At 38.9% G+C, this 481308-nt stretch overlaps 116 protein-coding genes across 116 annotated transcripts; 56 read left to right on the top strand and 60 right to left on the bottom strand.

The window, feature by feature from the left end:
- Positions 1-30518: 30518 nt before the first annotated feature.
- K444DRAFT_635761 (uncharacterized protein) lies at positions 30519-31539 on the bottom strand (the record flags this gene model as incomplete). Its single annotated transcript, XM_024883910.1, has 2 exons — positions 30519-31471; positions 31533-31539. 2 exons carry the CDS (start codon positions 31537-31539, stop codon positions 30519-30521), a joined length of 960 nt encoding a protein of 319 aa, XP_024729722.1.
- Positions 31540-38478: 6939 nt separating this feature from the next.
- Positions 38479-41927, bottom strand: K444DRAFT_704232 (uncharacterized protein). Its single transcript, XM_024888082.1, has one exon. It carries the CDS (start codon positions 41516-41518, stop codon positions 38510-38512), a length of 3009 nt encoding a protein of 1002 aa, XP_024729721.1. The 5' UTR covers positions 41519-41927; the 3' UTR covers positions 38479-38509.
- A 2604-nt stretch (positions 41928-44531) lies between these two features.
- K444DRAFT_668467 (uncharacterized protein) lies at positions 44532-45898 on the bottom strand (the record flags this gene model as incomplete). The annotated part of the gene is made up of 2 exons (XM_024887413.1): positions 44532-45092; positions 45167-45898. 2 exons carry the CDS (start codon positions 45896-45898, stop codon positions 44532-44534), a joined length of 1293 nt encoding a protein of 430 aa, XP_024729720.1.
- A 6103-nt stretch (positions 45899-52001) lies between these two features.
- Positions 52002-52668, bottom strand: K444DRAFT_542672 (uncharacterized protein; the record flags this gene model as incomplete). The annotated part of the gene is made up of 3 exons (XM_024875896.1): positions 52002-52304; positions 52351-52503; positions 52558-52668. The coding sequence occupies 3 exons, from the start codon at positions 52666-52668 to the stop codon at positions 52002-52004; spliced, it is 567 nt and encodes a 188-aa protein (XP_024729719.1).
- A 1192-nt stretch (positions 52669-53860) lies between these two features.
- On the top strand, positions 53861-55059 carry K444DRAFT_704222 (uncharacterized protein; the record flags this gene model as incomplete). Its single annotated transcript, XM_024888081.1, has 2 exons — positions 53861-54458; positions 54521-55059. 2 exons carry the CDS (start codon positions 53861-53863, stop codon positions 55057-55059), a joined length of 1137 nt encoding a protein of 378 aa, XP_024729718.1.
- Positions 55060-55780: 721 nt separating this feature from the next.
- K444DRAFT_704221 (uncharacterized protein) lies at positions 55781-59554 on the top strand (the record flags this gene model as incomplete). Its single annotated transcript, XM_024888080.1, has 4 exons — positions 55781-57557; positions 57614-58345; positions 58424-59486; positions 59539-59554. The coding sequence occupies 4 exons, from the start codon at positions 55781-55783 to the stop codon at positions 59552-59554; spliced, it is 3588 nt and encodes a 1195-aa protein (XP_024729717.1).
- A 678-nt stretch (positions 59555-60232) lies between these two features.
- K444DRAFT_619521 (succinate-semialdehyde dehydrogenase) lies at positions 60233-62040 on the bottom strand. Its single transcript, XM_024881532.1, has one exon. The coding sequence runs from the start codon at positions 61999-62001 to the stop codon at positions 60352-60354; it is 1650 nt and encodes a 549-aa protein (XP_024729716.1). The 5' UTR covers positions 62002-62040; the 3' UTR covers positions 60233-60351.
- A 272-nt stretch (positions 62041-62312) lies between these two features.
- K444DRAFT_542195 (uncharacterized protein) lies at positions 62313-62813 on the top strand (the record flags this gene model as incomplete). The annotated part of the gene is made up of 1 exon (XM_024875859.1): positions 62313-62813. One exon carries the CDS (start codon positions 62313-62315, stop codon positions 62811-62813), a length of 501 nt encoding a protein of 166 aa, XP_024729715.1.
- Positions 62814-63224: 411 nt separating this feature from the next.
- On the bottom strand, positions 63225-64931 carry K444DRAFT_192081 (uncharacterized protein). The gene is made up of 3 exons (XM_024870928.1): positions 64543-64931; positions 64402-64487; positions 63225-64338 (listed from the first exon to the last, which is right to left on the bottom strand). The coding sequence occupies exons 1-3, from the start codon at positions 64792-64794 to the stop codon at positions 63435-63437; spliced, it is 1242 nt and encodes a 413-aa protein (XP_024729714.1). The 5' UTR covers positions 64795-64931; the 3' UTR covers positions 63225-63434.
- K444DRAFT_192059 (uncharacterized protein) lies at positions 64656-65790 on the bottom strand. Its single transcript, XM_024870927.1, has 2 exons — positions 65104-65790; positions 64656-65056 (listed from the first exon to the last, which is right to left on the bottom strand). The coding sequence occupies exon 1, from the start codon at positions 65720-65722 to the stop codon at positions 65123-65125; it is 600 nt and encodes a 199-aa protein (XP_024729713.1). The 5' UTR covers positions 65723-65790; the 3' UTR covers positions 64656-65056; positions 65104-65122.
- Positions 65791-65854: 64 nt separating this feature from the next.
- Positions 65855-68009, bottom strand: K444DRAFT_619518 (uncharacterized protein). Its single transcript, XM_024881531.1, has 2 exons — positions 66388-68009; positions 65855-66330 (listed from the first exon to the last, which is right to left on the bottom strand). The coding sequence occupies exons 1-2, from the start codon at positions 67935-67937 to the stop codon at positions 66075-66077; spliced, it is 1806 nt and encodes a 601-aa protein (XP_024729712.1). The 5' UTR covers positions 67938-68009; the 3' UTR covers positions 65855-66074.
- Positions 68010-68198: 189 nt separating this feature from the next.
- K444DRAFT_668461 (uncharacterized protein) lies at positions 68199-70347 on the top strand. The gene is made up of 2 exons (XM_024887412.1): positions 68199-68652; positions 68786-70347. The coding sequence occupies exons 1-2, from the start codon at positions 68284-68286 to the stop codon at positions 70055-70057; spliced, it is 1641 nt and encodes a 546-aa protein (XP_024729711.1). The 5' UTR covers positions 68199-68283; the 3' UTR covers positions 70058-70347.
- Positions 70348-71242: 895 nt separating this feature from the next.
- Positions 71243-73639, bottom strand: K444DRAFT_192004 (HET-domain-containing protein). The gene has a single exon (XM_024870926.1). It carries the CDS (start codon positions 73185-73187, stop codon positions 71298-71300), a length of 1890 nt encoding a protein of 629 aa, XP_024729710.1. The 5' UTR covers positions 73188-73639; the 3' UTR covers positions 71243-71297.
- Positions 73640-75647: 2008 nt separating this feature from the next.
- K444DRAFT_619513 (erp2,4) lies at positions 75648-76771 on the top strand. The gene is made up of 4 exons (XM_024881530.1): positions 75648-76023; positions 76080-76268; positions 76351-76617; positions 76682-76771. The coding sequence occupies exons 1-4, from the start codon at positions 75871-75873 to the stop codon at positions 76703-76705; spliced, it is 633 nt and encodes a 210-aa protein (XP_024729709.1). The 5' UTR covers positions 75648-75870; the 3' UTR covers positions 76706-76771.
- A 275-nt stretch (positions 76772-77046) lies between these two features.
- On the top strand, positions 77047-79245 carry K444DRAFT_619512 (uncharacterized protein). The gene is made up of 3 exons (XM_024881529.1): positions 77047-77235; positions 77290-78705; positions 78757-79245. The coding sequence occupies exons 1-3, from the start codon at positions 77089-77091 to the stop codon at positions 78919-78921; spliced, it is 1728 nt and encodes a 575-aa protein (XP_024729708.1). The 5' UTR covers positions 77047-77088; the 3' UTR covers positions 78922-79245.
- A 707-nt stretch (positions 79246-79952) lies between these two features.
- K444DRAFT_542542 (FAD-binding domain-containing protein) lies at positions 79953-81350 on the top strand (the record flags this gene model as incomplete). Its single annotated transcript, XM_024875883.1, has 1 exon — positions 79953-81350. The coding sequence occupies one exon, from the start codon at positions 79953-79955 to the stop codon at positions 81348-81350; it is 1398 nt and encodes a 465-aa protein (XP_024729707.1).
- Positions 81351-82156: 806 nt separating this feature from the next.
- On the top strand, positions 82157-82778 carry K444DRAFT_191953 (uncharacterized protein). The gene has a single exon (XM_024870925.1). The coding sequence runs from the start codon at positions 82317-82319 to the stop codon at positions 82686-82688; it is 372 nt and encodes a 123-aa protein (XP_024729706.1). The 5' UTR covers positions 82157-82316; the 3' UTR covers positions 82689-82778.
- An 824-nt stretch (positions 82779-83602) lies between these two features.
- K444DRAFT_542203 (glycoside hydrolase family 16 protein) lies at positions 83603-84805 on the top strand (the record flags this gene model as incomplete). The annotated part of the gene is made up of 3 exons (XM_024875861.1): positions 83603-83816; positions 83865-84644; positions 84708-84805. 3 exons carry the CDS (start codon positions 83603-83605, stop codon positions 84803-84805), a joined length of 1092 nt encoding a protein of 363 aa, XP_024729705.1.
- A 576-nt stretch (positions 84806-85381) lies between these two features.
- Positions 85382-86148, bottom strand: K444DRAFT_542378 (mitochondrial import inner membrane translocase, subunit Tim17/22; the record flags this gene model as incomplete). The annotated part of the gene is made up of 3 exons (XM_024875875.1): positions 85382-85726; positions 85785-85880; positions 86068-86148. The coding sequence occupies 3 exons, from the start codon at positions 86146-86148 to the stop codon at positions 85382-85384; spliced, it is 522 nt and encodes a 173-aa protein (XP_024729704.1).
- Positions 86149-87912: 1764 nt separating this feature from the next.
- K444DRAFT_635744 (FAD/NAD(P)-binding domain-containing protein) lies at positions 87913-89792 on the bottom strand (the record flags this gene model as incomplete). The annotated part of the gene is made up of 7 exons (XM_024883909.1): positions 87913-87954; positions 88023-88349; positions 88401-88429; positions 88470-88670; positions 88914-89095; positions 89149-89512; positions 89636-89792. 7 exons carry the CDS (start codon positions 89790-89792, stop codon positions 87913-87915), a joined length of 1302 nt encoding a protein of 433 aa, XP_024729703.1.
- Positions 89793-90002: 210 nt separating this feature from the next.
- Positions 90003-93785, bottom strand: K444DRAFT_542863 (WD40 repeat-like protein; the record flags this gene model as incomplete). The annotated part of the gene is made up of 2 exons (XM_024875912.1): positions 90003-92084; positions 92142-93785. 2 exons carry the CDS (start codon positions 93783-93785, stop codon positions 90003-90005), a joined length of 3726 nt encoding a protein of 1241 aa, XP_024729702.1.
- Positions 93786-95292: 1507 nt separating this feature from the next.
- K444DRAFT_635742 (uncharacterized protein) lies at positions 95293-96074 on the bottom strand (the record flags this gene model as incomplete). Its single annotated transcript, XM_024883908.1, has 3 exons — positions 95293-95334; positions 95424-95695; positions 95732-96074. The coding sequence occupies 3 exons, from the start codon at positions 96072-96074 to the stop codon at positions 95293-95295; spliced, it is 657 nt and encodes a 218-aa protein (XP_024729701.1).
- A 966-nt stretch (positions 96075-97040) lies between these two features.
- K444DRAFT_668452 (uncharacterized protein) lies at positions 97041-98250 on the bottom strand (the record flags this gene model as incomplete). Its single annotated transcript, XM_024887411.1, has 4 exons — positions 97041-97424; positions 97502-97523; positions 97632-98138; positions 98231-98250. The coding sequence occupies 4 exons, from the start codon at positions 98248-98250 to the stop codon at positions 97041-97043; spliced, it is 933 nt and encodes a 310-aa protein (XP_024729700.1).
- A 303-nt stretch (positions 98251-98553) lies between these two features.
- Positions 98554-99298, top strand: K444DRAFT_191717 (uncharacterized protein). Its single transcript, XM_024870924.1, has 2 exons — positions 98554-99179; positions 99227-99298. The coding sequence occupies exon 1, from the start codon at positions 98751-98753 to the stop codon at positions 99135-99137; it is 387 nt and encodes a 128-aa protein (XP_024729699.1). The 5' UTR covers positions 98554-98750; the 3' UTR covers positions 99138-99179; positions 99227-99298.
- A 733-nt stretch (positions 99299-100031) lies between these two features.
- Positions 100032-101723, bottom strand: K444DRAFT_600080 (uncharacterized protein; the record flags this gene model as incomplete). Its single annotated transcript, XM_024878604.1, has 5 exons — positions 100032-100334; positions 100387-100578; positions 100664-100909; positions 101064-101167; positions 101241-101723. The coding sequence occupies 5 exons, from the start codon at positions 101721-101723 to the stop codon at positions 100172-100174; spliced, it is 1188 nt and encodes a 395-aa protein (XP_024729698.1). The 3' UTR covers positions 100032-100171.
- A 2773-nt stretch (positions 101724-104496) lies between these two features.
- On the bottom strand, positions 104497-106295 carry K444DRAFT_542610 (uncharacterized protein; the record flags this gene model as incomplete). The annotated part of the gene is made up of 4 exons (XM_024875889.1): positions 104497-104970; positions 105023-106031; positions 106080-106132; positions 106179-106295. 4 exons carry the CDS (start codon positions 106293-106295, stop codon positions 104497-104499), a joined length of 1653 nt encoding a protein of 550 aa, XP_024729697.1.
- Positions 106296-107353: 1058 nt separating this feature from the next.
- K444DRAFT_668449 (uncharacterized protein) lies at positions 107354-109124 on the top strand. The gene is made up of 5 exons (XM_024887410.1): positions 107354-107462; positions 107516-107680; positions 107729-107782; positions 107826-108129; positions 108182-109124. Exons 1-5 carry the CDS (start codon positions 107373-107375, stop codon positions 108820-108822), a joined length of 1254 nt encoding a protein of 417 aa, XP_024729696.1. The 5' UTR covers positions 107354-107372; the 3' UTR covers positions 108823-109124.
- K444DRAFT_619501 (eukaryotic initiation factor 4A-12) lies at positions 108837-110616 on the bottom strand. Its single transcript, XM_024881528.1, has 4 exons — positions 110474-110616; positions 109370-110422; positions 109153-109322; positions 108837-109095 (listed from the first exon to the last, which is right to left on the bottom strand). The coding sequence occupies exons 1-3, from the start codon at positions 110559-110561 to the stop codon at positions 109264-109266; spliced, it is 1200 nt and encodes a 399-aa protein (XP_024729695.1). The 5' UTR covers positions 110562-110616; the 3' UTR covers positions 108837-109095; positions 109153-109263.
- A 252-nt stretch (positions 110617-110868) lies between these two features.
- K444DRAFT_542845 (uncharacterized protein) lies at positions 110869-112416 on the top strand (the record flags this gene model as incomplete). Its single annotated transcript, XM_024875910.1, has 2 exons — positions 110869-110958; positions 111013-112416. The coding sequence occupies 2 exons, from the start codon at positions 110869-110871 to the stop codon at positions 112414-112416; spliced, it is 1494 nt and encodes a 497-aa protein (XP_024729694.1).
- Positions 112417-112549: 133 nt separating this feature from the next.
- On the top strand, positions 112550-115594 carry K444DRAFT_191331 (uncharacterized protein). Its single transcript, XM_024870923.1, has one exon. The coding sequence runs from the start codon at positions 112683-112685 to the stop codon at positions 115320-115322; it is 2640 nt and encodes an 879-aa protein (XP_024729693.1). The 5' UTR covers positions 112550-112682; the 3' UTR covers positions 115323-115594.
- Positions 115595-115916: 322 nt separating this feature from the next.
- Positions 115917-117877, bottom strand: K444DRAFT_542689 (uncharacterized protein; the record flags this gene model as incomplete). Its single annotated transcript, XM_024875898.1, has 2 exons — positions 115917-117656; positions 117746-117877. 2 exons carry the CDS (start codon positions 117875-117877, stop codon positions 115917-115919), a joined length of 1872 nt encoding a protein of 623 aa, XP_024729692.1.
- Positions 117878-121884: 4007 nt separating this feature from the next.
- On the bottom strand, positions 121885-122457 carry K444DRAFT_619497 (uncharacterized protein). The gene has a single exon (XM_024881527.1). It carries the CDS (start codon positions 122441-122443, stop codon positions 122186-122188), a length of 258 nt encoding a protein of 85 aa, XP_024729691.1. The 5' UTR covers positions 122444-122457; the 3' UTR covers positions 121885-122185.
- Positions 122458-122999: 542 nt separating this feature from the next.
- K444DRAFT_635732 (uncharacterized protein) lies at positions 123000-124772 on the top strand (the record flags this gene model as incomplete). The annotated part of the gene is made up of 4 exons (XM_024883907.1): positions 123000-123074; positions 123226-123877; positions 123977-124087; positions 124225-124772. The coding sequence occupies 4 exons, from the start codon at positions 123000-123002 to the stop codon at positions 124770-124772; spliced, it is 1386 nt and encodes a 461-aa protein (XP_024729690.1).
- Positions 124773-124898: 126 nt separating this feature from the next.
- K444DRAFT_656172 (alpha/beta-hydrolase) lies at positions 124899-126772 on the bottom strand (the record flags this gene model as incomplete). Its single annotated transcript, XM_024886066.1, has 7 exons — positions 124899-125106; positions 125181-125384; positions 125444-125954; positions 126044-126160; positions 126197-126343; positions 126449-126583; positions 126757-126772. The coding sequence occupies 7 exons, from the start codon at positions 126770-126772 to the stop codon at positions 124899-124901; spliced, it is 1338 nt and encodes a 445-aa protein (XP_024729689.1).
- Positions 126773-127329: 557 nt separating this feature from the next.
- K444DRAFT_646951 (uncharacterized protein) lies at positions 127330-128725 on the bottom strand (the record flags this gene model as incomplete). The annotated part of the gene is made up of 3 exons (XM_024885271.1): positions 127330-128323; positions 128445-128577; positions 128626-128725. 3 exons carry the CDS (start codon positions 128723-128725, stop codon positions 127330-127332), a joined length of 1227 nt encoding a protein of 408 aa, XP_024729688.1.
- A 1147-nt stretch (positions 128726-129872) lies between these two features.
- On the top strand, positions 129873-135449 carry K444DRAFT_635729 (PHD transcription factor-like protein; the record flags this gene model as incomplete). The annotated part of the gene is made up of 6 exons (XM_024883906.1): positions 129873-130274; positions 130391-130439; positions 130503-131360; positions 131416-131591; positions 131649-134314; positions 134360-135449. The coding sequence occupies 6 exons, from the start codon at positions 129873-129875 to the stop codon at positions 135447-135449; spliced, it is 5241 nt and encodes a 1746-aa protein (XP_024729687.1).
- A 1958-nt stretch (positions 135450-137407) lies between these two features.
- Positions 137408-139138, bottom strand: K444DRAFT_191266 (MFS general substrate transporter). The gene is made up of 2 exons (XM_024870922.1): positions 138488-139138; positions 137408-138429 (listed from the first exon to the last, which is right to left on the bottom strand). The coding sequence occupies exons 1-2, from the start codon at positions 138926-138928 to the stop codon at positions 137596-137598; spliced, it is 1275 nt and encodes a 424-aa protein (XP_024729686.1). The 5' UTR covers positions 138929-139138; the 3' UTR covers positions 137408-137595.
- K444DRAFT_619491 (uncharacterized protein) lies at positions 138871-139767 on the bottom strand. The gene has a single exon (XM_024881526.1). It carries the CDS (start codon positions 139321-139323, stop codon positions 139012-139014), a length of 312 nt encoding a protein of 103 aa, XP_024729685.1. The 5' UTR covers positions 139324-139767; the 3' UTR covers positions 138871-139011.
- A 410-nt stretch (positions 139768-140177) lies between these two features.
- Positions 140178-140796, top strand: K444DRAFT_542740 (uncharacterized protein; the record flags this gene model as incomplete). Its single annotated transcript, XM_024875903.1, has 2 exons — positions 140178-140451; positions 140609-140796. 2 exons carry the CDS (start codon positions 140178-140180, stop codon positions 140794-140796), a joined length of 462 nt encoding a protein of 153 aa, XP_024729684.1.
- A 189-nt stretch (positions 140797-140985) lies between these two features.
- On the top strand, positions 140986-142655 carry K444DRAFT_191215 (uncharacterized protein). Its single transcript, XM_024870921.1, has 3 exons — positions 140986-141154; positions 141199-141364; positions 141507-142655. Exons 1-3 carry the CDS (start codon positions 141091-141093, stop codon positions 142582-142584), a joined length of 1308 nt encoding a protein of 435 aa, XP_024729683.1. The 5' UTR covers positions 140986-141090; the 3' UTR covers positions 142585-142655.
- A 7768-nt stretch (positions 142656-150423) lies between these two features.
- Positions 150424-151960, top strand: K444DRAFT_543023 (uncharacterized protein; the record flags this gene model as incomplete). Its single annotated transcript, XM_024875931.1, has 3 exons — positions 150424-150612; positions 150693-150824; positions 150890-151960. 3 exons carry the CDS (start codon positions 150424-150426, stop codon positions 151958-151960), a joined length of 1392 nt encoding a protein of 463 aa, XP_024729682.1.
- Positions 151961-154163: 2203 nt separating this feature from the next.
- On the bottom strand, positions 154164-155513 carry K444DRAFT_572247 (glycosyltransferase family 71 protein; the record flags this gene model as incomplete). The annotated part of the gene is made up of 1 exon (XM_024877351.1): positions 154164-155513. A coding segment is annotated over exon 1 (1050 nt), but the record flags the coding sequence as incomplete, so codon positions are not given.
- Positions 155514-155662: 149 nt separating this feature from the next.
- On the bottom strand, positions 155663-157571 carry K444DRAFT_619487 (FAD/NAD(P)-binding domain-containing protein). The gene is made up of 8 exons (XM_024881525.1): positions 157408-157571; positions 157229-157354; positions 157103-157183; positions 156853-157043; positions 156739-156800; positions 156610-156688; positions 156169-156549; positions 155663-156113 (listed from the first exon to the last, which is right to left on the bottom strand). Exons 2-8 carry the CDS (start codon positions 157337-157339, stop codon positions 156047-156049), a joined length of 972 nt encoding a protein of 323 aa, XP_024729680.1. The 5' UTR covers positions 157340-157354; positions 157408-157571; the 3' UTR covers positions 155663-156046.
- Positions 157572-158169: 598 nt separating this feature from the next.
- Positions 158170-159789, bottom strand: K444DRAFT_619485 (D-isomer-specific 2-hydroxyacid dehydrogenase-like protein). Its single transcript, XM_024881524.1, has 4 exons — positions 159214-159789; positions 159141-159159; positions 158485-159090; positions 158170-158437 (listed from the first exon to the last, which is right to left on the bottom strand). The coding sequence occupies exons 1-4, from the start codon at positions 159539-159541 to the stop codon at positions 158308-158310; spliced, it is 1083 nt and encodes a 360-aa protein (XP_024729679.1). The 5' UTR covers positions 159542-159789; the 3' UTR covers positions 158170-158307.
- Positions 159790-160099: 310 nt separating this feature from the next.
- K444DRAFT_619482 (glutathione S-transferase) lies at positions 160100-161306 on the top strand. The gene is made up of 2 exons (XM_024881523.1): positions 160100-160190; positions 160239-161306. Exons 1-2 carry the CDS (start codon positions 160122-160124, stop codon positions 160881-160883), a joined length of 714 nt encoding a protein of 237 aa, XP_024729678.1. The 5' UTR covers positions 160100-160121; the 3' UTR covers positions 160884-161306.
- A 1539-nt stretch (positions 161307-162845) lies between these two features.
- Positions 162846-163270, bottom strand: K444DRAFT_191019 (uncharacterized protein). The gene has a single exon (XM_024870919.1). The coding sequence runs from the start codon at positions 163223-163225 to the stop codon at positions 162983-162985; it is 243 nt and encodes an 80-aa protein (XP_024729677.1). The 5' UTR covers positions 163226-163270; the 3' UTR covers positions 162846-162982.
- Positions 163271-165549: 2279 nt separating this feature from the next.
- On the top strand, positions 165550-167984 carry K444DRAFT_646946 (glycoside hydrolase family 47 protein; the record flags this gene model as incomplete). Its single annotated transcript, XM_024885270.1, has 5 exons — positions 165550-165591; positions 166253-166782; positions 166830-167139; positions 167185-167675; positions 167723-167984. 5 exons carry the CDS (start codon positions 165550-165552, stop codon positions 167982-167984), a joined length of 1635 nt encoding a protein of 544 aa, XP_024729676.1.
- Positions 167897-171436, bottom strand: K444DRAFT_668433 (uncharacterized protein). Its single transcript, XM_024887409.1, has 4 exons — positions 170919-171436; positions 170197-170868; positions 168967-170109; positions 167897-168903 (listed from the first exon to the last, which is right to left on the bottom strand). The coding sequence occupies exons 1-4, from the start codon at positions 171365-171367 to the stop codon at positions 168219-168221; spliced, it is 2949 nt and encodes a 982-aa protein (XP_024729675.1). The 5' UTR covers positions 171368-171436; the 3' UTR covers positions 167897-168218.
- A 1353-nt stretch (positions 171437-172789) lies between these two features.
- K444DRAFT_619478 (uncharacterized protein) lies at positions 172790-174029 on the top strand. Its single transcript, XM_024881522.1, has 2 exons — positions 172790-173241; positions 173300-174029. The coding sequence occupies exons 1-2, from the start codon at positions 173043-173045 to the stop codon at positions 173896-173898; spliced, it is 798 nt and encodes a 265-aa protein (XP_024729674.1). The 5' UTR covers positions 172790-173042; the 3' UTR covers positions 173899-174029.
- Positions 174030-177023: 2994 nt separating this feature from the next.
- Positions 177024-179016, bottom strand: K444DRAFT_572237 (DUF1546-domain-containing protein). The gene is made up of 2 exons (XM_024877350.1): positions 178328-179016; positions 177024-178279 (listed from the first exon to the last, which is right to left on the bottom strand). The coding sequence occupies exons 1-2, from the start codon at positions 178710-178712 to the stop codon at positions 177285-177287; spliced, it is 1380 nt and encodes a 459-aa protein (XP_024729673.1). The 5' UTR covers positions 178713-179016; the 3' UTR covers positions 177024-177284.
- Positions 179017-179143: 127 nt separating this feature from the next.
- On the top strand, positions 179144-180403 carry K444DRAFT_619474 (uncharacterized protein). The gene is made up of 3 exons (XM_024881521.1): positions 179144-179367; positions 179482-179590; positions 179647-180403. The coding sequence occupies exons 1-3, from the start codon at positions 179193-179195 to the stop codon at positions 180044-180046; spliced, it is 684 nt and encodes a 227-aa protein (XP_024729672.1). The 5' UTR covers positions 179144-179192; the 3' UTR covers positions 180047-180403.
- On the bottom strand, positions 180212-181208 carry K444DRAFT_542624 (GTP cyclohydrolase; the record flags this gene model as incomplete). The annotated part of the gene is made up of 3 exons (XM_024875891.1): positions 180212-180520; positions 180571-180875; positions 180923-181208. 3 exons carry the CDS (start codon positions 181206-181208, stop codon positions 180212-180214), a joined length of 900 nt encoding a protein of 299 aa, XP_024729671.1.
- Positions 181209-181605: 397 nt separating this feature from the next.
- Positions 181606-182701, top strand: K444DRAFT_668428 (TAFII28-domain-containing protein; the record flags this gene model as incomplete). Its single annotated transcript, XM_024887408.1, has 2 exons — positions 181606-182190; positions 182236-182701. 2 exons carry the CDS (start codon positions 181606-181608, stop codon positions 182596-182598), a joined length of 948 nt encoding a protein of 315 aa, XP_024729670.1. The 3' UTR covers positions 182599-182701.
- Positions 182702-193190: 10489 nt separating this feature from the next.
- On the top strand, positions 193191-193600 carry K444DRAFT_619470 (uncharacterized protein). The gene has a single exon (XM_024881520.1). The coding sequence runs from the start codon at positions 193276-193278 to the stop codon at positions 193447-193449; it is 174 nt and encodes a 57-aa protein (XP_024729669.1). The 5' UTR covers positions 193191-193275; the 3' UTR covers positions 193450-193600.
- Positions 193601-194085: 485 nt separating this feature from the next.
- K444DRAFT_600032 (HET-domain-containing protein) lies at positions 194086-196085 on the bottom strand (the record flags this gene model as incomplete). The annotated part of the gene is made up of 2 exons (XM_024878603.1): positions 194086-194882; positions 194943-196085. Coding segments are annotated over 2 exons (1910 nt in total), but the record flags the coding sequence as incomplete, so codon positions are not given.
- A 25251-nt stretch (positions 196086-221336) lies between these two features.
- Positions 221337-221558, top strand: K444DRAFT_543070 (uncharacterized protein; the record flags this gene model as incomplete). The annotated part of the gene is made up of 1 exon (XM_024875935.1): positions 221337-221558. A coding segment is annotated over one exon (222 nt), but the record flags the coding sequence as incomplete, so codon positions are not given.
- Positions 221559-222448: 890 nt separating this feature from the next.
- Positions 222449-223572, top strand: K444DRAFT_704074 (uncharacterized protein). Its single transcript, XM_024888079.1, has one exon. The coding sequence runs from the start codon at positions 222702-222704 to the stop codon at positions 223557-223559; it is 858 nt and encodes a 285-aa protein (XP_024729666.1). The 5' UTR covers positions 222449-222701; the 3' UTR covers positions 223560-223572.
- Positions 223573-234076: 10504 nt separating this feature from the next.
- K444DRAFT_635712 (uncharacterized protein) lies at positions 234077-235364 on the bottom strand (the record flags this gene model as incomplete). Its single annotated transcript, XM_024883905.1, has 2 exons — positions 234077-234133; positions 234402-235364. The coding sequence occupies 2 exons, from the start codon at positions 235362-235364 to the stop codon at positions 234077-234079; spliced, it is 1020 nt and encodes a 339-aa protein (XP_024729665.1).
- A 1218-nt stretch (positions 235365-236582) lies between these two features.
- K444DRAFT_542536 (uncharacterized protein) lies at positions 236583-237125 on the top strand (the record flags this gene model as incomplete). Its single annotated transcript, XM_024875882.1, has 1 exon — positions 236583-237125. One exon carries the CDS (start codon positions 236583-236585, stop codon positions 237123-237125), a length of 543 nt encoding a protein of 180 aa, XP_024729664.1.
- Positions 237126-238801: 1676 nt separating this feature from the next.
- K444DRAFT_635710 (uncharacterized protein) lies at positions 238802-239734 on the bottom strand (the record flags this gene model as incomplete). Its single annotated transcript, XM_024883904.1, has 1 exon — positions 238802-239734. The coding sequence occupies one exon, from the start codon at positions 239732-239734 to the stop codon at positions 238802-238804; it is 933 nt and encodes a 310-aa protein (XP_024729663.1).
- A 1208-nt stretch (positions 239735-240942) lies between these two features.
- K444DRAFT_600016 (uncharacterized protein) lies at positions 240943-243290 on the bottom strand. The gene is made up of 2 exons (XM_024878602.1): positions 243157-243290; positions 240943-243109 (listed from the first exon to the last, which is right to left on the bottom strand). The coding sequence occupies exon 2, from the start codon at positions 243085-243087 to the stop codon at positions 241150-241152; it is 1938 nt and encodes a 645-aa protein (XP_024729662.1). The 5' UTR covers positions 243088-243109; positions 243157-243290; the 3' UTR covers positions 240943-241149.
- A 159-nt stretch (positions 243291-243449) lies between these two features.
- K444DRAFT_656159 (tRNA-guanine transglycosylase) lies at positions 243450-245279 on the top strand. The gene is made up of 2 exons (XM_024886065.1): positions 243450-243899; positions 243951-245279. The coding sequence occupies exons 1-2, from the start codon at positions 243662-243664 to the stop codon at positions 245111-245113; spliced, it is 1401 nt and encodes a 466-aa protein (XP_024729661.1). The 5' UTR covers positions 243450-243661; the 3' UTR covers positions 245114-245279.
- A 9-nt stretch (positions 245280-245288) lies between these two features.
- Positions 245289-245895, bottom strand: K444DRAFT_635707 (uncharacterized protein; the record flags this gene model as incomplete). The annotated part of the gene is made up of 2 exons (XM_024883903.1): positions 245289-245610; positions 245738-245895. 2 exons carry the CDS (start codon positions 245893-245895, stop codon positions 245289-245291), a joined length of 480 nt encoding a protein of 159 aa, XP_024729660.1.
- A 689-nt stretch (positions 245896-246584) lies between these two features.
- K444DRAFT_619463 (uncharacterized protein) lies at positions 246585-247435 on the bottom strand. The gene is made up of 2 exons (XM_024881519.1): positions 247133-247435; positions 246585-247036 (listed from the first exon to the last, which is right to left on the bottom strand). Exons 1-2 carry the CDS (start codon positions 247319-247321, stop codon positions 246740-246742), a joined length of 486 nt encoding a protein of 161 aa, XP_024729659.1. The 5' UTR covers positions 247322-247435; the 3' UTR covers positions 246585-246739.
- A 1719-nt stretch (positions 247436-249154) lies between these two features.
- Positions 249155-250321, top strand: K444DRAFT_668422 (uncharacterized protein; the record flags this gene model as incomplete). The annotated part of the gene is made up of 2 exons (XM_024887407.1): positions 249155-249502; positions 249727-250321. The coding sequence occupies 2 exons, from the start codon at positions 249155-249157 to the stop codon at positions 250243-250245; spliced, it is 867 nt and encodes a 288-aa protein (XP_024729658.1). The 3' UTR covers positions 250246-250321.
- An 87-nt stretch (positions 250322-250408) lies between these two features.
- On the bottom strand, positions 250409-251360 carry K444DRAFT_668421 (uncharacterized protein; the record flags this gene model as incomplete). Its single annotated transcript, XM_024887406.1, has 3 exons — positions 251186-251360; positions 250498-251099; positions 250409-250444 (listed from the first exon to the last, which is right to left on the bottom strand). Exons 1-3 carry the CDS (start codon positions 251316-251318, stop codon positions 250409-250411), a joined length of 771 nt encoding a protein of 256 aa, XP_024729657.1. The 5' UTR covers positions 251319-251360.
- A 366-nt stretch (positions 251361-251726) lies between these two features.
- K444DRAFT_572203 (uncharacterized protein) lies at positions 251727-252881 on the bottom strand. The gene is made up of 2 exons (XM_024877349.1): positions 252167-252881; positions 251727-252113 (listed from the first exon to the last, which is right to left on the bottom strand). Exons 1-2 carry the CDS (start codon positions 252533-252535, stop codon positions 251964-251966), a joined length of 519 nt encoding a protein of 172 aa, XP_024729656.1. The 5' UTR covers positions 252536-252881; the 3' UTR covers positions 251727-251963.
- A 2883-nt stretch (positions 252882-255764) lies between these two features.
- On the bottom strand, positions 255765-257504 carry K444DRAFT_542978 (uncharacterized protein; the record flags this gene model as incomplete). The annotated part of the gene is made up of 2 exons (XM_024875925.1): positions 255765-257307; positions 257359-257504. 2 exons carry the CDS (start codon positions 257502-257504, stop codon positions 255765-255767), a joined length of 1689 nt encoding a protein of 562 aa, XP_024729655.1.
- Positions 257505-258712: 1208 nt separating this feature from the next.
- On the bottom strand, positions 258713-260596 carry K444DRAFT_543043 (uncharacterized protein; the record flags this gene model as incomplete). Its single annotated transcript, XM_024875933.1, has 3 exons — positions 258713-259215; positions 259268-260232; positions 260295-260596. The coding sequence occupies 3 exons, from the start codon at positions 260594-260596 to the stop codon at positions 258713-258715; spliced, it is 1770 nt and encodes a 589-aa protein (XP_024729654.1).
- A 2008-nt stretch (positions 260597-262604) lies between these two features.
- Positions 262605-263747, bottom strand: K444DRAFT_190669 (uncharacterized protein). Its single transcript, XM_024870918.1, has 2 exons — positions 262917-263747; positions 262605-262864 (listed from the first exon to the last, which is right to left on the bottom strand). Exons 1-2 carry the CDS (start codon positions 263648-263650, stop codon positions 262771-262773), a joined length of 828 nt encoding a protein of 275 aa, XP_024729653.1. The 5' UTR covers positions 263651-263747; the 3' UTR covers positions 262605-262770.
- Positions 263748-279399: 15652 nt separating this feature from the next.
- K444DRAFT_635700 (uncharacterized protein) lies at positions 279400-280446 on the top strand (the record flags this gene model as incomplete). The annotated part of the gene is made up of 3 exons (XM_024883902.1): positions 279400-279750; positions 280382-280394; positions 280439-280446. The coding sequence occupies 3 exons, from the start codon at positions 279400-279402 to the stop codon at positions 280444-280446; spliced, it is 372 nt and encodes a 123-aa protein (XP_024729652.1).
- A 2309-nt stretch (positions 280447-282755) lies between these two features.
- K444DRAFT_619455 (uncharacterized protein) lies at positions 282756-287506 on the top strand. The gene is made up of 6 exons (XM_024881518.1): positions 282756-282804; positions 283015-283450; positions 283495-283740; positions 283790-284361; positions 284416-284569; positions 284629-287506. Exons 2-6 carry the CDS (start codon positions 283236-283238, stop codon positions 287363-287365), a joined length of 3924 nt encoding a protein of 1307 aa, XP_024729651.1. The 5' UTR covers positions 282756-282804; positions 283015-283235; the 3' UTR covers positions 287366-287506.
- Positions 287507-291820: 4314 nt separating this feature from the next.
- K444DRAFT_491690 (uncharacterized protein) lies at positions 291821-291985 on the bottom strand (the record flags this gene model as incomplete). Its single annotated transcript, XM_024873211.1, has 1 exon — positions 291821-291985. A coding segment is annotated over one exon (165 nt), but the record flags the coding sequence as incomplete, so codon positions are not given.
- Positions 291986-323592: 31607 nt separating this feature from the next.
- Positions 323593-326363, top strand: K444DRAFT_668414 (HET-domain-containing protein). The gene is made up of 2 exons (XM_024887405.1): positions 323593-324258; positions 324309-326363. Exons 1-2 carry the CDS (start codon positions 323919-323921, stop codon positions 326057-326059), a joined length of 2091 nt encoding a protein of 696 aa, XP_024729649.1. The 5' UTR covers positions 323593-323918; the 3' UTR covers positions 326060-326363.
- A 21-nt stretch (positions 326364-326384) lies between these two features.
- Positions 326385-326934, top strand: K444DRAFT_704040 (uncharacterized protein; the record flags this gene model as incomplete). The annotated part of the gene is made up of 2 exons (XM_024888078.1): positions 326385-326658; positions 326681-326934. Coding segments are annotated over exons 1-2 (269 nt in total), but the record flags the coding sequence as incomplete, so codon positions are not given.
- A 333-nt stretch (positions 326935-327267) lies between these two features.
- Positions 327268-330255, bottom strand: K444DRAFT_599998 (Hsp70 family protein-like protein; the record flags this gene model as incomplete). The annotated part of the gene is made up of 9 exons (XM_024878601.1): positions 327268-327488; positions 327552-327687; positions 327789-327945; positions 327998-328104; positions 328162-328264; positions 328312-328564; positions 328635-328749; positions 328805-329127; positions 329919-330255. The coding sequence occupies 9 exons, from the start codon at positions 330253-330255 to the stop codon at positions 327268-327270; spliced, it is 1752 nt and encodes a 583-aa protein (XP_024729647.1).
- Positions 330256-331920: 1665 nt separating this feature from the next.
- K444DRAFT_542596 (uncharacterized protein) lies at positions 331921-335828 on the top strand (the record flags this gene model as incomplete). Its single annotated transcript, XM_024875887.1, has 4 exons — positions 331921-332524; positions 332579-332739; positions 334886-334889; positions 335467-335828. The coding sequence occupies 4 exons, from the start codon at positions 331921-331923 to the stop codon at positions 335826-335828; spliced, it is 1131 nt and encodes a 376-aa protein (XP_024729646.1).
- A 1679-nt stretch (positions 335829-337507) lies between these two features.
- K444DRAFT_190503 (uncharacterized protein) lies at positions 337508-338274 on the bottom strand. Its single transcript, XM_024870917.1, has one exon. The coding sequence runs from the start codon at positions 338133-338135 to the stop codon at positions 337686-337688; it is 450 nt and encodes a 149-aa protein (XP_024729645.1). The 5' UTR covers positions 338136-338274; the 3' UTR covers positions 337508-337685.
- Positions 338275-340349: 2075 nt separating this feature from the next.
- On the top strand, positions 340350-341300 carry K444DRAFT_619450 (uncharacterized protein). Its single transcript, XM_024881517.1, has one exon. The coding sequence runs from the start codon at positions 340723-340725 to the stop codon at positions 341266-341268; it is 546 nt and encodes a 181-aa protein (XP_024729644.1). The 5' UTR covers positions 340350-340722; the 3' UTR covers positions 341269-341300.
- Positions 341301-341653: 353 nt separating this feature from the next.
- K444DRAFT_704025 (GroES-like protein) lies at positions 341654-343523 on the top strand (the record flags this gene model as incomplete). Its single annotated transcript, XM_024888077.1, has 5 exons — positions 341654-341752; positions 341859-341946; positions 342010-342167; positions 342260-342463; positions 342529-343523. The coding sequence occupies 5 exons, from the start codon at positions 341654-341656 to the stop codon at positions 343021-343023; spliced, it is 1044 nt and encodes a 347-aa protein (XP_024729643.1). The 3' UTR covers positions 343024-343523.
- On the top strand, positions 343426-346198 carry K444DRAFT_190456 (uncharacterized protein). The gene has a single exon (XM_024870916.1). The coding sequence runs from the start codon at positions 343890-343892 to the stop codon at positions 345963-345965; it is 2076 nt and encodes a 691-aa protein (XP_024729642.1). The 5' UTR covers positions 343426-343889; the 3' UTR covers positions 345966-346198.
- Positions 346199-347628: 1430 nt separating this feature from the next.
- On the top strand, positions 347629-349953 carry K444DRAFT_646934 (glycosyltransferase family 3 protein; the record flags this gene model as incomplete). The annotated part of the gene is made up of 5 exons (XM_024885269.1): positions 347629-347704; positions 347755-347852; positions 347903-348178; positions 348225-349780; positions 349839-349953. The coding sequence occupies 5 exons, from the start codon at positions 347629-347631 to the stop codon at positions 349951-349953; spliced, it is 2121 nt and encodes a 706-aa protein (XP_024729641.1).
- A 1204-nt stretch (positions 349954-351157) lies between these two features.
- Positions 351158-352164, top strand: K444DRAFT_704011 (uncharacterized protein; the record flags this gene model as incomplete). The annotated part of the gene is made up of 1 exon (XM_024888076.1): positions 351158-352164. The coding sequence occupies one exon, from the start codon at positions 351158-351160 to the stop codon at positions 351839-351841; it is 684 nt and encodes a 227-aa protein (XP_024729640.1). The 3' UTR covers positions 351842-352164.
- A 1676-nt stretch (positions 352165-353840) lies between these two features.
- On the bottom strand, positions 353841-355158 carry K444DRAFT_635689 (uncharacterized protein; the record flags this gene model as incomplete). The annotated part of the gene is made up of 2 exons (XM_024883901.1): positions 353841-353947; positions 354012-355158. The coding sequence occupies 2 exons, from the start codon at positions 355156-355158 to the stop codon at positions 353841-353843; spliced, it is 1254 nt and encodes a 417-aa protein (XP_024729639.1).
- A 3074-nt stretch (positions 355159-358232) lies between these two features.
- Positions 358233-359906, bottom strand: K444DRAFT_619445 (uncharacterized protein). The gene has a single exon (XM_024881516.1). The coding sequence runs from the start codon at positions 359552-359554 to the stop codon at positions 358445-358447; it is 1110 nt and encodes a 369-aa protein (XP_024729638.1). The 5' UTR covers positions 359555-359906; the 3' UTR covers positions 358233-358444.
- Positions 359907-361646: 1740 nt separating this feature from the next.
- On the top strand, positions 361647-363516 carry K444DRAFT_542900 (MFS general substrate transporter; the record flags this gene model as incomplete). The annotated part of the gene is made up of 8 exons (XM_024875917.1): positions 361647-361817; positions 361871-361973; positions 362027-362126; positions 362175-362288; positions 362340-362763; positions 362820-362885; positions 362936-363235; positions 363343-363516. The coding sequence occupies 8 exons, from the start codon at positions 361647-361649 to the stop codon at positions 363514-363516; spliced, it is 1452 nt and encodes a 483-aa protein (XP_024729637.1).
- Positions 363421-364033, bottom strand: K444DRAFT_190297 (uncharacterized protein). Its single transcript, XM_024870915.1, has one exon. The coding sequence runs from the start codon at positions 363759-363761 to the stop codon at positions 363510-363512; it is 252 nt and encodes an 83-aa protein (XP_024729636.1). The 5' UTR covers positions 363762-364033; the 3' UTR covers positions 363421-363509.
- A 95-nt stretch (positions 364034-364128) lies between these two features.
- Positions 364129-365570, bottom strand: K444DRAFT_635687 (uncharacterized protein; the record flags this gene model as incomplete). Its single annotated transcript, XM_024883900.1, has 2 exons — positions 364129-365446; positions 365500-365570. 2 exons carry the CDS (start codon positions 365568-365570, stop codon positions 364129-364131), a joined length of 1389 nt encoding a protein of 462 aa, XP_024729635.1.
- Positions 365571-366712: 1142 nt separating this feature from the next.
- K444DRAFT_572170 (uncharacterized protein) lies at positions 366713-369565 on the top strand. The gene is made up of 4 exons (XM_024877348.1): positions 366713-366837; positions 366895-367037; positions 367160-367565; positions 367638-369565. The coding sequence occupies exons 1-4, from the start codon at positions 366830-366832 to the stop codon at positions 369319-369321; spliced, it is 2241 nt and encodes a 746-aa protein (XP_024729634.1). The 5' UTR covers positions 366713-366829; the 3' UTR covers positions 369322-369565.
- A 2122-nt stretch (positions 369566-371687) lies between these two features.
- K444DRAFT_494875 (cysteine proteinase) lies at positions 371688-372659 on the bottom strand (the record flags this gene model as incomplete). The annotated part of the gene is made up of 2 exons (XM_024873266.1): positions 371688-372005; positions 372300-372659. Coding segments are annotated over 2 exons (678 nt in total), but the record flags the coding sequence as incomplete, so codon positions are not given.
- Positions 372660-374524: 1865 nt separating this feature from the next.
- K444DRAFT_190228 (uncharacterized protein) lies at positions 374525-376106 on the bottom strand. Its single transcript, XM_024870914.1, has 3 exons — positions 374977-376106; positions 374867-374920; positions 374525-374807 (listed from the first exon to the last, which is right to left on the bottom strand). The coding sequence occupies exons 1-3, from the start codon at positions 375909-375911 to the stop codon at positions 374711-374713; spliced, it is 1086 nt and encodes a 361-aa protein (XP_024729632.1). The 5' UTR covers positions 375912-376106; the 3' UTR covers positions 374525-374710.
- Positions 376107-376570: 464 nt separating this feature from the next.
- Positions 376571-377791, bottom strand: K444DRAFT_668405 (cytochrome c oxidase-like protein subunit 5A; the record flags this gene model as incomplete). The annotated part of the gene is made up of 4 exons (XM_024887404.1): positions 376571-377093; positions 377192-377309; positions 377391-377436; positions 377556-377791. 4 exons carry the CDS (start codon positions 377789-377791, stop codon positions 376972-376974), a joined length of 522 nt encoding a protein of 173 aa, XP_024729631.1. The 3' UTR covers positions 376571-376971.
- Positions 377792-378704: 913 nt separating this feature from the next.
- K444DRAFT_703990 (uncharacterized protein) lies at positions 378705-379307 on the top strand (the record flags this gene model as incomplete). The annotated part of the gene is made up of 1 exon (XM_024888075.1): positions 378705-379307. The coding sequence occupies one exon, from the start codon at positions 378705-378707 to the stop codon at positions 379305-379307; it is 603 nt and encodes a 200-aa protein (XP_024729630.1).
- A 3892-nt stretch (positions 379308-383199) lies between these two features.
- K444DRAFT_619438 (GNS1/SUR4 membrane protein) lies at positions 383200-385103 on the top strand. Its single transcript, XM_024881515.1, has 4 exons — positions 383200-383801; positions 383854-383923; positions 383974-384186; positions 384248-385103. Exons 1-4 carry the CDS (start codon positions 383382-383384, stop codon positions 384601-384603), a joined length of 1059 nt encoding a protein of 352 aa, XP_024729629.1. The 5' UTR covers positions 383200-383381; the 3' UTR covers positions 384604-385103.
- Positions 385104-386309: 1206 nt separating this feature from the next.
- On the top strand, positions 386310-387162 carry K444DRAFT_190117 (uncharacterized protein). Its single transcript, XM_024870912.1, has one exon. The coding sequence runs from the start codon at positions 386609-386611 to the stop codon at positions 387077-387079; it is 471 nt and encodes a 156-aa protein (XP_024729628.1). The 5' UTR covers positions 386310-386608; the 3' UTR covers positions 387080-387162.
- An 84-nt stretch (positions 387163-387246) lies between these two features.
- Positions 387247-388719, top strand: K444DRAFT_635681 (uncharacterized protein; the record flags this gene model as incomplete). The annotated part of the gene is made up of 1 exon (XM_024883899.1): positions 387247-388719. One exon carries the CDS (start codon positions 387247-387249, stop codon positions 388717-388719), a length of 1473 nt encoding a protein of 490 aa, XP_024729627.1.
- Positions 388720-390961: 2242 nt separating this feature from the next.
- Positions 390962-391451, bottom strand: K444DRAFT_619436 (uncharacterized protein). The gene has a single exon (XM_024881514.1). The coding sequence runs from the start codon at positions 391378-391380 to the stop codon at positions 391021-391023; it is 360 nt and encodes a 119-aa protein (XP_024729626.1). The 5' UTR covers positions 391381-391451; the 3' UTR covers positions 390962-391020.
- Positions 391452-391783: 332 nt separating this feature from the next.
- On the bottom strand, positions 391784-393798 carry K444DRAFT_190131 (uncharacterized protein). Its single transcript, XM_024870913.1, has 3 exons — positions 393766-393798; positions 393634-393710; positions 391784-392954 (listed from the first exon to the last, which is right to left on the bottom strand). Exons 2-3 carry the CDS (start codon positions 393646-393648, stop codon positions 392187-392189), a joined length of 783 nt encoding a protein of 260 aa, XP_024729625.1. The 5' UTR covers positions 393649-393710; positions 393766-393798; the 3' UTR covers positions 391784-392186.
- A 464-nt stretch (positions 393799-394262) lies between these two features.
- On the top strand, positions 394263-395836 carry K444DRAFT_619434 (60S ribosomal protein-like protein L4). The gene is made up of 4 exons (XM_024881513.1): positions 394263-394386; positions 394474-394603; positions 394762-394912; positions 394961-395836. Exons 1-4 carry the CDS (start codon positions 394312-394314, stop codon positions 395724-395726), a joined length of 1122 nt encoding a protein of 373 aa, XP_024729624.1. The 5' UTR covers positions 394263-394311; the 3' UTR covers positions 395727-395836.
- A 473-nt stretch (positions 395837-396309) lies between these two features.
- K444DRAFT_635678 (uncharacterized protein) lies at positions 396310-401751 on the bottom strand (the record flags this gene model as incomplete). Its single annotated transcript, XM_024883898.1, has 6 exons — positions 396310-397251; positions 397300-397512; positions 397562-399578; positions 399630-401128; positions 401183-401476; positions 401695-401751. 6 exons carry the CDS (start codon positions 401749-401751, stop codon positions 396310-396312), a joined length of 5022 nt encoding a protein of 1673 aa, XP_024729623.1.
- A 6100-nt stretch (positions 401752-407851) lies between these two features.
- K444DRAFT_619429 (uncharacterized protein) lies at positions 407852-411746 on the top strand. Its single transcript, XM_024881512.1, has 4 exons — positions 407852-408355; positions 408406-408920; positions 409009-411150; positions 411213-411746. Exons 1-4 carry the CDS (start codon positions 407931-407933, stop codon positions 411284-411286), a joined length of 3156 nt encoding a protein of 1051 aa, XP_024729622.1. The 5' UTR covers positions 407852-407930; the 3' UTR covers positions 411287-411746.
- A 723-nt stretch (positions 411747-412469) lies between these two features.
- On the bottom strand, positions 412470-413782 carry K444DRAFT_599965 (NAD(P)-binding protein). Its single transcript, XM_024878600.1, has 4 exons — positions 413462-413782; positions 413273-413408; positions 412944-413207; positions 412470-412843 (listed from the first exon to the last, which is right to left on the bottom strand). The coding sequence occupies exons 1-4, from the start codon at positions 413773-413775 to the stop codon at positions 412541-412543; spliced, it is 1017 nt and encodes a 338-aa protein (XP_024729621.1). The 5' UTR covers positions 413776-413782; the 3' UTR covers positions 412470-412540.
- Positions 413783-414406: 624 nt separating this feature from the next.
- K444DRAFT_542961 (uncharacterized protein) lies at positions 414407-415288 on the bottom strand (the record flags this gene model as incomplete). Its single annotated transcript, XM_024875922.1, has 1 exon — positions 414407-415288. One exon carries the CDS (start codon positions 415286-415288, stop codon positions 414407-414409), a length of 882 nt encoding a protein of 293 aa, XP_024729620.1.
- A 1283-nt stretch (positions 415289-416571) lies between these two features.
- Positions 416572-419015, bottom strand: K444DRAFT_189567 (uncharacterized protein). Its single transcript, XM_024870911.1, has 3 exons — positions 418516-419015; positions 416761-418468; positions 416572-416684 (listed from the first exon to the last, which is right to left on the bottom strand). Exons 1-3 carry the CDS (start codon positions 418894-418896, stop codon positions 416665-416667), a joined length of 2109 nt encoding a protein of 702 aa, XP_024729619.1. The 5' UTR covers positions 418897-419015; the 3' UTR covers positions 416572-416664.
- A 122-nt stretch (positions 419016-419137) lies between these two features.
- Positions 419138-421203, top strand: K444DRAFT_656147 (flavin dependent monooxygenase-like protein). Its single transcript, XM_024886064.1, has 2 exons — positions 419138-419490; positions 419611-421203. Exons 1-2 carry the CDS (start codon positions 419351-419353, stop codon positions 420875-420877), a joined length of 1407 nt encoding a protein of 468 aa, XP_024729618.1. The 5' UTR covers positions 419138-419350; the 3' UTR covers positions 420878-421203.
- A 155-nt stretch (positions 421204-421358) lies between these two features.
- Positions 421359-421908, top strand: K444DRAFT_619425 (uncharacterized protein). Its single transcript, XM_024881511.1, has one exon. The coding sequence runs from the start codon at positions 421430-421432 to the stop codon at positions 421688-421690; it is 261 nt and encodes an 86-aa protein (XP_024729617.1). The 5' UTR covers positions 421359-421429; the 3' UTR covers positions 421691-421908.
- A 775-nt stretch (positions 421909-422683) lies between these two features.
- Positions 422684-424223, top strand: K444DRAFT_619422 (uncharacterized protein). Its single transcript, XM_024881510.1, has 2 exons — positions 422684-423627; positions 423676-424223. The coding sequence occupies exons 1-2, from the start codon at positions 422796-422798 to the stop codon at positions 424026-424028; spliced, it is 1185 nt and encodes a 394-aa protein (XP_024729616.1). The 5' UTR covers positions 422684-422795; the 3' UTR covers positions 424029-424223.
- Positions 424224-425514: 1291 nt separating this feature from the next.
- On the top strand, positions 425515-426673 carry K444DRAFT_542938 (IF4E-domain-containing protein; the record flags this gene model as incomplete). Its single annotated transcript, XM_024875920.1, has 3 exons — positions 425515-425543; positions 425602-426420; positions 426472-426673. The coding sequence occupies 3 exons, from the start codon at positions 425515-425517 to the stop codon at positions 426671-426673; spliced, it is 1050 nt and encodes a 349-aa protein (XP_024729615.1).
- A 515-nt stretch (positions 426674-427188) lies between these two features.
- Positions 427189-429826, top strand: K444DRAFT_635671 (uncharacterized protein; the record flags this gene model as incomplete). Its single annotated transcript, XM_024883897.1, has 6 exons — positions 427189-427604; positions 427652-427719; positions 427770-427940; positions 427993-428017; positions 428067-428639; positions 428689-429826. 6 exons carry the CDS (start codon positions 427189-427191, stop codon positions 429824-429826), a joined length of 2391 nt encoding a protein of 796 aa, XP_024729614.1.
- Positions 429827-433002: 3176 nt separating this feature from the next.
- On the top strand, positions 433003-434316 carry K444DRAFT_189441 (uncharacterized protein). Its single transcript, XM_024870910.1, has one exon. It carries the CDS (start codon positions 433131-433133, stop codon positions 434196-434198), a length of 1068 nt encoding a protein of 355 aa, XP_024729613.1. The 5' UTR covers positions 433003-433130; the 3' UTR covers positions 434199-434316.
- Positions 434317-437160: 2844 nt separating this feature from the next.
- Positions 437161-440012, top strand: K444DRAFT_635669 (HET-domain-containing protein; the record flags this gene model as incomplete). The annotated part of the gene is made up of 2 exons (XM_024883896.1): positions 437161-437616; positions 438114-440012. The coding sequence occupies 2 exons, from the start codon at positions 437161-437163 to the stop codon at positions 440010-440012; spliced, it is 2355 nt and encodes a 784-aa protein (XP_024729612.1).
- Positions 440013-440878: 866 nt separating this feature from the next.
- On the bottom strand, positions 440879-442712 carry K444DRAFT_189360 (MFS general substrate transporter). The gene is made up of 2 exons (XM_024870907.1): positions 442643-442712; positions 440879-442582 (listed from the first exon to the last, which is right to left on the bottom strand). The coding sequence occupies exon 2, from the start codon at positions 442529-442531 to the stop codon at positions 441062-441064; it is 1470 nt and encodes a 489-aa protein (XP_024729611.1). The 5' UTR covers positions 442532-442582; positions 442643-442712; the 3' UTR covers positions 440879-441061.
- Positions 442713-443397, bottom strand: K444DRAFT_189380 (uncharacterized protein). Its single transcript, XM_024870908.1, has 2 exons — positions 443385-443397; positions 442713-443238 (listed from the first exon to the last, which is right to left on the bottom strand). Exon 2 carries the CDS (start codon positions 443101-443103, stop codon positions 442834-442836), a length of 270 nt encoding a protein of 89 aa, XP_024729610.1. The 5' UTR covers positions 443104-443238; positions 443385-443397; the 3' UTR covers positions 442713-442833.
- Positions 443398-443425: 28 nt separating this feature from the next.
- On the bottom strand, positions 443426-445051 carry K444DRAFT_189393 (uncharacterized protein). Its single transcript, XM_024870909.1, has 2 exons — positions 444644-445051; positions 443426-444582 (listed from the first exon to the last, which is right to left on the bottom strand). The coding sequence occupies exons 1-2, from the start codon at positions 444896-444898 to the stop codon at positions 443605-443607; spliced, it is 1233 nt and encodes a 410-aa protein (XP_024729609.1). The 5' UTR covers positions 444899-445051; the 3' UTR covers positions 443426-443604.
- A 446-nt stretch (positions 445052-445497) lies between these two features.
- Positions 445498-446439, top strand: K444DRAFT_635666 (uncharacterized protein; the record flags this gene model as incomplete). The annotated part of the gene is made up of 1 exon (XM_024883895.1): positions 445498-446439. One exon carries the CDS (start codon positions 445498-445500, stop codon positions 446437-446439), a length of 942 nt encoding a protein of 313 aa, XP_024729608.1.
- Positions 446440-446972: 533 nt separating this feature from the next.
- On the top strand, positions 446973-447830 carry K444DRAFT_635665 (glycoside hydrolase family 72 protein; the record flags this gene model as incomplete). The annotated part of the gene is made up of 4 exons (XM_024883894.1): positions 446973-447105; positions 447185-447258; positions 447318-447467; positions 447519-447830. 4 exons carry the CDS (start codon positions 446973-446975, stop codon positions 447828-447830), a joined length of 669 nt encoding a protein of 222 aa, XP_024729607.1.
- Positions 447831-481308: the final 33478 nt, after the last annotated feature.

The following is a 481308-nucleotide window of genomic DNA, read 5'->3' as shown; positions in this document are numbered from 1 at the left end:
AGGGGGAGCTATATAATAATATTAATAGAGACAGAGTTTATAAGTACTAGTATATAATAGTTATTTATAAGCTTAAGAACAAATTCTATTATGGGATCTATTAAACTCGTATTCTTAGGAACTTTAACCTCAAACTCGAGAATATCTCAGATATTGTCTTAATACTTATTAAAGCCTACTATTTACTAGTTCCTCTAAAATTCACGATAGCTCCTAAAAACTTGCCCGAAAGCTGCTTTATTAAGAGGCTATAGCTTAGTGCCTATATACTATCCAAGCTAATAGAGATAGATAATAAAGTTCTTAGAGAAGTTATAGTTCTAGAAACCCTTAGAACCTATCCGTATCTAAATATTATAGAATATATTAGCTACTAAGTTCGTAATAATCGGATTATTAGAATTTGCTTTATTAAATACCGTGAAACCTTAGAGAAAAGAATAAATCCTGGAAGCTATAGGAAAGTTACCTTTAGATATACGGATTTGAAGTATTTATTTAAGAATTATAAAGAATTCCTGTCTAGAGTTAAAAGTAGTATTTAATATTTATATTTACTTAATCTAATTTATAATAATATTAAACCTACTAATATTATATTAGATAATAATAATAACTTTATTATTACCGATTTTAATAACTATTACCCTAATAAATAGGCTATGGAAGAAATAGGCGGCACGTGGCTATAGGCTAATAAGAATACGAAAACTGCCCTGTCTAGTAATAATTTGAATACTCTATAGAATATTCGGGAGTAGTTAAGTAATAGTAATATTAAGAATTTTAAATTTAAAGAAAAATAAGTAAAAGCTATTATAGCAGAAGTAAAAGAAATATATAGAAAGGATAGTAAGATTTAAAGGTACTAAAGGAATTAATAATAAGCTATTAGTACCTCTAAATAATTAGAACTTCTAAAGTTATAGAGCCATTTAAGATAAAAATTATATAATATAAGGCTATTAAATCTTATTTATTTGCGCCCCAAATAAAAAGCTTTTTCCCTCCTTAAAACATGCTATATATAGGCTAATATCTTTCCAGATACTTCTAAAAATCTTGCCTTCTCAGAGCTTTATTAGTGGCAGAGTTAGTAATATTATTCTCAGAGATATTCCCGTAAAATATAACTAGCTATTATATTATATAATATCTTTAAAAGCTCTCTAGCTAATTCATATATATGTTATTCTTGCGCCCACTAGCTAATGCCTTATATAATAACGTCTCTAGAGCCCTTCTGCTTATTATAGAGGTACTATATTTTAACTACAGATATGTATTCCTTAAAGGTTATTTGTTATGGCTTGTAATAGCTATATTAAATTAGAGATATTAAGAATACTAGAAGTAGAGGAGAACGCTATTAAATAATATCTTAATATAGACTTAATACAGTTTTAATATTTAACGCAAGAGTGAACTAGAACCTTTATCTTTTAGTTAGTTAATTAAGAGGAATTATAGCGGTAGTAGATAGGGCAGCGCACTACTATATATACTAGAACCTGACCTCTCTTTACTATATAACTAATAATCTTGAGGATAGTACTCGAGGCAGCTTTCTTTATACTCTTCTAGCTCGAAAACTTTATAACTCTTATAATAGGCGCATAATTTATTATGCAAATTCTGCATATCCTCTAGTTATTTTTAATAGTACTAGAAGGATTTTAATTTGGCGAAAGACTATATAAGAATCCCAAAGAGTTTGGCTAAAGCCTGGTTTATTTTCAGCCTAAAGAGGCTTCGAGAACGCATTAAAGCCTAAACTCACTAGGGTATTTTCGGCTAGTTATCGGAATTAAAGAGCAAATTATAAGGCATTAAGCCCCATTACTTTTATAGCCCGTAAAATAATACTCTTCCTGTAAATAACACCTCCATTAACCTCTTAAGTTATAAATAAGAGATCTTAATTTAGTGAGGCTATTTATTTATAACGTATTATTAAAGTAATATAATTAGATACTAGAACGGGTAGCCGAGTCACATATATATAGTATAGACACGTGGTCCACTTTTTGCTATCTAAAAGATTAGAGCCTAAAATAGACTAGTATGTATTTAGTTAAGTATTAGACTACTAAGCAAATTAGATAGTATTAAGCCCTATTACCTATAAAGTTCCCTTTTTGTCCTATATATGAACTACCTTACTTCTTTTCTATTATCGAGCGAGGGTTAGTTTCTATTAGCTTAGCGCAATATATATGGGAAAATATAGGCCCAAATGTTTATTATAGGCACTTTCCTAGGCTTTCCGAGGTAATAGCTTCTGCTACTATAAAAGAAAGAAAAAAAAGCGACAGGTTTTAATAATCTTGAAATCTCTAGCTAAATCCTTTTCTTTACCTAAAAATAGTTAACTAAGTACTTCTAATAAATAATATATGGCCAAGTATTTAAATCCCAGATTTGTTTATTTCTTAGTAGTACTTAATTCTTTGCTTAATTCTTTAATACTTAGCCCTTTGCGCCGCATATAGGGCATTTGCCTCCTTAGATACCCTCGCTATTATATGTTTTATAGGGAGCTATATTTTTGTTTAATAAAGTAGAGAGAATATTAGCGAAATAATATATAACTCTAATATTATTAATATTTTTTAGATATATAAATAAGAAGTACTATTACGTGGAAAGAGAGATATTAATTAAGGTAGAAGCCTAGCTCTTAGTAAAGTTATAAAGCATTTAAATAAGTTTAGATCCTGCCGTATTTATTATAAGAATATCTTTAGCTAATTATCTTTTATAGATTTTAATAAATATAGTCCGTATTAATTAACTAGATTACTAATTTAAAGATTAGAATTACCCGAAGAACTTTACTTTCTTTACTTTCTAGTCTCTAACCCTAATTAATTGCCCTTAGTATATTAAATAATATGTGGCTATAATATACCTATTTTGCTTTCTTTCTAATAAGTAATATATTTTATACTTACCTTAATAAATACCGAGTTAGTATTTAATTACTTATAGATATAGAACTAACTTCCTCTAGACTCTTAAAAGATATTTATTCGCTTAGCTAGAAATATACTAGTCTTACTCGAAATCAAATAATAATAATCTAGATAGTAATAACTATAACCCAGATATATATAATAATCTCGAGAGGCCTAAAATAAAGAATAATTACAGTAATAAAACATATTATTATTCTCTTAAAAATTATAATAGAAATGAATTATTTAAAACCCGATAGAGGCTTTAGAAATATTTTGAGTAATATAGGCCTTTATTTTCCTTCTTTAAGCGAGATTCTTAACTTTAATATAAATATTTAGTATAAAGAGATATATATATACTATTAATATGTTTTAAAACAAGCTAGGAACTATATAAGACATGTGTAATAGTACTAGGATATAGGTATAATTAAGACTACCTATATAAACCAGATATATAATAAGTTATATAAGCGGGCTGCTAATAAACTAGATCTTATAGAAAAGAAATGTCTCTCTTATATTAAGAGAAGTAATAAAAGAGCGCGCAAGGTAAGAGACATAAGTTTAAGGACTTTAGAAGTTTAAAACACTAAGTTATATAGGGTTAGTATTATAAATAAGCTTGGCTTTTAGCCTACTAATAGTATTAACTTTCTTAAAATGTCTTTTCTAAGCTTATATTAGATAAGATATATATATACTAGTCTCTTTTACGTAATTAATTATAGTACTTATGCCTCCCTCAAATATTACCGAACCTATAGCTAGTAGTAGCTTTCCGAATATTTTAATAGAGACTTTTTATTCCGGGTCTACTAAAGAACTAATCTTAATTCCAGATAATTTTAGCTTTAATACTCTTATAAATAGTATTATAAACTAGCCTGAATTATAAATGAGATAAATATAAATAGAAAATATAATTAGAAATATAGGAAGCGAAATACCTTAGGTAATAATAGCTATATATTTATACTTATAATAGAATTTCTAAATATAAAGTTTATTCGGATTTTTTAAAATCTTTAATTTTCCAAGTTATGCTATATATTTCTTATCTTTTATATTAGCTCTAGTAAGCCCGGAAGTATTATCTTTAGCCATATTTTTATTATATTAATTATTACAAATTCAAATATAATTATATATTTTTCTATAATTTCAAAACTAATTCAAGTATTAAAAATTATTCTAAAATAGATATTAATATATATAACTATATTATAGAGTAAAAACTTATAAGCTACTATTAGGAAATTCTTTCTCCTTATATTAGTAGCCTACCTTAGTTAGTATAGCTAGAGATATTTCGTGTAATAATCTTAGTCTCTTTATAATAGATAGGATATAGTAATACAAGCCGCTATAATAGCTAACTCGTAATTCTTTAGCTAAAAGATGAATTACTAAAACCCGTTATCTAGCTTTTGAATTACCTTTTCTGTCACAGTGTGTATCACGTGCGCGGCTAGTCACGTGATGTACACTGTGCTCTCATATAGTAGAATAGCTAATAAGGCTTCCAACCTTATTATTGTACCTTTTGGTCTGTTCACCCACGCAGTAAAGCTATTTCCCTGCGTGCGCGTCTATTAGTCTAAGCGACTCGTGACAGAAATGTGACGAACTCAATCTGCTAGCCCCCTGGTAATCACCCTTACCTGTAGCGTGCACAGGTGTAGCGGATGATCAGGAGAGTAAGAGGCAGTTCTATTGAAGATCTAAAGCTAAGGAGGAAAGGAGAAGAGGAGTACTCGACGCTATAAGGGCGGAGTCATAACTACAGACCTGATACGGGTCGTATTTGAGGCTAATCCCCTTACGGGCGGTCCGTAAGGACCGTAATCACGTGGCAACAGGTGCTTGCCCGTGATATTACCCCCCCCCTTCAAGTAGAGCTCGTCCGCGAGCTCTGTAGCAGCTTGTCCTCGTCATTATAGTATTCCGGCTCGTCCGTACCGTCCTCCCAGCTTCGCAACTAGTCTGTAAGATAACGTAGGGGCCCCGGTAATGCTGGGTTCTTGTCGTGGAACTTCTTTAGCTTATGCGGATAGCCTATAAAGTCAGATACGCGATACCAGGCTAGGTCTGGTTTACTATTTGCCCATTTGACCCGATACTATAGCTTGCCGTAATAGCCCCGGGAGGCTAGTACTTCTTCCATATCCCACTTATCTTGTCCGTTAATTACTATAGGCAGTCCTGGTTCCTGGAGCTGGCCTGGTAACGGGTCATTAGCGGCTTTACGGAGCTTATTAGTTGAGATTACTGGGTAGATCTTGATTAATAGCGGTAAGTTAATCCGGAAAGCATTCCCTACTTACTCTAGGATAGTATATAGGCCTGCTATCTGCTGGTCTAGCTTGCGGCTCGGTCGGTTCATATTTCACGTCTTGGTCGAGACGTATACCTTATTGCCTACCTGGAAGTCTATAGGACGGCGGTACTTATTTGCTTATATCCGCTAGATCTCCTGGGCATACTAGATCCCTTAACGGGCGAATTTCCAGGCGCCATATATCCGCTTAGTAAAGTCGACTGCTTTATCCCGTAATATTTATTTACGGATGCTTACGGGCTCGTCCGTATTAGGACAAGACTAGTTAAAGCTCATACGAGGGATATAGCCTAGCTCGATCTATATTGGCGGGAGAGTAATAGAGTCCTAAGGGAGTATAGCCTAGGTATAGTCTATAATTGGCATTAACTCGAACTAGTTATCTTAATAGTAGTTCATAAACGGACGGAAGTACTAGTTAATCCACTGGTTTATATTCTCTATTTATCTATTAGTCTGAGCGTAACCTGCTATAGATAGCTTAATCTTGGTCCCTAGGATCCGATTAAACTTCTTCCAGAACTCTAAAACGAATTACGGACTATAGTCAGATATAATAGTCTTTGCCGGTCCGTAATAACGCCAGATATAGTTAAGATAAATCCGTATAATTTCTTTTATATCTATATTCTTATAATATAGGATAGAGATTAATCTCTTACCTAAGTAATAGACAAAGATAATAAGTATATTATACCCAGACTTAGTAGGTGGGAACTTCTTGAAATCTACCGAGATATATTACTAAGAATAGTTAGGGATTAGGAGGAGGTTAAGTAAGCCCAGAGGGCGGTTCCTTGGGGTATATAAGCGGCGGCAAGTCTGGTAGTTACGGATAAAGCATTTAATATCCGTACGGAGATAGGGCTAGTAGTAGCGGTTATAGACTAGCTTTAGGGTCTTAGACTATTCTGAGTAGGTAACTGAGACTTGATTATATACTTTACTAAGTAAGTGCACCTTGAGGTTATTATTATTAGGTATTACTAGGTAATCCTTAAAGAGAAATAAACTATTATAGACTATCTAGCCCGGATCCTCATTTATAGCCCTTTACCGGAGTAGTTCTAACTCTATACTCGTCCGGTTAGCTTATAAGATATTATTAATTAGGTTATAGGCTTCTTTTACTATACTTATAGATACCAAGTCTATAATCAGGTCCAAATCTAAGTCCGTAATAATCCGCGGATTAAGGTTCTTAGGCTATAGAAGAATTTATATATAAGTAGAGATTTTTATGACTATCTGGCTATCTATTTTCTGGTCTCTATAGGTAAGGGGGTCTGCCCGGTTCTAGCTACCTGGCTTATAGATAAGTATAAAGTTAAATTATAAAAGCGTTTTGACCTAATATACTTGTCTGCCGGATAGGGCCTTAGTTATTATAAAGTACTCTAGGGCCTTATAGTCCGAAATGATCTGTATCCTTATTAGGAAGCCTTCTAGCTCGGGCCTTTAGGCCTTTAAGGCTTATATAATAGCTAGTATCTCCTTATTATAAATAGGGTAATTAATCTCTATAGAAATTATAGTCTTAAAGTAATAGGCTACTAGGTATTACTTCTTACTAGGCTAGAATTATAAGAGAATACCTTTAAGAACTCTATCTGAAGCGTTAGTCTCTATTATTAATTTATATTACGGATTAAAGTAAATAAGTAAAAAAACATTAACTAGGTAATTCTTAAGTACTAAGAAGGCCTATTAATAGCTAGGGGTCCACTGGAAAGAAATATTTTTACGGATAAGAGCTATTAATAGGCGAGCGACTCATTTATAATTAAGGATAAACTTCTAATAAAAGTTATAAAAGCTAAGGAAGAATTAAATACTATAAATTATTATAGAATATTCCTAGTTACGAATAGTTTCTGTCTTTTCCGAATTAACCTTAATATTATCCGTACTAATATAGAAGCCCAGGTACTTTATATAGATAATATTAAACTCGGATTTCTTAATATTAGCCTATAAGCCTGCTTTACGAAGCCATAAAAGAACTTTACGGATATACTTCTAGTAATTAAGCTTATTCTCTAAGTAAATAAGGATATTATCTAAGTAAACTATATAGAAGTCGTCTAAGTAATTAAATAGGATATTATTTATAAACCGCTAGTAGGTAGCAGGTCTATTAGTTAATTTAAAAGACATAACTTTATATTTATATACTTTATAGCGGGTCCAGAAGGTTATTAGTTCCTTAAAGTCCGGGTCGACTCTAATCCGGTAAAATACCTGCCTAATATTAAGCTTTATAAAGATTCTAGCTTTGCCTAGCTATACCAAGATTTCCTTAATTAATAGAAGTAGGTACTAATTCTTATAGGTCAGATTATTAAGTTTTCGGTAGTTAATATAGAACCGTAATAATTCGTTAGACTTCTTAATAAAGAGAATAGGTATAGTAAAGGGCGCTTAGCTAGCCTTAATAAAGCCTTTATATAAGTTCTTGACTAGGTATTATTTTACGGCCCTAAGCTTATCCGCAAACTAGTAACAGAGGGGGCTATATAATAGACTATTTATATTCTTATCCGTAAGCTGGATCTTATAGTTATATAGATGCCAGAGCGGAAGTGCATCTAATATAGCCTTAGAGAAGACGTTTGCAAGGTTCTAGTAAGCCTCTAGAAGATTCTCTTAGATTTATAAGTCGTCTTTCTAGTTCGCAAGTTTCTTTTTAATTAAATAGTTAATCTTATAAAGGAAGATACTAAAGGTAATTAACTTAATATCTTAAAGATTTTACCGGTAGCCCGCAGCTCTAATAGCTATAATATTAATAGATAGTAGGTCTAGCCTTATATGCCTTAGTTATTATATAGACGGCTTGCAGGTCTAAACACCCGCAAGTACTTAGTTTATAGCCTATAGATTATTCTGGCGGTCCTAATACTCGCTACTTTATATACTAGAAATATAGGTGGGTTTTCTTTTTAGGACTTAGGAAGTTAGTAAGTAGTTAATAAGGCTTATAGATAATAGCAGGTCCGTTGGCTTTTAGGGCTACTTATCTATAGCCTAATTATAATAGTCTATATTCGTTTAGTAGTTTGGATCTATAGATCTTAACTATAAAAGCTCCGGATTAATAAGGCAGAACTTAATAAGGTCCGGGAACTTAGGGGTATTAGCTAGCTATACTAGCTTCCATAGACAGGGATTGAGCTATATATTAAGATAATCGAACTATATATAATCTAGAATAAGGTTTTAGTAGCTAGTATTTAGAAGAACTATAGGGATATTATACTATTTATAGCCATTAATATATAAATATAAAACTATATATTAATTTGCGGACTAGTAGCTCTATCTATTAAAGCCATAAACTATAATAGAAATAGAGAAAATAAGAATAAGTAAAGAAAAGAAATAGGAAAGCTACTAGGCTAATTTTGTACTAATTAGTATATAGCTATTTACTCCGGTATTAGTAAGAGTAGAGATTTTGAATCCGTATCTATTAAAAACTAGATTATAAGAGACTATAAACTATCTTCCTCTAAGTAGCTAACTGAGATTAATAGCTAGCTGGCCAGGTTCTTGGTAAAGCAAGCCTAGAAGAGAGACTTTCTCTAGACTTAGTTTTTTTCCGAATTAGAGCCGGAATTAGTCTCAGACTATATAAGCTCTTTAATATCTATATGGATCCTAGAAGGCTCCGGGCAGTTCTTTGCAAAGTAACCTAGCTACTTATAACGGAAGCAGGCATCTTCCGGATCTTTATAGATAGGAGTTAACTCCCGAGAAGGTCCATAAGGCTTTATAACGGGCTTTAGAGAAGTCGCTCTAATAGCGGTAGGGGTAAACGAGAAGGTAATAGTCTAGTACGGGTTTATAAAGGTTATTACGGACTTTAGAGTAATAGTTCTTGCGGCCCGTAATATACTATAGTACTATTATAGTCTCTATAAGTTCTTATTAACTAGTAAGTACTTATAGGCAAGTATTTTACTAGTCAAGAGAGTATCTAGGAAAAGTAATATAGATTACTAGAGGCTAGGTATAAGCTTATTATATAGATCGGGCTATAAGTCATCTATAAAAATCTTTCCTATATCTGTAAGGTAAAGGAAGCGAGTATAAAAGTCTGAAAAGAACTCGTCTTCTTTTATAGAGAGCTTACGGAAGTTAATACGGGCATTTTATACTTTAAACGGATTCTCCAGGATCTCCGCAAGGTATATAACTATCTCAGTAGCGGTTATAAAAGGCTCCGGGCCCTTCTAGTAACGGGATACAAGGTATTTCTGGGCAATATCTGCTATATAGTTAAAGATATAGGCTATCTTGGCCTATTTAGAGTCGAATATATAACTATTAATAAGGAACTTGTCCTTAATCTGGATCCGCTAGTTCTCAAAAGAGGGAAAGGCGCTATTCGTAAGTGGCTCTGGATCTTTGAGCTTAACTATAAATAAGCGGCCGTTATTACTAGCAGACGGGGTACTATATAGGAAAGCAGTAATAGTCTGGTCTAACTATTCCTGCAGTTAACGGACCTATTCACGGGCCATAGCGAGTTGCTCGGCCTCTATAGGCTGGATTGCCGATATGGTTTCGATTAATTCAATAATCTGGGTCCCAGAGAAGGTAGTCTGAATACTCTACTCTGGATCGCGGATACGGTTACGGGTATTCGGGGCTATATAAGGCGCCGCGGACATTTGCGGACGGTCTATATAATCCGTAAATTCCAGTAGTTACTTCTCGTATAGTGGATATTCTATTCCTTCCCAGAAGCGGTAATTATTAGGAGCTTTAGATAATATAACGAACTCAATCTGCTAGCCCCCTGGTAATTACTCTTACCTATAGCATATATAGGTATAGCGGATAATTAGGAGAGTAAGAGGCAGTTCTATTAAAGATCTAAAGCTAAGAAGGAAAGGAGAAGAGGAGCACTTGACGCTATAAGGGCGGAGTTATAACTACAGACCTGATACGGGTCGTATTTGAGGCTAATCCCCTTACGGGCGGTCCGTAAGAACCGTAATTATATAGTAACAGATGCTTGCTCGTAATATTTTCTAAAGTATAAGATATAGCCTAGGTATTTTATATATCTCAGGTAATATACGAGAATATAGGTCTCATTACTAAAGAAGAATTCTATAATAGATAAGACACATTAAAAAGCATTAGATAGATATTATAAATGTTTTTATTATACTTATTATACTAAGAACATATTATTTATAAAATTCCAGGCTATACTCTAATAAAAACTCGAAGCCTCTTTTCTCTACTTCTATAATACTATTTTCTATTACTAGATTCTTCTAGTTTAAGAAGCCTTACTTAAAAAGAGTCTCTTTCGCGGCCTTTATAGTATATATTATAGATACTATAGGCGCTAATAGTCTGGTTATATATTAAAATACAGAGGTACTTAAAGAATATAAGAACTTAACTATATTTTCTTATAAGGTTATTAGTTTTTAATTTAATATATTAGGTAACTAAGCTAAAGCAGATTATTAATAGCTGGCCGCTCTAGTAGCTATAGGCCATTTGCTTAGTTAGATTAAATTCCAGAACTAGTAAGGTTACTTATTTCTTTATATTACTTTATTAGGCTTTTTTATTTATTTATTATATATTCTTATTTATTTGCGGATCCTCTTTTATTATCTAAATTTAATAGTTTAGATAGCTATTATACCTATTAGGGTTATCTTATTAGTCTATCTATTAAATTTAGTAAGTTATTCTTAAGGCTTTAGCCTTATTTATAAATAGTAGGGATTATAACTTGTAATATTTATATTACTACAATTCCTGATTTCTATAAATAGGGACTATAACTTATAATATTTTCTATCTTAATATTAGTAAGGCGCATATATAAATAATATATAGTTTCTGCCTATATTCTCGCAAGCTACTTAATATCTATAGTTATATCCTGAAATAGTCTAGTAAACTAAAGCTCCTGAATTAGTATAGTAATTAGTAATCCTTTATAGGTATAAATCTAGAGTAGTTTACTAAAATTAAAGAATTCTATTCTAACTTTAAAATACATAAAATATATATATAAAAAATTTCCGCTATAAAATATAAAAATACTAATTCTTTGGAAAGTATATGCACTTATTATATTCGTATTATTATATACTACTAACCCTATTATTAGAATAGCTTTTATTAAAATTAAGAAACTAGTAAATACTTATAATTTTAAAATAAATACCCGCACTAATAAATCCAGATATATATATAAGGAACGTAACTATAAATTAATAACTTGCAAATATTCGTCTAGTTATATATCTCTCCTAGCTTAGTAATAGTAGAATAGGTAAGTATAGTAATTTGCCTTATAGAAAAATATTAATAAGTATTAGATTTATCCCGAACTATAAACTTAGGTAATAATATAAAGAGTATTTGGCCGGATATAATTAGGATATTAGTCTCTAAAATTAGTTTAGCTATATTCCTTAGAATAGCTTAGATAGGAAATTCTAATAGCTTTTTAGTATTTTTTACTTAAAATAAAGAATCTTATTTAATAATTTATATCTTATAAAATTGAAATAGAAAATCTCAAATCTTTAATAGCCTATATTTATTATTCTCGGGCCTTATAAACTTGAAATCCTTACTTGTTTAGCCTCTAGTTCTAGCCTTAAAACCTAATTTCTTTCCTTTATATTAATAAGAATTAAAGTCCCTAATAACCGGAGTATTTCTATTTATTAGGATATTAGTCGGGTTAAAATTATAATAAATGAGATCTAAACTATAAAGATACTAAATACCCTTCTAAATACCCCGTAAAAAGAAGTCTATATTAAAAGGGCGAGAGTCCTTAGTTACTTTTTCTAATAAATTCATGCTATACTTAATAAAATAAAGGCCTATTATTTTATTATTCTTAACTATATATCCAAGATATTAAGTAATATTAGGGTGCGGAAATGCCTTTAGAATCTCGCAGACTTTAGCCTTATTTAATAGGAAACTACTTAGTTTAGTAAAGGCCTTAGTATTACTATAATATAGTAGACTAGATTACTTTATATAATAGTTCTAAGATAATAGCTTAGGCGCTCGTGCGAATTATATTAGAAATAGTAGCCAGATTTGCGAAGATAGAATCGGGATAAGGTCAAGTTTAAGTAAATTAACTTCGGAAGTAGAGGGGTAATAATAACTAGTAATTATATAGTAATATTAGTTGCCCTCTCTAAGTATAATCTTAGTATAGGAAAATATAAGATCTTTATACTCTTTAATAAATGCCTTATTTTATTTATAAACTTTTATATTCTATTTCTATTAGGAAATAATAATTAATATAATTAAGTATACTTACTAAAGATTTCTAATAATTATATAAAGACAGATAAAGTTAGATATAAGAAGGTTTTAAAATACTATTACTTGTAAAGAATTAAGGCATAATTATTTTAATTACTATCTTATAATAACTAATTCTTTAGTATTTAACCTTATGGGCTAGGCTAAATACTAGTTTGTTTTAGGTAGCTATATTAGCTAATAAGAAATATACTACTAGTTACTAACTAATCTTTATTTAGTAAATTATTAGTTCTATTTTACTTCTTTAGTAGTATTTATAATAGGGTATATTATAAAGCCTAGTAAGACGAGAGAAGGCTATATTATTTGAGATTATAAAAGGGAAGAACGCAATATAAAAGGTCTAGGGAAGCTATATAGGGCTCGCTAAAAGTACGAACTAGTTATTCTTTTAGGTAATAACCCTGTTTTTAGCTACTATAACTTGTAATTCCTTTATTAATAGGAACTATAACTTATAATATTCTCTATATCTTTATAGCTACTATAACTTGTAATTCCTTTATTAATAGGGACTATAACTTATAATATCCTCTATATCTTATAATAATATAACTTATAATTCCTCTATTAATAAGTATAGAAACTATATTTACTAATTAGCCTAATACCCTAGTCTATCTCTATAATTTAGCGAAACTTTATATTAATATACTAGAACTAATTAAAATAATTTATAGAATAAAAGAATATTAGTAATATATCTCTATTTAATATATTACTTTATATTTTATCTAAATACTATACTTTAATTATTTTATGAGCGGGAATTAAAAAGGTACTATATAGAGACATTCTATATTAGATAATAAATAAATTAATAATATTATAAACTCTTTCTCTAGCTATAGCTATAGCCTATATAGGTACTACTATATAGTAAATTAATATTCCACTAATATTTTCCTATATTATTTTATAGATATATACTTTTCTCTATATTATTTATATAAAGGTATTATATAGAGAGAGGTTAAATTAATAGAACCCAGGGTTCTGCTTATAAGCTATAAAAGATATTAATAAAACTTTATTAATACTTTACTTTAATATATTACTTCTCCTTATATTATTTATATAATAGAACTAATAAAGCTATTATAATTATCTAGGGGCATATATTATACCTTAATTATGGGCCGCTAGCCGCCTCGGGAATAAGGATCTATATATAAGCTTTAATACTTTATAGTATTACCTTAACTAATTAGAAGTACAAATAATAGAGAGAATATTATATAGAGATATTCTATTTTTGAGAATTACTAGAATTAATATATTATGAACTTTTCCTCTAATAATAATCTTGCTTTTCTTATATTACTATATAGAGAATTAGCGAAGCTATCTTAATTATTAAGGCGCTAATATACTATATTATATCTATAAGCTATAAGTATATCCGAGAGTAATTGGCTTCCTTTATTAGAAGTCTGGATATTATTATAGACGAATATATAATAGTATAACTTCTTTAAAGTTTTTATATTATTACCCTTTATATTCTTAGTATTTACTTCTTTAATAACTTTTCTAAATCTTCTTATCTAGTATATATCTTATTTATTATATATATAAAGCAATCTATTATTTGTCTGAAAATATCTTATTACTATTTTTATAGAATAAGAAAATAGCAGAATATCTTGAGAATATTTCCTTACTAATTTAATCTATCTCGGATACTTAAGCCTCAATTCTAGACTTCTTATTTCCAGGCTTTACTTATATGTCTGCCGCTATCTAAAGGTATCTTACTATTAACTTAAATATCTATATTTCTTTACTATATTTCTTTGAGTTAATTATATTTAGTTATAGATATATTTGCAAGTTCTTATAAAAATTACTTAAGACTTATTATAATAAGAACTCCTTTTATTTAAATGAGACCTTACTTTCTAATAATTAGTAGCTTTAACTATTTATCTGCGATTTCGTAATAAGGTATATAATATAGTTATAATATGAATATTTTCTTAGAGCTTTACTAAAAATACTCGCTTCTTGCTTACTATTACCGAGTTGGCCTCTTTAAACTACTCGAGAAATAATTATTCTAATAATAGAGATATAAATAAAAAGACTTTATATTATATACCCTAGAATAAATGTTTTTTTATGTGGTATAAGGGCTATTTACTCGTATTCCGATATTAATATTAAGCTAGGGAATTCAGTAATTAAGAAAAGGTCTCTATTTCTTACTTTAGTAGATCTTTATAAATTTTTAGGGAACTACTCTCTAAGTATAATACCGAGTATACTAAGCTTATTTAGGATAAAACCTGTATTTATAAGTACTAAGATAATATCTGGGCAAGGTCTAAAGTAATAGATAAAAGATATATTAAGATAGTTATTCTTAATAAAAGTAAGAAAAGGGAGCTACTAAAATATATTAGGGACTTCCTTAACCTAATATCTCGAAAATAGTATTTCAACCGCGGGATTCTATACTAAATGGGCTACCTACTATATAGTTTTCCGGGAACTAGAAAATCAAGTTTAAGTAAGTCTATTACTAGGTATTTTAGTTTGGATATTTATATTCTTAATCTTTCTGCTACTAATAAAGCTAGGCTAAAGAGCCTATTTACTAAGCTCCCAAGCTACTATATTATTCTTTTAGAAGATATTAATATTATTAGTTTGAATTAATCTGGGAATACTAAAGGCAAGAACTCTCACTAGGCTATAACTAGCTCTTTCTCTTAAGGGAATATGTGATGTGTATAGGGTCGCACGTGACTTAAGGGCATGTAATGAACCTCGGATATTGCAGGTATTAATTAGAAAGATCGGAGGCCCTTTAACTTCACAACTAACTACTATTTATATTATAAGTATTAGGCTTATAAATTACTAATTATATATATGTCATCGGAGCCTCCTATTTAGAGGGGGCTTCCCTAGACCTTATAGGAGGGACAGAGATTAGTTCTATACTAAATTTAATACTATAGTTTCATAATATACTAATTTATTCTATTATCTTATTACCTACTAATAAATACCTTATAAGCTAATCTCTCTACCCTTAAAGGAGATAGTTCAATAAGTAATTATATCTCGAAATCTGCGAAATATATAATCCCTCGCCAAAGCTATTCCTATAGAGGAAGTTGACCAGATTAATCCCAATACGGGTAATAGCGAAGGCTTGTCTAATACTTTTAACGGGGCCCCTCAGGAGCCTCCGAGAGCCAGTAATAATAACGGAAATAATCCCGGCAATAATTAAGATACCGAGATTAATGCCCAAGTTACTACCGCTCAAGCTACGAAATAAGGCTTATATACTAAAGTCAAAGCGCTCTAATAAAAGCAAGAATTAGTAGATGCAATTAACTAGCGTATCCTATAATTAAAGTAATATAAGAGTACCCTTAGAAATACCTTATAGTTTACTATATCTTATAGAAACTCTATTTATAAGTCCATTCTCTCTTCCTTAGTAATTCCTACCAGGAAACTTCCTGAAATAGGGTTAGAACTCACTCCCTTTCCTAATATAATAAGCTTTAAGAGTAATCTTAATACTATTCGTTAGAAGCTACTATATAATATCCTAAAGATATATTTGGACCGAGAGAAGCTTTTTAAGATCCAAATACCTGACTTATATTATAGAAAATCCCTTAAGAAATAGAGGATATTTATATTCTTTTAGAAAATAGTCTTTAGAACCTAATCTTAGACTTATAATAAATACTCTTCTAGAGTTAACTCTGCTATAAGTGCCTTTAGGGACGAACCTTATAATACTTAGGAAGCTATAATAAAGCAAAGCCCACTATTATATAAGGTCTATTAGAAGCGATTTAAGATCTATTTAGCTAATATACTTCAAGTACCTCAAATCCGTTAATAAAATGCCTTTAAAGAACTCCGAGATCTTTATTAGAAAAATAGTAAGATAGTTACTAAGTTATATACTCGGATAATTAGTCTCGAAATTAACTAGAATCCATACCCTAAAAGAAACCGGATCCGGACTCTTAATACTGCTTTATCTAACTATAAGACTTATTAGATACTTATATCTATTCTTTTAAGAAATAAGGCGGTATCTATTTCCGAGTAGCTTAAGAAAGCTTAGAAAGCAGAATATACTACTTATTCTAAATTAAGAAAAGTAAAGACGGGGAAATCTAGTAAGGGTAACTCTGCCTCTAAAGACTCTAACTTAGCAAATTCTAATTTATAAGGCTATTAAAAAAGGAAGAATAAATTCCGAAAATTATATAAGAAACCCTCAGGTAGTACTTCGGCCCCTTTAAGGTCTTAATAAAGTACTAGTTCTACTTCAGATATAATTTATTAGACTTATAGATAGAAAGAATACTTCTCAGAAAGTATAAAGTATTCTAAGTATATTAAATAGACTCGGCAGAACTCTAATAAGGCCAAAACTATAAAAGAATTAAGGTATCTATAGAAGCAGATTAATACTATTACTATAGAGGAGCGCTTTAGAGGAGATCCTTCTAAGAAATAGGGAAAAGAAAAGGCCAAATCTTAAATATTAATAATTTTAGCTATAATAAAAAAGGTATATTACTTTATATAACTATTTAAGTAAGATTAATATAGCCAGAAGTAGATATTTTAGAGATATAGAGCGGACTCGGTAATACCGGATTAGATTATAACTTCCTTAATAATAATTGGGCTTAAAGCCGGAGCTTTATTACCTTAGCTAAATATAACCAAGAATTTATAATCTTTTATAGGAATAGATTTAAGGTCTATTAAGCCTATAATCTTAAGGTATTTATTATAGATAATTATAGCGAAATGTATTCTTTTAAGCTCCGGTTCTATAGGTATAAGAATATTAGCTCTTATAGCCTTATCTTCGGTATAGAATTCTATAAAGTAACCCTTATATAATATATAGACTATATTAAGAAATAATAGATATATATATCTATATAGCCTAATAATATTAAGATTCTAATACCGAAAGAGTTTGGTAAGAAGCTTAACCGGTATCCTAAGCTAGTACCTCAAGTCTTATTCTTAACTAAAGGCAAATATAACTATTCTAGATAGTAGGCTTTATATATTTGTAATAGTTATTAGATCTCTACTTTATTATATAGTTCTAGTAATACTAAATAGAAGTTTTTAATATAGCAAATTAATACTTTCCGGAAAGGAGCCTTAAAGGTACCTATTTACCTCTGGAATAATAAATATAAAGACTTCTCAGAGGTTTTTAACCCTAATAAAGCTTCGGAACTTTCTAATCTTAGCGGTATTAAATACTCTATTAATATAGACGGTATAGTTCCGTATAGGCCTTTATATAATCTATTAGAAACCTAACTAGAAGCATTATATCTATATTTGCAGAATATACTTTATAAATATTAGATAAGGCCTAGTAAAAGCCCTATAGAAGCGCCTATCCTTTTTATTTCTAAGAAGAATAAAGAGCTATATCTTTATATTAATTATTATAAACTTAATTAAATTATAATTAAGAATCGGTATTTATTTCCTCTTATTAATAAGACCCTTAACCGGCTCTAAGAAGCCAAGATCTTTATAAAGCTAGATCTTAAAAATATATATTATCAGGTAAGAATTCATAAAGAATATAAGTAAAAGACGGCTTTTAGAACCCGCTATAGCTATTTTAAATATCTTATAATACCTTTTAGGCTAGCTAATATACTAGCTATATTTCAAGTATATATTAATACTATATTTATAGGGCTTCTGAATTATTTTATAGTTATTTATTTGGATAATATCTTTATTTATTCCTGAAATAAAGGTAAATACTATAATTATATTTACTAGATACTTACTAAACTATATAAAAATAACCTATTTTATAAACTTAGTAAATATAAGTTTAATATTAAGGAAGTCGAATTTTTGGGCTTCCTTATTAGAATAAAAGATATTTATATGAATCCTGAACGGGTCTATAGTATTATTAAATAGCCAGAACCAGAATTATTCTATAATATCTAAATATTTCTTGAATTTACTAATTTCTATTACAGATTTATTTACTATTACTCTCAGATAACTATAGGCTTAATAGATCTCTTAAAAGAAATAGAAAAGGGCTGGAAATCCGGTTCCTTTATATAAATAGATAAAGTGGCTAAAAGCTTTAAGACTTTAAAAAAAGCTTTTACTATAATGCCTATTCTGGTTTATTTCGATCCTTCCAAGAAAATTCGTATTAAAACCAATATATCGAAATTCGCAATTACTAGTACTATTTTATAATAAGTTAATTCTAGTAATAGCCCGAAAAAACACTAGTATCTAGTAGTATTCTGGTTCCGGAAACTCTCCGGAGCCAAATATAACTATAATATCTATAATAGAGAGCTGCTTATAATTATTAAAGCCTTTAAGTATTAGCGCTATTACCTTAAAGGGTCCAGATTTATAATTAAGGTTATTATAGACTATAATAATCTCTAATACTTTATAGAAATAAAGTATCTAGAAAGCTATTAAATATATTAAGTAATATACCTTATAATATATAATTTTAATATTATTTACTATAGAGGCGCCTCAAATCTAGCAGACAGACCTAGTAGAAGACCTAATTATAAAGAAGGTCCTATTAATATAACTTGGCTTCTGACTTTTTAGAATAAATTAAAGGAAGCTTTTATAATTATAATTCAGAAGTTCTTATAGATATCTAAAAAGTCCCCTCTTTGAAATAAGTATTATTTAATACTTACTATATTCATAATAGCTAAGGAGAAATATTTACTATAAGACAAGTAGATAGATTATCTTATAGATCCCTTAACTATAGAATTAGTTAAGAAGCAAAATATAGGGAGATGCTTTAAAGGCTCTGCTATTATAGCTAAGGTAATAGAGGTATCTATAACTATATTACTTAATAGAACTAAAGACTTCTCGGTCTCTCGAGTTTTTAAATTAGATAATTACAAATATCTAATTCCCTATATATAGATATATATAGCTACTAAAAGAGCTATAGTACTGGCCCCTTTATCTAAATCCCTTCTAGACATTATTTAGATAGCTTAGAGAAATAATTCTTAATATTAGAATATTATAAAATAGAGGCTTAGTAAGAAAAACATTAAGGGAAAAGAAATCTGGAAAAATAATTCGGGCCTATTTAAGTACTATTTCAGAATTATTATATCTAATAATTCCGCTTTATATTAAGAAGTTATAAAGCTTTATTATAATAACCTAATAGCCGGATACTATAGAGTAAAGAAAACTCTTAAGTTCCTTAGAAGATCTTAGTATTAGGAGAATATAGAAGGAGATATTCGTAATTATTATTAAGAATATAATATCTACTAGAAAGTTAAGATAAAGAGGCATTTGCTATATAGTTTGCTTAGCAGTTTACTATAGCCTGAGAGACCCTAAAGTAAGATCTCTATAGATTTTATTATAGGTCTGCCGCTATATAAGAACCCGGTAGAAGGTTCCGATTTTAATATAATTCTTATAGTTATTAACTAATACTCTAAAATAGCGAGATATATTATATACTATAAAACTATTAACTTTCCGGAGCTTACTAAAATTATATAGAAATATATTTTCTTAATTTTTAGCTCCCCTAATAAAATTATTTCCGATTAAGAAATAGTATTTACTAGCTAGTTCTAGTTTACTTTCTGCTTCTATTTAATATATAAATAGTATTTGAGTATAGCTTACTATTTCCAGACGGATAGTTAGATAAAAAGGCAAAACCAAGCCCTGAAATATTACCTGAGATATTATTATAATATCTAAAAGAATAACTAGTTTAAGAAGTTATCTTTTACGGAATTTATATATAATAACTCAAAATATCAGATTTTATAGGATATATCTTTCTATATATATTATAAATACTATCCTTAATTTCTATAGAATCCTAAAGATAGAATTATAGGAAAGATACTAGCTATATATAGAAGGCTGAAAACCTTTAAAGTAAAGCGGAAAAAGCTCAAGAATTTATAGTATTATATATAAAATAACCGGAAAACCTATTATAATAAATATTGGTTAGCTAAATATTATTTTAAAGAAGCCTAAATAATACTATTAATAAGAAATATTAAACTTAAGGCAAAAAAGCTTAAGCCAAAATTTATAGATCTATTTAGGATTCTTAAATATATTAGTAATTTGGTATATAAGTTAGAACTACTAAATATATATAATTATTTATATTTAACTTTTTATATTTCTTTTTTTAAAAAGTATATAGCAAAAAAGGGTTAGAAGCTATACCTATATTCTTTCGGAAAACTTCCGGAATTAGTAGATAATAATAAAGAATAAGAATAGAAAGTAGAGGCTATTATTAATTACTAATAAGATAGTAAAAGCAAGAAGTAATAGTATTTAATTAAATGAAAAGCCTGGCCTAAAGATTATAATACCTAATTATCTGCTTTCCCTAATCTTGAAAATTTCAAGGAACTTCTAAAATTATATAATTAAAACTATAGCTTAGAATCCAAAATTACCTTTTAATAATCTTTTAAGATTAAAAAGAATTCTGAACTACTAAGAAAAAGGCTACTTAAAAGAAAAAGAGGATCTAGATGGCCAAGAAAAGGCCCGGAATAATAATAGAAATACTCTTTCCCTAGGGTTTTTTTATCTATAAAGATTTTCCAGGGTTTTATTAAGGCTTATAAGAATTATATTCAAATTATTAGAAAAAGATTCAGAATTAAGAAAGATTTATTATAGGTAAACTAGCTATAAGTATCTCAAATAAATAAACTCTAATTTCTATAAATTTTTAATTCCTAAAGTAAGAATACTAAATGCTGGCCCTATTTAGGACTTAATAAAAAATTGGCTAATACTTTCCGGAATCCGCTTATCTCTTAACGGGATATAGTTATACTATAATAATATTAGTATTAAGAATATTAAGAGAAGTAAGTAAAGAACTTATAACTGCTATATATATCTTATAGAAGGCCCGAACTTCTAAAGTCAGATTCCGAATAGCTATAAGTATTATATTATTAGTACTTGAAGTACTAGTAGTAGACTGCTTAGTAATCTCGGCAGTAATTATAGTAATAAAATTAATACCTTAAAAGTAGACTTTATAGTATTTCTTTAAGGAATTAGTAAGTACCTAAATATATTAGAAAGAACTTACCTTTAGAATACTAACCCAAATAATATTATTCTCTACCTTATTAAGATAGGAAGAAGAATTCCGAAGCTTATTAGTATTCTTCTAGTCTTCGAAAACCCAATTAATAGTATTATCCTTATTAGTATAATACTATTTAGAATATACTTTAAGAAATTTCTTAAAGGTTATAATAGTATCTTCCCAGAACCGGCAAGCCTTTAATAAGTAGTAAGGAATCTGAAATTGCGTTAGCTTTAATAGATATTAAAGCTAAAGAACTTACTAATATATAAGACTCAGAACCCTTATTATAACGGTCATAATTCTTCTTGCCAGGTACTATAGCATATAAGGTAAAGGGATTAATAAGTAAATACTTGAAATATTTCAAGTATCTGCCAGTAATAGGAAAAAAGGCTATAAGGTTACCTTTATGCTTATTATTATATTAGCAGATAACGAAGCCAGAAGAAGATATTATGGAATTAATTAAAAATAATTAAAGAAGACTTAGAGAAGGGTAGAAGAAGAGGCTAGAAGGCAATAATAGAAGAAGTTATATATATAGTTATTAGAAAGGAAGAGAGTATATAGTAATGCAAAGAGATCCTTTTATAGAGGTAGAGAACCACCTGGATTAACTACTAGTTTTCGCGCTAGTTCTAATCGGAAACTAGTATAACTGATTAATATATATTCCCAGAAGCCTGTAAATAATCTCTAGAACCTTAGAAATATTCGTATAGGTTTCTTATATAAATATTTATTAAATTCTTTCTATATAGCTATTTAGATTATTCTGATATAAGATCTGATAAATAGCATTAATTTTATAGGGTAGCGCCTTGGTACTTTGGATCAAGCTAATTAGAACGCTCAGATCCCAAATGAAATTATAATTACTAGCTAGCCCCTATATCTGGGATGTAATTACCCTTCCTTCTTACTTACTTAGCTCTAATCTAATTAGATAATTTTTATGTCTATTATCCAGATCGCATTAGCAAAACCACCTCCCAAGATACTAGAAGTTTACCTCGATTAAATGAATAATTAATTAAATATTTACCAGGATAGATTAATAAATCTTGGGGACAAGATCCTAGGAGGAGGATATAGTTATAATATATATAGGGTCATATGTAACTTAAGGGCATATAATAAACCTCGGATATCGCGGGTATTAATCAGAGAGATCGGAGGCCCTTCGACTTTATAACTAACCACTGTTTATATTATAAGCATTAGGCTTACAAATTACTAATTATATATATGTTATCGGGGCCTCCTATTTAGAGGGGGCTTCCCTGAACCTCACAGGAGGGATAGAGATTAGTTCTGTACTGAATTTGATACTGTGGTTTCATAATATACTAATTCATTCTATTGTCTTATTACCTACTAACAAATACCTTACAGAATAAATCTACTAGCGAAAAGATATCTTTATTTACTCTCTTAAATATTATTAATAGTATAGTATTAAAAGAAGGCCGGGTTCTAATTATAATTACTAATTATATCTCACGCCTTAATAAAGCACTTATATAACCTGGCCGCATAAATAAGAAAGTCAAGCTTGGGCTTACTAATAAAATAATAATATCTAATCTCTTCTATCTTGTCTTTAAGCCCGTAGCAGGCGATATCGCTCCCCTAGAGGCCACTTGATCGGAAGTACTAGTAGGAGAAAATGGAAAAGCTCCCGAAGCTATAAGGAGTTAGTAAGAAGAGGTCGAGAGAATTAAGTAATTAGTAAAAGAGTTTATTACTAAGGTTCCGGAGCTAAAATTTAGCCTAGCTAGAATTTTATTATTTCTTTTGGAATACAAGTAATTACTAGAGGAAGTAATTAATAATATAGAGCAACTTGCCTTAAAGCTTATTAAAGCAAAGTCGGAGTTACTTATAGTATCCAAAGATATTAAACCAGAAAATGCTTTGCCCGAAATAGCTCGAGCCTCTAAGCCAGAATCTAAGACAGAAGTATATATTTCTAATTAATTATAAATAAAACTCTACTAATATGCCTATAGTTACTATTTATCTATATTAATAATGGCTTTAATAGAGATAGTTTACTATAGTCCCATATTATTTCTACTCGCATCCCTACTAGATAGCCTAAGCCCGTTACCTATTATTATATAGAGTAATAACTAGACTATAGAAATAGTAAATATAATAGCTATAATAAAGATAGCTCTTACTCTATCCTTTTACTTCTCTTATTCCGAAACCCTACTTGGGAACTCACTATCTATCTTATATCCTTGCCCTAATTATATAAAGTTATTCTTATAAGTTACTATAAACTTTGCTTAGTAATTCGTGAAAGTACTTAAGTTAACTAATACTAAGTAAGAGCCTTCCTTTCCCGTAAAGCCATCTAGTACTAGCTATAAAAACAAATCCGAGAAACCAAAAGCGCGAGCTTTAATACTAGAGTTTAAGAAGGTTAATAAAGTATATATATATACTAGAGTATAGCCCGACCTTTTCCAGAGCTAATATTATATAGCTAGAATAAAAAGAAGTATAAGTATAAAGTCGTGAAATTATTAATATTACCTAATAAAGTAAATAAACTTAATTACTATATCTTTATAGTTCGTATATATATTAGTAGATATTCTGGCCTTTATTCTAACCTTTACTACTAATAGTAGCCTAGATAAAGAGACTAAGAATTAGATCCGATATATAGATATTAAATCTCCGGGCTTGCGGGATATTCTCTAGAAAGTTCTATAAGATATTCAGGGGATCTGTCTCTATAAAAAGAAGCCTTTAGTAAGTCTAGAGCCTCGCAAGTACTTAAATACTAGAGTATCTACTAACTAAGTACTAGGTAAAGCAAAGCCTACTTTACTATTACCTGTCTAATCTAGAGAAGTATTACTAAAGCTCTAGTATAGTCCTTAATCCTTTAATACTAGAGTATCTGAATTTACTACTTGATTTTATTAGGATAGCTTATATTTTAATAATCGAGTGCCTTAGTTCACTTCTCGAGAAGTATTAAATTACATATAATCTTTTATAAATGCTTTTTAAGCCAAATACTCTGGCATATACTAAATGTTTCGGTACTAGCTAGCTAAGATATATTAGGTACGAATTTAGGGAAGAGAAAAAAATAAAGAATAGGGTGAAATACTTTTATATTAAGGCTCGCTATCTGAATTTTAACGGGAAGATATTTGGGAAGACCTTAAGTAAGTATACTATTAAGAAATTCCGTGGGGTAAAATAGATTATTATTCTAGAGATATTTCCCCTCTAATACTACTCAGGTAAAAAGCATATAAGGGCTAAGCTCTTCGAATATAGTCGGAAATTTCTGTCTATAATAAATATTTACTTCTATAAGTATAAAGGCAAGGCATTTTATATTAAGAAAGAATAAGTAGTTGAAATTTTTATTAAAAGCTAAGTTGTAATTAACGTGACTTATTTTCGAGAAGAGAACCCGAACTATACTAGATCAAATATTAAGGAATCTAATAGAGGCCCACTATTATTACTATCTAGCTAGACCTTTATTAATCTTAACGAAATTAATAAAGAGGGGCTATTCCCGGCTAAGGGTAATAAAATGGATCTATTAGAAGTAAAGGGAGATAACTTACTTATTTATAGTCTAACTATTTCTGGGTTTAGCTTAGGTAATAGTAAATAAGGTAAGTATTTAATTCTTTTCTGCTATAGTAGTAACCTTCCCTTAACTAATATATTAATATAGTAGAGTTAGCTATTACTAATATTAAAGAGATTAACTAGTAATAAGCTGCGTTAGATAATCTTTATATTCCCGTAAAGAAGAAGAAGGCTATACGAGCTCTTTTCGAGGCCTATATTAAGAGGGCATTAACTAATACCTTTAATAATATTATAAAAGGAAAAAGGCAAGGGTTTAATATACTCTTATAATAAGATATCTAGTCTCCGTTTGCGCGTACTTCTACTAATATGTTATATTAGCGGGCTACTAGGTATGGGGAAGACTTTAATAGCTGAGTTACTCGCCGAATATTTTTAGAAGCCACTCATATAAGTCTCTGCTAGTGAGCTTAGTATAATAGCAGAGGCCGTTAAATAGCGACTGCCTTATATCTTTAAGTATGCTATTTAATAAAAGGCAGTTCTTTTACTAGATAAGGCGGATATACTTCTCGAGTAGCGCTTAGCCTAAGATATCTATTAAAATACCCTTGTCTGTATATTTCTGCGGACCCTGGAATACTACTAAGGGATAATATTCCTTACTACTAACCGGGTAGGGCAGATTAATAATGCTATTACTAGTAGGATTTACTTTAAACTAAAGTATAATAAGTTAAATCTAGAGTAGTAAACTAATATCTGGTAATACTTTCTAGGAAAGATAGCTATACCTCAGGAAGAACTAATTTATAGCCGGGACGCCTTTAATAATTGGGTATGAAACAAGTATAATAGTTGCGAGATAGGTCTATTCTTTATATATTCGAGAAATAAACTAATTAATAGTATTATTTTAGATTAAAAACCTAGTATTAATAGCTTATACTCTAGCTATTTAAGAGAGATACCAGGTTACTATATCTTATCTTAAGGTAGCTATTAGCGTATATAAGAATTTCGAATGCGATTTTAAGGGCGCGGGGCCAAAGGAAGCTATAAATAGTTATTTCTAGCCGAGGCTATAGGATATAAAGTATTTTTAAGAATCCGGGGTTAGGATTTGAGTTATATATATAAGTGCTTTAGTTTCTCATTATTTCTCTTTAGATGTCTATAGTATATATAATATACTTTATATTAATACAAGTATATACTTCTATACCTTTAAATAAATAAAAACTTTAGAGGCTATAAAATTGCTATATATTCCTCAGGCTATAATAATCTTTCTAGAATATTTCATATATTACTAGAAAAACCCCCTTCCGTTTATAAGCCTGTTCCTAAACGAAATCCGGCCTATATATTTTAACCTAATTTTAGATATAAACTAACGTGGCTCTAATACTAGTAAATGAGTATAATTATATAATATAGTATATATAAACCAAGTAGTATATATAAATCTGGGAGCTATATTTATACTATAATTCCCCAAATCTTGAGCCTATAGTTTAATTATATAATAAGGAGCCCGAGTCGGTCTCTAAACTAAGATAATAGGGGGCCGTATTTTAATTTCTTTATTTTAAGAATAGACTTCGCGAGATTAGCCCCTTTATAATACTAGTTTATTCTTACTAATATAGAACTTTATTACTTAACTATATAAACCTTTTATTTACTAGAGGGGCTCAAATGGGCTCTATATACTAAAAATGGCACCTATTTACTATAGAAGTCACTATTACTCTTACTAAGTCTTATTATAGTATTAACTTCTTTACTAAAGTTATTTAATACTAGGTTATCTTATTTCTATATCTATATATTAATAATTAATATATTAAAGACTATTAAAATATTAGTTACCTTTTCTATAATTTTGTCTAGGTTAGACTTCTTTAGATACTAGCCTTACTAATATTAGTCTCCTAAATAGCTAGTAGTATATGGGTTTTATAAAATGCCTGGTAAGAAAGGTAATCCGATTACTTATTTCTCTTATAGAAAGAAGTAGTATTATAGGTATTTTACTAAGCTAATTACGGATATATAACTACTTTATATATATAATACTAAATATTTTTAGGCAAATATATTTTGGGATATTATAGAATAACTTAGCTTAGTTATTACAAGACTAATAAACTACCCTATTATAGCTTAGCCTTTATAAAAGAAACCCGAGATAAATTCTTTATTATTTCTATATAAGTTATTTCCTTTATCTTCTTTACTACTTACTATTAATATAGTATTATATAAGATAGCTAGTAACTTATTAAGCTCGATTTCTATAAATAGCCTATATATTAAATCTAATAATATATCTCCTCTATACTAATATCCCTAAAGTATATTATAAAGTCCGATTTCTAATTAAGATATATATATTTTAATAATAATATATTTTATTACTAAGATCTTATTCTCTAGACTTCCTATATAGTCCAAATTACTATTAAGTATAGAAGGCAGATAAATAAGTACTTAAATTCGTTATAATTACTATATTAATAATAAAGCTAGGTTAGATAGGCTATAACTAAAAAAAAGAAAGATTACCTTATAGATCTAGTAAATAGAACTAATTTGAAGGGGAAATAATACTAAAGATACGGGGCTTAGAAAGCTAGAGATTATAGTAAATAAGCTTATAGAATAAGCTAAATAGCTATTATTAATTTTTTAATATATTTTCTAGACTATTTATTACTTTTCAGGTTTTCAAGTTTATTTTATATTAGTTTCCTGGCTAGCTAGAGAGTATATTATTTTTATTTAAAGATATTAATATATATAATATAAGCTATAATATATATTATAAGAAAAAATTAATATTTCTTCTATTTATCTCCTATTATTTTCTTTTAGGAAAATTCATATATAGAAGCTTTCTTATTACTTGCATACCTTATAGTACCTCTATAAATTCTTATTTATATTTAAGAGATTTCTTTTATTTCAAATATTAGTAAATAATTAGTATAAGGCTTAAATAATATCTTGAATAAATAATTTATTAGATAATTACGGGCTAATTCTGCTTCCTATTATTTCTATTAATTCTAAAGGCTATAATTAGAAAGAGGCAAGGAAGTTACTTGAACTCTATTTCTATTAGATAATTAGGGGGCCTAATATAGTTCTCTTATTAATCCCGAATATAATTAGAATTTAGTAAGAAAGCTAGATAGGATACCTAAGTTTAGATAAGAAATTTTCTGCCTTATATCTCTGCCCCTAGTCTTTATTCCTTATTTCTATACCTATATCTTAGGTGAGATTATAGTATAACTAATAAGATATACTTATAGCTACTATAGTACTTAGTAATAGGAATAAATAAGTATATTTCTAGTACTTTAATTTTAGTACCTTTTTCCTTATAAATAGAGTAAACTTAGTATTAGTATTAGACTACTTTTCTAGTTAAGGCTAACTTTAGAACTATTAAGGAATATACTTATTTATCCTTACTATAAGTAAATAGTTACTTTACTTTTATTAATATATGGCATAATCTTGAAAAATTATAATAAATAGAAAGTAATAAAGATTTTAACTTTTCTAATATTAAAGATATTAGTAGAGAATACTATTATATAACTAGATTAGATAATTTAAACTATCTTTATTTAAGTTAGAACTCACCTTAAATTATATCTAGTAACTCTCTTATAAATAGTCTCTTTACTTCCTAAACTATTCTCTAGATTAGACTCTGGAATAGAAAAGTCCGCTTCTAAATTCATTTATAAATTAGGGCGCTTCTTAGATATAGAAGTTAAAAGATTATTTATATTAATATCCTATTCTAGAATTAAAAGTATTATATTTATATTATTTATAATAATATTTTCAAAATATATTTAGAATATTAGTATTCAGAAGTTTATATTAAATATATGAATTCGTTTTCTTATATACTTTATTATTACTTGCCTGGCCTCTAATAAGTCGGAAGAATTAACTAGAAAAATATATGAAATCTTCTAAATACTATAATTACGGATCTTATATTTTATATAAATCCTTAGAAGATCTAGTTTCTAGTTACTTAATAATCTTATAGTCTATAGCTATATAAGCTTAGCTATAAGTAAAAGAGAACTCAAGCCCTTACTTATAGCTTAATAGCCTAAATTTATTCTATAGAATTAGTAATATAATCTGGTATTTTACCTGAAATAAATATTAAGTTACTATTATTAGTTACTAAAAAATCCGTATTAGGCTATATACTATAGGTAGGATTTCGGATAACTTCTTAGTCTGCTATAGTTTAATATTTATTTTCTATAGTAATCTAGGGTAATGAATTTTCTTATATAAGTTCTTGAGACTCGATATTTCTAAAAGTTTTAAGTATAAACTAAGTAAGTAGCTAGTTTCTTTTTATTATATCTATATCTTTTCGGGCCCTCTTTCTTACTACCTTAGGTCTGCTCTAGTCTTATATTTTTTCCTTTAATATTTTTTATCTAAGTCTCTTTTCTTATTACTTAGTAATATTCTTTATAAGCCTTTCCTTTTCCTTAATTATAGGTTCCTCTTACTTTTCTCCTATAGGTTTCTCTTATTCTTCCCTTACTAGTTACTTCTTTTCTTTTATTATAAGTTTTCCCTGCTTCTTTTATATAGGCCTCTTAATAGCTTGGTTTTATTCTCTGGAGTTAGAAGCAAGTTATAGTAGCTTGCCTAAGGCTATTAAGTTATTTATTACTAAAGAATCCGAGCTAGGCTATAGAGGATAGCTAGTATTATTAACTTTAACTTAATCTCCTGCGGCTTCTAGTAAAAAGTTAAATGCCTGTAATAGCGGTACAAAATAATAGTTAGCTTCTAAAGACTTACTATTAGTAACTTTCTTTAAGTCAAGTTACGTAAGTGGCTATTCTCTTCTTTTGGCTAAAGCTAATATACGGAGACCTTTTTATATGCCGTTTTGACTTCTTAGTACCTTAGGTCCCTTATCTGGCTAGTTCTTATTGGGCTTCTTTTGCTTGGGCCTGTCTTCCCATTACTTAGTAAGGTTTTCCGCTAGTCTTTCCTGCTCTTCTCGTATGACTCGCTCTTGTTCTTCTCTTACTAACCGTTCTTGCTTTATCCTAATAAGTCGTTCTTGTTCTTATGCGACACGATCTTGTTCTTCCGTTGCAAGTCTGTCTTGTTCCTCTCTTGCTAACCGCTTCTGATCCTCTTTCGCAAGTCTCTCCTGTTCTTCCCTCTCAAGACGCTCTTGTTTTTCTTTTGCTAAGCGTTCTTGCTCCTCCCGTGCGAGTTTGTCTTGTTCCTCCCTAGCAGCCTGCTCCTGCCGCTCCTGCTCCTCTTTCGCAAGTCTCTCCTGTTCCTCTCTTGCTAATTGCTCTTGTTCCTCCCTTGCGAGACGCTCCTGTTCCTCTCGAGCAAGTCTTTCTTGTTCCTCTCGTGCGAGCCGTTCTTGTTCTCTGGCAAGCCGCTCCTGCTCCTCCCGTGCGAGTTTGTCTTGTTCCTCCCTAGCAGCCTGCTCCTGCCGCTCCTGCTCCTCTTTCGCAAGTCTCTCCTGTTCTTCTCTTGCCAATCGCTCCTGCTCCTCTCGCACCAGTCTCTCTTGCTCATCCCTTGCAAGACGCTCCTGCTCCTCTCGTGCGAGTCTTTCTTGCTCTTCTCGCGCAAGTCTTTCTTGTTCCTCCCTTGCCAGCCGTTCATGTTCCTCTCGAGCAAGTCTTTCCTGTTCTCTTACAAGGCGCTCTTGTTCTTTTCTCGCTAATTGCTCTTGTTCCTCTCTAGCCAGTCTCTCCTGCACTTCTCGTGCGAGCCGCTCTTGTTCTTCCCGTATAAGTCTTTCCTGTTCTCTGGCAAGCCGCTCCTGCTCCTCTCGAGCAAGTCTTTCCTGCTCTTCTCGTGCGAGCCGCTCTTGTTCCTCTCGGGCCAGACTTTCTTGTTCCTCTCTAGCTAGTCTCTCCTGCTCCTCTCGTGCGAGCCGCTCTTGTTCTCTCGCACGCCGCTCCTGCTCCTCTCGGGCAAGTCTTTCTTGTTTCTCCCGTGCCAGTCTCTCCTGCTCTTCTCTCGCTAATTGCTCTTGTTCTCTTGCGAGTCTCTCTTGCTCCTCCCGTATAAGCCGCTCCTATTCTTCTCGTGCAAGCCGTTCTTATTCTCGTACTAGCCATTCTCGTTCCCTTGCGAGTCTCTATTATCCTTCTTGCTCGAGCCGTTCTTATTTCTCCCTTACCTAATTATCTCCTGGATAAGCTAAAATTGGGGAATCTAGTAGTAATATTACCTCAGGAGAGGGGGGGTTAGAACGGCTTAGCTTGCCAAAAAATGCAAAGTATATAGATCTATAAATAAAAAAAGATAATATCTCGTTATATTATTTCTCGGTAGTATTATATAACTTGTTTATAAAAAGAGATAATTTATCCCGTTTATAATCTTATATATATAGGATCCCGCATTATTTTAGTAATATATTAGAGTAATTAATCTTTACTATAGCTCTCGCCTGCTTTACTATTACTAGCTAGGCTTTAGAGAATAGATTTACTATTTACTTTATATAGTCCTTAAATGCTGCTTTACTATACTTATAGCGGGCAGGTTTCCGAGCCTTTAATAGGGTACTATAAGTGATTTCCCTATTAGGTAATTACTGGGCTAGGCTATATATTTACTTAGACTTATATCCTAAGTAAGAGGCTAGAGTAATAGACTTATATAGGATAATCTTATCTGCCTTCTTACTAGCTGGCTTTATTAATAAGTTCTTTTTTTTTAGCTTTGCAGGTATTTAGGGGTATTTATATATTATATATATTTATATCTATTATTATCTAAGATTTATCCGGTTTACTAGGCTTTTAGGCCAGAATATATAGAAGAACTCTAATTCTTGAACTATATACTAACTAGCTTTATAGTTTGTATTAGAGAACGCGTCTTTTATAATAGAGGAGACTATATTATAAGGTAATAGTAGAAATAATTATTTTATATTATTAGTAATATTTTTGAGGTAGTTAAGGTCTTTAAAGAAGCTAAAGAAAGAAGGAACTAAGTAATTAATAGTGGCGGAAAGCACCCTGCTTTATATATCTTTATAATTTTATTTACTAAAAGTACCGAGAATCTAGCTACTTTATATTTTATTATATAAAGCCTGGAAATCCGCCCTATAAGTACTTGATATAATGAGCTCTAAGGCTTTTACTATTACTTAATCTATTTTCTATATTACCTCTTTATTATTACGGAAAATCTTCTTAGTTTAGAAGTCCCTAATAATATTATTAAGATAATAGAGATTTGGCTATTTAGTATAGTTAGTACTTTTGAATTACTTATAAATATAAAGCTTATCTTATAGTATCTTATAGTAAATATTATATATATTATACTTAACCTTATTTCCCCTGCTAGTCCTGAAATATCTAATTAAATATTAAATATAGCCCTATAATCTATATAATAGAAGATCTTTTCGAGGTTTTCTTTCTTATAATTTAATATAATAGCTAAATAAGCCCACTATTATTTCTTGAAGTATGGATTTCTTGCTTTTTTATATTCTTAATATTTGCGGATTTTATTATAGATCTCGCTATTATTAGGCTACTTTTTAGCTAAATACTTTTTAATTAGAGTTATTTTTAGTTTCTAGTTAAGATCTAAAATAGAAAAGAAAAGTTAGTAGCTTCTCTAGATTTAGAAAAGAGAGGTTATATCTTTAAGATATAGGTTTACTATCTAATACCTATTTTCTAGAGAAAGAACTTGGGCTATTACTAGTATTTAGTAGCGTCCGTAAAAGTACTTTAACTAATAACCGGGCGGAAAATCTAGCTCTAGATAAGTATTATATATATTTTCCAGAAGCCGCTTAGTAGAGGTTCTAGAAGCTTCTATAGTAGCCTCTAACTATAGCTAGCTAATAATGGCAGGAATATAATTTTAAAAGTCTAGTTAATAGTAATTACCTTTCCCGTAAAACAAATTTCTTAGTTTCTTAATATTATTCTTATCTAACTCTTTTAACTCTTTATACGAAAAATAAAGTATATTAAGCTTAATACTAGTTATATCTCTATACTTAATGCTTCTCTTTACCTCTTATTATTACTTTTATTCCAGGAATTATATGTACTATATCTTAAGATAATTAATATATAAGATCTTATTTTTTTTAGGAAAGAATAGGAATTACTTATTACTTATTATTTTTTAATAGTTCCGTCTCTAATAAGAAAGTAATTCCTTATTAAAGTTAACTTATAATACTATAAATAGTAATATAGGAGCCTATTCTGGCTTCTATTAGTAGCCTGTCTTAGTTCTTGAACCTTCTTATAAGAGATATAAGTTAAAGCTATTTTTAGACCTATTCTCTCTAATTAATAAGATCTTTAGAACTCTTCTTACTATATTATATATATTTAGAATAACTTCTGATCTAGATAAATACTATATATAGTTCTTATTAAATATATTAAGGGAATATAGGCTATATTTGTATTCTGGAAGTAATATAAAATAGCTAGATAATAATAGTAATTATATAGCTACTAGGTAAAATACTATAAAGTAGTAAGCTAGAGGAAAAGCATTATTCTTAGAAAGTAATACTATTAATCCCGGCTAGTAAAAGCTATTAATTCTAGAGTTAAAGTATATAAATATATAATAACTAAAGAGGAGTCTTTATAGAGAAGCTATAAGAGGATCTATTAGCTATAGCTCGGTATTAGTAATTGCGTTAATATTATAGAGTATAAAAGCCCTCCGTTTAATATTATTATAATAAGAGGCTTTTTAGGGCCATATATTAAGGATAAGCTTTATATATTATAACGGATTTAATACCCTAACTTTATTTTAGTCTTTAATACTTTTAAGTTTAAATAATTATTATATATTATTTTCGAGTATATATCTATTTCTCTATAATATATTACTAGTAATTCTTATATTAATAAACTTTGCTTGGCTTTAATACTTAGATAAGTAAGTATTAATAAAGTAATAAATATAGAACAGGCACTAATTATAATAGGTACTTAAGGGCCTTACTTACCTTATAATAAAAGAATTAGAGTATAGCTTATTAACTTATTTAAATATTCTTATTAATTTAGATAAGGATATTAAAATTAGTTAGTAATAATTTCTGTCTTAGAATATATTTATTAACCCAAAAATTATAGCGGACTAAGAATACTACTATATGCGCTCTCTAGAAAGCACTAAATCTTATAATATTAGAGCCTTGGGCTTAATTATAATAGAATTAATATAGGGCTATACTAAGGATAATAGAACTATTAGTATAAATAATCTATATTATTAGCCTAATAGCTCTAATACTATTGGCTTCCTCTCGGAGACAATATTTACTAGCTCGGTAGGCGAGTTAATAAAAGTAAGTTAAAGGCTTATATTTCTATATTATATTCTAATATTTTCTAGTACTTACTAATATAACTTTCTTAGTAAAAAGAAAAGCTTAGGGGCCTAGTATCTCTTGCTAGCCTCTGGATATATAGAGACTATAAGTATATACTAAGTTAGGTGATTTTATAGGAGTATATAATATTATAAGTATACTTAGAGCCTTAGTAAGCTATTTATTTATAATAGTTATTAGATTAATATAATTATTTACTATTTTTAACTAGATTTACTATAGTTTATTAAGTAATAAAAATAATAAAGCTGGATTTTATAGTGTCTTTTCCCGGCCCTATAGGACTATTTTAGGCTTCTCTATTTTTGATTTTAGGGGTACTATTTTGTTTTCCTTTTATTTTTAGTTTTAGAATTCATTTCTGGCTCTTATCTAATTTGGACTACTATTATAGCTAGCCCTTAGACTATATATTTCTTTTTAGTTATTTTAATCTCTTTATATTCTTCTTTCTTTTTCTTTTACTTATTTCTTATATAAATCTTATACTTGCTTTCTAATAAAGATTACTCTAGTATTTAGTATTACTATAGGTAGTATCTTTCTTTCTCTTATATTTTTTAAGATATACTACTATATAAGGCAGTTCCTAAAAGCTTTTTTACTTTAGATAAATAAATATTTTATTTATTTACTACTTCTTTATTATTACTAATATTTAGGTCTATAGAGTCAAGCTAATATTCTTTTATAATTCGTCTACTTTAGGGTAATTATTTTCTGTCTTATATATAAGGTATTATTTATATTAAAGGCTAGGCTATAGGCTATAAATCTCTCGTTAATTAACTTAATTCTACTTCTTTCTGGCCTCTTTTTTAATATTCTCGCAGATTTTCTTAGTATTTCCTTAAGTAAGTTCTAATAATTTCATTACCTAGCTAGGGTAATATTATTTATCTTTCTAGCCTTTTATATAATTATAGTTATAATTAGTTAAATCTTTTTCTCTCTATATATATTAAAGAATTTATAGGAATTAATTATAAGTTTTAATCTTTTCTATTATATATTAGCTATATCTAACTTTATATAGGGAAAATTATTACTATATTTTCTTATACTTTCTTTACCTCTTTTCTATATACTCTTATATAAAGTCTTTATCCGCATATATTAAGTATTAGTAGTACTCGCTATTTATTTAATTTAGTAATACTTAGTATTATAGTTACTTCTTCCCCGTATATATATTTATATTTTTATAGAAATATATCTTTTAATATTTCTTCTCTAATATAAATTTATTATCTAGTAAAATAAAGCCATTAGTTATAGTTTTCCTTAAACTTCTATTACCTATATAAATAATATAGTTAAGATCCGCTTAATTTTATCTTAATTATTAAAAGTTAAAGCTATTTATTTGTTATAATATTCTAGTCCGAGAAAGAATAAAGTATTTTGGATCTATTTATAGAGCCTTACTAAGGCTTTATTTAAAAACTTCTGAAATATAGTAAGTTTAATTACCTCCCTTACTTAGCTCTATTTAATGGGCTATATAATACTAGTATACTAGTAGGCGAGTATAAGACTATTCTTATAATAGTAAGCGGCTTTAGTATAGCTATATAGTTATTTTATCTAAGATAGCTAATATATAAGTATAATACCTATAAGATATATACTCGCTATATTTATTTAGTTTAGTAATTAGAGACCCTAGATAAGTTAGAATTAGGTCGGATTATAAATTTAGGCTAATTATAAATAGATATTGGAATTATAATAGAGTTTTTACTTAATAATACCCTAGCTAATAATACTTTAAATAAAGGTTATATTAGTTATTTCCTTACTTATATTTTTATATAACTTCTAACTTGGATTAGATTCTTAGTATCTCGATTTATATTTAATTAGGAAAGGCAGACCGGGTGCCTTTTAGTTAATATACTATAATATATAGTAGTATAGCTAATCTAATAATAATTCTTTAAGAAAAGGTAGAAGGGAAATATATTAAAAGAATATAAGAGGAAATAGAAAAGCGGGGAGAAATACTAGTAATAGATAAGTTTTTATTTCTAATAAAAGTTTTTATTTTTATTTTTATTTTTTTAATTAATTTACTAACTAGTTTTAGTTTCAAGAACTAACTAGCTATATAATTAATTATAAAATGAAATATATAGGTATCTAGATAATAAGGTAAGCCTATAGGAGTTAGAATACTAGCTAGTATAGCTAGAAAAGTAAGTTTAGGGAATTAGAATATAAATTAGCGTAATTATAGGATCTTTTTATAGAAAAACATATATAGGATAAGTTAGATTAGTTCAGGATTTTAGATTAAAGTAATATAGCGTTTTTGTCTTATTTTTTCCTATAGGAATATCTCTAATACTTATTAGCTAATACCGGTATTATAGTAGCTACTTGGGCTTGAATTTGTCTATAGAGTTACCTGCGCTAGTCTAATAGAAGAGAATAAGTCCGAATTTAGTATTATACTGCCTCTATTAATTTAGAAACGGACGTATATATAAAATGCAAGTAAGCTATACTTATAAGGTTACTATTTGTTAGTATTTGTGGGCCTTACTTATTTTTTTTGCTTTACTTACTTCTTCTGGGATAGGGTAGAAATCGGATTTCTAGAAGTATTTAATCTAATTTCCACGAGAATATTACTAAAGATAAGTATCTTGAGATATTATGGCTTATAGGACCTTATAGATATAAAGATAATACTCTTAAGATTATAGATATCCTTAAAGAATTCTCTCAAGACTCCTAGTCTCCTAAGAGTAATACTCTCCCAAGATAATTATTTTAGAAGCCGTATTCTTATAAGAGCCGTAAAATCTGAAGAGAAAAGTCTTGAGAGAAATTTCTTAAGATATTACGGGTCTTGAGATAAGATTCTTGAGATATTATAGCTCTTGGGAGAGCCTAGCTCCTACGAGAAATTTCTTAAGAGCCCTGCTCTCTTAAGCAATTTTTCACATGACTCATGATCTCTTAAGAAATTTCTCTCAAGACTTTTTTTCTTAAGACCCATGCGCACGTGATTCCCATCATATCCAATAGCTGCCTGCCGTTGCGGTCCGGCACGAAAGTTCCCTTCTCTTTGCGACGTGCAACAAAATTCCATTCCCTGCCGTCTTGATCACGTGACCTAATCGCCCAAACACACAAGCTCGTCCATCAAGCGTCATTACCAAGGCCAAACTGTTGGCTCTGACGCTATTGAACGATTACGGGGCTCAATCCGGCTCCCTGTCCGCCCCTGTCGATCCCCAGGCTATAATTGGAAAGAGGCAGGGGAGCCGCTAGGACCCTATCCCTATTGGACGATTGGAGGCCCTGATGCGGCTCCCTGCCGATCCGTCAAGCTATAATTAGAATGAGGCGGGGGCCGGATCGGGTACCTGCGTTACCCTTCGCGCTCACACCTTGGGGGAGAGAACAACCTACTTGTCACAACTGGTATACGCATCCAACAATCATGGTCCCCATCAAAGATTCCTCTTGATCCTTTGCACGAGATCGCGAGGTCAATTTTTCTCTTGGGAGCCAATTCCTGGGCTACTGTTCTAAGCCTAGTGGTTGAATTGTACCACTAATTTCAGTATAAGATTGAATTTGAAGGGCCCTGGGTGATTCAAATACCGTCATCACTGGCCGTATTACTAATATTACGGTTAAATTCAGTTGCCCCTTGATATTACTATCTATTGAATAATATTCGCTGTAGTATAACCCTGGCCACTCTCTAGCGTATCCGGTTCATCTCTAGTAACGAAACATCTCAGACAACTATCCGGACCCAAGAATATCGCTGTTGGAGACAATTGCCACAATGCCATACGGGCCTCGGGGTTTTGGTGAGAGGTGAGAATGAAATTTAATTTAGAGCCAAAGCACTGGCGCATGTGAGTCAGAGATTGCAACTCGTATAACGGGTCAAGCCCTTCGGCCCCCCAGTCGAGACCCACGGTACTTTTGCATTTTCCCCAGCAAGGAACAATGACCTGCAGGGTAGCGTGTTGCAGTCCAAGATCGCAACCCAAGTTAGTCAGGCAAATCTCCGAGGACTGCGGTACTTCGATAACACAGTACACGACGTTAATCGTCAGTTGCCTTCCGGATACATCTTCCTTTATGATATGATTTTGGCCGATTTCGCCGTGCGACCAGGTCGACTTGAATGTGTCTAGAAAATCTCCCTGAAACTTCATAGCCAAGGATTGTCCGGCAATTCGGTCGCCCAATGTTCTCGCAGTTCGGATATTTTTGAGACCCGAGAAGGTTTTGTAGAGCGATTCATCGACTGGTGGATGCATCTCAAGAACAGACTCCGCAGGAGCGCGGATAAAGATAGTCGCGTCTTCCTTGGCGTTTTCCAAGGTCCAACGAAAGGGAACCGGTTTAAGCACAGTGGAAACTGGGACACACGGATCTGCGTGTAGGGCTGGTGGTAACCAAGTGTATAACCGAGTCTGAATCCCGATGAGCTCTCCCTCCTCCCAGTCAGCTCTACGTTTGAAGGCGACACCTTCTTCAGCAGCCAGAATTGCAGAACCAACCAAGGTATTGAGCGATGCGCTAAAGCCACCGTTTTTAGTAAAATGCCAAAGAATATTTCCTGTTGTTCCGGAGGCCGGAATAGCAAAAGGGGCGTTCTCCACTCGAATTTCGATCCTGTCCAGTTCTTCCGACCCAAGACACGCTTCAAGTACAGTGGCAACGGCAACAGCATAACACAGTGGAGTCATCATGACGGGCAATGTGGTGGGGTGAAGCCTCTTCCCAGCTCGTAGCTCGACATCAGTCCCACTGATCTTCTTAGGGATGTAAGTCAGGCCATTCGCTTCAACTGCCAGAGCGTGAGGTTGTTGGGCTTCGATTGCATGGCAGATAGTTTCGCCCGAAAGGTCCGATAGGTCAGGGTCGGGCTCGCCCTGCGAAGAGCTGCCTTCCAGCAGTGTCGGTATAACATCCTGTCTTCTGAGACTTGCGAGAAGTTGAATGGCATGGCCTAACCTTTCAATATCGCGACCCCCATATCCATGATTTCCAGACCTGCGGCGTAATACGTTTTCGATAGGGGCGAATTCTGAAGATGCAATTGTTACACGGCCATCGACTAGGAGGTGAACTGGTGAGGCAACGGCAGCCCACCCTTCAATCATAACCTCAGTCCCTGTTTCGATGTCAAAAAGGACGGGCTGTGGCGGGTAGGTAGGGTTTGGCGAAGGCTGTGTTGGGCCGAGGGATTGTTCCGGACGTAAGTCGCGAGACCTGATGTGGACCCCAATTTTCTTTAATTGGGAATGCTGAAAAGCCATAAGGTTCACCATCCCATCTCTTAGCTGCTCAATGACTTCCGCTTCATTTCTTTCCTGCCTGCTGTCTACTTCAGACTTCGGGGTTGCAGAGTGCTTCTGAAATGGAGGCACAGTATAACACATGTGTCTGGCGATACGCACATCAGCCAACGTTTCACCCGATCCATTAGAACATGAGGGGATGCCATTGGTTGTGGTCGGGCTCCGACTAATTTCCTCCCTCGTTTGGATTCCACAGAGGAAACAACCGCACCAGGACTCCGCGCCCCTCACTTGGAGATCCGTCGTTGTTCTTGTGGAAACTGGCATTATGGCATCCAGGTCCCCAGCCCTCCTAACAAGAGCATGCAGGATAGTACAACGGACACGGTCCACTCTGTCCCATGACGATGGATCAATGGAGATCTGTGCCTCCGCAATCATCGACACCCATCTGCGGATGGATACTGTAACCAAGGAGCTGATCTTTCCAGGGGGCATAGTATGTTTGTGCATTAAGCTTGGCATACTGTTGGGACCGGATATTCGTGGCAGAGATCCTGGGGAGCACGGGTGGACTAGTAGCAGCCCACCTTGCGGCCTATCGTGAAGAGATATTTGTATCTCGCGTTTGTACCGCCATTGGTAGCCTGTGATGTCCTTTGCGAGATCCAGGAACATCAAAGGTAGAATTGCCATTGGTCCTATGATTTCCACTTTCCCATTGTTCTTGAGCCTAGCTATTATATCGTAGAAGTCGCTCGCAAACAGGTCGAAGAGCTTCATGGGCGAGGATGATTGGAATGCCTGGCCCATGTCATACTGACCAAATTCGATTTCGAGTATCTTGAGGGCATCTCTCTCCTTTTTCCCAAGAGAAGTCTCCATCATCTTTGCAAATTCGAGGCAGGCGGTTTTGACCGCCTTTGCATGAGCCTGAGCAATATCTAGCCTGTCTGATGGATATATCTGTTTGGTTTGCTCCAGAAAAAACTGATCGAGATCACTGCTCCAGGGTGCTGTGCATCTGGCAAAGGTGGCGAGTAAGACAAAATTGACCTTAACGTTGTCACTAGTGGCAGGCCAAACATCCAAAAGCCATATGCCAGTATTGTTAGGACGAAGTATGGACGCGACACCAGCGTATGTTACCCGTAACTCTCGTAATGGCGCAATGATTTTTGCAGCAACTGCCCCTCCGATAGAACTCGATAGAACCGCGTGAGTTCTGGCATTGAGAGGCTGAAATATTCCATAACAGATTTGAGCAAGGGTAGTTTCTGCGTAAGCGCCCGAAGAGGCCCCAGAAGGACTCGCGACAAAGTTGCAAAGCGAGACCTGTGGACCAAACAGCACGAACTTCGCCAAAGCACTCTCAATTTTTTGCCCGTTGATTTGAAGAGAATTCATCATGGATGATAGGACTGGATCACGGGTAGGGGAGACTCGCTAGAATGGCGCCGCAAATAATATACGTGATACTAGCCAGTTGAGAAGGTTTGAAGCTGGCGAACATGCGAAAACCAGGAAATATGAAAGCGTGGGACAGAGCCATATTTCAATTAGGTACTTGGGACAGACGCGGTGCCCGGCACCCCACCTGACATCGGACGCCCCAAATAAACAATTATGAGCTAACTGAGAAAAGCAGGAGGATTGGGAAGCCAGTGGAAGCCAACGAATGTAGGCTTGGCGTTCTAAATGCGTTTTGATGCGCCTCGACAGCCGTACAGACAGGGATTTCTTTGAGTAGGGAATGTTCCATGACTTGGCAGAAAAAGCACTGCCAACGCCACCCCCACCACACCGTTATTGATTGGGCTTTGGTTAATGAGAGATGTAGAGAAGGCGGACGTCTGCAAAACTTTAGTGGTCACGCTGACTCTCAGGGCCGTCTCTTTTCACGTACTTAACTTGTTTGGTCTTAGTTGATAATGAGACATGGCAAAAGAACAAGGCGGAATGTCCGCGATTTTATGACGAATAGTATGTCGCCCATGATTTTAGTAGTGAGCGAATTGTTACGAGCACGACGTAAGATAATCTCGCAAATCGTGTACATCCAGCTGACTGGTTTCCGCATACGACGAGCTGTGGAAGTGACAGGATGACAGTTGCTTGCCAGGGTTGAATGGCATAGATCAAAGTGTTCAAAATTGAGGGTCCAAATCAGTGATATTGAGTAGGCTAAAGTCTATGAATCGGTGCAGTGAAGGAGATATTTATAAGCCCTACAAATGGCCTATACCCGGTGTAGAAGTGACTGATATGTGGGGAAAGTCACGTGTGAGGCAACTGATACAGGATGCTTTCAAGCCCACGGTGTTAAGAATTCGAACGGAGCGATTACGGGGCTCAATCCGGCTCCCTGTCCGCCCCTGTCGATCCCCAGGCTATAATTGGAAAGAGGTATGGGAGCCGCTAGGACCCTATCCTTATTGGACGATTGGAGGCCCTGATGCGGCTCCCTGCCGATCCGTCAAGCTATACTCGACATCCCGTGTGATGTGTGCAGGGTCGCACGTGACTTAAGGGCATGTGACGAACCTCGGATGTCGCGGGTGTCGATCAGGGAGATCGGCGGCCCTTCGATGTCCCAACCAACCACTGTTTACATTATATGCATTAGGCTTATAAATCACTAATTGTATGTATGCCATCGGGGCCTCCTATTTAGAGGGGGCTTCCCTGGACCTCACAGGAGGGACAGAGATTAGTTCTGTACTGAATTTAACACTGTGGTTTCATAACACACTGATTCATTCTATTGTCTTATTGCCTACCAACAAACACCTCACATCCCGCTTAAATTCTCACCCCGCTTAAATTCTCACCCCGCTTAAATTCTCACCCCGCTTAAATTCTCACCCCGCTTAAATTCTCACCCCGCTTAAATTCTACCCCGCTTAAATTCTCACCCCGCTTAAATTCTCACCCCGCTTAAATTCTCACCCCGCTTAAATTCTCACCCCGCTTAAATTCTCGATTATATTTTTATTTAAAACAATTCGTAATTAAAGAACCACAAATTATAAATACTTTATTGTTTTTGCATTTAATTATATTAATATAATAATATTATATAAAAATTAAAAATAATTGAAATAATTAATTTATTATATCAAATTTTAAAAATTAAAAATATAATAATTTTATAATAATTTTATAATAATTCAATAAATATTTAATAAATTCAAAAACTAATAAATCTAAATCTTTTATATTAATATAATAAACATGTTTCAGTTTTAAAAGTTTGTAAAAAGATCAATTCTACAAATATTCAAAATTTCAAAATTTGAAGAATTTTGAAAAAATATAAATAATTTAATAATTTAATAAAATAATAAATTAAAATTAAATGTTTTAATATATAATATAATTTTCGTAATAATAGATTTTTCATATATATTAAATTTAATATAAGGCTTATATTTATAAATTAATAATATTTAAAAATTGAAAAACTATAAATATATTTCTTTTAATTATTTTTAAATTAAATATTATAATATTATAATTATTTTTAAGCTTCAAAATAAAGTTTATTTTATTTAGAAATAAAATATATATTAATATCTTAAAAAATATTTTATTATAATTTATAATAAATTTTATTAATTTATTATTTTAATATATAAATATAAATATTAAAAAATAAAACTTTTATTAATAAAATATTATAGAAAGAAATATTAAATGAAAGTTGAATTATAAGAATTAAAGAATATAAAGTTTGAAATTTAAAATTCGATTTATATTTAGAAATATTATTAACAAAATATTAAATTCAAAAAATATTTATATATTAAATTAATTTTATATATTAAAAGCTTATTTATTTCAAGTTTTTTGCTTAATACATTATTTATAATATTGCTAAAGCTTTTTAATTAATAATTCTCTCTTTAAATATTTTATTATTAAATATATAAAAGTTTTTAATTAAATTTTTATTTTTTCAAATTTTTATTTTTTAAATATTTATATTTTAATATAAAAGCAATTTTTATATGAATTTATAATTTAAAATTATTTTTATTATATAAAGAAATAATATAAAGATTTAATAGCCTAAATTATATTATTATATTAAAAGTTATTAATTTTTTTATTAAATATATTAATATTTATAAATTTTAAAATATATTAAAAATAGAATTAATATATACAAAAATTTATATAGAAATGGATTATTTAATAATTGGTATTTTCAAAATAATTTAGTTTTTGTGAAAATAATTTGTGGTTATTTATTAATTAAAATTTTAATATAATGGAAAAATCGAGAATTTAAGCGGGGTGAGAATTTAAGCGGGATGTCGAGTAATTAGAATGAGGCGGGGGGCCTGATCGGGTACCTGCGTTACCTTCGCGCTCACACCTTGGGAGAGAGAACACCTACTCCTTCTACCTACTCATATTCCTAGCTCCCTTGCTCGTCATCTGAGCTTTGACAAGAGACAGCATCCACAAAAAACTCGGCATCACTCATGTTCTCTTGTCTTGTGGCAGACGTGTCAATGCTTGCCAAGTCACCAAGCTCACACTCCTTATCGCCATACCTTTCATCACCCCCAGGAGGGGCTGGCGTCTCTTCAGCCAGCAGAGTCTCTTCTCTCGTTAGAGCAGCTTCCATTGCACACTCCGTCTCGTCTTCAGCCTCAGCCGTGGGCCCAGGAACGGGAAGCTCGTTCAGATTGCCATGAGGTCCAAGGATATAGTACGTGCGGTTTCCAAGATCACTCAACAAATTGACCCGTTGTGTCCATTCCCAACCTAGCAAAAGGGAAGACAGTTCGGAAACCACGTAAGCATCGATTACGGCATTAATACTAGCCACTCTGATGGTGAGTTGGCAATATTGATCGGTCAGAGTTGTGCCGTTGGCAACTTTTACTCTGACACTACTGCCGAAATGCAGAGGTAATCCGAGCTTCCGGGCTATCGATCGAGGAAGAAGGTTGTGCAGGCTACTTCCATCGATCTTCACTCGTGTCAGCTCCATTGTCCTCCTTGCTGATACTATCGCCGCTCTGGTGTAGAACTTATGATTCCTACGCTATCGACAGAGAACTCCTCCCTGGAACGGTCTCGAAGTCTCTGTCGAAGAGCGTCATCTTTGCTGATTGCTGTATCAGGGCTTTGAACAGCCTCATTCCTGTCTGTAGACTCAAACGTGCTTCCTATTACTAAGAGCTCGTCTTCTAAAGGTTGGTGGTCCCTAGTGCAACCAAGCTGGGTGCTGGTAATTGCAGCGGACGGGTCTGCGGGAGAGGCTTTGCCGATAGCTGGGGATATGGTCGCATGGCTAGAATGAGCCTGTCGTTGATGTCTCGCAAAACTCTCTTGGCGACCAAAGCTTCGGTTGCAAAGGACGCAGTGGATTTGTTGAGAAAGACCACCATAAAATTGGGGAAATTGACGCTCGGCAGTGGGAGGGCCGCCGAACAATCGGCGAAGTTGAGACTCTGTTCCAGGCCGAATAGTCCATCGAATCGGCACTCCCGCGATGCGATGTTTGTTAGCAATGACAAATCTAGGACTCCTTCTCTCGGAATTATGTCTTAGAACATGGCGAATGTTACGTTTTGTATATTGGTAGCTTGGATACTTTTCAGCAAGCCATTCGTAAATTTCAGAGACGCTCATTCGTGAGGTGGGCGCGTTCAGCAAGCAGGTGGCGATCAAATGTATACCATGTCCTGTTGCCAGTGGTACCATTCTGGTGGATCGCCTAGCTGAACCCACTTTAGGCGTAGTAGACACACTTCGAGACGTAACAGAATCCATAATTGAATCGATGGGTGGGACTGCAGGTAACGGACTATCGTCAAATGGGTAGGGCTGGACTTCTCCTTATAGGTGATGGGTTTCGAAATCTAGTTGAAGCAACCGCTCGCTGTCGTGTGATTCAAAGGTTTTGAGATCAACTCATTAAAAGTGTTTTAGAGTAAGCGTTGAAGGGGATCATAGCAGCGCCTCTGACTCTCGCTTATCGAACGGGTTGCGGGGCTCGATCGGGCCCCCTGTCGATTCCTGTCGATCGCCAAGGCTATAATTGGAAAAAGGCAGGGGAGTCACTTGGACCCTATCTCTATTGGACGATTAGGGGGACCCGATGCGGCTCCTCGTCGATCCCGGATATAATTAGAATTAGGCAAGGAAGCTGGATGGGGTACCTGGGTTCAGACCAAGGACTATTGGACATTAACTTTCCCCACTATTTTCTGCCCCTTGTCTCTGCCCCTTGTCTCTGCCCCTTGTCTCTGCCCCTTATCTCTGCCCCTTATCTCTGCCCCTTGTCTCTGCCCCCTGTCTTTATACCCTGTCTCTTAGATGAGATTATATATATAACTAATGAGATATGCTTATATCTAGTAAATAGTTACTTTACTTCCGTAGATATAAGTAGTAATTTAAGTAAATCCAGTAGTATAGTAAAGTTACCAGGTTTCTTAATCTTAAAGAATTATATATAAATAGAAAGTAGTAAAGATTTTAACTTTTCTAATACTAAAGATACCTTATTTATAATCTAGTAGGAATCTATAGTACTTACTCTAAAATCTTCTACTATAGTAGCTCATTTTTAAATATTCCTCTTTAGGTACTAGTTTTCTAATTCTATTATATATAGTATTACTATAAGCTAGTTCGCGGCCTCTTTAGTATCTCGCTTAAATATTGACTTTATTATAGTAATATTCTTTAATTTATTAACCTTATCTATTAACCTTAAATTTTCTGCTTCTAATTCCGTAATTCTATTAGTAAAATTTACTACTAGTCTAGTAAAAAGAATATTCTGGCACCGGTATTAGCTTTATACTTCGGGTAATAATTAGCTTATATACTTCTTTTACTATAGCTTTAAACGAAATACTAACTTCTTAATATAATTTCATATAAACTTTAATTAAATACTTACTTAGGTTCTTTTTAAAGAGATATATTCTTACTAGTAGAGATTACTAAGAATAGGGTTTCTCTATACATATAATAAGACGAACTTCTAATAAGTTAATTAATATTTCTAGCTTGCTCTCTATTATATCTTATTAGTATTAAGTAAATTCCGTTATTTATAAGAGTATAGATCTTACTAATATACTCCGAAAGCTTTTTATAGCATTCTATTCTTTATCTGGCGTAATCTAAATTACTTAGTTAAGGTAAAGCCATTTTTTTAATAGTTAGGTATATTTATATTTAAACTTGCCTTAATTATTTATATAACTTAAATTAATAAAGTATTACTTTATGAGTTTCTTTCTAGACTATTTATTTTTATAAGAATTCCTTTCTAGCTCCCTTTATATAGCGAGTATTAATATATAAATATAGAAGAGTAAAAATATACTATCTAACGAGAGATTATAGTATAGCCTCTAAATAATTATAGGAACCTGATATAGCTTCCTTACCTAATTTATTAGAGGCAAAGTAATTATTACTATTTAGGCTTTATATTAGTTATAGTTTCCTATAAATAATAATATATTATAGTAAATACTAATTACTAAAGCCTAATCCTATAAAGATTAGTAGATATTACTCGAGTTTAAGATATATTTATTTGAATTCTATATTTATAATTTTATAAAAAAAGTTATAATATAATTTATAGATCTCGGGAGGCAGATATTCTTGCCTAAAAGTAGTGCCTTTTCTAGAACTTTCTAGATTATAGAAGCGGCTCTATATTATTCCGGGCTAATTATATATTTAGTGCCTTTAATATACTTGCCCTATAATAAGTATCCGTAATATATTTTTAATAATAGATACGGGAATAAGATTATAAGCCAAGTTACTAGCTAAGAATAATACTTATATAATATAATAGTTTCCTTTTTTAGCTTGCCTCAAACTTCATAATTTATTTATAGCTTATAGTAGCTTCTTTCTCCCAAGAATTCTCGCTCTCCGGACGCCTCTTTTACTTAATAAGGTATTTAATCCTTCTATATAATACTTGCTTCTTAAGTAGTTATATGCCCGAATAGTTCCCTTAATAGGTTGCCTCAAATTCTTTAATAAGCTCCGGGCTTATATTCTTTTATTTCTTTTATATATTACCCTTATACGGAAATCCTTTCTACTTTATAAGATACTAAGTTATTTTGCCTTATTTTTACTTAGTAAGTAATACTTTAGCCTCTTATATTCCTCCTTTAGTATTAATTATAACTGGCTAGCTATTATAAAGCGGCTATATTACCGAGCTTTCTATATACCCTAGTATAATTATTAGTATACTTCCGTAAGTATCCTTAACCGAGTCGGCAGTTACTAGTAAACTTAATATAGAAGAAGGAAGAGTATCTCAAAGCTTTAGATTAACTAACTCTATTAGAATACTAGATAAATATAATAGAGAAATATCGGGGCTAGATAGAATCCAGTTCTCCTGAGACTTAATAGAAAAAGAGATAGTATTTATAATTATATTAAAGTTCCAAGATTTAGAATTACTAAGGAGGTTAATAATAGTAGCTTCTAATAGAGTTATCTAGGGAGAATGGTAATTCTTTCTAGCCTAAGAAACTGCTTCGAGAATATTATCTAATAGAAATAAGAATAAAGTATTTATATTATAATAATTATTATAATTGTTTTAGATATTACTAACTAGGGTACTATAATATAATAAGGAACCGCTAGATACTATTACTATCTTAATACTATTTACTAAGTATGAATTAAAATCTACTACCGAGATATTTATAAACGAGTAGCTAAGAGGATCTTTAAAGTAATCTTTAGGGGCAGATTTTTGACTACCCGGTACTTTATAGTCCTTATTTTCTAGCTTTTCTTAGAGTTAAGGCTACTTTTTCTTAGTAATACCTAATATTTCGGCTCGTTTATTATTACCCTCTTCTTACTAATATTAGTGCTTTTTCTATATATCTGGCTTATAAGTACTATATATATCTCCGAAATAATTTCATAAATCTAATTCCGAATAAAGTACTATAGTATATAGTAAATACCGGCATGAAATAGAGTTCTTATTATCTAGACTCTTAATATACTCTAGAATATAGTTAGAGATATATCTTTACTAGCTTATCTAATTATAAAACTATCTTATTTATATAATTATTAGTAATTATTTTTTCCTTAGATATTCGCTATAATATCTGGTGCAGGTAATAGTATAGCGGAAAGTAACTAGTTTATACTAGAAAAGCATATTAAGATTATTAATATAATTTTGGTAATAGGCTTCCTAATTTATCTCGCTAGTTATTTACTTACTATATCGGAAGCAAAGTTCGGCGAAGCCAGATTACTTCTTATAGTAGTTTTTAGAGTACTAGTATATATATTTCTATCTCTCTTTTATAATAATACTAACACGTTCTATTAATAGAAGTAGTACTAATAAGGAAAAACTATTCTTACTTTTTAATTTCCTGGCTATAGGTTAGTACTAGATAATAACCTCCTATAGGCTATAATGCTTTCTGGTATATAATACGGGAATTATTTATATAGAGTATAATAAGGTCTTAAAGAGCGGAGATACCTTCTGAACTTTATAGTAAGGCAGTAATTAGTAAAGTATAAGCGAGATAATTATACTCAGAAATTATATAATAGATAATATAATTAAAGTAACTGCGGTACTACTTGCCCTAGTTATTTACCTTATATTAGGTAATATATACTTGCTATTATATCCTATAGTAGTTCGCTAACTCTTTATTAATAAGCTTTTAATACTAATTATAGATATAGTACTATTAAGCCTTAAGCTCTTGGTGCTTCTTCTCCGTAATAGTAGCTATAATCTGAGCAGAGAGGTTATTAATCTGCTTACTAAGATTAGTAAAGTTCCGGTACTACCTTAGCTTATCCAGGTACTTTTATAAAAGCAAGTACTAGAGATCCGGATTTCTCTTTATAAATATAGAGCAGAAGTCTTTTATAAGATCCCGTTATGGCTTTAGGCCAAGGAAGATTACTATACTATTTATATTACTTATATTATCTAAGTAGTAGCTAATAAGAGTCTTTAAGTTCCTATATATGGCAAACTTCATAACCTGCCCTAGTAAATAGCTACTATCTATTACTAATTAGCCTACTATACTATGAACTTATTTAAAGAAAGTACTTCTTACTATTTATCTTAATAAGCGCTTTATAATGAGTAGTATAAAGCTTTATTCCTCCTATAAAACCGGCCCTTTTTGCCTAGTCTAAATACTAGTAGCCTTATATAATCTCGTTTTTAGTTTTCTTAGTTAGTTTATCTATAGATATCTCTGGAAAGACCGGATTATCTAATATCCCGTTTACCTAATTTATAATCCGGTACTTTCTGCCTAGTAATAGTCTAATAACGAGAATATCCTTAATAATACTATAGTCCCTAAATGCGCCGGCCGAGATAATAATAGTAAGTAGAAATAAGAGGCTATTAGTAAAAAGAGAAAGCACGGGCTTTAATCTCTTATATAATAGATATTTTAGTTTATAGATAAGCTATTAGTAATTTACCCGAGCCTTAAAATGAATTACTTTAAACTTACTTTTTCGGGATATCTTATATTTCTTTAGTAAATTCTTTTTTAAAACTTATCTTAATCTCTAGCTCTTTATCTTTTTATATAACTATATAAATAAGGTTCTATTAATATTAGTTAGCACGAAAATCGGGGTCTTATTTCTATCTTAGACTTAGTATCTTACCTTAAATATTATCTTATATATTTCCTATAATCTTATAGAAGTATAGTAATATATTTTTAATAAAGTACTTAAATTTATATAGTACTTTTCATAAATATAGTTATAGTAGTTATATTATTATAAGTACTTCTTTATATTAATATAGTTCTCTATTATTAGAAATATAGGTATCTTTTTCTTTATTAATAAAGAAATTATATATCTTAGTATATCTTTAATATACTTTCTCTCTTATTAGTAAATATATTATATATTAATACTTTAGAATAGGCTAGCCCGCAGGCATACTTATAAAAGCTACTGAGTTATGAACTTCTAAAGAAATAGTAAAGTTAGTCTTATATTACTATATTAATATAAGTTTTTATATCTTATTTTATACCGTTTTAATAATTACTCTTCTTATCTCTTTATCTAGTCTACTGGAAATTAAGTGTCTAATAGCTTTAGTAATATATTTTATATTTTCTATATTATATAAGTCTAATCCTGAATATTTCCTTTTATACCTAAGATATATTAGTACTTACTATTCTGGACTTGACTTTATAATATTAATAATATATACTTTCTAAAAATCCTATATTATATTATATTATAGTTAGCTAGTCTTTTTATTTAGTTTTCTATAAACGGGATTACTATTAATCCTAGACTTATTCTCAGAGAGCCTATCTCTCAGGGCTACTTCTATCTGCTTATCTGGATTTAGTTCTCTCTAATATCCTTTTACCTATTTAGTACTCATGGCTTATAGAACTATATATATATAAATATGGATATCTGAAGTAGAGATAAGAAAAGAAGGTTTTCCTAGAGAAATGGGAGAGGGATTAGAGAAAGGAGAAAAGAGGAAGGGAATATAAGTAAGGAGATATATAAGAAGATATATGAGAAAATAAGTAAAAAGATAGGTAAGATTATAAGAAGATAGGTAAGAAGATAGGTAAGAAGATAGGTGAGAAAATAGGTGAGAAGAGAGGTAAAGACAAGAGAAAACCGGTTATTTATAGAATATATAGCCCGAGGCAAAACGCAGAGGACGGCGTAAAATAACCTGAAGGCAGAAAAAGGTCCTACGCATGAAAGCAGGCAGACCAGGATAACTATCTGGGAATAAGCGCATAGTGGGAATATATTTGGGATCCCTGGCTGGGAAAGGGGGCCTTTTCGGGCTCCTCGTTAAAAGTTAACGATTTCTGGTGAGATGGGTGAGCAGACCTGAGCAGACTTGAGCCGAAGTTGAGCCAGGCCTGAGCCGCCTGAGCAAAGGCGGCGCGGGGTCACGTGGGCCAGAGGGTTGGGAGGTGTCGAGATTCCGGTCAAGAAACACAAATGCCAGTTCCGGAATCTTGGCTCCGGCTGCACCAACTGGTCGAGCTACAGTATCTTGGAGAGCGTTCGCCTTAGTGGATCCTCCGTACCAGGACCATGGAGAAGAAGCTGGTGAAACAGCAGGTGAAAAGGCTAGAGAATACCCCCAGAGATACCACTGGGCAATTCAGTAAGATCTGCGCATGCTCAACTTTTCAACTAACCTGGACACCAATAAACGCGGTGGTGATGAAAGGAAGGCGGAACATAATCAACGCAGAGTAGCGATCCGAAGCACCTGAGTTGAAGAGGCATACCGCTGGTATCATTAGCATAACCAATGCTCCCGATGCCATCATCCAAACTAAGTCAGATCCCTAGAGAAGTAGATTGAGCCTTCGCAGCGCCCCTCCAGAGCTTCTGGGCCGTACCTGAAAGAATAACTCTGGGTGCGCTATCAGATCACTGTAAGAAACTGATACATTCAGCGCCGTCAAGTTCCTTGGAACTGGCGGCACAACGTCGAGGGTAAATGTCTCCATAGTTTTAGATATTGAAGATATCTGTCAACGCATGACAAGGAGAGGCAGAAGCTCTGTCGTTGTGGGAAGGAAATCTCGTTGAAGTGTCGGGTGCTCCATCCTGGTGCAGAAATGAGCGCACATTGGCAGCACAGAAAATCAGGCTATGCTTGCCGTGTCCCACTGGCCATAGCCTCCACGCTCGCGCCCAGGTGCTGGTGGCTTGAACAAAACTAGACATGTTATCGGGGCCAACCAAATTTGAAGCAAGGCTCGGGGGCAAAATTAGAATGTTACACAAGCAGTCTTTTTGGCCAAACCTTCGTTTATTTACACCAAAAGCGTTCGCTTCACATGACAACCTGTGCAGGAAGCACCGCCAAGGGCACACTGAGGCTTGAGACAGCCAATCGTGAGCTCCAGACACCACACCATCATCATCTCTTTGACCTCTTGATTCCCGATTGCAAGTTGCATGACTTCTAACTGGTCTCCCAGACCAACCATGTACCATTGTACTGATAAGACTCTCAAGTGTGGAAGATGGGAAGACTGCGATGAGGACGAGGCTCTCAAGGAACCCAAATTCTCTCTACCATGAATTTTGTTTGCATTTACGTTCCAGCCTTTGGCCATCTTTGCGCGTCTTGATTGAGATAATAAGGAAGACGGTTATTTTGAGGCATTTCCTTATCACTAGCAATTGAACGTGACGCAGTGTCTGTCATTTCGTCAATTGGGAAACAGTCGTGAGGCATCCAACGCTCCTTTCCCGTACGCTGATTGACTGCGAAGAAACCACAGCCAGGGAACTGCCACCACTTGTCTCTCTACCGTGCACGCGTCGTTATCTCTGCGAGGCTCGGCTCCGTCATTTTCTCTGTCGGCCGTTGGCAGGCTTGTTCGATTCCCTTATTGAGAAGCAGAGTTCGCCCACCTGCTCCCGCCGTGATGACTGCTCAATCATAGGCGTATCCATATGCTCTCATATACACGCTACTACGGACGGAAAGAGAAAAAAATATTTCCCGGCCGTGCCCAAAAGACGTGGAAGTTCACGGTTAGGATTTAGGAACTGAACAATTTTCCGGTCGTCTCACTGTCTCAGGGCAACGAGGCTCCCCATGGAGGTTGGGATCCCACAATCCTATCATCATCGACGTCAATTATTGACTCTAAATCTAGCAGATCTTCTTGATTTCGGCGAACGACAATGGCAGATTCACAGAGTTGCTGCTTCCATATCTCTTCACAGAATGACGAAACTGCAATGCTAGAAGTACTGCACTGCTCGCAATATCGAATCGATCAGATCCGGCGACACTCTGTTATCGTGAAGGAACAGATAAAGTGCCATGGAAAATGCGAAGGGATACCGTTGAAGATTGATGACACTATCGATATCGATGCTGGGGTGGTCAAATATCTTGTCGCAGATTTGCCTTTGAAATCGGGAATAGATCCAGGGAAGATAAAGCTTGTCGATCTCTCGAAGTTTTGCAACGCGTGGTGGAAATACAAGTGGATACCTGAATCTCCGAAGATACTATGGGATCGCCTTGATCGGACTGGAACTGAGATCTCGAGTCCACATCCAGCGAGCGCAAGGAGATGCTGGCAGCGTCAAACCCCTAACAAATCGCAGCACGGTTCGCCATACCTAGTTAATATTGCCATAGTTCTTGGTCTTGACGACAGCCTCCGTGAACAGATGGACAGAGAGCTCCGTCTCCAGATTCAAAATATAGTATGGATTTCAAACCTGGATGTTCATTTAAAGACATCAGTTGACTTTCTGCATACGATAGAAGGTAGGTAGTACAAACATGGAGATACCCAGATACGTTGATGGCAATCTTCTAACATATACCAGGTATGAGACTGAAGGAGATCGAAGCAATGTTCACGTACTTTTACGACAAACTTGTACATCTATCCAAACCTCACCTCCACCCCAAAAACGTTGAGCGTGTGCGAGACAAGCTGAAAACCGAGATGGATTTGGATTTCTACGAAAACTGGTCTTACAATCTAGACAACGCAGCTCATATAAGGACATATTCAGTGTATGAGTTTGTTGCAAAAATCGAGGGTATCTTGACGGACTCATACGAAACACACACGCATGAGACGCACGACTCCGGCCACCCTAGTCATACGGTGGCTAATGGCCCTAATAGACCAAGGGGTGGCCCAAGTGTGGACTGGATTGCCGTGGGATTGGCGGCTGGCAAGAGCATTGCCTCGATGTTTAAAATATCTCAGAAATGGAATGAGGAGTTGGAGCAAATGCTTAACGGTGCTCACTCTCACATCCAAGAAAGCCAGGAATCGCTAGTGGGTGACCTAATTAAGAAGAGAAATGATGCATTAGAGAGTTGGAAGGAGGTGTTGGAGAATGAGACAGTTTAATAATAAAAATCCTCAAGGATGCATCTTCGGAAGAATGGAAACATGTACAGAATTTATTCCATTGTGATTGGCGAGTATGTGAAGAAACCTGAAAAGGGTAGTCAAAAGAAAAAAGGGGGACCCACACGTAATATTCATATATCTGTCTTTGGGTGGGTGGCAACGCATTAAGATACTCAAGAGCGCCCCTGGCCAAAAAGATTTGGGCCAACCGATCAGTTTTCACGTCAGAGTATCCCAACTCTTACGTAACTTGGACACCCCTAATCTGGTGATTGGCGGTCTCTGCCAAAATGTCTCCTGCGAAGGGAAGGTCAAAACTTTTACTGCTTTCGGTAGAGAAATTTACCACGTGTTTGCCATTCTATCGACACTTCAAGTTGCCTATTCGCTCAAAATCGATGCGCAGCCTAGCGGTGAGCCTGCAGTTCAGCATTCCACAACCGTCGGGCGCTGCCACACCCGCCCATGGGTCATTATGTGTGAAGAAGCAATCTTATCATCACTGCTCATTCGCTCCTCCCAAAATATGATGAATGATATCCTTTGTACTCCTATTGTCAATATAAGCGTTCTAATCCTCGGAAACCTTTCTCCTTAGGAAGTTTCGCCCGATTGGGATTCGCACTGTTTCCAAGACTTGTGTTTGCCACCACTATCGATCCTTGTTCCTGATACGCAATCTCTTTACAAGCAAAATCGCCCATCACCAGCGGGGAAGATGCCTCGTTCTCCATTATCAGAATGCGCAGATAGCAACGACCAGAAGATGAAGGTCCATTTCTGGGATGGCGTTTGTGAAGAATGTGAAAAGAAAGTGACCTTATACAATGCTCGTCAATGTACGTTTTGCGGTGGAAAAGGTTCCTCTGATGATCCTTTCTACTGCATTACCTGCACAGAAGAAGGCTGTACGACAAGGAAAAATTGCCAACAACATCGAACATCGTGCTGGGATAAGCACATACCTTCCCAGTCAGCGAAAGTAGCAGCAAAACATCGAATGGCCGATCCTCTGCCTGAGCTGTTTGTGAAAGTCGTTACACATTCCGAAGCCGACACACAAAAGCTACGACAATTACACGAGCAGGACGAGAACGCTCGATGGCTCAAGATCAGAAGAGATGACGCAGGACGACCAGACCTATTTATATATGACAGGTTTATGCAGGAGTGTGACCGTTCTCAGTCGGGGAATAAGGATACCACACACCATTATCCAAGTTTTGTGTCTTTCATAGGAGATACATCGGTTGGGAAGTCGACTCTTGTCCGCGCGATGCTAGTGTTGGGGCGACTATACTCTCTGAGTTCTAGTTCAGCCGACCAATCATTTTCAGACGAAGCTGCCATTGATGAACTTAGGTTAATAAAAGAGGAAGGCACATATGGGCCTGTTACACGATCTGGAAACATCGGTCATCTGACAGATCCTACTACTTCTGGCGTGCACCTCTATCGAGACGTTGGAAAGGCAATGTTCAAGGACTCACATCGAGCCTCAACTCATCCTGAACGCTCCACCCAGTATCCAATTCTGTTAGTGGATTGCGAAGGGTTCAGAGCTGGTGAAGCAATGACCAATGCGGAGCGAATGGAATCTGAACCTGGAGTGGACTCTCGAGGGAGATTCTTATCAACAGTTGCAAACCACCGGGGTCGATCTGCATCGAGGCGGAAGAATCTATTAAGTCAAATCCCGGTCCTAGCGCCATGCTATGGAAGTTCTGGTAAAGACGGAGTTGATTTGTTCTACGCAAGATTTCTCTACGCAATCAGCGATGTAATCGTTTTCGTAACCAAGGAGGATCAACGAATACAATTTGAGCTTAACCGGGTTTTGGAATGGGCGTCGGCGGCAGTCCTAAAGTCTGTGAACCATCCATCACGGAAAACTCTGATCATTGTTCGCAATATGCCATCTTTTCATGACCCAGCCCTGTACAAGCGAGACGGATTAGAGGAGATCTATCTCCGAGGTCATCCTAACCTATGGGACGACTCCCCTATTTTACAGGAATTTGTGGAGGGTTATAATCGACAAGAAGAGAAATTTGAACGTCGAATAACTAGCAATCGAAGGCTTTACGAAGTTTTGTTCTATAAGATAACATGCTGTTATATACCTCGGGCTAAGGAAGTAATGGGACAATCTCACGAACTATTCGATCAATACAAAGAGCTTCGCAGCGTGATCGAGCTTTCGGTTCGTGATGGGAATAAGTTAAGGGAACGAAGCTTTATGAAATACAATGTTCCTACGTTGTCACATATTTTGAACCGAGCCTTTCAGCATTTCAGCAGCTCAGAAGAGCCGTTCGACTTCTACCTTGCAGCTCGAGGAGATAACCCAAATCCGAAGTCCATGCCAGATCATCTGGCAAATTTTCTTCGGCATACCTCAGAATACTCTTCTAATAACGGCAGCATCAACGACATGGTTATTGACGTGATTACTATTTCGCTAGTCGTATATACGCAGAGACTTTTCGAATTAGGTAAATTTATTCAGACAGTCTTCAAACCCTCTGTAAAGAACTAACAAGTCCCACAGTAACCAGTCCGGATGATATATTTGATCGTGAACTGCACAGAATTTGCGATGAAGGCATAACTGTGTATCTGACCAAGTTTGAGAGGTGCTCTTATAAATTTCCTGGAGGTGCTCCTTGCGTGTCTAGGCTAGAGACACTTCACGGCCACCATGCTTCTTCTGGGGGACAAACTGCACAGGGCCCTTTCTTGCATGAGAAAGCTTGGACTGATGAAAGAAGGAGGTTGTGGGTTCTCAAGATTCGAGAGAGATTCTCGTTGTACTACGATAAATTCTTCCGAGAAGGGGATAACACCCATGGTGGTGAGGTTGAACTAAGGGAGCATCGCATTCTAGAAGAACGGAAAACAGTTCATACCAGGTACCACAAACTCTGGGCATCAATTAAGAGCAACAAGACCTGCCTGTCTTGTTTACAGGCTGTCCCGGATCACGTCCTTGGTTGTGGGCACTCTTACTGCCCTCGGTGCATCCAAGAACTTGGCAAACAATCCTCCCACTTCGAGTGCGCGTGGGTCATGCTAGGTTGTGCCTTATGCAAAAGTCCTGAACAAGAAAGACCTCATACTGTGAAGTTGAGGGCATGCTGTGCTGGTGTGAGGGTTCTGACTCTTGATGGTGGCGGTATTCGCGGGATTGTTGAACTTGCACTGTTACGGTCAATTCACGATGCCATAGGTCTCGAAATACCTGTGAGGGACATGGTAGACTTGATTGTAGGCACAAGTACTGGTGAGTCAATATCTTCCTGAGTTTCTTTGTTACGGACTGCTCCATTAAAGATCGCGAGTTAATAGCTGTTCGATTTAGGCGGCATAATTGCTTTGGCAATCGCAATGTCGAGTTCCACTATCGACAAAATGACAAGCTTCTTTACGAAGGTTGCTCATCAAACCTTTTCCGAAACCCGTACTGGTTTTCTCTTCAGTAAAATAGACCCATCGCATACAGCTGCGAAGGCTTTGATGTTCCTCCGACTTTACGGGAGCGTGTTCAAACGAGAACCATTGGAGAAAGCATTGAAAGAATTCTTTGGAGCATCTAGTTTATTTGCGCCAGATCGCAAAGGACTTCAACCTCAGTTTACGCCTCGGGTTGCAGTAACAGCGGCAAAAGACTCGGGGCAGACTGACTGCCTGATTGCTAGCTACAATCGCCCGGCAATCGATGATTGGGGAAATTTCGATCGAGAAGATTCTGAGAGCAAGGACATGAAGATCTGGGAAGCAGCGCTCGCAACATCAGCCGCACCTTTCTATCTACCACCCTTCTACAAGGAGGAGACAAAAACTGACTATGTGGATGGAGCTGTGTATGCAAACTGTCCAGCACATGTTGCGTACGAGGAAACTAGGAAGCTCTGGCCTGACAACGGATCTGGATTGGATTTCCTTCTGTCCCTCGGCACGGGCTTGCAAAGACGAAGAGGCGACAAGACCCCGACTGCCGTTAAATTCGGAGGCTTTGCTGCAATCCGTGCCATGTTTGAAAGGCAACTTGACTCTCATAAGTCCTGGGATCAATTCGAAAATGGTCCCGTTGGGTCCACTATCAAGTACAGGCTTCACCGATTGAATCCACCTATAGATGGTGACCATATTGCTCTTTATGATCACCACAAAATCCCAGAACTTATAGAAATTGTCCAAAAATGGACGAAAACTCCAGAAATAGCTGAGAAGATCGACGAGCTCGCAAAAATCTTGATCGCGAATCTATTCTTCTTTGAGCCGGACAAAAAAGCTAGTTCGGCACCCAGTAGTCTTCTAGGAGACCATTCATATGATAATCTTTCTGGCTCAATCAGGTGTCGCTTAGGTCATGAAACGGTCCCTCTTGAGAATCTTCTCTCGAAAAAGGTTGAGAGTTTCTGGTATGCGGAGACTTCCTCTACGGACACTGAGCAACTCACAACTCTACCCAAGCCTCGGTGGACACTAGTCAGAACTGCCTATACGGCTGTGCCTAGTCAAATGACGGTCCAAGAGAACGAGAGGAAAAAGTTTCGATTGAACTACACCTTTCGTGTAAAGAACGGCAGCCACTTATTTCAAGTGCTCGCGGTGAAATTTCGCGGATCAGATAAAAGAGTTCCAATCAGCGGTTTCCCATCGACATTGGTTGATCTTCAGAGGCGAGAAAAGTTGAAATGGCTACAGTAGGGATGGCCTCTGTAGATGAAACAATGTTGTTGGCCTCTCATTGGAAAGTTGGACTGATACATTAAAAGCGAATGATTTGGTGGATTAAGCCTGTATCTTGTTCTGGTAGTGAAGCTGATTTTCGCGTTGTTTTTGTCAAATTCAGATAGTTAGAAGCCTTGATTCTTGATTATCGATGGCTGGAAAGCCCCTTAATATTGTACAGATCCACTAGTCTCCCACTAGTTTCCCAGCCCACTGGCTGCCGTAAATCCACCCTGTAACTTTTTTGAGGGCGTTTTGGTTAGCTTAGAAGCGAGAATGGCAATGGCTGGGGTGCCTTACTCGTTAGGGGGCTTACCACTTAGCGGGTGCCAAGCGCTCAGGTAAGCTGCTCAGGTAAGCTGCTCAGGTTGCTCAGGCGAGTTGACTGAGCAAGAGCGGCAAGCTTGCTAACTGAATGCGATGCGCAAGAAAGAGAAAATTGATTCATAATACCTTCAAACTCCTACTCCTCGAACATGCAGTAACCGATGGGCAACTGGATATGGGATACCAATCAGGATTCGATTCTTCCGAGCCTGTGTGAACCTATCACTACAAATTCCCAAGCGTCACCGACTTCATGACCTGAAACTCCGCCAACCCATACTTACTCCCCTCCTTCCCCAACCCACTTTCCTTGATGCCTCCAAACGGACTCTCAGCCGCACTAATCTTCCCCGTATTGACGCCCACCATGCCCACCTCCAACGCCTTCGCTACTCTCCACACCCTCCGCAAATCATTCGAGAAAAAGTACCCCGCGAGACCAAACTCGGTATCGTTCGCCATTCTCACCACCTCCTCCTCGGTCTCAAACATGAACACCGGTGCCAGTGGCCCGAACGTTTCTTCTTTCGCAACAAGCATGTTCTGTTTCGCGCCGGTTATGAGAGCTGGTTCGATGAAATATCCGTCAAGATCATCCCTCACTTTACCTCCCACGACGAGTTTGGCGCCTTTGGAGAGCGCATCGTCGATATGCTGTCTCGTCTTCGTCACACCCGCTCTGTTAACCAACGGACCATGGGTAACGCTTGGATCCAATCCGCTTCCAATCTTGAACTTGCTCATTCTCTTCAGCAACTTCTCGACAAACGCATCATGGACTCCTTTCTGGACATACAAACGATTCGCACAAACGCACGTCTGACCTGAGCACCGAAATTTGCATGCCAATACGCCGTCAACAGCAATCTCGAGATCCGCGTCGTCGAAGACGATGTATGGTGCGTTGCCGCCGAGCTCCATGGAAACTTTCTTCATCGTACCAGCTGCTTTCTCCGTAATCAATTTCCCGACTGCTGTCGAACCCGTGAAACTGACTTTCTTGACGAGCGGGTGCGTGTAGAGTATTTCCACAGCAGCTCGATCCCGAGTCGTCACAACCTGGATCACGTTTGGCGGAATTCCTGCTTCGACAGCCAGCGCCGTGAGTGCTAAAGTACAAAGCGGCGTCTCGCTCGGCGGTTTCACAACGACTGTGCATCCAGCAGCAATCGCCGGTCCCAGCTTCCGGGTAATCATTGCAATGGGGAAGTTCCAGGGTGCGATGATGCCGCAGGCTCCAATCGGTTGTCTAAGAACAAGGTTCGCGCTGCCTTTGTGCTGTGACGGAATCACATCGCCGTACGACCTTATTGCTTCCTCTGCAAACCAAGTGATAAACGAGGCTCCATATTCGACTTCTCCCTCCGCTTCGGCTAACGTCTTGCCGTTCTCCATCGTGAGGAGAATGCCCAGGTCTTTGGCATGTTTCCTGATGAGTGCTGCCCACGCATGCAACATCTTCGCTCTGTCTGTTTCTGAAGTGTTTTTAAAGTCTTTGAAGGAGGTTTGTGCATGTCCGATTGCGGTAGTAAAGTCGGAGGCGCCGAGGTTAGCGACGTTGGCTATGATACCGTTGGCTGCTGGGTCGTAGACTGGGTAGGTGCTTGATCCGCTGACCCATTTGCCGCCGATGAAGGCTTGTTCACGTATTAGAGAGGTGTCTTTGAGGGCTGCGTCGAGAGTAGATGGATGGTTGCGCATGTTGCTTGCTTCTCCCATGATTGCGATTGGGTCTTTGATGTGAGCTGGAGTCTGACTTCTGACTTTTGAGTTGCACCTGAGTATCTTGATAAACTTTTGAGTTTGGCCTTGCAAAACTTGCGATAACACTGGGGTAGCTATTTGAGCTTCGATATCACATGATTCCAATCTCATGGTATCTGAATATAACCGGGCTGCGGGAAACATATTCCCGGATCTTCGAGGCTTTTCCACCCGGAAATGATTTCCGGCTCTTCACAACACTCGAATAATCAATAGACCGAGAACCGAGCAAAGAAGCTAATCAATGCCGCTGAACTTTTGGTCTGCCCACATATCAGAATACCGAAAAGAAAATCTTCACATGTACTCGGGTTCTTTTTGTGATGATGCCTCACTCATTTCTCACTTCCTACTTGGGCATCAATGCAGCCTCTTATGATCTGAGCAAGGAAAACGATACACGAAAACTGATTCGCCTCATCATGGCAAACGACCCCTACCGCACAACAGACTTCACCCTCACAGTAGAAGAGCGCATAAAAGCCTACTACCACTCCGTAACATCCGACCCTAAGTACTGCGGCTTCGACGTACAACCCTTATCACTGCTTTACCTCGCCTCCATCCCGCCTACCACCCCCACCGTCACCTGGACTTTCACAGTCACCTCCTCTCTCTGCAACAAAGACGGCAACCTGCACGGTGGCGCTTCATCTACGATTTTCGACAATTTAACGTCTACCGCCCTCTTCACGATTGGAAAGCCAGGATTCTGGGACAATCTCGGGGTGACGAGGTTTCTGGCCGTGAGTTATTTTAGACCTATTCCTCAGGGGACCCAGGCGGTGTTGGAGTGCGAGGTTGTGGCGGCCGGGAAGAGGATGGCGCAGGTCAGGGGGACGATGAGGAATGGCGAGGGCAAGGTTTGTGCAAGTTGTTTGCATGAGAAGGTTCAGACGGGAGGTCCGAGTGCGAGTCTGTAGGATGCATCTGGGGAGACTCTTTTGATACCGAAAATTCAGCGTGGGACGTTTTGGATGACTGGAATCCAAGTTGTGATGTTGAGAGTGGTGAAACCCATTCGCAGGCACATACAACCAGATGTTGGCACAACACCAGGGTAACTCATGACTTGGTCGACGGCAGCTAGAGCGCCTGATGCGACGTTGCCCTGACTTTAGCATCAATGAAGAAGCAGCGAATGGATGTTGATGTCGGCTATTCCCTGTATCCGATGACTGGGCAAATAACCGATGACAATGAATGCGGTAGATGTTCAGCTCGAAGAATAATCTCTGGCTCGAGGTACAAGAAGTGTGGTTCCCGATGATGGCATCGTGATGTGAAGACCCCAAAATAAGCAGAAATCAGTCTGCGATTTGAGGCGGAGGTTGAGACTTCAGACCCGATAGTATCCTCTCTGGATGTTCATTGAACTTTCCGGTTGCGAGCCTGCAAGCCCCTTGATCCATTCTTGGAGTCAGCGTGCATTAGTCTCTCAAGTCTAGACTCGGCTTTCTAGGCCCCATCGTTCGGAAACCGTGGAGGTATATGTCTAGCTATTATGGATATTCATCCAGTTTTAAGTCGGACATGGTGGCTGATTAGTCGATCCAAGCTCCTGGGACTTTGGGGCCTCGTCGTAAAATCCCCTGCGCTCGGGCAAGTTTATTTGCTTTCTTTTGCTCTCGGCGTTCGCAACGGTTCTGGAAGGTCCTTAAACGGGATCGGTCATTACCAGAAACTGACCATCCAGCCCGAAGTCGTTGCGCATCATATTTCCATCTTGGGTAGAAGAACGGCCAGTCCCTGCTGTCGTCGAGCCACCACTCCATATGTTGAGACCCTATTCCAAAATTCTTGAACTCTTGGAGAACATCCAAAGCTTGTCCCGCTGGGTCGATATACCACTCCCAAGAAACAGTTGGCGGTTTCTTTGATATTATCAACTGACGGGCACGACCACAATAATGGTATTGCTTGGCCATTATAGACAATGAGTTGAAATGGATTTCAGACTCGACTCTAAGGTATTCAACCACGTCGATCCCGGACTCCGCAAGAACTTCCAACCACTTTTGACCCAACCAGTGAGACTCGAATGGTTGGTCCGCGATATTCAGAACGTCGTCCAATAAAGTAACAATATTGTCATCTCTATAATGGTAGGTTGTATGAAGATCTAAACCCAAGCTTAGGGCATGCTGAATAGCCTGCTTCCAAAGTTTCTGGTCGGCTGGGTTGGACACTCGTAACATTCTTAGGGCCATTGGTATTGGGGAAATCTTCCACCCGGAGAAAAGGACGTTCACATTCTTTTTCCCAATCCATTGGTCCACCATTTTGTAATATAAATGGATACTCGGGTCAAACCCAAGACTGTTAAAGAATCTTCGTGCAATGAAGGATGGATCTATATCATCCACATGTAAGGCGATCAGGTGACAAGTCTTCTCAAATGCATCTACTTGCTCTTCTGTACATATATATCTAAACAACGGTTGGTTGCTGAACAAATGTCGAGTCAGTGAGACTGCTAGAAGAGTTTTAATCAAAGGATGTTTGACATACTATAGACATGTATCTAGGCCATGGTCGGTAAAGCCAACTTGGAAGAGAAGTTTGCAGACTTCCCATTTATACCAGAGCACCGAGCGCTAGAGAATTGTTAGATAGCTTTGGCGATGCCCTTCGAGGTTACTCAAGTCTTACGTGCAATAATGTATTGCCCCAAGCATCAACACTGAAAGGAGAAAGTTGTCGCTCACTAAAGAGCTTTTGAATACCTATGACATCCCCCTTCCAGCACATTTTCCACACAGGATGGTCACTTCGAACCACCGGATAAGTTCTAAGAGATCTCTGAATGTACCCGTAATTATTCAGGTACCGAAAGTCGATACAACGGGAGAAGAAGGATGGCATGAAGATCCAAGTACTTTCGTCCTGGGTATAAGGTTTCATGGAAAGTCTTCCTTCAGCATTTTCGAAAGTCGCCGTGCTGGATTGCTTTCTGATGACTACCCTCCCAAGTGGGGTCTGAAACGAGGAAAATTGACGGTTCGAAGCTCTAGATCTTGTCCTTCCACGGTTTTTGGCACAGACACCAATGTCAGCAATAGCTTCATGACAACTCTGACTACAGCTACCCTGGGAATTATTTCGCAGAAGAACCAACTCCTGGCTGATGGTAGTCGTGATCTGGTTCGTTGCGATGACCTGGGCCCTGAACTCTTTAGCAAGTCAATACATAGAAGGGGGCATCTGACTCACATCAAGTTCGTCGTCATCGTCAAGTTAAGCAAGCTGGCAGCCTCATGTAACTGACGTTCGAACTCCTCGATATCCTTCTTCTTGCACGACAATCGTAATGATCCCAAAGTCTTGGTTGCTCTGTTCTTCGCCTCTGCGGTCCTGCGGACTTCCTTGCCACGTCCACAATGCCTGCTAGTCCCTTGATGGTGTTCTCGCAAGTCTTCATCGCTCTCAAAATTGTCTCTGACACGGCTACGTCCTCGTCTGCGCTCTGCCGTCGTTGCCTGTCAATGAGTTCTCCAATATTCTCGAGAATCAGCTCAAGCTGCTCCAACAAATTGATCAACCTTTGCAGTTCCTTTGGCGCTTCTGAGACATTGTGCAAAAATCGTTGGATCTGGCGGACCGAGTCCACGAGTTGGATCGCGAGGGAGACGACGGCAATGCCACTTGCGGCTGCGCTCAGCCCGTCCATGTTTGTGGCTTCTTTGCAATGGAAAGATGCTGAAAATCGAAGATAGGAAGGATGATTGCAAGCACGGTGCGATAATTTTGGGAGAATGTTGAAGAAGAGAAGGAAGAGCGATGTGGGAAATGGTTGAGGTGCAGGCTCAGCCTTACTGCGTGAGAGCTGCATTATGGCCAATCCGGATGCGAAGCATCAGAAAGCCTCGCGGTACGCCTGGATGAGAATCTTAATTCTTAGCACTCAGACCACTCTCTCTGTGTGTGAAGAGCTCTTCACCGGAAAGTTTCCACGTCCTCATGTGTGAATGTCATTTGACGAAAAGATACAAACAATTGAGGAAATACAGTCATCTCAAGCAAGCAATACAAGAGGAAACAGTTTGCCCAGGATCATTAATGTTCAAATTGCAGAGTCTTAGATCTACAGTATAAATGCATCATTCTTCATTAGATTCGTCCATCAAGTCATCATGCACCAGATGTAGCTCCATGTCCCAAGCGTACTATATACACCGATCGCGTCATCTCGACATCAACACCAGCTCGTCCTGGGTGGCCGTATCATGGGAAGATTTCTCTTCCGATGCTGTCGACATTGGGTCTTCGCGGTCTCCAGGTGGTGGGGTAAGAGTCCTCTCCCACTCTTTCATGATCGTTGACATAGTGCGTTGTAGATTACCTTTGAGATTACCGGGACTCAGCTTGTCCAAGGCTGGCCATTGAATATCCTCGCGTTTTAACGGAGTGCTGGGGCTGTCTGCGGATTGATCCATGATTCTGTGTTTGTCAGTTTTGATGAAAGGTGGTAAGCTGAGACTGGGATTGGAGTCATACTTGGTGTTTCGATCTTCAACACTTCCATTTGATGGAGCAACCGGATCAGAGAGTGCTGTGCTACCACTCCATCGGGGCGAGGGCGACTTTGGGGTTGGTGAGTCCCAGTTCGACCAATCATCATCCAAATCATTAATCGGTGCAGCGAGTGACAGAGTCCTGGATTTCTTTTTGGAGGGTAATGGCGTTCTTGACACTGATTGTGAGTGATCCAAGTCCGACCAAAGGTTACCTGCGGCATCTAGCAACGGGCTGTTGCCAGTCAAGGAATCCCACGTTCGAGGAGATGTTTCTCGAGGCGAATGACCACGGCGACTCTTTTCACTACTGCCTCGTCTGGGAGTCTGGTTCTGAGGAGCATCCAGCTTAGATCTGTCTATGGTTCCGTTCACGGCCTCATCTCCCACTGTTGCCTGCCGCAAGTCCTCCAGGAAGGTCCACACTCCGGCTTTGATGTCTTCAGCAATCTGCTTCGCTCCGGTGGTCACGCCACCATGGTATGAATTTCTCGAACGAGGAGGTAATCTCTTGGGTATGATTATATCTGGCATCGTCGCACTCTTCGGCATGGAACTGGCCTCGACTCCGGATTCTTGCACGGGAGGGAAGGACTGAGTGAAGTTCGAGCGTTCAGGAGACAGTAGGGAGAGTGCACGCATGTGTTGTCCGGAAAACTTCCTTCGAACCTCCTTAGGGATATCCAAGCTATTCTTTGGAGTCTCGAGACTGGTAAGGACCGCTTTTCGCCTCTCCTCCGCACTCTGACGAGGTGTACTCGGAATTTCTTCCTTGGTGGAAGGTGTCACAACTGCCTGCAGTGGTTGCAACTTTTCAACGTGCTTAATCTCCGCCTTCTTCTTTTGTGCTTCGTGAAGTGCCCATTGCCTCTTCAACTTGGTCAGATCTGCCTCCGCCTTTTCGAGTTCCTCCTTCAGCTCCAGCACACGCCTCTCCTGACCGGCCAAAGCAACCAAGAATCCATTCGAATCCCTCGGGGAGGTATCTGGAAGCTCGGAAGGTGTGGGAGGAAGCGAAGGCACCGTCGACGAGGTGGGAGTCGGTCTCGAAGAGGTCGGGGTTTGTCTCGAAGAATCGCTGCTGTTCGTGCTGGTGGTGACCGGAAAGCTCAATGAGAGACGGTTCGAGGTCCGCGGTGTGTACGATAATGCTCGAGTATGTTTCACGGCCGGCCGAGGAGGCGGAGCCATCGCAAATGATGCTCTGTTCGGTGAATTTCCTACATGAGAGCACGGGGCAGCGGCGGGTTCGGACGGCTCTCCCGACTTCAAAATTGACTCGATTGACGCGCGATCGAGGGACGACTTTCGACAACGATGGCTAGCCATTGCGCTAATGGTCTGCTGCGTATACCGAGAGCTGTCGTGGTCCAGAAAGGGAGAAGACGTCGCCCTTTGAATGTGCGTCAGCACCAAAATGAACCGTTTTCGTCGCGGAAATCGGCTTTGTTGACATTCAACACCAAAACAATTAGAAGCACTAAGGTATAAAAGCAAATATTTCCATGAAGTCAGTTCATATATAGTCGTCATATAGTCATGAAAATGAGAAACGAATGGTTGGAGGCGAGCACATTCAGACCATCAGGTCTGGAGAAATCAGAAAAGCTGGCAGCTCAGGAGAAAGATGAAAGGTCGACTGGCCTTTGATTGCAATGGCGAGAATCCCTGACGTGACTAGCCAATGGCTAGCCTCTCCGAGATTAGCACAGAGCTAATCCTTGTTCATCCAAGCCCGCGGATCACGAGGTCTCGTGTGGATCCCGCGCCATTGTTTTTGCACAACACCACGTCGACGACTTCAATAACATATTCGCACCACAACATCTTTTTGTGTATTCTATTGCATGGCATTTCCTTGCCATGCATCCCAGTAATCATGCCTTTTCCTTTTGTCTACCTCTGTGATCTTCTCAACGATCTGGAGCGGCCTCATGTCTCCAGATACCCCATGCTTCCCAAAGACCTGGCGAACTACACCAAAGACAAGGTCATCAGATGGCTCAGGCTGCATCGGGACCGACTCAATGCATTCAGTACGGATAGCGAGGCTGTGATGTCGATGTTACAGCCCGAGAAGCAGATCGACAGAGTGTATGGCTTGGATCCAGGGAGTCTCGAATTGGTCATTGCACGTGCTTTGAGCCTCCCGAGGCAACACTATCTTGCCCTTCAGCAATGGAGAACTGACCCGGTGAGAGGAGATCTTGGCGCGTGTGTAAAACGCGCCATGGAAAACATGGAGAACGTAAGTTGTGCTTCCCTTGATATTTTCACCGCGTCAGGGTGATCCTGGCACTTTTGGTGACCACCGAGCTTCTCACCCTTCCTCGCGGATGATCCCTACCATTCTAACTAAAACAATCGCTTACAATCTCAAGATGGCAACCCCAGGTCAAGCAAATGCCGTGATGGTCGAAGAAATTGACCAGTCTTTGCTTCAAATCGCTGCTTTCGACCAGCGCTCTTCACCGGCCGTGCAGTCATTAGCCAGCAGTTGGAAGCACCCCGATGGGATTGAGTTACTAGTCAATCTGTACCAGAGGCTGCAGGCTCGAGAAGCCAAATGGCTGACGCGACTGATTCTGAAGAGCTATGCACCGATTAAGTTTCCTGAAAACCTGGAGCCTGGACCACAACACTCCTTCCTGCCAACTTGTGTTCAGTTAAAGATACAATTCCCCAGCTCGGCTCCTCTACCTGTACGACGAGATGGCACCAGGATTATTGTCGGAGTTGGAGCAAATGAAACTGTCCATCGTCACCCAGCGCTACCAAGGGCAGCCCCACAGTCCTCTTTTCTGGCCTCTACACCAATCGCAGCTACAATTCAAGCATTGCCTACTCCTGTAGCTTCTTCTCAGCCTGCCTATTCAACGCCAGCATCATCCATATCTCTTCCCCCACACACCATCTCTACCCCGTTTTCCCCAGTACCAGCTCCTCCTGCAACATCTTCTGCGCTCCAACCTACCTCTCCAACGCCAACATGGTCCCTTTCTGCGTCTCGGCGGGCTTTGTCTACACCGACCTCCTCAATGCAGGTTCCAACTCCAACTGTTGGACATAGCCGTTGCTCTCCATCAACTTCCGCTCCTTTCTCGCACCTGGCGGCTCGATCATCACCCAATAACCATCCAACCACTCCCTCCCGGACTATATTGGGCCAGGTGTCCCAGAATATTCCAACGATCAGTCCTCAGAAGTCACCAATGAGATCCAGTCCAGTTCCTTCAATCTTCACAAGTAGTAGTGGCACCTGTAAATGGACACCCAATACCTGCCCTCTGAGCACCTGCGTATTTATTCTTGGACCTTGCATCTCCAAGATCCCATACATTACCGAAGAACTGCTCAGTTGGCATGCCTCTCGATACACAACTTCTGTTCGAGCTCTCGCTCACCGCGCTCTTCAACAACGGTGCTCCCGGACTGGTAAAAGGTTTAGGAAGATCGCTCTTGTCGAATCGCACCGCACCCAACCCACGGTCGACTTCTTGAGACGAATCAGCACTCTGAGACTAACGAGAAAAGGGAAGAAAGAATGGGTTGGGGTTTATGATTGGCGATTGTTGGAGTGCATCACCAAAATGGAGCAAGGGAAGGAGCTGACCTACGATCCATGGGTCAGATGTTGGATATGCAACATCTAGCAATTTTCTAATAGCATTGTTGGGTTTGGCGTTGGGTTTGGCATTTGGGTTGCATTGTAGGGCATTTTTCGGTGTGCATTTGCGCTCATTGTTGGACATCGGCATTGGGAATGGGCATTTGGAAATGGTGTTGGATTGCATTGTAGGTGTTTAAGATACGCAGCATACATAGCGTGTCCATTTTTTTAGGTTTTTATCTGCTCCGATACGATATTCTACCGTCTCGCGTTCATCTTGCCTAGTGAATGCAATTCTCGGTTGACCGTTTCCCGGTGGGCCAAAATTCAGCGACCTGGACTGCACCTCTTCACCATTTTACATTGTTTTGGTGTTTCACCACTTTGGATCACCTGAGCCAGGAGCAGCCTGGGGTACAGAGATCGCTGCATAAAGTTTCTGGAACACAGGGCATTGGGAGACTTTAAGGCCCTGTGGCGTACAGATCAAGGTGGTAAACTCGCAATGAGGCCCCATCTTTCCAGGCCCTTCCCCTAAAAGTAGCCTATGCGCCTTCGACAGGGCTGCCACACCCTTTTAGGTCTTCTCCCTCTACTTATAAGGGAGTCGTTGCTAAGGAGGCCTATAATAGTTGCTCTACTAACAGCGCTATAATCCTAGAAGATCTACTTATCCCTTGCGAATATCTTATAGCGCCTCTTTACGTCGATGTAGGGAGGACTACCTGGACTTATAGTGGCTAGCGAACTCTTGCCCTAAATTCAGACCCTGTAGAGCACCAAGGGTCAAAATACCCTATATTCCCGATACTTTATGCCGCGATCTCCGTACTCAGAAAAGCTCGCTGGAGCGAAGGGATGGAACGTGGGACGGAAACTAGTGCGATTCCGATGCGGGTAATGATGATGAAAAGCTAGCACAGGAGTGCAATTTCCCATATAAATGCGCCGTCGTAATGGCAGTGGAGTAACCTTCGTCTTGAATATAATAATCAATGGGTTTGAATTCTGCCGGTCTTCTAAAGAGGGATCTGGTTTCAAGTGGAGCGAGAAAGGGGAGGGTCTCGCAAATGGTCCGGTTTTCTTTCACTTCAATACTCCAGCCCCTCTGGGGAAATGGTAAGGAGCGACAAATTGTCCGATTGTCCTTGAGATCTACATGTCTTCAATGAATACTCGAATTATGATCTTTGCAATTTTGTTCTGAAGCTGAAAACTTAGATGAAAGGTTTATTTGACTGTTTTATATTCTATATTTTGATATCCCATTCAGTACTGCAAGTTCAAACGAGAGTAATTTCATGAGTCTCGAAAGAATCAAACCAGCTTTTAGCTGTTGTCCATGGCCTCACATTTGGTGATACATTCGCCACCACGCCAACCCGCTCATACTGCTGTTCCGATCCATCAATGAATCTCACAACTAAGGCCTCTTCCCAAGACCCAGTGGTATTGCTAGACTTCATTACATCCATGGCATGGAAAATATGTGGTATGTCTTTTCCGCATCGGCACGGGTCGAGTTGCAAACCTTCTTTGCTGATATCAGGCCAAAATGGTGCTGGCTCTGAATCGCAAGCCAGGACTTCCCACTCGGTGCCGAAAATCTCACTCCACCTATCACCTGAAGCTTGACGAATTGTTACTGGCCTCAATCGCGTTTTCACATTCATCCTCCTTGCTCTAACTCGACCGTATGCATCCTTGCCATCTAGTTCAATCGCCACGTTAGAAACCTCAATACCTTTCGTACCACACTCGAAGTATGTGGTGGATCTGATGTATTTGAGAGGCTGGTCTTCGTTTGGGTTTTGGCAGACCGGCCATTTCACGGCACAATCGACTGAAATCCATGACCACGACGGTGACCTTCTCTTGCTGACCTGCAGCTGCCCGGACTGGTCGCATCGCCACAACAGATCAAAAGGCAGTGATCTCCTCCACAGCCCTGCGTAATATGTGTCTCCCGAACAATCCTTGAGCAGGCCAGCAATACCCGAAAGTGCTGGCAATTTGTCATCGGTCTGCGTCAATTTCCTTACAGAGTAACTGTTCACAATTTCTCGCCACATCTGTCTCATACTGCGATCATCATTTGCCTGCTTGAGACAAATCCGTAATGCAGAGCCCAAGTTATTCATGGCTGGGTAGAGTTTGCTTTCCATAACGTGGCACTCGCACTTACGAGACCTTTGGCACTCCCAGACGAGTTCTGTAGGAGTGAAGTGCACGATCCGGGTCGCGAGCATGGGTTCTTGGAAACCCCAGCCTCGGGACAGCAATGGAAAAGTTCCCTTGATGTGCTTGTCCCACCAGTAATCTGATTTGGTTCTGCACGATACGATGATATCATGATTGAGATTCCTCCGTGCTCGCATGGAGCTGCCGGGTGCTTCAATGTCTATTGATAGTTGCGCGGTGGACCTTTTTGTAAACATCCCCTCGTGGACATTGCCCGATCTTGTTGCCGCAAGTACGATCTTTGCATTGGAATAGATGTGTCCCATTTTCTGGGACTCCTCTTCCCACTCCGATACATCTTTTTGGACAATACAGATTGCATCAACCCAAATGTAGTCTAAACCTAATTCCCTTGTTAAGCAGAATGCATCCTTTATTGTTTGCGGAAGTTTGTCCATAGGAATGTCCTTCTCGAAGTCTTCCAGTGTACCTTTCACTGTCATGAAAGTTGCGTCTTCGCCCCAGCAATAGCTCAAAGCAGCATATGAAACTGTTGAACTTGGCGGAGTTGCCACCAAATGAGCCGTTTCGGCCCTCTTGCCGAGATGGATCATTCTCTTCGGGAGAATGGGAGCAAGATTGCTCTTCTGTTCCTCAGATCCTCCCCAAAATTCTGTTACTTTTTGATGGATGCATGATAGGCAGCCGAGTGCCGAAACCACAAGTCCAAAAGGTTGCCGCAAGCTCGAACCTGCATGCCTTCCAAGGACCTCGTTCCGTCGGACCTGGGCACCAAAGAAGTTGTGTGAATTACATTCCGGGTGATCTTCGCAAGCTTTAAGCCATCGATTGATTGTACTTGTGGCATGCTCACATGATACTTCTGCAGGGACATCGGCCGGTGTCGGAAGCTTTGGCTGACTGGCGGTGTAAAGTCCTAGGAACGAGCAGCAGCGTACTATCCACTTCCAAAACGTCATCCCTAGTAACATAATGTGACCTTTACATTCCCTCCTCTATATTTCGAGAGATAAGAAGGGAAGACTTACGAGGCTGATAAACCTCAATGACCAAAGCTCCCTGCCACTGCCCCGTGAATCTCAGACCATGGTCCTCCACACGTACTATAGCACTCTCATACTCACTACTACCCTTCTTCGGCGTCGTATTATCTTGTTCTAGTAGCTGTTTGACGAAAGAACATAGACTGCAACCATTCTCTGCTGTACTCTGGATGCTGGCGAGGCTGACCTCGCGGCTCTCCGACTTTCCATCTCCCGGGCGGAGATCCCCTTCAAATCGACGGCAAGAGGGGCATAAATTTCTAGCCATGATACTGAGGACAAAGGGAGGATAGAGTGTTATGGAATGAGGCTTGGAGTCAGGTTTGGAGGATACCAAGCTGCTTTATCTGAGGTGAGGTAAACGCAAGGCTGCTCAGCCACCGCCATGCAGCATACCCCGGCTCGAGCGGATAAAATGGCAAGTTCAGAGCCAATCATTGCCAATTTCTTTTCCTCTTATTCTAGTTTATTTGGTTTGAATCGCCCAAGATAGTGAGCTTCTTGAGAAACCTTGATTGATTTGTTGTCTCGTGTAGCTGCTCCATTTAAACTCGTTCCACTCCAGTGATGCAGAAACACTTCGAAAATGCAACCACAGGCCTCTCATTACTAAACCCGATTAAATCAAACCACAATATAAAGCAAGAACTATCCCTTTAGGTATCGAAAAACCACGATCAATTCTCAAGAACGAGTCTCTTGTATTGTCTGAAGTGTATATATAAAAGTAAGGCGAAACTTAAGCGAGAAGATGGATTGCTGGATCCTCCAGTTCGATAAATCTAGGGTTTAATGCATAATAATTCGGCAAATACAAATAGTATATAGGTAAATCGGACAAAAGGAGTTCGAATTATGGCGCTTGCGGCTGAAGAGGCTGCGGAACCTTGATGCCTCCAAGTGAGATATTGGAGAAATATAGACCTTGGAACTCCCCGCCTGGGTCGACCAGTTTTCCATCTTGCCATTCTTGTTGCCTTTCAACTTGCCTAATATAAATCAAATCAAAGTCCACCGGCAAGTTGTCTCCTGCCCAAAACTTTGACGACATAGGTTAGAGTTCATATGGAAGATGGAAATGTCGAGGAAGCAATGAAGCAATGAGATTTGTGAAGGACTGGTGGGAGTAGCTAGAATAGGGGCAGTAAATCAACCAATTTTCAAGTATGGATCCTCAGTACAGAAGCAACCTCCCCACACACAACGGTGAGGTTGCTTCTGTACTGGGGATTCCCTCTTGGGAAGTTCATAAATGGTGGTTTGAATATTTTGTGGCTTTCGAAGGCTCGGATGGAACTATATGTGCGAGCTTGAAGGCGTGATTTCACTCGACACTGATTCAGACGCGTGGTGAAGGCCAATCTACGAGTGCTGGCTAGGACATGAGAAGAGAGACGTAAGCTGGCTGACATTTTTTGCTGATTTCTTGAGAGCACAGCATGAGAATATGTGGGAAGCGCTGGGTTAAATCAAGGAGTCTGAGTACTGGATGGGTCGACTGCGGCCCAGAGATATGATGTGAATGAAACGTAGCGAATGAAACGTCAGGCATTAGTGGGCTTCATATGGACTTGCTCTCAAGAAACATTGCCATAGAGATCATGAGAAGGACAAATGAGGCTTGTCACCTGATGATGATCTGATATTCTCAACTTCAGCCCAAGCCAGAGGCGACCCATGTATGTAGAAAACGGTTTTTATGCAGTCCCTGAAATATGTTCTATTGTACTGTCTTGGAGTATGATCAGCGTGTCCATAATAGAAACATTCAATGAGGCGCTCACGCTTTTGAGCTTCCCCACATTTGTAGTCCGATTGAGATGTGGCCTTGCCTCAGCTCCTTTAAATGTTACAGCCAAGAAGTTTGGAATCTGCTACGAGAACATATTGCACCATTCCCCATGGCCTTGCAGACAATAAACATGTGAAGCTATCAATGAGAAGTTTATTGGAAAGTGATCGATTTATTGATGGAAAATCGATATATTGGAGGTTGACAATCTGTAGAATGACTAGATACAGGAGAGTGAAGTGTAAAAACAGAGGAAAAGTGTCTAAAGTAAGGGATTTATTCCCATTACCCTTCGGCGATACCGGTGATGCCGAGCCCGCTTTCTCCGATACATTATCAATCAGCTGATAAATCAAAAGTAATCAAAATGACGATATACTAGTAAGCTTGGTAAGCTCAGCGAGTGACGCATGACAAATGAGAGTGGAGAACCCTAAATTAGTGGTTGAACCTGGTGCTGGAAGGACTGGTGAGCTAGCTATGGTAGCGTACCAGTTTCAACAAAGTTGCATTGCCGACGCAATGACTTGATTGAAAATTACTGGTTGAACCGTAGAAAATTTATAGATTCAAAAGGGGATAAAGATAAGTGAACGGAGACATTTCGGTACTTGGGATGGACTGTGGAAATGGAAAGACTCCTGATTTCCTATTTTCTCGAATGAGAAGAGTTGACATGACCCCTGAGTCGAGGCCGAGTGCTCAGATCCCTGCAAAAACTAAGCCGCTTCGGTCGGGAAATCGCGACTTCGACATTTCGTTTCGCGAACGGCCACATAATCTGCATGTGCAATTGCTTCTCCAGCACCACAACACATCATGAAGGTCTCATTACTTTCGTGCAGCCTGTTGGCTTGCCTCTCTCCGCTCGTGTCTGCGACTGCCCTCACATACAAGCTTACTGCCAATGAGAAGGCATGTTTCTTCACCAATGTCGAGAATAAGGGAGCAAAGATTGCATTCTACTTCGCCGTAAGCAGATACTCCGTCTTGGGAATTGGACATGGCGCTGATTAATTGTTCTATAGGTCCAAGCAGGAGGTTCCTTCGATGTCGATTACGAGGTTGTGGGACCTGCGGACAAGATCATTATGGATGGGAAAAAGGAGCGACAGGGGGACTTCGTCTTCACAGCGGGCGAGACTGGAGAATACAGATTCTGTTTCAATAACGAGATGAGCACATTCGCAGAGAAGTTTGTCGATTTCGAAATCGCTGTACGAAACCCCACCGTCCCTCGTCTGACCTCCTGGGCCTCCATTCCATGAACCACAAGTTGCTGACCCTCCCGGAAACCAGGTCGAGAACGAACAACGAGCCTCGATACCTTCCAAGCAAGGCACATCCCCTGAGCAGACCTCCGCATTAGAAGAATCTATTTTCAAGATTTCAGGACTGCTTTCGACGATCACAAGAAACCAGAAATACTTCCGTACCAGAGAAAACCGGAACTTCAGCACAGTCAGGAGTACGGAGAGGAGAATTTTCAACTTCAGTGTTATGGAGAGCTTAATGATGGTTTGCATGGCTGGGCTACAGGTCTTCATTGTCCGGTTCTTCTTCCAGGTATGTTGTCCCTCTGTAGCTGCTGGAGCCAAGGGAGTGAGTAGTGCTAATTGGTCTCCATTAGGGCGCGAGAAAGGGATACGTGTAAATGACTGGGCAATTGCTAGACACTGCGTTCTATGGTTCTGGTGGGATTCTGGGAAAATCTGGCATGGGGGAGTCGAAATTCTGTGTACTTTTACATCACCCCCTGATGAGCGAGGGAATAGATTGTTAATTTACCTTCAAATGCGTTCACGAGACGAGTTCCTACTCGACTCATATATTTCAATTTTGCAATTAAATGTCCCTGAACCCTTCTCGCCTTTCTCGCCCTTCTCCAGGTCATGATCTTGCCAACTTTTTTGATATTGCGCCACGCCCCATCTCGCCTAGCTTCTTCGACAAGGATTCAGGTCGCGATAACTTTTCGATGTTCAAGACCTCGAAATTATTTCAACACCCCCTCCAACTTCGACTCCCACTTTCAGCATGACTTCAATAGCAGCATCGTTGAGCAGGGCGCTCCCGAAGCCGAAATATACCGGCGAGGAGGAAGAGATCCCGCAACATGCGCAGCAACGAGGTCCTCGAATCGTTGGAGCCGGCACCATCGATGACACACAGATCGTGTTGAAGGTCAACAAACTTGTCCTACTCCAAGAGGAAGACAATACTAATAGTGGGTGGCAGAAATCTGGACCTCCACCATATGGCAAGCGATCAGGATGGCGACCGCGGGGACAGGAGGACTTTGGAGATGGAGGAGCTTTCCCAGAAATCCCTGTCGCGCAGTACCCTCTGGACATGGGAAAGAAGGGCCAGTCTTCGAGCAATGCGCTTGCTGTTCAGGTTGATGCCGAGGGGAAGGTCAAATATGATGCTATTGCTAGGCAAGGCCATAACGACCAGAGGATAGTTCACGCTTCTTTCAAGGATCTGATCCCACTTCGACAACGGGCTGATGCGGGGGACATTGACCTCGACCGACCGAGCGAGGAGGAAGTAAAAGCTTCCACCGAGAGGACGAGAGATGCTCTTGCGAAGCTCGTCAGCGGTGCGGTTGCAGCTCAGAAACCAAAGAACGTCAATGTTGGCTCCAGGAAAGACCCCACCTATGTCAGATATACACCAGCGAACCAGATGGGCGACAATACAAGGAAGAATGATCGGATTATGAAGATCGTGGAGAGGCAACAGGATCCCATGGAGCCGCCGAAATTCAAACACAAGAAGATTCCTCGAGGTCCACCAAGTCCTCCACCTCCAGTTATGCACTCACCACCTCGAAAGTTGACTGCCGAGGACCAGGAGGCGTGGAAGATTCCTCCTCCAGTGTCGAACTGGAAGAATCCAAAGGGTTACACCGTTCCATTAGACAAGAGGTTGGCAGCAGATGGGAGAGGCTTACAAGATGTCACTATCAACGACAAGTTTGCGCAGTTTGCAGAAGCTCTTTTCACAGCAGATAGACATGCGCGAGAAGAAGTCAAGCAGAGAGCATTGATGCAACAACGGTTAGCAGAGAAGGAGAAGGCCCAGAAGGAGGATCATCTCCGAATGTTGGCACAAAAGGCACGGGAAGAGAGGGCTGGCGCTGCGGGTGGAAGACGAGCATCAAGAACGTCAAGGTCGAGATCTGGCAGCTATAGCGAGTCCGAGTCTGAACGATCAGGGAGTGATGATGAGGAAGTTCGAGAGCGAGAAAAGATGCGTGCCGAGAAGCGACGAGAAGAGGAACGGAAATTGCGCCAATCTCGGATGGGAGCAGAGCGGAGAGTGCAAATGATGGCTCGAGAACAAAATCGAGATATCTCGGAGAAGGTTGCTCTGGGTTTGGCGAAGCCTACCCAGTCTTCCGAAGGAATGTTCGATTCGAGATTGTTCAATCGAACAAGTGGCTTTGATTCGGGTTTCAACGAGGATCAAGCTTATGACAAGCCGTTGTTCGCCGCTCAGGATGCTATCAGCAGTATCTACAGACCGCGTGCGAATATGGATGATGGTGACGATGAGGAGGCTGCTGAGGCGGAGATGGGCAAGATTCAGAGGAGTAATCGGTTCGAGGCGCTTGGAAAGGGGACTTTTAAGGGCTCGGCTGATGTTGAGGTAAGCACTTCCCTACGTGGAGTTGTGATCAATGCTAATGTGATGGTGCAGGCGAGAGAGGGACCAGTGCAGTTTGAAAAGGATACTGGGGATGTTTTCAACGTGGATGAGTTCTTGAGTAAGGTTGGCGAAACCTCGAATAAGCGCGAGTATGGATTGCAGGAGAGCGACGACAGGAAAGCAAAACGAGCGAGGGTGGATGAGGATGAGGACTAGGGCTTGGCTGCGTGTTTGTATCATAGCATCGGAGTTTGTGGATCTGATCATCTGGTGCAGAAATCGCGAGTGTACTGCACCGTTTTCCAGTTCTTCCTAGCAGGAATAACTAATACTTGATCATGAGTCTTGTTCAGATCTTTGACAGCTCTTCCGTGGTTTAGGCTAAAAAAACCCCCCTTCCCTTTCCCCCCAAAGTCGTGTCACACCATAATCACTAAGCTTGTCTTCCCAAACAGCGACCAGGAGGTCAGGAGCTGATGAAGCGGAAAGGTACTTACATCGCCTCCTCTAAGAGAGATACATAGCCAATTTTCTTTTTATAAGCAAGTTTAAGGGGCTTCAACATACGCTGCGATCATATAGCGTAATAGATTGTATCTTAATAGAAGTAACCCTTTTATTTTAATTGCCACTTATTCGAGCGCTTTGTACATAGTATTGACTTAAAGTATCGAAGATGAAATCCAGTCTACTAAAGTATCGAAGATAAAGTAGACTGGATTTCATCTTCTCCAAAGTCTTTCGTCCCATAGCTTCAGGTTGGGCGGCTACACCTGGCATGTGAAAGGTCTCGCTGCTCGTAACTTCTATTTGTTTTTTATTTTCGGGGCACGCCACTTTCGAGCGAAAAGGGTGACACATGTATGGCTTGGGAGATGACCCCACTATCCTTGATCCTGGGAAAGTACAGAGTGCATGATCAAGTATTGGTTGGATTTCAGTTTATGTGACACCCAGCTGAAAGAGGTGGCTGGCTACATGCATGTTGCCAACCATTTACAACCCAAAATCTTCAGTTTGTCTCATTCACCTGTGGAAAGCGGTCCGAGAAAAGTGGAACGATGCATTTCTTCGTTGTAGGAATTAGCTCTTGTGCGTTGCTATATTTTCTTTTGCCTGCTCTACTTAAGCGCCCCGCAACCTCACTCCTTAACTAAGAGAACCAACATACTCCTCAGTCTTAATTCCTGAAAATCCCCCTCTAAGCCAAAAGCCAAAGAATATTTCTATCCAAGAAAATTACAGCCATGCCTACCCTGCACAACTGGAATGGCCAGATACAGTTCAACGTTGTCAATGGCAAACTCAAGGCCCCGACACAGATTGCAGAAATCCAGGAGATCGTGAAACAAGCTTCAAGCCAGAATCAACGAGTGACCGTCGTCGGCGCCATGCATTCGACCACAGAATGCATGGTAGGCAGCGATGTCGTGATTTCGATGAAGAACATGAACAACATCCTCTCCGTCGATAAGGAGCACCTGACCGTTACTGTGCAAGGCGGTGCATCCTTGCATCAGGTGTGTTCACACTTGAGAGGACTGGGCCTTCAGCTGCCTGTCATCCTCGAGTTCGGGAATTTTCAGATTGGTGCCATGAGCGGTACGCATGCCAACGACACATCGATAACCCGCAAGGCACAGTTCTCGTCGTATGTTGCTGGTGTGAAGATGGTCACACCGGAGGGAGATATCATGGAAGTCTCGGAAACACAGAATGCACAGTATCTGCCCGCAGTCCGTTCTCATTTCGGCATGCTCGGTGTCATCTGCGAGGTCACAATGAACGTCTTCAAGACCCAGCCATTGCACTTCAGTTTCCAGCTCGTGGAGGTCGATTCGTTTCTTGATGGCTTTACGGAGGGGGTGAAGGTTCTCAAAGGAGCAAACGACCAGGTTTTCGGAATGCTGTTTCCCAACTCTGGGAAATTGGTCTGGCAGTGCCGAAAGTTCATAGAACCAGGAGCGGTGAACTCGAGGCCAAATGCTCTGGAAGCTTTGCTGGGACCTATTGAAAGCAAGGGAATCAGTTTATTCCCAGACCTTTTCTTGCCCCTGGTGAAGGCGACAACCGGGCTTCACCTCTCACCTGTCGCCGCCGAAGCTGTCAACGCTGCACTTGTCGACTTGCCGCTGAAGATCATGCAACACAGTTCCTACACCATTGACCCCTGCCAGCGTGGCATTATCTACGGTGAAGATGATCCAGGATTTGAATTCTACGACTGGATGATCCCAGAGGAAAACTGGGTTGATATGGTCCGGTCGTTTCTGCAACTGACTGGGGTCTTTCGGCGAGAACACGAGTTCATCCTAACATTGCCTACCGTGATCTACTTTCTGCCCCATGATCAGTCGTCTCTTCTGTCACGATCATACGGTGGGAATATGATTGCGGTTGACCCTATGTATCCAGACCCATCGGATCCTACTTGGAAGATGTTCCGCCTTGCCTTCAATGAGATTGCCATGAAGCATGGCGGTATTCCTCATATCAACAAGACGCGTGATGGAGCGATTTCCCACTTTGCAAAGGCGCACGACCAGGGAAGCCTTAAGCAATATCTTGAAATCCGGAAGAAGTTCGACCCCAAGAATTTGTTCATCAACGACTACTTCAAGACTCTGTTCTCCGGGTACCTCTAATGAGGCGACGTTAGGCTGATCGGCAAGAGAGAAAGAGCAACTGAAAGGTGGTATAAGGTGGCCAGCTAGGGTACCCTCTAGGTGTGATCTTTATATAAAAGTCAATGAAATCTTTTCACGGGGCGAACTGCAAGCTTGCAAGAACAGCCTGTGATTTGGTATACAATAAAAAAAGACTGTCGACGGAGAGAAGAGCATAGCAGCTACCTATCAAGTAGCTGCAGAGGCTGGTCTATAAAGGGAGGAACCATTGCCACATGACCTTTAGCATTGCCGCATCCTAACCACGGGCCCGCAAGAGTTACAGTAAAGAAAACGGGACAGTGGCGAAACAAGGATATGCCGCGCGTTGGGATACAGTTTGTGTTACGGGATGGATTGGAGTTTGCGTTTGCGATCCAAGGTCAGACTGGGGTGTAGTAGTTTGAGGGAAGTATCTTTCTTCATGAATGCTTCCAAAATGCAAATTGTGGGAGATGGGTATCTTGCAATGCCGTGCTGTGATATACATGCAGCATAATGGTGGCTAGTGGACGGACGTCAACTTTGCGTCTGTTCCTGGGCTCTGATGAAAATCCACGCTTGACAATTTCACCGATTTTCCTGAAAAATTGGCCTATCTTCATGACAGCAACATCGTCCCGAGTGCTTCCAATATTATCGGAAAACTTCCACGAGTCTGCAACTGGTCAGAAATATGCAAAAATCGACTTACATTTAAATCCGTCGAAGATCTAGCATCTCTCGGACCTCAATGCCCTAACGAGTGCCAAGCTTTTCACCCCTGAGCCGCTCCAAAATCCGTCCACGAATTCTGGGAGTTTCCAATGGTCCAGCGATTCTCAGTTCGTACGCCCGAATATCGAAATACTAGAGGCGGCGAGGTGAAATGATGAGCGGAGAGACGGCAACTTTGATGACGCGGCTCAAGGAGTGTTTGGCCAAGCCTCGCGACGGTGAATCCGCATGAACTACAAATGTTTGAAGAAACGGCGAAACAGATTCTGCCAGAGAGACGTCCAAGGGTTCCAGCTGTCAGATACGGCTGTGGCTGACTGTCAAAGTGCTGCACAATGTCGGAATCACAGCCCTTTCCAGCTTTCATCTGGTGGCCTGATATCGAATGGGATTGTTGAAATTCAGGTCCTGATTGACAGCAAGGGATCTAAAAATAAAACCTCTGGAGACAAAAGTTTGCGGCGCTATGGTCGCATGGATGGTCGAGCGCTCACATCATTCGCCGTCCCATCCCTGATCTCCGGAGTGTTTCCCCTTTTCTTTTTCGAGGGCGTCCTGTCATGCCGATGTTGGGGAAACTCTCGAGTTTGTCGAAACTGAAACGAGGATTTTCATCTCTTCAGGCGTGCACTGTATCAAGTCCCGAACGCATCACAACCTCCTCTCCCGTCACAGCACCGCTTCTACCAACCATCTTCCATCGCCATGGTGTTCTTCGTGACAGAAGTCGGAACTCGACACGGGGGGCTCTAGCGATAACAAGGTTTATCATCAGATGGCATGTGGCTCCTGTGTTCGCCTCCCTTTCAGTCCCGCCGAAACATCTTCAACACTGCGCCTTTGGAGGAGCCGCTTGAACGCCTCCGAATGGACTGGCAGCTGGCCGCGTGTTTCACGCACCTTGGCCTGCGTGATTCCGCATCGGATTGGCAAAGATGGGGCACAGCGGACGACAGCATATCAACGGCCGCTCATCCCACCTCGGGCGAGTGTCTGATGGTGTGCGTCCGCCCCTGTACATAGTAGCCCCATTCTTCTACGCAGTACCGCCGTCCGCCCGCAGGCCGAGTGCAGCCGTGTGCAGAACGCCAGCCCCAAGACGAGAGAGAGATTCGCTGCCAAGTGGAGCAAGTGGATAGCCCTTCGCCTCAATCGTTGTTCTGCGCGTCTTCGAATTGGCTCGTTAAGTGAGTACGACGGTGGTGCCTAATTCCTTGCATCTTACAGTACGCTAGCAACTTTTGTTCCTGGGTTGATTAGATAGGGGAGATATATACGAGTTGAGGTCTCCCGGCCGGATGGCTTCTCAATCGCAACTTCCGTTTAAGCCTCTTGAGTACTGGAAGCCACCCAAGGCCGTCCAGCATCTCCGCGCCAAGAGCAGTTCACTCTTTACGCCTGCTGGGAAGACGCATAGACCTTCATTTGCGAATTCGTTGGAATTGGGAGATAGTCGTTTGGATGAGAAGGATATGTCGTTCGCTACGAAGAATGTTGCTACGGAGCAGGTCCAGATGCGTGGGGGGTGGTCTGGATACCGGTTCAATCGAGAGGATTCTTATTATCATCCGTGGTACAACTTCAAGTACTGGGGAAAGAAAGCTTGGGCGGGGGCTATTGCGGTAGTGGTTCTGATAATTGTCATCATTATCATTATTGCCGTGGAAGTCACGAAGAAGAACGCATATCCAGACTACACCAAGCTGAATTACAGTCTTGCTGAGACATGTTAGTCCTCCGTCCATTCCTCCTCTATCAATTGCTGACCCACCTCAGATTCGGGCTCCTCCTTCTTTGACAACTTCGACTACTTCACCGGCTACGACCCCTCCTCCGGCTTCGTCCACTACGTCCCCGAAGCCCAAGCAACCTCCCTAAACCTCACCTACGCCAGTAGCTCCTCCGCCGTCCTCCGCGTCGACACCTCGGTTGGGCCCGGCGCCAACCCAGACGCCTCAACCGGCCGCTTCTCCGTCCGTGTCTCCTCCAAAAACCAATACGGCCTTAACACCCTCTTCATCTTCGACGTGATCCACAGCCCGATCGGTTGCGGCACCTGGCCAGCACTCTGGCTCACGGATCCCGCGAACTGGCCTTACAATGGCGAAATTGATGTCATGGAAGCGGTTAATGTGGTTTCTACTACTTACAACCAGATGACGCTGCACACGTCGTCTGGCTGCAGTATGGGCGTCAAGCGCAAGGAGTCTGGAAAAGTTTTGGCGACGAGCTGTGTAAACACCACGAACGACAATGCAGGCTGTGGCGTTGACGCAGGATCTACCACCTTTGGAGCAGATTTCAATAGTGCCGGAGGCGCCGTCCTAGCAATGGAACTCCGAACAGCAGGCATCAGACTCTGGCAATTCGGACGCAACTCGATTCCGTCTGATATCACGAGCGGCGCTCCAGATCCAAGCACCTGGGGCGAGGCGACGGCGGACTTCCCCAGCACGGATTGCAATATTGGGAATCATTTCAAGAATCAGAGTATTATTGCTAACATCGATCTGTGTGGGACCTGGGCGGGGGCGACGAACGTGTTTGGGGAGACTTGTATGTTACCTATCCTTGCCCCTTTTTCTTTTTCTTCTAGCAAAGAAAGCTAACAAGGAGTAGGTTCTGGTTCTTGCACGGATTACGTGGCGAAGAACAATGGTTCGTTCGCGGATGCATATTGGGAGTTTGGAGCTTTCAAGGTCTACTCCGCCTCGTGATCTGTTATGGGATGGTGTTGAAAATATTTTGTTAATTTCCTTTGGGAATTGGTCTTACTAGAAAGGATGGGATAATACCAGATGATTTACACGGCGTTCGGGATAGGAGCGCTGGGCATACGCAGCTGGCCATTGCGTATGCAAAGATTAGATCAAGGACGGAATGTCCTATACAGAATGAGATTCTGAGTGGAAATTGGAAATATTTGACGCATCAAAACACACTTCAGGAACACCGTTCCACATGTGACACACAACACTCCAAGTCCGCTATCCTGCTGCAGCTCGTCACCACACAACCCGCGTGCTTCTCTTGAAACCGTCTGTATCAGAAATTCTTGTATCCGTAGTTGAGATGTCTTTAGCATTATCAAAGCCTTCCGAGCACCATATAATACCCATATCTAAGACATACACCCCAGCCATCTGACCCAAAACTCCAAGCAATGCCGCAGCCGCACTGATCCTACATATATACACAACTCACACATCAAGTTTCTTCAACTCCCTACCCTCCTCTCCAGCCCTTCACATATCACTCCTCCATCCCGCAACCCCCATCCCTCTCCCATCGCCTTAGTCCGTCTCGCTCGGCCTCCGCATATAACTATCAATCGCCAAACTAAACGCCGCAAAGCCCGCACACCCCAACGCAGCAGCCTGCGGTCCCGCCGGCGCCGCCAACACACCACCCGTTATGCAGCCTGCCAACACCCCATTCTTCAAATCATTCTTGGCTCGAAAGCCTTCTATACAGCATTCCGTGCCTGCGAAGATTGCGCCGACTTTGCCGAAGTTCTTGGCGGAGGAGTAGGAGCGGGATCCGAGGTCGCGGAACCCTTGTTTTAGCTGTTGGCGGAGGGGAAGGGAGGTGATGGCTTGCGCGTTGGGGTTGGTGGAGAGGGGGGTGTCGTATTGCATCTGTGAGCAAGTTAGAGGGGGTAAGAAAGGGGGAGAGATGGGGAGAAGGGAGGCTTACGGATGCCATGAAAAGCCCGAATGCGCCGCCGAGTGCAAAGCCCATTACGCCTGAGACCGCGGTCTTTCCGGGACAGGACTCCATGAGCATTTGCATCTAGAACAGCATAATTAGCTTGGCTTCCAATCACTCTCCCCTTTCTTCGCTCTGCCGATCCAATTCGTCCATCGTGACTTCACTCCTCCCTTGTTCCCATCATCCAAGCTTCGGCGTCTGATTCCAGCTTGAGTGAGGTCGAAACGAAGTCCAGCTCTCCAGAATTGACAAGTTGAAGGGAACATACACTCCTAACAGCAGCCATAGTCTGTGCATCCGCCCCATCCATGCCTCCATCTCGAGGTGGATTGAACAGCGGTCCGTTCATTGTGGTGGTATTGTGGCTAAGATGAAGTCGAAAAGTTGTCGATGTCGGGAAATGTTTTTCATGGGGCGGGTCGTCCCGAGGCGAGGCTGAGGTTGCACACGCGAGGCTGAGAGATTTGGGGACGGGAGTTGTTGTTAGAAGGGGGTTGAATTGCGAAAAGATAAAGATTTAAAAATAGGTATAGTGGCTAGTAGAGGATGTATTGAGTTACTTGTAGTCAAGGGCCATGTGAGGATGGGGTGATGGCCTGGTCATGGAAACGATCACGTGATATATACTTGACAATACCAGCCACATGGCAACAACGAAGTGTGTCTTCGTTCATAACTGTACATCTCACTGAAAAGTCTTATGCACAATCAAAGCTACCAGTCCTAGAACCCTCGTAATCAACACACTCTACCCTCTTAACCTTCCGACCTCATTCCTACTCGATGTAGTCAGCACTGCGCTCATCGCTGTGGTAGTTTGTCCCAGCTCAAGAACCAAACTCCAGTCCGAACCCAAAAACGCTACCACCTCCATCCCAACCACAGGTTTTGCATTTCTAGCAAACAATGACAGATCGCTCACCTGCCACACGGTCGTCACCGCATCCAGGACCGCGATGCCAGGACCCACTGCAGCGGGCGTGGTGCCTGCGAGGGTAGTGTGGAGGCCGTTTTCGTTGAGTCGGAGCGCGGAGGTGGCGGATGTGTATTCAGAGGTGCAGTATCGCCCAGTGTAGTAGACGAGATATTGTCTGCCGTTGACTGTATTGAGCGTGAATCCGCTGGGGGTGGTGTGGCTCCTGTAGCTGCGGTACAGCTCATCTCGTGTAATGGTTGATGTGGGATAGCAGGATGAGGCGTCAATGAACGTCTCTTCGACTATCCTTTAGATGTAGGTTTCCTTGGGCCCATAAATGTCGCCTCGGCCAAACGCGATCCATTGAGTAGCGCACTCAGGGGGTGGTGTGAAGAGTGTTGTGAGGGCATTTACTATAATCGAAGAGTCGGAACTGCTCGCGACTGTGAGGAAAGCGTCAACTACATTTGTGGGAAGCAGATTTTGCGGAAACCAGAAACGAGGGGCAGGAGGTCTTGGTCAAATATAAATATGTCACTGCACTTCGAGACATGGCGAATCCGAGCATCTACGGCTTTTAGTGGCTGGGCCTTGGCCAAAAGCTGAATATATCGACTCAATTGGGATTTCTTTTTGGCCAGACTTTCTCCTAATATTCAGCCTACTTTGAAGTGGAAGTGTAGGGTAAGCCTCCTCCTCCTACTCTTACGACAACAAGTTCTTTGTCTAAATTATGATTATATTCTTGCAACGAAAACGAAGCTACTCGACGACCACCCAAGCTTCTTACGACAACACGTCCTTGGTATAAATAATGGTTAAAATCTTGCAATGAAAACGAAGTAATTCAACAACCGCCCAGCATTGAGGACGACGACTCCTAAATATTCGAGTCTTTTCCCCCACCTAATTCTCCGATGTGACTTGTTTGCAACCATCGGTCTTGCGTTGATTCGCATTCAACAGTCAACTTCATTGCGAGGGAATTGCACGGGTTGCCGAAGCAAATCGAGTGAGTATACAAGAAACGTCCTTCCACAACTGCGTCTTCAAACTTCTTGATGCCTCAATCTCGACACAACGTCAACCTTCAAAGCACCACCATCAAGCAGCAATTGCCAGAGAAAGACCGGCAGATACCTTCCCGATCTCCAAGCGGGCTGCTGTCTTAGCATGTACCAAGAGTAGAGATTTCCTCTAGTTATGGGATCCGAATCGTTTATCCAGTTCTCGATTTGCCTGCATTCAGTCAGTATAACTATCTGAGCGAGTGCCTCAATAATCAATATACGTTAGATCCAACTTACAAAACCCACGGCATCATGCCCGATCAACCATGCCTTCCAATTTAGAGATTCAAGCTCTGGGAGTTCATGGATATGAGCTTTATCCCAAGGCTTCGCTTTGACCCAAGCGTTAAATGACTTCAATTTTTCATCACGCTTCTCTTGCTCAGGTCCATCAGGAAGCGTTGCTCGTTTGCCCTTCATTATACTCCATTCTTGAACCAGCTTGCAACACGGCTCTCGAATCTCTTGAAATGCTTTGAGTACCTTCGAAACATCTTCAGCTGTCTTAGCTCGCTCCAGACATTCTGCCAGAGTTGCGGCATCCTCGAGTGCCATGCCCCCTCCCTAAATAGAATTGTGAGCCTTTTACATGGTAATCTTCAAGTGGAGAATTACTTGTCCAACGAATGGAAGAATAGCATGGGCTGCATCTCCAATCAAAACTACTTTTCCACTCTTACTTACCCAAGATGGTGGTGTAGTTTCTATTATCCTCCAAACATATGCTTCCTTTGCGTACGACAGTACTTTCTGGATTGCCGGAACAAAAATCTTTAAAGTGCTCTTTGAACAGCTTCATATTTTGCTTCCTACTTTCTCCCACTCCTTCCGCTGAATTTACATCTCTCGGGTGAGAACAATCAAGCCCTAAGAGCCATTTGTCTCCTGGTACAAACATGAGTTGTAGCAACAGAGAATATGGAAAGTTCTCGTACGTCGGCAGACTGGGACAACGGCAAGGGTAGTAGAAGGACCAACCCATAGTCCGATTTGATGCCTAGAACAGGTCTCTCTTAGCTCTTCAACGTTCGGCCAAAATCTTAGCATTCGAAATAGCCACGAAGACGCACATAACAAACGCCGAAAACCTCACCAGGGCTGCTCGCAGTACATTTATCGTGGACTTACCGTCTGCTCCCACAATCACATCTGCTTCTATTCTCTCTCCACCTTCAATCACAACAGCCACATTTTCTTCATCTTCATCTTCAATAACAACGACCGGACAACCAAGTCTCAAGGTAATCCCTCGCTCCACAGCAGCTTTATAGAGAACTTGCTGCAAATCGGCCCTATGGACGTGCAAGAGCCTGAAACCACGCATCAGTGATACATGCAATTTTACATCACGTGCAATACATACGGATACCCATACTCCTTCTTATATAATTCCGGAGGCCTTTTGATGATGAACTCCCCGTCCTTATATCTCCTCGCGCATGGCGCGAATAGTGAGGCGGCACAGATTGTCAATAAAACCTCATATACGCCCCAGCTATCCAGAATGCGGTTGGCGTTCGCTTGGATGGTGATAATCCCTCCAATAGATTGGAGTTGCGAGGTAGCTTCGACGACGGTAACAATGTGGCCTTTGTCTTTGAGTGCGATTGCTGTTCCGAGGCCAGCGATACCGGTTCCCACGATAACGGTTTTAAGAGGCATTTGCCACACGGCGGTGGCCAAAAGGAGAGAAAAGGTCTGAATTTTAAAGCAGGCTCTCGCGAGATCTAAATACAGCTTCCGCTTCGGCTACGCGAGATCACGTGCATATACCAAGAGTTAGGTTGCCCAGTCAACGCAAAGGACCCCTCAACGTTCCATTTTCTCTCTTTTATGCCACGACATCTTACATGCCTCGGTTCGCATTGGAGCCAAGCGACCCTTTGAGGAGTCATAGCTGTGGCATATGAGAAGCGAAGCAGGCGTTGAGAGGTCCGGTACATCAGGGAGCCAACCAGGAGCTAAATGTCCCCAGTTCCGATTGACAACAACCTTCAACTGACACATCGTTACACCAGTCGATTCCTTCCTTCTGACAAGCCATCCAGAGAAGTAAACCACCTAATTGCTGCTGGAAGGCTCCATCACATCTGACTGACCAGCCGGATTCTTTACATTCGTGGCCTGTTCTTATAGGACATCTACCCAAAACACCACTAGCACCCTCCTTCGAGCTCGCGAGCAGCCACCAACAAAACCTTGCAAGATTATCAAGACTTAACTCTTGATGAAGAGCGTGAATAAGCGGTCTAAGGCAGTTGAAGGAGAACTAAGGGAAAACAAGCCAATGTCTAACACCCCTCTATTAGTCTCGATGTATTGGCCACAACTGGAGAAGCACACGGTGCGAATCGCCACCGCGAATTTGAGCACGCCTTGCGCGGATTTTAATTCCGAATCCCAGAGTCTGACCGTCTCGTCTTCCGAGCAAGATACCACCAGCTTGTTGTCTGGCGAGAACGCCGCCGAGTTGACCGAAAGCGTGTGGCCTTTGAGCGTTCCGCACGGGGCTCCTGCTGTATTCCAGAGCCTGATGGTAGTGTCCGCCGAGCAAGAGATCAGCAGCTTGCCGTCCGATGAGAATGCGACCGAGTTCACCATAGCTGAATGGCCTGTGAGAGTTCGGGAAGCCACCTCTGTGGAAACATCCCACAGTCTGACTGTCGCATCTGCTGAGCACGATGCGACAAAGCGATTGTCGTTCGGCGAGAACGAGACATCGTTGACTGTATCTGAGTGCCCTTCAAGCTTGCACCATATTGCCCCAGTTCCAACGTGCCAAAGTATGGCTGTTTTGTCAGTAGAACATGAAGCGAGGAACTTCCCGTCCAATGAGAATCGGTTGAGGCAGACATTGCCAGAATGACCCTCAAGTGTATACAATACTGCTCCTGTTGCAGTGTTCCAAAGCTGGACCGTTTTGTCCGTCGAGGCCGACGCAATTAAGCGGGTATCTGGCGAGAATGCGAGGCAGCTAATAGTACCTAAATGGCCTACGAGTAGCCAGCGCTCCACTCCATTTTTGTTCCACAACTTGATCGTGGTATCGTGTGAACTGGACGCAACTAGCTGACCATCTAGTGAGAAGACTACGCTGGTAATCGCGCTTGACTTCTCTTTCAACTCCCCTGCCGCAACGGCGATCAATTCAGGGTTGAGAGGGTTCACCTTTTCGCCCGAGGTTGATAGGGTATCCTCCTCGAACTCATCAAACTCCCCACGTGCTTCCCCACTCTCCATATCCCAAAGTCTGACCTCGTCATTGAATGCACCCGATACGAGAAGCCGGCCATCCGGGGAAAATGTGACAGCATTGATGCCGCTGGTATGGCCTTTTAGTGTCCTTATTAGGGTTCCGGTAGTTGCATTCCAAAACTTGATACTCATATCTTCGGAGCCCGAGGCGACGGTATGCCCATCCGGAGAGAATGCAACAGTCATGACCCTTTTTCGATGTCCCTTCAGAGTCATATACTCTGTTCCTGTAATCGTGTCCCAAAGCTTGGCTGTCATATCATCTGCTCCTGATACAATTCGCTTCCCGTCTGGTGAGAATCGAACAGAGTTGACGACGCCTGCATGGCCATCTAGCGACATGCGTAGCTCTCTCTTCACAATGTCCCAGAGTCGCACTATTTGATCTGCTGAGCCTGATGCGAGTAATAAGCCGTCGGGTGAGAATGCAACGGAATTGACACAACTTGAGTTGCCATCAAAAGCAGCAAGCTCCTGTCCTCTCTCCAAATCCCAGATTCGAACCGTTTCGTCCATCGAGCCTGACGCGAGCAGCGTGCCATCCGGTGAGAACACCACGGAGTTCACCCAACGTGAGTGCCCCTTAAAAGTGTAACGCACAGCTCTTGATTCCCAATCCCAAACCATGACAGTGGTGTCGTCCGCGCCAGAGGCAATCATCGTTCCCTCCAGTGAGACTGCCACAGAACTGACTTTGTCTATTTGCCCCTCGAATTTGCAGAGCGTAGCTTTTGTTGCTACGTCCCAAACCCTTACTACTTCGTCGACTGATCCCGAGGCGACATGCCGGCCATCGGGTGTGAAAGCTATATCGTTGACGAAATTATATTCGTCCTTAGCATCGGTTGCTTCGGCGATTCGGCGATCTTTGCTCCAGGGCCGTATTTGACTCCAAAAATGGTGCCTAAGTTCATTGGTGGGCGCCATGACCGTACGAGCGGCGCAATACGTCTGGAGAGGTGCCTGTTCCATTATTGATTGAAACGCCGACACAAATCGTCTTGCATCCTTAACAAATGGATTTTGGCGCAAATTCTCTGCGTGCTTCAAATCAGGTTGTCAACTGGTTAAACCCGCCATAAGTGAATTGCAAACACGTACCTCAAGTAAAGAATGGTACATTCTGAGTAGGTAAACTACGAGAGAGCCCCTTCCTATTAGGTTGACGGCCTCCAGCCAATGATGGAAATGCTTCTGGAAGAAACAATGGACTGGGTCCCCATCGCAGAGACGTATCCTGCTCTGTCGATAATGCTGAATCCAGTAAAGGCATGCGTATTGGAGCTCCGGTGGAATGCATTGCTCTATCAGATCGGGGTCAACATCTTTGATAAGGGTGCCTGGTGATTGGAGGCCACAGATATTTCTTTTGAGCATCTCCGACATAAGCTGTATGCAGTTGTCGCCTAGAGCTTTGTGAGCATGGTTCTCGTTTACCCAAAAATCGAGGTCACTGCAACGGTCCTTGTCAAGAAGAAAGTCATGGAATGTGGGATGATGCGGACGGAGTGGGCGATTTGTTTGGCTAGGGATGTGGAATATTGTATGCAAATCTGCCAGTATCTCCAATATATAGCGTGGTGGCTTGTTAAGCAAATATGCCAGGGAGTCCACAGAAAGCGGAGAGAAGAGAGTCACGATGCTTCCAAGTACGTTTCTTAGCTTGTCGATCAGTTCTGTTTTCTCCTCTTCATTGTAGTCCGGCTGAATAGAATCTTTGAGAACAGTGATATAGATGTCGTCCAACTGCTTTTCCGGACCTGCGCCAGAGCGATGGTCGTTGATGAGGATTGATATTCGCCTGTCAGCAAGCTGCCTGCCCTCACGAATAAACCGGCACGCAGTGGAAGCCCAGATGAAGAGACCACACGAAGTTTCGACCAAGCGCCTGATTACTCGACGATCAGGCCAGTCGACAGCAAAGCCACGTTCTTCTCTGATAGTTGAGAAGCTATGTTCGAAGAAAAGTCGAAGATCACGGTCCACTATTGTTGCCAATATGTCGTGAAGAACGAAGACCTGACGATCAGCTTCTATCTGGGAGAATCCGCAACGGACCGGAATCTCTGGTCTACTTGTGATGAAAATTCGCAATCGGATCTTCACAAGTGAGCTCGTCGTAGCCAAGAGCCTCAAAATGATCCGGATATCCCTCTCACTATCGCATTCATCCAGAGCATCAATGACGAGTACAATTATCGAAGGAGAAGAAATTCCTTCGATTTTTGAGAGCGGATGGAGGATCAATTGATCCCACTGGTCCCGGAGAGATTGTACCGCAATATCTGTATGCTCCATGATAGCTTCACGGATGTATCTTCTTGCAGATGGTATTTTCATCGCCAGCTGGGAGGCGAGAGTGGTGAACAACTTGTCGGCGAGACCGACATCTCCACCTCGCCTCGAGAAGAAAAAGCTCGCTCCTAGATTGCCTCGATCATGGTATATCCTGGCGATGGTACGAGCGACAGTGGATTTACCTGTGCCCGCCATCCCATTTAGCCAGAAGATACACCTCCTATCCTGCCCATCAGCCCATTCTGTTATTTCTTGGAGAAGTTCGACTCTGGTGTCTGCAAGACAAGTTGCCCCATGCTGATTGTCGAAGGAGTTGAAGGCTGCTTGAGGGGCGGTAGGTAATTTGAAGGTTAAATAATCCAATGTGGCATTCTCTGCGTGCTTCCTGTTGATCTCTTTTTGCAGTCGAGCAAACGCATGGTCTCCCTCGCCATACATGAGCGGCATGAAGATGGTAAAGATTCCTAGTAGAGAGTAGGCCTTGTCTTCTTTGCGCTTTGTTTGCCGGTTCTCTGCCCACGATAGTCGCTCCTCAACGCTGAACGTCATCAACTCATCTCCTCGTAGAGCCCGAGGAGGAATCCTTGTTATCTCATAAATGTAATTCTCCAGCGACATCTTGTTGCCCAGTCGTACGCCCTGGACAGAAAAGAAGTCAACGGATGCTGGAGCAATAAGTTCTTGAAGCGTCCTAAATCTCAATATCTCTGATCAGTGTTGCTTCACAGGGTAGGAAATTGGAGTCTAGAGAGTGTTTTGAAAGCCATGTACTCTTGAGGCGTAACACAAATCAATTCGCCGAGAATTGGAGACTCACCAACCCCGAGTGAACCACCTACTCTTGCGAAAAGCTGATTCCCACGGGTAGGAAGGGACTTGGTTTATGACCACACCTTCGGGTACTGAAACGTCCGACAGGTATACATAACATTTGGTAGCTCTCTGGTACCAATGAAACATAGAAATTATAGACTCCTGGAGCTCCGCGCTACTGGATTTATCAATGCAGCAGGTATCCACCCACAAGTATTCCAAACCATCTTTGGCAGCTTGTTCTCCACAGAATTGGATCTTGTGGAAACCGGCAGACTTGCCCTTAGCATTTCCCTTCACCAGGTCTTCGAAACTGACCTCTTCGTCGTCGGCTAGCCACGTATGCGATAAAATAGCATACTCGGGAATGTTGTCCACCAAATAGCCAGTCAACTCGAAACTTCCCCCACTTTTGCGCTGAAGAAGCCGCATTGTTTGTTCGCAGCCTTCGGAGGTTCATCTCGGCAGACCAGGCATTCTCCGGATGGGATCGCACAGCGCCGACTAATCTTGGTCATGTTAAGCTGGACGACTGTTGAAGTGCGTCGAGAAACATGAGAGGCGGTGAAGTATCGATGTAATTGCGAGCCAACTGAGGAAAAGCAGGTAAGGTTAAGGCCGACACGGTGATGTGACGCAATAATTACTGCGGCTGCAGCCTCATCTGCACATGACAAAGCTCTCGCCCCGTTTATAAGTGAGGGCTTCCTATGCGACGGGATATACGTTGCTCTGCGTGCAAGGCAACCAGGCCAGTCGACCTAGGGTGTATTGATGATCCAATAAGGTTGATACTCACGTGTAGGGCTGTGATTGGCAGCCTATTGACCCGGAAGCTGAGTAGAAGGGTTTTTCACTCAACTGCGCATTGACCTCAACTGCGCACCCCTAATTTACCCCACCACGACTACTAATATTAATATAACTTCATGAATTATTTATTAAATTTGGATCTAATTATATTAAAAGATATACAAAGGTACCCTTTATAGATTAATATAAGCCAAATTACTTATAAGAACCCGTAGTATTAAATTTACGGAAAACCCTGACTTTTTGAACCAATTCCATAAAATCTCACCGAGAAACCAAAGCCAGTAGAAACAATCGCAAGACATCATAATTCTATGGCTTCCCCCGCTTATTTACATGCTTTGCCGTTGGCTTGATTATCCTTCCAGTTCTGGTTCTAATTTCAATAATATCTCTAATTTTCCCTACTATCTCAAGCTCCGTTCCATACTATAGCTTGAGTATTAAGCTCGGTTTTACCTTTACTGCCTTCGTACGCTTTGCAATCCCTAAAATCGTTTTTGGAGCTTTGATTGTCTTTGCTAGAGTACGCTTTTTGGGTGAGCTTTTAATGGGAGAAGCGTGCCTTTGGGGAGAGTCGAAAAGAGCATGAAACTCAATGATTGGACATAATTCCAGGTCAGGAATCAGGCGTCCTTTTCGTACGAGTTTTGCCTTGAAATCAAAGATATCAAGCTTATAGCCCATAAAGACTTTAAGTACCTCCTTTTCGTATTCCTCGCACCACCAAGCTGAACGCTTATTAAGCTCCGCTTTACCATACGTACGAGCATCTTTTATTGCGAGATTCCCCTTTGTACGATTTCCCCGAATTATCTTTCGTACGGCAGCATCTTGTAAACCCTCATTATAATCTTTATATGTCAAAGCTTCTGCCATTGCTTTCTTAGTAGCCTTAGTAACCTTGAGAAAGACTCGCTCCAAATCATTAGGTGTAAATAATGCTGCTCGGTGTTGATTAAGAAGGCATTGTATATCAGAAATGTTCGCAGGAGTCTTTGGAGGAGGAGGAAAAAGCGTAGGTTGAAGGAGAAGTGTATCGGTAAGTGGCGTTTCTGATGCAGTTGACGTTACTGATGGTGGGGTGATTGGGCGCTCTTTTAAGGGCATTTCTAAGGGAGTTATTTTATTGATAATAAGCTCTGGAGCGTACGGATGTAAACCCGCCTTTTTCCATGCAGATATAATATTCTTGATAGTAAATGCTTTTTCGCGAGCGTAAAGATATCCGTCCAAAAAATCGAGCTTGTTAATGGAGTAATTATAGCCGAACTTGCAAAGAGTATATATAAACGACTTGTAATAAGAAGCAAGGGGCCCAAAAAGACTAATATCGAGGGGTTGTAATAGGTGAGTCGTATAAGGTGGTAAGTATAAAAGAATGACTTTATGCTTAAGATATAATCGAATTATATCTGAACTGATATGTGAAGAGTGTCCGTCAAAAAGCATTAATCGATATTCCCTATAGAGGCTCTCTCCTCCTGTTTCGGGTATAAAGCACTCCTGAAACCATTTATAGCTAATACAATTATCGGTCTATCCGTTATAAGACATGGTAATCTTCCCCTTTGGATCGTATGCAATAAGTCGATTAACCCACTGCTTCTTGTAATAAACCCCTTTGAAAATAATCCAAGGAGAGAGATATTGTCCACTAATTAATATGTAATTAATTACTGTCGTCTATTCTCTTGAACCGTCTTGAATATAAAAGGATTTACTCTGAAATCTCTTATCCCTTGAAATAATAACCTTTGACTTCTCAAAAATGCCTTGTATAAAACCCTTCTCGTCCATATTATAAATATCAAGTGGATTAATATTATATCTCTTAATTAAGGTATAAAAAAGCTTGAAATATCGCAAAAAAATAGCAGGATCTTTAGTGCTAGTACGAGATTTATTAAGAGGAGGAGCGAACTTCGACTTAAGTTCAGGCCATCTTGTAAAGAACCTCCGTTAATATGTTAAACCAATAGGTTTATAATCGCCCTTTGCACGATATATGGTTTCGGCTATTCGACGTAAAGTTTCTATCCTCGCTGGGAAATTCCAAACTTCCAATTGTAAATACTAGTTCTTTAAGGCTTCTTCCTCAAGAGGAGTTAACCTCTGCCGATCTTGTGCTTCTTCTGCCTTGCTCTTCTTGCAACTAATTCGATATCTCAATGAAGATTCGCCCAATCCGTGCCTTGTAGTAATCGATCTTACAGACTCCTTCTTGTATGCCGGTTCTAGCTCTCCAGCTGCCTCTTCAGCCAACCAGTCCGCATATGCATTATTTAGCCTAATAGGCTTGGGGATATCGTCAGGTTTCGAATTGATAAGGAGTGGATCGAGTGGGTCATCGAGCGGGTGCGAATCGTCGTCAGAAACAGTGGGGCTTTGGTAAGGAAGCTTGGTGGTTGTCGTCTTGGCTTGTTTCTTGGCCTGTTTCTTGCCCTTGGGGCTCTTCGACTTTTTTTGATAATTAGTCATTGCGAATTGATGATGAGAAGGATAAATGGAAGAATTTTTAGCCTGAAATCACATACATTTAAGCTCTGCGGCACAGTTCTAAGCATAATTCATAAAATTATGATTTTTCGGGTGCGCAGTTGAGGTCAATGCGCAGTTGAGTGCAAAACCCTTCTATAGGAAGGGAAGCTATCGAAATCGACACACTGCTCTGTGTACACCTGACTGGCTGCTGGGTGAGACGGGCCTATCACAGTTTCTGGAAGAATCAGCTCCTTCGAAAAGATGCGAAAGTATGCGGCGTTTACTGGATAAAGGGGACATATGAAGTACTTCAGCTGGAAGGTTGCAAGTCCTACGGCTGTCGTCAATGCCCCTGTCATGTATTTATTCTCCAGCATCATCAGCCTCAACCCAACATCGAACATCACAAAAGCAATAATGGCAGAAAAGAGCAACCACTCGAAGTAGAGAGACAGACTGAGCTTTCGCAGCAAGAAGACGAACTCCCCATCTCCGTCCCGATCTACAACACCGGTTCCAACTTCGCAACCCGTGCAAGCGGGGCCATCCTCGGTGTCTCTGTTGGCACCCTCACCTTGGGAGCGCGTACATTGCGGTAGGTTTGACTGTAGGTGAAACCCTTGGTGCCATTCTTGGTGGTTGTATTGTCTCCTGTATTCTTGGATGTCTCTGTGGAAAACCAGGAATGAACTATAGCATTGGATACGTAAGTAGGTTGTGAAATGAGATCCAACAAAGGTCAAAGGCTGACCTGCCCCGCAGACTTTGATGAACGGTGCTACCTTCGGATTTTGGGGTACATGTATTCCGATTGCTGTCGTTGGTCTCGGTGGTATTGTTTAGGTACGCCTGCTTTTCCTATATTTATTGTACTCAAGCTGACTTCTGTTCTTAGTCTGGACTCTAATCGTACTATGTTAGTGAAGCTTTCACTCTCATTCTAGGCGCCATCTTCCCTTTGTTCCATTCTATGCCGAACACTTTGCCATCTAGTGCCGCCTTTTCAACTCAAAATTTGATTGGATTTGTCTGCTTCATTGCAATCTATATTCCATTCGCTTGTGAGTTTACCAGCCATATTCCTTAGCTTTGATTTAATCGTCTAATTCTCTTCGCAGGATTCGTGCCACACCAGATCAGAAGGTTCCTTTATCCCTCTTTCATCATGATCTTCATTGGCATTCTTGCGTACGCTTTTCACCCCAACGGCGGAACAGGAAGTTTGATCAGCTCTCCCATTGTGCTTACAAAGTCTCAAAGAGCATTCCGAATCGTCCAGTGCATCAGCAGTCTAGGTGGAACATGGGGAGGAATCGGCGAGCGTTTCGAGAAGAAGAAGAACACAGTAATGCCTGCCATGGCAATCACACTTCCAGGACTGTTACAATTACCGCCATGTTCCTAGTCTTCATCACCGTAGCGACTGAGCATGTGAATGGAGGGACCATCCAGTGGAATTTGCTTATCCTCATGATTACCGTTCAGCAACAATTACACCCCACCAGTCGATGCGCCACTTTCTTCGCTGGTGTTTCTATTCCTTCGTTTCAGATCTCTGTCGCCATTACCCGAAATACCGTTCCTTATGGCATGGATCTTGCAGGCATGTTTCCAAGATATCTGCCCAGAATGCGTGCCTACTTGATCTTGGTTATCCTTACCTGCATTGCGCAACCATGGAGTTCTTGAGCCAGAAACTGATTTTCGTCAACATTCCATCCGTCTTTGTCCGTAGGTAGCCTTTATCTATTTCAAAATTGGAAATTAATTGGAGACAGTCTACATCGCCAACTCGACCTCAATTCTGATTGCCGAGTACTGGTGGGTTCGAAGCGGACGTGGAAGGTTCCCGACCTCTATTTCACGAATGGAATGTTCTGGTACAACGGAGGTTGGAATCTGAGAGCTATCGTGGCTTTAGCTCTTGGCATGATCCCAGGAATTCCGGGGTTCCTCATGGCGGTCATCGATACCTCCGACACCAGCAATGCCGGTGTGAAGATCTTCTAGATACTAGTCCATCGGTTTCACACTTGGAACACTCACTTACATGGTCATCTGCAACTTCTGGCCTCCAGCTGGTTTTGGCGAGAGGGAAGTCATGAGAGAGGATGAGGATGGCAATAGGGTTTCTGTTCTCGAGGGAGAAGACATTGAGCCAGTCGTTGACAAGGCAGTTGCGGTTACAGAAAAGGGGATGACTGAGAGCGATAGCTTCTGAGGAGAGGCTAAAAATTATTGCGTCTTGAATAATGTAGTAGAAATTTATGCGGTAGCGAGTTGAGAAGAGCCGGCGCTCTTCTCGCCAACCAATAATTTGCTCGCTTAACATGTCACCAAGCCCCTTTAATGTACTTCCGTACCAAGTCTCGTACCGTGACATAAAAGTTTCAGACATGATAGCAGAACAATCCGTAGAATAGCTTTACGAATTGAAGATCTTAGGATAGCAGATATCATTGAACACTCCATTCGGTAACCGGTATCGGAGTGGCTATGTGCAGTTACTCGCGTGTCACGTGTTTAGTCCATCTTTCTATTGTTCTACCGAGGGTAGGACCTCAGGAAAAATTGAATCAAAGTGTCCCATTCAAGCAGCTAAATATAGTCACAAGGGAATTTACTTTTTCCTCTTTCTATTTTGCAAGTAGCGACTGACGGCCGTCACCTTCCAGTCCTTCCACTCTCTTTGGACTTTTGGACTCCGAAACCTCCGTGATAGTTTATCCACCGGTAACACCGCCAGCACCAGGTCCACCAAGATAAACATATGACCCCCAGCTAGTACCACTAGAGGTAAAAGCTCTATGATCCCATTTGGACGAATCAGAGTCGCCAAATGTGGCAGTGTAGTCTTGGCTATTGCCGTTGGTGTCGATGTAGAACCTGATGAATTCAGATTAGGAAACGAAGTTTTTAGAAAGATTGGCGAGATTACATGTTGTGAATGTACCCTGAGTTTCCAAAGCCTGTTTCCCCAAACTTTCCACTTCCCATATCAGTGGTTGTGACAGGCCCCTCGCTTTGAGCAAGCTCGCCGTAGTAGGCGATTAGGTTGGATTGCTGCGCAAGAGATGCACCGCCATTTGTGGCAGCACTGAACATAGTGCCAGGATAATATCCGATGAATCTAGGGAAAGGAGAGTGTCAGCACGTGATCTAAGAGCACGACCAGGAGAATGTTTTAAGAGGGGGAATTCTCTCCAGCAACTCACCTGTCGATTACCAAGAGCCACCAATTGCCTTGGTACAGCTGCCATTGCATCGTCATGTCATATTGGGCGCCACCGATGGTCGCGATTGAGGAGAAACCAGTGCCAGGGAAGTATGTACTGTCGACTTGGACCCAGCCACCAACGTCTTGATTCCACCCACCAATATTAGTTCCGGAGCCAGTATAGCCGTCTGTGGTGAAATACGTGAAGATGTGAGGCTGCGAAACCTGGTTTCGATAGTTGATCCTGTTCCCAGAGAAATCAGAGTCAGCATACTTCTTTGAGAACTTTTCGGGAGCAGAATGCTCCAGGTGCTATTGGACATTGCGAGTAGTATATCCCAGGAGTTGTTTGACAGCATTAAGATACGGATGACTACTCCAAGAAAGTTGGGACTTACCATCCAGCTTCCGCAGTTTGTAATCCTGCCGAAGACTGATACGCGACAGCTGCCTGCAGAAGCGAGAAATCGGCCCCATTGTTGACGAAGGCCTTAAACATGCTCTAAATTTTGAATCTGTATCAATATTGTCTTTCTGGTTGTTTTTAACACATTACTTTTTGGAGAAAAACTTACCATCACCCAATTTCCACCGTGGTTGTTGACATTCATATTCGAGTTCACATACCAATGACTACCTGAGTTCTGTCTCTTTGAAACGCCTGACTTCTTTGGTGGCGCTTGTTTCTGGCGAACATTCGCCAGATAAGTGGTGTTCAGTCGTGGAATTGGAACGGTCCCTGCAGGTCCCTTCTGAACGCCGGGCATCTCGAGTTCTGCGACAGGCCTGCCAGCCATTTTGGTTGGGTCTTGGGGAAGAGCAGGAGACAGCGGAGGTGCCTTGGCAAGTTTACCTTGGGACCCGATTGGGATCCATCCGATCCAGTCAATGGTGTTTGCATGGGTGTTGGTTGTTGCTACGATGTTGAGACTTTGTCTCTTCTTCAAAGCGTGTTCGACATATTGGTTGGGAAAGGGAGCCGGTGATGAAAGGGTTTCAGAAAAGAGACTTGTCAACACTGGCAAGAGTAACAGGCTCTTCAATGTAATTGGAGACATGATGTGAACTGCAAACTTCGAAGGGCTTATAGTTGAGACAAGTTTCTTGCTGGTAAGAGGACACTGCTATAGGGGTATAGAGGGTTCTTATAAACTTGAGACCTTCCCTACAGCTGCATTCTCGCAGTGTGTGATCCCTTCAGGCGAAGCCAAGATCCAAAAGAACAAGGAAATACTAAGGGCGTTACTTAGAACAGCTTTGCTCCGAGCATCGCTCCAACCAGACAAGAGAAGTCACACGAGTATGGCTTGCATCGGATGAGATGTGATGGCGCCTGGTTGGGAAGGATTTTGAAGTACGGCTCAAAGCAGTACCGATCCGTAGTATTTCACTAAACGTGCATTCTGGGGGGTAGCCACACAGCTCCCCTATGCGGCAAGAGCAAGGTAGCCACAGAATTCGCAGAAAAAGATGGGGCGACTCATACCACACAGGCCCCTTGACCATGCATCTCTCGTCATCTGCACTGTCAGTTTGACCTTTTGGAGAATCTTGGTGGATGCCAGGGCGGCGAAGCGCCAAGATCGAACCCTACCTCCTCTTTCCTTAAATGGACGAAGACTCCTTGAGATCTACCAACAACGGACAAGTTTTCTAGATAAAGGCCAAGGGATCAAAGTACCACCGAGATAGGTACAGGAAGGACGCGGAAATGTTTTGGGGGCCCAGCGTGAAAGTCCACGAATCAAACGAGGCGGACGAACTTGTGCCTTGAGGGAAGAGGCGCTCAAGCTCTCTGGTCCTCTGGGGGTACATGTGGTCCATTGTGCGAGACAACTATTCAGGAAGGTACTCAAGTTCTCAACTCACCAAGGAGGACTTGTGCAGTCATTAGAGGTGAGTGGATCCTGAGTAAGCGTCATGCAAGCGGTAAACGTTACTTCGCTCGCTTGACTCGGCATGGATGAGGCACAGCTTGTCCAGACTGAGATGGTTGCAGTGAGGGGACATGTAATGCAGCCTTTCACAGGACAGCGAAGAAACTTCAATATCGTCAGACTGCCCTTGATAGGGCATGATTCTTGAGCTGTGCTTTCAATGTCAGCTCATGGTTAAGAAATACGTGGTATTCCCTCCTAATTAGTAGGTAATATTAACTGTACTTAATTCGTTAGGCGAGAAACCTCGCCAAATTCCAGGGGTAAGAGGGAAAAGGCTCTCACCTCTCGGAGAGTCCGCCTAACGATGATCCATCAATCTACGAAACTGTTAAGCTTAAAATGGATAATTTCTGGATGTCTAGAGTTGCTTTCTAAGAATAGCTGAGTCCAATGAAAGATCTGGTTAAGATCCGTAAAAGTAGAGAATAACGTGCTCAAAGCGCCACCCATGTTTCCCTGAACGGATTAGCAGCCCTAACCCTGGCCAAGCCATGAACAGTACATTCAACACGCACCGGCTCCTGCATTTGGCCTCTGTGGAAGGCTTGCTTACACCGTTGTAAGCCATGAAGTCATTGATCCAGGATTTACTACTTCCACGGCAAGGTAAAAGATCAGATGACGTCCCCCACAGTGCTAAGTGAACGATGCTACGAGAAAGGGGTTGCATTGGTCGCGTAGGTAAGGAAGCTAAAGGTGTTGCGATTGGGAGTACCGGACATTGAAAAACTGCAATGAGGGACTTGGACGGGTTGGATTTCCTAGCAGGTTTCCGTATTCTCTTAGGGGCCAGCATGAAAACAACGGAGTCAGCTTTTACTCCTCTATTTATCTTCCCATCACAATTGGATCACCTGCTTTTCCCATCAGGTGACGTCGATTTTGGGTTATGAATCCGGAAGAAACATCTCCCACCACGACTTCCTATCCCCAAAACTTCACACCACACGCCCTTGTTTGTAATTATATTATTGTGCATAATAGTGCTGGAGAAAGTCAGAAACTCGTCCCAAATATTGCGCGTAGGTGTCTCCTCAGCTGGGCCACCCAATGAAGTCCGGTACTCCGCCTTCACTTATGGGTGCTGTCACCCCAATCCTCCATGACCTTCAGAGTCTCTCTCCCACTGGAGATTTTCCTTGTAAGGCTGAAATTGAGAATCAAGTTTGAATACGGGCACCAATGAACGAAGAGGCTGACCCGGACGGTACCCCTGAAGAGTTGGGGTCCCGACTGTGCCGTGAAACCCTCCCGATAGCTCAGCCTTCACAGAAAGAATCTTAGCTCCCGGGCCTCCTACATAACGCTAGATGACCCGCTATCCTGAAGGCATAGAGACGTGAGGTTGGAAGTCCTAAAGGAAACTAGCCTAGCTCCCCCAATCACCTTCTTTAGCATCTAGAACCCTCCTTCGTAGATTCTGGCTAGACACACACTCAATGATACAATAACTCCTGTCCAAAGCCTTCCTCTCACAGTAGACAATTCCTGGGATCAGAAATTTGATTCAAGAGTCAAGTTAGATTGGGCGTGGTTTCGGTGATCATTGTCTCACTTGAGGTCCCTGAAATGAGGAGAGGCACAGCTGAGGGAATTTCCGATAAATTCGCCGTGCTGCGCCAGGAGTAATACGTGGGCGATTTGATAGGCTAGCTCGTCCTTGATTTCGATGGGAGAATCTCCGGGATGCCTGGGAAGGCGTCAGAGGATGTAAAACGAATCGTTGAGTGCTAAATTTTGATTTCGAGTGCCTCGAGATGGTAAGCAAGGGCGGAAGAAAGAGCCCGCATCTGAGAGAATCTGCCATAATTGGAACGACCTAAGAAATACCTAGCGGAAAAGTAGATCTTGCACTGAATGACCTTGTTTCTATATATTATTGTACCCCACCTCAATCCTCCTCATCGTCTTCAGGGGTCACATTACCCATAGCAATACTCTCATACCTCGCCACCTCTCTCCGGATCGGTTTCCTTTCCCACCAAGCAAAGACACCCACTCCCAATCCACAAACCAGAACACTTCCCAACGCTAAGTATCTAAATTGATCAGGACGGTTCCATCCCACAGTCGCAGCCCAATGACACAATGCAAACAGAGAATTGAACGATTGTTCTGTGCCGGCAAAGGTGGATCGTTGCGAGGCCGGGATCTCGACTTGCCCTAGTTCTTGGACCATGAGGTGGACCATGAAGTGACCTACTCGCGAGAGAGATAGGAAGGCAAAGAGTGTGATGGGGATGATTGGTGGTAAGGAGGCGGTTTTGCTTGTGTCGTAGGTGGTGGCTTCCCGAATTGTTGGTGAAGTTGTTGTTTGTTCCGAAGATTTTGGCGAAAGATTCCAGAGCAATAGAACGATTGGGATCTGTGCTTTGTTAGTGAAAGGCCATATTAGAAAGTGAATGCCCAGAACTTACGAGACATGTGAATTGGCAAGAAATACCCCACAAGCCGACGGTTCGTACAGCTTTACCCTCAATCTCATCATTATCTTTATCTTCTCTTTGCCCACCACTGAACCTGTTCCGACTCAGTCTCTTTCGCATGTGACCAACAAGAGCTGGCGTTATGACTGTACTGGACAAAGCCATGATGGCGCCAGAAGCTCTTGCAATGGTGATGGAATACAGCGAGAAGCCGATTTCCAGCAGATATGTGATGAGTGTGGCAGAATACGCAAGAACAGTGAGCTGCAGCAATGCGGAAGCGATAGAAGCTGGCCACATTGGAATCGAAAAGTAGTGCCTCAATCGTACAGCAGGATCTTGGTACAATATAAAGTACATCTTCTGCGGCAGAGATTGCAATCCAGGCCTGAGATGGTTGTATCGATCCTCCATTGCAAGATCCTCTTCTGTTGCTGAATCATGTGAGGGCATCTTTGGGACGTCTAGTTCTAAGTTTTCTTTGGCGATGATGCGTGCACACCAAACTTCCAGCACCCAGAAAACCGCGGTCAATACAGCCAAGACTAAGATCCATCTTGTTCGAGAGTTCCAAGCTGATATGATCACGGGTAACAAAGAGGGCGCAACAAGCTTACAAACCAGGTCAATCCTGGTCATCACCGCGTTGACTTCTGTGAGGCCGTAGTTGATGTCTGGCGTGATATGGCCAACCAAGATAGGAACCCAGTCTCTTTCAAGGGACAATCTGTTGCCGATTGCCCCAAGATCGTGGATAACATCTAGCAAGAGGATGATTCCAAACACAACGCCCTTCTGGAAATTTGAAAATGAACTTTCAGAATGTGTGGTTCCCTCTCCTGGCACAGGCATCGATAGCCAGCAAATGTACGAGACGACCACAGCAGCATGATTGAAGCAGATAGTGGTGAGCAGAGTACGTAGCCGAGATGGAGAGCGATCGATCCAGTTCCCCACAGCAGATGAAAACAACAACCCTGACACAGTAGATGTAATGCCCCTGAAGCATTCTTAGCACGTGACCTTCTTTAAATGTACCATGACTTACTTTATCGACGTAGCAGTAAGGCTCTGTGGAAAAGCCCTGGCGACAAGAAATATCTTCTCAATCAGTACCAATTCGTCCAGGGAGTTGGGAACAACTTACCGAAACATATTCAAACGTTCTCGAATTCCACATGAACAGAAAGTGCAGCGCGTAAACCTTCCACCATTTCATCTTCTCCTCCCAACTTGTCCTCTTGCCGCCTAGCTCACTCGACATCCCACTCACTGACGACTCCAGCTCATCAATCGTCTCCTGGCTATACCTCGGCTCCTCATCACCCGCGTCATCCATCGGTTCTCCCGCTCTGTTCCTCCACACAGCATCGTCCGGAGCTTCACTCTTGCTAGGCCTAGTGATCTCGATCCGTGGTACCATCGCCTTCATAATTCTCCGAAGTCGCGTTGAACGCCGTTTGGCGTCGTCAATTCATGTTTTGGTGCTTTTGATGTTTCACAGAAAGGTGTTCTATTTTCGCGCCTGCGGCTGAGCATGGTGGCGCCGCCAAGTTTAGCTGGATTGATGACTTCTCACGTCAGACCCTCACCACTGCGCATGAAATGAGTGATGCGAGTATTCCAAAGAGACCTTGCAAGGCTCAAAAGTTTGATTAAGCATATCTTCGCAGCGATTTGTCCGAAAAGGTATTTGGGATGTCCAAAGTTTACGAGGTGCAAAATCACGTGAACAAGAAATAGGGGTAAGAGCGATCCCAAATCGGACAAGGGGCTAGGGGAAAAGTGGATCTTTGACAACCACGTTTTTCCGATCTTCTCGTACGCAAAGGGATTTTGTGATCCTCTATTTGCTCGCGAGAAATTCGAGATTGAGAATTGGATTGTTTGGGGCCCCAAGACTAGACACTGAAGATTGCTTGTCCGAGCGGACTTCATCTCTCCGGATTCGATCTCAATATCCTTGAGGTGAGCTGTACATTTATTTCATTATGAGATATTAAAACTTCTTGCCAAATCGCCTTGCAAGGTGCAGCATCCATGAAGTTATCCAAGCTTTCAACTTTCGCTTCCTCCAATGGCGAGTATGAGATTTCTTCTTCGCGCTCCTGCAACCCCCCCCCTCTCTCTCTCCAAATCAAGTCTACTCTCCTCAGCGAGCCGCATATGCACCCATCTCAAAGCGTAAGCCGTCAATCGAGCCTCAGTGGGTAGAAATAACCTGAGCCGGGCCACGTTTCTAGCGCCTTATGTTGTGTAACCTATGCCCAACCCCAAAAGGAGGCTCTTTCCAAATCATGACACAAAAATTTCCATTGCCTTCCTGGTTTGAAATCCAAATATGGATTCACGACCGGTGCCAGGGATGGACTATCGAACTCGGTTCAAAGGCTTTCTGACACTGGAAGAACAGAGAACGAAATTAGTAGAGGTATGGTTACCGACAACTTTCCGTCCGAAGGCTGCTCAAAATTCTTGCCGCAGGAAATCCTAGCGAAGCTTGACGCTGTAACGGCGCGGCTTGATACTGTAGCGAATGAAAGTGCCAGAGAAGCGTCGATTCTCAAAGCCGATTTGGAGAGCGAGAAAGAAGCACGCCGTGTATGGCAGGACAAGTCTGCGACGTTGCGGGACCGTTTATCGTCCATGGTTCGCATATCTTGACCATTGCACAGCTGTTGACTTATTCTATGGCAGGAACAAGCACGGTTTGTGCTTGTGTTAATCGATGCAGATGCGGATAATTACCTGGTAAGACGATTCCTCAACCTTTGCAACCTTATTGACATATCAGTTCCATGAGAAGTATCTGTCGCGTGGTTCGGTTGGAGGGCAGGCTGCCGCAGATCAGTTCATGGAGAAAGTTCGAGAGTATCTGTCATCTCTCGGTTCCACGATCGATGACCCTAAGGCCGTGCCCGTAATGGTGAAGGCCTATGCCAATCTGAGTGGATTGGCGCAAGCGTGTGTAAGAGACAGGAAGTTGAGTTCCGTTAGTGATATGGCCCAGTTTTGGCTCGGGTTCACGCGGCGGTATCCCCTTGTCGACTTCGTCGACGTTGGTTCGGGGAGAGAGGAAGCGGATAATAAGTTGAGAAGTAACTGTGCCCGCATCCTTCAGGTTACGGAATCGAGTGCTGATCTTAGTAGAGGTGCTCGATTTTCACATCGGCAATCCCCAGTGTGAGCATACATTGCTTGCCTGCTGCCATGACGCAGGTTATGTTCCGGATCTTAGACACCATGCAGCGCAGTCTTCTGAGCGCATTACTCTCCTTTTCGCCGGTCATGTAAGGTCGGACATGAGTGCTCTAGGTTTCCGAGCTACTCGTCTCTTTGAGCCTCTCTTTTCTCAGAACAACTCACCTCGGGTGTCACAGGTCCCAATGGATGGCAGAGTTCGCCAACTGTCAGGGAGCACTATCCAGCAAACCTTGGACATAATCACGGCCGAGGCGTCTGCTCCCATCAAAGAGAAACCAGTTAGCAACTGTGGGAGGTTACGTCCGATCTTTCGGACTGCTGCGGGGAAGCGCATTGATAAAGTTTTGAGTGTGGAGAAACGTCTTTTGCAGGAGATGAGAGAACGAAATTTGTGTAGTTGGCACTATTTGCGTTCCGATTGTCAGAAGAGAGGTTCTTGTGAAAGGGTCCATAATTATCCGAGGCCTTTGAGCCCGGAGCAGTATGATGCTCAGTGGTTAGTTGCACGGCAGGGTGCCTGTTATACCCTGCGCAAGAGAGGCGATTGCGATGATGATCAGTGTATGTATGGCCACGGTGTTCCTTGAAGTTATTGCTATCATGAGGTTGGGTATACCTTGGAGATGGAGCTAGAAAGCGAGATCCCTGTTGAGGTGATTTCGCGGGTCTGAATTTTGGCTCGCGTTAGCGATTGGAGTGGGTCTACATTTCTTGGTCGGGGATGGACGTGTCACGTTGAAGGTATTAGAACTGCAAACAGGAGGTGGTATTGCTTGGTATTGTGAACATAATCGGAATTCGGCTTGCTGTCCATCCATCCTAAGCTCTGGAGAAAGAAAAATTGCGATTTAATTTCAGGTCTTGCATAATCAATGTCAGCTAAGCTCTGAAATCCGTTCCACTGAAAGGTTTCTTACTTTTGTAGACTTTGCCTTTTCCTCCCACGTAGCTACGTGCCCTGACGTGCCCATGCACGCAGCTGTTTACTTTCGCACTTGATTCCCATTCCTCAAATCACTTCACCCAAATTAGGTAAGGAGATCCGCAACGTTCATTGGCATCTCATCAATCTGAGTTGAGTAGTACACTATTAAGTAATTAGTAAAATTCCTTAAGAGACCAAGCCAAACTTACACTCAATATCTCTCAAGATCCTGACATCCTCGCTTGTGACAAAGTTGATAGCAACACCCTTCCGTCCGAATCTACCGCTGCGACCAATGCGATGGATGTAATTCTCGCGATTGCTCGGCAAATCGTAGTTGATGACCAACGAGACTTGTTGAACATCGATACCACGAGCCCAAACATCGGTAGAAATTAAGACTCTCGAGTTGCCCTGGCGGAAGTCTTGCATGATGCTGTCTCTCTCCTTTTGCGGCATCTCTCCATGCATGGATGACACCGTGAAATTGGCCTCGCGCATTTTATCTGTCAACCAATCTACCTTTCTGCGCGTGTTGCAAAAAATAACCGCTTGTGTGATGGTAAGGGTATCATAGAGATCGCAGAGCGTGTCGAACTTCCATTCTTCCTTCTCAACAGCAATGAAGTACTGCTTGAGACCTTCCAGAGTCAATTCATCACGCTTGACCAGAATGCGTACGGGGTCAGTCATGAATTTCGTAGTCATATCGAGGACATCGTATGGGAGGGTAGCGGAAACGACGACGACCTGAGTCGCAGGAGGGAGGTAGCGGTAGACATCATAGATTTGCTCTCTAAAGCCCCGGTTCAGCAATTCGTCAGCCTCGTCAAGGACGAGCATCTTGATATGGCGGGTTCGAAGATTCCGTCGGCGGATCATATCGGCAACTCGCCCAGGTGTGCCAGAAACAATATGCTGTCCATAATCAAGTTTGCGAATATCCTCTCCAACATTGGTGCCTCCAATACAAGCATGACATTGAACATTCATATAATCTCCCAGGGCCATCACAACCGACTGAATCTGGGTCGCAAGTTCTCGGGTAGGCGATAGGACGAGGGCTTGGGTTTCGCGGACCGCGGTGTCGATGACTTGCAGCATGCTGATTGAGAAAGTAGCTGTCTTTCCTGTACCAGATTGCGCCTGAGCGATGGTGTCGCGGCCCTTGCAGATTTGCACGATTGCTCGGGACTGGACGGCAGAAGGAGACTCGTAGCCGTATGCGTAAATACCACGGAGGAGGTTCTCTTTGAGATGCACTGTTGGTCAAGAGTTAGCAGACTCCACGAGACAGAGAAAAGGGTACTTTCTGTCTTGGAACGTCGGTGCGACGGTTACGTCCTTGGAGGTCGTGAACTCCATCCTCTCATCAGCCTTGCGATCAATACCGTCTGCCATGATTGTGATTTAGTTCGGATTTGCGTGATATCTTGTTGTGGCTTCTTGCTTGAAGGTTTGAAGCCGAATGATCCTTCCCCAGCCTGCTTTAAATATTTTAGCGCCATTCAATGGGCGCGAAATGATTGGTCGGCGCAAAAGCTCGCCGAGCCTCGAGGAAGAAAATCGACCTGTTCAACCTCACAACACCAAAACGCAACCATAGCAAACGTCCTCCTTCGATTTTCTCTTCAAACGAAATTTCTCAACCTCCTCTTCTGGTTAGATCGTCTTCACCACCAGAGCCTGATCGTGACAAGAAGCAAGGATGATTTTAGAGGAGCAGAGATTCCTCCACGAAGATCTCGAGAGGCTCGAGCAAGCTATCAGTGATCGTGTTGCTGAAGAGCCGCGACATGTGGGACGCTCCGGCCAAAATCAGACTGATCATAAGCTAATATTGGGTGCCAAGGTCCGCGAAAGATTGAATCGGGACCACCAGATTGCTGGCTTCCTCGACCGAATTCAAGATCAATCGAAACGGCTACTCGACATCTACAAAGACGCAGATGGTAGTCGAACGAAGGAGATCCAGGCAATATCTACAGGAGAGCCCCTTGAGGAGTTCTATAAGCAGATGGCAGATATCAAGTCCTTCCACCAGCGGTATCCTAACGAACCTGTCGAGAATCTTGAGAGGGCATATAAGAAGAGGACACTGGGCGAAGGAGAGACAACAACCTATGAGATTGACAACATGTTCACTGGCGAAGAAGCTTTTGGGAAATTCATGGATCTGACGACAATTCACGAACTCTACCTCAACCTTCCCAGCATCAAGCGACTTACGTACCTACAATACCTCGACGCCTTTGACTCATTCGTACCTCCACAATTATCCATCAAGCGACCGGACAAAATGACCGACCAATACTTCAACTATGTGGGAGAACTGGCGAAGTATCTGGAAAGTTTTATGCGGCGTACCAGACCACTCGAAGACTTGGAGAAGCTGATTAAGAGCTTCGATGAAGACTTTGACAAGGCGTGGAATGATAATGATGTTGTTGGCTGGAAGCTAGAAGTCCCTGCGCCTTCAATTGGACCTGCTACCGACGGAGTTTGGTGCGCAGATTGCGAGAAGGAGTTCAAGAACGATAATGTCTATAAGGCCCATTTGACCGGAAAGAAGCACATTCGTGCAGCCGAGGCGAGAGCAGCACGACAAGAAGCTGGAAATGATACAAATGGCTCGGCGAACCGCGGCTCGAACACGTTGCGATTGAAGGAGCGGGCAATTGCAGAGCGAGAATTCCGGGTCAAGCGATTAGCAGCAGCAATGTCACAAGAGAGGAGCGATACCCGTGTCAACGTGGAGCGCAAGCAAGGTATGACCGAGCGCGAAAGGCAAATGGAACTGGATGCCCTTTTCGCCGAGTCGTCTTCCGCGGCGCCACAAGCCGACGACTCGGACAATGAATCCGATGGAGACGACAAAATCTACAACCCACTGAAACTGCCTCTCGCTTGGGACGGCAAACCAATCCCTTTCTGGCTATACAAGTTACATGGTCTCGGCGTTGAATTCAGGTGTGAGATCTGTGGGAATTACGTATACATGGGACGAAGAGCTTTTGATAAGCATTTCAACGAGGCACGTCATATCTACGGACTGAAGTGTCTTGGAATTACGAACACGACCCTGTTCAGAGAAATCACTGATATCGCAGATGCTGTCAAGCTATGGGATAAGATCCAGCGGGATAAACAGAAGGGCAAGAAAGATGAGGGCAGCGTGGTCCAAATGGAGGATGCTGAGGGTAATGTTATGCCTGAGAAGGTCTACTATGATTTGCAAAAGCAAGGCCTGTTGTAGATGGTGCGTCAGTGGGGCCAAAGGCTACTGTATAGTATGTATTCCACCAAGAGCCACAAAAAAAAAACCTCGTGGTGCGTTGATGACATTAGGATTTTCATTTGGTGATTTTTATGGTTGGCTCGTTCGTCGATCGTTTGTGAGCCGTCGAATATAGTCCTTTTCAAACTGCGGTTCGACAGCAACATGATATCAGCGCAACCACCAAATTAACACCTCGCCGAGTGGTGACAAGGCTTGGGTGAACAGGGTGCGCGAAGAGCTGTATGCATATCATTGGTCGCAACTACCCAATTTGGCTCAACCACCATTCCCACCTTGATAGCTGCCAGTTACGCGCTTTCCTCAATGCTTTAGTAGCTTCTGTTGCAGACCCTCATAGGGCCCATTCATATACAGAATGGTTGACCTGTCGGGTTGAACTTAGTGCTGAACTCGCACACAATTTTTTTAGTCGCAGCATATATAAATTAATGTTATCTGCACTTTTTCTTCATTCTCCAACGACTATCCATCCGGCAAAAATGAAGATCACATTGTTCATCGCCTCGGCCATTCTGGCTTACGGTGCTGTTGCAGCGCCAGTTCAGTCGTCATCGCCGCTCGAGAAGAATTCCCGCGAAAATCAAAAGCATGAAATTGAAGATCTCCCTCCGATCTCAACTTTCGTCACACCTAGAGGTTTCATTGAGCCTATTCCTGAGTATCCTCACGAGACAACAAAGACTAGTCTTCCTTTCGACAACCACCCAGACAACTCAGAGAGCTTCCTAGCCATCGTCGACAATATCCCGGGCGATGAAATGAAGAGCCAGACCAAAACCACTGTTTCGCCTCAACATGGCTATCCCCCAGTTTCCGGCTCCCATCATGGGGGTTACCACAATACAAATCTTCGCGATCTGCTGGACAAAATTGATTTCAAGGAGTCTGTATGCATCGAGAAGCAAGCTCATGAACGCTTGCAGAAGCACTCCAAGCGTTCTGATCCCCGAGTCGAAAAAGCCGTCGGGTTACTCAAGAGACTCGATATTCTCAACTCCGCCCAGACTTTAGATGAAAAGATGGCCGAGATAATCATCGATGAGCTTGAATCTTATCTCAGAACGTACCGCGCCAAGGGCTGGAAGTACGACGCTCCCCACGTCGAAGTCGCCGCTATCCACAAGGCAGAGGACCACCTCCATGGTCTCAACCTTACCAGGGATGCCACCCTGAGGCATGGCGAGAAGCTGCGGGATCTCTGTTATCAGATTGATGGTAGCTATCACAGGAAGGAAGCGTGTGCTAGAGGAATCATGGAGAACGGAATTGTGCGGAATCTAACGGCAGGGCTGGGGAAGCGAGCGGTCAGTGAAGACACATCCGGCGATGTCGCTGCTTCTCAACCTAACCCGGGTGCATCCCCTTCTCTAACCGGCCAACCCCCGTCTGTCGAAACCTCTGTATCTCAATTCGCCTTGGCCTACTGTCCTGGCGAATCTGATTGGAAACCCGCGGAACAATTCTCGGACGTCAGTGATTGTGCTCGTCTCACTCGGGACGTGAAGACTAGCGAACTCGAGCGTCGACAAGACGACCCAGCTTGGTTTGACAAGTTCATATTCCCTGAGTATGAGAACAGCCTCCCTAAGCGAAATGATAGAAGGTGGGATTTTGAGGGATCGATGTCTATGGAGTTTGAGGATCCTAAATCCCATGAGACTACCGATGTTGATCTCGAAGCTAATTGGTTCTCCGATTGGAAGCGAGCTCTTGCTCAAGGCAATGAAGAGTCCCGCACTTCCTCTGCAAAGCAAGACGTAACGCCAGAACTTGCAGACCGGATCAGGAATTTAGAGGATGAGATAGGAACGGAGATCACCAAGCCCTTCAATGAACTCAAGAATGCTACTGAGAACGCAACGGGTGCTATTCAAGACGCTGTCGAACGTTTCGCCGTCAGGGTTAATAAGCACAATTCCTACTCCTCTGGAAAGCTCAACTTCACTGCCACCTTCGATCCATCAAAATATTGCAAGAGAGACCTCGCCGAGAGCGTCAAGAAGGCTGAGGACGAGATTGCTGCCAAAATCAGGGAAGGGTATGACCATATCACCGCGCCTGTCACTGTGACTAAAAACTGCACCTATAATGTCACAGCCGTAGGGTCCATCCCAGTAAAGCATAACGCGACGGCCAGGTTCAATCCAACATGGCATTACAAGCGCGGTCTGCCAGAAAGTGTCAGGAAGCTGGAGAACGAGATCGGCTCCAAGATCACAGAGCCCTATAACGAGGTTACCCAGCCACTCACCGAGTTCAAGAACTCCACGGAACGAGGGCTCCACCGTTTAGCTCACAAGGCGGAAAATCTGACAACTAACCATCCCTATGGCAAGGAGGGCTCGCCCGCCAACGAAAACGACGATCTCGAAAGGATTTTCGCCGAGCACTACAAATCTCCAGCCTTTCGTGACTTCCTTCACAGAGTATTCAACATAACATCTGGCAACCGCAACTCCACCAGTTGTCCCTATGCCGGCTCACACGACAAGAGCGCTACCAACCATACCTCTTCCTCGTCCTGCGGCGAGGGAACCTGCGGCCGGATCCACGCCAAAGACTTCAAGCAATCCGGCAAGCACTTATCCCCCCGAGAGAGAGCCAAATACTGTGCAGCCCACAAGTATGGTACAAACACGCCCGAGTTTGAATTCAGTCAACATCACTCAGCGGAGGTGTTTGATCGTATGGTGGATATCATGGACATGAAGCATAAGGCGTCGAATCGATACGATGAGGATCGCTTTATTTCAAAAGCGGAACAGCGTTTGCGGGTCCAGCAACTTATGTTGGAGTATGATGAAGCTGGCTTTGATCCGAGCACTGCGGTAGCAAAACCGATCAAGAAGACCCTTTATTAATGCTTCAAGTACTCTGCTCCACGGTTGCTGTTGGCGTTCTGGAAATTGTGAAAGAATAGTTGGAGGGAGGTAATGTAACTTGGATTAACAAAACTGTATTGTTTATATAAACTGTATTGAGAGAGCATCTGAGCGCTCCTTACCTAGACTGCAAATAAAGTATTTTCGTCATACAGTACAAGATTGATATTTATGCTTGAAACGTCGAGGGCCACAGCAATCTCTTGGTCCAACTTCCGTCTCTCTACACACTTTGCTCACATTTCAGTAGACATCTTGTAAAAGTCTTCGCATTCTGCTGATCCCATCAAAGCTCAGTTTATTCTAAGTGCAAACTCAACGTGGATTTCAACGCAAAAATCAAATGCAAATATGTAACGGCTCAGTATGCCCTTCATGATATCCATCCGTCAATCTAAGTATCCATCCCTGCAAATCCAATGCAACTATAAGAATCCAACGCAACAATCAATGTAAAAATCATGACCACATATTCATCCCAGATCGCCCAACACCCAGTATCCACCAATACTAATAATATCCCCCATCATTACGTCTCCTTGACACTCGATCCAGATTCCCCACATCACAACTCTATAATGCCTTCTCCCTCTCCGCCTCGACTGCCTCCAAACGATCAGTTTCCATATTCTCCTTTTCGCAGATTCGGCAGCCACATCCCCTGTCGAACCATTTCTCGAGCCAAGCTCTCTTCGTGTGTCGCCCCTCATCAGCCTCGCCCTCGCCCTCACTTCCCTCTCCATCACCCTTGCTTCCAAGAGGATTCCCAATGTATGAAATCTTCAACTCTTCACCCTTCCTGATATCACGTGCAGCGGTGCACCAAACGGCAGAGCATCCTGGGCTCAGGATTTCACCATTCATGCCCTTCAGCCAATCAATACTAACATCACCCGATGGGACGGCACCATGCCACGAGACATTCGGTTCGCAGCTGTGATTAAAGAACAAGTAGTTCGGGTTAAGATTAACCATAACTATTTGTTTCCCAGTGAGATTCGTCTTTCCCATATTTGCATTGTTTTCGATGCGCCAAAATATGGTTTGAATGACCTCCGGAGTCCAATGTGAGTCGGTGAAGACATTGATGCCGAGTTGCATCAAGATTCGGGTGGGTGCCACAACATTCTCGAAATATTGCCAATCGTGGCTAACACCTGGTTGCACTTTGTCTGCCGGAGAGTAGTTCGCGGCCATCCGTGCGATCAGTGGGTATTGCAGAGGGTGGATAGCTAGCTCTCCCTTTTTCGCTCGTTCTCGAGCTTCTGCTAGGACAATGGCTACCACTCGAAGGAAGAGGATTGGGCGCCAGCGTGTACCACATCCTTCTTTGCCCATCAAACCCTGACTCTCGAAGAGCCAATCAAAACTCTTCTTACACATTAACTTGTGATAGCCAGCAAGTGCTGTATCATGGCAAGCTATGCTGCAGAACGCTGCCGTTTTGCAGCAAGTTGGACGGATGATTCGAGTAGGGTGCATATAAGGTGCAACGAGGGCTCCATGGCAGGCCTCGCAGTGCTTGAGTCTTGTTGGAGAGACATCGGATATGCCGGTCACGCATTGATCGACCATGATTTTCTCGTCTAATTTGATGTCTCTCGCGGCGAATAAACCAAGAGGACCAACGTCCTCGTTTTCTTTGGTGGGCAATTTTGGAAGTTGGGATGACGACCCAAATACAACAGGCTCGACTTGGCATGTTCCATTCCCAGCAAGTCCTGCGTTGACATGGCGCAGCAAATCGGGCGTGCGGATACAAAGACTCTGATCCATCCACGGATACTGCTTCTGATAGATCTTGCCCGTCCTTGTAGACGCCACGATGTCTTTCTCATTGCCCAAGACTTCCCTGAGCCCCTTGTGTCGCGCCAGAAAGGCCGTCTTCAGATCTCCCCGCATTTCCAAGAGTTCTGCATCTCGAGGGAAACGATTCAGGCCAGCCTTTGCTTGGACCAGTCCATCCCAGAAATCCGCACACCCAAGGAGTCCGTTCACAAGCTCTCGATATGTTTGAAGATTCAAACTTGTTATCTCATCGGCAATGACGACGGGTGACTCAGTTCCGAGTCTCTTACTTATTGCCTCATAGACAAGAGTACCAAGATCTCTCGGATGTTGTAGAAACGTATTGACATTTAAGGCGGCCTCAGTCAAAACGAGGGCCTTGTGCGCATTAGCTGCACCTGTATCGGTAAATCCGAGCTTGGATTCCACGGCACTGAGGTCGATGAGAAGAGAGGGGTCGTAAGGTGAGATCAAAAGATCGTGAATAAGAGCTTTGCGAAAAGCAATGAGACTATCTAGATGTCCCTGAAACTTTCTGTTAGCAAAGCAAATATATGGTACTCCCCAGAACTTTTGCTGGGAAGTTTGGAATGAAAGTGCTGGGAAGAACTCACTGCTCCTTGAAGCTCAATATTGTGCTCCAAAAAGAAGGTGCTCGTGCCAATCCACTCAATTTGGATTCCCTTCTCCGAATTTTCCAGGGCCTGAGAAATATTGTCAACGCTTGGAACCAGCACCCGAACCATCTCTTCTGCACCGCTACTGTCATCTGCAACCTCAGATCCAGAGCCCGAAGTCTGCTCGACCCCTTCCATAATATCTTCCAATATATGTCTGTCCAGCGCAGTGTATTGCGATCCATGACTGAATATTGGAGACGCAAGTTCCAGCCCTCCATTCCTGGTCCCGTTGTGAAGATGTGGCCCAGTGAATGTGACTTGTTTTTTGATATGGCCTGTTCCTTTTCCAGGCTCAACCATGAGAGGAGGACTCATATCCCTCTTGGCGACTGGAGTATCGTCAAAATTGATAGATGAATCCGTGTGGACTCTTTGCGCCATAGGAGTGGAATTATTGCTGGATACTTTCTCTGGAGTCGCAGTGACGCTGGGAGATGGAATGTCGGTCATCGAGGCCATGTCAATAATGGCGTGATATGAGTTGGATTAAAGAATGGAGGATGAAGATATGTGGTTGGCGGCAAATGCAAAGATTGTGAATTGCGGAAAGATCTTGATGAGAGAAGCCCTGTGGATGTCGGAGGGTAAGATGTATGAGATGTGCATAGATGGTGGAGGGAGAAGATATCGATGAAAGGGGATATGTAAATGACTGGTTAGGTGGTCGGCCTTAGAGAGGTTGATGTTGGTTGGGGCTGGTGCTTGTTGGGAAAATGGAAGAGTTGGTAGTTGGGAGAGGTTCCCAGTTCTTAAATAGATTTCAGAAACTGGCGAGATCAGGCGATGAAGTTCCGAAGGTCCAAGTAATGAAGTGAATATTCATTTTAAATGGCAGGTGCAACCGTGCAAATGTTCGGACGATGCTTTCCTGTGTCGGCTTAATGCTCAAGGAATGCTGTGTACAATTCTTGCTCCCATCAGATTAATGTACCAGGAAAAAGCGCGACAACATTTAAAGAAGGAAGGAAGGAAGGCCTAGGAGGCGGATGGCGGAAGAATTAGTGAGCGCTTAATGGATATTGGGGATGGTGGTGTTGGTTGTGGTAGTTGTTGGTGGAAGATGTGGTGGACTGGTGGTGGTCTGAAGAGGCTGACAGTTCTTAAATAGATGCCAAGAGCTAGCAAGCCCATGGAGTGAAGGCACAAAGAATGCAGTGAATGATCCTATAAATCGCAGGTGCAGAAGACGGGACGAACGGTCCAATTAGGAAGAGAGGTCGAAGAGAAGGCTTTCCTCTTTCGACGAGCGGAATCTAAGCGATGAATCATTAAGAATACGAAGATGGGATCAACGATCCAACGAGGAAGAAGGGCACGGATACTCTGTGAAATCAGACGACGGAAACGAAAAAGGGGCTTGTAAATAGTCCAATTAAAAGGGCAGGTGTGATGCTAGTCCTCCCCTCGTTAGCTTGGTGTTCTTGCAAAGTCGGGTGCAATTCTCAGAAGGAAATGGTAAACTGCTCCAGAAATCCCATACAATCTTCTCAAATGCTCTCCAAGTACAAGAAAGGCAGGATCAAACGAGGACATTCAAGTAAAATAAATTGTGTCGTGAGTTCTTGTGTTGAATAAAAAAGAGTTGGGACGAATTTGGGGAGTATGATGCCAGACAAGGGATTGCAGGTCCTGTGAAAGAAGCAAACGTTGTGGGCAAAGGCTGACAGTAGCAGAGATGGCACTTGAGATTTTGCACAGTTAGCAGTTGAAGCAGATGCCAGGGGTTAAAAATCCGGGTGAGAACAGATGGTCAGCTTGTGAAGTGGAGGCAGGGGACCCGGACCCGGGACCGGTACTGTGAGGAGTGAATAACAAAGCTAGAGTCCAGCCGAGTTCAAGTGCAGGAAGAAGGAGCAAACGACTTGGAGGCAAGCGGTTTATTCCTTGATTTTCTTCGATCTGATGTTTTCTTTGTTGCTAGGCGGGAAGGTGCAGCCGTGTCCAAGAAGAGAAAGGCAATCTGTTTGCTGTTGGGGAAGGCCCTATCCAGACGTCAGACGTCTAATTACTTGTACAAGCGGTAGAGGCCCAAAAGCATTGTTGTGAATAGAACGAATTGGGACAGTGAAGTATTGAGATAAATGTCATCATGGCTAGATTCCAACTTTCTGCACAAACAAGCGCATTCGGCAGTGCAGCAACTCGATTCGGATACTGAGTTGACCAGGTACTGACGAGATCGAGTTCTGTGAGTCCAGGGGCCCAGAATCCAAGATGAGCAGGAGCAATTGCCAAATACATTGGTGGGATGAGGAGATAAAAAATGGCAAGTGCCTCTGCGCTTCGTGATCTCAAAGTCCTGTGGTTCAAGACAGTTGGTAAGTATCCAAGAAAATGGAGGGGTCCGTCATTGATGCCCGAATGTCCGAGGAGAGGTGTGAGGATTTTTGTAGTCCAACCCCAATGCTGCAAGAAGAGCTGGTAGAAAGCCTGGTGGACCGGCTTCGCTGTTCCACCAAAAGCTTTAACAAAGGGTTATGACCATGCGTCATCAAGGTTGCAGCAGGTGCAGGCGTCGACATGAGTAGGATTCCGACATAGGTGGGAGCAACCCGAATGTACAGTACCGAGTCCAGCACAGAAGCCAAGCCTCGACAAATGGAAAGGGGTGCGTTGATCCTGGTTTTCCAAGTCCGAGGAGCGCCTCCTGAAATTTCCAGGTTCAGTGGACGATTCGAATGTCTCTGATCAGCTCTAATTGGCGATTTCAAAAAGACGGGCCACGAGTTGGGCTGCATCCAGTGTCTCTCAGAAAAGAAAGAGCAAATGGAAATATGATATAGGCTCAGGTAAACTCGCGCGCCCATTCTTGTCTGCAATCGCGCATGATTCGATGAAAGAAGAGTCAGGCCGTTCTTTAAGTGTTCCAATCCACTTTGAACAAGTGAACTCGGTCATTTGCAAATAGACAAGGAGCAAAGATTTGGCAATGGAGCTGTTTGACCAAACTCACCAAATTATACCAATCTGCTGCCATGAGTAGAAGCTGAACTGGTCCAAGGTTTCATCAATGTACCTGCATTGTCCTGGGATGCAAGAACAATCAGCCTTTGCAATACGTTTGAGAGTTCGAAGCGTTTGATCTGAATTGCTACCAAAGCATTAGCTAACAGCAAACGATAGCGCAAGTCGTCCAGAAGATGAGCGGAAAGTCAAGTGTAAAGACAGGTTGAGGTAGCAGTGGTCCTGACACTGATTACCTCGGCGACAACGCTGAATGAAAGTATCTGGATGTTGTGCGAAAAGTCAAGCTTTTGGAGAATACATCCCAACATTGTTAGCTCAGTCCCCTTGTACATTAGACAGATATTGGGGAAAGAATATATAACGAAACGGGAAGATAAGACGCTTTGCATTACTTCGAACACAATCTCGTCTTGGAAATAAGACGACAGGCAATCTCTGACAAGAAATATTCTGAGAGAAAAGCGAGTCAGGGGTCAGACCGTTATAAAGCGAACAAAAGCTAACTGCAAACAATAGTCATCTAGTGAGGCAATAAAACCAAGAATGAGCATGTTAGCTCAAATGATATTCAGACCAGTACCTTGAGAAGTAGCGCAACCCGTCCGGTTTCGTAAAGGAAGGAATTTAGTGACAGCAGTTGGATGGCTGAAAAAGTAGAGAATAAGGCGAAAATATCAAGGACTCGAGGCCAAAACCTTGGAACATATCGAGGCTGGTACTTTGAATTGTACCGCTGCTGACCATGGCTCTAAAGTAAGGAAGGTGATGTGGCGTTGGCTATATAATGAAGAGGATCTTGGCGAAATCGCAGTTTAGAGAGAGTGGAACCACAAAGCTGTGAGAAGAAGGTGACTCCTGTCAAAGACATGAGAGATCATTTTGGATGGTGAGATATGCTCCAGCCTTAAAAAGGTGATCAGGTCTACCCAAGAAGCGGAGAAGAAGATTCAAGACTCGCATGGGATATTGAAATGTTAGCCATTGATCCTCGAACCTCTTGAACAAAAAGGGGAAAATAGGAACTGCTACTGACAGCAAATTTGGAAGGGATGACATGGCAGCTGACTAGAAAACGTGGATTGGACCTGTTGAAGTGACCTCCGTGGCTGGGGACGGAATTTATCTTGGTGACTTATTTTACAAGATGACAAGAGACCAATTTCGTGCAAGGTACGCGATGGGATGTAATATCTGAAGGAAGATGCGAGCCTGCCCCCAGCACTTTGAATAGAATCTCCGGGCTCCTCTGTCCATTAATCGAAGAAGAGGTCGCCATAATTGATATCCGTGGAGGATTGTGCATGGTTCCTGTGACGGAAAGTAGTAATCTTGGCCTCGGGCAATACATCCTTTTAAATGCTTCCTGATTCGAACTTCTTGTCGCATCTGAGAATTTTCTGGATGCTGCTAGAGCAATCCTCCACTAAAGACTCCCTTTTCTTTCCACAAGAACAACCGGACTGTTGTGTCACGTGACGCGAATGCATCGACTGTTTGCGGCTTGAACATGCTGAGGAAAGCACATTTCTGACTTATAGAATGATCTTCGCCGTAGTAAAGTCCAGGCTGAAACCCATGAAACGGGTCGGGTTGGGCCAGTGAAAGTACCAGACACGAGTGGTTGACCTGGGTTGCGGCAGCGGATGGAAGGAAAGTCGGGCTCATATGCTTTGCTCGAGGAATTATCCCATTCCCAGAATCAATTGCGTTTTCAGTCAGGTATTGTTGAGAATGAGCAGGCTATCAGAGATAGATCTGGATGGCAGAGTTTCTGCATCAGTCCACCAAAGCCCCCTCTTGAGCTGCTTGGAGATGCCGAAAACAAATCATAAGGAATACGTCGCGAGAACTTGAGTCGTCTCAAGATTCGAGGATGAGGCCAGTCTGCTACCATCGGTGATGGAAGATGAGAGAGGTTGGCCTCATTTTGAGATGTCGTTGAAGATTGGCGACTTTTTATGCCCGGCTTCATAAAATTCACAAGTTATGCAAGCTCTCATTCTCTCATCCCTGTCCTGAATGCTGACACCCCTTCGTATTTCGTTCGTATTTCGTACGGACTTCGTGCTTCAGACAACATCTCTTCCAGACAGACCAGGCCCAACCATGAGAACTCCGAAAACTTGTTTGCCGAGTCCTATTCAGGATCGAAACAGGTGATCAGACACACTGCCAGACTTCCCATTGCAGCCGGGAGACAGCGCGTTGATAGGGTACCATTATGCCGGGAGGATCTAGGAGGCCGCATCGCAAGACTCGCAGTGGGTGTTTAGGATGTAAGGCACGGCGAATAAAGGTATGTCTTGCAGAATATCCCGCCTTGCTTTCTCACTCAAAGTATTTGGTTGGCTTCTAGTTTAGGTACTGCTACATGAAGAACTCTTTTTGGCAATTCATCTCAAGACACGATTCCCATCTCACTTCCAACCGCTGATTAAAGCCTTTAGTGCGACGAAGTAAAACCCTCCTGCGGAACCTGCACCCGCTACTCCTCCCCCTGCACTTTTCCCGCCCGCCTCTCCACCCCGCAAAACTCCACCTCCTCGCGCTCACCCTCTCTCATCCCGCATTCCCACATCACCCCACTCCCCCACTCCCCGCAACCAAGCTTCACAAACCCCGCCTCAAACACCGCCTTCAACACCCAACACCTCGAGCTCCTCCACTTGTACACCACAACCACAGTCTACACCTTCACCACGTTGCCCGCCCGGGCACAAATCTACCAACACATCGTCCCCCAGCTCGCCTTCCGACACCCCTTCCTCCTCAGCGGGATCCTGGCTCTCTCCGCCCTGCACCTCTCGCACCTCCACCCCGCACGCAAAGACCAACTGCATCGCGATGCAGTCGAGTACCACGATGTCGCCCTGAAGGGCTTCAAGCAAGAGCTGGGGAGTATCACGAAGGAGAATTGCGAGGCGTTGTATGTGTTTAGCACGTTTCTGGTCGTGTGCGCCTGGGCTGGGAGTGAGGGGAAGGGGAATCTGTTTTTTAGTGATGGGGAGGGGGAGGGGGCGGAGGGACAGGAGGGAGGCACGGCGGAGTGGGTGAATTTGTTGAGGGGGAGTCGGACGTTGGCGAGGGATTGCTATGAGTGTATGTCTCTCTCTTTCCCTCTCCTTTCGAATTCTAGAGGACCCAATGCGACGAATGGGTAATGAGGCGGAGTAATGTTGCCGACTGACGACATGACAGGGGTGATGGACGGGCCTGTGAGGACCTTTATACAGCTGTACAACGACCAACCCAAGTTTTTCGACCTGCCCGAGGAGGATGCCGCGAGGTTTTCGGCGCTGGAGACGCTTTGTAAGATCCATGACCACCTGACCCTTCTCTTCCATTTCTCCTTCACCTCGATCACGTGTTTCCTCTTTCCTCTTCCAACACTTTCTCCATTTCCTTCATATGAATACAGGCAGAAGAGATACTGACCCTCCCTTCAGGGGGTCCCGAAAGCGCCTTCACCCCCGCCGAAAAAGAAGCCCTCTCAGAAGCCCTCCGACACCTCAAAGAAATCTACGCAATGTACTTCTCCCCTCCCCATCCCCATCCCCGCTTCCTCCGTTTTTGGATATTGACGAAAAGGAAAAGGCTCCTCCACTACGGCGCCACCTCGCAGAAGCTCTGCACAATAGCCATGACGATCGCCTGGTCGACCATCACGCCCGACACCTACATCTCGCTCGTGTCGCAGCGCTGCCCGGAAGCGCTGGTCCTGCTCGCGCACTACTGCCTCCTGCTGTCGAAGATCGATAACGTGTGGTGGCTGAAGGGGATCAGTCGGCATTTGCTGCGGAGCGTGTGTCGGATGATTGGGAGGGTTGGGGATGCTGGGGATGGAGGGGAGAGCGGTGGGGACAAGTGGGAGAGTTGGATTAGCTGGCCGTTGCAGGAGTTGGTATTGACGGAGTTTAGGGGCGAGGAGGTGGAGAGGAAGTATGGGTTGATGAGGGAGGAGAATCGCTTGAGGGTTGGGGCTAATACTGGGTGATATGTGGCGTGTTAATCGATCCACGCTATTTAAAAGATTACAATCCACAACAGGTCTCCCGATAGGAATAAGGTGTTTGAAGATTACAGACTGTGACAAACCTTAGCCTCATCACAGCCCATAAACTCACAGCCGATTCTCATTAATGAAATTAATGCTTTCCCCCCTCCAACTATGCCACTCAATACACTGCTCCGTAACATTAACCGTAAACACCATATTAATAATGCCCAACCCGCCTCCCAGGCCCGAGTTGTAAACAGGCCATTGCTTCACGCCCTCCACGCCATGATCTTTCGGGTCCTGATCAACAACAAAGCTGACCCAGCTCCCACTAATAAGCTTTGACAGGTCCACGAAATTCTCGTTGTCGTCTTCAGTCATGTTCCAAATGGGTTGGCGGTGTACCTTTCGCCGCGGATATTGTTGAAGACGAATGCAACTTCTTGGAAATGGGTTGAGCCCACGCAGGTAGGGATTCCGTTGACGACGACGTCGAAGCGGTAGCAGTAGCTGGGGACTTGGTACGCTGACCATGCTTGGTTGGTTGCTCTTCTTGGTGCGATGACGACTGCGCGCCGAAACAGGATGTCATGCAAGGGAACCGGGAGCCTAGCTGGGATGAGCAGTTGGAATCGGGAGATATGACCTAGGGGAAGGTCGCAAGGGACGGGATTCCGAGTCCTTGGGTGTTCGGATAGAGGTAGCTTATGATAGCTGCGGCCTGAGAGTCGGGTGGAATGTTAATCGAGTTCAAGACGTCAAGCCATTGTGCGTCCGAGTTTACATCTGTACCATTAGGACCGAAACTGATGCCGAATGATGTCCTTTCATCGGTATTTGCCCCAATGAGAAGGGGTGCGCGAACAAACTTTCCCGGCGAAAGTTGAACGGAGGGATAAGTGGCGATGAGATCATTATCTATAATTGGGACAAAAGGTCCATATCCATCTACGGGTGTGTTGAGCGCAGCGTTCGGGTCAGAGAAGGGGAGCGAAAGCAGGCATGAGAGAGAAGTCCCGGATCCTAAGGTGGATAAGCAGGAAGTGCTCGAAACCAGACCATCGTAGACTTCTTGATATGCAGTGCTGTTGTAGCCTCCTGGTAACGTTGCTGGGAAGAATGACACTACTGGACCTCCGGACTCAGCAATTCCACCACGGAACAGGTTGTCATCTCTACCTAGGCGTTTGTTAGCTACAAATTACCTCTGCAAGAGAGACTGGGCATGCCATTGTAGGCCAGGAAATGTGCACCGACACTTTATGCACCTGCACTCTCACCCCAAATAGTGACCTTCGACGGATCGCCACCGAAAGCATCCATGTTCTCTTGGATCCAATGGAGCGCAAGCCTTTGATCTCGGAAACCAAGATTAGTGGCACCTCCTGTGAGAGCTTCTTTTCCTCCCAGAAAACTTCAACCTGAAAGTCTGTATTGAAAGCTTATTCCAATCATCGGCTTCCCTACATTAACACTATTCTGAACGATGAAACTCAGATTATATCGTCTATTATTAGTTCCACCATTGAACAATCCACCATTGAACAATCCACCGCCGTGAATCCATACTGCGATAGGAAGAGAGGCATTCAAGGTATTGTTGCAAGGTCGGAAGATATTGAGTTAGAAGCAATCTTCTGACATATCGTGGTCAGTATTATCGCGTCCGTAACCGACGTAGAATGGAGGCCATTCTGTTGCTGAGCGAATCAACCATGAAGAGTTCAAGCTTTGAGGAACTCTGAACCGCAAGTCGTTGATCGGTGGCTGAGAATACCGGATTCCGAGGAAGAGGTCTTGATTGAATGCTGAGTCGTGGATACCAATGTAAGAACCATTTCAACGGTGACAACCGCTGTCGAAGTTCCATTAGAAGTGGCATTGGAAGCAGCGGACGTGAACGCGAAGCATAAGGAGAGAAGGTAGCCATAACATGATGACAGCATGCTTGGGTTGAAAATCAGGTAAAGGAATAGTACACCTGCCGAGATATACATATTTCCCCATCTTGGTAGATGCACCAGCGGGCCAAGATTGCTGATACGGGATTCTCCCGCTCCTCCACGTGTAGGTTGATGCGGTCGATGAAAGCACTACTACTCAAACAGTCCTCAGATTATCGAGTTTCCGTTGGCGTGTGGCAGCTATCGGAGATATGGAGAAGATTGGCGATGTTTAGAGTGTCGCTGACACTTCTGCCGAAAGGCTGAAAGCGTGGGTGCAGGCAATCCATGCAAGGGCGTGGCACAATGATCCCGGAAGCCCACCCGCCTTAATTATCGGCCCTTTCAATCCGGTTAGCGAAAAAGATTTTGAAGATTTAAAACTTATGCAATTGTAAAGTTTGTGGATTGGAAAGAGGTTGAAGAAAGGCTCTCAAGCGAGCCGAGGTCGGGGCCAGGACCTTAGGATCTCATTTCTATTGGCGCATCGAATCTGCAGGTACCCGACATCGTGAACTGTCCAAAATCTAACGTCGTTCAAAATGAAGAGACCGTTGTTCGATTGAAAGAGGTGGTCCGGAATATTGTGGCGTAGTCTGATCGTCGTTGCCTTAATCTATGATCTCCGCGTCCTCCCAATCTGTGTCTTCGATAACTCTCTCCAAAGCAATAGGCTGAATTCCTCTGTACGATGTGGCTTGCTTGGCCTTCGAGGAGTTGCTTATAATAGAATCAGTATCCGAATCGTCCGTAGCATCGATCTCATGCCATGTGTTGCTCATATCTGCATCCATTCGTCCAACATTGCCCTCTTGCAGCATATCAATCTCATCTTCCCTTGCATCCTCATCGCTATCGTCATCTTCATCGTCGATATTGGTGGCTTGCGAGGCTGTGACAGCCTTCCCTTTGCGCACTCTCTTTTCCTTGAGCAGCTTTTCAACTTCCTTCTGACCTCTTATTCTGAGAGTCAATTCCTTCACCACATCTATCCATCTGATCTCAGCCTTGCAAGTCGGGCATTGACCCTTTACAGGAACTAGTGCATCTTCTTCGTCCTCGAGAAAGTGCTGGCTTAGGCATGTCAAGTGTGTGACAGATTCACATCCATGGTTGGAACAAATTGTGTAGATTCCAGCGTTATGTTCCAGATCGCTGTGGCAGATGGCGCATGACCCTTCACGCTCGAAGTCGACAATGTTCTTCCCTTTTTCGACGTGCGGCTTTTCGTTGAAGTAGTCTACCTTCAACGCTGCAATTCCGTGGAAAACGACGTCTTTCTTTCTTTTCGGGCTATCGCTTTCGTTACCGGATGCCGTGTCTGACGGTGGGAAATCTTGTATGATCTTAATGGAGTCTCGAATTGGCTCGGCAGCTGCTTTGGACCACTTCAACCAGGCTTTGTAGACATCTTCAGAGAAGAACCGGAGTTGGAGTGGCCATCGAGAGAATGATGGGACGCGTAGGAGAAGATGGAGATTTGAGAGAAGAGAGGTAACTGAATGTCGTGGTCGTTTGGGCTGGCCACTTCGTTTCTGTGTTGCATGCTGAATCCGTGATTCTGGTGGGATGTGGAGGGTGATATGAGGATTCTGCCAAGCCCATCTGCAGGTTCGTTAGAAGCCAGAGACTAATTTACAGAACATAATGGGAAGAACAAATACGATTATCTTCTGGTCACGTGCAGTACACGTGATATCAATAAACAGAAACCAACGGAACTCACTCGAACTGCAGCGCAGCAATATGACTTGGAAATCCGGTTACAATGCAGGCCATCTCCCATGGGCGTAGACTTGGCCTGCTTGTACGGACTGCTCCTCCTTTTGCTTCCCCATTGTGCTGTCGCAGGCGTCGCACTGCAGTCGCGTCAGCCGGACCCATCGCGTTCATACCATGCATCTTACCTGGATGCGGTGTTGAACCGACATATACAGAGCTTGCGCGGATTGTCGATCTCAGCAGGTAACAGCAGTAGAACGGCGGGATCGGGCGATCGATTGGCATTTTGAATCTCGGATTGTGGGGTGCATTGATCGATGCTCTTGATGTGCAGGTTTTGGCAACGTTTCTTCAGGGAGCCGAGGCGAGAGGCATCGGACGAACATTTTTGGCGGCGGGCACCACAGAGGCCGGGGCAACCCACCAACGTCAACGATTGTGGCATCGAATGTAATAGGTAGTTCTAGGGCAAAACCCTCAATGCCGCCGCAAGCAGTGACTTGCGATCCCAGACGCCGAAGTCATGCGACCCGTCCCAGTCGAGACCTCGATCCTGTACCATCATCGTATTTATCCAGCGCGGGGCCTTCGGATATCCCGAGCAGCGAAAAGCAATTGTGTTCTGGGGCGTCGCCCATCCCTGCTTGAGGGGGACGACACCCATTCCCTCATTGGCCAGAATTCGACGACGGCCTCGTTCCTGCCTCAGGAGCGAAAATGCAATCCCTGCTCCATAAAGAAGCTAAAAGCGCATCGTCTCCATTCGGCACATGGAGCAGCGGGACTCCATCATGGAGGAAGGCCATCACGTGGAGCGATCTGAGGGCAGAACTACTTGCACAGTCTCCCGTGTGAATTGAATTGCTACAAGAGACAGGAAATACAATTGCTCTGCCGCGTCGATGTTCTCTGGCCCCCATGATTGCGAGATGTTGAAGGAATCCCTGCCCTGCTGCAAGGAGCCAGCGTTCTTGGGCCGCTTCCTCCCTAGCCGCTTGCGTGCCGAGCACTGTTCTGGACTGGAGCATGACCTGAACGTCCCATTTTCCACTTGCCGTAAGATGTCTGTCCAAAGCGACGCCCTCCCTCCCACCATCGAAATCCTCCCCTTCACCTGCACCGCACTGCACCGCACTCCTCTCCTCCGCACCCCAACACCCACCTTCCTGCCCAACTAATACGGAAAAGCTCGAACCCAACGATCTTCCCCTCCGTAGATGCAATTAATATGCAGTAGCCTGGGTCGACTGCGCATTGATTTCGTCGTGAGGTGAGGAGGCTTGCGAGGAGGATTCCGACCCCGTCACAAACATATTCGTCCGGCAGACGTCCAGCCCCCCGATACAGACCCTTTCGATGTCGATAAGCTAGAAGTTCTCAGCCTGCGAATCATCGACCTCTTCGAAACTCCTTGTTCCTCCTACACATCACGATGGTTCAGGTTCCGATGACCGCGGCCGGTTCGAGCTCCGTCATGCGAGCCTCGCCCGCCAGTGGGACGAACAGCAACACCACCTCCATTCGAGGCAAACCGGCGACGGGTGGTAATGCGAATAATCCTGCCGCTACACAGCAGCCTCTGAGCGCAATGCACTCCGCACCCCTGGATATGACCAGCGTCGAGAGGAGGGGGCAACCAACAGCTAGCCGAGAGACGAGCAAGAGGATACGACCTCACGGTTTGCAGGAGGCTCCCACATACAGACCGACGGTCGAAGAATTCAGCGACCCCTTCGCATACATCAAGAAGATTTCTCCGGAGGCTAAACAGTATGGGATCTGCAAGATAATCCCACCAGATTCCTGGAAGCCGGATTTTGCAATCGACACAGAGGTATGTTATCACAACCCTGGAGCTCAACAATGCGATAGATCAATGCCTGGGCTTGCTGCGCTCTACGAACCATCAGCAATTATATCATATCGGAGCGCAATGCTGATTTTTGGCAGCGATTTCATTTCAAGACGAGGAAGCAGGAGTTGAATTCGGTTGAAGGAAGTGAGTACAGCACAATTTGGCAGGCGGGCCTGTCCACCATTTTCCATCTAACGCATCTACCAGGCACCCGTGCGAATCTCACGTATCTCGATCAACTTGCGAAATTCCATAAGCAACATGGAACCAACCTTAATCGATTTCCCAGCGTCGACAAGCGGCCCCTCGACTTGTATAAACTCAAGAAGGCTGTTGAAACGAGGGGTGGCTTCGAAAAGGTGTGCAAGCTTAAGAAATGGGCTGAAATTGGACGAGATTTGGGTTACAGTGGGAAGATCATGTCCTCACTATCGACATCACTCAAGAACTCCTACCAAAGATGGCTCTTCCCGTACGAGGAATACCTCCGATTGGCGAAGCCAGGAGTACATCAGCAACTGGAGTACGAATATGGAGGTCCTCTCACACCATCTCCAGCAAACTCACCGATGAAGAAATCACACCACCACACTCCTTCAAGTCTTCGAGGCGAGTCTCCTGCCGTTCGAGCCTCTGAAGCTCTCAATGCATCCATGTTGAAGGATGAATTTGAGAAGACCATGAAAAATATTCCCATGTTGGATTCTCCTGCGCACACTCCACAACCGGTGTCTTCGGGCTTCACTCCGGTCAACGCCGGTGGATTCACACCCGTCAACGCTAATCCAGCAACCTTTGCACCCGTCAATATCAACCGACGCGAGCGCGAGGAAAGCAGTAGCTTCACCCCTCCCCGACGGCCGTTTGACAGCCCCATGTCTTCCGCCAAAGCCACTCCCGAGTATCGCCCATCGGCCCTCAGCTCAGCGCCCGTCGTCAATGGCTTCACCTCCAATCCGATGCTGAAGCGACAACTGAGCCATGACAGCCTCGACTCACGGGGGAAGGGAAGCCAAGCAGAAGACAGCGAAAATGGTGGACGACGAAGCAAGCGTCTCAAGAAAGGTATGTGGCCATTTCCTTCTCTGAGGATGCTATCCCGGCGTGATGCGGTGTCAAGGATGCGGTCAATGCACCCCGATTTTGCAATGTCGCGCGATTCGATTGGCGATGGAGATCCCGGCTAATGGCAGCCCTGCAGATGCGGTCCCAACTGTGGCTGGATCTCACATGACGTTGTTCCGCCCGACACCGCCAAGAATTCCCGGCGCGCGTGGTTCTTCCGCCCCCGGTGAGGTAAGCAAATCTAAACTTAAATCCTACTTCCCAAACGTATACTTAGGCATACATCAGAGGTGCGAGCATTGCGGGAAGAATGAAGATCTAGGCAATCTTCTTATTTGCGAGTCATGCGATCACAGCTATCACATGAATTGTCTAGATCCTCAAGTTGCACACAAGCCCGACTACGATTGGCATTGTCCAAGATGTCTTGTTGGCGATGGCAATTTCGGTTTCGAAGAAGGTGGTATCTACTCTCTTAAGCAATTCCAGGAGAAGGCGGCGGATTTCAAGGAAGGCTACTTTCAAAACAAGATGCCGTTCGATCCTGTCCTCAATTGTCCTCGACCCGTCACTGAGGATGATATCGAGAGAGAATTCTGGCGACTCGTGGCCAGCTTGGAAGAGACCGTCGAGGTTGAATACGGTGCTGATATTCATTCAACAACTCACGGAAGTGGTTTCCCGACCATCGAAAAGAATCCCCAGGATCCGTACTCGACCGATCCATGGAACTTGAATATCATGCCCCTACACCCAGACTCGCTATTCCGCCATATCAAATCAGATATCTCCGGTATGACCGTGCCGTGGCTTTATGTTGGCATGATATTTTCGACCTTCTGTTGGCACAACGAGGACCATTACGCATACTCAGCAAACTACCAACATTTCGGCTCGACGAAAACCTGGTACGGCATTCCCGGAGAGGATGCCGAGAAGTTCGAGGCAGCCATGCGAGAGGCAGTTCCGGAACTCTTCGAAACCCAACCGGATCTTTTGTTCCAATTGGTCACTCTCTTGACTCCCGAGCAACTTAGGAAGGCTGGTGTCAGAGTCTATGCTCTTGATCAAAGAGCTGGTCAATTTGTCATCACTTTCCCACAAGCATACCATGCCGGATTCAATCATGGATTCAACTTCAACGAAGCCGTGAACCTTGCACCTAGCGGCTGGGAACCATTTGGCGATGCTGGTGTGGAGCGACTCCAACAATTCCGAAGACAGCCCTGCTTTTCTCACGATGAGCTTCTTTGGACCGCTGGTGAAGGTGCCGCGACCGGTGGTGTGACAATTGCGACGGCGAAGTGGTTAGCTCCTGCACTAGAACGGCTTCGAGATCGCGAGGCCATGGCACGGAAGAACTTCCTCGACAAGCATAAGGAACACGGTGGCCCTTGCGTTATCACTGACGAAGTTGAGGGTGCTGGACCTAGGTGCCACATTGGTTTTGTTGTCGATGACGCCGACGTCCCCGAGGAAGAATATCAGTGCGCGTATTGCAAAGCATATGCCTACCTGTCTCGGTTCAAGTGCAAAACCAGTGGCAAGGTCTTGTGTCTCAGTCACGCTGGCAACCACGAGTGTTGTGACATGCCTGAAGACCAGCGATATGCTGGCAACAACCACACGCTTCACTATCGCCGTACTGCGGAGGCGATTGAGAGTATGTATCAGAAAGTTGCCGATAAAGCTCAATTACCAGAAATCTGGGAAGACAAAGTAGAAAAGGCTCTTGAAGAGAGCGACAAGCCTCCGCTGAAGGTCTTGCGGGCCCTTCTCAACGAAGGCGAGAGGATTCCTTACGACTTGAAATCGCTTCCGGAATTGAAAGCTTTTGTTGACCGATGCAATGAATGGGTCGACGAGGCAACAAACTACATTGTGCGAAAGCAGCAGAACCGTCGAAAGAACGAAAAGGCTTGGCGAAAGGGAAGCAAGGCTGCAGAACTCGAAGAAAGAGATCGCGAGCTTCGAAAGGTGGAAAACGTTGTCAAGCTCCTGGAGCAGGCCGAGACGCTTGGATTTGACTGTCCTGAAATTACACAGCTTAGCGAACGTGCTGCTGCCATCGAACAATTTCGACTCGACGCAAAGGACGCCATCAAGAACGTCGTCTTGCGCCAAACCCAGGAATTTGAGGAGCTTCTTGAGCTTGGCCGAAGCTTCAACGTTGATATGCCAGAAGTTGAGCAATTGGATAAACTGGTCCAACAGATGAAGTGGAATGATCGTGCGCGCGATAATCGTGGCAAATTCCTCAGTCTAAAGGAAGTGTCAGACATTATCGACGAGGCCGTCAAGCTTGAGATTCCTGAATACAACGATTATCTTAACCATTACAAGGAACAACGCGCCGCCGGAATGCAATGGGAAACCAAGGCACAAGAGCTCATCCAAGCTGAAGCCATTCACTACCCACAATTGGAAGCTTTGTCGCAGCAAGCTCAGGCTGCGGCTCTACCGGTGTCTACAGAGACTCTCAGTGCTGTTGATCAGATTCTAAACAAGCAGCGTGAGGCTCATCGACAGATCTTGTCTCTCTACGAGCGAAGTCGAAACGAGGATTTTACTAAGAGACCGAAGTATCAAGAGGTTCGTGAAACAACCGAACGCCTCGCAGAGCTCAACAGCAAGCCAAGCGGTACATTAGACTTGGAGAAGGAACAGAAGCGACACGAAGACTGGATGCGAAAGGGCAAGAAGCTATTCGGAAAGGCCAATGCCCCATTGCATATTCTGAAGAGTCACATGGAATATGTCTTGGAGCGCAACTTGGACTGCTTCGATATCAACTCAGACAAGCCAAGAGTTCCCGCCGAGCCTGCTTCACGAGAACCCAGCCCATCGGATGCTAAGTTACATAGCTGGGAGGATCCAAGATTTCGAGAGGTCTTTTGTATTTGCCGTCGTGTTGAAGCTGGTATGATGATTGAGTGCGAGCTCTGCCACGAATGGTAGGTAAATTTATCTCACTTTCTGATCATCACTAAAGTCGTTAGGTACCACGGCAAATGTCTCAAGATCGCTCGCGGAAAGGTCAAGGACGATGAGAAGTATACTTGTCCTATTTGTGATTGGCGAGTAAAAATCCCAAGAGACGCCGCTCGACCAAAATTGGAGGACTTGCAATCATGGCAAGATGAGATCCCATCACTTCCTTTCCAACCGGATGAGGAAGAGATTCTTGCAAAGATCATCGACAATGCGCAAGAATTCCGATCACACGTTTCTCCTTTCTGCAATCCTGTGTTGGGAACAGCAGAGGAAGCCGAGACTCAACGGTTCTACCTCCGCAAGATCGAAGGTGCTGAGATCCTGCTGGCTTTCGAAACGAACTTCTTCAGACAAGAGCTCCACAAATGGTCACCCGTTGCACCCGAGGCTCCACCCATCCTTGACGCCTCCAAGTCTACACGCAAGCCTCGCCCAACAAAGCTGCAAAAGCTTATGGCTCAACATGGTGTCAACGATCCCGAACAACTCCCGCAGAATCTGAAGACCAAGCCACACAACTTCAAGCGAAAGTCCAGCGAGCCATCAGGTCGGCCGCAGCCTCTCCAACCAGCACCAGGCCGCTCCGACTCCGGCACTCCGACCTCACACACCTTCCCTATCTCCGCCTCGATGCACTCTCAAACTGGTCCTGTACTATCCGGCTTTCCATCCGGTCACGACCACGCGCATCCCTCACATTTCGGGGCCTTCGCCGGCGTCCAGGACCCCCATTTCAGCATGAGTCCGCAATCCAGCGCCTCGCCTGCCTTCGCACCAAATTCTTTCCTCCACGGTGGTCTCCAATCCCCCAGCTTCGACGCAAGCACTAGACCGCCAGGAATCTTCGGCGAATCTGGATTCGGTAGACTTGACTCGGTTGCTCTGACTGGCAACGATAGTCCTATGCGTGATGCGTTTGCGGGTAGCAGTCAAGGTGTGTCGAGGATGTTTGATGAGTTGACGAATCAAGATGATAGCCAGGAGGGTCCGAAGGGTGAGAAGAGGAGACCCAGCGTGCCGGAGGAGAAGGTCGCGAGTGATGCGGCGAAGTGGGGTGAAAACGACGATATGGAGCTGTTCTTTGATGGACCTTAAGTCAACTGGCCGCACTTGACGGCCCTCACATACCACACAAAGCGTATGCGGTGTTCAGGACCTCGCGCTACGCCTTTAATTTTCTTATATTTTGCTTTTCACGAACCTATGAACGCATGGCGGTGGCTGGGATGAACAAAACTGGCTGGCGTTCATGTTTGCGTTTCGCCATTCTACGACTACATTGACGGAGTTCAGAGGGATTGGTTGGAGTTCAGACATCTTGCATTCTTGCATTCATTGCCGACTGGCTACGTCAGCGTTTATGCGGAAGACGGCTTTGTACATTCATGTATTATTGTTGCATTTGCATTGTCGCCGAGAGGGTGTTGCATGGTTATGTGATACAATAGAGGATGAGGGAGGTACCTAGTAGCTTATTCGGAAGAGGAATATGAATGTCTTCATAACAATGTGGTCAAGGCTGGGGCATCGCGAGACTGGCTTGTGCATGCTAACACTGTGGTGCAGAAGCTGGGATGAAATTTGATTGGCGAAGATTCGTGAGACAAGGCTGAACGATTCCATCCACTTTGTGGACGCTAAAATTGCAGTGACCGCCATGTTTCAATCGGGATGCCAGATTTCGTGCGCTACTTTCAAGCCTCTTCGGTGGGCTAAAATTGCAGTGCGCTTCTTGTTGATTGGGTCTGGCCTGGCCTGTTGCAGGGGTAGAAAACAGGCCTGGCCTCTTACAACTTTTAAGGCATCAAATATTCTTTCACATTTCTTTTGCTTTCCCGTCTATATTAATAATTAATATTACGGTGGAATTTCAATTATATATAATATATAGAACCTAGAATTATATATCTATATTATTACTAAAACGTTTCTGAGATATTCCGAACACAGGGGAAATCCTACCGCCCCCCAGCCCCCCGAACTAACCCTAACCCAAGCGACTTAGAAGCGTTCTAGAAACGTTCTAGAAACGTTTCTACGAGTTTAATAAGAATAATTAAGAAGAAGGGCTTTAAGACATAAACTTGTATTTAGTAAATTGTCTTTAAAGCATTCCAAAAACGTTCCAGAAATGTTCCCAGCTGGCCGGTTCGGCTGGTTGGCCTATTACACTGGCCAGTTCTTAGAAACAAGTGATCTTCAGGCATTAAAAGCCAGCTACGCTAAGAAAACAACCTTCCAAAACCCCTGCAACAGGCCAGGTGGAGACGCCAAGCAGGCCAGCTGGGCTGCCTGCCTGGTTCCGTGCGCTACTTTCAAGCCTCTTCGGTGCGCTAAAATTGCAGTGCACTTCTTGTTGATTGGCCCCTTCAATTCTCTCGCTTACAAAGAGGAGTGAACCGGGGAGCCTTGCCCCCCATTGGTTGCCTGGCTGCGTGGAGAGAAAAGGTTAGTTTATTAAAGGGGGCAGCACTGCAATTTTAGCGTAGAAAGGGAGGAGACGTATGCATATTTCAGACGAAATATGGGGGTGGAGAGTCAATGTGAGATTTGAGGTTGGATAGAAAGATATCGTTTTAATAATGAAGAGACTTGAGATCTATAAATATAAATATGAAAGGAAAGTGTACAGACATGAATCATGAGACACCTCACAGGATCCCGCAAAAAAGGTTGTTCTCCATCTACGCTAAAATTGCAGTGCATTGCTATTTGCAGATCTGGTGGATTGGCGAATTCGTGGTAGCTTTTTTAGTCCCCTTCATCCGCGCTAACATTGCAGTGCCGCAAATATCTTTGGTTGGATATCTAGTATTCAAAGACCTTTATTTTCCTTCGGGGGAAGATACCGACGTAGGGGCTTAAGGTTGAGCCTGCCGGTTTTGTACTTCTCTCTCTCTATGCTCTATCTTTTGGTCTCATCAGACCCTAAGTATTCACCTTGCCTGGGGCGGAATGGTTCTCGTCCTTGAGCCCAATTCTCTTACGCCATGACTCCATTTCCCTCCCTGGAGTCAGTCGCACAAGTCCTTCAGCTCAAATGCCAAGTCCCGTAGGTGGAAGCTCCCGGTCTCTGAAGTACCTCTTCCCAAGTAGTCGTCACCAGATTGTTCTTTTTTCCCCTCGTGGACGCGGCAGCGTAGTTTATGCGGGGAAGCACTCCCATCAGAGAGAGAGATATTTGCCGAGGCTTCCCTCCCCAGAAAAAAAAAATATCCAAGTTCTGCTTCCAGTCATCCATTCAGAAGTTCACCTGCCACCTCGGGTTTGTCCGTATTCTCTCGCCATAAATTGCAAAGATCCAGATAATCGGCGCACACGCCAACGCAATGAACCCAAGCAGTGTATTCCCCCATCCCAGTCCAATCTTCTGATACAGATCCAGGCCACACAACGGCAGCAATGCCCCCAGTAAGCTCCTCAGCACCGCATTAGCAGCAATCGCGCTTGCAGCATAAATCGTAAACGCATCAACCAGGTAAGTCTGCACACACATCACAATCCCGATAATCCCAAACCCGGTAATCGCTGTGCCAATCTGGGGCACGATCCAATGGACACCTTTATCCGTCGTCCATGCGTAGAGAATGAGGCCGAACGGGATTGCAAGACAAGAAGGCAGCGTGATCAACAACGGCAATCTATCCTCCGGCTTCAGCGTAACGCCGGCAGCTTGCTTAGCCTTGATAATCCGATCTGATTGAGTCCCGCAAAACGCGAGGCCAACGATCGTCCCGACGCCAATGCCCAGGAACGAGAGGCCAGCGGTGGAGGTCGAGAAGTGGTACACTTCTTCGAAGACGAAAGTGTAGGTTGTGAAGAGGATGTAGAGCAGTCCATACATGATTGCTATGTAGATGCACATTGCCGTCACGATCGGGCTCAGGAAGAGCAGCTTTAGCGGCCGGATGATGGTGTGCTGGATTAGCTTTTGGGGGGAGAGAGAGGAGGCAAGCTTGGAGCGGTAGGCGGGGTTGCCTGTCTCCTTCCTGAATTTTGCTGCTCTGCGTTCTAGCAGAACTACTGGGTAGGTCTCGCGCATGAGGAGGAAGGCGAGGGTTGTGATGATGCCGCTCTGAGAGCTGTTAGCGGGAGTTCCATACCTGATCATGTGTCGGGATGTAGATGCCTACAGCAATAGCAATCAACCAGAACGCCCACCTCCATCCCGCATGCTGGATCAAGACACCCCCCACAACAGGCCCAATAATCGGGCCTAGAATCGGACCCATCGCCCAAAACGCCATTGCCTTCCCCCTCTCCTCTACAGGCATCAGATCAGCAATCGTGCCACTGCCACACGTCACAGCCGCCACGCCCGCAAAGCCAGACAAGAACCGGAACGCAATTAGCATCCCCATATTCTTCGAGACTGCACAACAGATGGTGAAGATGAGGAAGAGCACGTTGCACACGTGGTACACTGGGAGACGGCCGTACAGTTCACTTAAGGGGGCGAGAACGAGGGGGCCGAAGGCAAAGCCGAGCACGAAGACGGAGACGACGAAGGTGGCCAGGAGAGGGGAGCTGGCGTGAAACTCGGCCATGATGTCTGGGACGCCTGGGGCGACCATTGCGGATGCCAATGGTCTGTTTCCATCAATTGCTATCCGTCATACCAAGATTGAGTTGTATGAGTTGTACAAAGAGAGTATACTCACGTGAGAAACGTGATGGAGGTCAAAACACCAATGTTCATCCATTTCCGTGTACTCGGCCAATTGAGTGGATTGGCGGGGTCATGGTCCTCGGGCTCGTCCCACGAGACTTCAATGCATGAAGTCTCTGCCTCGACGCTCGCAACATCATGCTCGGTCTTCTTGCTCCAGGGCGTCTGGTCCGTATCGCTGGATTCAGTTTTGCAGAACCCGGGATTGCGGGTCGAGAGGTCGTTGGAGTTGACTTCGTTGATAGCGGAGGTGGGCTGAGGCTGAGGAGGGGTTGATTCGGTGGCGGTGAGCGGGGACATTATTTGAATTGTGATTTGCTTGTCATTCATTCATGAGTTACGCTCGGACCGGGCCTTAACCAACAAACGGAAAGGACTTGTGGAGGGTGGGAAGTCGAGACACAAATAGAACGGCAACTAAGATCGTGGAGAGGGTAGCACGAAAAACGGAGGGAAAAGTGGAGGTTGGAGGAACTCACTTTTGCCTGAATTGTGCGGGCATGGCGGGGAGGGAAGGTTCCGATGGGGTTGTGCGGAAGTGTGCGAGAGATGTGCATATCAACCGCAGGGGTGGTGTTTGCTGGGGGTTGTATGGATAACGTGAGATGACCCCTGAATGCCGAAGTGGGGTAACCCGGCGATTGTCTTGCGATGAGTTTGGGACAGTTGGAACAAGACAGGCGATGGAATGAGGTATACAAAATAATGTTAAATCTGTCCTGAGATGAGTGGCTGGGTGATACCCAAGCTGCCGTGTTGTTTTGAATGTTGGATTTGAGAACGAGGCTCCCGGCTCCTTCTACTCACATAAGACGAGGCACAATCTTCCTAGGAGCAACGTTGCACTACGCAAGGGGAATACGACATCCCGGTGCTGGGGGGTAGTAGTGGCAGTTACCGCGGAGGCAGGCCTGTACGTGAATGCGGGCACAGCCGCTGATACTAAGAGCGCAGACTGTGGCGTGTTGGCCGCTGCCTATCCCACAGCCACACATCGCTGCACCGCCCATTATGCGGCCTCGAAATAGCTACCCGCACTAGCATACTTCCTCAAGGACTCGTATTAAAATAATTTCCTACCATTCCAACTGGTGTGTCCACTTTCGAACACTCTCGAACCAAAGAAATAATTTTTTTTTTTTTTTTTTTTTGAGATGACAAGATACGCTCTGCTTCTCCTGTTCGCAGGCCTAGTTGCGTCATCTCCATTGAAAAACATAACTTTCACAGTTCCCGATGGCACGTCAACCCACGGCGAGCCAAACCTTCTCTGTACGCCAACACAATGGACAGATATCATCTTCTTCTTCCTTGGCAATTATGTAGCCCATGCTGCAACGGCTATTACGTTGCCTGGAGAAAGATGGCAAGTGGCGGTTGCAACTGCGGCCGGGGCGCTCTTCTTTCCAACGAGCGGCGTGTTTCGAGGTGAGAACTTACATCAATTACTTGGTTATTTAAGTTGTGTGTTAGGAGTTTGTTACATTAGTAACTAATAAATCATGCTTCTGATATAAGCCTAAACAGCTACTCTTATTCTATGCTGCTATCTAAAAAGACGAACACTGATACAGACATTTTGCAGGTATTGCAAGGATTACGAGTTTTGCGGTGTTTGGAAAGAATGATATATATACTGCTGCGAGGGCGGGAGCTCTTTGTATGGTGGTGAGATCCCGTGACTGGAGGCCGAACGCTGGTGATGAAGCACAGTACGCCCTTTGCAGGATTCCGTCGGCTACGAAACCTTACAAAAGTACCTATCAGTTTTAGTCCCTCTTCAAAGCCCGAGTTTTGACAATTGAATAGGATTTATCCCCGAGCGCAGAGGAGGAAGTCGATGGCAGTTAGATGAAAGACAACATGATAAAGGCCAAGATATCTCGAACTTTGTTACAACAAATAGCGTCGAGAGTATAGGTAATTTCGACATCTTTATATATAAGGTTTGTGTTAAATGAATAATAGGCCCGAAAAATCGAGTATTCGTACGAGTTTTCAGAGATCCTTGGATCGAAACAATAAAGACTTTTGGCCGTCACATTCACGGATCGCACAAACTTCCTCATGGCTATTCTTTCGCAGTTGTGCCCGAGGATGCTCAATTCGAATTCAACGATAATCCAGCTGAGTAATTAACTATCTCCAGCAATTACAATTTGATTAAGATCCTAGTCTCGGGAGGACAATCACTCTTCACATCAATCACATTATATCGTTCTCGAGGCGATCAGATCGATCGCTACGGCTTTGCGGCCTTCGGCCTAACAGTCGCTCCATATGCTGTCATGTCTGTGGTAAATCTTCTAGGAAGTATAATGGTACCTTCATATCCTGCAATGTAAGTTGGAATTGTCTCCAGATTATGTCCACGTACGCATAGCTGGTAGCGTTATTAACATAATAAGCTTTTGGGACAAGTGTGATGATTCTCTTTTGCTCCTCGTAACCTGTAACGGTAGAGCTGACCCAATATCTTATAGGTATCTCGTAGCCTCTTCAATTTCTGATGAGGCCAAAAAAAGACCTGGATGCCACCTAGAGGGCCTTGTTGGCCGTTTGAGGGAATTTGACGAAGATAAGCCGAATCTATTTCGTTGTGAAAACACTCACTTCTTTTGGATAAGGGATCCTGTTTGCTTCGAAATGGACCAGGAAGAGAATAACGAGACAGATATCTACAATTCCGAAGACAAAATTCTAGAGAAGGGTCTGAATATTCGCTTCAAGATGTCCATATCTCAACGTTTAGACATTCAATCTTCCGCCATGGAATCAATATCCCAGCCAAATCCAAACGCGTTGGCCGAATTAGAACCGCCCAAGTTGGATTTCTGCTTCTCGGTGAGGGGCGAGACTGGAGGACAAGGTTCGGATTCGATTTCTTCTAGCAAAAGATCTACCATAACAGAAAGAACCAATGGAGAACCCAGAGAACTGCACACAACAGAAATCAGAGCACAAAGGAGACTTCAACCGCATATCGAGCAAGCGCCAACAGAGTGGCGCCGAGGGATGTGGACAGAAAAAAATATCCATGAGCCAAAAGTCGCGATGCAAAATGAGGCTATAGTCTTTGTGCCGGATTCCCCAAGGATCGAGAGGACAGTGGTAAGCCTAGCGAAACTGCCGAATTATCACGTCAAAGTATATGCTGCATCTACCTATCCCGCCACCAATCAAGACGATGTGCATTTTGAGTCACTTGGGTCAAAGGCAGAGCATATAGGTTCGGCGTTGTACGCTGCTTGTATTATTAGTCTAATTCCCTTGGCTATCATTGGTGGCCTTTCAGGATTCAAGCCACAGTCGGCTACATTAGCGCAGGAGACATGGACGATGACCTGGTTGGTTTCTGGTGGTGTTGTGGGAGTTTGGGGTATGTCATTCTGGGGTTGGCTTAATTGCGATTTTGACGCAGGACTTGGTAGGACAGATTTAATTCATTTTTTCATTGGGTCGTTGATTTTTATGTTGATTTTTGCTGTACCTACGATAGGAGGATTTGTGGTCGTTGGCCAGATGCTTGTAGCTTACGGGTCCTGTTATCGTTTTACTTAGATAATTGTATTGTACTAGTTTTCTATTGCTGCCAACCTTGAATAAGATTCGAACCTATTGTACAAGGAAACATAAAATGCCATTTTATACAACTATACCTAAGATAAGGGTGCGACAGCTTTCGAGTTATTCTTAAGTTATTCATTCACGCCTTTTAGTAGAAATTGTTAGCGATAAAGTCGGCAGGGAGAAACCCACCAAAATCCCAAGATCGTTAAGGATCCTCCTCAAAATCTTACTAAAACTTCATTATGTGATTTTTCTCCTCGGCTACCTCTTTCCCAAAGTGGTCCAAGGGCGATATAAACCCTCAGCAAGCCTATAGAAGGCAGCGCAACCTTGGTAAGTGTTAATTCAGTTTGCACTATTCAAAAAATCAACAAAAAAAAAAGGTAGTTAGTAACACAAATCCGCACGGATGGCCGACGTGAGCGTTGAACACTGTAGTAACGAATCAGCGATTCCGGCCACTGGTTCCTGAATAATAAACCAAACCAGCAGCGATTGTAAGCCTATTACCTTGCGGATAGGTTGACTGAAACAGGAATGAGATCAGTGTTCTGTTCGGTGTTCTAGTTACAATGTGGCTCAATGATACTCTCTCCCAAGTTCAAAATTATGGTCGACGGTCTGGGAGCTACTGAGATTGGTATGCTGCTATGCTCCCTGATTGTAAACCTAGAGCACCGAAAATCGAGACAGTGTGTTTGTTGTTATTACGAGTCTGGATTGCGAGTCTGGAAACGCTGGCGAAGTTGACTGTTGGTGGGCGGCACTTGGCTTAAGGGAAGAAGACTTAAGGGCAAGAATCGCGATAGAGAGTAAAATTAGGGGTATATTATAAGATAGAATTCTAAGTCTACCTCTATAATAGTATTCATATATAATACTAGGATTATGAGTTTAGGAGTTTATCTTAGTACTAGGGGCCTATTATGCCCCCCCCCCCGGGAGCCTATTCTAGTTCCCCTAAATTCTTCTTGCTAAGAGTTAATGCTCTCGATAGCGGCGCGACCGGGGATAAGCATATCCCAGGCAAGACGGGTGAGTAGAGGTGAGGCGGTAGAGTATGCATAAGAAGGCTAGTGAGGATGGGTGAGGTTGAGGTGAAGCGAGGCGAGTAAAGCGGCGATGTGTCACGTGCCGGTGGCTTGGCGTTGATACCCGGTCGATTGAATTGGCTGGAGGAGAGGTAGGGTCTAGAGGACTTGATTTCTAAGAAGCTACGATTTCTACGGAAAGCGATAAGGATCAGAAGACCAAGCGATTTTCGAATCTGGTTTTCGACCTTCAATGTCTGATTTGTGGCACGTGCGCACCCAACCAAAAACCGCCTACATATTATGCCCTCTCTTCCTGTGCCTCTACTTATTATTACTACTTAAAATATTACTCTCTTTTTAATTCTTATTTATATATATATACGAGAGAGGGGTAAGAGAGGGGTAGATGGGGATGGGGGTGGGGGGGGGAGGAGGAGGAGATGGAGGGCGAGTGAAAAGTGAAAAGTGAAAAGTGAAAGTTGAAAAGTGGAAAGCGAAAAGCGAAAATCGAAGAGCGAGCTTTAAGGCATGCGACTCGCGAGGAAAAGGAAGCCCTATAATTATAGGCTACTTATCGCTAAATTTTAGGGCCACAATCACTAAATTATAGGCTATAGGTACTAAAAATTTAGTGCTTTGTAACGTAAATTTTTAGTAAGATCCCCTTGCCCTGCCCTCCCCCTCCCCCCCTTCTCCCCTCTCTTACCCTTATACTTATAAAAAGAGCGAGAAGAATCAAAGAGAGGAAATATTTGAAGTAATAATAGAGGCACAGAGAGAGGGGGCATAATATATAGGCGTCGTGTATAGGTATTTGTGATTTTTGGTGGGGTGCGCACGTGCCACAAATCAGACATTGAAGGTCGAAAACCAGATTCGAAAATCGCTTGGTCTTCTGATCCTTACGGCTTTCCGTAGATTTCAGGGTTCCTTAAATAATCGTCCAAGCCTAGCGCTTCGCTTAGGGCCAAGCTAAACCCTTACAACGTACCCGCAAAGTGAGGTGAGGATTGCCGCGAAACAACAGACGTTCGTACGGATGGTATATTGCACTCTAGGATCTATTGGTCCCTGCGCCAAGATCTTCTGGGATTATTCGAAGAGTCCACACCTCAAATTTCTTCTTCTGCTCGCTGCATGCTGTATGGAGTATTGTCGGTCGAACAGTAGATAACCTTTCAGTAATTCTGCCGCTTCGTAGACCTGGGTCTCCAAAACTTTGAACCCGAATGAACATGAATGTTTGATTGTGGAATGTACTGCAGGGACCAAGGGTGGGCTGGAAAGCGGCCTCCTGAATGGCTGTCTCGCCGAGATCAGCTGGTACGGGCTCCTTTAAGGACGCTACGGCATCTATTATTTTTTTCGCAAAATCAAAATTGCGATATTTTAAAAATGTGAGATTATTAATAATCTAAGTAATTCCTATGGTAGAATATAATTAAAACAGTCGATCTATATGGTGTTTTATCGCATTCCATGGTGGGAATGCAATAGGGTGGGAAAATCAATAAAATGCACGTGACATGCCCCCTTGTAACTACTAGGCCACTGGCATACTTCTTTTATATTTCTGTTCCTTTATTATTATCTTTAATTCCTTAATCTTTTATTATTAATCTCTTCATAATGCCTCGTTTAAGGATTAATATCGACTGCTATTAAGCCCATATCCTTTGTTTAATTGGGCAATAATTATTACATGACGAGATTGTGGAGAGGTTAAAGCACGACTTTAACGTCGATATTTCCCCTAGAACTTTACGTAATAGGCTTTCCGATTGGAAAGCGCCTTCCCAGCATTCGATATTTGAGCCTTCTCCTCAGGTGAAGGCTCTTATCGCCTGGTTCTTTTGTGATATCCATACGACTGATGCCAATATACTTGCTAAACTCCGGAGCTTAGGATACAATATTCCTAATTTACGACTATTACAATATGCTTGCCGAGCTATGGGCCTTTGACGTCGAATGCTTAATTCGTACGTTGAGCTAGAAAAGGAGCAATTGCGCCATATTCTCAAGTAATATATAATCGATAAAGGCCTATAAGGCAATACTAGAAGTTATGGCTGCCGGCTTCTATATACTTATCTCAACTTTCTAGGGGATGGCCAGAAGTTTTCTAGGAATAGAATAGCTTCTGTAATATAGGAACTTGATCCAGAAAGCATATAATATTGCTGGGAAGAGATGAAGGCAGCTAGGGGGGAATATAATATTTATGGGCCGAACTTTGTTTGGTCCATTAATGGCTATTGTAAGGTAAGTACAGTATATACTTAACTTCAAAAATCATTATTTTAATAACTACTAATCCGTTTGCTTAGCTATGATTTTGTGGGATTGAGATATATGCCGGTATTAATGTCTACTTACGGTTTGTACTTTGGATTTATATTAGAATCTCAAATGGCTATACTGTAAGTAGTAGTATTTCCTAATTCGGTACGGATATATCCCCTCGAAAATGCTAATATTTACTTAGTTGTGATCCCGGCTATATAATTCTGTAGTATTGCAGAGAACTAGTTGTTTGAATTGTACTTAATTTAGGCGATAAAACCCCTGAATCTCTATATTATATTCTCCTTTGGCCTGATTAATATTATACTAATATATTTACTTAGTCGTAATCCCGGCTATATAATTCTGTAGTATTACAGAGAACTAGTTATTTGAATTGCACTTAATTTAGGTAATAAAACCCCTGAATCTCTATACCATATTCTCCTTTGGCCTGATTAATATCATACTAATATGTACTTACTTATGCCACCTTCTAGGTTACTATCCTAGTTTAATACCTTGACTTGGTAGACGAAATAGAGGTTATTCCACTCTATATTCGATCGGATAGAGGGTGCGAAACGCCTATAGTTGCAGATACCTATTATATCCTCTATAAAGCAATGTGCCAGATAAGGGGTATTAATCCATATTAGTTCTCAGATCTCTATTAGTTCGGGACTAGTACGGCTAATTAACGTATTGAGGTATAGTAGGGACAAATTACAAAGGTAATTTATCTATACTAATCCCATATAGACTTATTTAATTAGCTAATATTATATAGGGCATACTAAATAAATAGAAGATATTTTTTAAGTAACTATACTCTCAAAGGCTTTACTCTTGTAAGCTTCTCCCCGATTATATAGCTATGCTTTTTGTCTATTTGCCTATTATACAAGAGTAAACTGAGGAGTTTGTTTGGATATGGAATATCTATTTAATTAGGAAATAGCCTAATCGTCTATATATTATTTCTGGTTAATCCTTCCAGAACTATATGTTTTCAGAGCAAATGGGGGTTAGGGACTATAGAATTCCTATTAATATTAATAAACTAAACGAGCTATATAAAGGATATACTAGCTATAATAAAGATATATATTTACCGGAGGTTATACTTAAGTAGTATAAGCAAGAGCTTAAGGATACCGGCTTTATTCTCCTAATTATGGAGTCTATATGTGACTCGAATGGAGATCTGAACTACCTGAGTGCCTATATATATTTAAGGGAATTGATTACCGACTACCTGATTAATACGAAGAATACTCGTCTAAAGCTAGGGCTTTTATTAATACCCAAGGGTATATATGATTAGAATTCATTACCAGAGGTAGCTATGGGACTAGAAGAGGCAAGGCTAAAGGATTATAATAATTAAGATGGTATTTAGTTTGTTAATAAAGGGAGAGATACTAGCTATAGAGATAAAGATCTTATCTATATTGGCTCTGATAACGAAGCGGAGATTGAAAATAATACAGAGGATACTGGATTTACTATAGATGGTATTACTTTTAATAGGGCAAATGGTAATTGGGTTATAAATGGTCAAGAGTATAGGTAGTTTATGGATAATGGATATATATCTGAGCCTGAAGCGGAGGAGGAGGATAATCTAGAAATTCCTCTAGTAAATATTAGACGGTTTACCCGGTAATAGAGAAGCTAAACGGGGATATATTAATATATATCCCAAAGAAAGAACTAGCTAAAAACATTAATATTTGCTAAAGTAATTAAATATAGAAGTTAATAGTAGTCTGTTTAATAAGTCAAATTCATATAGTTATAGGTGGTTTAATGTCAAAAGGTTATATGATTTACCTTCTCAAAAAATCGACCCTTGCCCCTTTATTTTTCATATCCCCTATAATTATATTATTAACTTATCGTTTTAGTAGTAAGGACTTTATAGTATAGATCAAATTCTCCGTTAATACTAGCTTTATTGAATTAATAGTTCTTGAGAACTTTTAAAGTAATTATAAGATATATTTAATGAAAATGTCTCTTTATATATAGAATTTAATTTTCTCTCTTTAATTCCTATAACCCCTTACTAAATATTCTATAGCCCCTAGTATAGGAAACCATGTTTTAAATAATAATAATACTAGGGATAAATAAAATAAATCTAATTTTAATTTATACTAAGGGGTATCCCTTATAGTTCTTGTATTTATTCCTTTTTATATATTGGTAATATGCCACTATTAATAATCTTCGAAATAGGTCCCTAGTATATAAATTATTGAGGGAAAAAGTTATAGGGGTATAGGCTAAAGGATTAAAATAATATTAATATATTATAGTTCTATCCTGCTAATTGTCTTTATACTACCATTTACTAAACTACTAGATTTATTAGCTATACTCTCCTTCTAATATTTGATTATAAATCAAATCCTTATTCTTTTATCCCCAAATATTTATAATGGATAATATTAATCTATAGAACTCTTGTTTTATACGGGAGGCACTATACCCCCCCTCTATAGTAAAGTGTTTACTATATGGTACGATTAACCCTACTGTTCCTTCTCCGGCTCCTATTACTCCTATACCGATTATTATATTAGATAGTATACCATTTTCTAGTCAAACCCAACTTTAAAATACTACCGCCCAATTATTAAGAGATTAAGGGATTAATATCTTAGCTGATTCCTATCCTTTTTACTATTCCCCGGGTATAGATCTCTTAGAGGAGATCCTTGAGGCAGAAGCACGTAAGAGGAGGCAGCAGGCTAAGCTCGAACGTTTAGAGCGATTACGTAGTAATTTCCATTAGGAAGCTTAGGGCGAAAGTATGTATCTGTCTATTTAACTCCTGATATTAATATATTATTTACTAATTTTATTAGGTTCGGCCCAGAAAAGGGGTAAAGCCTTTGGATCTCTTACTCTCGGCCAGGGGGCACGTATAAAGGCCTTTAGTAAGGGTAAATCGACGATTTCTCCCATTCCTATTATCGAAAAATGATATAAGGTCCTTGTTTCTATTATACTACGTATATATGAAATAGAAGAGATCGAGAGTAGCTTTACTGGGAGGAGTATACCTGCTTTAACTATAAAGAAGTTCCTTAGTTTGGAAGAGTACCGGGAGGCTCAAATTATTCAAATTGAGCTATAGAGCATAGAACAGTTTAATACGTACGTAAAGCTTACTTATAGAAATACCACTTTACTAATATTGTTTTTTACTATAGTCAAAAACTGGCATATAAGGAATTCGCTATATATTTAGCCAAGGCTTTTTTATCGTCAATTCCGTTACTTGAAGACTGGGAGCTTAATTAATGGATTACGATCTTAGAATACGCAAATGGAGTCTCTTTTGCAAGTAAAGTAAGCTAGTATTTATTGGTATCCTAATAAAATTAGTACTAATATAATTAGGTTTGGCTAAAGGACAAAAACAAGAGAATTAATTATGTAACTAATCTTATATATAAAGCTGAAAAAGATATTAACGGCTTATTATCTCATTTTAGCCAATTAAATAAGAGTATACCAAAGCATATTTATCTTGTATTTGATTAAGATATTAATAAAATTTAGGAAAGAGATAACGAGATTCAGGATGAGTATAAAAGGAGGGATGGGGAGATGCCTTTACTAAATTATACCCCTTCTTTAGGGGGATCTCCTGATATTATCCCTAATGCGATATCTATATCTACGGCTATATCTATGGTATCTTCTTTACCTGCTTCGACTCCTAATTAATAAATCGAAGCTATATGGGAGAAGGTTTCTCCTGTAGAGAATGGGAATGGGTCAGGTGACGACCTTGATTCGGACGACCTTAATTCGGACGACGATATGCCTATGCTAGAAGCTAGAATTACGGTTTCTCCTGCTCCTGATCCTACTCCTGATCCTGCTTCTATACCTAGTAAGTTAATAGATTTAAATATACTAGTAGATCTGACGTTTTTACCAGTGTTCGCTCCTGCTCCCGCTCTACCCACTTAACGTCCTCTGAAGTCTATATTAAAGAGGAAGCGGGAGGTGATTATATTAAGTAATGACGGTGATAATTCAGATCTTGATAATGGAGAGAAGGAATTACCAGGGGATGGTGATTATAGGCCGGGGAATAGGCCATCAAAACGTAGGGGAAATCGGGGGCAGTTCAAATTAGCGAGGACAGAGTAATATTATTAGGGCATTTGACTATGATATATGGGATTTGTTTATTTGGCCATAATTAGGTGTGTTTTCCATATAAATGCGGCCAAAAAAAAAATCGCGATTCATCAATTTTGATTTTCCAAAAAAAATAATAGATGCCGTAGCGTCGCTAAATCAACCCGTAGCTGGTCTGCTTCCAACCTCCTCAAAGCGACCTCCCAACACTTCTTGACCACTTTTCAAATGTGACGGAAGCTTGTGCGGTGTTACAGCCAAGAAATCGATGACATGAATGAGCAAAAACTGGCTAAAGGAGAACGCAAGGAAAGTATCCACTAGCAATCCCCACTAGGCAGCCATGTCATCAAACTACCCACTCCCATCCAAAGCCTCGTTGGTGCAACAATTCATGGGGAAGACCTTGAAAGACATACCACTCCCTGCCGCTGTGATCGATATCGCTGCCGTAAGGCGGAACTGCCAGCGCATGTCCGATGCTGTGAAAGATCTCGGATTCGATTTTGTTCCACTTGTCAATGTCCACAAGGTAGGACAAGACGTTCCAAATCCATCTAGGACGCTTGAGAAAGCGAATATCAAAGCTCGCGGTATACTGATGGCAAGCAGACAGCAGAAATCGCCCGTCTCCAGATTGGCGATGATCCAGAACAAGCACGGGTCTTCGTGACCAACCTCTCGGAAGCGGAAAATCTCTTGCCTCTTCTCTTGGAATATCAGAAGGAGGGAAAGCAAGTAAATGTGAGGACATGCCCCAGAAGAATGAATAATGAGAGAATTCCGAAGATTTGCTGACAGCTGTAAAGGTTATATATGGTGTACCCGTGTCCCCTTCACAAGTCGAGCGGACCGCGAACATTGCTCGCATCCTCGGAAGAAGAGGAGGTATTATCCGGCTGGTGGTCCAGCATGCATCGCAAATACCACTTTTGCAACAGATATCCCGACTTGCAGGCTATCCAGTGTACGTTTACATCCATGTGGATGTTGATGACGAACCCTGTGGTGTTCGTCCAGGGAGTCAAGCGTTTCAGGATCTCTTCTCTCAGATAGAGCGGATCGTGCTGCAGGAAGGACCGATTTCATTCGTGGGCCCGGGATTCTACTGCCCCCAGGAACACGGGGAGTTTGTCTTAGATCCCAAGGAGTTGTTCAGGCCACTCAACAAGCAGCTGTCCGGCTTGCTAGGGGGCTCGCCAGTCCAAAACCTTAGATTTTCGATCAATGCTACTGCCGCCATCGTACACATCTCCGAGCTGTTAACGGGCGAGCCAGAGGACGACAAAAGAGAAGCGACAGAGGCCTTGCGAGCAACACTGACTGCTATTTCTCAAGCAGACAGTTTTGTCGAGGTCCACGACGGCGATTATACCCTGATGGATCTTAACGCTCTAGCCAGAAAGGAAGTTCTCGGCTTGGGAAAGGCAAGTTCTCGAGATTTGCAATCTGTTGCGCTGACCATCCTCACTGAAGTTTGCTGCATCTATACAAGACGTGAAGAAGGTGGTTTCGTCACAGAGGAAGACGATAGAGGCGAGGCACTTGTTTCCCTCGGAAGTTCCACGTTGGGACCAGAACCTTCCAGGCTGTATGTGGGATATGGTCTCGTGAGCCACTGGAATTTGGCACCTGAACTTTGGGACTTTATCGACGGCTTCAGCAGCTTCCACCTATCTCGCGTAACACCAGAGTGCAGTGTGTTGAAGTGGGACGGCCCTCCAGAATTGGTGCCACAACTTCAGTCCGGCCAAAGACTACGGGTATACCCAAATGATGCTGCCAAAGCTAGTCAGGAATTTGGGTGGTATTTCGTGATAAACTCAAGTAAAGTAGGGAGAGAAGATGAGATAGTCGACATTTTTGTGAGATGGAGATGATGAAAACCCATTTCTCAACAGCTCCAAATGGTGTTCGGAGTGAAGAATCGAATGGGGAAACCAAGAAATGTGGGTGAGAACAGCAGCGATTGGCCAGTTGTGCCCAGGTGCTCTAGTAGAACCTTGAAGTAGAGACTGCCAGGCTAGCGATTGGGATTTGTTGCATATCGCCTGAATCTCCCATATGCTCTGGCACATTGAAGGTGTCTTGGAAGTGGAGATTGAGTCTCAGCAATTAGGATATTGTTGCAGATTTCCTCGGAAGAAAGCATCGAACTACTCCCCCTAACCTAGCAGAAGATCGCGCCAATTCTGGCGCTCGAGGTATTTTTCAGCGTCTTCGCGATTTGCAATCGAATTAGGCAGGTCGGCCACTTGAAGTATATCGACGGTACCCGGGAGGCCACCATTACTCCGTCTCAAGAGATTCTGTATTTCGTGGATGTTGTTATTCTCGAGGATCGTAGCCGAATGCCGGAAACGATGAAAACCACCCAAGCCGGAGCCAGTCGCCAAGTGTCCGCGGGCGACATGGGCGTAGTTTAGATTCAGCAACGTGCTGATATCCATGAGTATGATATCTCTATCTATGTTAAAATCGATGATTCCCTCGTCAATTTGTGGATTGCGAAGTTCAAGCACACGACGATGGTCCACCGAGGATCGAGTTTGCATGTTGGCGAATCGAAGCGTATTGGGGAAACGACGGTGGTTAGGTTGCAAGATTATTGGTTCGCATTCATGGATGCTCGGGTGGTAGTCGATTATGGACTGTCGGGTGAAGTGACTTGGTATCGTGGGGCAATGAACCCATTGCTGCGTCGAATTCGAGCTGGACTTGGATTATGCGGGGTCCGTTCGCCATATAGCCTGCTGCGTTTGCCCAGATCATTCTCCGTAATTCAGGAGGAAGTTGGGGAAAGTGGGTAAAGCGCAGACGAAGGGGACTAAAAAAGCCACCACGAATCTGAAGAATTCCAGATGCACTGCAATTTTAACGTAGATGGAGAGAGTCCTGCTGGAGATAGATAAATAATCTTTTTGCGGGATCCTGTGAGGTGTCCCAATATTCATGCTTGTACACTCTTAGATATCAAGTCTCTTCGTTATCAAAACGATATCTTTCTGTTCAACCTCAAACCTCATATTGGCTCTCCACCCCCACATTTCGTCTGAGATGTGCATACTTCTCCTCCTCTTCTACGCTAAAATTGCAGTGCATTTGGTGCCCAACAATCCAATCAAGCTCCGTATGCGTGCGACCAATCAACAAGAAGTGCACTGCAATTTTAGCCAACCGAAGAGGCTTGAAAGTAGTGCTGCGTATCCTCCTCTTCCTTCTTCGACTCAGGGGAAGGAGCATTGGATCGAATCCCATTTGGGCGGGAAGCTCTAGAGTTTCGTTCGAAGTCCATATCCAAAATACAGAAGGGAAAAAATTGTTTTACAAATCACAGCGGTGGTCACAGAGGAAATTCTGATTAGTGAAGTAGACGATCTGGAAGCCTTGCCCTTTCCCATGAATTGGAAGACCACAGGGATTCCGAATGCATCCGTCGTGGAAAAGGGAAGTGACAGGAAACGTCACTTCAGAATTAGCTGACTTCTGCAAATCAAGAGCAAACCTCTGTCGTGAGTCGGGATGTTTGAGATAACTCGAGGCTTTGCTTTATTCCTTCAAAATATTGACTGAAAAGAGCGATGCGGACTTTGAGTGGACTCTTTCATTCAGTTGATTCTGGAGTACAACACCGTCCGACGTTGGATCCAATAACAAAGAAGCCGTTATTTTAACTATTCCTCGAGAGTGCCCCTGATACAACCCTCTAATATCCCTTTGACCCTCTAACACTAGAGGCATAGCACGCAGCGTCCACGCTTTAACTTGGATCCATAGATCCTCTACATGTCGCTTGATTGGGTACCACAAGTATTTTTGTTTGAGCCTGATCGCCATCGGTTAGGCGCACAGCTCAAGCATCCTAGACTGCCGAGAACCCTTTTATTGATGCTGAATGCCACACTCATTCATCGAGAATTTCGGTGTTAAGCGAGGGTTCCAAGAAAAGGGGGCCTTGCATCCTTGGGATTTTCAATACCCTGAATTCGGCCGAGTGGCAGAGTTCACAGCTCAAGTAAGCCCCCCACCGCCGTAAAACCCCTCCTCCCTCTCTTCACCGACACCCTCATCCTCCCACCCCACCCCAAAAACATCCCTAAAACACTTCCTCGACTGCTCACACACCCCCGTAAGACTCTTATTCCCGCCTCCCCAATCCCCAAACTCCCAGCTATTACAAGCAACCTGCACCATCTGTCCCCAAACCACCCTCTCGACATCCATGCCGAACATTTCCCTGCTCTTCTCTTCACTGCCCCATTTTCTCGCTGTCTCGATCTTTTTGAGGGCGTTGAGTTTCGGCCACCAGGAGGCGTGGATGAAGAATGGCCTTGCGTTGGAGGGATCATATTGAACCACAGCCGAGCCGCCAGCCGCCCGGATACCAAGGTTCATAGGTGGAGACTCAACCGTGTAGAATGTGCTATTTAGCACCAGTGCGGCAGGGGCGAACGTATCTTTATCCCCTTCCCCCGGCCCACCCTGTGAGATTATGCGGTAGAAATACTCGCTATATACGTTATAATACGCAGCGAGGAGGAGTGTCTTTGTATGGTGTTTCTTCGAGACGAGGATCTGCCCTGCTTCGATCGTTGGCCGTGTGCGGATGATAGCGGGATCGAGGCCCGTAATAGTAGAGAAGTAAGGGGAGGCAGTGGAAGTCCAGTAATCGGGCCAGAGGACCAGATGATGTGTTGTAAATGGTTCGGTAAGGAATAGGTCTTCAGGTGGATAGATAGGGAAGTTATCTGCGTCGAGGAATAGGAGATCTTCGAAGGAGGAGAAGAGCATGGCGAAGATTTTCAGCTGGTAGGTTTTGATGGTAAAAGTATGTGGAGTGTCGATGAGGAGGTCTGAGAGAATGATGCATTTTGCATTTAGGGATGGCAGGGCGGAGTCGCAGAGGGGCTCGTATTCGGAGGGTGTGGTGAGGAAGACTTCGATCGGCAGGGTGGAGCCGCTTCGTCGGAGCATGAGGATGCTTATGATCAGGACAGGGAAATAGGAGCCTCCTGCTGAGGTCACAATGCCTTTGGTTCCCTTTTCATATTCGAGGTTGGGCGCTTTGATGGTCAGAAGGTCTACGAACAGCGAATGAGAGTCGTGCATAGACTCAAGGTCCGAGTCGTTCATGTTCAATAGGTTCGGAAACGAGAATTCATCTATCAACCATGATTCCCCTGATCGAAGTTTCCAGTGACTATCATAGAATCGATTTTGTGCAACTGCGTTTCGTGGAGGACGTTCTGGCGGAGAGCATTTTGGCGCAGCAGCTGCTAGCAGTGGAGCGAATGAAGACCAGAACTTCGAAGGTTTGGAAGACCATAAGGAGAGGGCCTTGAACTTGGGAATCAATCCTGGAATAGAATTAAATGTATGGTAATAACTGAATGTAATTCCAAATATAACGAAAATTGAAAGGGGCAAATAGATTCGGGAGCGCTGGGTCGTGACAAAATGAGATTGAAGTTGCATTTTCAAAGAATTGAGTGAAATTTTACAGCTTTGCCATCGTTTGGCTTGAGAGGGATCTCAAATAGAGAGAATTGAAAAGGTTATGAACAATAAGTAGATTATTATAGGTACGTCGTCGCTTTGACGGGTCGTCGTTTCAGTGGATACCCCACGCCAGCGAGACGCGTGGCGACCTTGCGATCCGAGGTGTAGCCAGCTGGAAATAGTTTAGAGTTTCTCCAATGAAACAACAAGCATAAATACTCCGTAAACTTAAGCGCTTCTTCGGGACAAGAAATTGTAGACCGAGGCGAAGCTTTCCATAGCGTGCGCTACTTCGTGAGAGCCGCAGCCTAACGTGGCACAGAATCCGGGGAGCATCGGACGACGGGACTTGGCTCCAGGGCTAGCAAAATGGTTGGATGAACCCCCATCACTGGATCCATGTATTCTCGCGAGATCAATGATTGATCATTTGGATGCTGTTGTCCTTGATCCAGCTCAACGTAACACTATAGACGAGCCTTGGCCCGCATCCCTTCCTCCAACGCCTTCCGACTCTCTTCAAAAATATCATACCTACTCCAATTAGCCTTCCATCCTCCCCCTTTCAAGGAAAACAAAATCCACTCACTGATACAAAAACCTCAAATGCCCTTCCCCATCTCTAATTCCCGCCCTTTTAAGCACCTGTCCCCATTTCGTTTTCTCCAACCTCTCCTCATCACCAAACATTATCCCACTACCCGCCTGCACAATCGCCATCCTCTCCTTTCTCAATTCCTCAAACATTGCCAACCTCTCCTCCACCTGTCTCTCTCTTTTCCCTTTCAAACTATCACTATGCAGGAAAATCGCAAGTGCGCATATGTCTTCTAGAGATTGCGTGCCGCCCTGGCCGGTAGTGGGCAGCATAGAGTGCGCAGCGTCGCCGATGAGGACAGCGCGCCCTTTGTGTAGGTGTGCGAGGGGAGTAGAGTAGTAGACTGGCCAGTCGGAGACTCGCTCTGCTTTTCTGTTTGAGTTTGTCAGTATGGCATTCAGTTGCGGAAATCGAAGGAGAAGAACAACAAACCGCAGAGCAGCAAGTATACTGGGATGGTAGTCCGAGAAGGTGTGGAGCATCTTTTGCTTAACTTTCACTGGATCTGTTTCTGCTTCTTGTTAATGGATATAAATGTGACTGAAGGAAGTGTAAACTCACCTGGGCCCTGATCTTCATCAAGAGAGATATTATAACCCGCTTCCAGGTCTTGCAGGAAACCACTGTTTCCATCAGCTCTGACCCCTCTGAAGCTCCTTCGAAGCGAGAACTTACTCCCTTCCCTCAAACCAGCTCAAAATCCTTGTCCCTTTCCGGAAAATAGCAAACTTCGAGGTTGTCAAAGACAGCACAGGCCACTGCCTCTTATTATCGACCAAAGTTTCCGTTGGTACGATGGCGCGGAAAATGCGATATGGTGCTGGGCGTAATGTATCTAGTTCTTTGAATGCTGCTTTCACGAGTGACTGCTTTCACGATTAGCTTTCAATGGAAGATCCAAGACGGGCTGAAGGAGGGTGCTTACCCGTTCTCCGTCAGCTCCGATAACTAAGTCGCCAGAAATAGACGATCCATTTGTGAGAACAACGGTCGCGTTGTTGATATCCTGTACACTTTAAAGTATGTCCCTGGTACGGAAGGGAGGACCTACCACAGTCGCAACCTCAGATCCAAGGAGAAGTTTGGGTGACTTGTATTCACTAGATTGTAACATACATAATCTCAAAAGTTCGCTGTGGAGATCTGGACGATAGAATGTCATTGCTCCACTGGAATTCTGTGAGGTAACTGAATCAGTCTGGATATTATATCTGTCATGCGAGGTCATACCTTTGATTGAGACCGAACATCGACATGGTGGTTGCATTCCAAAGTCTGGCCGTCATACGTTGCAACCTACTCTCGCAATCAGTACCCCAACACCTCCATTGCCATCTAGGCAACACCCACAAAATTAGTATGCGAAGGCCTCCCTCTGGCAAAGTCGAATCCTATCAAGAAAGTATTGGTTAATGATGATATTCTGCTCTCAATGCAAGATTCTCAGTCCTCACCTAACGAACTCAATACACTGACGCCGGTTGGGCCAATGGCAATCATAAACCCAGCTTCGAGCTTGAATTTTGACTTCTCCAATACCTAGAAACGGATCAGGATTTCGATCTTTCGGAACTCGAATGTACAAGTTCACAGTAACATTGTGCCCTGCACGACTAAGAGAAACCGCGGCCGCCAGGCCAGCAATGCCAGCCCCGACAACGATGATGTCTAATTCTATTTTCGCCATTGGAAATCTGCTAAAGAAGGAAGAAGGAGAAGGAGAATGAAATGAAAAGAATGAAAAGAATGAAAAGAATGAAACCCGACGAAATTGAGAGATGGATTTGAATACGAGCTGTTTTCGTTTGGAAAAGAGACTGCTGTCGGCCGCTGAAAAACGCTTGATTCGCTGTGGCTGCGGAATATCCCAAATTCGCCTCCCCCGTCTTACATGTATCTGGCTAGTTGGGTGAGACGCGAACTGATACGTGATCAATTTTGTCAATTGTTGAAGTTAGCTCCTTCACGTGGATCAGGGAGGAGAGGCCATATCTGGTCATTACGTAATTCATGCTTGATTCGTAAATCGTTGCATGGAAATAACTGAATGCATTCAAATGAGCTTTTGAGGCACGAATCATATCTACTTTAACTCTACAAAGCCAATTAGTTGAAGTCAAGGTTCCGGGTTCAAAGTTTGACTTTGCCAATTTTGCTTGCAGGGACGATGATCAAGTGCTTGTTGACTGGTGTCAGCGGTTCTTTGCCTTTGAGCACGGCGTCGATGTTTCTCATTGCCAGCTCCTCGAATCCAATGTGACTGCGACAATCAGTAATCAAGTCCTGGTATGGGATTTACGTACTTACGTTTCCAGAGTACCTCCAGCATTGTGTGCTGTGAGGTTAACCTCCCTCAACCTCTTCAACCTTTCGCTGACCTTCGGCTCGTTCTCATGGACATCTAAGCCCACACCAACCAGAGTCCCATCCTCAACTGCATCAGCCAAAGCCTCCTCATCAACGAGGACACCTCGAGCAATATTCACAAACCTACTCCCCTTCTTCATCTTTGAGAGTCGTTCCTTGGTTATGAGCTTCCTGCCATCTGGGCTAGCAGGTGTTGCAAGAACCACACAATCGCTAATCGCAAGCATAGCGTCAACGTCCGTGAAGAATTCCGCTTCGATCTCAGCCTCTTTGGATTTGGATTTGCGAATAACATCGAAGTACTTGATTTTCATTCCAAATGCCAGGTAAGCTTTCCGCGCGATTTCAAACCCGATGTTGCCGAGTCCGATAACACCGAGGTTATTGCCACGAGGATTGTGAGAGAGGGCTGCGGTGTTCTGATGACAATACGTGAAGTCTGTTGCTGATGAGCGAGCAGCGGTCGTGCACCAATTGAGGTTGCGGAATGTCGCCAAGATGAGGAAGATTGCGAAGTCCGCAACGGCTTCGGTGGAAGCTAATGCGCTGGACGATGTTAGAAATGGATAGAACCAATCCAAGATGTTAGGTGGCACCTGTTGCAGTACACAATCCCTAGCGAAATCTGTGTCAGCTTTGCATCTGGAAGATTTGGGGACAAGAAGGTACCTCTCTCGGCCAAAATATCAACATCAGCCCAATCGAAGCCAGCGCCAGCAGAGGCAAAGATCTTGCACGATTTGGGGATCAATGGGATCATTTCTTTGTCCCAACGACCCATCTCACCCCCTGTATTCCAAAAGGGACGAAATATCGCAGAGAAGTTGCCCCACTTTCCTTCCTTCAGCCCTTTCATGAATGCATCTCGTTGACGTTCTTCTAACGAAGGACGAAGGACGGTGAAATCTTTCGAGAATATGTCGTAGAATGCTGTGTTCCACTTGACAGGATCGCCAATGTGGAGGACGATCGGTTTAGAGCCCGAAGTGGATGCCATGGTGGTACGAAGTGACTTAAGTACAGGAGCGGTGAGTATCTCGAGATGCAGAAGAGCTCAGTTGAAGTGGAAAACGATGAGTACTCAAGACCAAATGTGCTCGAGAAGGGGAACGAAGAGCTTTTCTACAGGCAGTTCACTTGCTGTCTGTCCCTCTCACGCGACCACGAGAGGCGTTCAATGGCTGAGATGAGAGGTTGAGGTTCTCTCCGGCTAACGGCTTGCCCAGCGATCTTGCATATGCAGCCATCCTTGCCTTTTAAGTTCTTCCATAAAAGGGAAATTTCCCCGTCCAACTTTGGAAATATCACGAAACCCATTCTCAAACGGCTTTGAAGAGAGGAAATGAGGAAATTTTGGATGGGAGAAATGATGTTACATGAGCTAAGCCCACAGTAGCGTGGTGTCTGGGGAAGGGGAGGCACGTTCGTAACGACCATCCACCGAATGGTGGGCGAATACCAGGTTACCAGCATGTGAGGTCTGCAGGAATGAGGAGACGTCGTTTCCTCCAGCCTTCACCATCGCAACCCTCAATCGCATTCTGCGGCACTTCACTTCACTCCGCAAATCGAGCACCATGTCGGCCAAGGAAGCTACTCCAGAAGCTGCTCCGAAGGCAGGACTGCCAACCCTTCACCACCTCTCTGTTCGCTGCCCCACCCGTTCCCGTCGCAGCAGTTAATTCTTCTCACAGGACTCGCAATCACAAAGCATTGTCTGGCTCCTCGAAGAGGTCGATGTCGAATACAATCTGGTCCTCTACAAACGAGATCAAGGCCATCGTGCGCCACCTGAACTTCTCGATGTCCAACAGCTTGGAAAGTCTCCTGTCTTCGTCGCGGCAGACGGTCGAACCATCATCGAACGCAGCGCCATCTCCGCATACATCCTCAAGACCTACGATACGACTGGCAAGCACGCGCCAAGCGATTGGGTCAAGGATGAAATCTTGAACTCCTATGCGGGCGCCAGTTTGGGCCCATTGACAACAGTCGAGCTGATGTTTGATCTGGCTGCGAAACACACCCCATGGCCGCTCGTGTATATCGCACGAGCTTTCCGCAAAGGCATACAGAAGAACTTCACGACAGGTGAGTTCAAGAAGAGCATGGCGTTCTTGGAGGGCGAATTGAGCGATAACGAGTGGTTCAATGGCAAGGAGTTTGGGAGAGCGGATATCATGTTGAGTTTTCCAATCGACTACATACATATGAGGAAGTGGGCAGACTTAGAGAAGGATCATCCTAAGATTTCGGCTTGGAGGCAGAGAGTTTGGGAGCGGCCAGCTTGGAAGAGGGGGTTGGAGAAAGGTAACGGATATGATCTTACGCTGTTTTAAGAGGATGATTCCGGCCAACAGTCCTCTCGACATTGACATTTGGGTCCATCCCTACTTTACCTCCTCAGCAAGCAATAATACCCACACCTAAATTTTTAAGTTCTTGTTCCAGCAGAAGAAGATGCCATGGTCGTGAGCGATGGAGAGATGTTATAGAAATGGGCAAGGCGAGACAGGAGAGGAATATAGTAGTAGGGAGTATCCCTTCTCGAGTTGAGTTCAGCCGGTACAATTTCCGTCAATCGCTACTGCATTTTCAATTGTCCGAATTTGACATTTCCAATACTCGTTGGACTTATTTTCTTATTCAATCTGTATATTTGAATGCATCGAGCGTTATTGCGAGTAAACGATTGCTTTAGCCGGGTTCAGAAGACTTTGTCTCTCTCTGGCATTCCTGAGCTCTGCAATAACCATTTCTTCCCCAACATTTTTCGTCTGGTTCCAACTACCCTATCCCAATTGCTCGTAATCGGTGGGCCACAGCGGTGGCCTCGTGATGGAGACAAAGAAATTTCGAGACTTTTGTTAATTGAGAGCACTCTCGGGGAAAATCCTTCAAATTAGTACAGTACATCTCATTTTCTTCTCACATCACTCATCGCTGTCCGCTATACCTGCAAAATATAAGTATTAATCATGTCTGCCACGACATCCATCAAGCGGAAGATCCGCTTCCAAGTAGCCTCCGACCTCTACGAGCACGACGGCCCCTACAACATATCCGACATCGCCAAGCTCCCTCGGCGTCGGCTGCCCCCTCCTCGCCGGATACAGGGTCCACAATCCGCCAGAAAGACACCTAGTACCGCTCGCCCCCAACTTTCGGGGCTACTTCGACTTCCTGCGCGCATGTGCCAGAAGTTCAATCGCGTAATAGCAGTCCTCAAACATTGTACCCATCAGCCATGAAATCATGCCCTGCTATCTTTGCCAGCATTCTGAACAATAAGACGCATATTTATAGCAGGGTGGTCTATTCATGGACGCGCGACGTCCCAGTCTGCTTTACCCCATCTCTCGTGGAAATGTTGCGGTCTGGCACGAGACAGCCTTTGAGGTCGTTGTTGCCGTCGATTTTGGGGTGTACGCTCTGGTCTCATCACCGCGAGGATCATATTAAACATAATGTTGCGAGCTTTGATAGTGCTATAGTCGGGAAAAACACGGAGACGACTTAACGCAACGCTCGTCATAGAAAGGACTTGGACTGGCTTAAACTTGAGATTGGGAGAATTCGTATAGTGGAAAAAGATCCCGAGAGGGTGCTTATCGTCATAACGCATTATGTACCGTGTATAATTCCTACATCGAAGCCGGATCGGGATGGTGTTGGGCAATATTGGTCTTAGGCGCAGGTTGATATTTTATGGGGAGAGGGAATGAACGGGCGCGGGATGGGGAATGTTTGTGTTTTTGGACATACGCATTGGTCAGCTAACTTTGTTCAACATGAGGTCAGGGTATATAGTAATCAGATGGGACGGCGATGAGACTCGAGATCCTTCATCAAAAGAAGGCTTCTGCATCCAGCCGAGGGAGTGGAGGAATTGGAGTGTACCTCGCAAGAAGATTGGAGGGACGTCTAAGTTTTACACTTTTCTCTCTACTGTTAAGGCTGATAACTAGATGAGAAAGAAAAAAATCGATCCGCTGTCCAGAACGATGGTTAGGAGAGGCCAGTGCCTCATGCCTGTTTTGACGGCAGCATTTCGAACAAGGAGGTGGTGAATCATGGAACTCGAGCGTTTTGTTGCACATCGCTTCAATGTTCCAAGGTTTCTGGTATATTGAGAGACTTCTTGGAAGTCAAGGGTGAATCTGTGTTAAGCTTTTGTTGCATAAATTCTCGAGGTTAATTTGATACAATAATATCGAGGACCACTTAATATTCACATCAGTTCCACATATCATTGAGCATAAAGCACGGGCGGTCAGAAGAGAAGTGTTGCTGCGGTATATATAAACACAGGTCCACAGCTATGTTAATTATATATCTATATCCTTCCTACTCACCGCCCAAGCGCAAGATGGTCTTTCATCACAGAATAAGCTCGTAATAAAGCCTTGGGCATAGATCTACTTACTACCTCTCCCCTTTATATATCTGTATACTTTATATCGTTGGATTCTAAATCTAGGATAATTCCGAGGTATCTGGGGTATGTTTTGGGCTGAATAACCCTCTCGACGCCATTCGTCGGTCCCAGGTCTACTGCTCTCGTCTTGGCTCTAATATGCCTCCTATCTCCTTTGTAGATAAAGCAGATGACTTCGTATTTGGCGGTGGCGAAGACCGAAGTGTATTTCTTGGCCCACTCGTCTGCTTTTGCATGCAGCATCTCGAGCTTTCGGACCGTTGATTCTGTGGATGATCTTCCTACAAGGAGTGTTAGAATCGGTTGCAGTTGAAGTCCGAAGGTTTGTTTTAAATAAAACGTACTCGAGCTCCCGCTTAAATGCACGCCCCGCTTAAATGCACGCGCCCCCACCAACTTTTTTCCTCACTCTCACCTACTTCTAAATTAAATTATTAATTAACCACAAGACCAATTAGCTTGAAATCAAAAATAGAGATAGATTAATAGCTAATAAATAATATCCCAAATTAATTAGACCCCTTCTCAAAAATCACCCGTAGTTTTATCGTACGCCCCCAGGAGCTCTGTTTTACCGGTGTTTCTAGGACCCCCCTATTAATATTACTATTAATAAAGGAAATAACCTTCTTTTTGAGAACTAGTACTTTTCTAGGTTTCGCAGGAGTCTTAATTCTTACTAGAAGAGCCTTTGGAACCTTCTTTTGCTTAGCTTTCTTCTCTTTTTGAGCTTGTAATTTAGCCTTCTCCTTAATTCTCACTTTATTAATATTCTCCCCCCTTACTACTACTTATAGAGCCTTCTCTGCCTTCTCAGCTTCGTTCTTTTGCTTTTTAAGAGCTTTGGCAGCCTTTTTAGTATTAATTCGTATCCGTTCAGATTTCGCAAATACCTCTTTTTTAGTAAAAAGCTCCTGTATACATCAAATATTATTTATAGAGAAGAGTATTAGCTTCATATACTTCTCTTCCAAGATATTTAGCTGCTTCCCATAAGCCTTACTCTTTTTTTTGTCCTTTAATACCTCAAGTAACCCTTCTTTTATATATCTATCAAGTACGGCTTATATAGCTAGCTCTTTATTAGCTCTAAAGAGCTTCTCAAGCTTTGCTTGGGACGGATTTTTGCGAAAGTTAGCTTGGAAGTATCGAATCGATTTCGCAGATTATAGAGTCTTTAATTATTAAATTAATAAAGGTATAGGTTAAATGGCCTCTGGGAAAATAATTAGATAGTAAATAATCTTTAAAACAAGAATAGGATTATATGGCTAAATACCAGGCTTTGCAAATACCTTCTAAATATTCTCTATAGTAAAGGTACTATTCCAGGCTAGATAAAATAGCTTTAGGAATTATTTCTTCTTTATTAACGAGTAGCCAAGGCTTTATTCTTGCTATTTATTAAGTTTCTTTGAGTATATAAAGAATAAAAGACCAAAAAGTATTATATCTAAAGGTTAAAATCAATATATTAAGTAAGGAAGTAAAATAAGAAGTATAATATAAAGGTTCTAATATTTATTAATAAATATTATATTTATATAGCTTAAATAGCTATTAATAATTAAAAGGCGCTTTATATAAGGAGAAGAAGGTTATATGGCTAGTTTAAAGACTTTAGTAAGCTATTAAAGCCCTTATATATTATTACTTTATCTATTACTTAATATACTAAAAAAGAAGTTGTTTTACTCTTATAAATCTTATATCTAGGTATTTCGTAAATTAAATAATTTACTAGTATATAATAGGATTATAGGAACCCTTTTTCTAATTATAAAAATATATACTAAACAAGTAATAAATTCGTGATTTTTATTATAAGCAGCTTACTTAACTCTCTCTAATTTATATACCTCTTTAGATATAATTTGCTTTATTACTTATATAACTCTAATTAAGAAGCCCTTTTCGTCCTAATTATATATATTATTAGCCGTAATATAATTATATTTAATAGCTTAGAATAACTAGGATAGGATATATATTAGTAGGTAATTCTCGTAAAATATAATAAAGTAATATAAAAGAATACTTAACTAGATTAAAAAATAACTTATATATAGGGCTATATTTGTCCTTAATATATTAATTCTCGATATTATATAAATATAAGCTTTTTAGCTCACTTTAGTACCACTAGCAAAATTAAGAAATCTAGTTCTTCCCTATAGTATATCTAATTATCTCTTCTATAAAGTTCTTGACTATTTGACTAGTTAGAGGGATCCCGCACTTAGTAAGGCGATTAATTTAATTAATTAGAATATACTCTTAAGTATTAGTAAGATATTAGTGGATTTAAAACTGGAATTCCGCTCGGGAGGTGGTTTGTCCTCTAGTACATCTGGATAGCGTAGATCGCATTAACCCATACTTTCTGGCTATTATAGTATAATCAGGAGCTTTAGAGCTTTCGATTTCGGCCAGAGCCTTCTTCATATCGTCTTCATTAACCATTTTGTGGGTATTTAAAGAGAGGGGGTGGTTTATTGGTGAAGCGTGCATTTAAGCGGGGCGTGCATTTAAGCGGGAGCTCGAGTAGCGCCGCTGGGGCATCGTACATGTCAGAACAGCCGTGCTATTCTTGTCACGCTACGTTTCAAGTATGATACAGAGGGGGGAGGAGAGGACCTTGCAGCCGCTCGCTGCAGATCAGGGGCCTTGGGCGGGAATATCCCCGCAACTGGCATTTCTTTTCCGACCTGATCAACTCCTTTCTAACGCCTCCCTTTCGAGTCAGATACAGCTAGAAACTGCCATAGAGCGCATTCTTCTCAATAGCGCCCATTACCAATGAAGAGGAATAATGGCTAAACGGCAGCCACATTCCCCAATTGGGTTGAATCCAATTCAACCGCAGCCGCCTCTGGGCAGGCCGCTCCTGCGCTGCCTTACCACCCCTTCGTTTGGGCCGACGCGCTCTTGGCATCTCTAGACGACAGATGGCCAGTAAGATTGCTCTTCCTAACCACCAACATCCTCATACACGCCAGATGGAACGCATCGTCGAGAGATGACTCTCCTCTTGCACCTCAGCACCTCGCTCTCTCCTGCACCATGGCCCCTCAATCGAAATCCAATTCCAAATTCCGCCCAGCCTCCCCGTCCCTCTCCAAGCTCAGAACCAGAGCGCTCTCCCGCAAGTTAACCCGCGGCCTCATCACCGGCATCCTCTTCCTCTGCCTCCTCTTCATCCTCCGACAGAGCGGCTTCGCGCACTCTCGACACCAATTCAACTATGTGCCGCTCCCCATCCATCCCGAGCGGTACCCATTACCTCCATCCTCCCTAATTCGTCTCCCCCGTCATCGATCAAAGAAATTCCCCAAGATCCAACATCCGCCGACTCCTGAGACTCCAAAGGCACGAAAAGTACGAGAAGGGCGGCTGCAGGAGGTGAAAGATGCGTTCTTGCATAGTTGGAGAGGATATAAGCAAGAAGCATGGGGGAAGGACGAATTACGGCCCATACAAGGCGGTTTCAAGACGCCGTTCTGCGGGTGGGCTGCCACAATGGTCGATTCTCTCGATACACTATGGATCATGGGCCTCAAGGAAGAATTCGAGATCTCGCTGGTAGAGCTGCGTAATGTGGATTTTACGAATACAGAAGGTTGCATGATTAACCTATTCGAGACGACGATAAGGCATCTGGGAGGACTGCTGGCGGCGTTTGATATCAGTGGCGGGAGGTATTACGTTTTGGCGGAGAAGGCGGTGGAGCTTGCGGAGGTGCTGTATACTGCGTTTGATACACCAAATCGAATGCCTTCGCCGCATTATTTGTGGTCTGCGTATGGCATCTCCCTCTTTTTGTAGTGGCGTTGGCTGATATATACAGAACTGACGAATTCGCGCATGACCATGTGCCCAGCCAAGCCGTTGTGCTTGCCGTGCTAGGCTCCTTACAGCTTGAGTTCACGCGCCTGGCACAGATCACTGGGAATGATAAATATTTTGACGCTGTCCAAAGGGTTATGAACGAGCTGGAGAAATGGCAAGACAAGACGGCCCTACCGGGCATGTGGCCGGCTATGGTAGATGCTACGAAGTATAATCAGAGCATTCTCATCGGCTCACCGTACGAGGGAAGCGACGAGATGTTCACTCTCGGTGCTTTGGCAGACTCTACCTACGAGTATCTGCCAAAGGTCAGTTCTGCCTCCTCTGCCACCGCTTCTCGCTAACTAGAAAAGCAACACATGCTACTTGGCGGCCAGATGAAATCATACCGAAACATGTATGAGAAATTCATCCCGGTAGCAAAGAAGCATTTAATGTTCCGTCCCATGACCGTTACCGACGAGGACATCCTCATTTTCGGAACCATTAATCTCCAACTGGGCGGGGAGCCTCGACTCACCCCTGAGCTCCAACATCTCGCTTGTTTCACTGGCGGTATGCTCGCCATCGCAGGCAGGATCTTCAACCGACCTGAGGATGTAGAAGATGGTGCCAAGCTAGCCCATGGGTGTGTCTGGGCATATCGAAACACGGTGACTGGAATCATGCCTGAAACATTTACAGCAATCCCGTGTGAGAACCGGACGAGCTGTACATGGGACAGGCAAAAGTGGTACAAGGGCATAGATGCAATGGCTGGCGAGTCCGAAATCCGAGAGAGCATAGCGATGAAAAAGCTCTCACCAGGCTTCGCCAATATCCGGGATGGAAGATATCTCTTGAGGTAAAATCTGCCTCCATTTCCCGGAAGTAGATGCTGACAAAAACCAGACCAGAAGCAATTGAGTCAGTTTTCATCCTGTACCGGACAACAGGTGATCGCTATTGGGCCGACAGCGGCTGGAACATGTTCAAAGCCATCCAAGCACAAACCGAAACGAAGCTCGCTCACTCCGCGATTGATAACGTGCTGAGTGGAGCCCCGAACCAGGTTGATGAGATGGAGTCGTTCTGGTTGGCGGAGACATTGAAGTACTTCTATTTGTTATTTAGTGAGACGAGTGTGGTGAATTTGGATGAATATGTATTGTGAGTTCCTCGAGTACCTTTGGTAAGATGATGTTTTGCTGACAAGAAACAGAAATACGGAAGCTCATCCGCTTCGGCGGCCGAAGTAGGGGCAGTGTCGGGAGGAGCAAATTTTGTATATAGACGTAGACGTCTCGAAGACTAAAGAAGCATCCCCTCGGATTAACGGGGAATAGTTTCTCTCGGACTTTATGTCGTATAGAGCACCATCTTTACATTTCCTGTGAGATTTCCCACCTCAACTTGCTGTGGAGTGTACCTGAACCCTTTTCGCTAGACTATCTGCATGATCCATTTCTGCTTCATCTCTTTGCCTTTTTCCGTTGGGATTTGATTTCTGCATGGTGCGTTGGAGCGCCTGTAAGAGTGAAGCTGATTCCAAACGGTATTTCGGGAGCAGACACGTCTTGATGATGTTCACTGCACTATGGCTTTGGCCATAATACCGGTCAACGATCATTGTCTCTGGATCTGCCCCGGCTAAGATCAGCTTCTCCACGGTTGCCGCGTACATCAGTTGATAAGACTCAAAATCGCAGCTCGCTACTTTGTGAAGAAACGTGAGCGTATTCTCCCAAGGGCTTCCGAGGCCATAATCTCCATGTCCATTTGGATCTGCACCAAAGTCGAGCAGGAGAGATACCATATCGATTCTCGGAGGTGGTATTGCAAGAATTGCGTGGGAGGTATCACCTGGTAGGAGATAGTGAAGTAATATTGTTGCGCGCGCTTTGTCTCGTGATTGGCCAGACCGGTCGAGTTTTATGCTGATGTATCCGCGCAGGCCATATATTGTGGCGAGTTTTAAGAAATCAGGAGGTCCCTCGAGGTCGGGCAGGAAGTCGGCTCTCCCCCAACTGCAGCCTCCAATATTCATTATACCGGCCACCCAATCCAGCATGATAGCCTGAGTCCCGTGAGACCTGTAATGTGAGTCGGCATGATATGAGTATATCATGAAATCCCTGTGTAAAGCAGAGACATACCGGTAATCGTGGGCGATGGCGTACTCGAGGGAGAGAAGACAAGATTTCATCATGGAAACATTCGGGTTGAAATCGGTATCGGCTGTCTGCATCAAGATCTCACGCCACTGCGTGTCCATTTCGAGAAAGTCCCTCGCTGTTCTGTGGAAGTAAAGAATGTTGGGCTCGGGCCCCTTGGAAATTTCTTCTGTGCTAGGCATGATGTTCGACACTTCCAGGAGACCAGCACATCGTGCAGTCAGCCGGATCCTTATGTCTTCGCACCTAGAATTGAGCCATTTCCAAGTGCATTGTTGCATAGTAATCGCGTCTAAATCCTCTTTGATTGCTAGAAAGAAAGCCCGAAGAGTTAGAGGGACGACACCTTGCCTCGCCCAGGACGACTTCCCGAATGGCTGATGACCTAGATTGTGATTGTTCTGAAGGATCTGTAAAGTCTTTGAGACCCATGGCAAGTATAATGGTTCAATGAGCCCCAGCAGGTGACTGTATAGAGGCTCAAGCTCTCTGGGCATGGACCGCAATCGGGCCCAAAGGTCTGACAATTCGTCCCTGTTCCTAATACCACCCAGGAGAGACCGTACAACGATGTTGACCCACAGAAATACACCATCTGCTTTCTCTACAATTTCTTGAGTAAGCGCAGGTGCAGCTTCTGGCTCTTCAGTTGAAAGTTTCAGAAATGCATCATTGTGGCTTAACTTGCCCATGACATACCGCTCAATATCTTTAAAAGTCAGGTTCTGCAGCCGCAGGTTTGGGCATTGTCCGAAAAAGCCCTCGAAGACTACCCAAGGCCGGCTTGATAGACACATCTTTATATGTGGGGCTTTTGTGATCTCTCTAAACAAATTTGCCAGCTCTTCGTGATCACCATCAAACTCGTCAAGTCCGTCAATCATAAAAAAAAACTTTAGAGGAATTCCCTCTTGGTGGATCAATGTCCTCAACGTCACCATGAGTTGTTGGAGGGACCAGAATCGAGCAAAATCTTCTCCTGGGTACATTTCGTTGACCGCATTGGAATATGTCTTGGCCCAAAGTTCGGGAAGAACTATCGGGATGAGATTGGGGCGCTGAGAGAATAATTGGAAGAGCAGCGAGCGAAGCAAGCCAATTTGGGACTTCTGTTCTCGACTCCCGCTGTTCCAGAAAAAGAAAGTGGCGACACATAGTGGAGCATTCCCAGCCTATGTTTTCAAGCATTTGCGGGTGCGCGTGTCATCATACAAGTGCTTCATGAAAGTCGACTTGCCAGAGCCCGCTTTTCCGTTGACCCAGTAGATGCCGTGGCTTTGTTCCAGCCAATGAGTAAGATTGTCCCATGGAAGTTGCTCTTCTGAGGGATCATGGAAAGCCCATTCAAAGGTCTCAGGATACGCCTCAAGCACATCTTCATACCTGTGCGTCATGGCTGAGTATCGAAGGCTTTGGCAAATCTCGAAAAATACATCCCTCCGCAGCTTGAACTCGGCAGGCTTTGAAACATTCAACATTTCAATACCGGCGGTAATTTCACAGGGTTCCGAAGACAATAGTTCCCGGCGCACTTCGTGTCTCGAGCGTTGCGCGCAGCTACATTGAGCTACATCGATGTCTTCCGGCTCCCGTCCATTTTTCTTCCACCGACTCTTTTCACCCGATTTTTGTATTTCCTCCTTTATGCATTCAAGAACTGTTTGCCGAGTTTGACGGTGGCTGTCCTCAACCGAAGACTCGACGCGACTGAGAATCTGGCCCACTGTTGTGGTCTGAGCTATTATTTGGCTACGAACTTCTTCTGAGACTTCAGCTGTTATGTCGGCAGGACTGCGAAGCATGAGTTGGAGAATCGCTTGCGTGTGTCGATCGAGATTGTCAAATCGAGTGGATGCCCGCATGGAATGGGTATCGAGAGTTTCCCTTGCCAAAGTCAGATCAGAATTCACTTTTCTTTGAGAGCGTCTGCCAACCTGATTGAAAAGAGTACTCTTGTTTCGAGAGCTTCCTTGAGTCCGAGAAGTTGGTTCTTGAGATCGACCATTTCCTTTTTAGACCATGCCGCAGCGATGGCGTGTTGAATGCTCTCCCATTTCCGAGGCTTGCCATCTTTCACCTTCAATTTCTCCAATCGGTTGAGAAGCTCTTCTGCGACTTTCACAGCCTCGTCGCACAACGCCTCAAAAGATTGCCGTAGAGATGCAGTGTCTTGGTTCGGAGGTCCATCCCTGGAGTACAATGATTGTTGTAGCTTGGAGATCAGAGCCCGCAGGTCGGTCGTCACAAGCTCAAGCTCGTGGTGGGCGGTCAACGTGCCAATTGGAGATCTATACAGCTCAACCGCATTGGACAAGATCTTGCCCCCGAAATCGACAAATTGAACAATTGTACCGACGAGTGAAACCACAGATAGTGGATCCATATTTCAGGAAGGCCAGAGGTCCATACCGGGGCATTTCAAGAGGAAGGTTATTGTTTGGAAGAACGAGGCTGTGGAAAAGAGGGTGACATCGAGGAAAAGCCGCTAAGCCGAGACTGCACTTGCCTGCAGTGGCTTCTGCCTTGCACCGCCCGCGCTGTTAGGCAGCCAGCATTCAAGCAGTCATCTTGAGCAGCTATTCCGGCATTTTTCCTGCCAGATTTGTTTACACACTCCCCCGTCCTTTTTGCGATCCTCAATCTGCAAAGATAAAGCGTTCAGACTCGTGAACAATGAAAACGCGATGAAACACTCCTTATCGATGCTAGATAGTAAGCGCAGGGGAAATGCTGGCTTGCAGTGATGACGGGACCAAAATATGGCCTGGACTCTCACAAAAGGAAGCGGTGTCTCCTATCGATTTGATAAGACTTCTTCGAGATGGCTTAAAATGCTTGACAGAACTGAAGGGAGCATCCTAGAAAGACAGACTTCTGGAAACGAACAATTGTTCGACGTCGGGAGTCCGCTTGGAGCCGTGAAGATTGGTATATGCAGCCATTCTATGAGGATTCCGAGCAAGAACCTGCAAGTGTTACGCGTTCGTTCCTTCCTTCCACTAATCGTTCGGCGCTTCCCACCCAGTTTCTCGCTTAGCACGCTTAATGGGTGAGGGTCAGCAATACGCAAAGCACAGCAATGCGCAAAACACACCAAAATCAGACCAAAATTTGTATGGGGAACTTGTACAGACTACGCAACGATAACGCCTTTATTTTTTGCCTTTCAAATTTGACTTACGGAAAGGCCCATATCTTATTATTAATTGCCACAACTTAAGTAATTATTAATTGTGTTAGGTTTTAAAGGGCGAGGCGGACGATTTTGGTGTGTCCCCACTAAAATTTGGATTTGCGCATTGCTGTGCTTTGCGTATTGCTGACCCTCACCCATTAAGCGTGCTAAGCGAGAAACTGGGTGGGAAGCGCCGAACGATTAGTTGAAAGCGACTGGGCCGTACTCGCGACTGGGCCAAGTATTTCACATAGTAAATTTGTATAGGAGGTACTTCGAGCTGACTGATCCTGGTCCTGGCTAGTCATTGCCACAAATTTAGCGAAGATCACCAAATATTGGGGGTGGCCTAGTCGCTACTTCTAGTAGTTTGGCCCAGTCGCTTTTACGAACCACCAGTGGTAACTTGTGGAAGGAACGAACGCGTACAGTACTTTTTTTATCTCAAGTACCAGCTGCTGAGAGATCTGCCTAGACGTGCCCTTTTCATCCACAAGTTTGGTATGGATTTTTATGCTCTGAGCAGAAGTCTGCTTTTGATGGGTCGATTTTTACGAGCTCGCGCGAGACGTCTTGGTTCTTTCCTTGGCAACTCCCTCACCCTCCCAAAACGTTTCACGTAAGCACTGCGGTCCTCGCAGCTTTTCCCTCTCCTAGTGCTGATGATCTATGAATACAATGTGCCAATAGAACATGTCCATTGGCTGGTGGCCCTTAGCCCCCGGTGGCCGCTCCTTCCGGTGGAAGCTAGTCTGAAGATCTCCACTGTGGCGCTTAGGATTCAGTCCTCAACTCATCTTACTTCTTCAGACAGTCATGAGCATGATCATTCATCCATCAGCGTGTCCGTAAATCTTCGAACGGCCTCTAGGCAAGTCTGGCCATGATTCTCTTATACATCTCATTACTTTGCGGCGCCATCGTCAACGCAGCCAGCAGCCTGAGCTTCACAGACGATTCCTGGTCGGGGATTGTCACAGGCGTACCCTTCCAATTGACATGGAAAGGCAACACCGGCGCAGTCAACATCACACTGAACAACGGGACTACGACGAACCCCAACGTTGTTAATCCAATTGCCAGTAAGACACCCCGCCCCAACTTCACAGTAGATGCACAACAAGACTGACCAAAATCCAGCCAACATTCTTTCGAATTCCTACTCTTGGACTCCAGGAGTGTTTGCAGTGCCGGGCAAGAAGTTTTTCATTGGACTCACGGATTCGACGGGGGCGAACGCATACGGGGATGTGTTTGTTGTTGCTGCAACCGCCTCCTCGACCACGGCCTCTGCCTCACCTTCCTCGACCGTGAAACCAAAATCAACTTCTTCGAAAACATTAGCCACTACCTCGAGCACGCAACCTCCATCTTCCACCTCGTCTCCAGCAGGCTCAGACCAGGATAAAGGAAAGCTTTCAACGGGAGCGAAGGTCGGAATTGGTATTGGTTGTGCTGTAGCATTCTTAGTGGCTGGGGGTTTGTTTATTGGCTTTGCTGCTAGGCGTATCCACGCATCAAGGAAGAAGCGCAGCGCAGAAATTAACGGTGATGGGGTGGAAGGAACCGATGGAGCGAGCGATGCAAGGCTGGCGGAAAAGTCAAGTTTCTTCGGATTCAAGGGTAAGAAGGGAGGGGAGAAGGGTAATACTGGTGTGGATCAGGTACATGAGTTGCAGGCTAGTGAACGTCCTGGAGTGCAAGAACTGGATGGCGCGATGAGGCACGAGCTGCAATAATGATAGGTTCTGGTGCTGGATTAGGTTTGATGACATCTAGGGTTCTTGTGTATATGAATAGAAATGAATTTCAATGTCGTGCTTGAGTAAGTTGTTTCATACAGCTACACTTCTTTGGTCTTTAAGCGCAGTTTACAGTCACGAATCAAAGCCAAGTGTTCGGCTTGTTCATGGTAACCAAATTCCTTTTCGGTGTAAATGTAAGGAGACTCGAACTTCCTTCTTGATTGCCTGCCGCTTTAGTACCGCAGTTGCAAACATGCTTACTTCTTTCCATACTTTAGGCTCTCGTAAGTACCAAATTTTTTTTTTTTTGGGGGGGGGGGGAAATTCAAGTGATAATCAGTGCTCACCGAGCTTCCACTTTACTCAAAAAGAACGCGCACAAGGTTCTCCTCCAGATTGTTTAGTGACACAATATTCACAAGATCGAAACTGCGTGAGAGGTCCAATGCGAGTGACCAGTGAGTACCTTCAACGCATATCCTGGACCCTGATTGGTGACAATTAAGCCCGACGCATTGCAGCTCCTCAACTCGATCATCTCTCGAGGCGGCAAAACTAACCTTATTTCAACATCTCTCTCCTGGCCATCTCAAAATACTTAATCTTGATTCACAGATATGAATTTCAGCCAATCTCAACAAGGATTCAGTCAGCGATAACAGTTCTAGTCTAGCAAGCGTTCACCTAACAACAACAAACCCAGTCCCGTAGCCCACCGACCGTCGACCGTCAACACCTCAAAAACCTCCCACCAGCCTCACGTTCCGCCTTCTTTCATAACATTTTAGTGCAGACAACCACCATCTATATCCTTCCAAACGGCTCATTCTCCAAGCTCCAAGACTGGGTAGCCTCCTCAATCCATCTCACCAACCCAAACTCTCAAAAAGACACCTCCGCCTTCGAAGCAGCTCAAACCTTCTACTCCCTCAACGAATTCGCTATCTCTATCACCACTCTCCCTCACTTCATATCTTGGACCATAAACAACGTTCTCAAACCCAGTCTTCTCATCACACGTCTCGCAGTCCTATACGGACCCCGCACAAACCCCGGGGTTGGGAATGAAGAATTAAGCGCCATACTCGAACTGCCTAACCTCCGGAATTTGCGCTTAGTATTCCAAGACTACGAATTCAAAGGCTTCGGTCCATCCCGCTGGCTGCATCCCAGCATCTCTGTCATATAATCCCTTTCTTCCCTCCCCAATCTATCTCTGAAACTACAAAAGGCAAATACCTCACGTGGGCTCGACGCTAAGCCGGATGATATCGATGTAGATAGGGATGAGTTAAAGGATATTACGGTTTTTCTGAAGGAGCCAACGGCGGAGGAAGAGAGGATGGTGCGGGAGATGTATAGGGTTGTTAGGGAGTATGCGGGGCCGAGGGCGAGCTTTGTGGGGATTTTGACGGAGATGGGGTGGAATGTTAGAGTTGCGAAGCACGTGGTGGGGGAGTTGAGTCCGAGGGTTGGGGTTAAGGGGTGGTTAGCGGAGGAGAGGGATATTGAGATGAGTGATGGGTGAGGTGGATAAAGTTATGCTGGGGAAGGCATTGAGCGATTTGTGTAATCAGAGGTTGCCCTTTTCGTCTCCTTTACCTGCTGAAATGATTTGATTTGACGAGTTGATGTGTGAAAATATGAAGTACTGTGCGAGACTCCGTCTCGTGGATGTTTAGGCATTCACAAAGCTCGGTCTCTTCCCCTCCAGCGCCGAACTCCGTTTCCTGTCCCCTTTTCTCCAATAAAGTGAAATGCAAATGTCCGGCTATGTCAATACCAGCCCCTAAAGCCTCTCCCGCCGCAGCAGCAAACGTCAACTTCTCACCTCCCATCGATCGCCACACGAACACTGATCCCGTTCTTATGCATAAAACCAGACCCCCCTCCCCTCATACCCGCCCAACGTTTCCACAGCGACCTCGCTCCCCTCTTCTCAGCCACTTGTCACGCCCCATTTCCACGGCCCGATAAATGTGCAGAGTGTATAATGCACTTTTCATTTTCTCCTTTTCCAACTCTCCCTTCCTAGCACTCGTTACCATTTTCAAGCCTGCTTTCCGGCCTTCGTCGCTCGGCACAAAATAGTTCTCCAACTTCCTGCTCTCCACCCACTTACCGAACGAGTTCATCAAGAATCTCTTGGTCGCAACTTCGCCACGTGGGGGAGACATCGCAGATAGAGTGAAGAGGCCCCTTCCATCGCAAACTGAAATGAAGCGGGCACATGACCTTGCTTGTTCATCCTAGGCATGTCGAGGAGCAGCGGTCAAGATATTTGATAATGAGGTGGATCTCAGGTGGGAGTGACAGGAGCTTGGAGTTCTTGACTATATGGGAGGAGGGGTTCAGCTTTGAATGAATTGGGGAGAGGGGAAAGGGGCCTATGGTTTTCGTGGATGCGAGGAATTGGCTTTGGAGGCTGCTTCGGCTTTTGCTCAAAGTCTTTGTTGGGAACAAGACCTGATTTGTCTCTATTCCTGAGTGCGGGAGGTGTCGCGAAGGTGTTTGGGGTTGTAGTGCTTCGTGGTGGTTGCGTTGTTGTGTTGATGTTGAATAATCGAGGGTTTGGACGGCAAGAGAGGGCTTTTGTCAAGGAGGAGGTGCCGAGTTGTTTTCACAGAAGGTGACAGAGGAGTTTTGTTGCAAATCGTACGTTTATTTACTTTGCTCTTCCTTACGTCGCTTTCGCATCAGCTTCGGCGTCCTCGTTGATCATGAAGTCTCTCCTTCCTCCCCCCAGCCCCAGCCGAGTCAATTAAGAAGGCCGAGAACAACACAAAGTCACATCACTTACTTTGCCATCATAATCTTTGTTGCACATCGCACCTCTGTTTACATTGCTCCACACCTTCATAACTTAGAAACCTTCGTTTCCAGCGATTCACTTTGAGTTCTCGCCAAGAACTCCCCGCACCTTTTCTGTTTTCTATCACCATATATTCACTTCTCTTCTTCCGCCCGAGATTTTGTTGGACATCGCGTTCAATGTTCCTAGAAGTCCTGGTATAATGAGATTGTTTGCTGAAGTGGAGAGCCCAAGCTGTGACCCACTGACTCAGACTGTTAACACAATCACCTTCGCTGCCAAAATTTAAAGTCTTCATTCAATTCAACCACGCTCGAAGAGCCTCAGCATCGGCACAGGCAGCATTGATTCAGTGTGTAGGCTGCAAGCCTTTCGCGTTAAGAACTAGAGAATCTAATTAGGTGCGAGTAAACCTTGTCAGTCGAGTTGCACAGAAGCTCCAACTGTAAGTTTCATATTCATACATACCCTATCAGTTTGTTACGGTTTCTGCTAAGTGTAGAGACCCATTCGATGCTTCGCCTTCCACCCTTGAACGCCCATACGCTGCCCAATGCAAACCAGACCACTATTGCTTTTCCCTCGATTCCAAAATCGCCATATTCAACTTATGATTTCCCAACGCCACAATCCGGCTCCCAATAACAGTACCCAAATACTCCTCCACCTGAGATGCCTCCGCAGCGTTTCCATTCGTGCCATTCGTCATTTCAGTATCTTTTGCTTCGGTGGTGATGCTTGTAATGGCGTGGATGATGGTTCCGAGCAACATTCTGAAAGGTTCGTCGTTTTGACGGTCGTTCTGTGCTTTGACGAGGATGACTTCGTAGGCTTTGAGGTTGGGTAAGACGAGTGTCACGATCGCAGGTACACCGCCGCTGCTTCGAATGCCTCGAATTGCGCCATAGTGCTCGCTGAGGGTTCTTCCAGGGTCAAGGAAGTATTTTAGACAAGTTCGGGTGATGCGAGCTTGCAATTCTTGATTCGACTTGTGGTATTTCTTGGTTATTTTCTCAATGAGAGAGGCCGCGAAATCACGTAGCTGGTATTGCTCCTTCATGTTGTCGGCTCCATCACGGCCAATCTTTCGTCCTAGGAGACATGTGATGATGGGAGGAACGATGTTGGCAACGTATGGATCAACGAAGAGGGTTGGGTTCTCTATGAGGGCTAGGTCTAGTTCCATCATTTGCTGGAGAACGAAGAGATTATCAAGACAGTGAGTGACCTTTTCGGCGACGAACTGTATAAAATATGGCACCAATTGTTGGAGGCCCGGATCAGACCGAACGCTTTCGAAGGCCGACTTTCGATAAAGGACAGCCTCTGGGTCTAAATTGTCGTCAAGAATAGCTTTTCGTATCTTGTCAAAGAATAATATAAGCTCCTGGGAGACAATTTGTTTGACTGTGGGCTTGATAGACACATTGTCGTTGCCCGCGAGGGCTGCGAGAGCTGGATTTGCTCCTGGGCCTTTGGGTACCAGCTCATTTGCTCGAGCTTCTGCTGTGGTGGGGTTTTGCGGTATCGATGGCTGAACGCCTTCGACGGCAAGCCAGTGTGCTGCAACAAGTCAGATAGAGCTCCTCGTTGATTGCCAGCATTTCTTACCTGTGAATGACATATCCCGAGGGACTTTTGGCAATGGCGCGTTGATGAGCTTCTCAAAATCGACCTCCTCATCTTCAATATAGAATAATGGTTGCCCAGGTCCCAATGAAGCCTCTCCAAATCTCAGCGGCCGGGTTGATTCGTAGCCATAGAGGGGCTCAACATCGAGGACTTTCAAAGCTTGTGAAATGTCTTGCGTTCCTAGCACTGTCCTCTTTCCCGCATACATGAATCGCATTGCTTCCACAATGACCTGGCCGACTCGGTATTCGACTTCTTGCGATAAAGCTCGGACCGCCTCTTCGTTCAGAGATGATATGCCGACCGACTCTGCAACATCGCGGACGTTGTCTGGATTCCAGACGAGCTTTGGGTCTCCAGCCATGGTGACTACCGAGAGCTTGTGTTGTCGGCACTGCAATAACAAGGACTAAATTGGCTGATGGCAAGGAAGGATAATATCGTCATGCCAGAGATGAGAGGTCCTCGGAGGCTAGCTCGTGGAATTTCGCCTGCGACTGATACTGACGTGACGAATTCACTATTTGGTCAATTGCGCCGTTGCTCGTAGTGGGGACGTCTCTCCAAGAATGGCCCGGTCAGATACCCATAACTTCTCTGAGATATATCCGTCTATCTCGCACTTGTCTTCGAGGTCGACGTCGATAGACAAAGATCTTCTGTGCCGCGCTTGATGATGGAGGTTGAATCAAAGTGGCAAGGCTGAGATTCGAAATTTCGCGCTAGCGCCCGTCGCGTCTCCCCTGACGCGACCACTCGATGTCCCTTGACTTTCCTCACCTCAATTTTCAGAAAGACAAATTCACTTACTATTCCTTCAAGAAATTTTCTGTTGCCCTCCACCATGTCGACTTTATCCGAGGATCCTTGGCCATGGAAAGAACCCAAAACCATCGGCCAGAGAGGGGCTTTCATTGTCATTGAGGGCCTAGACAGGGCTGGAAAGACGACACAAGTCAAAAGATTGTGTGATAAACTCTATTCTCAGGGCCATAATATCAAGACTTTACGCTTTCCAGGTAATATCTATCTTTCCATTGTTGAGGAATATGAAGTTTTAACTACTCATAATCTTTCCTTTTCCTACTCTCATGCTCCCTCACTCTAGAAGCAAGTCCTGATCTTTCATATAGACCGAACATCTCCAATTGGAAAAATGATAGACAGCTATCTCCAAAGCCAAACGGAAATGGATGACCACGTAATTCACCTACTCTTCTCCGCCAACAGATGGGAGAAAGCGTAAGCCCTTCACCAAACCTCCCCTCCCAAATCCAATTCTTATTCACAATACCCAGGAAATGGATGGAAGAAACTCTCAAAAAAGGTTGCACAATAGTCTGTGACCGTTACTACCACTCCGGCATGGTGTACAGCGCCGCAAAACACAACCCAAATCTTTCATTAGATTGGGCAAGGGCTCCTGATGTTGGTTTACCAAAACCGGATGCGGTAATATTCTTGGATTTGGAGCCCGAAGAGGCAGAGAAGAGGGGTGGGTATGGGGATGAGAAGTACGAGAAGAAGGAAATGCAACAACGCGTAAGGGAATTATTTTATACCTTTGAATCGGATATGAAGGTCGTTAATGCTGGCGAGTCTCTCGAGATTGTTGGGGACCATATTTTGGAGAAGATTGAGGAGACGTTGAAGGACGTTTTGGAGGGGAGATCGCGGGTTGGCAAGTTTGAGGCTTGATGGGAATTTATTGAATAGAGTGTTGATACCCTGATATTCATATTTGATTTGAAAGGCGTTGAGATCAAGAGAAACGCCTACCTGAGCCTGGTGTTGAAGACCGTGATTGTTCATACCCCATGTAGCTAATGCCTTGAAATGCAGCAAAATCCCAACCCATCTGGATCACCGTCTATTGAGTCCCACAAGACTGAAGAACTCGTTTCTGGTTTTCTCTCTCTTTTCTATGCAGCCCAACACGCAACTCGTAATTGTTGTGGCACTGGTCTTCTCCACCCCTCTCATAACCATGCAAAGATGGCTGGATTCCATCACTACTGCAACTCCTTGTGGTTTGAGGACTTCCATTACGGCGTGGGCCACATCCTTTGTCAAACGTTCTTGGATTTGTAGTCTTCGAGAGAACATGTCTGCTATGCGGGGAAGCTTCGAGATCCCAATAACGTCTCTGTCCGGAATATATCCAATGTGCATCTGCAAGCAATAAGTATACTCATTCTTGGGAGCAGTCTTGCGGAACCTACTTTTCCAGTAAACGGCACCATATGGTGTTCACAAAGACTGAATACCTCGATATCTTTCACAATAACTAGTTCGTTGTGCCCCTCGTGGAATATAGCACCATTCACAATATCACGCACATTCTCCTGGTACCCCTTTGTAAAGAATAACATAGCCTTCGCATATCTTTCCGGTGTCCCAAGAAGTCCCTCGCGTTCCGGGTCTTCGCCGAGGCATTCGAGGATTGTTCGTACCGCTCCGGAGATCTTCTGTAGTCGTTCCGTTGCTTGCTCTGGAGTTTCCTCTTTCCGCTCACGAGTCCCTCGACCTGCCAGATATCAGACATTGCCTCTGCCTAAGAGTATCCGTACTTACTCGGCCTGCTCAAGCCATCGAAGTCAATGACCGGGCTTGGCGACCTCGTCTCACCCAGTTCTTGCGAAAGTCGAAGAGGAGAGGCCTCATCTCTCGGATCTCTAGCCGGTTTACTAACACTCTGCCTCCTTTTCGAGTGTGGCATGCCATGGACCTTTGCCCCGTGTTCTGATTTCGATTTCTTCTTCTTCTTCTTGCTGCCCTGGCCGTTCGATTCGGACTTCCGTTTTACAGCCCCACTGGGAGCTTTTACCTCAGAGGAATCGCTTTCAGGTGGCCGAACCATGTTCTCTCCCTCTCCCCCACTCTCATTTCTAGGCAGACTGGCGAATTGAACCATCCTGGGGTGACTTTACATGCGAACGTAGGGGTGCGAGTCTTCTCAAAAAAATTATTCCCAGAAATTTTAGCCAAGGCAGATGACGTTAAAAGACCCTTGTAAAGTTAGCTTTGGTAAAAATCGCGTGTCTTCAGGGACAGCTTCAGCCTTGCCGCGCTAATAACCAACGCTGAACACGACCTGACAACTTCTTCACGCATTCACCCTTGGCTGTCGCCCTTCCGTGCTCACAACAAACCGATTTCGTGCCAAGTCATCTATTCTCGCATCATCTGCGAAGCGCAGACACCGGCGACGATACATTTGCGCCACCTCTCTGAGGTAAACTCTCCAATCTGTCATCATGGCTTCTCCCCCTCACGGCCTCAACTACGGCTCTGCCATCTCCCCTCCCTACCCATCGAATGCGCAACTCCCTCAACCGCTGAAGCGAAGACAATCCGATATGCCCTCCTCCGCTCCGACCATCAAACGCCGCAAAGCTTCTATGCTCTCCACCTCTGCCAGCTCCGCTCATCCTCTTCGACAAACCTCCTTCCCACCCGAAAACGCCGGCAATTCAACTGCCTTCTCGCGCTCTCCTAGTATGGACACAATGTCTATGGTTTCAGGCATGGCTCCCTCCAGCGTCAAGAGGAAGAAGCCTCGCAGGTCAAAGGGAAAGGACAACGACGAAGAATCCGTTGTAGGTGGACGCGGGCCCAGTGCATCAGTAGCTCCCAAGAGAAGGGGAAGCAGAGATCATACAGCAGATGTATCTGAAGATGGCGGAGATGAACCGACTGTTGAAGCAAGTGCAGAACGAAAAGCGGAGAGAGAACGCCAAAAGAAACGCCAGAGGGTGATCGCCAACTTCTTTGACGAGGATCAATTTCGGAGATATGAGGCCTGGAGAGCAACCAAGCTTCCCCCTGCTACTGTAAGGAGAGTAAGTTGTTCCTTTTCCTCTAATTTGCTGAGCTGATAAGGGAAGATTGTCAATCAGACCCTTTCACAATCAGTACCCCAGCCAGTCATTGTAGCAGTTTCAGCCGTGGCCAAGTTATTTGCTGGGGATATGATTGAGGGTGCGAGAAGGGTTCAATCACAATGGTTGGAGGCAACCGGAGAGTCGCAGACGGGTCTGCCGAGTCCTCCTGCTGAAGGTGGTGGACCGAGTCCGAGGGAGACGAGACGGGGACCTCTGCACCCGGATCACTTGCGAGAGGCGCTCAGAAGACATATGTTGGAGGGTAATGGTGGTTTGGTAGGGGAACTGGGCCTCTGGCAAGCACAGACTCATAGCGGAGTAGAGCGATTTGCGACAAAGACCGGCGGCAAGAGGCTTCTTAAGTGAGCACAGGGTTGGTATCATATAGAAGTGTAAGAAAAGAGCTACTGTAAGGCGTTCGAAGCTTAACACGCAGCTTTGACACTAAATGCGCGAAGACCCATTTCCCTTTTAATGGTTAAGTCTCCTAGAATACTTGGTAAAGTGCCTTGAGAGATCTTGCGCTCTGTTGGGAGCTAGAAGCGGCCCCCTTTCGAAATCCTTTTGAACCAAGATCTAGCTGGTGTCGCTGTCTCTTTCTATTGCGACCGTTCCCTTTTCAGTTTCGACAAGGGAACTTTGCCATTCGACACTCGCTTGGCGAATGAGGTTTCGGCAAGACCGCTGCAGGTTCTCCCTGTCCCCGATTTCGACACAGGACATCGACCTACCCAATATTCCTCAGTTCATGATGTTTTACTCCCGAGTGCTGCTACAAGCCTGACAATGTTGCAAAAATTTCCAAAGGAGATCCTCGAGCTGATTGCAAAGCAGGTATGCCAAAGTCACTCCAAAGACATATCGCTGGTGTTGACCTTTCAGTTGTCAGACTTGGGCTCTTACAGTGACTTGAAGGACATATGCGAAGTATCCAAACCCCTCTACCAGGTTTCGTTTCCATACTGGTACAAGCAAATTGTTCTTAAACCACGTCTTTGCGAGGAGCTGGAGGATCTTGACATCGAACTACTGAGCGTGGCCATTGATCAAGACTATCTCTCCCCCATCCGAGATCTCGTAGTCACCTCGAGATTTCGCGATATAGCAAATCTCAAATCTTCCTGAAAGAATACGGTCCCAAAACACGCTAAAATCGCGGCTCGCTGTAAGGGGGAAAATTCGCTTGAGCCTTAGGCATACATTTCGCTTAATTATGGCGCTAAGGAGTATTTACAGCAGAACCTCGATATAACGATATCAATTTTAGCGCCTTTTTCTAACGATATACCGAGGCATTATTAAATCAAGGATTACGTATATATATAAAAAATAAGGAAAAACTAAAGATATATAAAGAACCTCTCAATTCTAATGCCTTATTATTTATAAAGTATTTTCTAAAAGCTCTAAATAAGCCTGCTTTGCTTTTTCTATATTTCTTTAGATAAATATAGCTTTTAAAATATTAAGCTTATATATAACCTTACTTTATCTATTTTCCTATTACTTCTTATAAAGATTTACTAAATTAAGTATAGCTATTACTTTAGCTAGCTTTATTTTCCTAATCTCTTTTTCTTATTTCTCTTTCTTTTTTTCTATATTAAACTAAGTATCTCCTAAACCTTTATAAGTATAGTAATTTATAATTACCTCTAGTATTATACTCTCTTCTTCTATAATTGCCTTATTAATTAGTATAATAAATTAGCTAATAGGAAGAGAATTATTAAATTAGGTAATACTTTAAATAGTTTCTTTATTTTTTATTTATTAAGTAGCCTATTTCTTATCTAGTTTACTATAGGTATTGAGATCTCTACTAAGAAGAGGTTTTATAATAAGACTTGATTTATACTAGTAATTAGTAATTATAGAAGCTTTAATATAGTTATTTCAAGTATATACTATCTAGTTAATTATATAGAATAAAGTAACTATTTTATTAGGGTTCTTATTTGCCTCAAATTATTTAATTATATAGCTAACCTATTACTTGTAATAATAAAGCTTAAAGATATTAATAATGCCCTGATTTGCTAGTTACTAATATAATATTATATTAGGAAATAACTATTTTATTTATATATAAGAGAAAGCTTGTTTTTTATTAATAAGATTAATATTATATTTATATCCTAAAAAGTTATTTATAAAGAGAAAGATATACTAGCCTTAAGTAAAATACTTGTAATTAAGCTAATAGAGGTATTTTATATAGATAATACTAGTTATTTATTTGGAATTATTATACTAGTATTATATATTCAAAAATTAATAATTAATATACTTAAAGTATTAAGGGTTCTTACTCTTTTTAATTAAATAAGGCTCTTACTTATTAGTATCTATAATATTAACTATAAGAATAAAAGTAATTCGCTCTTTACTTCTTTTATTTCTATTACTAGCTTTAGTTACTAGTATATAATTTAGTAATATTTTCTAGTATAAACTAGTTTTATTTATATTTAAAATATTCTTAGAAGAATATATAGCTATTAGGTCTCGATTTTCCTGTATTTACTTAATATTTTCAGGGCTTTTAATATCTGCTATATTATCTTTATTATAGTAAATATATTTCTTAATATAAAAGTAATTTTTAAAGTTAGTTAATTACTTATTAGACTATTTAGGCTCTAGTTATTTATAATATTAGAAGAGAAAATACCAGATTTTATATATCTTTTACTTAAGAATATTACCTGTAATTATTACTTTTTACTGTTATATTTTCTATTACTATTTAAAGAATACTAATTCAAGATTAGGCTAATTAGATTAGCTCGAATATTAACTTATAAGGCTTATATCTTTTTATATATTAGTATTAAGATAATCGAATTAAGTATTAAGGCTAAAAGAAATAATTAATTAATTAATTTTATAATAAAACTCGTTCTGAAATACTTAATAAAATTAGTATATATAGCTTTAGAATAAAATTACTTATATTTTTATAATACTCGGTAATTAGCTTCTATTATATCTCTTTATTTCTTTTTGGGCTATTTAGGGGCTAGAGAACTAGAAATAAGATTAAGAGCCTGAGAGATATTAGAGAACCCTAAAATATTAATAAATTAATTTATTTTCAGGCTAATATAAAATAATATATTACTAAAAATTAAGAATTAGAACTAAAAAACCTTATAATAATTATAATACCAAGAATATTATAAGCCTAAGACTAAAAAAGTATAGAATCCTATAGCTATATTATATTACTAAGGATATTACTATATCAGGAATTATTAAAATAAGGTTCTACTATAGCCTTGCTCCTAAGCTTCTATAAGCTTTATATTTCTTTTCTGAAATTTCTTATATTTATATATAATATGAATTTAATCTAGTAATTTAGTAACCTAGTACTTGGTTTATTTCTGCTTATCTTATCTAAGGATCTTTATTACTTAGTTTAACTAATAAGAATAATTATATATATTTATTTAAGATATAATTTAAAGTTTTAATATAATACTATAAGTTTATAAACTTGGAAGTAATTAAGAATTAAATATAAAAACTAAAGAAATTTAAAGTACTCTTAATAAAAGCATACTTGTTAGTAATTTCTTGCTTTACTAGAGCCGACTTATACTAATAAGTCGGATTTAGTAATTCGGATATATTATTAACTTTAATATTTATAATAAAATATTAATTATTAAAATAACTATATAAGGTATTATAATAATAAAATTAGATTATTATAGCTCTTAATTAAGTTTATAATTACTTAATAGAACTCTTTATAATATAAGAAAGTTATAGTATAAATTATTAATAATAAAGTTTAAAGTAATAATATTAATTATATTTTCTAAAGAAATTAGTTTATAGTATATTAACTAATTATTATATTTATTAATATTAAATTATATATTATTATTTAAGAGTCTATATATTTCCTTATATTATTTAAATATTAATAGCTTTATTTTTATATTAGTAATTAAATTAGTAATTAAAAGTTAAATTAATATCTTATAATTTTTAGTATTTTAGTATTAAATAAGTTTTCTTTAAAATAAATTATTAAAATTACGTTTTAATTTATAATATAATATTATATAATTATAAAATTTATTATAATTTATAATATATTTATATAAAAAAAATATTTTTATTAGATATATAATTATTTTTTAATCTAATATATAAACTAAAAAATTAATATCAGAATTATTAGAATATTAAAATTAGTAATATTAGTAAGTTAGTAAACTAGTATTATAGTTATTATAATATATAATACTAGTAAGGGTTAGACTAGAGCTAATAAAATATCTATTATTTAAGAGAAATATCTAATATCTAAATAAGATATCTATAATTATCTAATTATTATATATAATCCCGAGCTTAAGCTAGTATATAGACCCGTATATAGCTTATAATTATTTAGATCCGAGGCTCTTTTAAGATCCTCTTTTCTCTTTAGCTTTGAATTATTAAAATAGAAATAGTCTAATTATATTTTTTAGACTCTAGATCTTATATTTATAATATAATTTAAAGCTTACTTATTTTTTAATTCTATAAAAGATTTAAATAATATTTATCTAATTAGTTTTTAATAAGTATAAATATAATATACTATAGCTACTTCTATACCGGTTAACTAATAATAGAATAAAAGAAAGTTCTAGAATAACTAGGTAAGAAAGCCCTGGACTAGCTAAGTAAGCAAATAGACTAGTAACCTTATTACTAACTAAAGACCTATAAGAAAGCAAGTTTTAGAATAACTAGGCAAGTTAGAAGAAGCTATAGTACGAGATATTACTAGTATATTACTAGAAAGTAAACTAGAGTCTCTTATTAAGTTTCCTAAAAAATCCAAATATTTTATTAATACTTATAATAAGAGAAATACTTTCTTTTAGAAAGCTAAGGAAAAAGAGGAACCTGTTCTATTAAAGGCAAACTTCCAAGAATTACTTTAAAGCCTAAAGGCTTTATATAAAAAGATTATTAAGCTAATTCTAAAAATATATAATATTCTTACTTATAGTAAGAATTATTATAATTAGCTAAGAGAAATCAAGTAAGCCCTATAAAAAAATAAAGCTATTATTAAAAAGCTTATTATATAGCCTATAGAAATAATTAGTTTCCCTATTTTAGAAAATAAATATTTAGTTAAACTTTCTAATTCTTTTATTTTCGAGAATATAATTAAGGATAGTATTATTTTTAATAATTAGTTAGTTTAGATTAAGAATAAGTTCTATAGTAATTTTAATACTTATTAGATAAAGAACTTTAAGATTATCTATATTTTCGGTTATATAAGTAGTTATATTCTTATATTAATTTCTTTTTACCTAAATTAGGATAATTAATATATATATAAGATTATTAGAGAACTATATATTTACCTAGAGAAGCTATATAGTAACTCGAATAAAAAGTATAATATTTAATAAGCCTTTAAGAAGCTATTTATAAAAAAGAACTAGATCTTTTAGGAATTTTATATTCTATTCCTAAGATATATAATAAATAGAAATATTAATTTATAAGACCTTAAGAATAATCTAAATAATAAGCTTACCTGGAAGCTCTAAAAAGCTATAGTTATATATTATAATAACTCGGCTATTTATATTATAGAGTTTATATAATACTATATTATAAATAACTAGTAAATCCGAGCTTATTATAAAAAGAAAGACTAGATATCTAAGAAAGCTAATAAAAATATAAATAAGCCAAGTTCAGGAAGCGCTCCTTATATAAAGCCTATTCCCAAAATTCTAGTAGTAAATAAGCCTATTATCTCAAAGCCCGGATCTTTAGATTTCAAGTATTATAATTATAATAGATTTAGTTATATATCTAGAAACTATCTAGAGCCTAAGACTAAGTATATAAAGCAAGTCTTAATAATTAAGCTAATAGTACTTATTATAAGTAAGCTATCTAAAAATATAAAATAGAGAAATAAGAACTTCTAAAGAAAGTCTTCTTTTTAGGGCTATATTATATAAATATAATAGAAGTTAATTTGAGCTAGTTACTAGAAAGTAAAGTATTTATACTTTCTTATTATTAGAGAATACCTGGGTATTCTAGCAGGCACGTATACTAGTAGTCCGTATACAAGCCCTTAAGGCTTTATACCTCTCACGACTCACTTCCCTCCTTAAGTTTCAGTCAATTAACTATATTAGAAGTGCTCCCTGACTCGCTTCTTTTAGTAACCTTTTGGTGCCCCTATTATACTTATATAATTAGTAATAATAGATTAGGTATTAAGACTTTTTCTCTTATTAATACTAGAGTAAATAGATATATTTTTATTAATTCCAAGTTTATAAAAATAATTAAATAATTTCTAGATATTAAGCTTACTTAATTAGTATTATTCTATAATATAAGAGAGTTTAATAATAAATAGGCTATATCTATTACTTATTATATTAAGCTTATATTCTTAATTAATAGACGAAAGGTTCTAGTATTTATACTAGTTATAGAACTAGGCGAGTATAATATAATTTTAGAATAATAATAATTTATAAATACTAGTATCCTAATTAATTATAAGAATAGAAAATTAATCTGGCTAGATAATTAGCCTAGAAAAAAGAGTTAGAATAAGGTTCTAATTACTATATATAAGAACTTAAAACCTGGGAAAAGTAACTAGTACTAAGAAAATATAAATAAAAGAAATAAAGCTATAGTTATAAATAAGTTCTAGAGATCTTAGCTTATAAAAAGGAAACTCCCTTATTTTTTTCCTAAGCCAGGCTTAGAAAGCTATATATAATAAAAGAATTAAGCTTAATACTATAGAGAAATATAAGTAGCTTTAGGAAATATAAAAGTTTTTTTTAAGCTAGAAATAGAAATATTAAAACTATACTATTTAAAGAAAAGCTATAAGACCTAGTCAAGGCCTATAATTAATATTATAGGTATTTTACTAGCTATTTTCTAGATAAACCTATAAAAGAAAAAGAATCTTTTTTTTATAATATTATTTTTCGAGATTAATAAAAAGCTAGAATTATAATAAGAGAATAAGTTTATTTTAGGCAAGTAATAGCTAGGAGAAACAGAGCTATAATAGCTAGTAAAAGTCTTACTAGAGGAATTCAAGGATTTTATAAATATTTTTTTAAAAGAAATATTAAATATCTTATTTTTATATTAATTATATAATTATAAGATTCAGATTAATAATCCTAAAGGCCCAGAAAGTCTAGGGTATTTTTTACTCTATTAATAATTAACCTATAAGCTATAGGAAATTAAGTATTTCCTTAAAAAGAACCTTTAATAGAGCTTTATTAAGCCAAGCTAATTCCCTTTTATATCTCTAATTTTCTTTATAAAGAAAACTAATAGAGCTCTCTGATTTTATATTAATTATTATAAGCTAAATAACTTAATATAAAAGAACTATTATTTTCTTTCTTTTATTTATAAGATTCTTATATAACTAGCTTAAGCTAAGGTCTATATAAAGCTAGATATTTAATAAGTATTTTATTAGATCTAAATAGACCTAGAATTAGAAGAACTTATAATATTTTATATAAGATATAGGGCCTATAAATATAAGATTCTTTAAAAAGGCCTAACTAATAGCCCTGCTATATATTAGAGATATATAAATAATATTCTTTTTAATTATCTTAATATCTTTTATATAGCTTATTTAAATAATATTCTAATTTATTTAAATAATTCCCTGAAATATAAAAACTATATATAAAAGGTTCTTTAATAACTATAAGATACTAGCTTCTAAATAAATATTAAGAAATTAGAGTTTAAAATTACTTATATAAAATACCTAGGCTTTATTATCTTTACTAAAAGTATTAAAGTAGATCTAGATAAGATAGTAGTTATTAAGAACTAGTAATTACTAAAGATAATTAAAGAAATATAAGGCTTTTTGGGTTTTTATAACTTTTATTAGTATTTTATTACGGAATATAGCTATATAATAAAGCCCCTAATAGCTCTAATATATAAAAGAGTCTCATTTAAGTAAATGAATTAGTATTAAAAAGGTTTTACTAAGCTAAAGCAAGCTATACTTTTAGTACTAATTCTATATTATTATAATTCGAATCTTTTTATTATAGTTAAGACAAATGTATTAAATAAAGTTATAGCTAATATTCTTTTATAATAAGACCCCTAGATAAAACTTTAATATCCGGTAGTATTTTTCTTTAAGACTATATAATTAATAGAACTAAACTATAATATCTATAATAAAGAAATACTTGCTATTATTTTTTCTTTAACTAAATAGTAAATAGAGCTAAAAGGCCTATAGAAAGTATTTTTTATAATTTACTTAGATTACTAAGCCCTTAAATACTTTATAATTATAAAAAAGCTTTTAATAAAATAAGCTTACTAGATAAAATATATTTTTTACTATTATTTTAAGCTTATATATTAGGTAAGTAAGTTAAATAAATAAGTAAATATTCTAAATAAGAAATATAAGAATATAGTTATCTAGAATAAGGTAATAGTAGTTTACTAAACCCAAATTCTTCTTTTATAATAAAAGATTAATAATAATATTATATAAGATTTCTAGTTAGCCCTAATTAAGGCCTTTATAAGCCCGGCTTAGAAAGAAACTTAGTATAATAGTATCTAGCTAGTAAATAAGTTATTAAATAAGAACCGAGAGTTACTAGAGCTAGAAAAGCTATAGGATAAGGCAAGAAATAAGAAGAAAGGTATTTAAATATTATAAGATAGCTTCTTTTTATAATATAGTAAACTATTTATATCTAATAATATAATAATACCCGAAATACTCTTATATATTACTCTTATTTAGAAGATATATATATAGCCCCTAATAGAATACTTAGGATAAGCTAAGCTTTAATAGCTTCTTTAGGCCTACTATTATTAGCTAGGCCAAGATATAGATATTAATTAGTATAGAAATAACTATTATATTTACTAATAATTCTATATTCTTAAAAATAAGAAGCCAGAACTCTTATATTTATTACTAGTTCCTAATTACCTCTAGTAATATATATTAGTAAATTTTAAGAAGTACTTAGAGAATAGAAATAAGTATAATATAATAGTAATTTTTATTAATTACCTAAATAAGTACTTTATTATAATTCCTGTCCGAGATATAGTAATAACTAAAGAATTAGTATTCTTATTTCTTATTTATATAGTTTACTAAGTTAGTATCTCGGAAATTATAGTATTTAATTAAGGCCTCTAGTTTATATTAGATTTCTAAAGCGAGTTCTATAAATATATTAGTATAAAGCTCAAGTTATTAATTACTAACTATTCCTAAACTAATAACTAGATAGAAATTATTAACTAGTATTTTAACTAATAGCTATATTTCTATATGAATTATTACTAGGATAATTAAGACAAATAAATAGTAATAATTAACTACTAGTAAATAGTTCTAGTCTATAAAACTATAGGCTAATCTTTATTTCTTATAAAAAAAGGCTATAAACTACAGATATTATTTAACTAGAAAACCCAAGTATAATCGAGTACCCTAAAGAAAGAGCTAAATAAATAAGAGGTAAAGGCCCTAGTAATATAGCTCTATAAATTATAATAAAAGATATAGGAGAATATAATATAAATATAAGAATATTATACTATTTAAGCTAATAAGTATTACTAATTAGTAGACTTTAAAATAAGAAATAAGATATAGATTACTACTAAGTATTAGAAGAATAATTATTCGAGCTATAAGCTAGCTTACTAAATAAAAGAACTATATGAAATCCTGGAATAAGTAAGATATTTCTTTAGGCTTAAGCTTCCGGAATTAATAAGAATATATCTGGTATTTTATATAGAGAAGCTATATAAAGATCCAGATAACTCTCTTTCCGAATAAGTAAATCCGGAGCCTCTACTATTAGAATTATAAGACAGAGAAACGGAGTATAAAGTTTAAGAGATACTAGTAGTAAAGCTACTTTATGAGAAGCTAAAGTACTAAATATAGTAAAAAGAATAAGACTCAAACCCAAAATAATATCTTGCTTCCTTATTAAGTAATAGTACCCTAGCTCTTTAGAACTTCTATAATAAGAATCCTAAATAGCTAGAACTACTATAGAATCTCCTCTATTAGTTAGACTATATTAAGAATAATATACTACCGGAACTATATAATATAAACGAAAATTCTTTAAAGTTATATATAAAAGACTCTGGCCTTTAATATATAACCTATAACTTGGAAATTCAAATAGGGACTTTTAAAGCTCGGGAATAAGCTTATTTCGAGGGAGGGAGTAATATTACGGTTATTATAATATATAGTACTAGTAGGGGTTAGACTAGAGCTAGTAAGGCATTTAGTATCTAAGAAAGATATCTGGTATCTAAGCAAGATATCTATAGTTACCTGATTATTACATGTAACCCCGAGCTTAAGCTAGTATATGGGCTCGTATATAGCTCGCGATTATTTAGATCCGAGGCTTCTTCGAGATCCTCTTCTTTCTTTAGCTTTAAATTATTGAAATAAAGATAGTCTAATTATATTTTCCAGGCCCTAGATCTTATACTCGTAATAACTAGCCCAAACCGGGTAAGAAAATACTTATAAGTATAATTAGAAATAAGATATATATATAGAAAAAGAATTTATTTGAAATTATATTTTTAATTTTTTTTTTAATTTTTTTAATTTTTATATCTTTTCTATTATAATTTTATATAAGTTCTATTATTATAAAAAAAATTATTTATAATAAGAAAATTATAGTTCTAAAATATATTAAAAAGCAAAAATAAAATATTTATTTATTTAGCTAAAAAAAAAGAATTAATAAATATATTTTACTTCTATAGTTAAGGTAGTAGTATTCTAACCCCCGGATCCGGGGTAGTTAAGTCGCTGTTTTTCGGGGGTCGGAACACTAAAATTAAGCGACCATTATCACGTGCGTATCGTCCATCGGCGTTTCCTTAACTTAACTTCCGGCCTAGAAAATCGCGACTTCCTAAGAACCCACCCGCAGGCAGCCGAATATGGAGGGCTTCATCCCTATCACCCTAGCTATCGCCTGGAAAGCCTCAATATTATCTTCTTCAGCCGTGTTATCATTTGAACTGCCTAATGACCCTAGGTCTGCCCCTCCTCCTCAAGGTTACCCTCCCTCCTCCCGCGTCGAAACACGGCTTCGCATCGTAGGGGCCTTGTAGCAGAGCGTATTTCGTAAACACGATTTGATATGGTTGAGATTAAATCTCGTGAGGTCCGCTCTGAAGTATTTTCAAGATGGAAAAAACTTTGGCATAGACGAGTTTTTTTCGGACTAATAGCGAGCTTCGGAGAGCGCTCATATGATATGAGGACTGCGGTTTGGGCTGCTCGTCCGGCTGGTTCGGTCGCTGTTAGACGCAGCCTCGGCCCGCTCGCTAAACTTTGCCGTCCTGCACTTGCTTCGGCCCTCCCAAAAATTGCTGGTTGTCATCTTTAATCATCCTGACCATCCCAGTCGTCAGTCCAGGAACAAGAGTGCCTTTGACCTTCGTATCCGCGAACGATGTTTTATTGAAGGAAGGGAAGAATGTTAGTAGCGCACGATCTCAAGGGATTGATGACACTTATCTGATAAGCACTAATGGTGGGCATCCAGCCAGAAACGGCCCTTCGAGCAACCGCCGCTCATTCATGGATGCCAGGACGGTCTCGCTACGCCAGGTGACCGCTCACCGCACGCCTTACGAGTTCATCTTTGAGCCAGCCCCCGCAGCAGCATTGTCATTTTCAGCATAGGGCAGTTCAAGGTAATACTCCGATGTACAACACAATGCCTCATGTATTCTTATTTCCTTCTTGACATTGCAGCTAAACACAAAGAAAAATCACTCCAGCTCAATCAATGACTTATTAGTTTCCGCTGCCGCCGTTGCCCATGCCGACTTTTCCCAGAAAATGAGACCAACGCGCCGATACCTATTCTGGTATCTATTAACCAGCTCCATTCCTATACAGAATACGAATTGACGATTCGAAGAGATTGCAAGGCAGATAATCTCGACTGTTTCCTGAGCACTCGGCAAATCTGGAGCCCAGAGTCCAACTTGTTCTCCATCAAAATTAATAACTGGATGACCTGGATAGATGGGATCGCGTAGATTCTGTATGACCGGAAATTCGCGTTTAGGAATCAGACTGAACCCTGGACTATGTATCTCGTTATCGAATCCTGAACCGTATTGCGAGCTATCAATGCTCCAGGGCAATTGAGAGAGATCAGAGCTGTCCACACTCGCCGTTTCCCCTAACGGTCTTGCATCTCCAGGGTATATTGGTATTTCTTTCGCCAGCGTATCCACTCTTGACTTGATTTGGCCAATCTTTTCTTTTGTTGGTTGTGGGCTTTCTAAGAGGCCATCGTGCATCACAATCCTCTTAGAGCCGGGACTAAAAGGCTTGGCGATAGCTTTGGCTAAAAACCCTCTCAGTGAAAGTACCCCTGAGTAATTATTAGAAATCTCCTTGGGTGAGCTCGGACTGCAGCGGGAGCACAATATCTCCACCAGGACTTCGTGATCACCCATTTTATCGAGCGGATACTGATGGAAGTATCTGATGTGGCCATCAATCTTTGACCAACTCCATGTTGGACCTTTACCAATGACCAAACATTAGTATTAAAAGAGAAAGTAGACCCGCGAATTGGGCTCACCGAGAAAATCAGGCACAAGCCGAGGTTCGATGCTCTTTGGAGGAACTTCTCTGTTAAAAGGTGGTGCCCCTTTAGAGGCGACACTCCATAGAAGCTGTCTCCAGAGAAATCGACTCCATAGCCCCGAAAGGAATGAATCTTGTGTAATCCTTCCAAATTCTGATGCTACGCCGGCTAGGGCAGTGAGTTTGTCTGACCCCCTAGATAATCCTCTTTGACTGTAGTTCTCGATAACAAGCAACCAACATTGATACAGGTTCTCCATGTCACTGCGGGAAATAACGTCAGTACCTCGCAATTTTGCAATGGCTTCCTGGAAGTACTGTCGCCATCCAAGGTAGTTATTGAACCTCGTGTCCCCAACAGCCGAAAAATCATCTGGCTCACTTGTTGAGACCTGCATTGTCAAACAAGACCAATACAAGATGTTTTTACCATAGATGAGTCGGCGGCCTGACATCAACTCCTCCTGCAGAACCCAAGCCCGGTGTGCAAGAGGCCCCGTCGAAGAAGAAGGAGGGGACGGATCTGCAAAAGCATAAATTGGCAAGCCAGAGAATTGTAGAATACACAAGCCTGGTGGTGCTTCATCCCAAAGCCTACATGGGCGGTGCAGCAGGCCGTCACGAGACCTGTAGATTCCCTCGCTGGAGTCATGGCTATCTAGAGCTGATATACACAAGTCTGCATTGCTGTATATGTCTGCCATTTTCGTGGATTCGTCCCTCCAGTCTTCTGTAGAGTCTTGAATAATGCAAAGAGAGTCAATCCACAAGTACTGATAACCCAACTTGGACGTGATATCACAGGCATCTAGGAATGTCTTCGGGATTTCGGCCAAAGGAATTCCAGTGATCCACTTAGAGATATTAGAGCGGAGAGTTCGAATAAGCCTCTTCTCTCCCCAACAGTGGCTTAGCGTTACATATCGTGCTCGGAAGCCTGGAGGCGGACAGAAGAGGAGCGGCCCGGACAAAGAAGGATTAGCGACGTCAAGGACGCGTTTAGGAAGAATAGGTGGCTTGTTGTGGTTTTTGTTAGCAGAAATGCAGTGCTCGTGCTTTTGACGACAAATTTGACGCCAGAAATCTGCCATACATAAGGCGGAAGCCGAAGACGTGCTCTTGTCATCATTTGACATGCTCTTTGTGAGAATGGCATCTATGGCTAGAAATTGGTCAGCATACAAAATTCTTGCATCTTAGACGAAGGTGAAACCGAACCAGGAGACACAGTTTGCAAGTGAAGATCACAGCTGTGGAACGGCAGTGCTGCTGCGTAAAATTCGGCTGCCACGATTTCCACACCCCCTTTGAAGTATTTTCGCCTATCTGAAGACAAATCCTCGACCGTAACTAATTCTTGGGTTCCTCTCTTCTTTTGCTCTGAGGCCAGTGGTCCAGATAGCAGTTGAACCCCTTTATCAAAGTGGCTAGTGATTATTCTCGTAACTTTGCGACTATCGACTTGAGAAAGCTCATGCAGCCCCGCCGTGGAAATATTCGCGGGCGCAATTGACGCGTTCAGATATAACCTTCTATCATCGATAACAGGGTATTTGATAGTAAGGCGGATATGCCTCTGGGGAAGTTCGATTTCCCCTTGTGGCCAACGACTTTTCAAGAGATTGTCGTAAATTAAAAGACATAGATGGCATCTCTTGCTAGCCGAATCTTTGAGATAGCTGGCTGTAGGATAGTGAATGAAGAAAGTATTCTCCTCGAGTCTCCCCAGCCGCAACCTGTCCCATTCTAGGAAGTTCCGGCACGTTTGGCACAATCGGTATATGTATTGATCCTGTGAGTTCGTCATCTTTTGTGGATGTCAAGAAAGGTAGTTGTCGTGATGTTGTTTTTGTAGTATACCTCCTTGCACTAAATCAAAGTGTAAGTGTGACTCACACAACGCACGTCATTCGGGCGTAGCAGACTTGAAGCTGTATCACGGCTGTCCTTCGGCTATGGCAGGAGAAGAAATAGCCACTAGTTTATGGTCTTACAGGCCGATGGTCTGGTATTATAATAGGTGTCAAGAAATGGTAAATACTATAAGGTCGTGCAAGATACCTTGTCATGGGAAGGACCAGACCCTCTGTACCTTAGTCAGCGGCATCCACGCTAGCCTCCTTAAGAGGCAGTAGCGGTTCGTCTATCAAAATGCATACATTTTGATCTCTTCTCGTTCTACTATATGGTAGCAATGCAAGGTTAATTACGTTAAGTAATCCTTTGTGGATCAAGAAGGGATCACGCGCTTCCGTACCATACAAAAATTCCCCGAATACGGATAAATTTGCTTCCGCCACAACTAACCATACCTTACAGAGTAATTAATCCATTAAAGGAACCATTACGACCATCTCCCGGCCATCTTGCGGACCGAGGAAATCCAGACCTTGGCTTCTTATTAAGTACCAAGAAAGAGCCCTCGAGTACGTAAGTCAATTGGGTCTATCGATTAGTTAAATACCATACCCGACCAAGTCCGGTTACGAACCATACGTTACTAAATTTCAAATTATCGAAATCCATAACTAATTCTATCCAGAATCACCTTGCAGATCCAGAACTTGCCTTCTTATAAAAGCTAAACAGGATCCCGAGTAAATTATTAGTTTATAGCTTTATCCGACCTTAGTACTAAGCCAATACCCCTCTATATATTATAGCCGGGGCCGAGGCAAACCCTAATAACCAAGAGAATTAAACGGTTAATTTATTAAAAAATCCAAGTCCAAATCTCCTGAATCCTTAATTTCCTTATTTCCTATTATTAGTAAATACTATTAATGGCTACTACTAGTTCCCGACTATCTCTTAGACTAGCTTCGTATAACTAGCCCGGTATAACTAATTACTATATAAATTATATATATATTAAATATATTATAATTCCTTCCTATATTATCGGGTTTTCCTTAAGAATATCTATAATTATAAGAGCTATAGGATCTCTAATCCGCTCTTATATTAATAGTTTCCTCCCTAGAATATCTCTTACTAATATAACTAAAATAATATTAAGTTTCCTATTACCGGATTATATCTTTTTTATTAGACCTTTAACGAATTTATAAAGAAGCCTTTCCTATTAAGAAATATATTAAAAATATAGTATTTACCTAGAAATAACTATTACTTCTTTAATTACTATCTATAACTTCTAATATCTTTTATAAAATCCCTAACTTATTTAACTATACTTTATTATTAAAGCTTCTATAATTAAGCCCGGAAGAAATAAAGAATCTCTTTAATAAAATAGCTAGATTAGCTAGCCCAAATAATAATAATAAACTAAAAGGTAGCTTTAGTACTTCAAATAACTTTTATTTTAAGTAATCTTAAAAAAGAAATACTATATTTATTATTATTCTTATAAATAAAATAAATACTAGAGTCTTTTTATATTTTAAAAGCTATTTTTTAAATAAAAATATTAGGAAAGCTACTACTATTATTAAGACTATAAATAAAAAAACCAGAACAGAATTCGAGGATTATATTAAGAATACTATTAATACTTAAACCTTATATATTAATAATATTAGTCTTTTTATATATTTTATGAATTATTTCAAGTCTGAACTAATTCCGGAAAATAACTAAGATAATTCGGATAATTCTCTATCTAATAAATTTAACTAGAATTATAAATATTATAATACTATAAACTATAAATCTCTTTTCAGAAAGAATAAAGAAATATAAAATAACCAGAATAATAGAAATAGTAGTAATTAAAACTATATTTATTATAAAAAAAAGTAATAATTATTATTATATAAATAAGAATACTTATAAATTAACTTACTAAAATATTTATTAAAGAAACCCAAATAGTAATCCGGATAATAGCTTTAATTTCTCTAAAAACAGATTTTATTAAGGATTTTATTAAAGCTTTTACTAAAATAATCGAGATTATTAATATTATTATAAATTTACTAATTATTAAAATAATTATAGTAACTTCTATTAAGAAATCTTTAGAGAAATCCGGTACTTATAAATTAATAATATTAGAACCTTTAATAGCTTTCTTTTAGATATAACTACTATTATATATTATAGGTACTTTATATTCTTAGCTATAACCTATAATAAATTATTCATTCTTATAATTCTTCTATTTTATATAAGAAAGAAAGCCCTTAATTAGTTTTCTGAATTAAATAAAGATATAATTATATTTATAATTAAGAATTTTAAAGAATAAAAAATTAATTAATCTAATAATTTAATACTAATATTTTATAAGCTTTTTTAAAAGCAAATACTATAAAATACTTATTTATAAATAAATTAGTTTTAGATATATATAAATATATTACTAAAAAATAAAGCTTATATATAATAGCTAAAAAAAAGAATAAAGATCTAATTATATAATATATTTATAATAAACTAGATCTAATTCTGGCCTTAATTATTAGTTTAAAAAATAGTTATAATATTATAAATAATTTCTATTTTAAGGTTTATTTAATAAAATATAAAATTCGAACTTAATACTAATAATTCTAAAACTATTATAGATATAATATTTAAGGCTTAGAAAGTAAGATAGAAGGTTTCTTATAAAAATAATTCAAAGCTAAGAAAGAGAAAACTAGAATATAAAAGGCTATAAGAAAGTATATATACCCTATAATATACTAGTCCCGAAGGGGCTTAGCTTTCTAAATATCTCTAGTATATTTTAAATATACTTTTCTAGTAAAATAGCTATATTATATATATCTAGAAGATATCTAATATCTAGTAAGATATTTCAGATACTAGATATCTAAAAATCATAATATTATTTCTTTCTTTATAATAAGCTTATTCTCGAGCTTTATAAAAGTTATTAATTTATTTAATTTCGTATTATACTTCTTTTTAAAATAAAACTAGTATTTTGAATATAGATATTATATATAAAAGACTAGTACCTTTACTATATAACCTAGAAAAGTTTATTATTATTTTTATATAATTCTGGACAAGTATTATTTTTTATATAATCTAGCTAGTATTATAGGTTTTATAGAAATCCTAGTATATTAATATTATTATTATAGAAACTCTATAAAACTAGAGAGCTATTACTTAGTACTAAAACTAAATACTATACTAGATTTTTATTCTAACTAACCTACTAAATTCTATACTTTAGCCTATTTCTTACTAGCTTAACTATAATAATCTATTTAATATTATATTTTTATTTATTATTTTCTAGTATTAATAAAAGCAGTTCCGGATTTATTTAATCTAGTAAAGAATTCTAAGAGTTTTTTTTATAGCTTCTCTATATAGAAAACTAGATATATCTTTATAATTTCTAGTAGTTTTAAGAGAAATAAATAGCTATACTATTCTAGAATCTCAAATAGGCCCTTTATTTAGTTCTCTAGCTTCTGGCTCAAATAATTGGATTTCTAGTACTTTATAATAATTTATACTTTATTCCCGACTTTAAAATTAATTAAATAGTAATACTTATTAGTTTATATTATATATTATTTCTATACTTATTCTATATAGCCTTAGGCAAGTTACTATAATTTATATAATTAATTTACTAATACTTTAGCTTTATTTCTATTTAGCTTCTCTTTAAGTAAGTTAGCTTTAATAGAAAAGTTCTAGTCTAGAAAGATATAAGGCTTATAGCTTTTTTTTAGTTATAAATAGGAACTAGCTAATAGTTTTATACTAAATAAAGGCTTATTAATAATTAATTATAGTAATTTATTTATTCTAGTTATTTTAGTAATAGTTAATATACGGGTATAATCTCTAATTAAAGTATTAATTAATAATTTCCGTTTATTTATTTATTTAGGAATAATTAGTTATAGAAAGCTTGAGCTTTATATTAATTCTTATATAAAATTCGCTCTAAAAATCAGATATATATTAGAGTCTCTAATCTAATATAATTATTTCTGAAATATTTATTTAATATATTATATAAAGTAAAAATAGAAATACTAGCTATTTAATTATAATTATATCTCGTACTAGAATTATAATTAGATACTTAGATAAGTAATTCACGAATATAATAACTATATTATAGCCCGATTTGATTTCTAAATAGCTTTTAAAGTCTATAGTAATATATTACTAGAAGTAATTAGGAACTAGAAAGAAATAAAGTAAACCAGGCTTCTTATTTCTAGATATATATAATTTCCTATAAGTATAGTAATTACTATAGTATTAATTAATATCCTTATTTATAAATAGCTAGTAATATTATTTCTTTAATAGCTAACGGAACTTTATATATCCAGGATATCTAGAAAGAGGTTTATTATATATTTTATGAATTAGAATAATTTATAAAAATAGTCCGGGAATTATTTTATTCTTTATAATATAGAGTTTTTTATAATATTTAAATATTACTTTTAGCTTGGGCTATTATATATAGCTTCTTTAGATCCGGTAATATATAATTATTTTATAAGATCTTATTTACAAGTTATAAACTACTATATTTAGTAGGAGCTTCTAATAATACTTCTATAAGGGCTACTATAATAGAGTTTACTAGTAAAGCTTTTAAGAAAATATTTTCTTTTAGAGAAATTATACTTCTAATAGAAGTATTTTCTTCCGGAAAGTCTTTAGTATATATTTGGTTTTTAGAGTCGAATTCCGGATTAAGTAAGCCGATTTTATAAAGTATTACTATAAGCTATAAGTTATAAATAATCTCCGGATTAATCTTATTTTTAGGGAAAAGTACTTGGGTTTATAGCTTTTCCTTAATCTGGCCCTAAATATCTACTTTATCTTATTTTTATAATAAAGTATTTACTTACTTATTTAATTTTCTAGAATAATATATAAGCTTAAAATAATAGCGAAATAAGAGCTTAGTCTATCTAGCTTATTAAGAAGAAAGCTTCTTAGTAATTATAAAGTATTCTAAGATATAATAATTAGAATATATCTTAAAGGAAATATTCTAAAGGCTCTTTAACTTAGCTCTCTATTTCTTTAGTACTTATATTATAATAAGTATTTTCTTATTATATATATTATAATTAAGCTTTATCGGGAATATAGTTTTAGAAAAATAAGCTATAGGATATTAAAGGCCTATTTCTAGATCTTATTAAAAAAGTAAGCTAGTAATTTTTTTTATTAAATATATCTATTTCTATTATTATAGGCAGATTTAGATTATAGTATTATAGAACTAGAATAGAAATTATAGCTTTTTTTAGGCAAATAAAAGCCTTTTAATATTACTCGAATTATTTAAAAAAAATCTCCTTTTTTATAAATAAGATAAGAAATCTAGTAATTTGTTTATATTTTTTAATAAAGCATTTATAAAAGTAATAGAAGCTAAAGAAGAACTATATACTCTTAATTATTTTTGGGAATTACTAGTTATATATTACTTTAACTTTATTAGAATTTATTTTAATACTAGATATAGAAATAATAAAGCCCAAGTATTTTATATATATAACTTTAAATTCCGATTTCTTAATATTTACTTAAAGGCTAGTAAGATATAAATAGTCTAGTACTTTTTATATATATTATTTATATAATATTAATATATAGCCGGGCTATTTATAAAGCCTTTCTAAAAAATATTATATTTATATATTTTATAGTAAATACGGAATATTATTAGCTCCTGAGAATTCGGATCTATAGCTATATAATAGAAAGCTTAGTAAATATCTAATTTAGTATAAATCTTAGCCTTAGATAATTAATTTAAAGTTTTATTAATAAGTAAAAGAAGATATTAATTCTTTTAAATAATATTATTTAGATAATAGAAATTAATATAGAAATATAAACCTTTATTTATTTTCTTTATAAAAAGAACTAATAAAGTAAAAGAAGCCTAACTGGCTTTAATAAAGCCCTTAGTTAGATTATTTTCCAAGAAATACTTGATTTCTAGAAGCTTTTAAATAGATTATTACTAAAGAGATTAATATCTAATATTCTCGGGTTTCTTTAGGTTTTTAATCTGAATCTTATAATTATATAGTCTATAAGAAGAAAGAATATTAGATTTCTTTTTAGAGAAAATAGAAATATATTTCTTGAATTCCGGAAATAATATTTTTTATAGCTACTAAAGCTATATTTTTCCCGGTTATTAATTCTCTAAGCCAGAGGTAGCTTCTTTTTTCCGAGCTTTAAGCTTCTTATTAATTTTATAAATAGAGATTTAATTAATAATATTATTTTCTCTTTTAGTTATATAATTAAATACTATAGAAATAAGAATAGTTAGATCTAATATTTGCTTTTTATTAAGGACTTCTTTTTGCTTCTTTAGCTTTTATTTAGGTATTATATCTTAATTAGGCTATAGAAGCTTCTTTTTTATAGTCTTATATAATTTCCTTTAATTAGTTTAAAAAAAGAAAGATTACTTTAGAATAGAAAGTTTCTAGAAATAGCTTATAATAGAATCTTATTAATTAATATCTTTTTAATATTTCTTATTAGGTTACTTCTTTAGTTATTATTATAAAATACTAATAATATAATCGAATTATATAGATTTAGGCTTATTCTTTAGTTATATAAGCCTATATTTTCTATAATTAACTAGAATATTAATATATATTATTTATTTTTTACTAAGAATAATATTATAATTTCTAAGATTTAGAATAATTATAGATATATTAATACTTTATTTATTAATTAGAAATAAAACTTCTATATATTTCTTAATAAACTTAGCTAGCTTTTTATTAAAACTATATATAATATAGAATAAGAAAAAGAATTATAGTTTTATTTCTAAGAATTATACTATAAGCTAAGTAAGCTTTATATTAATAAAAGTATAATTATTAGCTCTAGTATTAATAAGAAAAAAAGACTTAATTCCTAATTTATTTATACTAATAATATAAGGTATTATAAAAGTATTTCTTCTTATTAGATAAATTAAATTAATTTTTACTAAATTTATATTATAAGCCCCTAAAATAGAGACTTTTTTTAAAGGTACTTATTTCTTGGTTCTATACTAGAATTAAAGTTTAAATTCTCTAAATACTTTACTAGAATAATATATTCTAATAAAATAAGAACTAAGCCTAACTTAATTCTAGAAAGAGCTATCTTGGTTTTCTTATTATATAAAACCGGATAATATTTAATATAATAGCTAAACTCGTTATAATTAAAGTATTTAATAATTAAAAAATATTTAATTTTTATAGAATATTACTTATATTAATAAGGAAGTATATATTTAATAAAAGTAGTTAATATAGGCTTCTTAGATTTCTTCTTAGAAATATATTTCTTAGAAATATATAGGAATATAGTACCAGAAATAAACTTGGCTAAAATAGCTCCTGTTTTTTTATATTTCTTAGTCTTCTTATATATGGCCTTAATTTACTAATTATTAGTAATATAGTACTAAGTAAAGCAAGTAGTATTAATAAAAGAATTATTATAATATATATATACTAATTCCTAAAGCTTTAGTAAAAGGTTCTTATTTAGTTTATATTTAATATTTTAAAAACTAATATTATTTTCTATAAATAATTATAAGAAAAAAATATAGAACTTCTAAAATACTTAACTAGAATATATTTAAAGCTTACTAAAGCTATAATAAGTATTCTATATCTTATTAGAATTAGAATATAAATTTCTTTAGATAGAAATAGAACTCTAAAAGCTAATAGTACTAATTTGAATTATTTTTATTTATATAAGAATTAGTTAAAATAAGAGTATTACTAGTAAGTTTACTAGAAATATAAATAATCTTGAGATTCTCTAAAAAATATAAATTAGTATTTCCTTATAGCTTATTTTTAATCTAAACTAGCTAGTTATTAAAAATAGTATAATTTCTAGCAAAAAGAATTAGATCTAGGAGCTTAGTAATTCTAGTATTTCTAAAAGAAGTATAAGATATAGGGAATTCTAAACGGGAATAAGTAAGAAATAGTTCAGAATTCTTTTAAGAGAAGTTTAAAATAATTAAAATAGGTAAAGTAAAAGTAATTAGAACTATTATAAGCTAATTTATTATAGCTATATAGTATTTAATATTATTCTCGAGCTTAGTATTATAGAGCTTAATATTCTCGAGAATAGCTTTATTATAACTATAAGTATTCTTATATAAAATAGCTCTTTAAATATTCTTCTAATAGCTTTTTATAATAATATTAATATCTGAGAATAAGATATCGGGTTCCTTAGCCTATTTATATAATTCTCTAGTAATAATATAATTATTAGTTTCTAGAAGCTTTATAATAAAAATAGAAGGTTTTATTTCTATAAACTTATTTATAAATTCTCTAAGAATACTAATAGGATATTTGATTCGGGAAGAATTATTAATAAGATAACCTAAACTAGTAGAAGCTTTATTAGAAGCCTTAGCGGAAGTTAATATAGTTTCTAGTTATATAATATTCTAAGAAATTAATTTATTATACTTTTTCTTTATTATATTTTTCCTAGTAATCTTATTACTAGTATATATATAGGGCTTATAAAGTTATAGAATAGGGCTTAAGAGTAATAATTAGGTTACTGGCCTATAAATACCTATTATTCTAGGACTTAGTTAAAGAATAGTCTTTATTTAAGATTCTTTAATTTTCGGGTTTTCGGAAAAGATTTCTAATATATTACTAGTATATATTTATAAAGATATAAATACCTAATTCCTCTAAGAATTCTAAAGCTTTTTGCTTTTATTATTTTAGAATCTATTACTCGTATTTCTGAGGTTCTATTATCTTAATAGTATCTATATTACTAATAGTTCTAAATTAGTTTATTTGAAATTCTTTATAGAATTAAAAGAAATAAGCTTTAAATATTATTATAAGTATAGTATTTAGGACTTAAAAAGCAAAATAGAAAGTCTTTTATAAAGACGATTTAAAGCTAAGAAAAAGAAAACTAGAATATAGAAAGCTATAAAGAAATATATATTATAGTATAGCAGGCTATACTTATTAAAAATCATGTTATTTTAGCGGTTTTAAGATTTAAGTTATATAGTAAAGGCTGCGGCCTTTTATATATAACTTTATAGAAATTATATAAGAAAGTTAGTTTTTCTATAATTCTAGAGAATAACTTCTTATAAGTATTTAATTAATTAAGCTTTTATATACTATATACTATTTATACTTTACTATTTATACTTTTAATTTATTATTTTACTATTAAGTTACGTTTTATACTCTAGTATACTTTATATAAGTTTTTGTTTTATTATAGTTTCTTTCTTATATATTTTATAATAAGTAATATAGAAAGAATAGAAACTTTATAATTAAGATAATACTCTTATAAAGTTCTAAAAGATATTTATAAGGCAAATTATTAGCTTAGTAAGTTAGAGGGAAAAAGAGCTATTATAATACCTAAAGCCTAAAACTAAAATATTAAGGATATATAAGTATTAATTTTAGTATTTTATATTAATTTCTAATATATCTAGTAACTTAAATATAAGTTAGCTATAAGATATAATTACTAGTATAATATATAGGAATAGTAGAAATAGAGACTAATTATAAAAGGAAAAGAAATAGAGGAAATAAAATAAGAAAAATTATACTAAGATAATATAAGTTAGACCTTAATTAGAAATAGACTTTAGTATTTGGAAATAAAGTTATATTATTAATTTATATATTATTTTTAGTTATAATAAAGACTAAAATAGAAATAGTATTAGTTTTAGTAGAAAAGCCTATTTCTAAGTCTAGAAAAAAATATCTAAAAAAGGAAATATCCTTAATTTTAAATAAAATAATAAATAGAAATCAGAAATAAGAATTAAAAAGAAATCAGAAATCAGAAATCATATAAATAAACTAGAAAAGCTTCTAGAAAAAGAAATAGATATTAAATAGAGAAATAAAAGAGAATTCAGAAAAGTTAGAAAAATTAGTAAAATTATATTTATTATTTTTATTATTACCTTTAATAATATTAATAGATATATCTAGTTAGATAAAATTAAAAGAAAATACTATAAGTATTAAGCTAATAAAATAGAAAAGAGAATATAAATAATAGAAATAAGACTAGAAAAACTATTACTTTATTATTACTAATACTAAAACTCGAACCTTAATTATATTTATTATTATTAACTAGTTTTTTTCTAATTCCGGTTTCTAAATTAAAAAATATATTTAAATAAGAAGTTAGTTTTTTAGGAATCTTATTAATAAAAGTTTTAGATACGAAAACTCTATAATTAATTATAAAAGAAATTATTAAGATTAATATAACTAAGAATAAGTATATACTAGTACTAGGTTTAAACCTACTACTTATAAGAGCTTCTAAAGTACTATGGTTTTAGGGAAGTAATATTTCTATATTCTTGAAATAATATATAAATATATATAAGAACTATTATATTTCTAATAATACTAAAAAAGAAAGAATTATTTATTATATCTTTTCTATTTATAAGAATTAGATTAAGGCTATACTAGAGTACTATATTAATAACCCAGGAAATTACTAGGAAACTAAGTTCTTTAAGGCCTTACTAAAGGAATTCCGAGAGTATAACTAGGAAATACTTAAAATTAGCTGCGATTTTCTTAATTAGATTATTATATAAGCCTAAAATAGAGAAATCTTTTCTAAGTCTTATATTAATATATTTAATAAAGTATTAAAAAAATTACTAAAAAGAAAAAAGATAAATAAAATTACTTAGTATTAAGAATTTATAAGAGAATTATTTATTCTAGTAAGAGATTATATTTTTAAGAATACAAACTTCAAGCCTATAAATATTTCTACTTATAAATATAGTAAGGTATATAAGAAAGTAATAATATTCTATTAATATAAAGAGAAGAAATACCGTTTTAATATTACTAATAATTTAGATATATCTAGACTTAGATAAGAATACTTAGATATAGTAATTTATAATATAGTTTCTAAACCAGAAAATAATTATTTTTTACTAGTTTCTTTTATTTTATTTCCTAAAACTACTATAAGTATAAGTAAGAAAAGAACTTAGCCTATAGCTAATTATATAAAGCTTATTAAAAGTAGTAAACCTAAGAGAGATAATATTAACTAACTAGTAAAAAGTCTGGAAAAACTATTTATTATTACTATAACTTAAGACAATCTATAGAAATAACTTAATATAGCTATTATTATAATTCGAGAAAATATTCGTGGCCTGCTTATATAATCTAGTTAATTATAGTAAGTATAGCTAGTATAATAGTATTAATAATCTAGTAAATATAATTCAGGTTTTTGGGAAAAATATACTAGAAATTATAGTAAAAAATATAAAGAATACTATAGTAGCTATAGTAATTAAACTAGATTAGGTAAAAAGTCTAGATAACTATATTCTAAAGGAAATTAGTCTTAAGTATAATTAGAGAATATTACTTAAGTTAATATAGCCTATAATATAAATCTAGAACCGAGAGAATAAATTTACTATAGATACTATAATAAGAATAATAATAATAATATTAATCTAGAATATATTTATATTTCTTGATTTTACTACTTACTAATAAAAGAACTTATAAATTATAAATATACTTACTAATTTAATAAAAGATAATATAAAAGGCTATTTAAACCTAAATAAGAAAGTGTTTCCTTTTTTCTTACTAGTAAGTATTAGTAGTTTAATTAAATTATTTCCTAAGTTCAAGAAAAATAATTTGACTATAACTTAAATATTTGACTTAAAAATATCCAGAGATTAATAGGAAATATCTAGTTTACTAGATAAGAAAGAGAAAAGGAAACTAGCTAACCAGAATCTATATATAAAAGCAAGCAAGTTATATCTAGGGAATTTAAATAGCTGCTTTATCTTAGAGGAAATTATATTAGAATTACTAATACTTTAGATTCTAGAATTAATAAATAGTACTAAGATTTGGCTATAAATAGTATTTCTATTAATACTATAACGGATTTCTTATTAAGGAAAAAGAGAAAAGAGGTAGAAATAGCTAAAGAGGTTTTCTGAAAATAAGCTAGAGTAAAAGAAAAGCTATTTTATATAAGAGGCCAGAAGAATATTATTCTAAGAAATAATAAATAAGGGAATAGCTTAGCTAAAAATATAAATATTAATACTTCCGGAAATAAATAAGATAAATTAGGAACCTAGTATACTTTTAATTATAATAAGTATAAGATTTCTAAAGTTAATAATATTCCGATAAGATTATTAAAGAAAGTAATTATTTTATTTCTAAAGACTTAGAAAGAAATAAGAATACTTATTAATACCTTAAAGATACTAGATCTAGCTATTATATTTTAGAACTAATAAATTAGGAATAATGCTTTCTATCTTACTATTTTATAAATAGGAAATATTATTATATTAAATATAATTAAATATACTAGGAAATCTATAGAACTAGTAACTATAGCTTATATAATAAATAAAATATTTAAGGAATTAGAAATATTAGCTCAGGTATTTAATACTAATAAAATTATTTAATTTAAAGGAAATAGTATTAATATTCGGATATTATTAGCTTATAAATATATTATATAATCTCTATATCTTTAATTTATATTTTAAGAACCTTAAGGAAGTATTAAATATAAAGAAATAATTAATACTAGAGCTAAAGTTAATATTTTTTTCGAAAAGATTTTTAGGAATATTAGTAAGGTAATATATAATATTATAGATTATTAAATATCTATTATTACTAGGGCAGAATTTGGATTTATAGAAATAGCAAAGCTTAGAACTAAGATTATAAATAAAATAGAATACGAAAATACGTTTTTCCTAGTTAAAAAAGCTCTAAAGATCCTGCTTAATTAACTATTCTTAGTAAAAATAAAGATAAATATTATATATAAAAGTAATAATTTATAAAATAAAAGATTTACTAATTCTAAAGATAATTAGAATACTTATATTATTATAATTATTTTACTTTTAAAAAATGCCGGAAAATAGAAGAAAGTAATAGTTTAAGAGTATTAAGCTTCTAGAATTAAGGAATTAAGTAATATAAAGCAGGAAACTAAAGGTAAAAAAGAAAAATAGAGCCTAGTATTATAATTAGTAGTAATATTAGAGGAAATAAGAAAATGCCGGAATTTCTTATAGATTTTTTTATTTTGGGTTTAGGAGTTTAGGAAATTAATAATATTTTTAAAGAAACTAAAGTAGAAAAGGCTCTAATTAGAGTATTATTAAAAATAGTTCCGGATTTAATAGAAAAGAAAATAAAAAGAATATTAAGTAAAAATATTTCTAAAAAAGAAGTAAAGTAATATCTTCTAATAATAAAGAAATATATTCCTAAAGCTAAGAAATATAAAACCTAAAACTAGAAAGAATTCTGGAATATATAGGAGCTTAAGAAAAGTATATTAAAATACTAGATAAAAAGGCGCTCTTTATATCTAATTAGAAAGAAGCTAAGTAAGAAAGTTATAAATTCCGGAAATTAAATAAAAAGAGTACTAGAGAAAATAGCTATAGTTCTTAAAGAAAAAAATAATAACTATAGTTTATTTCTAGTTATAAGAATATATAAAATAAAAAATAAGAAGATTTAACTAGTAAATACTAATAATGAAACTAGAAAAGGCCTTAGTAAATATCTAAACTAATTTAAGAGATTTAAGGCTAGAGAATACCTATAAAAATATATTAAGAAATATAAGAAATATTTTTTATTAAGGATATTAACTATTTCAAGAAAATTATAACTTATTTTAGAATGTCTTAAATAATTAAATATTAGTAACTAGCTCTAGAAAAAGAAATTAATTATATTTCGAGAATTAATAATTAATTAAGAAAATATAATTATATTTAATTAAAAAGAAATAAGAAAAGTTTATAAGAATATTAGCCTATTTATTCTAATTAAGACTATTAAGTATAAAGTCTAGTAAGAAAAGAATTTCCCATATCCTAAAGCTCTAGTACTAGTAATAGCAAAAATATTATTAGAATATCTAAATTATAAAATTTTTGAGAAATATAATAGATTTTACTAAAATCTATAGTTCTTAGTTATAAAGAAGATTACTAGAACTTATAGACTAATTAATACTACTATAAAAATGAATTTAGTAACTTTATAAAATACTAATTTACTCTTATTTACTAATAAGATCTCGGAGGAATTTACTAGATATATTTATATCTTTCTAATTAATTTCTTTTCCGGATATAATTAACTTATACTAGATACTTATAGTAGAAATTTAATTATATTTATAATGCCTCTAGAGCTATTAAAAATAATTATATTATCTCAGGAAGCTACTAATTCCGTTATATAGTTTATATAGGTTATTATAACTATTCTAGAGAATCTATTTCCTAAAATTGCTATACTATTTATTAATAATATTAGAATTAAGAGATTTTATATAGACTATAATAAGTAGCTTATTTTACCTGAAATTCGGTATTTCATATTTAAATATTTTTAAAACCTAAATATAATCTTAAATAGAATTAAATAAGTCGGAACTAGTATTAGAGAAAAATTATAGTTCTATTATAATAATATAGTTATTATTGGCTTTATTTATAGAATACTTGAAAAAAGCTTTTTAAGCTCAGAAATTACTAAGATCTTAAGATAAGAATATTATAATAGTATAAATAAAGATAAGGTATTTATTTAAATTATTATTTATTATTATATTTAGATTAAAGGCTTTATAATTATTACTAAATTCATTTATTACTTAATAAAGAAAGATATAATATAAAACTGGGATAATAAATAAAAGCAAGCTATATAAATTTTTTAAGAAAAGCTTATTATTACTCTAATATTCTATAAGTTATACTATAATTTATTAGAAAATTAGGGAATAATTATATTAGTAGTAAATACTAGCCTAAATAAATAGGGCAGAACTCTTGGTTAATATAATAATAAAGAGAAAAAGAGAGTTATATAATATAAGTCTGAAATCTGAAATAATATTAAATAAAGATATAATATTACTAAGAGAGAATACCGAGAGCTAGTAAAGTATTTATAGAAAGTATAATTCTGGCTATATGAAATTTACTTTATTCTTGAACTAGATACTAATACGCTTATTATATAGCTAAGTAAAGCGGCTATGGATTTTCCTAAAGCTCTAGTTACTTACTAGCTAGTATGAATTTAATTATTTAATTTTAAAGTTAAGTATATTAAAGAAACTAAGTATATTATTACTAATACATTATTAAGATACCTATAATAAGAAAGAAATACTAAAAATAACAAGAATATTAATAAATAATTAGTAATAAAGCTTAATATTATTAGAATAATACTTATTAGACGAAAAGTTTAGTTAAAGAAAGTAGTTCTAATTCGGTTATATAATATTATTTTGAGAAATCCGACTTCTAAGATCTTTATTAGATATTTAAATAATAGTATCTAGTTACTAGAGATTAATAATTAAAGCCTTATTATATCTGGAAGCAAATTAGTAATATTAAAAAAATAATAAAATCCGGAAATTATATAGTAAAAGCTATAGCCTTTTATATATAATCTCTAGTAAAATAATAAATAATAATACTAACTCTTATACTTTATTTAATAACCTAACTATTTTACTAGATCTCTTAAATAATAGCTATTTCAAATAATACTAAAATATTATATAATATCTTATAATACTTTCTAGACTAGAAGAAATATCTAGAGCCGAGTTTTGAAAATTAAGTAAAGAAGCTTTAAATTATAATATAAGAGATTAATTATTATAAAAAGTTATATTTAAAGTATATTTGCCTTAGCTTATTATTAATAATTAAAAGTAAAGAGAAATTATTATTAAAGAGCTATATAATAAGATTAGATATATTAGAAAAGAAAGTACTTTTTATTTAGTAACTAGTTACTATTACTAGAAAAGTTACTATAACTATATATGGAAATATATTAATATTTATAAGATTTATTAGTATAAAAGTAAAATAAAATAAAAAGAAGCTTTATATCTAATAAAAGCTATATTTCTTTTCTATTACTTTAGGATTAATATAATTAAATTACTAGATTATAAAGGATATAACTTATTAGTTATTACTAGAGATAACTTCTCAGGATAAGTTAAGGCTAGACTTTTAAAGAACCTAACTAGTAAGAAGATTACTAAGTTTATTTAGAAAGAAATTATTTATAAGTATAGTTTATTTAGGTAGTTTAAGATAAATAGCAGATTAGAATTTAAAGAAGTAGTAATTTAGAAACTTAATAAGCTAGAAATTAATAGAATTATTATTTTAGTTTATAATTTTAAAGGAAATAATATAATTAAAAGAAGATATTAACTAATTATTTAAGTATTTATAATACTTATAATAAGTAAAAAGAAGCCTTAAGTAAATTTACTACTATATATTTTATTTACTAATTAAGTTATTATATATAAACTAACTAGATTTACTTCTTTTTATATAATCTATAATAGGAAAGCTATATTACTTATAGAAATATACTTTCTAACTTAGAGAATACTTAAATAAAATAAAGTCTATAATAGAGAAATACTTTTAGAGATATATATAAAGCAAATATAGATAAGAGATAAAGATATTAAAGAAACTAGAATAAAGAAAAATAAATAGTACTAAGAGAAAAAAGAGTAATTTAATACTATTTACTAGATTTATTTAAAGCCTATTTCCGGAAAAAAATCTAGTTCTTATATATAATATTAAATTAATAGATTAAGATAAGTTAAGAAATATAAAGCTATTATATTACTAGCTTGGCCTATATAAAGTAAGATATATAAATTAACTAATAGAATATTATATACTAGAAGAACTTAATAATATTATATTCTAAAGAATATATACTAGAAATTAACTTAAATAATTTATTAAAAGAAATAAATTCTAGTATTTCCCTAAAAATAAAGTTAATAATAAGTATATATTTATAAATAAATATTTTAAAACAGATATAGAACTAGAAAGGAAAGTAATTATAGAGTATTATAAGCAAAATAGTACTTAGGAAATCGAGAAAGCTACTAGTATTATTATATATATTCTAGAGTTACTAGAATTAGAGAAAGTAAAGTATATTTCCTTTATAAAAAACTAGAAGAAAGTATTTAAAAATAGAAGTTCTTCTTAACCTAAAATAAAGCTTATTATTTTTAATTCTTTATATTTCTTTTATTTTTTTCTTCTAATTATTATTTATAATCTTTAGAGAATATTATTATTAGATTATTATTCTAGAAATTAAACGAGCTTTACTATTACTTATTTCTTACTATTATCTAATTACTATTACTAGATAGTATTCTTAATATATAAAATTCTATTACTAGATCTTAGGAATTAAATATAAAGTATTTCTTTTAGTATAATAATAAATAGGAAATCGAAAGGTTATTTTATAAACTCTTAATTCCGAATTATAGTAATAAATAATAATTATATTTAGAGATAAGAAAAGAAGAAAAGAAAGAAAAGAACTTTTTATATATATTTTACTAAACTAGAAATCTTTTAGAAGCTTTACTTACCTTTTTAACTAGCTATTCTTATGGCTTATACTAGTCTAAAGCTTAATTATAATATTTATAAATCTCGACTTTAACTTAAATTACTATTATAAGTTTTCTTATAATATCTAAATAAACTTCCTAATTAGGAATTATATATAAACGGAATAGCCGAACTAGAAGCCCTATAAAAGAAAAAAGAAACCTTATTAAACCTAATAGTTATTTCCAAAAATACTTAATAATATATAATTCTGGAAATCTTTTAGATATTAGATAAACTAGATCTGCCTATTTAAAGCCTATCTTATACTAGAAAACTTACTTTCTCTTTAATATAACTATAGCTATTCTTAAAACTTATACTAAGGCTTAGTTAGTATATTATATATTCCTACTTTTATATTATATATTCCTACTTTTATATAAAGAGAACTTCTTTTATATAGAACCTATTCTCTAATTAAGATATTATTTTATTACTAGAAACTAATTACTTCTTTAAAAAGCTAGTATAATTTATTAATTCTTGCTATTAATCTATTTCTTGCTATTAAATATTATCTAAATAATTCCTATATTCTTAATACTAATTCGAAATATCTAATCTTTCTATATTCTATATTAACTTTAATATTAACTATTTCAAACTTAATAATAGTACTATAAACTCTATTTATATTATTTTATAGTTTTTCTTTCTATATATCCTAATATCTTTAATATTATCTTTATAAATATAAATATTACTTTAAAGTTCTAACTAACTAAATAGTTTTATATTATATAAAGTTAACTTTAATAAGTACTAAATAAATATAATTAGCTTTTAGAAGAGATATGAATTAGTTTTAGAAGAAGTAATATCTTATTCTAAGTTATTTCTTAATTCTATTATTCTAACTTCTTTTTTATTAATACTTATTTTATATTTTCCTAATATCTTTAGTATATTTATATATCTTATTTTTTTTATATTTTTTATATTATTTCCTTTCTTTTATATTATTTTTTGAGTTAATAAAAATGTCTTTAAATAAATAAGGAATTAAAATATATTTATATTATAAAATTTTCGTTATTTTCTTCTATATTTCACTACTTTAGATATTATTACTATATTTATATTTCTATTATATTATTTTCTTATTTCCTTATTATTACTATTTAGTTTAATTTACTTTAAATATTTCCTTAATTTTATTTCTTTAAGTATATATATTTATATTCTTTTCTATAATAAAAGCCTAACTTTATATTTAACTTTCTATAATTATTTCTAATTTATAACTATATTACCTTAAATATATCTAATTATTATATCTATTTTCCCTATTATATATATTATTATTTTAGCTTTATTTTCTTATTAGGAAAAAAGAAAAACTCGAATATATATAATATTTTTATATAATCTAAGACTATTCTAATTTATTTTTTATTTTAAAATATACTTAAAAGAAATTCTTATAACTTCGAAAACCTTTAATTTTATAACCTATAACTATTTTACTAATAATATTTTTATAACTTATTAAAAATAATAAAATAGCCAAAATATAGATTTCTTAAGCTAGCGAAGTATAATAGCTAGTTCTTATAAGCTATAGTATTATTAAAAGCCTATAGATTAATAGTATTAAAGTTTAGAATATTAAAGAAGCTTAAATAATTATAGAAGGTTTACTAATACTAGAAAAGATAGCTATAATTACTGAATTTAATATAAATATTCTAGATAAGCTAAGTAATATATATAATAAGCTCTTAAAGTAAAAAACCTTTATTAGAAATAGAACTAGACTAGGATTAACTAAGAGAGAGCTAAAGAACTATTAAGCTAATAATAGGGAATTCGAGAATATTATTAAAGGCATTTCTAAAAGTAAATAAAAAAAGCTTAATAAGATTAAGACTATAATAAATAGTCTTAATACTAAGGATTAGAATAGAATTCTATTATATAGTAAAGCTTTTAGCTAATATATTAATAATATTTATAATACTCTTAGTAAGAATATTTATAAGAAGTTATATTTTCTTTTTAAGATAAAAGCTTTAGTATATAAAGCTATTTTAGAGTATATTAAGAATAAGAAGTATTAGAATACTAGTATATTTACTAAATTAGATATTACTAAGGCATTTAAATATACTAAAGCTATTTCGGAATATAGAGAATTAGAGTTTAAATTACTATTAGCTAATAATCTTAAGGCTAAATAATATATTTTTAATATTTCCGGAATCCTAATTAAGGAAGTTTATAATAATAAGCCTTTTCCTGCTTTCCGAGATAAGCCTAAAGAATAGGCCCTTATTATAATTTTAGCTTTAACTTAATCGGATCTAGCTAAGAAAAATGGAGCTAATTTAATAGAGCCTAATAAGAAAACTACTAGTAAAGCTAGTAGAACTAGTATAACTAGATAAGAAGAACCTTATAAGAATAGAGAATAAGCTAAGCCTAAGACTTCTAATAAATAGTAAAGATCTGAGTACTAGACTAAGTATAAGATTAGTGAAATAGAGAAAAGTAAGAAGGAATTCTTTATTCTAAAGAAAAAGACATTATTTAGAAAAATTCTTATAACTATACCTAGAACTAAGAAATAGAAGACTAAAAGTATTAAGTCCAAAGAACTTAATAAAGATATTTAGTATACCTGTAAGATACTAGCTAAATAGAAGTTAATACTTACTTAGTAAAATAAATATATTTTTAAGGAAATATATAATAGTATTATAGGACCTATCTATAAGCGAGAATACTATAAGGTTAATAATAGATTCCTTAAAGCTTTTTATATAGTATATACTTAGTAACTTACTAATATTTTCTTTATTAATATATAAGAGATTAAGAATACTCTAAAGCTAGTTACTAAGATTTATAAAGTTACTAAAAGCAAGAAGTATATTTCTATTACTTAAATAAATAAGGAAATACGGGATTTCTTTTTTAAAAACTAGGAAATTAAGAAATATAGATATAAGTACTATATTTCTAATTAATTCCGCCCTAATTTATAGCTTTAATTTAATACTATAATCTCTATTTCTAAGTCTAGTACTACTAATCTAGATACTAATAGCTATATTTATAAGAAGAATTACTTAAAGTAAATTAAAAAGCTTAGTATTCGAGAGCTCTTAATAAAAGAAATAGAGATATTATAGTTCTATCTCCGAAAAAATAATATATTAATATATAGAGATCTTAGTAATAGCTATTTTACCTTAGTCTCTTAATTCTTAATAATAGATCTATTAATATAACTCGGATTTTATAAGGCATTAAGTAAGTATCCTATTTATCTAGTTACTTACTTTTAGCTAGCCTAATACTTTATTTCTGGAAATATTAATTATAATTAGTATAAAGGTAATACTAAAGATCTGGCTATTACTAAAGCTTTAAGTAGCGAATTCTATCTTAGTAAAAAGTATTAAAATATTAGTTATATTTTCCTTACGAACTATAAGAAGGCCGCTACTTTTAGTAAGAAGTTCTTTAAAGATATTAATTACTTCTCTATTTCTAATAAATTTAAGCCGGAAATAGCTAAGGAAATAGGCGAGTATTTACTAAAGATAATAGAAGAAAAGACTTCAAGTATAATTTATTTAACTAGACAAATAAATACCTTTAGCTAGGTAATTTATAAGTCTAGAATTATAGGAAAGCTTTAATTCTCGGATAATATATAAGTTAAAAAATAGCTTAATAATAATTTGCTACTTAATAAGCCTTTTACTATAGTTTTAATAAGTCTAATTACTATTAAGGATAAAATATACAAAAATAAAGTCTCTTATAAGGTTATTAAAGCCTCTTATCTAGAGCTTTCCCCTTTTATTAAAGGTTAATTTAAGAATACTATAAATAATACGAAATTCGAAGAAGCTATTTATTTGAAGTATATTAGTACAATTTATAATATGATTTACTATAATAAGCCTTCTTAATACCTAGTAATAAAGGCGGAAATTAAGTAATAGTTAAAGGCGAATACTAATTAATATAAAGAACTATATCGGATTTAATATAAGAATATAGCTAAGCGGATTCGGATTATCTTTAAGTAAGTTCGGAAATATAAAATAAGACTATTTAAGGATAATAAGTCTTATTTTAGGTATATAGAAAAGAAATTAGATTAACTAATAAAGGAAGATCTTGAATATTTTATTATTTTAGACTCTAAATAGGATTTTTTTATTATTTTTAGTACTTAGGGAATAAGTACGAATAAATAGGGGATTAGATATAGTATAGCAGGCTATACTCGTCAAAAATCGTGTTATTTTAGTGGTTTTGAGGTTTAGGTTATATAGTAAAGGCCGCGGCCTTTTATATATAACTTGCGGAAATTATATAAGAAAGCTAGTTTTTCTATAGATTTAGAGAATAATCCTTTATAAGTATTTAATTAATTGAGCTTTTATATACTATATACTATTTATGCTTTATTATTTATACTTTTAATTTATTATTTTGCTATTAAGTTACGTTTTGTACTCTGGTATACTTTATATGGGTTTTTGTCTTATTATAGTTTCTCTCTCATAATATATACTATAAGGTATTTAGTTCGAGGTTATTTATAAGTTATTATATCTATATATAATTTTTATTTAACTAATATATATAATAATAAAACTTAGATAAATTAATAAATATATGCTTTTATAAGTAATTATTATACTTACTTTTGAAACTCGCATAAATTTATAAATCTTGAGGCTCTTAAAGAAGGCAAGAATAATAGTAAGTTATTTTATATTAAATAAAAAACTAGATTTACTAATATATTTAATAAGTAAAAGTAAAGCTTCTAGTTAAGTCTTGTAAATAATTATAAGTAGCCTTTTTAATAAGTAATCTGGATAATAAGAGAAAAGCTTTACTATTAATTACTTTAAGAGATTATTATTAAACTTTATTATTAATAATATCTCTTTTCGGGCTATTACTATATCTAGCTTTAAAAAGCTAATATCTTATTTAAATTAATAAGTTTTTATTAAATTCCTTCTTATATATATATATACTAATATTTAATAGTCAAGTACAAGCTATATATTTAAAGATATTTATAGATAAGCTTAATTTATACTATATTAAAAAGAGTTTAAATATTAAAGAAGAAGTAAGAGAAAATATTAAATCTCAAGGAACTTTCCCTATTACTTTAGATACTTGAATAAGTATAAATTAAAAAGCTTTTCTTGGTATTATTATATAAGTTAATAAGTTATTAATTAATTAATTTTTTTTAAAAGATAAACTAATTTTATTTTAGATATTTTATAAATAAAGATTTTATATTAAAGTCTTATTTATTAGCTATAAAAGACTTAAATAATATATACTCTAATATTTATATACTTTCTGTTTTATTAGAAGCTTTGAAATAATATAATATTAAATATAATATTACTAGATAAGTAATATAAATCTTGGTTTTTAAAAAATAATTACTAATATATTTTATTTAGTATTACTCGAGATAATACTAGCTCAAATAATACCTTATTAAAGGCTTTTATAAAGTATTATAATAAGAAAGGTATTAAATTTCAAGGAGATATTTCTTATATAGCTTATATATTAAACTTAGTAATTCAAGATATTTTAAAAGCTCTTATTAAAAATAATTATAATACTTCTTATTCTACGGATTTATATAAGCAAGAAATAGAAGAACTTAAAGATAGAGAAGAAGATAAAGAAGGAGAACAAGTAATAAGTAAGTTTCCTATATAATTTATAAGAGATTTATTAATAATTATAGATTTATGAATTTGGAGAAAGATTAGAAAGACTATTATAAGTCTTAAATATAACTAAGAAAACCGACGGTTATTAGAAGCTCAAATTAAAGCTTTTAATATAGAAAATACTCGATTCCCTTAACTTAGTAAATAATTATTTATTTATTTATTTAATTATTAATTAATACTAATTATTTATAGATTAAAAAAACACGGTAGTCTTTAACTTATTATATATTAAAGAACTTTTTATATATATATAAAGCTATTAAAGTAGTTATTAATAGCTCTAATTCAAAGGCTTTTAAAAATAAAAGTCTAGTTTTAACTAATATTAAAATTACTTATTTAAATAATATTTTAAATATAATTTCAATATTTATTAAAGCTATAACTAAGTTACAAGCCGAAAATTATCTAACTATATATTATATTATACCTAAGGTATATAAAATATATAATAAACTCGAAAATTTTAAAAAGGAATTTAAAGTAAGTCTTTTTTTAAATTCTTCTTATATTATTAATAATATTATACTAATATTTAATAGGACAAAGCATTTACAGATACTATTAATAAGGGTATAGCTAAGCTTCGAAAATATTATCCTAAAACAGGCATTTTAGATAATAAAAATAAAGCTTTATATTTAGTTCTTATTCTTAATCCTCGAATTAAACGAGAAGAATTAGCTAGTATTAGCTTATCTACTAGTATATCTTCGGGTATATATAATAGATTAAAGACTAATTATAACGTATAAGTAATTCCTTTTATTAGTTTTTAATAAATTAATAACTAATATTTAAATCTAGATATAAATATGATTATAATATATCTCAAGCTAGATCCGATTCCTCGGATCTTAGTATGGCCGATTCCGACTCCGATAACTTAGATATATATATTACTAATTCGTCCTCTAATATAGGAGACGAATTAATAACTTATTTAGAAAAAAAGAGAGAAGATAAAAAAGTAAGTAAAATTCACTTAAATTCTACTAAATAACTAGCTGATATTTTCTTACTATATTTTAATATATTAGTACTAATATAAATATAGACTAAGCCCTTAGACTATTAGAAGTCTAATGCCGCTAGATTTCCTGTTTTAGCTTTAATAGCTAGGAAATATTTGGGAATTCCGGCTTCCTTAGCCACTAGCGAGAGATTCTTTTCTCAGGGCGCTCTTATTATATCTAAATTACGCAATAGACTTAATAAGAGTACCTTTGAGCTAATATCTTGCTTAAAAAGCTGGGGGCTATTTACAGATGAATTAGAAGAGATTAAAAAGGAAGAGTAAAGGGGGAAAAACAAGATTTCGAAGAGGATAATCAGTTTATTATTCTAGAAAATTAATATTTAGCTAGTATTTTATAAGTCCTAGCTTAGTTTAAATAGGGCTGCTTAATAAATACTCTAATTATTTAATAATTATTAAGTAAACCTTGATTTATTATAGTCACGTGACGAGTAATCACTTGTATTCATTGTTGAACTAGCTAAGTAATAAAGCTAGGGTCACGTGCTTGCAATGTAAACCAAGTAAACGATACTGAATTGACTGCTGTTCTACAGTGGTAAGTAGCCCGTATATATAGCCCTGAACCCCCTAAGTCACATGTACTAAATCCCTATGCCAGCTGAACCGATTACAGCTATACAGGGTATTCCAGCCGTACAGGGTATTACAGCTATACAGGGTATTCCAGCCGTACATGGTATTCCAGCTATACAGGGTATTCCAGCCGTACAGGGTATTCCAGCTAGTGCACAGCCCCATGGCGTTCGGTTCCAGGGCTTACTAAGCCTATTAGGGGCCTCAGGCCCCTAATTTCAACATTCATGAATATTCATGAATATATATTCTAATCTAATCAAATTTTTTGAGCATTCCGGTAATCATATTCTAATCAAATTAATCATGAATATTCATGAATATTCGAAAATTCTTGATTACTTTTTTGACACACTGGCGTCGACCCTCTTTGCGCCTAGAGAGCCTGACTAGAGGAGACATCCACAATTACGTCTCCTCAAAGCTCGGAGGGAACAACATGTTTCAAACCTCGCGCGCCTGAAACCGCTAGAAGCAGAGCGACTAGTCAAAGAGGTCACGACTAAGGCAGCTGGCGTATTTCTGTGGGTGTGCCTAGTTGTCTTATCTCTACTGGAAGGCTTGCGAGACGGTGATGGTATCTCTGATTTGCAAGAAAGACTGAGTCTCTTACCATCCGACCTCGAGGAATTATTTTCAAAAATATTGAACAATCTCAGTCCCCGGTACTTCGACCAAGCATCAAAACTCTTCCAGTTAGTTGGCGCAGCGCTCGAGGACGAGCCCCTCACTCTCCTTTCTCTGGCTTTTGCAGACGATGGCTGGAACTAAGTAATGTTATCCTAGGTCAAAAGTTTATTAATAGAGGAAATCGATTTTAAAACGGAAATGATGCGACGACGCCTGAACAGTCGCTGTAAAGGGTTACTAGAAGCCCCTGTCTACAGTGGAGATTCATCAAAAGCCAAAGTACAGTACCTTCATAGGACTGTAAGGGATTACTTGCACCGTTCCGATATCTGGGATTACTTGCGATCAAGAGTGTCAGGATCCTACGACCCTGATTTGATGCTATGTGGTGCCTACCTCCAACTACTAAAGGCGGCGGAAATGCGTAATATTGTGCTAAGAGACTTTGAGAATTTGGTCCACATATACATCAAATATTCTCTCAAAATCGAGTCTCGTTCCAGAGACACACATATCTTGACCCTCAATCAACTCGATAAAGCTTGCAACGAATTACTCAGCGGCAAAGATCCTAGCAATTCGGCCAAGAGCTGGCTTGAAGCTGGATGGGCGGTTCAAAATCCGTTTCCAGCTGGGGACAAGATCGGAATTCGCCACTGGACAGCATTCATATCGAAAAATAAAGGAAATGCCTTCTTCGAACATTCCTTTTTTGAATTTGCTTTTGATTGTCAGCTGTATTGTTTTGTAGAGGATCAATTGAAAAGCGGATTCAAACCAGCAGTTCAGCCGGGTGGGCTGTCCCTGCTCGACAGAGCAACGTGGAAAAAGGGCTCGAGGATGCTGGATATTCTATATAATAATGGGATAAAGCCTAGTGTGAAAAAAGGGACCCAGACTTTAGGAGCCGAAGTTCCTCCTCGACCAGGCTCCTCTCGTTCAATTATCAAGCCGCTTAGAAAGAGCTGGATAAGCAATTTTGTGCATAAGCTTGGAGACAGAAGTGGTAAGAGAAAAGGAAGTGAGAAGGATAGTATACCGGATGAAATGTTTTAATATATAATAGGAAATAATAAAGCTTGTTATAATATATTAAAGAATATATTTGTTGAGAAGACAGGTCACATGGTGTCACGTGCAGACGTGGCACTATTATATAGTCTAGCGAGATTGTAGCTTTATAAAAGTCTGTAATCTCTCTTCTTCTTCTTATCTCTTTAGTTAATATAATCGAGTCTTCTCTCCTGCCTCTATTTCTACTATACTATTCCCTTATTAGGTTATATCTAATTAAAGAATATATTCTTAATAAGTTATAAAACTTTAATTTATTTAAGTATTTAGGGAAACTATATATTAAATACTTTATTTACATAGTTAATATAAAAGAAAACATAACCTTTATTATAAAGCTTTATAAGAGAACTCGAATAAATACTATAATATTTAAGGCTTAGAAAATAAAATAAAAGGTTTCTTATAAAGATAATTCAAAGCTAAAAAAAAGAAAACTAGAATATAAGAGGCTATAAAAAAGTATATATATCCTATAATATACTAGTTTCTAAAAAACTTAGCCTTTTAAATATTTCTAATATATTTTAAATATACTTTTTTAATAAAGCAGCCATATTATATATATCTAGAAAGTAATAGAATATAAGTAATTATCTTATATAATTATATTAGCTAATAAAATTAAAAGCTAAATTATAATATTACTTTTCTTTTTAGAATAAGCTTATTTTCGAGCTTTATAAAAGCTATTAATTTATCTAATTTTATATAAAAAACAGGTGCCTTTAATATATATTTTAGAAGAATTTATTATTATTTTTATATAATTCCGGATAAGTATTTTTTTAATATAATGTAGCTAATATTATAGGTTTTATAGAAATTCTAATCTATTAATATTATTATTATAAATGCTTTATAAAACCAGGGAATTATTATTTAATATTAAAACTAGATATTACATTAGATTCTTATTCTAATTAATTTACTAGATTTTATATTTTAGTTTATTTCTTATTAGCTTAATTATAATAATTTATTTAATATTATATTTTTATTTATTATTCTTTAATACTAATAAAAATAGTTCCGGATTTACTTAATTTAATAAAGAATTCTAAGAGTTTTTTTTTATAGCTTCTTTATATAAAAAACTAGATATATTTTTATAATTTCTAATAGCTTAAAAAGAAATAAATAATTATACTTTTCTAAAATTTCAAATAGGTCCTTTATTTAGTTTCCTAGCTTTTAGTTTAAATAATTAGATTTCTAGTACTTTATAATTACTTATAACTTATATTATAATTTATTAGATATCTAGATATCTAAATATTTAAATATTTCTTAAATATATATAATATAGTTATTTTATTAGAGAAATGTATTTGAAATATATTTAAAAGACTAAGTTCTTTAGAAACTAGTATATTATAAGATATATATACTTTTTTATAGCCTCTTATATTCTAGTTTTCTTTTTTTTAGCTTTAAATCGTTTTTATAAAAGATCTTTTATTTTACTTTTTAAATAAATAAATAAATAAATAAATAAATAAATAAATAAATAAATAAATAAATAAATAAATAAATAAATAAATAAATAAATAAATAAATAAATAATAAATAAATAAATAAATAAATAAATAAATAAATAAATAAATAAATAAATAAATAAATAAATAAATAAATAAATAAATAAATAAATAAATAAATAAACGGAAATTATTAATTAATATTTTAATTAGAGATTATATTTATATATTAATTATTATAATTAATTATTAATAAGTCTTTTTTTAATATAAAACTATTAGCTAGTTTCTATTTATAACTAAAAAAAAAAGCTATAAGCTTTATATTTCTCTAGATTGGAACTCTTTTATTAAAGCTAGCTTACCTAAAAAGAAACTAAATAGAAATAAAGCTAAAGTATTAATAAATTAATTATATAAATTATATAAAATTAATATAAGAATAATATATAATATAAGCTAATAAATACTATTATTTAATTAATTTTAAAATCGGGAATAAAATATAAAGAAGTTATAAAAGAATTCTTAGAATTCTTTATTAAATTAAATAAACTCGAAACTATTTCTATTAATATTAAAAGATAATAAATAAAAATATAATATTAAATAAGTTAATATAATTAAGCTAATAAAAATAAGCTAAAATATAAAATTTAATAAATTAGTTAAAATAAAAATCTAGTATAATATTTAGCTTTAAATCGTTTTTATAAGAGATCTTTTCTTTTATTTTTTAAGCCCTAAATACTATATCCGTAATAGTATTTAAAGCTTATTTCTTTTAATCTTATAAAGAATTTTAAATAAACTAATTCGGAATTATTAGAAATATAAATATTACTAAAATAATAAAACCTTAGAAATACAAGTAATAGATTCTAGAATAATAAAAGCAAAAAGCTTTAGAACCCTTAAAGAAATTAGATATTTATATTTTTATAAATATATACTAGTAATATATTAGAAATTCTTTTAAAAACTCGAAAATTAAAGAATCTTAAATAAAGGCTATTCTTTAACCAAGTCCTAAAATAATAAATATCTATAGGCTAGTAATCTAATTATTACCCTTAAGCCCTATTCTATAATCTTATAGGCCCTATATATATACTAGTAATAAAACTACTAGAAAAAATATAATAAATTAATTTCCTAGAATATTATATAATTCGGAATAATATTAACTTTTTTTAAAGCTTCTATTAGTTCGAATTATTCTATTAGTAGCCTTTCCCGAATTAAATGCCCTATTAATACTCCTAAAGATTTTTTAAATAAATCTATAAAGAAAAAGGCTTTTTCTTTTATTAAAAAGCTCTTATATATTAATTAGTTTATTATTACTAAAGAACTATATAAATAGGCCAAGAAAGCTAATTACTTGCTTTTAAATATTAATTCGATTATTATTAGCTATTAAATTTTTCTAAAAAAGCTATTTTATATAAAATAAATTATAAAAATACTAAGAATCTTCTTAAAAATACTAAACTCTATAATATTAAACTCGAGAATAATATTAAATACTATATAGCTATAATAAATTAGATTATAATAGTTCTAGCTATTTCTATTCTATTTATTTCTATTATTTCTATAATTCCGGCTATTTCAAATTTCTTTTAAAAGAATTCCGAACTATTTTCTATTTATTTCTATTTAGAATTCCCTATATCTTATACTTTCTTTAAAAATACTAGAATTATTATACTTTTAGATTTGACTTTCTTTATTAGAGATTATACTATTTTTAATAACTAGCTAGTTTAGATTAAGAATAAGTCATAAGAAAATACTAATTTATATTTCTTAAAAAATCTCAAACTTATTTATATTTCTAATAAACTTATAAATAATACTCTTACCCTAACTAATTCTTATATAAATAAAAATAATTCAAATTAGTATTATTAGCTTTTAGAGCTATATTCTTACCTAAAGAAACTATATTCTAACCCTAATAAGATATAGAATACTTATTATAATTTTAATAAGCTTTAAATATATTTTAATTAAATATTTCAGGAATTCTATATTCTCTTTTTATAATTATTTATAAAAGGTAATATTAGTTTTTAAGATATTAAATGTAAACTAAACGAGAAGCTTTTATTAAAGCTTTAAGAATTAATATATATTATAATAATTAGTAAATTAAGGCTATATATAAAAAAATTAAGAAATATAAGAAAATAGAAACTATTCTAACTAAGTTTATTTCTAGTATTATATTCTTTTATATTTCTAAAAAAGAATTCAAGAAATCTATATTAATTACTTTTATTAAATATATATTTCTTTATAAATATAAATAATATCTTATAAAAACTAGAAATCTTTTAATTATTAAATACTTTAATTATAACGAATTCGGCTATTATATTAAATACTATCTAGTTAGATATAATAAAGAAATTAAAATAGCGTTTTCTAGAATTAAGCCAGGCTTAATTCCTATTTTATTAGAATATTTAATTCCTATTTTATTAAAGTATTTAGAGAATTCAAACTCTAATTCTAATATAAAACCGGAAAACAAATATTCTTAAAAAAAGTCTTTATTTTAGGGACTTATAATATGAATTTAATAGAGATTAACTTAATATATCTAATAAAAGAAAATACTTTTATAATATCTTATATTATTAATATAAATAAATTAGAAATTAAATCTTTTTCCTTTATTAATACTAGAGCTAATAGTTATAATTTTATTAATATAAAGCTTATTTAGCTTATAAAACAATTTCTAGAAATAAAACTATAATTTCTTTCCTTATTCTATATTATATATAGTTTTAATAAAAATCTAACTAAATTTATTAAGAAATATATAAAAGTCTTATTTCTAATTAATAAATAAAATATTATTTTTAGTAAAAAATAGACTATATATATTAATATTCTAGTTAATTATAAAAAATATAGGCTTATATAATTTAATTATATTATTAGTATTTCTTAGTAATAGCTAAAGAAATAATCTAATTAAAAGTATTAAAAGATTTTATTATAAGCTATTTCTGGAAATATTTATTCTTAAATAATTTTTCTTTTTTTAGACTAATTAGAGAAAATTATATAAGATTATAGAAACAGAGCTTTTATAGTCTAATTAAAATATAATACCTAAATAAAAGCCAAAAAGTAAAAAGAGATTCTTAATAAAAAGTAAATATTAGATTTAGCTATTCTTATTTCTATAATATTTAATTATATAACTAAGAAAAAAAAAATTATTAGTTAAATCTTTATTTATAAGATTAATAAAAAACTTAAAGCTCGGAAAAAAGATGCTATATCTGGCCCAGAGAATTAATAACCAGAAGAAATAGAGCTTTAATAATTCTAGAAAGTATTATTTCCGGAATTTAAGAATTTTATTTTTATTTTTTCTAAAAAGAAATCTAATATTCTTTTTTTCTATAAATTATATAATTATAAGATTTAGATTAAAGGCCCAAAAAGAACTAAAAATATTAGATATTAATCTTTCTAATAATAATTTATTTAAGACCTTTAGAAATCAAGTATTTCTTAAAAGATAATCTAGCTAAAGGCTTTATTAAAGCTAGTTAAGCTTTCTTTACTTTATTAGTTCTTTTTATAAAAAAAAAAGTAAATAAAAGTTTATAATTTTATATTAATTTCTATTATTTAAAAGAATTAATATTTTCTTTTATTTATTAATAAGACTTTAAATTAATTATCTAAAGCTAAGATCTATACTAAATTAGATATTTATTAAGCTTTCTATTATATAGCTATAAACCCGGACTTTTAAGAGCTAATAATATTCCGTATTTACTATATAATATATAAATATAATATTTTCTAGAAAGGTCTTATAAATATCCCGGCTATATATTAATATTATATAAATAATATACTTTTTAAATATTTAGATAACTTTTATATAATATATTTTAATAATATTTTTATTTATTTAGAAAACCTAATAAAATATAAATAATATATATATAAAATATTTAGGCTTTATTATCTTTATATTAGATATTAAAATAAATTCTAATAAAATTAAAATAATATATAATTAGTAATTCCCAAAAATAGTTAAGAATATATAGTTCTTTTTTAACTTCTATAACTTTTATAAATGCTTTATTAAAGAATATAAATAAATTACTAAATTTTTTACCTTATTTATAAAAAAGATTTTTTTTAAATAGTTTAAATAATATTAAAAGACTTTTAATTATCTAAAAAAAAGCTATAATTTCTATTCTAATTTTATAATACTATAATCTAGATCTGCCTATAATAATAAAAATAGATATATTTAAAGAAATAATTATTAGTTTACTTTTTTAATAAAATCCAGAAACAGGCCTTTAATATTCTATAGCTTATTTTTCCAAAATTATATTTCTAGTAAAGATTAATTATAATAAGAAAATACTTGCTATAATACAAGTATTAAAGAAATAAAAAAATTAAGCTAAAGGGCTTTTAGAATACTTTCTTTAAAATTTATCCTAATTACTATATCTTAAAATATTTTATAATTACTAAAAAGCTTTTTTCTTAATAAGCTAAATAAGTTAAGCTCTTATTTTACTATTATTTTAAGCTTTTATATTATTTTGGAAAATTAAATAAATAAATAAATATTTTATTATAAAAATAAGATAAAATAGATATTTAGGGCCAGATTAAAAAAAAGCTATAAACTCAAATATTTCTTTTTAGAAATAAAATTAATTCGGAGATTATCTATAACTTATAGCTTATAATAATATTTTATAAAATCGGTTTATTTAATCCGGAATTCGGTTCTAAAAACCAAATATATATTAAAGACTTTCTAAAAGAAAATACTTTTATTAGAAATATAATTTCTCTAGAAAAAAGTTTTTTCTTAGAAGCTTTATTAGTAAACTTTACTATAATTACTCCTAAAAAAAGTATTATTAGAAGCTTTTATTAAATATAATAGCTTATAACTTATAAATAAAATCTTATAAAATAATTATATATTACTAAATCTAGAAAAGCTATATATAATAGCCTAAGCTAAAAGTAATATCTAGATATTATAAAACGGCTTTCTTTTATATTATAGAAGACTTTATATTATAAAGAATAAAATAATTCCTGAATTACTTTTATAAAATATATAATAAATTCCTTTCTAGATATCCTAGATATATAAAGCTTTATTAGCTATTAAAAAAGTAATATTACTAGCTATTTATAAGTAAAGATATTAATTAATATTATAGTAATTACTATACTTATAAGAAATTATATATATCTAGAAATAAAAAGCCTAGTTTACTTTATTTCTTTCTAGTTCCTAATTACTTCTAGTAATATATTATTATGGATTTTAAAAGCTATCTAAAAAATAAATCGGGGTATAATATAATTACTATATTTATAAACTACTTATTTAAGTATCTAATTATAATTATTATATGAAATATAATTATAGCCAAATAGCTAGTATTTCTATTTTTACTTTATATAATATACTAAATAAATATTTCAGAAATAATTATATTAAATTAAGAACTCTAATTTATATCTAATTTTTAGAGCGAATTCTATATAAGAATTAGTATTAAGCCCAAGCTCTTAATAGCTAATTATTCTTAAATAAATAAATAAATAGAAATTATATTTATATATTAATTATTATTAGAATAACTAGAATAAATAGATTATTATAATTTAATTATTAATAAGCTTTCCTTTAGTATAAAACTATTAGCTAGTTCTTATTTATAACTAAAAAGAGCTATAAGCCTTATATTTCTCTAGACTAGAACTCCTTTATTAAAGCTAGCTTATCTAAAAAGAAGCTAAATAGAAATAAAGCTAAAGTATTAGTAAATTAATTATATAAATTATAGTAATTTACTTAAGATTATATAAAATAAATATAGAAATAATATATAATATAAGCTAATAAATACTACTATTTAATTAATTTTAAAATCAGGAATAAAATATAAATTACTATAAAATAAAATATTAGAAATCTAATTATTTAAGCTAGAAGCTAGGGAATTAAATAAAAGACTTATTTGAGATTCTAGAATAATATAGCTATTTATTTCTTCTAAAACTGCCGGAAATTATAAAAATATATCTAGTTTTCTATATAAAGAAATTATAAAAGAATTCTTAAAATTCTTTATTAAATTAAGCAAATCCGGAGCCGCTCTTATTAATACTAGAGAATAGTAAATAAGAATATAGTATTAAACGAGTTATTATAGTTAAGCTAATAAGAAATAAACTAAAATATAGAATCTAGTAAATTAGTTAGAATAAGGATCTAATATAATATCTAGTTTTAGTACTAAATAATAGCCTCCTGGTTTTATAGAGCTTCTATTATAATAATAATAATAATAATAATAATATATTAGGATTTTTATAAAACCTATAATATTAGCTAGATTATATAAAAAATAATATTTATCTAGAATTATATAGAAATAATAATAAATTCTCCTAAATTATATATTAAAGGCACCCGCCTTTTATATATAATATCTATATCCGAAATACTAGTTTATTTTAGAAAAGAGAATAGTATAAAATTAGATAGATTAATAGCTTTTATAAAGTTCGGGAATAAGCTTATTCTAAAAAGAGAAATAATATTATAATTTATTAAATACTCAGATATCTGGCCAGTGTGGTACGGCAGGCCGTACTCGTCAAAAATCATATCGTTTTGGCGGTTTTGAGGTTTAGGTCACATGGCAAAGGCCGCGGCCTTTTGCACGTGACTTGCGGAAATTACATAAGAGAGCTGGTTTTTCTGTAGACTTAGAGAATAATCCTTCAAAAATATTTAATTAATTGAGCTTTTGCATACTGCGCACTATTTATGCTTTACTATTTACGCTTTTGATTTGTTATTTTGCTATCAAGTCACGTTTTGCGCTCTGGTATACTTTATGTGGGTTTTTGTCTTATTACAGTTTCCCTCCCACACCAGATATCAGATGCCTTCTAGATATATATAATACGGGCCGCCTTACTAGAGAAATATACTTGAAATATACTAGAGATATTTAGAAGGCTAAGCCCTTTCGGGACTAGTATATTATAAAATATATATATTTTCTTATAGCCTTCTATATTCTAGTTTTCTTTTTCTTAGCTTTAAATCGTCTTTATAAAAGACCTTTTACCTTACTTTCCAAGCCCTAAATATTATACCCGTAATAATACTTATTTAAAACTATATAGAAATAATAATAAATTCTTCTAAATTATATATTAAAGATATTTGCCTTTTATATATAATATTTATATTCGAGATACTAGTTTATTTTAGGAAAAAGAATAGTATGAAATTAAATAAATTAATAGCTTTTATAAAGCTCGAAAATAAGCTTATTCTAAAAAAAGAAATAATATTATAATTTATTAGATATTTAGATATCCGGTATTTGAAATATCTAGCTAAATATTTAAATACTTCCTAGATATATATAATATAGCTACTTTATTAAGGAGTTATACTTGGAATATATTAGAGATATTTAAAAGACTAAGTTCTTTTAGAACTAGTATATTATAGAATATATATATTTCTTTACAATTTCCTATATTCTGGTTTTCTCTTTTTTAGCTTTAAATTATTTTTATAAGAAATCTTCTATTTTACTTTTTAAACCCAGAATATTATACTTATAATAATAATTAATTAATTAAATATTTTATTAAAATAAATTAATAAATTTAAAGAATTAGATTTTAGAAAAGAAATATAATTATATATAATTAAAAAATATATAATAAACTTTAAATATCGCGAGTATTAATTAGAGAAATTAATAATTCTTTAATAATTTAATTATATTACTATTTATATTATAGGCTTTAGGCTTATAAATTACTATATATATATATATATTATTAAAGTTTTTTATTTAAAGAAAGCTTTTCTAAATCTTATAAAAGAAATAAAGATTAGTTTTATATGAAATTTAATTTTATAGTTTTATAATTTATTAATTTATTTTATTATCTTATAATATCTATTTATATATATAATATTTTCCTATATAATATAGTATTTAATAGCCTCGAATTATTAAATAATTAGAAAGACTAAAAAATAAAAGTTTAGTATTTTATATAAACTATATATTTTAATATTTATAATAAATATCTAAAATCAGCTATTACTTGTTATTTCTAGTAAAGTAATACAAACCGAACCACTGCATATTATTCTATATATAATCGAAGGTCCGGAAATAGTCTCGAGAAGTATAAATATAATACTTATATCCTCACATCTTTGTCAGGAGCTACTATTCTCTGATTATTATCATTTTGACCTGACCCGACGAGTCAATATAAGACATAGAGCGTCTTCGTAGCACCCAATAGTTGTTAATAGATTACGAGCTTTATACATCAATAATCAACTGATTGAATACGTTCTGTGCTAGGAAAGGTTAAAAATCTGATTGGGCACATTAATAATCTGACAGCCGATATCTCCTTGGAGAAGGAGAAAGGGTATTAAATCAATTATGGGACATTTATGTACGGCGTGTAGCCGTGTAGCCTGTTGGGGCTGTCGAATTTGCGAGCGGCACACACATTCCAATCTTACATACCATGTTTTCTATTGATCTAAGCTACAACGCAAAAACACAGAATACATTGCCGAAGCAGAAATGATAGCTATCCCTGCGACCCGCAAGAGCATCATCCTCCAAACCTGCTGCATCTTCATTCATCTTTCGATGTGCCTCTGACCTCAAGGTCTGCAACCCGTTGCATCTCCATTCCGTTCTCAATTTACCTTTGCCCTCGGGCCCCTCAACCTGCTGCATTTCTTGCCATCCTGCAATCTCCTCTCTAAACTTAAAATTGGCACATCCAAACTCCCCTAACACCTTCGCCACCTCAGACAGCTTCTCTAACCCTACAATCTCCTTCACGTTCTCCTATAAGTATGGAGGTTTATTCGAGAATGAACAGCCGGAAACCATACTTCGTACTGTCGTATATGGAGGATCATTGTAGAGCGTTGAGGATAAGGTCAGGTGTGGTTGTGTTTCCGGCAAGAAGTAGCTGGACAAGCTGTCAAACACCGGAATGGATATGCTGGTCTTACACTATTTCCAAGTCCGCGCGAAGGGGTATGGAGTGAGCTGCGCTGAATCATCACCTTTTCTAGCCTTCAAAGCTCTGATAAGAGCATTTTTGGCAGACACACATGTTGAAAATCAGGGGCTGTACGCTCTGTGTGGCCCACTTTTAAGTGGAGTCGTAATTTCCAGAGTTTTAAGGAAGCGGAGCTTCCATAGAAAACACAACAATCAAGCTTCATTTCAACAACACAATTCTCGAATCCAAGTTCATCAGTTTGTTGCAAGATCTTCTCTGCCCATACATCAGCGCTGAGAGCAAGATCGACATAGCTGTTCTGGTCATCCGATGGACAAAGAGATCTGTCTATGGTATGGTTATTCATTCCACTTGGCGTTGCAACGTCTTCTCTTTGCTGCAAAGTCGTAACGAAGTCGACTACCAACGCAAGAGAGACCCGGATTACTTCAATGCCTTCCAAATCGCAATCGTCTCTTTTGAGTCGGAATGCTTGTTTCCTGATGTGCTCGAATGTTATCCGAGTACTCAAATGGGATTCATCTCCTGTCCTGACCATCAATACGCTTTGTGCCTGAGAGTACTCATCGAGACTGATGCGCCGGTCCTCATCTTCCTTTACATCTTCATCCAGCTCGTCGAGGACGAGAATGATGGCTCTGCATAGTGGGAGCAGTTTGTGAGTCTGTGTGGTGAGTTTACAACATGGAGAAGGCTTCTCCCCTCGGTCTAGACTTGTGAGGAGCCAGGATGCTTGGTCGCAGAGGGATTTGTGAGATCGAACAATATCTACCACTGCTTGAGGACCAGTAGAAGTGATCCGAACCGGGCCTGCAAAGAAACGACCAAATTCGAAGTTAGGTTCGTTGTCGTAACGGAGAAACCAGTCTTTGTAGATGCAACCGAGAATTATCGTAGGGCAAACATTGTTTCGCTGCCCCGATGGTGAAAGGTAGAGCGTTGTAGGCTTATTGCAAAAGCGGCTGAGTTTGTTAGGCTTCAGCTGGGGAGTAGCTTCATCCAGAGTTATCATATTTTCAGTGAGAACCCAGGACAATTTGGTGTTTCTTCGAAACATGAGATCTCGTCGATGAAATTTCCAGTATTCTTCTAGTTGTAATTTGACCTCGAGCTTCAGTTCTCTGGTCAGAGGCTCTTCAAGGGGAATATCAGCTCGATCCATTGCCAATTTCATACTAGCGATGCAGACGTCTGAAAACGGAATGGAGCGTTCGCGGGTGATATATTTCAAATCGATGTCAGCCTGGATCTAGTGCCACGGTATTCGACCGGTGATCAATTAAAGAGGCAGTTTTGGGACGTACTCCCAGGGGACCTCAGGTGTAGGGAGAGTTGACGAATCCTCAGTTGAAGGACGAGCGAAGCGGATGACGCTTTAGGATGTGACTCTTGGGACGGAAAGGTCCGTATGTGGATGTATCCTAAGGGACTAAGCAGAGTAGTCGTGAAATAGATGGATGCTCTGTGGACGGACGAGCGAGGAGGAGTGGCGAAACAAATGCTCCTTGGACGGACAAGCAAAGCTGTAGGGATTGCAATCGGATGATTGATTGCGCAGTCGAATGAGACTTCGTAGAGATGCTCTTGCGGGTGTATATTCCGAGTTAAGTACTACAGGAGTCCCCTAAACGTTGACACAAGAGGCGTTCGCTGTATCCCGATTGTTCTGATTCAGTCTATGTCGATCGTAGCAGTGGAATATGTACCCGTCTTGGTGCGAGATGTATTGCGAATTGGACTAATTCGAAACCGATCGCGATGAGTCATAGGCGGTGACGACAGACTCGAGTCTTGAGTTCATATGCGAATTTCGATAGAAACAAATCATTGAATAGTCTCAGGAAACTCGAAAGTCGAAGTAATGTGGTCTGCTTCGTGAGCGGGAGCACCGAGGTTATTGTGTGAGCTGAAAGCGAATGCTCTCTTGAAAGAGTCTCTAATATCTTTCACTTTATGCTCGAATTCCATAGGATTTGGATCCCGTTAGGCGATTGTGCTCAGATAAAGCTGTAGATCAGCTGCTCCGGTAGGAGTTGATTCCCTGTGAGGTTGTGAATGGCTCCGGTTGTGATAGTCTGGGTAAAGGCTTTCTCAAGAGTGCAGGATCTAGCATAAAACATATCTTAGTCGTACTTATAGAAAAGTCTTTTAAGACCCTGCGCAAAGACACATTTCGGTTGAGCCAGGTTCGTAGTCTAGATAACCTAAGCACAACCCACAAGTCCTCCTAACAGGGCTATTGTTTATGGTATTCTTATTGCTCGTTGGAGGCGGAGGAGGACGAGTCTGTAGTGCAGGCGTTTTGGCGGCAGCCGGAGGAGGACGGTTCTGTAATTGAGACGCTCGGGGTGCGATTGGCGGTGTAATTGCTGTGACATCAGCTCCTCCCTTGATGAGCAATTGCATCACCTCCTTGTGCCCCTTGCGATATGCCATATGGAGTGCAGTATCTCCGGATAAAGTCTGCGCAGTAACGTCGGCGCCTTTCTTGAGTAATTGTTGTACTATCACCTGGTTCCCGTTGTTCGCTGCAAAGTGCAGAGCCGTTAGATTAAAGTTATCCTTCGCCGTCACCTTGGCTCCCTTCTCAATAAGCAACCGCACTACCACCTCATGTTCACTATTGGCTGCCTCATGTAGAGCTGTCCCTCCGGCGCTATCCTTCGCTGCGACGTCAGCTCCCTTCTTGATGAGCAACCGCACTACCGTCTGGTGTCCGCTCTTGGCTGCCTCGTGGAGCGCTACCCCTCCAGAACTATCCTTCGCTCCAACATTGGCTCCCTTCTCGATGAGCAACCGCACTACCGTCTCGTGTCCGTTCTTGGCTGCCTCATGTAGCGCCGTCCGTCCGGCACTATCATTCGCTGCAATGTCGGCTCCCTGCTCGATGAGCAACCGCACTACTGTCTGGCGTCCGCTCTTGGCTGCCTCGTGAAGCGCTGTCCGTCCGGAACTATCTTTCGCTGCGATGTTGGTATCTGGTCTCGTTGTCTTGTCTGTAGATTTAGAATGGAACCAGCCTACGATCCGTTTCAACATCTTGGAGATAAGCAGATGAATATAAGTTACGTCTGGGACCGAGTTTTTTAACGATATCGAAGAGTGCGTAGAATAGCGGCGGCTCATAAACATTTGCTCATTTTGTGGTAATGCGCTAAGCCCAAAAGGCTCTAGTTCTATTTCTAGTGCACCGTCAAAGCATATCGAAGAAACAACCTGCGAAGATTACACGGGGGAAGCCAAGGAAAAAACGAACAATTACATACCAAACGGAGCCTTCTATATTTAATGTACTATCTTGTCTTTCATGAAGCTCTTTGCCTAGCGTTTGCGGCGGAGAAATTTACTGAGCATCAGCTTCTACAATCGGGCACACCCTTCCTGCCGTCGCCCGTTCTGGAGCTGGAATTCAGCCCAGCTGAACCATACTGGCCCGTGCCATATCTAATGGCTGTACATATCTCGAAGATCAGAAATTCGTGGTCCTGTTTAACAAAATCTTTAGCCATGACGCAAAAGTGATGTCCGAATCAAGGGTGACGGGAGGGCATGAGGATATACGATATGAGTGGCGGCTTGGGCGGGTGGCGTGGCTGGACGACGGGAGTGGCTGAAAGGATTAGCGAGCGTCCCAGTTCGGTTCCAACCCATGATGACTTCACAATGGAGCATACGTTGCATTTGCACACGCGTGATATCTAAAATTACTCCATATTCGAGGGAGTGCAAATTCTTTCAATCCAATGAAACTTTTTACTCGTTCTCAAAACCAGAATCCTTTGTGGCCTGCATACCGGGATTAGTTGGCTCCCATCCAGCCTATTGGAAGACGGGTTTGGCTGGGTTGGGTTGTGACTAAAACCGGTAACGCGCGCTGCGCACGCCGATGCCCTGAAACCTGCAGTGCACAACCGCCCTACGGCCACCAGCGGGCCTCCTAGCGGCGGGGTTGATTTTCCCTTTCACTTCGTTTCAGGGCACCCTCACGCCGGGTAGCCTCACGTCTCTGGCTACCCAATCTTCCAAAACCAATCAACCACGAGATTGACGCAAGCCGCTGAAGCTCAATCAAGCACGTTGTGAACAACATCTCCTGCGATACCGCCCTATTTGGAAAGGCGTGTGCAACGCCCGCAGCGCCTAGGTCTGTATCTCAAGACCGGTACCGTATCGTTGACTCAAGGGAATTCTAGCAGACAGACTTGGTGACCGGGTAGCTCCCTACATGGGTGAGCAACATGTCGGTTGCCATATTCACGCCGCATCGTTTTTGAGTGGCTCGCTGGTCCGACCAACAAAGACCTACACGGTTGGAGAATTCCCTGTACAGCCCGAAGAGCAAGGCTTGTCAGCTAACCACCCGCCGCATCCACGAGCCAATGCCTGAGGTCTGATCATTGGCTGCGGGGATGTTTCTCTGAACAGACACCGGCTGAAGAAATGGTTGGACGTGGAGTATTCTCATCTAAATATCAGGCCGGCCGTAATAAACTTCATTTATACACATATTTCTTCTCAGAGATTGTGGCTTGATGATGGAAAGCCCTTTTGAGATATTTAACGGTTTATGCCTTTGTCCACTCCCCTCCACCGTAGTAGCTCCCGCTCTTACTAGACTATCCGCACGCTCATAATTGGGAGCTTTACAACCATTTTATTATGTTCATTTGTCCAGCCGCCATCCACCGTATATGCCAATCCAAGTCTCCGAAAGACGAGTTCACTGAGAGGCTTAGAAGTGAGATCGGGATTGTAACCCTCTGTCGTTGCGAGGTGTCCAACTGCCTCCACGATTAGTGCAACGAAAATGATTTTCTCATCCAGATCCTGTTTAGAAGGAACATGTCGGAACTTCGCCATCGGAAAGCAGAAAATCGGCCCTGCACAGACCGTCTTCAGGTCGTCGGGGTAAAAGGCTATCAGGGGCATCTTATCAAACGTTGTTCCACTGGCTTTCTCCTCGTTTGGCGGCTCAACGCGAATTTGCGTGGCCTGAACTGGTCTACACAGAGCACGCTCCTGTAAAACGTTGTACGACATAGCTCCCAGATGATAGCAGTATTCTCGATCTTCTGTATTCTTAATCGAGAAGTAAATCTTAGTGGGTAGTAGTCGAGTTTCCCACAAGCGGCCTGCCATTGTCAGTCCTGTGGGTGATGCTTCGGTGTACATGTAGTTCAGCCACGGGCGTTCGACGGCATGGTCGTCTGGGAGCCTCGGGACGTTATTGGCTCCTCTCCCCCACAATGGGGTGGCATACTGACCAAGGATTTCGTCTTGGTTGAACGGGTAGATGATGGAGCACTGTGGAAACGCCCAACTCCAAGACATCTTGACGAACGGGCTGTCAAGGTTCTCCCTTTTAGCATCTTTGTTGTATTCGAGTCTCCACAGCAGGTCCAGAACGGTCTCGCTCAAATCCTTGAGATCTTCTCCATATTCTTCATACCAAAGTCCCAGAAGGTACTTTTTCTCACCGAGCCGTTTGTTGAAACCCCGCACTAGTCCAGCGATAGCAGGAAGAGTGTCTTTGCGGTAGGTCATGTCCAAATCGGAGTACGCCTCGAGCGCCAATCTTCATGCCATGCGGAGTTGGTTATGCGACGGATCTTTACCAAGAATCGATTCTAATCTCTTCCGACTGGTAGCTTTGGGAAATCGTGGTTTAAAGTCACCTTTCCATGTGGCATTGCGCTCGTAGGCTCGAGTGTGTACTTGATCAAGACCGCAATCGCACTGGTTGCAGTTTGAACATTGCCAGCAGAGCTCTTCAGACCCGAAGATTAGGAGATGAGAAGATAGAAGCCGCTCCTGCAAGACCCTTGTTTTCTGTATTATTAATATAGTCGGGCTTTATGGTTATTATATTATGATAGTTAATTAGATTGTAATAATATTCGGGAAGGCATAATTGGATCTTTAGTTTAGAATAGCGATATTTAACGCGATTATTTAGGCATGCGAGATTCGGCAGCAAGATTTGACGCAGCTGCAGATTGACTATAATATAGTTTCTTGCGACTATAGCGAAGGCGGGACTGTTTCGGTCTCGGGATACAGTAGTCCAGGGCTAGATATTGTGCGGGGTGCTATGTTGAGAGATGGGAAGGTAGAATGAAGATGCGGGGGGGGAGGGTGCATATATGAGTATAAATAATGGGCAGTGCTATAGAATGCGTATGGGAAATTTAAAACGCTAGGCCCAATGCGGGCTAGCGCATTGTGGGGTGCACTTATACCCTCGCAACCTCCTGTATTCTAGTTTTTCCTTCTTTAGCTTTGAATCGTCTTTGTGAGGGACCTTCTACCTTCCTTTCCAAGCCTTGAATGCCGCACCCGTAACAAATATGAAATATCAGAATGCTAATATCTGGGTCTAATCGGGTAATAATTTGATTTGAATAGAATATAAAGCATAATATAGTTTATTGGTTTATTGGATTTATTAGTTAAGTTTAGTCTAGTCTAGCCTGGTTTAGTTTAATAAAATTTATATTAGTTTAATTTAGTTCAAACCATTAGTTCTAATTATATAAGTACTTAATTACTAGGCTACTTCTTATAATTACTTGAGAGTTATATATATTATAATATAATTGCTTTACTTAGTTAAGCTTTATAGAGGAGCCAGACACTCTTTTACTGCTTTGATTCTACGACTTGACGAGTCAAAAAAAGATTTCTCCTTGGCCAGTACTACTCCTTCCCCGCTTTAAGTGGCGGAATACAGGGGAAGGAGCTAATGTTATTGCCTCGAAGCTTTGTTGTAGGTCGTATCTGAAGTCGGATTGACACGTTAGGATTTCTGAATACATGGCCACCGAATAATGATAGTCCTCGAAGTTCTGTTGCATCCAATGTCCCAACAATTCTGGTAATCTTACATTGAGACTTGAGATTTCGAAACTATCCATGGATTCATGGAGAACGTAATCTCATCTAGTCATTACATATATACTCTACCTCGTCATCTTCTCCCCATCCAGCGATGTGCTCTTTATCTTGCTCGCCCCAGGTTGCATTTCCGTCCATGATCCATCCGCATTCCAAATCCCCGCTCGTGTATAATCCCAACTCTGTGTTCCTTCCATATATGCAAATCGAAAGAATTCTGGCTCATTAGCCCTCGGATCTTTCGTCCAAACGAAGTGTTTGTCGCTTGCAAAGCCCTCATCAGTGTAGCCTCGGAATCGTTCGACATCGTTGACGAGGACGCTGATGCCGTCAAATGGCTCGGGTGGAGGCAACCAGGAGAATCTGATGCTCGAGGTGTTTTCTCCAAGCTGAATTGTTGGTGGTGAGATATGGGGGAGTTTTGAATTGTGTTGTGCGTCTCCTTGGAGAGCCTTTGGTGTTTGGAGAACTGGATCAAAGCCCCACCTCGCGATGCCGTTGATAAAAAATCCGATGAGAATTCCCTGGTAGAGCAGGGAAGGCCGAGTTTGCATGCTCGTTCCAGGAAGAAGCAGTAATGCCAGTATGTAATGATGGATCCGGAGACTGAGGCCGGGAAGTAGAAGGGATACAAAAATCCCACCCAAGAATATTCCATATATACCCAAGTATTGGACTAAACGTCCCTCACGTTGGAAGAAATATATCTGCTTTATTACAATGAAAAACAGAATGACGGCGATGACGATTAGAGCCATTATTGCTCCTGGCTGCTGCTTCAGGTCGTGACCATTCAACCGCTGAATTGGAATCCATCTTTCAAATGTGTAGTTTGTGAGCGATCCAAGCCAACAACCTCCCAACCATAGGACGGTTTTCTCGATTTGAGCCGTGAGACCAACCAATATTCGACGTACTCCCATATTCACATACATAACATATGAGCAGAAAGCTGCCGGTAGAAGCTTGCCTAGAAGATTGGATACCAGGGACGCTGTATCACCAGTAAATGGCGGGTCTGAAGCCAGTCCAACGTGGAAGAAGAGTCCGATAAATATACTGAAGAAGAAAACTCCAGGCGATGTAGTAAAGAGTGACAATAAGATCGTAAAAGTAAGTGATACGAATAGCAATTCCCAGCGGGCATCATTCGCCTCACAAGTAATCTTGTTGTGGAAGGTAAAGGATGACGGAAAATTAGAATCGAAGGGTATGCTATCAATGCCATTCCTGCTTGAATTGTGGAAATTGGTGTGGTATCCAACCAGAGAGACAACTCCGCACCCGCCGACTGTGTTATCAATGACTCCAGCATGGATAGCCGCGCTGCAAATGAAGGAATCGCTTCGATAGATGGGTGTCTCGTCGTCCTCCGAGGGTCCTCCGATAACAAGAGGTTGGTAGGAGATTTCTTGGTCACCCACTGCCCGCGGATTCCACACCCACTGCCCAGCGCAGTTCGCGGGACATCGAAATGCAAAGCCGCTTCCACTGAATGGCCGACAATCATTCCCGTTGAGACCACATCGATTACCTGGAACCCAGTATGTATTCCCACAGCCTATATTCCCTGGCCTTCCCCATCCTTCTATTTCCGTTGCAGTATTTCCGCCATGCATGACCAAAGCAAAGGTCAATACCCACAAGAAATAGAATGAGATCAAGAGCAGTATCCTGTGCCTTCGCTTGGGGACGTGTTTATCCAAGAATCGAATTGGCGCTTCTTGTATAAATGGAAACAATGGCTTGATGGTATGTGCTTCAGGTATATCCGGTCCCTTTACCCACTTCACCACTGCTTTGCTGAATTTTCGAAACGGTACAGGAACCCATTTCAGGTGTCGATATGATCCTTGGTCTTGCATAAATCGCGGGGTTGGAGGGGAGCTGTCGTCGGAGAATTCATCCATGGGGAGAAGATTCGTTTGAGTAGACTCGTCGATAGGGTCGTCCGGATGCCCATCGAGCAACCTCCCCATCTCTCCGTCGCCGTTTCGAGCCATGCTGCAAATTGTACTTTGTGAACTGTTAATCCACGTCAGCGAGCTCCGAGAACCCCGGGGAAGGCTCACCTCTGGATGTCAAAGCATTTGGAAAGAAACTATTCAAAATTCGAAGAGCATTGCTACTCGAACCAGATCGCCACCAAACGAGGGATTGAGGATGAGGAAGAAGAGAAAGAGTAAACAAGTTCACGAGGCCAGCCCCTCGGACCTTATCTGTTCCAGAAAGCCCAGGGGTCCAGCAAAACGTGGGCAGCCGATAAGCTCAGGCCGCCAATCGCTTATCGCCGAACGCTAGTCAAAAGGAGGACTGGCGTAGGGAAGTGAGAAACCTTTCCCGATTCATTCCGCCAGCACCAAAACTTCTTGAACTTTTTATATAGATTTGCTCTCAAAACTTGACGTCTCAACCACAACGATTGGATATGTGGATGTCTTATTTGAGATTGGGTCTGTGTATCTCAGACGCCCACGATAGCTGCCGAGGGTGCCGGCCTGCAGACAAATTAGCAATTCTGGACAACTCGAAATTTCACCCTTGAAGTCATCCTACTGCAGGCACCCCTGAAGTAGCATGGCCTCTACAAGTAGACTTCCCGGGACGGGGCGAAAGATCTTGTTCGAGATTCTGAGTTACCTCGACGCAAATGCAGCCGGACCACGTTTTGGACGACTTTCTATCCAGGGCAGACGCGATATCGAAACGCCAAATTTCTTTGCTGTCACTTCTAGAGGCGTGGTTCCACATCTTACACCAGATGTGATATCCACATATACACAAATAGGCGGTGTTCATGTGGCATTAGAAGACTGTAAGTGGGGCTCTTAGATCACGTGCCTCTTCATCTTCTGACATTGTCCAGTTGTAGAAAGAGCAATGAACGGCACGCCGCCGATAATGAATTGCCCTGGTCCTTCTCCCCTTCATACATTTACAGCACTTCCAAAATCACTGCCTTCCTTACTCGCACCGCGCCGCACACCAGCAGTCTCTGCTCCCAATGGCAACAGCAACACTGCCATATCAATCTTCACTTCCACCGGTTTCCAGCTCCTCACCAACAAATCTTACATCTCATATATCGAGATGCTACGACCCGACATCGCGATAGCCCTTGCTGATGTTCCATATGGTGCCTTGCCTGGTACGAAAAGAGTCGCCAAAATGGGAGGCAGAACTCAAGAATGGCTCTCACAACTTCTCAGCGAAAAGCGGGAAGCGCAAGTCGTCTTTGCGCCTGTTCTCCCAATTGATTTTCTGGATCAGTCAGAATATTTAAACAATATTGCAGATGATCTAGCTGATGAGGTCTCTGGTCTCGCATTCTACGATTCGAATCTTCTTCCCGACATCCCTGCCACCACAGCAATTTCAAAACTTCCACGACTGTCTCTGGACGAGCCGTCTTCTCCACGTCAGATACTGAGGCAGATATCACTCGGCATGGATATATTTACTGTTCCATTTATTGGGTTCGCAACGGATGCCGGAATCGCATTGACCTTCCGATTTCCACGCCCTCCGCCAACTGGTGTGGTCATTTCAAATGGTGCTGGAGCATTGCAACTGGGAGTAGATATGTGGCCAGCAGTGCACTCCACATCTATCACTCCGCTGGATACATCTTGTACCTGCTATACCTGCACATCCCACCACCGTGCTTATGTCCAACACCTTCTCTCTGCCAAAGAAATGCTCGGCTGGGTACTGCTTCAAGTTCACAACCACTACATTCTTTCTGAGTTCTTCGCTGCAATTCGAGAAAGTATCAAAAACGGGACTTTCGACGCTGACTGCAAAGAGTTTGAGACAACCTATGAGAGCGAGTTGCCTGAAAAGAGCGGTCAGGGGCCAAGAGTAAGAGGATACCATTTCAAGAGCGAAGGGCCGGGTGAGCCGAAAAAGAACAAGGCGGCCTGGGGAAATCTGGGAAGCGACGATCAAGAAGTCGATGGTGGGTTGGTGCCCGACGAACCAGCATCGGAGCTAGAAGAGAAAGGGTTTGCCGAGAAGATGGAGGACTGATTCTGCAAAAATGTCAAGCATTCGAAATACATATTAGAGCCTCACACTCGTTTTCTGTCGAGGCCAGATCGACTGTATTTTGTGGTACGCGTATGATGCTATCACAACAAATCTTTTCCCTTGCAAGTGCAACTGGTCCCTCCTTTGCACTTTGAGAAGTTTCTGCCACACTCTCTCATTTTGTTTCTTCACCAACACTTCCTTGTTCTCCCTTCGTGGAAGATGTGACTTGCAAACCGAAACATTCTCTCCAACCCGAGTCGGTCTTGGAGGCAGTAAGTACATTCCATGGCTGGTCTTCTGCCTTCTCGCTCTCCCATCTTCCCATCGGTGTGTGATTTCGTGTCGCCGCTGCCGATGTGAAGGGGTGTGAGGGCCGATTGGGGGAGTCGATACGAGTCTCGAGCCGCTTACATTTGGCTTGTTGCTCTTGTTCGACCATAATTGTCCTTGATTCTCTTCGGAAGCTAGGAATAAAGCTTCTGTGGTTGGATGAACTAGATCTAAAGTTAGCAGCAATCATGTTTTGGAAGTTGATTGAGTTCGTTACCCTTCCAGCGATTGACGACATGAAGTTCTGGCGGCGGGAAACCGGTTGTTTTCGCCCCAAGCAAAAGAACCCACTCCTTTTTCATCAATATGCAGACTTGCCCCGCACATGTTTCAATTTGGAAAGTATCTCCAATTCGAAAGAATTGGCGGCTCGTGTTGGCCTCTTGACCTAAGTCTGATGTGTTTTCGGAACACTGCCCCATACTTGCCTCGATGGCCGCCAATGACATTTTAATCTTCCAGCTTCCTAGCGATTGGTGAATCCATAGTTTCGGTGAGCTCTCTGACTTGGCACAATGTGCGACTCTTGAAAGGCTGCCGCCAATAGAAACGCCACAGCTTTATAGGCACCACGTGTGAGCTTCCACTCCAGATCCTCTATCCTGCCTACCGATCAACGATCTTCCACATCCAGAGCCTCCTAGCTACCGCCAATATTTCGCGCAGCTTTGCTAGGGGACCACCAATAAGACCTTTCCCCCCTTAACCGCGTTAATAATTTTTCGTTCTTTGAACCATGGGATGCCCCAATGGTCGATGGCAAGCAACAACGCATGACCAAGTTTGCGGAATGAGGCGAAAATTCTCTTCAGCATCTCCGAGGATTCAACGCTCTTGCCCTCCGCACTAGGAATTCCCCATCCCTGGCCTGGCCGATTCTGAAAGCGGCTCTCCAGCAGGACCATCCCGTACTATCTCCCATTGTGACCGAAACCGGCAAACGCTGAAAGGCCAGCCCTGCTCAGTTCGTGACACGAGAATACCACAGCCGAATGACACTACGTGGGAGAATCACATAGGCTGAGGTAATCTGAAGTTGTGCCTTACACTAGTGGTCTCGATGGCCTTGGCCGGTACGCAACATTGTGCCCGTATTGCACCGAGAGCCTCGCCCGCCTTAACATTTACTTTTGACACACGCAAATCAAGCAAATCTGACTTTGGTCAAACCGTCTCTGTTTATAATCTACCAATGACTTTCTATCACCCCCTACCCGGCTAGGATTAATACCTCAGCGCTTCCGCGTATGCCCTCATTCTCCAACAAGCACACCCACCACTCACTCATGATCCTTAAGCCAACTGCTGCTGGTAACTCGGCAACTCCTCTTGCTCATCCATCCTCTCATCAATCCCGACCACCACCCCGGGAAACTTCACATCCGAAATCTCGAACTCATACAAATTCCTCTGCAAAAACACGCTCCTCAGATTCCGTCCCCTTAGATTCGGTAACCTGACTAGCCTCTGACAATAATCTTGCCATTCCTTTGCACTACCGCGGAAATCCATGTTTACAACCATGAAATCGGACAATTTCTTCTTGTCGCTGAACATTGAGTCTTTGCCGGCATCGTAGCCGTAGCCGCCCTTCACTTCGTCAGTTCTTCATCAATCGATGAGCCTGTACAGTACATGGGGGAGAGTTTGAGCTTTGGTGCATGGGGAAGGGGGAGCAATTTTTACATAGCCACGACTGTGCGATTCGCCACAAGGCAACATGAATTCGACGCGAACGGTGCTGGGATCGCAGGGGAAGGTCGTGGAATGCAGACTGGCGATTGGTTGGTGCACAGATTTTTGGAAGGACTTCTCGATACTATTGTCTACCGCGGTGGCGTTCCACTGGTAGAGGTGGAGAGTATAGAGAGGCATCGCCGTGGTCGACTCGTAGTGGGCTAGTTTTCTTAGAGGTGGTCTGGATTACTGTAATCGAGGTTCTGGACGAGGGACCGAGGTTGTTTTAGGTGAATGCAATGTAAAAACAAAGGACAAATGCTTTTTGCACTTCTGTGAAACGAGGGTCGATGTAGATATTAATGGGGCGGACATTGTGGCGCAGTCTTCAAGGTTTGAAGTTCGGAGCTCCGCCTCATCCAAGTCGCTCAGACCTCGATGAGACGGCCAGGATTGAAAGGGGGTTTCAGAGAAACGATTGTGCGGGCGAGTCTTCTTATTTTCTATAGTTAATTGGCAGAAACGATACGGCGAATTACCTACGAGAGGAAGCACAACACTAACTCATTTGTCTCCAGGTGCCCCCGATGTAATGATGGAGCGAACTCCTCACCGTATCTTGTTCACTCAATAAAACATCATCTTGAAGCGACAACGTAATCGGAGAAGAAGTTATTTCCACATCCGCCGCACAACGTACACCCGTCGGTGATGTTTTCATTCAACATTTCAGAAATTCAACCTTTCACTGAAGCGTCTTGATCGATTTTTCTTTCCTGGGTCGTTTTTCATGACCCCCGGCCCCCTTCTTTTAGCTTGGAAACGGAATTCTCTAAGGTCCTATAGGTCGCTTTTGTGAACAAGGTTGTCTCGTACGGCAATATCTTAAGTCAAGTCGCGTGTTTAGTAAGTGCTATAATCCGCTTTCCTGAAGATGCCTCCTAGGCTTTCAATGAAATAAGATTAGCGAATAAAGTGTGTCGCTGATTAGCTTGCTTAATTTAGTTATACGACTAGTCAGCGAGCGAATGTATCGTACAAGTAGAAGTGAGCAGGGGCGCCAGCGCCCTTTCGATGGGGCTTCAGAATGGAGATACCTGTATTGAAGCCAGCTTAAATAACGGGTATACATATTATGGGGGCCTCGCTCAATATTGATCAATGCAATGGTCTCTCTGTTATGTGTACCTTTCCGTGTGCGGTGGCTGGCTCTGTGTATAGTGGCGATGTGATTTTGATGCAAATCTTTTGGCTTGGGATGGACTTGGACTCTGCATTACGAAAGTGTTTGCGAAAGATTGCTATATAATTTCATGCCTCAGGTTTTGCCATAAATAATGAATGCTTTATCATGATCGTTGACGTCGAGTGAGTTTCAACAGCAATCCCTTTTTGGCACAAAGGAGAACCAAGTCATGTAAGCGTGAGCGAAGTTGTGATGCCAAGGAGAATTTCTTTCACCTTTCCCCAATTTTTGGTGAACATTTTACAGAAACAGTCTAACTTATCTAAGGGTCTGAACTTAGGGCACCCTATTTCGCCTTCATGATGTATAGCAGAGCTCGCTTATTACACAGTGCTTGCCGAGCCCCTATTCCTAAACCAGACCACTGCAAAATCATTTCTCAGCTCCTCGGAAATGTGTTCCTGAAATTAAAAGAGTCTCAATAAGTGTTTGCAAAAAGAAGCAGAAAAATCTGCACCTCCCAGACTATAGATAATCTACCCGTTGTAAACTTGTACAGCAGCTTGAGACCCTGCTGTTAATTTGCCACAGTGCGGCCACTTGGCGCTAGAAGTAGCCGAACCGTGGTAACAAACGAATAAGTCACAGCAGTCCCAAGTATTGATTGATGTGACCACTGAGAGAACTAGAAGTAGTCTCTACTCTATATCAGGAAAGCATCTTGCAGTAAATTTTCTTTCCGCGTGATCACGGAAGAAAAAACATCACCAAACAACAACGTGTTCACACACATCTTACAAATGTCGAACCCCACAACTCTAGACTGCTTCTCATCCATCTGCAAAATGGCGACTGTGGACGCTACTGGGGATGCCACCATAATGGGGACCCTGTCAGACGAAGAGCCTCCTCCAAGCAAGAGTACCACCACCGTGAACCCTTTAGGAGCTGGGCACACGCACACCATTATTTTTCTCCATGGGCGTGAGGACTTCGGCGAATATATGGCCGAATTCTTAAGCGACAAATCTTCAGACGGCCGTACTCTACCTGTGAAGTTCCCCACGATGCATTGGGTCTTCCCAACCGCCAAAATTCGATTCTCGGCAAGACGAAAAGAAGAACTTTGCATCAGCTCATTCCCTTCACTTGAAAGTGAACAATTCATATCTCAATGGTTCGATGCATGGGACGTCAGGAATCCAGAAGAGAAAAATGAGCTCGCAATCCCCGGGTTGAGAGAGAGCATTAGACAGATCTTAGAATCATTGAACAGGAGGCAGGAATAGTTCCCAAGGAACGAATCATTCTGGGGGGTCTCAGCTAGGGCTGTGCAACTGCAATCCTCACACTTCTTTCGTCTGGCCTGGAGATTGGAGCATTTATTGGTTGGTGTGGCTGGCTTCCGCTCCAAAAGTCGATCGAAGAATTCGATAATGGATGCACCGGAAACAAGCGCGACATATCTCGGCACATTCAGATGATCCTTCAGAGCCCAGAAGGCAACAACCCCCAACGGAAACAACTTCTTCCAGCATCGAATGGACTCACAAGTGGTCCCGGAGTGGGAATCACCAATTCATCGAAGGACGACGCCCCATCGGAACAAGTTATACCAGCCTCGAACGAGATTACAAGTGGACCCGAAGGCGGAATCCCCAGCACTTTGAGGGACGGCGAATTCAACAAAGCGGCAAATATCCTGAGCAGATTGTCCGAAGGCACACAGCCCGCGACCAAAACTCCACTTTTTCTTGCACACTCGGAGGATGACGATATAGTTCCTTTCGAACTCGGAAACGACTTGCATCAGATTATGAAGGGACTGGGACATAATGTAACGTGGAAGAAATATAAAGATGGAGGACATTGGATTCAACCAGATCACGGAGTGGATGATATGTGCACTTTCTTGGAAGGAGTCATGAACGTCTGAATCACAAACCAGGAAGGAGCTGTGTCTTTTGTGAAGACATGTTAAATAAGATGTATTGAAATGAAGTGATACGCAGTCCTTCGGAGCCTATAATTGAATGTCCGAAGAAGTCATTTAAGAGCCCAACCCCCGGAACAGCATTTTCGTTTCAGGTAAACGAGGTTTACAAGACCAGGCCCAAGCCCAAGCCAAACACAACCTGAGCAATTTCACATTAGCAGTACCAAAGGTTCTTGTCTCTGAGCAACTTACCTGCACCCCAAGAACACCTCTTATATTTCTCGTGAAACGTGAACAAGCATTGCTGCTGGTCGACTTTGTAGTGCTGGAAGTCGCCATCACGACAGATTGACTTCCGCTTGCAGGTGTTGCCACCGTAGAAGTTACAGTCGCCTTCGCCCCGCTTCCCATAGTGGTTGTTGATGTTACTGCCACACTGGCAGGGGCATTCAAAATGTTTCCCACGGATGCACACATACCAGCATTGGAGAGCAATCCAACATAAGCAGTAGAGTCGGCCGTCTTCGCCCACGCAATGCAAGAACTCCATGGATTATCAAAAGCCACTGGGTCCCAACTTGTGGTGCTATCATAGCAAAGGCAGCTTGCCTCATCGCTGTTGGCTAAGTTCGAGAACCCGGGTGTTCCGGCCTCGCATTCCGTGATGTATTCGAGTGCCGTGGAGCACGCGGCGAGGTTAGGGTCTGGTGCCGCGGTTGTGATGTATGGATTGCCATTGCCACCACTACCAGCTCGGCTGATGAAGCATTGTTGAGGATTTGCTTGAGAGCAGCAATTGTTGATGACGGTTTGGCCGAGGTCAGTGCATTCTGCGCATACGATTTTCGCGCATGCTGAACCCAAAGTCAGTCGAACGTGTGAGAGAGGAGACCAGTGTGGTGAGAGTATAAATATATTAATCTGGAGGTCAACAACGTACTTGAAATGGTTGGTTGGCAGGTTGACAGAAGGCTTCCACATTCGGAATAACGCTGGTACTTATAAGAGAGAATATCCCCAAGCTGGGCCGAGGTGAAGTCTAGGAGAAGAGCGAAAATGATCTGAGATTTCATAGCGCGCAAAACTCAGAGTTGTTCGATGGATGTAATGGAGAGATCGAGGTGAGAAAGTAGGAGAATTTGGACGGAGGCACCGTAATACCCAATGCCATATCTATATAAAGCCTGGAGCCGTCACGGGTCAGAAAACAAAGCATATCGAATCTAGAACAAGCTTTTATTTCCCGGACACGGGAGGGATACAAGCTTTACCAATCCTCTTGATGCGGGTTCTTGCGACCACAACACACTACATCGCTTTTGGAACGAGCTGAACGCCTTGAAATAGGGTATTTAACCAAGTATGGCAAGACCCCTGAGACTGGGCGATGTTTGCGCTCTTCGATTGGCTTCTCGGTTATCTCGCCTTGCACAGGGGAAAAGCGGGATGGCCAGAAACGAGCCGCTGCGGGGAATGTTTGGCGAGGCACTTGCTGTGACCCCATTTCGAATGATAAAACTATCAAATATACAAATCATGTTTTTTTTCTTCGAAATCGCCAGACAGAAAAACAAATTTCAATATAAGAGAACCGGATTGCAATTCCCATCCAATGAGGCTTTCAAAATACCACTTCGTTATCTGATATACACGGCCTGGTACATTTAGAATCTCCCTTGTCACCCGAGATCTAGAGACCTTAATCTAGACTGGTCGATTTAAGCACCAGTCGGACCTTCGCTACCCCCTGTACCCTTTCCTTCAGCAGCCTTCACTCGATCCAGAACTCCGATGGCACCCTCATTCAAAATTCCTTTCCCAATGAGAACCTCGACAAGTTCTCTAGTCCACTCCTGACATCTCCTTCCCTAGTTAAATCAGCAACTGACACCTCATAGTGCTCTCCCTCAATCACACATACCACTAGGGGATTCAAAGGCTCCTTACTAATACCTGGCACCTCAATCCGTTTCGCCAATCTCTCGATCTCATCCCTGGGAGTCACGTCCGTTATTGTTTTTCCATCTCCTGCCTCGTCGTCGTCAGCTTGGACCCATTTCTCAGCCACCTCTCCCAAGAAAACTTTCTCGAGTTTCTCAGTGATGAGGGTAAGGTTGTAGTTGCGTTTGAATTCTAGTCCATACCCAGTGAACGGGGTTCCAAGGACTTGAATCAGTTTCCCAACCGAGGAATCGGTGGTATAAGGAATGAACAAAGCCCAGTGTGATCGAGTTCCGTTTATCTTTGAGGCGCGGGTTGGGAAGACGAGGAGGTGGATGGGGCGGGTCATGGTGAGGGGAGGTGTCCCTAAAATTGCGAGTGATTGCGCGAATCTTGCATTTGGGGGAGAAGGGGGGGCGGGGGGTTGGAATGATCTTAAGGCTGTATTGATGATGAAGCTGGACTCGGAGGATATGAAATTCTGGGCGAGGGAGCAAGAACAGTGGGGGCGGGTGCGCTGATAATGAGGAGGTGGGGCGACAATCGCTGCCTAGAATGTTGGTAATGTTCAAATCCGAGACATTTTTGAGCCAATGAGACTGAGGAGAGATACTGCTGGAGGGTTTCTGTGCAGTCCAGGTCTGCTATGGCTGTAGTGTATCCTATTGAAATGTCGGCGAGTTAGAGTCAGAGAAGTTGTTCTTCCTCAATGAAAATATTGTGATGGAAAGCGAGCCTAACGAGCCCACCAGAGCCTACCCGAGAAAGTCTGCGTTTTTAGCGATATTTCCAGGCCTCGCGAAACCAAAGTCAACGGCTTTGCCTCCTATTTATATAATAACTATTAAGTATACTGCCTTTAAACTTGAGCACATAAGATAAAAGAAACCAAATCAAGTTTAAAGACCTTATTCTAAATAATTGCGATATAAGGTAAAATTATCAAAGTTCGCGTTAGTGGATAATTATCAACGAAATGCTCTAAAAACACAGACTTTCTCGGGTAGGCGCGTAACTTACCCAGAAGACCCCCCCAAATCTTCATTAAAGCACTGCCAATCAGTGTGCAGGTATCTTCTTTTCCGGGTACTTTCTGGGGGAACTTAGAGCCATATAAAACACGCAATATGTCACCCTCATCAGAATTTTCAAGTATCATAGCCATGAATTGTTTAGAAGTTGTGCTTAATCTGTACCTTTGCAAAATTTGGCACACGAGAGACAAACCATGAGTTTCTGGCTTCGCGCCTCGGGAGCCGATCGGGAACAACGGACAGGGCGACAAATCGCGGCAAACTTCGCAACTTGCTGTGCAATTGCCCTTTCCACGATAGGACCCACTGGACGTCACGAGAGAGGCTTTTAGTCTCCTCCTTGCTTCGACACTGAAGACTTTCCCAGAACCAATGTTATCTGTGAGCGTTCGGCAGTCGCAGTCAATATAGATTCCCCAGTATGATACTGGCTTCTGAAAATATTAGGTGGTAAGTCCTGAATCATAGACCTAAGATCATTCCAGGTTTCGAAACTGCCCGTGGCCCCGTAATTTCTCAGAATCGTGTTCAATTAGAGCCCAAGAACGACCAGCACAGCGGGATTAGAAGCTTGGTGGTGGATAGTGTCCGGCAACACAAGCAATTTGCTGCAAACCAAATATGGGAATTCCAACATTACCAAAAAGTCATAGGAGTAAGGCCGGCGTGATGTGCCAGCGCGCATTCCGCTTCTCGCTTCTATGATTCTCACCTTACCAAAAATCGCCCGCGCTTCCCTGCTACTGGTACGCCTACGACCACGCCTCTACTACTACTTAGAATATTTACTTTCTCTCTTCAATTCTTATATATATATATATATATATAAGTATAAGGGTAAGAGAGGGGGGTAAGGAGGGATGGCGGAAAGAGAGAAGTGGAAAGCAACTTTAAGAGCCGTGCGTAAGCGCTATAATTATAGGCTTCTCATCGCTAAACTATAGGGTTGCGGTCGCTTAATTATAGGCTGTAGGTACTAAAAATTTAGTGCTTGACTTTTTCGTAGGGTGCGACACAGATTTTTAGTGAGGCGAACTGGGTTATGGAAGCCGGGAGCGGTTTTCCGTACGGGGTGGCTTGGGGAAAGAGCCCGGGATTGCATGCTTTGGACGCCACCAGTTGCAAGTCTCAGCTCTTGTGTAACCAGCCGCACCTCGCTCCAGCCCTGTGAAAATTCCAGCGCAGCCACCGATATTCAGAATTAAGAACAGTCAGAGCACCTCGATAGTTCCCGATCAGTGAGGAATCGCGCAAGATGTCCGCCAATACAGCTCAACGCGCCTTGGGCATATTAGCCCAACTCTCCTTCCCATATCAGTCTCTTTTTCCACCCCTGGATACGATTTAGACGATGCAATCAAAAATTGGAAAGAAACCACATTGTACGAACTCAATTTTATCGGGATAGTAGTAAGCTCACCCTAAATACATCTCCTTCCCAGAATCTCACGAGCTACAGGCTGCACTTCTCTCCTCAGTCGTCACCTCATCCCTCGCCAAGCCCGTTACATTACCTTGGACATTGCGCGCAGTCTGGCTCACCTCACTTCTTTTCGGAGTAATGTCTCTATCCCTCGCAGCACAGCAAGCTATAGCCTTAGCGCGAATAAACAGCAGCGAGTCAGCAAAACACAAGATTCGGCACTTGCTGGGAGAACCTTTGTCCTCAACCCTCCGCCTATCACCCCAGCTCAAAAAACTCCATCGCCTTTAAATGTTGAAAGTGCCGAGCCGGTGAAGTGGCGGCCGTTGAAACTTCAGCTACACGTTTGGCAGATTCCACGCATGCTTCTAGGCTGGCCGGTCATGATTTTTTGTCATATGGGGTTTTGCTACTGCAAAGAATGCCCTTGAGTGGGGCGATGAGAAGAGGATTGCGGTGTTCTTTGGGTGTTTCATGGCGTCTGTGGCGGGGAATTATATGTTGAGTTGGATCTGTTTCGAGAGACGGGTGCAGGCTGGAATTAGCAGAGAGTGAAGATCTTTGGTGCAATTTGCCCAGAACTTCGAGAAGGAAGTGCAGAAGGAGTCTGAATTAACTTGAAACTTCCGAGAAATACAGTTGCATAATAGGAGAAATCCGCATTGAATATCGCAATTTCACTTGATAAATAACACTCTTCAAACATGGTCCACCACCAGATATCTTGCTCGCAGTCACTGGCAAGCGTCTCTCATAATTACGCAACAAGGGTGTCCGAGAGGCTTGGAGCGTATGGAGTAAAGCGGCTTCTAGAGAACAATGCCTCGTGATTGCAATGTCAAGCTATGGAGGCCACCATCTACAAATCTCAGCCCCGAGAAATCGCCTAACCCCTAACCTCGATTTGGCGCAACGGCATGTATGGTGACGGCATGCCTCAAGTATCGATTCTCTCGCCTTTCGCGGTCTTGCCAAGAACTTTTGGAGAACTTCCCAAATTGTTTGCATAGCGACCAACAATGATATAAAACCGCAATGCCAGAAGAACTGGAACTTGAAGGTGAAGTCCGAGTGACTGCTGCTTCTGCTGTAGAGACATTGCAGGTACCCCTGAAAGAGTTTCAGTGCCCGTCGAGTTCTTCATCGAGTTCTTCATCAATATCATCCCGGCCTGTCGCCTCAGTTATCTCTGCTTGGAGTTGGTCTGCTTCCTCTTCTCGTCCCCATTCGCGCAACCATTCCAGCAAAACAATCATACGGCCAATGGTCAATGGATCCGCCATGCCCCACGTTTCGCATGTGCATTGAATAGATTGTCGTAGATTCTTCTCAGCCGAGCTCTTGTTGTCCTGTTGATGTTGGGAGCGAGCAAGATGCCCTAAAGCATCGACCTCCAGGAAATACCAGCCTTTACCCCAAGCTTGGGAGAGAACATCTAGAAATAATTGCTCAGCTTCTGCAAACTGGCTTTGGTCATACAGGTTCCATCCCAAACAAACCATAACCTGCAGGGTCGACTTCGAAATTCTTGATTCTTTCTCTGCCTGTGCGAGAAGTCTTCGAAGATGGGTTTCAACCACAGAACCACTTAAATGGCTGTATACACGTATGGTGAAGTCAAGATTGATGTCCAGACTCGATATATGCAACTCCCCAAGAGCCTTTTCGAAACCATTAAGCGCGCATCGCCACGCCTCGGTGAGTCCTTGTTCCAGCGAGTCTATCTCAAGCATGCTAATGAGCCGCAAGATACGAGCCAAGGGGCAATCTTTCGTTAACAAAATCATAGATATTCTGGAAAGGTACCCAAGTAACAACTCAACAATATCGTGACATTCTCTGAATCTAAGGTACAGCACACTATCTATGATACAGTCCAGAGTTCGAGGATGTTGGGTTCGGATCAAAGTGTCGACAACACTGAACGCTTTTGATAGCATTCTTCGGAACTCGACAAGAAGACCCCGGTCTAGTAGGGACATAGCTGACTGGCAGTAGCCACAAAAATTAAAAGGAGAGCTAGATGGCATGCCGAGGGCGACGCAATATCCATCCTCTCCTGTGATCCAGGAGCCTCGTTCAAAAGAGCCATCCACGTATGTCTTGATGGCGAGCAATAGACGCTCGGGTATGAGGAGAGTCTGTGGGTTGGAAGGAGACCGTGGAATGTCTCCGTTGTTCGATATCAGGTTGTACATGTCGCGGAGGGTACATTGTAAGATTTGTTCATTGTATTCGGAAAAGGTCCTTTCAGGAGTGGATACCACCATGCCATCTATTTCGGTGTCGTCAAGATTCTCTGTTGCGTTGGCGTATTGAGCTCCCTCGGGCTGCGCAAATTGATCTGGCCACGAAAAAGGATTTGTTGTCATCATTTGGATGTCATTCCCAAAAGGCGGCACGGTTGGGGCTGGTGATGGCGTTCGACAGGAGACATCAGAAGGCGTAGGAGCATTGTATGCTTCTTGATCTCGCATATTCTTCTTCCGTTTGAAGTAGTGATAGACGTCCTCGATGGCCACGGGCTGACCTCGTACCCGAAACGAGCTCGATTTCCCGACTGCTTCTCGTTCCGTTTTCTTGCGAAGGATCGCAAGCATGTCGCCTTCTTTGTTCTTCTTGTCTAGTCTCCATTTCTTGATTCGATCTTTGTACATTTTGAGGCTGCGATACGTCAGCTGATAATGATTGCATGCATGGGATTGGCATATTGACGTGGCATTATGTCCATGTTGAGAAGCCATGATAGCAACGACTTCCTTCAACTTCATTCCTTCATCTGCGTATAAACGTTTGATGAGTGGACGATGGCGTTCCCAATTCTCTGCAGTAGGAGTGGCCTTGCAGGGCGCGACTACCATCAGGTTGGCAGTGCTAGCAGAAGCATAAGGAGGAGCGAAAGGAGAAGTGTAAGACATTATTTGAGAAGTAATCGGAACGACGAAGTGGATGGGATGAGCTATGAGGCTTTCGCGATGGTAGAGGAAGTTTAATGGATAGCGATATCTGATCGAGATATATATCCTGCTGCAGCCTTATGACTGAGACTTGCTGGGGAAGGGTCTTTTGTGCTGGGGGTATCAGTTGGCTGGCTAGCCGAACAAAAGGACGATGCATTGCATGGGATCAAGCCACAGATGCAAAATAACTGCCTTCCAGCAGGCAGTCCAATAATAGCCAGTTGTGTCGTACTTTTGCTCGCCCCGTTACAACTCACCTCGCAGCCACATTTGATATAGGATCTTCGTTGGCCATCGCTAGGTACCACTACTTAAGACTGATGTGGTGTACGTAATAAAAATTATCAAAATCTGAGACTCCGTGGTGTCAAAGAAGCACAGGTGCATCAAGTTCTAATTTTAAGAAATATTTTAAGGAGTCTTTCGGATAACAGAACCCAGCACCTACCGTGCTGGTGTCAACGGTGGACGCTCAGTTGTACAATGCTCAAACTCCCCATAGCCACCCCCCATGACAACAACCTCGCTAAAACGCCACCTTCTAAATCAAGACATCAGGCGACCCTCATCTTGCGACCCCCACGCACCCCTCATTGTCCCTTGCCTATGACATTATGATGATGATGAATGACCCCGCACAATTCCCAACCTGGAAAAGAAGTCCCCGCAGTGAAGCATAACATGACCAGATCTCGCTTCGAAACGGTTCGGATCGTGCCGTGGGTTGGCGATGTGCAACAAAGATTGACTGATGAAAAAGGGGAATGAGGAGACGAGGTAAAGCATCGCGTGGATTGTTAAGCAACGACGTGTGAGTATAAATACACGAAGCGAAGTCAGTACTGAAATGGTATCCGTGTGAGCTCAACTCGTGTGTGCTTGAGCAAAAAATACGGCCCCCATGGGCAAGCAACTGGTCGTTTTCCTTCTTTCCTTCCTTCCTTCCCTCCAGCCCTCCTTGCTCCCTGTCTTTATTATCAAAACATTGCTCCAAAAAAAATTACATAGATCACTCCTTTTTCTTTCTTTCCCGGCTAGATCCTCGCACCAAAATTCAACGCCAAGCCCCCTCCCAAACTTGACAGATGGCAGCAGGGACGCGACTCCCATCAACGAAACATATCGTAACTACTCCCACTCTTCTTCCCCCTCTCCCCCGCACTGCTACTCGGCCTCCCACCCGCACCACCACCATCAACCGGCACAGCCAGAAACCCTCCCCACCCATTTCCAACAACAACACTCTTTCTCACACCCCCTCTCTCATCTTTCCACGCTCTCAAATTCTCCAACCCATAACTGCTCACTGGACGAGGAGTGGTGGCTGAGCCCCGGCGACCGGGGAGGGTGGGAGGTTGAACGCGAGAGAAATTCCATTCCATTTCCTCGAGGCCTTTGCTGTAGACTGCGAGGGAGGAGGGGAGACCTCTTGGTGAAGGGAGAGACGAGGGGGAGTTGGGGGAGGAGGGTGACAGGAAGGGGTTGTTGGATGAAAGGGGGCGACTGGTTTGGTTGTGGTGGAAGGGGTTTCGGTCTTGTGAGGCTGAGGGGGAGTGGCCGAAGGGTGGTGGAGGGAGGGCGAGGTCGATTAGGGAGTCTGCAAAATCTGGGTCTAGAAACTTTTTGTTAGCTCCTGTTACAGTGCAGGGAAGGGAGATGGGTACCTCGCACGTAAAGCTCCTTCAGTTTTGGTAGCCCGCCGGAGAGGAGAGAGGATCTTAGGTAATCGTAGTAGCTTGCAGTAGTGCTAGTGTATATGTTTGCTGATGTTGCCGATGTGATTTCGTAATGGAATATTTTGAGAGATGTAGAGTTCAGGGGCTGGACATTTTGGTTGCCTGGAAAAGAGGTGGATACGGTGTCTATTAATGAGAGATGTTGGAGGGCTGGAGCCACGGAGAGGATCCGTTGTAGTGTCGATGGGTGGACGCCTGTGGTTGTGAGAGACAACGTCTTGAGAGAGTCTTGGGTGTCAGAACGGAACAGGTATGCTATCAGTCCTTCCGCCGTAAGATTTGGAGTATTTTCGAATATAAGTTCTGCCAGAGGAGGCCAAGGAGGAAGATTATCGCTGTACTTGAATAGATCATCGTCGAACGCTTTCATATCCGAGACCTTCAGGGCGTGTAGTTGAGGTAGAGATCCCAGGACCATACGAAGTATTGTTGGATCCATATTCAACCTTGACAGCTCCAACACCTCCAGATTTGTCCATATTCTCCCACTCGCAAGCATCTCCAAGCTCTTCTCAGCTCCTCCCATATAGCACATCTTCCTCAGATCTGGACATCGCGCCTGTATCTCCGCCTTCAAAGCATGGCAAGACGGATCATCCGTAAACAGCCCTTCAGGAAGGTCGACATATCTTAGATTCGGGGTAACATGAACGGCCCGCGCAAGATCCGGCTTGCATGTCTCTCGTGTCATATACGGCGTCTTCAAAAATTGTACATTCAGGGCGAATCCTCCTTGGTCGTTCCCCAGCGTCCTACAGAGCAGCTTCAGCCGCGCCTGAGCAGTGTCTTCGGGTTCGGCATTTCGATTCATGCGGGAACGGCGTTTGCGCCTCTCAGCAAGGATTTCTTCAAGAGGGCAATAGTGAACGGCATCGATGCGTATGCTGTGGTACCTGCAGAACCTCCATCAGCCCAAACCCTGCCAGCCGCACATCTAAGGTTCGAGAGTACTCACTGCACATTTGAAGCATGCACCCTCCATTTTCTCGAGACTTGCGCGCAGTGAGCGAGATCCCGCAGGTCGCAGAGCATACAAGTATCCCCGACATCAACCGCAGACTGCTCGCAGCTCTCGTAGGTCTCATCTTGGGTGTGCGGGCACACGAAGGAGAAGATGCGCTCGAGGAGGGGCCCAGGCAGCTTTGCCAATAGCTGACTTGATACAGGCGGGGTTCCGTGTGGCGCCAAGCTGTTGCTCCGAGGGAGAACCTCGACGGGTTCTAACGTGCGAGACTTCTTCTTCTTGAACCACTTCATGATGTTGAACTTCCTCGCCAGCTTGGCGGTATTGACTCCCTCGCGGTAAAGGTTGGGTATGGGGAGTTGGCCGCGGTTTGGGGGCTTCCCCTCAAAAGGGTGCTCAAGGCTGACAGTGACCGGGTTTACTGGTGGTGGCTGGGGTTCTCAGGGGCAGCGAATCAAATCTGGGAGCGAGCGTGAAGAAATGCAGAGCTGACGGGGGAAATGAATCCTGCGAAAACGCACAACTACGTGGTGTTTGTGACTGGCCATTCGCGGGATATATAAATTTGTGTTAAGGACCCAAGTGAATCAATCTCAACACTTCACCGTTGAGCTGTGCTTTGTTCTCCGCGGCTGTCTCCACCACGGTGAGACCTGATGATCTAGTCAAAGGAATCGCGGCCCAGTCCCGAAATGTGTGCCTCAGAGTGCTTGTTCTTTGCTACGTATTTGGAGAATTCTCTATGTTGGGCTGCGTGCATACTTGGATTCTTTTCACCTTCTCGGCGATTTGGACAAGCAGCCCGTACCAGATCTGCGAATCGAACCTGAAGACCACTGGTGACAATCCGTCCAAAAAAGTCAAGGTAATTAGTTCTAATTAGATAATAAATTGTAATTTAATTACTACTCTTTAAAAAATCAAATTTTTATAATTAATTTAATTAATTCGTTTTAAGACTTCTTATATTTTTAAGATCCCTTTTTAAGAGCTTTATCTTACTTATTTTTACTTATATAAACTTCAATTATATTAGAATTATTCTTTATCTTTATTTCTATTCTTTAAATTCTCTTCTTGAAATATATTAATTCCTTATATGCCTCGTCCCGTATAGTTAAACCACGAGGTTTATTCTTCTTATATACTCTTTTCTTTAAGTTTTATCTTTAAAAAACTTAATATATAACTAAGTAAAATTTTATATAAATCTTATTTTAGTCCTTATTTTACTGCTTAGATACTAAACTTAGTGTGTATTCTCACGTGACTAATTAATTAATTTTAATTATTAGGTTCTGACGTAATTTAATTTAATTACCGGCCAATTGCTATAATTAATTAAAGTATTTGGCCGTGCCACGATGTTTGGTTGACTTGCGCCAGAGTGCTGCATTATCTCTGGACGGGATGTTGGTGGACAGGGGTAAGAGCTGCTGATTTGTATGACCTGGCGTGCCGTTCTTGCCGTGCGTTTTCGGCAGACAGCCGCGGGAGGGATTATACATTTCAATTCAAGAGATGGGAAAGTTTGTATTATTGCTCTAATAATACTGTTTATGTAGACGGTTTCGGGGAAAGTCTCAGCATGATGCAGTCTATAAAGACTGATGCTGGCTGAGACTCGTCCTCGTCTGCGTCGATATGATGCCTCCCCATTCTGATTGCATATTCCCAAAATTCCCCCTGTCGCCGTTCCCATGTCAAAAATTGTTGGCGGAGGATCAACAGATCAACCCCTTTCCCCAAGAAAATGCTATGAATACATGCCATTACTCCCCTTGCTGTTGATCCGATTTGACTGGAGCCTGGGACATCCATAGTCTTCCATGCTGTGGACAGCAGACGCAACCATCTTTCGGAACATGTTGCCTTCCCTCCCGTCTCACCCTCTCATGCTCATGTAACGCACGGAAGACAATCGCTTGCTCCCAATCATGATAACTGCACTTGTGCTTGCGCATATATTCTTGCACCTCGGACCAGTGCCATGTGCCCACAATGTGCTTGACGTCAATCTTAAGAAGAACGAAGTACTCATGCTCTATCCAATCCGCGCCCATTGCTCGCCAAACCTCGTAGTAGTTGGCCTCAACTTCGGCACACAAGACAGGCACACCGTCTGCGATCAGTGATAGAACGTTGATGTAAGCCAATCCCCTATCGTCGCCTTTCTCGGGCTTCACGCGTCGGTCTTGTCTTCGGATGCGATTCTCCACAAAGTCCGTGCCATCTCCCGAACATGATATTAATGCCGTCCCTTTCCTGTTCGAATAGTTGAGATGCTCGTCCATTGAGTCATGACGGCCCTTGCATGTTGTGAAGTTTGATGTTGATACTTGTGAGACGATTCCGTTCCCATGGTAGCACCTTGCTTTGCTCGCCCCATCCATCACCCTCCTCAGCAGGTTGTCTTTTGGAAGTTTCTGTGCCTTTGCCCATGGATGCTTGTCCTCCTCAGCTCCTTTTAGTCTCTCATAGAATTCCTTCTTTGTAAGAGGATACGGCCCTTGTGCAACTTTGATCTTTCGAGGTCTGTCTTATTTTGCATATCGCTCTGCCTGAATCCTGTTAATTGCCAAGAGAATCCGAATTGCGTTGTCAAAAACTGACAGATTCTCCAAGCTCAATTCTGGCTTTGCAAGCTCTGACATCAGCTCAAGTTGGGCAAAAGCCTCATTAGTCAGAGATTTGTGTGGTCTGTGGAGCCGGATATAATATGCCGTCTTTTCAGGTTTCGTTGGGGCCTCTGCATTGCCTGGCTTCGATGTAACATCTTCTGCTGGGTCACCCTCAGAACTATCTTCGAGAGCCTGTAGCTCGTTGGAAGAAGAAAGCTGAGAAGAGATCTTGGAAAGGTCGGCCAGTTTGACGAAGACATTGTCATCATTTCCGGCAGTTGGTTGACCACCATTAACATTGACCGGGCCAGCACCTGCTACAGTGTTTTTGATATCATCATCAAGGCCGTCGCCGATAGCATCCCTGAGGCAATTGTTCAAGTCAGATGCGTCTGGCTGGATTCGAATTTCGCTGAATTCATCATCTTCCTCATCTGTTTCACCCTCGTCTTTTCCATTTAATTGGCGAGTCAGGTTAAACTGGAAGTTCGTGTTTGTAAAACCATTGCCGGGTTTCAGACGGTTCTCGTTGAATTTTGCTTTCTTTTCAGGGCGGATCGGATCACGTACATCTCCAACATCGTGCAATTTTCTCTTGTGCTGTGTTGACTTCTGGGGGTCAATGATATGAAGGACTTCTTTCAACTTAGCCGTTCTCCTCTTATCTTGCACCGAAATCGAGAAGTTCGACTCATCCATTCTTGTAGCAGAGGCTTCAGAGATCATGGCTAGACTGGTGATTTGCAGTCTCTGGAATAGTCATCTGATTAGCTGATATTCATTGAATCGTGTGAAAGAATTGGAAATAACAACTTGCCCAGAGAAGTAAGCTGGCTGACTGATACTGTTTGGCGTCAAGAAGGTGAAATATTCGCAACTTTCGTCAAGTCTCTCGAGCAACTTCCAAAGATGAGGTAGATGAGCTGAAAATTCAGAACTTGAAGGCGAGATACTTTGTGCTGATAAATGACGCGAGATGAGAGATTGGATATGTGAGATACAAGGGATCGAGTGGCCTTGCGAGAAGTTGAGCTCGCCGAGGACGTCGAGGAAGTGCAATGAGATGGTGAGAAACTCTGAGAATGCTCAGATGAGTAGACGAAATGGGGTGAGATTGGAAGTAGATGTGAGATAAGGAATATTTGAGAAGAGATGCCAAGATGAGGGGAATTGGAGTTGACCGTGGTGGTCAAATATGAGGGGAAGTGGAATTGAAATAGAGGTCAATTGCATGAGTACTTGATCAAAGGTAATGGGTAGCGATGGGCAATGAGGGTGGTTGAGGATTGGATGAGGGAAAGGTAATCAGAATATGTGTCTTTGGCAGGACGCCTGGAATGAGTAGAGGGAAGAGCGTAGTGTCAGTATTTGTTGAGGGAAGGAGGAGATGGGACGGATGGAGAGAGGGCCTTCTTTTTATAGACCTAAGCGACGGAGCCGGGGAGCCCGGACGACTACGCTAGTGGCAGGTCAAGTCATATGATACCTTTTGGTTGTTGCTGATATTGATGTTAATGTTGATGATGATGGTGATGATGATGATGATGGTGATGATGATGATGATGGTGATGATGATGATGATGGTGATGATGATGATGATGGTGATGATGATGATGATGGTGATGGATGGTGATGATGATGATGATGGTGATGATGATGATGATGGTGATGATGATGATGATGGTGATGATGATGATGATGGTGATGATGATGATGATGGAATTTATTATCGTTTGCAGAAAACCAGCTCACCTCACTTTGGGGTACCTTTTTGATCACCTGTGCACTGATATTTCTCCTTCCAAGTGTGGAAGGTGAAATCCCATTGTATGCTCAAATAATTTGCATTGGAATCTTGCATAAGATCTTGTGAAAACATTGAGCTCGCTTTCGTTGGACTCAAATCGCACTCCCCTTCCTCGTCGCTTCTCTCTCGCTAACAACCCCTGGATTCGGTTCCACAATATTCAAGCACTCGAGATCGAGAAACTTGCAAAACCCACGAGTCGTCACAAATTTCCCTCCTTTTCATGATTAAGTGATTCTGTTGTAGGTGCTCTTTAAGTTCAAATCATCATCTTGTTTCTCATCTGTTCGCATTAAAGTTACCAACAAAACACGATGCTTCCTTTCGAAGGCTTCAAATTCCCCCTGAAACACCCCATAACATAAGTAAAAGAGGCACCAACGGCCTCAGGACAAGTGGTGTTGACTACCGAACGATCTCGCTGCTAGGTTCCCCTGTCTGCCGCGAAGATTCATGTTTCACTAATTATACAAATCCAGGACTTTTTATGTCCCTCAAGACAGCAAAAATCTCGCCCTAAAACCTCTCCTAGCAACAAAAGTACAGCGTTATATACCATAAGCTTAATTCTGATCTCGATCGCAGTCTGGCTTCTCCGCCTCAGCCGTTCGTTATCCTGGAGGACCCTGCTATACTCTAACTGTGCTGCGGACTCTCAGAGATTGGCTACACAATGATAACCATCAACGTCTGCCATCCACTCTCATACCTATGGGAGCCAACTCCTGATGTTGTATGCTGAACCTGGATCGCGGGCGCTGTCTGGGGAAGGACGAGTTCCGGTCTGTTCTCAAGTCCCTTTAAAAGAAAATCCCAAACTTACATGTACATCCAGCACTAATGATACTCTTCGGCCTCATCCTCGCCCTAAGCCCTATAAAACTAATCCGGACCATTTCGCGCCCGCTTCGCGAAAAACTCTTAATCAGCATCCCAATGGCCACCGGCCTCCTCGCCACCGCCATCGCCTGCGTGAAGCTCACAACCTACCGTGACCCGCGCACCTATGGGAGCTCCCGGACTCATTAGTAGACACAATTGATCCCACGCGTGTATGGGGAAATGGAGGAGCTGCCCGGGGTAATCGTGACGTGTATGCCGTGTCTGAAACGTCGGGCTGAGGAGCCGTTGAGGAGGGTTGGGTTGCCGGCGAGGTGAGGTGCCGGGGATGGGAAGGCCGAGTTTTGTGTTTTTGACGAGGGAGAGAAGCGCTGTCAGGCAAGGCCGATGCCGTTGCAGGATGTTGGGAGACAGCTGCATAAGGATAGTCTCCGGAGTGTGCTAGGACTGGCGTTGGCGAGGGCGAGGACGGGGAGTACGGAGTGGGGCAGGACGACGATGCAGATGACTATGGTTGAGAGTGGAGACTCAAGGGCGAATAAGCTGCCTTTTCAAAATGTGAGGATGGACGAGGTTTAAAGAATTGGTCATATTTGAGGACACTTTTGAGCGAGGTGGGGCGTGATTTCGGTTGCATTCATTTGAGTGATGGTGCTGGGCTGGTACGGAGTTTCCTCCCTTGGTTTTGGGCAGTCCAGATTCTGGTATGAATTCTTGTTCTCTCATAGGCTAATTATAGAAAATATTGTGAGATATGTTCTCTACAACATAAATGTTCCATAAATCGAATCCTAGTAGTGTTCCACCAAAAGCCGTAAGCTTTCCGACCCACAGCTCCCGCTTGTTTTCTATTGTTGTATTGTGATAGGCCATATTATAGTGGCGGGAATCTTCCTCATTGGTGTCGTTGGCCTCAGGTATTTGCTGCAATTTGTGTGAGATGTAGTTATTGGCTTGATTAGAGCGGCAAGGGAGAGAAAGCCTTGAAGCTCTGGCCCCACCACATTTCCTATTCGTCTCTCATCATGCAAGATGCATGAAAAATATATGGAGGTGCTCTCTTAAGATGTTTGGTCACCTGAGAAAGACAAGAGCGCAGCTGATTAAAATCTTACAGTATCATTGCGCTCTTGAGTTTCTATGTTTCTTGACCGGAATCTCGACACCTCCCAACACTCTGGCCCACGTGACCCCGCGCCGCCTTTGCTCAGGCGGCTCAGGCCTGGCTCAACTTCGGCTCAAGTCTGCTCAGGCCTGCTCACCCATCTCACCAGAAATCGTCAACTTTTAACGAGGAGCCCGAAAAGGCCCCCTTTCCTAGCCAGGGGTCCCAAATCTGTTCCCACTATACGCTCATTCCCAGACAGTTATCCTGGTCTGCCTCCTTTATACGTGGGTCCTTTTTCTGCCTTCAGGTTATTTTACGCCGTCCTCTGCGTTTTGCCTCGGGCTATATATTCTATAAGTGACCGGTTCCCTCTCATCTTTACCTCTCTTCTCACCCATCTTCTCACCTATCTTCTCACCCATCTTCTTATGATCTTACCTATCTTCTCATATATCTTTTCACCTATCTTCTCACACACCTTCTCACATATCTCCTCACTTATATTCCCTCCCCCTTCTCTCCTCTCTCTAATTCCTCTCCCATTTCTCTAGGAAGACCTTCTTTTCTTATCTTTACTCCAGATATTCATATCCGTATATATATAGTTCTATAAGCTATAAGTACTAAATAGGCAAAGAAATATTAGAGAGAACTAAATCCAGACGAGCAGATAGAGGCAGCCCTAAAAGATAGGCTCTCCGAGAACAGGTCTGGGATTAATAATAATCCCGTTTATAGAAAACTAAATAAGAAAACTAGCTAACTATAATATAACGTAATATAGGATTTTTGGGAAGCATATATTACTAATATTATAAAGCTAAGTCTAGAATAATAAGTACTAATATATCTTAGATATAAAAGGAAATATCTAAGATTAGACTTATATAATATAAAAGATATAAAGTATATTACTAAAGCAGTCGGATACTTAACCCTAGGTAAACTAAATAAAGAAATAAGAAAAGTAACTATTAAAATAATATAAAACAAGATACGAAAACTTATATTAATATAGTAGCATAATATAAACTTCGTAATTTCTTTAGAAGTTTATAACTTAGTTATACCTATAAGTATACTTATAGGCTAGCCTATTTTAAAATATTAATATATAATATATTTACTAATAAGAAAGAAAGTATATTAAAAATATACTCAGATATATAATTCCGCTATTAATAAAAGAAAAGGCACCTATATTTCTAATTATTAAGAACTATATTAATATAGAAAAGCTCTTATAGTAATATAACTACTATAACTATATTTATGAAAAGTACTATATAGATTTAAGTACCTTACTAAAGATATATTACTATATTTCTATAAGATTATAGGAAATATATAAAACAATATATAAAGTAAGATACTAAGTCTGAGATAGAAATAAAACCCTGATTTTCGTACTAATTATTACTAATAGAACCTTATTTATATAGTTATATAGAAAAATAGAAAGCTAGAAATTAAGATAAGTTTTAAAAGAGAATTTACTAAAGAAATATAAGATATCCCGAAAAAGTAAGTCTAAAGTAGTTTATCCCAAAGCTTATATAATTACTAATAGCTTATATATAAACTAAAGCATCTATTATATAAGAAATTAAAGCCCGCGCCTTTTTTTTTTACTAATAGCCTCTTATTTCTATTTACTATTATTATTTTAGCTAGTATATTTAGGAACTATAATACTATTAAGAATATTCTCACTACTAGACTACTACTAGGCAAAAAGTATTAGATTATAAATTAGGCAAACGGGATATAAGATAATCTAGTCTTTCCGGAAATATCTATAGATAAACTAATTAAGAAAACTAAAAACAAGACTATATAGGGCTACTAGTATTTAGACTAGGTAAAGAAAGCTAATTTTGCAGGAGAAATAGGGCTCTATATTACCCGTTATAAAGCGCTTATTAAGGTAAATAGTAAGAAGTACTTATTTTAAATAAGTTTATAATATAATAGGCTAATTAGTAATAAATAGTGGCTATTTACTAGAGCAGGTTATAAAGTTTGCTATATATAGGAACTTAAAGACTCTTATTAGCTATTACTTAGATAATATAAGTAATATAAATAGTATAATAGTTTTCCTTAGCCTAAAGCCGCGGTAGGATCTTATAAAAAACTTCCGCTTAGTATTTATAAAGAGAAACCCGGATCTCTAGTACTTGCTTTTAGAAAAATACCTAAATAAGCTAAGATAACGCCGGGATTTTACTAATCTTAGTAAGTAAATTAATAATCTCTCTACTTAGATTATGGCTACTATTATAAAAAAGGGGCACTAAGAGCTTAAGGCTTAATAGTATTATATCTATAATTAGTATTAAAAGCTTATTAATAAAAAGTTAGCGAATTATTATAGGATATAATAGTAAGTATATACTATCTAATATAAGGTAAATAACTAGGGCAAGTAGTATTATAATTACTTTAACTATATTATTTGCTATATAATCCCTAAATATAATTACTTTACTTGTATTTTATTACTCGCTATCCCGTTATAAAGTCTAGAAAATATTTTTGCTTTTTAAGATTTTATTATACTTCATATAAATAATTCCCGTATTATATATTAGAAAGTATTATGGCCTATAAAAGATTATTATCTAGTACTAACCTATAGCCAGGAGATTAAAGAATAAAGATAGTCTTTTCTTATTAGTACTACTTCTACTAATAGAATGTATTAGTATTATTATAAAAGAAAAATAAAAGTATATATATTAGTACTTTAAAAACTATTATAAGAAATAATCTAGCTTTACCGAATTTTGCTTCCGGTATAATAGGTAAATAACTAGTAAGATAGATTAAGAAGCCTATTACTAAGATTATATTAATAATCTCAATATGCCTTTCCGGTATAAGCTAGTTACTTTCTGCTATATTATTACCTATACTAGATATTATAGTAAATATCTAAGAAAAAAATAGTTATTAGTAGCTATATAAATAAGATAGTTCTATAATTAGATAAGCTAGTAAAAATATATCTTTAATTATATTCTAGAATATATTAAGAGTCTAAATAATAAGAACTCTATTTCATGCCTATATTTACTATATATTATAGTACTTTATTCGGAATTAGACTTATAGAACTATCTTAGAGATATATATAATACTTATAAGCCAGATATATAAAAGAAGCACTAATATTAGTAAGAAGAGGGTAATAATAAATGAGCTAAAATATCGGGTATTATTAAGAAAAAGCGGCCTTAACTTTAAGAAAAGCTAAAAGATAAGAACTATAAAGTACTAGATAATTAAAAATCTGCCTCTAAAAGTTGCTCTAAAGATTCTCTTAGCTACTTATTTATAAATATCTTAGTAATAAATTTTAATTTATATCTAATAAATAATATTAAGATAATAGTAATATCTAGTAATTCCTTATTATATTATAATACTCTAGTTAGTAATATTTAGGATAATTATAATAACTATTATAATACGAATACTTTACTCTTATCTTTATTAAATAATATTCTTAAAGTAGTTCCTTAGGCTAGAAAGAATTACTATTCTCCCTAAATAATTTTATTAGAAGCTATTACTATTAATTTCCTTAGTAATTCTAAATCTTAGAACTTTAATATAATTATAAATACTATCTTTTTTCCTATTAAGTTTTAGGAAAACTAGATTCTATTAGGCCCTAATACTAATTTATTATATCTATTAAGTATTCTAATAAAGTTAGTTAATCTAGAGCTTTAAGATACTCTTCCTTCTTTTATATTAAGTCTACTAGTAATAGCTAACTCAATTAAGAATACTTATGGAAATATACTAATAACTATACTAGAATATATAAAAAGCTTAGTAATATAGCTGCTTTATAATAATTAGCTAGTTATAATTAATACTAAGAGAGAAATATAAGAGGCTAAAGTACTACTTACTAAGTAGAAATAAGGCAAAATAACTTGGTACCTTATAAAATAAAGAGGATTTCTATATAAGAGTAATATATGAGAAAAATAAAAGAATATAAGCCCGGAGCTTATTAAAGAGTTTAAGGTAACTTATTAAAGAAACTATTCGGGCATGTAATTACTCAAGAAGTAAGAGCTATATAGAAAGATTAAATACTTTATTAAGTAAAAAGATTATCCAGAAAGCGAGAATTCTTGGGAAAAAGAAGCTATTATAAGTCATAAATAAATTATAGAGTTTAAGGTGAGTTAAAAAAGGAAACTATTATATTATATAAGTATTATTCTTAGTTAGTAACTTGGCTTATAATCTTATTCCCGTATCTATTATTAAAAGCATATTATAGATATCTATTATAGGGCAAGTATATTAAAAGCACTAAATATATAATTAGCTTAGAATAATATAAAGCCGCTCTCGTAATCTAGAAAGTTCTAGAAAAGATACTACTTTTAAATAAAAATATCTATTTCTCGAGATTACTTATAAATATAGAATTTAAATAAATATGCCTTAGATTCAAGTAATATCTATTAATTTTTATAAAATTAGGCTTTAGTAATTAGGTATTTACTCTATAATATATTATTACTTATAATAAACTATAATTAATATAAAGCCTAAATAATAATAATTACTTTATCCCTAATAAATTAGGCAAGAAAGCTATATTAGGTTCTTATAATTATTTAGAGGCTATATTATAATCTCTTATTAAATAGTACTTTATTCTTCTAAATTTATATATTAATATTTATTATATAAAGGAAACTAGAAAGAATTCCCTATAAAAATAAATAGTCTAAAGAAAAACCTATAAAGTAATACTTTATTAATTCAAGCTATATAAATAATTAAAGTAAGTTTAATTATAAATATACCCGACTATTAAAAAAATAGCTTTGCCTTAACTAAGTAATTTAGATTATACTAGATAAAGGACAGAATATTATAAAAAGCTTTTAAAATATATTAGTAAGATCTATATTCTTATAAATAACGGAATTTATTTAATACTAATAAGATATAATAGAGAATAAGCTAGAAATATTAATTAATTTATTAAAAGTTTATCTTATTATATATATAAAGAATTCCTATTTTTAGTAATCTTTATTAGTAAAAATATATTTCTTTAAAAAAAACCTAAATAAGTATTTAATTAAAACTTATATAGAATTATATTAAGAAATTAGTATTTCATTTAAAGCTATAATAAAAGAAGTATATAAGCTTATTATTACCTAAAGTATAAAGCTAATACTAGTACTAGAATATTCTTTTTACTAGACTAGTAATAAACTTTACTAATAGAATTATAGAATTAGAAATAAAAAATTCAAGATTAATAGGTAAAGTTAATAAGTTATAGAATATTACTATAATAAAGTTAATATTTAAGCAAGATACTAAAGAGGCCGCAAACTAGCTTATAGTAATATTATATATAATAGAATTAGAAAACTAGTACCTAAAAAAAGATATTTAAAAATAGGCTATTATAGTAAAAATTTTTAGAGTAAGTACTATAGATTTTTACTAGATTATAAATAAAGCATTTTTTATATTAGAAAAATTAAAATCTTTACTATTTTTTATTTATATATAATTCTTTAAGATTAAGAAACCTAGTAACTTTACTATATTACTAGTTTACTTAAATTACTACTTATATCTATAGATATAAAGTAATTATTTATTATTATAAATATAAGTATATTTTATTAGTTATATATATAATCTTACTTAAAAAACGAAATATAAAAATAAAAAGCAAAAAATAATACAGAAAATTAATATCTAATAGTTTTTAGTCTAAACCTAGATACTTTTTCTAGCTTTCTTACCTAATTCTAATTATATCCGGAATTAATAAGAAGCTATATTAGGTTCCCCTAATTATTTAATAGAAATAGGATCTAAGTAACTTCCTTACCTTTTTCTAATTATAGCCTTAGTAATTAATAGAATTAATAGGGGGCCTAATTAAGCCCCCATTTAATAAGTAAAAGTTAGAGCTAATAGTTTAGCTTTACTAATAATACTTAATAAATAAGCCTATATATTTAAGCTACTTAATTATATAATTAATAGAATTAGAATAGCTTTTTATTATATATTATAAAAAAAAGAGATTTTCTTATATCGGGCTATAATAGTAAGTAGCTATTAAATATAATTTTAACTTATATAATAAGAGTTAATAGAAATTATATATATAATACTTTAGTCTTAAGAAAAAAGTCTTAAGAGAAATTTCTTAAAAAATTATAAGTTTTATAAAAAATTACTTAAAAAAGTATAGCTTTTAAGAAATTTCTTATAGAAGCTATACTTTTCTAAGAGCTATAATATCTCAAGAATCTTATCTTAAAACCTGTAATTTCTTAAGATATTTCTCTTAAGACTTTTCTTTTTAGATTTTATAGCTCTTATAAAAATATAGCTCTTAAGATAATTATCTTATAATAATATAATACTTGAGATATTAGAAGTTTTAGAAGAATTTTCTAAGAATATTTATAATCTTAAGAGTATTATCTTTATATTTATAAAATCTTATAAGCTATAATATCTCAAGACATTTATTTTTAGTAAAATAGAAGCTATAGAAATTAGATTAAATATTTCTAGATCTAATACTTCTTATTATTCTAGAAAAAGTTAGAAATAAGTAAATAAGATAAAGAAAATAAGAAAAGCCTATAAATACTAATAAATAATAACCTTATAAATATAGCTTACTTATATCTTATATATATATTTGTTTTTAAATTAATAGAAGTAATATAATACTAAATTCGGACTTATTTTTTCTTATTAAACTAGTATAGGCAATTCTATAAACGGATTTAAGCCTAAGTAGTTACTATAATACCAGTATTAGCTAATAAATATTAGAGAATATTTCTATAGAAAAAAATAAAACAAAAATATTATATTACTTTAATTTAAGATACTAGACTAATCTAATCTATTCTATATATATTCTTCTATAAAAAGATCTTATAATTATACTAACTTATATTCTAATTCCCTAAATTTACTTTTCTAGCTATATTAGCTAGTATTCTAATTTTTATAAGCTTACCTTATTATCTAGATACCTATATACTTTATTTTATAATTAATTATATAGCTAGTTAGTTCCTAAGACTAAAACTAGTTAGTAAATTAATTAAAAAAGTAAAAAAATAAATACTTTTATTAGAGATAAAAACTTACTTATTACTAGTATTTCTCTTTACTCTTTTATTTTCTCTTATATTTTTTTAATATATTTCTCTTTTATCTTTTCTTAAAGAATTATTATTAGATTAGCTATATTACTATATACTATAATATATTAATTAAAAAGTACCCGGTCTATTTTTCCTAATTAAATATAAATTAAGATACTAAAAATCTAATTTAAATTAAAAGTTATATAAAAATATAAGTAAGGGAAGTAACTAATATAACCTTTATCTAAAGTATTATTAGCTAGGGTATTATTAAGTAAAAACTTTATTATAATTCTAATATCTATTTATAATTAGCCTAAATTTATAATTTGACCTAATTCTAATTTATTTAAAGTTTTTAATTATTATACTAAATAAATATAGTAAATATATATCTATATATTAGTTACCTTAAGTAAGATAGTTATATAGCTATACTAAAGCCACTTGCTATTATAAGAATAGTCTTATACTTGCCTATTAGTATACTAGTACTATATAGTCTACTAAATAGAGCTAAGTAAAAGAGGTAATTAGACTTATTATATTTTAGAAGTTTTTAAGTAAAGCCTTAGTATAGCTTTATAAATAGATTTAAAATACTCTATTTTTTTTCGGACTAAAATATTATAATAAATAGATAGCTTTATTAAAAAAACTAAAAACTAACTAGAGTCTATAGCCTAATATATTATCTAGCTTTAACTTTTAATAGTCGAGATAAAATTAAGCGAATCTTAATTATATTATTTATATAAATAATAGAAGCTCGAGGAAAACTATAGCTAATAGCTTTATTTTATTAGATAATAAATCTATATTAGAGGAAAAATATTAAAAGATATATTTCTATAAAGATATAAATATATATATGGGAAAAAAGTAGTTATAATACTAAGTATTACTAAATTAAATAAGTAATAAGTACTATTAATACTTAATATATATAAATAAAAACTTTATATAAAAATATATGAAGAAAAAATAAAGAAAATATAAGAAAATATAATAATAATTCTTTTTATATAAAGTTAGATATAGCTAATATATAATAAAAGAAATTAAAACTTATAATTAATTCCTATAAATTCTCTAATATATATAGAGAGAAAAAGATTTAACTAATTATAACTATAATTATATAAAAGGCTAGAAGAATAAATAATATTACCCTAGCTAGGTAATAGAATTATTAGAACTTACTTAAGGAAATACTAAGAAAATTTATAAGAATATTAAAAAAAGAACTAGAAAGAAGCGAAATTAAGTTAATTAATAAGAGATTTATAGCCTATAGCCTAGTTTTTAAGATTAATAATATCTTATATATAAGATATAAAATATTTATTATAAAATAAACAAATTATAAGAAAATATTAGCTTAATTTTATAGATCCAGATATTAGTAATAATAAAGAAATAACAAATAAATAAAATACTTATTTATCTAAAACAAAAAAGCTTTTAGGAATTACCTTATATAATAGTATATCTTAAAAAATATAAGAGAAAGAAAGATATTACCTATAGTAATACTAAATACTAGAGTAATCTCTATTAGAAAGCAAATATAGAATTTATATAAGAAATAAGTAAAAGAAAAAAAGAGAAAAATATAAAGAGATTAAGATAACTAAGAAGAAATATATAATATAAGGGCTAGCTATAATAGGAGTCTAAACTAAATAAGGGCCAGAAATAGTTCCCTAAAACTAAAAATAAAAAAGAAATAAAATAGCTTCTCTAAAATTAAAAATAAAGAAGCCAGAAACAGTCTTATAAAGCCGGGAAAAAACGCTATAAAATCCAGCTTTATAGCTTTTACTATTTAATAAACTATAGTAAATCTAGTTAGAAATAGTAAATAATTATATTAATCTAATAATTATTAAGAATAAATAGCTTACTAAGGCTTTAAATATACTTATAATAATATATACTTCTATAAAAACTACCTAACTTAGTATATATTTATAGTCTCTATATACCTAGAGGCTAGCGAGAGATACTAGGCCCTTAAGCTTTTCTTTTTACTAGGGAAATTATATTAGTAAATACTAGAAAATATTAGAATATAATATAGAAATATAAGCCTTTAACTTATTTTTATTAACTTATTTACTAAGCTTATAAATATTATCTCTAAGAAAAAGCTAATAGTATTAGAGCTATTAGGCTAATAATATAAATTATTTATACTAATAGCTCTATTATTCTTAGTATAGCCCTATATTAATTCTATTATAATTAAGTCTAAGATTCTAATATTATAAGGTTTAGTGCTTTCTAGAGAGCAAATATAATAGTATTCTTAGTTTACTATAATTTTTAAATTAATAGAAATACTTTAAAGTAAAGATTATTACTAACCGATTTTAATATCCCTATCTAAATTAATAAAAATATTTAAATAAGTTAATAAGCTATACTCTAATTCTTTTATTATAAAGTAAGTAAGGCCCTTAAATACTTACTATAATTAGTGCCCGTTCTATATTTATTACTCTATTAATACTTATTTATCCAAGTATTAAAGCTAAGCGAAGTTTATTAATATAAGAATTACTAGTAATATATTATAGAGAAATAGATATATACTCGAAAATAATATATAATAATTACTTAAACTTAAAAGTATTAAAGACTAAAATAAAGTTAGAATATTAGATTTATTATAATATATAAAGCTTGTCCTTAATATATAGCCCTAAGAAGCTTCTTACTATAATAATATTAAATAGAGAGCTTTTATATTTTATTATATTAATACAATTACTAATACTAAGCTATAGCTAATAGATTTTCTTATAATTTCTTTATAAAGATTCCTCTTTAATTATTATATATTTATATACTCTAATTTCAGAATTAATAGCTTTTACTAGCCTGAAATATAATATACTTGTCTTAAGATTAATAGTATTACTTTCTAAAAATAATACTCTTTCCCTAGCCTATTATTTTATAATATTTTACCTAGTAATTATATAATTACTATTACTATCTAGCTACTTTATACTACTTTTAGAATATAGATATAGCCTATATTTCCTTAATATATTTAATAAGAACTATATATAGTATTTGTCTGAATTAGAAGTTATTCTAAATATATATAATATAGTAAGAAGAATTCTAAAGATTTTATTAGTTAGAAAGAATAGATCTAAAAATAGTTTTTAATTTATACTTATAAAAAAAGTTTAAGAACTAAAATAGAAAACTAATAAGAGCCAAAATAGGCTCTTATATTACTATTTATAATATTATAAGTTAACTTTAATAAAGAATAGATTTCCTATTAGAAACAAATTACTAAGAGATAAGAAGTAATAAGTAACTTTTATTTTTTTCTTAAAAAATAAGATCTTATATATTAATTATCTCGAGATATAATATATATAATTCCTGAAATAGAAGTAATAATAAGAGGCAGAGAGAAATATTAAATATAGAAATATAGCTAGTATTAAGCTTAATATACTTTATTTTCTATATAAAGAATTAAGAGAGCCGGATAAGAATAATATTAAGAGACTAAGAAATTTGTTTTATAGAAAGAGTAATTACTAATAACTAGACCTTTAAAATTATATTTCTACTATTATTAGCTAGCTATAATTAGAGGCTATTATAAAAGCTTCTAGAACCTTTATTAAGTAATTTCTGGAAAATATATATAATAATTATCTAGAGCTAGATTTTCCGCCCGATTATTAGTTAAAGTATTTCTATAGATATTACTAAATACTTATAATAGCCTAAGTTCTTTTTCTAGAAAATAGATATTAAATAATAAACCTATATTTTAAAAATATAACCTCTCTTTTCCGAATCTAGAGAAGCCGCTAATTTTTCTTTTCTATTTTAGATCTTAATTAGAAACTAAAAATAACTCTAATTAAAAAGTACTCGGCTAAAAAAAAGCCTAATAATAGCGAGATCTATAGTAAAATCCGCGAATATTAAGGATATAGGAAAGCAGGAAATTCATATTTCGAGAAATAATAATAAGTTTATTTAACTACTATATTAAATTATAAGAAAGAGAACTTCGAAAAGATCTTTCACTATATAAATTATAAGGCCATATTTAATATTTAATTAGATATTCTAGAGCTAGTAAGAGAAATAAGATTAGATATAATATATATAATATTTATTATAAGATATTATAAGATAAGCTTTATATCTATAAGTAATTTAAAAGTACTAACTAAATTAAATAGGTAAATCTCTATTATTTTAATAATATTATTAGGAACTTCTAAACTAAGAAGATCTTTTATAATAATAGAGAGATAATATAAAAAATAAATCAAGTAATAATAAAAGCCTTAGAGCTTATTATACTAGATACTTATAAGGCGGATTTCTAGGCTCTATATAATAAAATATAAAGCAGCCAAATCCTTAGTACTTTTAATAAGTAAGACTATAAAGATATATAAAATAGGATATTTTCTATTACTATTAACTACTTAGTTCCTTCTCTCTTTAGCTTTTTTAAGAACCTTAACTACCTTAAAAACATTACTAATAGTATAAAATAATTATTTCTACTATTACCTAATAATATAATTTCCTCTATTATAAAAGATAAGTACTCTAATATAAACTATAAACCTAATTAGTATATAATTCAAGAATTAGAATTCTTTTATATATTCTGGCCCGGAAGCCTAGTAAACTAAATAGACCTTAAATAATAATAGATATAAATATTTATAATATATAATTACCCCTATATATTTATAATACTAAAAAGAAAGAAGAAGTTATTAATAAAGCCTATTACTAGAAAAATAAATAAGATTATCTTATATAAGTTTACTACTTTTGCTTACTAATTAGGATATAAGTCTGAGCCTATTCTTAGCCTAATCTAGTAATTAGCTAATAAGGATATTACTTATAGTGCTTTCCTAAAGGCTTATAAACCTAACTATTATAAATATAATAAAGTAATATTTGAGAACTATATAAAATAAATAGCGAGTTTATTTTCCGAGGCTTAATTAATAATAATAGAGTAAGTAAGTGCTATAGTTAAGATAAATTATTCTAATAAACTACTAAAAAAATCCGGGATCCCGTATATACTAGATTATAAACAAAATAAATTATTTCTTTTCTTAAATAAGCTATATAATACTAGTAAGAAATAATATAATAAGATATTATTTTTCTTTATTTATAAATTAGTATATTTTATATTTTTTAGTAAGCCAAGTCACCCTATTTCTTATTTTCCTAAAGAGGTATTACTATTAGATACTTTAATTTCAGCTTCTCTAAGAGATAATTAAGTAAGAGAGAAGCAGGAATAACTTATATAATAGGAATAAGAACGGCTTACGCGAGAAAAATAGGAAAGACTTATACGGGAGAAATAAGCGAGACTTATATAAGAAGAGCAGAAGAAGCAAGAACGGCTCGCAAGAGAGAAATAAGAAAGACTAGTAAGAGAGGAGCGGGAATAGTAGGTATAGCTTATAAGAGAGGAATAAGAAAGACTAGTAAGGGAAAAGCGGGAATGGCAGGAATAGCTTGTAAGGAAGAAATAAGAGCAATTAGCAAGAGCGAAATAGGAGTAGCTTATAAGAGAATAGGAAAGTCTTGCTCGAGAGGAGCAGGAAAGGTTAGCGAGGGAGGAATAGGAGAGACTGGCGAGGGAAGAGCAAGAGCGGTTAGTAAGAGAAGAATAAGAAAGACTTATAAGAGAGAAATAGGAGCGGCTTGCGAGAGAATAGGAAAGTCTTACTCGAGAGGAGCAGGAGAGGTTAGTAAGGGAGGAATAGGAGAGACTGGCGAGGGAGGAGCAAGAGCGGTTAGTAAGAGAGAAACAGGAGCGGCAGGAGCGGGCTATAATAGAGGAACAAGAGCGGTTAGTAAGAGAAGAACAAGAACGCTTAGTATAAGAAGAGCAGGAGCGGCAAGAGCGGGCTGCGAGAGAAGAATAAGAGAGACTTATAAGGAAGAAATAAGAACGCTTAGTAAGAGAAGAATAAGAGAGACTAGCGAGAGAGAAATAGGAGAGACTTGCAAGAGAAGAACAGGAATGGCTTGCTAAAGAACAAGAGCGGCTTGTAAAAGAAGAGCAGGAAAGACTTGCTCGAGAGAACCAAGAAAAACTGGCGAGAGAGGAACAGGAATAGCTAGCGAGGGAAGAGCAGGAATGTCTTGCGAGAGAAGAGTAAGACAGACTCGTAAGAGAAGAATAGGAGCGGCTAGTAAATAAGAAATAAGAAGGACTTATAAAAGAAGAATAAGACCGTACTAAGTAAGAATAGTTAGTAAGAGAAGAATAAGAGCGAGTTATATAAGAAAAGTAGGAAAGACTAGCAAAGAACCTTACTAAGTAATAGAAAGACAGGCCCAAGTAAAAGAAGCCTAATAAGAACTAGCCAGATAAGAAATCTAAGGTACTAAGAAATTAAAATAGTATATAAAGAGATCTCCGTATATTAGCTTTAGCTAAAAGAAGAAAATAGCTACTTATATAACTTGACTTAAAGAAAGTTACTAATAGTAAGTTTTTAGAAGCTAATTATTATTTTATATCACTATTATAGGTATTTAACTTTTTATTAGAAGCTATAGGAGATTAAGTTAAAGTTAATAATACTAGCTATTCTCTATAGCCTAGCTCGGATTTTTTAGTAGTAAATAACTTAATAGCTTTAGGCAAGCTATTATAACTTGCTTCTAACTCTAGAGAATAAAACCAAGCTATTAAGAGGCCTATATAAGAGAAGCAGGGAAAACTTATAATAGAAAAAGAAAAGTAGCTAGTAAGAGAAAAGCTAGAGCGAGTTATATATAAAGAATAAAAGAAATCTATAGGAGAAAAGTAAAAGAAACCTATAATTAAGGGGAAAAAAAAGCTTATAAAAAATATTACTAAGTAATAAAAAGAAAGACTTAAGCAAAAAATATTAAAGAAAAAAATATAAGACTAGAGCAAATTTAAGATAATAGAAAAAGGAGCCCGAAAAGATATAGGTATAATAAAAAGAAACCGGCTACTTACTTAGTTTATACTTGAGACTTTTAAAGATACCGAGTTTCAAGAACTTATATAAGAAAATCTATTATTCCAGATTATTATAAAGAATAAATATTAAACTATAATAAACTAAGAAGTCGTCCGAAATCCTACTTATAATATATAGCCTAGTATGAATTCTTTAATAACTAATAATAATAACTTAATATCTGCCTTAAATAAGATATTAGATTATATTACTAATTTCAAAGAATAGATTTAGGCTATTAAGCTATAGGTAAGGGCTTGAATTCTCTTTACTTATAGCTAAGCTTATATATCTATAAACTATAAGATAATTAAGTAACTAGAAACTAGATTTTCTAAAGATTTATATAAAATATAAGATCTATAATTATAGTATTTAGAAAGTTTTATATACTTTTCTAATTAATTTTTCTAACTTATTAGAGGCTAGGCAAGTAATAATAAAGTATATAAGAAAACGGATTTATATATTTAATATAAGCTTTTATATACTAATACCCTAAATATATTTTAAGAATATTACTATAAATAATATAAATATAATACTTTTAATTCCGGAATAGGATATTAATATAGATAATTTCCTAACTTCTATATCTAAGAAATACCCTAATTTATAAACGAATTCGGAAGTAGACTACTTTATTTCAGAGTCTAATTTATAGGATAATAGTTTAGAGAGTAAAGAAACTATTTATAAGAAAGTTACCAGGCATAATTTAAGGTAAGTCCTAACTTAAATAAAGATAGTTTAAACTACCTGATCTGGTTATATAATAGTATTCTCTATTAGTATCTTTAATATTAAAATCTTTACTATATTCTATTTATTATAATTTTTCAAGATTTGTATTACTAGACTCGCTTAAATTACTACTTATATTAATAGAAGTAAAGTAATTCGTTCTACTTAGTAATAAGTATATCTTATTAGTTATATATATAATCTTACCTAAGAGACGAGATATAAAGACAGGGGCAGAGATAAGGGGCAGAAAATTCTTAGTCTGAACTTAGGTACCCTATCTAGCTCTCTTGCCTAATTCTAATTATATCCGGGATTAATAAGGGAGCCATATCGGGCCCCCCAATTATCTAATAGAGACAGGGTCCAAGTAACTTCCCTGCCTCTTTCTAATTATAGCCTTTGGGATCGATAGGAATCACAGGGAGCGGGATCGGGCCCGTACTCGTTCAATAGCGAGAGGCAGACGAGCTCGTGTATTTGGGCTATTCAGCCACGTAATTAAGAGGACTGGATTGGCTTTCTTTGTTGCATGTCGCAAAAGAAAAAGACTTTCGTCCAGAGCAGGTGCAGCTATTAGATATACCTCAACCGCCCCTAACGTTATTTATGACGTCGTTTAAGCCCTGTGCAAATTTGTTTACTAATTCTTGAAATAAAACAAACCTGTTAAATATAATCAAGAACTGATGGGGGGTACAGTCGCTAACAAAATCGGTTTCCCCCAAACTTACCGAGAAAGTTTCAGCCCCGCTCGCTAGACAAGGATCCATAAACACCTTACCGGAAGAGGCTAGACGCCATATGAGGTTATCGGCGAACGACAGGGTAGCTTTCACGATCCTCATTCTTGAGCTGCTCCGTACAGTCGCTAGCGAAATCGGCTTCCGCCTGGAACACGTCGAAAATTTAAATAGCCACACTGCCAAGAGACTTATAACCACACTAGCATCATCCTGCTGCTAGTAGTCCTATTCTGCCTAGGCAGCCTTATGTAAAACAATAGCAAGGGTAAGGCGCTAATCCCATAGTTCTTCACTGTCACGTGCGTTGAAGATTGGAGTTCTGAAATGACGACAGCGCGCCATGCACGCAGAACATTGATCTCCCCGGCTGTGACGGCTTATGAAATAGTCAATAAGGGAGCGGCGACGCGATAAGTGAGTGCGAAACCAGTTCAATTGGATTGCCTAAATATAGGAATCTAAAGTTAGGAGAGAAGAAGAAGAGATGGGGAGGGCATAGTGGGAACACAAATCACGCAAGTTGGCTTGAAGCAGGGCTATGTGGCTCTTCTCTTCAGCCATTGGCAAGCCGGTATCTGAGTCGAGGCTTGATGAGGACGTCTCAGCTGATCCCCAGTGATGCAGCCACTCCCACTCAGCTTGCCAAATATAGTTTGGTCAGGCATGGATGGGGGACATTCCCTTGAAATGCGTGGCTTGCAGAGCGGTGAGTGAGGCCCGCCCGGCGGTTACCTACAAAAGAAATTAGGGACACTATTAAGCCTTCCGCACGAAGGGTACTCTTTATCCCCTCCAAGATTTTCTTCCATATTTCGCAGTGCGAATACAGAAACTGACCCTCCATAATGGACAAAACGATCGGTTTGGGACGGTATCCCGCCCCCCAAAAGCGTCATCTCCGCGTCTTATCGCTTGACGGTGGTGGAGTCCGTGGCCTCTCCAGCCTGATCACACTGAGGTCCTTGATGGCCCAATTAAATCACGAGAGACGACAAGCAAAGCTTTCGTCTGTCAAACCTTGCGATGTATTCGATCTGATTGGGGGTACAAGCACAGGCGGGTAAGTGTGCCTAACTGTGACGTCTTCGTACTAACCCCATGAAGCCTTATTGCCATTATGCTTGGTCGACTTGGAATGGATGTTGACGAGTGCATCATGGCGTACAACAATCTCACCAAGCGGATTTTCAATCAGCAGGAGCACTGGGTTCCACTTAGCTGGACCGCTAGCACTCGGGGGAGGTATAGCTCTCAAACCCTTGAATTAGCAATTCAAGAAGTTATCTCCAATATTGAAGGGGTGACCGAGGCAGACAAGATGGATGACGGAACTGAAAGAAGGTGTCGCGTGTAAGGATAGTCAGTTATTACCGCTCTCTGCATCTCTAATTGGCTTCAGGTTTGTCTGCGCAACCGCCATCGAGACAACAGGAACGACCTGCCTCCGGAGCTACAATCTACACGATGGGCTCGGTATCCCCGCGACCATTTGTGAAGCCGCCCTTGCCACCTCTGCTGCTACGACTTTTTTTGACCCTGTAACAATCGGCAATCGACGATTCGCTGACGGCGCATTAGGTGCGAATAATCCAGTAGAAGTGGTGGAGGGGGAGATCAAGAACATATGGAGCCCATTTGGTGGGAAGGTTGAAGATATGGTTCAATGCTTTGTTTCTATCGGAACAGGAGACCCAGGAAAGTTCCCAGTCCAACACAATATGGGACCATTCCTTTACGAAACTCTGAAAAAGCTGGCCACCGAGACGGAAACCACGGCGAGGAAATTTGCAGCACGCTGGCATGACTACGGCAATTATTTCAGATTCAACGTTCAACAGGGTCTGCAAGGTGTTGGTTTACATGAATGGGAGAAGCAAGGCGTGATCGAGGCGGCAACGGCTGAGTACCTCGGCCAAGTTGAGCAGAAGTCGCTGATGCGACAGTGCGTCATGAATTTGAAGTCTCCACCAGGTATGCTCAGAGAAGAGTCCCAGAAAGAGTAGTGGTTAAAATAAGCAAAATAAGGGAAAGGGATTCCTAATCACAACAAACTTCGAAGTGACTCAATTTTTCTCCCGCAGCGTCTGCTAGTCCGTGAGGATTTGGAGTTGTTTCTGACTGAAGCATTGAAACGAGAGGGAGTCGTTCGTGTCGTTTTGCACGGCCTTCCAGGCACAGGGTACTTCCAATCCAGCACATACTGATCGATTATCTCCCATCGCTAACCAGTTTTTGCAGCAAATCAACCATGGCGAGATATTTTGCGTACAAAAACGGCGAAGACATGCCAATTCTTTGGATACCAGCGACCTCTGAGCTGGAGATACAAAGAAGTTTCGAGGTCTATGCGAAACAGATCTGTGGGGAGGATGTCGATCACACGGAGCCCGTGACATTAGTCAGGCAGAGACTTTCGCAACTTTTCCCTGGCCATTGGCTGGTTGTGTTTGACGGCCTGGATGATCAGTTCGTTAACATTCAACGATACCTCTTCGCAGATATACCCGGAGGCAAGATTTTAATCACAACACGTCGCAAGGATCTCGCCGGTGAGATCAGTGCTACTCATGAACTACAGGTCAAACCTTTAGACATGAGCACGGCGGAGGATCTTTTAGATGCATACATTATGCGGACGCCACCTACGGAAGATGAGATGCATCAAGAAAAAATATCTACACAGGAAAGAGACGCTAGAAGGCACATTGTCAAGGAACTTGGTGGTCTTCCGCTGGCAATTTCTATTCTTGGTGCTTCTATGCGCCCGGGTAACGGAAATCCAAGGATGAATTGCCAAGCGTACCTTACGTGGTCTGACGAAGGGAAAGATGGACTCTTGCAGAGAGCCCCGAAGTTCTGCGGCTATTCGTCCTCAGTCTGGAAGGCTTTTGATTTTGCCTTTCAGCCGATTTTATCAAGCATTGGGGGAAATCAGCATGCGGCATCTGTGGCGTATTTCGCGGCATCATGTGAGAACGCATCAAGTCTCAAGGACTACTTCCGCTTGTATCAGCAATTTAAAACAAAAAAACCGGCCATAAACAAAACGTCGCTCAGCTCAGGGATCGCTGCCGTCGATGTTCTTCGTTTCCTTGATGAGGATATTTTCAATCTTGCCATTGACGATTTGGCCTCTGTGAACATGATCACTTTGAACTGGATAGAAGATGGGCATGTCCTTGTGCCTTACATCGAAATGCATTCGCTTGTAAGAAGATGGCTGGAGCGTCGAAACCTCGATCGAAGCCTCAATCACATTGCCGTGTATACGGCACCAAAACTCTGGCTCTTGGGTTTCGGCATGTACGACCAGATGGATCGAAGTCAAGTCGCGTTGAAAGCTTTCGATCCTTTGATGACGGAACTTAAAGCGTCTCTCGACGGTGGTATTGATGCTCTACATGACAGTTGCGTTCCTGCACCGGAATTGATTTTCCCCTTTCTACTCGAAGCGCAGAAGAGCTTGTCTCAGTCAATTAGTCATCTACCGGCAGGATCAAACCAGCATAGACGGTTACGTGAATTTTCAGTAAAGTTGGAGTCCGAACTTATAACATCCTTTGAGGAAAATCTCAAAGATCTCGATTGGGATTATATTTTTGGAGATTTTACAAGAGAATTTGAGGAGCAAGTGGAGTACGCCGTGGAGTCAGACGCCAAGAACCCTGATTATTTGCTCAAGGACTTCTTCCTCAATACATTGGACTCTCACGGATGCATCCCAATTGCATTTAGCATCAACGCTCCCTGGGAGTTTTCCGCGGTAGGGCAGACCAATCTCATCGAAGATATCCGGACAGAGATCACAGCGGAAACAGAAAGCTTGCTAGAGAAGTGTCTAAGCCGCGAAGCAATTAAGCGAGCGGAAGAGATACTCGACGGAGACTCTTGTGTTGCGATTGGGGAGTGGGCAAATGAATGGAGCGGCGATGTTGCTGAAATCGTCCGCCGTTGTCTCGCCAAAGTTCTAACTAGGCTTTATCCCGGAGCGGACATGGAAGGAATCATTACCTCGAGATCTCAAGCGATAGACCCCCCGGACAAAGACATGAGCTTCGGCGATTACTTTCAAGCTTTTACAAGCTCAAGCGATCCCAGAAACGCTTTCTTTGCTATTCTTCGCCAAGCAGTGAAGAGAGCAGCGGGACAATTCTTGTCATCTTCAGAAGTGATAGACATCCTGGATGCCAGACAAGAAGCCTTCAGGGACGGTTGCGAAGCTGCCGTTCGAAGAGCCTTAGGCGATAGGGCTCAGCAAGCCTTTCATAACCAGGCGCTCTCGTCTGAAACTGAAACTGGCGAAATCACAATCTTTGGAATGCTCTGGGAGCTCGCTTGGCCTGCGAGGTTTCCTGGAGGTTTGGAAGACTTAATCGCTGCCCAAGTGTTGAATCCCATCTCTGAAGAACTCCAAAATGCTTCAAAAACTGGATTCGTCCTCGCGTTGGAGCCTTTTTGTCAACGAGGATCACAGCCGGGTGCTCCAAGCGTGGCCGAGTCTCTGGCTGTTTCTGTGTTCGACTCGAGCAATATAACCAATCTCTTCCTAAACTGGATTGCTGCGGGCTGGATTGACCCTCCAAGTGACGTGGACGATGACTCTGACGACGGCGAAGGTCCAACACACACTCTGACCTTGGATGATGCACAACGAGGCACACTTGAGGCAATGAAGGCAATTTACGACAGCCTGGGTGGTATAATCGCGCACGATTCCGCACTCGAGGCGCTGAAACGGACGTTGGAATGTCGCGAGGAGCTTCATGGCAAAGTCATGGGCAGACTCTCTCAACCTAATCTAACGGACCGGACTGGCTTGGGTCCTTTCTTTGCAAAGATGTATTTTGAAGACTGTGATAAAAGCCTTCGCTTTGCATACTTGGTATTGGGGGGTACGACTGCCGCGGAGAGCCTGGGTACTCTCGACCGCCTGGCAAAGAAGGAGTCTGAATGGAAGTTTAAGGGCGAGCATTAGTCTCATGTAGGCTTCGCGTCACCGTACCTTGAAAGTTCGCGGCTGGAGGCTACAATTAATTTCTCGCTCTCAGAACCTAAGATTAGAGCACAACTTGAGATGATCCACTTGGAGAAGGTTGAGGTTGGGGTTCTAGTTGAATCTATATTTATTAATTGTATTAGTTTGATATAAAAATGTCTTTAAATGTATGAAATTGATATGTACTGTTATTGCGACGGGTTCTACAAGGATTATACAGGACGACGTTTTATAGCAAAGGGGGTAAGTTCTCTCGCTGTCTCGAAGACTAGCAAGTCACAGTCAATTCGATAGACTGGCTATTCAATCCGTGCGGTCAAGTCGCTAGAAAATCCCAAAATAAAAATTGTCATCTTCGGAATTCATAACTTGCCAATCCAACGTTCCCATGTCTTGAGTCGATGGTTTTTAAGGGAATAGCAAGAGGGGACGAACTTGTAGGGTTGGTCTCTGAGGAAGATGTAAAAGGGAAGATATAACGGAGGGAGCCGGGGAGATCAGTGTTTAACATGCAGCGTAATGGGTGAGGCTACCAAGACGAAGTTGGCTTGGACCGGCTCGCACGTGACATATAGTGGTGTGGCTTATGCGGACAGGGGATGACTGTAGCTAGCCAGAATTATGTTAGTGCGGTTGGCGCATCTTGGCAATGTGGCTTGGTTTAAATTCTCGAAGTGTTCAAAAGCGGAAGCCGATTTCGCAGCGGACTATACCTCTAGACTGCACTGGAGACAAGACAAATTGATCAACTATTCGTTACAATCCTGTGTACTTTGGAGAACTTAATTAGGTTGCGCGTTCATGACGCCAAGCCCAGCCGCTGCGCTCAGCCTCATCTTGCGCCACGTTCGAATGGAAAACCGAGTGCCTTCGTACTTCTTAGCTTGCTAAGAGAAGAAGGTTACTAAAAAAAGGACCCGGAAACCTTTTCAGGGCCAAAAAAAAAGTTGCCTAGCCAGATTCGGTTAAAGTTTTGATTCACCCCTGTCAACGCTTGCTCGCACGTGCTTCCGAGTCTAAGTTACTGTGTTGGCGGTCAGTCTTTGCTACTTTGAACGATATACTATTTGCGGACATATGAGCGTATATATTATCACTACGTGATTTTGGAATTATCGCTTACCCAGATATTTTTAGGAATTTTGGGACGTACTAGACCTGTTTAATCTCTAGACTATTTCTTCTCAAGTTCGAAGGCTTCGTGCGAGCCGAAGGCTAGCACTCTCGTTATACTAGAACATTCCCGTGGACTCAGCGCCTAGCCTATTCTAGTAAAGGGCTTATGAGTATCCCTGTCTGCCGAGCGGGGCCGAAACTTTCGCAGTGAGTTTGAGGGGAAGCCGATTTCGTTAGCGACTGTACCGCGATGAGAAAGCTCCTGCGAGAATGATAAGAAAAGAATGGGAGACGGATATAGAGCGAATATCAATTTTTCTTGCGATATATATTGCAGCTTATATTATGTGCATTAATACCCTTAAAACAAAAATAATGTGCTATCTAGCTAGCTGGGAAACCGATATGAAATGAACTCGAAAACCTGAAAGGTGATAAATAGTCTAGAAAATGCATTTAAAAATTAATAATAGCTACTGACTTCGGCAACTCAGCTCGTTCCATAAACTTGTCCATTTAATCTAGCTTTATCGTTAATATAGTAATCGCAACGAATCTGAGCGCTTATTTATTCGCCTTTTACGCTTAACAGAAATTTGGAATGTGTAGGAAGTCTATAAAGTAAGAACTCGGTAACGAAGTGTGCTACTATCGGGACAAATATATCTTGGTCGGAAATCGGATTTTGTGATATGCTTTAGGGATATTAGTATGGAGGAGGTGTATTATCGGATCTGGTATACAGGCTATCTATAGAAGTCGAGCTTAATAAGTCGCTAGGTATCTTATATAATACTATATTAGTAATAGGCAACGGAGAAGGTAAGGGAGATAACCTATACGGAGATAATAAAGAGTCTATCTCGGGTTCCTCTTATAGAGGCTAAGCTATAATAAAGTAGTTTATTAGTCTTATAATAACTAAGCTAGGTTATCCTATAATATCCCGAAATATATTTGCCTAAAGATATTTAATATTATATATATAGAATAGTTCTCTATCCGTAATTAGCTTAGTAAAATACCTATAATAATATTCCTTTTTATAAGAGAAATAGGCAATTGGATTATTCTTCTTACCGGGCATTATATAAAACCTATATACTACTAGTTATTTAGGAGGCCAATATTCGTAAGACTAGTATCTAAAGGAATCTAATCTAGACGAAATCGTGAAAAAGGCGGCTAATATTTTAATAGTTTTTAATATATTAATTATTAATATATAAATATAGAAATGAGATAATCTAGTATTAGATAACTTTAGTAGAGAAGTTAATACTATAACGAGATTTAGTAAGAGTAATAGTAACTTCTATAGTAAATAGGTGCCATTTTTAGTATATAGAGCCTATTTGAGCCCCTTTAGTAAATAGAAGAATTATATAATTAAAATAAAGTTCTATATTAGTAGAAATAAACTAGTATTATAAAGAGGCTAATCTCGTAAAGTCTATTCTTAGAATAAAGAAATTAAAATATGGCTCTTATTATCTTAGTTTAGAGATCGATTTAGGCTTCTTATTATAAAAAGTTTTATTAGATTAAAAGGATTTATACTACCCGAATATAAAGTAATTTTAGATATAATATATATATAAATATAAGGTAAGCTATATTATAAGGTTATTATATATTAGAACCAAATTATAGCTCTCGCTAATACTTTAGCTATTTCCCGTTATCTAGTTATTACTTATATTATTCTATTCTTATATATAAGATATATTATTTTTACGGGAAATAATTAATATATTATATAATATATTACGCATTTATTAATATTTCTAGTATTATTATATTATATAGTTTTCTCTATATCCTTTATAATAAAAAGAAAAAAAGAAAAAACTTCTAATAATATATTATATAATTCTAACTTCCAAGTTCTCGCCTTACCTATATAATTACCTATTTCTTCTTCTATAAACAGTTAATTACCGTATTTAATACTATAATTATCCTATTATATATTATATTATAGTTATGAAATATATTCATAAAAATATTCCTATTTCTAATTAGAAAAAAAGTGAATCGGAGCTTATAAGCTAATAGTTTAAGGTTCTTGAACTTTAGTATAAACTCCGTAATAATATTCTCGAATCGGTTTTTGCCTATATCTCTTACCTTATTCCGAGTAATTTCTATATATATTCTAGTATACTAATCTTATAATATATTTATTTTTAGTCTTATTACCTTACTAGGTTTTTATTTATCTATATCTTTATAACTATATTAAATATATATCTAAATAAAAACATAAAAAAATAACTTGAGGTTATACTAATATATATAATCTTTGCCTTTAAAAATCTTAATTACTATAAATTATATAGTACTAGTTTGGTAATAAGTCTTACTCGGTATACTATCTAGCTTCTTTACTAAGTCTAAGTTAATTAGTCTTTTTTTTAGGGTATCTTTAATAAAGAATTTAGTAATAATAATATTATTTTCGGAGATATCCTAATAAAGAATCTTTCTATTCTCGAGTAATAATCTATAACCTCAGATAATATTATATAGCGCCTCCAAAAGCTCTCTAACTAATTAATATTTATAAAAAAGTTATCTAGCTAGTAAAGTTACTAAGTAATAGTTTACTTAATTACTATATATCTTACTTTTATAGTCTATTAAACTATTAGCTCCGGCTTCTTAAATACTATTAATATTATTCCGCTATTATTTATTCTAGTAATCTGCCAGATTATTAACTACTATTTCTTAAATACTAGAAGTACTAATTACGTCTAGCTAATCTTCTTTATATATATTTATTATACTAGTATAACTATTATCGGATTTAGACCTCTTTAGTCCATTACCTCTATTAAGTTTTTTATCTCTTTTTCTTTTCTGCCTAGAAAAAGAAGTTATAGCACTATCTATATTAATTTCTAGGCTAATTAAATAAGCTATACTACTTTCTAACCTTCCTATAAAACTTGTTTTCGAGTACGCCCGGCTAGATTCTAAACTACTATTAACCTAAAAGGCTTTCTTTAATAGCCTTTATAATAACCCAAATTTTATAGCTTGTTATAAATGTGAGATAGTATTAGAGTTACTATTAATAGTAATCTGCTTATAATTAAACTATATAGTAATACCCGTAACTTCTTTCTTCTTTACTAACTTTAATAGTTCTCTTTCTTATTACCTTTTATTAGATAGCCAAGCAAACTTTATAATATACTTCTAGTTTATTAAGCCAGGTCTCCTTCCTTAATAATATATTATTTCCCGGTATACTATTACTTTTATTAAGGCAATTAGCTTATTTTCTAAAAAGATTCTTATATTTTATATAATAATATACTTATTATTACTATTATACTTAATAAATATATTTAAACCCAATTCTATATTAGATATTATTATATAGCTAGTAAGAACTTTAATAAATCGCTCTGGCTTTTTATAAATATTAAACTTCTCGAAGTTATATAGTCCAGATCTATTAAATACCCAAAGCTATATTATATTTCTATAAATTATAAATCCAGGCATAAATCGCTATTCGGGTTAACTTTCAAATACTTTATATATATATCCTACTAATTATACTAGTATTTTTATAAATTAATTCTTATTAGAATTCTATTTATATTCTCTAATAACAAGTATATTAGACTAGTTATACTCGCTATCTAGTAAGGTAGTATTAGCAGAGGTAAGGAAAATATTAAGCTTATAATTAGCCTCTAAGCCCTTTAATACTTTATTTACTAATATATAGTATTTATAGTAAAGTCTACTAAGAATAATATCCTGGAACCTTATAAACTACTTAAAGAATAGACTTTAAAATAAAGGCTCTAGCTACTTACTCTAGTATCTCTCTATATACTAGTCTCTTAATTCTTTATAGATATTTCTTATATTATTTGCCCAGTACTTTTCTTTAAAGTATTACTTATAGAAGCCTCTAATATTATAGTAAATACGGCCTATAAGTTCCTTAAATATCCACTAGTTAATCTTATTATATATTTACTTAATTCCTCTCTAAGAAGCCGAGCTAAATTATAGTAATATATTAAAGACAGCTTTTTTAAAAATAATTAGAAATATAATAGAAGTTATTTATATAACTAATCTAAATATAATAAGCTAAATATCTATATTATTTCAGGTTAGTATATTAGATTTATTTCTTATAATCTATTCTACTAGAAAAATAGCTAATATACTATCTAATTAGTTCGAATTCACGTAACTATATAGAATAGCAAGATTACTAAAAAGAGTTCTATTAGTAAGTTATAAAGGAAGAATTCGAGTTACTAATTTAATTAGTAATACTTAAATAAGGTTAAATATAAGGTTTTTAGTAGCTATATATATTAGTAAGAAATATAAGCAAAAAAAGTTAGGTTATACCTATAATAGTAGCTATTAAAAAGACGACCTATATAATATTAGAAGAAGTAGTAATACTTAGATCTATATATATTAATTAAAAGAAATATTAAAAGAAATTTAATTTTTCCTTAATTAAATTACTTCTAATTTTTTCTAGTTTAGAGGCAATAGCTATAAAAAAGATTATTAATACCATAATAAATAGAAGACATAAATTAGGTAGAGGATTTTAGTAAGATTATTATTACCTTAATTATAAATAAACTAGCTCTAGCTAAATAAGCGAGTATACTACTAGTTTTAGCCTTAGGCTTTCTATTAAAATATTAGATATACTTATTATACTATCTATATTTCCTTAAAATATAAATAAAAGCAGCCCGGCCCTTTATATAGTAACTAGACTTTTATATTTAGTGAATTTGCAAGAAAGCTAGAAAATCTATATATTAGGTATTAGAAATTAGTAAACGAATTAATATAAGAATAAATATATATAAATTCAAATATAATATTTTTATAGTACGGGGCTTTTAATACCTTTAATAAAGGCTTTACAAGTTTATAGAAATTTTAGAGAAAAAGAAAATATTATTTTATAAATTCTTTATATTTATTTCTGCTTTTATTATCCCAAAATAATTATTAATAATTTCAAATAAGGCCTTAAGTAGCCTAATACTTCTCTAATATAAAAAAAATAAAGTTATAATTACCTTTCCTTACTTACTTATCTCTCTTCCTAATATAAAGGCAGAAATTCGCTAATATTAAAGCAAATATTTCTAGTATAACTAGTAAATTAGTAATTATAAGCTTAATTATAGATAAAAATATTATATATTTCTTATTCTTTTTTTTTTCTTCTTTCTTTTTCTTTTATTCTCTAAAGAAAACTTCCTCTATCTATTTATAGTATTTATATTAGTCTAGTTAGTAAGGGCTTTAGTAATATTAGCTCTATTAGCTTTTTACTATTTCGTATATTCTTATTATTTAGAGCCAAAGCTATTACTACTACTATTACTACTAGTATTATTTGCGCTACTACTTAATATTATTTTAGTACTAGTATAATTATTAATATATAAGTAAGATATTAGATAAAAAACTAGAGCTTAAAGTAAGTAAAGTATAAAGAAAGAATCTAGGTAATATTAGGCGAAATATTAATTTTTATATTTTATTCTTAAGATTAAATTACTAATTAATAATATATTAGGGTAAGTAATTAAGAAGATTTCGCTCTATTATATAGCTTATACTACTATACTATAACCCTATTTTATACTATAAGAATTACTAATTTAGAGAATAATATAGTTATATTATTTTTACTTCTTACTAATTTATTTTAAGAGCAATTAAATTCTATAAACGAGCTAATAATTACCTAGATATAAATTAATTATTACTAGCTAATTTAATAATATTACTATTAACTTCTATAATATAGATTAGAATAAATATACTAAGGTTTATTATAGGGCCATTTCACTTATATAGTCTAGTAGATTTAATAATATTTATAGCTCTTTTATTACTATCTAGGTATTTATCTTTTGAAATAGCTAGTTTTATAAAATTATAAGTAATAATTATAGCTTATTTAATTAGAGCTACTAAATATAATTTAAAAACGAAGTATAATAAATAATATACTTTACTATATTAGAGAAGGCTATTAATAGAGACAAAAAGATTCGCTATAAGATTACTATAATATAATTTATTAAAATAGAGACAAAAATTCCTATTTCCTCTATTTTAGTATAAAGTATATCTAAAAATAACTCTCTAGGCTTAAGGGTATTTATTATAATAGACTTTATTAAAGGAAATTCTTTAGATAAGATTTTGGAAGTATTTCCTAAACCTAAAAGTAATTAAATCTTATAAGAAAATATTAGTAATAGAGATCTAGATATTATCTATTATTAAATTACAAATATTCTCTTAAAACTATTAGAATATAATTTTTCTCGGATTAGTTCTTTATCTAGAATAAATTATAATACCTATATTAACTCGAGATCCTTAATACTTAAGATAAATAAGATAAAATACTATAAAAATATTAATATTAGTAATATATTAACTCTTTAAACTTCTTATAACTAGCCTATATTTTTATATTTTCTCTATATATAAATTATATTTCTAGAATCTTCTTTTCTATTACTAAATACTTTTATTATATTACTAAATAAGATTTATAGTATTTTTATAAGTAATCTAATTCTATTAATAATATTAATAATACTTATAGTAAGTATATATATTATAGTATTTTTAAGGTAATATTACTATATTTCGTTTCTAATAAGTATAATTATAGTTCTTTTAAATTAATTTATAATAATTTCTAATTTGGAAATATTCTTATTAATAATATTATAGATCTTAAAATTATTATAGTAATTAATTAGAAATAGGCTTATACTATATTATATTAAATACTCTATTTACTACTATATTAGCTCTTAATTAAGAAACTAATTTACTAGAATAATAAAGACTTTCCTATATTTTATTTCTTATAATATAAATTCTATTTTTAAAAATTCATTTAGATATTAAAAAAGAAAAAAAGTAAAAAAATATAAGATATAGCTTTACTAACTTTAAAAAATAAAAGGATATTAAGTCTTATATAATAATCTATAAATAATAGAAAATTCTAGTTTTATGAACTTATTTATTTATCCTTTAAATCTATTAATAATCTAGTATAGGCTATAATTCGAGAAATAATTTCTAATCTTAATAAATTTATAATTATAACTAATACTAAACTAAATGCTTTTATAAAAGGCAAGATAAAGTAGTTATACTAATATAATTTGAAATAGGATATAATAAAAGAGAATATTAATAAAAAAAATATATAATTTAAAGTACTAAAAGAAAAAGTAAAGAAAGAAAATAAGGAATTAAAGAAAATATAATATAAAAGATTATAATTAGGGAGATCGGCTATAAGTAATAAAGTATTTCAAAAATATACTTAGAGATATAAGGAGCTAGAGTTATTTTACTTATAAAATAAAGCTAGAATTAACCCTATACTTTAGAATTTATATTATTAATAATTAATATACCTTATTAGTATAAGTAAGTCAAGATAATTATTATATATACCCCTTCTAATATAAGCTTCTTTATTACTTTTTATACTTATTACTAAACCCCTATACTATATTATTTATTAATATATATTCTACTAGTATTATATTCTAATAAACTTATAATATTTCTTAGAACTAGTAAATCTATATTATATTTATTATTTATTATATCTTTTATTTCGCCCGTTATTTATATAGCGGCTATAATATTAATATTCTCTAAATAACTAAATGTCTTATTATTAGAATACTTTTAAATAATATTATAATACTTTTATAATAAGCTTAGTATAATTAAAAAATAATTATTTAAAGCTAGAAATTAATATTAATATAGAATTAACTAAAAGCTTACCTTATAATTAGTTAATTATCTAATAAAGAATATAGTATAAGATATATATATATATAATTAGATATACTAGAACCTAATTTCTCTTTACTTATATAATTATAATTTTGAGAATAGTATTATTAAGGCAATATTCTTTATTTCCTTCTAGCTTAAAAATTCGCGATATTATAATAAATATATAGGATACTATAAATTCTAAATATTATTAGTTTATTTAAGGGTACTTAAGAGAATTTTAATTTAGTATAAAGATATATAAGAATCCCAAATAATTAATTTTTTAGAATCTTTTTTATACTAAAGTATAGTACTTCTTTTAGCTAAGGTATATAAGAGTATTAAAGCCTAATTATACTAGGGTATTATAGGTTAGTTATTAGATTACTTAATAAATTATATAGTATTAAGCCCTAAAAAATCCCGTAAACTATAATAAACCTCTTTAATTATAGAGATTAGATATTATCCTAAAATTAATACTAAATGCTTTAAAGAGGCCTAGTATTACGGGGGCCAGATAGCTATACTATTACTTGAGGCTATATTAATATTATAATAATACTTATAAGATTAAATTATTTAAGTAATTAAGGAAATATAGCTTAATATAATTAATATTACAGAATTTTATATTATTCTCGCGCTTTATATTACCTTTTATAGCCTAAATAGTATTAAAGCCTAAAGTAAACTATATCGGATTACTAAATAAATTATATAGTATTAAGCCCTATTACTTATAAAGTTTCTTTTTATTCTATATATAATTTACCTTATCCGGGCTATAAAGAGAAGTAATAAGACGTTTATTATTAAGCGAGAATTAGCTTTTATTAGCTTAGCGCGACTTATATAGGGAGCTATAGGCCCAAATATTTATTATAGGCGCTTTTCTAAGCTTTTCTAGACTTTCCGAGATAGTATTTTCTATTATTATAAAAGAAAAAAAAAACAAATTTAATAGTTTTAAAATCTCTATTAATAGCGCCTAATTTATATAAATAATAAATATGCCTAATTCTATATAAAATGCGTAATTCTATAATTTCTATTTCTTTACTTTATTTATTTTAAGCCTAAAATAAATTTCCTTATTTTTCTATTTCTCTATTTCTTATATTTACTTATAAATAATTAACTAAGCCTTTCTAGTAAATAATAAATAACCAGAATTCCGAACCTAGATTTATTTACCTAGTAAGTACTACCTTTATAATATTTAACCCTTTCCCCTACTATAAGTAAGGTATTTATTTCCTTTAATTTCGCCTATATTACTATATATTTTATAAAAAGATATCTTTTCTATTTAATAGAAATAAAAAGAATATTAATAATAATATAATTTATAACTCTAATATCTTATTAATATCTTTTAAGATATATAAATAAAAAGTACTATTACTTTAGTAAAAAGAACTAATAAATATAGAAGCCTAACTCTTACTAGAAATATAAAGTATTTAAATAATTTCTGGTATATTTTGCCTTTAAGAAATATCTTTAGCTAATTATTTTTATGAATTTTAATAAATATTAATTAGCTAAATAGCTAACTTAATAAGGTCAAATTAGCTAACTTTACTTCCTTTACTTATATTATTATTCCTAAGCTTCCTTAATTAATTACCGAGAATATATTAAATAATATTTATTAGCTATTATAATATATCTGCTTTACTTTCTTTCTAATAAGTAATATATTAAATACTTATCTTAATAAATACCGAGTTAATACTTTACTATCTATAAGTATAGAACTAACTCTTTATAGGCTTAAGAAAGCTACTTATCTACTTAGCTAGAAATATACTAGTTCTATTTAAAAACTAATAATAATAATAATAGCCTAGATATTTATGAGAATAATAATAATCTAGTAATAAGATATAATAATAATAATAAAATATATAATTATTCTCTTAAAAAATATAATTAAAATATATTATTTAAAATCTAATAGAAACTTTAGTAATATTTTAAATAATATAAGTTTTTATTAACTTTATTTAGGTAATATTATTAACTTAAATATAAATATTAAATATAAAGAAATATATATATACTATTACTAAGTTTTAAGACAAGTAAGCGACTTTTTATAATATATAAAATAATATCGGAATATAAGTAAAGCTAAGACTATATATATAAATCAGATATATAATAAGTTATATAAACGGGCTAATAATAAACTAGGTCTTATAAAGAGCAGATATATTTCCGGTATTAAAAAAAGAAGTAAGAAAAGAGCTTATAAAATAAGAAATATAAACTTAGAAATACTAGAAGCTTAAAAAGCCAAATTATAAATAATTAATATAGCTATTATAAATAAGCCCGATTTTTAGCCTACTAATAGTATTAATTTTCCTTAGACTACTTTACTAGACTTATATTAAATAAGATATATAAGTAGTTCTTCTTTCTATATAGTTAGCTATAGAACTTATATCTCTCTCAAATATTAGTAAGCCTATAGCTACTAGCGACTCTCTAAATATATTAGTAAAAGTATTTTATTTCGAGTTTATTAAAGAACTAACTATATCTCTAAGTAATATTAACTTTAATACTTCTATAAATAATATTATAAACTTTCCTGAATTATAAATTAAATAGATATAAATAAAGAATAAAACTAAATATATAGAGAGCTTAATATTATAAATAATAATAATTATATATTTATATTTCTAGTAATATCTCTAAATATAAAATTAATTCGGATTTTACTACTCTCTATATTTACTATCTTTTATACTAATTTTAGTATATCCGGAAGATTTATCTTTAGCTATTTTTTAACTATATTAACTATTATAAACTCAAATATAATTATATATTCTTATTTTATTTCGAAACTAATTTAAGTATTAAAAATTACCTTATAAGATATATTAAAATAATGAATTATAATATAGGTAATAACTTATAAGCCGCTATTAGGAAATTCTTTCTCTTTACTTTAGTAGCTTATTATAATAAATATAAATTCAGGAACTTTATATAATAATCTTTTTCCTTTAGTAATAGAGAACTTATATTAGTATAAACTACTATAATATCTAACTTATAATTCTTTAGCTAATAAATAAACTACTAGAATATACCGGCTAGCTTTTAGTTTATCTTTCCTAAAATATAAGATATAGTCCGGATATACTATATATTATAACTAGTATACTAAAATATAATTTTTGTTACTAAAAAAGAATTCTATAATAGATATAATATATTAGAAAAAATTAGATAAATACTATAAAATATTTTATTTTACTTATTATATTAAGAATATATTATTTATAAAAGTTTAGGCTATATTTCGAGAAATACTTAAAGCCTCTTTTTTTTATCTCTAAAATATTTTCCCTAATTACTAAGTCTTCTAAATAAAAGAAGCCTTCTTTAGAAAAAGACTTCTTTATAACTTCTAGTAAGAATTTAGTTAATACTATAAATAACTATAATATATTACTAGATTAAAATATAGTAATACCTAAAAAAAATAAGAATTTAACTATATTTTATTATAGGATATCTAGTTCTATTTATATAATATAGCTATATTACTTCTTATACTACTTTAAGATTACCTTATATATTAGGTAAGCGGTTCCGTTCTTATTTATAATAGGAATTATAACTTATAATATTCTTTATATCTTTATAAGAACTATAACTTATAGTCTTTATTTATCTCGGGTAATCCGAATATAATAATAAACTTGGCTTAGAGATTATAAGATTATAATTATAGGAACTATAATATATAATTCCTTTATTAATAAAGACTATAATTTATAATATTTTTTATATCTTTATATACTATAACTTATAATTCCTTCTATTAGTAAGAACTATAACTTATAACTATAGTTCCGGAAAATATAGAAACTATATTTACTAATTAGCCTAATTTCTAGTTTTTATCTATAGCTTAGCCTTAGTATTTATAGCTTAATATAACTTTATATTAATATACTAGACTAAGCAAAATACTTTATAATACCTTTTTAATTCTCGCTTATAAAGTAATAGAAGATATAAGCTTAAAATATAGTAAACTACTTTTATATATTTATTATTTAGATAAAATATAAAGTAATATATTAAATAGAAATATACTACTATATTTTCTTGCTTTATATAAAGACATTCTATATTAGATAACTAGATAAATTAATAATACTATAAACTTTTTCTCTAGCTATAACTATAGCCTATATAGGCTACTTCTCTTATACTATTATATAGTAAATTAATATTCCGCTAATATTTTTCCCATATTATCTTATAAATATATACTTCTCTTTATATTATTTATATAAGGGTACTATATAAAGAGAGATTAATTAATAGAACCCAGAATTCTACTTATAAGCTATAAAAGACATTAATAAAACTTTATTAATACTTTACTTTAATATATTATTTCTTATAAATTACTAGCTACCTCGGGAATAAAGATCCGTATATAAGCTTTAATACTTTATAATATAGCCTTAACTAATTAGAAATACTAATAATAAAGAAAATATTATATAAAGATATAAAATTAATATACTATAAACTCTTTTTCTAATAATATCTAGATTCAAATATTATTAATACTTTATATTAATATCTTACTTCTTCTATATTACTATATAGAGAATTAGTAAAGCTATCTTAATTATTTAGGCACTAATATATTATATTATAGCTATAAGCTATAAGTATATTTAGGGACTAATAGAATTAGCTTCCTTAATTAACTATCTCGTATTAGCTATATAAAAATAGATCTTCTTTATAAATAATAATATAAAAACTAATAAATATATAAGAATATAGATTTCCTCTAACTCTTAATAATAAACTTACTTTTATATCTAATCTTAGCTTTATTAGACTTAGACTAATATATTATTCTATATATTAATTTTTTGCTTTACTATTTACTTATAATACGTCTTATAATAGCTACTTATAATTATATTTATTCTCTACTAAGTTAGCTATTTCTATTAAGCCTAGTATTAATAATAAATATCTTTTTTTCTGGGCTTACTAATATCTTTATTATTTTCTAATAACTTCTAGCTAGTAATCTAAATAGCTATAATTATATACTTTATATTTATAGATTAGCTATATTCTTTAGTAAATATATTAAAGACTTCTTTAGAACCTTTATAGTAGCATATTTTAGTTCATAATTTCTCAGGTTACTAATAATATATTCTAATAAGTAATAGCTTTAATAATCTATATTCCCTATTCTAATAAAATATATAATATACTTATTACCTAGATATTCTTTTAGCTATTTTCCTATAAGATATATTTCTTTCTTATTAGTATAAGTATAAGAAGAAAAGAGTTTACTAATAATTACTCTAATAGAAACTAGAAGAAATCTCTTTAGTATTTGCCTTAGAATAAAAGCTTTTCTTTCTATTACAAGAATTATTTATTTATATTTCGGAGTATCTAGAAAAAAGGCCAAATATTCCGTAAAAAGAAGATCTTAGTCTTCTATATAAGCAGGTCTCCGGATATTCTAAGGGAGTTCTTTAGTAAATATTAAGCTAAGTATCTAAATTTACTTAAGAATAAGACCTCTATTTTTAAATATCGGAATAATAACTAGAAAAAAACAAGAATAATAAATATTAGACTACTTAATACTATTATTCTTAATAAGAAGAAAAAGATAGCGCTATTAGAGAATATTAAGGCTTTCCTAAACCCTTAAATATAAGTATAATATTCTCGGTATAATATTTCTTACTAGAAAAAATACCTATTATATAAGCTATCTAAAACCAAAAAGTCTAGTTTAAGTTTATTAATTACCAGGGCCTATAACCTTAATATCTATATCCTTAATATCTCTAGTATAGATAATAGCTTACTAGATAAGCTATTTACTAAATTCCCTATTTATTATATTATTTTTCTTAAAGATATTAATACTATAAATATAATATAATCTTAATAGTACCAAATAATAAAAACTAGCCAAGATAAAATAAGCTCTTTAATAAAGGGAAAGTTATAAGAAAGAGTATTTCTATTAGCTCTTCTAAATATTCTTAATAATATTAGTTTATAAAAAGAACAAGTACTAATTATAATAATGAATTATATAAAGCGTCTTAATATTATACTAATTTAACTAGATTAAGTAAATATAAAGCTAGAGCTTAGATATACTAACCAGAATATTAATACTCGGCTCTTTTATATCCTATTTATACGTAATAATACCTTATTAGACAAAAGCTAATAAGGAAATAAAGTTATACTCAGGAAACTAATAATAGAGTTTATAAATAAGATATTAGAGTAGAAGTTTAGCCTGGCTAAAATCTAGTTATTTTTACTAGAATATATATAATTATCTTATATAATAGTAAAAAATATATAGAAATAAGTAATTAGAACTAGAAAAGAAAAAAGGCAAATAAAGAAAGCTAATTCTTAAATACTTTAAAAAGGCAGTAATATTCTTAATTAATTTAATATTATATATTTATATTTCTAATTAGTTTAATAAGTATATTAAAAAGTCCGGTTATTAATATATATCGGGGAATTTGAGGCTAACTTTAGTATATATAGATTAAAAGTATAAATATATTAGAAAGATTTAGTTATATCTATAAGTTTTATTTTCTATTTTTATCTATTATTATCTATATTAGCTTATACTATATATAATAGCTAAATATATATCTTAAAAATTAGAAATTTATAATTCTATTACTTTTAGTAATATTACTCTTTTAATTTTATTAAATAGTATACCTGAATTATTTCTATACTCTAGTAAGAGAAAATAATATAAATAACTTCCTATAAATAACTATTATTCTTTATCTAAAGTAATATTATATTCTTTTCTATTATTTATTTAGTCTATTTAGTATATTCTTTCTCAGGCTTTAATAATACTTAATATACTTTAAAATAAGTACTAGCCTTATAATAAGTTAGAACCTTTACTAGGGCCTTCTTACTAGAATAGATACCTAATATTTTGGGATTAATTAGTAAGTAAAAGTAATTCGAGATTAATAGTAGTTTAAACTTAAAATTATATATTATATTATTTTAATTTTAGTATATTTAAAAAAATCTTAGAGAGGCTATTCTTAATACTTAGTAACTAGTACTACTTCTATTACTATAAATAGATTCCGAGAAGTTTATTAGATATATTAGTAGCTATTATTAATAAAAGTCGACTAATATTTATAATTAATCTAGGACTATATATTATTAATCTCAGGTATAGTAATAGTACTATAAAAGGGCAAGCCTATTTAGGTAAAGCCCTAGTATATATCTATAATAAATAATTCGAGTTATAGCAGGCGCTATATATAGCTTTTATAGCTTTATAGATTATAGGTTCTTACCCTTAATATTATAGGTATTATAACTATTATTAGTATTTATAAAATAAGTTTTATTACTAGTCTTAGTATATAGGTTCTAGTACTTCCGTTTCCTGCCCCGCTTTCCCGTATTAGAATTATTACTTTATATTAGGCCTAGTAAAATAGAAATAGTAAAGTAACTTCGAGAAATTATTAAAGTATAGTAGTACTTATTATTAACTAGAGTTACTAGATATTTGAAATAGACTTTAGACTTAGCTAGACTTAAGAGATCTATAAAAGACACTATTTAAGATATATTTCATTAATAATTAGTTTCTCAAATTTCAAAAACAGGAATACTTATAATATAATTACTTATTTTTAAGCCTAGTAAATAATAAGAACTAAGTGAGATTCTTAGTTAATCTTTAGTAATTTATATAAAGAGCTTATTAATTAAGTACTCGAAAATATTCTTGTATTTACTATATTTACTAAAATATATATAATAAATATATATAATATTTCTTTCTATTTATAGGACCAAGTCTTAAGAGAATTACTTATAAGGCAGCTATAGTATTAATATCTATATATTATCTTTATTAATTCAAGAATTAGACCTATTTAGATATTTGCCTTATATAACTCGGTACTAAGTTATCTTTATCTAGTATCTAGTAAGCTACTAGATATATATCCTATATAGTCAAAAATAGTAATTATTAATCTCTAGTTATATAGTTAGTAGACCCTTAATAGCTTCCTTATCTATAGGATTATTCATATTATTTATCTTTGCCTAGTTCTACTAATTACCTATAGCTAGCTATACCTATAAGCTCTTCTTATTACTATATCTTTATTTCTCCCTCTTCTTTTATTAGTACTTCCTCGCCAAGTTCCTTTCTCTTAAGTAATTCTATAGCTACCCGAGTTTCCTATTATTTTTACTTAAGGCCCTGAGCTAGAATACTATATTAATAAGTATCTTATAGCTCTTCTAGTTAATTACTAGTAGTTTTACTATATTCTCGACTTTAGATCTTATCCTTTAATACCTTAACCGAGCGAGAATTTAAGGAAGTAAGTATACGGGATAATAATAACTCTATTCCTAAAGCTAACCCTAGTTCTTTAATTTAGCTATATTCTTATCTATCTATTTATTATTACTATTATTAGAAGACTTAGGGAGAAAGTAAAGTATAGACTTTACTAATATACTTTAAGTAATATTACTAATATCCTACTAGTAAGTCTAATTATACGAGAATAGAAAATATACTATATTACTTATAAGACCCAAGTCCGGAGTTATTTCCTTAATATAGTGGCCTTTCTTAGTATTATATTATAGACCAGATATATTAATAAACTTTATTAGTAATAAGGCGAGTTCTGAGGTTAGAAGGAAGTTATATAGACTTATATCTAGTTTAATATACCCGGTATTAATTTTACCGGAAGCGCTTTTGGCCTAACCCTAGTATATGCCTTATTTAAGTTATTATTATTATTAAGAATTACTAGTTAATCTGAAATATAATTAGCGGACTGCTTCTATATATAAGAATAGCTAATATATTTATCTTGACTTTTGCCCTAATATTTACTCGACCCTAATTATATTCTATTAACTTATAGCCTAGCCCTATAAAGAGCTAGCTATTTCAGGTACTAAAAGGCGGGTTTCTGGTCTTTAAGGCCTTAGTTAAGATCTTTAGATATAAAGTCGTCCGCTTCTCGAGAAATAAAAGATTTCTGTCTAATTTACTTTTATTATTATTAAGAGTATACTTATAATCTAGAGTAATAAATTAGAATAATTTACTTTTAGTATAGGTTTTTAATATATCTTTAGCTTTACTATTATATTTCTATTTACCTTAATTCAATATCTAGAATAGAAAAGAGTGGCCGCAAGCCTATATACTTTCTAGCTATTACTAGATTTAGATAAATGACTGGGTTTAATAGTCTAGAGAGTATTCTGCTTAAAAAGTAGTAGGTTTAATAAAGAAAATATAAATAGAATAAATCTCGTATTCTTAAAAACAGCCAGAAAATAAACTAGTTTAAGTATATATATAATATTTAGTAAGGGAAATTAAGTGGCTTAAATATAACCCGTAAGTGCCTCCTTTTATCTATATATTAACTTTACTATTTGCAACTACTATAGGCTATCCTAAAACCAAATAATCCGGTCCTATATATGAAATCTCGGCCTCTCTAGGCTTCTGCCAGGACTTATTTATTATGCTAATCCCTAGTTTTCCTTGGCTTTACTAATAATCGAGAAATCGGCCTATAATTAGTCTAATTCTACTCGAAATCTGTAATATATACAGGGTCGCACGTGACTTAAGGGCATGTAACGAACCTCGGATATTGCGAGTATTAATTAGGGAGTTCGGTAGTCCTTTAATATTCTAACTAACTACTATTTATATCATATATATTAAGCTTATAAATTACTAATTATATATATATTATTAGGGCCTCCTATTTAGAGAGGGCTTCCCTGGACCTCATAAGAGAGACAAAGATTAGTTCTATACTAAATTTAATACTATGGTTTCATAATATACTAATTTATTCTATTATCTTATTACTTACTAATAAATACCTTATAAGCTAATCTCTTTACTTTTAAAGAAAGTAGTTTAATAAGTAATTATATCTCGAAATCTGCAAAATATATAACCTTTTACTAAAGCTATTTCTATAGAGGAAGTCAAATAGATTAATCCCAATACGGGTAATAGTAAAGGCTCGTCTAATACTTTTAATAGGGCCCCTCAGGAGCCTCTAAGAGCCAGTAATAATAATGTAAATAATCCCGGTAATAATTAAGATACCGAGATTAATGCCCGAGTTACTACTACCCAAGCTACGGAATAGGGCTTATATACTAAAGTCAAAGCGCTCTAATAAAAGCAAGAATTAGTAAATATAATTAACTAATATATCCTATAATTAGAGTAATATAAGAGTACCCTTAGGAATACCTTGTGGTTTATTATATCTCGTAGAAACTCTATTTATGAGTTTACTTCCTTTTCCTTAGTAATTCTTACTAGGGAACTTCCTGAAATAGGATTAGAACCCACTTCCTTTCCTAATATAATAAGCTTTAAGAGTAATCTTAATACTATTTATTAGGAGCTATTATATAATATCCTGAAAATATATTTAGACCAAGAGAAGCTTCTTAAGGTCCGGATACCTGACTTATATTATAGAAAGTCCTTTAAGAAATAGAGAATATTTATGTCTTTCTAGGAGGCAGTCTTTAGAACCTAATCTTAGACTTATAATAGATACTTTTCTAGAATTAACTCTATTACAAGTGCTTTTAGGGACAAAACTCACGATACTTGAGAGGCTATAATAAAGCAAAGCCTACTATTATATGAGGTCTATTAGAAGTAATTTAAGGCTTACTTGGCTAATATGCTTCAAATACCTTAAACCCGTTAATAAGATGCCTTTAAGAAGCTCCAAGATCTTTATTAGAAGAATGGCGAGATAGTTACCGAGTTATATACTCGGATAATTAGTCTCGAAGTTAACTAGGACCTATATTTTGAGAGAGACCGGGTCCGGACTCTTAATACTACTTTATCTAATTATAAGACTTATTAGATACTTATATTTATTCTCTCAGGAAATAAGGCAGTATTTGTTTCTAAGTAGCTTAAGAAAGCTCAGAAAGCAGAATATATTACTTATCCCAAATTAAGGAAAGCAAAGATAGGAGAGTCTAGTAAGGGCAATTCTGCCTCCAAGAACTCTAACTTAGCGAATTCTAATTCGCAAGACCATTAAAAAAGGAAGAATAAGTTCCGAAAATCACGTGAGAAACCCTCAGATAGTACTTTAGCCCCTTTAAGGCCTTAATAAAGTACTAGTTCTACTTTAGGTATAGTTTATTAGACTTATAAATAGAAAAGATACTTCTCAGGAAATGCAAAGTATTCTAAGTATACTAAATAGGCTTAATAGAACCTTAATAAGGCCAAAACCATAGAAGAATTAAGGTATTTATAAAAGCAGATTAATACTATTACTATGGAAAAATACTCTAGAGAAGACTCTCCTAAGAAATAGGGAAAAGAGAAAGCCAAATCTTAAATATTAATAATTTTGGCTATAATAAAAAAGGCATATTACTTTATATAACTATTTAAGCAAGATTAATATAGCTAGAAATAGGTGCCTTAGAGATATATAGCAGACTCGGTAATACCGGGTTAGACTATAACTTCCTTAATAATAATTAGGCTTAAAGCCGGGGCTTTATTACCTTAGCTAAATATAACTAAGAATTTATAATCTTTTATAAGAATAGATTTAAGGTTTATTAAGCCTATAATCTTAAGGTATTTATTATAAATAATTATAGCAAAATACATTTTTTTAAGTTCTAGTTCTATAAGTATAAGAATATTAGCTCTTATAGCCTCGTTTTTAGTATGGAATTCTATAAAGCAATTCTTATATAATATATAGACTATATTAAGAAATAATAGGCATATATACTTATATAGCCTAATAATATTAAGATCCTAATACTAAAAGAGTTTAGTAAGAAGCTTAACTAGTACCCTAAGCTAATATCTTAAGTCTTATTCTTAACTAAAGGCAAATATAACTATTCTAGATAATAGGCTTTATATATTTATAATAATTACTAGGTTTTTACTTTATTATATAGTTCTAGTAATACTAAATAAGAGTTTTTAATGTGGCAAATTAATATTCTCCAGAAAGGGGCCTTAGAAATACTTATTTATTTTCGGAATAATAAATATAAAAACTTCTTAAAGGTTTTTGACTCTAATAAAGCTTTAGAACTTCCTAATTTTAGTAGTATTAAATACTCTATTAATATAAATAGTATAGTCTCATATAGGCCTTTATATAATTTATTAGAGACCTAACTAGAAATATTATATTTGTATTTATAGGATATGCTTTATAAATATTAGATAAGGCCTAGTAAAAGCCTAGTAAGGGCACCTATTCTTTTTATCTTTAAAAAGAATAAAGGGCTATACTTTTATATTAATTATTATAAACTTAATTAAGTCATAATTAAGAATTAGTATTTGCTTTCTCTTATTAATAAGATTCTTAACTAGCTCCGAGAAGCTAAGATCTTTATAAAGCTAGATCTCAAGAATATATATTATTAGGTAAGAATTCGTAAAAAATACGAATAGAAGACGGCTTTTAGGACCCGCTATAGCTATTTTAAATATCTTATAATACTTTTTAGGCTAGTTAATATACTAGCTATATTTCAAGTATATATTAATACTATACTTATAGGGCTCCTAGATTATTTCATAGTTATTTATTTAGATAATATTCTTATTTACTCCCGAAATAAAAGTAAATACTATAATTATATTTACTAGATACTTACTAGGCTATATAAAAATAACCTGTTTTATAAACTTAGTAAATATAAGTTTAATATTAAGAAAGTCGAATTTCTGGGCTTTCTTATTAGAATAGAAGATATTTATATAAATCCTAAATAGGTTTATAATATTATTAAATAGCCAGAACTAGAATTATTCTATAATATTTAAGTATTTCTTGGATTTACTAATTTCTATTACAGGTTTATTTACTATTACTTTTAGGTAATTATAGGCTTAATAGATTTCTTAAAAGAAATAGAAAAGGGCCAGAAATCTGATTTCTTTATATAAATAAATAAAGTAGCTAAAAGCTTTAAGACTTTAAAAAAAGCTTTTATTATAATACCTATTCTAGTCTATTTTAATTCTTTTAAGAAGATTCGTATTAAAACTAATATATTAAAATTCGTAATTACTAGTACTATTTTATAATAAGTTAATTCTAGTAATAGCCCGAAAAAATACTAGTATCTAGTAATATTCTAGTTCCGGAAACTCTCCGGAGCTAAATATAACTATAATACTTATAATAAGGAGCTGCTTGTAATTATTAAAGCCTTTAAGTATTAGTACTATTATCTTAAAGAATCCAGGTTCATAATTAAGGTTATTATAGACTATAATAATCTCTAATACTTTATAGAAATAAAGTATCTAGAGAATTATTAAGCGCGTTAGGTAATATATCTTATAATATATGATTTTAATATTATTTATTATAAAGGCACCTTAAACCTAATAAATAAACCTAGTAAAAGATCTAATTATAAAGAAGGTTCTATTAATATAACTTGGCTTCTAATCTTTTAGAATAAGCTAAAGAAAGCTTTTATAATTATAATTTAGAGATTCTTATAAATATCTAAAAAGTTTTTTTTTTGAAATAAGTATTATTTAATACTTGCTATATTTATAATAGCTAAGAAAAAATATTTATTATAAGACAAGTAGATAGATTATCTTATAGATCTCTTAATTATAGAATTAGTTAAGAAGCAAGATATAGAGAGATGCCTTAAAAGCTCTATTACTATAACTAAGGTAATAGAGGTATTTATAATTATATTACTTAATAGAACTAAAGATTTCTTAGTTCCCCGAGTTTTTAAATTAAATAGTTATAAATACCTAATTCCTCGTATATAAATATGCGCGGCTATTAAAAGAGCTATAGTACTAGCCCCTTTATCTAAATCCCTTCTAGATATTATTTAGGTAGCTTAGAGAAATAATTCTTAATATTAGAATATTATAAAATAGAGGCTTAGTAAGAAAGATATTAAGAGAAAAGAAATCTAGAAAAATAATTTAGGCCTACTCAGGTATTATTTAAGAATTATTATACCTAATAATCCTGCTTTATATTAAGAAGTTATAAAGCTTTATTATAATAACCTAATAGCTAGATATTATGAAATAAAGAAAACTCTCGAGCTTCTTAGAAAGTCTTAGTATTAGAAGAATATAAAAAGAAATATTTATAATTATTATTAAAAATATAATATTTACTAGAGAGTTAAGATAAAGAGGTATTTACTATATAATCTACTTAGTAGTTTATTATAGCCTGAGAGATCCTAAAATAAGATCTTTATAAATTTTATTATAGATTTATTACTATATAAGAACCTAGTAAGAGGTCCCGATTTTAATATAATTCTTATAGTTATTAACTAGTACTCTAAAATAGCGAGGTATATTATATACTATAAAACTATTAACTTTCTAAAGCTTACTAAGATTATATAGGAATATGTTTTCTTGATTTTTGGCTTTCCTAATAGAATTATTTCTAATTAAGAAATAGTATTTACTAACTAGTTCTAATCTACTTTCTACTTTTACTTAATATATAAATAGTATTTGAGTATAGCTTACTATTCTTAGATAAATAATTAGATAAAAAGATAGAACTAGGCCCTAAAATATTACCTGAGATATTATTATAATACCTAAAAGAATAACTAGTTTAAGAAGTTATCTTTTATGAAATTTATATATAATAACTTAAAATATTAGGTTTTATAAGACATATCTTTTTATATATATTACGGATACTATTTTTAATTTCTATAAAATCCTGAGAATAGGATTATAGAAAAGATACTAGCTATATATAGGAAGCTAGAAACCCTTAAAGTAAAGTAAAGAAAGCTTAAGGATTTATAGTATTATATATAAAATAACCGGGAAACCTATTATAATAAGTACTAATTAGCTAAATATTATTAATAAGAAATATTAAACTTAAGGCAAGAAAGCTTAAGCTAAAATTTATAGGTTTATTTAGGATTCTTAAATATATTAGTAATTTAGTATATAAGTTAGAACTATTAAGTATATATAATTATTTATATCTAACTTTCTATATTTCCCTCTTTAAAAAATATATAATAAAAAAGAATTAAGAGCCATACCTATATCTCTCTAAAAAACTTCCGGAATTAGTAAATAATAATAAAGAATAAGAATAAGAAATAGAAGCTATTATTAACTACTAATAAAATAATAGAAATAAGAAGTAATAGTATTTAATTAAATAGAAAGCCTGGCCTAAAGATTATAATACCTGGTTACCTGCTTTTCCTAACCTTAAAAATTCTAAGGAACTTCTAAAATTATATAACTAAAACTATAGCTTGAAATCTAAAACTATTTTTTAATAATTTTTTAAAATTAAAAAGAATTCTAAATTACTAAGAAGAAAGCTACTTAAGAGAAAGAAAGGACCTAAATAGCTAAGAAAAGGCCCGGAATAGTAATAGAAATATTTTTTCCCTAGGTTTTTTTACTTATAAAGGTTTTCTAGGGTTTTATTAAGGCTTACGAGAATTATATTTAAATTATTAGAAAAAGATTTAGGATTAAGAAAGATTTATTATAAGTAAACTAGTTACGGGTATCTTAAATAAATAAATTCTAATTTTTATAAATTCCTAAAGCAAGAATACTAAACGCTAGCCTTATTTAGGACTTAGTAAAGAATTAACTAATACTTTCCGAAATCCGCTTATTTCTTAATAAGATATAGTTATACTATAATAATATTAATATTAAAAATATTAAGAGAAGTAAGTAAGAAACTTATAATAGCTATATATGCCTTATAAAAAGCCCGAACTTCTAAAGTTAGGTCCCGAATAATTATAAGTATTATATTATTAGTACTTAAAGTACTAGTAATAAATTATTTAGTAATTTTTATAGTAAGCTTAGTAATAAGGTTAATATCTTAAAGGTAAATATTACGGTATTTCTTTAAGGAATTAGTAAGTACCTAAACATATTAGAAAAAACTTATCTTTAGGATACTAACTTAAGTAGTATTATTATCTGCCTTATTAAGACGGGAAGAAGAATTCCAAAGCTTATTAGTATTCTTCTAGTCTTTAAAAACCTAATTAATAATATTATTCTTATTAATATAATACTATTTAGGATATATTTTAAGAAATTTCTTAAAGATTATAATAATGTCTTTCTAGAACCGGCAAGCCTCTAATAAATAGTAAGGAATCTGAAATCGCATTAGCTTTAATAGATATTAAAGCTAAAGAACTTACTAATATATAAGACTCAGAATCCTTATTATAATAGTCGTAATTCTTCTTACTAAGTACTATGGCACATAAGATAAAGAAATTAATAAGTAAATACTTGAAATATTTCAAGTATCTACTAGTAATAGGAAAGGAGGCTATAAGATTACCTTTATGCTTATTATTATATTAATAAATAATAAAGCCAGAAGAAGATATTATAGAATTAATTAAAAGTAATTAAAGAAGACTTAAAGAAGAGCAGAAGAAAAAGCTAGAAAGTAATAATAGAAAAAGTTATTATGTGTGTAGTTATTAGAAAAAAAAGAGAGCACATAGTAATATAAAGAGATTCTTTTATAGAGGTAAAGAATTACCTAGATTAATTACTAGTTTTCGAGCTAGTTCTAATCGGAAATTAGTATAACTAATTAATACATGCTCCCAGAAGCCCGTAAATAATCTCTAGGATCTCAGAAATATTCGCATGAGTTTCTCATATAAATATTTATTAAATTCTTTCCATATAGCTATTTAGATTATTCTAATACGAGATCTAATAGGTAGTATTAATTTCGTGAAATAGTGCCTTAGTACTTTGGATCGAGCTAATTAGAACGCTTAGATCCCAAACGAAATCGCAATTACCGGCTAGCCCCTATACCTGGGATATAATTACCTTTTCTTCTTGCTTACTTAGCCCCGATCTAATTAGACGATTTTTATGTCTATTATCTAGATTATATTAGTAAAATTATCTCCCAAGATACTAGAAGTTTACGTTAATTAAATAAATAATTAATTAAATATTTACTAGAATAGATTAATAGATCTTGAGAATAAGATCCTAGAAAGGAGGCATAGTTATAATATATATAGGGTCGCACGTGACTTAAGGGCATATAACGAACCTCGGATATTACGGGTATTAATTAGGGAGTTCGGTAGCCCTTTAATATCCTAACTAATTACTATTTATATTATATATATTAAGCTTATAAATTACTAATTATATATATGCTATTAGAGCCTCCTATTTAGAGGGGGCTTCCCTAGACCTTATAAGAGAAACAGAGATTAGTTTTATACTAAATTTAATACTATAGTTTTATAATATACTAATTTATTCTATTATCTTATTACTTACTAATAAATACCTTATAAAATCCAATTTATAATATCTATTTTATAGAGCTTATAATTATTTCTATAAAGCTAAGCTCAAATCGACTTTCCCTTTATAGAATTAAGACTTTATAGTATAGATTATACTATACTAATTCTAGTAGTAATTATAGTCCTGCCAAGGCAATGCCCTAGAGCCAAATAATTCTCGGAATAGCCTTTAATTACTAGATCTATTATTCTAATATATAATAACCGCTAATTAAGCTTCTCCCGAGGTTATATAATATATCTCTATATTATCTTCTATATTAGCTTGCCTGCTTATAACTCATTCTCTTACTACCGGCATTTCGTATTTAGTCTATAGGATACTTAGTAGAAGCTTTAATAATACTATTATTATATAGATTATTACCTACTATAGCTATATTAAATAGAAATCGGTCCTACTTATTATAGATTAGTCTAGATTAAGGTATTAGCGTATATTATTGTCTCTATTAGCCCAAGGAAGCTTATTGAGATTCTTCTCGTTATAGATTAGCCCAGATCCAGGCATATAGTATATATTATTTTCTCTATAGTATAAAGGACCTTACTAAGATCCTTTCCTTAATACGTAATACTATGGTATAGCCAGGCAGAAACTAGCTATATTACCATAAGATATTACTTCTATTAGCTAGGTTATATTATATAAAAGAAATATTAAGGGTAGGCCTCTACTATTATATTTACAGAGAGAGTATTATTATAAGGATTATAATAGTATAATAGCGAGAAGAAGAAAATAAGCTAAGCTCATACTCATATCTTAGTTAATATAATGCCCTCTAGAGAAATAATTACTATTATAATAGTTAAGAGAATCAAATCCAGAGTAGTAAATCAAGGGTTTTGGCTATAATAGGCATACATAATAGCATATAGACAGGTATTAGATGTTATAGATCTAGTTTCCTATTTTGAGTATAGCTTGTAATCGGAATTATATAAATTATATGGGATTTGCTAATTAAATAAAGGGCTTCGCATACCTGGCTAAGTACTAGGGAATATATAGGGAGATACTCCTAGCTTTAGAAGGGGTATTAATTAGTCTCTTATTAGAATTAATTCTTGAAATTAGTTATACTTGCAAGTATTACTCTATAGCTTACTTATCTTAACTACTTATATATTACTCTATTATTATATATCTTATATTCTAATTAATCTAATCTTCGGGGAGTAGTTTATTACAAGGTAGTTAAGCTATTAATAGATAAAACCACTAATAGCTAGAGTATTAACTAGAAGAAGTGCCTCTGCTATTACTAGGGCAACCTAGTCGGGTATCCAGGGGAGCGCCTAGTTAGCCACTTTAGCTACTGCCTAATTAGAAGAAGGAAGTAGAACTTAGATATCCCTAGAACTAGCTAGTAGGATAATAATAATAGAGAAGCTAGCGGTGGCTTATTATTATATTACTAAGTTAGAAGTAGAAATATAATAGAGGGAGAATCTGGAGGATTTGGAAGCTCAAATTTGCTATCTTGAGGATATTCGGGTACCTATTATAGAACCTATTATACTACCGGTAGTATATTTGGTTTGCAGGACTTTAAAAACCCGAGAATTACTAACCTATAAGGGGAAGAGTATTAAGGAAGCCCAGGACTTCTTCTACTAGGCAGAGCTAAAATAGTATAAAGACGGCGGGATTACCTAGACTATAGATATAGCAAAAGTTATATATTATGCTTCTTACTTTAAGAATATAGCCAGGGATATCTGGAAGTATAGGGAGTAATTAGTAGGCATTAATACTACGGATTAGGAGACCTTTATTAAGTTTATAAAGAATTCTATCTTGGATCCGGAGAACCATAATAATAATACCCTTGCCAAGTTTAAGGATATAAAATAGTGGCCAGGTTAAAATATCCAAAGCTTTATATCCTACTTAGATAGCCTATTAAATAACTTGGGATATACGGGTTTACTATAAGAGCGGAATGACTTATTTAGTAACTTGAGGCAGGAGATTCGGAACGAGATTAATTACTAAGGAAATATTCTATAAGAAAGGGAGAAGCTTATTTCTATAGCTATAAGGATTAAGAATAACTTAAACTAGTCTGCTTAATAGGAATATAATAATAAGCTAATAGATTAATAAAAGAAAGAAAATTAGAGAAAGAAGAAAGGGAATAATAAAGGGAAACGAAAGAGAAGTATATCCTTATTATAAGATTTATATAACCGGGATAGTAAAAGTATAGTAATAGGGTCTAATATAGTATTTATATTAGGATCTATAAGACCGGATATAACTTGCTTTACTTACTAGAAGAAGGGTTATTATATTATTACTTGCCCAAATTAGGAAAAACCGACTTGCTATAACTATAATAAGTCTGGCTATAAAGTATATAAGTACCTAGAACTAAAGAAGCCAGGAAATAGGTATATCCCGTAATAATTATACTTATTTATATTATAGAGGGCAAGGCCCCTAAAATAAGAATAGTAATTAAGGTTATTATTAAGATAAGAAAAGATAAGTAAAGGATTAGAGTATTAGTTAACTCGGGTATAAAGGCTAATTATATAAAGAGAAAATTAGCCTTAAATATAGGTATTCCGTTAATATTAAGGATAACTCCCTTATTCTTACTAGAGGAAAGAAGTATTTATTTATATAGAGATTATATTCTTGGGATTATTACCGAGGATATACTAGGGAACTAAAGAGAGACTAATATATACTTTATATTATATAATTTCGATTTAAACCATATTAATATAATACTTGAATTCCTATAGCTTTACTAGGTTAATTCCCTAATTTCCTTTAGGGAGGTAATATAAAGATACTAGATTTAATTATAGAAAATTAAAGTTCTAAATACTAGGAAGTTTACTAAAGTAATAAAGTATAAGGCATATGTTTTTCTATTAATTACCTATCCTATAATAGATAACTAAAGAATTACTACTATTACTATAAACGGAATAGTTATACTTTCCAGGAAGTATTAGGATCTTTTCTAAATATTCTTTATAGAAACTATAGGTATATTGCCCGATTACTATATAATAGAGTATTATATAGATCTGGAACTAGGATTCTAACTACTATATAGTCTTATATATACTTTATTAGAAAGAGAGCTTAAAGTCCTTTAGGAATATTTTAATACTAGCTTAAAGAAGAAGTAAATTCATTATTTTACTAGCCTAGCTAATACCCTAATTATATTTATTCTAAAGAAAAAAGGCGGCCTATATTTATATATTAATTACCGGGGTCTAAATAGGATTACTATTAAGAACCAAATACTATTACTACTTATTAGTAAGATAATAGACAGGCTTTATAGAGTAAAGGTATATATAAAGCTAGACTTAAAGAATACTTATTATTAGTTATAAATATAGGAGGGTAATAAGTAAAAGACAATATTCCGAATATACTATAAATATTTTAAGTATTATATTATATCCTTTAAACTATCTAATACTCCGGTAATATTCTAGGTATATATTAATCATATACTAGTAGGCCTTATAAATATTATTTATATAGTCTATCTAGATAATATTTTAATTTATTTAGAGAACCTAGAATAGTATATAACAGCAGTCCGATATATATTCGAGTAGTTATAGTAATACTAGCTCTTTATAAACTTGGCAAAATACAAGTTTAATATAGAGAGAGTAAAGTTCCTGGAATTTATAATTAGCCCAGATAGTATAGAAATAAAGGCTAGCCGGATTATAGTTATTAGGAAATAGCTAGCCCTAAAGAATAATATCCGAGAAGTCTAAGTATTCCTGGGTTTTACTAACTTTTACTAGAGATTTATCTATAAATACTTTAGGGTAATAAAAGAATTAACTAATTTACTAAAAACTAGTAAAAAACTACTATATTAGTTTAGCTAGACGAATAAGGCAAATAAGGCTTTTAGGAAGCTATAAATTATATTTATAATAGTACTAATTCTTTATTATTTTAATCTAGTCTTAAAAATTTATATAGAAACGGATATTTCAGGATTTATAATTATAGATATAATTTCCTAGTTCTTTAGTAAAAGGGCAGAAGCCAGGTAATACCCTATTACTTTCTATTTAAAAAAGATAACTATAATTAAGAGTAAGTATAAGATATATAACTCTAAACTCTTGGCTATTATTCTAGTATTCCGTACTTAGTAGTATTACCTGGTATATATCCGGTATACTATTATTATTAAGATAGATTATAATAACTTGAAATATTTTATAACTAAAAGAAAACTAAATAGTTAATAAATAAAATAGGTAGAGAAGCTGGCTACCTTTAACTTTATCTTAGAATACTAGCCGGGATATAGTAATTCCGCTAATAGGCTATTAAGAAGGCCAGACTTTATAGCAGGTATAAATAAAGATACTTTATTACTTATATTTTATAATAAGCTATAGAATATAAAATAGAGAACCTTATAAGTAGTAGTAATAGGATATTATACTATTCCTATAATACCATAATATAAGGCCCAGGAGAAAGGAAGTAGGTATTCCTTAATTAGCGAAATACTAAGGAATTCCGAAGAGGAAGTCTATTTTAGTAATAAAGTAGTACCGGAGATATTATTACTTGAGCCTATTACTAGTATAACTAGTTATAAATAGTATATATTACGAATTCTAGCTATATAGGTAGCTAGGTCCGAAATAGTATATAAGAAAAGCGGAAAGATATTATTTAAACTACTATTATAGTACTAAAGGCTTAATTTATTAGTATAATACTAGTAGTATAAATAGTTCTTAAAAGAAATCTTTACTAGAGCCATTAAGATTTGGGAACTTAATATATCTGGGTTATTAAGATATTAGGATACTATCTATATACTAAATAAGCCGGCTCTTAAAAAAAAATTACTATAAGCTAACTATAATAATCTTATAAGTGGGTATTTTAGTACTAGTAAGATATTAGAGATTCTCTAGAGAAAGTACTTCTAGTAAAGTATAAGAAAGAATATAAAAGACTATATTAGAACTTGTCCTATATATTAATAGATTAAGGTAAAGAAATATCTACTATATAATATACTTAGTTCGTTCTTTCTTCTCTCTAAGCCATAGCAAGAAATTACTATAGACTTTATTACGGGGCTACCTCTTTCTAGATTTTATAGTAAAATATATAATTCTATACTTATTATTATTAATAGGTATATGAAAATAGTATAATATATTCCGACTACTAAAGAAGTCTTGGCTCCTGAGCTAGTAGAGCTATTTATATACTATATTATTAAAGACTTTAGTATACTTACGGGTATAATCTCTAATAGAGGATCTGTTTTTATAAGTAAGTTCTGGTTAAATCTATATTTTTACTTAAAAATTCAATAATAGCTAAGTATAGTATTTTATCCGTAAACTAATAAATAAATAGAGAATCTAAACCAAACTTTAGAATAATACTTGAGGTATTATACTAGCTACTAGTAGGATAACTAGGTAATAAAGCTTACTCTTATAGAATTTATATATAATAACTCTATATATTTAATAATAGGAATATCTCTATTCTATATCTTATATGAATTTCATCCTAGTATTAAACTATATATTAAGAATAATATTCCAGAAAAAGAAGTACTAGTAATATAGGAAAGAATATAAAGAATTCAAATAGAATAGGAGGTACTAGAAAAATAATAGTAAGAAGTAGTAAATATATAAAAAAAGTACTATAATAAGAAATATATTAATAAGAAGTTTAAGATATATAATAAAGTTATGCTTTATATAAAGAACATTTAATAGCTATAACCTAGTATAAAGCTAATAGATAGATATCTTGGCTCCTTTAAAGTTCTGGAAGTTATAGGAATATATAAATAGGTATATTACTTGAAATTACTACTATTATATTAGATTTATAATATTTTCTATATTTCTTTCTTGGAACCATAATACCCGCAAGCTAGTACTATAGTAGAACTAGAGCCGGTTAAGATTAAGGATAAAGAAGAATTCGAGATAGAATCTATTATAGCCTATAGAGAGAGTAGAAAAGAAAGGAAGTATCTCGTTTATTAGAAGGGCTACTTATTAGCAAATAATATATAGGAACTACTAAGTAATCTAGAGAATATAGCTCAAGAATTATAAGAATACTTGGAAAAGAGTAATATTATAATACTATTAGCTAAATAGAGATATAAAAAATAAATGCTTTTATTAGAAAACTATTAAAAAACTATATATTTATTCTTGGAAAAACCATATGAAAATTATTAAAAATTCTAATTTCTATATTCTATAAATACCCTATTCTCGTAACTATTCTCTACTATTCTTATTATTATTCTTATTAGAATTTTCTCGAGAAATAAGTAATAAATTGGCCTATAAAGCTATTAGCTATTAGTAAGAAATAAGAAAGAAGTAAGCTTACTTAATACTAAAGAATATTAATTATATTATTAAAAGTACTTTATACTTATACTAAGCTAGTAAGAATTACTTGACCTATTCCTTGGATTATTAGGGGAATTCATTAGCCTCGAATAATAGCTTTAATACGAGAAGTATATATAGTTTAATATAAAAGAAGAATAGTAATAGCCTTCTCTCTTTCGGGTAAAGAATAGGGAAGATACTTATATATATTAATGGCTTAAAGAAGGCAGTTTAATTATACTATATATACTTGAGAAACCTTAGATAGTATTAGAATAAGAAATAAAAGAAGAAATTTATAACTTATAGGATTATATTTCTTATTCTTAGAGTAGTAGTAATTATATACCGAGTAATTATTACTCTTAATATAAATAAGGTCGGGAAATTTAGTAATATTCTTAGAATATTAAAGATAGTAAGGGCAAATTAAGGATATGGAAGCATTAGCCAAATAGGTAGTAATAGGCTAATAAATACTAAGAGAAGTATTTATCTTAATAGATAAAGAAGTAGAAGAGGGAATTAGAAGGGAACTTAAATAAAGCTTGAATAAGGCTTAAAGAAGCTTAAAGGAGCTTGAAGAAGGCTTAAAGAAGGAAGATAAGAGACGAGAAGGAGCTGGGTACGGTATTATAATTAAGGAAAAGAAAGGTTAGTTAGTAGAAAAAGAGAGGCCTTTTTATAATACCCTCTTCCCGAATAGTAATTACGAATTCGGAACCGGCTCTATACCAGGAATACCCAGAAAATTCCAAAGAAGGGATTTACGAATGAACCAGAAGATCGGATTAACTTTTCCAAGCTCTTGGGCCTATAGAGTAATAATTTATTCGTAAATAGAGGCTAAGTTAGGATTTATAAACTAATCAGGAGATCGGATAAGCTTTATATCCGATAATATATACTATATTTATACTACCTTTGCAAGGGGAAATCGCCAGAGGCGATTTGCGAACTAGCTAGAAAGGGTTAGTAAACTATATCCTTAACTCCATTACCTGGCGTAATAATAGGGTAATTATGGGAAGTCTTTGGGGAAAGCTAGCGGCCAGGAAAGTTTCAGGAGGATATTTGTAAAGCTATTTGCAGTTTTCCCAGGCCTCTTGGGGACAAGGGCCTAGAGGGGAGGTTAATATAATAGGCATACGTAATGGCATATAGACAGGTATTAGATATTGTGGATCTAGTTTCCTATTTTGGGTATAGCTTGCGATCGGAATCATATAGATCGCATGGGATTTCCTAATTAAGTAAAGGGCTTCGCATGCCTGGCTAAGTACTAGGGAATATATAGGGAGACGCTCCTAGCTTTGGAAGGGGCATTGATTAGTCTCTTGTTAGAATCAATTCTTGGAATCAGTTACACTTGTAAGCGTTACTCTATAGCTTACTTACCTTGACTACTTGTGTATTACCCTGCTATTACATGCCTTATATTGGCTTTAAACCGGCCGTGCCATTAAGCTTTTAGCTACGGCAGGGCCGGCGAACTAGCTACCGTACCATAACTTGTTATGCGGTCTTATATAAATAATACTTTACTTAGGGAAAGTATCTAGTAGGGTTATATAATAGGTAGCATATTTATAAAAAGTACTAAATATTAATTCCTAGGATTTGTATTATTGTCCATTTGGCCCTTTGGCCCTTTAATACCATATAGAATTATTAATTAATTACTATTAAGGTAAAGTATTATATATATTTGAGTATAATATCTTGTGGCAGACGGAGTTAAATAAGTGCTTAATAGATCAGTGTGTGTTTGCATATATTAAAGTTGAAATTTCGGTAAGTTATTTGGTGCGGCTCTTGCGAACAGGGATCCAAAATCAGCCCCGAAAGAACCCCTGCCTTACTCTTTCCAATTTTAGCCAGCGGCAGTCGTAGCCGAGGAGCCCAAACGGGTCACCCCTGTCCACCGTGGGCTCACCTCCTTGGCTCACTTGCTCAGCCTGGCTCAGGTTTGGCTCACCCACAGCTCAGGCTATAGCAGCAACTGCTCAGGTCCAAAGACGGAAATGGAAAATGCTCACGTCGAGATTCCGGTATCGATCAAGCTGTTGCAAGCATGCCCATCTCCCCAAAGCTACATACAAACAAAAAAGCGTTGGACGGTATCAGGTTCGCCTTCGCACATGCAACCAATATCGACCAAACCCCATAATACCTTCCGGTTTTCCTTCTCCAGGTCCGTATGACTTCCACGAAAGCCGGACTCTAATCTCATCCTTGCCAGTTCCGTTTTAGTCTCTGGACGAGAGCAGCTGCTGCTTTAACCTGAGCCGAGGGTGAGCATGCCTGAGCAGAGCCTGAGCAGAGCCCGAGCATCCTGAGCATGCCCTGAGTATCCTGAGCACGCCCAGAGTCAGCCTGCGCACTATAATATGGAGCCCATCTTGGCCTCTTTGTGCCCCAGGTACAGTTTCCTTACCGAAATTTGCCCGAGGAATCCGTTTCTGCTCCCACACAAGGTTTCTGTCATAGCTGGTTTTGGATCCCTCTATCATGTCTAGTATACACGATCGCGAGGTTTATTTTTGGGTCTCTAAACGAATCCGTCTGCCGTCCGCCAACGCTTTCCACCCGGAAAATCAATTGCATAGTGTTTCCCGCTTCGACGCTTACCTTATCTTATTGCTGTTGAGAGGAGGCAACTTTAGCATCATGTCAATCTTCTTAAGGACCAAAGAAAAGGAATATATCCCACGAAATTTCATACTGAAAAATAGATAAGTACATTGCGATGCTAATTGGCGATCCAAAAAAGAATAGGGAATTAAAAAGCTTCCTCTTTCCGCCTGGACAAGCAAGAGACTTCCTAGGAAACGTGTGTGTAGATCAAATGATAATAATTCAGAACAGACATCTAGCCTTTTGTGATGAAACCCACCGTGCGAGAAATGTTCCTTGTGCAAAAGCACCTTGAGTGGACATATTGAGTACAGTAGCCGGAAAAGTAGACTGACATGGTCTAGGTTGGCAGGCTTGATCCTTTGGGCAGCATCCTTGCATGTATCCGATATTGCTTTCCCCAATTGTGTGCTATTGTCGCCAAATCGGGGTTTGAGCGGTCGAGCGGTGTGGGCGTTTGGCTGGTAAACTGTTGAGCAGGCTCTAGGTCTGTCTGCCTGAAATCCCAACACATCTTTGTTGCCCGAGGCGTCAAATGTAATGCCAAAGAAAAAGTGGCCCGTGCGCAGACCTCAAAATCGACGCCTCCTTATTTTACGCCTCATCATTGAGTTGTAGCATAAGAGAATCAGAGCTAGCAGACTACGAAGGTGCTATAGTGTACGGCTCCTCCCGCATCCCAGCTGAGATAGACCCAGCTCCAATATTGGCGGCCCGACAGTAGGCGGGAATCGCTACACCGCCTCGTATTTTGGCCATAGATCGGGCCGCAGATGAGCGAAGACTTTGACTGACAGCGATGGTTGCCTTGAGGTCTCCTGGCCAATACCACCAAGTGGTGGCTGTGTCTCCCAACTTGCCCCCCTTTCCTTGAAAATTGAATGTCTGCCTGTACAATGAAACTTTTCTCCATATCTACATATCCTCCTAACGAAATCACAGAGCATCAACGAACTCGCATCCCAAGAGATTGGCCTATTGCCACGCAATGGACATAAACTTGCTCTGCACTTCTTGCAAAGGAATTCCATTACCATGGAGTTTCTCTCCTAAGCAACCTCTTTTTGCACCGTTCTCTCGATTCGGGACGCAAGGACGTGCACCGTTCCCTCGGCATGGCGCAGAACAAGTATATCGCAGACTATCAACCATAAGAGAAGGCGCTGGAAGAGGCTGCATAACTTGTATCCGTATAATCCAGTATCTCCCCGAAGATTCCCCGAAATGCGAGGCGGTGGTGGTCTGTCTGTTGAGTGTGGGATGGGAAATTATTGGACATGCTGGGTTTGACTTCGGCCCTAACTTTCCTGACCAATTGGCATTGTCAAGTAAGCCATACACACCCTTTGTAAATGCCGTACCATTCTAATAGCAATAGAGTATTGGGTTTCTATGTCTATGGGAGAACAACGAGATCTCAGTTTCGCTCGCGGATCCTCGTGGATCAAGAACTGCTTCGAAAATCATCCACATTGTGCATTGCAAAGCCATCATCTAGGCAATTACATACCCACAAGAGTCATAGATATTGGTTCTTTCACGTCTCCTCGTTCGCCACGTTTACTTGTCCCAAATGGCTCTGTGATCGTCGATTCTAGATACATTGCGCTAAGTCATTCATGGGGCTGCAACATGCCAAGCTCAGCAAAAACATTGTCCGGAACTTTCGAATCGCACCTCAAAAGGATCTGTGAAGCTAGCTTACCTCTATCTTTTCGAGATGCGTTCGATTTTGCACGAATACTCGGAGTGAACTACGTTTGGATTGACTCTCTATGCATTATCCAAGATTCTACATCAGATTGGGAGCAAGAATCAGCGAAAATGAGTAGGGTCTACGCGGAATCCTGGTGCACACTCTCCATCTCATATAAGAACGAAACACATTCTACCTTTCATGAGCCTGACGTGCTTCAAATCCTTCGAGGCATGTCAGGTCAAACGGAGATGAACTATGACATCCCGCAGAAAACTAGGATGCTCCTAATGAAGCTCTGGCTCGATGAAGTGATGTTTCAGTCACCAGATTGGGAAGATAAGGCTCGAGAGGAGCTACAAAAAAGAGTGGAGTGGATTGATTCTTTGAATAGCATTCCGCTGAATGAAAGAGGCTGGACTTTACAGGAACGTGAGCTTTCACCAAGAGTCTTTCACTATACTCCAAAAACTGTTCTCTGGGAGTGTAGATCACTACGAGCTACAGATACAAATCCCCAGGGTTTCTCCGATCATGGCTCGCTGGACCAAGGATTTCTTGGCGAGCTGACTAAAATCTCACGTTATCGACTCTTGGATACTTATCCTATCAACAGAGAACCAGCTCCTGTTGGACTCTCTTTGGCGTCCGGCCTTCACAGAATATTTGCGTCCAAGCGAGACGACGCAATATACGACTCCTGGTTCCGTGTTGTTGAGGACTATTCTCAGAGGGACCTGACATTTCCTAATGATAGGTTTCCAGCTATCTCTGGGTTAGCACAGGAAGTAGAGGCTTTAACCGGTGATCGTTATCTCGCTGGTTTATGGGAGAAAGACTTTCTTCGAGGTCTTGTCTGGAAGACTGTTCCTGATAATCGCAGTGCTACGTTTGGCCCCGAATTTCTCTTGTCCGCTCAAAATCTTCTGGACATCATTCATCCTACTCCAAAGCCTACTTATGCCGCGCCGTCCTGGTCCTGGGCTTCCTCAATAAAGCCCGTATCTTATGGACTTCTTGTGCTCAATATCAACCCTCCTAGTATACCCGAGGGAGACGATCTGCTACTTAACATAGTGGACGTGAATATACAAGCTTTAGGTCCTGATCCTCGGGGCTGCCTATCAAATGGGGGATATATCATTGTTACTGGCAAGATCAAACCGAAAAGGCACTTTACAGAAACACCAGTTTCAGATAAAGGGGCAAATTATGGAATGGAGGTTCACTTTGACAGCGATCTAGACAGATCGCGAGATGATCTCATGGTCCTTCCAGTTCTTATTGCTGACCATATGATTCCGTGGGTCACTGGATTGCTACTTCAGCCAAGTGGTGATACAGCCAAGGAGTACAGACGTGTGGGCGTTGTTGGATTCATGCGAAAATCGTATTTTACTGACGCGGAGGATGTCACAATCAAAATTGTGTAAAGTCAATAGTTATAGTAGTAGCACATTTTATAAGCATGCATGATGCATTCCTTCGAGCTTGTGCGAGGGCTGCGCTCTTATGGCTGATCTATGGTTAACGAGGTCCTTCAATACTAGCAATTTACCCTTGACTTCGCAACTATTTATAGGATAGAAGGACGAAACACAAGACATGAAAGGGTTTTAGAGGTATGAGATATGCTTTGAGATGAGATATTGGGAATGCGATAGGGCGGTGTTGGCAGGTGAAGGATGTAATATTATACTATATTAGCGCCGCCTACGGCCCTGTCTATCTCTTCCTGCTCCCTAACAAAAGACTCCCCCCAGAATCTCTTTAATGGACCGCGCGCATGGGGTAGACTACGTCGGAAGTATTCTCGCTATGGGAGCCTTCATCTCTGGCGTCGTGGCCGTGTCTTTCAATGGTATAACCGACGAGTGGGGTTCCGGACAAACCATTAATTAATCTCTTCTGCTATTCTGGTGTCCTCTTCATCCTCTTAGGACTTCAACAAGTTTACGCCATTTTCACCACCACTGGTTGACGTGTTTTCCCAGTTGAGTTTTTCAAGTCGAGGGCTATGCTTATCCTCTTCGTTATGACCGCTATAGGCGGAGCCGCAACCGTCGTCCCTATTTAATCCCGATCTTCTTTTAGTTTACCCGAACGACACCGCCCTCGAAGCCAGCGTGCGTCTTCTCCCCTTTATCATGCTCATAATTTTCGCCGTCATCGAAAGTGGCGCTATTCTCTCTACCTACGGCTACTATATGCAGAGGTACACGCTCGGCGGTCTCGTCTGCCTTACCGGCGGCGCGCTCATGGACTGCTCAGGTTGCTCAGACTGGTCAGGTGAGCTGGCTGAGCCGAGAGTGAGCCGAGGGTGATTAGCTCCCGAGCAAGAGCGGCAAGCTTACCAACCGAATGCGGCACGAAGATTGAGGGATTAGAGTTCAACTACCATAAAAGTCCAGCATCAAGAATCGATGATACCTGTAAGCCAGTAACCCAAATCCGTTCCAATCAATTAAGGCCAGAACGAGAACTCGAGTGCTGTCAGGAATCCGAGGATCTGAAAATCGGGTCGTAAAAGCCGTCCCACCAGAGAATCGAATACAAGAACTAAGACGACGCAAGTGCTGTCGGCTCGCAAAAGGAAAATTTGTGTGGAGAATTGTACATTGTGTTCGACTTCGCAGCGCAATCAACGCCGACCAAACTCGATGACCGCTTCATCCACGACTTTTCCGTTAAGCAGATTCCTGAATTGAAGATTCGCCCCCTTGTCACCAAACCTGACTTGAAGTTGATGTGAAAATTGTTCCACATTTCTTCCCAACCTCGCATTGTATGTCGTCCTCAAGCTAGGACCAAAGTCAAAGTCTTTCTCGAATTTGGATGTGATGCCGCCGACTTCTTCAACTCCTATTACAGTTAGTCTTAGCTTGGGATTGCGGCGGCAGTACTTAGGTGTAAATTGTGACGTACTGGGATTCGAATAGTACTCCGGAGGGTCATTCAACCCACAGGAATACATGATGATGTTTGAAGTGGCGGCCTGGCCAGGTGTAATAACACTGCGAACGTCTTGTGTTCTAAAAGTGTCACTGAATATCTTTTCGCCCTAACCGCACATTATATTATTAGAAAGCTGGACACCCCATTTGAGCAATCGTGACTTGCCTTTGCGATAACCCATTCCACTCTTCCACAGCAATATTTCACGTCATCGAAGTCATCGATCGAAGCTCGCTCCTCAGGATCAATACCCTCCCGAAATGGAATACACAAACCAAACCCATAGTGTCTGCGGGCGCGCTTCATGCGAGGGGCAATTCCTTCCAGACCGCGGAGGGCAGCACCTCTTACCACAGCAGATTGACTCCAAAACATTAGCTAAGTGAAGATTGGGTACTTGCTCCCGTCTGACTCACGGGTGGTCTGGACACATCAAAGTAATCCCTCCATTTCGTCGACACCATTTCTCAAGCTCCTTGAAAAGGTATGGTGATTCGCCAAAACCCCCAACGAGGATAATACGCTGGATGCAAGGTCAGCGCATCTTACGGTTCTATGCGACTTGGTTGGAGGGATTTACGTCAATTTTAGCCCCGTTATTCTCTTTTGCGTCTTTCACTTGCTGCCCAACTAATTGAAGAACATCCTGAATGACTGGGTCGAACAAGTCTTGCATGTCATCACTAAAAGCTATTAGGTGAGCTCATGATAACAGCGGCATTGCACTTACTATGAGAGTTTGATGAGCCGCTCTTCCTCGTCATAGAACTCGGAGTCCGGGATGCTGAGATTGATAGGACCCAGCTCTCGTTCTTCGTGGTTGTCCTTGAGTCCGAAATCTCGTTTAATTCCCTCAAAGCATGCCATAAATTTGCTGCCAGGGCCTTTTTGCGCCCACGAGACATTTTTGAAAGCATCTCCAAACCGCTGGGAGAGCAGAACATGCAGCCTTCGGTCAATATAAGTTGAGCCGTACTTGCCACCTAGAAAAATTACCGTATCAGAGCTCGATCGCAGTGCGAGGCTATCCGGGTTGGCTCAAAGGCGACTTACCAATGCCAACGCAGAGTTCCTCAAAATCTAATCGTGGCTCAACTTGGGTGATCTTGTAAGTTGTAATGTCAACCGTCCCTCCGCCACAGTCAAGGATCAATATGTTCTCGTTAGGCTAGAATCGTTAATTAAACCATTCGACATCCACTGCAAAAGACCGGGGGGCATACCTTGACGGGATTTAGGACATCAGGTCCAGATGCCGCGTACCTCTTCAATGTTGCGATGGCTGCGGCTTCAGGCTCTGAAATTGTGAAGACCTCATCCCCAGGCCGGTTGCCAAACCCAGCTCTCTTTGCAGCTTGCAGTGTTGCATCTTTCGCTTCGTCTGACCATATGGCTGGTAGAGTTACCCAGCACTCCATAGGGGTATTGTTGAAGGTGAAGTCAGTCATCTCTCTGCGCAATTTTGCAGAAACGTATTCGAAGACCTCGCGAAGAAAATCCTCGCACAGTCCCGGTGCGTCACGGAAATAGGGTAATCGCATCATGCCTTGAGGTGTACAATCGGCTCCAAGGAATGTTCGTCACGTGACTTCAACCCCTCCTAGACTTTAAATCAATATAACTTTATAAATACTTAATATAATTTTACAAAATAAACTTTGATTTAAAGCTTATTAATAAGTTATTAACTTATATAAACTATTATAATAAACTATTAAAAAAGTCTTATTAATATTTTATATTTATTTAATAATAAAAGTTAAAAATTAAAAATTAAATTAAAAATTATATAGATTTATATTTCGTAATTATTATTATATAACATATAGATATATTATATTATATTATCTTAAGTTTAATATTATTAAAAATCTACTAAATTTTATTAACCAAATATAAAGTTATTAAGATTTTTATAAAGAGTATTTTAAAGAAAATAAGCGAAAATAAGCGAAATTTTTATAATTTCAATATTTTTATTTATTACTTATTAGCTTTAAAAAAGATAACTTTAAATAAAACTTTAATATTATAAATAAATTTATATAAAATATATTATATAAGGGTTACTAACCTTTTCTATTAATAAAAACTAAACTATTTAAATCTTTATTAAAGGAACTTTTTTTAGCTTTATTTCTGTAATATAAACTAAATTATATATTAAACTAATTAAGTTAGAAATTAAATTTATCTCATATAAGTAATATTAAAGTTTTATAAGCCTACTTATAGAAAAAAGTAAGTCTTTTACTTTATAAACTTTAAAATTATGTAGTTTGAAAGTTGGGAGGGGGGTAATGTCACGTGACGAACATTCCTTGGAGCCGATTGTACATGCCGACATGTCCGAAAACAGGGTAGGGTCATCATATTGTGTAACGACTGCTTTCTTGTCGAGCAAAAGTTTGGTCCACGAATACGAGATTAGCTTGGAGTTGACCTCGAATCCCCACTTGTTACTTTGGAGACTTAAGTTTTCTTTCTTGTAAGCGATTCTGGTTGGGGTCTTCCAAGATATGAGGGTGTCTCCAGGCCATTTTGTGATGATGTTGATGTCGCCAATGTCACTCTTGTCGGTCGTAACATAGCTGACCCCTAGTGTAATGTATGTCAACACCAAGATACTGAAGGCAATCGAAGCCGGACGACATACCTGAGAAGGTGGTTCCATAGTCAACACCAACAATGATCTTATGTCGGGTCTGTTCAGCCGGCGCGAGGAGACGATTTAGGGCAGCTTCCATTTTCGCTGCTTTTCGGGCTTTGCGTCCTCCAGCAACATTCCAGCCATTGGAGGCCATGTTGATCGTATTATGCGAGCTTAGGAGTTGCCTGGTTGTTGACTTGATGTGGAGGATGGAAGATTTAAACGGCGGATGTGGAAGAAATTTGAAGTTGAATCCGCGTTGTTCCTGGGTGACAGAGAAGTGAATCGGGGAAGGAACCTTATGCGCAGGAAAAGTCGAGGCAAGGCAAGATCGAAACAAATAGTATTAAACACATAAGCACGCTGAAGGATTCTGAAAGATTCGGAAGCCCTTGCCAACGATACTTTATTCTTGGATGGTGGAGGCGCGAAGTAGAAAAGATCGATCCTCGAGATCATCTTGTTTGAGCCTTTTGAGCTCCTCTTCACTGGGAAGCTAGCCCTTGATTTAGCGAGAGGTTGAACAAATCAGAAGGCCTGAACCCTGGAAGCCCCTGCCAAGTCCGGACACCCACCAACCCGCACACAGATCAGACGAGGCTGCGAGGCTGCGAGGACAAGATACGCGCAGGATGCTCTTCGTCGCCACTACATCAGAATCTGGACAACCAACACAATCCTTGACTATCTTGTCAACTGCCGGAGAGGGTTGGAGGATACTTCTCAACCTCACTGAATTCGACAGCTTCACTTCGTCTGTCACTTCGAACAAACGGAGAACACATCCTGCGAGTGAATAGATCCCGCCGGGTCATTTCTATGTAAAGGATTTGCACTCTCTGAAGCTCACCTTCCTCAGCATAGCCACCCGAGGTACGATCTGGTTTATTGGTTTGGATGCCGTCCCCTCTTTCCCTTTCTTTCTTTCTTTCTTTCTTTCTTTCTTCCCTTCTTGTCTGCTTGCATCAGTAATATCAAAGCTCACCAACCTCTTGGTTTCAACTCCTTCCAGTCGAATATTACATGAGATTCTACCAAGCGCGCCGACCGACGCGAAAACCCAGATCCGAAACACAGTTACTCGATTCGTAGATTACACTGGGGATTTGACGAGTTCCAATGCCGAGAAGTCTTGATTGAGGCCACGCGTTTGGAAGCCATAAGCCGAAAACATGGACGAAAGTACACGAAAAAACATGCCCGACCCAGACCAAGAATGTCGAATTTCCAGAAGGCGAAGTTCTCTCCAGCCAGGGATGAGTTCAGCCACAACTAAATAGATCATGTCTGGCGACATCGAACCCGAGACGCCTGAACCGAGCAAGACCTTGGTCCAGCCCATGAGACGAGAACTTCTAGACATTCGCCACCCGAGGTTTCCGGATTAGACTGCGACGAACTCACTCCTTCGCAGCCCCCCAGTGGGTCGTCTAGGTCTGCTGTTCAAAATCCAAAATCAGTCAACAGCCAAGGGCAAGGTTATCTTGGTATCAAGAAGACATTCAATAGTATCCTTGGTACTGCCCCTAACCACCTACTTCTGAGATGATTTCCCTGCTAATGTCGTATCGAGGGGTTCACCATAACACTTCTCCCGCTAAAGAATTACAGATCAAAGACAAGAAGATCAAGAGTTTGATGGCCAAGTATGAGCAGCATAAACAGAAAGCCCAGCTCATCGCGAACCGGATGGGCGATCTTGAACGTACAAACCACGATTTGGTTCAAGATCAAAAGAAATTGAAGGAGGGGTATGCTGAACTCGATCGTACAAACCGTGACCTGCTTCGCGATCAAAAGAAGAAAGACATCGAATGTCAAGTCAGAATCCACAGATTGGAAGACGATCTCGAATTGGCCCACGGTGACTACGAAGAACTAGTTCGCAACCAGCAAGAGGCTTCGTTTAAGCAGATGAGCAAAGGACGATGGCTTCCTATGGAAGATATCACAGTGGTTTGCAAACTTGATGGAATCAAAAGAGAAATCCGAAGCTGGGCAAGAGCAGCCGCAGTAAAAAGTACAGAAATTCTTGAGAAAGTCGACCGTCCCGAGCTCAGCGGCTTGCTGGAGAGTTTGTCACACGTCGCTGTGCTTGAAAACAGACAGCTTCCAAGAGGACTATCAACACCAAAATCTCCAGCACTCTTATTAAACGCACTCCTTGCGCATCATCTGTACACAACCATTTTCCGAAGCCCGTTTTTCTTCCTTGTGGACGCACGCGGCAATGATTCTTGCCAAGCTGGAGGTTTTGAACTGTTACGTTGGATCTATGAACAGGCGCAAAATTGTAAGACTCTTCTCTTCTTGCACAGGCACAGTCTAACAATGCTAATACTTTCAGCCAACGCAGAAGATGCACACAATTGGAGGAGTCAAACTCTACGATTGCTACTGCCTGCCCCAGGAACAAACTCTACAGAAGGCGAAAGTCGGCTACACATCTCATCAATGCAAATCATCGCCGATGTCTCCCAGACCCAGGCTTCGAATTTTGTTGAATTGGTAAGCTAGCTTGGCTAGCTTACTAATCCTTCCAGTACCAGGTTCAACTACTAATTTAGCTTCGCCACTCTCATTTATAATGGTTTACTATGGAAGCTTATGGAACGCTCACTATGGAAGCTCAGGGAACGCTCACTAATATATATGAGTCATCTGATTTATAATATACCGGAGGAAATCGCCACCCACTAGTGGGTATATAAGAACTGTACTTTAGATTCCCTCCTCTCCTTTTTTTTACTCTTCACTCTCCTGTATCTAGTCATTCTACAGATTATCAAACTCTAATATATCGATTTTCCATTAATAAATCGATCACTTTCCAATAGGTTCTGAGCCCGGCTAGTGCTTTACTAAGTCAAGTGTCACGAGACCCTTAGTATTCACCTGTCCATTTCCGATTTCATCAAAATCGTTAATTCTATTGAATCACACCTATTATTTCGGCTTTGCGTCAGCAGAATTCACCAAAAAACACGGCCTTTTTCGGTCAGAAATTCTCCGCAAAATCCAATATGCCGGATAGCAAAAAATCGACATATGTCACCTATAAAGGTACAAAAATCGAACCTCTCTCAGATAGTAATATCTACTCCTGGATGGATAACGCTATGAATATCTTTATCGTCGAAGATCTATGGGAATATATCGACCCCGATCAAGCTCCTGCTCTCATAAAAGCAGCTCCAAAGGACGATAAATCGATTGCTCGTCAAGTAGCAATTACCAGAGCGGTACTAAGCTTGCTTATTACCCATAATACCTGGTAATAATTCAAGGAAATCAAGCTTGCATACCAAATTTGGACCCAGATTCAGGTCAAAGCTAAATAGCTAAAGGCCCAGAAGGAAGCTTTATATCTTTAATAAATAGAAACTATTACATTTGATAGTACCAAGGGAATGGACGACTTCATTAACCGCATTAGTCGCAAAGTAGCTGAAATCAAGGGGGTAAACGGGTCGATTTCGGACGTTTCAGTGTCCGGATACCTGATTCGCGGACTGCCAAAGGAATACGACTTATATAAGCCCCTCCTGAATTCCATTAGAGCTAACGTTAATAAATTGAAGATAGAATTGCTCAAAGCGGACGCTTCCACTAAAGAGGACAAGCTTAGGGCTAAAACCTCCAATTTCAACTTTAACCCAGATACCACTCCTAAGGCACTAGCTGCCCAAGGGAGTGGAGATAATCAGTCGAAACCAAAGCAAGCTAATAATCCAAACGCTTACTATATATTCCACAAGTTCAAAGGGCACGATATTAAGGACTATATTACCTACAAATTAGCCCAGGATTTCTTTAATTCCAATAGAAAAGACTCTAATTCCACTAATCAGGAGGCGCCATTAGCTCTATTAGCTATCTATAAAAAGGCCTGGACTGCCAGAAAATCAACTACTGAAAAATCGACATCCAGCGCCCTTCTTAGTAGCCAATTACTTGACGACGATTCCACGAATATCTGGTATATCGATTCGGGTGCTACGGACCATTTTACAGGGAGTAAAAGCTCCTTTATTACCTATAAAGATGTGGAACCATTTCTAATTACTCTTGGTAATGAATCCATAATTCTCATTAGGGGGAAAGGAACCATTATTTTAGCCACTAAACCGGAGCTAAAAATATAGCTTAATAATATGCTTTATAGCCCCTAATTCCGGAACATCTCCTTATTATCGATTCCCAAAATTACACAAACTGGAGGAGATATTAATTTTTCTAAAGGGAACGTCTATATTATTAATGACGGAATAGCTATTGCAACTGGTACATATAACTCCTCCACAGGGTTATATTAGCTTGACTAATTTGGTTTAGGGCATACCCTAAAATCGTCAAAATCGGATGCGCTAGTCTCCCTTAGCGGAAGCCCCTATATACTCTCCATTAAAGAACACGTCAAGGGAGTTTCACTCCTAAACCCAGCGTCCCAGCTATACAGAAAACTAGTAGGAACTACTGCAGAATCTAATAATGGTTCCACTAATGATTCGGATAATCCCGATACAGATTACGGAGATACCATTATTATTGATACTGGAAATTAATAGCTTGACGATCCATTAGAAAACGATGGAGAAAACCACTCCGGTGCCAAAGGGGGTGCTACTGAAAACGCGTTACGTGACGTAATTAGGGGTGTTTCTGACCTAAGCGAGCCCCCTGAACCCCTATTCAGGGAAACCAACCAAGAACCTATAGCACCTACAGGTGCTCCTGAACAGGGTTCTACGAATCAGGAGGCGCCCAAAATGGATAGTTTTAGGGGTAAACTACTCCCTAGAAGTGCTTTTAAACTGCTACGATCGAAGCTACGGCTTATTAGCCTCACTGACGTCAAACCTGGACTGAAAGGAGGAGGCGTGTTGAATTGGTAAGCTAGCTTGGCTAGCTTACTAATCCTTCCAGTACCAGGTTCAACTACTAATTTAGCTTCGCCACTCTCATTTATAATGGTTTACTATGGAAGCTTATGGAACGCTCACTATGGAAGCTCAGGGAACGCTCACTAATATATATGAGTCATCTGATTTATAATATACCGGAGGAAATCGCCACCCACTAGTGGGTATATAAGAACTGTACTTTAGATTCCCTCCTCTCCTTTTTTTTACTCTTCACTCTCCTGTATCTAGTCATTCTACAGATTGTCAAACTCCAATATATCGATTTTCCATCAATAAATCGATCACTTTCCAATAAATTTCATGGACGGAGCAGCTCGATATCTTCTTGATCCCAGCAGCAACCACGAAGAGATGAAGACAAAGCTCAGGGATATCTATCAGGACGCCGCAAATCTGTCTTGTTGCCTATGGACTCAAAAAACCACACTGGAATGCTGTACCTTGCAAGAGATGCAACGCCTGAAAAACCTTGCCTTTGACGCCGACAGTGAATATCTGAAGCCGCATACATTAGTTAGATATGATGAGCATGAGGACCATTTAAAGGGCAGGCCAATCACGTTAATTGTTCACCCTCTCCTCCTCGCTTACGGCACCGATGAAGGCAAGGACTATGGTAGCAAGAGAATTTGGGCCAGTGCGGAAGTATGGCTTGATAGCAAGTCAGGTTAACGAACTACTCTCGGGTTAGTGGAGACTTTTGCTTCCGTGCTCGCCTTGAGCGTGAGTCTACACCTTTGCATTTGCGTTGGTGGTGGATGAATGAGCAGAACGCATTCAGGAATTTGCACCTGCATTTGGTGCCTTCATACGTTTTTGTTTTCCTTTTTCATGTACAGAACAGCGTGGAACACTCCCGTTCTATTCCTTCTTACTTCCCCACGAGGGAATTAGCATTCAAAAAGCGGAACTTGTTAGCACATAGCTTCGGGCGTACTTGCCGAGTCTCAGTCGTGGACTTCAGGATCAAGCCTTTACACCTCAAATTCCTGAACCTCCTTGTGATTCTAACAAGTCCGCATGATGTGTTGAAAGACATACAATAATGAAGAAGCTTTTAGTCCACTTTGGAAAGCATGCAGGAAGTGGCAAGTATAATAATCTGAAGTGAAGCAGCCCTAACTTGACGAAGATCGAGGTTTCCAACCCCCGAAGACATTCAAGCATTCATCTTTTAACTTTTCCACTTCACAATCACATTCAAGAGACACGAACAAAAAGGATAAACCAGTTTCCAAACTCCATAAATTCATTTACAGTCATCAAATCTACACATCCACGGGACCAGCCCACAAACTTCTCCTTACTTACCTTTCCCCTAGTAACAACTCCCCCAAGCAACCTGCTGCTGCGACTGCTGATACGGCGCACTGGTCCATCTCTGCATCCCATCATCCTGTCTCGCAGGAATCAAGCACTCGCCACACTCCCACGAGTCCGCCATCATGAAGTCCCCATCTCTATCCTGTATCCGCGGCCTCTCGCATGCGATCTCAGGTGGGATATATCCAAATTGCCACCCCTGTCTAGCTGAATCTTGCACAAACTGAATGGGAGGAAGGAGAATGGGACGTTTGGAGACTTGTTCGCCGATCAGTTCCATAGCAACGCTGGGGTTGCTTCGGTAGCTTTGATTTTGGATGGGTTGTTGCCATTGCTGTTGCGGCGGTTGGTATGGTGCGGGAATGGCTGAGGGCTCGCGGTAGGTTTGCGGGAAGTAGGCCCCTGCTTGTGGAGGGATGAAGCTGGTGTGGTTCGGGCAGTCTCGCGCGATGTGCCCGCGTTGACTGCATATTTGGCACGGGTCGTTGAAAACGATGGGTTGACCGTTGAAGTCTGGGACTTGCGGGGTTTGGTAGGCGCCATAAGCTTGAATATGACCTTGATTTTGATTTTGTGCGCTATTATTGTTGTTGCCTTTCTTGCTGCAGTCTTCGGTATTGTGATTTCTCATGTCGCAGTTGGAGCAGTACTTGCCACCTCCGTTATTTTGCTGACCATTTTTGTTTCCTTTCCCGTTGCCACCATTACTATTATTATTATTGCGGTTGTTCTTGTTCTTGTTGTTATAGCATTCTTGGGTGGTATGGCCGTTCTTCTGACAGTTTTTGCAGTACTTTTGTTGGCCGCCGCCGCCGCCGCCGCCGCGACCGCCTCCTTTACCACGAGCCATTTTTGAAGCTTAAAAATGAATGTAATTAAAACTTGGAGGTTGTTTTGATATAGGTGGGTTGGGTGGTTGAAGGTTGGAAGAACGGGATTGTCTTGATATGATAACGTGAATTAAATCGTACTTTGGAAAACAAAACAGGAAGAGGGGACAACGCTCTTGTTATATACTTGAAAGACATTGAGAAATGATGGACTATTGTCCTGAGTGTCGATCAAAGAGGTCTTTGCTCTCCCAGGGTTTCCTTTGATGAAATGGTTAAAGACAGGAGTAGGACATTGTGCGAACTAGGAGAAATCGGTGAAGGACAATAGACACAATTAGAGACCCAGAGAAAGAAACTCGATGATACGGTGAATCTAAGTCAGTAACCGTGCTTTGTTGGAAGGATGCGTTCTTCTTTCATAGCACTTCGGAGGAACGAGACATCCAGAGGTTACTGCCTCGAAACTTCTCTGCCCTCCTCTTCTCCAACATGATCGTGTGAGAGTATTCACAGTAGCGTGATCCGAAGGCTCAGTCGCCATTTTTCTCTTATTCCCTGACTTGGGACTTGATCTCTGTCTTCTGAAGCGTTTGTGGTTGATGGTCAATCCGCCCGCCAATATCTTCAGCACGCCGGGAAGGCAGTCTTGATTCCAATGATCTGCTCCACAGTATAGGTAGTTGCAATTGTGGCTCCCGTCAACGCCGCTTGCCCTGAGTATATGATTCTGGTTTTGATTCGTGTTCCTCGCGTTCCCGGGTTGAGAAACTTGGAGCAGTTCAAACGAAAGGCCTTGCTCGTACTCCTCCGCTGTTTCTTGCATGATGTCGGTTGTGAAAAGGACCGGGGATAGTTGGGGTATATTCTCTTATGATTATTTCGTGCATCGTCTTGGAAGGCCAGCGCCGCAGAGCCTTATATGTGAAAGTTATGACCGCGATTGCTGACAGAAACTTGGAGACCGAGCCGGATTGCTAGAGATTTGGAGGAAAGGCTCGTATGCTGAGACATTCTTTGTACAGGAATTCTCGATTTGGTATGGCCATGGCCATCGAGTTTCGATTGGCTGGTGTTGTGACAAAGGGTTCTTTGTTGAGTCTAGATGATTGCGTCCAAGACAGTACAGTGCAGCTTCGACTTTCGCTGGATATGTGTCTTGCATCCGCTGGACATCTCATTCCAGCGCATGATACTTCGAGCATATCCACAACTTCTGGGAGGACATCGAGTTGGATTTAGTTGCGTAGCACTTGAGTCATTATTACTGTATCGTTATTGTCGAATATTTGATAGAAGGAAGTAAAAGTCAGTACCATCGACCTCCATCAGTTGACATCAAGGAGTGCACACGTGACAGCATGCCAGACCTCGAGGGACAGCGAATCTGGCGTCGACTTTGAGGTCATGGCTTCTGATTAAATCTCGGTATCAAGTGGCCAAGGCAATCCTATGAGTTCTCACTCGTAAATGAAGGGTTGCTGAGGATTGGATAAAGTGTCAGGAAAGGAGGAACGACGTCGAAGCAAGTCCGTGAAGCCGACACTGAGTGCATTAATACTCTGTAAATAGGCAGAAGCCCGAGGGGTTGCACTCGGTCAGAAATTTGCTGGAAGAGTGTATCCGTGAACCGCACAGTATCGGGTGAACAAATGAAGAGGAATACTGGGAAATAGGAAATTAGGTTGGGTAGAGTTACTTTTGCTGAGTCATCAGTCCCCTCTAGTATTACCCCGCCCCCTTTTCTCGAGTTTCTGGGAAACTCATCACGGAATTGTTCATCGAAAAATGTAAAACACACTGTTCTTATTCTATATTTCTGTCTTTCCTAGTCTTCTATAGACCTCCTAATATGAATTATCATTTTCCAATTCTCCCCTTTCTTCGCCAGCCTCCCTTCCACACAAGTATCCAATCATTCCCCACCAGCTTTGCAGCCACGTTAAGTCTCTTTATACCAGCAAGGGCCTCTATGCCATCCAGGACTGAAATCGCATTTAACAAGTGGCGGCCATAGGTGACGAGCCGGGCACTGGTTCTGAGAGCTATGCTCAGTCCCGCAGTGTCGACATTTATACATGTTGCAGTTGCTCCGCAGCCAGCTGTCGTTGCTGCGAGGCATCTGAACTTTTCTGGATATAGCGAAAATCTTGTGTTGGGATGATCTGGTTACCGTTTGATGTTCGTTGAACTGGGAGGAATCTAGGTGGTTGTAACTGAGGTGAGAGCTCTGCTCGATTGAGGAACCAGTCAGGTGGGCGATCGCGAAGTTATATCCTCGAGCTCTTTGATCCTCTGAGATCTTGAGATATTGTCTCGTATTGAATCGAGGTGCTCTTCAGTTATTTTAGTAAGACTCGGTTGGTGCATTGTCTCAAGTGTTTCATGTCATCGCCATCATCTCTGATCTTTGTTCGGAGGGCAATTCGAGTCATCTCCGTGTGAAACCACTACACACAACGTGAAACTCAAACCTATTGTCGGATGTATTGGAGAATAGTCTGAAGCGCGCCGACGCCAAGTCTGAGATATGGGAACAGCTCTTCATTGTATCCTTTAGCTTGAAGTTTGATTCTGCAATTTGAGATGACTTACTCAAAACGGTCTGTGATTAAATTGTTCTATTCCAAAATTGATCCTAGGCAGTACTTGTGAAACGCCATACAAAGATCGAAATCGAGAGGTTTTGACAGACTCGTTCACAGTTCCTTCAGAGGTCTAAGTAGACAGACGCACTCATCAGCGCTCGAGACGGTTTCAATCCCTAACTCCAAATCTCACAGAATCCCTGAGCTGCCTCCTCAAAATTTCAAACTCAATCCTCTGTATATCCCACGAATAACACACTACTTCCACCACAACTTGTACGGTGTGAGAATTGCGCGAACTGGCATCCAGCGCAGTATCGGTACAAGAAGCAGTGGGTGAGAGCAAAGAGGGGAAGCCAGCGGACTTACTCAAACCTGAAATGGTTAAGCCACTCACACAAATTAAAACATATTATTTGCAAAGAGTTCCCCGAAAGAAATTCAGAGCTAATGCAAATATTACAGCCATCTTTTTTTTCTTCCTTCTCAATACACTCACCAGTCACGCCTTACGCTTAGGCAAAAGTTATTCCAACATTCAATTCAAGTTGCTGAAGAAACTGCCCCTTTCAAGTTTAAAATTTCTCAAGGTCCAAAGAAACCCACTCTGAAAACAGCCCCCCACAATCCATCATCAAAGGGCGCTTCTATATTTACTTCCCCACTCGTCTCTTTATCCCGCCCTTTATAACCTCGGAAAACTCATATAGAACTCTCTCTGACCCCCTTCGTCACTCTCCCTTTTAAAAAAACACAACGCGAACCCGCCCAACATGAACAAGTTCATCATTTAGTGTAGTTTGTAAGTCCCCAATAAGAAATAAAATGTCCTCTCGTGGATCCTCCTACTCCGGACCCACGAATCTGCCGCCCACGGCCCTCGAACGCGCAGCCGCCAAAGCGCAAAGAGCGCGAGAGAAGGAACAACAGCAAGACTTCGACCCATATCTCGATACGCGTGCTGGTGCGTCCCCCTCCAGCTCTACCTTCCCCCACTTCCAATCCGTGGACTGGGCTCCCACTCCAACTTCCGCGGTTAAGGAAGGAGAAGAAAAAGATTCCACCACATCTACGCCTACAACATACCTCTCAGCCGTAGACTGGGGAGCAACCGACGAACCCAGCGGCACCAGCGGTCTCGGAAATGCACGAGGTGGGGAGGTAAAAAGGGGTGTGTATGAAGCATGGCACTTGACGTATGAGCCGATGAGGAGGCCAAGCAGAGGCTTATACGTGTGGGAATGTGTGAAAATGAACCCAGCGCATTTCCCCACTGTGGCTCAGGAGAAGCAAGAGAGGAGATGTGAAACGTGTGGCCATTGGCTTGCGCCGGTTGAGTGGGTTGAGAGCGGGGGTATCGGCGTTGGATGAATATACTATGTATCATTGGGTTTTTATTCATCTTTGTGAGAATGTGTAATTGGTTGATACTTGATAATATTTCATTATTTATTGTGGCCTTGGAAACATCTCTTGCTCAGCCAATCGGCTTAAGCGAGGTGATTCAGGGGCTTACACGAAGGCATTATTAATCCAACGCAGGCTGCAACATGCTTCCCCTCGTTGCTTTCAAATCATCTTACAATTGGTACTTCTTCCGCTCCGAATTACTTATATTCGTAGCAGCAGTCCATACGGGCATGAGCACACTTCAATAGTCTTTTGTCCTTGCTCCCAACCCTTTCTGCTCGCTGAAGCCCAACCCCATCCTTTAAATTTGGCGCTTTGCACGGACCAATCTCCGAGCATAACGAAAATGAGTAACCAAGCAGCATGGATCCCCTCCAAGGGCGCAGCAATCGAAATCGGCCATGCAGAAATGCCAATACCTGGTCCAGGAGAATTGGTTATCGAGGTACTATACACGTCACTTCACTTCACTTCACAAATCTCTATTCCCTCCCCACCCCTACCCGACCTCCAAAGTCCTCTCCTAGCCATCCAATTCACACCGCAAACAGAACCATGCAATCCCTCTGCACCCAGGCGACTGGAAACTGGCGAAAGGGATCATCCCCATCCCAATGACCTACCCCGCGATTCTCGGCAGTAAGTCGCTCGCTTTCACTTGTGCCCGATGAAGTGGATTGGAGCATATGCTCACAGCAACAGATTACACAGCAGGCACAATCCACTCCTTAGGACCCAACACAACGCGATTCAAAGTCGGCGAGCGAGTACTCAGTATGTCTGCTCTCGCGCTGCGGAATGATCACCGCTTTGGCGGACATCAGAAATATACGCTTTCTACGGAGATGCTTACTGCTCACGTGCGTCCCTCGCTTCCCCTTGCCCTTGCCCTCCCCTAAACAGAAATTGCAATTGCAATCGAAATTGGGCAATGTACTGATGTTTTCAATAGATTGGGCCAGACGTAGGGTTTGAAGAGGCATCCGCAGCATCAATCGTCTACGCCGCCATGTCGGCACTAGTCCTGCACCTCAATCTCGCGCGCCCTCCCCTGCCCCCCTCGCCCCGCGATCCGATTTCGCGATCCGCAGAGAAAGTGCTGATTTGGGGCGGCGGCTCCTCACTCGGTTTCTTCGCTGTTCAGATCGCTGCTCTGGTACCCCCCCTCCCTTCCATTTTCACATCAAAACAGAGTTTGAGCCATGTCTGACCCTGGTGTAGGCAGGCTACACCGTTCTCTCTACCGCTTCGCCCGCTTCCTTCGAGGCCCTGAAGCAAGTCGGCGCCAAGGAGGTCCTGGATTATCGCTCCCCGTCGATTGCAGAAGAGGTGATTGCGCTCGGGCCGTTCAAGACGGTTTTCGCGGCTGCCGACGCGGCGGGAGATCAGGTCGTTATCGGGCAGGTGTTGGCTGCGCAGGGAGGAGGCAGGTTCATCAGTACGATGGGCGTGCGGCCTGGGGTTGTGCTGCCGCCGGGGGTAGAGGGCGTGTTTGTGCAGTACATGGATGATTACCTCAAACCTGAGAATGAGGAGTTCGTGAAGTGGGTTTGGGGCGATGCCGGGTTTTTGGAGTGGGGGTTGAGAGAGGGGGGATTGGCGTTGGGTGAGGTGGAGGGGATTGGTGGGTTGGGGATGCTTGCGGAGGGTTTGAGGAGACTTGAGAAGGGAGAGGCGAGGGGGAGGAGGTTGGTTGTAAGGCCGGGTTTGGAGTGAGGATGGGAGGGTTTGGACATGATGAAAGATTTTTATCTCTGTTGGTACCTGAATCGATCTGAAATCCAAGTCCTGGGTTCGGAAAGGGAGCTTTATTAATAGCTTTCGTCTTGATATTAACTTGTGTTAGACTATGATTCTTCTCTAACCAGACCTCTAGAGTTCTTCGGCAACTTCGCTGCATATCCTAAGGGCGGAAAAGGAAACCACGAAGTCACGTGCCTAGGTTCCGCATCTTTCTCAAGCTAGGGGAGGAAATTCAAATATTTCTTTTACCCGCGACGTGCTATGAGCAATAAAACCACGCAGTTAAAATTCCTGTTATATTTAGAAACTGGTTTTATTCCGTGAGAGCCGTCTCTAATACCGACATTGAGACATTCAGGGGAGTAACTGAAAGATTAGCAGAAAAGTTCAGATATATGTTCGGGGAAGGATGAGCATGGAATTGTCTTAACTCGCGAGTACGAGGTAATAGCAACTAGCACTCAATGCTAAGAATAGACCAACTATCAAGAGAATAAACGTTCTTTCTTTCAATCCGGCTCCCTGATGACAAAGAACCAAATTCTGCATTCGAAAAATTTATCGAGCTGGCGCAAGAATAATCCCTTTATCCCACACCAAGAGAATAGAGCACTTGCTTTGTTCTTCCTCCATACAATGCATTGTCCCAGAACAGGGACTACTTGTCGGCATATAGAATTGTACATTGCCTGTTTCATCTTACCTCCTAACCAGCGCCATCTAGTTGCAATAAACTTACCCTGACACATAAACCTATCTCGAAGTATCACCCCACCCGATACTCACACACGGATCTAGTCCCCACACACCCCTAGCCACACCAACACAAAGGGATCAACATGTCATCCCCACGCACTCCGGCAGCGCCACCCACCGCTTCCCCAACCCAAACCCAGCTCCAGCACGAACAGAACCTCGCGAACACCCTCCAACCCCTCCCCATCTCAGCCTTTTCCTCAGACTCAAGCTCAGGCGAGGAGGAAGGCCACAACCTCTGCACAGACGACGAGTACGACGTCGAACTCGGGACCGCGCGACTCTTCCCCATGCGCCACGCTCCCGTTCGACGTCTCATCATTCGACGCCGGAAGACGGCGCCTGTAATCCCAGCAAGATCTGCTCGCCGAGCAGTAAAGAGATCCGTGACGGCGCCTGCTTCACTAATTCAGGGGAGAGTTACGACTCCGCATCCGGTATCTGAGAGATCGACGAGAGGAGGTGCGACACCGCCGTCAGCAGTTCCGAGAGTACCGAAGCTGGTGCCGAAGAGGGCTGAAAAGAGGTATGGGATGGTGTTGCCTCTTACGTCGAAACAGATTGAGGCAATCAAGAAACCGAAATTCACGTCACCGCCACCACTTCCAGAAAGATCGCTGAAACGCACGCTAGTGTCGATTTCCGTGCGCTCCGGCCATGAGGAAGGGGTCGTGCTCGAAGCTATGCCTGTGCCGAAGCGTGGAGAAAGGAACGCGAAAGAGGAAAGACCGTCACCGCCACCGCTGCCCGAGAGGAGTTTGAAACGTGCAGAGGCTTTACGCCCAGCAGAGAACAATTCATCTCTACGAGAAGAAGAAACAATCGTGGCGCCAGTAGCGCAATGTGTGCCCACGAAAGCAGCGTTCTTTGACCCGAACTCCAAGTTTGATCTCTACTCCACCTCCGACTCCGAAAAGGATGAGGATGAGGTTGAGGAGGACGATGTGGATTGGCTGGCCGTGCATAATATGTATGAAGACATTCAAGCTGGCCGTTTGGTCTTTCCTCCTTCCCCCGAAGTTCCGGGTTTGAAGGCTGGAAGTGAGGCAAGGGCGGACGAGAAAGAGGTTTTTGAGAGCCAAGGGAAGTTGTTCGATATGAACGATGATGGCACTGCCTTCCGCAACCCTTTTACGTTTGAGGGAGGGAGAGAAGTGAGTGAGCAGGACATGGATGATGTTTTGAGTATCGTTCCATCTGCCCCAAACAAGGTGAGAAAGACGAGCCAAGAGAGCATTAAGAGGGCGATTGGTGATGAGTCAATCCATGGATTGACGCCGAGCCCGAAGATCTCACCTAGAACTACTGAGGTTGAGAAGACTGAGGAGGCTACTGAGGTCGCTGCGCCGAAGTCAAGTGTTCAGCGATATCAATCCATCGGCGCTGACCCTTGGTCGCTAAACGAGGAGCAGGTCGAAGAGGAAGAAGTGGAGGAGCACGATGAGATTGTCAATCCATATGGTGATCAGTTCGCTCTCCCAGGCGGAAGGTGGACCGTTCTCTCGGGTGAAAGATCCTTGAGTCGATCATCTGACTACTCTGCTCCTTCCCGACTTCCCTCTCCTATCCCACGGGTCAGAAGCCGGGAGGCGATGCTTTACTCATCCATTGCCAATCCTTGGCACGCTGAAGTCATGACTGCGATCAACGCAATTGCGGAACGCCAAGCTTTGGACGATTCACTCGCAATCTTCGCTGGCATTGACGTCGACGCACTGGTTGCCGACGCTCAGAGCGAGGGAAATGAACTCCAGAATACCGATGAGGCGAAAGGAAGTCTCGATGTCTTCAATCTGGCGCCTCATGAGCCGACTATGGAATGTGGCTGTCAACATTGTCACACGCACTACTGTCCCAGTCGTGAGGACTTGAAAAGTGTCCACGATCCCAATGAATGGTGTCACTGCTTAGCTTGTCGTCTCTTCCGCAGGAAATCAGAGGATGAGAACGAGCGTGCTGAGCAGGCTGCGTTCTGGGCAGCAAAGTTCGATGAGCTGGCTGCTGAAGTCGATGACGCCTGGGCTGAGGAGGAGAGCAGATTGCTTGACTTGATGGATTTCAAGGCCGAGGAAGAGGATGCAGATGCGTTCAAGCCCAAGAAGACCCATAGATTGGGCGACTGGGTAAGAAGACATCTGAGAAGTCCATGCGGTGTGTGATCCAGTGATTCCAGCCTCTTCTGCTCGGTACCCTTGAGGAAAATGAAGGAATGAAGGTAAGTTATTTCTTTGCAAAGGCTAAGAGATTTATAACCGTCAAGAATAATAATAGACAATGAAAATATCTCTCCAAACATAACATCTGAAAACCTTTGCGTGAAACCTGTGAGACACGAGGCTTCAGCATCGTCAAAACTCCCGCGACAACAGCGCTGGCCTCAAAACGGCCCGATTCTCACGAAACCCCTCGACTCACGATCCCCAGATTCGGACAGACAAAGAAGGCGGAGAAAAGTTTGAGTGTTGTCGGGAAAGGGAGGGCTTCGACGGCGAGGCCGCACATATGGGGTGGCCAGACCCTCGCCTCGCCCCTAGTGCGCTCGTAATTATGCTCGGCCAAAATGTTGGACGCCCAAAACAGGGGTCCAAGTCAACAGAAACGGGGCCAAATTTGGAGCGAGACCTCTCAACAGCCGGTTATTCTCGTGGCGAGGGCCGATCTGAGGGGCAGAAAATTTGTATCGAGGGTGGGGGGTGAAGTATTCGCAGCAGATGGAAGCAGTGAAAATATATGGAAAACGGAGTGAAGCGTGAAGAGAGAGAGGAGAGGAGGAGAGAGGTGAAGATTGGCCCCCAACTCACTCAGTGGAGATTGGACCCCGCTCCAGGACCGCATCATGTGATGTGGGCAACGTTAGCAGGACCGCAGCCTTAGGAGTAGAGTAGCTTGACTTGGAAAAGTGGAATCGCGGAGATGGTGCACTCAGCCCGCGCTGCGCTGCCAGGAAATGCAATAATACAGTAATGGCCAAGCCAAGCCAGAGTCAAAAGCAGCGCGCATTTCGGCTGTGGGGGAGGAGGAAGCCGCAGGAGGGAGTGGCCCACTGTTGAAATCTGTGCAGCGCGCTCCCCTCCCATTCGGCGACGACGGTCCTCGCTCTCAACCCCGCATCGTGCCGTTGGAAGTGCTCGCCGCTGCCTCTGCGACCTCGCAAATTGGCTGCGAGATGGTTGCGTGTGTGAGGTCATCGCGCGCAGGGATGGGCAGGGATGGGCAGCGAGAGCCTTCGCGACAGGGAACAGCTCGCCGCCCCGTCCACAGATTCGGCGAATGATGGGCTGCTGCGGAAAAGCCTGGGGCAAAGCGCGGGCCTTCTGGAGCTACCAACAACACCACCAACGCCAGCCTTCCGAATTCAAGGCCAAGCAGACAGACTCTGAACAGCTTCATCCCGACTCCTCCCTCCCTCCCTCCCTCCCTCCCTCACTCTCCCCTCTCTCTCAATAAATAAGAGATCCCGTCCCGACTGCGCCGACGTCTTGCACAGCAAGAGCACTACACTCACTTCCCACTTCCAGCGCAATTGACTCGGTAAGTAAAGTTCTCCTTCGTCTGATCATTCGCCCTCACTCGCCGACGGTGGAAAGCTGACCTATCATGTAGGGAAAGCTCCCACGAACGTCAGAGCTCCGTCCCCGACCAACTCCCTTCGAGAGACCACAGGAGATCGCAAACACCAGCTCTTTCCTCGCAATCAGGTCGTGAAGCTGCTTTCTCACATCCAGACTTGAGATTGCCGATTGCGCCATCGTCCGTCTTCCCTCCTTCAACATCCATCAGACCACCAAAGAAGCCGCCGCAAAAGGCTGCAACCGAAACGAGATGTCTGAAGGAAACCCAAACAGAGACATCCGGAACCACTATCTGTTCGAGATAGCCACAGAAGTCGCCAACCGAGGTATGTAGCACCAGCACCGTTGAAGTATGTGCGACCTGACGCCACCCCAGTCGGTGGAATTTACTCCGTCATCAAATCCAAGGCTCCCGTCACGACCGCAGAATATGGCGACAGATACACACTTATTGGGCCTCTCAATAAACAATCGGTAAGTCTGGAGCCCTGTTAAGCTCCGGGGACATGAACTGATGATCTCAGGCCGCTGTCGAGGTCGAAGCCCTAACACCGACGAATCCCCAACTGGCCGCAACAATCGAGTCTATGGAAGCGCGAGGAATTGGCATTTTATATGGTCGCTGGTTGATTGAAGGCGCCCCAAGAGTTCTGCTGATCGATACGAAGACTGCATATCGCTTCCTCGACGAGTGGAAGGCGGACCTGTGGAACACGGCTGGAATTCCATCTCCTCCCGGCGACGACGAGACCAACGAGGCGGTAGTCTTTGGATATCTTGTTGCATGGTTTTTAGGAGAGGTAAGCACATCCAGAGCTCAATTGGGAACGAGCTAACATGCGATAGTTCGTTGCACACGAAAAGACCAAGGCCGTCATCGCACACTTCCACGAATGGTTATCCGGTGTAGCTCTCCCACTCTGCAAAAGGCGCCGAATCGATGTCACCACCATCTTCACCACCCACGCTACTCTCCTCGGTCGATACCTCTGCGCCGGTTCAGTTGATTTCTACAACAACCTACAATACTTTGATGTGGATGCGGAGGCTGGAAAGCGTGGCATCTACCACAGATACTGCATTGAACGGGCTTCTGCGCACTCTTGCGATGTTTTCACCACTGTCTCCCACATCACGGCATACGAAAGCGAGCATCTTCTGAAGCGGAAGCCAGATGGTGTTCTTCCCAACGGTCTCAATGTTACGAAGTTTTCGGCCATGCACGAATTCCAAAATTTACATCAACAGGCAAAGGAGAAGATTCACGATTTCGTTCGAGGGCACTTTTACGGACATAACGACTTTGATCCCGAGAATACCCTTTACTTCTTCACAGCAGGTCGATACGAATACCGAAACAAGGGTGTTGATATGTTCATCGAGTCATTAGCACGATTGAACCACCGACTGAAGTCCTCCGGCTCGAAAATGACCATTGTCGCATTCGTCATCATGCCCGCACAAACACAATCGTTAACCGTGGAAGCTTTGAAGGGACAAGCTGTGATCAAGTCTTTACGAGATACTGTTGATGTTATTGAAAGGGGTGTTGGCAAGCGGATCTTTGAGCGCGCTCTCAAATGGCACGATGGGGACCCAATGCCTGATGCAAAGGATCTCATTACCAGCCAGGACCGAATTCTGCTCCGAAGACGGTTATTCGCCATGAAGAGACATGGCCTTCCTCCGATTGTTACCCACAACATGGCAAACGATGCCGAGGATCCGATTTTGAACCAAATCCGAAGAGTCCAGCTTTTCAACCACCCATCAGACCGCGTCAAGATTGTTTTCCACCCCGAGTTCTTGAACTCGGCAAACCCAGTTCTGCCAATGGATTATGATGAGTTCGTTCGAGGTACTCATCTTGGTGTGTTCTCCTCTTACTACGAGCCATGGGGTTACACTCCCGCAGAGTGTACAGTCATGGGAGTTCCCAGCATCACGACCAACCTCTCAGGTTTCGGCTGCTACATGGAGGAATTGATTGAGAACTCCACCGACTACGGAATCTACATCGTGGACCGACGTATGAAGGGAGTCGACGATTCCGTCAACCAACTCACTTCCTTCATGTTCGATTTCGCCGGGAAATCCCGCCGTCAACGCATCAACCAACGGAATCGCACCGAGCGACTCAGCGACCTACTGGACTGGAAGAGAATGGGCATGGAGTACGTCAAGGCTCGCCAACTCGCACTGAGAAGAGCATACCCCGCCTCCTTCGACGGCGAAGACGAGGATGATTTCATCCCTGGTGTTGAGCAGAAGATCAGTCGACCGTTCTCTGTTCCAGGCTCGCCGAGAGATCGCAGTGGGATGATGACGCCTGGTGATTTTGCTAGCTTGCAGGAGGGCAGAGAGGGATTGAGTACCGAGGATTATGTTGCGTGGAAGTTGCCGTAAGTTTCATTCTGTTCTTGAGAGAGTGGTGAGTGAGTCGGGGCTAATGGTGAGCAGAGAAGAGGAAGATCCAGACGAGTACCCATTCCCGCTTACGCTGAGGACGAAGAGACCCACGGGCCCGACGAGCCCGGTTGAGCCTGCGCTGCCGATTACGAATGGTGGCTCATGATACCCGAGCAGCGAACGCAGGAGCTGAGGGAAGATTGAGTCGTTGACTGCTGGCGGGTTTTTGGAAGGATTGAAGTGGTTGAATTGATGCACTGGGGGTGGGATGAAGGGGAGATGATACCTAATCATGTGATTGTACAAGACACACTTTGCTTTCTCTCGTTTTTAAATTGCTTTTTGCGCTGCATGCATGCATGATGCATTGGTTGTATTTTCTTATTGTTTTTTGCCGAGGTCATGAGGAGGAAAGAGAGAGAGAGAGAGAGAGAATGGGGTAGAGGGATGGATATTCGTCGTCTGAAGCAGAGTAGAGAGAGTAAATAGGGAAGAATGAGAGAGAGGGCGGAATTTATGTATTTGTGATCGACCTCTCCCATGCCTGAACTTTCAGGGATTACTGTCCAAGACGCGAAGCAGAAAGCGGCAACCACCAGCTGAAATTCGGCAGCAATGATCTCTTTCACTAAAAACCAGAGTATCCAACGGAAATAGGTGGCATAATTAAACACCCTTTGTTTGGTGGTCTCCTGAAAAGTGCTAACTATAGTAGAAAGACCAGATGAAAATCGTCTAGCTTGGCTTTAATGCACAGTACCACTATCCGTTTGCAATTGGACGGTCCAAGAAGATCAACAATGGCCTTGGAACGAAGATATTCTATAATTACGATCGATTCGGGCCTCCACCACCAGATAATCACCCAAAGAACTACTACCACACGGCCGTAAAAACCAGACAGCGACCCGAAAGACAGGCTGCCAGTTCTCAGTAGCAGCTGTACAAAGAGATACGTAGATAGTGGGCAGAAAGTGACGGGAATACAGGGCATTTGGACCCAAAATTGCCCTATAGCGCATATTTATAGGGACTGAGCCCGCTGTAATGCCCTAAAGTTCCTCGGCGTCGTGCCCTGAAAGCACCATATAAGGCATTCGCAAGGTTATTGGCGATCTTCAGGGGTATTAGTGCTTGCTGGCAGAGTAACCACAGCGCTCTGACCCTGAATAGGGGGGCCTTTATCCCTTCGTCCGGTGAGACATGTCCACACGCTAGCAAGGGGGTGTGCCGCACTGAACAGGGGGGCTTCGCCTGGCACAGGGAGCATAATAATTATATACCTTTGCATATAAATTTATTAGTAAGCTACATCGCGTGGATGAAATCGCATCCAGTAATGCCCCTCTAGTACGCGCTCATAGCCAGCAATGGACCATTCTTCCAGCCCACCACCAGAGCCTAATGGGCTAAAAACCACCCAATCACTTGCAAATATACTTCACAAACTTGGACCAATCACAGACGTTTCCTACGAGCCTTTCCAACCCGAATCTAGACAGCCAGCAAGAGCGATTCTACCTCCTGATTTTCCACGAAAACCACGCCCGTTCGATTACTTTAGCCTGTTCTTTACTCCCAAGCTTTTCCAGACAATTACTACAAATACCAATCGATATACGAGCATGCAAAGGCTACATATAAAGGAGGAGAGGGTACGAGAATGGACAGATTTACTTCTGGAGGAATTACACGTGTTTCTCGGTGCTATTATATATATGGGAGTACACGATGAGCCTCAAATTGAGATATACTGGAATTCAGACTTTAATAAAGGTCCTCTACACTCAATTACAAGCCATATATCGCTCTGCCGCTTTGAACAAATCAAGCGGTATTGCCATATTTCGTGCCCTATAAATGACGAGCAAAATGGGTATTACTTACCAAATAATAAGCTTTGGTGGTATAAGCTTGAACCTCTTGCTTCGTCTATACAAGCTTCTTGTCAAGTATATTACTCGCCTTCATCTGAAGTGAGTATTGACGAACTTATGGTACGGTGCTTTGGCAGGTGCGTTTCCCCCATTTTTATTACCCCGCTACCCCGCTAATTATTATTCTAGATCCTTACATACATACAAAATGCCCAAAAAGCCGATTAAACAAGGGTATAAAATCTACGGGCTTGCGGATCATAGATATATATATAATTGGACTTGGAGCTCGCGAGAGAAGGGGTTACAAAAAATGACTCTCTATCCAACCCTTATAAATACCGGTTCTCTGGTACGAAATCTGGCACTTTCCCTTCCACGCCACTACCTTACAATATACCTCGATAATTACTTTACCTCTGTACCCTTATTTTCAGAGCTACGAGCCTGTAAATTTGGTGCAGTAGATACTACTCGCCCGTACAAGCTATTTCCACCAGAATTATCGGCAATCAAAAATCGGTTCGCTACAAAGCTAGAATGGAATACCTTGCTTGCAGCAGTGGTTCAGGATGTACTTTGCTTAGCTTGGCAAGATAATAGTATTGTCTTAGCTTTAAGTAATATCCATACCGTGGATAAAGCGGAGGACTGGCGAGTGAAGGAAAGAAAACGTCCTGCAAAGACGTCCACAAATGGGCGAATCGTACGGGAGGTTTTTGGCGAAATGCCAATAAAGGAGCTTCAGATTCCTAGCTTTATTGATGATTATAATCAATATATGGGAGGGGTGGATCTCGCAAACCAATTCAGGGAAGTATATGAGAGTCACAAGCCTACCTTTAGGAATTGGTGGCCCTTGTTTTACTGGCTAATCGAGGTAGCCTGTATAAATGGTTACAGGCTTTACCGATTAAGTACAGTGGAGGAACGTCCCCTTACGCACTTGCAATTCAGAATCGAGCTTTATTGTAAGCTATTAGGGTATTCTGAGAAGGCAAAGCTAGAGAGCTTGCGAGTGGGGTTAGGGGGAAGGAGGGTATTTAATCCCGATGCCCCGCACTTGCATTACTGGGATAAGCGCCCTAGAGGCACTTGTGCATGGTGTTTATATAAACAAAGATGCCAAAAGGTCCTTGGGAAAGCTATAGAAGGGAGGGCAAAGCGCTCTATTGGGGGTTGTGTGTTTTGTAAGGTAAACTTGTGTAAGGTGGGGGAGTGCTGGACGCGATTTCATTCCACTGATGTAGCTTACTAATAAATTTATATGCAAAGGTACATAATTATTATGCTCCCTGTGCCAGGCGAGCCCCCCCTGTTCAGTGCGGCACACCCCCTTGCTAGCGTGTGGACATGTCTCACCGGACGAAGGGATAGTACGTACATCGCTAAATTACAGCGCTCATACTTAGGGCATTAATCTAATCTAATCTAATCATTTGACACACTGAAAAGGACGCAACGTTTTCATTCCTACACGTTCGGGCCCTTTAATAGGCTCGACCGAGCTTACGTGATTCCACGTATATACTTGATTACATACAAAAGCATGATCTGGAATCACACAAACTTCCATTCCAATACTAGCTAAGTGGTAGTCACGTGACCACGGCAGTAGCCACGGTCCAAAATAAGCATGGTTCCAGATTTCCAGGTGTATCAAACTCGTTGACTACAAGACCTAATGTCTTGATTAACGCCGTGCCATTAGGCCAGTTGAGTATTACAGTAACTGGAGCATTGTTACAGGCAGAGTACAGGTTATACGCAAAACCATCTCCGCTAGCTACTGGATTTTCTTCCATTACTGCGATAGATTGGTCTTCACCGTCCGGGCAGGGCAGAAAATCAAAATCTCCTGAGCTAGGGCATGGTGTAGCACCCGCCGGAATTGTGGTCGAAATCGTTTGGGATGAGCTCATCGTCTCTACCTCTGCCAGAGAACTGCTAGTAGAGGTGCTGGCATAGAAGCTGGTAGAATAGCCGGAAGAGGTGATTGTCGAGCTCCTCCTACTCGTAGAATAGTCAGAAGAGGTGATTGTCGAACTGCTCCTACTCGTAGAATAGTCAGAAGAGGCGATTGTCGAACTGCTCCCACAAGTATTCACATCTTGTGAACTAATATTCGGTAGTCCTTCAGCTGCCGGCCAGGACTCTTCAAGCAACTCCTGAGCCTCTACCCAAATCCTGTATTTTCTCTTACAGCCTGGTTCAGTAGCACTGTATTGAATAAGGATTTTCCCAAGAGGTGACCTGACACTTTTCGCTCCGATCGTATTCTTACTGTACATATATGTTGTAATTTGAATATGGGGAAATAGGGATTGGAGCATAAGTTCTATCATACGGATTTTACCCGCATATTCGAAAGTATCGTGACCATCTCGTACCCTGGGGGACATAATAAAGGCTCGAGGCTCATATAAGGGCTCAAAGGGTTGCGTAGGGCCGGTGAGCCCGCCAAGGCCCGGCATTCCGTCGTCCCCATTTTCCGATCCAGCTCCGTTAATTAGGGGTGTAAGGACGCCGTCTCGAAATTGATCGAAATTTGCTGTGAGGAAAAAGGGACCTTCCCACCAATGCGATACCCATACGGCTCCTTTTGATATAATAATAATCGAAGTACACCCAAAAAGGCTAGTCACACCAGTAGTAAGATCCTGTTCTCGAAAATATTCTAGCCTGTCCGCTCCCCCGTTTCTCATAATATCCAATAATTGCCCGCGTACCCTTGCCCTATATAGCTCTGTTAAGAAAAATCTAGTCACATCGCCGCCGTAATTCTCTGGACCCGCCATCTCACGCTTAAACAAAGCAGGTAAAGCTAGATCTTGGAGAGATCGGGCTTCTTCGAGTGAACATGATGAGCCCTCGCAATCACTACTTTTACTGCATATTTCTGTCGACGGTATCGGTGTCGGTGTCGGAATTGATGTGCTAGTAGTGCTATGAGGAGGTGACGTAGGTTGAGTGGCAGGAGGTGGAGAGGCTGGAGGCGGAGGTGGAGGTGGCAGAGGAGGTGGAGGAGGTGGAGGAGGCGGAGGAGGCGGTGGTATAGTAGTCAAAGTTGACGATACATAGGCTCGCTGACTTGTTGGGGATTTATTATGGATTGAAGTTGACGTAGTTCCCCTGGTAGTCAAAGATGACGGTGTATAGGCTCGTTGACTTGTTGTAGATTTATTATAGACTAAAGCTGATATAGTTCCACCATTATTGCTTTCTCGGTGCTTTCGACTAAGGGTCGATGTAGACCAACTAGAGGGGGTTGATATATTGTGCGAAACTAAAGGCACCCTACTGGTCGAACTAATCGCTCTTGTGCTTCGAGAAGTAGACACTGCTATATCTGTCGATGTCGATTGTCGTCCGCGAGAACTAGAGACGCCAGAACCATGGCAAGCAGAGGGACACAGAAGGCTTAGTAGTATAATACAGATAGTTGAAATCCGCAGGAATAGAGAGCGGTTGACGGAAAACTTGAAGAAAAACATGGGTAATAATAAGTTATCGACTTCCGAGATGCAATAACGATAATAGATCCAGATTTGGAGACGATATATAAGAAGGTAACATGATTATAAGGAAAAGTGTTCTCGGTTCGATTTGCGGGTATATTATAAGCACCCACGGTTGGGTTTTCTCGTCTAGAATTCCGTTCCTAGTATATAGATACAAGGTAGAGGAAAATAGCCTCACAGTATTTGATTTCAATACTAAGAAAAGCTTTTAACTCTATATTATAATATTCTCTAGTCCCTGCCTAATTTATAACTAATCCGCTCTCTTTTTAATCTTAACTTTCTAATTATCCCTTTGTCTAGTAAGACATGATCCGTACTAATAAGGGGAACCTGGCTCAGGCCAAAAAGACGTTCCTTTACTTAGAAACTTATTAGTTATAAATTACCTTTTCGCCCTAAGTCGGGCCCCCTTACTAGTATAAACTATATTTTACTAGATAAAGAGATAGTATTAATATACTTCTCTTAAATCTGCTATATTTAATTGGGTCTAATCTAAAAAAAAAAGGCCCGTATATATATAATACAAGGTTATATACTCGTGTCCCGTTACTTGCTTATATATCCTATTACTTCCGAGTTATATAACTAAGTTATAATCCTTAAAATACTAGCTATATTAATACTTAAATTAATAATATATATAGTTTTTTTAAGTTAAAATAAATTTAATTAAAACCTTATTAAATAATAAAAGAGAAAATTATATATAGTATTTTGTTACTATAAAGACAATGGCATAAAGTATCGGGAATACAGGGCATTTTGACCCTTAGTGCTCTATAGGGTGTGAATTTAGGGCAGAGCAACCATAGCGCTCGGATGCCAAACAAGCAACTATTATCCCTTCGTCCGGCGAGACATAGTCTATACTAGCAAGGGGGCCTGGCTCAGACCGGAAAGTCGTCCCTTTGCTTATAAACTTATTAGTCATCTATTGCCTTTTCGCCCTGAGCCAGGCCCCCTTGCTAGCGTGGACTATGTCTTGCCGGACGAAGGAATAGGCCCCTTTAGCGAAGGCTCCCTTGTAAGTACAGGGAAGAAGCCCTGAAAAGGTGTGGTAGCCCTTGTCGAAGGCGTAAATGCTGCTTTTAGGGGAAGGGCCTGGAAATATAGGGCCTTGTAGCGAGTTTGCTAGCTTGATCTATACGCTGGAGAGCCTAAAAGTCTCCCAATGCCCTGTATTCCCGATACTTTATGCCGCTGTCTTCGTATTAATCCTCGGTGGAGGATCGCTGGTATAAACTATTTCCACCCATACTTTGAGACAAGATGTGCACAGCCGCCCAAAACCACTGCTCTTCCTGTTGCACGAACCACAGCGGAGTATATTCCGGTCCCTGTCCCATCTGTACCAGTTACAGCCTAATCAACTGGGCTTCATTCAGATAACTCACACCATTAATAAACGGAACCCGAAGGTAGCACTAGAGACCTGCGACCGTTGCAAGCATAGGGAGCAGAAGCACTTATAGTGGAAGGACACGTGGGCCAACCTCCCTCGGCAGTTCTGGATTAAGGCCTCAGAGTATATCCCTTGCAAGATATACCAGAATTACCAAGTGGAAGAAGAACCGCCACTCAGGATCATCCCACTATTTTAGGTTAGTATTAATGAAGTCAGGCAACGGAAGCAGCAGTTCTAATGAAGACGTTTTAAGGTACCAGCCATTTGCGCAGTTTCTGCCTGCAGAGAGTAGATGCAAGTCGAACTCCTTATGGCACCTGTATGAGACGGCTGCGCACCGCGCAGATGTACGGATACACACACACACACACACACACACACATATATAGGTAGGATGTCACGAGCTGGCGAGGTTAGTGGAGAGTTGAAATGGTACTGTATCAGGCAACAAATAGGCCGCAGTGGTGCAGGCTTCTCAGACGGTATGCTTTCGTCTTATTGCGAGATCGTTAAGTTAAGAGTCTGGCCTCGATATAAAGACTGCTTGCTAATGACTTGCAGGCGGACCATAACTCCATCTTCATCTATTACGCCGAGAATGCTACAAACGTTATTAATTGTATCCGATTTCCTGCCCCCATAAAACCAAATCCGAACTAAAGGAAATGAGAAACAATTCTCTATTCTTTCATACAACAGTCTCATATCATCTGCGCAACTTCTAGCTCTAGCTCTAGCTCTAGCTCTAGCTCATCCGCCTCTAGCTCATCTAGCTCTAGGCAGCACTCTTACACTTCCGACCACACTTCCCCTTAACCTTAATATCATTCTTTACAGATGGCAAGTTCTTGTTTTTGATTCCTTACTAGCTCGTACGTTTTTCAGGCTAAAGAGAGGAGAGTTGCACGCGCCTCAGGCTGCAATATATACAAAAGCAGTCCCACCAACAGTGCTTCGTGGGTGGGATAATGTCTAAGAAAGGAGGACCCCGGCCACTCTATCTCTTATATACTACGCCTGGCCAGGTGGCCACCTAACTAGGGAATCGAACCCATTCTGGCCGCTCTCCTCCTTCGAGAGGCTCTTCCCTTGCCCATGCCCAGGGATACTATGTTAAATATAGAGCACTCTCTTGAGTTATTCTCGTATATGCCACCCCGAACGAATTTCCATCCACTCCATATCATTCTTTATAGATGCGCTGCTTATACCTCCTCAATATCCTCAAAGCTTATTTCCTTTGCCTGCCCTAGTATAAGTGACTTGGTTAATCGGCGAACCTTAGCTTTATTATTCATTCTAGTCAATATCTGTTTATTATTATAAAGGAGGACAGATTTGGTAATAGATATATAAATAGGAGGGTAAAGGAGAAAGTAAAGTAAATAGGGAGGGTTGAAGTAAATGATCCACTTGATCCAGAGGCTATTGAGATATAAAGGCTTGATTTAGAAGACGACTTTATAATACTTCGAACGATACTTCCAGAGGACTTTAAAATGGACGAGTTTATATTAATTGAACTAATTAGTAAGCGGAGGCGGGTGACATAATTAAGGCTATTCTAGAGGTTTAGGGCACAATTCAGGGTACACTTTAGGGCTTATAGGAGTTTCAGGGGGGGTACTGATTTTCAGGCGTTTGGAGATAACTATTAAGACTACGTATCCTGAATTATACTCTATTTATACCTACTTTACGCGAGCTTCAGTACGACTACTTTCCGTAAAGTATGTAAAGTGTAAAGTTTACCATCCCTACGCCTGTGCTAACGAGCCTACCGACTAAAGTCCGTGTTTTTAGCGAACACCACCCACGCTTCACTATCGCAAAGTATATAATCAGCATTTAATTAGGAGTTGACCACCCGTGACGCTGCATAAGTACATGGACCCAATGCTCCTGCTTTAAAACTAGCTCATTTATCCAATCTTGTGGTATGCGGTCCCACTCCTCTAAGACCATCGCTTCCATCTCAGCCTCCGTAGTGGGTTGGTGGCGCCGTCTGTGCAATGCCTGCTTGATCCTCCTCCAACACTTCTCAATTGGGTTCATATCAGGGCTTGTAGAGGGATGGGGCATTAATATAATACCATGCTCCGTACGCCAGCGAGCACAGCAATTGCGAACAGACTCGTGGCCATGAGCAGAGTTACCATCTTCCATAAATAAAGGCTCGGCGGAGGGGCGAAGTAGGTGAGTAATGGCCGCAAAGGCTTCCACAATACCCTCGATATGCGGCGCCAGTACTTGTGCCAGGTAATCCTTCTGGCAAAAGGCTCCCTTCTTGCCAGATCCGTGAACAAAGAGTAAAGGACTCTTATAGCCATATCCAATTGCACCCCACGCATTGACTGGTGTCGTGTGCCCGCGATGAAACTGGTGCTGGATACACGTCGGGTGCGTACGTTCGTCCTTGTTTCTTGTCACTCTTTCCTTGACCGTCCTGCCCCCGACTAAGAAGGTAACCTCATCAGACCAGAGGACCTTTAGCCATTCCGTCGTCCAGAATATATGTGTGATTGCCCAGAGGAATCGTGCGAGAACCTGAGCTGCTGTGAGGTAGGGTTTCTGGCAGGCCACACACCTAAAATACCCTCGTTGTTTGAGCCGGCGCTCAAGGGTCTTCACAGTGCATTCAAGGTGTAATTCGTCACGAAGGAGGCCGAAGTTAAGGATTCGATGCTCCCACGATTCGGACAAGTATTCGATTATCTCATCGGTTTGTATATCGGTAAGAAGAGAGGGTCTCCCGGTACGAGTAATGCGCGAGCGCTCGGGAACGTCGTATCGCAATATCTTCTCAACTGTTGACCGCACGAGCCCGTATCGTGTCATAAGCTGCTCAACTGGTATCTTAGCAAAGCCGTATAGCTGGCGTATCGCCTCCTTATGTTTAGTAGGGATTTCATCGCCTGGTTGGTGGGTAAAGTCAAGGGGGGGCGTGGCGGGAGGCATTGATAGTGAAGGTTGGTGGGGAAAACACTCGCTAAAAACACGGACTTTAGTCGGTAGGCTCGTAAGGTGCTGTCAAGTCTTGGTGGTGAAGCTGCTGCGCCCCACTTAGCGGCTCCTCCATGTGCCTCGACCCATTTCCTCACAAACAATCCCTTCACAACTCTCCTCCTACAAATCCCGCACTCTTCCTCATGATTTCCATAATCTCCCGACTTTGTCAATATTCAAATCCAAGATCTCGCACGGTCGACAGCAAGTGGCGTCCAGTAAATTGGTTCTCAAATGCAACAACGAGTCAGCTCGACACCACTTCCGCACGCCAATTCCCTTTTCTAGAACAAGCCGAGTGTGCTTACTACTGTACGTACAGGGTGCTTTGAAGATTAACGAGCATTGACCAGTATTTAACGAAGTACATACAGCGAGAAAATTTGGAATCTGAACAGGTGATTGGTCAGGCCATCCTGTAAATTCCAGCTGGTTCGCCGATAAAATCCCTGTAGTGGGCTGACAATTACAGTAAGCTTTAAAAGGGCAACCCGAGACATTACAAGGGCTCTTTTACAAGGGCTCTTTTACAAGGGGTCTGCTTACAAGGATTCCAGCCAATCGGACCGTGGGAATCTTCTAGAATTACACTCCAGTGATTTATACTGCCAGCAGAATTGTCCACTACGCAATTGAAGCTATTCAGACCTTTAGTATAATGGACATATATCGACTCCTTAATACTCCTCCGCGAAGACGCTTACTGTCTGAGATCCTTGAGACTCCACCACTACCATTACCAATTCCGCTTTCACAACTCTCTATACAGCCCTGGGACTCCCAAAATGGGCCTCATCCGCTCTCATAGCTCTCTATGCAATCCTGGGACTCTTATAAGTATAACGCTGTAATCTTGAATAATTATCAAATCCTTTCTTAATGCGAATACCAATAAACCCTTTATTTGAATGCAAGATAATGCCTCTTGCTATTACTTAAAAGAGATATAAGACAACTTACAAATACAGTATATTCTATATATTAAATGGCCGCGGTACTCTCTTGATCTCAATTTTATTGAGTATATGTGGGATTGGATAAAGAATTGGATCCAAAAGCACTATTACGCAGCTTATTACAATGCCTCCAAGATCCTGCTATTACAATTGAGAAGGATAATTTGGGAGGCTTGGGAAGCTGTCCCAACCGACTTTATTATAAGCTTATATACCTCTTGGTGGAGGAGGTGCCAGGCTGTGCCTATAATTGATGTAAGGGGAGGACCAACCAAGTACTAATTAGGAAAGCGGTGAAGTGTGCGGGGGGGGGCGAGTAGGTCACCCGTCACCCCTTCCATTGGTCCTTTTCTCGAAACAAGAAGGTGCCCCGAAACTTATCTTGGCCCCAAGTGCGTGGCGCATATTCTACGGGTTTTTCCCGCATACCATATTGTCAAGGCGGCCTTATTCGTTTCTTGGAATTTACGCCTCTTTTCTTGTTTGTTGCTTGATCCCCGACACTTCTCACGTCTTAACATATCAGCTTTATCGCCCAGCAGTGGCGGTCCTGAATCATTGCATTTCCAAGGAATGCAAGTCAGCGTCCACACTTGGAAAGGGAACTGATCGAGGGGTCTCCGAGTGTAGCGCCGGTAAATCCTCGTGATAAGGGAGTGAGGCACAGTTGACCGTGCCAGTATCGTGGAGGAGCATGAATGCCCCGCGCCTTGGCTGTGGAGTTTCCCTCACGGCACGCCGTGATATTCTCTAGTCTTGACGCAAGGAGCTGGAGATCAGGAGTGTATTCCACTCAGGGTAACGTCGTCAGCACCCTGGAGGCTAGGGGTGGTGCGAAGCTATGCCACGATTGCTTGGAGCATACCCTGTAACTGTCAAGAGAAGTCTTGGAAGTCTTTGATTGCTAGTTTTTTGCGGGGAGGATGCATGGCGTTTTTCCTTCTTCAACATCCTTCGTTGCGTGCTATATAACTCAAGTGCCTTCCCCAGAACTTCCCCGTATCAAAACCAGCGATCGCACCCCGACGATCTCTCTAGTCTCTTCTTACTTTTTCCCCAAATCACTTTGGTCCAAGACTATCTTCAACATGGAGAAAAAGACTGACCTCGAGCCCGTTGCTCTGCATGCGGAGCAAACGCGTGAAAGCACCGTTATAGAGTCCGAAAAGGCAGGAATTGTCCGTGACTACTCTGGTGCCATTGTTGTTCTCAATCCCATTGAGCAAGCTCTTGTGCGAAAGCTAGATTATCGTATTATGGTCTGTCTTCTCTTACCTTGACCTTCTGCATTAGGCATGTCTGACTGAAGCAGCCAACATTATGGCTGATGTATTGGCTCAACTATTTGGATCGCAATGCCATTGCTCTTGCTCGATTGAGCAGTCTTGAAGCAGATCTCAATCTCTCAGAAACTCGTAAGTGCTGCTCAATTCCGCGCAGAAAACGGATACTGATAGTGACGCTGCAGAATACTCTACCTGCGTTTCCATCTTGTTCGTTGGATATATCTTGGGAGGTATCCCGTCGAACATGTTGATCACCAGAGTCAGACCGTCTTGGTACATGGGGTAAGTCACCTATTTCCAAAAATGACAGATACATTCTTACGTTTTCAGTGGTTGCATGACACTCTGGGCCATTGTATCAACCCTCACCGGCGTTTCACAAAACTTCATCGGTCTCCTCCTCACGCGTTTCTTCCTCGGTATCACAGAAGCCCCATACTACCCGTAAGTTTCCACTCGCACCCCCAAGCTCCCAAATCTAACACCTCATCACAGAGGCGCACTCTATCTCCTCTCCATCTTCTATACACGTCGCGAAGTAGCAACCCGCATCGCAATTCTCTACACCGGCAACATCCTCGCGACCGCCTTTGCCGGCCTCATCGCAATCGGTATCTTCAAAATGGACGGTGTAGCAGGCCTCGCCGGCTGGCGCTGGCTGTTCATCCTGCAAGGCATCGCCACCTTCATCGTCGCGGTCTGCGGCACGCATTTCCTGCCCGACGACCCATCCGTCACGAGATGGCTCATACCAGACGAGCGTGTGCTTGCAAGTGAGAGAATTAGAGCCGATACGGTCGATGAGAAGGGCAAGGTTTCGACGTGGAAGGGACTTAGGGAGGCGATGAGTGACTACAGAGTGTGGATTTTTGTGTTCATGCAGCATATGCATTTGGCTGCTAATGGATTTAAGAATTTCGTAGGTTTTTTCCTTGCTTTTCCATGAAAAAAAGGACTCTTGCTGACGATGAATAGTTCCCCAGTGTGGTTAAGAGTTTGGGATTCAGTACTGAGATTACGCTCGCGTTGACTTGCCCTCCGGTATGTTTTCTCTCCCAGCCTTTACAATAACTTTGCTAACGGGAAATCAGTATCTGATTGCAGGCATCGTCTCCATCTACTGGTCCTGGCAATCCGGAAAGTACAACGAGCGAACATGGCACATCACATCCGCCAAAACCGTCGCAATCATCGGTTTCGTCATCGGCTGCGTCTCCATGAACACTGTTTCTCGCTACATCTCCATGATCGTCTTCTCTATCGGCACTTATGCTGTAAACAGTATCATCCTGGGATGGGTTGGTGCTACTTGTGGTCAAACGAAAGAGAAGAGGGCTGTGGCTATGTCAATTATTGTTTCTACTTCCAATGCTTCGTTCATTTGGACTCCGGTACGTTCTCCACTCCTCTCAGTCTGCTCCCTCGCTCTTGCCCAAAACCAACCAAAAGCAAAACAAAAGAAAACCACAGAATGGAATGCTAATTAGTTGGGAAATAGTATCTCTGGGTAGACTTCACAGGCGACAAATCCTACGTTGTAGCACTTGCCGCGAGCGCAGGCTTCAGCTTCCTTACTGCGGCCGCAGCGTGGGTGATGCGGTTTGTTTTGGTGAGGACGAACAAGAAGATTCGACAAGAGGAGAATGAAGAGGTGTTGTTTTATGCTTACTGAAGTGCAAATAAAATAAATGAATATATGGGATTGGCGGGACGACGTGGGTGGGAATGGGGGACACCGGTAATCACTGAAATTGAGCAGGGGAAGGAATAGATGTTATGAATAGAAGATTCTGACGAGGAGGTAAAGGAGGCCTTACAGGAGGAATGGAGCAAGATAGCAATGGAGGAGGCGCGAAAGCGTATTTCAGATATGCCTGGAAGATGCCTACGCCTTACTAAAAACGGTGGAAAGCCCATCAAGACTGCATTGTGGTAATAAAGCTGTAAAATAGTCCCATTAATTGGTTTCTGAGCCCCTCAGATTTTGGTGTCTTTGGCCCGTGGGTAGCGAATTCGGACACTTTCTGGTGACCCCCTGTACGAGTATGAACGTCATCCTTGCGCAGCAATATTCGAAATACCGCAGCCGTCAGAGCCAAGCTTTCACGTCAAAATACCCCTTCAATGTAGGCAAATGCTCTTGAGACGCGTCAGCTCATCCGACATTCCCGAGGCAGATATTGTGATAACTTACAGACGAGCTTTGAGCCCACATCTATTTTAAGCTTTTTCTTCTCCACGAATTCCGCATCTCGCACCGTCGTCCTTATTCGCCCCGGTCCGTTTAGCAGGGGATATGATGTGCTGCAGCCAGGAATTGAACACTACCAGACAGGGGAACTCCAGGTTTGTTGATACGCTCGGCGACCATGACCTCCTCTGCAATCCTGGACGTCGTCCTTGGATCCCAGGGACCCTCTTTTCCTTTGACTGTGCGAAGAAGAGCGATGGCTTGTTGACGAAGATATGGGCTGGCACTCATGGATGTGAAATATAGCGGTGCAATAACGCCCATTTCGGAAGCGTATGATGGCTTCGGCGAAACCCCAGATTGAATTAAGGACCGAGACAGGTTGATGATTCTCATGAATTTGACATCGGTCTCTTGCTCGTGGAGAACAACATTGACCCTGACTTCAAGCATCAGGATTGCCGTCTGAAAGTGTAGCCCAAGCATCACACTCAGCCGCAGATCCTTCGTATCCATTCTTTGACTCTCCCGCTCTGAGAAGGCGTCGAAAGCTTTCTTCCAAGAATGAAATCGTGGTGCAAGCCCTTGAAGCAGGAGTATTCTTGTGGTAGAATCTTTCTCCGGCGATTTCAGAGTAAGCACATAAACCAAGCGGATCCCGATCCTATCCAGCTCCTCCTGAGCTTCCTGAAGACTGGAAAAAGATACTGGCGTAGGACCATCTTTCTCTGAGAGGTGAGCGCCGAAAGTAGTTGCATTGATCAGAGGTTGTCGAGAATCCATGAAAGTTGTGGCTTGAATATCAAGTCTACGGAAGACTTGAGTGAGATTCTCCCGCACCTTAATCTCAGATGCTGATTCCAAATCTTCCATTCGCCAGTTTTCCAGAATACTTAAACCACTCTGCAAATGAACGAGAGCCTTGTCGTAGTTTCCAGAAAAGTTTTCGAGGCATATGAAAAGAACACAGCAGATCAGGGTACTGGAGACAGCCCGGTCCTCTTGACTTGATTGCAAGAGTTTGATTGATTTGTTGTATTGCTTGAGAAAAATCAAGTCACCACTTAGTGTTGCGTCGGCTCTCGTATCATTGAGCAGATTCTCATGCAATGCACTGAGACCAAGGACAGCATGAAGAACAGCGGGTGAAGCTTCGCAGAATTGAAGGACGGTCTGATTCCAGAATTCGGAGTTGTGTCTGAATCCCATGAGTCCTGAGAGTGTGTTGTGCCGGAAGTAGTCAAATCCTCGGCTGTCCCTTCCACTTGGTGCTGTACACAAAATCATCCTCATTGACACAGATGATGTTGCATCAGGAGTCGCGAATTTGGGGAAATATTCGCACCGTGTCCCGGATCGCGTGCATCGAAGACATGAAGGCTTCTCCTCTCCACACTTTACATGGCGAATTCTATCACAATGTGTCAGGATTTTGCCTCTTGCAGGAAAGAGGTAGCCACGAACTTGCAACATTTGCATCCTCCTCGTGACTTCGGGCCTCTTGCTCTTGCCTTTTTCGCCAGAGCGTTCTCCATATCGTGAACTCTCAGCCCAAGAAGAGCACTCTCATCCCGAGGATCCGTTTTTGAGTTCGAGTGAGGTCGGAGACGTCTCCGTCAAAGACCATGAGAATTGTGATATCAGAGTGAAGACAGAATGAAGAGGTTGCCATGGAGGCATGTTTCAGATACGCAAATCTTCAGTGGCGCAGTTCGAAGGGTTTTGGAAGCCGCAGATCCCTGCAGTATCTCCACCCTTTGGACCAGCCCTCTCGGCTATCCGAATTCGATCGTATCGGGCATCCAATTTGTGGTGAGGTCTCCGTGTTCGAGAGCATGGCATTTCATGAGAGTGAGGAGTTCTGATTGGTAGAATTTATACTTCACTCTTTCGCCCCCCCCCCCCCCCCAAAGTCGTGCGACTCGAGGCTCCTCTGCACTTAGATCATTTGATATGCGAGCCACTCTCGCCTTGCCAGTGATTGTGGCCGAAGAAGGAACAGAAAGGATCGTCGGCACGACAATTGGCTCTCAGAACCGAGTTGTTACTATATCTGGCGTTCGGGGAGCTGACATTGCTTGGGGACCTTACGTGGCATTATGCTCAATGGCCCGATCTTTCAATGGGTTGAGATATGTCCCGGCCCAACCGCGAATCAGTCTGTTCGCCGAATAGACTACGTCCAGTCGTGAATTCCCTATACAAATTTTTGGCTTCACGACCAGACCGGTCTATTCGTTAACACAATCACCTCCTCTTACTTCTTTACTTGTATAAGAAGAAATAAAATAATCTAAAAATAATCTACTTTATTTTTGGGACTCGTCGGCTATTTTTACCTTATATAAGCTGTGGTAATCTTACAACTTTAGAAAGCTTTATTTATTATTAGATCTTTGAATATAAAAATAATTTCAAATTTTGTATTCTTTAAATATAAGACATAATTATTTAAATTTAAAAAGAAAAATTTTGTATCTAAAGAGCTTGGGTCTATTGTTACTTGTATATGAAATTTACCTAATATTTAATTATGGTGTTGAGAGAGATATAACATTCGCGTGTAGACCGGTTCGCGGTTGGTTCGGGACACGTGTGGGGTCAGCCCCTGCAGACCCTTGCTCCTTGCACAAGAAGATCCGGCAAGAGCCAAGACGCTTTATCTCGACGTCCCACCCTCCAGACACCATTCTACTTGTATCTCTGGCCCAAGATCAACCCCTTGGAGTATATCTCACCATGGCTAGCACTCAGCAGCGTTGATTACAAAGCTCGTGAGGAGATCTTCCTCCCAATGGAAGGGTTAGTGGCCGGGAATGTCATGCAGCTGCATGGACCGTAATCGCTGACCCCGTTTAGGAAAGCCGTAACGCCCGAGGACGTACAGGAGAATGACGAAACTCCTGCTCAGGAGACTTCCGGGTTTCAATTCATAAACCAGACTGGGAGCAAAATCAAGGATCCCAAGATCAAGAAGTTGGTCCGACAGAATGCCATAAACCGTAAGGATGACTGGCCCATTGACTTCTTTCTCCTTCTTCAGCGCATCTCAAAAGAAGTTCAAATCCTCAAAATGACCTGAGCGATTCCGAAAAGCGGGAAATGCTGACTTATGATCTCCTAGATGTGTCGAAAGCCAGGGAGAAAGAAAGAGTGCGGCCGACACACGTTCGGCCCCTCGTGCAAGGTTACGTCGGAGAAGCCTCAGGATCGGACGCGGGGTCGGACTTAATTGAGGATACTCATCCACTTAAGGCCAGCGTCACCCAGCTCAACGACTATTGGTCTTCGGAGAGAGACCCAGGTTTCACTGGGTCCTCGCAGCCGCCAACTACAGCTTTCACCCCAACTCAACTGCTCGCACTTGCCGAATCCACAGCGGGGTTTGGCGAGCTCAATCTGGGTCAACAAAGCTCTGCCGCATCCCCAGAGTCCTCAACTTCGCTTGCGGAACACAAAAGGTTCTCGAGTGGAGCAACACAGACCCGGCCACGGAGAGCAAGATTTCAACGCGGATGCCGCACTTGCAGGTCAGTCAGCAGCTCATCCAACCTTCCCATACTTAGTTTCACGGTCATGTGCTGAATAAATCCCTTGAATAGGAAGCGTCATGTGAAATGCGATGAAGGAAGACCAGCATGCCTGCGCTGCTTGCGATCATATGGTTCCTGTGAGGGTTATCCGACCGATGGAACAGGAATACACACCTTTGACTCCAACATCCCAACTACTTCGAGAAATCAGCTAGCAGGTCAACGTCCTGCAGCTGGCCCAGTCTTTTCGAGTGAAACAGAAGCACTATATTTCAGGCTCTTCCTAGAAGAGACTTCTCTCGAACTGATTGGGGTCTTCGACACAAGTTTCTGGGGTAAAATCCTCCTGCAAGAAAGCCACCAGCAAGACTTTGTCCGGCACGCGATTGTGGGAATCGCAGCTCTCAGCAAGTCGATCAAAACGAAAGCTCTGACCGTTGCGTATCCTGGCACGTTTGGGGCGATATGGAAGGAAGAAGCAACCAAGCAACGGGAGTACGCTCTGACGCACTTTGGGAAATCGTTGACGGGTATGAAAGCTGTTCCTTGGGCTGGAGAAGACTACTTGAGGAAGATCTCAATTGCTATCCTCTTGGTCATAGTCTTCGAAACAATGTACGGCCAGCCAGATTTGGCTTTCTCTCATGCGATTATTGGAGATCGCCTCATCCGGAGGCGAATTGACATTCGTGACCGCGCCAGAATTCGTTTGAGCAACGGCCAACGGTCCCCAGCACCACGTGTCCTGGATGGAGACATCTTTTCGGCTTTCGTGCGGTTCGGCCTTCAGATGATGACCTTCGTAGACACCAGACCGTATTTAACCCACGAGGTAGGAAGAGTAAATGCTTCAGACACGATGGCGAAAATGCCATCCGAGTTCTTCAGTTTGGTTGAAGCAACTTACTTTTGGGAATACGTGGTCAGGCGAGCCTGCCACTATGTCATGTACGCGGCAGTTCGAAGCCAATCAAACAATATCATGCGAGAGTTCTCGAAGCCGTTCTCTGGTAGAGTCTTAGACATGACTCCAGAGACCGGCATTTATGGCTCGCCATATATCGTACCGCCAGGGCTCCATGCCGACAAACAATACCACACAGACGAACTCGCTCGCTGGTGGACGGCATTTTTACCACTTTTAAGTCAGATCCAATCCTCATCAACAGACCTCCGAGCGAGAACAGGAGCTTTGATCATGCAGCTGTACGCACTCACTATCAAAATCGTCGTCGAAGGAACACTCTTTACGACCGAATGCTCATACGACATCTTCTTACCCGAGTTCAGAGAGATGGTTTCTCTATGCCGCCAAATCGACGACAATTTCCGCGAGATGTCCGAGCATCAACCCTCCTTCCACGTCCATCTCAGCATTGTCCCGTGTCTCTTTACCACTCTGCTTCGGTGCCGAGATCGAAGTCTACGCCGGGAATGCATTGATATTCTACGTACCTCGCAACACGACGGGCCATGGGATCGCTTTATAATCGCTGCTCTCGGCACCTGGATTATGGAGCTAGAAGAGGCTGGCTCTGATACGGAATATATCCCAGAACATGCGAGAGTGCAGTTCTCGCGTGGTGTGAGGAGTATGGAGACGCGGTTGGTCATGGTTCAATGTGTGAGGCGTGACCGCTCTCCGGGGTGGGAGACACGAGAACCGAGTTTGAGATGGGAAGAGATGGCCATGAATGCCGAAGCCCATCTTGAATGGATAGTAAGCAATGACCCGCTCGCTGGCCTCGCTTGAAGTATATGCCTCAAGCTTGGATGGAGTATGAAGGGAAGTGAAATAACGCAACAGCTTGACAGTTGCCCCAAGGAATAAGGCAACAAAGAATAAGAAAAAGGACACTGTGTAAAACCTATACAAAGCTTTGAGAAGAGTTGATTGAACTCAACGCCATCATGTCCTCTGCAACACTTCTGTCTGTCTAGTAAACTGCTCCAGACCCTCCCCCTATTTTGCGTTCAGGCTTTTCATCTGCACCACTGGGTGAATATCGAAGCTTGTCGAAGCCCCATGGCCACCTCGGTCACGGATTCAAATGCTATGTTCATTGTTGGTAAACCATTCCCCGTGGCGTAATATTAAAGCGAGAGGCAATTGATGCCCTGCGCTATAAAGCACCGCGCCTATTTACAGACCTCATCGCATAGACTCCTTCGCCCACTCCATCACTCTATGAGAACCCCATCTCAACCCGAGTGACCCATGCAAATGAGACCTCTGAACGCCGACGCTAGCGAACCACTTCCCCTAGAATATCGAAGGGGGATCTTCACAGTATATGTGGTGTGCATCTAATTGCAAAATCAAAATATAATAAGAACGCCGGTGCTATGCTAGAACGCAGCCAAATCAACGAGCAATGCAAACTTGATAACTGTAACCGCCGCATTGCTGGCAGGAGAAGTTATCCCCAACCAGAAGTCGATGGCCCTTCAACCAATCCAAATCCAATACTACTCGTTGAACCTGGTGTGAATTGCTCTTCTATGCCCAGTTTGATGATATCTCCCGATGATTGCCTGATCAGCGGCGTCTCGTAGAGTAGGATTGGGTCGACGAATCTCCTGCCAATTATCTGACTCTCCAGTTCCCGGACTCTTGCGTTTCGTACCTCGATACTCGCTGGAAGGAGAGGCTCTCCCTATATCTTCGCGCCTTGAAGCGGGTGACGAGGGTGCAGATCTCCGACCTTTACGATACGTCTTGGAAGGCGTAACAGATCTAGAAGGCACAGGTGAGGACGAGAAGAGTGCCGGGTCGGCATCTTCAGCTGCATCATCTTCAGCCTCCTCTTCTCGTGAGCTGCCAGACCGCAAAAGCATTTCGTCATCGTTCGCCGAAGTTTCCGGCGTTGCCTCGGACACACCATTGGCCCTCGAATCCGTCTTCACTAGGTCAATAGGATCGTCCTCCTGATCCTGGCCGTCAGAATCGCGATCCTCGCCCCCAAAGTCTCCAAGTTCAACATCGACCACTTGCCTGGAGGTTCCTACTCCATTTGCTGGATGTCGAGATGGTCGGCGGTCGGACACCGGCGGGCTTGGAGTCTCCCTAACCTCAGGGCTCGGTGCCTTGACCGCTCGCTCGCGATGCTCTGAGACTCCTCGATTTGCTTTCTCGACAACAGCAGATCTCCGCTGTTGAGCTTTTGTAGAGCTATTGCGTACAGAATCCACTACCTCGGGAGTTGGAGTTCTCAGGTCGTGAACCTCGTTTCTAGCTGGAATACGATGCGCAGGCTCCATTGCATCAGGGGTAGGAGAAGCGAGATCACGGTCATTACGTCTTGGTGGACTATGCGGGGAGGTTTGATTCTCTCGCTCGTGTCTCGTTCCTGTTTGTCGTTCCTTGTCGGCACGCTCAGTACTGGAACGCCCAGTTTGCAAGACGCCGAGACTATCTTTGACTGAGGTTCTTGAAAAGTCTTCCATTCCGGAATTCCTGGACCTCGGTAGATTGTTTCCATAATCTACCTTCTGAGGGGACTCATCAATCTCGATAACATCAGTCTTTGATGATTTAGGGTCTGATGCATTCATCGTTGCGGACTTGTCACGGCCGAGAAACCCATTCAAGATCTTGGTTGCTCCCGAGAGAAGTTCATTCAGTCTGGAACCGGAAGCTTTTGCAGAGTCGTTGGTGGCAGCATCCAGATCGTGGTTCTCTCTCAGTTTGGGCTCGTTAGGCTTGAGAATTTCAACCTGCACTTGCGATGCTGGCCAGCTAGGGCTACCCGACTTTCCAGGCGCAAAGCTTATGGGAGGCTCTATTGACGCAGATGTCTGGGATTTGGGATTGTTCTCCTTTCTCGAAGGCTCTGGTTTGTGTTGAATGGCCTTCTCTTGCGCGTCTCTAGATTCGTCCAAGGTTCGCCCGTCAGGAGATACTCGAACACTCTTCGATGCTTCCCGGGATGGCGATTTGGAAGTCAAGGCTAAACCACATCTATCTTCGGTTTTGCTCGATTTCTTCCCCTTGCCTTTCAGTTTCGCAAGTCGCTCCGCTTCCGCAAACTGTTCTTTTTGAAGGCGGAACAAGAGATCACGAATATGTGTACGCATTTCCAGGGCCTTCGGCATTTGATACTCCTTAGAGTCGTTTTGGAGGATACCACTAACAAACTCGTCCGGACTCTTTAGAAACATCTCAACATAGCTGAGCAGGAATAACCCGCAATCGTAGTAATTGTTCTGGGTCGGGATGCCCTTCGCAGTGGTGCCAATGGAACCAGGTCTTTCAATATCGATATTCTTCTTGTCCTTGATTTCCAGCACCAGATAATCCTTCAGATTTGAGCAAGTAGTCGTATGACTTGAACCGAGAGAATCAAGAGTGATGATTCGAAATTCCTTGGGGTTATACTTCCGCTGTGGGGGCATGGATTTTCGTTTCGTCTTTTTGGTTTGAGTCTCCTTCGCGGTCTCCAGCTCGAGGAGATCAGAGGTCACATTTGCTGGTGGAGGATCCTCGCTCTCGATAGCCTCTTGTCCTTCAAGGATACCATTCGAGACTGGATAGAGCGCTTCGGAGACTTCTGGCTTCTTGTCTTCCAATGACACGTCTTTCATCAGAAGGTCAACATCTCCGCCATTTGCACTTTCTGGAAATTGCTTTAATGGAACCAGGGGCGCCGCTTTGGGCGCGTCCTCGGTATTCGTGTGCTCATCTCCAGGAGGTCCAGCGGTATCTTGTGATTGAGAATGTTCCGTTGTTACTGCGTCCGGTAGAAGCTTTGGTGCATTGCAAATTATAGCCACATACCAGTGGGAATGCTCGTTGATGGGTATGATAATGTAATCCTTACTCAGAAGATCAACCTTGGAGGTCCATTTCTTGATAGCCTCATAGTTTATTCCTTTGATCCCCTTTTCGGGTTTGGAAAGCTTTTGATAGAAAAAGGTATTCTGGAAGTAAATGCGCTTGGCCAATTCCGGATGTTGCCGCTCAAGCTGATCTTGCAACCATCGGAGATAGAAGGCGATCAGGTTGTCATTCAGAAACTCGCCATCGTCGAGTTTCTCAATGTCTCCCATATCTACCCGTGCCCTGTCTTTTCCAATGGCAGGGTAGATGATCGAGTTGTGCCATTCTTTGGTCCAGTTCGGGTTCTTTCTCGTCCACAGAGTCAACGGAGGCGGGCTGGGTTCTCGTGGACGTAGCTGCCGCGGTGCTCGATCTCTGTCTTGCACTCTTGTTGAAGACCGAGTCTCGTGCGACAAGCCTAGGTTTGCGCGTCTAGAAGTTGAATTACCATAGAACTCAGCCGAGGACACTTCTTCCGGGACCTGAAAAGGCTGCTGCAGACTTTCGTCTTCCAAGTAACCAGAACTCGAGCGAGTGCGCATGGACCTAGCGAGACTTCTTGATCTGGGCAGTTCGGTCCTCTCATCCTCTGTGCCTTTGCCTTCAATTCGTGCTGCCGACGTTGCCGTTTCTTTAAGAGAAGGCCACTTCGACTCCAATCTCCTCTCCGCGTTGGCTTTGGCAAGTTTGATGTCGTCTGGCTCCTCCTCAAGGCGGCGTATTTTCTTTTGGGTCTCTCGATAGTCGAGAACTTTGGTACGATTGTTGCCGACAACAGTTTCAAGATAAGGCCTAAACAAGAACATTAGCGATTGCAAGGTGATAGTTGATAGATATGCTTACTGGGGTTTGTTTATAGATTGTATTGTTGGTTGGGTAGTTTTAAGACTCTCTCTTAGGTCATTACTCTGATCGGCATCACGGAGCTGAAGGTAGATATGAGTTCCTCTACCAGTTGTGTCATCTCTGGCTTTGTGAATAACGAGAATTTGGCTTTTGGAGTTGTATTCAACCTTCTCCACTTTGCTCGTAGGAAGAACCCACATGGTACTACGGCCTTGATCAAATAATTCCAAGGTTTTGGAAATGGAGTTATGAACCAGTGACCAAGAATCGAGCCTTGGGTCAGCTAGCCATGCATCTCTCTCGGAAAACACGAGTATAGCATCGTATTTTTCATCCTCAGAGGCTGTCTCGCCTCTCGTGTCTCTTCTAGAGGAAAATTGGGTGGGTTGTATGTTGGCTTTATCATTCGCGAGATCATCATCACTTGAGACATCAAGAGGGATGGATAGACTCCGGGAGACAGTTCCTTTTGGCTTGCTCGATGCCTCGCCACCAGATTTCTGTCTTGCCACAAGGGCCATTGCTGTTTGCTGATGAAGATCGTCACTGTTGAGTTCATCCACGCTCTCGTCTGGACCAGGCCGAGGGCCTAAATGTCGAGACGAAGCATTCTTCATACTCGAATTTCCGTTCTGTAGGCCCGACGATCTCATAGAAGTTCTGCTTGGGACTGTGCCATCTGCTGAATGAGGGCCACTTGGGGTTTGTCCCTGCTGGCGGGTCTGTGCGGGTGGTGGGAAGTGAGGTGAGATCTCTTGAGTACGCGCATTTGCAGTGGATTGATTCCTGCTTTTGTCTCCATTCAAGTTCTGTCTTGGCGGGCGGCGGAACGATGATCCTTGGTATCTTCCGGCTTGAAGAGTTGACGGAATCTGAACTTCTACAGTCGGCGTACCTGTAGACTGAGAGGCTCCTTTAAGAATGCTGCGAGACCCAGTTACAGCAACGTCATCTTCGGAGATAGGATCAGTTTCATCGTCCAACTTTCCCACCCACCTCTCATTCTTTCGCTCGGGTTGAAACCGCCTACTTCTATTGCCATACGATGCTTGGCCGTCCGAGGAAGAACTCTGCCGCTTTTGCGGCTTTTGATAACCAGGCTTCATCAAATTCTCAAGGAACCCATACTCTTCAACTTCATATTCGGAGCCCTTTCGGACCTGACTGTGAATAGATCCTGTCGTCTGTGTGCCCGTGGCTTTCCCATTTTTTGTTGGGCTAGCTTCAAGATCGATGGGTGACCCCAAGGAGCCATTGCGCGATGTGGTCGTATCCTCAATCCTCTGTCTCTTGCTCGGGGGCTGCTCGGCTCGCCGGCTATGGTCTTTGTGCAGGTCAAACTTTGGAACTTGCGGCTTGAAAGGTGCATTCGGTTTCGAGGCATTGTTGCCGAATTTGTGCAGCTGTTGATGCGGGGTGTTGGGACAGAGTCGATTAACTGGTTTTGGGCCGCTTGGGACAGGAGCCTTTGAAGAAGTCAGTGCCAAGGTCCCCAGTGGATCAAAAGATATACCATTGACTCTTGCCCCCGAGAGGCTGACGGGGTCGATGCAGGAGCAACAGGTCTGGGGTTACTAGAATTATAAAGTCAGCCAAGTGATTCTTTGCCACTTTGTGGGGGCAGTAGGCATACCCAAAATCTCGAATATTGCTTGGCTTCCGGGTCTTATAGGTGTCAAAATAACTCCTTCGAAAAAGGTATTAGCAAGCAGATCAGCGACATAGAACATTTCCCCAGCATACCACGGTCGTTTGGGGCCGACCTTGCTTTCGCTGGATTCCTTCTGGTCGCGTTCATTGCCCTCGACAGACGCGTTCTCTTTTTTGCCTTCGTGAATCTGCCGACTCGATCTCAAGCTGCCAGCATTTCCCGTTGATACCGTCTTTGTAGGACTTTCGGGTTCTGGCGTGCCACTTTGTTCCTGCAACTTTTCACCCGAGTTCGGTTTGATCCTCTTCGCAGAAATGATGACCGGTATCTCAGTTTCCTGAGGTGAAGCATTAGCGATATCGAATTTCGGTGCGGGACTAGCCGAGGGCCTCGACAACAGCCTTGCGCAATACTGGGCTAATGGACTTACAGGATAGCTCGCAGATGCTTCACCCTCTTCCTCCTTTGGCAGGGGCAGCTCAGTGTCGTTTGAGAGGTCTACGACGTCGTCTTGGCTGGAGCTGTGTGCGCGTTTCTTGCTGCGAGGGCTCGTTCTCGGCATCTCAGAGTCGTCATGCTCCACAGGAAGATGCGCTGCTTCGTCCAGATATTGACGTCTTGCTTGTCGTACGCATGCTTCGATGGTAGGCTCAGCGCTCTTTGATCTTTGTCCCTGGTGAATCGGGAATGCGACGCTGCTTCCGGTGGTAGTGAATTGTTGATGTTGGGGGAGGCTGATCAAGAGGTCGTCGGTCGCACTGCCTGGCTTCTGATTGGTTGATTTGTTCGTCGGTTGCAGCCTCTCCAGAAGCGCCTCGTCCCAGCTTTCATGAAGAGTGTTGTCGTGTGGAATGACAGGAACATCTGTAAACTTCATTTTCTTTGGGGTCGGTACTTCCTCGTCAAAAATTTCTTGCAATCTCTTTCTCTTAATGGGCCCCAAATTGTTCTCGAATCGCAGCATCCCTATTCTGTAATGAACCATGCGGTTGATGCCACTCCAATCTGGTCCTGATGGTCTGTCCATCTTAACTGCCGAAATGGGAAGTCACGGATAAGTTTGCAGATACTGTACTGGATTTTCTGTTGTGTTTCGAGTCGAGCCGGAACCGTCTTTTTGGAAACTTTCACAGATCGTTCATGCTTCCAGGTCTTTCTTGCCAAATACAGAACTGGCAAGGTTATCGGACAGGTGTCAGATGTGAATGAGCTCTGTTTGTCGACTAATGCGGAAAGAACTACTGGAGAGACTAGTTCTTTCAGATGCTGCTGGGAAAGCTGCAGAGGAAGGAGTACCCAGCCGCGGTGTGGGTGCAGATATCCTCTGTATCGGATGCTCACTCTGCGTTTGAAGTTGAACTGTTCGTTGAAAGACAAGCTGACAAGAAAACGGAATCAGTGCTGTGATATCTTGGAGTCAAGCCGACGCTGATGTGATTTTGCTCTCACGATGTTGCTGGATGCTTGATCTTGAGTTAAGTTGTGTGTCAAGGGTAGGATCGATCTCCTGGGAAGAATGTATAATTGAAGATGGAAGGGTTAATTTGATGGGTATTGGAGAGTCGTTTTCCATTGTGCATAGGACAAAGGAAAGTTGACAATATCTGGACTAAGTAACAATACTACACCTGACAATACTAGCTGCAGCATTCACTCAAATCGAGTGCCAAAGTCCAATAGACATGAGCATCTGTCAATTTGCCTTTCTATTCTGCCTGCCCTCAGCTGTTGACAATGGGAACAAATTTTCTGTTCTGGATTGTCTTTGAAGGCAGCGAACTTCATACGATTGCCACACTGCTCTTTAGCTGCCACTTTTACTGCCCCCTCGTTTTGAAATCCAACCATATGCTTTAGAAGTCTGCTGGCAAACTGGCATTCTCTTGAAACAACCTCCAAATTACAAGTCACAGTAAAGATCAAAAGAACATTTTTCCCAAGGCAGTGCATTGCTTCTTGATACAGCTGTACAAATAAAAAGGGTCCGCAACACAGAGCCCACCAAGAGCTTTCATACCGCTCCTCTTCTATCTCCCCATCACTTGATATCCATCTACACATCTGCCCTCCACAATCCAACACACCGTCTATTTAGATTCCTCAGGGTACAGATCCTCCTTTAGGCTGACACCCAATTCTTCTCGGAGCGGCTTAAGCTCTTCCAGGTATTGATCGTACTGGCCCTTATTCTCAACTTTTGCCTTGATTCCTGTAATAACTCCAGGTCAGCCCTCAGTCTCATGCACACACATCCTTCTCCCTATCAATCCGTGCGTGCTTCCGAGACGTCGACGTGGAGGCACATACCCTCAAAGATTCGCACAGCTGTAGGAAAGTCGTTGACTCTTCGTGCAGCCTTCAACGCAGCAGTGAGGACGGAAGGTGAAGGGACGAGATCGTATGCGAACGCATTGTTGAGGTTTCGCTGTAGCCGATCGTATGATAATTAGCAATCTGGAGGTACGCGATGCCAGTTGTGGGTAAAGGGAAGCAATATGTATCATACCTGAAGTTCGAAGACATCTTGGACCTGGTCGAATTCCTTCTCATATCTATACGTTGACACCAGAAGGTTAGCAATTGACGATCAATGCTGGCGTGCATCATTGCTTCGTTTCGGCTGTGCTGAAGGTGCTCAAATGTTCTCGACGCCAATTGAGGATCCACGTACCTGGCAGTGAACTCCTCGAAACTCTCCTCGTGGTGAGAAGCTTCCTGGCCATCTTTATCGGACAAGCGGACGCTGCTGGTGCTGAAGCTGCTGACGGAGCCGGAGGTCGCGATCAGTGCTGGCGCAGCGTAGAGGGCGTTTGAGCTGCGGGGAGTCAGGCTGCGGAGGCCATTGGCACGGAAGAAGGTGGACGGCTGCGCGCGAGCTGCGATGCGCAGCAATGAGGACGACGACATTAGGAAAGACGATGTTATGAGGCTACTGTGAGGCTTTTCGAGAAGCTCTTCAGACGTAACTTACGATTTTCCCTTCCGAAGGTCCCAAGGAGCAAACGCAACACCAGCCAATTAGGTGGGTGCTTTACATAAGCAACCCGCACTAGCCTACTAGGCCGAGGGAGCACAACATGGACATTCCAGACCACTCATTTTTTTCAGCTTTGAACATATCATACGATTTTCAATTTCTCCGGAACATTACAGCATATATATAGACTCTTCTACTAAACCCACGTCTTTACGAATCCCCCAAGGACTCCGAGATTATTTGACCTGACCGCCGCTCCTGTGCCTGTTCTGAATTCCTGCGCCGTCCCCACCAGCGAGTGGCTTTGGAGAACATGTCAGCTGAAAATAATGATTGCACTTCTTTATGATATCGATGTTTTGTTTAGGATATTTGGCTTGGTCAAGAAGTAGGGACCGCAGCTCGTTGGATGACGACGAGCGCGATGTACCAAACATGGAGACGTCAAAACATCCCCAACCGGGAAGTGACGTGTCCAATTCGAGATCTATGTACCTCCTCAGAACAACAGAAATATAACTCAATTGGAAAGGTAAGTGGTCGAAGCTATCTTCCGTTTACTCTTCTATTTCCAGACCCCCTGCTTCGTTAGCCGAAAAATATCGGTCTAAGACCCGAGGACTTGCTCATAACTGAAGTCGGTCGGATATCTACGAAAACGCCTTGTAGAGATTCTGTGTATTTCGTGATTTTCAGCCTCTTTTCCCGCAAAATGTCGGGTCTAAGGATTGAGGGCGCATTTATGATTGAACTTCGCCGAATATCTTTTCCAACTTGCAAATTTAAAGGTCTCCCGGAGACTATATGCCATTATCTCTCCTTCAAAGGTTTCTTTTCTCAAATATGAGCTTCCCAAGCTTTGTCTTCCATCAACTCTTCGTTCGTTCAGCTCAACTTCCACCTGCAATCAGCCCCAAAGACCAAAATATTCCCATCACTGGCTCAAATACTGGAATTGGACTGGGAGCTGCCCGACAATGTGTTAAGATGGACGCCAACAACCTGATTCCCGCCGTGCGGAATATCTCCAAAGGCAAAGCTACAAAAGCCGACATCCTCAAATCTAACTCCGCATCGAAAACGCGAGTCGAGGTATGGAATCTTAATCAAGAGTTCATAAAATCAGTAAATGCTTTCGGGAAGCGAGTTCAAGGACTGCTACGTCTGGGCGTTGCTATATTAAATGCTGCAATCTTCAAGTTCGATTGGCCCTCTTCTCCTGAGACTGGTTTCGAGTCGTCACTGCAGGGCAATCATCTTTCTACAGCTCCCTTGACTTTATATCTCCTCCAGGTCTTGGGAAAGACTTCAAGAGAACTCAAACGAACTACACGCCTTACAGCAACATCATCCGAAGTAGCTCTGTGGACGCCGTTCAAAGAACAAAAGCCGGAAAGGATACTTGACTATCTCAATGACCAGGAATGCGAAAGCGCGCGGCATTGAAATCCGTCCAACTCGCTAAGCGAGGACGGGCACGATTTCAATGCTGCATTACAAAAATACTTATAATTCCGCCTTATATTATATTATTATAAAACTTTCGCCAAACTTAGATCTGCTTCCTTTTTATAATGTAAAGCACTTTTGAGGAGTGTCGGGCGTTCTATTGAGATTTGGTGTGATTTTCTAAATGTAGCGATTTTGGTGTTCCTCGCATTTTGGCAGAGGACGATTTTCAACGCCGCGCCCTTTCGTACTTCGGCTCTGACCACTTAGACTAGTATAGTGCCATGAAACTTTAAACATGTTTTGGGCACGAGAACTGGCGTCACAAGTCTGGGGAGGGAGGCGAGGTGGTGATTAATCTTGTCAATCCTGGAACCGTGGCAATTGGCTTGCATCGAGATTGGCAGAAGACATTCAACGGAAATTTCCTGCAACACTTCTATCGAATACTGGGAAGAACACCGGAAGAGAAAGGCCGGCTTGTGATGGATGGAGCTGTTGTGAAAGGAAACGGTACTCATGAAAAATACCTGGGTGAGGCAAGGCGTGTAGACAGTAGAGTAGGCTCCTATCATCCATCTCTAAAAGCGCTCTCTGATAAAGTGCTAGCGTTACGCCATTCATTCACAGCGAAGAAGGCAAGAGACTGCAGAAAAAGTTATAGAGTGAGGGGGTTAGAGGACTCCGAGAGTAAGCAAGGCAGGCCCGTTTGAATGAGTTGCTTGAACACTTGAAGTGAGGCATTTCTTCATGAGGGTCGCTTTCCTGTCGAGGCTCTGTGACTCAATTCGATTCAATTTCCGTCCCTATTTCTTGTACAGGTAGATTTTAGCTAGATCATAATCAATACCACACTGCCTTTTCTGAGTAGGTCAAAGACAATAAAAAGCGTGAAAATAGTTTTGAACGCTACAAATTGAATCAAGTCAAACCCCTGTAGTCTCGATATCCTAAAGCGGCGTAGCGATCACTTCGACCTCGCTGCTTCTCACAACGATACCCGAGACGACGTTACACCGGCTCTTCTGCAACAGAATCCAAACAGAAGGCCATGAGCTCCTCTCAATCAATCGAAATTAAACCACCAAAGGAAACGGGGCAACGGGGCATTGTTTCAAGCAAAAGAATGCGATCATCGGAAGCAGAAGGCAGTTGATGGCTCCCTCCACACCTTATTACAGCTGCTAAAGTGGCAAAGGGCAATCGAGAATGGCCATGTAACCGGTGTTTGAGTAGGAGATCTGCTCACCTATGCCAGTTTGAAGTAGGAAAGGCACATCCGGGCGGGGAAACATCGCTGTCAGACGGCAGCGGCAGGACGGCGAAGAGAGTGGGATCAAGAATCGTCCAAGCACGCCTCCCGATGGCAGAAGTGAGGAGGCGGTCCGAGTTCTGGATTGCATAGGCTCTTCGGTCTTTGGAAACATCTTGTCGGCCCCCAAAACACCATGGTTCTAATGGAAGACTAAACGAAGCGGTCAAGCATTGAGGGATATCACCCACCAGATCCTGATGCAGCATCAGAACCATCATTCCTCGATCCTCGGAGAACACGACCTGAAGTCATAAAGCTGTTTCCAACCCGCCAAGTCCTTGACTTCCTATTCCAGCGTTTTCCAACTCATATCAACTGACTATATGAGGAAATCTACCAAAATATAACGGCGAAGGAGACATCCAATTCGGAGTCTTTGATTCTAGGAATTTGCGTCAATAGTTTGGAGTTCTTCCCTCATCCGAAATGGTCCAAGTTTTTGCTCCATGTCCCACCAGACGTTCTGGAAGTTCGAGGTAACGCCGCAGGTTGCAAACTTGACGGCTAGTGGCCTCGGAAACCGTCGTTGCTTGGTATCTAACAGCTGGATCTTATATCGCAACTCACGTCAGTGCGGGGAATGTTAAGGGTAGTCATACCATTCTTGCCGAGACTGCAAAGGAAGCCCAAGAAATCAATCTCTCTCTCGAAGATAGGTGAGAACCAATATCAGAATTCGATAAGGAGACCCGGCGGAAAGCGTTCTGAAATATATACGTATGGGATTGGTATGACAATTTGTATATAATCTAAGCACTGCTAATTGTTGCCAGCTTCTACAATACATTTCTAGGTCGCTAGCCTCTGATACTAGAAGGCTATTACAAAGTCAAGATTCCCAGCGAGACGCCTTATACCACTTCCACGGATCGTGATGCACCAATTCTGTTCACAGATGTACTCACCAACCTCAAAATTTGCCGGCTTATGCAGTCGTTCCCGAACACTCCTACACAGGGGGCAGAAAGGGTTGAATCCCAAAGTTGTTGCCGTCGGCGCTCAGAGCTTCAAGGAGGGACTCATCGATACACTTCACCCAGCTTTCAAATTGGAAACTCCGGACACGAGCTGCGTTAGCAAGATTTCTACCTTGTCATTGAAGAGGGCAGAATATTGCCTCATTGTCTATGGTGTACTTGAAGGTCGAGAACCCTACTCTATTTTTCTTGCACGCACAATGTATTGCTCCGGGACTTTCGGATGCATTACATGCTTCCTCAACGGCTAGCTTGTACTTGAGACTGTCCAGATTCAGCAATGCAGAGAAGTTTCATCGACCCACTCACCCCGCGAGCATTCCAAGAAGCTCATTTCGACATTTCCGATCTTGTCTTGGCAAAAGCCCTCGGAGTAACGCCGATCAACACTTGCATCAAAACTCTGAATGAAGAAGCCCAGCTACTCGAGCTTCTAGGGGGAAGTTCACATCGATACTCCATGCTCGATGGCAGCAGTCGAAATGACAGCTGTTTTAGGCACATGCATCATCTCAGACTACCTCATCAGACGATAATCTCTCAGATAAGTGGAGTCTTTTCTCCTTTAGGACCTGTGTTGAGAGGAAAGTATAGAGAGTATTACGAGGAGGGTCTTAAGCTATTGGATATTTTGACTCGGAATTCACCGCTTTCTCTGAAGGGGCGAGGATTATGAGGCAGCTTCAGTTGAAGATACTTAAAGAGGGAAAGATTGAGGAGCAGAACTCTCTCTCAGCAATACCCGCCTGATAGTCCTCAAATTATACGCGGCGTGGCACAAACTCTTTTATCCTTTAGTCCTCCAAAATTTCAGGAGGACTTGGCTTCAGCAGAAACTCCGGGCGCGGAGTTTGACCAAGACTTCATGACAGCGGGGATGGGAATCATTTTCTAAGGGAGCTGATATGTCTTGGGTTTTCGATTATACCATGTTCCAGAAGGGGCAAGAGTAGGGAATCCTGGAATGGATTCTGGGGTGGGATTTGGGAATCTTGGGGGTGGATACAACGGGATGTGAAGGCGGGGGCAATAAACGGATAGTCGGGGAGACTCCAGTCCGTGAACATGAACAAATAACAAAACGTGGAGTCCAACCTCGGAATCTCTTCCTATTAGCAATTTCTCAATACGTAGTTGAATACGTGAGGCTCAGTATGCTTCAAAATGTAAATGGGAGGGAAAAGGGGTCCTGGCTCGAGCCCGCACGTGCTCCACTGCCTTTCCCGGCCCACTTCTCTTTCTCCAGACTCCAGCGCAACATCACAAATTTTAATCCGCAGGTTCCCAATCGAAACCAGCTTGATTAAAAGCCTCCATAGATCACAATTGAAGAAATTGATAAATGTGAACCACGGCACGTGCTCATCCCAATCACATGCTGCGGCAGCTGCGAGTTCAGCCAATTTCGGCACACCCCTTTCGAGGAAAGGAAACGAAGCGACGGGAATCGGCCTGACCCCTTTGGTGACAATCAGGATCTTCGTTTTTTCTCTCGCAGCAACTTCACTCACCACATTCCCAGGTCGTCTTCGCTGACCGCCACCTCTTCTCGTCGCTCCTTCCTCGAGTCTTTCCATTCTCGACCCGTTTCTTATTAATTGCCTTTTTTTTTTGCTTTCAACTCTGTTTGGGTGGAAGTTGCAACGTGTCGCCGCTTTTTTTCAGGGTCCGCGTGTTCGAGTACCATTTTCTCCGGAAGCACCGAAATCGCGTCAATCCCATCGGCACAACATCTCTATCATCGCTGCAGACATACGGTCCCCATACCCGGCTTCCGCGATGTCGTCCAGCGCGACGGATATCCTGAAGGCGCTGCCGCTGCCCAGCTTTGAGCGACCGTTCGGCGTGAAGTTATGGCCTCTCTTCGACATGGCCTTTACTCCGGTCATGGGCTATCATCCGCAGGACTTCGACTTCCAGCCGCGAGTTACCCCAATGTCGACGCTGAAGGAGGCCGGCTTCACTATTCTTGCATACTACATTGTAATTTTTGGCGGGAGGGAGATAATGCGCAACCGTCCAGCCTTCAAGCTGAACCTACCCTTCATGATCCACAACTTCTACCTTACGAGCATCAGCGCGGTTTTATTAGCGTTATTCCTGGAGCAATTGATTCCTACGCTCTACAACCATGGCCTCTTCTACACTATCTGCGACGTTAAGGGTGGCTGGACACCGAATTTGGTGATCCTCTACTATGTACGGATGCGCCCCTGGATCAGGCTGAAGAACTTTTGCTGACAGCCACCAGCTGAACTACCTCACGAAATACCTCGAACTTATTGATACAATCTTCTTGGTGCTGAAGAAGAAGCCATTGAGTACGAAAGCCCTTGGTATTGGCGAAAATACCTGCTAATGTACTGTGAAGCCTTCCTGCACACCTACCACCACGGCGCAACAGCGCTCCTCTGCTACACCCAATTGATTGGCTTGACATCAGTATCATGGACCGTGATCACCCTCAACCTGTTTGTCCACGTTGTCATGTACTGGTATTACTTCCAGAGCGCGCGGGGAGTCCGAATCTGGTGGAAGGAATGGATCACCCGTCTGCAGATCATCCAGTTCGTGATTGCACTCGGTAAGGCTGAAACACAGCGCCCTATCTCTTGTGCCGTTCAGCTGCTGACATTTCCCTTTAGGGTTCGTCTATTTCGCATCTTACACCTACTTCACCTCGACATACTTCCCATGGATGCCTAATCACGGCAAATGCGCCGGTGAGGAGTTTGCCGCCTTCTCGGGCATCGGTGTCATCAGCTCTTACCTCCTCCTGTTTATCTCCTTCTACATCGCAACCTACAAGAAAGATGGAAAGCGCCCCACAGGCCGCAAGGCTGCACGCTCGCTCAAGGATGCGGAGCTCCCAGATATTGCAGCTCTTACCCATGGAAAGATCGTGCCCGAGAAGAAGAACGGCCATGCAAATGGAACCAACGGACACGCCGTCTCATCCGCCACGCCGGGCCGCCCTTCGACCCGCTCGCGCAAGGCATAGATCTGAGTAGATGAGACGAAGCCGGTCAGAACCGGCGATGACTGTGGCCTTGGAAGCAGTCTAGAGATAGAAACTGGATCTACTTCTCTGTACAATATACCAAACGGCAGGACTGGAGGAGTACCATCCCGTCATAGAAAACTCGTTAATGTCAGATCAAAGCAAGCATGGGAACGCACGGGGCATGGGAGGGCACATGGGTCATCATTCTCCCATATGTTTATTTTCCTTTTGTATTACACTTTGTGCATGAAAGAAAGACGTCTACTTGGTGCGGTGTTGGTGGTTGGGATGGGGAATGGGTGAAAGAGTCAATCCAATGTTCAATGAACAGTGAATGAATAATAGGGTCCATAATAGACGCCGAATCCTGATTGCCGTGCCTCATTTCTTCCTTTCCCCCTTACCATAATTATATCTATTGCAACACGGCATTGAGTGGTTGCTTTACAGCTATTTTAGACGGTTAAGCAAGAAGTCGAGCAGGGCCTCGCTTAATTTCGCTCCTTGCCCTTGATCCAAACTTGTCATTGTTGACTTCCATCAAAACTAACCCCACTCAATCGTCAAGCAACACAATTTCAACAGTAGAGGGTAGATGGCGGGCGCCGGATAGCGGCAGCTGTTGGAGGCTGTCTTTGAAGACAGGAGCCCTGCAACATGGCGTCCACGACTATCATCGAGGCCCTGATATCTGGGCTACGCACGGAGAAGGCAGAGATACCCTGGCTCGAGGGCAAGGACTACGCATGCGTGTGTCATTACCAGAACAGCAATACGCGTTGTCGGATAATCCATTCAATGAACGAAGAAAGCGCGCCAGTTCATCATTAACATCGATTCCTGATGGCAGCGTCTGCACCTGTCTGGTCCCCTTCCCCTGAATCATGTCCATTGCCACGGCATAAATTGATCAACGGCGATGCACTTGACGAACTCTCGCACTGTACCTGCGAACAGGGTAGTCCCTGCAGTACAAGCAACAGCTCACTCGACCTCTCAAGGCAACTCATCTCATGATACTGCTATCAAAACTTTGAGATATGAAACCCATCTGGACGTATTGTCATGACGAAACATCCTTATCTAGACTTTTTGGCGCAACAAAGCCTGAATGCCGCATGCCAGCCTTGGCCGACACATCCATTCCAGCTTCAATGATGTCAGGGAACCCCACATTTCTCCCATTCCAGATCCAAGTGTGACGAGAATCATAGCAGATCCTTTTATTGCATCCCCAGCCCGGATGTGTTTATCGATTTTCATCATGGATCGGAAGATCATTTCTTTTCATTGTACAACAGCTTGATATTTCGTTATTTTCGTGTACTTTCTGGTGAGAAATTATGCGTGGTGATGCAGAGATGCTGCATTGGTGGATTTATGCCTGGTCTGAGATATGCAGGATCTGGAACAAGTTTAGCGTTCCTGACAGGCCGTCTGTGGCACGTTTGAAGCATGTTCCGGAGATGCGGGATCAAGTGATCGGCCGCGAACTTGGAACGGGGAGCGTTTGGTGGAAGTGCTTGCACCTTGGAACATGGAGCAAGAATGTTCCTCCCGTCCCGGTGACCGACCGCGTAGTGGTCGGGGCCAGGTGAGTTGCAGAGGTCACAAACACTCCGTGCCTCTTGGAGAACGTTGACTTTCTATTCTGACACACGGAGGCCCCCTTCCTTCGGGCTGGACGCGGATTTGGACGATTGCAGCTGAAATGGGGCTCTCTTTCGCTCGTTCATCCCATACATGAAACGGCGATAGCAGGAACGACAGCAGCCTGAAAGGAGGGCAGACAGCACACTCGCCAGCGCAAAGAATGTGCGTCTCGGCTGGGGCCCGACGAGAGCTCGTGATTTGCTGGACATGGCAAGGGATTCGAGAAGCCACCGCCAACGGCCACCAGGGGCTATTCTGGTCACCCTGGTCTCGCATTGGACACTTGCTGGCCCGGCTAGCAATCCTCTTCACAGCCTCGAGGAGAGGGCCCTGAGATTGGCTCATCGGAATGCACGAGCTGGCTGGCTGGAGGGATGATGCACCAGAAAGAGTTCGTCGTGTGAGTAGGGAGGCACAGGATGGCGGGCAGCAAGCAGGTCCAGTTCGAGGTCCAGTTCTAGGTCCAGCTCATCGTCCCACGCACAGTTGGCATGGCACACCCTCTCTATTTTCTTTTATGCACCTGTTTAAATCCTCTTCTCCTCCCGCACCCTCCATTTGGTTTTCCAAAGTTTACTCATGTTTCGGGTACTCAGGTTATCGCGGAACCTTTTCCATCGTTTCGGCTTTCTACATGAAACGTCACGCCTCCTTGCAATCCTCACAAAGAATAGCTCTGCTTCCCTGCTCCTCTATTTCAAGTCATCGTTGCACTACATATATTACTCTCGGTGCTAATTCATCCGTTTTCCCACTGCGATCCTGCAATTACGTCTTCATACTGTTGATTGTAGTACAACCATCCCAAGAGCCACGATAATCCTCAAGCTCCGTCAACTATAGATCCCGGAGTATTTCTCAGTGCGATAATCACATTGCGCGCCGCCGAGATCGTGCCTTTTGGAAGGTTTTGGCGAAAGGAGTCCCTGGCTAGAAAGAAGAAGAGAACAATTTGGAGCCGTTTCAGAGAGATAAAGGCAGGGAGATATGCCGCTACTTACGAAGATGGGTTCTTTGAGGGAAGATGGCCAGGAGCAGCACTCTGTCCTTCTTCAACAACAGATCGGGGAAGTGAGGGAACAGACAGTTCAGGATAGCGGGTACGAATATTTTGAGGAATACGACCAAGAGGAGTGCGATGATTCGGACATGGAGGGCAGTATAATTCATCGTGGGCGGCCCAAAAAGCCTGTCAAGCCTCCGGTTGTGCCTCAACGGAGCGAGAAGAGGGCTTCGAGACTGTTGGAGAACGTCATGCTTGAGCTGCAGAATCTGGATGGGTCGAGACAGAAGGAGGAAGACAAGATATCGCTCGTTCACGAGTCAGATCCTCATGAACTATACCTTTCGAGCGAGGAAGATGCTTCCTTCTCAGACGACAACGACGACTCACCCACCGACTTCGAAGAAGGCACCAGCTCGGAAGACGCAAAAGCAACACGGGCATCCTCGCCGAGAGCCTCAAGCAGGAAATCACAAGAAGACACTGCGAGAGTAGTATCCTTCACCAGCGTTGGCAAACCCCAAATTGTCGAGATCAACGTCCCAAATACCTCTCCCTCCACCGCCAACAAAAGAATTACTCTCAAGCTCGAAACACTTACCTCCTCCCACACGCCCACATCCTCACTACAGAAATCAACACGAAGACCAACACCTCTAAAGCTCCACCCCACCTTGAGAAGAATGTCAATTTCCAGCGTTACTTCCCTCTACTCGCCCCCTCCGTCCAGCACAACAGCAGTCCCCTATGCAGCATCAACAACGAGCCTTTCCCTCATGCCTTCCAACACCAACACCTCCTTAGCACCACGAAAGTCCTCCCGCCTAGCATCGAACCTCACCTCGCTCGTCACGAACACGAAAAACTCCTTCCAATCCGCTTCCCAAAGCGCACACACCTTCCTAAACTCCGATCCCTTCGCTACTCCTACCTCTACCACATCGACATCATACATCCCGCTGTCGAAGAATACCAACAACAACAATGTTGGAGAGGAGAGGGAGGAACAGACGCCCAAAACTCCAACACGGTGGGGTGCGAGCTTCCTGAGCAAGGCACGCAAACCAAGTATGCCAAAGATCTCACTCGCATACACAGCGGGCGTCATCAGACCCCGCGAAAACTCTGAGGCCTCGGCATCAATGCTCAACCTCTCTATTGCTGCTACCGAGTCAGAAAAGGAGAAAGCTACAAGCGAGCCAATCGAGACCGCTGAGTCAGATCGCGAACCTCTCCGTATATCCACCTCCCTTCCTCGAACCTCCTCCTTAGAGAGTAAGAAGGTGGAGGCAGGGGAGAAGGTGAGGTACGAGGATATCATCAAGGGTGCGGGAGAGCTTGTTCGCTCTCCTACGTCGATACCGACGCCGAAGGAGAGACGCACGATCGCTTTCGGCAAGCTAGTGAGAACGAAGAGTTGGAAGGGGAAGGGAGCGAGGCCGCAGATGTCTACTTGACACTTGAACGAAGATTGAGGGACTTTGATCCTTGCACAGTGGGGGTTTTGGATAAATTATTTCCTCTCCTTGTACTTCTTGGATGTCATTTCCGCACGATGTTATTTATTTTGTTTTTGTTGGAATCGCGCGCTAGATACCTTTCGCTTTTGGCGTTATTCATTTGTTCGGAACGGGAAGGGAAGGACGGATGGCGCTTTATGATTGTGAAATGAGCAAATGCATCGAAGCAGAAGCAGGCAAAGATGACGAGACGAGACTGGTCCTGTTTTGTTATTCATGTATATGTGGGATGCAAAGCGTGTAATTAGGAGTGTTCTTGATAGCCTTGTAATAGTGTGATTGTTCTTCGTTGGCTTGTACAACCTCAGTGATGGAGGGCAGTTTCCAGTTTTGCCTCAAGGACGGCAAGGCTTCGAAGCTTCCCGATGTTACTGTACCTCATTGGTTGTGTCACGTGAGGCCTTCCTGCATGTGCGACACCTCCCTGTGCGCAGCAACCTTCCCACAACTTCTTTCATCTCTCAACCAAATGATCCTCTTCTGCATCATAATCTCGAGGCGCTGTGTCTAGTATTTGCTTTTAATTCTAGCATGTTTAACCACATTCTAGAGCTGACGGCCTCGTCCCCGGTTGGCTCAGTTGACGAGGATACTCGGAGCCTCATCGGAACCAGTTCTATCCAAATTCATTCTTGCCGACAGGGCAAGGCTCACCCCTGGTAGTGGCGGCACTGCTGATCGCCCTTTCTTGCTGCATTCTCTGTCTTCTCCTACATATTATAATAAAGCGCAGTTATTAATATCATATCCCAGCTTCATTCATTGTTCAATGCTGCGGGGCTTCGACGCTTATGCAGCAGGCCCGAACCCAGGTCGATCTCAACGACATGGATTATTTGCCTCTCGTGGCGGAGAAGAACGAGATCAGGCTGATCAGACTTCTTCCTCGCCGTGACTGCTCGTGACGGCGAAAGGATACATCGGAATGGCGTCCCGCAAAGCTCAGCAAGGAGCCATTCCCGTTTTGCTGTATGGATGTTCGGTGCCTCGGATTCTGAGACGTCGGAATGACAGGGGATATATGTTGGTTGGAGAACTGTATGTTCAAGGATTATGCAAGGTGAAGCGGAATGTCTTAAGAACGGGGATTGCCAGGCTGAGAACTTTGATATATTGTGACATCAGTTCAGGATATTCCCGAGCATAGAAGGCAATATTCGGGGGACGTGAAACGAAATTTCTAAAGAGTTGGTTAATGATAATAAAGTGAGTGCTGGGGCCTAGAGCCACTTTTCTCTCGAAGCTTGTGGAAACGATTTTTTACAATGACAATAGAGTACTTGCCTCTTCCATCAGACTGGGTCAAGTTACCAGCCGGTTTCTGGATGGTGGACTTTCAATAACCGGCCAAGCATACTTTCCGTCGCCCGAAATTTCCCGTGGGAGGAGGCTTATTGTCAGCTCATCTAAATTTTGGTCCATCGGAAGCCTATCTCGATGCAGATGCCGACTTTTTCATCAACTATAGGCCATTTCACTTTATAGGAGACGGAGGAATTGTCATTGGCGTAAGATACAGTACGGACTTGCTCTTCGTAACCATCTACATCAGCATCGATATTTCGGCACTTCAATCATCGAGGGCCTGTCATCCAAAGGATCAGTCTACGTGAAGCTCTGGGTGTTCGGCATCACAACCCACTCCGGGCCAGACGCGTACCCAATCCATACCGTCGACTCCGCCACCGCCTTCAAAATGCTCCTCGCTGCTTCTAAACCCACAGCAACTAGCTGAGCAAGCATAGTTGGGGATCACAGCATCGTCATAAAACGGCATGATACCCGACTCTGACGCTACGCAAAAGCCGAAGCCATCAGGCGATATCTGGCAAGTTCGAGCTCCATCATTCGCGTTCCGAGTCCCAAGCTTCTTCGCCATGCAAACAGTTACGATCTCAGGACCAACCGACCACGCAACAAAATGTATGGATTCAACTCCCATCTTCTCAACACTGATGCACATCACGGAAGACATGAAGATAACCTCAGATGTCACTAGTACGATCCAGCATCTCGCGGGAGAGCAAGATCCAACCATGTGATTTTACAACCAGTCATCAAACTCGTGCCCAAATCACTTTTGGGAGATTGTGATCTATTTCCAATTTCCTCCCCTCCCCTCCCACCATTATTACTTCTCCGCGAAATCAAAAGCTGATGTAAATTTTGCCCAGATGATCGAAACCTACGAAGGTACTGTAGATCCCACATCAGGAACCAAAAACAACGACTCCACTATCATCTCCGGTCCGGCTCCAACGATACGGAACCCCACCTGATGGATTCACCGTCCTGACCCCTCCTTCCACTCTCGCAGACGACATCATGGCCGCTTTCAGCGCCGTACAAGCCCAAGGTGAGGCCGTGTCCGAGCCCGAGCTTTCCAGAGCTTAAAGATGCGAATAAGGCGTGCTTCCCTGCTGCGCCGACGGCTGATCCAGTAGTGTAGTGGCCAGCCGTTAACAACGCGTGAGAAAATCCTACGATGTAAATGAAAGCTGGACAGGAGGTAAAGCGCTCAGGTTGACGTTGGAGGCTTTTGGTCAGAGGTATATGGCTGCTCCTTTGTTTCAGGTCTAACAAGAAGGAGTTACACATGCAACTCTTACTTGCATACTCACCTTTTCCGTTTCGAAGCTACTCACAATGTACTGTACTGTACTGTACTGTACAGACAGCGATGCAGGTAAATGTACAACAATACGTCTTGCTTAGAGAGAGATGGTTTTTTCATTCCATGTTATCGCAAAATTCAGGCAAAGCCAAGTATCAACCGCAAGAAAAGTAGAATAAGTACGTTGCGAGAACGACTTTCTCCAGCTCGAGAGTCTCCAAATGTGCTGAGGCTTATAGGGTAACTCAAACCCTCATCGTCCCACATTATTTTTATGACTCAAGGATTTCATCTCCTGGGTCATCTTCTTCACCAAGACAATCCGCCCAATCCGTAGATGATTCTTCTTCTGTATCAGCTATGGGGCCAGACTTCCCTGAACCTTCATCCGAATCTTGCTTATACATTCCTCACTGAAACCGAGAGACTCTATCTACTCCTTTGACGGCTCTTCTCGAGACTTTTTGGAAGACTTGTTGGAACACGCTGGGTTTCCTTCCAGCTTATGGGGGTACTTCTTGATTTCTTCTTTCCAATCTACATCTTTCGAGGCCCTGTGGGGACATGGAAGCAGCGAACGGGAGATTTTGTTCGTTGGGATGTCAAAATGCTCGTAGCTGGCGTCCAACCCTTCATATCCATGAATTTCGGCACTCATGGCAGAATAGAGGTTCACTCCTGCTTTAACAATATCGTCGGCCCGGTGTCCTGTAGCGCCTTTCAACAGTGCACAGAACGGACTCTGGTCGTTGATCTTGACATCATCCTGAATATCGCTCCAAAGTGTCTTTCATTTGTTGCCTGCCGCACGGTCGTCGTATTTGCCCTTGTTCGGGATCGCATGAACCAAGTTCTCGATTGTACAACGAATCTGCACGGCAGCGATGATGCGTTTTTGAGCTTCAAGTTTGCGTTTGAGCCGGGCGTTCTCTTCCCAGAGAGGCGACATCTTCTGCGTCTCTTCGGATGCATATCTCTTCAGGCGCTGAATGGTCTCCTGAAGAGTAGGAAAGTCCTCAACTTCGCAACCGATGTCCCGGCACAGCCTATTGACGTTCTTCCGAAATTTCTCGAATTCTTCGATCCATCTGACGGTGTTCGAAGTATTGGTTGTCTCCAGCGCGTCTATCAAACCCACGAATCCCAAGATCTTCATGCCAATTGCATTCACATAGTCTCGGAAAATCTGATTCGGTGTGTCGAAGAGTCGCACTGCTTGCCACGGCATGAACCATTCCCTTAGACTCATAAACGTGAAGGTTCTATCTACGCCCTCGATCATGTGGTAATATCGCTGCCGACGGACGCGATCCTTGGCCCGCAATGCACGGTACTCTGTACTATCTTTCTGGTAAGTAACCTCGCAAATCTCTTTTCCAACTTCTGCTAGAGCATTAGCGTAAGGTATTGGGTTCTCATGGTATTGCTCAAGTGCGTCTTTCAGACAGAACTCCTCGTCATTGCGAAATGTAGCAAGTGTCTCGAAGTGACCTGGCTTTCCTGTCCGATTCTCCTTTTCGCTCGGGAGCAACTCTCCAATATCGTCACCAATATCAATCTATCCGCCATATTAGCCTTGCCTTTGATAAGGATGGCATTTTGGGAAGCGTACTTGATTTGCTTCTGCTGGGAACCAGTACCAGGGGATGGCTGGTATAGAATTCCAAACAATGCTAATGGTCGAGACTATGAAATGAAACAACGCAACCCAAATCAAAGCTTGAAGCGCGTTGCTTTCGGTTTCCGATACATGGAGGGCTGGAGTAAGAAGAGAGACCATCCTCGCTTGTTGGGCTAAAATTATTCTTTGGTAAGACGCTTCTATCGGAAAAGGCCAAGTCTGAAGGGAGCGGAATGCTGGAATCAGAGAAGTACATCCGTCTTTATACTTTGGAGAGTTTGGCTCCGGAAGGCTGGATGTACTGCACACCACAGAACACTCATCGCGACGGCATCTTGCCATGTTGACGAATGATCCAACTATGTTTGTTGCACCTTCACATTGACTGATACCAGGGGGCACAAGGCTGGTGTCAGCCACTCTCAGAATGCTCAGGATAGTGTGGAGAATTCAGACAGCAAACAAAGTCAATTACTCAAGACTAGGAAATTTCATATTCATTTATGACCTTACACAGTATCAGAATGCAAAAGTCGCAACAGCATGAAGCACAATCACTGGAATTGGGCCACTAAACCGATTAGAGGGGAATAATGGAAGCAAAGGGCTCACTAACGCATTTGACTCCCATATCTGTCCTTCAAGGCAAACTGCACGTGACGGCCGTCACTGAGACGAGACTTCACGTTCTGACTTCTCCAACCGTCAGGCAAACAAATTAGAGAATGAATTTGGTCGTGAAATTCACATTGTACCAGACTTCGTATGATACACCCCCATCAACCAAATCCCATGCAGAAGAAGACTGCGTTTATCCTCTCACTTCAACACTTGCAGCAGCAATGATCACCGGGCTTCCCATCTGCGAGTCCCAACAATGCAAAAAACGTTACAAGAAATATCCCATTTTCAAGATCGAAGTATCTCTCAACATCACAGAAACTTTAGGACATCTCGTCGGGCAAGTGTGAGCAAAGGTACCAAGGACTGGCGGTACGATGGCAGTAGGAGGTCTGCAGCTCCGAGTTTTCGGTTCGTGCATCTTCGATGTAAATGGGGCAACAATTCCGTGTCATGATGAATGTACAGGACACTGGTCGAAGATTCTGAATATTTGATGGAGAGTTGCGAAGACTTTGAAGTGTGGCTGGAATAACCACGTGATAATTAACCGCAAGCCACTCGCTTAGGCTAGCACACACATTGAACTTCGCAAATTTGAAAAGTTCGTGACGACGAATCTCCAACGACAACTCGACAACGACATCTACGACAAAGTCATCAATCCCTCGAGATGGCTTCCCGTCCTACTGTCAGCATCCTGTCCGCCGATGGCTCTGCCAGTGGTGCGACTCACCCTCTCCCAAAGGTACGATACGCTCAGAAGACTCCCATTGATGGAGGATGGGGAAGGGATTGGACACTGGGGGGAATTGAACTGATTGGGATTGTATAGGTGTTCCTCTCGCCCATCCGACCCGATATAGTCCAAACCGTCCACACCGGAATGGCCAAGAATAAGCGTCAACCATATGCCGTGAGCGAGAAGGCTGGTCACCAAACTTCTGCTGAGTCCTGGGGTACTGGTTAGTACACACAATTTGCTTCATTTGGGGTGTGGAGGGCGGAGAAATGCGACTATCTGAGGGGGAGAAGAGCGGCGTATTTGTGGTGGAATTATTACAATTTGTGCAGATGAAATGGGACACAGGAATACTATATGGCTAATTTTACATCAACACAGGTCGCGCTGTTGCCCGTATTCCCCGTGTCTCTGGAGGAGGAACCCACCGTGCTGGACAAGCTGCTTTCGGCAACATGTGCAGATCTGGTCGTATGTTCGCACCCACCAAGGTCTGGAGAAAGTGGCACCAAAAGATCAACCTTGGCCAGAAGTGAGTACATCCTACCCCTCCCCAACTCCAACATACTGACCACAGCAGGCGATACGCTACCGTTTCCGCCTTGGCCGCATCCTCCGTCCCAGCTCTCCTGATGGCTCGTGGTCACCAAGTGTCCACCGTCCCCGAAGTCCCCCTCGTCATCAACTCCTCGGTCTTCGAAGGTGCCGCGATTGCAAAGACCTCCGGTGCTCTCGCCCTTCTCAAGTCAGTTGGTGCATCCGCAGACGTCGACAAGGTCAAGAAGTCCCGCAAGCTGCGTGCAGGAAAGGGCAAGCTCCGAGGACGCCGCCACCGCCAACGCCGTGGACCCCTCGTTGTCTACGACCCCGAGGTTGATGGAAAAGAGCTCGCCCGCGCATTCCGCAACATCGCCGGTGTCGAGACCTCCTCCGTCTTCGCCCTGAACCTCTTGCAACTTGCACCAGGTGGACACCTCGGCCGCTTCATCATCTGGACCTCCGCTGCCTTCAAGGCTCTCGACACCATCTACGGTAGCACGACCGTCCCCTCAGGCCTGAAGAAGGACTTCCTCCTCCCCTCGCCCTCCGTCACACAAGCTGATGTCGGCCGCCTGATCAATTCCTCCGAACTGCAAGCCGTGATCCGCGCTGCAATCGGCCAATCGAGAACCAAGCGCGCAGGCGTTCAGAAGAAGAACCCGCTGCAAAACAAGCAAGTTCTTCTCCGACTCAACCCATACGCTGCTGGTTACTCCAAGGAGAAGATTGGCACGAAGGGATTGGATGCCGGCAAGCCGGAGCGAGCTGCTAAGACGCCGTTCGCGAAGGTCTTGAAGGAGGATTAGAGTGGTGCGGCTCTGGTTCTTTTCGGCGCTTTTTCGTTTTGTTAGGAAGGGAAGGGTTGCATGATGGTTGTGCTATGGTGGCGCTTTCGTCTGAATGGCAAGTTAAGCTGGCTGATGTCTACATAGATAATGAAGACACTCGCGGATGACTCTAAAATTCACTTCCCCTCCCTTCTGACGTGACGTGACGCAGAATACGGTATTCTCGAGCTTTTCTTTATTCATTTCCCTGTCCCATGGCTTCTCGCACATTTCGCCCTTTTCTATTGTTTCGCAGGATTTGGTACATTGAAGTTTCTCTACTGATGCGAGACCACCAGCAAAAGTAAGAGACGTTAAATCAGCAGGAGTAAAGATGATCAGGTCAGGGCAGAAGTATACGAGAGGTTTATGTAGAATCAACGCTTCATTCTCAAATAGAAAAAAGCCTCCGCTCATAAATCCGAGGCACTATGCTTATGCAATCCCCACCAGCCACCGAACGCCGCCCCTCATCCCTTCATCATCGCAATCTATGTACCGCCACCACTTGCCCCCAGATATCCACCCTGGTATCCTCTATGACTACAGACAACCATAGGCATTACTGCTGCAGATGATTTCCCCATCTCACTCCGCCCGGCCCGCGATTATCCTGGAACAGCGCCTCTCCAACGAAAGTCCCCGTTCCACGGAAGCCACCTAGGTCTCCAGGTGCCGGACTATTGCCACGACTTCCACCATTTCCACCCGCCATCGCCATTCCGATATTACCCATCTGCATTGCTCTGCCCATCGGTCTAGGATTCGGTGACATGGTGCCACCAGTACCCATTCTAGGACTTCGCGGGACGCTGGTACCCCTCGTGGCACGCCGACCATTCATCACAGCCCTTAGCTCCTCTTGCTTCTTCTCCAGTTCCCGCTCTAAATCAGAATTCTGCTCCTTTAGCTGCTTCACCCGTCGCAAGTACTCTGCAACCTCGCTATTCTTCTGGATCTCGTGGATGCGCACCATGTCCCGCTTGTCCTTCTCTCTCAACTGTGCAAGCTCGACTTGCAAAGCTTGGTTCTCGGATGCGTGTTCAGCGGCTAGGGTCGAGGAGTTTTGGTAGTTGTTGCGCATGTACTCGAGATCGCCTTGCATGTTCGTCAAGCGTTTTTGCAGGCGTTCCTTCTCAGATTTCTCCTTGGCGAGATCTTCTTTCATCTTTCCCATTTCTGCGATCTCGGGGATCGAGGAAGAAGAGAGGGCCATTCGTGCTTCGGTAAGCTCTTTCTCGAGAGTAGCTTTCAGCTCTCGGAGTTTAGTGACTTCAGTATCTTTATTCTCGAGTTCTTTTCGTAGGTGTGTTTGTCGATCCGAGGCGAGGTTCATTTCGTGTTCGAATTCACCACGGTCGTTGAGTGCTTCTTGGTACTTGGGTTGGATAGCCGCAATACTTGATTCGTAGTCTTGACAGCGGGTTTCGAGGTCTTGATTCGACTGTCGTAGCTCGGATTCAGTTGCTTCTCTGCTTCGGAGCTGGATTTCTAGATCAGTGACCTACGATCTGTTAGCAGGCCATTGGGTAAAGGTGAGATGGAAACGAACCTTCTTTAGGAGGGTCGAGACCTGGGCACCCTGCTCGTCATCTAAAGTGTTCGCCTTTTCCATCGTCTCGCTCAATTCTGCAGAAGCTGATGGAGTTTTGCGTGAGGATGTATGAAGGACCGTATCACTGACGTGAGTAGGGTCTGGTTCACCAGGGATTGGAGTAAATCTTTGTCTTTTGGGAGACTCACGGCCAGCATCGTCTTCAATCTCCTTTGAACAATTAGCATTTGCTTGAGATGTTGTGATTCTGATAACTTACCAATTGACGCTTCATGCCAAATTGAGACACTTGCGCCAGAGATGTATCGCTTGATGGCATGTCAGTCGGCTGTTCTTGAGGTTGCTGTGGTTGGGAGCTGTCGATGTCCAGTTTCAAATCCTCAATATCAGGCATTGGAAGCAGAGGCCACGTGCCATCAATGGTGCTATTCACCACATATTCAGCAACAGCCTTCGCAGCAAGTGGAGGATCGAGATATCCGATGCCTAATTTGCCGACGCCATCTGCTATCTGCGTTAAGCAGCTGACTAGCTTGATCTTTCGCTCCACCGGCTCAAGGTTTGGCTGGAAACACTTCTCCAGATGTTCGATCGAATGGGTGACAACAAGAGAGAGAAGTGGTACAAGCTTGTTCGGAAATGTAGGGGTGGCCCGTAAGCCTTTCAGGAACGGCACGGAAGTGTAGGTCGAGTCGAATGCGATCACAACCGACGGAGGATCGAATTCAAGTATCTCCCCTCGGGTGGGGATCAGACTGATCTGCATTGGACCACCAGAAGTATTTCCGGTGTAGCCTGGCCGATCAGCTCGACTATAAACAAAGCCATGCCAGGTGAAGAGTGCCTCGAGAATCTCAAGCATCCGGCCAGGACGGACGAGAATGGCAATTTGTTTGGCCTCCGTTTGCATCAAGGACAGAAACTCGGCCAAGAAGATACATTTCGTGCTGACATTTTCTGCCCATTTGGCTTGCCGTTCAACCACCTCCATCCTCTGTGTCGAAAAATCATCCTCAATCAGATCTTGGTGACTACAAAGTTGGTCTAACTCGTCCATCATAGCGTCAATCTCCCCCACTAAGCTAGAGTCGAACACCTCGTCCGTGAGAAAAGCGTATCTCTGGCTCTTACGGGCCCTGATCGCATTCACATAGACATCTCGGGCATACGAGACCATAGGTAACGGAATCGCATATTCCTCTGGGTCTTGGAGAAGAATGCGCAAACTTGTCACTGGTAATTCTGCTTCAGGCTCGGCCTCGGCCTCAGGGGAAGCTTTTGGGGACACAATTGGCTTAAGAGCGGGCGCAACTTCCTCGATCGTTTGCTGCAAGGGCAGGGCCTGGTTTGCAATTACGGCGACATTTTTTACTGCTCCGGCCGCTGCTGCCGCTGCTGCTGCTGGTTCCGGCGACAAACGAGCTGGCGATTGAAGAGCGGGTGACTGAAGAGCGGGCGAAGGAGGAGCTGGTGATTGAGGAAGAGATCTCGAAGCACTCGTAGCTCGTTCTCGCTCTGCAGCTCTCCTAGCAAGAGCCTCTGCCTTCCTCAATTTCAGCTTCGCCAACACGGGGTTGTCCGGCTTAGTCGGAGTGGAGACAGGTGGATCGTCCATTGTCAAATCAATTGTGACAGACGCTTTGGGAGAACGACAACTTCCGCTAGCTCCAGTTGTTTGTTCGTATTGTCTGGGTGCGAATGTTTGACGGGCGGGTTGCGGAGACTGGGATTGCTTAAAGGTTCTTGTCTCGAAGGTCAAAATTGATTGATGTCGCGTCGAAGGTCTTTCTGGAGAAGACTGCTGCCCAGCTATATCTAAGCTTTGTCCGTGCTGAAGCGGTGACGAAGGTTGATTTTGGGATGTGAACTGCGCAAATTGTTCAGCAGACGAATCTGTCTTCTCGAACGGAGGACTTGGAAGACTGTTGGAAGACTCTTGACTCCGCTTCTCTGGCCCTCTTTGCGACGGAAGACCTTGGGATTTTGAAGGTGAAGGCGAGGCCTGCGTATTTATACTCAGAAAAGGTGGGTCTGCACCAATGCTAGTTGTCTCTGCCGAGCCTTCCTCAATGTCGTCTCGAGGTGTCTGAACAGGCGTTGCTGGCGCCGCGAGTGAAGCTTGACTTGCTATACCAGCGGGTAACGCACCCTCCAAAGTTGAGAGTGGTCTTTCACTGAGCAATGGGGGCTGGTAGGACTCTTCTCGTAATGTTCGTGACTGCTCACTCTCTAAAGATGAGACTAGCTGGTTTGCGGGTCTTTTGATTGGAATGTGACTATTTTGTTAGAAACAAATGTTAAGGAAAAGGACAGACTAGTGAGCTTACCTTTCAACCAAAGGCACCGGAGATGGAGCGATGGAAGACGAACGTATGTAAGATGATAATGGAACAAGATAGGCGTCCTCGACCTGTTCAAGGGGTACCTGGGTTCCAAATTCTATGCTTGAACTTGTCTGAACCTCTGGTTGTGGTGATTGGCTGGGCTGCGAGTGCTGATGAGTTGTGTCCTTTTCTATAGTGCTAGCTTTGTGAAAAGGGAGAAAATTTTGAGAGGTGGGCAGGTTGGGTGGAGAAGATGGTATCTCATCAAGTGATGTTGGTGACTTCAGAAATTCTCCTTCTTTAGATCTCGCCTCGTCAGGCTGAAGAAAAGAATCTGAAGACAAGTGCAAATCTGGTGAAGAAGTTTGCTCTTCTGCTGGACGGGGCGAGAAGTGGTGCAGCGATTCAGTCGTATCTGGAAGTCCGCTGGAACGTTGAACAGCTTGGAATCCCTGCGATGCTGGTGTGACAACTGAGTGCAGCGAAGTGTCTATTGATGTCCCTAAGTCCTGCAAAGGGGATGCTTCCACTTCAAGCTGCACAGGGGAGTTCTCAGGTATTGGAGGCACGTTCAGAGGCTCACTCTCTCGGACTTGATTGTCCCTCAACTCCTGGGCAGAAGCATAAATCTGATTCCGAGCTGAGGATGGTGCTGCGCTTGATGCGGTCTGCACAGAGCTGGACTGCGCTCCTTTGTCTACGTAGCTTGCTTGAGTGAAGAATGGCTCTGCAGATGCACTATCCACTGTCGCAGAAGGGCTAAAGTCTTCACCAGACGTCACTTGAGTGCTTCCAAGCCTAGCGACGAAATCTGTCCCCGTGGGGGCCTCACTATTCTCCGGCGAAGTTGATACAGTCTTGGAGATTGGGGTCTCTGATGGCTTGTAAGAGGACGATCCCGGCTGCTCCTGCGAATCTGGAACCACCCCCTCAATGTCCTCGTCCCAGATGAGGGAGGAGTACTTGTGACGCGGTGCTGGAGTCTGCAGCTGTGATGAAGAAAGGTTTTGCGATTGCAAGGTTTGCGGTAGTTGGGACGTGGACAAAGGTTGAGAAGGTTGGGATGATGTGACCACCCTGGAGTAGGCGTCACGATCAAAACCCTCTTGTGGCCCTGGAATCTCAACCCTCGCGTTCCCAACTCCAGCCAATCTCAACTGCTGCTCTTCCTCGTAACTATCCTTGATCTCATTCGGTCTCTCTTCTTGAGCCACAGATTCTTGGGAAACAGATTGGAATCTCGCCGATTCAATTGTGCCAGCTTTTCTTGGTTTCTTCGCGGGGATTTGTTCTTCTGACGTTGGATTGGGGCCGTGTGTAATCTTGCGGCGTTTTGCTGGACGGGGAGGCTGGCTGTCTTGAATGGAGTCGTCTTCTTCTGTCAGGTCGATGAACTGTCGTTGTTGACTATCCGAAGCACCCTCCGCCCTTGTTCCTCCAACCGGTGACTTCTTGCTCTGCCAAGCTGCGACGACGTCGGGAGTTACGAAGTTATAAGGTTCCTATGCAAGATATATTAGTTGCGCCTTAACGTAGTAAGAGAAGTTATGACCTACCCAAGTTGGATCGAACTTTCGACCGGTCTCTGGATCATCGGCCCAATTGACCAGGTAATAGACCTTTCCTTTCTCTTCCTTCTGATCGAGTATTCCAGGATCTGCCAAAGAATATACCTTCTCGGGGCCTTCGTCTTTTCTGCGGTGGGATTTCTTCTTGGGGGCGCTGTGCCGAGGTGCTGGTGAAGATGATGCTGCGCGAGACTTGCGGTTCCTCGACTTCGGCACGCTGCGTTGTGTACTTAACGACTCTCCTACGCGTTTCCGGCTGTCTGGGTCCATTGATATTTGTGCCTAGAGGATGTCGATGCCATGGTCAGATCAGGGAATAGAAGAGAGCTGGAAGCAAAAGAGAAACAGATAAAGCTGCCCTTGAATAAAGTGACAAACAAAGTTCAGTTTGACCCGATGTCCAAAAGTGATTTATTCTTTCGATTGGCATGACCGCGCCATGCGGACATTGTCCCTGTCGGCCGCCGTAGTGCCGGTAAATGAAATGTGGATCAACTCACCTTGGCTTTCTCCTTCTCCCCTCCCTCTTTGTCCCTGACTGTCCGCGATCGCGCCATCTTGGGCCAACAATGATGTCGGATCCACCACTTGGGATGCAATGGTGATACTGTGCTAGTTGCAAGGATTCATCTATGTCCCCATCTTTGTTGAGAAAGGGTGGAAGCCGTTGATAATTGAAGATATGCGATGAATTTGCCAGAAACTTCTCCGCTGCCACGCCACGTATTGTGCTAAGCGAAAGTGTGACGAGTTCTTTGGTTTCGACTTGGGCCTTCACCGACCTTTAGGATTTCCTTGGAGGGGGCGTTGCAAGTCTGACTCACCTTTGTGGAGCAGTGTCGTGTATGGAGTTGTATTCTTTCTGTACCCCGTGTATGGTAAAGAATCAAGGTGGTGTCGAGATTTTTTGCAAGCGGCGGGGCCTCCGACAAGTGTCTTGGGCGGTCACCGAACTCTTCGAAGTCTTTGGAGGAGGGGTTGCAAGTTTGCCTCACTTCTGTAGAGAAGAACTTTGTAATAAAGTCGTTCTCTGGGAGAGATAGACAACCAGGTCCCGGCGTCTTGGCAATGTATCAAGGTGATATCGGGAGGAGGAGTGGTTGACTCGATCCTTGGGAGTGCTGGCAAGCAGGCTGATGAGCTTGAATGCAAGGCGCACTTATTATTTAATATTTTGGGGATCGAGGGGGAGGGGTTCGGCGCACAAAGCCTTCCTTTTTCTGTCAAGAGTCAGGAGTTGATCAAGCTTGCTGCCTTGCTCCTTGACGGCATGGAACATTAAGGTAGGCGGCGATTTGACAGTCTCGCTTCGAAAAGTCGCCTTCGTCGCTGACTATCTAATTGTATGATGACTCAATATGCTCTAAGTGTTCCACTCTGAAATGGTCCCCCCTCTCGGATCAACATCTAAGTTGATTAGTCCAAATCTCACTGGAATAGCTTCAGGTCAAGGTGAAAGTGGATAAATAGTTGGCATAATAATGACATGTTCTACCGCTTTCCATTTGGATTCTGGGATAGGTCAATACACCCACCATCCCATCATTACCACAAAGTCCTCCCGGTTTTCATCTCTTTCAACATACCAGCATCCGCATGCGCTTTGGCAAGATTGATCAACATCAGATCACATCCCCGATGAGACAAGACATCAATACTAACGGGTCTACCCATCCTTAAACACCGATTTGTAGCTGAGACGAGATAGTGTGGAGTCGCAAATCGCCGTTCTCAACCCAAGGAATAGCTACTCCACGTTCACATTGATCTGAGTCGAGAAAATGCAGCATATCCAGTATATCTGTCGTTAAACCGTCTAGGCCACTGATAGCAAGAGCCGACTTTCGCTGGTGGAAGAGTTGTCGCAGTTCGGGGTGAATTGCCATTGAGGCGTAGAAAGCCTCTGGATGTACCGCTGAGGAGAATATCGACGACCGGGACCTGAAGGCGAAGGCCGAGATAGATGCAAAGCTGGGACCAGATATGTTTGTGAGTCGTTGAGTAGCCTCAACTAAGAAGGCTCAGTTTTTGGTAGCGAGACTTTTCTGAGAGGTCCCAACACATCAACCGATTCTACCGAATCCTGAATTGTCAATGCAGCGGACAATATCAGGGTTGGTGAAGATGTTGTTGTCTGTAAATACTTGGGGGCCATCTTCGATGATGTCGAGAATATTGGTGGTGGACGCCATAGCTCAAAGCCACTTCTGACCCTCAATCAACCCTCTTTCCGTCCATGATCCTACTCCCAATACTACGCACGCCCACCGCACTCTCTCGATCAAATGGCAGTGATGAAATGGATAGCTGGATGATGTTGGCGATAGCAAAGGGGGGCGTTGGTATTCCCGAAGAAGATAAACACGCGCACGGCTGAATCAAGGGGCAGGCGCGTCGCCTAAACGAGGTACACAGCTTGAGCATTCGTCAAAATTACGAAAGGGGGTCTCAGGAAGTCAAGCCCTTGCAAGGCGGTAAGACGCTCAGGCCAACCAAAAACATAGGATATTGGCCATTGCCCCATAATTTCCCTCGAACGGCGATGGCAAACTAGGGGGTGGTTCTTGACTTCTTGAGACCCCCTTTCGTACAAAGGCCACTCGAAGGCGAGTCACTACTTTGACTTTATAGCATTGCAGCACCAAAAAAAAAAAAACGAAATATCGGAGGAATAGCATACAATAATGCTGAAAAGCCGGAGAACCTTTTCCATTTTTTCATCGAGAAAAAGAAAGAAAAGTCATTGCTTTAAAACTTCGTTTTTAGAGAGCCAGAAGCTAAGCCCTACTATCCCTTAAGCCGTCCCCTACTATCAATTAGCGCAAATACCCTTGTATTTTCCCTAGAATCAATCAGGTTTTTGCATATGCTCGGCCTTAAGATATAATAAATACTTGTGTTACTAAAGGAACACTACTCCTCGCTTCTTCTTCTCCGTCCTCAACCTAACGGCCCGTCAGGCATGCTCCTAGCATATACTCGACTTTTACTACTAAGAAGCACATAAATAAGTTAGACATACCTTGCTATTACTGTCACTGTCGTTATCGCCTCTAGCATGTGCGGAGCATATGCTAACCCTATACACCCTAATATATTCCAATGCGGGGTGTCACAGTGTGTATCACGTGCGCGGTTAGTCACGTGATGCGCACTGTGCTCTCATATAGTAGAATAGCTAATAAGGCTTCCAACCTTATTATTGTACCTTTTGGTCTGTTCACCCATGCGGTAAAGCTATTTCCCTGCATGCGCGTCCATTAGTCTAAGCGACTCGTGACACGGGGGCTCTAGCCGCTTCCTAACCCGGAACTCCTCGGGACAAACCCTAACCTTCCTAGCCCGCGCAAATATACCTTAGAGTGCCCTGAAACGAAGTGAAAGGGAAAACTATCCAACGCCTTGGTGGACGGATTGCGCTGTGCACAGCAAGCATTTGCCAAGCCTTCCCAAAATGGTTTAGTTTTTGGGCACGTACTCGATTTCCCGCTTAAATGCACGCCCCACCCAAATGCACGCCTCCCAAAAAAATCACCCCCTCTCTTTAAACACCCACAAAATGGTTAACGAAGAAGATATGCGGAAGGCTCTGGCCGAAATCGAAAGCTCTGAAGCTCTTGATTACGCTGCAATAGCCAGAAAGTATGGATTAACGCAATCTATACTCTCTCGGTACGCCAGAGGGCTAATTACCTCGCGAGCGGAATTCCAGTCCCAGCTCCGCTAATACCTTACTAATGCCCAAGAACGTATTCTAATTAATTAAATTAATTATCTTACCGAGTATAGGATTCCTCTAACCAGTCAAATAGTTAAGAACTTTGTAGAGGAAATAATTAGATATACTATAGAGAAGAACTAGGTCTCTTAATTTTGCCAATAGTACTAAAGCAAGCTAAAAAGCTTATATTTATATAATATTGAGAATTAATATATTAAGGGCAAATATAGCCTTACTTATAAACTATTCTTTAATTTAGTTAAGTACTCTTTTATATTTCTTTCTTATATTTTACGAGAATTACTTACTAATATATATTTTATTTTAATTATTTTAGGTAATTAAATATAATAATATTACTACTAATATAATAGGAATATAAAATACGGAGTAATATAGATAGTAGAATAGGCTTCTATAGCGTGGGATTATAGTATACGAGTGAGACGTGGAATTAGAGAGTAAAGGTTAGTTAATTTCTAAACTAAGAAGAAAAGAGGAGTAATATATAAGCGGGTTGCGGACTATATAAATATCCGGAGGTTATATAATAGAACTATATAACCAGGAAATAAAATCCCTACTATACTAATAATATATATAATTAGAATAAAAAGGGCTTCTTAATTAGGGTAATATGGGTAATAAAGAGAATTATATCTAAGAAAGTATATAAATTAGAAAGAGTTATATAAGCTATTTATAACGGAAATCGAGAGTTTATTACTTATTTAGTATATATTTCTATAATTAGTAAAAGGGTTCCTATAACTTTATTATATACTAGCAGATTATTTAACTTATAAAATACCTAAATATAAGATTTATAAAAGTAAGATAACTTCTTTTTTAATATATTAAGTAATAAATAGAATAGTAATATATAGGGATTTTAATAGCTTACTAAAGTCTTTAAACTAGCTATATAACCCTTTTCTCCTTATATAAAGCGTCTTTTAATTATTAATAGCTATTTAAGTTATATTAATATGGTATTTATTAATAAATACTAGAACCTTTATATTATTCTTCTCGTTTTATTTCCTTATTTAATATATTAACTTTAATTTCTTAATATAGTTCTTTTTAGCCTTTTATTACTTATATACTCGAAAGAACTAAATAAATAATAAGTCTAGAGCCTTGGCTAATATATTAAAAAAATAATTAAGGTAATTAATTATATTTAATTAAATTAAGTAAATAATTAATTATAATTTAATTATTAACTTTTAAAAAAAAATTAATTATTAGAAAAATTATAATTAAATATAGTTAATTATTTCTAATTATTACGTGAAATCTATATAAAAGTTATATAAGTAATAAATTCTCTTTTTTTTCTTTAAATAATATATAACTAAAGTATAAAAAAAGTAAAGATTAATTAATTTCTAAAGAAAAGAAAAGAAAAGTAAGATAATATATATGTGAATTATTTACTCTAGATATTATATAACCATACTCCTATAACTAGAGAAGTTAAAGCCCTTATTATAGTACTTATTTATAAAGATAAGTAAAGTAAGTAAAGATAAAATACTAGCTATTAAGCCTATAATAATAAAGTAATATCTAAATTAGGGCAAAATACGCTTTACTTTTATACTATAATACTTATATTATTATTATAATTATATATAATAATATATAATCTAGTAATTAATTATATTTAATTAAATTAAGTAAATAATTAATTATAATTTAATTACTATAATTCTGACTTAATTTAATTTAATTACTAGCTAATAATTATAATTAATTAAATTATTTAATATACTAGCCTTAGCTATATATTAATAAAAAAGAAATAATTCCTAAAGCTATTTCGTCTTACTTAGAATACTTCTTTTATAATAGAAAATATTTAGAAGGCATTTATAAAGCCTAGTATTTAGTTATATAATCCTGTACTTATTCTTAAGATTATTACTTATCTAATTATTTCTCTAGTAGCTATTTAACCTATTCTTTTATTAATTTAATAATTAAAGACTCTATAATCTGCGAAATTAATTTAATACTTCTAAGCTAATTTTCGCAAAAATCCGTCCTAAGCAAAACTTGAAAAGCATTTTAAAGCTAATAAAGAGCTTATTATATAAGCTATATTTAATAGATATATAAAGGAAGAGTTAATTAAGGTATTAAAGAATAAAAAAAAGAGCAAGTCTTATAGGAAGCGGCTAAATATCTTGGGAGAGGAGTATATAAAGCTTATATTTTTCTTAGTAAAGAACATTTAATAAGTATAGGAGCTTTTTACTAAAAAAGAAGCTTTTATAAAGTTAGAACGAGAACGAATTAATACTAAAAAGGCTACTCAAGTTCTTAAAAAGTAAAAAGAGAATACTAAGAAGGCAGCGAACGCTTTGCAGGCGGCTATAAGGGCGGGGAATATTAATAAAGTGAGAATTAAGGAGAAGGCTTAATTACAAGCTTAAAAAAAGAAGAAAGCAGGGGAAAAGAAGGTTTCAAAGGCTCTTCTAGTAAGAACTAAGACTCCTGCGAAACCTAGAAAGGCACTAGTTATTAAAAAGAAGGTTGTTTCCTTTATTAGTAGTAATATTAATAAGGGGGGGCCAGAAATACCGGTAAAACAGAGCTCCCGGGGGCATGTGATAAAACCACGTATAATTTTTGAGAAGGGATCTAATTAATTTGGGATATTATTTATTAGCTATTAGTCTATCTCTATTTTTGATTTCAAGCTAATTGGTCTTGTGGTTAATTAATAATTTAATTTAGAAGTAGGAGAGAGTGAGGAAAAAATTTGGTGTGGTGTGCGTGCATTTAAGCGGGATATCGAGTACCCACGTGATCCCCTGGAAATGGAACGGCATTGTGCTTAGCCATGCAGCGCCCGACACGTGACAGGCGCTAAGCGGCCCAACCTGCGGTCCAACACATCCCAGACAAGCGCAAATTCCTTTCCTCGCATCCCACTTCAAAGGCCTCGTACCTCTTGTCAAATGACTAACACCTCCGGCCCCCAGAGGTCGCACCGGATTAAATATGGACCCAATGACAGCGGTCAGCCTCGCCTCGGCAATTGTTCAGTTTATTGACTACAGCACTAAGCTTGTCGATGCCGCCAGTGACATCCATCGTTCCGCCTCGGGGACGAGCTTAGAGAACCAGAACATAGAGTTCGTTGTGTCTGAAGTGAAAGCTCTCTCCTTGAGACTGGACCCCCCAAGAACTGGACAGCCGACCGATGACGAGCAGGCTCTGTGTCGTCTCGCGGCAGAATGCCGGATCTTATCGGGCCAGATCCTCGATCTTTTGGAGAAGATCAAACCGAAAATTCCTAAGTCGAAACGTCAAAGTGTCTGGTCAGCCATTAAAACCATGTGGAACGACAGGGAGATGAAAGAGCTAGGGCAGCGGCTGCAGAACTGCCGTAGCCAGCTCGAGTTGCAGCTCAACTTTCTCATGAGGTTTTCAGCTCCCCCAATCTCGACATTTATGAAGTCTAATGGAATGATAGATCCGACACGAAAGCAAGACTAGAAGCTCTGGCACAAGGCGCAGAAGGAGACGTCGCTAGACTTGAAATACTTCAGAAACACGTTAGCGAACTTCGTCAAGGAGTCACCGTGACTTCTATGAGCCCCGAGTTCCAAAACCTACTACGGGATCTCTTGGGAATAGCTTCTGAGGCGACCAAACGGGAACAAATCCTCACAGCCTTAGCATTCAGCGACATGCATGGGAGGTTTGAAGACGTCGAGCTTGCTCACTTTGAGACCTTTAAGTGGATTTTCGACGAAGCTTACGACGACCATGTGGATGGTGACGCGAGGCCAGTCGGCAAGCTCAATGATAAGGCCAGATTCAGAGACATTGAACATGACTATTCGATTAGAGAGCCATTCCTGCATTGGCTATCAGCCGGAAACGGTATCTTTCACATCTCTGGGAAACTGGGGTCTGGAAAGTCAACCCTGATGAAGTTTCTTTGTGATCATAGACGCGTTACGGCCGAGCTACAGAAGTGGGCAGGTACGTATTCCGTCCTCGATTGATTTGTTCTTGTTAGTCTGTATCACATTTCTACCACGTGGCCTAGCGTTCTGATATTAGGTTCTAGGCCAAAGGAAGCTGGTTTTTGCCAAATTCTTCTTCTGGAAGCCTGGATCTGAACTTCAAAGGTCCGTCAGCGGTCTTTTCCGATGTCTCCTTCACGATGCGCTCCGCAATTGTCCCGAACTCATTCCCAGAGTCTTGCCGGACCAGTGGAACAAGGTGTCGACGTCATTCACACAGATGGGGGTTGACCTTCATCTTCGAAACAGCGAGATTCGCGAAGCGTTCCGTCGACTTATCGAATACCGTAACCTATATGAGAAGCATTGTTTCTGCTTCTTTATTGATGGGCTCGATGAATACGAAGAGACTCGTCAAGAAGATTACAAAGCTATGGTTGACCTGCTTTGTGGATGGACTGAGGCCGCACCGAACGACGTGAAGATATGCGCCTCAAGCAGGGAATATAATGTGTTCCTGAACTCTTTGTCAGCCGACAGGAGACTCCGCCTTCAAGATCTCACAGGGGGGGATATGAAGCGGTACATTCGAAATAAGTTAGGGCGCCTTGACGACAAAGTTGCTTCCGACTTAGTCGACACCATTCTTACCAAGGCTAGTGGGATCTTCCTATGGGTTGTCCTAGTGGTAAAATCACTTCGCGAGCGTCTGGAAGAGACCCGGGATCTTTCCATCCTCAAGAGAGAGATTGACACACTACCCGACGAACTGGAAGATCTTTTCCGGTATCTCCTCAACACAGTGAGCAAATCTGCACGCACTACAGCCTACAAAACATTTGCGATGCTTGAAGCACTCGATTCTAGCTCAAGGAACTCCCCAGATCTATCCTTATTCGCATATTCTTTTCTTGGAGACTATGCTAAAGACCCCGAGTTCGCTCTTCAAACACCATTCCCGTACGCCAGCATGAGCCCCGATGCCAAAAAAAGCCGCATAGGCCAAGCACGAAAGACTCTCACTGGCAGCACGAAAGGCCTTGTCGAGGCAATCAATGGCTCGGTCAAACATATTCACCGATCTATTCCGGAATTTCTCGAGAGCAGAGAGGTCCGGGATGAAATGGCCTGCCACCTTCAAAACTTCGAGGCTGTAGATGCCGTCTCCCGGTTACTGATTGCGGAGCTACGAGCGGAGGCCTATACGTCCGGCACACTCAATCGGTGCCACTGCAGCTGGGTGGTGTCACGCATAATCATAATGCGGACGAAGTTCAGAGTTGATTGTGCGCCATATTCCTTCTTGGAGTCGCTGGGGTCTGTGCTAATTGAGCATGGGGGTCCTGATGTGACTCCTAACCCTGTCAAGGGCATCACCATAGAGGGCGAGATTCCGACCGTTAGCGGCGGTGCAAGCTATTTCCCTTCCTTTACCATTCGATATCGCGAGCCAGACCCACATGTGACTCGTTCCTTTTATGTTATCTCTCCATTTCATATCTCAGCGGTAGTTGGGCTGGAAGAATATGTCGCTTGGAAAATTCTCCACGACCAAAGTATTCTGAATACAGATTTCGAAACGGCGGTCTTAGTTTCCATCGTGGAAAGCCGCCTTGTGACTAACTGTCCCGGAACGTCTACGCAAATTCTTGAATCGCTTCTCGAGCGAGGGTTGTCTCCCCAGACAGTCATACATACTTCTATCACAGAACCCGACATGTGGACAGACAACGATCGGACGTTCTGGGAGGACTTTGTGCTTTTGGTCGCCCTATACTTAGAAGACAATGGGAGTTTGGAAGGCAAGGAATTGGTTGGCAAGGCTTTTGAAAAATTTCTCGAATATGGTGCAGATCCATCATTGTGGTTATCTGCCAGCCCACACCGCCAGAGGGATCTTGAAATGAGGGTGAGGAGAAATGGTAAAACGGTACTCGCATACCGCCGCTGGATGGTTGTTCCTGTACACCCTCTCTTTACCAAAGTGGGCGGCATCTCATTTCGAGAATTCGTGGAATATTTGGATTTTGATAATAAGGAATCTCTCCTTGGACTAATTGATAGGAATATGAAGCAGCAAGGGCGAACAGAAGAGGGGACGACACAGGAGGAGCATAGCTGGGAACGTAACGCGGAGCCGGCTTTTACGAGGGGATCATCATCGGAGCTAACGGAAACCCGTTCATGGCGACTTAACACCTGGTTCATGTCGATCAATACCAGCCATATTATGACGTTCGGACTTGGTGGGTCAAAATCTCCGACACTACCAATTTGCACACACGTACTGACTGGGATTTAACTGCAGGCTTGTTTGTGGCAGCCATCGTGCCCCACCTCTGGGGTTCGATCGTCAAATACAGGTTAAATCGCCGTTACTAAGAATTTGGAAGCTGGAAGATGCGCCATCTCGGGACGAAGTAACCTATGAACATTGTGTGGGCGATAACGGGGCTTATTAGAACTAATCTCACCACACGAGAGCTAGGCAAGATGGCAACAAGCGCCATGACGACCTTCTCGTAAGGATCACGTATAGAGACTATCTTGATGCTATTAATGCCCTGAAACGAAGTGAAAGGGAAAACTTACCCCGCCGGCCTGAGCCCTGGTGTGCCGCTTGGTAGGCCGATTGCCGTGTGCACTAGCAAGACGCTGCCAAGCGCCGCCCCAGAGCGGTTTAGCGTCGGCCACGTACTCACATAATTCTTCTTAACGCTATTCCCAGATTAACTTAGCTAAGGTATACAGTACCTCCGCAGAAGTGCGGGGAAACGGGCTGAATCAGGGATTTTAACGTTTCCCACTGTTTACTCTCTCTTAGTCTGTGGTTGGTCGATCACTGAACAATGCGGGGGTCAATCTTGCATTTTCAAACTCAATCATAGTTGCTTGTTTCATTTTCCTTTTTGCGCCTCCTACTTATATGCTGACCGCATCAAACAACAATCACGGGTTTTTCTACCAAGTCAATCATTCATTTCATTCAACAGTAACGTGCTTGTAATACCCTACCCCTATGTAAACGGAGAAGTTTCAGGGCGTCAGCGTGCGCAGCGTGCGTTACGAGTATAGTAGGGGGCAGCTTCAGAAGCGAGAATAAGCGAGGACATGTGAGCATGTGCTGAACTCTCCCCCCCCCCCCCCTAATTAAACGTAACAGTGGGTCCTCTTAACAGGGGTGTTTGGTGTGGTAGAATGTTATCGTGCTCGTTCAAGTCAGAAATAGAGGCGGTATTGAAACGTTTTGAAGTATTCTGGGCGGCTTCGGCGAAAAAAACCGAAATCATCCTGGATGTGATAGAGGAGACGTGCAACTAATCCGATATGTTTTGCCAACATTATTGATTATATCATAATTTCGAGAGCCAATAAGAAACGTTAGCTTGAGGAACATTCTCACGGACCAGCATTTAAGCCTCCAGTCTTTATATCGCAGTTGAAGAATAACGATCTCGTTCCGGTTCGGAAAGGAGGAGGTTTCCCTCAAGCTTTAGATATCCTGGGATTTGAAGTCACCTGGAAAGAATACGAACACGGAGGACACTGGATCAATGAACCAGGGGGGGTGGATGACATTATAGCATTTCTCAATAACCAAATCTGAACGCCGGACCATTCCTAGAAGGTTCCCACTCAAGCACCAAACTTCTTCTCCAACTCCAAAATCTTCCTCGCCGCATCACCAAACGTCTCCTCGGCACTCCTCAACTTCAACCCCAATTTCTCATTCCACTCCTCCACATCTCCGAACACAACCTTTCTCGGTACTTCGACACTATCCTTCAGTAACCTCCCCTTCAATTCCGGAACCGTCTTCAGAGCATCGGCCGCCAGCTGAGAATAAAATATCTTGCCTCCTACTAAGAAACGTTTATTCGCTGCTTCTGGTACTGTCAAGGCTCTGATATGAGCTGTGGCGAGATCGCGGACGTCGATCTATGTCTCCATCAGTCATTGTTCTACCCTTACCATTCCGTACAACCGCATCTCAACGCGATTCCGATTCAATCAGAAAGGACGAAAAGTTAGCACTTACATAACTCGGAAAGCTCGTCGGAGGCACCACCTCGAGACCACCACTGAACAAGTCATAAAACCGATCCGTCGAATAGTTAATCTTCTTCAAATCTTTGACAGGCTGTATAGCAGGGCCAAAAATGAGCGCTGGCAACAAAACAGAAACACTGAAGTCAGGTTTCTCTTCTTCGACGAACTTCCAGATAGCCTTTTCAGTTTCAGCCTTGGAGACGCAGTAGGAGATGTATGGGTGGTTGGCGGCGATTGCGTCTGAGATGGAGAGCTGTGTTTGTTAGTTTGGAGAAAGTGAGAGGAGTTCGAGAAGGGAGGGGAGCGGAGGAGACGGACAGGAAGCCATTCAGAACTGGTCAGGACCCGGGTATCGCTTGGATCTCCCGTTGTAATGGAGTTGACGGATCCAGTGACAGCAATAGCCTTAATACTCTTGCCATACTCCTTCGCACTTTTCAGTAGCTCTAGAGCCCTATCTTCTTGTCAATTCATCCCCTTTTCCGAAAATTGAAGGTAAAAACTTACCCATCAACACTGGGAGCCAAAAAGTCCCTCTCAAAATCGCTCAACCTTGGATCATCCAACAACGGCGCCGCAACATGAATCACGTAATCAAACTCCCCTTCCTTCATAATATCCTCCCAGACGCCTTTCTTTGCATAATCAGAGACGGTCACGAACGAGATCTTGCCAGCGTATTCAGGGTGCGTGGCTAGGATCTCGTCGCCCTTTGGGGAGGAGCGGACGGAACCGACGACGAAGTGGCCGAGGGCGATAAGCTGGTCGATGATTTGGGCAGCGACGAAGGAGTTCGCGCCGGTGATGAGCGTTTTGGGCATTTTTGTGACGGGAAGAGTTTACGGACGATGAAGTAAGCGTTGGGAGGTGATTGCTGTGAAAGTAATATTCAAGGTGAAGTTGAAAGGTGAAATGCAATTGAACTTTCAGACTGAGGTACATTGAAATGGAAGCTGGACTTGCCATGGCTTCTCGAGCTCTACTTATACTTGTTTGATGCGGCACCGGCACTTGCCTCTGTTGTCTCAAAAAGGCCACCGGCAAGATAAACTGGCTTGACTTGAGGCTGCAAGAATAGAAAAAGCATTGTCAGCAAGAACAGCAACGAATGCTCCACAATTCACATGCAGGGGGAATATGAGTGTGAAATGTATTATGGATTATCACCAATGCTGACTAGAATTGTGAAGCTTGTCCATCAACCGAAATCTTGGCGGGCTGACAAATTCCCGGCTGCAGCACCCCCGAGAATCTCAACCACTCATTCCGTCTCTCTGCATGCAAAAACCGACAGGGACCTCTTACTCGATTCAGCATGGCATCGGAATCCCCAATGAAGCCGAAAACAAATCCATCCGTAGTTCGCCAATATTTCAAACAGTTTTGCTCCAACGCCAAGCATGTGCGCCACACAATGCAAGATGACTCCTCCAATATCAGAAAAATGCTCACTCAAGACGCCTTCGCAATGCTTTTCCCAACGCCGGTGCCCGCTTTATCCCCATTGGCTCGGCTGATTTTTGACATTGCTGTTGTGTCCAAAGTTGCATACCAGGCTCTGAGTGCATTGACGTGATTCTTCTCCCCGTCACCAAACTCTACAGGTGGCCCACGGACCTCAGGCTCGCCTTCGTCCTTGAAAACAACCCAGCTACTGCCTTCATCTTGAACAGAACGCAAACCAAAGCCTCTACTCTTCACTGACATAACCTGGAAATTCCTGAGGAGAATACCGTCGCCAGCCTGGATGGTTGGGAGGGCATCCTTGTAAGGACGAAATATTTGGATCTCTGTGACACCACTAGGGGCGACTGATGGGTCCGTAACATTAAAGGTGATTTGATAATGCCGTGGCCCATTCTTCGCTCGTAGGGGTTCAGCTGGTGTGGCTGTAGCTACAGCTAGAACATCCAACTTTTGGTTGAGATGGTATCGGAGTACCTTCAAGGCAGTGAACTCGCTCAGCTCGGTCCGAAGAGCTCGAGAAAGACGCAGCTTGAGATCTACAACCGGAGGCTTTCGGAGATCATGTTGTTGCTTTGAGGGCGACTCAAGAGATGCCAAAGCCAGTTCAATACTGGCATCGTGTCCCTTTGGTGGTGCTCGGGTATCTAACACGACTCTTGGAGACGCTGGCTCTTTCCTCGTACGAGCTGACCCAGGATCGACCTTTGTCGGAGTGGTGGGACGGACATTTTCCTTTGTGCTCGCAACGATTGCAGTAGGTTTGGCTCTCCGATTACTGCGTCTCGGACTATCGATGGTAAACTCGGGCTCTTTGTAGGCGGAGTCCACGCCTTCACTTTTCTTGGGAGGACTCGATTCAACCGTCATAGAGTCTTCGGTAGTTTTGTGGTCAGGTTCCTCAACAGCAATTGCATCTTCGGTGGGCTCAATCTCGATTGGCTTTGGATCATTGGCCTTCAATTCGATCGCATCTTCCAAAATTTGTTCGTCGATTCGTTCTTGAACATCCTCAGGTTCAAGTGATTCGGGCTCTGCAACTTCTAAGCTGTGCTCTTCCTCCGCAAATTGTTCGTCGATCTGTTCATGAGCGTCCGCGGATTCGATCGATTCTGGCTCTTCAGCATGTAGACCAAGCTTTTCTTCCGTTATTTGTTCGTCGATCTGTTCCTGAACGGTCTCGGGTTCAATTGATTCGGGCCCTGGATTATCCAGAGTGTGCTCCTGTTCAACCACGGTCTCCTCAGCCACTTGGTCCTCAGGAGGCTCATTCTCGGTAGATTCAGGCTGTTCGATAGTCTTCATGGCTTCTGCTTGACCAATCTCGATGTCTTCGTCTACAAGCTTGATCTTCGCTGCTTCATTTGTGACAGCTATAGTCTCGATTTGTTCCATCTCAACTTCAAAATCTACCGGCCCAGACGTATCGACGACGACTTCGACCTGCTCAGTCTCCATCTTGATAGTAGTTGTATCTGATTCTTGCGGCTGCTCGATTGACACCGGTAGGGCCTCGATGTTGGACGTGAAAGAGGTTGATGTGGAAATGGACTGTCCAAACGACTGTGTGGCATCGGGAGTTGGCAGCTGTGTATTCGTTGTCTTCTGGAAGAGGATGTCGGAGGGCTGGGAGGCTGTCTGGTGGTCGGACGCAGGTGGAGAGGGCTCATCCCTCAGCAGTGTAGGGTACGAAACCTCCTCTTCCAGCTCATCATTGGCGCCGTCGAGATTAAACATGCGCTGAAATACACTTGATTTGCTTGGTGATGTTTGCGATCGTCCGAATTGACCCGGAATGGCCGTCTTGACACGATTCTCAACCTCTGCGATGATTACATCCACAACTTTGTCTGGTTCGACGGGTTGCTCTTCGTCTTGGGCGCTCTCAACACTGGCCAAGTCTTTATCCACTCTGTGGGCGACTCCTAGGTGTTGATGGTCAACACGTTCTACCATGGATTCGCGGGCCGGGTCTCGTTCATGATGTGCGGCAACCTCAGACTCGTTTTCACTTTTTCCGACAGACTGATCCGAATCATCCTGCTCTCTCTCATCCTCCATGATCTCATCGTCCTCTTCAATGGACTCTTCTGGGGAAAGATTTCGATTGGTCTTATGAACCCTAAGCTCTTCGCGTTCTGCATACGATACAGACTCCTCGTCGTCTGAATCTTCCTCGACTTCGGTTGACTCGCTTTCGTGTGAAGGAGCCTGGGGATAGCGTGGGGTCGCCGAACTTGTTGGCCTCACTTGTGGTGGGGGGGCACTGTCTTCATCGTCAGAGGAGAGAAGGTCGATAATTTCAGGCTCTCGTTGTCCAGTAGGCCGGGGAGGTCCTTCACCCTCCATGTCTTCATCTTCAGACTCATACTCTTCTTCCTCTTCATCATAGAATTCTTGCCCCGGTGGTACATTGAATCGTTGGTCGATCGTATCAGCACCTTCATCCTCCAACCCATCATCGTAGTATTGCTCTTCTCTCTCGCTTCCTTCAACCTCGAAATCTTCTTCATGCTCGAGAGCATCTCGCTGTGGAAAATGTCGACTTCGCACCACATCCGCCACTTGTTCCTCTTGCTCATCCAACGAACCATCTTCATCCCTCAGAATCTCTTCCTCTTCGTCCTCCAACTGCGAATCATCTTCTTCAAGTGCACCCTCTACTGGGCCCTCTCCTTCCTCGTCGCTACTCTCTGTGAGGTCCACAACCTGGGATTGTCCACTCTGAGATCGCGACATTGCAGTGGATCGAGGCTGAGGAGGGTGCATAGCAGTATTGTCTTCTAGTCCGTGGTCTTGCAGATCTGGATAAGGAACATCAGGAGCTCTAGGTCCCCATCCCGAAAGATGCTGATCGGGAAGCCCGTCATCAATTTCTGGGTACTGGTGAGAATGGAGCATCTCGGCATGCGAAGCTGGGAAGCCATTGTGGCTATACTGCTCAACTTCTTCACCTCCTTCTTCGACATAGAACCGGTCTTCTTGCGCGTCCTCACTGGCTGCTTCTGTGGCCCGATAGGGAGAGGCATGGTGGCTCAAGTGGGTGGAACTCTGCCAATGGCCATACTGATCTTCAGCATTGTAGTGATTTTCGAAAACAGGCGGCTCGACGACACTAATGTCCGCGAGGGGGCCATGGAAGGCTGGCACGTCGACCTCAACTTGCTCTCCCCGTCTTCCAGTAGGACTGGCTCTATAGAGGGCTTCTGCATCTGTGACTGCCGTTTGAGAATTGATCTGCGCTACTTGAGATTGTAAGGGCAAACTTTGGGTGTTCTCAACACCTGCTGTTGACTGAATGTTTACAGTGAAGAGGGTATTCCGTGACAGCAGAGGGGAGACTTGAGGCAAAAACTCTGAAGATACTGGTTGGAGATGGGGGGATTGGGGAGCAATTTGGTTAGTGTTTAATCGCTCCAAATCATCAATGTGCTGAACCTGGAAGGTAGGTGGTTGTCCCGTCGGCAAGGCATTCTCAAAGCTAGCCTCTGGTCGCGGTACGGCATTCGATGCTGCTGTTCCATTAAGAAATGGGTAAGAATCTCGTCCAACATTGATCGACTGTCTTGCAAAACTGGCCAGCGCTTCTGCCGCACCACCATCTTCCAAACCAATAGTCTGGCAGCCCTCATCTATCATAGCAGGTAATGATTTGCCCACAAGTTCAGGAGGCGTAACAACAGGTTCAACTACCTCCTCTTCCGCCTCCGGAGTTGGTGAACGACTGCTGTATCTCCATGTAGAGCTTAATCTTGTTCGCTTTCGGCCCTTGCCAGGAATTGTGCCGTCCTCCTCCGCAAATGGATCAAAATCCGAGTCAAAAAGGGATCCATAGGAGGTCCTCGCACGTTTGATAAATGCAGGAGAATCGTATAGGTCTTTAATTTTCGTCGCAGAATCTGGTGGGCCGGACGAAGTTTCCGTGCTGGCTGCTGAAGGTGAAATCGCAAGTTCTGGGGTTGGGATTCTGGGAGGAGCCCCAACCTCTGGCTCAGTTGCTGGATGATCAATGTCGATTGTCTTTGCCTCCTGTGACTCTTCTTGCTGAAACTGTTTTGGAATTAGCGGTGATCACCTTCTGCGGGTCAAGGGCTTACCTGGAGGAGCAGTCTTTCCGTGAACTTCAGCTCGAATTCCACCCCTCTGCCTGGCGTAGCCACTGTAGCATCATGTACCCATTCTACCCCGTCCAATGATAAGATGATCCCATCACCGCTTGCAATTCCTGACTTTGCGACCTCCTTCGCGCTCGATCCCGAAAACTGAGCTCGCACCTGGCCTCTGGTCCGTCGCAATCGAAAGTCGGGCTCTGATAGAAGGAAGGCCACTGAACCCGTCTTGGAGCTGTACGGCCACGTTAAAGTGACAACGGCTTTAATAGATCTTGATGCGGGCGCGGCAAGAAGAGGCGTCAGTTGCGCGATCGGGATATGCGCGGTCGTTTGAATGGCTCTCGCGCCGTTTGAGACCTCCGCCATTATGCAAAGACTATTGACTGTACTGGCAATCAATCATGCTATCAAGTGCAATATTCCTGATGGGGTTCGTAGAATGAACACAGTAAACAAGTGGTTGTCCCAAATCGCGGTGGAAAGTTGAAGCAGCTTGGAGCTTTGGAATGACGCGCCGAAATGGGTGAACTTTCAAAGGCGGTGGCAGAACCAGCGGATTGCCTTTTGCCCCTCGTATTGCAATCCCACCCATCGACCCATCACCTCATCGGTTTGTCGTGCCCTTTCCCTTTTACTTTCTTTTACGATTCTCCTTCTTCATTGTTATATATCACTCGGAACATTCAAAGTTCTATTCTCTTCGATCATTTGGTACATTGTCCAAAATCCTCCCAGTTCCCCACTCATAGTCGTCCACTTGGGGAACCGTCAAAAATTCCGAGCTCTCCTATTCTTAAACCTGAAATTTATTGCTGATGATATGGGGTCACTTCTGCCGCCGTTGGGCTCTTTACAAGTTAAGAGGGTAGCTATAATAGGAGCTGGACCTTCTGGGCTTGCCGTGGCAAAGTACCTTCTCGCTGAGAATGCCTTCGACAAGATCGATATATATGAACAACAGTATGGGATTTCTTCGTCTTGCAATCTTTACTTTCACGTTATATCGTTCTAGTTTGCTTGTTAAACATCTCCATTGCAACCTTCATATATATCCAGACCATATGTGCTGACCGGCTGCAGGGCTGAAGTTGGCGGAGTCTGGAACTACAATGCCAACATCACAGACCACATACCTGTACCACAGACTGCGCCCAATGTTCCTCTGGATAAACCTATCTGGCCCCCAGGAGCAGTTGCTCCACTGTTCCCGAACCCAATGTACGATCGTCTCATCACGAACATTCCCAAACATTTGATGCAGTACTCCGATCAGGCGTTCCTTCCTCAATCTCTATTGTTCCCAACGAGAGAGGATGTTCAAGATTATCTCGTTCGATACTCACGAGATATCAGACATCTTATTATATTTTCAACCCAGGTCGAAGATATCAGTTTCTCCCAAGAAAATGGTCAGGATCGTTGGAGTCTCACGGCAAGATCTACAATCGATAGCAAGGTTGCGAAAAATCCGTATGATGCCATCGTTGTTGCAAATGGGCACTATTCCGTTCCATTTATCCCTTACGTTCCAGGAATCCAAGCATTTCAAGCAAAATACCCATCCGTAATATCACATTCGAAGAATTATCGGTTACCACAGAGCTTCAGGAACCAAAAAGTCATCGTCATCGGGGCCGGACCTTCGGGTCTGGATATTGGAAACCAAATTAGCGTTGTCTGCCAAAAGCCCTTACTCAATTCAGTTCGGTCGGAAGAGCCTCTCAAGCTTGGGAAAGAAAACATAGAGGAGGTGCCACCCATTGCCGAATACCTGGTTGAGGAGAGATCTGTCAGGTTCGAAGACGGACGAGTAGAGAAGGACATCGACGCTATCGTGTATTGTACTGGATATCTCTACGCGTGCCCATTTCTAAAGTCGCTGGATCCGCCGATTGTAACGACGGGTCGACGGGTCATTGGACTTTACAAACATCTCATCCACATCTCCCATCCCACACTCGCTTTCACGGCACTGTCGCAGAAGGCTATTCCGTTTCCGTTGTCCGAAGGCCAAGCGGCCGTGATTGCTAAAGTGTGGTCTAACAAATTAGTTCTGCCTGAAGAAAGTATTATGAATGCTTGGGAAAAGAAGCGGGTTGAAGAGCTAGGGGACAAGACCAACTTTCACATCCTTGGGTTCCCAAAGGATGCCGATTACATCAACGAACTTCATGATTGGGCAGGATGTGCTGAGGATGGTTTTACGAAGGAACCACCATACTGGGATCAGCAGCAGAGGCATATGAGGTCGATGTTCATGGATATAAGGAAGAGATTTGTGGAGCTTGATGGGAAGGCAACTACAATGAAAGAGCTGGGTCCTGAATTTGAGAATTTTGATAGATAGTGATTTCGCTAGACCGACTACCCCTGGACTTAGCAGAGCAACTGAAGTTGTGAGATTCTTCAACATCGAGGGCGCGAAAATATGGTGTCTAACTAACACCGAACCTATCGGTTTCGTATCCGAGTATCCGAGTCTCGGGACGACCAGCTCACGAGATAGATCCGAGTGGTGGCAGTGCTCTGGCGTGTAACGCCATTCCACCACCAGGTGACCGCCCAGCATCCTTCCAAAATATCAAACGATCAATGGTCAATCATATCTCTCGCCGGTAGCGAGTGAGGGACATCCTGCAATTGCGGGGTTGAGAATCCCGATCTTCAAGCCCCATTTGGTGGGATAATCTGGAGCACTTCGAAACCCGCCCCAAGACTTTTAAATAAAGATGAACTCCACATGGAGCAAGCATGCATAACTTTTAATAGTGAATCCTTTCAAATAATTGTATATCATCATCTTCTATCGCGCCCGTCTACTGTCCAAATATCATGTGGTCCCACATGGAGTAATTCTCTTACTCGTAATTACAACTTTTGGACTTTTCGATTTGATAGAATGGCGATTCCTTCGGGATACAGAGTTCTCGAACTCCTTCAATGGATCATGATCATCCGCATTGCCCAAGCCGTCGGCGCACTCGTCACCTTCAGCGTCATGTGCTACGGCGAGTCCATCTACTCCTTTGACGGCGACGGCCTGATGCTCTTCACACTCAGGAGTCCCTCACTCTTCCTTCTCCTCATATTAACGCGAAGTCAGGGCCTAGCAACATTCATAATCCTCGCCTACATTCTTGTATCGGAGTTCTTCTTCTAACAAGCATACAACTCCTGGGCTGTCTTAGCCGTCGAATGTTTCGCCCTCCTCTTCTGGCTCGTGTCTTTCGCCCTCCTGGCTTCTGAGGTCAATGGAACTGGCTTTTGGTGGTGGGGATATAGCTGTTGGATTGTTTTACTGCTACAAGCGGCCTCTGGCGAAGAGGACGGATACCTTCTACAAATCTATGGCGGCTGCCGCCGGGCTTGGTGGACTCGAATTGTAAGAATGTGATGTTCTGTTCTTCGATATAGACGGCTGACATGAGACCTCTCGCAGTACCTTGTTTGTAATTACCCTCATTGTTGTCAGTGTTGATATTCATCGTGAACGTGTTGGAGGGGCAAGAGCTGACCTCGCTGACCTCGGCCGCATTAGCGACGGTGGAAACAACCCAAGCAGCTCCTCATTCTCGAACACATTCACATCCTCATCCTCGAGACTTGGAGGAAGAATTAATTGAAGAAGACTACCAAAGGCATTCTGTGGAGCAGGTGCGGTCTTCATCAGAACCAGAAGGACGTGATGCATCACATCGATTCACATGTCGAGCATGTAGAACGGGGAGGGGAGAGAGTTCAAGAACACGACGATCGGGGTGCAAGACAGCATCGAATCATCGCAGCATGACGAGTCAAAAATGGGACTGGGGATCCCAAAAGAACTTGCTCGGGTTTCACAAAGTTTTAAAGTCTTGGTGGTTAAGAATAAAAAACAACCTTGGTCGACGAGTCGTATGTTGTCCTCCTAAGGCTTGGCGTGAGATACACATGTAATTACCGGTCCTTGACTGGGCCCCTACTTTCTCGGCAATGATAGCACTCCGCCCATTGGACGCCTCCATCGAAGAAGTTCCCAATGTTTCGATTTCTCAAACGGCCGCATTCCCGTATCCGTATGAGTTGGCTTCATAAAAAGTCGTCATCGATGTGCAGCTTGTGCATAGCTTCAAACAAGACTTCACAAAACGCTTGGACAGCGTTTGGCCAACGTTGAAAATTTTCTATAAGAAGTGCCCCAACCGATTTCTTATCCAATAATAACATCAAAAAGCTTCCGTCTCTTACTTAATTTGTTCTAGAATTGGCAAGGACGAAGCAACAACATGATCGATCCAGAAGTGCCAGCCAGCAAGGCTGAGATGTTCCCCGATGCTTCCGAGGGCAAGTGGGAGCCTCCGGATTATACTATGAAGCAGATCTACGACGCCATCCCACCTCACTGCTTCCGACCCAACACCCTCTTCTCATTAGGTTATGTGCTCCGCGATTTTGCGTTCGTTTTGATGTTAGGGTTGGCGGCCACTCAGATCCCCAGCATCCCTTTCCCGCACCTGCGTCACGTTGCTTGGTTCACCTATGCTTTCGTTCAAGGACTCGTCTTCACTGGTCTTTGGGAGCTGGCTCATGAATGCGGACATGGCGCCCTTAGCAAGAGCAAAGCATTCAACCATACCACCGGGCTCATCATCCACTCGTTCCTTCTGGTCCCTTTCCATTCCTGGCGATTCACGCATTCTCAGCATCACAAGTCAACAAACAACCTCGATAGAGATATTGCATTTGTGCCTACGCTGAAAGAGGATTTCGACAATGAACGAGCAACGCATAGCAAGGCGTGGGAGATGGTGGAAGACACTCCAGTTGTCGCCCTCACCACACTCTTTTTCCATCAACTCATAGCCTGGCCAATCTACATGACCATCAACAACTTCGCAATCGAGCGAATGGCAGCAGCGCCTTGGTGGAAGAGGAGCCATTTCTACCTCGGAGGTGATGGACCTAACTTCAAACCTGAGAACACCAGAGACGTCTTGATTTCAGATGTGGAGATTGCGCTTGCTGCTACGGGACTTTGGGCAGCGGTCAGATGGTTTGGAGCGTGGAATGTGATGCTGTTTTACGGATTTCCGTATTTGTGGACAAATCACTGGATCCGTATGTTGTCCTCCCTTCCTTGATCGAGTCTGTGCTGATGGACTGTAGTCACCATAACGTTCCTTCAACATACGGATGTCTCGATCCCGTACTACCCCACCAAGACTTGGTCCTTCTTGAGGGGTGCAGCGAGTACTGTTGACCGGGACTTCGGCTTCATCGGCCGCCATATCTTCCATGGCGCCATCGAGACCCATGTCCTGCATCATCACAGCTCCAGGATCCCATTTTACTATGCAGCTGAAGCGTCAGATGCAGTGAAAGGGGTGATGGGGAAGCATTATCAAAGTGATATGAAGACGCCGTACTTGTGGGCATTCTGGAAGAATTACACACAGTGCAAATTCGTGGTTGAGACGGAGGAAAGCAGTCATATTTACTTCTTTTCGAAGAACGAATAGACATTGGTTTAAGCATGCATTGGGATAGACAATAGACGCGGGAAACTAAATAGATTGGATTCGAAAAGTTAGACTTGTTGGAGGACAGCATAGACGAAGGGATAATACTTTCTTCGGTCATAATCAATGCACCAGATTTTCAGGGGTATTTGATCTAGAGAATATTGCTTTCATTTCCCACCGGATTTCCCTCTTCATTCAGGGTTTTCATACTTGACGCGAGCAAGCATTGGGCGGAAGTGCAGTTCATTGCTGGTACCAGTTGAGTGAAGTAGTGCCACAAACGAATCATGAACAGACCTGACACCCAGCTTCAGCACTTGCTAAGAGAACCCGAAGGATCTTGCACTTCGAAGGACAAGCAGGCTCTTTCCAGGGCCTCACGATTCGGCTCTCAATCTACTGATTTGTGCCTGAACACCATATCTGGAACTATTGATGGAAGGCGGAAGGAACAAGTGACCGCAATTTGAGATCTTTGGCCCCTCATGAGATATAACAGAGCGTTTTGGTAGCTCTGATGGTAGGAACATCCGGGGTGTGTTGTAATATTAGAGGTCACGTGCTTAGGCTCAACGACGCTCAAGACGTGCTGAGAGAGTCCTGGCTGAGGGATAATTGAGAAATCCTGGAGACGGAGCAATAGGAGTTAGCAGGCATATTTGGCTAGCATATGTTTCCAAGGATTTCATTGAGGATAGTCAGATTTTGCCAATATTGATCTCAAACTCGACCACATCGTGCAAGCACGCAGGCTGAGTCATATTACCAGAGTAATGTTTTCATCATACAAAATCAGACAGAGGAGATTTGATGCTACCTACAATGACAGACCCGATATTGAGATTCAGTTCCTCTCTCCGTATAATGTTTCCATCATTTGGTCATCGTCCGCTCATGGCAGCTCGCCGCGTGAACGGGGCCCTCGAGACAATGGTTTTAGAGTGGTGTATGATCTTGACCACTCATCGGAGTCGCCAGCTGAGTTGTAAATAGTTCAAGCTGTCGAAGATTTGAGTTGGAGGTCTTGCTGTGAAGAGAAAAGAAGGAATTTGAGAAGCGGACTCGGTTTGGAAAATATTCAGATTAGTTGAGCTAATCCCAGTTGGGTTTAGCACAAGCGTGCTTTTTTTGACAGCGTTCAGGCCGCCCTATCGCACAGCACTACACCTCCCCGCTGCTTTACAAGTTGAATCTTCTCCTGCATACATACAAACACCATTCAAACCCGAAGAACAATTGACCAGAATTCACATCCAAGCCCCCGAATACGATACTGCATAATTGCATACGGCATTTACAACCACATAATCAGGATTGAAAGCAACTGCGCCGCCTGTAGCTGCCTCGAAAACAGCTCACTGGAATCCCCTGCCAAAGACAGCTCTCGAAGTCACCCGCCTGCATAGAGCTCCGAATCACGAAGGTAGGGGACGTCTGCGAACCTCCATAAGCTCCGACTCCTCAAACTCCTCAGACCTCCCTCATGGACAATTTGTGGACCCGGCGCTCGAAGTAAGTTTCTCTTGACCGCTGCGTGCTACAAGCGCATAGCTTACAGTGATACCATTAGCACCAGCAAGCTGTCTTTGTCCACGGGAAATCCTACTACGAATGGCGCTCTTCCTTCGAATGACCACCCTACTCGAAACTATACGCTGGGCAGACGACATGGAGACTCATCTTCGCACAGTAACAAAAATCCCTTCAACGCGATGAGCCCTTCAACCAGCTCCCTTGCCTCACCAACTGCTGGTGCAGCAAGCGCATTTGGCCTAGGATCTGGCGCTTTTGCGTCTTTTGGATCTTCCAAGACTCCGAAAACCCCAGGCGGTGCGCTGGACTTCAGTAGCGTCGTGGGAGCGGCGGCAAGGACTCCAACGGCAGAGAAGCAGATCAAGGACCTAGGCACTAAGCCCTCGAAGGCATCCCTCACAGACTCAAAGACCGCAACTCCTCCCCCAATACATTCATTAAGGCATAGCTGGGTGTTCTGGTTCCGCCCGCCAATTTCCAAGTCGAACGGCTTTGTGGAATATGAAAAGACCTTGCATCCTATGGCAAGCTTTGGAACAGTGGAGGATTTCTTTGGCATCTACCAGCACTTGAAGCGCCCTTCGACTTTACCTCTCGTCTCCGATTACCACATATTCAAGAAAGGCATTCGACCGGTTTGGGAGGATGATGAGAATAAGCGGGGTGGCAAGTGGATTGTGAGATTGAAGAAGGGAGTGGCGGATCGGTACTGGGAGGACCTGCTCTTAGCCATTGTAGGCGACCAGTTTGCAGAAGCTAGTGAGGAGGTTTGTGGAGCGGTGCTCAGTGTCCGGAATGGAGAGGACATTTTGAGCATCTGGACCCGCAACAACGGCGGGCGGGTCCTGAAGATTAGGTATGGTCCGAAATCCCAATACGAGGGTACACTACTGACAATTCTCTACAGGGAGACGATGAAGCGCATTTTAATCTTCCCTCCAGAAACGAAGGTCGAATGGAAGTCTCACGACTCCAGTATCCAACAACGAACCGCGATAGACGATGCTAGAAAGGAGAAGTCAAGCCAGCATAATCATCATTCTGCGCACCCGCGTAATGGAAGTAAGGATATCGAACAGTCGTCCCCTGAGAAGAAGCAGACTTCATAATTGCATATTCAGCCATTCTAGATCTCTCGTTGAGGATTTAGAGCGACGGATCTTCTTACGACAAATGATTGTACAGTATTTGGGTTGCATTGATTGGTAAAAGCGGTATGACTTGGCTATGGCGGGCACTTCTATTTCTCAATTCTGGGTTAAGCAACGCGTGGGTAACGTGCTGTATCATAGCGTGAAGAGCCTGCAGGCACTCTTCTACAAACCATTTGCGTTCGCGTTCTTCGACGTTGAAGCAAGCAAGATCTAAATAAGATCTAAATAAAACATCCTCGCACATTTCTTGAGCGAGAGTTCAACCGATGTCAGCGAATTGGCGTTAACATGTCTCATCCTGCAGAGCAATGCGTATATTTGAGCACTCTCTCAACAGCAGAACAGAGAGATTTGTGCACTACCCCACGTGCATAAAGTTGTGATGCCCCGCCACCAACCTCAACTACCAGACATCTACTTCTGAACGACATAAAGGCCTAAAAATGGCCTGACTCGACCACTTCGCGCTCATGGACCCCTTAAGTATAGCTGGGACGCTCATAGCGGTCCTCCAAATCACGACCTCTGTCATCTCAATCCTGTACGACTACCGCACCGGCGTGGCCTCCGCTTCCCGTGAGGTTATCCAAATCACCGAGGCCCTTAATTCCCTAAAAGACGTCTTAGAATCAATACTCCGTCTCATTGAGACGACGAAAGCCGGGGAATTATCAACGGTTGAATTATTGGCGAAGGATGGGGGCACGTTACAGAGTTGTCAAGCGGAGCTAGAGAGGTTGAGAGCTAAGCTGGAGCCTGAGAAGGGATGGAGGAAGTTAAGGAATAGCTTGATTTGGCCACTTAAGGAGGGTGAGATGAGGAGGGCACTGGAGGGGCTTGAGAGGTGGAAGAGTACGATGCAGTTGGCGTTGAGTGCTGATCAGGCGTAAGTACTCTCACGTGACGAGTACGGATGTCACTGATGGGAGGCAGTACATTGAGTTTATCTATCAAAGACGATGTGGAGGATTTGACGCAGATGTTTCAAAGGCATAACACTGGTGAGTCTGCGAAGTATGAGAGAGGTGGTGTGCTGATGGAGGAGTTGCAGATCTCAAACGGCAAGCAATCTACAAGTGGCTTTCTGCTCCTGATCCATATTCGAATCATGTTACAAATCGAAAGAAACGTCAGTTTCAGACTGGGGTTTGGCTTTTAAGGAGCAAGCAGTATGAACATTGGTTACAAAGCGAGAATTCGTTTCTTTGGATTTATGGAATTCGTAAGTTCTTACCGCAGCTGGCCTGCAAAACGCCTCTGATAAAACGATACAGCTGGAAGTGGGAAGACTGTACTTTGGTAATACCCCAAGAGCTTTTTTTGCTTCTTCGTGCTCACGCCTGAATAGCTCAACGGCCATCGAGCAACTCATCCGTTACTTCCAGCAAGCGCCCCGAACTGCACTCACATACTTTTATTTTGACTTCAACGATACTGGGAAAAGAGACACGAACTCCCTGATACGATCTCTTATCACACAATTATCAGCTCAGTGTGAAACAATACCGCCTCCCTTACTTGAGCTGTACAACAGCCAACCAGACGGCATGGAAGTTATCGACGAACAAAACCTTCTCGCAACACTTCGAAACTTGATTCTCACGTTCCACAACGTTTATATTGTTTTAGATGCTCTCGATGAAAGTCTAGATTGCGAGGAGATCTTGCATTTCATCAACTCAGTTCAGGGTTGGGACTTGTCACGCCTCCATCTCCTTGTCACCAGTCGGCAATTGGCGGATATCGAAGAGTCGTTGACGGGGTTGGTCACAGAACGAGTGTGTCTTCAAGATTCAGAAATGAATGAGGATATCATCCTTTACGTTGCCGACAAGCTTGAGAACGACAAGTCGTTGTCCAGGTTCCCTCCGGATATTCGGTTTCAGATCCAGAAAAAGCTTCTGGAAGGAGAGGATGGCATGTGAGTGGTGTCCTCCAGCGGATATTTTTCTTGCTGATAAGATAACTAGGTTCCAATGGGTTGTATGTCAGCTTGATATGCTACGACGTTGCATGTCTGTAGCCGCCATACGTAAAGCTTTGTCGGTAGGCTTGCCTAAGAACTTGGACCAGACATACGATCAGATTCTATTCCAAATCGACGAGCTCCATCAGCAAGATGTGCTAAAGACTCTTCAAGTCTTGACAGCTACACAGGAATCTTTGACTCTGGAAGAAATTGTGGAGATCCTCGCAGTGGACCTCGACTCGGATCCTCCTCATTTCGACCCTGATTCCAGACTTCTGGATCCTCGAAGTATTCTATCGATGTGCTCGTCTTTGGTCACAACTGTGAAGACGAGTCGATGGACCACATATCCTGAAAAGGAAAGTGTTACATATTTGAAACTTGCACATGCTTCAGTGGCGGATTATTTAACTCAGCCCAAAATGGGACCGTCACAATTCCATTTTTCGACGACACCTTCACGGCAATTTCTTGCTCAGTGCTGTTTAGCGTACCTCATGAACCCCGAGTTTTCGACTGGTCACCAAAGTCGCCAGAAAACCGAGATGGCGGCTATGAGGAGTTCGTACCCTTTCTTAATCCATGCTATTAACAACTGGCTAAAGTACCTCTCCAAAATGCCGGGCGATCCAGACGACTATCTCGAGCCAAGGACGATCGAGATGCTTCAAGCATTTTTTGAGACATGGAAAACACCATCAGGAGGCAATTATACATTTTGGGTCGGAATGCTTATTCCGGATGTGGTATACGAACAAATACGAAAGACGCAGCCGCTCTATTACGCAGCCTCTTATGGCCTCACGGAGGTTGTCCGAATGATTCTCGAATCCCAGAAGGATATTGAGCTCAACGCGTTGGGTGGACGTGCATATTCAACAGCATTACACGTTGCCACTTATCGAAATCGCATTGATGTTGTAAAAGTTTTGTTGGATCAAGGAGCTGATCCGAATCTTTGTAACGTGAGTGACGAGCCTCCCTTATATTGGGCGGCTATCAATGGGAATCAGGAGATGCAAGATTTGTTGCTCAAAAATGGAGCCACTGATTTAAAGGGGGTACTGGGCCGGAAGTTTACACTCCAAGATCGGTTGGATGAGATGCTTTTGGCCATAGATTTCAAGCTTGATGAATAGAATAATGCTGAAGTGTCTTTGATTTGAAAGCTCCCATCAATCACCATTTCACGTGACACGGGCTGCCCTCCCATCAAGCTCTCCTTCAAACACCACAGCCCAGACCTCGAAGCTTAACACCTCGATACAAGAAAAGAACGTAAGAAGATTCTCTCATAGCACATTTCACAATGTAATTGCAAGTTTACAAACAATTTGCGGTCCTCGAGCAAAGATTCAGCAACTCAGCAGGAGTCAGTCCCAAGAAAGGGAAGCCACGGCTATATGGAGACACTTTTGGAGGATGCATCTCAACAAACCTAGATATTGGTGAGAATGTTGAGAGAAGACGGAAGATTGAGAAACGATGGGAGTGGAAGAACGAATTCATGGCCGTCCGTTGATTACATCTATATATGGAAAGAACTATCAATCTACACAATCCCACTTTACTGGTGTATCAATATTGGTATTTCTTTTGCGTATTAGATGCCAACGAGACTACAAGACACAAGGATCGTCCGGATTTGTGTTTCAATTGCCTTCATGCAGCGACTGTCGTTTGCAGCGATCCAGTGGTGTCCTTCAACCCAACACACCCTCCGCACTCATCATTTGGGTTTTCCCTTTCATTGCAGCACTTGCTTATCAACATTTCAATTCCAGATACCATTCATCAGAGCTTTCATGATTCCTTGGCCGTCTCTTCGTGCCGGAGAGCTCATCCAGCATCCCAAGCAGACTAGCATGGAGTGCTGGTCTTGTGATTTTCCTTCCAGTTGAGAGCAGGTTTAGCACAATCCGTTTGTTTGGCTGTTCTTGCTCAAGGGATGTCTGCAGTGCTGATTTTCAAATTGCGGTTTCATTCAAGTCGTTTCGCTGGGCCCTCAAGGGAGGGCATCCAGGTTGGATGGCGGCATTTGTAAGTTCTCCGAGATCAAGTTCGACATGTTCGTCTAAGCACATACTGCCGTCTACTCGACCGCTATCATCGAGGACGGAAGCTCGGTCAGGTTGTGTCGTAGAGGGGCGGCATCAACCCAAAGGGCATTAATCGGGGCGGACGTCATGATGGAACGGGGCGGCTGCCAATCAAACAGGATCGAGTTGCCAAGTCGGGACAGGGAGTGTTCCCTCCTATAATATACAATCCCTATCGTCCCTTTCCTTCAGCTCGTGGAAATAGAAGGCGTATTGTGGGTGAGAGGACGACCAGTGCCGATGCAGCTCCCTTCACCGAGACCCTGATCAGGAAACTCGGTAACGCCAAGCCGGCATGCCTGAGACAACCCAGTTCTCTAATGAGCCATACCCTATTCTACGCAGGCAAGTATTGTAAATACCCACGCCAGTGGCTGCTTACCAGCCGGAAGAAAAGAGAACTCCGGTGACCCCATCAGGCTAGCGTGTCTTCGCCAGCAAATCAGATCGTCTGCTAAAGAGACCGACATTCTGTTTGTGGACGAATCCCCATTTCAACAGGCGAATGAGTGGGAAGATGAGCACACGACCTCGACTCACGACTCACTCCTGAAGCATAAGAAGGTCGGCGCTCTTCGCACGCCTGGCGAGAATGGACAAGCCGACGAACAAGATGAGCAGCCCTACGACGTTGGGCGATGAGTCCTCGCCATGGCAAAGCTCAGGGACCTCGGCCGGGGAGGATGACCTCGTGCACGAGGAATCGATGCTGAAGCGGAAGTTGGCGGTTATCGAGGAATTCATGGAGAATGGTGAGTCCCATTCATTTGAGATGGTTTCAGTGATTCCCCTTCGAGGAGATGAAACGGCCAGCCTAAACCAAGCGTACGAGTCGTCGACATCCCCCATTCCCGTGACGATGGGCCGATGACGGTGATGTGCCTCGATTGTCCTATCTTGCTTAGGAATTCTGAGAGAACATCAAATTTTGGGTTCGAGGGAATTGATTACTGACTCGGAATTAGAGAATGGGGCACCTTCCTTAGAAGATCGATGTCAGATCTTGCGTCAAAAGATAGGCTCCTTGGAAGCGGATATCTTCAGATCAGGTATAGCTCCTACAAACCCGAATTGGATTTCATATTGATCTGTCTCTAGGAAGAATGGACGCGTCCCGTCGGTATCTCAAGGAAACCCCAAATCCCGCGTTCGTGAATGTACAGCCCGAGGAGTTCACAAGTTGGTTGTCGATTACTGAGAGAAAAACCTCAGATCAGTTCAACCGCGCCGAAATGGACCTCGTGTCTTCATTAAATAGAAGATCCCTATTCTTCGGTGCTGGGGATGCATTTCATGTTTTCCCTGTAACTCCAGATGGCTCGTCTCGTGAGGACTCAGAGCACTCGACGGAACGCCCCCACAAACGACCGCGGATTGCCGAAAAGGATAAGCCACCTTGTCTGAGATGCAGAATACTGAAGAAAAAGGTGAGGCGGTCAAGAGATTTCCAGCATCCTCGGTCCTTGAAAATATTTGTTGGCTCGCAATTCACGTGACCTCAATTTTCACGGCATCTGCACATATGACTGATTATTCTGCAGTGCGATTCCTTGGATCAATGCAGCCATTGTCCGACGCAAAGCTTTGAGAATGAAAGCGACTTCTGGAAAATCTTAGGCTGTTTCAGGGCTCGTTTACAAGATTTCTCCAACATATTTTGCCCAGGTGAGCTGCAGCTTTGACTACCCAAATTGCTTCTCACACTAATCATTGAACTTCCAAAGCCTTTGCCAGATCTACAACTAGAACTTTAAGATATAGGTCCGGTGGCAGTGAGATTATCAATTTTGTGCTAACAAAGTCTCGAGTCTCAGACCAAAAGAGACGACGCATGATGCACTTGGTGGAGGCCAGACCCGATTTCGCTCAACTTGACGATGCTTCGTGGGACGACATCACAAACCGTGGGTCAGTGAGCAGAGCAGCCATAACGTTGACCGAATATGGCGGTGATGGGGATACCTTCACTCCCGACGGCTTTCTTCAGCAAGATTACGAGGCTGCGTGGAGTGTGTTGCAAGCAGTGTCTATGGACTCGACTTACCTCACGAAGACGGAGTATAACCTCTTTACTTTGCTGCGGCAGGGTAACGAATTCTCCGTCTATGAACCGGTATGCCCGTTCATTATTTTACCTTCCGCTCCGGTTGTTTGAATCAAACTGGGACGTTAGCTTCCTATTTGCAACCCCATTTTCCCAGCTCGATACAGATATTTGAAGCCTTCACAACTTCATTTCGTTTGACTAACTGGTGGGCAGGAATACTGGGAGCTTTTCAACCAAACAAAGCGCATCCTCCGACAATCTGTTGAGTTCTACCTGCTTGAGAGACTTTGCTCGCAGATGGCGTCAGGTGACATGATCCCACCCTTCGACCCCTCGAGCTCAACACCAAATACTTTGGTCCTCGTCGATCTCAAGGATGATATCGAAAGTCTCCTACGACGGTTCGAAAAGATCTGTGCTGGAAGAGCAAAACTGACAGGGTTCGCACAACTGGCCTGCTTTTACGCAATACTGGTTTTGGGGATTGCCAAGTCGATCCTGATTGATGCTTATTCCATTCGTGCCGACTACGAAGACCCAAATCCTTGGGAGGAGGAAGATGCGGTTAGGATTACGAGTGCATATAAAGCTCTCGTCAGCGTGTTCTGCTGGTCATCAAAATCAGATGTTGTACTGGACCCGGAGATTGATCAGGACGATGAGCTGGGAGCTGCTTTGCTGGAAACACGAGCAATGGTACAAAGCGCGAAATGGGAAGAACGAGGGTTCAGAGGGATGAAAGAGTTCCTTCTCAGTCTCGGATCGTGCTTCTTCGCTGATGGGGCCTACAATGGCTTCTTTATGCAGAAATTCGGCCGTGAACGAATCCCGAGAACCTTGTCCAAGGGAGCCATTTCGGTTAACGGAAACAGCGAGCGTCGAATTAGTCACATTAAATCGAGGGAATCTGGAACACCACACCAGGAGAGACACACCAGTGATGAGGTAAGGCAGGCACCCACCGTCCATGTTTTCAGCGTCGCGCAGGAGCAAGATTCCTTTCCTCGATTTGATGGAACCAGGCAGCATGATTCGGTTTCGCTCTTCACACCTTCCCCATCAAAGAATCAATTCCAAGATGTCCTTCGCGAGTCGGCAAATGGTGCTGCTCATCGGCCCTCTAACTCTGGAAATTCATCCACGTTTACATTTGTGGCTCATGATGAAAGTGACGGACACACTGCGGGTCGAGGTCAAAGCCGGCGTAAAGGGGCACTGGACGCTGAGACCTTGAGAAAGGCAAGAGAGGTCAGGAAGCTAGGAGCTTGCTGGAATTGCTGGGTGATGAAAATACCGGTAAATACCTGCTACCGATATCGACTTTGTCTGACGATGAATGTAGTGCTCGGAAGGATCAACTTGTGATCGTTGCAGGAAGAAATCTAGCAGTCCAGTGTATCGACTCTGCAACAGAAATCCTTTCACAGCTTACGGCGACCTCCTCTTCCCTGGTATGTCCCCTTGAAGCTCGACGTGCAATTGTGACTTACTATAGACTAGATTACCTGGTCTCTGATTTCAGCACTCAAGCCATCCAGAGATATACTGACGATAACACCCGCGGTTTCACAGGCCAAATTCTGAATGTGGTTGTCACATGGGGAGAAGGGACTTTAAAGGTTCGAGCCAGCCCGTTTGTCACCGTTCCAAACGGGATAATGCAAACGAAATACCATAGTCAAGATGGACACCCACTTGGCGTCGAGTCCTTGCCAGTTGGCTTGACTGAACCCAATTTGGTTCTTTTGGAGCAGACCTGCCTAGACGAGCTCGAGAACAAGCTTGTAAACCAAGAATTCGTGAGTGGCGTCTGCTGCTGGCGAACTGCAGATGTCTCTCGATCGATTCTAGAGACCGTCTACCGATACTACGATACAATGCCCGTCGTAGGTCATCCTCACAGCCAACCCATCTCTCACTAAATCTTGAAACAGAAACACCCCCTCATACACACAATCCTACAACTCCGCCTCGCCATCCGCGCCATCAGCAACCCCCCAATCTTCACCGACTCCTCCGCAAAAATGATCCTCTACCACATCCAAACCAAATACCCCTCCGTAGAATTCTACTCCAGCCGTCTCCTCAACCGCCAACTAAAGCACATAACCTTCAAGCTGTGCCGCCAACTCGCACACAAGTTTCTCTCGAAACTGGAAAAAGCCGTCAGATCGCGCGATAAAGGCTTTTGGCCCATCTACTTCGCCTCCATGATCCTTTTATGTTCGACGATCGAGCATGGTCAGATACTGCTGAATGCGCATATCCAGACTGCGAGAGCAGCCAACCAGTTGAGTGGGATAGGGACGGGAATGGATGAGGAGCCGCTGAAGGCGTGTCAGGAGCTGGAGGATGGACCATGTGCGCAGTTGACACATCTTTTCCATGCGCTGTATCGCACGGGGAAGAGGGATTCGGGGGGCTTGAATCCGTTCAGGGATGAGTTTGAGTTGAATGCTGAGAAGCACTTTGATGCGGCGAGTATGGGAATGATTAGGGAGATTAAGAAGAATGTTTTTGACAAAGGTGGGCTTTCTCCTCTTACTCGCTTGATCTTGGTGCTTGTACTGACTTTTTTAGCTGAAATTTTGCGAGAAAGGGATAAGCCGCTTGTGCTTGATATGAGGCCGGAGGATTTTGCGAAGAGGAACTCAGGGAGGCTGGTGGCGAAGTTCTTACTTTCATTTTTGCCCCTGAATGAGGTCAGGGTGCTATAAATATAGAGGAATATTCGTGCACATTCGTTTGGATGAACTGCAAAAGGTTTATTTGCATGAGAAGGGGGAGGAGAGGGGTATATGAATCAATGAGATATTTGGAGATATCTGAAGAATATTCCTTCGTCTCTGCGTGTAACTCGTGGTCCAGAACTAGCACCGAGGTGATTGCATTATTTGAGATGAGAAAAAAAAAATATAGAGACAAGGGCAACAACGTTATGATTGATTGTGAGAAGGAGATATTAAAAAGTCCAACATAGTACCGACCGTTCCATAGGCTCTTGGACCTGGGTCGAGCTTTTGCCTCTTTGTGAGTGGCTCGAGAACGCACGATGTACGAGGCGTGCCAAAAGACAAAGCGGAAGCAGGATTCAGGCTCATACTGTCCCTCTCTGCTTAAATAGGTGTGTCATTCACCTCCCATCTAAGGGATTTTCAATCACCAACTCCCGTGGTCACTGTACGGATCAGGAACGTGTCCTTGTTCCGTTTCGCTGCGAGTATAATATAAGCCAAATTCCCTCCCTTCAATGAAGACAACCCCAAAGCTGACTCTCCTGCTGGGTAAGTAATTTTCGCTTCCAAAGTTTGAGCTGCTCTGGCAATACAGTGTGCATCATTCTCACTGCGGCTTGACAAATTCGGGGTTTTGGGGCATAAAACCATCCTCATTCTCAAGATGATCGATGTCTTTGATCACTTCAAAGGGGTAAAGAGCAATCGTCAATGTTTCGAGTTTAGAGAATTCAGTCCAGATTTGGGCAGGAACAGCGCCAAAAGCCATGAGATCCATAGTTAGATAGCGGATATTCCGAAGTCTTCCCACGTCTTTCTGTACGTCTGGTACAAGGGGCCACGCGGTGTTTCGCTGAATGACGAGGTCGATCAAAATTTGAAATTATCCCACTAATCCGCTCTTATATAAAACCTGTCGTATAGAGTATTGATATATGGATCAGTATAGCGTCCTCGGCCGCCAGCTTTTGTGGTGCTGATTTGTGTGTAAACATTCGGAATTTCCTCCGTAGACCGTCGACAGACGTGGGGAACGGCAGGGAATGGCTCGGGATTGCAATCGTCTACTACGTAGTCTATCAAGCTAGAGCCAGGTAGCCTTTGATACTCCATGGTTACGAATACCCGAGTCCTTGAGTTTTCGAAACGGGCACCCATAGGCCATATTCGCATTTCAATTTCGATCGGAAGGATGCTAAACTTCGTGAACGTGTAGCAGGAACCAAACGAAAATTCCGGGCTCGTCCACGGTGTTGGATGCCTCCATGGTGTCTAATTCATCCACTATTTCTGTGAAGTCTCGAGGTTATCTCGTCGTCGTTGGCTGGTGGTAGGTGGACGCCTTCGCAAGGTCGCCGCTGAAGTGAAGTTCAAGTCTTCAGAAGACGCGACTTAACGGGTGAAAATTAACTTCGCAGCACGTGGCCCTCCCTTTTCGACAGACTCAGGATCTACCTCCCTACTGCTTTTCAGAGTTCTGTGAAAGAAGTGTTATTGGAAATGTGTTGTTGGAAATTCCTACATGCTGTTGTTATTAAAATTATGTTACAGCATCTAGATTGTTCTATAATTCTAAACCGCTCTGTACCTTGATGAAAGGGGGGATGGCAGAATCCCAAGTCGGATGTACAATATGGGGCGACGTGAGTAAGGAGACGTTCGAGGGGTTTACCCAATTCGCGTATACTGGCGATTACTCGATACTGAAGATGGAAAAACGGAATAGGATTGCAGTGCAGAAAGAGGCCGTGATGGATGACTCCTCATCGAGCAGTTTGCCTAGATTGCGCAAAAGATGGGACGAGGCTGAGGCGGACAAAGTCGACGATGCGGAGCCTGCTGACGATTGGGACATTGATCTGAAGGGATCCGGTGAGGCGGTCCATGATATTTTAACCAGCAAAAAGGACAAAAAGAAAAAGACGAAGTCAGTAAAACTCATCCCTTCCTGGATGGTCGAATCACCGGCACCAACGACTGATGCGGATCTTGAGCAGGGAACTGTTCCGATCACAAAACGAGACAAATACCCAGAACGTCACTCGCGCGTACACTCAGACGATTTCCAATCCCTCAGCTTCCCATTGCTCGCCCCATGCAATAGCCACGATAAAACCTGCGAGCCAGCTGCTATAAATGTAGGCTACTTACCACTGAAGAACAGCAGTCAATTCAGTTATTATCACCCCAGTTAGATGTTGCACGTGATCCCTATAGCCTAAATCACAACAGAGATATCGCTTGATAAAAGGGCATAGAATTGACAGGCAGAACCTGAGTTCGTCTGAACGAATAGGTACTTGACACTGTTGGTGATTAGTTTTATTCTATTACAGGTGCCTTGAGAATTTGACGTCGTCGAAACTTGGAATGTGATAGGAGTTATTTCTTTTGTTGGGGCTATGCAGAAGAGGTGTCGTGACAATTGAACACAGCCACCACAACTTTAACAAAAGCTCAGCCTTTCCTCAAAAGAATCAAACCACGTCTTCTAGAGTACTCATTTTTTGCAAGTCTATCCAAGTCCACTATTTTAGTGATTTAGTCACACCCAACTCACTGGACAACCGTGCCCCCGTACATTTTCTTCCTCATATCGATGCCCCGCGGCAACACCGAGATGTCACAAGAGCAAGATACTCAAGGCTCCAATATTGAACATCGAGTCGAAAACCACGTCTCAGAGCAGGAATTATCTTTGCTGTTAACAGCGGGGCCCCTTTACAGGCGGCTTTCGGGCTCTGAAATCCGACTCATTAAACTTCTACCCGGCGACTGGGATGACCCTATTATCTGCGAGCTTGTCTATGTTCGGCTTGACGACAGACCGAAGTTTATGGCCTTGTCATATGCTTGGGGTGACCCGAAGAAAACTCGCCCGATTACGTTGAATGGCCAAGCCCAGAACATCACTACCAGTCTCTTTCAAGGCTTGAGACGTCTCCGAAGGATGGCATCCACGGTCGATGAGAACCCGGAAACATTCATTACTCAGACTTCGGAAAACTTCCACCTCTGGGTCGATGCCATTTGCATCAACCAAAACGATGAGAATGAGAAAGGACACCAGATTTCTCGAATGACGGACATTTATACCTATGCGGATAGAGTCTGTGTCTGGCTTGGGGAGAACGAGCAGGAGGATCATCTTATCATCTATAGGATTATGGGCATGGCGCACTGTGTCAGCCTCGCTCCTAGGTTCTGGAAACCTTATCTCACCGAGTTCTTTGACGGTGTAAGCAGCGACATTGACCGCTTTGCCCAAGGAATTATTCAGTTGACATCGAGGAAATGGTGGTCGAGAGTTTGGGTGATCCAAGAGGTTTGTCTTGCTTCAAAAACACCTATCATCTTGGCTGGAGGGGCGTGGTCATACATGAAATCTCTACTCAAACTCGTCGATATCATAAGAACTCGCCCTGAGAGAAGGATATTTGCCACTCACAGTTGGGACTTTTTAGCGAATCCGAATTGGTTGCAACGGATCAAAGAGGATTGTGAAAAAGACAACACCAATCAAGAGGCTTCCGATGTTGAGTTGCCCAGTCTTGGTGCTCGTTTGGAGAAGACAATTGGATTATCAGGTGGATTTTTCAAGGCGACGCTTCCACACGATCGTATCTATGGACTTCTGGGTCTGGTTGGCTTAGAAACCTTACCATATCCCTTAACACCGGACTACGGCAGACCCTTTCCCCAGGTCTATCAAGAATATGCCAGGTTCATCATCGAGAATACAGGCAGTTTGTCCATAATTCTTCGCGAAGAAAATGGGATGCACGAGGTGCCAAGCTGGGTACCAGATTTTCGATCGCCAGGTGCAATTTGGAGAGAGTCTAGACCGCTATCACATTCTATTTCTTTCTCTGGAAATGGGAACCGGATGACTGTTTTAGGCGTAGAACTTGGGATCTGCGCCCATATCTTTAACCCTTCTTCCCGAGAGGCTTTCCACACAGATCCTGTTATTTTAGCCGGAATCCAGCAACTAGATGACCTCATATTCAAATCATCTGAACTCAGGAACATTTCAAGGGACACTGCCCTTAAAGACTGGTTAGAGTCAGAAAGAACACGTCAAGAGCATGACCTTTCTATTAGAGGTTTAAAGGAGGTCTATCATTCGATTCTCAACGAGATAAAAATCCAAGGCCAGAACCAACAAACAATTCATGCCTGGACGTCTATTGCGAGGTCAGTCGGGATGTTCTCGACATTTGTGACCGAAGATGGGATTCTGGCAAGCTTATGTCGGTTTGATGGAAACGCGCAGCCTGGAGATGTGATGGTTGCGGCGAAAGGAGCATTGGCACCTCTTTTGCTTCGACCAAAGACTGAGAACGGCGAATATGAATATCTTGGATATTGCCACTATCGGGGTTTTGAATACGACGATGCGTTATCCTCAACTCAAGTTCTGAAGCAATTTGTAATAGTCTAAAGGAAGTATGAAGAGGAATCCGAGTTATAGTAGCATGAGTCCACCAATTGATGAGAGGACGATAATACGGCCGATAGGGAACTTGTGGGATCTACGGAACGGGAAGCCGAGTAAGGAGATGAGCAGTTGGCATACTACGAGAAGTCCCGGATCTCCAAGTTCGATGTATACGGAGCATTTTGATCCAGACCAAAGCTATACCGAAGTCTTTCTCAGTCACGCCTCACTCTATGTCCTAGGGGATTTCAAACTCATCGACTCGCTAAAAGCTCTGGCGTTGTTCAAGCTCCACAAAACATTGTGCGTATTTCAGGTTGACGATGGGAATATTGAAGATATTATCGCTCTTGCGAGGTATGCATATTCTGAAGGAGGCGGGGGCGGAGGGCTGGATGAAGGGATTGGGAATTTGGGGGTCTGTGGAGTTTGGTGTGTCAGTATATGGCTACAAATACGGTAGCTGTGACGGCTAGTGCCAGATGAGTGCTACGGGTTGGTTTCAGCTACGGTATCAAGTTAAGGTTCAAACCAAGCTCTGCGTTTCAGTGGTCTTGGTCGTACCTACTTATCCACTGCTACACCTCACACCTTTTCTCCGTAGCTTTAGATCCTTAAGACATTGGAATCATAGATCTTTGAGCCTCGTTCCATTGCTTTGTTCCTGCCGTTACAATACCTGCTAATATTAGTAATACCTAAGTAATATCACCAGGTATCAATACCAGTATCGATTCCTCAGGTATCGTTGCCGAGCCTGAAACCACACCAAGAAGCCTCGAAGAGCCTTAGCTCCGTTATTACGCAACGTCGAACAGGAAAGATAGGCCTGAATGCTTATCTCCATAGCAGGAAAGTCCCAGGAATTGTTAGCCCTAACTGCGGTTGCGGCTACAGGCTCTAATTAATTGAACATGTCCTGGTCCATGACAGAGCATGAACGTTCGTCCTCGAATATAAGAAAAGCAATCCCCGAATATGAAAGCCAAAACCTTGCTAGAGCAGCGAGTCTCCGAATCCGTGTATCGAAACCTAATCGTCAGCCCGAGCCATCAGTAGCTGGACGGCGCTCTCGCTCGCAACTTTGGGCCATATAGCCAAATAAACAACGGCGCCGGAATCCCAATGCCAATCGCGCAGAAAGCCAACAAGCTATTTCCCCATCCATATCCCAGAGCCGCATACATAGTCGGTGCAAACAATGGGAAACCAAAAGCCGTCATGCTGCGCAGGAATTGAGAAGCCGCTGACGCGGAACTGGTGTGATTGGGATAAGTGTCAATGACATAGGCCTGCATTGCTTGACCACCCATTTGCATCCCGAAGCAAAGCAGCGCTGCACCAATGTCGACAATGACCCACTGCAGGTGCCGTTGAGCCGCCCAGCCGTAAATAAAGAGACCGATCGGTGTGAGGATGGCTCCTGGGAGCATGAGGGGGACGTGGAACTCCGGTTTGGAAACACCATCAGCCCGGCGTGTCATTTTATTGAAGACAAAATCCATTAACGGCCTAGCGATTTGACCACCTGCTACCTCGCCGAGACAGATGGCGATATAGTGGAGGCCACTGATGGATGTCGACTCCTGGTATTGCTTGACATAGAGGTCTGAAAATGTCGAGAGAACAAGATATAAGATGCCGTAGCTGAAAGCAGACAAGCAGGCCTGAACTTGGACGATAGGATGGAATAAAAGAAGACGCATGGGTCGGGACAGACTTCGCATCAAAACCCAAGATATTGACCTACCCAGGGCGAGTACATCCTCTTCGGTGAAGTATCTTGGATCCCCAGTGATCTTTCTCAAATGCTCTGCTTTCTTCCGAAGAATGGTAGGGGCGTGTGTCTCGGAAAACAATGGAATGGAGCCAACGATCATGACGCCTTGCAAGATCGAAGTTGACCAGAAGATCCAGCGCCACGTCGTCCCCTCGACGATGAAGCCGCCCAGGATAGGCCCTACGGTAGCACCGAGCAACGGGATGAGCAAGTAGAGTCCAAGAGATCTGCCACGCTGCTCAGGACGCCACACATCACCCAGGACACCTCCGCCGAGAGCGTAGATTGCGCTTGCACCAAAGCCAGCCAGTAATCGAGCTGCCAAAAGCTCCGCTCTGTTGCGGGAGAACCCGCAGACAATATTCCACACGAGGAACCAGATATTTGTGGCGTGCAGTACTGGTTTTCGGCCGTAGACTTCTGAGAGTGGACCAATCACTAATGGGCCGAAGGCTGTGGCGAGCAGGTAGACCGACATTGCCATTATGGCTTCGGTGCCGCTCATATGTAGCTCCTGAGCGATGGTGGAAAGGGCCGGAGCCATGATGGTTGAGACCATGATCCGGTTGAAGCCTGTCACGGACAGAACGCTGGTCATGATCCACTTTTTGCGTGAAGGCCAGTCTTTTGGGTTCACATATTCAAACCCAGTAGAGAAATTGACTAGAAATGGATCGTCTGGGGTAGAAGCTGATGGAGCGACTGCACCCATGGCCATTTCCCTGTTGTTGTCCTCAGCCATTGTAGCCGAACGACTGTGTTAAAGCCTCGAGCTTAATTACGAAGTAGTTGTCTGCGTAAAGGTGTCAGTAATAGCGAATATGACTTGAACGTTCGTACTGAGAGGGCATACATTGCCAAGTTGAATAATTGCTCAGATGTTGAGCCCAAACGGCGGATCAGATTAGATTATATAGATCTGATAAGATTGAGTTGTGGGGATATCCTGTTGCCTGATAGCATGAAAAAGAACTCGGAGAGTGGGGCTGTGAGTCAGATATGGTGGGGGGTTCGGGGGGTTGCAGGCTTCAAGCAGCTAGTTCCTTACTCGTTGGGATGCGGCTGGATCCAGGCATTGGAATCGGTCAAGAGTGGGGGGGTGGTTACAGCAAGGAGTTCATGGGCAGCAATGGCAGCAAATATCATGCAAGTCAGACATGAGAGGAGTGGATATACAAATTCGCCGTCTACCGGATGTAGGTCGTTGGCTCGGATGGACAAAGAACTCGCACTAATTCTCAATGTCACAATGCCCTTCCATGTTGGACATTTGCCTGGACTCTGTGAGAGTCTGACTTCAAGATTCGGGGACATTTGAGATGTTTGAAGGTTGTAAACGCTGAGTGTTCCACAACTCAAGGAAACATTCGGAGTGGAACTATTCGAAATGTCCTGAAATTGAAACTTCGGTGCTGGTTTTTCGTCCGCCGCGAGACCTGAACCGCTCGTCTCCTCTCAACAAGCCTCGTCAGCAGCGCAAAAGAAAGTTGATTAGGGCTTAGAAAGATTTGCGGACTGCCACATGCAGGCAGCGCGGTGGGATACTTCGCCCTACTGAGGCGATACACTTCGAGACTCCGTAAAGAGAAACATACCAAAACGGTACGCGGTGAGTATTGATTATCAGAGTCTCCCCGAATAGCTCGACAGTGAGCAATGAGGGGCTCGCCCTTCACCACTCGTCATCTGTATATATGTACTTTCGGTCATAATCATACTTCCACCACCTTCTGTTTCGCTGTCTGTCAACCACTCTCCCCAGTTTTTGCCTGGAACCACCGTAGCTCACCTTCCGACTCGGATGGTGTCTCCGCTTCAAGTACTTAATTCCTCCTTGGGGACCTCATGGGTCATCCTCGCGGCGGCTTGCTGGTACCAAGTCGAATCATCCACTTCGACGATCTCATCGTCATCTCCCGTTGAACCGTCCTCGGATAGCTCATCATCTTCTTCCGAATCACTGCCATAATGGTCGCCATACCTTATGACATCACTTCTCAGAACCGCTTCAATAGTCGGAAGTTTCCAATCAGGAGTGGTGTTCTTCTTAACTGCTTCCAAGGCTGATTTTGCCATTCTCACTACCCAGCTAGCACGCTTCTCATGTCTGCCATTTTGTGGTCTTGTGAAAGCCAATCTGCGGTTGAAATAGCCATTGGGCTCAGCATCCTGGATCTCCTTGTGGGGGTAGAATACAATGGAGAGTGTCTCGAGTTTTGGAAACTTGGACCATGTCGCTACCGGAACTGCCCCAAAGATGTTTAAATCCACAAGAATATTCCGCAGATTTCGAAGTTGGTCCATGCCCGTACGAAGTTTCGTTTGCAGCGGTCTCGTGGTGTTGAATTTTATGAGAATGTCGACTAGAATTTTGAAGCCTTCCCATGGTTCATTGCCGATGTAGAAAATATCATAGAGAACATTGAAATATAGTTCGCATCCTGGCTGACTACAGGAATGATATTTGACAGCTAAGCGGGTATATGTCTTCAAGCCTTCACCTCGAGACTGTTGGCAGACATGAAGGATCGATGGAACAGGAGGTCGTTGCACGGGCCACGTAATTTCCCTGCAATCTATCCCGCTGGAGCTCTTTATACAATAAGGATATGAATCAGGAAGGAAGCCTTGGGTTTCGTCATTCGATATGCTGCCGATCGTATGAAACTGAGGTTCGTGCACACTTGCTGCCAAGGACCATATTCGCAGTTGAATCTCGACGGGGAGCTTGCGGAACTTGAGAAAAGTGTAAGCCGGGACAGTTGTTCTTCGAATTTCGTCGATGCCCTTAGACTGTGCCAGAGATATCAGCTTTTTCCCTTGCCATTCCCGTGGATACTTGGACTCCACCAACCCAAAGTGCATAACCAAAAGAATATACAGTATCTAGCCACTGATGACGCTCTGCCTCCTCGAACGCCTCTATCTGCAATCTCATCCTTCCATGAAAATCATCTTTGCGTTTTTCGAGTTCGAGTTCGAGTCGGTTTTGCTTTACAAAGCGGCGAAACTCTTCAGTTTGTTCTTTGGACAGATTCGCATAAAGTGTATCCCACGGGAACTCCTGTTCTCTCCAATTGCTCCAATCACTCGTTGAATTGGCCGCCATTTGTGGTTCATGTGTCTCCGGGGCGTTATGGCAGTTTTGCTGAAATGTTGGCAGGATGATGTGCAACTTAAGCCGGAAGACGTGTTCGAAATGAGGTGAGGCGTGGATTCGCGTCTGAACACGTGACCCCCCTTTTCCTGCCTCACACCCGCACCCGCACCGCACCAAATTTTATTTCGACGGGACCTCTTGGTTCTTCTCCTGTTTCCCTCCTCCGTACCAGCTCCAATTTTTCAAACCATCGTCTGAAGGTTTGAAATCTCGCCTCACAGCTATTGCACCTTGAACTAAGTATCCCAAGGTCACATCAATATTTATCCCTGTTTTCGTCAAAGACAATCCCTCGGCAGAAGGGCCGATTGGCAATGCTTATCCTCATGCATATCGTAATCAGGGGCGTGTCCCAAACGGGACATACGATGTCAGCGCTCAGATAGCAGGGTTCAAACATCGATCTTTGGACGTTTTATCAGATTATGCCAATCCTTCTCCTTTCTACTAGTTCTCTCCACTTTTCTTCCATTCAGCCTAAACCTCCAAACATCTAAAAATGCCTTGCGCCTACTCTCCTCTTCCTTTCTCCTGTCATCAAGATTGCCATGTCCGAATTTTTGTACCAATCGTTCTCAAATCCACGTGCCAGACGAGGTGGTGACAGGCAGAATGCCTCACAACTTGTCCTGAACGACCCCAAACTCCTCTCTCGCATTCTGTCGTTCCTGGATATCCGAAGTCTCCTATCGGTCCAGCGGATGACTAGATCTTGGCATGAAATTATCGCTACAACACCGTCTCTTCAAGAAGCCCTGTTTTTCAAATTCCCGTCACCGAACGCTCCACGAATCCTAAATCCACTTCTCAGAGAAGTATGGCCGCTCTGGTTCAAATCTCCGTCCTCTTTCAACAAAAGACGACCTCGCCCAAAAGCCGCTGATTTTCGCTTTCTAAAATGGACTCAACGCCCGTCGGTTTTTCGACGGCCTAATGCTTCTTGGAGGAAAATGCTAGCCATCTCCGGCGGAACCCAAATTACAGCTCTGAAAGTCACGTTGCACACTCAGAGCTGGCTAGGGGCACAAGAGAGTCAGGGTGTTTTCTTGTGCCCAGACGGGTTGCGAATGGGTGCTTTGTGGGATCTTACGAAAGACTGGTGCATGTTTGACGAAGAAGCAACCTTCATGGTGAACTGGGATGAAGAGTTGTTCTCGGGTGATGGGAGGGGAAAGGTTCAGTCCATTCCAAAACCGGTGGACAGTGGTCGTTGGAAGTCCAAACTCCGGAAAATCTTTCCTGGCAAGGAAACCAAGAAGGGATTCACTGAGGTGTCTCTGAAATCTGCATCTTCCACTTCGACTCGATCGATGTATTCTGACAATGGAAGCTTGGATGGAAGTGATGAGCGATTCGTGGAGTTGACCTTGTCATACTCCATTGATAATCAGGATCCCGAGTTCAATGGGCCTCCGGTCTTGGGGCTAGAGTTTCAAAGTGAAGCCTATGAAAAAGTCAGCATTTCATATGGAAAGACAGTTCCAATCTGAGATCCACAGCTGGTTCTCTGTTTTGAGTTATGTTGGGCGCTGCTGGCGGTAGAGTCGCGAATTTTGGGGTTTAATTTATGTGTAGAGTACCTTCTTGATACCCCAAGCTCATCTCTAGGATTTTTTGAATTTCATGCCACGCAGGCGAGTTCTCGAAAGTTCATCGAAATATTTGTTCAACTAGTTTATTACTATATATTTTTTTAGATCAACATTTAAGACTGTAGTCACGCGAAGGCGGGTAATAGGAGCTTTCCGTCCTTCCCCGCATCAAGGATGTAACGAGCACGTTCTCTTGCACGGAAGTTTCAGATGGCGTTTAGCCATTCCCCTTCGAGCTTTAATCTTGGCTGTCTCGCTGTTGACTGGACAGCCTTAACCCTATTTCAAGGGGCAGCTCCCTTCAATCGCCAGATCCTCCTCGCCCCTGTCGAAAGGATGCACTGCGCCGCTGCAGCCTTGGCAAGCTTCAAACACTTCGAGAAAATCGCAATTCAAAGTTTAGAACCTTTTCATATCATTGTTCTCATATCATGTGGGTCTTTTTGGTGTTCGCTGGAGCGCCCTTTCTCGTGGGTCTTTTCCCCGTCACTGCAGCTATTCCCACCATCTCAGCAATCCACTCGAAGTTCTTTGATAGCAATGGGAACCAATTCTTCATCAAAGGTATGTGAAATTACAACAACCGCTCCAATGTCACATCTTTGAGTACAATTTTCTCTTGCCACCTAACACTCGCAACTAGGAGTTATATATCAGCCTGGAGGTAGCGCAAGTCTAACCGATCCCTTGATCAACACTGCGCAATGCGCTCTCGATGTGAGTAAAAGATTTAAAGATCGATGGTCCTTTGATCTTCCGGATGCTGACGCCAAAAGGCGGCGCTCATGAGCGATCTCGGAGTCAACACGATTAGTGTTTACTATGCTGGATCGGGGGACGACCATACCGGGTGCATGTCAGCCTTTGAAGATGCTGGAATTTATGTTATGGTTGGCCTTGCCTCGCCCTTGACTGGTATCAACCGAGTGAGAAACAATGCACAACTTTCATCTTGAACTTTCTGACTGGGGGCGTAGACTTCTCCAGCATGGACTACGAGCCAACTCAGCAGTTTTTCGGCAGTCATGGACAACTTCGCCAGCTTCGACAACACGCTCGGGTTTTTTGTTGGAAATGAAGTTGTCAATGATATGACTGTCTCGGATGTCGCTCCGTATGTGAAGGCAGCTGCCCTCGATCTCAAAAGTTACCGGGATTCGAAAGGCTACCGCCAAATTCCTGTTGGATACTCTGGTGCTGCCTACCGAAAATGGATATATATAATTCCCAGATCCAATACAATTCCCTTATATTTCGAAGCTATTATAGATACAAAAAAGTTCTTTTAGACAGGCTAGAATCTCATTAAAAGCGAGGATACGGGAATATACCAGTATATTATTACAAAACTCGGTATAGAGACGGGACTTACAATTATTAAAACCCTAACGGATATTATAGATACCAGCCAAAAGGGTAAAACCACTGTCTTAATATTTAGAAATAGGACTCTTCCTTTTTACAGAATCATCTCTCACCCCGATATACTATCCTCCCTAATTCTAGAAACTCCTATTAATACCATCTATACCTTTCTCTTTGGTTCCGGCAGTCGGTATAATCTCCGTATATTCCGCTCTATAGCAATTGCCATAAGTAGATTAATTTTGGGACATTCTTTAAATAATAAGAAAATCTCTACTATTACTATATTATTAAGTCTTATAATTCTAGACCGGCTAATCGAGATTAACTAGAGTATCCAAGTTATTAAAGGCTTTACTACTATTATAGAAATAATCTCTATCTGTATTCTAAAGAACTTTATAGTACCTAATATATAATAAAGCCTTATTCGAATCAAATATTATCTTAATATCGGCTCTTTATTGCCTCTTATATTACCCTAATTAATTCCGCAAAACCTCCTATCTATAGCCTTCAAATTAAGTCAAGACTTGCCTGGAAATATCTCTAATAACGGCACTCGATATAATAATAATTATATAAATATTACTAATATCCAGATTCTTTCTACTATATAAAAGATTACTTCTCTATAATAAGAATACCTCCCATTAGTCGACTTAATATAATACTATCTATTAGATCTTGCCGGATTTCTAGACAGATAATTCCGACTCTTTTATAAGAATATAATAAAATAACTATAAGATATAGTATATAAAGAGGTTATAAAACTAGAATATTTCAATTATAATATACTAATAATATACTAAGATTAATAAGGTATTTGAAAGCTTATCTATTATAATATCCGCTTCTCTTATATAAATATAGATTATAAAAAGGGTCTATAAGTTATAATAGAATTCGACTAATCTCCCCAAATTAATAATAAATCTATAAAGTAGTAAGAAAACTAATAAAAAGGAAATAAGCTTTTATAAGTCGATTTACTAATTTGCTTTATTTCTTTAAATAGTAAGATTATTTTCTTTTCTATCTATAATCTAATATTACTATTCTATAGAAAAAAGAACTTCGATTTAGATAATAAGAGAAAATTAGATAATATTTCTTGCCTTTTTAGAGAAGCGAATTATATATTTATATTACTAGATCTAGCTAAATATAAAACAGTAAATACTATTTAGATTAGTATTTATATTATATTTTTTAAAACTCGATAATTATTTACTAAGTTTCCGGAAATGCTTTTATTTTCTTTTTAGCTAACTCTATAAGTATTATAGAAAATAAGCCGGAAATTGAATCTTCTATTTATAGAGATTATAATACTAGACTTATAAACCTCTATTACTATTATAAAACCTCTAGTATATATAACTAAAAGAGAATTTAGTTTTAATCTTAATATTCTTACTAGTATATTATTAATTCTAAAACCCGGGCAAGTATTCGATTTTACTAAGCTAAATAGAGGATCTATACTTAATAAAGCCTAATAATTCGCTATTATTCAAGCTTTTAGTATAAAACTAGCTTTTATCTAAGGCCTGCCAGATATAGGAAAGAATTATACTAATATAGCAATTATTAAAGCTTTATTTCATAACCGGAAAGCAACCGACCTAGACTTTATTATTTATATATATTATATGAATTATATTTTTAATTAGTTATTAGAATATTTAGTAAAAAATAGTATAATATAAGTTATTTATTTAGGCTTATAATCCAAATCCGACTTACTTTAAAATCTTATTTTCTATTATATATAGAAAGAAGTTATATCTATAAAAACAGAAAAATATAATAAATAGAAATATAATAGAAATATTAGAAAAATATTATAAGAAATTAAAGATATATTATCTGGATTAAATAATTCAAATTCTTAGACAAATATCTAAGCCTATCTTATAAGAACCTATAATCCGTATTTTAAAGAATTATTTAAAAAGAAAATAAATAAAAATAGATTTCAGGAAATAAAAAAAAGGAAATTTAGAATTATAAAAAGTTGGCTTAAAAAAGTATTAAAGAAATTTGCTTTAAATTATTCTATTATTTAGCTCTCGGCTATTTTTCTAAAAGAGATATTTATATTAAAATATAATACTTTTTATAAGTATTAAATTAAGTAAAGAAATATATAACTTATTAATAATCTTATTTATATACTAAATTCCTATTATAGTTCCAAATCTATATTAGATAAATATTACAGGAAACTAGATCTTTAATATCTTCGAAAAATGTATATTATTAGTATAATAATATCGGACTAATAAGAAATATCGAGTTATTCTAGTATATATAAATAAAAGTTATATTTTATAAAGAAACTAGAAAAGTTTTTAAAGTATATACTCTTATTATATTTCTATTCGGAATTAAATATATAATCTTAATTAGTAATTACAAATAGCTCTAGCCCCAAATAAATAACTATAAGCTTTAATATAATAATTCCTAAAATAAAAAATATTTCTTTAATATTTTACTATTTAAATATCTTATTAAATTATAAATAGAAAATCTCTAGATATTATTAAATATATTAAAAACTTAATAAGAAATATATTCTTCTATTTTAAAACTAATTAAAATCCCGCTTTATTTAAACTTATAAAATCGTTTTTTAATATTAGAATATTAGAATATTATAAGATATATAATAGTAAAATAATATATAAATAATTAAAATAAGTAAGCTATAAAATAATACTTATAAATATAATTAATTTTAAGAATTAATTCTAATAAAAGACTAATTAATATCTCTTTCTAAAGCTAGAAGTATTTCCCTATATATTTTCTAGTATTTAGCCAAATATATAAAGCTCTTTACTTAATTAGGAAATATAAGCTAATATAATTTATATAATTCCAATTACCTATATAATTCTAATTATAAGCTTTACCTAAAATAGGAAACTAGATCTATAATATCTAATATTTATTTATATATTATTATATATATCTATTATATTAATTTTCTCTCTAGGCCTTTATTTCTAAAAGGCCTAAGAAAACTATAAATAGCTTTATAAATAACTTCCTAAAACTTTTCTGGCTACTAGTTCTTTCTAAAAACTTTCTATACTTGCTTTATTATTATACTAGGTAATAGAATTAAAAATATAGTTTACTAATTCTATCTAGTTAACTTGCAAATTATCTCTAGTAATTTCCTCTTATAAAAGTAATATAAATATAATATATATTATTAGAAATAAAGCTTTTCTGGTTTTTTAATTAGTTTATAAATAAATTATTACTTTATAGGTCTAAAAGCTTGGGAAAGTTAATTCGATTTTCTAGTTTATTTATAAATTTCTTTTTTAAAAATTTCTAGATATTTCTGGTATAAAGCTAGTTCCGAATTTATAATTACTATTCGGGAAGAAAGTATTATAAAAAGGCCTTCTTTTTTCTACTAACTAATCTTTCTTTTCCTTAATTATAATACTATATCTAACTCTTTTTTATTTCTTACTTTTCTTTTCTAAGCCTTTTTTAAGCTTCTTTAAATTTTTATTTAAGCTCTTTTCTAATTCCCTTTTCTACTTCTTTATTTATTAAGATAAATACTTCTCTTAGTACTTATTAGCCTATTACTATCTATTTAACTAATATTTCTATATCTTTAATTTGCTCTTACTATTTTTAATATTTTAAGAATATTACTAAGTTTTCTAATCTTATTTATATTAAAAATAATAATAATTTAATATATAATTACTATTATTTTAAAAATAAGAAATATAATTCTATAAGCTATAAATTTCTTCTTTTATTCTCTATTTTAATACTATTTAAGATTTCTTAAATATATATAATATAAATAAACTATTTTCTTTAAGCTATTAATATATATAAGTATTTTCTCTAACCTTTACTTAAAAGAAAAAAGGCTATTACTACTTTTCTTTTATACTAAACTATATATATTTCTTATATTAAAGCTATTATTTAAGGCTAATAAATTCTTCTAATAATTTAAGAAATAGATTAAGTAATTCTTACTAGCTTAGTATAAGTATAAAGTACTTTTAATAGTATAATTAATATTCTTTAGTATTAAATAAGCTTATTTTCTTTTAGTTTCTTACTAATAGCTAATAGCTTTATAGGCTAATTTACTATTTATTTCTCGAGAGAATTCTAATAAGAATTCTAATAAGAATAATAAAGAGTAATTATAAAGGCAGGATATTTATAGAATATAGAAATTAGAGTTTTTAAAGTTTTTAATAATTTTTATATAGTTTTTCTAAAAATAAATATATAGTTTTTAATAGTTTTCTAATAAAAGTATTTATCTTTTATATTTCTATTTAATTAATAATATTATAATATTACTTTTTTTTAAGTATTCTTGTAATTTTTAAGCTATATTCTTTAGATTATTTAGTAATTCCTATATATTATTTACTAGTAAATAGCTTTTCTAATAAATAAGATATTTTCTTTCTTTTCTATTCTTTTTATAGGCTATAATAAATTTTATCTCGAATTCTTCTTTATTCTTAATTTTAACTAGTTCTAGTTCTATTATAATACTAGCTTATAGATATTATAGTTTCAAGAAAGAAATATAGAAAATATTATAGATCTAATATAATAGTAGTAATTTCAAATAATATATCTATTTATATATTTCTATAACTTTTAGAACTTTAAAAGAGCCGAGATATCTATTTACTAGCTTTATACTAGATTATAGCTATTAAATATTCTTTATATAAAGTATAACTTTATTATATATATTAAACTTTTTATTAATATATTTTTTATTATAGTACTTTTTCTATATATCTATTATTTCTTACTATTATTTCTCTAATACTTCCTATTTTACTTGAATTCTCTATACTTTTTCTTATATTACTAGTATTTCTTTTTCTGAAATATTATTCTTAATATATAATTTAATACTAGAATAAAATTTATATAATATATAGAATAAAGAAATTTCTATTATTAAATATATAGAATTATTATATATAAATTCTATAAAAGCAAGCTTTATTATCTAGTTATTTTATTAATAGCTAATATAATACTTTAAGTACTACTTTAGAATTTAATTCAGATTCTTTATTTATCTATTAGTTTATAAATAAAATACTATATTTAGCTATTATTAAATCTTTAAATAGAAGTATAGACTTAATTAGAACTTGCTTATAAAAACAAATTCTTTATTAGAAGTTATATTTATAAATATATTAAAGTTTTTAATAATATAATATATAAATAGCTCTATTAACTCAAAAGCCGAAATCTCTTTAGTAATTAAAATATATTATACTATTTTTATATATCTATTAATAATAATAAATATAGAGTTATATATCTTATTATAAAATCTAGAAAAGAATAATCTTATAATAAAGTCTATAGTAATTTCTTACTATAGCTTAGAAGAAAAGAGAAATAAATTAAATATACTATATAATAGATATCTCTTTATCTTAGTCTATTAATATATAAGGCAAGTTTTAATATAGTTTTTTATATTCTTTTTTATATTTTACTAGAAATACTTTCTCTAGAGGATTTCTAATATTTTACTAATACTAAAATATTTATTTATAGAATTATTATAATTAGCTTATAGTAATTCTTTTTTAAAAGCTAGCTTATTTAATATATAGATAGTATTCTAATATTTTAATAATTTAGATATATTAAATTTCTAAGTCTTAATAGCTTTAGTAAAGGTTTTCTTTAAGAACTATTTATATTACTAATATTATACTAATAAATTAAGCCTTTAGTATTATAATAATAGTTTAAGTAATATCTTTCTATTTTTCTTATATATTATTTTAGATCTAGCTATCTATATAGCTAGAATCTATAATATATACTATTTATAACTAGTTATACTAGTAATAGACTTAAGTAATAGTATTTTTAATATTATTTTATTACTAAAATAGACTTTCTTTTCAGAATTCCTTAATATTTTACTAATTAAAAAGTATCTATTTTCTTTCTTTTAAGCCTTAAATTATAATATTATAGAAATAGTATAATATTCTATTATTATTATTTATAAGGCTTTCTATTCTATATTCTATAGCTTATTATAAAATATAGATAATAAAGTATCTTTATTTATATCTATTATAAAGTCTGGCCTTTTTAATAGTCTATTAGTAGAATTACTATATTCTAGCTAGTACTTTAAAATAAAGTCGAAAACAGCTAGCTTCTTTACCTATCTTATCTATTAACTATTTAGTTTTCTCTTAGTTATAAAATATTTCAAGTTATAATAATCTATTTTAATAATAATAATATACCGGATATATATTAGATAATATTACGATTTTATACTTTACCTAGTCTGGCATCTGAGCCTGGCATCTAGTATTTGGTATCTAAGCCTAGTATCTGGCATTTGATATCTGAGCCTAGTATCTAGTATTTGGTATCTGAACCTAGTATCTGGCATCTAGAGTCATATAACGATTACACGTAACGAAGCTAAGAGAAACTATACTCTGGGAAATTTAGGATACTAAGCCCTATTAGACCGAGCTATAAGTAAAGAATTATAAATACTTAAGAGACCTTAGCTCGAGATCCTCTTTTCTTCTTAGCTTAGTTTTCTTAATAAATAGTTCTCCTATAAGTGCTTTATTTATAGACTCTCTTTATAGGTCTATAATATTAAACTAAGCTTATTCTTTTTACCTAAAAAGGCTCTAGAATATTTCTCTTAAAATAATTATTTATTTCTAAAAAATAACTTCTTATATATAAATTATATATATCTAATACCTTTAATATAGCCTCTTATACTAATAGCTTTTCTAAGAGTCTCTATCTATATTCTATAATTCTATCTCTTATTTCCGGTACTAAAAATGCCTTTAAAATAAAACCTTTTATTTTAAGAGAATTACTTACTTTATTTAATATCTATTCTAATATATTTATATTATAATAAGCCTAAATCAAGATCCAGATAAATGCTTAGACTAACTATATAACCCTAAATAGCTTAGTTACTAGTCTAGCTTACTTACTTAATATAGAGAAGCTTCTTTAAGAATATTCTATTAGTAGAAATTATATTTCGGGTAATGTCTATTTCTAATCTAAGTACTATAATATAGTACCTAACTTCCTAATTCCTTCTATTAAATAAGTATATCTGGCTAAAGAAATTCCTAAATATAATAAATTCTGTTTTATAAAAGTTCCGAATTCTTTAAAGCTTAGTAATAGTAAAAACCTAACCTATAATTATTAGTAAGTTTAGATTATTAGTAAATTCAAAATTAATATAGACTACTATATAAATAAAAATACCTATATATATTATATCTTTAATTATATAAAAAGTAATACCTAATATTACTTATATACTTAATATAAGTCTAATATTACTAATTCTTTTAAAATAATTATAGAAATAATTAACTATTTTAATAAATATTTCATTAATTCTTATTATATATATAAAGCTAGATATAAATATAAAAAGCTATAAATAAATAAGATTTAGACCTTTTATAAGTTTAAGACTAAGTTTATTTACTTAGTAAATAAAGCTTAAATTTATTTATAGAACTATCTTAATAAGCTATATAATAAGCTAATATTTCCTTTTTAAGAATAACTTATAAGCTAGTACTATTTTATTTATATATTCTATAACCTATACTATATAGCCTTATTAGTTAATTCCGAAATAAAGGTATTATAGATTTATAAAAGCCTTAAAAAGTATATTAAGGCTCAAGCTACTACTACTTTTCTAATTTCTATTACTTCTAATACTTTTATATTTGCTATTTCTAAGCTCTATATAATAATTCCTTATATCTTTATACTAACTCAAATACTTCTAATTATTAATAAGCTAGCTATTAAGAAAGAAAATACTTCTATTTTAATTTTAACCTACTTTAACTACTCTTAGACTAGTTATATAGCCTATAATTATTTAGTATTAAAGTATATTACTAATATTAAGGAACTAGAGAAAAATAATAAGTTTATAGAGGCTAATATAAATAATATACTAGGAAATAAGAATGCTTAGGAAAAGACTTCTTTTTAGGCAAACTTGGGATTAATTTTATAGAGATTAATCTGAACTAGTTAATAAGAGAACTATACTTAACTATATCCTATAACTTATCTTATAATAGATATTTAGTTAATGTTTTCTCTCTTACTAATTCCAGAGTAAATAGTTTTATATTTATTAATATTCTTCTTATTATAGATATTACTACTTTCTTTAATCTCAAGTTCTAGTATTTATCTAAGCTTATTAGTATTAAGGAATATAATAATAAACTAGAAACCTATATTATTTATTTCTTAAAAATATATCTTATTATTAATTAGAGATAATAATATAATATTTCTTTATTAATTCTTGAATTTGAATTTTATAATCTTATTTTTAGCTATAAGTAGCTAGAATACTTTAATCTACTTTTTAATATCTAAAACTAATATTTAATATAGCCTAAGCTTTTTTCTTTATTACTTTCGATTATATAAAAGATTCTTATATCTCGAGAGGCTTTATTTCCTATCCCGAGATATGCCTCTTATTTTAATTATTAAATAGATATTAAAGCCAGAGATTATATATTTAATAAGAAGAACTAATAATAAGCTACTAGGAAATAAGCTTCTATTAAGAACTATAATATAGAGAATAACTTTATTATTAATTTCTTTCTATATATTAGCTCTACTAATAATACTACTTCTAAATATAATTTTACTAATTTCGAATTAGATCCGGATAAAGAATCTAAACTAGTACTAATTATTTCTATTTCTTAGAAGCTAAAAATTAAATACTTCTATAAATAAGATATTTAAGATAATTATTATTAAATAGAAAATTCTCTAGCTAATATTACTTATCTTATAAATATCCTATATTAGAAGAGGTTATTATAGTACGACAGGCCATACTCTTCAAAAATTATATTGTTTTTGGCGGTTTTGAGGTTTAGGTCACATGGCAAAGGCCACGGCCTTTTGCACGTGACTTGCGGAAATCATATAAGAAAGCTAGTTTTTTTATAGTCCTAGAGAATAATCCTTTATGAGTATTTAATTAATTGAGCTTTTATATACTATATACTATTTATGCTTTACTATTTATGCTTTTAATTTATTATTTTACTATTAAATCACGTTTTGTATTCTGGTATATTTTATATGGGTTTTTGTCTTATTATAGTTTCCCTCTCATATTATATATAGAAAGAAAGGTAGTAAAAGCCTCTATTATTAAGATTACTAGTATTAGCTCTATAGATATATATTATAACCTCTAATAATTCGAGAAGAAAGCCTTTACTATAAGCTTCTATAAGATTAATAGCCTTCTTAAATAATAAAGAAAGCTCTTTCCGGAAGCTAATATTAAAGATTCTATTATTCCCGAATAATATACTAAGTTTAATAATATTTTCTCTAAAGAAGTCTCTAATATTCTATTTCTTTATTAATTATATATTTATAAAATATAATTAGAAAAGGAAATAAAGAAATATCTAGAATATAGTCTTTTATATAAATAATAATAGCTAAATTAAAGGCTATAAAGAAATATTTCCTAAAGAACCTTAATAAGGGTTTTATTACTTCTAGTTAATTACTATTTATAGCCCTTATTCTTTTATAAAAAAGTTTAATAAAAGCCTATAATTCTATATTAATTACTAGAAGCTTAACTAGATTACTTATAAGAACTATTATCTTCTTTTTTTTATTAATAAGATTTTAGCTAGAATTAGTAAAGCCAAATTTTTTATAAAGCTTAATATTTATTAGGCTTTTTATCGAATTTATATAGACCCCGAATTAGAGAAATTAATAATATTTTATATATATTATAGAATATATAAGTATAAGGTTTTACTTTTTAGATTAACTAATAGGCTAGTTATTTACTAATATTATATAAATAATATTCTATTTAATTATCTAGATAACTTTTATATAGCTTATTTAAATAATATTTTTATTTATTCTAATAATAAATTAGAATATAAACTTTATATAAAAAAGGTTTTTTAGTAGCTTTAGAATATAGGCTTATAAATAGATATTAAGAAATACAAATTTCATATTATATATATAAAATACTTTGGTTTTATTATTTCTATAGATATTATTAAAGTTAATTCTAAAAAGGTTACTATTATAAAGAATTAGAAAGCTCTTTGAATTATAAGAGAAATATAAGTTTTTTTTAGGATTCTATAACTTCTATAAGAGATTTATTTATAATTATAATAAGATTACTAAGCCTTTATTAAATCTTATATATATATAGATATTTTCTTTTTATTTAATAAGATTTATTAGAATACTTTTAAGAAGCTTAAAGTCTATCTTATATTATTAGCCCTATTTTATTACTATAACTCAGAATAATAATTAATAATTAAAACTAATATCTTAAATAATATTATTACTAGTATTCTTTTTTAATAATATAATAATAAGTAATATTCTATAATAGTATTTATAGAATATAATTATAAGATATATAATAAAGAAATACTTACTATTATATAGTCTTTAGATTAATAATATCCAGAATTTTAAAAAACTATTTATTAAATTCAGATCTATATAAACTATTACTTATTAAAGTATTTTATAATAATAAAGAAGCTTATAAATAAATAAGCTAGATAGACTAAAGCCTTAGTTAAATACTATTTTATTATCTAATATAGATCTAGTAAATAGAATATAAAGGCTAATATTCTAATATACTAAGATAATAAGATTTTTAATAGAATAAAGTAAAAGAGAAATACTATATTAAGGCTTCTTTTTTTAAAACTAAGTTAATCTAAAAATATTTTAGAACCTTAGTATTAAAATTAACTTCTTTTTTCTTTTCTAAAATAATAATAATAATCTTAATAAGATAAATAATTTAGTTAAATAAATTCTATAAGATAACTATAAAGCCTTCTCTTTATAAGCTTTCTATAAATAGGCTAAATAGGATAATACCGACTTTATTATAGAAAATAAATTACTATTCTATTATAAATAACTTATAATACTAAAATAATAGTTATATATAGATTTAATTTATAAGGCTTATAACTAAGTCTCTATAATATATTCTAATAAAAACAAGACATATAAGCTATTATAGCTATAGTATTACTAGAAAAACATATAATATAATATTACTTAATATATTTATAATTACTAATTATATAAATAAGTAAATATTATGAGAGGGAAACTATAATAAGACAAAAACCCATATAAAGTATACTAGAGCGCAAAACGTAACTTAATAGCAAAATAATAAATTAAAAGCATAAATAGTAAAGTATAAATAGTATGTAGTATGCAAAAGCTTAATTAATTAAATACTTATAAAGGATTATTCTCTAAGTCTATAGAAAAACCAGCTTTCTTATGTGATTTCCGCAAGTTACGTATAAAAGGCCGCGGCCTTTACTATGTGACCTAAACCTCAAAACCGCCAAAATAACATGATTTTCGATGTGGTATGGCCTGCCGTACTACAATATTTCAAGAAATAAAATTCCTGATTTACTTTACTTTTTATTAGTTCCGAACTACCTATAATAATATATTATAATAGATTTCAAGTTAATATCTAATTTAAAGTCCGGTTATAATATTATATATATTATAATTAACTAATTAAATAAATAAGTTATTTCTATATCTTATTATAAGATAATTATAATAGAGAATATAATAAAGATATATCTCTAAACTATTTACTATTATTATAGCTTTCTAGCCTTTATTATTTCCGATTATAGTCTATAATTTATATTAGTATTCTAGAAGAAATTTAATAGAATTCTAGATATAAAGCTAAAGCTATTAATAATATATTACCTATAAACTAATAAATAAATAGAAATAATAAACTAATATATTAATTAATAATTATATTTATATATTATATATTACTAAAATAACTAGAATAAATATTTATTAATAATTAATTATACTTAATTTACTTTCTTATATAGCTTTATTAATATATTTCTATATAAACTTCTTAATAGCAGGCTTCTATAAACTTCTTTTAACTAGTTAACCCTAATAATTATATCTCAAGATAAGCTAAATAAAATAAAGGCTTAATAAATTATTAGATAAATAAAAAATATTATAAAGAAAAATAAAGAAAATATAAAATAAATATAAAAAAGAATAAAGAAATATATTAATACTAAATATTATTCTATAAATTTTAAAATAGGAAATAAGATATATATATTAATAAAGAAATAGAAAATATAATACTCTAATTATAAGCTAAATTACTAAATGGCCGGGCCTTACCCGATCCTATATTAAGTTAGTAATTTCTATAAGATTAAATTACCCGAAAATATTAAAATTCATAATATATTTTCCTCTAACTATCTATATAAGGCTACTAATAATTTACTATCTAGCCAGAAGAATAAACTATCTTTACTAATTCAAGTAATAATAGACCAAGAGTATAAAGTATAGAATATTCTAATATTAAAAATAAAGCAGAAAAAGCTTTTATATAAGATTAGTTAGGTTAGATATAATAAAGACCTTAACTAGTATCTGGCCTTTAATCTGAAATACTTTTCCTATAAGCTATAAGACTACTACTTGGCTAATTAATAATAGCCAGGCCTACTAAAAAAGCTAGTTAACTGGGTATAAGCCTGAGAAAACAGGATAGAGAACTATAATAATTTGAATAATAATTCTATAATATCTATTTACTTAAGAACAAGCTTTTTCTAAAAAGGGAAGTAATATTATAATTCTATACTCTATCTAGCCTAGTATCTGAGCCTGGTATCTGGCATTTAATATCTGAGTCTAGTATCTAATATTTAGTATCTGAGCCTAGTATCTAGTATTTAGTATCTGAGCCTAGTATTTAGTATCTAGGGTTATATAATAGTTATATATAATAAAGCTAAAGAAAGCTATACTCTGGGAAATTTAGAATACTAAACCCTATTAGGCCGAGCTATAAGTAAAGAATTATAAATACTTAAGGAACCTTAGCTTAAGACTTCCTTTTTTTCTTAGCTTAGTTTTCTTAATAAATAGTTTTCTTATAAGTGCCTTATTTATAGGCTTCCTTTATAGGTCTGTAATAGATAATACTATTAAGTATAAAATACTAGAATAATAGCTAAAAGTTTAAAATTATATATCTTATATCTATATTTAATTATAGTTATTTTCTTTAAATAGAAAATAATAGAGTATTACCTAGCTTTTGCCTTTTTACTAAAGAGCTAGAAAATTATATCTATAATTATAAATCCTAAAATATCTGTTTTTATATAAATTTTTAAGGCTAGATTAAAATAATAAAGAATTAATACTATTATAAATATAATTTATAGCTTCTTAAAAGCCTTATTTACCTTATTTATCTAGCTAAAATAATATTATAAATTTTTACTAGTTTTTAATAAATTAGTTAACTCTTTTATTATTCTGAAATATTTATAAATAAATCTCTAGTAAAAGTTAGTAAAACCCAAAAATACTTGAACTTCTCGAATATTATTCTTTAGGGCTAGCTATTTTCTAATAGCTATAATCCGGCTAGTTTCTATTTCTATATTATCTAAGCTAATTATAAATTCCAGAAACTTTATTTTTTTTATATTAAACTTATATTTTACTAAGTTTATAAAAAACTAGTATTATTATAACTATTCGAGTATATATTAGACTATTATTATATACTATTCTAGATTCTCTAAATAAATTAAAACATTATCTAAATAAACTATATAAATAATATTTATAAGGCCTACTAGTATATAATTAATATATATCTGAAATATTACTAAAGTATTAAATAGTTTAAAGAATATAATATAATATTTAAAATATTTATAGTATATTTGAAATACTATCTTTTACTTATTACTTTCTTATATTTATAACTAATAATAAGTATTTTTTAAATCTAGCTTTATATATATTTTTATTTTATAAAATCTATTTATTATCTTATTAATAAATAATAATAGTATTTGGTTCTTAATAGTAATTCTATTTAGATTCTAGTAATTAATATATAAATATAAGTTGCCTTCTTTTTTTTAAAATAAATATAATTAGAGTATTAGCTAGACTAGTAAAATAATAGATCTATTTCTTTTCTAAGCTAGTATTAAGATATTTCTAAAGAACTTTAAGCTTCTTTTCTAATAAAATATATATAGAACTATATAGTAATTAGAATTCTGGTTTCAGATCTATATAATACTTTATTATATAGTAGTTATATAGTATATTTATAGCTTTTATAAAGAATATTCGGAAAAGATTCTAATACTTTTTAGGAAATATAATTATTTTATTTATAATAATAGTAATAACTTTTTAGCTATCTATTATAAAGTAAGTAATTAATAGAAAAATATATATCTTATATTTTATTACTTTAGTAAACTTTCTAGTATTTAGAACTTTAATTTTTTATAATTAAATCTAGTATTTTTATAATACTTTTCTAAAAGAAATCAGGGAATTAATTTAATAAAGCTATAGGAATTCAAATATTATATTAATATAATTTAGATTAAAATTATATAATATAAAGTATATATTAGCCTTTTTTTAATTCTTTAGTATATTATTATTAGTAATTCTAAAAATGTAATCTTTATATAAATAAATTCTTTTTTCCTCTAATAAAAATAAGAAAGTTATTCTTAATATTAATGAAATACTTATATTTAAAGCTAGCTTTCTCTTTATATAATTAGCCTTTATATCCGAATTAATTAATACTTTAACTCTTTACTTATTTTGCCTTATTTTAATAGTAATTTTAATTATTATTCTTATTTTAGAAACTTTGCCTTCTATAATATAAATAAGTATAATTATTATAGAATATATCTGTTTTCTGGTTTCTTTAATTCTAGATATTTATATAATTTATAACTAGTTTTATTATAGTTATAATAAGTTAGTTTCCTTTAATTTAAGTAAGTAATAATATAGTAATCCTTTTTCTAGTAAATAAAGTAAATTATATCCGGTTTTATAGATTCTAATATAAGTACTATATTAGACTCTATTACTATATTTTTGCTATTTCGGTTTTATAAATCTTATAATAGAAATATACTTCTTTTCCGTTTTTTTAATTATTTTCTTTTTCTTTTCTTCTATTTTCTTTCTTTTATTATTCTATTAGCTTATTATTATATTTTTATTAAATAAATAGATTTAAATTATTCTTAATTCTTATAGCTATAAAGATAAGTTTCTTTCTCTTTTATAAAGTATTTTTTTAATAATGAATTTTATTTCGAATTTTCTATTTTAAGCTATTAAATAAATTATTTTACTTTTATAATAAACTCATATATTCTAAGTTATCTAATAAGCTATTTAAGTAAGATATAAAGCTTTAAATATTCTGGCCTGGCTATTATTTAGTATTCTTAAACTTAGTAAGAATATTATTATTATAGTTCTCTAGATCTAAAATAATTTTTTTTTATAAACTTAATAAAGATCTTCTAATTTATAATATTAATACCTACTAATTACTTCCTATATTTCTAGATATTTCTAGCTATATTCTTAAAATAGAAAGTATAATATATAATCTTTATTATATTAGTAGCCTAGATAATTCTATTATTTTTATACTATTTTAACTTTGCTTAATAAAAGAAGTTCTAGGCTTCTTTAATATTCTTTCTCTAGTAAATAGATAGTTCTCGGGTTTTTAAAGTCTTTTAAACTAAAAATACTACTAGAGATATAACGGATTTTATACCGGATATTCGAATATTTTTAAAATAATAGATCTAAGCTTCTAGCTTTTCTAGATTTTCTCTCTATTATATTTCTATTTCTAACTTAGTAATATAATAATAAGCTACTACTAATTTCTCTATTATTATTATTTTACTAGCTAGTTCTAGAAATATCTGAGTTTTATTTCCTTTTTCTAATTAGGTAATATAAAAAGTACTTAACTAGATACTTTTTTAAATATCTAGTTAGGTTATTCTAGTAATAATAGAGATACTTTTTCTAGTTAATACTCTAGCTATTAATAGTTTTATTTATTAATAGCTTGATTATCTTATAATAAACTACTTTCTAAAAATTAAATTAATTAGAATATAAGATATAGAATAATAGAATAATATATAAATAGTTAAGGTAAATAAGCTATAAAGTAATACTTATAAATATAACTGATTTCAAGAATTAATTCTAATAAAAGACTAATTAATACCTCTTTCCAAAGCTAGAAATATTTTCTTATATATTTCCTAGTATTTAGCTAAGTATATAAAGCTCCTTACTTAACTAGAAAATATAAGCTAATATAATCTATATAATTCCTATTACTTATATAATTCTAATTATAAGCTTTATTTAAAATAGGAAACTAGATTTATAATATTTAATATCTATTTATATATTATTATATATATCTATTATAAATATCCGAAAATTAATAGAATATAAAATTACTTATATTAGTTTAACTATTAAGAAAAAAAAGATCTATAATCTACCTAAGCTATTTTCTTATTAAAAACTAATTCTTTTAAAATAAATATAATTATTACTCTTATCTTATATTTTATAAGATAAGAAATATATAAAAGTAAGAATATTATAGTTATTATTTTATATCTAGGGCAATTATAAAAACTTAAAAAGTAACTAGTAAATTTCTTTAAAATTATTATTAGAGATTAAGATTAAAAAGAATTAAAAGCTCAGGAACTTTAAAATAATTTAGAAACTTTTATAAATAACCAAGTTTAAGTTTAGAAAATAATATTATTTAATACTTTAAAAATTATTACTATTAATAATTTCTAAGATAAAAAAATAAAAGTTATTATTATTTCCTTAGTTCGAAATAATAATAAGCAAAAATATAGATTCTTAAAAACTTCTAATTATATTAATATATTACTAAATTATATATAAAATAAAATATATATTATTAGTAATTCTAATATCTCGAGACCTGTTCTTATATAAGCTAAAATACTCTCTATTTTAAAATATTTAAATAATATTAATCTAATACTTGTATTATACTATTCTTAATATAAAGAAATATTAATTAAAATTTTAATATTAGATAATTTCGCTCGGCTTACTCCTAAAAGCAATTATATTAAAAGATATTTATTAAAACTTCTTTATAAGTATTTCTATTCTAATATATACTATTTTATATCTTTATATAATATAATTTATTACTTTAAATATTATCTAAAAATAAAATAAAATTATAAATATAAGTATTCGAAATCTTATAAAGATTTATATAAGCCAAAATACCAAGTTATATTATTTAATATTTCTTTATTATATAAATATATTACTAGATAGCTAAAATATTATAAAATATAAATACTAAAAGAAGTTTATTATTAGATTTAAATAAAATAAATTATAGAATATTATAAATATAAAATCCGAATCTATTATTATAGACTACTTTTAAATATTAATTATTTCTATTTAATAATTTATAAAATAGTATTAATTTATAAATATAATTATATATATATTTATAAAAATTATAATACTAGAATTAAAAATATAATTATTAAAAAAATTTGTAAAATTTATAATATTTAATATAAAAGATTATATATAACCTATAATTATAGTTATAAAGCTCTATATTATAGTAATATATTCTATTTTCTTTATATGAAATCCTATAAAATTAGCTATAATTATTTGAAATATAGTAAGTTTATTATAAGTCTTATATATTATATATAAAGAATTATACTTAATTTTATTTATATTATAGATAATATTTATTATTATATATAATATTTTATAATCTATTATTATATTTAGAATACTATATAAAGATATTAGTTTATAAATATTAATATTCGTTTATTTATAGAAAGATCTATTCAGGTATTATATATTATTAAATTTATATATATTTAATAATTAAAGAAATAATTATTAAATTTATTTTATTATTTATTTTCGAGAAAATTAATCTTAATAAAAATTCTTATATTATATTATTTTATAAATATATTTTTATCCTAAAAAATATAAATAAATATATAAATATATTAGATTTCTATATTATAAATAATAAAGACTTAATTATAGATCTAAAGAATAATATTAAACTATTCTCTATTTCCGGAATAAAAAGCTATCTAACTTATTATAGCTTTTTATAAAGCCTTAATTACTATAATTATATTATTTATCGAGTATTAATTAATAAGATAATAAAGAAATTCATTATCTGGGCTAATATAGAATTTATTTTTCTAATTACTAAAATATAAGTAATTAAAGCAGAGCTTTATAAAATTACTAAAAGTAGGTAAAAGGCTTCTAATAAAGTATTACTAAAAACTTCTCTATTAGGGCCTCTTTAGTTAAAAGAAAGTTATAATTACTAAATCTCCTAGATTAGAACTCTTATATATAAAAAGAACTAATATAAAATAATTATTAGACTTTAAAAAAAGATTAAAAATTTCTATAATAGATTAATAAGAAAGAATAATTCTTTAGCTATATCTATAACCTTATTTAAAATACCTATAGATATTATAGAATTAATATTAATTTATATTTCAAAATTAATATTTTTCAGGTTATAACTGGCTTCTAACTATAATATTACTTATTAGATATAATTATATTATTTTCCTAATTTTCCTTAATAATTAGAAAGGCGAGACTAATATAAGTTCTTTTAGAATCCAGGTTAATCTAAATATTAATAAAAAGAAATATAAAAAATTAATAGTAAAATCTAAATCAAGAAACTAATTAGAAAACTATATTAAGGGTATTCTATACTAAATACGGTTTCTTGCCCTCGAGCAAAGCCTTATAGAGCCTGAATTAGAACTTATATAACTCTTAAATAAGGCTAGAAAATATCTTTAACTTATATCCAAAATATATAATAAATATTTTAACTAAACTATAAGTATAAAAAACGAAGTTAAGAAAGTTAAGAAAATACTATAAGGTTTAATATTCTATATACTAGTAAATAATAAGGAAAAAGTAGCTATATATATAGCTATAATATATAACTTTAGAAGTACTAGATATTAGTATTATTATAAGAATAGCTATTTATTTATAATTAGAAAATGTAGTATACTAATAAAAATCTCTTAATACTATAGGAAAGAAATCATAATAAGACAAAAACCTATATAAAACATATTAGAATATAAAACGTGACTTAATAATAAAATAATAAATTAAAAATATAAATAGTAAAGTATAAATAGTATATAATATATAAAAAGCTTAATTAATTAAATACTTATAAGGAATTCTTCTCTAGGACTATAAAAAAACTAGCTTTCTTATGTAATTTCTATAAGTTATATATAAAAGACTATAGTTTTTATTATATAACTAAAACCTTAAAACTACTCAAATAATATAATTTTTAGAGAATATAGCCTGCTATACTATATCTAACTTCTTAATTATTTATACTTATTTCCTAAATACCAAAAATAATAGAAAAATCCTATTTAGAATTCGAATTAATAAAATAATCGGGATTCTTCTCTATTAATTAATCTAATTTCTTTTTAATATATCTAAAATAAAACTTATTATTCTTAAATAGTCTTATTTTATACTTCTGAACTTGCTTAAAACTAATTTAAATTTGCTTAGCTATATTCTTATATTAAATCCGATATAATTCTTTATATTAATTAGTATTTACCTTTAATTATTACTTAATTTCTATCTTTATTACTAGATATTAAAAAGGCTTATTATAATAAATTATATTATAAATTATACTAATATATTCTAAATAAATAACTTCTTCGAATTTTATATTATTTATAATATTCTTAAATCGACTTTTAATAAAAGGGGAAAGCTCTAGATAAAAGGCTTTAATAATTTTATAAGAAATTCTATTTTTATATATTCTATTTTTAATAATAACTAGACTTATTAGAATTATAGTAAAAGGCCTATTAAATAGTAAATTATTATTAAACTATTTTTCGGCTTCTATATTATCCGAGAATTATTACTTATCTATAATTCCAGACTTATAGATTATTTAGCTAAAGGTATTTATTTATTTAGTTAAATAAACTATATTTAGAATCTTTCTTTTTACTACTTTTAGTAAATACTTACCTATTTCCTTAGCTGCTTCCGGCTTAAATTTATTAGAAATAGAAGAGTAATTAATATTTTTAAAGAATTTCTTATTAAAGATAATAGCCTTTTTATAGTTTATAAGAAAAATATAGCTAATATTCTAATACTTTTTACTAAAATAGAATTTGCTATTTAAAGTTTTAGTAATAGCTAGATCTTTAATATTATCTTTATATTAATTATAATTAATATTTCTAGAAATATAATATCGGGCTAGCTAAAGGTAAATAACTAAGTAAATAGGGTATTTATTTAATATCTTATAAAATCCGAGCTATATTAATAGGTCTATTATTAAAAGTTAAGAGGCTAAGATAAAATAACTATTATCTAGATCTCTATACTTCAATATATTATCTTTTTAGAGATAAAATTATAGTATTTCTATTTTTTTTAATTAAGAGCTTTTAAATATTAAGCTTTTTAATCTATTTTAGATAATCTTTTTTATAAATATAACTATTTATATTTAGATTAGTAATACCAGATTTAGAAATAGAACCTATAATATTAAATTAGAGCTATAAATTTGGGTGAAATTAATTAGAAATATAGTATTTATATTTATATTTTTTAATTTCTTGATTTTTATAGAAGAAATCCTATATCTTCTTATTTACCCAAATAATAGAAATATATTTCTTATTTTTAGTAACTTTATAGATCTTAGTAACTAGCTTTAGAGTATATTTAATATTACTAAAGTCTTTTATATTAATATAGAGAGTATTAGTAAGCTATTAAATATATATTATATAAGGAGCTTTAAGGAATTTATTAGTAATTCTATAGTATTCTTACTTATAAATAGGTCCCAAAATACTATTATATATTTTCTTAAATATATATTTATTTTATTAAATAAATATTAACTTCTATTTAGCTAATATCTTATAAATATACTAGATGCCTTTAAGTTTTCCGGACTTAATATTCTTAGTTTTCTATTTCTTAGTTCTAGATATAAATATAGAAGTTTTTCTAGATAATATCTTTTTCTTTAGAATAAAGGATTTCTTTTCGTTTTTCTTTTCGTTTTTCTCTATTTTACTAGTCTTATATTTAGACTAGTACTTAGATTTTCGCTATTTATTAGAAGTCTTAAGCTTAGCTTATTCTTTTTTCTTACTAGGTTCTTTTTATCTAGTTATACTAGTTCTATTAGTCTTACTAGTAGATTTATTACTAGGTTATATCGAATTAGCTCTATTCTTATTAGCTGGATCTAATTAAATTAAAACTGAAATTATAATAGGGGCCTATTTTTTAGGCTTATTTTAAAAAGCAGGAAAAGGCTTATTATTATAAACTCTCTTAATTAGAATTCCGGAAATATTAAAGATATACTATTTAGCTTTAAAATTATTAGCTAATAATAGCTTAAAAATTAATTTTTTAGGTTCTGAAATAGCTTTAGTCTATTTAAATACTTTAGTAATATCTGATTTAGTAAATATACTAGTATTTTAAAGCTTCTTATTCTTACTATATACTTTAAAATAGCTTTATTAATTAATTAAATAGCTTTATATACTAAAGCTTTTATTTTAAAAAAGAAATATAACTTCTTATAAATATTTTTACTAAAATTATTATAGATATTATTAATATATTAGCTAAAAGCTTTACTATATAGTATAATTCCATTCTAATCCTTAGTTTCTAGACTATTTATTATAGTCTTAATCTTATTAAGCTTCTATTATCTGCCTTTAGAAATGCCTTTAATAATATTCTCGAATTCTCTATTATTAGCTTAGTAATTTTTTAGCTTCTTTTAGTTAATTCTAGTCTAGTTCCGTCTTTAATAAAGGTTTTCTATTTTAAGAGCTTATTATATATATTATTTAGCTTATCCAGGATATTTATATTAAACTCGGTAATTATAGCTATCTTTTCTAGTATTAGTAGGCCTTCTATAACTACCTAAGCTTCTTTAATACTCTGAACTTTAATACTATTAATCTATAGGCTTTTAATAATATTATAGCTTATAAGAACTAACTACTATATTTTACTAGCTTGAGAAATCTATTCTTTAGTTATTTTATTATTTTTAAAGAATTATAAAAGTATTATTAGTATAATAGTTATAGGTTATAGAATTAAAGGTTCTTAAAATTATAAGAATTTCTTTTAAATATTTTCTAAAATAAAGAATAAATTAGAATAAACTTGAATTATATAAAGATATTATATATATTCGAGTTTTTCTTTCTTTCTAGTAAGAAAATAAAGCTAAAATAGTAGTATATATAATAGGGAAAGTAAATATAATAATTAGATATATTTAAGGTAATATAATTATAAATTAGAAATAATTATAAAAGATAAAATATAGAGTTAGGCTTCTATTATAGAAAAGAATATAAATATATATATCTAAGAAAATATAATCTAGGAAATAATTAAAGCAGATTAAACTAAATAGTAATAATAGGGAAATAAGAAGATAATATAATAGAAATATAAATATAGTAGTAATATCTAAAGTATTAAAATATAAAAGAAAATAATAAAATTTTTATAATATAAGTATATCCCGATTTCTTATTTATTTAGAAATATCTCTATTAATTTAAAAATAGTATAAAAGAAAGGAAATAATATAAGAAATATATAAATATATTAAAGATATTTAGAAAATATAAAGTAAATATTAATAAAAAAGAAGTTAGAATAATATAATTAAGAAATAATTTAGAATAATAGAATTAAGAAATAATTTAGCAGAAAGTATTACTTCTTTTAAAACTAATTTATATCTCTTCTAAAAGCTAATTATATTTATTTAGTATTTATTAAAATCGACTTTAAATAATATAAAACTATTTAGTTAATTAGAACTTTAAAATAATATTTATATTTATAAAAGTAATATTAAAGGCTTTAGAGGTTATAAAAAAAAGAATTATAAAATAGTATAAATAGAATTTATAATATTATTATTAAGTTTAGAATAATTAATATTAAAGTTAATATAGAATATAGAAAACTTAAATATTTCGAATTAGTATTAAAGATATAGGATTAAAGATATCTTCTTAATTATTTAGATAATATTTAATAATAAGAAATAGATTAATAATAAGAATTAGTAAATTATATTAGCTTTTTAAAGAAGTAATTAGTTCCCGATAATAAAACGATATTTTAATTAAGAAATAAGTTCTATATAGGAGAAGTTTTCTTTATATAAAAATAGAAATATATAATATACTAACTAAACTTTAATATATATTTTAAATATAGCTATAATTATATAGGAAAGAAGATAGGCTCTTTAATATAAAATAGACTAGATATAAGATAGGTTTTAAATAGGCAGATCTAGTTTATCTAATATCTAAAAGATTTCCAGAATTATATATTAGTAAATACTTTTAGAAATAATTATTAGGTTTAATAATATTTCCCTTTTCTCTAGTAGGACTTCTAGTTCGGCTATTCTATTTATATATAACTTCTAATTAGAAAGTTTACTTATATATTATAAATAAACTTATAATAGTAGTTTAAGTTAAAGTTAAGATCTATAGATATTATAGTCTAATTTCAGACTAGTATAAGCTGCGAGAATAGCTAGTTAAAAGATAAATAAAGCTTTTAAAAGATTTCTAGTTTAGTAAAATATATATAAAAGACTTTCTTTCTTTTTTTTTTTTTCTCTTTTCTATATATAGTTATTATCTATATTATAAGAACTTTCTGGAAAGTATTATAGTTCGGAATTAAGAGTCTATAAAATAACCTCTTAATTTCCTATTTATTTTTATATTAAAAGAAATATTTTATATTTAATTCCCAAGATCTAGTAATAATAATTAAATAATAATAAGAAATAAGTAATAGTAAAGCTCGTCCGATTTCTAGAATAATAATCTAATAATAATAGTTCCTAAAGATTATAAATAATAATTAAAAATAAAAAAATAAAAGATATATAAAGAATTAAAAGTAATAAACTTTATATTAGATTAAGAAGAGCTTCTATTATTAGATGCTTTCTTCTAGTTTTCTATAAAGAAAATATACTTTACTCTTTCTAATTTTAATAATTCTGAAATATATATAATAATACTAGTAGCTTTTTTAATCTTCTAAGTACTATTTTACTTATAGTATTCTATAACTATTTCCTTTTCTAGTTCTATATCTATTTTGAAATATTTATTTATAAATATATATTTATTATTAATTTTATTTTTAGGGAAATACCAGAATCTATTTCTTTTAATAAACTATTTAAATTAATTTCTAGTATATATTCTTCGGAATATAATACTATTAAGCTTTTTTAGTATATAGTATTCTTTTAGTTAATCTATATATCTTACTTTATATAGGCTAAGCTAGTAATATAATAGCTTTATATTTCTTAACTTGTCTTAATTTATTAATTTAATATTATATATAAGAACTAGATTCTTTTTGGAAATAGGCTTTAAATAAATCTAGTAAATAGTATTAAATTACTTCTTTTTCTTTTAGTATTTTCTATTCTTTTTTATTTTGGCTTCTTTAATATCTTTATTTCTTATTTATATTTGCTTTATATATATTTCTAGAAATATTTCTCTATTATAGACTTTATTTTATTTAAGTATTCTTTAAATTAGAAAGTATATTTCTATAAATAATATAGTTTCTTTATTATAGACTATATAAAAAGAAATAAATTTAATAGATTTATATATAGTAGTAAATCTATTTAAGGCTTCTTTCTATTTATTATAAGTATAATAAGTACTTAAATAATTAGTTAATATCCTTTTTTAATTATATTATTTTCTTTGAAATTATAGGCCAAAATAATAATTCTATTAATTTCTAGCTTATTAAGTTTCTAAATTACTATTTCTTTAAATTCTAATCTACTATTTATCTTAAGCTATCTAAATAAACTATATTTATAAATAATTTCTTCTTAAATAAACTTAGTAATCTTCTTACTAGTTAAATTCTTTAAAGATCTAGCTTTAATCTATTCTAAGAAATCGTCTCTAATAATAACTAGTAAATTATATTCTTTATAATCTAGTAGTTTAATTATATTAATTCCAAGATAATAGAAAAAGAATATAGCTTTTATTAAATATAGAGCTTCTTTTTATCTTTTTTTACTTTTATACTAATAGACTTTATAAGTACTAATATACTTTTATATATAATTATAATAACTTTTCTAATAATAGTAGCTAGCTACTAAATAAAAAGTATTCTTTTTTCCTATATATCTAATCTTATTATATAGCTCTTTAATAATAATTTCCCTTTACTTTTAATTATTAATAATAAGTTAAAATAGATATATTTTAGATATAACTCTCTATAGTAATTAATTTCTTATATTATAATTTAAAGCTTTTCTATTTAATTTCCGAAACTTAATTCTAGATATTTCTTCCGGTTTCGAGAATATTATAAGATATTATATAATATTCTAGTATTATTTAGAATAGTTATTATTTAAAGAATCTAGTAAAATAATCGGGTTATTAAATAAAATATAAGAGTTAGTATTATTATTTATTATTTTACTAGAAGTTATATATAAAAGACTATAACTTTTATTATATAACTTCCAGATATTATTATTTTTTAATATTACTAATTTATTTCCAGATATAATAAGGCTTTAATTATTAATTTCTAGTAACTAGATACTACTATTTAAATATCTAGTAAAAGTCTTGGAAATTCGATTTCTTAAAATAATATTATATAATTAAACCAGAACTACTTTCTTTAACTAAACTTTCCGTTTAATAAATACTATTCTAATAGTATTAAGCTTTATTACTAATTATTTATTAATATTTTTATTATCTTTAGTATTATCTTTTTATTATAGGTATTTTAATAATCCATTAATAATAATATACTTGGTTTCTTTAATATACTTGACTTTAAAATTAAATAATTAAATCTATACTAACTAGTAAGTAACTAGAGTTCTAGGAAAATCTATAGCTGTTTTACTTAGCTATATAATAAGTATATTAGTATCTAGTTTAAGAATAAAATAAACTTTATATAGTGTGGGAGGGAAACTATAATAAGACAAAAACCCATATAAAGTATACCAGAGCGCAAAACGTGACTTAATAGCAAAATAATAAATCAAAAGCGTAAATAGTAAAGCATAAATAGTATATAGTATGCAAAAGCTCAATTAATTAAATACTCATAAAGGATTATTCTCTAAGTCTATAGAAAAACTAGCTTTCTTATGTGATTTCCGCAAGTCACGTGCAAAAGGCCGCGGCCTTTACTATATGACCTAAACCTCAAAACCGCCAAAACAATGCGATTTTCGACGAGTACGGCCTGCCGTACCACAATAGCCAGAATTATACTTTCTATAAATATTTTACTAGCTCTCGGTATTTTCTTTTAGTAATATTATATTTCTATTTAATATTATTTCAGATTCCAGATTTATATTATATAATTCTCTTTTTTCCTTTATTATTATATTAATTAAAAGTTCTATTTTATTTATTTAGACTAGTATTTATAGCTAATATAATTATTTTCTAATTTTCTAATAAATTATAGTATAATTTATAGAATATTAAAATAGTAATAAGCTTTTCTTAAAGAATTTATATAGCTTATATTTATTTATTATTCTAGTTCTATATTATATCTTTCCTTATTAAATAATAAATAGATTTAATAATAATTATAAAGCCTTTAATTCAAATATAATAATAAATAATAATTTTAATAAATACTTTACTTCTAGTTATATTATTATAATTTCCAGATATCCGGTATTTAAGATATTTTACTAAATACTAGATGCCTTCTAGATATATATAATACGGCTGCCTTACTAGGGAAATATACTTGAAATATACTAGAGATATTTAGAAGGCTAGCTTCTTTAAAACTAGTATATTATAAGATATATATATTCCTTTATAATTTCTTATATTCTAATTTTCTCTTTTTTAGCTTTGAATTATCTTTATAAGGAATTTTCTACTTTGCTTTCTAAGTCCTAAATACTATACCCGTAATATATTAGAAATCTTTTCTAAAAAACCCGAAAATTAAAAAACCTTAAATAAAGGCTATTTTTAATTAAGTTTTAAAGTAATAGATATTTATAGGCTAGTAACCTAACTACTATTCTTAAGCCCTATTTTATAACCTTATAGGCCCTATATATATACTAGTAATAAGACTACTAGAGAGAATATAGTAAAGAAAAAGTATAATAAGTTAATTTTCTAGAATATTATATAACTAGGAATTATATTAACTTCCGTTAAGGCTTCTAGTAAAGCTTTTACTAGTTTAGGTTATTTTATTAGTAGCTCTTCCTAAATTAAATATCCCGTTAGTATTTCTAGAGAATTTATAAACGAATCTATAGAAATAGAACCCTTTACTTTTATTATAAAGCTTCTAGAGACTAAAAACTATATTACTACTAGAGAGTTATATAAATAGGCCAAGAAATCTAATATCTTATTCTCAGATATTAATATTATTATAAAAAGCTACCGAAATAATATCTAAAGAGCTATTTTATATAAGAATACTTATAATTATAATAAAGCTATTTTCGAGAATATTAAGCTCTATAATACTAAACTCGAGAATAATATTAAATACTATATAGCTATAGTAAATTAGCTTATAATAGCTCTAGCTACTTTTGCTTTACTTATTCTAATTATTCTAAACTTCTTTTAAAAGAATTCCGAACTATCTCTTACTTATTTCCGTCTAGAATTCCCTATATCTTATATTTTCTTTAAAAGTACTAGAGTTACTAAGCTTCTAGATCTAACTCTCTTTACTAGAAATTATACTATTTTTAATAACTGGCTAGTTTAAATTAAGAATAAGCTATAAAGAAATACTAATTTATATTATTTAGAGAATCTTAAGATTATTTATATTTCTAATAAACTTACTAGTAATACTTTTATTCTAACTAACCCTTATATAAATAAAGATAGTCTAAATTAGTATTATTAGCTCTCAGAATTCTATTTCTATCTAAAGAAGCTATATTCTAACTTTAATAAGATATAGAATACTTACTATAACTTTATTAAGCTTTAAATATACTCTAGTTAAGTATTTTAGAAGTTCTATATTTTTTTCTTATAATTATTTATAAAAGGCAGTATTAGTTTTTAAGATATTAAATATAAACTAAATAAGAAACTCTTACTAAAGCTCTAGAAGTTAGTATATATATACTATAATAATTTTTCTATTAATACTACTTGCTTTATTTAGTACTATATTACTAATAATTAGTAGATTAAGGCTATATATAAAAAGACTAAAAAATATAAGAAAACAGAAGCTATTTTAGCTAAATTTACTTCTGGTACTATATTTCTATATATTTCTAAAAAGTATACTTCTAAGAAAGAACCTAAGAAGCTTATATTAACTATTCTTATTAAGTATATATTTCTTTATAAATATAAATAATACCTTATAAAAACCGAGGATTTCTTAATTATTAAGTATTTTAATTATAATAAGTTTAGTTACTATATTAGATACTATCCGGTTTTATATAATAAGGAAATTAAGATAGCTTTTTCTAGAATTAAGCTAGGCTTAGTTTCTATTTTACTAGAATATATTATTCTAATAAAGTATTTAGAGAATTCGAGCTTTAATTCTAGTATAGAACCGGAAAATAAGTATTTCTAAAGAAAGTCTTTATTTTAGAGGCTTATAGTATAGATTTAATAGAAATTAATTTGACTTATCTAATAAGAGGAAATATTCTTATAATACTTTATATTATTAGTATAAATAAATTAGAAATTAAGTTTTCTTCCCTTATTAATACTAGAGCTAATAGTTATACTTTTATTAATATAAAGCTTATTTAGCTTATAGAGCGATTTTTAGAAATAGAATTATAATCTTTTCTCTTACTTTATATTATATATAGTTTTAATAAAAAGCTAGCTAAATTTATTAAGAAATATATAGAAGTCTTGCTTCTAATTAATAAATAAAGTATTAATATATTTATAATTATTCTAAATCTTAGAGATTATAATATTATTCTTAATAGAAAATAAGTAATATATATTAATATTCTAGTTAATTATAGAAAATATAAGCTTATATAACTAAAGAATAAATCTAAATTTATATAATTTAATTATATTATTAGTATTTTATAATAATAGCTAGAGAAGTAATCTAATAAGAAGTATTAAAAGAATACTAGTTAATAAGATTCTATTATAAGCTATTTCTAGAAATCTTCTATTCTTAAGTAGTTTTTCTTTTTTTAGACTAATTAGAAGAAATTATATAAGACTATAGAAAAGAAGCTTCTATAGCCTAATTAAGATATAATATCTAAATAAAAGCTAAAGAAGCGAGAAGAAGTCTTTAATAAAGAGTAAATATTAGATCTAGCTATTCTTATCTTTATAGTATTTAATTATATAACTAAGAAAGAAAATAATATTATTAGTTAAATCTCTATTTATAAGATTAATAAAAAGCTTAAAGCTCGGAAAAGAGAAGCTATTTCTGGCCCAGAGAATTAATAACTAGTAAAAATAGAGCTTTAGTAACTATAGAGAATATTATTTCTAGAACTTAAGAAATATACTTCTATTTTCTCTAAAAAGAAATCTAATATTCTTTCTTTCTATAGATTATATAATTATAAGATTTAGATTAAAGGCCTAAAGAAAACCGAAAGTATTAGATATTAATTTCTCTAGTAGTAGTTTATTTAAGAGTTCCTAGAAATTAAGTATTTCTTAGAAAATAATCTGGCTAAGGGCTTTATTAAAGCTAGTTAGGTTTCCTTTATTTTACTAGTTCTTTTTATATAAAAAAGCAAATAAAGATTTATATTTCTATATTAATTTCTGCTATTTAAATAATATTATTCGAAAGAATTAATATTTCTTTCTATTTATTAATAAGATTTTAAGTTAATTATTTAAGGCTAAAATCTATATTAAATTAGATATTTACTAAGCTTTTTATTATATAGCTATAGATCCGGACTCTTAGAAGCTAATAATATTTCGTATTTATTATAAAGTATATAAATATAATATTTTCTAGAAAGGCCTTATAAATAGCCCGGCTATATATTAATATTATATAAATAATATACTTTTTAAGTATTTAGATAACTTTTATATAATATATCTTAATAATATTCTTATTTATTTAGAAGACCTAATAGAATACAAATAATATATATAAAAAGTACTAGACTACTTGTATTTTACTAGCCTTTAAATAAATATTAAGAAATCAGAATTCAAAGTTATATATATAAAATATTTAGACTTTATTATTTCTATATCTAATATTAAAATAGATCCTAATAAAATTAAAGTAAAATATAACTAGTAATTCCTAAAAATAGTTAAGAATATATAATTCTTTCTCGGCTTTTATAACTTTTATAAATGCTTTATTAGAAAGTATAAATAAATTACTAGATCTTTTATCTTATTTATAAAAAAGAGTATTTCTTTTAAATAATTCAAGTAATATTAAAAGGCTTTTATTTACCTAAAGAAAGCTATAATTTCTATTTTAGTTCTATAATATTATAATTCAGATCTACTTATAATAATAGAAATAAATATATTTAAAGAAGTAATTACTAGCTTATTCTTTTAATAAAATCCAGAAATAGACCTTTAGTATTCTATAGTATATTTTTCTAAAACTATACTTCTAGTAAAGCTTAATTATAATATATATAATAAGGAAATACTTATTATAATACAAGTATTAGAGAAATAAAGAGCTAAACTAGAGAGCCTTTAGAATACTTCTTTTAAGATTTATTCTAATTACTATACCTTAGAATACTTTATAATTACTAAGAAGCTCTCTTTTTAATAAGCTAGATAGGCTAAGCTTTTATTTTACTATTATTTCAAGCTTATATACTATTCTGGAAAATTAAATAAGCAAGTAAATACTTTATTATAAAAATAGAATAAAGTAAATATTTAGAGCCAGATTAAGAAAAAGCTATAAACTCAAGTACTTTTCCCTAAAAATAAGATTAATCCGGAGATTATCTATAACTTATAGCTTATAGTAATACTATATAAAGTCGGCTTACTTAATCCGGAATTCGGTCCTAAAAACCAAGTATATACTAAAAACTTCCCGGAAAAGAATACCTTTATTAGAGGTATAATTTTTCTAGAAAAAGGTATTCTCTTAAAAGCTTTACTAATAGACTTTACTATAATAGCCCTTATAGAAGTACTATTAGAAGCTTTTACTAAATATAATAGCTTATAACTTATAAATAAGATCTTATAAAATAATTATATATTACTAGATCTAGAGAAGCTATATATAATAGCTTAAATTAAAAGTAATATCTGAATACTATAAGACGGCCTTTTTTTATATTATAGAAAACTCTATATTATAAAAAACGAAATAACTTCCGAATTATTTTTATAAACTATTCTAATTTATAAAATATATAATAAACTTCTTTCTAGATATTCTAAATATATAAAGCTCTATTAGCTATTAAAAAAGTAATATTACTAGCTATTTATAGGCAAGAATATTAATTAATACTATAGTAATTACTATACTTATAGGAAATTATATATATCCAGAAATAAGAAGTCTAGTTTACTTTATTTCCTTCTAGTTTCTAATTATTTCTAGTAATATATTATTATAGATTTCAAGAGCTATTTAGAAAGCAAATCGGATTATAATATAATTACTATATTTATGAATTACTTATCTAAGTACCTAATTATAATTTCTATATAAGATATAATTATAGCCAAGTAGCTAATACCTCTATTCTTATTCTATATAATATATTAAATAGGTATTTCAGAAATAATTATATTAGATTAGAAACCCTAATTTATATCTGATTTTTAAAGTAAATTCTATATAAGAATTAGTATAAATCTCAAGCTCTCGATAGCTAATTACCCCTAAATAGATAAATAAATAGAGATTATACTTATATATTAACTATTACTAGAATAACTAGAATAAATAGATTACTATAATTAATTATTAATAAGCCTCTCTTTAGTATAAAACTATTAGCTAGTTCCTATTTATAACTAAAAAGAGTTATAAGCCTTATATTTCTCTGGACTAGAACTTTCCTATTAAAGCTAATTTACTATTACGCTCTGCCGCTTCACTAGTAAATTTAGCGTCACGTGACCACGCGATGACGCATGCGGCTGGCTAGTATTTAGAACACCAAAGCTCCTGTACTTACGAGCTTCCCTCCTTAGTTTAGAATCCTCGGATTAAGAGCCACTCTACTTGCTTTCCAAGCCCAGAGACCCGGTTTCGTGACATTTACCTAAAGAGAAGCTAAATAGAAATAAAACTAAAGTATTAGTAAATTAATTATATAAATTATAGTAATTTGCCTAAGGCTATATAGAATAAATATAGAAATAATATATAATATAAGCTAATAAATACTACTATTTAATTAATTTTAAAGTTAAGAATAAAGTATAAGTTACTATAAAGTACTAGAAATTCGATTATTTAAACCGGAAGCTAGAGAACTAAATAGAAAGCCTATTTGAAATTCTGGAATAATATAACTACTTATTTTTTCTGAAATTACTAGAAACTATAAAGATATATCTAGTTTTCTATATAGAGAAGCTATAAAAAGATTTCTAGAATTCTTTACTAGATTAAGTAAATCCGGAACTGCTCTTATTAATACTAGAGAATAGTAAATAAAAGTATAATATTAAACGAATTATTATAGTTAAGCTAGTAAGAAATAAGCTAAAGTATAGAATTTAATAAATTAGTTAGAATAAAGATCTAGTATAATATCTAGCTTTAGTATTAAGTAATAATTCCCTGATTTTATAGAATTTCTATAATAATAATATTAATATATTAGGACTTTTATAAAACCTATAATACTAGCTAGACTATATAAAAAATAATACTTGTCTAGAACTATATAGAAATAATAATAAATTCTTCTAAATTATATAGTAAAGATACTAGCCTTTTATATATAATACTTATATCCGAGATACTAGTTTTATTTTAGAAAGAAGTATAATATAAAATTAGATAAATTAATAGCTTTTATAAAGCTTGGGAATAAGCTTATTATAAAGAGAAAAGTAATATTATAAT

The sequence above is a fragment of the Hyaloscypha bicolor genome, assembly GCF_002865645.1.
Source record: "Hyaloscypha bicolor E unplaced genomic scaffold K444scaffold_165, whole genome shotgun sequence".
Taxonomy (NCBI): domain Eukaryota; kingdom Fungi; phylum Ascomycota; class Leotiomycetes; order Helotiales; family Hyaloscyphaceae; genus Hyaloscypha; species Hyaloscypha bicolor.
The sequence above is the reverse complement of the archived record's forward strand: the minus strand, read 5'-3'. Positions and strand labels throughout refer to the sequence as shown.

Coding starts and splice junctions, on each gene's coding strand:
- K444DRAFT_704232 (XM_024888082.1), bottom strand. CDS start 41,518: ATGATGAATTCTCTTCAAATCAACGGGCAAAAAATTGAGAGTGCTTTG.
- K444DRAFT_619521 (XM_024881532.1), bottom strand. CDS start 62,001: ATGAGATTGGAATCATGTGATATCGAAGCTCAAATAGCTACCCCAGTG.
- K444DRAFT_192081 (XM_024870928.1), bottom strand. CDS start 64,794: ATGAAACCTTATACCCAGGACGAAAGTACTTGGATCTTCATGCCATCC. Junction 64,488..64,542: donor GGGGCAATACATTATTGCAC/GTAAGACTTGAG, acceptor ACAATTCTCTAG/CGCTCGGTGCTCTGGTATAA. Junction 64,339..64,401: donor GGCCTAGATACATGTCTATA/GTATGTCAAACA, acceptor ACATTTGTTCAG/CAACCAACCGTTGTTTAGAT.
- K444DRAFT_192059 (XM_024870927.1), bottom strand. CDS start 65,722: ATGCAGCTCTCACGCAGTAAGGCTGAGCCTGCACCTCAACCATTTCCC.
- K444DRAFT_619518 (XM_024881531.1), bottom strand. CDS start 67,937: ATGACGACTATATATGAACTGACTTCATGGAAATATTTGCTTTTATAC. Junction 66,331..66,387: donor GTTGAAGATCGAAACACCAA/GTATGACTCCAA, acceptor TGACAAACACAG/AATCATGGATCAATCCGCAG.
- K444DRAFT_668461 (XM_024887412.1), top strand. CDS start 68,284: ATGCCTTTTCCTTTTGTCTACCTCTGTGATCTTCTCAACGATCTGGAG. Junction 68,653..68,785: donor CCATGGAAAACATGGAGAAC/GTAAGTTGTGCT, acceptor TACAATCTCAAG/ATGGCAACCCCAGGTCAAGC.
- K444DRAFT_192004 (XM_024870926.1), bottom strand. CDS start 73,187: ATGTTACTAGGGATGACGTTTTGGAAGTGGATAGTACGCTGCTGCTCG.
- K444DRAFT_619513 (XM_024881530.1), top strand. CDS start 75,871: ATGAAGGTCTCATTACTTTCGTGCAGCCTGTTGGCTTGCCTCTCTCCG. Junction 76,024..76,079: donor AGATTGCATTCTACTTCGCC/GTAAGCAGATAC, acceptor ATTGTTCTATAG/GTCCAAGCAGGAGGTTCCTT. Junction 76,269..76,350: donor TTGTCGATTTCGAAATCGCT/GTACGAAACCCC, acceptor CCCGGAAACCAG/GTCGAGAACGAACAACGAGC.
- K444DRAFT_619512 (XM_024881529.1), top strand. CDS start 77,089: ATGACTTCAATAGCAGCATCGTTGAGCAGGGCGCTCCCGAAGCCGAAA. Junction 77,236..77,289: donor ACACACAGATCGTGTTGAAG/GTCAACAAACTT, acceptor AGTGGGTGGCAG/AAATCTGGACCTCCACCATA. Junction 78,706..78,756: donor AGGGCTCGGCTGATGTTGAG/GTAAGCACTTCC, acceptor GTGATGGTGCAG/GCGAGAGAGGGACCAGTGCA.
- K444DRAFT_191953 (XM_024870925.1), top strand. CDS start 82,317: ATGAACTACAAATGTTTGAAGAAACGGCGAAACAGATTCTGCCAGAGA.
- K444DRAFT_191717 (XM_024870924.1), top strand. CDS start 98,751: ATGGGGAGGAATCGGCGAGCGTTTCGAGAAGAAGAAGAACACAGTAAT.
- K444DRAFT_668449 (XM_024887410.1), top strand. CDS start 107,373: ATGGATTCACGACCGGTGCCAGGGATGGACTATCGAACTCGGTTCAAA. Junction 107,463..107,515: donor AGAGAACGAAATTAGTAGAG/GTATGGTTACCG, acceptor TTCTTGCCGCAG/GAAATCCTAGCGAAGCTTGA. Junction 108,130..108,181: donor AGCGGATAATAAGTTGAGAA/GTAACTGTGCCC, acceptor TGATCTTAGTAG/AGGTGCTCGATTTTCACATC.
- K444DRAFT_619501 (XM_024881528.1), bottom strand. CDS start 110,561: ATGGCAGACGGTATTGATCGCAAGGCTGATGAGAGGATGGAGTTCACG. Junction 110,423..110,473: donor CGCACCGACGTTCCAAGACA/GAAAGTACCCTT, acceptor CTTGACCAACAG/TGCATCTCAAAGAGAACCTC. Junction 109,323..109,369: donor GATCTTGAGAGATATTGAGT/GTAAGTTTGGCT, acceptor ATTACTTAATAG/TGTACTACTCAACTCAGATT.
- K444DRAFT_191331 (XM_024870923.1), top strand. CDS start 112,683: ATGCATATCATTGGTCGCAACTACCCAATTTGGCTCAACCACCATTCC.
- K444DRAFT_619497 (XM_024881527.1), bottom strand. CDS start 122,443: ATGAGCCCGACTTTCCTTCCATCCGCTGCCGCAACCCAGGTCAACCAC.
- K444DRAFT_191266 (XM_024870922.1), bottom strand. CDS start 138,928: ATGGTCGCCCCAGGCGTCCCAGACATCATGGCCGAGTTTCACGCCAGC. Junction 138,430..138,487: donor TCTGGTTGATTGCTATTGCT/GTAGGCATCTAC, acceptor AACAGCTCTCAG/AGCGGCATCATCACAACCCT.
- K444DRAFT_619491 (XM_024881526.1), bottom strand. CDS start 139,323: ATGTCCCCGCTCACCGCCACCGAATCAACCCCTCCTCAGCCTCAGCCC.
- K444DRAFT_191215 (XM_024870921.1), top strand. CDS start 141,091: ATGGCTATTCTTTCGCAGTTGTGCCCGAGGATGCTCAATTCGAATTCA. Junction 141,155..141,198: donor TTCAACGATAATCCAGCTGA/GTAATTAACTAT, acceptor TTAAGATCCTAG/TCTCGGGAGGACAATCACTC. Junction 141,365..141,506: donor GTACCTTCATATCCTGCAAT/GTAAGTTGGAAT, acceptor AATATCTTATAG/GTATCTCGTAGCCTCTTCAA.
- K444DRAFT_619487 (XM_024881525.1), bottom strand. CDS start 157,339: ATGACATTCTATCGTCCAGATCTCCACAGCGAACTTTTGAGATTATGT. Junction 157,044..157,102: donor TCGGAGCTGACGGAGAACGG/GTAAGCACCCTC, acceptor TCGTGAAAGCAG/TCACTCGTGAAAGCAGCATT. Junction 156,114..156,168: donor CATTTGAGGTTTTTGTATCA/GTGAGTGGATTT, acceptor TAATTGGAGTAG/GTATGATATTTTTGAAGAGA.
- K444DRAFT_619485 (XM_024881524.1), bottom strand. CDS start 159,541: ATGGCATCCACTTCGGGCTCTAAACCGATCGTCCTCCACATTGGCGAT. Junction 158,438..158,484: donor GCTGGAGGTACTCTGGAAAC/GTAAGTACGTAA, acceptor TGATTGTCGCAG/TCACATTGGATTCGAGGAGC.
- K444DRAFT_619482 (XM_024881523.1), top strand. CDS start 160,122: ATGTCGGCCAAGGAAGCTACTCCAGAAGCTGCTCCGAAGGCAGGACTG. Junction 160,191..160,238: donor CAACCCTTCACCACCTCTCT/GTTCGCTGCCCC, acceptor TTCTTCTCACAG/GACTCGCAATCACAAAGCAT.
- K444DRAFT_191019 (XM_024870919.1), bottom strand. CDS start 163,225: ATGCTGCATGCAAAAGCAGACGAGTGGGCCAAGAAATACACTTCGGTC.
- K444DRAFT_668433 (XM_024887409.1), bottom strand. CDS start 171,367: ATGGATCCACTATCTGTGGTTTCACTCGTCGGTACAATTGTTCAATTT. Junction 170,869..170,918: donor AGAGTACTCTTTTCAATCAG/GTTGGCAGACGC, acceptor GACTTTGGCAAG/GGAAACTCTCGATACCCATT. Junction 168,904..168,966: donor GCCATCGCCCACGATTACCG/GTATGTCTCTGC, acceptor CTCACATTACAG/GTCTCACGGGACTCAGGCTA.
- K444DRAFT_619478 (XM_024881522.1), top strand. CDS start 173,043: ATGATTCTCTTATACATCTCATTACTTTGCGGCGCCATCGTCAACGCA. Junction 173,242..173,299: donor CGTTGTTAATCCAATTGCCA/GTAAGACACCCC, acceptor ACCAAAATCCAG/CCAACATTCTTTCGAATTCC.
- K444DRAFT_572237 (XM_024877350.1), bottom strand. CDS start 178,712: ATGGCTGGAGACCCAAAGCTCGTCTGGAATCCAGACAACGTCCGCGAT. Junction 178,280..178,327: donor TCGGGATATGTCATTCACAG/GTAAGAAATGCT, acceptor GACTTGTTGCAG/CACACTGGCTTGCCGTCGAA.
- K444DRAFT_619474 (XM_024881521.1), top strand. CDS start 179,193: ATGTCGACTTTATCCGAGGATCCTTGGCCATGGAAAGAACCCAAAACC. Junction 179,368..179,481: donor CAAGACTTTACGCTTTCCAG/GTAATATCTATC, acceptor TCTTTCATATAG/ACCGAACATCTCCAATTGGA. Junction 179,591..179,646: donor GCCAACAGATGGGAGAAAGC/GTAAGCCCTTCA, acceptor CACAATACCCAG/GAAATGGATGGAAGAAACTC.
- K444DRAFT_619470 (XM_024881520.1), top strand. CDS start 193,276: ATGGAGGGCTTCATCCCTATCACCCTAGCTATCGCCTGGAAAGCCTCA.
- K444DRAFT_704074 (XM_024888079.1), top strand. CDS start 222,702: ATGATGCGACGACGCCTGAACAGTCGCTGTAAAGGGTTACTAGAAGCC.
- K444DRAFT_600016 (XM_024878602.1), bottom strand. CDS start 243,087: ATGGCTCGAAACGGCGACGGAGAGATGGGGAGGTTGCTCGATGGGCAT.
- K444DRAFT_656159 (XM_024886065.1), top strand. CDS start 243,662: ATGGCCTCTACAAGTAGACTTCCCGGGACGGGGCGAAAGATCTTGTTC. Junction 243,900..243,950: donor TCATGTGGCATTAGAAGACT/GTAAGTGGGGCT, acceptor GACATTGTCCAG/TTGTAGAAAGAGCAATGAAC.
- K444DRAFT_619463 (XM_024881519.1), bottom strand. CDS start 247,321: ATGCCTCTCTATACTCTCCACCTCTACCAGTGGAACGCCACCGCGGTA. Junction 247,037..247,132: donor AATCGCACAGTCGTGGCTAT/GTAAAAATTGCT, acceptor GACGAAGTGAAG/GGCGGCTACGGCTACGATGC.
- K444DRAFT_572203 (XM_024877349.1), bottom strand. CDS start 252,535: ATGACCCGCCCCATCCACCTCCTCGTCTTCCCAACCCGCGCCTCAAAG. Junction 252,114..252,166: donor AGCCTTTGAATCCCCTAGTG/GTATGTGTGATT, acceptor TGATTTAACTAG/GGAAGGAGATGTCAGGAGTG.
- K444DRAFT_190669 (XM_024870918.1), bottom strand. CDS start 263,650: ATGATCTCTGAAGCCTCTGCTACAAGAATGGATGAGTCGAACTTCTCG. Junction 262,865..262,916: donor GAATTGAGCTTGGAGAATCT/GTCAGTTTTTGA, acceptor AACAGGATTCAG/GCAGAGCGATATGCAAAATA.
- K444DRAFT_619455 (XM_024881518.1), top strand. CDS start 283,236: ATGGACAAAACGATCGGTTTGGGACGGTATCCCGCCCCCCAAAAGCGT. Junction 283,741..283,789: donor ACTGAAAGAAGGTGTCGCGT/GTAAGGATAGTC, acceptor AATTGGCTTCAG/GTTTGTCTGCGCAACCGCCA. Junction 284,362..284,415: donor GAATTTGAAGTCTCCACCAG/GTATGCTCAGAG, acceptor AAGCAAAATAAG/GGAAAGGGATTCCTAATCAC.
- K444DRAFT_668414 (XM_024887405.1), top strand. CDS start 323,919: ATGGACATAAACTTGCTCTGCACTTCTTGCAAAGGAATTCCATTACCA. Junction 324,259..324,308: donor TGACCAATTGGCATTGTCAA/GTAAGCCATACA, acceptor TAATAGCAATAG/AGTATTGGGTTTCTATGTCT.
- K444DRAFT_190503 (XM_024870917.1), bottom strand. CDS start 338,135: ATGCAAGAAACAGCGGAGGAGTACGAGCAAGGCCTTTCGTTTGAACTG.
- K444DRAFT_619450 (XM_024881517.1), top strand. CDS start 340,723: ATGTCCTCTCGTGGATCCTCCTACTCCGGACCCACGAATCTGCCGCCC.
- K444DRAFT_190456 (XM_024870916.1), top strand. CDS start 343,890: ATGTCATCCCCACGCACTCCGGCAGCGCCACCCACCGCTTCCCCAACC.
- K444DRAFT_619445 (XM_024881516.1), bottom strand. CDS start 359,554: ATGCCTCCCGCCACGCCCCCCCTTGACTTTACCCACCAACCAGGCGAT.
- K444DRAFT_190297 (XM_024870915.1), bottom strand. CDS start 363,761: ATGGGCTTTCCACCGTTTTTAGTAAGGCGTAGGCATCTTCCAGGCATA.
- K444DRAFT_572170 (XM_024877348.1), top strand. Junction 367,038..367,159: donor CCGACAGAATGCCATAAACC/GTAAGGATGACT, acceptor ATGATCTCCTAG/ATGTGTCGAAAGCCAGGGAG. Junction 367,566..367,637: donor CGCGGATGCCGCACTTGCAG/GTCAGTCAGCAG, acceptor TCCCTTGAATAG/GAAGCGTCATGTGAAATGCG.
- K444DRAFT_190228 (XM_024870914.1), bottom strand. CDS start 375,911: ATGGACAGACCATCAGGACCAGATTGGAGTGGCATCAACCGCATGGTT. Junction 374,921..374,976: donor GTCGGCCCCAAACGACCGTG/GTATGCTGGGGA, acceptor CCTTTTTCGAAG/GAGTTATTTTGACACCTATA. Junction 374,808..374,866: donor AGCAATATTCGAGATTTTGG/GTATGCCTACTG, acceptor TTATAATTCTAG/TAACCCCAGACCTGTTGCTC.
- K444DRAFT_619438 (XM_024881515.1), top strand. CDS start 383,382: ATGTCGTCCAGCGCGACGGATATCCTGAAGGCGCTGCCGCTGCCCAGC. Junction 383,924..383,973: donor GCTGAAGAAGAAGCCATTGA/GTACGAAAGCCC, acceptor TGTACTGTGAAG/CCTTCCTGCACACCTACCAC. Junction 384,187..384,247: donor CCAGTTCGTGATTGCACTCG/GTAAGGCTGAAA, acceptor ATTTCCCTTTAG/GGTTCGTCTATTTCGCATCT.
- K444DRAFT_190117 (XM_024870912.1), top strand. CDS start 386,609: ATGCACGAGCTGGCTGGCTGGAGGGATGATGCACCAGAAAGAGTTCGT.
- K444DRAFT_619436 (XM_024881514.1), bottom strand. CDS start 391,380: ATGTGTAACTCCTTCTTGTTAGACCTGAAACAAAGGAGCAGCCATATA.
- K444DRAFT_619434 (XM_024881513.1), top strand. CDS start 394,312: ATGGCTTCCCGTCCTACTGTCAGCATCCTGTCCGCCGATGGCTCTGCC. Junction 394,604..394,761: donor TGCTGAGTCCTGGGGTACTG/GTTAGTACACAC, acceptor ACATCAACACAG/GTCGCGCTGTTGCCCGTATT. Junction 394,913..394,960: donor AAGATCAACCTTGGCCAGAA/GTGAGTACATCC, acceptor TGACCACAGCAG/GCGATACGCTACCGTTTCCG.
- K444DRAFT_619429 (XM_024881512.1), top strand. CDS start 407,931: ATGGACCCAATGACAGCGGTCAGCCTCGCCTCGGCAATTGTTCAGTTT. Junction 408,921..409,008: donor CGAGCTACAGAAGTGGGCAG/GTACGTATTCCG, acceptor ATTAGGTTCTAG/GCCAAAGGAAGCTGGTTTTT. Junction 411,151..411,212: donor TATTATGACGTTCGGACTTG/GTGGGTCAAAAT, acceptor ATTTAACTGCAG/GCTTGTTTGTGGCAGCCATC.
- K444DRAFT_599965 (XM_024878600.1), bottom strand. CDS start 413,775: ATGCCCAAAACGCTCATCACCGGCGCGAACTCCTTCGTCGCTGCCCAA. Junction 413,208..413,272: donor CCAGTTCTGAATGGCTTCCT/GTCCGTCTCCTC, acceptor TAACAAACACAG/CTCTCCATCTCAGACGCAAT. Junction 412,844..412,943: donor CGACGAGCTTTCCGAGTTAT/GTAAGTGCTAAC, acceptor ATGGAGACATAG/ATCGACGTCCGCGATCTCGC.
- K444DRAFT_189567 (XM_024870911.1), bottom strand. CDS start 418,896: ATGGCGGAGGTCTCAAACGGCGCGAGAGCCATTCAAACGACCGCGCAT. Junction 418,469..418,515: donor CGGAAAGACTGCTCCTCCAG/GTAAGCCCTTGA, acceptor ATTCCAAAACAG/TTTCAGCAAGAAGAGTCACA. Junction 416,685..416,760: donor TGAAGATGAAGACATGGAGG/GTGAAGGACCTC, acceptor CGATGAAGACAG/TGCCCCCCCACCACAAGTGA.
- K444DRAFT_656147 (XM_024886064.1), top strand. CDS start 419,351: ATGGGGTCACTTCTGCCGCCGTTGGGCTCTTTACAAGTTAAGAGGGTA. Junction 419,491..419,610: donor ATCGATATATATGAACAACA/GTATGGGATTTC, acceptor GACCGGCTGCAG/GGCTGAAGTTGGCGGAGTCT.
- K444DRAFT_619425 (XM_024881511.1), top strand. CDS start 421,430: ATGGCGATTCCTTCGGGATACAGAGTTCTCGAACTCCTTCAATGGATC.
- K444DRAFT_619422 (XM_024881510.1), top strand. CDS start 422,796: ATGATCGATCCAGAAGTGCCAGCCAGCAAGGCTGAGATGTTCCCCGAT. Junction 423,628..423,675: donor GTGGACAAATCACTGGATCC/GTATGTTGTCCT, acceptor GATGGACTGTAG/TCACCATAACGTTCCTTCAA.
- K444DRAFT_189441 (XM_024870910.1), top strand. CDS start 433,131: ATGGCGTCAGGTGACATGATCCCACCCTTCGACCCCTCGAGCTCAACA.
- K444DRAFT_189360 (XM_024870907.1), bottom strand. CDS start 442,531: ATGGCTGAGGACAACAACAGGGAAATGGCCATGGGTGCAGTCGCTCCA.
- K444DRAFT_189380 (XM_024870908.1), bottom strand. CDS start 443,103: ATGTCCCCGAATCTTGAAGTCAGACTCTCACAGAGTCCAGGCAAATGT.
- K444DRAFT_189393 (XM_024870909.1), bottom strand. CDS start 444,898: ATGGCGGCCAATTCAACGAGTGATTGGAGCAATTGGAGAGAACAGGAG. Junction 444,583..444,643: donor CTTTTGGTTATGCACTTTGG/GTTGGTGGAGTC, acceptor TCTCTGGCACAG/TCTAAGGGCATCGACGAAAT.